General features: G+C 43.3%; 2 protein-coding genes, 1 non-coding gene and 2 pseudogenes across 41 annotated transcripts; 3 read left to right on the top strand and 2 right to left on the bottom strand.

The window, feature by feature from the left end:
* Positions 1-20,730: 20,730 nt before the first annotated feature.
* Positions 20,731-91,215, top strand: LOC126203685 (uncharacterized). The gene is made up of 6 exons (XM_049938052.1): positions 20,731-20,863; positions 32,011-32,285; positions 50,579-50,635; positions 54,396-54,698; positions 72,401-72,502; positions 91,045-91,215. The coding sequence occupies exons 1-5, from the start codon at positions 20,785-20,787 to the stop codon at positions 72,467-72,469; spliced, it is 783 nt and encodes a 260-aa protein (XP_049794009.1). The 5' UTR covers positions 20,731-20,784; the 3' UTR covers positions 72,470-72,502; positions 91,045-91,215.
* Positions 91,216-161,165: 69,950 nt separating this feature from the next.
* On the bottom strand, positions 161,166-161,239 carry Trnad-guc (transfer RNA aspartic acid (anticodon GUC)). The gene has a single exon. It is a non-coding gene; the product is annotated as a tRNA-Asp (tRNA).
* A 19,574-nt stretch (positions 161,240-180,813) lies between these two features.
* On the top strand, positions 180,814-547,653 carry LOC126203575 (mucin-2-like). 39 transcript variants are annotated; one of them, XM_049937903.1, is made up of 30 exons: positions 180,814-180,936; positions 275,857-276,131; positions 283,871-283,927; positions 304,456-304,758; positions 319,395-319,526; positions 321,698-321,785; positions 342,013-342,152; positions 347,563-347,653; positions 365,568-366,122; positions 400,318-400,506; positions 400,585-400,725; positions 400,804-400,992; positions 401,071-401,211; positions 401,290-401,430; positions 401,509-401,571; positions 401,791-401,868; positions 401,947-402,159; positions 402,237-402,377; positions 402,456-402,614; positions 421,230-421,379; positions 433,917-434,059; positions 453,007-453,193; positions 466,415-466,592; positions 486,428-486,593; positions 507,085-507,294; positions 519,391-519,641; positions 531,038-531,199; positions 538,367-538,453; positions 542,581-542,688; positions 546,982-547,652. In XM_049937903.1, the coding sequence occupies exons 1-30, from the start codon at positions 180,858-180,860 to the stop codon at positions 547,208-547,210; spliced, it is 5,046 nt and encodes a 1,681-aa protein (XP_049793860.1). In that variant the 5' UTR covers positions 180,814-180,857; the 3' UTR covers positions 547,211-547,652. The 39 variants fall into 39 exon arrangements, with proteins under 39 accessions (XP_049793860.1, XP_049793858.1, XP_049793863.1 ...); XM_049937901.1 differs by having other exon boundaries at positions 401,509-401,649; positions 401,728-401,868; XM_049937906.1 differs by lacking the exon at positions 402,237-402,377 and having other exon boundaries at positions 401,509-401,649; positions 401,728-401,868; positions 546,982-547,653.
* On the top strand, positions 309,338-309,455 carry LOC126204877 (5S ribosomal RNA; annotated as a pseudogene).
* LOC126204705 (5S ribosomal RNA) lies at positions 361,345-361,462 on the bottom strand (annotated as a pseudogene).
* Positions 547,654-569,201: the final 21,548 nt, after the last annotated feature.

Below are 569,201 nucleotides of genomic sequence, written 5' to 3'. Positions count from 1 at the left end.
GTGAGCAAGATGTATGAGACGGGCGAAATACCCACAGACTTCAAGAAGAATATAATAATTCCAATCCCAAAGAAAGCAGGTGTTGACAGATGTGAAAATTACCGAACTGTCAGTTTAATAAGTCACAGCTGCAAAATACTAATGCGAATTCTTTACAGACGAATGGAAAAACTGATAGAAGCCGACCTCGGGGAAGATCAGTTTGGATTCCGTAGAAATGTTGGAACCAGTGAGGCAATACTGACCTTACGACTTATCTTAGAAGGAAGATTTAGGAAAGGCAAACCTACGTTTCTAGCATTTGTAGACTTAGAGAAAGCTTTTGATAATGTTGACTGGAATACGCTCCTTCAAATCCTGAAGGTGGCAGGGGTAAAATACAGGGAGCGAAAGGCTATTTACAATTTGTACAGAAACCAGATGGCAGTTATAAGACTCGAGGGACATGAAAGGGAAGCAGTGGTTGGGAAGGGAGTGAGACAGGGTTGTAGCCTCCCCCCGATGTTATTCAATCTGTATATTGAGCAAGCAGTGAAGGAAACAAAAAAAAATTCGGAGTAGGTATTAAAATCCATGGAGAAGAAATAAAAACTTTGAGGTTCGCCGATGACATTGTAATTCTGTCAGAGACAGCAAAGGACTTGGAAGAGCAGTTGAACGGAATGGACAGTGTCTTGAAAGGAGGGTATAAGATGAACATCAACAAAAGCAAAACGAGGATAATGGAATGTAGTCGAATTAAGTCGGGTGATGCTGCGGGAATTAGATTAGGAAATGAGGCACTTAAAGTAGTAAAGGAAGTTTGCTATTTGGGGAGCAAAATAACTGATGATGGTCGAAGATGGTCGAAGTAGAGAGGATATAAAATGTAGACTGGCAATGGCAAGGAAAGCGTTTCTGACGAAGAGAAATTTGTTAACATGGAGTATAGATTTAAGTGTCAGGAAGTCGTTTCTGAAAGTATTTGTATGGAGTGTAGCCATGTATGGAAGTGAACGTGGACGATAAATAGCTTAGACAAGAAGAGAATAAAAGCTTTTGAAATGTGGCGCTACAGAAGAATGCTGAAGATTAGATGAGTTGATCACATAACTAATGAGGAGGTATTGAATAGAATTGGGGAGAAGAGGAGCTTGTGGCACAACTTGACTAGAGGAAGAGATCGCTTGGTAGGACATGTTCTGAAACATCGAGGGATCACAGATTTAGTATTGGAGGGCAGCGTGGAGGGTAAAAATCTTAGAGGGAGACGGAGAGATGAATACACTAAGCAGATTCAGAAGGATGTAGGCTGCAGTAGGTACTGGGAGATGAAGAAGCTTGCACAAGATAGAGTAGCATGGAGAGCTGCATCAAACCAGTCTCAGGACTGAAGACCACAACAACAACAACCAAATAGGAGTGACAGGAGGTACTGAAAGTAATACTATCCGATGAACGGATATCGAATAAGTACTTGACTTCATAGTACATAAATTATGTAGTTTGCACGTAAAATTGGAACACATGATTTATTTTTCATCTTTACGAATTCTAGGGTGATCCTGTAATAGTATTAAATGTAGAAACAGATATAAAAAGAAAAACTCTATGTTCTACGAGATTTGATGCCAGATTCTTCTATTCTGCGAGGGGCGTTCAGTAAGTAATGCAACACTTTTTTTCTGAAAGCAGAATGGCTTTATTCAGGATTCCAAACACCATAGTATTCCCTACTCTTTTGGTTACAAAACCGTATTTGTGAACATAATCTAGGTTCAATACGACGACCTTGTACATCAGCTGCTGTTTGTTACATCGATTATCTCAGCAGTATGTATGACAAAAGAGGGGAGCCAGTGTAAGTAACGTCTTTGCCTTATCATTCCTTGGTACTGTTGAAATAATTAGAAAGGCAAACTGATACAATTATTTTTTATCCTTATCACAAAAGGACTCCCGCCCCTGCCGAGACTTATGTGATTGCGCAGCGCTTGCAAGGAAGGGTAGCTTGAAAGGTCACAGGTTTGTTTGCCCATGCTGAAGAAACTTGAACTGACGGACGCTTGATAATGATTCCGATTATCTCCTGCAACTTTACTTAAAAATCTTTCAAGAACCAGTATTAAGAGAAGAAATAATACTAATGCAGATGCATATGCCCTGCACTCACAATTTTTTTTTTTCATCTTCTCGCTGCTGAAGGAAGAAAGTGGGCTGATGAAAGAGCTTCTGCTACTTTTCAGCCCAGGTTTGGATTTTGTGTTTGATTCAGTTTATTTTTAGATGATAACCATAAATAACTTTGATCTCAGGGGATATTCTAATCCCAACAGTTGCCCGAAAGGTGGAACAGACCCCTCTAAAAATTCACCTGGGACTGGCTCAGTGGTTTGCAGAGTATATATGTAGATTATATTTACTGGTTCTAAAAACTGAGCTGTGAGAAATTTTTTAAAGTAAATTTGAATGGTAATATTAAAAAAAAGAAATATCTAAGTTTCTATCATCGTTTTAGTAATTTACTTCGCTCATACACAAGGATTTCACAGTCTTTACAGCTTCGCCAATCTGTTCTCAAGTCAGCGCAACGAGAATTTTACGTCTCTAGCTTGTGCCACGGGGTAATAATATCTTTGAAGTGAGCATACAAATGCGCAAAACAGAAGTTCTGTCGTAAACACGCAGTTGTGTAGTGGTACATTGTAGACTAAAGTAAATAAAAAATAATACGCAGCTTTGAGATCTGGGACATCTGTTCCTCATATCTGTCTAGTGCCAGCATGAAGTGAAATGCTTTTGGAACTTGGAAAAAATACTACGAACCATGGGATGGAAATATACGTAGAAGGCTGTGAGCGATCAACCGGGGCGGTGTGCGTATATAGGTGGCACAGTTAGACTGTTTCACCAAAAATCAGTTCAAATAACCATCACCTCCAGTCCAAGAGCGTCTGAAGTAACTAATTATGTTTTCTTATATATAATAGCCATTGTTTTGAAACATTACTATACGTCTCAGCAATTCTGCTGTTTATAGATATCCTGCATGTAGCGGACGTATATGCCCCAGAAAACTTCGTAGAATGTAGAAAACTTTAGTGTGTGATATGTCAAAGCCATCTACAAATGTCATATTCAAAGCTTTTGTGCAATATTTCGTATTTCATTGCCAGCTGATAAAATCTTTCTAAAATCAAAAAATTAACCCAATTGCAGGTTCACACGAAAACATGGATGTTGTTAGGTTCGTGGGACAGCTGTGTTCCGTTTCACCGATTTTCAGAATCAATCACCTTAACATTTTTTTGGTAGTGAAAGTGTATTATTTGTCAAGACAGTTTTCGACCTTTTGTTTTTAACCATGACAGGGTTAATCACTAGAACACTCAGATTCCGTTCAAAAGTAACTCGGATTCTGTACACACAATTAATTTGCGCTTCAACAATTTGCGTTCGATACATGGAAAGAATTTGGCTTAAAGTTTTTAAGACATAAACACAAGGTCATTTCACTTTTTTCCGACCAATACCGATAGTTCATATGTCATCTTTTTTTATGGAAAAAGAGGGGATAGCCACAGCTATTTTTTATGTTTTGTACTAATTATTCACACTCAGAAGACGTACAGCCTGGTATCTAAAGAAAATGGCTACATCGATAGATGTCGAATGGACATGCTCAGTATCTACCAAAAAGAGAGAATATACATGGACAGGCTGTGGCACGTTATTTAGTGCTCCTTGCGGGAGCACATTGTATTACTGGCTGCCATAATTTGTGAAGGTATTCTATAGTTGACGCGAAAGCCAGAGAGCACGTGTCAAAACTTGTAAGGTAAGCAATTGCCGAATTTATTTTCGAAGTCATGCCCATTGTTTACGCAGAGTGCAAATAAATGCATCAGAAGCAATAAAACTACGAATATTTCTTATTTCAAGTCAGAAGTGTTTAAAATATTATGTTTGTGGTTGATATAACAGATTGATCTGTAACGTACCCTAATGCTTATGTTCACGCCTTATTTCACCGCCCTTTGCCATGCTTCAAGCACTTTTCGTCATAAAAACGAAAACTGGAAGGTAAACTCAAAAAACTTAATTAGATAATGAACAAGCTCTCCAAGTATTTTGAGCATATTACGTATGTAAATCATAAATAAACTACGAAAAATTCGTGGGGGTACCAATACGTAACTTTTACCAGTCACTTTGTAAAATGTGACTCTATATATGAGGAGAATAGGTGAATTAATGAGAAAGATATTACATTTGCTATTACTTTAATAAAATTATCATCTATCATCACTGCATATTCGAGTGACTAGGTAGCTTAGATTGTAATATTCCTGCTTGTTGGAGTGGTTTCTTTTGTCTCCATTTCTTTTTATTTTAGCTTCATATGAATTGACATGTAGACGCTTTCCTCCACGTAGTGGAAAGAAATACACCAATTGCAACCGTACGTGAAGATTACAAGTTTTATTTGCGACCCACAACACAAAAAGCTTCCTCTCTCTCGGTCGGCGCGAACCACAGGACATCAAAATATCATAAGTGCAACGCCCGTGTCACGACACGAAAACAGATAACGATAGTAGCGCTCCCAGTGACGTGGCAGTGAACTTTAAATACGAGACATACAGCGCGTAAATCCGTACTATTACGAGACGATAATATTTTTCGTTTATACTTTATGGTTGGATCTGGTAGTCTGGTGGTTAAGTGTATTTATTTATATAACCCAATACTGCAATATCGACCATAAGGCTATTAATAACTGGAAATTATGTTGCTGATTATTACCATCTTCTGCATATTCTCCTCTTCGAATTACAGCGTAAATATGTTGTTCATATTCTGCTTAATTTTTGCTCTCATCCGCAATGGTTGGTGGGGTAAATGATTCCATATTTGCTTTTGTTTCAGATGAAATAGAAACTGGTTTCGTGACATGGTTGTCTGTGGATTCGTGTCTATTTTTTACTACTTACGAATCCGATTTAAATGCTGAAGTAAATTGCTGTTATTCTACGTTATTTTTCCTATCATCAGTTTTTCGTACTCTCGCATTTAATGGCAGCCACAGAAATTTTCATTAGCTTCTGCTAAAATGTACTCTTTGTAGTACCTGTTACCGTGTGAAAACATTTGCGTAACTACTGTCGCGTTTTATGTATTGTAAGAATGTATGTAAGACATCAGGGGTGGATGAACGCCGACCTCGCAGGGGAATATCTAGTGCTGCAAGGAGTGTATACGGTGCTGTCTGTCTTTGCGATATATGTACGAATGATGTAAAAGGGCTGATTTTGTATGGCGCAGGAAACGAATTGTATGTTTACTACATCGGCATGGTACACGGTGATATATTGTCGGGTTATGGATCTGTTTCACGCTCTAATATTCAAGCTCCTGTTCTCAGTGGGAGAGCAGTGTAATTGAGTAAGTCTTACCATATTTGATGATCTGTAGGCCACTTTGCAGGGTTTAATTGTCGGTGCAATATGGTGATCTGTACAAAATACAATGATAATGCTCTGTTCATTCATAAGACATCCTTTGCGCCGGGGGGTAAGAGCGTCTACAAACTGATTCAAACAGGATGGAGGAAAGGTATGTACGGAAAGTTCTGAGAAAGCAAGTGTTCAAAGACAAAGCAGACCATCCATCTTTTTCGGGGTGCCATCACTCATCCGCCACTGTGGCATTATGACATCTCCAGACCTGTAGCTGTAGGATACCGAAAATTTCGCCCATTTTTTCTCTATCTGTAAGACAGTGCTTCGAATTCTGTTTGCATAATTGTTATAATTTCCCCCCAGCTGTGCTTAGAGAGTGCTCTCTTTCCAAACAACAAGAATGCTTTTATGATTAATGGTGTTTTCGTCAGCATGCATAGGCTTTGAGCAGAGAGTACATTTAACGTTTCTGAGACGTATATTGACAGCAGGACGAACAATTTGATTGATGCATCAGCCACACTGCGTACGTGCGCATGGCTAGACGCAGCTTGCATGTCTTGTTAGGATCGCTGGGAACAATGCACCCTGTGATGTCAGTATGGACAGGTATCGCATCTGCAATGGTAAACACACGTGCTGCCTACAGGCGTATCACGTATGGGACCGGCGTGAGCGTGCCTTGGAGTTCTGTGACATCAGTATCACACTCGAAGAACTCTAACTGTATACCCAAAGATAGGCCCAACTTCCACCTGCTGGCTGTAGGCAGCAGCAACGTGACAGCAATGACTTGCGCTGGCTTGCGTCCGACTGTGGTTTGCGGCAGCTCGACGTGCTTGCGCCCTAGGATCGTCTGTGCTCTGCATATAGGTCTTTGCTCCTGTCCGGTCACGTCAGCAATGGTGCCTAGGCGATCACGTATTTCGAGAGGAATTTCTCAGCTGTCAAGTACGAAAGGGATGCCGCCGCCTCATTCTTGAGGGCCCCAAAAGGACACCTGTGCATGGCTAGGCAGCTGACAGCCACGTCACTTCGTGGGGGCTGGTGTTGCATCCCGACTTCTAGGAGCGTGTGCAATAGCGTCCTGTGTGGTCCAGTGGTCAGGGGGTCGAGTGCAGGGTCTGCGTACGTTGTTTGCGTGTCTGTCGCATTATTTTGTTAGCAGGTCTGTGGGATGTGCTATGCGTTATCTTGACGGTGTACGAGTTGATTTCGTGTCTGCACATCAGTGTGCTGCATTATTTAGGAACAGTTTGCATGTCTGTGTGCTGTGTACTGAAATTATTTCTGTAATTTAGGAGTTGGTCGCATGTCTGCAGAGCGTTATCTCGGTAATTTAGGAGTAGTTTACAGGTCTGTGAGCTTTGTGGCGTGACCACAAGCATGTCAGAGCATGTTTTTTGTATCAATGTGATAACTGTACTGTCTAAAATCCATTCCTAAATAAAATGTTCCAAAATAAATAAAATGCACTCCTTCCTCTCTCCAGCAGCCAAGTGCAGGCTGAGTCATTTTCCGCTCCAGACAGCCATCTTGGCATACGTTAAATGAGCTGCTGGAAGGTTTCTTTGGGAATGGAGCCCATTCTTTACGGAGTGCTGCACTGAGAAGAGGGATCGATGTTGGTCGGTGAGGCCGGGCATGAAGTCGGCGTTCCAAAACATCCCAAAGGTGTCCTATAGGATTCAGGTCAGGACTCTGTACAGGACAGTCCATTACGGGGATGTTATTGTCGTGTAACCACTCTGCTACAGGCCGTGAATTATCAACAGGCGCTCGATAGTGTCGAAAGATGAAATCGCCATACCCGAATTGCTCTTTAACAGTGGGAAGCGAGGAGATGCTTAAAACATCAATGTAGGCCTGTGGTGTGATAGTGCCATGGAAAGCAACAAGGGGTGAAAGCCCCCTACATGAAAAACATGACTACACCATAACACCACCCCCTCCAAATTTTACTCTTGACACTACACACGCTGACAGGTGAGGTCCTCCAGGTTTTCAGCATACCCACACCCTGCCATCGCATCGCCATATTGTGTACCGTGATTCGTTACTCCACATAATGTTTTTCCACAGTACAATCGTCCGATTTTAGTGTTTCTTAGACCAAGCAAGGTGTGGTTTGGCATATACCGGCGTGATGTGTGGCTTATGAGCAGCCACTCGACCATGAAATCCAAGTTTGGTCACCTCCGGCCTGTCATAGTATTTGGAATGGATCCTGATGCAGTTTGGAATTCCTGTGTGATGGTCTCGATAGACGCTTGCCTATTACACATAACAACCGTCTTCAACTGTCAGCAGTCTCTCAGTCAGCAAAGAGGTCAGCCTGTACGCTTTTGTGCTGTTGTGCCCCTTCACCTTTACCACTTCACCATCACATCAGAAACAGTGGACCTAGGGATGTTTAGGAGTGTGGGAATCTCGCGTACAGACGTATGACACAAGTGACACCCAATCACCTGGCCTCGTTCAAAGTCCGTGAGTTCCGCGTAGCGCCCCGTTCTGCTCTCTCACGACGTCTAGCGACTACTGAGGTCGCTGATATGGAGCACCTGACAGTAGGTGGCAGCACAATGCACCTAGTATGAAAAACGTATGTTTTTGAGGGTGTCCGGATACTTTTGATCACATAGTGTAGCATTAACAGCAAACAAACTGTGTTATATCAATAGTTATAAAGGTCCCAAGGTGATACTGACGACAAGCTTAGTGCAGTATGCTTATTTCGTGTAAACTGTTAAAAAAAGAAGAACATGAAACAGCTGGAAGACATGGTCAAGCACCAGTGTAACTTCTTACACGCCAGCTGTTGTGGCCGAGCTGCTATAGGCGCTTCAGTCTGGAACTGCGCGACCGCTACGGTCGCAGGTTCGAATCCTGCCTCGGGCATGGATGTTTGTGTTGTCCTTAGGCTAGTTAGGTTTAAGTAGTTCTAAGTTCTAGGGGACTGACGACCTCAGATGTTAAGTCCCACAGTGCTCAGAGCCATTTGAACCATTTGAACTTCTTATACGTACACACCATCGGCAGGTATGTAAGTCGTTAGAGTTTCAATTCTCTAAGCCAGCTAGAATGGCCATCTGAATGAACGCTCACTTTTAGTGTTTCTACCAGGCCAGTTCTAACATTCTGCGTGGTGTCTCTTTCTTCTATATCGTGTCTCCCTACCACTTTCGCGCAACGACGCTCTGAGCGTGTTTTTTAGGGAATTGACTAGTTTGAACCTGGGACCTGTTGCTGGTAAGGAGACGCCAGACCACACATGAGATGTATAATTCAGAAGAGTTCAGTGAGACTAGCGATGATATAACCAAATACTTAATGATTTCAGTGTCAGCTCCACTGCACTCCCTGTAAAAGAATCTTAATACTAACTAAATTTAGTGGAAGGGGTTCAAGGCTTTCCTATTTTTAGGTAGCTGGTAAAATAACGTCGAAAAAGCAGTTAGGTTTACCATTGGAAATTTTCTTCTACTCACAAAACATCGTTTATAAATTGCACTATTGATAAAAGGAAATGTTTTAATACAGGATGGTAAAAACCAACTGTGTGCAACAAAAATGTGAATTTATATTCCCTGAATGGGCTTCCAAGTTCTACAATGGATCGAAGGATGACCTATGCCATATCACATCTATAATCTAGGTTTAAATTAAGTTTCACAAGATAGAAAACTATCAAAATGGTCTACAGTGACCTTCAATTATCTTTAATTACTTATCTAACTTGTCGTAAATTACAGTGGCTGATGTGGCTTCTCCATAACTACAGTATATAACAGAAAAATCATCGCGTTTCAGATTTTTACTTCAAGTGGCAAATGTGAACACCATGAGCTTTAATTGACGATCGACACTAGTATTACCCAAAAACGGGGTGTAACAGATGAGACTTCTGCAGTTCTGAGTGAAGCTTTATGCGCTCTTATGCGGCATCGCGTGCGTTCATTACCTTGTCGGTATTCGTCAGGGGGCGGCGGGCAGCACAGCTCCGCTCACCTCGCCGTCTCGGAAGCAACTCTCCCCTAACTTCTCCTTACTACAATTTACCGAAGTTGGTTTAAAAAAAAGTATCTGACTGTGTTTTCATCTGAGCAATCAGGGTCTCAATATTAACCTTAAGCTCCGCCTCCAAAAATTCTGTCCATCCAATGAGAAACGTTATACTTTTCGTGGTGCGGCAATGTTTTTAAAGTTTGCAACGTAACAGAGACGCGAAAATGTCTCACGCTAAAACTTGCGGCTGGGGTGTGGTCCTAGCGGTTAGCTGGAGACGTGGGTGTCTGTCCCTTATCGTAGGGCCTTCCAGCTTAACACGGATCTGCTCTCGGCTTCTGTTCTCGTTTCTCCGGTCGGAACTGCGTCTGTCTCACGGTGGGAAGGTATGACATGCATTTAGGCATTCTTGTGTTAGTCTGTGGTATTCCATTTGCTCACTCGTTACTCGTATTACTTGGGTTAATTTAACGTCACGATTTATTCGGAGCTATGTGACATGCTACTGGATTTGCTTATCATGTCAGGGTTTTCATGGAAGGTGTTGGATTTGCCTGACACCTTACACTGTTCAGGTATGTAAGTGGCGTGAACAGCATTGTGTGTTGAGAGATCATTTGAAGGATAAGGAGACGTCACGTTCTCGTGTGAGGCAGTGTTACCAACAGCCGACAGATTTTGAAAGGGGCCTTATTGTGAGTCTTCTCTGGTCACGTGGGAGGTATCGAGTTTTGTGGGGAACTTGGGTGTGTCAGTAGCCATTTGTGGGAGTGCGTGGGAATGTGAGAGTGAGGATCATCCTATTGTTCACCAAGCACGTCGTAACACATTCACTTCTGCACCTGCCATTCGAGAATGAATTACGGAGCCCCTGGAACATTCTGTGTCATCCCACACAATTAGTCGGACATTAGCTGGCCTAGGTAATTACTGCCCTGCGTGTAGGTTGTCATAAACACTGCACCACAAATAGCTGCGTTCGGAATGGTGCTGTGACCGGAGAGCAAGGTCTGCTGCTGTGTGGCACCCCATTGTGTTCAGTGACGAACTGCGGCTGTGCACTACCTCGGATTACCATCTTTACAAGAATGGTAGCGACGTGGGGAGAGGTCCTATTCTTCCTGTGCTGGCATAAGCTGGCGCCGGCACACCAGGTGGCAAAGAGGTTGCAAGAAGCCAGACAGAGGCCAAAAACAGACTCGCAGGAAACACACCGCCAACGCCCTCTCGGCCGCCACTATTTAGATCACCGCCGCAGACCTGAGGGTCAGGTTGTCGCAGTCTGTGACACCACGTGACTTCCAGTCTGCCATCAGCCGCAGCCCAGTGGAAATCGCAGTAGCTGTTAGCTCCGCCAATACCTCAGAGACAGGCAGCACCTAGCCATCAAAATAGTGTACATGGCGGACTTGTACTTCTCCAGCAGTGAGGCTAACGTGGACTATTACAGAGACCTTGTACCACAACGACTGTCTAGAGTTAAGTAATTTTCTATTCTTATGAATAAAGAACCCAGCTCATATATATACGTGCAGTTTGTGTTATACAAAGAGGATACTGGCCACCAAACAACATTCTCTCCTTGCTCTGTTGATACAAGCGCACAGAGACAACTAGATGACATAAAAGTTCCAGTGTTTTGGAGGCACAGCGACGTTACTTCTGGCGTCACGATGTGAGGAGCCGTCGGGTATGACATCGGGTAATGACTAGTAATGGCTGAGGGAACTCTGATAGCACAGTGGCACATAAAGGATGCCATGCACCCTCATGCATTTCCTCTCGTTTAACAGTATCGTGCTGCTATTTTACAATAGGTTGTGGGTGATGCATTCATGGCACTGGCTTCTGTGACCTGTACGCATGATGTTGAGATACTTCTGTGACCAGGTAGAGCCCCAGCTCCGTCCCCAATACAAAATGTGTTGAACTTGTTCGAACGTCAACTCTATACAAGAGCCAGTGTCTGTCTGGGTTATCGAGGGTCAGTTAATGACACCCATCCCTACCGAATCAGTGCTCGCATCCCTGCCAGAGGGGGTGTAATGCCGTACTGATAAGTGGGATCATTCTGCCGAGTCCTTTGTGAGTTTTTACATAAAGTGAAGGAAAATCAAACCCTATAATCAGAGATGGTAAGATAGTCTATATTAAACTGAGTGAAAGTCCAAATCCGCAATAGCTGTTTATTGCATTTATCACTGTACGACGAACGGTTTCATACATGTGCCACACGAGCTCGTCTTTTGACAGAGTTCTGGAGATGTTTTACTGGTCACGCACGGTTCGGATCGGATTCCCATCTGAGATTTCATTAATCATTTCACAGTGGAGTGACATGTTCTTTTGCGCACTTGCACATTGGAAGTCGTGGTACATGAAGTATTAGTTTTATATAATCCGAAGATAAGCCTCCAGGGTTGAAACCGGTCGTCATACAAGGATAAACACAATAAACAGCTATTGCGGATTTCGATTCAGTTTAATATCTCTGATTCTAAATTGTTTGTCTTCACATTATGTGCAAGTTCTTTAGCTGCGGTTGCCTGACGTAGAGGGTTCTTAGTAAATTTGATTCGGTTTTGTAATCACTGAAATAACATCATATTCCCTCTCAACTAGTGAAGCTTCATTTCATTTTCTTCTCTCACTTTTCGTCAGGTGATGTGTTACGTGAACGAGTGCAACAAATTAAGGTAAATAAAATGACGGTCGCCTGTCAACGACGCCCACCAATATTTTCAGCGACATGATTACTGTGTAAATACAAACTATGAATAAAATACTTACTTTTCACTTCCTAACAAACACTCATAAAAGATTTCAAATCGTATAACACTTTGGTACATTGATTAAGTACCGGTCTTTGTTGTGGGAATGAAAAGAAGCTTAATGAATCTCCACTTTATAATAATAGATACTATGTAAACCTAAAGATTACTTTTGGAATAACTGACTTAATTGTTCGGGTACAATTTTGAAATACCTGAAGTGAACAGTTTTGTAGCTAACAGGCAGAGGTCCCCAGCGGTGGGATCGACTTTTTGATATCAAGCAGACGGTGGTGACACAGGTTGAGATCCCAGGTAACACACCTGCAGCCATTCACCATGGCGGGTCCTCGTTTGCGAGTAACTGACGAAAAAAAGAAAATCGGAATGTTGCGTGATGGCAATAACGTTAAAAAAGTTGTCCTACACGGTCTGGTTGCGTGGTGTAGTGCAAAGTATAATAGACTCACATGCAGGAGGTTGTGGCTTCGATCTCATCAGGTGCAGTATGTTATTTTTTATTTTTAAATATTTATCGAATTTTTAATAAATTAATTGATTCACAAGCAATTTTTTATTTCCATTCCTTTGTCATTTAATTTCAATCATAAAATCAACTTCTTCATTTGCTCTCATTTTCTTCCTACCATTCTTTTCCACTTGAAATCTTTGTTTATGTGTTTTTAATTAATTTTATGTATTAATTTACATTTAATTTCTATTGTTTTATCAGCCTATTTTTTCGTCCACGTTATTGCGTACTTTGTGTCTATTCCTCATTTTACTTGAAATTCGTTTTAATTATAAACCATTCTTTCACTTAAATCTTGAGCTGCATTGTTTTGTCTGTAGTGCTTTAGGTATTAGGTTGTGTTTCAAATGTCGTATGACGAATTCCATTCAAAAAAATTGCACATCTGGAAACAAAAACTACATGTTTCACACTGTCACACTGTCTGTATAAATAGATTATTTGGCCTTTTGGGGTGCTTAGTAGACTAGCCTCCACGTGGTGCAGCCCGGGCAACGTGATTATATCGCGGCTAAATAGTCTACAAACTTGGCTACCAGACTATCCTTTGGGATCTCCCGGTAATTCAAACATGCAACGAAGCGACCAAACGAACGATTCCTTTGGGAACCATCCGACTAGAAGATTGGGACCATCAGTCCGGATCTGCCAGCTAAATATTGAGGGAATTAGTCGATCCAAATCTGAATATCTTTCAAAGTTTCTATTGGACAACAGCATCGATGTGGTACTCCTTCAGGAAACACATACCGACTCGCAGGAAGACTTACAAAGAAGAGGACGTATTCGAGGCTTCCGACAAATAGGCGCAACGTATCATCACGCCTACGGCACCGCCACATATGCCCGATCCGATATTGAACATGCACACCTGCTGTCCACAAGCACAGAAAACAACATCCATGTTGTTGATATAAAAGTAGACAACATAAGACTTATAAATGTCTACAAACCACCAAACCAAATCTGGCCAAGTATTGTACTACCCGCACATGAACACCCAACGATATATGCCGGTGATTTTAATAGCCATCATGAAATGTGGCGATACACCCAAAATAATTAACACGGAGAAGCGCTGGTGGAATGGGCCGACGAGAACAATCTACATCTTATATTCGATGCCAAGGAGAGGGGCACATTCCACTCGGCCGCCTGGCGCAGGGACTACAATCCGGACCTCTGCTTTGTAACTACCGATAACGAGGGAAAACCAGTGCCTATACATAGAAGGGTTGCCACAGGTTTCCCACACAGCCAGCATAGGCCTGTTATTTTAGACATCGGTGTCACTATACCCCTGATACGATCCTTCCCTCGACCTAGATGGAATTTCCAAAAAGCTGACTGGGAGAAGTATTCAGCGGACCTTGGTAAATGCATCCGGTTTATACCGTCACTACCTAAATGCTACGATCGTTTCAGGAAAGCTATAATTACCACAGCTAAAAAACACATCCCTAGGGGGTTTCGAAAAGAATACATCCCAGGATGGGATGCAAAATGCCGTCAGCTATATGAGGATTTTACTAGTAGTGGTGACCAAGAAATAGCTGAGACCTCCTCCACAATCTAGATTCCGCAAGAAGACAACGATGGGCTTAAGCAACTGAAAGAATGAATTTCACTCAATCAAGGAGGAAGGCATGGAGTTTGTTACGTAAACTCGGAGGTACGACGAGACCAGCCCAGAAAAATCCAACCATAACACCAGAGAAAATTGCAAATAACATTGTCGAAATGTCAAGAGCTCCGAGAGACAAACCACATACCAGGATGATTAAGCGCGAACTCAGAACACTAAAAAAGAATACTCCAAATATATCAGAGCTTTCCAGACCATTCACTGAGGATGATGTCATTACTGCCCTCAAGGATATGAAACCGGGCAAAGCCCCAGGTTTTGACAACATACATCCAGAATTTCTAACCTACGCTGGAAAGAACGTAGTCAAATGGCTGGCAAATTTCTTTTCGAACATTTTGACTACAAACCATCTCCCTAGAGAATTACAAAAGGCAAGAATAATAGCTTTGCTGAAACCAGGGAAACCAGGAGACCAACCGCTAAGCTACAGACCAATATCACTTCTTAGCTGTTCATACAAACTTCTCGAACGACTTGTCCATAATCGAATTAGCGGCATTATTATGGAGAACTTACCTATAGAACAGGCAGGCTTCAGACCTGGCCGTAGTTGCTGTGACCAAGTTCTGGCATTAACATCCTACATAGAGGCTGGCTTTCAACAGAAATTGAAAACAAGTGCTGTATTTCTAGACTTAACATCTGCATATGATACTGTTTGGAGAGATGGAATAATTTACAAACTCTTAAGAGTGATTCCTTGCCAGATTCTAACATCCTTAATACATAATATGCTGAGTAACAGAACCTTCCAGGTCACCCTAAACGGAAAGACAAGCAAAACAAAACTTGTTAACAACGGGCTTCCGCAAGGCTCCGTATTGCCCCTCTTCTGTTTAACCTCTATGTAGCAGATCTCCCAAACACAAAGTCAAGAAAATTTTGCTATGCGGATGACATAGCACTGGCTACCAGAGACAAGTATCTCTTCAATACAGAGGAAGTTCTTAATAATGACGTTGAAATACTATACAAATATTTCAAGAAATGGAGACTCAAGCCAAACCCAAACAAAACTGAAGTATCTACATTCCATCTTAATAACAAAATGGCAAATGAAATTATTAACATAAAACTCGGAAACACCAACCTCAAACATAATAAGTTTCCAAAGTACTTAGGTATAACATTGGATCGCACTCTTTCTTACCGAAAACATCTGGAGAACACCACTGCAAAAATTGGAACACGGAATAACATCATCCAAAAACTTAGCGGTACTACTTGGGGAGCTAACGCAAAAACATTACGCACCTCATCTATCGCCTTAGTGTTCTCTGTGGCTGATTACTTCGCTCCAGTCTGGATTAATAGCTGTCACACCAAACTTATTGACAGGCAATTAAATAACACAATGAGGTTGATTTCTGGAACTGTTAAATCAACGCCCACGTACTGGTTACCGGTGCTATGTAATATTCTGCCCCCGGACCTGCGTAGAAAAGCGGCCCTACTGCACGAATTCAGAAAGATTGAGACAAAACCAGAACTACCAATTAAAGAAGAATTCTCACAACTGCGACACACTCGATTGAAATCAAGAAACCCACCCATACGCACAGCTGAGCAGCTTCAAAATAATAACTATGACCACATGAAACAATGGAGACTAGATTGGAACCAAAAGACAAATGACCAACTACAGACCTGGTTTGAGAGCTATAACTGCAACATATCTGGAATGGAACTAACACGGAAAACATGGTCCGCATTAAATCGAATACGTACTGGACAGGGCAGGTGAGCGGATTCACTACACAAATGGGGAAGAGCGATGTCACCAGAATGCGACTGCGGTGCCCCTAGATAGACGATCCAACACATCCATGGTGAATGCTCCTTGCGAGCATATGCAGGGAACTGGTCCGACTTCCTGGAGGCATCCCCATCGGCGCTAGAATGGATCTCAGACCTCGATATAACCTGTTAACTGACCAATATAAACATAAATTATATTTATGATTGTTATAAGATTTTAATATCTAACACTTGATGTATTAATGTTGCATGTATAGCCATACGCTAAATAAAAAATAAATTTGGCCTTTTGTTTTTTAACGGATACATTGGAACTTTCAGATAATTGAATATTATAATAGATACACGTAATTACACTACTGGCCATTAAAATTGCTACACCAAGAAGAAATGCAGATGATAAACGGGTATTCATTGGACACGTAGAGGACAAGGGGTTATTTCTTTGCTCGCTTCTTTAGACCGAGCAAGCTCTATCTCTCATTCTGACACTCGTTCAATTAGCTGCTGAATAGCCACCTCGGCTGACACAGACCGCTCCATCACTACCAGCTATCGAATCAAGACTACAGTAAGCCCAGAAAGAAGAACAGGAAGGGAAGACGGATTATGCTACAGGTTCAGACAAAACACCAAACGAAAAATTGGCACTTACTTGTCATGTTGTAGGAGTTGCTGATCCATTGTTGCTCTTCTCAGGTGCCACATATCCTCGTCGATTACCAGCCACAATTTCCTCCAAATCCAGGGAGAAGACCACTACTGTCACCAATTGTTACAGGAGTGTGTGATGAGCAGGTTGCCCGACTGACACCATTTGTAATAGGATGACCAGAGCGGGCGACGTGGTCGGGGTTGTAGGATGTGGCCGAGTAGAAGAAGGTGGCTGTTTTTAGCAATCTTCCTCTTTATTGTCTGTTCTTCCAATACATTTGCCAGTAGCTCAGCCCCACCGCTCGTGTGGGGGAGACGTGCTGATGCACGCAGTCCGGGGAACACGACGCCGCGCTCGGTCAGCGGCTGTGCAGGCGGCAGGAGGACAGCGGCACGAGGCCCGGCCCAGCTCGCCCCCTGCAGACGCGGTGGCTCGTGACGACGCCGGGAGTCGCCGGTGCAGCAGTGGGCAACGCCCTCCGCCAGTCAGTCCTCAAGGACAGACTCACTGATGACGGTGAGATGACAGCGACCGAGCGCCCAATCGGTCGAACCGAATGCCGACGCCCACCTCTGCTGCCCTTAAATAGTGCTGACCGCTGCTGAATCCGCCTGTTACGCGGTGGCGTGTGTATTAGAAGGATCTCAAGGAGTTGGCTAATGCAACCGTAACTATCTGGTTGCAGATTGTAGACATATGGAGTGGAACGATCATACATACGTATTTGTAGGTTAAAAAATAGCTAACTACGATTCATTTATATTTCATAAGATATGGGGAATCTGCAGTTTGTCTACAAAACAATTTGAGTTTGCATTATAGAGGCCGGTGATGGGCGGCATTTATGGTGAGTGGTGCAACTAACTGGAGTCTCAATTTTACCCAACCGTGCCAAGTGAATTAACAGCGACGCACCAGTATGCACAACTCTTGTAGAGTCGGTACTTCAGTACTGCTCCAGTGGGGTCCATACAATGACTTATAACTGGGAACTTTGACTGTATACAGAGAATGGCGATGTAAATGGTCACAGGTCTATTTGTGTAGTGAGAGACATCACAAGAAGGATACTGTACCTGTTATGATCATCGGCTTAGAAAACCTCGAGAATACTATATGTCCAGGAAGAAACATTCTTCAGCTCCCTGCATGTCTGTCCCCCAGGGATCATGGAGACAAGATAAGGCACTTGTGTAACAGTCTGCGCCGCGGCACAGAGCAATCGTTCTTCCCACGTTCGGCCGAGTGGAAGCCTTCATACACGATTCAGTACAAAGTATACTCCACCACGCGTTTCACAATGATTCGTGGTGTATAGTCACAGAAGTGTGAACGAAATAGGCGTTTCCTTTTCTTTTACTGACGCGTCACCAAAAGGGTAGTCGCTGAGTGACTCACCGCTCATCAGCAGCAGAAACTCTCCTTGGTCCGCGTACTAAACCTGCTGCACACTGGTGGCCGTTTCTCTTTTTTCGTAGAACAAATGTTTAATAGTAAGTTAACAAAATTTTGTAGATAGTAATATTACTACCAGAAATTAACATTTAGGAGTGTAACACGAAAATTTTGGCCTGTGTTCTATATGAAGTTTCCTCCATCATACGAATGAAAACTCGACATTTTAAACAGTGATTGATATTATTAAGAACACAATAATAATTAATTAAAAAGAGTCCACCTTTTCGCAAGGACACTTTTTTTTGTTTAACACCCGAACATGTTTACCACAGTTGTATCATCCTCAGTGGGTTTCTTCTTGTATTGTTTTCAAAACATATACATACGAATTTGAGATATGTTAGGAATATGTTGACAACAGATTTCGTTGTTGTTTAGGTTACGTATGTACTTTACCTTTTTTTAAGTTACATGTACCCTGCATGTGCCCACAGAAATCAGTCACGAATCTGAATTAATACGTCATGTCATCTGTGACACATGTTGTTACGGCACGAAAATAGTGGCGTATTACGCCCCTTATTTACGCTTAGCATTGCTGTATTTGACCTGTCCAGAGCTGTACGCCGTTTCTATTTGCCTGCACTATGTCTCTGTTGTTGCTTTTATATTTAAAATAACGTGTGGACATCGTCAAAGTCTTGTGAGGCTTTCGAAGGGAGAACTTTTTGCTGTGGTTTGTTATTTCTTATTTTTAACAGATTTTTAACTTAGGTTTTCTTCTGCTCGTCGACGAATTCTGCATCTTGTTCTGTTGCTGTGGCTTAGACACACGTTTCAGTGCAGAATTTACGTTTCTGTCGTTTGTTTCACCGTTTTGTGTAGAACTGGCGACCGCAAAACTTGAATTTATTCCCACGTGTCTTCATTTTATATAAATTATAAATGTGTGTGTGTCTGTGTGTCTGTGTGAGCGCACGTGTTTTTGTGCGTGCTCTGTGATTGTTTGCTTACAGGTACAAGCTGTGGGATTGACTTTTTAAAACAATTTATACGGTGACGTAGGTTAAGGTTCACCCCCACTCCCCTCTAAGTAACATTGCTATTTTAAAAGCTGTAGAGTATCATGCGAAATTCCGAAATATTTTTTTCGTCGATTATTCGCAAAACGATGCCCCACTAGGATAAATGTGATACATTGGACCTTAACCTGCATCCGCGTATAGATGGTTTCAAAAAGACGATCCCACAATTGGGAACCTCTTCCTGTTAGCGTTGAATAACTGTTGGTTGCAGAGTACTGGTTGATGACTTCATTTTTCTTTATATGACAGCTATTTGGGAATTAAAAACAAAAACAGCTTCTTTGCGAAAAGTCGGACCCTCTTCAGTTCGTTATTATTTGTTGCAGGGCTTAAAATTCCATTACGATGAAGACGTAACAACCAGACGTTCTGTGCATTTCTGTCTTAACCGACCCACTGTTGTGTCTTGCTTTGACGCGGCAGCAGAGTCGAGCCGACAAGGGTGCGTCCGACAGGAGGGTTTTTTCCTGATTCAAAAGCTTTAGGCTTGGATAGTAATATTAGAAACATTTTAAAAATGTATATGAAGGGACAAAATGATAAAAATAAGAGGTAAGACACAAGTTAATATTTCCTTTTCGTATTGGTTCGTCGTTTCGTCGCATCCACTGTGGTTTTTCCTCTGTTGCAACTTAAAGTGAACCAGTTCCCTTATTTTTTTTAGCATCCAGGGTGCTGAAAATCTTTAACGAAACCCGTTTCAGTGTACGTGTCGCAGTCTTCGTTGGCAGCTTTTGCACGCTGTCCTACGTAAGTTGCTTTGTGGGCCCCATACCTTCATCACCGCTGCCCTCTTTGCTCCAGACTGTCTGAGTCTTTCCTGTGCAGTAAATTCATTGCGTGATGTTTTATCTGACTTTTCCAGACGTTGCCGAACCAATTACGTAATGCCGTTGACACTTCCACGAGAGTATCTAGATGGGTGATTCGAAGAATGACTGACAAGCTTCCACAAGTCTTTCCATCTTGCCCTGTCAAAATCCCAGCAGCAAGACCTGTCAGTCATCCACGTCAGTTTTCTTCGTTATCAGATCGAACCTTTTAATCTTGAGGAAGTTTCCTTCCACAAGAGTATTTGGATGGCCGATTGCAAGAAATCTGACTAGGAAGTGTGGCTAATGACCGATTTTGCGCGCATTGGGTTGGTGCAAAAAAATCTGACAAGGAAGTGTGCTAATGACCGATTTGCGCGCCTTGCCTTGTCACCAACACAGCAGCCTAATCAATCCTTTTCACTTATCGCTGTCAACTGTCGTTGCTATCAGATACTAACAGAGGGCCTGATGAAGTTTTCTGTAGCTTTCTTTGTTAGCTTAATCCACGCCGGTTCGTAGAAGAGAGAGTGACGTAGCCTGCTCGAGACTGACCCGGGGAAGGACGTGGCGTCGAGACGGGCCGATATAAGGGCGCCGGCTGCGGCTTCCGCTCCAGTGCGCCCCTGGAACGGTGATTAGACTCCAGAGTGTCCAGACCAGCCGCTTCTCTGCAGACATGGCGCAGCCACGGGCCCTGTTAGCGTTCGCCATCTTTTGTTCAGCTTTCGTCGCCGCCCGAGCAGCCGCACCCAATGGTATGTCAGCCACCTCACAGCAGCAGGCTGCATCCACTCTACTGCCGTTTTTGTTGTTGACGTCAGCGCACAGACTGGCCTGGCGCCGCTGTCTACGCTAAAGGTGGATTTGCGAAAGATGACGGTCGATTTTAAGCTTGTTCTGCGCACCTACGTCACGCGTTCTCCGACAGCCAATGAGCGTTCAGTGATGTTCTGAGCTCTCTGCTGCGAATACCACATCCAGTGCCAGCGTAAAATGTGATCGCAGCTGGTTATGGATGCTGATGGTAGTGGCAGGCGACAAATGTTACGTAAGCAAGAAAGAGACATTATTTGCTGACTCACGCTTTCTTCAAGTGAAAGCACACGTATGTGCATGCCGCAGCTGTCCCTTGAAACCGGCAAAAATTCAGTCCCCATCCGTGTCTCGACCTGGACGAACCGCCATCGTCGAGGCTGAAGGAGATTAGTGTCCAACGTCCCGTCGACAACATGGCCATTAGAGACGGAGCAAAAGCTCGGATTAGGGAAGGATGGGGAAGGAAATCGGACCTGCCCTTTCAAAGAGACCATCCCAGCATTTGCCTTAAGCCATAAGGGAAATCACCAAAATGAGGGTGGTCGGACGCGAGTTTTAACCGTCGTCCTTCTGAATGTGAGTCCAGAGAGCTAACCACTGCGCCACCCCTCTCCGTCCAACGACGACCGTTCGTGAATCAGCCCGTCTCTTCATCTCTGCATTGCTACTGCAATTTACATGTATTTGAATCCGCTTACTGTATTCGTTTCTTTGTCTCCCCATACAGGGTGAGTTTCTTTTATCGTGTACAAACTTTACGGGTTGATCGGTGAGAGGATACGGAACAAAAAAGGTCTAATGGACTTACTTCCGGGAACACATGGTTTCCATGCTAGAGACCATTTATTCAATCATACATCGTTACAGAGACTGCGGTCTAATACATGCTGTACCATGGAGCGAAGTTACAGTATGTGTTGAAAATGGTTTCCATGTGCCTCGACGTATGCGTGTACGCGCCGTAGCATGTTCTGTCTCACATGTTCACATCGGCCAGGCTGCATCCGAACAGTGTCAAGGGCAGCACGAATAAACTGCTCCAGTGTCTCGTCATGTGGAATGGGCTTTGCATACTCGATAATTTTGAGATGGCCCCATAACCAGAAATCAAACGCATTGAGAGGACCATTACATAGCAGCCACATGACCTTTAGAATCATCAATGGCACTTCTTCCAGCGGGGGAGGCAATGTCACGCGCAACAAATGCCGACAGTTCCGGCCTGTTAGGCGACGTTGAAGGAAGACTGGTCCCAAAATAGGGTCGCCAATTATCCCAGCCCTCACATTCCGGCTGCACCGACGCTGGTGATTCGCTGTCACCGTACCACGGGGGTACTGCGTACTATCCTAAGATGAATGTTGTGAAAGTTGAAGGTACCACTCCGTGTAAGGGTGGCCCCATCTGTGAGTAGGATGGATGACAAAAATCTCGGAATCGTGGTTGCCGGTGAGGAAACCATTGACAAAACTGCTCCCGATGTGTAAAGTCTGTCGCTAGTAAGCCCTGCACACGCTGTAAGTGATAAAGGGTTGTAACAATTCTCATGGAGAACGTTCCACACGGCCGTCTGTCTTACCCTGCACTGGCGGGCCAACTGCTTGGTACTGACACGGCGGTCGCCTTCCACAGTGTTAATAACATTTTCCTCCAAGTCTGGTGTCTGAACATTTTTGGTACGTCCTTCAAGATTTCCTGCTCAGGCAAACGGCGAAACACTGTTGCAAACCTTGAATGCTGTGGTTGTTTCGGCGGGGATAGGTCATTCCTCTCGACACATCGAAATTAAACACATAACCAGTTTGTAGTTGCCCAACACTTCTTCATTACAGGCACATGCTGTTAATGAAACCAAGAGTAACACGATTATCATAAAAGGCACGTGGCCTGCAGAACCGGCAGTAGTACTCAGACTGAAACATTAATGCATTAACTAAAACAATGTCCATAAAACACCATTAATAAAATGTAACTGACATAACTGAAGGCTTCATGACTTAAATGGGAAATGGCTTTCACACAACCCATATCAAATTCTGAAACTGCTTCCATGGACTGATTTTAAGCAACTGTAGCAAAGCAAAGGTATCATCAGATTAATGCACTAGACTAACCTCCTCTTTAGTATTACTCACAGGTAGGAGGTTCACATACATTTCATGGCCATTATACAATAATAGCATATTAAATAGTCTTAACATGGAGCGATTACAATTTTTACCTTGAAAATTAGTGATGGACGCGAGCAGACCGAAGGGTACTACCAGATAGAGGAGATTCACGGAAGAGAAGGTAAAATGGAGCTACACTCTACTTTGGGCTACAATTAAGCTTCCACAAAACCACAACACGCTCCACCGGAAAGATGGAATTGCAGGACACTAACAACGTAACCACAGACATCGATCCAGGTCCTTAAATTTCCCTCTTCCACCGTGATACCCCGATCGGAGTTTGCTAGCGTCGACTACTGCCAATTATCTGAAACATAAACACGTCAGCGGCAGACAACATTCTGGCGCATCAGACAGTCAAACATATCCGCCCAACTTGTTATAAATAAATCTTTAATTATACACGGCACCAATGAACCCAAGTCTGCCGGCCGGGGTGGCGGAGCGGTTCTAGGCGCTACAGTCTGGAACCGCGCGACCGCTACGGTCGCAGGTTCGAATCCTGCCTCGGGCATGGATGTGTGTGATGTCCTTAGGTTAGTTAGGTTTAAGTAGTTCTAAGTTCTAGGGGACTGATGACCACAGCAGTTAAGTGCCATAGTGCTCAGAGCCATTTGAACCATTTTTTTTTTAACCCACGTCTAACCTAAATAAGCACTTGCCCAGTAACGGCTCTTAAAATTTGATTAGCCAGTTCTCTATAACATAGAAATAAAATAATAACATAGGAACAGGAAATAGGAAAATTATTTCGGCCCGCTCTTCAACGTCAGGCACAGACTTACGTACTATTTGGCAAGACCTCTAGCTACACATTAAGCACGGCTTGATGTCTATTTGTTGTGCGTAGGTAGCAATCCCTTAAATACCATCAACATATCAGGCGCCAGGACCAAGTACAGCGACAAATAACTGAAACAATCAAGATAGTTTTCAGTGGACTCGGGTATTCAATTTACGTGAACAGAAAAAAAAAAAAATGGTTCAAATGGCTCTGAGCACTATGGGACTCAACATCTGTGGTCATCAGTCCCCTAGAACTTAGAACTACTTAAACCTAACTAACCTAAGGACACCACACACATCCATGCCCGAGGCAGGATTTAAACCTCCGACCGTAGCAGCAGCACGGTTCCGGACTCAAGCGCCTAGAACTGCTCGGCCACAGCGGCCGCAATTATCCCGATACAAGCTTTCAGCCCGCCGCCTGTTGTTATTTGTCTTTTTGTAAGCAAACAACATGTCCGCATGGTCTCGATTCGAATACAGAACCATTGCGTACTACGCTGCATCACGTCCACTACAAGATGAGTCAGCAAGAGAAGTGAATCGGACGCAGCATTACCAATTACTATGACAAGAGAGGGCGCTAGAGCATGACGTATGGGGAACAGTACCACCCTCTAGGAGGAAACCACGGATACTGTAACTGTGGCTGCCTGGTTCAACGCGCATTTGACCGCAGTCTCTGTAACAAATACGATTGAATAAATGGTCTCTAGCACTTCCGGACATAATTTCATTAGATCTTTTATGTTCCGTATCCTCGCATCGCTCAATCCTTGTAGTTTGTACACGGTGAAAAAAATCACCCTGTATAATATTTACAGCCAACACTTCACTCGATTACTAAACCGAAGATTCCTTGGTGTCTCAGAATGAGTCCTACCAACAGATTTCTTTCATCCCAAGTTCGGCTCAGAACATCCTCAGCAGTTATTTAAACTACTCATCTAATCTCCAGCATTCTTCAGTAGCACCTCATTTCAGAAGCTTCTATTCTCGTCTGACGTGTTTATTGTCCACGATTCATTTTCGCACGAGTCTACACATCAGACAGATACCTTCTGAAAGGGCTCCCCTTAATTTAAATTTATAATCTACGTTGACAAACTACTCTTTAAGAAATTCTATCGTTTGAATATATATTCGATGTTAACAAACTACTCTCGTTTAGAAATGCTTCTCTTATTATTGCCAGTCTTCATTTTAAATTCTCTCTACGTCGGTCATCGTCAGTTGTTTTGTTGTCCAAATAACAAAACTCATCGGCTACTTTTAGTGTCTTATTTCGCAATTAAATTCCCTCAGCACTGCTTGATTTAATTCGACAGCAGTCTGTAAGCCTTGTTTTACTTTTGCTGGTGTTCATCTTATAGCCTCTTTTAAAGACGCTCTCCATCCTGTCCAACTCACCTTCCACGTCCAAAACCGTTTCCAAATTTTCCTTGCATTCTAAATCTATTTGAACTTGCTTATTGCCATAGATTCCCCCTGTAGTTTTAGTCTTCTCAGTTCACTACATTACAAAACACACCTTGATTCTTCAGATGATTTCTATCAGTTTATCTGCTCTTTCAGTCAAGGTCTGTCATAAACTTGTTTTCTTCCCTAATTTCATTCAGTATCTTTTCATTAGTGACTCAGTCTTCCCACTTAATCTACAGCACATTTCATTAATACCATATTTCAAAAGGTGCTATCTTCTTCTTTTTATCTTCCACCTTTCATTTCCACCATATTAGGGATCGCAACATTTTAAACACTTTAATCGCGATTGACACACCGCTCATGAGCACACATCCGTACTGTAAGCAGACTCTCAAAGCGAACTGCGACCAGGACAGAATGGCCGCTGCCTTTACGCAACTTCGCTCTGTCCTTACAAACACCCACAAAATTACACATACTGTACATATTACTATGAGAACGACACATATAAACAATCTACATGATTCCCGTTTATATGCTAAATCCTTTCAGTAGTTAAAAACACCAATTTCATAATCCTTTTTTCAGAAAATCTAGCGTAATATCATTCGTTGGTTGCACACGAATCTTGTAACGAATAAAATTACGTTAAAGTTATCTCTATCGTAAGTATTGTACATGAATTAGGGATAGAATTTTACCAGCTTTTTCTTTGGCGACGTTAATTTTTACTGGGTTCCCTGGTTTCTGTGTTATTTGCAACTTATTCAGTAAAATAGTCAACATCATAGTTACTAGCTATTATATATTTTAAACCTAATGACAACTAAACATCTTTAGGGAGTTATTGTATTCTATTATCTTATAATGGCATTATATTTATTGTTTTGCAAATTTATTTTGCACTAAAATACGTTTTTAACTTTCAGCAAGAACATTCCAGCTCACAACTCAAATTGCACTGCTTTCTGCTTTAGTGTGTTGTTGTTGTGGTCTTCAGTCCTGAGACTGGTTTGATGCAGCCCTCCATGCTACTTATCCTCTGCAAGCTTCTTCATCTCCCAGTACCTACTGCAGCCTACATCCTTCTGCATCTGCTTAGTGTATTCATCTCTTGGTCTCCCTCTACGATTTTTACCCTCCACGCTGCCCTCCAATTCTAAATTGGTAATCCCTTGATGCCTCAGAACATGTCATACCAACCGATCCCTTCTTCTAGTCAAGTTGTGCCACTAACTCCTCTTCTCCCCAATTCTATTCAATTCCTCCTCATTACTTACGTGATCTGTCCATCTAATTCTTCTGTAGCACCACATTTCGAAAGCTTCTATTCTCTTCTTGTCCAAAATATTTATCGTCCATGTTTCACTTCCATACAATACTACACTCCATACAAATACTTTCAGAAACGACTTCCTGACACTTAAATCTATACTCGATGTTAACAAATTTCTCTTCTTTAGAAACGCTTTCCTTGCCATTGTCAGTCTACATTTTATATCCTCTCTACTTCGACCATCATCAGTTATTTTGCTCCCCAAATAGCAAAACTCCTTTACTACTTTAGGTGTCTCATTTCCTAATCTAATTCCCTCAGCATCACCCGACTTAATTCGACTACATTCCATTATCCTCGTTTTGCTTTTGTTGCTGTTCATCTTATATCCTCCTTTCAAGACACTGTCCATTCCGTTCAACTGCTCTTCCAAGTCCTTTGCTGTCTCTGAGATCATTACAATGTCATCGCCGAATGGATTTTAATACCTACTCCGAATTTTTCTTTTGTTTCCTTTACTGCTTGCTCAATATACAGATTAAACAACATCGGGGAGAGGCTACAACCCTGTCTCACTCCCTTCCCAACCACTACCTTCCTTTCATGCCACTCGACTCTTATAATTGCCATCTGATTTCTGTACAAATTGTAAATCGCCTTTCGCTCCCTGTATTTTACCCCTGCCACCTTCAGAATTTGAAAGAGAGTATTCCAGTCAACATTCTCAAAAGCTTTCTCTAAGTCTACAAATGGGAGAAACGTAGGTTTGCCTTTCTTTAGTCTAGCTTCTAAAATAAGTCGTAGAGTCAGTATTGCCTCACGTGTTCCCATATTTCTACGGAATCCAAAGTGATCTTCCCCGAGGTTGGCTTCTACCAGTTTTTCCATTCGTCTGTAAAGAATTCGCGTTAGTAATTTGCAGCTGTGACTTATTAAACTGATAGTTCGGTAATTTTCACATCTGTCAACGCCTGCTTTCTTTGGGATTGGAATTATTATATTCTTGTTGAAGTCTGAGGGTATTTCGCCTGTCTCATACATCTTGCTCACCAGATGGTAGAGTTTTGTCAGGACTGGCTCTCCCAAGGCGGTCAGTAGTTCTAATGGAATGTTGTCTACTTCCGGGACCTTGTTTCGACTCAGGTCTTTCAGTGCTCTGTCGAACTCTTCACTCAGTATCATATCTCCCATTTCATCTTCATCTACACCCTCTTCCATTTCTATAACATTGCCCTGAAGTACATCGCCCTTGTATAGACCCTCTATGTATTCCTTCCACCTTTCTGCTTTCCCTTCTTTGCTTAAAACTGGGTTTCCATCTGAGCTCTTGATATTCATACAAGTGGTTCTCTTTTCTCCAAAGGTCTCTTTAATATTCCTGTAGGCAGTATCTATCTTACCCCTAGTGAGATAAGCCTCTACATCATTACATTTGCCCTCTAGCCATGCCTGCTTGGCCATTTTGCACTTCCTGTCGATCTCATTTTTGAGACGTTTGTATTCCTTTTTGCTTGCTTCATTTACTGCATTTTTATATATTCTCCTTTCGTCAAATAAGTTCAATATTTCTTCTGTCACCCAAGGATTTCTACTAGCCCTCGTCTTTTTACCTACTTGATCCTCTGCTGCCTTCACTACTTCATCCCTCAAAGCTACCCATTCTTCTTTTACTGTATTTCTTTCCCCCATTCTTGTCAATTGTTCCCTTATGCTCTCCCTGAATCTCTGTATAACCTCTGGTTTAGTTTATGCAGGTCCCATCTCCTTAAATTCCCAACTTTTTGCAGTTCTTCAGTTTCAATCTACAGTTCATAACCAATACATTGTGGTCAGAGTCCACATCTGCCCCTGGAAATGTCTTACAATTTAAAACCTGGTTCCTAAATCTCTGTCTTACCATTATATAATCTATCTGAAACCTGTCAGTATCTCCAGGCTTCTTCCATGTATACACCCTTCTTTTATGATTCTTCAACCAAGTGTTAACTATGATTAAGTTGTGCTCTGTGCAAAATTCCACCAGGCGGCTTCCTCTTTCATTTCTTACCCCCAATCCATATTCACCTACTACGTTTCCTTGTCTTCCTTTTCCTACTATCGAATTCCAGTCACGCATGAGTATTAAATTTTCATCTCCCTTCACTATCTGAATAATTTCTTTTATTTGATCATACATTTCTTCAATTTCTTCGTCATCTGCGGAGCTAGTAGGCATATAGACTTGTACTACTGTCGTAGGTGTGGGCTTCGTGTCTATCTTGGCCACAACAACGCGTTCGCTGTGCTGTTTGTAGTATCTTACCCGCATTCCTATTGTTTTATTCATTATTAAACCTACTCCTGCATTACCCCTATTTGATTTTGTATTTATAACCCTGTATTCACCTGACCAAAAGTCTTGTTCCTCCTGCCACCGAACTTCACTAATTCCCACTATATCCAACTTTAACCTATCCATTTCACCTTTTAAATTTTCTAACCTACCTGCCCGATTAAGGGATCTGACATTCCACGCTCCGATCCGTAGAACGCCAGTTTTCTTTTTGCTGGTAACGACATCCTCTTGAGTAGTCTCCGCCCGGAGATCCGAATGGGGGACTATTTTACCTCCGGAATATATTACCCAAGAGGACGCCATCATTATTTTTCCTTACAGTAAAGTGCATGCCCTCGGGAAAAATTACGGCCGTAGTTTCCCCTTGGTTTCAGCCGTTCGCAGTACCAGCACAGCAAGGCCGTTTTGGTTAGTGTTACAAGGCCAGATCAGTCAATCATCCAGACTGTTGCCCCTGCAACTACTGAAAACGCTGCTGCCCCTCTTCAGGAACCACACGTTTGTCTGGCCTCTCAACAGATACCCCTCCGTTGTGGTTGTACCTACGGTACGGCTATCTGTATCGCTGAGGCACGCAAGCCTCCCCACCAACGGCAAGGTCTATGGTTCATGGGGGGTCTGCTTTAGTATCAATTCTGAAGGTGTTCCCGGTAGTGCTGTTCAAGCTGTAAGAGTCGATACCATTATTTGAGATAGCTTAAGATATTTAGAAGTTATTAATTTTTAACGGTAATAGATAAATTGCATCGACAATATGTAAAACATTGTTGTATCTAAAGGGTAGTCTGTCAGACGTCTCTCTTTCGTGTGTTGCCATTTCCTATTCTCTATCTTTTTAATTATAGATTTCACTTACGCTGTGAAGATGATATTCGATGTACGACTGAAAAATTCGGTGAATCGTCACAGAAAATAAAAGAAACAAGAGCTGCAAACCAAACGTCTTTACCGGCCTCCAAAGTAATCACCATTAACTACGACGCATTTCTGGCGCCGGTTGTAAGGCTGCTGGAAACAATCAACAAACGCTTCTTGTGGAATCGCTGGATGCAACGTGGTCACATCATTGGAGACTGTAAACATCTGAGCATGTTCATGAAGAGTAGTGCTTACACTGTCTTTACTTATCTTTGACTCCTTTGCTCTATTCTCAATGACAGCCACCGATCGTCCGCAAGCATCTGTCGCATTCTTTCGATGTTGCCTGGAATTCTGCTTGTTGATGTTAATATGGCTCATCCTCGACACCGTCATTTTCGTGTCTAAAGAATTTAAACCATTCAAACACACTTTTCACTCACTGCTTCAACACATTATGGATATATGAATAAAACTACTTCTTGTGAACAACTCGTGGAATTCCCTGGATTTTTATGAAATTTCAGATCGTTGAATCAAAACGTGTAATCTCGATATTAAAGTAATCAATCTAAAACAACAATGAATTGTTCCTATGAATTGTTTATAATACAATACGTATTTCTGTGACTCCCATAAAATTTCAAACTTTTCAAATCAATTACATTAAAAACCGCAATTTCACTGTCTCGCCCCTCCTTGACGAGTTGTTGGCTTCCGTATTTAAAAACCTGACAGAATTTGTAAAAATCAGCGTAGCAAATGAATATTGTTTCCTTCTCATTGAGCAATGTAACAGCGGTCATTGATTATGCTGGTGGGTATTGTTCCTGTTCCATCTCATACGGATCTAAAAATAATGCAATGATTTCAAAATAAAATTGGCTCCTGAAGTTTTTACCACTTACGAGCCGTAGTAGTTTAACATAACCACCAGTTCCGTGGAGTCTGTGCCTGACAGAAGCGAGAGCAGCAGAATCGATTTTCGAAGAGAAAGGCCGGATCATACGTAATTTGTGTTTGCTCACAATGATCGCAAGTCACTATTAAATGATCCTCACACAATCTCAGCGAAGCGCTATGCTAATGGCAGAATGAAGTCAATGGCCGGCCGGTGTGGCCGTGCGGTTAAAGGCGCTTCAGTCTGGAACCGCGTGACCGCTACGGTCGCAGGTTCGAATCCTGCTTCGGGCATCGATGTGTGTGATGTCCTTAGGTTAGTTAGGTTTAAGTAGTTCTAAGTTCTAGGGGACTGATGACCACAGAAGTTAAGTCCCATAGTGCTCAGAGCCATTTGAACCATTTTTTGAAGTCAATGGCTGACCGCGAATCGCCATTCGGCACATTGCGTCTCTTTACCACGATCTGCTGAGATCACAGTTCTAGCTAGCTTTTCAGAAATACATATTACACAAATCACAAACTATGTTCCAGTTGCTTGCCGGGAGTACATTTCGTTTTGGTTGGTTGGTTGTTTGGGGAAGGAGACCAGACAGCGTGGTCATCGGTCTCATCGGATTAGGGAAGGGTGGGGAAGGACGTCGGCCGTGCCCTTTCAGAGGAACCATCCCGGCATTTGCGTGGAGCGATTTAGGGAAATCACGGAAAACCTAAATCAGGATGGCCGGACATGAGATTGAACCGTCGTCCTCTAGAATACGAGTCCAGTGTCTAACCACTGCGCGACCTCGCTCGGTACATTTCGTTTTCAATGATACTTAGTTACAATCCATTTTTATATATTTAACTATAAATCAACATTAATTCCTTCTACAGGGAGGGAGAGAGATTTACATAAAATACGTCTGCTCAATTCGATGGAGACAAGAGAGAATAGAACAGTTACAAACCTTTGTTTTAAACATTTGAAAACGGTATTCATTCGATGCTGATTTATCTGGTACTGTTAATCTGAATTCAAAGTTCATAGGCGTTTTATTACATTTTTCATGGACGACGTGAAACATTTCATTCAGAAAACAGCGCACATTCGTGCAAGAAAATCACTTTGAATTTTTTTTTTAAAATTTAAAAAGGAGATACGTTCTTGAAGCAATGCTTCGCTATGTCGTTCGGGTTCATCGAGTAAGACATCACAAGAAAGTGATTAATAAACAGACTACCTGAGTCAAAGATACCACACGTTGTCGTTGTGGCTCCAAGCTGTTAGTCTTAGGATACTCGCCACTGAGATACACACCTGGCACTGTGCACTGCCTTCTAATGTTGCAGCGACCTGTGACCTGCTGTTTGACGGCACCCCAATCAGCGACTCCAGCTGGTATAGCGTCCTCAATGTGTCCAGATACGTGGGCAACCTCAAGGACGACACGGCTGCTGAAGCAGAGTATCTGGTGCTCACCACCCAGGAGGTGACCGCCTTCACCTTCAACACCCCGTCCGACTACGTCGACGTGAGGTTCGACAATCCCCCCATCACGCTGAAACTTGTCGTCATGGAGGCGTTCACCAATTATGAAGAGGACATGATCTCTGCCACAGATCCGGTAATTCGCACTGCGCAGAACCTGGAGTAGGTCGTAAATCTTGTCAGTTCGGTTACATATATTTCATCACAACTGAAAACAATCGCATCGTGTCATTTGCGGTGAGGTATGGCTGTTCACTAAGTTTCGATTGTGGACATCGTCGGAAAGCTTCCCTTCTTATAGTAAGAATCGAAATGAAGAACCTTAAACATCAACAACTCATTATGACAATAACCCCTACTAAGCTTGTAAGTAGACTGTTTAGGTTTTTATGTTGGTAACGCCACGTAGCGCTCTGTATGAAAATCGCTGACTGTGTTGTGTGCAGTCTGTGGCTTGTTGGCATTGTTGGAATATTCACTATTGTAGTGTTGGGCAGTTGTGGGCAGTTGGATGTGAACAGCGCGTAGCGTTGGGCAGTTGGAGGTGAGCCGCCAGCAGTGGTGGATGCGGGGAGTGAGATGCCGGGAGTTTTGAGAGTTTGCTATAAGCGGACTATCTGGACGTGTGTCCGCCATAAAAAGGAAATTTGTAAAGATGGATGTTGAACATTATTAAGATAAATACATTGTTTGTTCTCTATCAAAATCTTTCATTTGCTAACTATGCCTATCAGTGCCTTAAGTAGTTAGAATCTTTTATTTAGCTGGCAGTATTGGCGCTCGCTGTATTGCAGTAGTTCGAGTAACGAAGATTTTTGTGAGGTGATTCACGAAAGGTATAGGTTATTGTTAGTCAGGCCATTCTTTTGTAGGGATTATTGAAAGTCAGATTGCGTTGCGCTAAAAATATTGTGTCTCAGTTTAGTGATGATCAAAATAAGTAGAGAAATGTCTGAGTACGTTCAGTTTTACTCATCTGTCTTTGTATCAAATAACGTAGAAGTTTACCAACATTGTCATTTTTAATTTTCCAAAGGGGATGTTTCACGCTGTCCGACGGACATGCTCTGGTCGATGATCGGCTAAAAGCGCGGGATCAGAGTTTGTAATCTCTACAATGACAGTCAATATTCTGAGTACTTCTTTTTCAGTGCTCGCCCTATCCATGGCAGGTTTTACTAACAAGTGGTGTGACATGTAGTAGTAGTAGTAGTATGATGTTATTTTGCCTTACGGCAGGTCTTGTCATGGGTTAAGCTCCCTCCACTTTTGTCTGTCCGTAGACAGTCTTTTCATTTCTTTAATATTTGTCTCCTTTGATATTGTCGAGCATTTTATTTCTTCTTTTTCCTCTTACCCATTTCCCCTCCACTATTTCTTCTACTCCTTCCTTCAATAAACAGTCCATCCTCAAACAATGTCCAATACAGTTTCGTTTTCTTCTTCTGATGACTTTCAGCATGTTTCTTTCTTTTCCATCTCTTCTTACTACTTCCTCATTCCTTACTCGGTCTTCCCTTTTCACTTTTTGCTTTCTTCTCCATATCCACATTTCTAGTGCCTCCAATCTTCCTTCATTTTCCTTCCTCAATGTCCAGGTCTCCGCACCATACAACACAACGCACCAGATGTAACATTTGGCAAGTCTTTTCCTCAGATCTTTGTTTAGTGGTCCTCAAAGTAATTTCTGTTTCCTCTTGAGTCCTTCTTTTGCCATTCCAATTCATTTCCTAATTTCTGTTGAGCAGTACATATTGTACATTATTACACTTCCCAAGTAACTCAAGTTATTCAGTTTCTCTATTTCCTCTCCCCCTATTTTCATACGGCACTTTCTCCCCTTTCCTACAATTACCATGCTTTTCGTTTTCTTCTTGTTAATCTTCATTCCATATTCTTCTAATTTTATGTTTAGATCTTCTAACATTTGTTCCATCTCTCTTGCACTCTCTGCCATCACAACGAAGTCGTCTGCAAATCTTATACACTCCACTCTCCGACCCCCTGTTCAAACTCCTCTCCTTCCACCAAAACTTTCACTAATAATTTCCTCCAGATAGATATTGAACAGTGTTGGTGATAAACAACACCCTTGTCTTACACCTCTTCCCAGTTCAATTTCTTCATTCATCACACTTCCTATTCTCTGGTTCATATATAAATTTCTAATTAGCCATCTATCCCTCCATGTTTCCTTAGGATTTTCATCAGTTTGTCCCATCTGACACAGTCAAAAACCTTCTCAAGATCAATGAACACAGCATACACCTTCTTTTCTTCTTCATGTATCTCTCCCCTATCACTCCCAGTAGCCCAATGGTATCTCTAGTTCCCACTCCTGGCCTGAAACCAAATTGTTCATCTCCTATTACGCAATTCCGCCTTCCATATAGCCTTCTGCTGAGTGTCCCCAGCAAGACTTTGTCTGCATGCGATATCAGGCTCACTGTTCTGTGTTCCTCACACTTTTTGATGTTCTTTTTCTTTTCCACAGATATTAAGATACTTTCTGTACAGTCCTTTGGCCATTTTCTTGTCATGTATATTTGATTACACAATTCAGTCAACTCCCTTTTCCCTTCTTTCTCCAATGACTTTAACAGTTTCACAGATGCTTTAATCTCACTAGTTACTATTGCATTTCCTTTGTCATCATCTGCAACTTTATGTTCTTCTTCTATCATAAGCTCTTCTTCGCTTGGTCGGCTGTCTGCAGCGTATAGCCATTCCATACATTTTCCCCATCTTCTCATTATTTCTAGGGGTTCACTCACCATTTTACCGTCTGCTGCCTCTACTTCCTTTAGTCCATTGTTTATCTTTTCCCTGAATATCAAATCCATTGCTTCTTTGTACATCAAATCATATTTTCCTTCTTTCTCTAATTTCTCTATCTTGTCACACTTTTCTGTCAGCTATTTCTCCTTTGCTTTTTCTGTCTCCCTTCTTAATTCATTATTTAACCTCCTGTAGCTGGGCTTCCCTTCTTCTGTGTTTACAGTTTTCCATGTCATGCGGTCATCCATATTGGTTATCATATCTGGTGTTACCCATTCTTTCTTTACTTTTTTCCTCTCCTTGGCTCCAAGCGTTTCCTTAGCTGCCTTTTTTATCCCATTTTTAAAACGATCCCATCTTCCTGCTGTGCATTCCGTTTCTTGTCCTTACATCATGATTTCACAATATGCATTCTCGAATTTTTCACAACTGCCTTTGTCTTTCCAGAATGTGGGTCACCGATTTTCATCAAGTTTTGCAAGGACGCTATACATTGAAAATAAAGAGAGACTCCCTATTTCCTGAAAAAAAAATGTAAGTCAAAAGTGATGTCGGAAAACCGTATTTTCAATGTTATACATCGAAATGTAGTCTAAAATCTAATTTTTATTAATATAATATGGTGTCCAAAGTCAATAATGTTCGAGTTATTAACGTTTTTGTGTTTTCGTGTTGTAGCTTGGATACGTGTCGTTCTACACGTATATCAGAGCGAAGTCGATGGTCGAACTGCCAAACCGATGGTCTGTATTCGATTCTTGGCTTCCATTGTTTTTCTTATTCGATATTTTTTACAGTGTATCTGATAATAATCTGATAATCAGAATCATTTTTTTACCTTCTTTTAAAAAATAAAACATCGGGAGGTGTGATTAATAACCAAATAAGTGTACATAACATTGTGATACATGATGGGCTGCGGTAGGACTTTTGTGGAAGATGGTGCTCTGCCAACCGGCACCGTGAAAGTGGTAACACTACAATGTACATCTGTTAACCGTGTTACGTTTACTTTTTTCCGAAAGATAAAGAATTTCATCTTACACTCCAAAATCATGCCACACGATTGCGAAGCAGAGAATTACAACATTGGGCAGTTGCTATCAAAATTCATCAGTTGGTCCATAACCAGCTGTCCGCGCCTTTGTTCCACGATATGCTTTTATATTCTTGGTACGCATGCAAGCTGGTGTCTGATAGATCTGTTTTCAGCAACGTGAAAGGGATATGTTTTCCTCGAAAAATGTACCGGAAAACATGCCAGTGTGGCGAGATTTCATTAGTGTGTTTCGCATGTGCGAGAAATATTTATGTTTGGCTCTTTCTATAACACGTTTCACCCCACTGATTGCGAGAACGCTCACGAATAGACGATACGATCAGTTAGGATTGCGCAATATGTAATTTACTTTAGCTGTATTTTTATACTATGTATCACGATGAAAGTAATGTCAATATATTGATTATTAATCACACCTCTCGATGTTTTACTTCAAGAAAAGGATATGGGAAGGTTTCTGATCGTCGTAATATTATCAGATACACAGAAAAAACTATCGAATGAGAAAAAGCTACGATCAAGACTCGAACAGGACCAGCAGATTGGTGCTTTAATGTGTTGACCGCTCGATCGCCGACCTCGCTCTGCTAGACGTGTAGGATGACGGATACCCAAATTACAGCACGAAAACACAAAAACGTTAATAACTCGAAAGTTATTAACTACGGACCCCGCATTATCTCAATGAAAATGTTAATTTTTAGACGATGTTTCGTTTTATAACACTGAAAATTCGATTTTCTGTCATTATCTGTTTACCTCGATTTTTTTCGAAAACTAGCGAGTGTTTAGCAAACAGCCCAAAAGCGTGTCTCTTTACTGTAAATGTACAACGTCCTTGTAAAGCCTGATCAAAGCGGTGGCCCAGATGCCACGCCCTTCCCTTGTAAGTAGCGGCACCCTCCCGTTCTCGATTTGGTAATCGGCCAACACTTCTGAAACCATCAGAAGAGAGCCGTTACTACCGTCGTATCCTTGGCTATCCTAAAAAAGGAAGCCCAGCAAACAAAGACAATTCGCGTTGCTTATCTTTTGCACGGTTGCAGCACGTACTTAGATCCACGTAACGAATGCTGCCTAAGTACGATGCGCTTCTCAAGCATTTTCCAGAAATCGAGGCTCAAAATTTTACGAGCCTGTCGAATATGACACGAGAGCGCCAGTTGTTGGTGCATGAGACGACGAAGGCTAGTAGATATCCTTGGGTAAGAGAAGAAATATTGCATTTAAATGATGAAAAGAGAAAATATAAAAATGCAGTAAATGAAGCAGGCAGAAACGAATACAAACGCCTCAAAAATGAGATCGACAGGAAGTTCAAAATGGCTAAGCAGGGATGGCTAGAGGACAAATGTAAGGATTTAGAGGCATATCTCACTACGGGTAAGATAGATACTGCCTACAGAAAAATTAAAGAGACCTTTGGAGAAAAGAGAACCACTTATATGAATATCAAGAGCTCAGATGGAAACCCAATTCTAAGCAAAGAAGGGAAAGCAGAAAGATGGAAGGAGTATATAGAGAGTCTATACAAGGGCAATGTACTTGAGGATAATATTATGGAAATGGATGTAGATGAAGATGAAATGGGAGATATGATACTGCGTGAAGAGTTTGACAGAGCGCTGGAAGACCTAAGGCGATACAAGGCCCCGCGAGTAGACAACATTCCATTACAAATACTGATAGCCTTGGGAGAGCCAGCCCTGACAAAACTCTACCGTCTGGTGAGCAAGATGTATGATAGATTTAGACAAAGCTTTTGACAATGTTGACTGGAGTACCCCCTTTCAAATTCTGAAGGTGGCAAGGGTAAAATACAGGGAGCGAAAGGCTATTTACAATTTGTACACAACCCAAATGGTAGTTATAAGAGTCAAGGGGCATGAAAAGCAAGCAGTCGTTGGGAAGGTGTAGGGATGCAGCCTACTCACGCTGTAGTAAATTCACATCAGTTTCCATTGTGTGCCAGCCAGTCTGCTGTAACTAGCTCTGACGTCATAAATGTTGCGCAATACCTTAAAAATCAAGCAAATGACCTAAAACTTTTCTGGCATGTCAGAAATAATACTAAATTAATATGTGTTAAATATCAGTTCGATAACTTCAGCCATTTCCGAAATTTGAACGTTTTTCTGTAAAAATCATTGGCGCAACAGAAAAGAGCTAGAGACTTCAAAATTTATATTTAGATTCATCTTTCATAATGATTTAATAAAAACAGTACTTTGGATTTCACAAATTAAGATTTTAGTGGAAATTCATGATTTTGTGGTTTTCGTCTCAAAACTGAAGGAAGCAAGATAGATTAAGTAGGCTAGTAAATAAGGCTAGGATGTTTAGATTTAAATAGGTTGGAGGTCCGCTATGACTATGAAGATGTGAAAAGTTTCTTTTGAATACCTATAAAATTATAGCGATAGCGGATCTCAAAAGGGACAGTTCAGAGCTCATCTGCTGCGTGCAGGGTAATTAAATTAATTCTCTCGCCCAAAATATTTAACTTAGCCACGTCAAAAATTTATTATCAATACTTACCTGCGTGCTGAGTGCACATTTAAATTAAGAGCTTCATCGGCCATCAGCAAAAGAAGCTATAATTTATTATGTAACTTGAAGTGGTGCGTTACTAGCCCAGCGGCTACTCGGGAGAGTCGATTTGATGAGGCGTTCCCTTAGCCGTCCGCACCGTGGCTTTATATATAAGAGCGCTGCGCGAGGAAGCAAGGCCCCAGTTCTCTCCAGACGCTGAATGACACGCCATCTGTGTCGGCAGTCGCGCCGCATCGGTATCACTGCGATAAACAGCCTCGGGTGCCGTATTAAGTTACTCGAGATATGCGGAACCATGAAATCATTTCAAGTAAAGTGTTAATTCTGGGATGATTTTCATTATCTAGCTTCAGTTTGCGTAGTGTCGTATTTTCACGTGCCGTCGCGGGACAGACATTCTACCAAATATTTAGCGTGGCGTTTGATGAAATACTCTCATCAAATTATGGCGAGCATTCTTTTTAACATTTAATTCGGACATTTATAGTTGCATCAGCGCATTAGACTCTGAACTGCTCTGTTAGTTAGGTTGTAGGGATACTTGTGTTTTTTATTTGTGACTTTGAGAATATACCCAACTATTTTGGAAAATTGTTTTTGATTAGAAATCCTGGACAATCTCCTAATTCCTCAGAGTTATAAGCTGCAGCTATAATGATACTCTCAGATGAAGTGGGCACTAGGAACTCTAATTGCAGGCTTCACGTTTTGTTAAATCACTTTCTGGGGGCTAAAAAGGAATTAGAGAGCCAGTGTTGAGAACGGCGAAAGACAGCATTAACAACATTCTAAAAGCCAGAAACTGATTCAACAAACAAACATTTGTACAGCAACAATAATTTTCAATTCTCTCAAACTTGCCGCACCACATATGGTGCATCGGCCGGGAAATCAACTAAGTGAAAGTGATTTTTAACTATTCGGATTCGCGAGTGAAATGCGACACGCAGCTGAGTAATAGAACAGTGAAAGTGTTACGTGTGCATGTGGACGACGCAATTGGATTAACAACGCATCTGGATTGACGGAGCTGGCACTGAGTCTAGCGTTGCTGCTGGCATCGCGAGTAGCCAGTTTCGCCGCACCGCAGTCGTCAGCCGCAGCAGCCGGAGCCGCGCCTGTAGTTACGGGCCACGCAAACACACAACAGCCGTTGGAGTGCCGTCTGCAGTTCAACGTGCCACGTCGCATCAGTAATCCTGGTACGCCGCGCCGACAACTTCGTGCAGAAGGAACTAAGTTAAGTGAAAAGCTGCTAAAAATTTTACTAACCTGCACTAAAAGACTGTCGGCGATGGAACCGCCAAAAGAAACCGAGTTTAAACTTAAATTAGAACCTATGTCTCTTGAGGGAAATGTAAATCCAGACAACGGTTCAAGTGTAAACATGCATGAAAGTAGTAATGTTAAGGTGAAATATGAAATATTGTCTCCTGACAGTAGTTTAAAAAGGGGCAATGATTCAATAATAGAGACCCCTGTAGTAAAGCAGAAAGTAGAAATTGCAAATTTATTGGATGATAGTTTCTCTGATGAATTAAAAATGAAACAGTCATCAGAGATAGTAGAATTTAAGCAGGAGAAGTTAGATATGACTAATCAATCAGAAGTTTCATTTAGTTTTGATGATTCTGGTGTTGGAGCTAGTTTTTCGTCACCTGAGTGTGATAAAAAGGCAGCTAGTGGGCAACCCAAAGATGCCGGGGCTGTTGATTTAAATGTTATATTACAAGCAATAGCTGCCAGTAATGCTGAATTAAAGTCTGAAATGGTGGCCAGTCAAACAAATTTTAATAAACGGTTCGAGGCAATGGACAATAAATTAGAATCCAATAATGCTGAATTAAAGTCTGAAATAAGTGAACAGGTCAAAAGCAGTAATGCTGAATTAAAGTCTGAGATTATGGCCAGCCAAACTAATTTTAATAAACGATTGGAGGTAATGGACGATACCTTCAAGGCTGGTTGTAATAAATTGAAAGAGGATCTAGACAGTTTGAATTATAAAATTGATTACAATCATGAGGATATTAAGAAAAAGGTTGCTCAACAATTTTCGGCCATGTATAAAACAGTAAAATCCGAAGTTGCTGAGGTTCGCAAAGACTTCCAAATGGAAGATGCGAAGCTGGAGCACAAGTTAACAGAAAAGATCGAGGCGGAATCTGAACTGTGCTCAGATAGATTTAAAGATGTTAATATAAAGGTAAACATATGTCAAGCAGACATAGATGCAATCAAAACTGATACTACTCATATTGTGCAAAGAGTAGATAATGTTGAAATGGGAGTAGAAAATGTTAGTACTAACATTGCTAACATTGAGAGTAAAGTAGCTTCAGTAACTTCTGGTAATGGTAGTATACAACAAGTTGTAGCTGCAAACGCCGCTTTTATCGGGTGTCGGCAGTTCTTGCGGTTTGATCCAGATAAAAATATCCACTCGCTAGATTTCTGGAACGATTTTGAAGATGTGATTCCACCAACTTGGTCTGAACGAGAGGAAATCTCATTTATTAGAAGCCATTTAGCAGGTGACGCCATGCGTTGGTCAGCTGATGTTATGTTGAAGTGTAAAACATTAGCGGAGTTTAAAACTGCTTTCATTAATGAGTATTGGTCTAGTAACAAGCAAAATGAAGTGTTGAGAGAATTTTGGAGTGGAAAACGCTTCAATGCAGGCAAGGAATCAATTAAAGAGTTTGCTAGGTCATGGATCTCACGTTTGTCACATTTGGACGAAAAGCTAAAACCTGAAATGATTATACTAGGTCTTGAAGCCAAACTGCCGTGGTATTGGCAAACTAGTATTATATCAGCCCCTAGAGACAATCTGGATCGTTTCATTAAATATCTGGAACGTGTAGAACGTGTTGCTGCCAATGAGGAGCAAGCACGTAATAACAGAAATGCTAATAACAATAGTAGTAATTTTAGGAACGAGCAAAATGGCAACGTAAACATCAGAACAGTAGGTGTTCGCCATCCTAAGAGGGGTAGGAATTGGGGAAATAATTATCAGAACCAACAATGGCGTCCAAGGGATAATAATGTTGTTCCAAACAGAAATATGCATGTAAACAACAGTACGGAAAGCAATGCTATGCCAGCTAACTATAATGAAACTAAAGGAAACAGCAGTAGGCCGAGGCAGGAAAACTAGTTCCCGTCTATGAGGACACTGGCGCTCACCAGGCGGTTACTTTTCCTAAGCCAGTAGTTACGGGAATTGGTAAGACAGATCAGAATACTCAAACTGAACATGTGGATGAAGAGTCGGTAGCACCTAAGAATACAGCAGAAATATTAGATCACTCACAGTATTTGATAGATACCGTGTTAGAGACGCTTTCTAAGTGGGAAGAGCAAGAGAAGGCGCAGCAGTGTAACGATAGGGAGGAGCTACAAAATACTGAATTGACAGGTGAAGAAGCAGAAGAAATTCATGCTTATATTTACGATGAAGATGATGTGCTCTTATCTAAAGTGCCTGTGCAGGATGTTGATAATGTACTAATAGATTTAGGACAGGAGATAAGTGAGGATGTAGAGGGTAGGCTGTTGGGGGTCGATGAACCCAGTAGCTGTGACCAGTTGTCACTTGAGAAGGAAACCGACGATAATGGTGAAAGTGGTTTAGCTGTAACTAGTGTTATGCCCGGTCTGGAGGCGCAGAGTCGCTCAGACTACAGTAATTTGGGTCATGTTCAGCAAACTAAATGTAATGAAGTCGTGCGATGTTTCGATTTAAAATTAATAGACCGACTGGAAAAGGCAGCTGAAAATGTAATTCAGGAAACCCCTACACACTGTGACCTAAATGTAATGAAGACAGATGTTGATCACTTTAGTTGGAGACAAATCCAAAAGGAATTATTAGATGAAGTTGAGGAACCACCTGTACAACCTAGAATAAGCCACCCTATAATAATAGTAAATATGTTGGGTATCAATGTACATTGTCTCTTAGACAGTGGAAGTGAGGTGAGTGCAATATCTCAGTCCTTCTTTGATGCATTACCTGGTAAAGACAAGCTTACAGTAATGAGGGTATCAGGACTAAGAATAATTGGTGCTACTGGCAAGGTGTCAAAAACAGTAAAGCAAGAAGCTTTGCTGCCCTTTAACATTAATGGTAATTTAATTGATCATCCATGTTTAATTGTAAACAATCTCAGTATTGAGGTTTTAATTGGCGTAGATTTCTTGTCAAAATATCAGAGTGTTGTTGACTTTGAAAGAAGCCAGTTAAAAATGGTCTTGCCGATAACCGGAGTAATTACAGTCCCTTTTAGTGATAAACATGTAGTAACTGATGATGAAACTTGGGAGCTGCCTATACGAGTTGTGAAAAATAGGAGATATTGGGACGATAGTGTTAATCTTAGTACAAGTAAGCTGAACACAGAAGAAGAAGAAGCATTTATTTTAGACAAAATAGAAGCTAAATTGCAGGAAATCGATAAGATTCCAGCCAATCAGAAGGAAGAACTGAGACAGTTTCTAAAAAGGCATCATAAGGTATTTTCAGATCGACCTGGCATAGTCAAAGGTTATGAATGTCAGTTAAAGGTGAAACCCGGCCAAGTGTTTTTCAGGAAGCCATACCAAATACATGTAGCTAGGAAGGAGGCAGTTCGAAAGGAGATACAGAGAATGCTGGAGTGGGGTGTGATTGAAAAAGCGGTCAGTGAGTACAATAATCCTCTTGTAGTTGTACCAAAAAGAGACGGGAGTGTCAGATTGGTCTTGGACGCTCGTTGGTTGAACGAAATAGTGGTTAGGGAAAGTGATAGACCGCAGAACATGGACGAGTTATTGCAAAAATTCCGGGGAGTAAAATTCTTAACTTCTATGGACATCACGTGTGGATATTGGAATTTGCCACTGGCGGAAAGTTCAAGGAAGTACACAGCTTTCTTGTACGAAGGAGTTTGTTACCAATACCGTGTGGTACCTTTCGGACTTAATATCTCTGTTTGTGCCTTCGTACGTGTGATGTGCCATGTTTTAGGACCAGCTTTAAGTAATAAAATAACAGTCTACGTCGATGATCTGTTAATAGCAACTCCTACCTGGGAAGAACACATAGCTTTATTAAAGGAAGTGTTAGAGGCTATTGAGAGAGGTGGCATGAAACTAAAGATTGAAAAGACAGAGTGCGTTAAAGAGGAAATAGGTTTCTTGGGATATAGGATAAGTGGAAAACGTATTCTGCCTGACCCAGGAAAGCTAGCAGTCATTGAAAAATTTGAGGCTCCCAGAAACAAGAAGCAGTTGAGATCGATGTTCGGTCTGTTCGGCTTCTATAGGCGTTTTGTTAGTGATCAGGCTTTTAATGCTCCCTGTCTTCACCTCCTGCTGAAAAAGAATACCCCTTGGGTTTGGACAGCAGAATGTCAACAGGCGTTCGAGGTGCTTAAACAATCTTTAATTAATAGTCCAATTTTACATCATCCTGATTTTGAAAAACCATTCTGTATGTCTGTTGATGCTAGTGGCTATGGCATAGCTGTGGAGATATTCCAAGTAGAAATAGAGAACAAACAAGAAGTGCACAAGACTATAGCTTTCGCAAGTCGATCTTTACAGGCAGCAGAGAGAAATTATGGCATCTCAGAACTAGAAGCATTGGCAATTGTATTTGGGGTACAGAAGTTTGAGCAGTATCTATTAGGTCATAAGATAATTGTTTACAGTGACCATAAGGCGTTGACCTTTTTAAAGACCTGTAAGTTAAGGAATGCTCGTTTGGTAAGATGGTCATTGTATCTCCAGCAGTTTGACCTTGAAGTTAGATATATTCAGGGGAAAGACAATCTGGTAGCTGATGGGTTAACTAGAAGTGCGGAGCTCTGTGATGACGCGGGAATTACAGCAACAGACCCAAATGAAGTTCGAATGTTTGCATTGCACGAAGTAAAGGAAGCAAGTGCATTAAAGAGAGTGATTAAGAACTTGAGACGTGAACAGAATGCAGATGACCAACTGAAATTAGTGAAGAGCTATTTAGGAAATGCGAACTATCCTAAGGTTTCGCAATACTATTGTCTGCATAAAGGTATTCTGTTTAGAAGGAGAAAGGTAGGTGTTTCTGAGTGGAAACTGTGCCTTCCCTCACAACATGTAGACTTACTAATCGACTATGTACACCTGAGGTATGGTCACTACGGTGCAAAGAAGTGCATTGCAAAATTGAAAGAGAGGGTTGTGTTTGACAACATGTACCGCCATGTGGCTAAGCGTCTAGCCTCTTGTGTAGTGTGCCAGAAAGTCCGTGCTGCTAACACCAGAATACAAGGAGATATGCATTCAGTAGAGCCAACTGAAACCCTAGAATTACTGGCTTGTGATTTGTTTGGCCCTCTTCCTGTTTCGAGAGGTGGTTGCACCCATGTTTTTGTTGTTGTGGATGGATTCAGTAAATATGTTAAGCTATACCCAATTAAAAGAGCAAATGCAAAAACATTGGTTGAGAAGTTGGAAAAAGATTTCTTCGTGAACGTTGGCGTTCCGAAGAATTTGCTGTCAGACAATGGGCCTCAATTTACTTCTGATAGATTTAAGGAATGTCTAGATAAGGCCGGCGTGAAACATCTGAAAATATCTGCGTATTTCCCCCAAGGAAATATGAGTGAACGTATTATGAGAGAATTGAATAGGCTTTGCAGAACTTATTGTGCTCGGAAACACTCAAGTTGGGCAGAGCACATTAAGTATTTTGAGAATGTAACTAACAACTTAAGACATGATGCAACTGGTTTTGCACCTTGCGAATTGATGTTTGGCCAAGAACCGCACAATGTGATTGCCGATATGGTAGAATTCCCTATGCTAACGCAAATATCCACAGACGAGAAGAAACTAAAGGCTAGGGCAAATATGAGAAAAAGAGCGTTGGAAAGGAAGAAGCGTCATGACGCAAAAGCTGTACCTACTAGTTTTGAAATAGGTCAGTTAGTCCTTGTCAAAACCAAAGAAAAATCAAAGAAAGTAAATGCAGAAGCAAAGAAATTCATGTTCGTATACCAAGGACCTTTCAGGATCATAGGAAAACCACATGCCAATGCATATAGGCTAGAGTACCCTAAAAGTAAGAAACTATTAGGTCTCAGGAACGTGATCGACCTAAAGAAATTCATAGGTAGTGAATGAATGCTGTAGGGAAGAGGTTGTTCTGTAACCTCTACACAGTGTGGCAGCTGTGCAGTCCCAGCTGTGTGAGATCTTCTTTCCCTTTCAGGTCTCACTCATTCTTCATCTTTCCTATCCTCAAAAATTTCGACCTCTTCTTTCATACATTAAATTTTCCGGTATGGTTATCAATACAGCATTAAGCTAATGAATGCTGTAGGGAGGAGGTTGTTCTGTAACCTCTACACAGGGTGGCAGCTGTGCAGTCCCAGCTGTGTGAGATCTTCTTTCCATTTCAGGTCTCACTCATTCTTCATCTTTCCTGTCCCCAAAAGTGTTGACCTCTTCTTTCCAACACATGAAAATTTTCTGTCATGGCTATCAAGCCATGAGTTCTGTAACCATTCTATCTACCGATTAGTGAAGAACAAAACCTGATATGACAAACCTAATAGTGACAAACAACAGAAAAGTATGACGTAAAATAAGATAAAATGTATTTGAGTAACAATTATGTATAGAACCCTGGTAATATTATAAGTACAAAGTGTTGTTTTATTGGAAATGGTCCCACAATAGTAATTTAAAAAGATGTACAAATTCATGTTCAAGCAGGATCTGAAGTGGTAGTGAAACCTAGTGTATGAATTAGAGCTAACTAAGAAATAGTAAGAGAGAGTGCTTAGTGTTATGAAAAATATGCAGATAATTTGTAAGAATAAACTCACCTGGTGTAGCAAGGAAAGGCAGTGTAATAGAATTGAACAGTGTTTGTGGTTGAGACGTGAAGGACACGTCCCTGAAGTATTTATAAGGTTGGAGCTGGCCATTATTTTGGTGTAGTGTGTGACAGGATACACCTACACGTATTGAGGTTATGAGTTGGAGGCGTGAATGCGACCATAGGTACCCTTATGTTAGATGAGACAGAGCAGCTCATGGTGTCCTATAGGTTTAAGGAAATTAGCATTACGCATGTCCATAATTACTTGATGCATTTTAGTGGTAAGTCGAGAGAGACTACCTGTGGTTACAGCGTCCGATCGAGTGGAAATGGATTGCCACGTGAGCAAACTGATCAGCTGCAATACACTAAAGATATGAAATAAATGTGCTATCCTATGCTTTAAATATTAATAGAGTGAGTGTTAAATATGTACATAGACTAGCAACGTAATTGAATAACATAATGAAAGAAGTAAAAACATTATTTTTAGCTCAGCATAAATACACTTCAAAGTAAGTAAGTACCTAATTGCAGATGTGGAACTGACAACAGCAGAGGACCAATAAGTGGATTTTGTAGTCAACTAAACGTAGTGTGTTTTGAACACCCACAACTGTACTATTACCAAAAGTTACTCACATGTACAAAGAAGCTGAGAAAACAACCACTAATCATACTCATACTATCTCTAAAAATAAGGTAATCAAAGATGAGTCAGTTAAGTAATACAAATGTATCAGGAATGTACCGAGCATTGGTTCAGAGTTCCGGCCCAGAAATAATAAATTCAGATTAAATATGATTTATGATTGTATGCCTTAGGAGCATAAATTTTCTCTAGTAAATGACTAAAAGCGTTTTGAGCCATTTGTTTAACGATTTTATGACAATTAAGTAACCGCGAGAGTAATACTGAAAAAGTTCTGTTAACTTTGTTCCAGTAAAATATTAAAGGATAAAATGTATATATCCTCATTTCATTGTGACCCACCCATAGATATTAAGTGAATAGAGTCTGAGGCACTCTTTTTGTTTGTTATACAGGACAAACCAGATAATTACAGCCTGGTAGCTGTGTGAAAGCGTGGAGTGACTTGGACACAACTCACAGTGACCCCTCCCCTTTCCCCATGTAATTTAGAGAGAACGTGAAGGACGCACACCATAGCAACTTCCCCTCCTCTACCCTTGTGAATGGAAGTGTAGGACGCCAGCCAAAGCGGCTACAACCACGTGTGTAAAAATTATTTGTAAACTTTTCTTTCAGGTTTAGAAAAGACTGCTAAGAGATAATCATCTGTTTATGTATCATGTTATTTTCTTTGAATTTGTGTATGTAAAAATATATTTAATGTATTTAATGGATCTAAGATTTTCATAATTTTTCAATTTGTATGTGTTTGTTTGTCTAAGGCAATATGTATGCCAAAATATTTCATTGACTTTGCTTAAAATTTTGAGTAATGACATTGTTTAAAAGGCAGTGAACATGCCCACAATTTAAATAATTAATGTAGGTAATCAGTTTTCTTTTAATGTTTCTACATATTTACATTTCAATTTTGATTTTTCATAGGAAGTTAAAATGTACTCTTGCTTCCCTTTTTGTAATTAATTTTTTTTTCATTCATTAACATTCATAAACAAAAAAATTAAGTAGAGGGTGATGTAGGGAAGCAGCCTACTCACGCTGTAGTAAATTCACATCAGTTTCCATTGTGTGCCAGCCAGTCTGCTGTAACTAGCTCTGACGTCATAAATGTTGCGCAATACCTTAAAAATCAAGCAAATGACCTAAAACTTTTCTGGCATGTCAGAAATAATACTAAATTAATATGTGTTAAATATCAGTTCGATAACTTCAGCCATTTCCGAAATTTGAACGTTTTTCTGTAAAAATCATTGGCGCAACAGAAAAGAGCTAGAGACTTCAAAATTTATATTTAGATTCATCTTTCATAATGATTTAATAAAAACAGTACTTTGGATTTCACAAATTAAGATTTTAGTGGAAATTCATGATTTTGTGGTTTTCGTCTCAAAACTGAAGGAAGCAAGATAGATTAAGTAGGCTAGTAAATAAGGCTAGGATGTTTAGATTTAAATAGGTTGGAGGTCCGCTATGACTATGAAGATGTGAAAAGTTTCTTTTGAATACCTATAAAATTATAGCGATAGCGGATCTCAAAAGGGACAGTTCAGAGCTCATCTGCTGCGTGCAGGGTAATTAAATTAATTTTCTCACCCAAAATATTTAACTTAGCCACGTCAAAAATTTATTATCAATACTTACCTGCGTGCTGAGTGCACATTTAAATTAAGAGCTTCATCGGCCGTCAGCAAAAGAAGCTATACTTTATTATGTAACTTGAAGTGGTGCGTTACTAGCCCAGCAGTTACTCGGGAGAGCCGATTTGATGAGGCGTTCCCTTAGCCGTCCGCACCGCGGCTTTATATATAAGAACGCTGCGCGAGGAAGCAAGGCCCCAGTTCTCTCCAGACGCTGAATGACACGCCATCTGTGTCGGCAGTCGCGCCGCATCGGTATCACTGCGATAAACAGCCTCGGGTGCCGTATTAAGTTACTAGAGATACATGGAACCATGAAATCATTTCAAGTAAAGTGTTAATTCTGGGATGATTTTCATTATCTAGCTTCAGTTTGCGTAGTGTCGTATTTTCACGTGCCGTCGCGGGACAGACATTCTACCAAATATTTAGCGTGGCGTTTGATGAAATACTCTCATCAAATTATGGCGAGCATTCTTTTTAACATTTAATTCGGACATTTATAGTTGCATCAGCGCATTAGACTCTGAACTGCTCTGTTAGTTAGGTTGTAGGGATACTTGTGTTTTTTATTTGTGACTTTGAGAATATACCCAACTATTTTGGAAAATTGTTTTTGATTAGAAATCCCGGACAATCTCCTAATTCCTCAGAGTTATAAGCTGCAGCTATAATGAAACTCTCAGATGAAGTGGGCACTAGGAACTCTAATTGCAGGCTTCACGTTTTGTTAAATCACTTTCTGGGGGCTAAAAAGGAATTAGAGAGCCAGTGTTGAGAACGGCGAAAGACAGCATTAACAACATTCTAAAAGCCAGAAACTGATTCAACATGCAAGCTTTTATACAGCAACAAATATTCCCCCAACCAAACTCGCCGCCCCACATAGGGAGTGAGACAGGGTTGTAGCCTATCCCCGATGTTATTCAATCTGTATACTGAGCAAGCAGTAAAGGAAACAAAAGAAAAATTCGGAGTAGGAATTAAAATCCATGGAGAAAAAATTAAAACTTTGAGGTTTGCCGATGACACTGTAATTCTGTCAGAGACAGCAAAGGACCTGGAAGAGCAGTTGAACGGTATCGTCAGTGTCTTGAAAGGAGGATATAAGATGAACACCAACAAAAGCAAAACGAGGATAGTGGAACGAAGTCGAATTAAATCGGGTGATGCTGAGGGAATTAGATTAGGAAATGAGACACTTAAAGTAGTAAAGGAGTTTTGCTATTTGGGGAGCAAAATAGCTGATGATGGTCGAAGTAGAGAGGATATAAAATGTAGACTGGCAATGGCAAGGAAAGCGTTTCTGAAGAAGAGAAATTTGTTAACATCGAGTACAGATTTATGTGTCAGGGACTCGTTTCTGAAAGTATTTGTATGGAGCATGTGTCGAAGTGAAACGTGGATGATAACTAGTTTGGAGAAGAAGAGAATAGAAGTTTTCGAAATGTGGTGCTACAGAAGAATGCTGGAGATTAGATGGGTAGATCACATAACTAATGAGGAGGTATTGAATAGGATTGGGGAGAAGAGAAGTTTGTGGCACCACTTGACTAGAAGAAGGGATCGGTTGGTAGGGCATATTCTGAGGCATCAAGGGATCACCAATTTAATATCGGAGGGCATCGTGGAGGGTAAAAATCGTAGAGGGAGACCAAGGTATGAATACACTAAGCAGATTCAGAAGGATGTAGGTTGCAGCAGGTACTGGGAGATGAAGAAACTTGCACAGGGTAGAGTAGCATGGAGAGCTGCATCAAACCAGTCACTGGACTGAAGACCACAACAACAACAACAATTCCGTCTTACACTGAGGTTCCAGTTAAGCGCCTGTATACAAAGAGAGAGTAATAAACATTTAATGGAATGTGTAACTGTTCTGTTTCAGTCCATAATCGACGTCGGAGTCCAGTTTAGTTGCAGTGATGGGAACACCGTTCCGTTTGTAAGTATCTAAGATATGTGCGGTGTATCTTGTGATTTGTTGAAATTAAAAAATATTTATTCAAAAAACTTTACTGTCTAGATGAGAAATTACATTAGACAATTAAATCATGATGAGTAATATCGGACCGGCCGTTGTGGCCGAGCGGTTCTAGGCGCTTCAGTCTGGAACCGCGCTGCTGCTACGGTCGCAGGTTCGAATCCTGCCTCGGGCATGGATGTGTGTGGTGTCCTTACGTTAGTTAGGTTTAAGTAGTTCTAAGTCTAGGGGACTGATGACCTCAGATGTTAAGCCCCATAGTGCTCAGAGCATTTGAAGCATTTGAACCATTTCACTAGTTTCGGTTGGGTACAACGACCGTCTTCAGATCGTAAAAGCACGTGAATATGCATTGAAGAGTGTTAGTAGGAACATCATGCGAAAACATGCACTCGTATTAAAAAGCAACCGCAGTAGGACAACACTGACGTTAAAAGCATCATCAAGGGCGAGCCAGGTCGTAACCCACAATCTTGTGAGACGCAAGTAAAAAAGATGTGGGGGTGGGGGGTGGAGGGAGCAGTTGCCTAAGTAGAATTGCAACTAGATAACTCTATCATTCTTAGAACGGGAACGTACTGCCAGTCTACATGGGCTGGTTTCATCTTATTTCTGTCAAGAACGAGTACATACAATGTAACGATGGCTATTTTATATTTTACAATGGATTACTCTCTTGTCAGCCAGGATGTAGAACGCTTTTTGATTTTTGTTTCCGCTGCACAAAGCTTTCTCACTGTATTAGCTGTTTTACAAAAGCATAGAATGAATGACCGATTCGATTTTACTTATGAAACTATCCCAGCTCTTTTTTACCTGCATCTCGCAAGATTATAGTTTACGAACTGGTTCGTCCTTGATGTTGTTTTTAATATGACAGTTGCCTTAGTCTAGCTGTTTGTTGATACGAATGCATATTTCTGTTTGATGTTCACTATAGACACTGTCCAATGCACATTTACCTGCATTACGAACGTTCTGAAGATGGTTGATGACCGAAACTATTCACCATGTTTTAATTGTCTAACGCAAATTGCGGTCTAGGCAATAAAAGTGTTTTCTGTAATTTTTTGAATTTTATGAATTACGTTGAGACCGCTCGCTGTCTCCTTTCCTGATACTGTCAGGCTTCACAAGTATTTGGTACTGATAATCAGATGTGTATGTTTAAAATTGTCATTTCTTTGATGTTAATGAAATTAGTCCGTTTTTTTCCTTTTTTATTTGCTGAAAATAACTTTTCACAATACATTAGTAATATGTGTCATTTCTTCAAAGAAATAGATGGCTACAAATATAAGCTGAGCAGTTAATAATTCATATAACTCATGCACCTATGTACAACATAATCTGACACGTAAATGTCTCTGCCATGACATAGATGTGGTAGGTGGTTAGAAGAGAAATGATGTGGTGGAGTCAGAGACGGGACAAAAATTCTGAGAAGAGGAAGGACTCTCTCCTCTGAATGATGTATACTTCAGTTATTTAAAAACTTCAGATGAGGGCTAAAAGTCGTAAACGTGAGAGTCAAAGTACAAAATAATCGAAATAATTGTGAAGAATTTTGTATTAACATGATATACGTTCGTTACCCACCTTTGACTATCGTTCCACATAACCACTACCTCTATCCAGACAATCAGTGTCTTTAGATCTGACAAGTTAAAAATTAGCGCCAGAGTGGGGTTAGAATTCAGATTCTGGTTTTTACAGTAGTCAATCAATTTGTTACAAAATAAGGAGAACTTATTCTTCTTCTCTCTCGTTTGGGCCCTCTGTATCTCTCTCAGCCTCGCTTGAGTTTGAGAAATGTTGATTCACCAGGGTTGGCAACAAAGCATTCACTCTTACACTCTTTAAAAGTACCGTGTCGAGGGGGTAAGTTGAAAACAGTTCAAAAGATGCACATGTTGAGTGGGACGAAAATTATTCTCTACGACTTTTTAATGTGTAAAGAAAAGAAGACAATGTCTTATACATTATACAACAAATTATCGTAGAAGAAACGTCTAGATTAAACTACAGGATGGCGCAGTTAAAAATTTACCGCCTTCCCTTTCCATTCGAATGCAATATTTCGACTTCTGAAATGGAGTAAGCAACAACAACAATGGGACAGTTTTAGGAAATAATCGATTGTTAGCATTCTTCTGTCAGCATTTCAGTTTATTTCATTAGCGAAGTCAGACGTTTCTGTATGCGGTCTTCAAAATTTGTTGACAGAAGAAAGAATTGAAATTGTGGAAGCATATGTGAAAACAGGTTAAGGAAACTTGCGAAATTTTCGGGGTCAGCATCCGGACAGGGAGATAGCAAAGAGAGCAATACAGTGTCTGTATAAAAATTGCCGCATGTAAGTAGCAGGAGTTGCCAGCGGGTACTGAAAAGTCTTAGTATGAAACCATATCGTGTGATGGTTGTGCGGCGATTACGGGAGGACGACGGTCAGAAACGTGTGGATTAGGCCTACTGCACGTGGCTTTCGAATAACGTCGACGATGGTTTGTTAGACCCTTCCCAGTACATCATGAGTAATGTAGCATGGTTTCATCTTTCTGATCATGTAAATTCACAGAACACGAGGTCCAGGGCAACGGAGAACCGTAACATTGTGTGTCAGCAACAACTCCTTGACTAAAAAATAGGCGTTTGGTGTGTAGCAATAGGAAAGAGCATCATTGGACCGGTATTTTTTTGACAGTATCCTTAACACGGTTACATAAATGGAAATTTCTGATAGAATTTGTAATCAGCTCAATGAATATGAAAGACAATACTGATTCTTCCAGAAAGATGGGGCGACATACCACAAATCTATGGTATCCCTGGAACTAGCCGATGACGTCTGCACTGAGGAACGAACTGTCAGCAAACTTTTACGGCCAAAACGTTTGCCGGATCTAACAACATGTGATATTTTTTCCTGTGGGGACGTTTGAAGAATAATGTCTATGAAATAAGTCCACACACAATACAGGAACTGACAGGCAACACCAGTCATGAAGTTCCCGCCTTCGATATCCGAATTTTACGCCGGGTGTATCTGAATATCTTTAGATGTGCACAGCTGTGTATTGATGTTGCAGGTGGTAACTTTCAGCATCTTCTATAAATATATTTTTCATTTTAAATAAATGGCAAGTCCTCTTTAGCTCTTTGTTTCTGTAATTTCTCTGCATTTCCTTTATACTTAACACTGGCTACTTTTATCTGTTGCCCTTTAGTTGTGTGTACGATGAATTCTTCTAGGTTATCAGCAGGGTCAGCGCGTCGTTCTGCGGCAACGTTTCAACAACTTCCTTACTCGTCGTCTTCAGGCGAAGATGACGAGTAGGAAACTTGTCGAAATGTTGCCACAGAACGACGCCTTGACTCGGCTGATAAACCTGAAAAGAGATCATCATAGAAATTCTCCGAGAAAGCGTGCATTCCCTTATAGTTGTGTATAGTTTATACTTTTTCACTCCAGTGTAGTTGAGCATTCCGTGTGTTCTCAGAATATTTTTAGGGACATGCAGCATAGTGAGGAATCACGTTTTGTGGCGGTATGCTTTCTCCTTTCTCTTATTTGTGTATCAGCCCAAACCACTTCATTTGCGAACGAGGTGAAACAGTGCTAACTCAAAATAATACCTAAGACCAGATCGAACACGACATATTTTTAATGAAACTAAGCGGTTAGTCGTTTAATGATCGTGGCCCTTATCTCTGCCCTCAGATCTTCAGGATCACAGTGGAGGACGTGAACAACCATGCGCCGGTGTTCGAACAGTCCAGCTACAACTGCAGCCTGCCGATGCCCTACCCACCGGACAGCGACCTCTCCTCCTTTATGGTTGAGATCAACGTGCAGGACATAGACTTCAGTAATCAAGCCATCACCATCCATTTCGACGAAGAGGGAGAGCAGCTGTTCACAGCAGAAGCGACCTACCAGGGGAACAGAGACTACGCCGTTCAGCTGTACAGCAAAGCGACGATCAACCTCGCAGAGACGACAAACTTCACTATGACGGCTGTGGTAAGTGACTGCCTACAACTCACAATATACAGGCGCATCACGGACAGGCATCCAACTTCAACGGAACTGCAGGGTAAGTTGTTAGTAAAAGCAGGGCACTCCACAAATTTATAGGGGGACTGCCTTAATAGAATAGTCAGGCTGGGATGTTGAGATTTCGTCCATAGTATAGCTCGGTTCATTTTACGTAAACGTCAGTGACCTGAGAGTGAGGTAGAGACATTCCTAATTGCGATTCATAACGAGATCATTTACAATTACTGCCTTTATCTTACAATATTGGAAAAGTGCCCAAAAACGTTGGTCAGATGCGGTGGTTTGTAGATTGATTTAAATAATGAAAACTGCCCCAGTTACTTATATTTTTCTGCTTAGCAGAACACGTTCGAGAATTTATTCTCACTTTCAAGTGCACTTGTGCATTTGTTTACATTAGTATGTTTGGTGATTTTTTGCATATGTGCTTTTCTGCCTCTCTTGCGTCTTTTCGGCCTCCTCCAGTATACAGAATGTCACACATTATGTGTATAATATCTTCGTAGTATGTTTTGTAAACAAACAGTGTAAATGATGATCTGCGGCTGTGTGATATTCTAAATACAGTGTGTACATAAAGTCCGGGAACAGTTGCAATTATTTATTGCACAAGAACCAAAGACTGTACAGATATCATACATGTGCCATTTCCAAGAGAAACCCTGAAAGTTTTTTTCATGTATACCGCCACAGCGTAGCTTGGCAATTTGCCGAAAGTCAGCGCCTGTCGCCGACATGGCGAGTTCAGGTGAGGAGCGAACTTTCTGTGTGTTGGAGTTACAAAAAGAAATGTGCTACAGCTGTTCAGCGGATGTTTACAACCAAGTAGGGCAAGAAGCCACCACCAAGGAAGGCCATTTACCACTGGCACAACAAATTCATTAGAACGGGTTGCTTGTGCGCGGCAAAGAGAAGAGGACATCTCAGTGTGAGTGAAGTGAATGTGGAGCGGGTACGAGAGACATTCATAAGGAGTCCAAAGAAATCGGTGCGCCGTGCATCCCGTGAACTCGAATGTATGTATAAAAATACTTTCAGAGTTTCTCTTCAAAATGCAATATGTTTGACGTCTGAACAATGTTTAGTTCTTATGCCATAAGTAATTGAAAGCGTTCCCGGACATTATGTACAGCCTGTACTTGAGGTGGCTCATTACCTTCTAACTTCGAAAAGACGGAAGAGAGACAGAAAAGCACACTTGCAATCACCAAACATATTCATGTTAACAAATACACAAATGCACTTGAAAACGAGAATAATTTCTCGAAAAGCGTGGTGCCAAGCTGCAAAAAATAAGTAACTGGTGAAGTTTTCATTATTTAAATTATGAATGACACAGTTGCAGGCTTTCCCAAAACATCTAATACGATGAACGAAAGTAAGGATTGCAGATTAATAATCATCAGCAGCAATATGTCGCAGATAAAAGTATGAACGCGTGGTGTATGTATGTTAGTGTGTGTAGCAGGGTCAGTTCAACTATCTGCTCGACATGTGTAGCAGCGTGGTGCATTGTACTTGCAGCTGTGGTAATCGTTTGCTTACAAGCACCGAAGCACATTATTTCTAATTGCCTTCCATAATAAATCCTGCTTTGAGACAGCGTTATAAATGCTTCTGTGCTGTAGGAATAATACTGTCCCTTCTAGGTGTTGAATTTTTCACAAACGACAGTATACGGATAGGAAAAACGTTCGGTTAAATCGATACCGATATTGTAGTTCTGAAGAAATGATATTTTTTGGTATTTGATTGGTCTCGGTTGTAACGGGTGTTTCTTTTTGTTTTTTTGCTACGAACCGGGTAAAAAGTCGAAATATCAGTTAGCACTAGCAGCAGGACTGAAAATTTTGGTTTTTAAGTAAATCTTTAAAAAAAACTATTAATTTTATTTGTAAATTTTCCATTGCGTTATGTTATTATAGCAAATGGAAAAAAAGATCAGCGCTATTTTAATAAGAATGCCGTTAGAAGCGGGCAACAAACACATGGCACAGAGCTCAGAACAGCACTGCTGAGACAATGGTGTATCATGTGGTGTGACCCATTCTGTGGTTCGCGTGTTCATGCAGCGTCCAAGACTTGCCTCATCTGCAGTATCTCGCTGTCGTTATCGGACATCACTTGTATCACACAGAATGACAGCATCCTTGTCTGGAAGTATTTTATGCAGTGGGGTAGCACTGAAGTACAATACATTTGCTTTAAATGCAGCCCTTGTAAACGGACAGTTTAACACGAAAAACAGAGTTCTTCAGCCTAAGTTTTCACCCTTTAGCACCGACTGTTCGTAATGCCCAAATACTGGTATGATCCACGATTACAAAGTGATTCCTGAGCAGTTTAAAAAAATTAAAATGAATAGAAAAAGACTGGTGACTTTTTGTAGTATTGAACAACTTAATAACTTTTTGAGAAAAGCAGTGAACGATGGACAAAAGTGCTTTTATTTCCCTCTTTAATTTAATGTTTTTATCCTACGTACCTTAAAACTGAGGGAGTCAACATTTTACCTACTTTTTTGATTTCTACGTTTATTACAGGAAATGACAGGAATAAAAACTAACAGTCGGCTATTTCAGAAACTGGTCATTTTGAGCGGTTTGGACAGTCAGGTTAAACTGGCGTTGAAAAAAAACGGGATACGTGAAAACCGATATAACTGAAAATAGGTTGCTTCAGCGATAATCGTCGTTCCTTGTGTACTACCAGCAACGTGTTAGAAACATATAGCAACTGTGCTTCTAGCAACTGCAGCTGTTTGAATGCTTGTTGAGGACAATGGTTGACAAAATGCTCAGCCTGATCAGTATATGTCTTCCCAGCGGTCGGCCTGCGGTAAGTACAGTAATTGTAAACTCATACTTGGGTCGGATTTTGCACTGAAGCCGGTTGCTTATAGGAAATCACTACAATACAACAGCACGAGTATGGGTAATGTGGAAAGGCTAATCCTGTAGCGAACATGTTACATTTCATATGGCTGCGTACAGGGCTCACAAATCTATTGTGCATTTCAGTGTTCAAACAGTTGTCTACTTCTCAGCTACTCTCATTATTTTTTAAATGAATTGGTGGTGCCTTAAGTATAAATTTTCTTAATATGATGTACGACTGTACAATTTCAGACTTATATCGTTTTCAAGCATCTAAAAAGGGAGCATTACACATTGAATGCGATAGTATCACGTTTTAACATAGAACAAGTCATATCCCAAGATTTACTAGGACGATCCTAACTTATTTTATAGAGGATTTGTTAATGGTACATTACGCCATGTACGTCTTTGCTTCTATGACTGCAGATAATTGTTATAAAGTAAATGGTAAATCATTTATCGAAACTTTAAGAGCAAGTTCTTTTTGATCAGTTGTTGCAAAGTTTTTTCATGTATGGTCCATCTTTTTAATGTAAATGCACTAGGAAGATTATAATTATTTCACAGAACTTGATTAATTACGATGTATATGTATTGTTTGCAGTGTTCTCGTGTGTCCAGGCGGCATATTTTCGAAGGCGTCCCTTGCCGTCATCTTCAGATGATAGCTACAGAACGAGTACCTGCGCTACATCACGCCTACCCTTATACACGGTGATCGCTCCACACTGCTTCATCCGCTGTCCAGTCGCACGCCGCGACGGGTGAAGTCATGGGGGGGGACGGAATAAGTGAAGTGCCCCACTTCGGACGAGGTTAGTTGACTGAGCGCTGGATGCCCGGCTTTGCTTAAGGTGTTGCCATTGTCTCTGTTGACCAGCCCATTGCGCACTGGTATTTCAATCGCCTCCTTCACAATACGGTCCCAAAACGACGAGGTCTGTCTCAACACTTCCGTTTTTTCCATACTTCATTGAGTCCCCCCTGTAGCCGTGAAATGTTCTGCAACCGCAGATATTGTTAGCTGCTTACGTCCGGTGTGCTCCGTGCATGTTTCCTCGATTGTCTGCACGATCTGCCTGATATACACTGATGCGCTAAAACATTATGACCATCTGCTTAATAGCCTGTTTGTCCGTCTTTGGAACGAAATACAGCACTGATTCTGCATCAGGGATCCGACAGTTCGTCGGTGGGTTTGCGGAGGTATGTGGCATTAGATATCTACGCACAGGTCATGTAATTCGCGTGAATAACGGGCCTCCGATTTGCGTACGCGGTGACGGCGGCCTGTAGCGACCAAGACAGCTCCCGTAGGATCTACAGCAGGCGAATCTGGTCGCCGAGGTACCACCGTGAGTTCAGTATAACGCTCTTCAAACCACTGTGGCACGGTTCTGGCCTCGAGACGCGGGCAGTTAGACCGCTGAAACATGACGCCGCGGTCGGGGAAGACATCGAGCACGAAGCCATGCAGGCGGTTCGCTGCTGTCTGCGTGCCTCCGATTACTACCACAGATCCCACGCAAGCGCAAGAGAATTTCTAGCATAGCGTAGTACCGCTCCCACGAGGCTGCATCTGTGGCGCGCTGCACGTTTCGAGCCGCCTTTCACCTCGACGACGGCGTTTGTGGATACAGCCAGCAACCTAGTTTAGTACAAATGTTATTCCCCCAAACAGCCGACGCGTTTGCATTGATCGACGGTCGAATCCCAATGGTGCCGTGCCCAATGCAGTCGCAACTGGCGATGTCGTTCTGTCAACGTGTGAACACACAGTGGTGGTCTGTTGCGGAGCTCCATGTTCAACAGTGTATGATGAACGGCGTGCTCCGAAGCACTTGCTCGTGCAACAGAGTTGTGCTCTTTCGGCAGAGGTGCCAAAGATCACCATCTATCCTACTTCACAGGCCATACAAGCATCCGAACCTCACGTTCTGTGAAGAGTAGCGGACGTCCAAACATTTAGCGCCTAGCGGTAGCTCCACTGTCCTATCTCTTTCCGTAGACGCTCACCACACTAGCACATAAACATTCCACCAGCTCAGGCGTTTTCGAGATACTCGTTCACAGGCTCTGGGTAATAATTATCTGCCCCATGTCAAAGTGGCTTATCTCAATGGATTTCCCCAATTGTAACCCACATCTTCGCTAGGATGATCCCCCTCCGCGTCTACTCAACTGACATAGTTTTGTTACCGCGTCACCTGCCCGCAACGTCATTAGGCGGCATCTGACGTCACAATGAGCAGTGGTCATTATGTTTTTGGCTGACCAGTGTATGTCTTACCTCTGAACCAGGAAATGTGATGCGTGTGGAAGGCTGGATATTAAATCTGACGATGTTGATTTGATTCTGATTTATTGAGGCTTTGACAGAAATGGTAGAAGCCGTGAAGGACTACTGTTTTTGAGTGCCCCCCTGTCGCCCCGAATGCGGGGAAAGTCTCTTCAGCAGGGTAGCTGGCAGCGGACTGAGGGCGGCAGAAGCTCCGGCGTGCTGTCCACGGAAGCCTGAGGCTGTCACCACAAATCGTTGCCATCAGCTCGGAAACGGCTTAGTCCAGACTCTGACCCCCACCGTAACAACAGCAACACCACAAATGGCAATTCTGCAAGCTCATTACAACTAACAAAATGCCTAACTCGAAGCAGTTAGCACCTATATCCAGTGAGACTGTGCAACCCCTTAAAACTAAAAATCATTAATGTAATAAGAACATTGAAAGAATTGCTTTAAAAATTTGAAATTTAGTGGGCCTATCATAAGTAAGTCAAATAGAACTAGTCAACCAAATTAAAGCTGCAATAATAACTTTGTCAAACAAATTATAAAATAATAACTAAGCTGGCCGGAGTGGCCGCGCGGTTCTAGGCGCTACAGTCTGCAGCCGAGCGACCGCTACGGCTGCAGGTTCGAATCCTGCCTCGGGCATGGACGTGTGTGATGTCCTTAGCTTAGTTAGGTTTAATTAGTTCTAAGTTCTAGGCGACTGATGACCTCAGAAGTTAAATCGCATAGTGCTCAGAGCCATTTGAACCATTTGAACCAATTATAACTAAACTCGTAATAATAAAATAATTTCTAAAATAGCCAAGGCAGCGTTGGCAACTATTAACAAGGCTCTGATGAAACCTTCGAGAAGGCAATAAAATAGTCTACATACTCCTCATACGACCAGTAAATCCACAGGAAAAAACCACAACAAATGTTAGAATACTAATGTAATATTTTTTCTTTCAGCTGAAGCCCTTAAGACCGTGCCGCACAAAAATGAAAACTTGCAACCACAGCACCACCGCAATACAGCTACACACACCGAGCAGTACGTCACTTAGAATAACAGGACGCCTTCACGCCGTAACGGACTACCTTGCGACGTAACAAGGTTGCCTAAACACGGCTTGCGTTAGTTGTCGAGTCGAGTCGAATGATCGGAGCAAGCGTGTGCTGCGAGCTAAACATCTTGAAAGCGACCGTACCCAGGATAATAATGAAGGTCAACCTGTGACTTACATTAATCATCTAACTGCAGCGGTGCACAACTACTAAATTAGGCGACGGTTAGTGCAACTACTTTCGCTAAGACAGCACACAGAACACCCGCCACGGAAGTCGGAACACTTATGCAACACTGGGTTTTGAAGTCAAACAGACAAGGTAGATGTCACGCAATAACGAACGAAAGCAGTTCTTTTGAAAACATGACTCCACTTCCTGAATCATCTGCCCATTCGACAAAGTTACTCAGACTCACAAAAACATTCCACGCTACAGGCTTCGCTGGCTCATAACCAGACGGAAATCAAGTGACCACATAATTTCAGACTTACTCAAATAAACAATTACGGAACAGTCAGATCGCGTACGTCAAAATCACTAAACCTTTTTAGGTAGCAGGTATTGACAACACAGTAACACTCGGTTCTGTAGGTCAACTACGTTTACAAGGCGATAATGCATACTCTGTCACAGGCGGAACCAATTAAACACCACCAAACGTCATTATTCCAGTCAAATCTTAGAAAAATTACGCTTCGCGGCGGTGTGCCAACCAGCCTTTGTCGTCTTGTAATTGGATGTAAACGGTAACTGATACCTAACACGAGTAAATGACACACACCAGTAAACACTCTACAACCGACAGTTTGAACATCTGCAAATAACACCGACGGACTACCGCAACAACAGCACCTTTCAACGACGGGTTGCACCGACCTGTCGGCCGATGTGACCGAGCGGTTCTAGGCGCTTCGGTTTGGAACCGCGAGACCGCTACGGTCGCAGGTTCGAATCCTGCCTCGGGCATGGATGTGCGTGATGTCCTTAGGTTAGTTAGGTTTAAGTAGTTCTAAGTTCTAGGGGACTGATGACCTCAGATGTTAGGCCCCATAGTGCTCCGAGCCATTTGAACCATTTTTTGCACCGGCCTTTAGTATCACTGTGACCTGACAGCTGATCTACGAAACGACAGAGGTTAGGCAATACACACGAGTAATCCTTTTACCGTACTCCAGCTGCCGAAGTACAGACACATCTTGGGGATCCCATTATACTTGTCTACGGTTATCCCCAAAGAGCCCCCTAGACATCGCTGTTATACATTAGTGAAAACCAGTAGAAAGGCATGGATATTCGTGAGGAAATTAACATTGTCGGTTGGAATAGTTCCGCACAATCTACATCCGTGAGATCCACTATACTGACAGATACAGTTAAATGGTATTACATTTGATGTTAGTTGTACAGTACATAAAGAGACACTAAAGATTCAGGTAGTTGGGGGTGGCGCTCGAAATGAAGGCAGTCGGCTCTGTGCGCTGTTCGTGTGTGCCCACGTGCCTTTCTTGCAGATAGGAAACAGACCCCATTACTGGCAGTGTGTATTGTGTACTTAACCCACGACTGTGACGTAGCTAAGCGGAAAACAGTTGTCATGTGATGAGAAAGGAAAAATCGGAGCGTTGAAGGAAATGGGACTCTCTAATCGTCAAATCGCCAAGAAGTTGAACCTTTCGAGGACAGTGAATTATACTGAAGCGCCATAGAAATTGGTATAGGCATGCGTATTAAAAGACAGAGGTGTGTAAATAGGCAGAATACGACGCTGCGGTCGGCTACGTCTGTATAGGACAAAAATTGTGTACCCTCGATGACTGCACGACACAAAGCTTTTCACCTCGCCTAGACCTGTCAACACAGACATTGGACGATGACTGGAAACATGTGGCCTGGTCGTACGAGTTCCGTTTCAAATTGTATACAGCGGATGGACGTGTACGGGTATGGAGACAACCTCGTGAATCCACTGGCAACTGTTTAGGCTGGTGGATCCTCTGTAATGGTGTGGGGCTTGTGCAGTTGGAGACGTATGGGATCCCTGATAGGTCTAGGAACGACTGTGACAGGTCACACGTACGTAAGCATCCTATCTCGTCACCTGCATCCATTCATGTCCATTGTCCATTCCGACGGACCTCTGCAGCTGCAGGAGGACAATACGACAACCTATACGTCCAGAATTACTACAGAGTGGCTCCAGGAACACTCTTCTGATTTTAAAGACTTCCGCTGGCCACCAATCTCCCCAGATATGAACATTATTTAGCATATCTAGCATGCTTTGCTACGTTGAGAAGCGATCTCCACCCCGTCGTACTCTTACGGAATTATGAACAGCCTTCAGGATTCATGGTGTCAGTTCCGTCCAGCACGACATCATACATTAATCGAGTCCATGTCACGTCGTGCCGCGGCAGTTCTGCGTGCTCGCGGGGGCCCTACACGATGTTAGACAGGTGTGCCAACTTCTTTGGCTCTTCAGTGTATAATTTCGTTAGATTCGGAGCACGATATGTGGACTGGACGGAAAAATATGAGAGATAGAGAATTATCTGAGGGATATGAACAGCTACTTTTGCGCAAAGCAAGGGCTACAAGCCATTATTCTTCTCAACTTGTTGCCGATTTGCAGACATTTACGACAAATTTTGTAAAATGAAAGCACCTTGCGTTCAAGAAACGACTGCAGAAACCTGCTCTAACACCCAAACATAAAAAGCCTAGATTGGAGTTTGCTAAAACACATTTTATCGATCCCAACTGGAAGTGATCTTCGGTGTTGAGATGAAGCTTAATTTGGATGCTCAGGACTGATTTCAATGTGACTGGCATGAACTGAGGGCAGAGCAGCGGATATGAATAAGGAGAAATGTTGGTGGTGAAAGTGTTATGATTTGGGCAGCATTTTGTACTAAAAGTAACTGCTTGAGTGGTCACTGGAATGAACTCTAATATGTACAGTGGTATGCTAGAGACAGAATAGATTAGAATGTATGACGACGCAGGTGACGAAAGTCTAAAGTTTCAACAAGATAATGCATATGATAAGTTTCTGCACAACTAACATACTGAAATGTGCTTTGAAGATAAAGATATCGATGTCTTGCCTTGGCCTGAACTTAGCTCGCATTTGAGCCTCGTGGAAAACCTTTGGGGAGTACTTACAAGGCGTGTTTATCGCAATGGAAGGCAATATGAAGCCGTATGTGAGCTGAAAAGATCGATAGGAGAAGAGTGGACGGCGAGTTCACTGCAAAAACTACAAACCCCAACAAAATCAATGCCAACGAGAATTTTTGAGGTAATTAGGAAGAACAGATGTTGGACAAAGTACTAATAACACAACAGGACAATGAGTGCCTTTACACCAATTTCCATCCAGGAATTGTAAACGCTTTATCTTGTTACTCGTATGACGAAGGAAACTATGTAACTCCGTCGTGATCATTAATGTCTTATATGGAACTACTACTTTCATAAGAAATTCGATACATGTATGCTTCATACATTGTGTATTACTTCCGTAGAAACCCTGCCTTTATACTGAGTTTCATTACTGTAGCAATCACTGCCGGACGGACACTGAGGCACTCCCTGGCGGTATTTTATGCGTCGTGACCTCTCCTCCGGATGTCGACAGTGCCAACCGATGGCAGCGCGCGAAACACCGCTGACGGACGAGCGGCGAAACAGGCAAAGCGACTGTTTCAATCGATGGCTATGGCGCGAATTCAGAACCGTTGAAGAGAAACCAGCTGGCACACTACTGTTATGATGAATGTTGTAAATAACCGGTTTGCGGATCCCCAGGTCGTCTTTCACTGTACGTAACAGTGAATGCATCTTTGAATGTGGATGCCAGGGTTCTGCCCATTTTACTCGATACTTTGCCGCCGTACGGCAGAAACGCCCTCGTCTTACCCTCCTCGTAGTGTTCTAGTTGCTGGGCCTTTACCTTCTGCCTCAAAGCATGTCGGATTTGTCTCCTGCCGTAACCTATCGTCCTAAATACGTCCTTAGGATGGATGAGCTCCCTCGGTTGGCTTTCTTCGTCCGATATTGCATCGGCTCTGTGCTTCAGTGTGCGCAGCACATCCTCACACTGAGAAGGATGATGGCAGCTGACAGCGTCGAGATACAGATCGGTGTGGGTGGCTTTCTTGTGCACACTGTGTCCCACAGAGCGGTCCATTACTTGACTAAGACGTCCATTAAGGGGAGTTAGCCATTCTCTTCCATCTCCATTGTCACTTTAATACTGCCGTGCTAGAATTCAGATGTTAGACGAACTCTCTGAAGTTTTTCACCAGAACTGTGTCATCAACATATAAGAAAAAGCACGTAGGCTTCAATGTAGCTGTTTCCAGAACATTCTCTTCGAAATCCTCCATAAATAAGTCTACCGCAACCAGTGACAGAGGGCACCCCATGACGAAGCCAAACATTTGTTCATAATACGTAGTTTGCAAATGAAGAGAAGGAACGTTGATGTGAGGACAAATTCGAAGAGATTCATCACTGTCGGACTGAATTTCTCCCTGACCAACTTGAGGGGACCTGCAAGCAGGACTCTGGAGAAAAGGCAGACCACATCGGAACTCACCACAAGGTCCTGGACACAAAGAACGAACAGGGTGAAGAAGAAGACCACTGAACTTCTACGCTAGTCACCATCGAAGTCAATCCGTCAAAAAGCTTCAACCACGTGCAGCACCAGTCAGGCTCTACGGCTTACCAACGTTTCACAAATAATATGTTCTTCTATGTCCAGTTGTAACACAGGCGCACCGCCGTACCAGCTGACAAAATATCTAACTGCAGTATTAAGCCCCTACGTCGGAAAATGTCATCACCACATCAGGAACTGTGTACATTTCATTAACGGCTGCGAGATCCACACCTTCGTGACCAGGACTTAATGGTGGGATTTGATGTGGTCTCCCTCTTCAGCAGAGTCCCACTTGCTGATTCCTTGCTGATCAAGAATCAGTTCAACCATACAATGATTAATTTCTTCGACTTTCCCCTCACATCAACATTCTTTCCCTTCAATGATGACTGCTATAAACAAACAGATGGCGTCGTCATGGGATGCCCTCTGTCATCAGTCGAGGCAAGCTTGTTTATCAAGGATTCTGAAGAGATAGCTCTAGAAACAGCTACAGTCAAACCTACATGCTTCTTCAAATATGATGGGAATGAAAAACTTCACGTGGTCTTCTAACATCTGAACTCTCTGCAGCACTGAGAAAAGTCAGCAAGAAGGTGAAAGAGACTGACCAACTTCCCTTTTTGGACGTTTAATCAAGCGCAAAATGGACAGCACCATGGGACACAGTGTTTACAGGAAAGTTACCCTTACTGATTTGTACCTCCATGCTACCAGCTCCTATTGTCCTTCGTTGCGTGAGGATGTGTTATGTACACTGATACACAGCGCCCGTGCAACATCGAACGAAGAAAGCCTATCAAGGGAGTTCAACAGCCTCAAAGGTTACGGCAGGAGACAAAGACGACGTGGTTTCAAGCAGAAGCTGCAGGCCCGGCAACTAAATTAGAACACTATCAGGAGGAAAGACAATATCTGCCGTACAATGGCAAAGTGTCGAACAAAGCCGGCAAAATCCTGGCTCCACGTAACATTAAACGACTTTTCCGTCCACCTCCGAAAACGCGCACACTATTAGGTACGGAGAAAGACGACCTCTGGCTCGATAAACTGTGTATTTAAAATATTCTGTGTAAATGGGAAAAGGCTTACATCAGGCAGAATGTGCGGACAATCGGAGGAAGACGCAAGCTGCACAGAACACACCTCAAACTTAAGCAGCTAACAAAATCTGCAGTTGCAGAACATTGCATGGCTGCAGGGGGCTCAATAACGGAGGTGTTAAGAAGACGTCGTCGTTTTGGGACTCTGTGTTGAAGGAGGCTACTGAAATGCGAGTGACCGATGGGATGATCAACAGAGGCAGTGTCTGAAACCAGAGGAAAGCACTGTACTCAGCGGTCAGCCAGTTTGCGCACCAGACGGGGGCCACAGAAGCACTCAGGGACCGGGGTTGACTCCCATCCTTCCAGTGATGTTGTCCTCCTCCGTCTCCCCCCCCCCTCCCCCCTCTACTGAAAATCTAAGACGAAGAGCCAGGGTCAGAATGAGCCTTCTCCATCCGCTCCTCAATACACAATGCTCCTTGGCTGCAACCATAGGTGTAAGGGTCTACTGCTCACTGATCCGGCCAGTAATGGAATATGCATGCGCCGCACGGGGTTACGCAGCTAAAGCTCACATATTAAAGCTCCAGTGAGTTCAAAATAGAGCACTGCACGTCCCATCGCAATTCCAGATGGCCGATGTACACGACGCAGCCGAAGTAGGTACTCGAAAATGGCCTAAGCCCGAAAAGGTGCGATGAAGATTTAACTGTAATTATGCTGACTGAAGATTCATATAACGTCTGACCAAGCTGGGATAAGGCTTGAATGTAGCCATTATCTTATAAACGACATTGTAAAAATCTTCATACTTTAACATGAGTTTAATTAATAATGAGTACCTGCATTTAAATAAGCCAGAGACTGGAGAGCAATCACTTCTATTGGACAGCTTCAATAGACCTAACTAATTAAGGACATACGATCTCAGACGATCGCCAAATTCAGATAATTGAAGTTATTTGGCCACAGAAAGCTGTTTTCTACAAGAATAATACAGAACTTATAGCTACTCTCTGTTGGCTCTATTATTGCTGGTTTGTGATCACTGTTTGAGTCAGCAGATGGCACAGAAGTACGCTTTCTACAAAATTCGAGGACTCCTGTTGTCATTGGGCCATTGTTTCGCACCGCGGTCAGTCTTTAATGTCGGGTTCATTTACGTGCTATGGTTTGATCAATACAATGAACATCAAACCAAGCAGCTGAGTGCAGATTTGGGAATTAGGTGACCCTGTGTACGGCTCTGCATTTTTCATGTACCCATTGCTCTTGGCGTTTTCTAGTATCCCAATGACTGATTACACCCAATTAAAATGCTTCTTGTATGTGTGTATCCATGTACGTATTGAACCGGGGACCTATAAACGACGGAGAGGCTTCGTCCCGCCGTGGCCCTCAGTGGTTCACAACCCCACAACAGGCCACAGCAGTCCACCCACCCCACCGCCGCCCCACACCGAACCCAGGGTTATTGTGCGGTTCGGCCCCCAGTGGATTCCCTCGGGAATGTCTCATACCAGACGAGTGTAGCCCCAAATGTTTGTGTGGTAGAGCAATTGTGGTGTATGCGAACGTAGAAACGATGTTTGCGCAGCAATCGTCGACATAGTGTAACTGAGGCGGAATAAGGTGAACCAGCCCACATTCGCCAAGGTAGATGGAAATCCGCTTTAAAAACCATCCACGGGCTGGCCGGCACACCGGACCTCGACGCTAATCCGCCGGGTGGACGCGTGCCGGGGACCGGCATGTCGCGTTAGACCGCACGGCTAACCGTGCGGGCTCAATGGTTCTTTTTTGGTATAATGAGCTTTCTGAATAATTTTAGAGTACGATATATCCCCCAGGATGGCTCTTATATGCAGTTTTTCAAAGTATTTGATAATTTTTCCTGGGAGACCCAATATTTTGGTTCCATTACACGCAAAAGTACTTGTATGAAATTTGGTCTCCGTGGGATTAGGAGAAATATTGCCTCTGGATCTACAAAATCGGAAAATCCAGTACGTAAAAGGAAACCATCAACTTTGCAAAGTATTACTTTTGGGTGAGTAAATCATTCATTATAACAGTAGGCAGTTCGCTTCCCTCACTCTCCTTTATTGAATGCGTTCTCATTAAACAAACCCATTGTTCATGTCTCGAAACGAATCAGATAGAGAGGGCAAAGTGACTCAGTTTGGACCACCCCAGCCCTCTTTCGGCTTCGAAGGAAGGACAATGTCTCGATATTAAGTTCATATAAGAGAGAAAATTATTTCCCTCGGGTATTATTTGCATGAAATAACTAGAAACTAACTGGTATCTGTCAAGCAAACGTTACCGGCATTCTTGTACAATTTGAGGAGGTGTACATCAACTGTGCGTTAGAGTTTCACAGTAGCTACACGGGAAGTGCGTTTTACTAGGAAAAAGCTAGCAATGTTGTGCAGCAACTGAGAAATTGCGTACCAATATTAGAAGCTTTGTATCAACAATGGAGACAATTACGAAAACCACCTCGAAGATCATTGAATGTTCATAAGCGGAAAGAAATTTGAGATCATGTGTGGCATAGCACAAGCTGATAATTTGAATATCATTACAATCGAAGAATGTAAATGTTTTGGGAATTTTCCAATCATTTTTTTTATCTTCGACCAATATGTCCAACTAATGGGTCAGTTTCAAGTAGAGATGACTCAGGTAACAGGATTTCAAACAGTAATGACTCCTAAGCGCCGGTCGGGGTGGCCAAGCGGTTCTAGGCGCTACAGTCTGGAACCGCTTGACCACTACGGTCGCAGGTTCGAATCCTGGCTCGCGCGTGGATGTGTGTGTTGTCCTTAGGTTAGTTAGGTTTAGGTAGTTCTAAGTTCTAGGGGACTGATGACCTCAGAAATTAAGTCCCATAGAGCCATTTGAACCATGTTGAGTCCTAAGACTGTTGCATCTTTGAATAAATGTGGGATAACTGACAGGGAAGCAGCGGACATCATTATAACTACTGTCGAAGCTCGTAAGATGTCGCAGTTTTTACGGTCAACATATTTGCAGTTACCGAGAAAAACTGCTTCGGTATGAGTGTAGACTACTGATATCTCTGATATCTATAACAGTTTATGGATAACAAATTGTAGGCTACGACCGTGAGATTTATTATTACGAAAGGGTGCTGAAAATTAAATGGCGTGACTGGATAAGAAATTACGAAGTTTTTTAAATTATAAATGAAAATGGTCAATGCCTCGAATCGTGAGGCAGAAGTATCAGACGAAAATATTACACGTTCTACACATACGTAGTAAAGGAAGCTGAAAATTGCCCATCTGAGACAGATATACAGTAAAGCTTACAGATGGCTTAATTACACTACTGGCCATTAAAATTGCTACACCACGAAGATGACGTGCCACGAACGCGAAATTTAACCTACAGGAAGAGGATGCTGTGATATGCAAATGATTAGCTTTTCAGAGCAATCACACAAGGTTGGCGCCGGTGGCGACACCTACAACGTGCTGACATGAGGAAAGTTTCCAACCGATTTCTCATACACAAACAGCAGTTGACCGGCGTTGCCTGGTGAAACGTTGTTGTGATGCTTCGTGTAAGGAGGAGAAATGCGTACCACCACGTTTCCGACCTTTAACAAAGGTCGGATTGTAGCCTATCGCGATTGCGGTTTATCGTATCGCGACATTGCTGCTCGCGTTGGTCGAGATCCAGTTACTGTTAGCAGAATATGGAATCGCTGGGTTCAGGAGGGTAATACGGAACGCCGTGCTGGATCTCGAAGGCCTCGTATCACTAGCAGTCGAGATGACAGGCATCTTATCCGCATGGCTGTAACGGATCGTGCAGCCACGTGTCGATCCCTGAGTCAACAGATGGGGACGTTTGCAAGGCAACAACCATGTGCACGAACTGTTAGACGACGTTTGCAGCAGCATGGACTATCATCTCGGAGATCATGGCTGCGGTTACCCTTGACACTGCATCACAGACAGACCACCTGCGATGGTGTACTGAACGACGAACCTGGGTGCACGAATGGCAAAACGTCATTTTTTCGGATGAATCCAGGTTCTGTTTACAGCATTATGATGGTCGCATCCATGTTTCACGATATCTCGGTGAACGCACATTGGAAGCGTGTATTCGTCATCGCCATACTGGCGTATCACCCGGCGTGATGGTATGGGGTGCCGTTGTTTACACGTCTCCGTCACCTCTTGTTCGCATTGACGGCACTTTGAACAGTGGATGTTACATTTCAGATGTGTTACGACCCGTGGCTCTACCCTTCATTCAATCCCCGCGAAACCCTATATTTCAGCATGATAATGCAAGACCGCATGTTGCAGGTCCTGTACGGGCCTTTCTGGATACAGAAAATGTTCGACTGCCGCCCTGGCCAGCACATTCTCCAGATCTCTCACCAATTGAAAACGTCTGGTCAATGGTGGCCGAGTAACTGGCTCGTCCGAATACGCCAGTCACTACTCTTGATGAACTGTGGTATCGTGTTGAAGCTGCATGGGCAGCTGTGTCTGTACACGCCATCCAAGCTGTGTTTGACTTCATGCCCAGGCGTATCAAGGCCGTTATTACGGCCAGAGGTGGTTGTTCTGGGTACTGATTTCTCAGGATCTATGCACCCAAATTGCGTGAAAACGTAATCACATGTCAGTTCTAGTATAATATATTTGTCCAATGAACACCCGTTTATCGTCTCCATTTCTTCTTGGTGTAGCAATTTTAATGGCCAGTAGTGTACTTACAGAAAATTATTTTCAAACAAACGGGAAACTGAAGCAGTTTGCGGATAAGGCTGTGTCTGAGTATAGGGGTACGTTTCTGGAACATAGAAAGCAGACTTCAAAACAGAAAAATTGTTAGAATAATTTTCTCGTCATATTTGCCTCACAACGTGCTATTGTTTTATTAAATTGAATACAGCAAGTTATTTGTTAATCATCTACTTCTGTTCAACATTTTTGAGGTGAAAATAAATGTATCTCTTTCCTTTTATTTCTCAAATATACGAGCTGAAGAGCACCCTCCCCATCACTTATTGATCGTGAAAAAGACCAAACTTGGGCTGACACAAAGAAAAAACCTAACCTGAAAGGAAGTGCCAACCTAATGATCAGCTAAATGATCAGACACTCCCCATTCAAAACTTTGTGGCGTACCATCAAAAAATGTACTTGCGCCCAAAATCGTCAGCCCGCAACAGTTATGTAAGCGGGTAATTGTATCTCCCGAGGCTTTTCGGCAAATGATAGTGTTTCCTGTTCAGTAGTGGTGCTGCATGATTTGAAAGTGGCCCTACTGCGCCATGGCAGCGACGCCTTCAGTTTGAATCAAACGGCCATAGTTTGTACCGTCATGTGTCACACGTGGGTTATTTCAACAGGCACGTCTAAAATGGTTTTTCCCTTGAAGCCGCATCAAGTCCGAATTAAAACTCGAGCTTTCCAACGTATGCACCAGACACTTTGTCAGAAGTTTACTGTATGTGCGTCTGTGGTTGTGATGCTCAACCTCACACACATCGGTCCTGGTTCTCAGTCGCTTGAGCCTTAACTCAAACCTGACGCGACCCGATCATCACTATTAATTTATACATGGATACCATCACGCAAAACTTTGAGCTAATTCAATGAACATGTTGATGGCAAATATTCTTATTCTTCGAGACCTTGTCATGCTTCTAACTGTACATCTTTTACTTTCTGCAGGACAGCGGTACCCCAGCATTGACATCTGATCCGGTCACCATCGTCGTAAGTGCATACAGCGTCAACTAGAAACAGCACAAGAAAAATCGTCGCATCCGATAAGTAAGTGTTGGATATTAAAATACCTACTGTCGATAGCTTTACACCGAAATGTGATGCTGTGTTGCCCCACAGACACTTGCAGTGACCTACTTTCCAAGACTTGATGTAATTCTTTCACACGCACTGGAAACATGCACATGTTTCCGTCACCTTCAGACAGAAGTTAGTGTTCTCACACCCATAGACATTAGCTCTCTGTTCAATACAGTAGCTACTTAATTCGATTGCTTACGAGTCTCTATTAACAAAACATGCACGGCTTAGAAACTGCATCAGTAATGAACTAGTGTTAAACTGCTATGGAGTATTTGTATTTAAATATTGCAGAACAGATCAATGAGGCTCTTCCACGAAATTTTAAAGTATCCCAGAACTATCAGAAAATCGAGGTATAGGAAAATTAGTCTCCTGCCCTTCAGCCAGAGTTCAAACTTACGAAATTTGAATTGTAACGGTTAAAGTTGGTGGTTGACAGAAGGGCTGCTCGGAAAAATTAACAGAGGACGAATGGGCAAAAGTTTTGTTAACAGATTCTAAATACAGTATATTTCCTGTACTACCAGTGCTAGAAAAGGAACACAAAAAAAATGGTTCAAATGGCTCTGAGCACTATGGGACTCAACTGCTGAGGTCATTAGTCCCCTAGAACTTAGAACTAGTTAAACCTAACTAACCTAAGGACATCACAAACATCCATGCCCGAGGCAGGATTCGAACCTGCGACCGTAGCGGTCTTGCGATTCCAGACTGCAGCGCCTTTAACCGCACGGCCACTTCGGCCGGCAAAAGGAACACACTCGTACAGATTTAGAGGTATGCAGAGAGTAGCAGAACAATGCTAGTAACCTGAAAGATAAATCAGGAGAAAGCAGAATAGGAAACCAAGAGGTGTGCTGTTGGACAGCTGTTACTGGAGAGGAATGGAGCAACATCGACAAGAGAAATTGGGCTCAGGAAACTAGTGCACAAATGAGAAACCAACTGCTGGTCTTAGCCACGTAACAGAAAACTTAAGATGAACGTGTACGGTTGTTAGCAAAGATGATAATGGGCTGCTATTAGGGGTCTAGAAACAACCAGGATAAAAGCGTACAGTACGTTATTAGCGTAGACCTGTATAAAATGGAGCAGCTACTGAAAATGTAGCTCTGGAGGCCCTGTGGAGCCACGAACAGCCCTGCGCTGTCTAGCTCTCTCGTAAAAAGAGAAAATACGGAGGTGGATCGGCTCCTTTGGATGGCTGCGATTCTTCACGTTCGTTCAGTTTGAGTGGATCATATACGATGATAGGATGTATTTCTTATGTCTTGTACTTTAATAGGAGTGGTAAACACAAGGTAGTATCTATTAGCGGAACCATAATAGGGTCCGCCAGCATATAAAGCGCTTATTGAGGTCAGGTGAGAGAACAGTTTTAGGCTAAATTCATAATTCAGACTGGCAGTATGTAAGAAAAACTGGGAGGTCCTCTCAGTTCATCACAAAGAATAAAGTGAAACTGGTATCAAATTACTTCATCGTAGTATTAGGGATGGAGGTGGGTTGAATAAAGTAAATAACTTGTTAGTTTCTTCAAGAATCTTACAAGGGACCGCATGAGTGCGACGTCGCGAAAGGCCTGTGATGTTTACGGCATTCGGCTACCCACATGTTGTCTACCATGATGCCACAATATAGGCTGCTAATGGCAAAAGGGGAGGAACTGGAGGTCTGCAATAGCGAGCACAGTATGGGGCTACGGAGCGAAGTCAAACTGCGTGGTCGGCGAGCAACTCAACAACGGAGCTACGGTACTGGTGGTGTTGATACAAAGCAGAGCAATGGCAACGATAGACAGAGCAGCTGGAAGAGGTAAGATAACGAAGTTTCAAACAAAGCGTCAACCTGACGATGCGCAGCAAACTGCGGAAGTTGCCTGAAAATCTGTTGGTGGGATAAATAAACTTATCCAATCGTTCAGTATGGAATTTGTTTTCAACTCCGACGAATCGGGATTTGAACAGGAAATGCATATGAAAGGAAGCCTGGAAACCAGGGATCCAAGAGAGTTATATCAAGATCAATTAGCATCAATGCCTTAACGCACTCGTATACAATCATGCCGACTGTTAATCTGGACAGTAAATTGACTGGAAAACTATTTATTGTGCTGTGAGAAGTTGAAGGTGCTCTGCCCCCTACGATTCTCATGTGCGTGGTCTTGCAAGGGCAGTACGGAATATTTACGTCTCAGCAAGCAAGCGTGGGAAAATGGGCGTGAGAGATCTATAACTGTAGTATGAGCACTGCTCTTGGCCATTAGCTGATCAACACAACTTGCTTTTGCGTGATTCCTGGTCTGTGTATAAAAATCATACTCCTTTAGAGTAACCTATATGCCTCCTGAAAAAATTTGTGACATTTCAGTTCATACCACTTGGAACCAATGGATAGATTCAACCTCTGGATGTTCGATTTTTCCGCGCCTACAATACATATTATCGCGCTGTCAGCAGCTGCTCCTTAAAGCACAGCGAGTTTCACGATAAGCTCCACGTCAGTCTGTTTCGCATTCGGTTGCATGCCATCACATTACATCACTTCTCATCACCCCATTACACCAATATTATACGCATTCTTTAAGAGGCGATACCTCGCTGAACGTCCTGCATGGGTTGTAACTCCTAAGGAGTTCGCCTGCAAACTTTCCGGTGCGAACCTTTGTTATCACTGTGTTGCGTCATTTTTCATTCGGTGGTCCAATTTAATGGTTTGTTCTGAATATTTCTTGAATGTCGGTGATGCCCATTTTGCGTAATACATGCATCCCACGAAAGGTTGATCTCTGCACCTCCCGGTCACTCATTTTGTGTCGCCCTCGTGATTCACATGGTGAATCATTAGCAGCTAATACTTTTACTGTTATAATTGTTAACAAAGCACTTTCAAAGACTGAACTTGCGACTTGCTCTCACGGGGCTTCTTATAGTGGTTGGAAAAGGACTGATATCATTAGTGCATCTCAGTAAGCTATAACCACACAGAGAGACAGTCTTAACGAAGTTAATATGCCAGGTGATCAAAAAGTCAGTATAAATTTGGAAACTGAATAAATCACGGAATAATGTAGATAGAGAGGTACAAATTGACACACATGCTTGGAATGACATGGGGTTTTATTAGAACCAAAAAAATACAATAGTTCATAAAATGTCCGACAGATGGCGCTTCATCTGATCATAATAGCAATAATTAGCATAACAAAGGAAGACAAAGCAAAGATGGTGTTCTTTACAGGAAAGGCTCAATATGTCCACCATAATTCCTCAACAATAGCTGTAGCAGAGGAATAATGTTGTGAGAAGTACTGTAAAGCATGTCCGGAGTTATGGTGAGGCATTGGCGTCGGATGTTGTCTTTCAGCATCCCTAGAGATGTCGGTCGATCACGATACGCTTGCGACTTCAGGTAACCTCAAAGCCAATAATCGCACGGACTGACGTCTGGGGACCTGGGAGGCCAAGCATGACGAAAGTGGCCGCTGAGCACACGATCATCACCAAACGACGCGCGTAAGAGATCTTTCACGCGTCTAGCAATATGGGATGGAGCGCCATCCTAGATAAACATCGTACGTTCCAGCAGGTGTTTATCAGCCAGGCTGGGGATGATGCGATTCTGTAACATATCGGCGTACCTCTCACCCGTCACGGTAGCAGTTACAAAACCAGAATCACACATTTCCTCGAAGAGAAAAGGCCCGATAACGGTAGATGTGGTAAATCCAACCCATACCGCCACTTTCTCGTCGTGCAATGGAGTTTCCACGACAGTTCTAGGATTCTCGGTAGCCCAAATTCTGGAGTTGTGGGCGTTGACAGACTCTCGGAGCGTGAAATGAGCTTCGTCGGTCCACAACGCGTTACTCAACCAATCGTCATCTTCCGCCATCTTTTGAAACGCCCACACCGCAAATGCCCTCCGCTTCACTAAATCGCCAGGTAACAGTTCACGATGCCGATGGATTTTGTACAGATAGCATCGGAGGGTACGCCTCAGTGCCAACCAAACAGTAGTGTAAGGAATGCCGGTGCTACGTGCGACTGCACGAGCGCTGACTTCCCCGTGCATAGACGAACCCGCTACAGTCTCCATTTCTTCCTGAACTGTCTCAGCAGCATTACGCCTTGTGCTCGGTCGGCCACTATGGGGTCCATCGTCTAAACAACCCGTGGCTTCGAACTTCGAAATCATTCTCACCACTGCTGCATTTGTCAATGGACCTTTACCCGTTCCAATCCCCTTCCTATGGCGATAGGATTGTAACGCTGATCTAGCACACTCCCCATTCTGATAATACAGCTTCACTGAAAGCGCCTTTTCAGGTAATGTCAACATGCTGCGATTGCTGGCGCATCTGATTCTCTCTCTCATTACAGCTCCTTTTATACACGATTGTCATGCGCAGTCACTGACGTTTTGCTGTCCAGCGCTATCTGTCGGACATTTTGTAAACCTTGTTGTTTTTTTTTTTTTGGTTCTAATAAAACCCCATGTCATTCCCAGCATATGTGTCAATTTTTACGTCTCTATCTACATTATTCCGTGGTTTATTAAGTTTTCAAATTTATACTGAGTTTTTGATCACCCGGTAGATTACATGAATATTCATGTAGATTGAATATGGAAAAGGAAAGAGTTATCACATTCATAAAAATGTACATAAAGTTTAAAAAAATATATATATAAATAAGTAAATTCTGTTCAGATCCTGATACGGAATGGATTGTCAGATCATGGTACACAGTTGCTCAGATTAGTTAGCTTAATTATATGAACAGACGAGCAACACTCAAAGAAAACAATGAGGATTATTGATGACAAAGCAATGACAGAATTTAGAGGAAACATAAAAAATACTGAGTGCGATTAAATTTATATGCCAATGTCACCTCTAAATTCAACAGATTTATTAATAAGTTTGCTTCGACTTTCGTCACTGTATTCCCAGATAAGTATTTAATTCAAATACTAGGAAGCCTTCACAGTGCTTCAGCCAGACGCCACCAGTGTTGCCACGTGAGAAGCGAGCAGAGGTCCGTGCTTGTGGGGTGGACCCTCCCATACCGTGGCGAGCGCGGGGTCGAGAATGCTTTCTCAACAGAACACCGTTTATTATTAGCTGTCTTTGATACAGCACTCCGATGCTGGCGGACCATTAGCTGGACGAGGCTAGTAGGCAACGGGTAACGTATACCGACGACCGAGGCAGCAGAATGCTGAGGCAGCGCCACAACAACTGGCGTTCACGGCGCCCAAATATTGGCCTACTGCATACTGAATTTTATTGTCACTGAGTGGTGTTTCGTTTTTTACCATTTAAGCAATCCATCTTTTTCGTTATTACGTTATATTTTTCAGTTATTTATATCTGTATAGCTATTTGTTTATTCTCTTTTCAAGAATAATGCCCAATTCAATAACTAGTGAGCCATTAGCCGCTGAGAATATATCATCTTGATTTCAGATCGCAAAAAGGGACACACGATTCATAGTGAGGGCAGTGAATAAGGAAGTAAGGAATATTTTAAAATCATTTGATCAAGAACCATGGCAGCAAAGGAAAACCAGGGTTATCTCCGTTCTGTACGATAATTTCCACAGGTGTGGTCCGTTTCTGTTCCTCGTGAAAAGCGTTCAAGATCTTAAGCGCATACGTTTCACTGTGATAACTTGTATGGGGATGTAATAAGAGACATTACACTACATGCATGTGGATTCCACATTTCCACTGAAAGGTAGAGACAATCGCCAGATCCCCACGAATAACAATGCTTTAATTCGCTCTTCGTGACCAGAAAAAGGATTTCAGTAGTTGCATACACAGTATCAACATTAATAAACTAATTATACACTGAAACGCCAAAGAAACTGGTATAGACATTCGTATTCAAATATAGAGATATGTAAAAAGGTAGAGTTCGGCGCTATGGTCGGCTACGCCTGTATAAGACAACAAGTGTCTGGCGCATTTGTCAGGACGGTTACTGTTGCTACAATGGCAGGTTATGAAGACTTACGTGACTTTGAACGTGGTGATATGGTCGCCGTATGACCGATGGGACACAGTATCTCCGAGGCAGCGATGAAGTGGGGATTTTCCCGTACGACCATTTCACGAGTGTACCGTGAATATCACGAATCCGGTAAAACAAAAAATCTCCGACATCGCTGCGGCCGGAAAAGGATGCTGCAAGAATGGGACAAACGTCGTCTGAAGAGAATCGCTCAACGTGACAGAAATGAAACCCTTCCGCAAATTGCTGCAGATTTCAATGCTGGGCCGTCAACAAGTGTCAGCGTGCGAACCATTCAACGAAACGAATCATCATCGATATGGGCTTTCGGAGCCGAAGGGCCACTCGTGTACCCTTGATGACTGCACGTCACAAAGCTTTACGCCTCGCCTGGGCCCGTCAACACCGACATTGAACTGTTGATGACTGGAAACATGTTGCCTGGTCGGACGAGTCTCGTTTCAAATTGTATCGAGCGGATGGGCGTGTACGGGTATGGAGACAACCTCATGAATCCATGGACCCTGCATGACAGCAGGGGACTGTTCAACCTGGTGGAGGCTCCGTAATGGTGTATCGCGTGTGTATTGGGACCCCTGATGCGTCTACAAACGACTGTGATAGATGGCATGCACGTAAGCATCCTGTCTGATCACCTGCGTCCATTCATGTCAATTGTACATTCCGACGGACTTGGCAATTCAAGCAGGACAATACGACACCCAACACGTCCAGAATTGCCACAGACTGGCCCAGGAATATTCTTCTGAGTTTAAACACTTCCAGTGGCCATCAAACTTCCCAGACATGAATGTTACTGAGCGTATCTGGGATACCTTTCCGCTTGTAGTTCAAAAGAGATCTCTATCCCCTCGTACTCTTACGGATTTATGGACCACCCTGCAGGATTCATGTTGTCAGTTCCATCCATCACAACCTGAGACATTAGTCTAGTTCATGCTACGTCGTGTTTCGGTACTTCTGCGTGCTCGCAGTGCCCCACATGATATTAGGTACGTGTATCAGTCTCTTTGACTTCAGTTTTCAGCAAACTACACAAATGAGCAAAAGTGGTCAGTGCTATTCCATAAGTATGAGTGTCCTCAAAGAGTTTGGTGATTTGATATACTGTATTTAAATTGTAGAAACGTATTGCTAACAAAGGCATATCTACTTAACATCTGAGGTCATCAGTCCCCTAGAACTTAGAACTACTTAAACCTAACTAACCTAAGGACATCACACACATCCATGCCCGAGGCAGGATTCGAACCTGCGACCGTGGTGGCCGCGCGGTTCCACACTGAAGCGCCTAGAACCTGGTGAGGTCACCTGAGGCAGTTGATACAGACCTTGGTAACGAGCATAATTTTTATTTTTTAGTTTTCCCTTTTGGAGTTAAATACTTGTCAACATCAGCGATTGCCTTACACGGTACGTATGCAGCTTGGCATTAGGTTGTTCCTTTGTCACTCTAGGGGCTTTGTATTTGCTTTTGCGTACGTTGCTATACTGTCTGTAAGCTTTCCCCACTGATGCACCATTTTCCTCCGCTCTGGGTTTCACTATCTCAACTGGTGATGGGATCTTTCACCTGTACACTAACTCGTGAGGTGATAGACCCATACTCTCGCCAACTTTTGAATTATATGCTGCCACTATGTAAGATAATGGCCATCCCAGTCATTATGATGACCGTTGACATAATGACTCAACATTTTCCCTGTCATCCTAGAACCTGTTGTGTTCTGTCATTTGCTTGTGGGTGTAAAATGTTTGTTCTTAATTTACGGATTCGTACCAAAAGACAAAACTGCTTTGTCAGTTTCAACATGCAGTTAGTATTTTTTCCCATAATCAACGTCTCTGGAGCACTAATTATGAACCATGGCTTGCGCCACTTTGTCATATTGTTGACTTAAAATAGCTATCATTTCTACAAAGTGCCAAAAGTGATCTGTTATCGCTAATACATTACCATTACTTGCAAGCGTCTGCCAAAGAGGATGAAAGATGTTCAAATCGTTCATCTCAAATGGTTTTCTGACCTCTGGTAATCTCAGCAGCGGTATACACTAATGACTTAATTCACCCCATTGTGCATATTATACACATTTCTTTCCACACTGTTCTATGTCCTACTTACATGTTTGCTACCAATATTGTTCAGCTACAAATTGTTCTGTTCTTCGACCTCCACGCACTGCTAATAGATGTTGATATGCCTGTTGTAACATCTCATTTTGGAATGTAGCTGTTACCACAACACAAGGTCCGAGTTTTGTTTGTTTACACAACACTCCATCATGCAAGATGAATTATGGTCACGTCGCAAATAGCTTACAGTCTGCGTCAGCTGCTTGTGACTTCTGCCTCACTGGAGAGACAGAACCTGTTCAACATGCCACACAAAGTTCCTGTATCAACCCATCGGAATTTCCCCGTGACTTGCTGGATCAATGATTCACCTGAAAATCAAAGTCATTGAGTTTTATTGCCCAACGCTCGATGGATGTTTTAAACCTAAAAACCATATCAGTTTCGTTTTGTCCAATACAAATAACATAGAACAAATGTTATGCATTATATGAGACTCAGCATCTATTTCTCCACTGTTAAGTAATTCTTTTCCTCTCCATTTAAATGTTGTGTGGCATAGGCGACTGGATGTTCTGACATATCCACTTCCTGACTTAATACACAGCCGAGTACATGATAACTTGAATCACATGATAAATTCTGTCTCATAGTTTGGGAAGACTAATGTCGGTCAGTTCTTAACAGTTCTTTCAACTGACTGAATGCATCTTTGTACTCTGCTGACCAGTGAAACTTAATTCGTTCCTTCAATAGATGAGTGAGCGGCTATACTATTTCCACAGATTTTGGAACAATCTTTCGGTGATAATTCGTCAGGACCAAGAAAGACTACAACTCTTTTTCTGTACATAGTGCCATAAAATCTTGAATATCCTTGGATTAGTTTCGGCTCTCTCACAACTAATAATGAGGTCTAAACAATATACTTCTTTGAGCAAAAAGTGAGACTTTTTAAATTGAGTGTTAGTTGTGCCACAGGTAGCCTCTTAAACACTTGCCTTACCCACAATAAATGCTCTTCCATATTGTTAACAAAGAAAATAATTGCATTTAAATGCACAATACACTGTCTAGGTTTCAGTCCCTGCAGTATCCTTGAAAGGTGCTTGTTGATTTAATCTGACCATTGGTAGCATAAGTCTTTGAAGATATCTGCAGTTCATAATTGATAATGGCTTGTGAACTACTAACAGCCCATAGCTCCTGTCCTACACATTAGAAACTTTTACCACCAAATCCCTCCATTACTGTCCTTAGCTGTTTGTCAACCATAAGTTGCACCTGTTCAAACGAAAGTGTGAACCATCTAAGCCCAAGGGAGAATATCTCAGTCTAATCCTGCAAACAGTAATGCTAATTTGGTACACTATGTGATCAAAAGTATCTGGGCACCTTGCTGAAAATGACTTACAGGTTCGTGGCACCCTCTCTCGGTAATGCTGGAATTCAGTATGGTGTTGGCCCACCCTTGGCCTTGATGACAGCTTCCACTCTCGCAGGTATACGTTCAATCAGGTGCTGGAAGGTTTCTTGGGGAATGGCAGTCCATTCTTCACGGTGTGCTGCACTGAAAAGAGGTATTGATGTCGTTCAGTGAGGCCTGCCTCGAAGTCTGCGTTCCAAAACATCCCAAAGGTGTTCTATAGGATTCAGGTCTGGACTCTGTGCAGGCCAGTCCATTACAGGGATGTTATTATCGTGTAACCACTCCGCACAGGCCGTGCATCACTAACAGGTGCTCGACCGTGTTGCAGTCGCCATCCCCGAATTGCTCTTCAACAACGGGAAGCAAGAAGGTGCTTAGAGCGTCATTGTAGGCCTGTGTGGTGCAAGCCCCCTCCATGAAAAACACGACAACATCATAACACCACCGCCTCTGAATATACACGCTGGCAGATGACGTTCACCGGGCTTTCGCCATACCCACACCCTGCCATCGGATCGCCACATTATGTACCGTGATTCGTCACTCCACACAACGTTTTTCCACTGTTTAATCGTCCAATGTTTACGCTCCTTACACCAAGCGAGGCGTCGTTTGGCCTTTACCGGTGTAAAAAATGGTTCAAATGGCTCTGAGCACATAACATGTTATAGGACATAACATCTGAGGTTATCAGTCCTCCAGAACTTAGAACTACTTAAACCTAACTAACCTAAGGACATTAGACACATCCATGCCCGAGGCAGGATTCGAACCTGCTACGGTAGCAGTCACGCGGTTCCGGACTGAAGCGCCTAGAACTGCTTGGCCACCGCGACCGGCCTTTACCGGTGTAATGTGTGGCTTACGAACAGCCGCTCGATCATGAAATCCAAGTTTTCTCACCTACCGGCTAACTGTCATAATACTTGCAGTGGATCCTGATGCAATTCCTATGTGATTGGGTAGATGTCTATTATACATTATGACCCTCTTCAATTGTCGGCGGTCTCTGTCAGTCAACAGACGATGTCGGCCTGTACCCTTTTGTTCTGTACGTGTCCCTTCACATTTCCACTTCACTATCATATCGGAAACAGTGGACCTAGGGATGTTTAGATGTGTGGAAATCTCGCGTATAGACGTATGACGCAAGTGATGCCGGATCACCTGACCACGTTCGAAGTCCGTGAGTAGTGCGGAGCGCCCCATTCTGCTCTCTCACGATGTCTAATGACTACTGAGGTTGCTGATACAGAGTACCTGGAAGTAGATGACAGCACAGTGCCCCTAATTTGAAAAACGTATGTTTTTAGGGGTGTCCGGATACTTTTGATCACATAGTGTACATCCTTGTGGGGAGATGACTTGGTCTCTAAATGATATTGGCACCTTGCAGATTTATACCACTAACACCGCACTGGGACTGTAAACAAAGTAGTTTAAAAAGACGCATAGCAGACCAACACTTTTACTCATATTGTCTTGGAAAACAGACATCAAATTTGAATGCAAAGTATGTTGAATAACGAGGCACTATCATCCCGTATAAATTCGTTATCAGATGTAAAACTGATGGACAAAAATTATCACCATGGCGGAAACTCTGTGCATTAAGGAGCTGAACGCTAATGTTAGATAGAACACCCAAAGCTTGATCAAAGAAGTATAAAGCAAAATCATAGCAGCTAAGCACGAGTGCCGCTGGTTAACGGTAGCCACAACGATCCATCTCCTCCATGTTAATTTTAAGAAATAGAAGGAACGTTTTTTCTAAAACCATTAAACATTTTGCTCTGAAATTTGGACTACATGTTCAGTGAACATTTCTCTACAGAGTTATAATGCCATGTTAAGAAATATTTATTGGTTTTTGTTTTACAATTTTTTAAACGGATGCTTATTTTTCTTCTCTAAAATTTTGCATTTTTTCTTCTATACCTCTTGAATTATACAATATTTTTTTACAGTTTGTTATAAAAATGAAGTAAAAGAAGTAAACAATATTGTGCATAAATTTCATTGATATACTGTTAGCAGTTTTTGAGAAAATGTTCCTCAAAGATGAAAATTTTAAAGTTACAGGAAATGGCTTCCAAAGTTTTTTAATACATTCCTGCCCCATATGATGGATTATCAGCATCCTCTTATTTTTCCAGTGTTACTTTCCTTTTCACTGGTCTTTTCTTCACTTTTGCTGCATGTTGTAGGCTTTTGTCTCTTCTTCCTGCAACTCTTAGTCTTTCTTCATCAGTTAGGTGCATTGTGGAAATGGTGTTGTGTCCTGGTTGGAAACTTAAACGTTTCAGCATATCACATTTGATAATGTTTCCTTCATTGTATGTTGCCACTGCATCACACACTCCAAAATGCAATGTTTTTATCTGTACAAACACTCTTTTGGGAATCCTAATCCAAATTAAATTATTTACACTTTCATTTGGATTTTGTGTTTTCCCATGTAAACACTTTTCCAATAAACTTGGCTGTGATAAATCTCTGAATATGGGCTTAATTACATCAATTACAGCATTTGGAAAATTGTTTGGGCATATTCCTTTCCTGATTGGCACTCACACCATGAGTCATAACCTGTGGGGTACAGTCCATGTTGTGGGTGCTCATTTGTTGTTGCAGTATGCAAAAATAATGCCCATACTGCTCTCCTCATATGCTCAATGCTTCTTCTATTTTGCCTAATTGCACACCCATAATACCTCTGCAATCTGTCAATTGCTTCATCTGTCAATCTTCTTCTTCCTCCAAGGGTCTTACCATCACTATGCTTCTGGGATCCTAATGTCTGCTTTACTTTACGCAAGCGAGCCCCCGTGTGCTTCTGCACATCTCCAATGCACTCCTGTTTTTTAAATGTGAATTTCATTGCCATAAGGTTTGAGTTACTCTACAGCTGTATATCCCGTAGAATCCTAGTTAGTTAGTGTATCATACATTATACCACTCCTGCAATCTGGAAAAAATTGCTTTCACTCCCTCTACTTCCATCGCTTCACTTGTGCCGTGAAAATTTGCTTCACAACTTTCACTATGTTCGTTCTTTGTATTGCCCTTACATCTAAAATGTTTTGAGAGAATAACAACATCATTTACTTTGCAACTGTCTCCACTGGTATCTGTCACAACTACATTTAAAAATTTATGACCTCTACATTGTCATGATCCATCTAAAGCAACAGTTAAATCTCTACAATTCCCATTATCTTTCACAGCTTCTTCAACTGCTTTCTTCACTGTTGCTTGAGCAATATCTTCAGCAGAAGATCCCACCAACTCATTATAAAATCCAAACTTGGTTGGTGGTTTTGACAAATTCATAATTCCACATAACATTGTCTCTGCAGCACTGCCCTTGCCAATGCGATGCAAGCCATACACTTGCCCAACATTTATATCATACAGCTTCTTTCCACTATTACCACTACAAGGAATACTGTTAGAATTAGAAAACGAAACTTCCGCGGCAAATTTGTTACACTTCAACAACATTTTACACGCCAAACCAATGTGTGAAGTTATTTTCAATTCCAATCCTCTTTATTTGCAAACGTGGCATAATACGCTATGTTTCAAAATTTTCGAGAGCAAGGAAATATTCGTTATTACATTCACATCATTGTCACTTTCATAGTTTTCAAATTTTTCTTTGGTGTCACAAAGTTTCTTGCTGCAAGAAGTTCTGTCACATTCATTTGGAGTAGTCAGTGAAGCAGTCTGAGCAGTATCTCCTTTCGAAACAACAAAAGATTTCTTCTTCCACTCATTGTGCCTTTTCTTAAACACTCGATTGCTGAAACGGGGCATGTTGATATTCACAAACCAAATGCGTAAAACAGGTACGAGCAAAATTCGTCAAATACGCAAAATTGAACAGCTAAACAACAGAAAGCAAACTCCACAAGTCAACACACGCGGTATAGCGTTTATGTATACCGAGATGAACAGTCACTTGTCACAGAGATAAGGCCATACAACGTTGGAAAACAAAACACTGTCTAATTCCGCAAAGACACTCTGCTTGCAGGCAGCGAGCGGCGCCGTGAGAGGTGACACACCAAGTCGCTACAACCGTGTACGCGGCGCGTCAAAATTGCAGCGATAAAAAACACACTTAGCATTCACTTAGAAGGGTGAAAGTTGTTTTATTCAGAAAAGTCCAAATAATTTTATAATGAAAAATAAAACAAAAAACGTTAAATTTGTAATTTTCATCGTTCCGGCTCCCCTTAAAGCTTCGATGGACAGTAGCAGGATGAATCTCTTTTGGATCTCGCTTTCCTGGGAGAATTGACTGGATACTTGTGAAAACTGAAGGCATGACTCTAAGTTGACTTATTATGTATGTATGTATGCACAAAACAATACTGAGCAACAGGGAATGCTCTCTATTCCCATAAGCACTGTTGCTAACAAATTATGACATGGCCTTACATCCTCACTTACAAGTACATGTTGTCTTACCATCTCAGCTTGCAAACTACAACAGCTCCTCAATGCAAGAAACTCTGAAGTCTTTAGCCAACTGTCTGCTGAGATTTGATTTATACAACACTCAATGTCTGTCTGATACTGTCAATATCAAAACGGCTCTCTGTAACTTCCCACAGCTACTACTACCACTACTACTACGTGATCAGGCCCAGTGGACCGCACGCATCTACAAGTTTCCTCCTCCACTGTATTCTGTCCATTGCTGCTATCCGCCATTCGTCCACATCTATTGACACTTGGTTTAAATCTTCATGGAGTCCATCCCTCCAACTCTTCTTGGGTCTCCCTGACGGTCTCTTTCCTGTAGGTGTGAAATCCAGGAGCTTCCGAGGCCATCTGTGATCCTCCATCCGGGCCACATGGCCAGCCCACTGCATTCGTTTGGCTTTGACAGCTCCTGCTATGTTGGGCTGCTGGTATAGTTCCTCAAGCTCTTGGTTGTATCTGATCCTCCATTCCCCTGTACCTGCATCCAGAATCGGACCGAAGATCTTCCGAAGCACTTTTCTCTCAAAGACAAGGAGCCTATGGAAGTCCTGTTTCCGGATACTCCATGTCTCACAGCCATATAGAACAACAGGCTGGATCAAGGTTTTGTACAGTCGAATCTTGAACTGTCTGGAGAGAGATTTGGACCGAAGCAGTTGTGCTAGGCTGTGGTAAGATGGGTTTCCTGCTTGTATTCTGGCAGAAATGTATGCCATCAAAATTGCTCTGCTAACCAGATACATCTGGTCCCTATCGCTCCCCACGGCTATCTGACATTACTGATGATGGCGATGATGCATGTGTGGGAAGTTGTGGGATGGATTCTCCACTAATGAAGATGGTAGAGAGTCAAGAATGCTTTCTCCACTGGAAGAATCTTTAAATACAGTTACCTTTCAAACAGTACTCCAATGATAGTGGTTCAGAAGGCAGATGAGCCTGGTAGGCAGTGAGCCACAGCATCTGGTGCTAATGGCGCCCTATCTGACACGTGTCAGGGGTCAATTGCTCAGTACAGTATGGCCTGGCAGCTGGGCTAGCACACCCTGGCACACAGCCTGAGATGCCTAAAGGGACATGCAAGTGGCTTGAGCTGAGCCCAGAACTCTCAGAGACTGGTTGGAGTGTCAGGCAATGGCACCCACAGGGAAACCTTGCCTCTGTGCATCTAGTTGGAGCCCAAGAACCATCAGTGCTAGCTGACAGCTCTTACATCAGTGGCTTCACCTAACTAGTCATGCTGCTTAATGAGGTTGTAGTAGCTTTACTTGCTCCACATTCTGCTTAGATAGTGTGCTGGTCGAATGGACAACACTGAATGGATGTTGCTACCACCTGAGGTGCGAGCATTTATACTTGCTCTGTCTGCATGCTCTCCTGTGGCTGGCTGTGGAAAAACCCAGTGTGCTGCCCTTTGTAGCAGCGTAGTCCAACACTGGACGTAGAATGCCATGTTGCAGAACGCTCAGCTAGAACTACTGCAATGCTTGGCCACAAAATTACATGAGTGGCTAGTCCTTATACCAACTGGATGATTGTGAAGGCTTGCCTGATCGTGATTGGCAACCACAGAAACATGAGATCAGAGTACCTTCTAATTGAAAAAGAGAAGTCTAGGAAGAAGCGAGAATAATTAAGGATCAAGAATCCTTTGATAGTATAAACAGTACAGTGAAATACTTCAGATATGTATAAAAATTGCAATGTGTCTACTGTGGCGTTCGTTGTGTTGTTCAGTGGTTTGTTGGTATTTAACTAATTTGTAAATGAAAATGATAATTTTATTTCATTACAGTGAGTAATTACAAAATAATTTTTTCTCCCAGCTAAAGGTTTGGTCAAGTTGCTAAAGAAATCCAAGTTAACATTGTGTTAAAGTGTTGTCTGTAAGTTGTGTGTCACTAAATCACAGTTCATACAACAGATTCTATACAACTATTGATCATGATGGAAACAGTTATCTTCAGCAAAATGATCATTAAAACCACCGAATATCAGCCGCACACAACACTGACGTATGTTACCTGAAACAACATTCTTCGCAACTCGTTCGTAATTAATTTAGGCTCCATACATAAGCAAGAAAAGTTTGTTATATGGATTGTGCTATGAGCACTGTTTTTAAAGAACGAATCTGATTCAAATTATTTTCATTAAAATGAGTTCGGGACCACCAGTGCACATTTATTTCTACACATTTTTATTACCTTCGGCATTTACGTCTGCAGAGTTGCGTAATTTGAATTTGCCGCTGAGATAATTGTTACGATGGCGGCAGACAATTGACAGAGACTTTCTATTGTTAGAGCAAATTTCTTTTTACCAGTATAAATATTTGAATTAATGCTTATTAAACTTTACTTTTATATTTTGCACTATTTAGACTAATTTTCATCAAGCAAACCTTTGATACTTTCGTAAGAAACACAGATAAAAATGCGATACAAATCGCTATCATCAATGGCTGCGCTCCTTGCAGCAGAAAGAAATAATTAACACAGATAATGGTTATTGAGAGAGGAATTAAAGTTACAAATAATTATTCAGTCATATTTATAATAACAATGAACTCTATTCTCAAGTAATAATTAACAAATAATTACAGTTTCTTAACAGACCTCAGTTTGATATGCATCTTGCGTCTGCAACCTACAAAAGCCAACCAAAGAAAGGTAAAAACAAAGGAAGACAAACGCAGATCTTAAAAGGAATTTACAGTTATCATTGTCTTTGTATGATACACATAGATATGTCCAATTACATCATAAAGTATTACATAAATAATTAATATTTATCATCGATTTGTTTTATTTCACTGTTTTTCTACATGTCGGATAGATAATGTTTATAACTGTTAGAGGCATAATTTTGTCTCGTTGCTCTGTAGCTAAAATTTATCTCGTGGATGTTACACTACCTTCTCAGAAATTGATAGGTTTTTACAATTAAATCAAAACACTGTTGAATATTGTTAAAACAGAGACAAGGAAAGATGCTTTGGAAATACAAGTTAGGGAACATAATCTCTGCTCCCCTCAAGTGAATATTATTTTGGCACTGAAAAGTGTGAAATACATAGTGATGAAACTCATTTATATTATGCCCAAGAAAATAAAGTGACTGCAGGTGGGAGAAGAGTTTTTAAATGTAGATTAGAATCATTGTTCCATATCAGCTCTCTCCATATCACAGAGAAATTCTTAGTAGGACTAAGTATGCAGTCACAAACCTTTTAATTGTTTGAATGAATAACCCTAAACATACACACACATTTAATGTGAATATGAACTATAAATCTTGGAACTAACACTCCTTACATTGAATGTGTTAAAATTATAGGACCTGGAGTGTTTTGAACCAAGCTGCTGCTCCCTATGATGTATAGCTTGTGTTTGCCTCACACTGCTAGGTTAATATCCTAATGATTAGACTGCTACTTATGACAGAGCTAAAGTTATCTTCATCTGCAACAACACGAATCTCACAACAAAAACAAGAAAGGAAATTTATGCTTAATGTTAAGAAAAAAACGAGTTGTGTTTCAGATGCTAAAGGTGAGCAAACTGTTGCATACCTAATATATTGGTGCTTCAAGCAGTTAAGATAAAGTTAGTGGCTGCAGTATAAAATGTCTTTTTCCCATAGACGAAAGTGGTCTATGTACTTTGCACGATCTTCATAATTATATTCACTCTTCTGTTAACCTAACTGGTTTAATTACATTTGTAGAACACATTTATCCAATTCGTTACTCAAGATTGGATTACTCATAACTTTTTTTTTTTTGAAAAACGTGATTTGGTAAAATATATGTAAGTCAGTTTATCAAAACTACCAGTTTCAGCCAAACAATAGATAATCATTAGGCATCTACCGAATTAAAAAATATGCTAATTAGCTACAATGATCATAAAGCAAAACCAATCATTTTATATCTTGGTCATGTATCATATATTTACGAAAAACGACTTTAAATCTTGGACATGAGTCCATTCATGATCATTTGCACCTAGGCTGACTTTATAAGTTACATTAGCTGCATGAAAATTATAGAATACAGGAAAGCACTTGATTGACACATTAGGCACTATATTAACAGGGAAATGCACAAGCCATGCTGAAGTTCTGTTGTCACAAAAAAGGTGTTAAAGATTGTAAAAGTCATTCCAATGATGCCCTTTATCGATAAAGCAATAGTCATACTCAGGTTATCTCTAGTGTCAACGAAAAATCGAGTTATTGTGTGTGTTATTTTTATTTCAGACTGCTGGGGATAAAACTAACCACATAAATAGAGAAGGATAATTTAAATTGTTTCTGAAGTTCAACTCTTCTTATATATTCGTGTAGAGAGAGAAAATTTTGGTAGCAATTGCTTATAGATGGATTTTTCCAACTTTCCACTGGGTAATAGACTGGTTGCCTTAAACATACAGTTCAGTAATTAACTACATTTTTGTTTTCAGGCAGTCTTGTGACACAGAGGCAAGCTGAGAAGAACATTAAGGACAAGATAATTAAGGACTCATCAATGCTTGTTATTCAAACAAAAACTAAACAACACATCGCTAAATAAACAGCAGTTATTGTACATCTTAGAATAAGTTGTATGACAATTATAATTTCATGTGTCATCTTACAGGAAACCATTTTCTTCAAATTAATGCATGCTGAAAATAATGTGATATAAGTTTGCTATAATGAAAAGACAAAGCATGTAACCATGTGTAAATGGTATGTTTTTCAGTGACTGATATTTGAAGATTGAAATTTTTATTTTAGCAAAAATCATTTTAGATAATAATTTTTATAAGTTTATAAAAGCTATGGAAATAGCATACTAAGAAAACTGTAAAGAAACTGGCAATGCACAATAAAGTAGCAACTTTTGCTCCACTTTTCAGAGTATTATTGTTTTTTAATCTTTCATATATTAGTTAAATGTAACTGAATCTGTAAAAATTATTTCATAAATTTATATACAATTTCTGACCTCATTCATTTCTGTGCAACACAGATAAATAAAAGAGTTACCTTTGCTAGTGAAAAAACAATGGTATCAGGTTGTGTACCAGTTGTTCTAAGGCTCAAATGGATAAACACTGTGTGGTTCATACCCACCATGTCACTGAGCGATTACTGATAATAAACTAAAGGTTTTTCCAGTGGTTATAAGTTTAGTTCCCAGTTACAGACAGTCAAGATGAAGAAATTAAAGGTATGTACGCTTAAATAGGAAAACTACGATAAAAAACAAAGAAAAATTATAATATTATGGCAATGAGAGACTTAAATGCCTGTGTGGGTACCTATCACAATGAAAAATCCGTTGGCACATCGTGATGGAAAAACATGAATGCTGGAAGATACTTGTGGAAAGCTCTAAGAGATATTTTAAGAAACAATATAGTCTATATTCTAGTAAAACAAAGACACACAAACCAAATAAAATTGAGCCATTCCTACCCTGACAATGATACCAATCATATTTTCGTTATAGCCAAATAAATATTACATTTGAAGAGCAATAATAGGACTAAGTGGTGTATAGCAGGATTATGGAATCAAGACACATGTCAAAAGTTTAGAGGGGTGATGAACAAAATAATTCTGTAAACTGTAAGCTGAGAGGAAGGAAAACGACATCACTGAAAAAGTACAGAACGTACTAGGGAAGAAGAAACTTACCTCAATTAAATCAGGTATGACATAAGAAATACTGGGTTTTATAAAAGAATGAAATAGATGGTTAAAAATAGATTTTGATCTGCACAGAAAAATCGAAAATCAAGTAATAACTAGTTGTGTTACAGATAAAGATAAACTGATGAGACAAATAAGTAGGAAGGTGGAAGAAGACGTAGCAAAGTGTATATCTAGGCCTACTCTAAAATTACATAATTAAAGATTAGATTTACAACTTCTAGCAACGTAGTTGAAGACTAAAAAAGGTAGCATTCTTGCTGAATCCGAAAGAAGCACCATCTAGTCTAGGTGAGAAGAATATACTGAAGCATGATGACAATGTTGGAGACGATTCAGATTATACAGCTATAATGGCAGAAGTAGATTTGATTTCACAGGGTCACCAATTAGCAGATCGAAACTTAACAGTGCTTTAAACAACTTGAACAAATACCTAGTGATTGGAGCAGATAACTTCCCAGTTGAGTTGTTAAAGAACGCAGGAGATAATGCGAAAAAACAACGTAGATTAATGTGTGTTTGCTATTATGATAGAATACCACCAATGGAATTATAAAAACTGTATCAGTTACCATGTCCAAGAAATTATAGAACGTTCATATTAATAATCCATGCTTCAAAATTTTACTCAGATTAATACCTAAGAGTAACCAACATTTACAAGAGGACCAGTTTGGATTTAAAAAAGGGAAAGAAATCAGAGAAGCTATAATGGCACTATGAACAATATCAGAAAAAATCATATAAATTGGAAAACATATGCTGCATTCATTGATCTAGAGAAAACGTTTGATAGAGAGGATTAGAAGATACTGTTTGGACAACTGAATCAAATGGAATAGGCTGGAGAGATAGAAGATCGTTTCTCAATATTTACAAAAATCGGAGTACAGATAGAAAGGGCATTAAGAAAGGAGTCACAATAAAAAGAAATGTCAGACAAGGCTCTCCTCTCTCACTCCATTTTTATTTTAGAAAACACAACACAAACAACGAAATGCAGCACCAAAGGGATCAAAATTTGTTTTCAACATTGCATTTGATTTGTTGATGATAAATCAGTATTCGTGGATTCTGGAAAGAACATGAACTATAGAACAAAGATTTTGCCTGATGCCTTTGACAATCTCAAACTGAAAGTAAACACCAACAAAAATAAAATAATGCTGATTGATGAATCGAAATGACAACGAAAGGCAAACATTAAACTACGAAATACAGCATTAATCCAAGTAAATTAATTTTGCTAGTAGGAAGTACAGTAACAGACAAAAACGTAAGGATAATGGAGGAATAGTTACAGTGAGCAAACAAGTCTTCAGGAATAGAAGTAATTTATTATCAGACAATAACCTATTTATTAGGAGTAATTTTAGATTTGATTGTGAATGGTGCTTTAAGGCGCTCGTTTGGGATGGTATATATCGCAATTTTAACTTAGTTTTTATCAAAACGTTTGTCGTTCTTCTCTCTCACTATTCTGAATTGTTAATTGAAGATAGCATTAATTTCCTCAAAATGTTTAGTGGAATTAGCAGTATGTTGTTTGCTGGAATTAGTGTTACACTGGTTCAGTTATTTAATGAAGGTAGTATTGCTCCCTTTCATTTGTAACGAAAGCACTGTGAACATTTCTATTAGATCTAATTTTCTTGTCACACACACACACACACACACACACACACACACAAAAGTTCATCATGTCCATTTGCAAATTGCTCACGTTTTCGGCGAACACCTGGTCGTAATGCGTGAACGATTTGGACCCTGTACATGTACATTTTAAGATATGTGCAAACCACTTTAAGCACTGTACTATTTGGCAATTGAAGCTCCCGTGACACTTGTCTAATCGATTTCTGCGGCGAGCTCATGAATGTGTCTTGAACTGCCTGGACTGTCTCCTATGGAACAGATGATCTGTCGCTGATGGTCCGTTTCTGAACCAGCCCCATTGGGATACAGTTTCCATCAATGTTCTAATTAGCTTCTTTCTTTTCATAGTGGGACACAAATTTTCACTGCACAGTTATGGGTGATCTGTTTCTGCTAGTCACAAAACACACTGAGCTTTCTCCTGGGGCGGGGGTAGGGGAGGATGGAAGCCATTTTTACGATATAGCTCGCACAGCACTCCTTGTGGCGAAAAGGCTGGATGAGACAAAGCTGTACAGAAACTTCGTGGTTTCCCTAGTCCTGCTCTAACAGAAAAACAAACGTTACATTCATAACCACTATAATTATTTGATCTTGAAATGAAGGTAAACATTTATGGACACCCTGTATATACATATATCGCTGAAAAACACGAAACTCAATTGCTCTCCAATAATGTGGTCACGGTTTGCTTGAATGCAAACAGATTCCATGTCACACTTTTAATCACATAGTAGTTCTTTAATGTCCATAGCTTTTCAAGTGATGTTCGGGTCTGTAACAGTGACAACAGATTATGTACAGGGACCATAATTCGAACATGACTTAACAGAGCGGAACCATATCCACATCTTTCTTCTGTACTCTGACTGACAGAGCACCAGATTATAAGACGTTTAGGCCCACGTTACGACACGGAAACAGAGAACAACAGTAACACTCATAGTGGCCAAGCAGTGAACTTCTAATATGGAAAAAATTTTGCATAAAAATCTGTATTCTGACTTTGCAACGTACGAGTATTACATGATAATACTTTTCATTTATACTTTGTGGGTGATCCTTGTTATCTGATGGTAAAGTGTGTACAAGGAAAAGTTTTGGTGACCTTACAAAGTAATATTTTCGAGAAATCTCAATCAAAAACTGAGATTAACTCTTTGAAGCTTGGTTCCACATTTATGTACAATTTTATAAATGACATTATGCTCATCTTGTGACTGTAAAATTATTTGTTTATAAAACCCAATATCATAGTTTCGACCTTGTGGCCGTTATCAAGTGGACATGTATATCTATATCTACATATATAGACAGCGTCATAAGAGTATTGGTGTATTTGACTTGTGCAGACCTGCACTTGGCTTTTATATGCTGCTAAAAGTATCTTGGTTGTGGTTTTTATATTTAAAAAAATGGTTCAAATGGCTCTCAGCACTATGGGACTTAACATCTGACGTCATCAGTCCCCTAGAACTTAGAAATACTTAAATCTAACTAACATAAGGACAACACACACAGACTGAAGCGCCTAGAACCGCTCGGCCACAACGGCCGGATTTTATATTTAAAATAACCTGTGGACGTCTGTAGACATTTTGTAACTCTTTAATATGGATAACCATTTGTTGTAGTTTGTTATTTATACATTATGTTGCGTATTTTTAACAGCGTTTTCTTACGTTTTCCGCTGCTCTTCGGAGAATTCTGCATCTTATTATGTGGCTATACTTAAACATATGTTTTACAAAGCAACTTACATTTCAAATAAGCACTTGACAGTCGCTTGTTTCACCGTTTCGTTTTCGATTGGCGGCCGGGAAATTTGAATTCATTCCTATATGTCTTCGTTTAGTTTGTGTGTGTGTGTGCGAGTTTTTGTTGTGCGTTGTTTGTCAGTTCAGTTAGAGTGCTGAATAATGTTTCCTTGAAGACTACTGTTTTTTTCACTAATGTTTCCATTTGCCATGTATGTCAGTTTTTTTGGATGTTACACAAAACAAAAATGATGCTTCCGCAAAACGCGGACCGTCGTTCATTCATTAGTATTATCTGCGAGGACGGGGCCAACGCTTAAAATACCTTTATGGTAAGTCCATGGACGTTCTGAACATTTCTGTGTTAAACGACCACTCTTGCCTTTACAAAATGACAAAAATAAGAAGAAAGCAGCAATTTAGCACTTCATTTTGGTCCTGGTCCGTCCTTTCGTCGCTTTCGCTTCGTTTCTTCCTCTGTTACTACTCAAATTTTAACCAGTTACTGTATGTTTCTTCGTATCCAGCGTGCTGCATCTCATCAATGAATTCTCTCTGAATGTACGCATTGTACTCTTTCTAAGTAGCGTTTGCACAGTCTCTCACACCGCATGTAAATTGTTATTTAACTCAAGACCCACATCGCCACTGCATCCCTTATCTCTAACTGCTCAGTTTTTCGTGTGGAATAAATTCAGTAACGTGTATAGCGACGCGATGTTTTACCCTCAGTTTCTGGTGTGCAACAAACTCAGCAACGTTTGTAGCGTCAACTGATGTTTTATCTAAGACTGTCTGACATTGCCTAACCGTTCCTGCGATGCCGTCGGCACTTCTGCAAGAGTACCTGAATGGTTGACTGCAAGAAATCTGGCAAGGAAGTGTGCTAATGGTCGACAAGGCTCTACAATAGTCGGGCGCGTTGCCTTGTCACCATTCCAGCAGCCTAAGCAAGCCTTTTCACTGCTCACTTGTCGTTGCTATCAGATACTAATAGATGGCTTGAGGAAGTTTTCTGGCACCTTCTTTGTTAGCTTAATCAGAGCTGGTACGTATGAGCGTGATTGACGTAACCTGCTGGAGACCGGCCCGGGGTATGACGCGGCCTGGGACAGGCCGATATGAGAGCACCAGCTGCGCCCTTCGCTCCAGCGCGCCTCTGGAGAGGTGGTCAGATTCCCGAGGGTCCCGACCAGCCGCTCCTCTGCAGACACAGCGCCGCCACGCGCCCTGCTGGCGTCCGCTGTCTTCTGCTCATCCTTCATCGCCGCCCGAGCAGCCGCACCCTGTGATACGTCAGCCACCACACAGCTGCACGATGCACCCAGTCTGTTGTAATGGTGAAAGTTGTTGTTCTTGTCGTTGGCATCGGTGCGCAGATTGGTTTGATGCTGCTGTCTACGCTAGTGTTCACCTCTGCATAACAATTGCAACATCTATTTGAATCCGGTTGTTGTATTCGAGTCTTGGTCTTGCTACATAAAGTTTACTCCCAACACTTCACTCCGTAACCAAATATAACCAAAGGGACGATTCCTTGATGCTGCACGAGGTGTCTTATAAACATATCCCTTCTTTAAGTCCAGCTGTGACACAAATTTCTCTTTCGCCAGTTTGGTTCAGTACCTTTTCATTAGTTATTCTAACTACCTATCTAATCTTCATCATTATTATGTTAAATCACATTTCAAAATCCCCTTTTCTCTTCTTGCTTGAACTCTTTGTTATACACAATACATTTTCGTACAGGGCTACATTTAAAAGCAATACTTTCAGATAGAGCTCCCTATCACTTAAATTTATGCCATGCGGGGTAGCCGCGCGGTCTGGGGCACCTTGCCACGGTTCCCGCAGCTCCCCCCCTCCCCCCTCCCCCGCCGTCGGAGGTACGAGTCCTCCCTCGGGCATGTGTGTGTGTTTTGTTCTTAGCAGAAGGTAGTATAAGTAGTGTGTAAGTCTAGGGACACATGACGTCAGCAGTTTGATTCCTTAGGAATTCACACACATTTGAACATTTCTTACAGCCTCTGTAACGCTGGCCATTCCCTTCAAATGGTCTTCCAGGTCCTTCGCCGTTTCCAAATTTCTCCTCTATTCTAAATCTATTTGAACACGCTAGCTACATTGATTTCTCTCTATAATTTTACCCTTTTCATTTTCTTCCTTACCATTCTTCAGGATGACTTCTATCAACCTATCCATTCTTTTAAAACCGTTTTGCCTCCCATGTCCCGATTTAATCTGCAGCACTTTGAAACTAGTTAAGATGCTTTCAACTTGTTAACTGTAAACTGTGTGTGTGTCAAAACCTTTCCCTAGTAATTTGAAGCCAATAAAATTCCATGACTGATTCTGATCAAGAGTCGCTGTAGTTACTCTACTTTTCAACATGTACATATTTATGAAAATTACTTTTTAGGTATGTGCTTGTATTTGATCTGAAACGCATCTGACCACTTGTAAATAAAATTGAAAATACACAATAGCTACCAACAACATGTAGAATGACTGTCGAGAAACAGTCGCAAGCAATGGCTAACTATTGTGTAAGAAAATCCGAGCCCTGTTATAAAACGAATCCACTGAGTAATATGAAGTTTTCTAACTAACAACTGTTTCTAGTATTCCCCTAAAGGTTTGTTTCAGCCCTAAAACTGTTTGTTACCTTGCAGCGGATAACTGGACTCTGCACTGTCCCCACTGAAAAAATGATGACCTGAAATAAATCACTGCTCGGCAATTTGCCTTTTTACCAAGCTGCGTTAGCAAATTGAACTTTTTGGTCCTTTTTAAGGTTGTGTACCTGATCGGTAAAAACGAAACCCTCATAGGATCACTTTGTTGTCTGTTTGTCTGTCTGACTGTTAAAAATCCTTTTTCTCACTCACGGGTAGAGGTAACAGGTTGTAGTTTATGTCACATTCTGAGTTCTATGGTTCCTCGGAGATTTAAAACTTGAATTTTCTTAGTCAGTTCAATCAAAAGATGTGGCCATTTATGTCACATATTCTGATACTCGCAATCAAAGCTATAGTACTTCCCATTGGCCTAGAATATTGAAATTAGGAAAAAATGAAGTTTCCACAGTACAACAAAAGGAAAAAAATCCGAAAATTGTTAAGTTGTAATTATATGATGCGAAAAATATTTCTTTTGTCATTTGTGGTCCTACATCAAATTTGAAATTAAAATAGTCAGAAGTTCTACATTAAGGCTGATTTAATCGCAATGGTAAAAGTCAAACACTGGGCAAGGAATAAATTTATTGCTCATATGACGCGTTTCGGAATTTATCCATCGTCAGATATCCAGGACTGATTAGTGCTAGTAGATATGGCTGTTCAGTTTGTAAGTGAAACACATATCTGTGAGCAGTAATCCCTCCTAGATATCTGATGATGGATAAAGTCCGATACGTGTCATACACGTAATAAAGTCGTTTGTTGCTTGATGTTTGACTTTTACCATTGTGGCCCAGTCAGCCTGAATGGAGAACCACTGATTATGATAATAATGGTCGCCGGTCTCCTGTATGACTTTATGTCTCATCAACATCACTGGAATAAAAAAAAATATCGATAATCTTGGACTCCCTGGGACCGATATCTTCCAAGTGTTAATGCCGGTAACAGGCAAAAATGGTCGACATCTTCGATTCCCTGGATGGAGGAATTGTCTGTACACATAGTTAAGTTTGTAAGGAATGCTCAGTGCGAGTCCCGCTCACACCTGTCGATTTTTTTCAAAAATGATAATCGTTATTCACACAATAATGGAAGGCGTGACAGTGCAATTTTTTACCAAACACATTTTTCATTTAAACAATGAGGATAAGCTTCACTGAAATGTTTTGTAAATAATGAAAAGGGTATTTTACAATTACATTGAAACATTTTAATAAGATAGAAAAAAAACTAAAATGAGCTATTAATTTTTCTCAACACCTTTCTCAGGATTGTTATGTACCACACTGAATACTTTTAACAGAAACTTTTTTAAATCATGTGAAATTTATTTTTTTCTAAATTCCTAAAGAAATATCTTTAAATTAATCTTAGTGGGAGAAATTAATTAGAATACTGAACACGTGACTGACGATTCTCCCTGGGTACAACTTGTAGTTATTGTTGAACACAATGAAATCCTTACACTACAATAATTACCAAACTATCGCTTGCAGCAAAATGAACTCAATGAAAATTACCATTGCTTTCAAATGAGCCGTATCTCTACACAATCATACCAAACATTCTCTATCCTCACTTACACATCATGCAACATCTCAAATTAAAATCTCTGTGCAGCACATCCGCCATCAAAGCTCATCACTCTACCATGACACAACACTTCTCTCTCGCTCTCTGGCCGACAATTGCTTCGCACTCTTTCGCTCATTTGAGCTCTGCTCAATAATACCACACCTTCTGGTAGCCAATGAATACGTATCACTCATGTGTTTGGGATACAAAGACGCTCAAAGTGGTATACATGCCAAATAACTGTGATTTCTCTTGATATGTACATTCAAAGATACACCAAGTGTCAAACATAACAGACCGACTGTGATTTCTAATTATATTTAAATTTGTTACAACAATTTCTACTAATATAACCCTCAATGTATCAAACAAGATTTTTTTCACAATGTTCATTGCTAATAGTAGAGGATGTTCAAAAATTCGTTAACAAACCAGAACTGTGGGTGTTGATGTATGAACATATGAAAAAAAGAAACAAAAACCATAGAGATATAAATATAAAAATTAAAAAATGGAATACAAAGTATTGTAAATTGAAATAGTAAACATATGAAACGTAACTGATAAACCTAAGCAGGTGTCACTTGGACAGCAAAATATTACAAATGTCACTCAGTGTGCAATTTCTGTGATTCATAATGTTTTAGGATAAACTTCAAGAGTAACTAGTTTTATACAACTGTGAAGCATATGCAGTAGGATGAATACCAAATGGCAACATAGTAAGAAAGTATTATGGATTGGGAACAAAGAAATGAACTAAGTAATCAAGTGTTGACATGATATTGACACAAAAGGTTACATTTCTTTAGAAACAACTAAGTTCTATTTCTCCATGGAGATATAAAATACATATGGAACAATATGCTGCAATGGAAGGCGAAAATGTTTAACTAATGGTAAATTTCACAGGCAGCACAGTATATTTTCACAAGGACACAGTATTTGCGCTATACACTTACTATTACAGAGGATGATAAGTATTTATGGACCAAAGAACAAACGCAGGGAATAAGTAAAGATATCAGTTTCTCCAATGACAACCCGAGATCTCGACGATAAAACAATAGTGTAGATGAAGATAGAGTCACTGACGAAAAAAGTTGAGTCAGTTACCCCATTGACGACACAGTCATTCACACTAGTCAAAACAACAGCAGTATTGTCTCTACCATCATCTACTGTCAGCTGTGTTGCATATAGTCTATATTTGATAAAAAGCCAGGCAGTGATAGCGTGGTGAACCCACACTGTACTGGCGTTTGTGGAGTGCTGCACTTGAAATGCTCCCCAGCCAAGCATCACTGTTTCTCTTGAAACAGAAGTGGACATCTCAATCTTAATACCATCCACATGAGAGCTCCTCTCAACGTAATGAGTGCATGAATCCCTTTGGAATAACGAGCACATCCCATGCTTGTCCATAATATATGTAACATAAGTGAACAAATGTTAGACATTACACCAAGAAATGTCTTGCAGAACTTGCAGGACTATCACTCATGGAAGAAAGGAGATCGTGGAGATGTGGCTTATCCACCACTTGAGGGATGTTTCCAGATCGAAATTTTCACTGTTTCTCTTCTGCGAAGTTTGGAAGGTACGAAATGAGGTACTGGCGGAAGTGAAGCTGTGTGGACAGGTCGTGCATAGTGCATGGGTAGTTCAGACGGTAGAGCATTTGCCGCAAACGGCAAAGGTCCCAAGTTCGAGTCTCGGTACACTACACAGTTTTAATCTGCCAGGTAGTTCCATACCAGCGTATACGCCCCTGTAGAGTGAAAATGTCACTATGGAAACATCCCCTAGGCAGTGGCGAAGTCATTTCTCTGCAACATCCATCGTTCCAGGAGTTCCAGCCCTGCAAGTTTTGCAGAAGAACTTCTGTAAAGTTTGGAAGGTTGGAGATGAGGTACTATTAGGACGGGCCGTCAGTGATGCTTGGATAGCTCAGATGGTAGAGCACCTCCCCATGAAATTCAAAGATTTGGGGTTCGATTCTCAGTCCAGCTCACAGTTTTAGTCTGTCAGGAAGTGTCTTTTGTAACAACCAGCACGTCTTATTTCTAAAGTCAGTATATTTTTAGAATTGTTAGTGAGTTGTATGAAACTGGTGACTACCTTAAATCTTTCTGTAACATTACTCATTCTTCGTTATTTATTGTCTGATTATCAGAATAGCTCTCAAGAAACTGTGCTTGAAATCTTAATTTCTGGATGAGTGAATCTAGCTGATCATCCCATTCAAATGATAACACATTATTAGGTTTAACAAAAGTCACTTCCTTACCTGCTTCTTGTTTATTCATAACATCCGTGAAAGTTTGTTCCACTATTCTCTCTCCGTCTGTGCATCCTGTTTTTGGTCTACCTGGTACATCTGTAATTTCTGTTTTGGATAAGATTTCGTTTCGTATTATGTATGTTCCCTTGTTAGTTACTTCGCTGTACCCTATATTTTTGTACGTATTTGATGCTGAAGCGAGGACTACCTGAAGATAAAAAGAAATAAGTCTCTCTGTGTGGGAATCACGTAATTGTGCTAGCATTATGGGAAGAATACGCTGTATCATATGGAGATTTGGCTTGGTTCTGGAAGCGTGCTCAAGTTGGTCATCACTTAAGAATTGTGGGAAATCCAGATTCGAGTCCCAGTGCGGCACATATTTTCATGTTTCCAGTAAATTGTGCAATTTTTGTGGTACTGTATTTGCGGTTTGCAAATACATTTCATAATCCTTCTCACAGGTTGCAGTAACTGACATCAGTGCAGTTATTAACAACTCTTTCCACTGCCTGCACTTATCTCTGTACTCTGCTGACCAGTGAAACTTTATTTCCTTCTTCAATAGATGAGTAGCCACGCTGTTTCCACAAATTTGGGCACAATTTATCAGTAACAACCGGCCAGGCCCAAGAAAGATGGCATCTCATTTTCTGTACATTGTGCCAGAAAATATTGTATGGCTTTTTCTATCTTCTGGTCAGTCGGCTCCATAATCACCAACTGTGTGTGCAGAATAGCATACATATTGTAGCACAGAGTGATACTTTTCTGAAACTTAGGTGTCCCATGTACAGCCATTTAAACATTTACCTTAGCTGTGATACATGCTCTTCCATGTTCTTCACAACGAGAATTATCTCATTTAAAAACACCATACTGTGTCTAGGTTTCAGTCTAGACAATAGCCTGACTAAGAGGCCCTGAAATATGGTTGGTAAGCTTTTCAATACAAACAGCATACTGTAAGGCAATAAACATCAGTAAGTATTGCTGTCTACAGCTGGATGTAAATATATCATATTTAAATATTCATATTATATATATTTGAATTAATATTGAAGCATTTTATTTAAATTTCTGTAAATTCGTTTTTATTAATTGTTTCAAAGGTGCAACAGTGATACTATCAACAAAGCTGGGCTTTATGTCTTCATTTTTCTTCATTCTGTGTAGTATGGGAATGTGATGTGAAATGGCCAGCCTTGGTGGAAGAGTTGTTGTAAATGGAGATAATGTGTGTCTGTAATACTTTTGAAGGCAGAAGTATTTTTTGTTAATATTTCAGTGTGTTCAAACAGTAGTGAATATAGCTGTTTCAAAGTTCAGAACCTCAATTTCTTTAAAACATCATTGGAAGCCACTGGAAGAACACAATCCTTTCACTGTTAATGTTTCTTCGTGTCAGAAATAGGATCTAAGACCTACAAAAGGCAATGAGACCACCAATCAAATAACACGATAGGTAATATTTAATAAGTAGGTGTGGATGTGAGAGATTCTGTGTAACTCACTTATTGAACATTAAGTATTGAAGACACTAGTACAATATGCTGATATTGATAATTTCCTGATAGGACCAAGTGTGCTGTCTTTGTATGACCCTCCACTGCTACCTTTAACAGTGAGAACCCCTCAATAGATCATAGCAGAGAATTTTTTGCATTGCCCCAGGCTGTCTGAAGGTTCCACTGTATTTGGGATTGGAGAAGTATCTGTAACTGTTTGCTTATTAAGGTACCAACAGTCACAAAAAAGTGAAATGCCTTTGTCTCATCTGTACTTTTCTTCAAGACAGTTAACACTGGCACTCCCAGGGACTGGTGCTGTCCTCAAAAATACCATGTCATAGCTGCTGCTTAATAAATTCTTCTATCACTGATAGCAGGTGACATGGTATACAGTATGGGTTCCTGTATACAGGCAGCTCGTATCCAGTTGGGGTTCTCTGTTGTGTCACTTGAATCACTGACAAAGGTGAACACGAATGAAACAGATTTTCATATTCTAACAACAACTGTTCCAACAATACCTTCTCTGCTCCATCACTGTCCATTACTTTCACTCGTAAGGCAGCTGCTGACGGCTTGCTGAAGCTTAAGGTCCAAATTTGCTTCATGTAAAACATCTGTCTGTGAGACCTCCAAATTGGTGAACATCTTCAGTCCTGAAATTTTCTTTCTCTACAGGCAATGTCTGTTCACCATATAACTCCTGTTCGCATATCACACTCCACATACAAAACGCTGTGCTTTATCTAATTCTCCATTTTTCTTCAGTGGCTCCAGTACATATAATAATTTTAAGGCCAAATTTGTTGCTATACTTGTAAGCTTTCCACATATTCCAATATACATTGCAATCAACTATGAAATGTATACCTGCAGTATTGAAGAGGCCTCAATTACGAAGAAAATAAACTGACATGGTGTGTTAAAGTGTACAATTAATTGTTAATATGACAAGAGGACACTCTGTGCTGATAACAAGTGAATGCAAATATATGTAACAACAAAAACTAATTTTGAATGACTACTCTAATTTTCATTGATAAAAACGCATGTTAATGGTATTTTTATGATGTAATAAAATAAAATGTCTCCAGTCCGAAAGCTGACAATTTACTGTTCAAACCATTTAGTTTTGATTGTATTCAAGGTTATATAACAATTAGTAAAGTGCATAATCGCAACAGCAGTTATTCCTCATGTAGGAGCTGATTTGTATAGGCAGTTGATTACAAAATTTGTTATTCAAATCTGTGCATATACTCAAAACTTATCAATTATTTAAGGAATTTGTAGAGAAAATCAAATATGAATGAATTATTGCATTGTGTAACAAGATAATAATTATGGAATGTAACATCCTCGTAATTTTTACTTCTGTAAATTTTATTAATGTACCCTTAAAATAATTGTTGTAACAGTTAAATGGAAATGAGTTCAGAACAACAACGAAATACCATAGCAACTCTTAAATACTACAGCCGAGGTGTTGATATGTTAATTTATTATGAAAACAAGTAAAGGTAAGCAGAATAGTCGAGAGTAAGGTAATGTTCATTACCGTTTGCAGAGTTCAATAGTTTTTCAATAGTTGTTACAAACATAGTCCTCTCCAAGCCTCCTTATAAATCATTAATTGTCTGTGTCCCATGGAAATTACGTTGCGTCTAACAACTACATGGCACTGCTGCATGCATACCCAATACGCTGGAGCCACAAATACACATTTGTGTCCTATTTCATTCACAATTAAACCATGTCTCATTCTGCTCATTTCTGTCTTTCTACTCCCCATGTGTACTCCACAGGGTTCATTTTATCATTCTGCCATTATCATTCACTCTATATAAAGCCATATCCTTGAATTACCAGTGTGTCTGCAAAAGTTAAAATATTTGTTTTTAATCTTTTATATCAAATTCATTTCACAGCACTTAATTTGGCTGTATATAATATAGAAATAAGAAAAAAACATTTCATTTACGAAAGGAACATTGTTCAGTATTAATAACATATTGACATAATGTGTTGTAGTGACACACACTCAGACGCAGTAGTTTTCATGTATCTTGTAGTACATTAGATTCTTAGTGGCTTTGATTGGAGTCTAAGTAGCTATTCTTGCACCAGCATGAACATTGTGGCAGTGTACACTGACGGCTGTATCCCACAGATGGAACAAGGTCCCATCGGGCTCTACCGTGGACTGGTCAAGGTTATTCTAGATTGACATTTGAACAATCTTTGTCTACGTGAGGAAAAAATTATATAGGAACCTGTTACATAGGAACCTGAAAACTCACCACCACTGAACCCAGAGAGTGCACATCGCTTCCACTTCCTCCACACAATCTACATATTGGTGCACACAACCTTCTATTGCTCAATAGGTCTAAACCTGCCACCCATACCTCTAAACCTGTATCTCAAAGAAAATTGTGCTTCCTTACAGCCACTAAGCTATTTAAGCAAAATTACGCCAGTGGACACGTTTTCGCTGTGCTTATCTGTTCTGGAAGAGCCATGTGACGACTCTGGAGCTGCCACTGCTGTTGATCTTTGAGTTACTACTTCAATCCTGCACCTACCTGTCATGACCTCTGTTAGTCTTTTGTCTGCTATTCCATTTCGGATGCCCTATTCACCTGCATTACTTACATTACAGTTCGCGGCATTTCTGCCATATGTGGCATAGTAGTCCACATGTAACACGTGACTTTTGCAGTGGAAATCCCATTTCTACTCTCGAGTCACATCACTGCATCTGTCACTTCTAATGCCATCACAGTCACTATGGTTTCATTTAATTTCCTATGGAAACCCGTCCATACTTTTCTTGACACATCAGATGGCAATTCCCGCAAAAATAAGTCTAATTCCGTATGTTCTGCCTCTTGCAGAAGAACGCTGTTGCTACTATCATCTGTGCCACTGGTCCCGGTGGAGGTTCGAGTCCTCCCTCGGGAATGGGTGTGTGTGTGTTTGTCATTAGGATAATTTAAGTTAAGTAGTGTGTAAGCATAGGAACTGATGACTTTAGTAGTTAACTCCCATAAGATTTCACACACATTTGAACATTTTTTGGTACTATCATTATTCGCCAACTCTTGTGTTGACATTTAGCTTTCTAATCCAGTCCACAAAGTTTACAATGGACTTCTTGCGTTTTAGCGACACGATGTTCAAATGAATTAGAAAACAGTTATTTCTTCTGTATCGCTGCAGTACAGCTGCCCATAGGATCATAGAATCTCAAATGTCAGCCCATTTCTTAACTCCTTATGATACGTTGCATTCTCACCGAAAGTGATATGGCCATAATATCCAAGTTTTTCGCTGTTTATAGGTTGTCTCTGGATAGTAACAAGCCCTCTCCACCTAAAAACAAAAAATGAGTGCTGACGGTAACAGCCCGAGGTGGCTACAGGGAACAAACAGGTGCCTTGAGTTGAACCCAGAAGTTTCAGAAACTAGTTGGAGTGCTCACCTTGAAGCCCAGACCCATCAGCGCTAGGTGACAGCTCGTAGATCAACGGCTCCACCTAACTGGTGAATCTGATCGATGAGGTTGTAGTAGCTTTGCTGCACACTCGGCTCAGAGACCGTGCTGGTCGAATGGGTAACACTGAAGGAATGTTGCTACCGTCTGAGGTGAGAGTATTTACACTTGCTCTGGCCGCATGCTGTCAGGTGGCTGGTGTGCTACACCATGTAAGAGCCTAGTCCAACATTGGTGGTAGAACGCCACACTGCAGAATGCTGAGTCAATACTAATGCAGCTCGGAAGCAGAACTGCATCGATGAGTGATCCACATACAAAGTGAATGGTTGTGAAGGCTTGCCTGAGGTTGATGGGCAACAATAGAAACATGGGATCAGAGTATCTTCAAACCGAAAAGGAGAAATCTAGGAAAAAGCGAGAACAACTAAGGACTAAGAAGTACTTTCATGTTATAAACAGTACAGTAAAATACTAAAAAAGTAAAAAGATGGGAATGAGCATATCTTCTCAGAAATTGACAGATTTTACAATTAAACCAAATCAGTGCTGAATATTGTTAAAAGAGACAAGAGAAGGTTTTCACAAATACAAATTAGCGCACGTAACGTGCATTCTCCTCAAGTGAATAATTTTGGCATAGAAAGATGTGAAATACAAAGCTACTAAACTCTTTTATAATTTACCCAAGGAAATAAAATGTCTGCAGACAGGAGAGGTGTTTTCAAATGTAGATTAAAATCAGGAGTCTTCCCAACTTCATTGTACCACAGATGAATTCTTACTAGAACTAAGTATTCAGTAAGTAACCTGTAAATGATCAGAATGATTGCTAACATTTAATGTGAATATGAAGTACTAAACTGGGAACTAACACTTCCTACATAGAACACAATAAAATTATATGGTCTATAACACAATAAAATTATAAATCCTGGAGTGCTCCCTATGTTGTATTGCATAGCTTATGTTTGTCTCACACTCCTAGTTTAATATTCATATGATTACATTGCTGCTAATCACAGAGCTTAACACTTTGGAGACCAAAACCGGGCAAAGCTCGGGCCACATCACTGTGTTCAAAAGACAACGCCCGAATGTAACTCGGGTTGCGATTTTCTCGTCGCGCGAGCCACCTGTAGCTCAAACACTGGACTAATTTTGTATGCGACCGTCTCAGTACGTGTCCCTTGACAGATACTGCCTTCTGTTTTAAATTTCGGATTATTTCGAAAGAAACACAAGTGAATGTAACAGCCACTGTCGCGAATGGCTAAGTCAGTGTATCTTCGGACTGATGTAATTTCGTGCATGTACTCGTTAGGTTTCGCAGTTGGCTGTAGTTCTGCTACAAATACGTCACGTTTGCTAAGTAGGCAAGAAATTTTGGAAGTTAAAGAGGAAGAAATTGCTCAATAACTAACATTGAATTTTTTTAAAGGAATAATTATATTTTGTGTCATTATTTTAAAACTTGTAAACTATCATCGAACTGAAGTAAATATGAAAAATAAATCTTGGGCTGGTCTTTTTTTTTAGTATGTATTACTCTTGAAGATATATCAATTACACATGTGCTAGTAACGCTTTAAATAATGGCATAAATGGCTGGCATTCTCAGCTTGCTGTTCTGCTAAGTGGCCGGTCTTCAAAGTGTTAAGTTCTGTAACAACATATACCCAACGACAAAAACCCCTGTGAATTTTTACACTGCAATTTAAGAAAAGGGTTCCGTTTCAGATATAAAATATGGGGAAAATGTTCCATACTTAATATACTGCTGTTTTATACATTCGAGGTACATATAGGGTTTACACTATAAAGAGTCCTTCCCCTGATCGACAGTGGTTGATTTACTTCTTACCATCTTCATAACTGTACACACCCTCTTGTTAGAAGATGTATTTATGTTAATCTAACCAGATTAATTACATTTTGAAAACACATTCATCCAATCTTTACTGAAGATGTGATCACTGATAACTTTTTCAGAAAAACACGAGTTGGCAAAATAGCTGTATTTATTTTGTTAAAACTACCAGTTTCAGGAAAACAACAGACCGTCCTCCGGTATTCATGTCGAATGTAAAAAATGTAATAATTAGGAACAGTAATCACAAAACAAATATCTGATTAATAGATAAGTACTATATTAACAGGTCGAAGCATATGCCACATTAAAGTGGCATCTTCTATTTCATCGCAAAAGCTGGTGTTAGAGATTGTAAAAGTCATTCCAATGATGTTCTCTTGATAAATCAATAGTCATACTAAGTGTGTCTCTGGTGTCATCGAAAGACTCCAATTATTATGTACGTTATTTTCACTGATTTAAGACTGTTAGTGATAAATTGGCCAGGTAAGACCAGAAAGATAATTTAAATTATTTCTGTAGATCGTGGTATATGAACTGGGCAAAACTGATTTCGCCTGTTTATCAAAAACATGTCCTCTTGAAAATATTTTAAGGTCTGGCCTGCTCACTGAGGAGACTTTGACATTCACTGTATGCAAATTGAATTTTCCAAATCTACAGCGTGAAAATAGTTTTCGAGACTGGTTACCTTAAACATACTCTTCAGTAATTAAGTGCTTTTTTTGTTTTCAGGCAATTCTGGGAAGCAGAGACAAGCTTAGGACATTAAGGACAACATATTTAAAGATTCACGAATATTTTTATGCAAATAAAAACTGAAAATAACATCACGAAATAAACAACTGCAGTTCATCGTAGAATAAGCTGTACTGACATCTTACGTTCATATATCACCTCAAAGCAGACTCTTTTCTTTAGATTTATGCATGCTGAAAATAGTGTAACATAAAAGTTACTATTGTTAAAAGACACAGCATGTTTCCATGAAATAATTTTATGTTGCTTCAATGGCTGATATGTAAACATTGAAATTCATCTGTTAATTTTTTTGATAATGACTTCAGTACGTTTGTAATGACTGAAAAAACTGTAAAGGCACTGGAACCCCGCACTCACAGCACCAACTGTTTTCTCCATTTTTAAAAGTATTACAATCTTCTGGCCTTTCACGTACTACACATTTAAGAATTTCTTCTGGTGGCAGTTTTTAGAGTGCTGCATGCTTTTTTGACACATAACTCTAAAGTATGCATGAACACCTATAAATCAAGGTAATCGAAATAGACAGATATTAAATGTATTTACAGGATGTGCCTCCAGCAAATAAACCTCATCACCATTCAGCTTAAAGTGCGTTTAGAGTGGGGATGAACAACATAAATCTGTAAGTTGTAAGGTGGGAGGAAATGAGACGTCATAAAAAGAGCACTGAATGGACTAGGGAAGAATAAATGGATGCCAAGCAAACTATTGGTGACTCAATAAATACTGGATTTCATAAAATAACGAAATTGGTTGTGAAAAATATATTTTGATCTATACAGAAAAATCTAAAATCAAGTAACAACTAAGTGCAGTGTAGAAAAAGATAAATGGACGAGATAAATAAGCAGTAAGGCTGAAGAAGACATAGCAAAAGCATACACCGAGGCCCACTGCAGAAGTAGATAACTGCAGTTTAAATTTATAACATATAGTAACACAGTTAAGTGTTTAGAAAAGGTAGCATTCTATTTGAATCAGAAAAAACACCAGCGAGATTGAAACAATGTACTGAAGCACTATTTGAAGAAGAAGATGTCAGAGACGATTTATATTACAAAAGTACACTCGAAAAAGTGGAAAATGAATTCATAGGGCCACAAATTACCAGGTGGAAACTCAACAATTGTCTAAAATATTTGAAAAACAAGAAAGCGATTGAATCAGATAAGTTTCCTGCAAGTTAATAAACATTGCTGGAGATAAGGCAAAATGACAACTACATAAATGAGACATAGCAGAAATGAGGAGAGTGAGAAACTTAACATCAGAATTGAGGATCACGAAGTAGACGAAGTTAAGGAATTCTGCTGCCTAGGTATCAAAATAGCCCATGAGAGACGGAGGAAGACGGAGTTAAAAGGCAGATTAGCACTGACAAAAAAGGTCAGTGCTGTCCAAGGGAAGTCTCCTAGCGTCAGACATAGGTCTGGACCTGAAGAAGAAATTTCTAAGAATGCACATTTGGAGCACAACATTATTTAGTAGTGTAACGTGAACTGAGAGAAAACCGGAACAGAAGACAATCAAAGCATTTGAAATGTGGTGCTACAGACGAGCATTGGAAATTACGTAGACTGAAAACGTAAGGAATGAGGAGGTTTTCCACAGAACAGGGGAGGAAAGGAATATATGGAAAATACCGACAAGAAGAAGGGACGGGATGATAGGATATCTGCTATGCTATCAGAGAATAACTCCCATGGTACTAGACGGAGTTGTTGGGGGTAATGACTGTAGAGAAAGAGAGAGATTGGAAGACATCCCATAAATAATTCAGGATGTAGGTTGCAACTGCTATTCTGAGATGATAAGGTTGACACGGGAGAGGAATTCGTAGCGAGCTGCATCAAGCTACACGTAAGAAAGGAAGTGCCAATTATATTTCAAATTATGGAACCCGGTACTAATAACCCAAATTTTAAAATTTTACTCAAAGAAAGATTAAAATCAAAGGTTAACCAACATTCAAAAGAGAACAAATTTGAATTCAGGGAAGGATAACTAACAGGGAAGCTACAGTGGCACTGCAAATGACATTAGAAAGAAAATTTGATATAAACAGGAAAACATGTGGCGCATTCATTGATCTAGAGCACCGCTTTTCAAAACGTGTTCTGCGGAACACTGGTTTTCCACAGGAAGTAACTATTAGCTCCGCAAAAACTATCTGTAACATGGCACTGTTTTCGACATTTTGACGAAACGAATTTAACGAATGTAAATTTCATAACCGGCTGCTGCTGGTACCACAGAACGTCATGTGCACGTGATTACCAATGTCATTGAGCATTTCTTCCAGTTTACATGCGTTATTAAAATAGCTTATACTATGCTGCCGCCAGTAACTTGGTCATTCCTTCTTATTAATAATGTTCGGTAGAAGTTGGAAGTCGTCATTGTTGGAACAACTGCCAGCCTATGCAATCTGATGGGTAATTGACTTACAGTAGCTTCCGTATAACTCATTTCATGATCGTTATGTAATATTTCTGGCTAAGTCAGCCATCATATTAGGCTCCAAGAAGCTGTTCCCAGAGCAGTGGAGATGCAAAGTATATACACTCCTGGAAATGGAAAAAAGAACACATTGACACCGGTGTGTCAGACCCACCATACTTGCTCCGGACACTGCGAGAGGGCTGTACAAGCAATGATCACACGCACGGCACAGCGGACACACCAGGAACCGCGGTGTTGGCCGTCGAATGGCGCTAGCTGCGCAGCATTTGTGCACCGCCGCCGTCAGTGTCAGCCTGTTTGCCGTGGCATACGGAGCTCCATCGCAGTCTTTAACACTGGTAGCATGCCGCGACAGCGTGGACGTGAACCGTATGTGCAGTTGACGGACTTTGAGCGAGGGCGTATAGTGGGCATGAGGGAGGCCGGGTGGACGTACCGCCGAATTGCTCAACACGTGGGGCGTGAGGTCTCCACAGTACATCGATGTTGTCGCCAGTGGTCGGCGGAAGGTGCACGTGCCCGTCGACGTGGGACCGGACCGCAGCGACGCACGGATGCACGCCAAGACCGTAGGATCCTACGCAGTGCAGTAGGGGACCGCACCGCCACTTCCCAGCAAATTAGGGACACTGTTGCTCCTGGGGTATCGGCGAGGACCATTCGCAACCGTCTCCATGAAGCTGGGTACGGTCCCGCACACCGTTAGGCCGTCTTCCGCTCACGCCCCAACATCGTGCAGCCCGCCTCTAGTGGTGTCGAGACAGGCGTGAATGGAGGGACGAATGGAGACGTGTCGTCTTCAGCGATGAGAGTCGCTTCTGCCTTGGTGCCAATGATGGTCGTATGCGTGTTTGGCGCCGTGCAGGTGAGCGCCACAATCAGGACTGCATACGACCGAGGCACACAGGGCCAACACCCGGCATCATGGTGTGGGGAGCGATCTGCTACACTGGCCGTACACCACTGGTGATCGTCGAGGGGACACTGAATAGTGCACGGTACATCCAAACCGTCATCGAACCCATCGTTCTACCATTCCTAGACCGGCAAGGGAACTTGCTGTTCCAACAGGACAATGCACGTCCGCATGTATCCCGTGCCACCCAACGTGCTCTAGAAGGTGTAAGTCAACTACCCTGGCCAGCAAGATCTCCGGATCTGTCCCCCATTGAGCATGTTTGGGACTGGATGAAGCGTCGTCTCACGCGGTCTGCACGTCCAGCACGAACGCTGGTCCAACTGAGGCGCCAGGTGGAAATGGCATGGCAAGCCGTTCCACAGGACTACATCCAGCATCTCTACGATCGTCTCCATGGGAGAATAGCAGCCTGCATTGCTGCGAAAGGTGGATATACACTGTACTAGTGCCGACATTGCGCATGCTCTGTTGCCTGTGTCTATGTGCCTGTGGTTCTGTCAGTGTGATCATGTGATGTATCTGACTCCAGGAATGTGTCAATAAAGTTTCCCCTTCCTGGGACAATGAATTCACGGTGTTCTTATTTCAATTTCCAGGAGTGTAGATGACGAAATGTGGTGTGAGGTACCTGTGACAGATGTTAGTTTCAGTACCATGCCCGTGAGAAAGACCGCCTGCATAATGCTACTGCTCTGTGATTGGCTGCTGTGTTCGGAGCAAGGGCGCCAAAGCGTTAAAGTATAGTTGTTATTATTAGTTAAACTACTCATTGGGATGACTTCACTTTTTAATATATATATCTCTCAACAGCTGACTATCAATCAGACATTTTAGAATTATTAAAAAACAATTTAAACAAAAAACAAAAGACTGGCGAAATTGCAGACGAAGCACTTCGGAAGCGTTCGGGTCACACCTTTTCTGGTATGGCGCGCGAAGTGTTTCGGGCTGTTCGTCACTCTGGATTAGGCAGCCGAGATGTAAAGTCATGTTGTCTGTGGCAGGATGTGTTTCCCAGTATTCAGTATTAAAAGATTCACTCCGGTAGTCGTGAGGCACAGACACGTGCCACAAATAGTGTAAAGATACATTTTCGTAAACATTGTGTTTGATCATGTACTTTGCTGTATCAGAAGGTGTTGTATTAAGATCATGTAGTCTTCTCGTGTGGCTATATTAAAATACGCGAGTGGCATCCCAAAGAAGTGATACATTATTTCTGAACAGAACATCGCTAAAAGTCAGTTTCAGCCTCAAGATGCAGAACCTACGACCTGCGTGCTGTTTTCTGCGCTGGGGACATCAAGGTGGAGACAGTGCAGTGGAAACAACTGGGCGCCTCACGTGTACTGCATGCACAGAACAAGTGTGCTCAGCGACACGTCATCTGCAGTGAACACAACAAGTGTGCTCAGTGAGACGTCACCTGCAGTAATGCAGAGGTAAAGGAGGATTATCGTTATTAACACCAACAACCAATTCATTCTTCGTTTCCTGCCGCAGTTACTACGAATAAGAACCACATTTCAACATGAACGTCTCTGTAATTCATTTCCACGAAAGCCAGCTGACCAGTCTGGCGCGGATGTGCTGTCGGCACAGAATGAAGATGGCGAAAAGTCGTTTCGCCGCACCTCCATCCCATTCAACAAGTGAAATCGCTTTCGTTCTCTTTCCTCTATTGCCAGCGTTCTGCGCAGCAAAGGGCTAGATATCGCGGTAGCATAACACTGTTTATAGTGTAGGAAGTAGGGTGCGGGCGTGGTAATTACGTCGATAAATAACCACTACGAGTACTTTTATTCTCGCAGCATATACACAATGCGTGTAGCATAGAGCGCCTACTACAGAAACTTGATCTGGCAAAAATACAGTGGTTCTTGCTGCGGTAGGGCAGCGATATTACGTCCCCACAGAGCCCCCCCCCCCCCCCCCCCCCCGCCTGGTTCGTGACGTCGGCGGTGATGCCGATGTCGGTGTCCGTTGAGGTGTTGGTGGCTGTTGATGCGCAGTCCAGTGTTGGTTAGGCTGTCGGTGTCCGGGATGTGAGTCGTCGTTATGAAATGCTCTGGGGCCGACACGAGCAGATAGCCGTCCGAAGAAACAGTGGATTTCAGACCTGCTGTGTCGATCGTAGGCAGAAGGGGCGTGGAGTGCGTTAATGATCTCGAGACCATGCTGTAGTCCGACTGCCTATTGTCGAATTTGGCCATAACCACGATTAGTGAGTCCTGCTGTGTTACGTAAATGTCTTCTGGGAGGTAGCCTCGTATGATTGGGTGTTGTGTGATGTCCTTAGGTTAGTTAGGTTTAAGTAGTTCTAAGTTCTGGGGGACTGATGACCATAGATGCTAAGTCCCGTAGTGCTCAGAGCCATTTTTTGAGGTAGCCTCGTAGGTCTACGCCAATGTAAATTGGCTTGAGGGCCCTGGAGCTGGGGCCGGTGGAGAGTAAACACCGGGTGTGTCCACTAAAGTTCAAGTCGGTTTTAGGCGGTTAAGTGACACTGTTGTCGTTTTTCCAGCTTGCAGGATATCAAAAGTGTTTGGCCCTCTTTTCAACATCTTGTACAGGCCACTGCACGCAGGTTGGAAGACAGGTTTGATGGCGTCAGCCCTGGGCATGACGTGTGTACACGATTGGAGGTTCTGGTGCACTAAGATGGTCAGTTTGGCGTAGAAGAATGGCGCTGGGATGGCGGTGGGATGCGGACCGGACATGGCAGATATCGTCACTAACACGTTTTACTAGGTCTGCAGGTTAACGTCCACGACGTTCGTGGTTTGTGACAGGAACTCTGCTGAGCGGATCAGTTCCCTGCAGATAACCTCTGCCAGCGAGGCATCCAGATCTTCTTTGTAGGACCGAGCGAGGTGGCGCAGTGGTTAGCACACTGGACTCGCATTCGGGAGGACGACGGTTCAATCCCGTCTCCGGCCATCCTGATTTAGGTTTTCCGTGATTTCCCTAAATCGCTTCGGGCAAATGCCGGGATGGTTCCTTTGAACGGGCACGGCCGATTTCCTTCCCTCACCCGAGCTTGCGCTCCGTCTCTAATGACCTCGTTGTCGACGGGACGTTAAACACTAATCTCCTCCTCCTCCTTCTTTGTAGGCAGCTCATACACCCAGCGGCACCCAGGGGATGGCGTCTGTCCACTCCTGGTCGTGGTATACAAATGCTGTTTTGAGGATTTTGAGGATGTGGTGCCACCATTCCCCAAGACCGTTGGTCTGAGGACGGTAGGCCTCCCACAGAGGCGGCAGAGCTCGGAGAACAGGGCCGACTCGAACTGCCAGCCCTGGTCAGTTGTCGGGAACTATGGGCAGCCGAAGCATGCAATCCATAGTGTGGTGAAAGCTCGGGCGATGGTGTCGGCCGAGATATTAGTTAGAGGTGTGGCCTCCGCCCATGGTTTTGTCCTGTCTATGGTTGACAAGATGTATCCATTTTAATCTGCGAGTGGTCCCACCAGGTCTATTTGGAAATATTGGAAACAGCCCTTTGGGATTGGGGATTTCCGAAAGGGTAGTTGGGTGTGACATCCTGTCTTGGCCCATTGACATTGGATGCAGGCTCTCGTCCATGCAGTGCAGTCCCATTTAACGTTAGTCCATACGAAACGTACTGTTATGATTTTCAGAGTCAGGGATACTCTGGTGTGAGACAAGTTGTGGTGAAGGTCGAAAACTGTCTTCCTGAAGTTCTGTGGGACAACTAGGCCTTGCCTACCATGGGATACGTCGCACTAGTTTGGTTGTGCCTGCGATGGTGCACTGCTTGAGCTGTGGAGGCTCGTTGTGTGTCCAGATGGCAGGATTTGAAGGTCAGTGTCAGTTGCTTGTGCCTCCACTAGCTGGCTGAATTCGAGGTGTGCCGATGTGGCGGAGAGTCGTGAGAGGAAGTCAGCCACCATATTTTCTGTTCCCTGTACATAGCGGATGTCCGTAGTACATACAGTAAGCAGCCAGCCCTCGATGTCATCTCGGAAGCACCGAATCACCTCATATAGGTTGAAGGTTGACCACATTTGCTGGGAGTCGGTACGTTTCTGCGAGAAAAACCGTAGGGGACCTCCTGTTGTAGCACCGCCCCTATCTCCGGGTCGCTGGCGTCGGCCGTTATAGCCATATGGGCGTCTGGCGATGGCAGTGCCAGGGTGGGTGTCTGAGCGAGCTCAGGTGTTTGCATATCAGGAGTCCAAGTGAGCTTATGTTTACGTGACATGTTCTTGCCGCAGAGTGCCTGTGAGCAGCAGAAGTGTTTCTGCGGCATGGGGGAAGGTATTGTCGGTAAAAATTAATTACCCTGAAAAACGGTGAAACTCTTGATAGTCCGTCGGGGGTGGTAGCTTACGGACTTGGTCTATCTTTTCTGGGGTAGGGCAGATGCCCTAAGTGTCAAAGAGGCGGCCTACGAATGTCACAAATATTTACCAGAATTGGAAATTGACCTCGTTGACCACAACACCATGCTCTTTTAGTTTGTCAAATACTGCTTGAAGGTGTTTCTCATGATTTTCAGCAGTTGGTGAGAAGATAATTACATCATCCAAGTAACAATAGCAAAAGGGCAGGGTAAAAAACAAGCTGTCAATGAACCGCTGCCAAGTCTGGGCTGCGTTCTTTAGTCTGAAGGGCATAAAGAGGAATTCAAATAGGCCAAATGTTGTAATTATTGCCGTGTTTGGGATGTCCTCCCTGGCCATTGGCATCTGCGAATAAGCTCTTCTGCATGTGATCACGCTAAAGATGGTTGCACCAGCTAGTTCGTGGAAGAAGTCCTCAATATTGGGCGTGGGGTGATCATGAGTGCTCTTACGTGCGTTCAAATGTCCGTAGCCCCGCACAGGCTCCACGTTTTACTTTATTATTTTTCATTCTGACAGTAATCGGTGAGGCCCACGCACTGTCTGATGGCCTGATGGCGCCCTCTCGTAACAGCACCTCGATCCCAGACTTGGCCACTTCGGTTTGTGAGGGGTGATGCGGTGGGGCAGGCGTTGGACCGGTGGACCGGGGACAGTATTAACTCCGTGTACAGTACTGTCACGTACGATTTTAATCTTTTTACGGGACCGATGTGGAGTAACTCGAGAGGCACACAAACTGCTCACGGAGGCGATATTAGTGTTTACACTCGACCCACTCGCGAAAGAAATATCACTGTTTTCGCGTGGCCCTCTAACAGGAGTATCGTCACCAGAAGTAAGAGGCACTGGACAGAGCTGTGCAACTGTGATGTGCGAGTGTGCAACAAAGCAGGGCATTACATTGCCCTCATAGCTTTGAACAGAAAAGTTTACACATTCTTCTACCATACTGTAAATGTATGTATCCTTGGGATATTTGAACTGGCAAGAGATACACTTCTCCTCATAAAATTCTCTTAAACATTTTAACAGACGCTTGGAACTGCTTTGTTAAGGTTTGTACCGTGTTGGATGAAATGTATATGTCTTTCCTAGTTCAAAATTGTTAAGGCTTTCGTGGCCACTTGTTGACAAACTGCCTATTGGCTTCTGTCTCGGGTTCTTCAGCCGACGTTCATCTACTGATTTTTCTGACGTTTCGCCAGAATGAGTGGCTGGCATTGTCAGAGCTGCACCCTCCATTGCCGGTGGTGAACTGGAGCCGAGCTCGCGGCCGCAGACTATATGTACCTGGCGCGCCAACGTCCGAGGGCTTCTCCTCGGTCATTTTCCGTGCGGTTCTCCTCTTGCTACCTGCGACGGTCGCTCGCTGCAGTACGCGAAGCCAGGATCCGTTTACCTTAAGGCTTTCCTCTTTCTTGTTCAAACTGTTCGCGTGTTTCTGTATTTCTACAGCTTCTCTGAACAAGCGCGTGTGATAGTGCTTCTCTACAGCCACAACTTCCGTGTCGGCGAATCTTATTCCGTGATCGGTCTCTCTCAGTGCGTGCTCTGCCACGGCCGATGTCTCCACCTGTCCTATGCTGTAATGTCGCTTATGTTCTTTAATCCTGGTGTTGATTGATCGTCCAGTCATTCCGACATAAACTTTTACGCATATGCATGGTACACGGTATATTCCCGAAATTGCAAGTGGATCCCTTTTCTCCTATGCCGATCTAAGACACTCTTTGATCTTTCTTGTCAGTTTGAAAATCGTCTTTACGCTATGTTTGCGCAATATACGGCCGATTCTGTCCGTCACTCTGGGAATGCATGGCAGAAAGGCCGTACCCGACGTTTCTTTTTCTGATTCCTTACTTCGCTGAGTGTTTGGCTCTGTTATACTTCTAATATAATTTGTGGAGTAACCATTTCTCTTCAGAACACTTTCCATGTGTTGCATTTCGCGTCTGAGGTGCTGTGGCTCACATATTCGTCCAGCTCGCGTTACGAGCGCATTAATCATGCCTCTTTTCTGACTCGGGTGGTGGTTTGATAGTTTGGGCAGGTATCGATCCGTGTGGGTCATTTTTCGATACACGCTGTGTCCCAGGTTTCGCCCTCCCTTGTGACCAGCACATCTACAAATGGCAGTTTTCTGTCCTTTTCTACTTCTATGGTAAATTTTATGTTGGCATGGAGGCTGTTCAAGTGTCTTAGGAAGTCATCGAGCTGCTCTTCACCATGGCTCCACACAACGAAAGTATCATCGACGTATCTGTACCACACCTTAGGTTCGCAAGTCGCCAAGTCTTTCGTAGTTCATTTAAATTGGCAGGAATTCGTACTTGTCCTTACAGGTTCCTTTAAAAATATGTATAACTAATTGTATTGACTATGTAATGCTTTGCACTTTATTGTAAAAATGTATGTATTTATGCTACTGTACTTGACTCAACTAGATTAATGATTTACTAAAGGAAGCATCACGTTATGCCCGTCTTCTGTATCATGACAAATACACTATGGGATCAAAAGTATCCGTACACCCTCAAAAACATACGTTTTTCATATTAGGTGCATTGTGCTGCCACCTACTGCCAGGTACTCCATATCAGCGACGTCAGTAGCCACTAGACATCGTGAGAGAATAGAATGGGGCGCTCCGTGGAGCTCATGGACTTCGAACGTGGTCAGGTGATTGGGTGTCACTTGTGTCATACGTCTGTACGCGAGAATTCCACCCTCCTAAACATCCCTAGGTCCACTGTTTCCGATTTGATAGTGAAGTGGAAATGTGAAGGGACACGTACAACACAAAAACGTACAGGCCGACTTCGTCTGTTCACTGACAGAGACCGCCGACAGTTGAAGAGGGTCGTAATGTGTAATAGGCGGACATCTATCCAGACCATCACACAGGAATTCCAAACTGCATCAGGATCAACTGCAAGTACTATGACAGTTAGGCAGGAGGTGAGAAAACTTGGATTTCATGGTCGAGCGGCTGCTCATAAGCCACACATCACGCAGGCAAATGCCAAACGACGCCTCGATTGGTGTAAGGAGCGTAAACATTGGACGATTGAACAGTGGAGAAACGTTGTGTGGAGTGTGACGAATCATGGTACACAATGTGGCGATCCTATAGCAGGGTGTGGTTATGGCAAATGCCGGTGAACGTCATCTACCAACGTGTGTTGTGCCAACAGCAAAATTGGGAGACGGTGGTGTAATGGTGTGGTCTTGTTTTTCATGTAGGGGGCTTGCACCCCTTGTTGTTACGCATGGCACTATCGCAGCACAGGCCTGCAGTGATGTTTTAAGCACCTTCTTGCTACCCATTGTTGAAGAGAAATTTGGGGATGGCGTTTGCATTTTTCAACACGATCGAGCACCTGTTCATAATGCACAGCCTGTGGCGGAGTGGTTACACGACAATAACAGCCCTGTAATGGAATGGCATGCAGAGAGTCCTGGCCTGAACCCTACAGAACACCTCTGGGTTGTTTTGGAACGCCGACTTCGTGCCAGACCTCACCGACCGATATCGATACCTCTCCTCAGTGCAGCACTCCGTGAAGAATAGGCTGCCATTCCCCAAGAAGTCTTCCAGCACCAGCTTGAACCTGTACCTGCGAGAGTGAAAGTTGTCATCAAATCTAAGAGTGAGCCAATACGATATTGAATTCCAGCATTACCGATGGTGCCACAAACTTGTAAGTCATTATCAGCCAGGTGTCCGGATACTTTTAATCACATAGTGTATGTAAAGTGACTTATTCAAATGGTTCAAATGGCTCTGAGAACTATGAGACTCAACTGCTGAGGTAATTAGTCCCCTAGAACTTAGAACTAGTTAAACCTAATTAACCTAAGGAGATCACAAACATCCATGCCCGAGGCAGGATTCGAACCTGCGACCGTAGCGGTCTTGCGGCTCCAGGCTGCAGCGCCTTTAACCGCACGGCCACTTCGGCCGGCTAGTGACTTATTACTGGAAGCTGTGTACACTTGTTTGTGTGAATGTAATATTTTAATTTATGTACCACACTTGTATCACTTTGTACCAGTTCACTGATATTTTGTACACATTGTCACCCATCCCAGGTATTTGTAGCCACACATTTTGTATTATGCTTTTGTGATGGCTGTTTTTGGATAATTTTTTGAGTGCTTCCTGCTAATGTATCAGCAGAAAACGCATTGCAAATTTCTTGTTTAATAGCGGAGGGATGATCAAAGTTTACCGTCCTATTTGACATGTCGATTTTCAAGAAGTTTTGCTAATACATGTAAAGGAAGTTATGGATTTGACAAATGTACTCAAATTACTTAGTATCGATATAACCATATTCTTTGTAAGTATGTTCCTGAAACCACATATGTTGGTCAGAGTGGTTACTTCTTTTGAAGACAGTAGAAGACAATGTGCGTTAGTCTGGTACTATACTTGGTTTGAAAAAGATGGAAGCTGGCCTGCCGTGCAATGGAGGTAGCGTTATTTAGAAAGGACTTCGTAATAATATGTTTTGATGAAAAACATTGCGTAAGTGGGTTTGTGTTAATGGACCCAATGTGTAAGGTAACCCAGTTTTTTTTAAATTTGTAATTGTGTAGTTCGTTATTGTTAGAAGATTGCGTGTTATTGAAGTCTGGTGTATAAATATTATAATACAACATGTAGTTTTATCTTATATTTAAAATGAGTGTCAAGGAAAGTAATTGTACACAGGAAAGTATTTAAGAAATAATTTGCTAACTTGTCTAAGTGTGTGAACTTCATGTAAATGTGTATTGTTGTTCTAGCTTAATTAAGCATAGTTATATTTGGAGTCTTTGTTCTCATTTAGCAGTCGTTAAGTTTAGTTACTCATTTTAATTTTTTTAGGTTTATGAACATGTTTGCATGCTTTCATTGCGCATCGCGAGTTGTCTTCTGAGAAGCATGTTTATAAAAAGTGATAAGATACCATCTTGTATTGCACTTCACAAGTATGGCAAATAAAATTTGATTTTGGACAGTCAGGTCAATATTCCTAACAGTAACAGGTTTCAGAACAGACGAGCGTTCCATGAACACAGGTAGGACAACAAATTTAATTAACATCAAAGTTCATGCTCGAACAGTCCACGGGTGTACTGCCGGTCCATAGTGTCCAACGGGCACAATATTTCGGCAATCAGAGATTTCGCCGGGAGGAACTGAAGAATCACATCAAAATTCATGTCCACAGTAAGGTACAGTGATTGTCGGAATGCATCTATGAAAAGATCGTATCAGTTGAGAGGTTTCATATCAGTAAAAGATTTCGGAAAATTGATATCCTGTAAGTTGTCGTCAGTGAGCCTGATCGCTGGTCGATCATCAGCGATCGGCTTGTTATCTTTGGCGCGCCCCCGGGCATTTTTTTGAGTAGTACTGTAAGGTTTTTTGTATATTTGTCAGTGGGGTGTATTAACGCAATTTTGTTTTTCTCTTTCTTTTGAGTTAATTTATATGGTTATTGGCTTAACTCGCGCTTCAAGCACTAAATCAGCTGATATTGAAATTGTTTTTTTATTCCTGTTTAATGTCAGACAGATTCAAATGTAACTTCATTTATGTTATTTGAAATAAATGTGTTGGATTGACCTTAATGAATTATGTGGAATCGAAGTAAGGGACCCAGTCGTTCATTAGTGCTTATTAACAGTGGCGTGTGGTTCGGGTTGTGAGCTATGTGCTCGGACCAATCAGCTTACAGAAAGTCAGATGCGTTAATTTCTCTGTAATTACACTAACAGTTCTGGTACAGCGATTGTTTGCAAGTCAACAGAGAAAGATAAAAAATATTCAGGGTGAACGTTTTGATCTGAGTTATTGGCTTTGCAGTCACCATATGCAAAATTTCATTGAAAACGGATTGCTTTCTCGCAGGCGAATTGTTTGATGTACAGGCTAGTCTGAATTTTGCATCGTGTAGGGCAAGCTCCACATATTTCAATCCAAAATTAAATTTTAACAACGTTCTGCTACCCTGCACTGAGATTTACTTATTTCGACGTCAAAATAAGTTTTATACATTTTTCAGATACCTACCAGACAGTTGCAAACACGTGTTTAGACTTCATAACAATAAACTTCCAACTTAAACAAAATTTCTAGTTAGTGTGATGAGTGGCAGCTAGTTGCAATTGACACAGTCGCGTCGTTTAAATATCTGCGCGTAAACACTGCAAAGAGAATTTAAATGGAACGAGCATCTGAGGATTGTGGTAGGAAAGGCTAATGGTCGACTTCGGTTCATTGGGAGAGTTGTAGGAAAGTGTGGTTCATCTATAAAGGAGACCACATGTGGGACACTCGTGAGATCCACTGTTGAGTAGTGTTCAAGTGTTTGGGATCCGCGCTAGGTCGGATTAGAGGAAGACATCGAAGCGATTCAGAGAGGGGCTGCCAAATTTGTTACCGGTAGGTTCGAACAACACGCAACTATTACAGGAATGCTTCGGGAAGTCAAAGGGGAATCCGTGGAATGGAGGCGGCATTCTCTTCGAGGAGTACTACTGAGAAAATTTAGAGAACCGGCATTTGAGGTCGACTGCTGAACGATTCTACTACCGTCAACATGTACTGCGCGCAAGTACCACGAAAATAATATATGAGAAATTATAGTTCATACAGAGGCATGTAGGCAGTTGCTCTATTTGCGAGTGGCACAGGAAAGGAGACGCGATTGGCAGTGGTACAGGTACCCTCCGCCACGTTCCGAACGGTGGCTTGCCGAGGTTTGATGTAGCTGTAGAGTGAAATGCTCCTGCTGCAGTGCGTGTCTTACGTCAAACAAAACTCGCAAACAGTTCCAGTCAAACTTCACAGGCACTTAGAAACAAAGAATGACGACCACAAAACAACAGATACTCACTTTTCCCATAGACAGCTTGATTTAATGGAATAGTCTAGACATAAATTACTTTCTTCTGCCAAAAGTGAAAATGTGCGTATTACCGAAGCATCTTCCTGTGTGCGCCTAGTGGTGAAACTCATTCAGTTGGAGACCAACTTATTAAGCCATGCGTAAAAGACGTAATTGCACGAGGCATTACCTTGCAGACGGCCAAAGAAATAGATACTGTGCAATTATCTAATAAGACTGTTTCACAACGGATCAAAGGTCTTTCTGCCGCAATAGAGAAGAATTTAATTTATCGACTTGGGCCTTGCAGTGAGTATGCACTGCAAATGGATAAATCCACAGTGCCATAAAATTTCGGGCGTGCAGCCGCATAAATTCAGCCTCTTCTTCTAATATTTCGGCTGAATTTATGCGGCTGCACGCCCGAAACTTTGTGGAACAGTCTTTACGACGCGAAAACATGAAGAATCCACAGTAGTTGCAGGATTATTTGTACTGCTAGTATTTATTTGTAATACATCTGATAAAAGTATTGAAGAAGATCTACATATGAGCGCATATTTACAGGAAAAGTCAACAGGAGAAGATATATTTAGTTGTATTAATGATTACGCTATAAAATATAAGATCGGTTGGGAGAAGTGTATTTGTATTTGCACACATGTTGCTACAGGCATGGTCAGAAAAAGGAAAGGAGTTTTATCATGCATCTTGCAAGGAGTTACAAGAACCACCAGCAGTCATCGTATTTTCAAACTCTAGTAATAAAAAAGAAAATGCTTACCGATTCAAAATATGTTATGGATGACATGGTCAAAAGGATAAAGCTACGTAAACTCGCGACCACTGCAATCCAGATTTTGTGTGGCAAAATGGGTAGTGAACTCAGTTCGTTTCTACTGTATGCAGAAATGAGATCGCCGGCCAGAGGAAAGGCACTGTCGAGGCTTTAAGAATTTCGTAATGAGTTTTTTGCCTCCTTTACTGCACAAAGTAATTCAGTACAACATTTTATCGAAAATTTAAGAAAATCTTTATGGTTGATAAAAACTCGCATATCTAGCAGATAGCCGGCCGCTGGTCGCCGAGCGGTTCTGGCGCTACAGTCTGGAACCGCGCGACCGCTACGGTCGCAGGTTCGAATCCTGCCTCGGGCATGGATGTGTGTGTTGTCCTTAGGTTAGTTAGGTTTAAGTAGTTCTAAGTTCTAGGGGACTTATGACCTCAGCAGTTGAGTCCCATAGTGCTCAGAGCCATTTGAACCATATCTAGCAGATAGTTTTACAATGTGCAATCAAATTAACTTGCCATTCAAGGAAAGAGTGTTACAATTTTTAAAACAAGAGACAAAATCGCATCCTTCGAGAGGAAATTAAAATTTTCGATTTCTTCAGTTCAAGACATTTTTTTATTGTTTTTCCTCTCTCAAAAATGTTCAAATGTGTGTGAAATCTTATGGGACTTAACTGTTAAGGTCATCAGTCCCTCGAGGGGGGACTCGAACCTCCGCCGGGACCAGCCGCACCGTCCATGACTGCAACGCACAAGACCGCTCGGCTAATCCCGCGCGGCTTTTTCCTCTCCATGAATGATTGAAAAAAATTTTAGAATAGATATAGAAGTTTCTAAGCTATTTATAGAGTACTTACAGAACTTGAAAAAGCTATATTTTCCAAAGAGTAGTGCGGGTAATGGGTTTAAGTGCAAGAGACTATGAAAAACTAACTGACATAATAAGTGAGTGTAATTTAAAGCAAAGGCACAAAGATCAGCCACTGCATAATTTACAGGCGAATTTATCAGAATCGTACTTGAGTTTGTTAAAAGAATTTATTATTGTTTTACCACTATGTATCTGCGCAAAACATTATTTTCTTATTATCCTGCAACGATGACAATGTTCAGGAACAGGTCTGATGCCACACCAGACGTTAGAATTCAGCTTTCTACTGTTGTACCTGATATCAATAAGATTTGTAATTTAAGGACTCAAAGTCATCTAGGCCATTCAAAATTTTATTCCTCTTTGTTGTTATGTGCTAAAGAAAAAATAAAATAATTATTAAATACATTTCAAATAAATAACTATGCTTTTCTCATAAAATTTTATTCTAATTTCTATGGAATAAGTTATGATTTAAAACTGAAGTAATCAGTGAATAAAAGAGGTTTTCCTCTTTTTAAAAAAATTATGAATATTATTAACTTCAAAATAAGAAAGGTGTTCCCTCAAAGTACTAGGATTCTCAAAGTGTTTATCAGAGGAAAAGTTTGGGAACTCATAATTTAGAGGAAACTTTTCACAGAGTGGATGAGAACTTACTGTTTAGAGAACTGAATCAAATGGAATACAATGGAGAGGTAAATGATCATTTCTCAATCTTTACAAAAAGCGAAGTACCGGAATAGGTATCAATGGCATTAAGAAAGAGATCAGAATTAGAGAGATGTCGAACAAGTTTCTTCTCTCGCTCCACATTTATTTTTTTATTTATAGAAAACCCAATATAAACAATGAGAAGAAGCATTTAAGGAATCAAAATTTATGGTAAAGAAATACATTGTATTCGATCTGCTGGTAATAAAGTAATATTAGTAGATTCTCGGAAGGAGACGAACAGTACATTAAAAATTTTGTCTGATGCCTTTGACAACTTAAAACTTAAAGTAAATCTAAAAATAATAAAATAATGGTGACTGATAAACCGAAGTGGCAAGTAAGGGCAAACACTGAAATAGGAAATACAACACTAATGCAAATAAATGAATTTTGCTACTAGAGAAATAGAATAACAGATAACAGTAGACGTATTATAAATATTAAACGAAGAACTGACTTCAGGAGTATGATTAATTTATTAACAAACAGTTACCTAATACTAGAAGAAGAAAGAAGTTACCAAGACATTTAATAGGAGTATTTTAAGCGATGATTGTGAAGGCTGGACTGTCGGGAAACAAAGAAAGAAATTGGACGTGGATAAGAGCCACTAAAACCTCCTGCATTGAAAAAATACAAAGAATAAATACTAAGGGAAATTAAAGAGAAAAGGACATGGAATAAGATAATAAGAAAAAAATAAGCAAGTTAATTGCACACCTAATTCGACTTAGCAACTTCACAAAAAACATCTTAGAAGGAAAATGCTTAGGAAACAAAATCAGGAGGCAGGACTAGAACATCCGTACTACAACGAAAAAATGTTGTAATGGGAATGAACCACTACCAAATCGTATCTTGAACTTAACTGCGTGTTTCTATCGCAAAATTTGAATTTTCTTTCTTTGTTACTAGAGTTGGGCTTTTACGTAGTTCAACTGCCATACGTTCCCACAGTAAAGATATAACCTGTATGTTGCATGTTAACGAGTAAGACAAGTACCTCCACGCCGAATGGATCCTGATGTGTGTAGCAATTTACAAATATCACCGAAGATACTTAATTTGGGGGGAAAGCTTTGACTTCGACTTAAGTCCCTTTGAAGCACGAGCTGTTGCCCTGGTGTGGCTAAATAGTGGTGGAGGAAGATTTATTGCTTTCCCTCCTATGATGCGTCTGTCTATTACTGCAGGATTATTCTTCCTTTCTGTGTGGATTCCCAACCTTCACGTCACTACCTTTGAGATTATTCGCACTAGTTGTTCCCTTGCAATTTCAGTCAAGCCCGACTTCTACAAATGACGGAATATATAGATGTTATTGTTAATCTAATATAGGCCTTGCACACCATGTAGATTATCAATCGTAGTAATAAATTCACATTCTTCATGAAAGCTTCCTTTCGAGTTTGTTTCTCCCCCATGTATCCACATATCCTGTAAATACGAGGTGTGGCTAGAAAAAAACCGGACTAGTACTGGTGAAACAATGAAACGAATGCAATAAGGCTGAAAGTCGCGTGGCCTGTCACGTGACTCTCGCTCCGCCTACTGCTCGAGTTTCATCTGCCTCCTGCACTCAGTCTGCCCGTGGCGTCTGTTTTAAGTAGTTGACGTTTTGTCTGTGCGTCGGAAAATGTTGAGTGTACAGAAAGAACAGCGCGTTAACATCAAATTTTGTTTCAAACTAGGAAAATCTGCAAGTGAAACGTTTGTAATGTTACAACAAGTGTACGGCGATGATTGTTTATCGCGAACACAAGTGTTTGAGTGGTTTAAACGATTTAAAGATGGCCGCGAAGACACCAGTGATGACACTCGCACTGGCAGACCATTGTCAGCAAAAACTGATGCAAACATTGAAAAAATCGGTAAACTTGTTCGACAAGATCGCCGTTTAACAATCAGAGCAGTGTCTTAGTTAACAGGAGTTGACAAGGAAAGTGTCGAACAAGTTTACCGATTTTTTCAATGTTTGCATCAGTTTTTGCTGACAATGGTCTGCCAGTGCGAGTGTCATCACTGGTGTCTTCGCGGCCATCTTTAAATCGTTTAAACCACTCAAACACTTGTGTTCGCGATAAACAATCATCGCCGTACACTTGTTGTAACATTACAAACGATTCACTTGCAGATTTTCCTAGTTTGAAACAAAATTTGATGTTAACGCGCTGTTCTTTCTGTACACTCAACATTTTCCGACGCACAGACAAAACGTCAACTACTTAAAACAGACGCCACGGGCAGACTGAGTGCAGGAGGCAGATGAAACTCGAGCAGTAGGCGGAGCGAGAGTCACGTGACAGGCCACGCGACTTTCAGCCTTATTGCATTCGTTTTATTGTTTCACCAGTACTAGTCCGGTTTTTTTCTAGCCACACCTCGTATGTCCCCGAAAGCGTGCCGCACGTGGCTGTCGCCAGGTGACGCGGTCCCTTCCTCCCCCTGCTGCTTCGCGCGGTGCTCCTGAGCCGCTGTCATGCGGCTGTCAGCTGCGTACTCCGTCTCTTGTCTCTGCGCGCTTGCAAGGGGGCTGGCTCTTCTCTGACGGCCGGCCGAAGTGGCCATGCGGTTAAAGGCGCTGCAGTCTGGAACCGCAAGACCGCTACGGTCGCAGGTTCGAATCCTGCCTCGGGCATGGATGTTTGTGATGTCCTTAGGTTAGTTAGGTTTAACTCGTTCTAAGTTCTAGGGGACTAATGACCTCAGCAGTTGAGTCCCATAGTGCTCAGAGCCATTTGAACCATTTGAATCTTCTCTGAGGCGACGGTCGTAGCTGTCGTTGTCGCTGTACCTGGCGCGGGCGAGGCGTCGTTCTTCCCCTTCTTTTTCTCCTTCTCTCTCCTCTTCGCGATCTCTATCCAGCTGCGTTGGTGGTCTGCTCGATCTTCTGGGTTGGAATAGTTTATTTAGAGGAGTTGGGTGTCTACCAGGCTGTCAGCTGTTGCGGCGAATTCTCTGCTCTGTACTTTCCTGCTGGCCACCGTCGGCAGTCTTCTGTGCTGACGTTCGTCGTGTGTGCGCCGCGGTTTGTCAGCGCCTTCTCTTGTATGTCTGTCTGTGTGGATCGGTCTCGCGCCGTACGGTCTCCTGTTTGGAACGCTGCCGCAGTGCACGGCTGGGCTTCCGTTTGTACCGCCCTCCCTCCGTCTGCAGCAGGGGGAGGGATGCCTCTCTGGACACGAGGCAGGCGCCCCCCATCTCCGGCATCTCGAAGCGTGCCTCGGCTTCTTTTCGTGCGACTTTTGTGGCGGCACGTGCGTCGTCTGCATTGCAGCCTCTTTGCCCGCTGCCATCTGCCACTGCAGCGTCTTCGTCCTCTCGGCGATCAGGAGCTGACAGCCGCCGGACGGTCGCTCACTGCTGGCTCCTCCCTGGGGGGCCGCCGGTTCAGTCCGGAGACGGTCTCGCGGTTCTTCTTGGAACACTCGCGGTTTCCCGAGTTTTCCTGCGTTGTCGTCTTGTCTCTGATTGCCGCTAGCTACATGTGCCCCTCCACAGCGGCAGCACGTCGGCTCCTCGTTCAGTTGCGGGTGTCGTGGTTGCCAGCACACTTCACGCGAGGCCCCCTGTTGTGACAGTCTTTTACTACGCGTCCCTCTCGTTGACAGTTGTAGCTCTGTAGCTTCACTGTCGAATTCCGCTAGGAGAGCCGTCCCAGTTGCGGAGAAGCCCATGACCTCCTCCAGCTTCTACACTTCCTCTGCGGTCCGCTTCTGTTCGCCCTCAGCCGTTAACACGGCCAGGACCAAAAGCGGTTGTTCCTTCTTGTTACTACCATTGTGCAGCGCCTTCTTGGCGGTGTGTTCGTCACACGGCCAGGGCAGTCCACTCACTGTGCTTTTCCTGCTCTCCCTCGGCTCCATCCACGGAACTCCGTCGTTCGTCGGTGTGGCGACGATCTGCGGCGCGAGGTAGGGCGCGAGGTTTTTCGCGTCGCAGTCACACTTCACTTGTGTCACGAGCAGCGAGCTGTCGTCCAGACTCTTCACTTCGATTGCCGTGCCTTGTTCGAGCTGGTCGACGAACTCCGCCCAGTCGTCGGATATAGACTGGGGGGTGGGTGCTCCGATGTAGCAACAGTGCTCGCTGTGCTCGACGGCGGCAGCGGCGGCAACATCCGCTGCGCCATGCTGCGTGTCCTGTTTGTTACTGCTGCTCGAGGTTTCTGTCGTGAGGCGTCGACTGACGGGGCTACCCGGCTCTTTAACCGGAGTATTTCGTCCGATCGCCCCAGTAGCCCGCCTCCCTTGTCTTTCAAGTTTTCAGGCTGTAAATATCCGGCAAGCTGCACCGTTCAGGCGGATCTCTCTGGTGAATCTGTCTTCTTCCCGCTTCGCTAGACCAAAGTGTTACGCGGAAAGCCGACACGAGAGTCTTGCATTCGCTGTTACAACAGCAACGAGACAATTTTGCTGGCGTGCACGCAACACTGGACGATTATTCTTCTCGGCCTGTACCTCCTGCGAGCGCTCCGCACGACGATCCACACGCCACGTAAGCCGAAGCGGAACTGACTGAGCGGTCGAGCTGCGGCGGTTCTCATGCGAGCCGCGAGGCATACTACCGGCCGGCGTACTTAGGTGGCGAGACGGTGGCGCACTCAGTAGGCGGGTGCAGCGCTGCAGCGACACTGCCTTGTATCGTCCATCGAGGTACACTTGTTCCGGCTGGCACTCAACATCCACACAGTCCGGTACCAGAATGACCACCAAGCTACTATCGATATAAACCCGTCCAGGCGATAGCAGCTTCACCTGGCGAAGTACGACAGCTACTCAGACAAGCGTACGGCGCACGTTAGTGTCAATGAAAGGGCTGTGCGGGTGTATAATGGGGAAGGCGCGTGATCAATCTGAGCGTAATCGAAGGCAGATTGTGAGATTTCGGAAACTCGTCGGCGTTCCAGGAGTACTGTGCTGACTATCTTCGACAAGGTGAAACCACGTCCAGACGTTTTGGAAGTGGGTGGCCACCCCTCATTACAGATGTCGGACGTTATAGGCTGGGCAGACTCGTAAAACAGGTCAGGCGGCGAACAGTGGGGGAACTAACATCAGACATTAGTTTGGGTTGTTTGGGGGGAAGAGACCAAACAGCGAGGCCATCGGTCTCATCGGATTGGGGAAGGACTGGGAAGGAAGTCGGCCGCGCCGTTTCGAAGGAACCATCCCGGTATTTGCCTGGAGCGATTTAGGGAAATCACGGAAAACCTAAATCAGGATGGCCGGACGCGGGATTGAACAGCCGTCCTCCCGAATGCGAGTCCAGTGTGCCGATCACTGCGCCACCTCGCTCGGTCAGACATTAGTGCTCGGCAGCCTGCAACGTCCGACATCCATAATCGCGGGTGGCCGCCCAACTCCAAAACGTCTGGACGCGCTTTCACCTTGGCTTTGCCACGTGTTGGAGATACCCACCACATACTCCTTCGAACACCGACGAGCACCGACGAAGAATGCACTGCGGACGATGAGCCCCCGCAGCTGAAGACAAACGCATGAGCCAATGTTAACACGACGATGTGGGCGACGCCAACTGAAATGCGCATGCGACCGTCGGCGCTGGACGTTGGTGCAGTGGCAGAGCGCTGCACGGCCTGGTGAATCCCGTTACCTTCTTCACCGTGCCGACGGGGCGGCGCGAATCCGTCGTTTTCCAGGGGAACGGCGCCTCGACACCAGTCCTGCGGGACGCAGACAAGCTGACGGCGGCTCAGTTATGCTCTGTGGAACATTCACGTGGGCGTGCATGAGTCCAGTGGAGCTCGTGCAAGGCTCCATGACGACCAAGGAGTATCGTGCACTGATTGCACACCCCTGTATCCCTTCGTGACGATCGTGTTTCCCGACGGCAGTCGTAGTTTTCCGACAAGATAATGCGTTATGTCACAAGGCCAGGAGTATGACAGAGTGGTCAGAGGAACATAGTGGCGAGTTCCAGTTGATGTGCTGCGCCCCAACTCGCGCGGATGTGACTGAACGTGGCGTCAGAGGTCATCGCCCACATCCACAGAATTTAAGGGAAGTAGGTGACGCGTGTGTGCAGACGTGGCGCCAGCTCCCTCCAGCCACCTAGCGAGGCCTCGTTGCTTCCATGCCACGACTCGTTGCCGCTGTTATCCGTGTGAAAGGTGGGCATACCGGCTATTAGGTATGTGGCTGATCAGTGTGTACAGGCGGCGGTAGTGTCGCTTGCACAAAGGTATAAAAGGGCAGTGCATTGGGGGAGCTGTCATTCGTACTCGGGTGATCCGCGTGGAAAGCTTTGCGACACGACTATGGCCGCACAACAGGTATTAACATACTTTGAGCGCGCGGCAGTAGTCCGAGTTACTACCGTGGTACATTCCTTTTCGAAATCGTTAAGGAATTCAATGTTCCGCGACCCACAGTGTCAAGAGTGTGCCGAGAGTAACACATTTCAGCCATTACCGCTCACTACGGACAATGCAGTGGCCAACGACCGAGGCCAGCACCGTTTACGTAGATCTGTCTGCACCAACAGAAAAGCAACACTGCGTCAAATAAGCACATCAATCAGTGCGGGACATACGACGAACTTATCCTTCAGGACAGTGCGGTGGAATGTGGCGTTAATGGGCTGTGGCAGCACATGACGGACGTAAGAGCCTTTGATAACATCACGACGTCTCCTGCAACGTCCCTCCTGGGCTCGCGACCATGTCAGTGGGACTCTAACCCGTGGCCTTGTCAGATGAGTCCCGTTTTCTGTTAGTAACAGCTGATGGTAGAGTTCGAGTGTGGCGCAGACCCCACCAAGCCACGGACGCAAGTTGTCAACATCGCACTGTGCAGACTGGTGGTGGCTCCGTAATGGTGCCGGGTTGTGTTTACGTGCAATGGACTGGGTACTATGGTCCAGCTGAACCGGTCATTGACTGGAAATGATTATGTTCGGCTACTTGGAGACGATTTGCAGCCATTCACGGACTCCGTGTTCCCAAACCACGACGGAATTTTTATGGATGACAATGCGCCATGTCACACGTCAACAATTGCTCGCGATTGTTTTGAGGAAGATTGATTTGGCCACCTAGATCGCCCGACATGAATCCCATCGAACATGTATGAGGTGCAATAGAGAGGTCAGTTTGTGCCCAAAATCTTGCACCGGCAATAAAAGTGGACGGCTATGAAGACAGCATATCTCTGTATTTCTGCAGGAGACTCCCATCGTCTCGCCGGCTCCATGCCACGTCGAGCTCCCGCTCCACGCCGGGCACGTGCCTGTCTGACACTGTATGACGTATCCCGTGAGTTTCGTCACCTCAGTGTACTCACACTCAACACGGAAGTGTAGTGTTAACCAAAAAAAATTATAAATTGCGACTCAAAGGTGCAGTGTCTCAGTCTTTGCGTGATACGGTCAGTTACAAATGTCAACCAATGTAGGTATATTAATAGTGTTAGTTGCAAGAACCTGATCTGATACGACACGAGTTTTCTATTCTTCGGTCGTGTTTATTAATAGAAACGCTATATAGGGCAGTGGATGGCAAACTGTGTCTCGCGAGCCACATGCTGCTCTTCGGCCTCTTGAGTGTGGCTCCTCCACTACACGCCACGTCCGTGCGCGCACACACAGTGCGACTGCAGCCTCTCGCTCCGTATGCAGAAGCCGGTTGTCGGCATGGGCCATTCAGTGTTGAAGAAGTGTCGTTAGAAGCATGACCCTTACCAAGTGTAAATCGTAAACCTAGAATCGTGGATAAAATTGAAAAAAGTATCATACAAACTTGATTTGCTCAACTCTAAACCTCCCAGGAGTTGCAAGGCCATTGTTCACATTAGTGTTGCACAGTTATTGTCCTGGTTTAATATTATGAATTCCTTACAACCTAATTTTATCAATAAATAAGATCATTATTATGTTTATCAATAAATAATATTGTTACGAGATGTTGAATTTAATTGGTGAAAGGAGAAAATACACTAATCGCCATTAAAATTCCTACACCACGAAGCTAACGTGCTACAGACGAGAAATTTAACCGACAGGAAGCATATGCAAATGATTAGCTTTTCAGAGCACTCACACAAGGTTGGTGCCGGTGGCGACACCTACAACGAGCTGACATGAGGAAAGTTTCCAACCGATTTCTCATACACAAACAGCAGTTGACCGGCGTTGCCTGGTGAAACGTTGTTGTGATGCCTCGTGTAAGGAGGAGAAATGCGTACCATCACGTTTCCGACTTTGATAAAGGTCGGATTGTGGCATATCGCGATTGCGGTTCGTCGTACCGCGACATTTCTGCTCGCGTTGGTCGAGATCCTATGACTGTTATCAGAATATGGAATCGGTGGGTTCAGGAGGGTAATACGGAACGCCGTGCTAGATCCCAATGGCCTCGTATCACTAGCAGTCGAGATTACAGGCATCTTATCCGCATGGCTGTAACGGATCGCGCAGCAACGTCTCGATCCTTGAGTCAACAGATGGGGACGTTTGCAAGACGACAACCATCTGCTCGAACAGTTCGACGACGTTTGCAGCAGCATGCCCATCAGCTCGCAGACCGTGGCTGCGGTTCACTTGACGCTGCATCACAGACAGGAGCGCCTGCGATGGTGTACTCAACAACGAACCTGGGTGCACGAATAGCAAAACGTCATTTTTTCGGATGAATCCAGGTTCTGTTTACAGCATCATGATGGTCGCACCCGTGTTCGGCGACATCGCGGTGAACGCACATTGGAAGCGTGTATTCGTCATCGCCATACTGGTGTATCACCCGGCGTGATGGTATGGGGTGCCATTGGTTACACGTCTCGGTCACCTCTTGTTCCCATTGACGGCACTTTGAACTGTGGACGTTACATTTCAGATGTGTTACGACCCGTGGCTCTACCCTTCAATCGATCCCTGCGAAACCCTACATTTCAGCAGGATAATGCACGACCGCATGTTGCAGGTCCAGTAGGGCCTTCCTGGATAGAGAAAATGTGCGACTGCTACCCTGGGCAGCACATTCTCCAGATCTCTCACCGATTGAAAACGTCTGGTCAATGGTGGCCGAGCAACTGTCTCGTCACAATACGCCAGTCACTACTCTTGATCAACTGTGGTATCGTCTTGAAGCTGCACGGGCAGCTGTACCTGTACGCGGCATCCAAGCTCTGTTTGACTCGATGCCCAGGCGTATCAAGGCCGTTATTACGGCCAGAGGTGGTTGTTCTGGGTACTAATTTCTCAGGAGCTATGCACGCAAATTGCGTGAAAATGTAATCACATGTCAGTTATAGTATAATATATTTGTCCAATGAATACCCGTTTATCATCTACATTTCTTCTTGGTGTAGCAATTTTAATGGCCAATAGCGTATAAAAATGCACCAATTGAAGCAGGCGAAAGGGAATACAAACTTCTAAAAGATGAGACTGGCAGGAAATGCAAAATGGCCAAGCAATAATGGCCAGAGGATAACTATAAAGGCTTAGAAGCGTATTTCTCTAGGGAATAGATAGAGATCGCCTGCAGGAAAATTAATAACAGTGTACTCACTTATGTACGCGGGTAAGTCAATTATTCTCCTCAATTTGGTTATATTTTTGTTAGTTTGGTAGTACTGGTCTTTATTTGTTGTTGTATCTTTGCAATTTTCAAGCTGCTAGGTTAGTTTCGTTATCGCTGCCGTGCTGTTAATCATGGCTGCTCCGCTGTCTATTTGCACCAAAGCAGAGCAACGTTCAGTGATCCGTTTTTTGTGGTTGAAAGGCGTATCAGGAGCCGAAACTCATAGAAGACTTTCCGTTCAGTACGGGAATAGTGTTTTGCCACAACGGAGTGTCTACGAATGGATTGAAAAATCCCGAAATGGTCGCACAAGTGTTACGCACGATGAAGGAGTGATCCGTTTTTTGTGGTTGAAAGGCGTATCAGGAGCCGAAACTCATAGAAGACTTTCCGTTCAGTACGGGAATAGTGTTTTGCCACAACGGAGTGTCTACGAATGGATTGAAAAATCCCGAAATGGTCGCACAAGTGTTACGCACGATGAAGGAGCCGACGACCGTTTGCCGCCACAAATGAAGAAACCACTGAGCGTTCACGTGAAGTGATTCTCTTAGACAGGCGATTGACTATTGACGAAGTGGCACATCGCCTGCAAATTAGTTACGGTTCTGCCTACGAAATCATCCACAACAGACTTGGATTTCATGAAGTTTGTGCAAGATGGGTCCCAAAACAACTCACACAGTTGCATAAACAAATGCGCTTGGACATCTGCAAAAACATTTGGATCGCTGTGGTAACGAAGGGGACAACTTTTTAGACAGTACCAATACTCGTGACGAAACACGGATCCATCATTACGAGCCGGAGAGTAAACCGCAGAGTATGGAATGCAAACATCCAAATTCGCCGCGCAAGAAAAAATTCAAGACCCAACCGTCCGCAGGAAAACTGATGCTTACGGTGTTTTGGGACACACAAAGTCCAGTACTGGAACATTATGGGGAAAGGGGCACAACAATAAACAGTGTACTTTACAGTGAGATGCTTACTGCCAGGCTAAAGCCTGCAGTTCGAAGCAAACGCCGAGAATTGCTGTCAAAAGGTGTCGTGTTGTTGCACGAAAATGCCCGTCCGCATACTGCTGCCCACACTGACGAAACGCTCCAGAAACTCAAATTCGAAGTACTGGATCGTCCTCCGTATAGTGCCGATCTTGCCCCTTCTGATCATCACTTGTTTGGTCCACTCAGACAGGCATTAAGGGGCCGTCGATTTGCCTCGGACGAAGCAGCTAGAGAAGCGGTGTACTACTGGCTCGCAGTTCAACCGAGAACCTTTCATGATGGCATTAGGAAGCTTGTACAACGATGGACCAAGTGCGTTGAAACGCAACGAGACTTATTTCGAAAAATGATGTTCTTGTAAGTTTCCTATAAGATTACAATAAAATTTTATAACTACTTTGCGGATGATAATTGATTTACCTTCGTAGTCTAAGTTTAAACATACGCGCTCTGAAAATAAATTGCAATCGCTGTAGTGCTGATATTTGCTTCTATTGACTAATGAGATCGCCGACCACTGCTATATGGCAGACCAGTAAGACATGTAGCTGCACGCGTGTGCGAGGTATCGCTGGCGATATCGCCTGCAGTCGATCGCTCGCTTCGACCCCGCCACACAAGAGCGATTTACCGAGAAGTTTTATCCAGTGTTCTGAGCGCCTCTGCATCGAGACGTTCTGCTATGGAAACGTAATTGCTGTGTTTCGCACCAATGTCAACTGATCTAAGACTGGACTAAGACTTGAAAAATAAACGGTTGGAGAGTATAGGCTATGTTACAGAACAAAAAGCATTTGCATTAATTCCAGGTTTGTTGTTTACGTCTTTGCAGACAATATTTTCCAAATATTCTGAAAGTTTTCAAATTTTCTTTCATTTATTAGTCGTGTGGTTTAACTAGAGGCAAATGCGCAATGACTATGCAATCTCTGTGCGTCTGTATAAATCTTATCAGTAGCTGTTGGTTTCCGTCACTCTAGTAAATTTCATCAGGCAGAGTTAGATTATGTGAAACAACAAGCAACTTCAGTGCAGCTGTAGGGCAGGTAGCCCCAAAACACTTAAATTAAAATTCGAGCCAGTATACTGCTTTGAACTTTAAAAATTTAATAACGAGTAAACTTGTTTCATAAACAACAGAAAATCCGCAGCTGGAGGCTAGTCAATTTTGACTGTTATTATGAACATCCTCTGAATTTCTACTTACACAACATAAGCCTATAAAATGCTGCTCACCCAAGATTTCACTATTTTTAGATCAGTATTCCTTTTTAACTTAAAAGGAAACTATGCTTCAGCTTCACCTTTGAGACTGGGTAGAGCGGTCAGAATACCTAAATTATAACGCAAAGTCCTTACTCCGTGTTAGCACAGCGAAACGAAACTTAACCATAGAAGCGCATTAGGCGGAATAGTCAAGACCAAGCAGCCATTTTTCCTACACACGGCTGATTTGTCAAATGCGATGCAGTGGATTGCTTGGGAATTACGAGGGGTCAGCGATCGATCGCTGAGATCTACGATGTGCCCACACCCGAGCGACCTACCGACAGATTGCGCAGTCTTACGACAGACTGCTGCGACTATTCGTCATGTGTGGGACGCTGAAACGGGGAAAAGGTCGCCAGTAAGGATCTGTGGAGCTGATGGAGGAAACTCACCGGTTTGCTCAGTACAAATTACAGCGACTGTTGGAAAGCTAACTGGACACTGCCGTTAAAAAGAAATGTAGTTGTGCAGGGCTCTTCAATTTCCTCCCAGCATTGGTCACCGAACACTGTTGTGCGGTTCTCAGTCTAACAGGACACAGGTCTAAATAGCTGTACACTTAATTGCAATCACTAATGAAATATTTAGTCAAAGACAGCTGGATGTGACTTGACCATTGGCCAGTACGACCACTGTAGATACATTATCAGAGCGCCGAGAATGCTTTTAACGGAATTCTGTGAGATTAGCATTCACTGTATCGTCATAACATCACTCTCAGAAGCACGATAATTCTATCAAAGCTTGTTTATTCGGTGTGTGTTCTTGTGTTACAGTATATCGGAGCTTGTGTTCTCCGTTCTTCGAATGGAAGAACCATTTACAACCAACAACTTCTACTACACACACACACACACACACACACACACACACACACACACACAAACACACACACTGCAAACATACACAAGAGGGAGCGAGAGAGAAAGAGAAAGAGAGAGAGAGAGAGAGAGAGAGAGAGAGAGTGAGAACAAGACAGTAAAGTTAACCATTCGGAATTGTAATTACAACACCAGAAATAATGATAATACTTTTCTTTCTGCGAACCACCTAGAACTTCACTCACCCATTTACTGAGGGTATTGCGAGCTGAGTAGTTTAGACTGAGATTGAGACTATAATGAAACTGGTGACGTGTGTCGTTACCTTCGCCCCCCTCCGAACGAATCCTTGTGGTGACATACAGGGTGTCCAGAAAAGGACTCCCTGATTTCGACATTAAATATCTCGAAAACAAAGATCGATAGAGGAATGCAGTAAACGGTATGTTTATTGTGAAAGCTGTAAGAAGTTTATACAGCAGTTTGAAATAATAGTTACAAAAGCTGCTAACAGATGGTGCTGTACGCTGTACAGCTCATATCAGCATACATTAGTGAAATAATCGTATGAAAACAATCTTTGCTAACAATCACATCACAATGTTTTCAAAATGTTCACCATTGGCACTACAGAGGTGGCGCAAACGAAGAGTGAAATTCGCCATCACATTTCGTAGTGTCTCAACCGAAATGGATTCACATGCCACAGAGATCGCCGATTCAAGCTCGTCCAGCGTGGCGGGATGCTTCGGGTAGACCATGTCTTTCACTGTGCCCCACAAAAAAAAGTCACAGGGAGTCAAATCCGGCGAATATGGAGGCCAATCCATGCCTGCACCAGTAAATTTGGGATATTCCAAAGCAATGACTCGATTCCCGAAGTATTCCTCAGGAAAGCGAAACACTTGTTCGGTCCGATGTGGTCGGGCTCCATCTTGCATAAACCATTCAGTACCTGGTCGATCCTCTAACGCTTGCTGTGTGGCGACAAATTGTTCCAAAATGGCAACGTAACGTGCACCAGTGACCGTTTCTCGAATGAAAAAAGGGCCAATAATGCCTCTGCTGCATACTGCAGCCCACACAGTAACTTTAGGAGAATACAGTGGTTTCGCTTCACACCAATATGGCTTTTCGGAACCCCAAAATCGCCAGTTCTGCTTATTCACGTATCCATTCAGTTGGAAGTGTGCTTCATCTGTGACCCAGATGCAGCCAACATCAAATCCTTCACTATCAATCATTGTGAGCATCTGATTAGCAAAGGCAACCCTTTGTTGCACAGCTCGTACGGGTATGGCCTGGTGCGTTTGAATTTTGAATGGAAACATGTGTAGGCTCTTTCTCAGTATTTTCTGCGTGCTGGAACGCTTCAAACCAGTCTCAGATGCAATTCTACGGACGGATGACATTGGATTTCTCTGAGTAATTCCAGGAACTGTGGCGATATTTTCAGGCGTAACTGCGGTTTTTCTTGCGGCCAACATGCCCCACTAGATCATCAGTTACGCTGCCTGTTCGTTGAAATTCTGCGAAGAGCGTACGAATGGTTTTCGCATCGGGTCCTTTTGGAACATTAAATCGTGCTTGAAAACTTCGCCTTGTTGCCGTAGGACTCTCTTCTAACCTGTGGTACTCGAGCACCAGAAAAACGCGTTGTTCAATGGAGTAGATGGTTTTAATCTCTTCCTTCGGTACGCTAACCTCCTTTCACATTTCAATAGTGGAACTGATCGCTCTGGGCTTCGGATCACTATTTATACTAGGCATTACGTATGGCGATTACAGCGCCATCTGTTAGCAGCTTTTCTAACTATTATTTCAAACTGCTGTATAAACTTCTTACACCTTTCACAATAAACATACCGTTTACTGCATTCCTCTATCGATCTTTGTTTTCGAGATATTTACTTTTGAAATCAGGGAGTCCTTTTCTGGACACCCTCTAAGTCTGCTGATATAACTCACTGCCAAGTAGTCAGTGAGATTGGAACGAGATACTCGCAGAAAAAAAGTCAAGTAAATCGCTAGAATTCAAGCATTATACGCTATTTTGTCGAAAGTCGACATGTTAAGAAACGTGGCTGTTGTACTTAAGGTTTATAAGGTTTATAATTTCCAACTTATTCAAGAAGAAGAATGTCAAAATTAGTTTCTCTACCAATAACAAACTCCAACAAAGAGTCATACACTCACTCCCACACAATAGCATACTCCATAAAAGATCTGGAATTTATAAACTCAAGTGTAACAACTGTCCTAAATTCTACATAGGCCAAACAGGTAGAGCTTTTGAAAGAAGATTCAAGGAACACCTTCATGCCCTACGTCTGAAAAACCTAAGCAAATCTGCTTTTGCCACCCATCTTGCAGAAAACAATCATACAGTTGAGAATATAGAAAACAACCTGCAGATATTACACCTCAAAGACAAAGGTTTCACATTGAATCTCCTAGAGGAGATTGAGATTCATACACATAAAAACAGGTTCCCTGATCTCATTTTGAATGAACAGACAGAGTCAGTTAACACCCCCTTCTTAAATAACTTTGAAGAAGCTTTTACTTTTTTAAAATAACTTAAGCCCAATATTCCATCAAAAACATTCAGTATACAGGCCCCAAAAACTGTTTATATGTCATTGAAAAATCGCATAATGAAAACATGTGCATTGCATATTATGTCATATATTAGAATTTATCTCCTACTATTGTAACAAATAATTAGTAACACACAGTATTTCTGTACTACATATAGTTTTGTAATCTTATTTGTATGTAATTTTATTTATTCCGTTTTAGATTAATTTCATACAATAGCAAAGAGATATTTTACTGTACCCATATCGACTGTACTGCATCTGTAAGTTAACTTCGTTATGACTGTAAGCTCTTTGCAAATATTGTTTTCGTTTGTAATGTGAAGCTGGGCCACGTTTTGCAAACGTTATTCGTGTGTGCTGCGTGTGAAACTAAGATGATGAGGTTGAAAGTTACGTCCATTGACTGGAATAGCACTCACATAGTGCATATTGAAAAGTGTATTAAGTTTGCGTTCGAAAACATAAACGCACAAATATTTCGTCAGGCAGAACTACACAGCCCGTAAGTACACTAACCTGCAAGTTTACTAATGTTTATAATAAACCATCTCATGAGCAATTAGATTTTGTAAAAGAAGTAAATCTTTCGTAAAAATACCATTACCGATATGACAACAAAAATATTTTTTTCTTTCCCAGTGCAGCAAGCGAATAACATAAACAAAACTAGGTCCAACTAAGAATGCTTGTAACCTGCCATCTGAAGATGGATTTGTAACGAAAAATCCGAAACCGGTCATGGTCTGAAGATAATAAACCTTTTTAAGCCATACATGTGGCTGGTAGCTGTTTTTTATATAAATTATAAACCTCAAGCATTATATTCTGATGCCAGTAATATGATACTTAATTTCGTCTGTTATTTGTCTTTATAAAACGAACTGGGGCGCTTCTATGTTTTGAGCGGAGCCCGACAGATGTAGGATTAAAGCACACTGTAATTGAGGTTAAATACATACAGATGTTCTGAAATTTAATCTGTGTACACACATGATGCTGATCACGTTAAACAAAACACATTTGAGGAGTCCATCATTAAAACTAAAAGTACAAAATTTTTAAGAGGGACCCTTATAACCTAGACACAGTGACCATTTGTAATTGTAGTACTACCACCATTACAACGATTCTTTTAGGATCCCAGTGAAGACTTTGATGGCAATGATGGACGAGGATCTGCCACGGTCAGGAACTCACGAAGTTGGCCTTAACAAATGGTAGAATGGAAGACAGGACCCTCACCTCAGCAGATCTGACGACCCGGAGCAAAATATACTCCACCCAGGTCGATTCCAGGCCTCAGCCTATGATGAAAGATGACTAGGGTAACATCCCAGATGCGCTACCTCGCTGGAATAACATAGAAAGCCGCGAGGAAGCGAGAGTACAATGTAATCGACAGACGGGAAAATTCGCACTGGTGACTTCAAAGCTGAGTACGATAATAGAGCAATGAGCACTGGTTCGATGGGCCAGAGAGTGCGTGCTTGTCATACAATTCTGGATTGACACTGAACCCAGGAAGCAATAAGATCTGTATGCCTTTTCATGTTTCTTGTGTGCAGGGAATGTAATCCTGCAAAAATCGACCACAAAATACTAAAAAAACACACTTTGTGTAAAACAGTTTTTGCCGCAGAAAAGTTGTATTATAGTTTTAACTATCTACAGATAACGACTGGGATAATTTCATTTTTTTATGACATATCAAAATTAGTTGTTGAGTTTCTGTCAGATAAGACAAAACAGTTAATTGTTTGCAGGAATTTTATTTTATATGTGACACACCTAGATTCGTGGCAGAGATAACTGTTGGATAAGATGAAATAATAAATAGTTTATTGGTTCCTTGACACATTCTGAACAAAAAACTGAGCCGGAAGCTAAGATGAAACAATAAATACTTTGTTGGTTCCTTGACACATTCTGAACAAAAAACTGACCCCGTAACAATATTTAGCTATTAAAATCAGATTTAACTAACTCCCCAACTTGGGTCCAGCAAAACTGATAACATTATTGTAGACAGTTTTCAGGTTGAAGTAACTAATGTTTACCCCATTGTTAGTGCACTATCTTACAATGATGGGTATTTAATGACACTGAATAATGGAACACTACACAGTTCTGAAATTAATACGAGACAGTGAGGCTTATTAATGTTAGAGCGGTAGTACATTAAGATAAAAGAAATAGAACAGGACAAAGCATATACTGAGAGAGATGTTACTGTGAAATATGATGTATTTCAGAACAATCTTGTGTCAGTTTTATGAAGAAGCATTCCTAAACTATTTTACACATATTTCTTTACTAAAAAGTAAATCCAAATATTGATATATTATGTTAAAGAGGGTTTTCACCGTTTGTATAATAAGTTAGTTCCTGTGTTACTTGCATGCCACAAAAATTAATGTCATACATGAAGGAAACCTACGAAAAGGTAGAAAAATTTGGACATCAAGACAGAAATAAATAGTGCTTCCAACAGGACTAAAGCTATATTGCTTATATAGAAACTGGAGATAGTATAATAATTGAACTGTCTGACTGTGCTCTTATAATTCACAACTTGCGAACATTTTTAATAACGTCTACATGAAAGTGGAAAAATAAAATTAAATACTTCAGTTGAAGACGTAGGACATACACTACGCAAGGAAGTTTCACTTCTTCGAAACCCCGTCATTGTCTCCCAATGTGATGCGTATGTTTCAAAGGTGCCTGTAACCTTGCTCCGTAGTGGTACAGAGGCGTGGTGCCCTGCGACGTCCTTCTCGGGCTCAGTGACGCTTTAAACAGCAAAGTGTCGACACATACGAAAACAAGGCCACAGCTCGCAACTTCAAGTGAGCTGTATGGTAGTTAATAATGTCACATTGGCATCAAATTTCACCCCAATTCTGCCCATCGCCACCGTGGACGTGGCGCACGATGGGGAACTCGTCACACACCCCTCCTGCCCACATTTCAGCCCTTCTTTTGACGCCTCTGCGATGGATGTCAGAACCGCGACACCCAGCACTGAAATCGCGCGGGTTCTTATGAGTGACCGAACAAAGCATTTCAGGAGATGGAATAAATGGCGCCAGCGATACCCCGTTTCCTTGGGATGTTGTTTCCACGTATTTCGCGGTGGAAAACGACAGTTTGCAGTGCGATGAGTCACAGGACGACGTCCTTGAGGACGTTCGACCCTGCTGACACTGATGCGACGATTCAACCCAACCCCAACGACACTGTGCGGCTGCAGTCTGGCCGCTTTTTTGAGCATAGTGCGACCTGAGATCTCAGTGAGATCCACAGCGCAGTGGACAGCGGCGCCCAGGCTGACGCCGTGTTCCTTGATTTCAGTAAGGCATCTGACACCGTCCCGCATTGCCGTTTAATGAAAAACAAATACGAGCTTAGGAGTATCGGAGCAGAACTGCGATTGGATTCAAGACTTTCTTGTAGGTAGAACTCAACACGTTGCTCTTAACGGAACTAAATCCAGAGATGTAAAGGTAATATCCGGAGTACCACAGGGAAGTGTGATAGGACCGTTGCTGTTCACAATATACATAAATGATCTGGTAGAAAGCGTCACATGCTCTTTAAGGCTATTCGCAGACGATGCAGTTGTTTATACCAAAGTAGCAACGCGAGAAGATAGTAAGAATTTGCAGAACGACCTGCAGAGAATTGATGAATGGTGCAGACTCTGTCAGTTGACACTGAACGTAAATAAATGTAATATATTGTGCATACATAGGAAAAGAAATCGACTACTGTACAGCTACACTATTGATGACAAACAGCTGGAGACAGCGTCTGCTGTAAAATATCTAGACGTAACTATCCAGACCGACCTTAAGTGGAATGACCAAATAAAACAGGTAGTGGGAAAAGCAGACACCAGACTCAGATTCATCGGAAGAATCTTAAGGAAGTGTAATCCACGAAAGAAGTGGCTTATAAGGTGCTCGTTCGCACGATTCTTGGGTATTGTTCATCTGTCTTGGATCCCAATCAGGTAGGACTAATGGAGGAGATAGAGAAGATCCAATGAAGAGCGGCGCGTTTCGTCACGGGATCGTTTAGCTGGCGAGAGAACGTTATGGAGACGCTGAACAAACTCCACTGGCAGACGATACAAGTCACACGTTGTGCATTACAGAGAGATTTACTATTGAAATTTCGGGACAGCACTTTTCAAGAGGAGTCGGACAACATATTACTTTCCCCCACATACATCTCGCGTATCAACCACGAGAAGAAAATTCGAGAGATTAGAGCCAATACAGAGGATTACCGGCAGTCATTCTTCCCACGCACTATTCGCAAGTGGAACAGGGCTGGAAGGATCAGATAGCGGTACCGAAAGAACCCTCCACCACACACGATTAGGTGGCTTGCGGAATATGATGTAGATGTAGACAGGCAACCCCTTTGACACCGCTTAGGTGGGGTTGGCTGCCCTTAGGCGCTAGAGCAGCTGCGAGGCACCACTCGGTGGAATGGATGTCGAAGTCTCTCATAGGTATATTTGTAAAGTGCTCAACAAAGATGCGTGGGTGGTATCAAGGGTTTGCCGAACTGGGTTCTCTCAGATCGACCCTTAGCCGTTTCATTCACGCACAAGTCAACGTTGCACCCCTCCATGCTCACGCCATAGGGCGCGAAACAGAAGAGTTGAAAAGTATAAACGCTATCTGTTGCTTCAGTTCACATTCATATCTCTTCAAATGGTTTTCATCCGCCCCCAATGGTTCCACCCCGTATGCAGAGCAAAAACTACTGTCGCACTACGCTCCAAAGGGGCCAGATTAAGTTCAGCAGGGTTGCAGACTCGCAATGTCCTTGAGAGTAGGGTAGGATCGTCCGAGGGGTGGCAGCAGTGGGCGTTGCCAAGAACGTCGTGCTGCTGCTCCTCGGCGTTTTCGACCGCGAAATGCCCGAGGCAAGCGGTGACGTCACTGACGCCTTTTATGCCACCTGCTGAGGGCTTTTCGTAACGTCTCTGAGTGGCGGCGTGTCTGAAATGCTCTACGCGGCCCTTTTTTTTCTTTTTTTGAGTTATCGGTCTTTTGACTGGTTTTTGTGGCCCACCACGATTTCCTCTCCTGTGCCGACCTCTTCATCTCAGAGTAGCACTTGCAACCTACGTCCTTAGTTATCTGCTGGATGTATTCCAATGTCTGTCTTCCTCTACAGTTTTTGCCTTCTACAGCTCCCTCTAGTACCATGGAGGATATTCCCTGATGCCTTAACAGATGTCCTATCACCCTGTCTCCTCTCCTTGTCGGTGCTTGCACATATTCCTTTCCCATTCTGCTCGGAACCTCCTCATACCTTACCTTATCAGTCCACCTAATTTTCAACACTCGCCTGTAGCACCATATCTCAAATGCTTCGATTCTCTTGTGCTCCTGTTTACCCACAGTCCGTGTTTCATATCCATAAGATGCTGTACTCCAGACGTAGATTGTCAGAAATTTCTTCCTCAAATTATGGCCTATGTTCGATACTAGTAGACTTCTCTTGGCCAGGAATGCCCTTTTTGCCTTTGCTACTCTGCATTTTCTTTCGAACTTCTGTGATGGCCTTTTTTTAGAGATGTCCATTCCTCGTTAACTCTACTGCCTACTGAGCTATTCCTTATTGCTGTATCTACAGCCTTACAGAACTTCAAGCGTATTTCGTCATTCCTCAGTACTTTCATATCTCTCTTCTTCGCGTATTGGCTCTTCCTGACTGTTGTCTTAAACTTCAGCCTACTCTTCATCACTGCTATATTGTGATCTGAGTCTATATCTTCTCCTAGATATGTCTTACAAACCTGTATCTGATTTCGGAATCTCTGTCTGACCATGATGTAATCTACACTCCTGGAAATGGAAAAAAGAACACATTGACACCGGTGTGTCAGACCCACCATACTTGCTCCGGACACTGCGAGAGGGCTGTACAAGCAATGATCAGACGCACGGCACAGCGGACACACCAGGAACCGCGGTGTTGGCCGTCGAATGGCGCTAGCTGCGCAGCATTTGTGCACCGCCGCCGTCAGTGTCAGCCAGTTTGCCGTGGCATACGGAGCTCCATCGCAGTCTTTAACACTGGTAGCATGCCGCGACAGCGTGGACGTGAACCGTATGTGCAGTTGACGGACTTTGAGCGAGGGCGTATAGTGGGCATGCGGGAGGCCGGGTGGACGTACCGCCGAATTGCTCAACACGTGGGGCGTGAGGTCTCCACAGTACATCGATGTTGTCGCCAGTGGTCGGCGGAAGGTGCACGTGCCCGTCGACCTGGGACCGGACCGCAGCGACGCACGGATGCACGCCAAGACCGTAGGATCCTACGCAGTGCCGTAGGGGACCGCACCGCCACTTCCCAGCAAATTAGGGACACTGTTGCTCCTGGGGTATCGGCGAGGACCATTCGCAACCGTCTCCATGAAGCTGGGCTACGGTCCCGCACACCGTTAGGCCGTCTTCCGCTCACGCCCCAACATCGTGCAGCCCGCCTCCAGTGGTGTCGCGACAGGCGTGAATGGAGGGACGAATGGAGAGTCGCTTCTGCCTTGGTGCCAATGATGGTCGTATGCGTGTTTGGCGCCGTGCAGGTGAGCGCCACAATCAGGACTGCATACGACCGAGGCACACAGGGCCAACACCCGGCATCCTGGTGTGGGGAGCGATCTCCTACACTGGCCGTACACCACTGGTGATCGTCGAGGGGACACTGAATAGTGCACGGTACATCCAAACCGTCATCGAACCCATCGTTCTATCATTCCTAGACCGGCAAGGGAACTTGCTGTTCCAACAGGACAATGCACGTCCGCATGTATCCCGTGCCACCCAACGTGCTCTAGAAGGTGTAAGTCAACTACCCTGGCCAGCACGATCTCCGGATCTGTCCCCCATTGAGCATGTTTGGGACTGGATGAAGCGTCGTCTCACGCGGTCTGCACGTCCAGCACGAACGCTGGTCCAACTGAGGCGCCAGGTGGAAATGGCATGGCAAGCCGTTCCACAGGACTACATCCAGCATCTCTACGATCGTCTCCATGGGAGAATAGCAGCCTGCATTGCTGCGAAAGGTGGATATACACTGTACTAGTGCCGACATTGTGCATGCTCTGTTGCCTGTGTCTATGTGCCTGTGGTTCTGTCAGTGTGATCATGTGATGTATCTGACCCCAGGAATGTGTCAATAAAGTTTCCCCTTCCTGGGACAATGAATTCACGGTGTTCTTATTTCAATTTCCAGGAGTGTAATTGAAATCTTCCCGTCTCCCGGCCTTTTCCAAGTATACCTCCTCCTCTTGTGATTCTTGAACAGGGTATTCGCTATTACTAGCTGAAACTTGTTACAGAACTCAATTAGTCTTTCTCCTCTTTCATTCCTTGTCCCTACAACTGCATTCCAGTCGCCCATGACTATTAGATTTTCGTCCCCCTTTACATACTGCATTACCCTTTCAATATCCTCATACACTTTCTCTATCTATTCATCTTCAGCTTGCGACGTCGGCATGTATACCTGAACTATCGCTGTCGGTGTTGGTCTGCTGTCGATTCTGATTAGATCAACCCGGTCACTGAACTGTTCACAGTAACACACCCTCTGCCGTACCTTCCTATTAATAAGGAATCCTACTCTCGATGTACTATTTTCTGCTGCAGCTGATATTCCCCTACAGTGATCTGACCAGAAATCCTTGTCTTCTTTCCGTTTCAATTGACTGACCCCCACTATATCTAGATTGAGCCTTTGCATTTTCCTTTCCAGATTTTCTAGTTTGCCTACCACGTTCAGGCTTCTGACTTTCCATGCCGCGACTCGTAGAACGTTATCCTTTCGCTGATTATTCATTTTCTCACGGTCACCTCTCCCTTGGCAGTTCCATACCGGAGTTCCAAATGCGGGACTATTTCGGAATTTTTTGCCAATGGAGCGATCATCATGAGACTTTTTCATTTACAGAACACATATCCCGTGGGTATACGTTACGGTCTTTGATGCAGTGGTTTCCATTACCTTCTGCATCCTCATGCCGTTGATCATTGCCGATTTTTCCGACTTTAGGGGCAGTTTCTCACCGCCCTCTTTGACAAAGCCGTTGGCAGAATGGAGGTGATTATTAATGAAAATTTAAACAGTGGCTGGATTCTAATCCGGGACAGGGGACGTTTTGATTATTAATGAAAGACGCTATCGCCGCCCCTCCCTTTTTTTGAACTTATTAGGTCCGTTGCCTTTGTTTTGGACGGACGTTCCGTGACACCCTTTCAAGTTCATCGCTGATCTGCTCGCTCTGTTTTTTTACTACAGAGGGCAGCTAAACCTCTGACCGAACACGCTGAGCTACCGTGCCGGCGCCCTCGACCGGGGGTCTAGGCTATCCCTGAGAAAACCGCGTGTTTTCAACGCTGGGTGTCACGGTTTTGACCTGCGTCGCACAGGCGCCAAAAGAAGGGCTGAAATGTGGGTAGGAGGGGTGTGTGACGACTTCCCCATAGTGTCACACGTCCACGGTGGTGATGGGCAGAATTGTGCTAAAATTTGGTGCCTACGTCACCCCATTCACCCACCATACATCTGAACTGCGGCCTTCTCTCCCATGTGTCGCTAACTCGCTGTTTGAAACGTCGCCGCGCCCGAGAGTGACGTCACAGGCCACCATGCTTTTACACCACTACACAGGAATCTTTTGCATGTCCGTCCTTCTGATTGGAGGTTTGGGGAACTTCGGACTTTCACTTATGTAATAAAATTGAACACCTACAGCCGTCCTGATGGCACTGTTATACGGCTACCCGTTTCGGTGCTAGAGGGTACTGAGGCTGAGGAGGTAAACTCCAGTCGTATTCGCGATTCCGTTGTCTCCAACCACTAACTACCAACTGATAGATGCAAGCTGATGTTTGGAGACACTACACAGTTGTTACATGTAGTCTGCGAAAACCTGTTCATAGATGTTACCCACCGATGGAATCGTGTATACGAGTGGAGTTAACACGCTGAGCACCAGTTAAGACCCGAAATGGTGTACTGAAGCACTGAAACTGGTAGCCATATAATAAATAACATGTAAGGACGGCTGTAGGTGTTCCGAGAGGAAGATTGTAGGTACCTCCGAGCCAAATTTCAAACGTATGCCCGCATTGGGAGACAATTACTGCGTTTCGAAAAAGAGACACCGTTCAGTGCATTTTGAAAAAAAAAAGACCACAATCATGTTGTAACAGCACCAAAATTCTTCACTAATATGAATATAATTATAAATCTTCTCAAAACCAAAAGCTCGCGCATTGTCGATTGAACTTTAAATAAATTTCTCACGAGTGGTACCGAACTCATAAAGTGACATCGTTATTGGTATATGCAATGCATCCTTAAGTCTGGGATTTTTTTTACCGAAAGAGAGATTAAAATATTCCACTGTTAAACATTTTTATAAGTAAGGAGACAGGAATATTTAAATAATTATAAATCACTCTCTTGACATACTTTTCTGCGATATTCTAGAAATTAATGTATTCAAGGTTACCACAATGAGATTTTCACTCTGCAGCGGAGTGTGCGCTGATATGAAACTTCCTGGCAGATTGCCGGACCGCGCACACTCCGCTGCAGAGTGAAAATCTCATTCTGGAAACATCCCCTAGGCTGTGGCTAAGCCATGTCTCCGCAATATCTTTCGTTCAGGCGTGCTAGTTCTGCAAGGTTCGCAGGAGAGCTTCTGTGAAGTCTGGAAGGTAGGAGACGAGGTACTGGCAGAAGTAAAGCTGTGAGGACGGGTCGTGAGTCGTGCTTGGGTAGCTCAGTTGGAAGAGCACTTGCCCGCGAAAGGCAAAGGTCCCGAGTTCGAGTCTCAGTCCGGCACACAGTTTTAATCTGGCAGGAAGTTTTATTCAAGGTTAGTTTAACATTTAAGCAGAAACACAACACAGATTCGATTCTAGAGGGGTTGTTCAATTGAGGAAATCATTTCTCAGCTTATTCGCAACAAAACTGCAAGCCTTAAATAACAAGTATATCACCAGTTGGTATTTTCTATGAAGTGTCCAAGGCATTTTATTATACAGGTCATGGCACTCTTTTAGAAAGGCTTACAGTTTGTGGAAATGGTGTGTAAAACTATTAGTCTGAATTATATTTATTGAACAGGTTGCAAACCGTCCTGCTAACTAATTCTGGAAGAGCGAGAAGCTTTAACACCTGGAGAGAAATCAAGAATGGGGTAACGGAAGATTCAATTTTGTGTTCACTCCCGTTACGTATATATGCGAAAGACCTTCCACTTAACATACATCAAGCAGAGTTTACACTTTTTGAAGTGACAAAAGTGCTACAACTACTTCAATTAGAAAGACAGCAGCAAAAGGGATCGTTAACAGTGTTTTGAAAGAATATATCTGGTTCTCAGAAAGTGGAATCGTCTTTAATTTCTAGAAAAGGACACGCTATATTAAGTTCTGTAAAATCTTCCTGAAATCGAGCAGCACAGCTTTCGTAAAATACATTATCGTCATGATGACCTCAAGGTCCAAACCCGCTGAAAAACGGTAAAAACCGAATTATTTAGCTGCTTTCGACGATTTTCACAATAAAATGTCGTATATTATATTCTGTATGACGAATAAAATAACATCGACAATTAATTTAGCATACGAACAGGATCAGTAAACAGATCAAAACGCTCCAATTGTTTTGTAAATCCATACGAGGTGGGACCGAAAAGTAACCGGAATCGTAATGCTGGGCGTCGTCTGCTTGTAGTACCAGGTTACCCCTGGAGCGAGCTGTTCTGGGACGCCTCCTGAGTCAGTCTGCCAAGCGACGTCATTCGCCGACGACGAGTTCGTTTTCTGCGGCAGTTCTTTGCGTGTGTCGGAAGTGCAACAGTGACACGAAGAACTGGTTGGCTATCACGAACAGCGTCTGGCTGTGAACATTTGTTCTGTACTTGGCAAGAGTGCAGCGTCTGTGGTGATGGAAGCAACGTACAAAGAATATGCTGGTAGTAAAATGCAAGTTTATGAAAGGTCTTCTCTGAAAGAGCGAAAGAGCTACTGAAAACCACAGGGCGTTCCAATGTAGAACAGAGTGCGGGAAAAACCAATATTGAAATCTTTTCGTGCGAACTCTGCTTTCTGCTATTTTATTATGATGATCATTTCTCCCTATCTAGACAGGCGCCAACAAACATATTTTCACACCCCGAGGAGAAATTTGGCGATTAAAATTTTATGTGAAGGCTCTGCCGCAATGTGTTAGTGACTGCCATCCCAATTCGTGTATCGCATCCGTGCCACTCTCTCCCCTATTTCGCGATAGTACAAAACGAGCTACGCTTATTTGGACTTTTTCTATGTTCTTCGTCAACCCTAGCTGATGGATCCCGCACCACGAAGCAATGCTCCAGAAGAGGACGGACAGGCGTACTATAGGCTGTTGCATTTTATAAGCGTACCGCCAATAAATCGCAGTTTTGGTTTGCTTCCTCCACAACGCAACGTAAGTGATCGTCCCAATTTAAATTATTCGTAACTGTAATCCCTAAGAATTTAATTGAATGTGTGTCTTGTAACCGAAATATAGCAGATTCGTTTCAGTACTCATATGGATGACTTTACGCTTTCCGCTATTTACAGCGAATTTCCAGTTTTCACCCCATACAGAGATCTTCTCTAAATCATTTTTCAACTGCTTTTGATCATCTGATGACTTTACAAGCTGTTAAATGACAGTGTCAGCTGCAAACTATCTAAGATGGCTGCTCAGATTGGCTCCTAAATCTTTAAGCTGGATTAGGAAACGCAGAATGCCTATAAAACATACTTGGGGAACGCCAGACACTACTTCTGTTCTGCTCGATGACTTTCCGTCAAATACTACGAACTGTGACCTTTCTGACAGGAAATCACGAATCCAGTCACATAACGCTGCCGATGCTCCAAAAGCACGAAATTTGATTTGAAGTCGCTTGTGAGGAATGGTATCATAAACCTTCTGGAAATCTAAAAGTATTAACTTGACATCCTCTGCCGATAGTACTCATTACTTTGTGAGAGCCGGCCGGTGTGACCGAGCGGTTCTAGGCGCTTCAGTCCGGAACCACGCTGCTGCTACGGTCGGAGGTTCGATTCCTGCCTTGGCCATGGGTGTGTGTAATCTCCTTAGATTAGTTAGGTTTAAGTAGTTCTAAGTTCTAGGGGACTGCAGACCTCAGATATTAAGTCCCATAGTGCTCAGAACAATTGGAACCATTTGAACTTCGTGAGAATAAAGAGGCGCTTGTGTTTCGCCAGAACGATACTTTCTTATTCCTTATTGGCTATTTGCCAATAAATCGTTTTCTTCTATGTAACTCCTAACGTTCGACTACAGTGCATGTTCCAAAATCCATCGACATTATTGATGTAATTCAGCGATCTGTTCGTGTTCCCTTTGTTGGGTATTGGCGTGAATTGTGCAACTATCCAGTCTTTGTACGAGCGAGAAAGATGCTTACCCATAGACTGGATAGCAGCACAAGTCACTCGCATCGGCAGAATCAGAAAACCCGTCAGTGAAGATACATGCTGGACAATAGGCGAACTCGAAAGATTAATCGAGGTTGTCCTGGGGAACAATTCAGCTCAGTTTGAACGTCGATATGAGGATGCAAAGAGTGGCAGCAAAATTTGTGTACCGATCAGGCATCTAAAAGACAAGCGCGTTCAGTCCTGTCGCGAAATGAAGGACGCACTGAAACACAGTCATAATTTTCTTAAAAAACTTGTTACAGGCGATGAGTGGTGGTGCTATAGACACGATCCAGAAAGTGGATAATGCTCAAGTTAACGGAAGTCATCCGGCTCTCCTCATCCAGAAAAGATCGTCAGATGAAATGGTATGTCGTCCCCCAAAAGCAGACAGTAAGCGAAGGATTCTGTTTGGAGTTTATGAAGAGACTGCACGTCGAGCAGATAAGAACTGAAATGTTGGGATAGAAAAGTATACAGTGTGTGTGTGTGTGTGTTGTATGAAGGTGAGAGAAGATCCTGGCACGGAGCCGTCTTTGAAGCAGCCGGTTTGTAACAGTTCGTTGTGTGACTGCTGCTCAGGCTGCTGCTGCAGGTGCAGCACGACGGCGAACCCGGTGATCTCTCCTCCCGGTAGTGCCACGTGGGCGTCCGGAGCCCGGCCTTCTGTTTGCCACACATTCTCGTGAACACCGCTGCCTGCAGTCACGTGCAGTGGCTACATTCCTGCCGAGTCTTTCTGCAGTATCGCAAAAGGAACGTCCAGCTTCTCGTAGATTTGCTGCACTACGTCGTTCCAACTCGGTGATGTGTTGGTAATGGCGTCTTTGTCGCCTTACAGCCAGTCTTGACTAACATCAACTCATCACGTCAAATCTCAAAGGTTACTAAATCACACGACTGTTACAGCGTGTGTTTAAAGCAAATTTGATGTGCATCCACATAGTGGCACTATAAAGCCACTCTTAAAGTTGGGAACGACAGGGAGGCGTTCGAAAAAACTCGAATTTTTTTATTACGTAATTCGAAGGTATATACATTGAACAATTATTCACCAAAATATTATGGGCTAACTCCTAAAAGTAACGATTCTGTGAGCGTTTGAGGCCGAGCGTCCACGGCACGCCTCGGCGTTAGAGAACAGGTTGGTACAAGTAGTTATCGATGCATTAACTCCTGTTTATACCGATCTGAGTAGCCCTGATTTGCTGGTGCGTTGTCTGGGCGGTTTTACTCAAAATATGAACGAAATTTTCAATAGTCTCATTTGGAGGTACGGTACGCCCCGAAAGTAACATCCAGACGATGCGAAATTGTCAACATTTCTTCAAATTTGGCCGTACATCAATTCAACGTAGGCCATACTGCATGAATTCACGTAGAAAATGCCCTTCAAATCGAAATCGGCGATGAAATGTGGCGCTGACGTCCCTACTTTCACAGAATAGGCGCATTTCATCGTCGATTTTGTGAAGATAGAGACGGCAGCGGCGATGTGCTCAGCTATGAAATCGGCTTTGAGGACAAAATGACGGCTTATCAGGTCAAAGTAGAAGAAAGAGGCCATCCACTAGCCGGGGCTATAGTTGTTACTGACCAGGCATCGATGATATTCCGTAAGTTTCAAGCTTTGTCCCTTTGTTATATGATAAATACTTGTCAAACTTTAAACGCGTTTTCTCAAAACCATGTTTTTCGACATGGTTATCGTCGCCCACGCTACAATTTCCATCCGATTGTAATGATTTTTGGTCTCCCTTGAAGCAAACTGAATTCCCCTCAGTTCACCGTAGCTGATGTTTTCTTATGTTGATGTTAAGCATTTTTTCGGCCAAAACAAGACGGATCCAAAAATGGCATTTTGTTCAAATATCTATAACGTCACCATTTTTTTTTTTTTTTTGCAAATCGCTACGATGAACTAAAATTACATCTGCGAGGATCAGAGAATATGTTAATTTAATATTTCAGATAACCACAACCGGAGTTACAGCGACAACCTCTGATCTACTTCCCTTCAGAGCTGCCACAGGAAAATCTCAATTACACAGTGAAGATATTAGGTTTTTTCAATAAAAAATAGTAATTAAACTGGAATGTATGCTTTATTCATTGCAATAAACCCGATTTGTCTACTAAGTTCCAGTACGCAGAAAAAAATCCTCAATTTGAGCAATATTTACGTTCTTCACCCTGTCGCTCCCCCTTCAGCGACGGGTGCTAAATTATAAGAAGGCGGAATGTACAGAATCTACATGTTCATCTGTATCTACATTTTATTTTAAAGATCTTGTGTATAAATATAGCTAGTTGTGTTTTTTGCGATGGTTGTCCCTGAATCCGTGCTGACTGTCTGAGATAAGACTGTTTTCCTTCAGTCGCGTCCAAATGTGTACGTTTATACTAGAAGGTATGGTCTAGGATCGTGGACGAATCTGATGCTAGCGGTATCGGCATGCAAGTTTTCACGCTCTAAGAAGAAGAAAAAAGACACGCCACGAAGTCATCATCCAAACTGAACGAAAATAGTTACATGTGCTCAACAGACAACAAAATGATTACAGTTTTAGAAAAATTGGATGAAGTATTCAATAGGAAAAGCTTTACAAATTGAGTGAGTCAGTAACACATTGATCCACCTCCGGTCCGTCTGCAAGTAGTTACCTGCTTGACACTGACTTATAGAGTTGTTGGGTGTGCTCCTGAGGTGTATCGTGCCAAACTCTGTGGAGAGATGCGGCCTCCTTGCTCGCGAAGTCAGGGTTCGGCAAGCACGAAAACAAGCCGTAGAGACTCTCGCCGCCTGCGATCGGACATTATCTTGCTGAAACGTAACACTAGGATGGTTTGCCACAAAGGAAACGAAATGGGGCGCAGAATGTCGTCGACGTAGAGCTGTCCTGCAATGGTGCCGCGGATGACACTAAAGGAGTCCTGTTATGAAAAGAAACGGCTATCCAGAACATCAAAATTGTTCAAATGGCTCTAAGCATTATGGGACTTAACATCAGTCCCCTAGACTTACAACTACTTAAACCTAACCAACCTAAGGACATCACAAACATCCACGCCCGAGGCAGAATTCGAACCTGCGACCGTAGCAGCAGCGCGGTTCCGGTCTGAAGCGCCTAGAAGCGCTCGGCCACAGCGGCCGGCCCAGAACATCACTGTTAGTTATCGGGTCACACAGCGGGCGACAGTCAGATTGGCGTCGCTCTGCTGTCCGGAGCGTCTGCAGACACGACTTCACTCAGTTCGAAGGGGGACTCACCGCAGAAGACGATTTCACTCCATTCAGTGGGATTCCGGGCCGAATGTGCCCGACACCGCTGCAACTGGGCTTGTTGGTGTACAGAAGTCAACTGTAGTCGGCACATGGGGCAACGTAAGTTCACCCTCCTTTTCGTGAGCCGCCTGTGTTTTCCTTCTTGTGGTCACTGAAGCGCCAATTACACGTGGGATCGATGATGATGGTGAATCCGTGGCTCTGGATGCCTCTCTGACGATTGCTCGATGCTCAGGATCTGTCCTCTCTCTCTAGGTCGACAGTTTCCCTCTTGATGCTGTGTTCGGTCACGATTCTTCCATTCCTGCCAACATCGTCGAATAGTGGCATAGCTGCTGTTCAAATGTCGAGCGATTCGCCGATTACCCCAACTGGCGTCTTTGAGCCCAACTACGCGTCCTCTCTCAAATACTACGTGTATTGTTCTCATGCCTGTGTGCGTGGCATACTGAGCTACCGACCAGGGGAACTCCCCATCACACCCCCTCAGATTTAGTGGTGAAATGGCCCAGTAGGTAGGCCGTCAAAAACTGAAGACATATCAAGCTTGAAAACAAGAAGTCGTATTGAACTGTAGAAAAAGAAGCAAAACAGAAATGGTGGACGGTTCAAGCAGAAGATGTGCAACATTGAGCGGCTTGCAGGAACCAAAGCATCGTGGTGGTGTGGTCGCGGTGTTTGACTGCTAGGCGAACAGCGTGTTCGGTCAGAGGGTTAGCTGCCCTCTGTAATAAAAAAAAAAAAGTTAACCGATCAACGACGAACTTAAACGGGTGTCTTACGACGTCCGCCCCGAGCAGATGAGATTTTTTTAAAAAAGCGGAAGATCCCTATTCACATCTCCCTTGTGCCACACTTTTTTTTTTCCACAAAGTTGTGAACTTTCAGTCCGGTCAGTGATGAGTCTGTTCTTCTGTAATGTTGGCAGTTGTCGTACTATACACTAATGACAAAACATGAGTCATGTGGTAAGAATATATTACTGTCGCAAGTAAATATGATGAATAGAGAGAGCAGGAGAAATGTCGCGTATAACTCTCACAGAAATGAAGACGACAAATAAATGATCGTCAAATGTGTTACAACAAAGGATTTCAAGAGTCAAAACTTCCAAAACGGAGAGCAAGAGGCATAAGATGTGGCAGAAATAGGACTTACGTACCTCTGGAGGTTCCTTCTTTACATCTCGCTGTTGCAAAAGGACGTTACACCAAGAAACAGACACAAATTTGAATATGGCGCACAGACGCGTCAATTACTGGACGGACAGTTCATAATTTTGTGACAAACATATGAGGGGCGCGAGGAACATTTGAACACGGGTCTGCCCGTTTGCCGACCCACACTGTGACCAGATAACCACAACGCCATGCTTCTCGTTGAACATCTTGAGCTTGGACCGTTCACTGTTTCCGTTTTTTTATTCACAGTTCAGTGCACTTCCCTCCTGTTTTCATGCTTGATCTGTGTTCTGTTTTTGACGGGCTACCTACTGCGCCATCTTACCACTAACTCTGACGGGGATGCGATGGGTAGTTTCCCTTGTAACTACACGGAATGAAATTCGCAAAGACTTTATGCCCTGGTATCGGTATCTCCCCTGTTTACTATCCTTGTCAATTTCGCGGTGAAATTGCGCTACAGCGTCACAAATTCATCCATAGGCCGCCAAAGTTTAGAATTTTGCATTTGATGAATTCTTCTCGGGATATCAGCCGAGTGGTGGCGTCGTCTTGTCGGAACGTTTGAATGAGTTTCGTACCCATCATCTTCTTTCGTGACCCATCATGTTCTGGCGCCAGAAGATGATGGGCACGAAACTCATTCAAACGTTCCGACAAGACGACGCCACCACTCGGCTGATAACCCGAGAAGAATTCATGGTTGGAATACGCCGAGAAAGACTGCAATCGCATAAATTTTGCATTTTCCGTCGACAGCTGTTTGGATATCAGTTTCTGACCTATTTGCATAGCTCCATAGCTCCTTCGTGGTGCGCCGTTTTTTTTTTTTTTTACTTTTATTTTTTCCCCCTTTAAAGTGTGCATCAGGCGCCGATCTTTCTAGGATTTCCTAATAGATCTTTCGCAGGATCTGACCGTGGAAATTGTTAATTGTTATATGTCTTTCGCATGGCTCTTTTATGCACGCACGAGTTGGTATTAATTTTTCTTTATCAGTTTTCCTTCAGTCTGCTTGGTAGTAGTCTCTATTTTCGTAATACTCTCCGAATCGTATCATTCAGCCAACTTGGATCTCTGCGCCTTTTATTACTTTACTTGGTACGCATTCATCCGTACAACACTTTTTAAGTCCATTATGTCTTCGAGTTTTATGTGGAAGTACAAACCTTTTTGACGACACAGAGTTGTTGGAAAGCCTAAATGGACTCTCAGCAACATGTTCACCAAGCGGCACTTTCATCGTCCGTGGAAACATTAGTTTCTGCGTGTTTTCCTGGTGTGAGATATGACGTGGGAGCAGACCTTTGCTGTCAATCATGTAAAGCGGTCTGCTTTAAAACACCTGATAAGTGCGTGAAGATAGTGACACTCGGCAGCTGGTTTTATGGCTTTGTTCTGCCTTGTTGTTTCGGTTCCCCAGCTCCGAAATATGGACACACAGAAGTCGCTCTAGAGGGATTCACCCTCAAACTGTACATTCCTGTAAGTGTTGATCCGGATGTTTTACTTCAACACTAAAATGCCGACCTGTATGCAGGCTTAAAATCATTCGCTTCAACAAGAGTGTTGTGCCGGATTTTCGCAGGCTTTAGTACAGCCTTCTGAAATGGTAACATAGGGTGCTTCTACTTCCCTCAATGAACAACTTTAAACACGTAAGAGAGCGACATGTGCAGGTACCGCCTTTGCACAAACGTGGCGTCGGTGATAATGATTTTTTTTTGTACTGGTACGTATTGCACAACAACATTAGTGAAGTCGTAACTTGCTTTTGATGTTATATTACAACATTCAGTCACAAAGAGAGACACGTGTGATGCTGTCATTAAGTGTCGACAACTGATTGGTACTTCTGTTTAGTATATTTGATCGTTAAAAATGTCGTGTGACGAGGGCCTCCCGTCGGGTAGACCGCTCGCCTGGTGCAAGTCTTATGATTTGACGCCTCTTCGGCGACTTGCGCGTCGATGGGGATGAAATGATGATGATTAGGACAACACAACACCCAGTCCCTGAGCGGAGAAAATCTCCGCCCCAGCCGGGAATCGAACCCGGGGCCTTAGGATTGACAGTCCGTCGCGCTGACCACTCAGCTACCGGTGGCGGACTATTCGATCGTGACAGGGTTACATAAATGGTGGATAAGCCAATGAACTTATTTACATTATAATCGAAACAAGTACCTGGCAATAATTTTCTTAGATTTTCCAATTTTCCAACAACGTAATGAAAGATTATTGTTTAACACAGTTGCAAATACAGTGACGTATGGAATACTTTTGTTAAAATTGAACTATAGAAATCTGTTGACGTAACTTATGGAAGCAATTTGGACATAACGCTAACGTTCATCAGTTGGTTGTTTAATATTACCGCAAAAAAAAAAAAATGTCAACAGCTGGATTCTAATCGCTCCTTTTCCTTACCATTGATTGTAATTACACAGAAACAACGGTCCTCACGCCACTTAAATATTTTTAGTATTTTACTTCAAACAGATTCTGAAACGACTAATCAACCAAGTTCTACAATAAAACGTACCGCTTTACAAAATAATAATTTATTTGTAATATAGTTTCAGCTATTACTCTCAATATACAATAATACAAGAACTGCAACACTGTTGACACAACGCAGGTACATTCACTCGTGACCAGTCACAATAAGCATAAGTACATAGACAACACTTATCTAAACACAGTTCAAGAATATATCTCAATGCCATTGACAGATTCCATGAAACTGAATTTATAGTTTTAACTATAAAGGATTAATTTAGAAAAATCATTACACTTCTGCAGTTTACTGAAAAGTGGCGTTGAAGTACGAGGGTTGTCCAGAAAGTAAATCCCGCTCGGTCACTAAATGAAAACCACAGTGAAAATCAGAAACATTTTATTTGCAAGAGTTAGCTGCACTTTCCAGATACTTCTCTACGTAGTAGCCGCTCCGACTCAGAAATTTGTCGCAGCGTTACACCAAATTTCCGACACCATCGTCATAGAAGGCAGCCGCCTGTGCTTTCCGATAATTCTCTACGCTGGTCTATAGCGCGTAGCCTGCGCCCAAGTGTTGTCTTCGTATCCAGCGTTGGATGTGAACAGAGATGATACTCAGGACGAGCCAATTAGGGCTGTGTTGTGGGTGATCAGACACTTTCCATCGAAAAGGCTGCAGGAGCGTCTTCACTGCCCCTGCAGAGTGCGGCTGAGAATTGCCATGAAGAAGGAAGTGCGTGGCAGTTGTGTCAGGTGGGCTGCATTCATTAAGGGGAAGCCTCTCAGCGGGCCCTCCTACTTGGCTTGAGACATCGTTGTTCTAGGCACCTTTGCTCGCTCACAATGAAAAGAACGTTTGATGCGATCGACGGTCATACTAGAGACACTACCCAACACATCTCTGCAAAGCTCCACTGGGTTTTCACTGTGGTGTCCATTTTGCGACCGATCGGAACTTACTTTCTGGACAACCGTCGTATATCAAATAATTACTGTAGAGTGCAGTCTGTCATTCACTGAGGCACACAAGCAGGTGGCGGTAGTATTGCATACACAAGCTACAAAAGGGCAGTTCATTGGCGGAACTATTGTGTGAAAAGGTTTTCGACGAGATTATAGCCGCACGACAGCAATTAGCAGATTTTGAATGCGGAATGGTAGCTGGAGCTAGACGTATGGGACATTCCATTTCGGAAATGGTTGGGGAATTCGGTATTCAGAGATCCGCAGTATCAAGTGTGTGCCTAGAATACTGTTGCATGCTAACCTTGTTTAGGGCAGTAAAATTGGTAAACTTTTGAAAGTCCTAGAGCGAAGATATCTCGGTACATTATGGCAGTGTCAACACGAGGCAGCCGCAATGAAAACAGTTTGCTACCGAGACTGGATCAGGTCAAAACACATTAGTGTTTCTGGCAAGCCAGACAGCAGACTTCAGCAGAATGTAGTGTGTCACAGCAATCAAACAGGGTCACGTCATCTTCGTCATGTGAAGAAAGAAAGGCTAGGACGAATGCAACAAATGGTATCAAGAGCTCTCTATGAACCAATTATATGTATGTATGTACACTACTGGCCATTAAAATTGCCACACCACGACGATGACGTGCTACAGACGCGAAATTTAACCGACAGGAAGAGGATGCTGTGATATGCAAATGATTAGCTTTTCAGAGCATTCACACAAGGTTGGCGCCGATGGCGACACCTACATCGTACTGACATGAGGGAAGTTTCCAACCGATTTCTCATACACAAACAGCAGTTGACCGGCGATGTCTGGTGAAACGTTGTTGTGATGCCTCGTGTAAGGAGGAGAAATGCGTACCATCACGTTTCCGACTTCGATAAAGGACGGATTGTAGCCTATCGCGATTGCGGTTTATCGTATCGCGACATTTCTGCTGGCGTTGGTCGAGATCCAATGACTGTTAGCAGAATATGGAATCGCTGGGTTCAGGAGGGTAATACGGAACGCCGTGCTGGATCCCAACGGCCTCGTATCACTAGCAGTCGAGATGACAGGCATCTTATCCGCACGGCAGTAACGGATCGTGCAGCCACGTCTCGATCCCTGAGTCAACAGATGGGGACGTTTGCAAGACAACAACCATCTGCACGAACAGTTCGCCGACGTTTGCAGCAGCATGGACTGTCAGCTCGGAGACCACGGCTGCTGTTACCCTTGACGCTGCATCACAGACAGGAGCGCCTGCGATAGTGTACTCAACGACGAACCTGGGTGCACGAATCGCAAAACGTCATTTTTTCGGATGAATCCAGGTTCTGTTTACAGCATGTGATGGTCGCATCCGTGTTTGGCGACATCACGGTGAACGCACATTGGAAGCGTGTATTCGTCATCGCCATACTGGTGTATCACCCGGTGTGATGGTATGGGGTGCCATTGGCTACACGTCTCGGTCACCTCTTGTTCGCATTGACGGCACTTTGAACAGTGGACGTTACATTTCAGATGTGTTACGACCAGTGGCTCTACCCTTCATTAGATCCCTGCGAAACCCTACACTTCAGCAGGATAATGCACGACCGCATGTTGCAGGTCCTGTACGGCCCTTTCTGGATACAGAAAATGTGTGACTGCTGCCCTGGCCAGCACATTCTCCAGATCTCTCACCAATTGAAAAGTCTGGTCAATGGTGGCCGAGCAACTGGCTCGTCACAATACGCCAGTCACTACTCTTGATGAACTGTGGTATCGTGTTGAAGCTGTATGGGCAGCTGTACCTGTACACGCCATCCGAGCTCTGTGTGACTTCATGCCCAGGCGTATCAAGGCCGTTATTACAGCCAGAGGTGGTTGTTCTGGGTACTGATTTCTCAGGATCTATGCACCACAACAGGCCACAGCAGTAACCCTATACCAACGCCCCCCCCCCCCCCCACGGAACCCAGGATTATTGTGCTGTTCGGCCCCCAGTCCCCCGCCCCCCCCCCCGCCCCCGCCCCCGGGTGTATGCTTGTACGTGGAAACGGTGTTCGCACAGAAATCGCCGACAGAGTGTAACTGAGGCGGAATAGCTGGAACCAACCCGCATTCCCGAGGTAGATGGAAATCCGCCTGAATAACCACCCACAGTCCGGCCGGCCCACCGGGCCTGGACACTGATCCGCCGTGTGGATTCGCTCCGGGGACCGGCACACCTTCCCGCCCGGAAAGCAGCGCGTTAGACCACACGGCTAGCCGGGCGAGCGTAACCAGTTATAAACTATGACCAACTCGTTAAGCAAGCACAGCAGGAGAAAAACCACTGATACCTTCGTAATAGCAAGCCCTGTGCTGTCATGACGAATGACATCGGATAAACATTAGCGACTACTTTGCTCCATAAACACCCCAGCAGTTTAGCTCTTATGAGAAGGCCCCGCAATACTGCTCAGCGGTGTGGGGTCCGTACCAGATAGGGTTGATAGAAGAGATAGAGAAGATCCAACGGAGAGCAGCGCGCTTCGTTACAGGATCATTTAGTAATCCCGGAAGCGTTACGGAGATGACAGATAAACTCCAGTGGAAGACTGCAGGAGAGACGCTCACTAGCTCGGTAGGGGTTTTTGTTGAAGTTTCGAGAACATACCTTCACCGAGGAGTCAAGCAGTATATTGCTCCCTCCTGCGTATATCTCGCGAAGAGACCGTGAGGATAAAATCAGAGAGATTAGAGCCCAAACAGAGGCATACCGACAATCTTTCTTTCCATGAACAATACGAGACTGGAATAGAAGGGAGAACCGATAGAGGTAGTCAAAGTACCCTCCGCCACACACCGTCAGGACAGCTGTAGAGGCAGCAAGGCTCAATATTTCTGCGGAAACTTCCAACGACTTGTTGAGTCTATGCCACATGGGGTTGCTGCACTACGCTGGACAAAAGAAGGACCGACACGACATTAAAAGATATCCGATGACTTCCGTTACCTCAGTGTATGATTATACTGGAAATTGCAGTGTTAAGTTCCGAGGATTAATTTAGAAAAATTGTCATTGTTCTGTACTTTACTGAAAACTGGCGTTGAGATGTACCATCAATACTAAACAATAATTACTTTAGAACGCAGCCTGTCAATTACACACTGGTTCACCTGCCTAATAACTCGTAGGGCAGCTGCGAGCACGCAGAAGTGCCGCAACACGAGGTGCCGTGGACTCGATTAATGTTTGAAGTATTGCTGGAGGGAACTGACACCACGAATCCTGCAGATTTGTCCATAAACCCTTAAGAGTATGACGTGGTGCAGATCTCTTCTGAACAGCGCGTTGCAAGGCATCCCAGATATGCTCAATAATGTTGATGTCTGCGGAGTTTGGTGGCCAGCGGAAGTGTTTAAATTCAGAAGTGTGTTCCTGGAGCCACTCTGCAGCAGTTGTGGCCGTGTGGGATGTCGCATTGTCCTATTGAAATTGTTGCAGTCCGTCGGAAAGCACAATGGACTTGAATGGATGCAGGTGATCAGACAGGATGCTTACATACGTGTCATCTGTCAGAGTTGTATCTAGACGTATCAGGGGTCCCGTATCGCTCCAACTGCACACACCCCACACCATTACACAGACTCCACCAGCTTGAACAGTCTCCTGCTGACATGCAGATTCCATGGATTCGTGAGGTTGTCTCCATACCCGTATACGTTCATACGCTCGATACAATTTGAACCGAGACTCGTCCGATCAGGCAACATGTTTCCTTTCATCAACAGTCCAAAGTCGGTGTTGACAGGCCCAGGCGAGGCGTAAATCTTTTCTTCGTGCAGTCGTAAAGGGTACGTGAGAGGGCCTACGGCTCCGAAGGCTCATATCGATGAGGTTCCGTTGAATGGTTCTCACGCTGACACTTGTTGATGCCCCAGCACTGAAATCTGCCGCGATTTGCGGATGGACAACCCCGTACTACCATTTCAGGAGTGTACCGTGAATATTAGGAATCCGATAAAACATCAAATCTCCTACATCGCTGCGGCCGGGAAAAGATCCTGCAAGAACGGGAACAACGACATACTGTTACCCCTGCAACTACTGAAAAGGCTGCTGCCCCTCTTCAGGAACCACACGTTTGTTTGGCCTTTCAACAGATACCATTCCGATGTGGTTGCACCTACGGCTGGTTATAGTAGTATTAATACAAGTAGCTGCTTTCATACTAGGCAGTGAAATTCGAGACCATGATTGTTAGTTCTTAAGTAGTTCAACTGGTGTAACTGAAATTTGGTAACGTAGGCGTATAGTTTTTTTTTTTTCAGGAACTGTAAAATTTTACCAGGAGTGAAAAGTGTGGGCTCTGTCGTAGGTTTGTGAGTAGTGGATTACGGTGTGGGATTTGTTCAAAGTATTTTCATTGGGGGGAATGCAGTGGGGAAGCCAGGGTCATTTTAGGGAGATCCTCTCCTGGGAATGTAGAATCTGTGGTAGAAACAAGTTAATAGAGGAGCAGGAGCGTAAGATCTGTGCCCTTCAGGTGCAGTTACAATGCGCAAAGGAGGAACTAGATAGGTTGAGGAGGGTGAAGAGTGTTGGGGAATGGGAACTGGCAGTTGGCAAGAAGGTAGCTAGGAGGAGGAGGTATTCAGACAGTTTTACTTTGCATACATGCAACAGATACGACCAACTGTCAGAGTTGAGTGGAGAGGAGCCTCGTGTAGCCGTAGATGTAGGTAACTTGCAGCAGTCCTCAGAAATTAGGAGGCCTAGGTTAGTTGCAAAGTCTAGCAGAAAGAAGGTTCTGCTGCTAGGTAGTTCCCACGGTAGAGGTGTGGGCCAGCAGTTGCAGAAAGTGTTGGGGAGTGAGTACCAGGTCACCAGCATTGTGAAGCCAAGTGCAGGGTTGGCTCAGGTGACTGAAAGCATAGGGGAGTTATGTAAGAATTTTACGAAAGAGGATCAGGTAGTGATAGTGGGTGGAGCAGGGAACAGTCTCGATAGGGACAGGGAATATGATGTCAGTGGTGACTTAGATAGCTACTCAAACTGGTGGCACTAACGTGCATTTCGTGCAACTGTTTCAGCCTCACCTTAATGCGGCTGTTAGGCGCGTTAATGTTGGGCTGGGGAGGGCACTGATGGCGGAGGGCATGTATCACATCTCAGTGGTGCCAGTTGGGTCTATCAGTAGGTGAGGTTTCACTAGGCATGGCCTGCACCTCAATACGAGGTGCATTCAAGTTCTAAGGCCTCCGATTTTTTTTCTATTTAACTACTCACCCGAAATCGATGAAACTGGCGTTACTTCTCGACGTAATTGCCCTGCAGACGTACACGTTTTTCAAAACGCTGACGCCATAATTCCATGGCAGCGGCGAAGGCTTCTTTAGGAGTCTGTTTTGACCACTGGAAAATCGCTGAGGCAATAGCAGCACGGCTGGTGAATGTGCGGCCACGGAGAGTGTCTTTCATTGTTGGAAAAAGCCAAAAGTCACTAGAAGCCAGGTCAGGTGAGTAGGGAGCATGAGGAATCACTTCAAAGTTGTTATCACGAAGAAACTGTTGCGTAACGTTAGCTCGATGTGCGGGTGCGTTGTCTTGGTGAAACAGCACACGCGCAGCCCTTCCCGGACGTTTTTGTTGCAGTGCAGGAAGGAATTTGTTCTTCAAAACATTGTCGTAGGATGCACCTGTTACCGTAGTGCCCTTTGGAACGCAATGGGTAAGGATTACGCCCTCGCTGTCCCAGAACGTGGACACCATCATTTTTTCAGCACTGGCGGTTACCCGAAATTTTTTTGGTGGCGGTGAATCTGTGTGCTTCCATTGAGCTCACTGGCACTTTGTTTCTGGATTGAAAAATGGCATCCACGTCTCATCCATTGTCACAACCGACGGAAAGAGAGTCCTATTCGTGCTGTCGTTGCGCGTCAACATTGCTTGGCAACATGCCACACGGGCAGCCGTGTGGTCGTCCGTCAGCATTCGTGGCACCCACCTGGATGACACTTTTCGCATTTTCAGGTCGTCATGCAGGATTGTGTGCACAGAACCCACAGAAATGCCAACTCTGGAGGCGATCTGTTCAACAGTCATTCGGCGATCCCCCAAAACAATTCTCTCCACTTTCTCGATCGTGTCGTCAGACCGGCTTGTGTGAGCCCGAGGTTGTTTCGGTTTGTTGTCACACGATGTTCTGCCTTCATTAAACTGTTGCACCCACGAATGCACTTTCAACACATCCGTAACTCCGTCACCACATGTCTCCTTCAACTGTGAAGAATTTCAATTGGTTTCACACCACGCAAATTCATAAAACGAATGATTGCACGCTGTTCAAGTAAGGAAAACGTCGCCATTTTAAGTATTTAAAACAGTTCTCATTCTCGCCGCTGGCAGTAAAATTCCATCTACCGTACGATGCTGCTATCTCTGGGACGTATTGACAATGAACGCGGTCTCATTTTAAAACAATGCGCATGTTTATATCTCTTTCCAGTCCGGAGAAAAAAAATCGGAGGCCTTAGAACTTGAATGCACCTTGTAGGTATGGGATGGAGAGCCTGGCTAAGCTTATGGGTGACAGTGTAGTGGGTGGTGGTAGGGGTGTCACTCATGGAAAAATTCCTGTAGTAGTTGGTGTTAGAGCTGCTCCTTATTTAGATCAGCTGATAGCTGATAGGTATACCTGCTTAAAGGAAGTGCCTCTAACTAAGGACTCATCTCCAGAGGATGTAATGTTTCCAAGTAGAGAAGGAATTAGCATATTTCATCAAAATATAAGAGGTATTAGAGATAAAGTTAGTGAACTGCCAATAGATGTTAACTCTGAAATTATTGGTATATCAGAGCAACACTTAAATAATTTGATAATTCAGAGGCTCCCTTTACCAGGCAACAGATTTGCTGGCTGTTTCTCAAGGAGCTCCTTGTGGGGTGGGGGAGTGACTCTGTACGTAAAAAACAGTATTCCATTTGAATCCATAGACGTATCACGACACTGCACTGAACAGATATTTGAAAGTTGTGCAGCATTAGTTGAATTTAGTGAAACTAAACTTCTAATTGCTGTTGTTTGTAGGTCCCCTAACTCCGACTTCAGAGCATTTTTGCTTAAGCTAGAGAGGGTTCTTTATTCACTTTGTAGGAAGTACCAGAAAGTAGTTATATGTGGTGGCTTCAATATTAATTTTGTATATGACTGTGCAAGAAAAAAGATGCTGGTAGATCTCCTAAATTCATATGATCTGATGCAAACTGTGTTTTTTCCAACTAGGGTGTAGGGGAACAGTAGCGCGGTCCTAGGCAATATTTTTATTCATTCTTCATTACTAGATGGGCATTCTGTTAGTAAAAGCACTAAAAGGTTTTTGTATTCAAACCAATGTCATATTTAATTACAAACTACGTAGGAAAGTTAATCCAACAGCAATAGACAGTTTTTCAAAACTAGTCAAGGAACAAGAGTGGCAAGATGTTTATAGTGCCGATAATATAGGTGACAAATACAATGCTTTCCATAACACATTTATCATGCTCTTTGAGAGTTGCTTTCCATTAGAACATTCTAAACGGGGTACTAGCAGTAATGGACAGCCAGTTGGCTGACTAGTGGGATAAGGATATCATGTAGAACAAAGCGGGAATTATATCAAAATGTTAGAAGTAGTCACAATCATTCTACAGTAGCCCATTACAAACAGTATTGTAAGGTGCTTAAAATGTTATTAGCAAGGCAAAAAGTGTGTGGTATGCAAATAGAATAGCTAATTCACAGAATAAAATTAAATCCCTATGGTCAGTTGTGAAGGAAGTGTCTGGTCAGCAGCACGAGGTCAATGATATAAAGTCAGTTCGCAGTATTAATATTCCTGTTACTGATAAATCAGATATATGTACAGTATTTAATAACCATTTTCTGAGCATTGCTGATGAATTAAATAAAAATTTAGATTCTACCGGAAATCATATAAATTTCTTAGCAAATGGCTTTCCGAGATTGACGTCTGAAATACTCCCCTGTGATACAGACAAGAGGGAGATTGACTCAATAATTAAATCACTGAAGACTAAGGACTCTCATGGTTATGATGGAGTGCCTAGCAGAATATTAAATTACTGTGATGCACATGGTAGCCCTGTACTTAGCCATATTTGTAATTTTTCCTTTAGGAATGGTCAGTTTCCTGAGCGATTAAAGAACTCAGTAGTAAAGCCGCTTCATAAAAAGGGAGAAAGGGATAATGCAGATAATTTTAGACATATTTCTACGCCATCAGTGTTTGCAAAAGTTACCGAAAAGGCTGTGTATGCAAGGTTAATTGATCATTTTATACCACACGATTTGCTATCAAATGTACAGTTCGGCTTTAGAAGTCGTTTGACAACTGAAAATGCTATATTCTCTTTTCTCTGTGAGGTACTGGATGGGCTAAACAAAAAGTTTCGAACGCTTGGCGTATTTTTTGATTTTACAAAGGCATTTGACTGTGTTGATTACAAAATATTGCTCCAGAAGTTGGACCATTACGGAATACGGTGAGTAGCTCACAACTGGTTCACCTCTTACTTTAGCAACAGCCACAAAAGTCATTATTCACAATGTTGATAACGGCTGTGATGTGGGATCTCAGTGGGGTACTGTCAAGTGGGGGGTGCCCCAGGGATCAGTGTTGGGGCCGCTCCTGTTCCTTATTTATATAAATGATATGCCCTCTAGTATTATGGGTAACTCTAAAATATTTCTGTTTGCTAATGACACTAGCTTGGTAGTAAAGGATGTTGTGTGCAACATTGACTCTGTTTCAAGTAGTGCAGTACATGACCTCAGTTAATGGCTTGTAGAAAATAAACTAGCGCTAAATCACAGTAAGACTCAGATTTTACAGTTTCCAACACACAATTCAACAAAACCTGACGTTTTAATCTCACAGAACGGGCACATGATTAGTGAAACTGAACAGTTCAAATTTCTAGGTGTTCAGATAGATAGTAAGCTGTGGTGAAAAGCCCACGTTCAGGATCTTGTTCAAAGACTTAATACTGCCATTTTCACTATTCGAACGGTATCAAAAGTGAGTGATACTTCGACACGTAAATTAGTCTACTTTTCTTATTTTCATTAACTTATGTCGTATGAAATTATGTTTTGGGGTAACTCCTCCGATTCTAGAAGGATATTTTTGGCTCAGAAACGAGCGGTTCGGGCAATAAGTGGTGTGAGTTCACGAACCTCTTGTCGACCTCTGTTCACGACTCTGGGTATTTTGACATTGGCCTCTCAATATGTATATTCCTTATTGTCGTTTCTTGTTACCAATATTAGTTTATTTCCAAGAATAAGGAGCTTTCACTCGGTTAATACTCGGCAGAAATCAAACCTCCTTTTGGATCGGACTTCCTTAACTCTTGTGCAAAAAGGTGTGCAGTATACTGCTGCATCCATTTTCAATAAGCTGCTACTCGTTTCAAAAATCTTAGCAGTAATCCACGCGCTTTCAAATCAAAACTGAAGAGTTTCCTCATGGGTCACTCCTTGTATTCTGTCGAGGAGTTCCTTGCAAAATTAAGCTGATTCTTATTGCATTGCTGATAGCGTTTACTTAAACTTATGGACTGACATTTTTAAGGTTCATGAACATTTATTTTAATCTATTATTACCTTTATGTTGTATTGCTGTACTGACACGTTCCTGACCTTGGAGATTTGCTCCTCAATTTGGTCCTACGGAACTTGGCGTGTAAATAAAATAAATAAAGAAATCGCTACCTCGGAGATGCCATGTCCCATCGGTCGTGCGCCGTACATAGCACCACGTCCAAACCCACTTAAATCTCGATAACCTGCCATTGTAGCGGCAGTGACCGATCTATCAACTGCGTCAGACACTTTGTTGTCTTATACAGCCGTATTTTGCCTGTTTACATATCTCTGTATTTGAATACGCATTCCTATACCAGTTCCTTTGGCGCTTCAGTGTAGTGTGATGTGAACTGCAACTGACGAAGTCTCCAGATACACAGTACGTAATGCTGTAAATAATATTCATATCCTTCCAGTGGCGCTTCAGTGTAATATCTTCTTTTATTTTATCATTATTACGATATAATAGTTCACTGACAAGACATAAAAAAGAACACTACGCATGTAAATTGAAATGAGACAATAACAGGCTGCATACACTGTTCAAATTCCAGATGAATTATATTCAGTTCACAACAACACATACTGATGTTTACAATTCGAAATAATACTGGGCCTAGAGTTGCCGTGGTGCTGTGCGTAGCAAGTAGTATTTGTTTTCGACGTCCCTTCAGTCTCTCTACACATTTGGCTCATACGTAGCAATTTTTGACCGAGTGTACGTTCTGTCCAGATCAACATAAAACGTCTAATAACACATTATGGAACCTCATAGAGAACTTTGACGCGCCAATAAACATTATCGTAGTCCATCACATCACTACTTGTACTGTGTGGACCGCTGTTCATATGTCTTGTTTCCAAACTACTCTATCCGATCTGTGGCGATTCTTGATTGGTGAACACACTGTTCTCGTTCCTTCCACCTTGTCCTTTGTCTTCTTCACATCTTTCTACTATAGAGGAACGTCTATTCCGCTTTTGGTGTCGAACATTACAGAAGTTTACCTACCGATTATCCCCATACATGAATCTTCCTTTTTCGAGAACCTGTCGCCAAAGAAAATTCATTAGAAATTTATTAAGTCTGAAAGAAGTTTGCTCCTTCATTTTCAATAGTTAATAAATGGACAGTTAAGACAAAAAGGCGATATAGTTCTCTCAAAGATGATGTATGTAAAGCAGCTGATCACGTTGGCGCTGTGGTTCGAGCTAACATCCCAGAGATATTCGGGCTCACATGCGGTTCGTCTTCGTCGAAATGCGCTGGCTCAAACTAGTCTAGAGGCTGAACAGCAAGTGTTGCATTACACGCCCTAAATTAAACACTTGTGACCCGTTGGTTAAATTGTCTAGCTGATGGCAAGTTTGCAAAATTGTATGAAACATACAAGGTTTATATAACACATAATAACAGTAATAATAATATCAGAAGCTAGATTAATGACCCATAAATGATGTAGAGCACACAGTTCCAATTGGGTTAGAATAATGTTTATTCAGAAAGCAATCTAACAGCGAAAGTGGTCGTATTTAGAATTACTATTACACTCGAGCGCATTCCCATTTGACACAGTTCACAATCGCATTGCGAATTTCAAGTCCAATACTCCATCTCGTTGACTACGGGAAAAGTTAGAGTTCACACCAGCCGCGCAGAGGCTAAGTCTCGCGATACAACAAGACGCGAAATTTTCTACATTATTTTACATTTTAACATATTTAAATAATCACTGCTTGACCACTTTCACTTCTAAATAAAGTAACAATAATATCTATTACATAGTAAACGTTAAATTCTATTACATAAAACCAATACAGTTACCTTCTTAACTTTGAATGCCACGGCCAGTAGCCTTGCACCAATGTTATTTCTGACAAATAAATGAAGAACAAAGTAACTATTATGCACTAAACTTTACAACAAATATTCTGTTACCCAATGATTCAATAAGGTCATCGTTCAATGTGTTGTGTGGAGGAAATGTTGATTTGATGCTTAAATGAAAATACTGATTATTTAATTTTTTATATCTTTTAAATAAATAAAGTTACAGAGTTGATATTTACAGCATTCGTCATTTTTATGATGCGCTTCTATATGAAATGTCGACCGTTACGATCTACCAAAGCGTTCAAACTTTAGCATTCAGGTCTTTGTTACAAAACTTGTTAATTTCACTTTAACAGTAAATCCTAAACTATTATACATATTCAAGTTTTATTGGGATCACCCTGAAAATTTATGAAGGATGGTAGATTAAAATTACTGTGGTTTCACTCCCTAAATTACTACAGAACTAAACAGTTTTCATAAATGTTTCCCTTTAAGGCCGATTTTAGGTTCGGCATATTTAACACTGCTACACTTCCCTGGCCACAAACAGCTTCTCCAGGGTTTCCCTATGACGTCTGGCTCAGCGCTTAGGCCTCATTCAGCACAATAGACGCCTGTGAATTTCCCCATCTCGTGGCGAATATGCACTCTTTGTGGCACGCGGTCCTGGACGACAAGGTTCGTTTCACAATTCCTGAAGTCTGACTCTTTCGGCCATAGGCTTAAATGAGAGCAAAATGCTCGTTAACTCACGAGGCCTTGGACACGCATCAGGACGAGCAGAGGTGAAATTCCTGTTCGATATCAAGATTTATGTTTTCTTTGGTTTCTTTAAATCGCTTAAGACGAATGGAGAAGGAAGTAAGATGAAATGTGGACTTTGCTTTGATACCTATCTAGTCTTTCATTCGATGGGCAGATGATCAGCGAAAGACGTGTGTGACGTATGGTGAATTCCTTTCTGAGCTACTGACAGCTCTCATGAGGAGTAATAAAGGTAATTTTTCCCTCTAGTTTTGTAAATGTATATATTAAAAATCTTAAATTGGTATACATCATTTATGACGAATTTCGTGTGAGAATATATATGATATTATGAAAGTGCAGTTAGAACATCTAACTCCTTGAAGAGGCGACTACAAGATGACTATGGATGAATACCACCTATTATTATAATTGCTTTTGTGCAATCAATGTTTTGTCCTAAAGTGAAGAAACATTCGCGGACCGGTGTGGCCGAGCGGTTCTAGGCGATTCAGTCGGGAATCGCGCGACCACTACGATCGCAGTTTCGAATTCAGCCCCGGGCATGGATGTGTGTGATGTCCTTAGGTTTAGCCCGCATCTCGTGGTCGTGCGGTAGCGTTCTCGCTTCCCACGCCCGGGTTCCCGGGTTCGATTCCCGGCGGGGTCAGGGATTTTCTCTGCCTCGTGATGGCTGGGTGTTGTGTGCTGTCCTTAGGTTAGTTAGGGTTAAGTAGTTCTGAGTTCTAGGGGACTTATGACCAGAGGAGTTGAGTCCCATAGTGCTCAGAGCCATTTGAACCATTTTTTTTTTGTCCTTAGGTTAGTTAGGTTGAAGTAGTTCTAAGATCTAGGGGACTGATGACCTCAGATGTTAAGTCCGATAGTGCTCAGAGTCATTTGAACCATTTGAAGAAACATTCAGGATATCATACCTTATACATTAATGAGTGGTTCCGTTTGTTTCCTAAGCTACCAGTAAAACGAAGAGCAAACATTTTCAACGTTTGCGTTTGAGGAACCCAGTAGCGTGTTTCTTCCACTTCAGATTTTTAATCAGTACTCGGGAGGATCAAAAACAACCGGAATTTTTCTATAAAAAGAATGTACCTTTTTTACTAATACAACTTTAATCTCCAAAGTACCGTCCACTAGCGCTAATGCACTTGTCCAGAGATTCATTCCAGTGTTGGAGGTACCTTTTAAAATTCGTTCCCTTTAATACTTACTAGTGCCACCGTAACATTATATCTTACATCGTCGACATCGAGAAAGCGCTTTCCTTTCAAGTACGTTATAAAATGTTCAAATGGCTCTGAGCACTATGGGACTTAACATCTGAGGTCATCAGTCCCCTAGAACTTAGAACTACTTAAACCTAACTAACCTAAGGACATCACACACATCCATGCCCGAGGCAGGATTCGAGGCTGCGACCGTAGCGGTCTCGCGGCTCCAGACTGAAGCGCCTAGAACCGCACGGCCGCAACGGCCGGCTAAGTACGTTATCACCCCAGGGAGAAGGAAGAAGGTCGACGGGGATAAATCTGGTAAACGGAGCGGGCAGATCGAGGTTGTCTCTTTTGTTGAGGTCGAAAGCCGGTGAACACTGGCAGCCTTGTACGCAGGGCCTTTGTCATAATGCCCATACCACTAGCTGAAATTCCATAAAGCTGCATGTTTCCACCCCAAGCTTCTGCTGCAAAGTGTACCGCCAATTCAACGGTCGGCCTAAAAGAAATTTTGTAACACACCTTTTCCTAGCCTCCCCGCCCCTGGTGTCTGGTGGTTAGGTGTGGTATCCGCCGCGGCCGGTATCCTGTTTACGTGGAGAAGGCTCGTGAGACTTCGCTAATCTTTCTAAAGGGCTCGGCCGGGACCACGTGGCTGGCTTACTGGGTGATCACATATATTTCCACGTGGCGGCCACTGCTTTGCGTCGTGGCAGGGGGCAGCACGTTACAGGAGCACAGGAGGCGGCAGCGGGAGACCGTCCAGCATTATGCTCACTTTTTTTGCTTCTGTTTTCGGCCTGGCTGAAAGGCACATATTTTAATCAATTTCCTGGATCTGAGATGGCAAAATCCGGGTGTTAGCCGCGAGGGGCGCAGCTTGTGTCTTCAGTGGCATATATCAGAAGTCTCGAGTAGCCGATCTTTCAGTATCAATCAGTGGAATACGTAAAACTGAGAGAATCCGAACTGCGCGTTCGGTCTGGAATCTCATTCACTGGAGTAGAACTGCATTCAGTGATGCGTCCCGCTTCCAACTGAGTCCCGATGTCTAACAGAGGCATGTCTGGAGACTCCCCCAGACAGCGCCAGGGTGCCGACCTATTTATCGCCCGGCAAATGACCCGACGACGAGGAACGATGGTCTGGGGGCGCCGTGTCTTTGGTTGTCGTCAGCGGCACCCTTACAGCACGGCGGTACGCCGAGGACACTCTACGTCTAATGTCGTGGCCCTTCATGACAAGCCATCCTAGGCTTACGTTTCAGTAAGATACTGCCCATTGTGTTGTAATAAAAAAATAAATAAAAATATTATTATTACTAAATACTATTAAATATTCATATGGAAACTCATTTTAGCAGGATATAATACGATTGCGTTATTAGAAATGTTCTCTGCCTATTTGAATTTTTCTTGGCTATCGGACTTCGCTTACATTTCAATTGTAGTTGCAGGGAGCGGACTCCGAGAACACCGGCGCTTGTCATAATCAATAAAATCCTCCTTATATGGTTTTCACTTCACTTTAATACCCGGCCGCGGTGGTCTAGCGGTTCTGGCGCTGCAGTCCGGAACCGCGGGACTGCTACGGTCGCAGGTTCGAATCCTGCCTCGGGCATGGGTGTGTGTGATGTCCTTAGGTTAGTTAGGTTTAAGTAGTTCTAAGTTCTAGGGGACTTATGACCTAAGATGTTGAGTCCCATAGTGCTCAGAGCCATTTGAACCATTTTTCACTTTAATAAATAAAAAATACTTGGTACTGTTGTTCAGTATACTATCATTCATGCACACACATGATTCATAGGACTCGTAATACTTCAAATTTAAAATGCACATCTTCATCGTTCTTCCACATACGAGTGTGTGTGTGTGTGTGTGTGTTTGTGTGTAAAAAACAAAAAAACTGTACAAAAATTTAAAGTTTTTTTCTTTCATTTCTCTGAGCCTTGCCGCGCATTCAAAATTAAAGTCTTATCTAATGCTTGTGATCTATCGCTCTTCCAATTTTTTTGTTTTTTAATAAATATTAACTTTACGTTATCCTCGGTGTTTTTCATCATGTTGTTACACTCGACACGCACGCGGTTCTAGTGCTTACCTTTGTGTTTGCCAAATCCTCCCTTGGCCAACAAGGCCACCGGATCTCTCCCCAATTGAGATCGTTTGGATCATTATGGGCAGGGCCCTCCAACCACCTTGGCATTTTGACGATCTAATGTCCCAGTTGGATAGAATCTGGCACGATATCCCGCAGGAGGACGTCCAACAAATCTTTCAATCAATGCCAAGCCGGGTAACTGATTGCATTAGGGCCAGAGGTGGACAGGCGTGCTATTAACTTGCTCAATTTATGAAGCTCTTTCTCTTGAATAAATAATCACTTCGGTTCTTGAGGAAGAGTGGGCAGCCATTCCCCCAGAGATATTTAGATGCCTCGTGGAAAGTGTGCCAAACACAACTCAAGCTGTGACAAAGGCGAAGGGTGGAGTGGACCCTCTAGTGATGTCCCCTAATGGACGTTTGGATCCCTTTGATCAGAAAATGTACCTGTTGCTGGGAGACACAAATCGCCAGCCAGTAGGATGATGGGATCTGGCACAGAGTTGAACTAAGACGCAATTATCCGTCACTCGACGTCACAAGGAGAGGCCATGGCGTTCACATCACGAATTCACTTCAAACGTTCTACACATTTAATAGACACGTAGGAAAACATAATTCGCTAGCAATAAAGCGTACTAATTAGGCGATTTCGAGAAAATCTCATGTTTTATGCTTCAGCGGCGTACCGGCGCGTTGCGACCCTGAGCACGAGATGCTGGTTAGCGCTCAAGCTCCGTAATCGCTCGACTGAGTCCCGCTCTTGTTTTTTTTCTTTTATTTATATATGTTCTCAACACTAGTCATTATTTCATAGATACTACATTTGGGGAGGTAATATGATGGAAAGATACGCGTATGAACGTTTATTGAATAGTAGATGATTTTTTGCTTATCTTTTTGCCGCATCAAATATTATAAGTGTCGACAAGCAAATTTCTCCTGTCGTGACTTCAGAAATCCCTTATACCTGCAGTTGGGTAACGTACCGAGAACTGATACGCACCTGGACGCTTACACCTCCAGACAAAGGTTTCAAGGACGCGGAAGAGGCTAGGAAAGCCCAAGTCACACATCGATAAATAAAGGTGTAAATAATTTATTCAATGATACAATGACTTACAAAAAGGCAAAATGTGGGGATAATGCACGATTAATCGTCGGATTTGTTTTTGACCTTACAAGCTGCAGGACCATGTTTTTCATACAGACAGGGAAGACAAATGTGAATGCGGGCTTTCCCGGTGTATACTGCTGATGAAACCTCCTTGGGCTTCCATCCGGCTGAAGATGATGAGAATGACACTCATCGAAACGTCGCGGATTTCCGACGCAGCTACCCGGATGGAAGGCCGAGAAGATTTCATCAGGGAAAACATAGATTAGAGCGGCATCTTCTACATCGAATGAATGCAATTTTGCCTCAAGCTCGTTGACATCTCGGAAAATTTCTCTTTCTTCCGACAGCCTTGATGCAGACTGTGCGTAAAGCAGCATTTTCATAAACGAGGCTGCCGAAAATTGGCGATGTGCGACTGAACGCACTTTAATAGCGTCTTCACAGGAAGCAATTTCTCGTTCGTTGTCAGTCAAATATGAATAACTTTGAAGGCGTTTGATACAGGTTATAACTTGCCTATTAGAAATAAAAGGCGCATGATATTTGTCGTAATAATAAAAATTAGTAAAAAGCCAAATAACATTGGATGTTAAATAAAAGTTCATGCGAATACACGTGTCTTTTCTGCATATTGCAAATGTAATATGTACCAAATAATACCACTAGTGAAACTCCCTGGCAGATTAAAACTGTATGGCCGACCGACACTCGAACTCGGGACCTTTGCCTTTCGCGGGCAAGTGCTCTACCAACTGAGCTACCCAAGCACGACTCACGCCCCGTCCTCACAGCTTTACTTCTGCCAGTATCTCGTCTCCTACCTTCCAGTCTTTACAGAAGCTCTCCTGCGAAACTTGCAGAACTAGCACTCCTGAAAGAAAGGATACTGCGGAGACATGGCTTAGCCACAGCCTGGGGGATGTTTCTGTAATACCACTAGAAAAAATGTAAATTAAAAAAAAATTTGTGGGACTCGATCGAGCGATCCACGGATTACGGAGCTTGAACGCTAACCACACGATCGCCGCTAGCCCGTGTTCGGGGTTGCAGTGGGCCGGTACATCATTAACACGTAAAACCTCCCTTGCGATTTTTCTCGAAACCGCCCGAGTAGTGCACCTTACTACTTGCCCATTATGTTGTCCTGATGGACTGTTAAAAGTGTACAAATTTTGAAGTGAAACAGCGATCCGAACGCCCTGACCTCCCCCTATCAGTTCGATTCTATGTTCAACCGACCTTGGGCCATCGCTGCTGTCAGAAATGGCAGCTCTGTGTCGTAAATTACGATACCGCCAAATCAGCAACAGATTTAGTCGTTTACTCTTCCTACTGTGCCGCATATACGCGGTACGTAACGTGTTGTTACTTGTCGTCCTTCCTCGTGTCGCAATTGTAATGGCGACCAGGCCAGCGATCGCAGCTGATACGCGCGCTCGCGACCCACGCAGAGCGCTGGAGATTGCGCCGCGGATAAGCGGGCGACGCGACGCGTGATAAGCCGAGATAAGCCGAGATAAGGCGCCAGCTGCGGCAGCGGTTGGCCGCGCGCGCCAGTGCGCCTCTGGAGAGGTGGGACCGCCGACCACTGCCCACCGTCTTCTGCCTGCAGACATGGCGCCGCCGCGCGCTCTTCTGGCGTTCGCCGTCCTCTGCTCGGCCGTCGTCGCCACCCGAGCTGCCGCGCCCAACGGTACGTCAGCCGCCGCGCATCTGCACCCCGCAGCCAGTGGTTCGCAGGTGGATTCGGTGCTTCATCTGGAGTGGGAATGTGCCGCCCAGATGCACGAGCTGCAAATGTGTGACGTCGTCAGAATTTGACATAGCACGCAGAGATTCGAGAGTAGCTTTCCCCGTGTACTGCAGGAACGAGATCGGTGTTGTAAAGACAGTTCACCCATCTCGAGAATCTGGACGATTTTTACCTGCTATCGACGTTGATACTGCCAAGATGTCGGTCCCAGGAATACCAACACTTAGACTAATGTTTCAATTTTAATTTGAAAGTCGGACAACAAATATCAAAACGAAATACTTTTTTCGCTTGACGTAATTACAAAGTAACAATTTTCTGTGTGTGTGTGTGTGTGTGTGTGTGTGTGTGTGTGTGTGTGTGTGTGTGTTTTTCCTTTCCTTGGACTGTCGAACCTTGCTTCTCACCATATTTCATCACGATATTAGGTCAACGGGAAGTACCATATAGGTGTCGATACGTTTGCGAGTATCAAAACGTGTAACTTAAACCGCCGTATTTTTTTATTGCACTGACTTAGAAGATTCATATCGGTACACCGCTAAGGTACTGTTGGCCTCAGTAAGTGACATAAATCTCAAGCTGGTAGGCCTACCCGTGCCTGATGTAAAGTCGTCTTAACAGACGGGCTGACGGACAGACACACAGCCTGATAACAAATGACAAAAAATAATTTTCGGTGTGATATTATTACAAATGTACAATTTTTGTATTTTTTCTTTGCTTGTAACCGTGAAATCTTGCTTCTTGCCAAAGTTCATGATTCCAGATCAACGGCAACTACCCTATACGTTTTGATAATTGAGTTTTCGAGCAGCAAAATACGTCACATAAATGGTCGTATCTTTTGATTGCTTTGTCTCAGAAGCTCCAGTTCCTTACTTCTCCGAGGCATCGTAGACCCTAGTGTGTGACGTAACTTTCAACTTGACGCCTCTGTCCGTTCCTGAGAAAAACGGATCTTAACAGTCGGACAGACATTCGGGCAACAAACGGACCCTATAAGGCAGCCATTTTTACAGGCTGAGGCACCGGACGCTAAAAATAAGTAACCTGTTTGCTATTTGTAAAGTGGGCGAGCCCATACTTTGCCAATGTTTTTACGATCACGCTGCGGAAGTTTCGCTGGGAAGCCCTTACACGACTTCCAAACGGTTCCGAGTTGTTCCTTCGCGATTTCCTTATTTTTGGAACCCTGAAGAAAGGCTCTCGTGACCGTCGATTTGCTTCGGACGGAGAGGTGCGTGCGTAAGTACAATCATGGTTCCGTAGGCAACTGCAAATATTTTTCCATCTACGCATTGACGTCTTGCCTCACGATGGGATAATGTATTAACAGTTACGGCGATTACTCGCAAATAACAGACAGTTTACTCACCTTCTTCAATCTCAGTCGTTTCCATTTGACTACTCCGTATGTCAACACTGGACGATGCGTACCGTCATACCAAGTTTTCATTTGTAAAACGACACGAATCCATGAAATAATACTTTAACGGTAAGAAGGACGATTAGCTATTTAAGTCTCAACGCTCGGCGTAGAGAAATGAAATTCGTTCCGTCCTCATACTCGTAAATGTGCCAGTGATTGTACATCTCTTGGAGGCCAAATTTCCTAGTTGCGAGGGATTTAAAGCAGATCGATGGTAGAAGCCTTGCCTGACCCACGAATTAGTTTGCAGGAAGGAAAGAAAAAACGGAGGAAAGAAGGAAGATTGGGTTTAGCGTCCAGTCGATATCGAGGTCATTAAAGACGCAGCACAAACTTGGATTGTGTCAAGGAGGGGGAAGGAAATCGCCCGAGCCCTTTCAAAAGAAACCATCCCGTCATTTGCCTACAGCGATTTAGGGAAATAACGGAAAATCCAAATCTGGATGGCCAGACGCAGATTTGAACAGTCGTTCTCCCTAATCTGAGTCCAGGGCTCTAACCACTGCGTCACCGCACTCGGTAATCACTTTACTAAGCGTGACTGTACACTAGTTGATTGCTCTACACAGGGTGTTACAAAAAAGGTACGGCCAAACTTTCAGGAAACATTCCTCACGCACAAAGAAAGAAAATATGTTATGTGGCCATGTGTCTGGAAACGCTTACTTTCCATGTTAGAGCTCATTTTATTACTTCTCTTCAAATCACATTAATCATGGAATGGAAACACACAGCAACAGAACGTACCAGCGTGACTTCAAACTCTTTGTTACAGGAAATGTTCAAAATGTCCTCTGTTAGCGAGGACACATGCATCCACCCTCCGTCGCGTGGAATCCCTGATGCCCTGATGCAGCCCTGGAGAATGGCGTCCACAATACGAGCACGAAGAGTCTATACATTTGGTACCGGGGTTGCGTAGACAAGAGCTTTCAAATGCCCCCATAAATGAAAGTCAGGATGATTGAGGTCAGGAGAGCGTGGAGACCATGGAATTGGTCCGCCTCTACCAATCCATCGGTCACCGAATCTGTTGTTGAGAAGCGTACGAACACTTCGACTGAAATGTGCAGGAGCTCCATCGTGCATGAACCACATGTTGTGTCGTACTTGTAAAGGCACATGTTCTAGCAGCACAGGTAGAGCATCCCGTATGAAATCATGATAACGTGCTCCATTGAGCGTAGGTGGAAGAACATGGGGCCCAATCAAGACATCACTAACAAAGCCTGCCCAAACGTTCACAGAAAATCTGTGTTGATGACGTGATTGCACAATTGCATGCGGATTCTCGTCAGCCCACACATGTTGATTGTGAAAATTTACAATTTGATCACGTTGGAATGAAGCCTCATCCGTAAAGAGAACACTTGCACTGAAATGAGGATTGACACATTGTTGGATGAACCATTTGCAGAAATGTACCCGTGGAGGCCAATCACCTGCTGATAGTGCCTGCACACGCTGTACATGGTACGGAAACAACTGGTTCTCCCGTAGCACTCTGCATACAGTGACGTGGTCAACGTTACCTTGTACAGCAGCAACTTCTCTGACGCTGACATTAGGGTTATCGTCAACTGCACGAAGAATTGCCTCGTCCATTGCAGATGTCCTCGTCGTTCTAGGTCTTCCCCAGTCGCGAGTCGTAGGCTGGAATGTTCCGTGCTCCCTAAGACGCCGATCAATTGTTTCGAACGTCTTCCTGTCGGGACACCTTCGTTCTGGAAATCTGTCTCGATACAAACGTACTGCGCCACGGCTATTGCCCCGTGCTAATCCATACATCAAATGGGCATCTGCCAACTCCGCATTTGTAAACATTGCACTGACTGCAAAACCACGTTCGTGATGAACACTAACCTGTTGAGGCTACGTACTGATGTGCTTGATGCTAGTATTGTAGAGCAATGAGTCGTATGTCAACACAAGCACCGAAGTCAACATTACCTTCCTTCAAGTGGGCCAACTGGCGGTGAATCGAGGAAGTACAGTACATACTGACGAAACTAAAATGAGCTCTAACATGGAAATTAAGCGTTTCCGGACACATGTCCACATAACTTTCCTTTATTTGTCTGTGAGGAATGTTTCCTGAAAGTTTGGCCGTACCTTTTTGTAACACCCTGTATTAAATATCACGTCCGCTCAGATACTTTCCTGAGTTCTTTATCAGATAAGTAGCGCAACGTTTTACAGTGCAACACTTATTGTAAACGAAAGTACTGGGAATGTTGTGGAATTTTGTCAACACAGCCGCGCGGGATTAGCCGAGCCGTCTATGGCGTTGCAGTCATGGACTGTGCGGCTGGTCCCGGCGGAAGCACTTATGTCCCATAAGATTTCACACACATTTGAACATTTTTTGTTATCAGAGAATGTGATTGGTTAAATTTTCAATCCTTTATTCTCCTTTAGGCGCAGACACAAAACGCTTGAAAATAATAACTGGTTTTGGCCTACACTGGCCCTCATCAAACCACAAAATGAAAGTATTATGCATCATTGTGATCACAATTTGCTGTCTTCATTCAAAGCAACTGATTATGGCCAGTCTAGGTCGACAGGGATTGATGATTTGAAAATAAAATGTTAACAATGATGTTTGTTGCGTCCTACCAACAGAAAGGTTATTAGAGTTTTGAAGCTCACCCCTATCAGAAAATTGTTCCATTGTTCCAGAGCTTATTGCTGAACTTTGGAAGCAGAGCGGGGAGGCAGGGCTTATTTTGGACGAAGCCACAGTGAAGGTCGTTTGGGCTGAATTCCTCCCGACTGCCTGTTGAGGAGGGTATCGCATGGTGCCTCGTGAGAGTGTCTGTGCAGTGTTGTGACTGTGTGGTGGTGTTTTGCACCAACAACGGTTAAAAAGAAGGGAACGTGTGCGCTTCGGTGCCAGCACACGTGTTACTACTCTGGAAAAGCTGAAAGGGGTCCGAACCTAACGTCGTCATCCGATAGACGGATCATCATCAAGTGTGACTCAACGAGACTGCCGAGAGGTTGGGTCTGAAGCTTCGGGCACTGGCACGCATTCTGGTACAAAAAAACTTAAGTCACACACCTCAGCTTCCCAGGTACTCCGGTGACAGAAAATTTCTTCCAAAAAGGGAATCGAATTTCCAGTTCTAGGATCCAGGACTACCACATCTGCTTCGCTTGTCCTGCTGGGTGGACTGGTACACGACGCATGCGCCGTACGAATTGTGCACGGACTGAACCGAGTAGCCAAACGTCACGGAATGGGTTGTCCTACCAGAAGAGCTGCTGTGTGTGGCGCCCGAATGTTGCTGCTAGATGCAGCCTATGGCCTAATTACAGAGACGATATCTGACCAGCTTGTCACAGGCAAGTGTGTAGTCGACATCGAAACGGGCCCCGGGTTAACTAAATTCGAACGTGGGATAGTAATCGGTGCAAAGGGCACGGGTTGAAACATAATCAGGGTTACACAATAATTCTGGTTTCCGATGTCAGCACTGTCTAGGGTGGATCTCTAACATGGCAGAGACAAAGTTAACACGCAAGTAATATGATGACTGCAAGTGTTTACGAGCGGACGGCCGCGTCATCCCCGCAGAGCCATATTGGGCGATCGGTGGTCACCTGTGAGTCAGATAGCTACCGATTTGAAGAGTAATCAGCATGGTCGTCAAAGTCTACATTTGTAGTCGTTCATTGTATCTGAAACCAGCACGACTATAGAAATGACGAGAGCTAGCTCAATGGGAGAGGCCATTTAATTATTTCAATTTTTTGTTACAGTGGTGTGATCGTTATGTTCAGCATGTTGCACAATAACTCTACGTAGCTCTTATTCCGATTCTATATATGAGCAATAAATGGCAGGTCGATTGCGAACTGTGTAAGGAGCCGTGTGTCCCATCTTCAAAACTGCTGCGTTGTTCGGATTTTGGCTGCTTCTCTTTTCCTTTATGTCGATGCTGTACGGGGCTGTGCGATCTATGCTCGTTCGTCTCCTTCGGATATGGGACCAGATCCATCAGTCACTGTAGCACAACGTGAGTGATATGGGTGGGCCTCAACAATGTCGGACTAAACAGATCAAACATGTAATCACGCCGTCACGCCCCCCCTCCCCCCCCCCCCTTCCTAATGAAGCAAAGCAGTTCAAGATATCGCAAATAAAATTAACGAAGCCCTTACTAAATGAAGTTCGAAATAATCCGAAAAACTTAAAAGTAATACTGTGCAAGCAACACTTTACTTTCAATTGGCCACACATGATTAAACATAGTTACATTTAAATTTGTTTTTAGATGGGAGTCACTTTGAGCAAACACAATTATTTCTATTGTAAAATTCATAAGACAAAGCTGTATTTGGTTCTTTTGTTGTACCACCGATATCGTCTATAAACCATGATCATAACTGGAGCATGAGTCACAAATATAACTACAATCACAAAAATAAAATGTAAATGGGGAGGGCATTCTACTGCAGTACTTACGAAACTCGAACAGTAACACCTTATATATGATGAAGATGGAAACACAGGCACGCAACTATAGACACACTCTTTGACAAAAATGCGTTAATCAGGCTCATGTTGAAAAATAACATTACAAGGTATCAGAAGCCGACAAGGACGGCTGCATACGTATACGGTAAGGTGTAAACAGGTCACCTGATAATAGTGTGAGCAAAGCACATGGAACACAAGCAGCTACCAGTGCAATACAGAGATCAATACTAACAAGAAATTTCAGCCAGAATACATTATTATACAGTTCCCTCATAGCGATGAACAAGTCAAAATTTACTAAAAATGGCAAGTTATAAAATATTTTATACAGTATGAATAAAAACACACACGACACTGGTGTAATATTCTACAACAGTCATTATTTATTTAACAGATCTGTTTTCGGCTGTTACGCTATCTTCAGGTACGAAGAAAAATACGTCGTGGAGCGAAATTTTTGTAAGGTCAAAGTTTTTAAATGAGTATGTCTACCGAGTATCTCCATTTCGAGAGATAAAAATTATAGATGCTATACTTAGGGATAAAACGAGAGTAATTATTTCAGTGTAAATGTGATGTAAGATTATTTAACTGAAATAAGATATGTGACACACTAACTAACGAACTGTTCTTAGAAGAAAATAAGTTGAACAGAAAACTTCGGTCACATGATCCAAGGGTGTGACTGAAGAAAATAATCTTGTCTTTAACAGGTCCTAAATTATATATAAGATATACTAGTGAGATTAGGCAGGTAAGTGAAGCAGCAGTGATCACATAAAGTATTTTCTACCAGGACAAGAGAAATTACAGTAACTGAAATAAAGGAAAAAGTGGGGCAGGTGAGTCAGAGGGGTCACTTACAACATAGCCTGAATCAGTCTGCAGATACTACCAGGCTACGTTGTAAATTACCCCTCTTACACACGTGCTCCAATTTTTTTCTTTATTCCAGTTACTATAATTTTTCTTGTCCTGGCAAAAGAATTTTATTTTCTACAATCACAGCTGCTTTACTTACCTGCTTAATCTGACTACTAATCTTATCTGTTTGTAATTTAGGACCTATTAAAGACAAGATAATTTTGTTAAGTCACACCCTTGGACTATGTCACTGAAGTTTATTGTTAAAGTCATTTTTTTCTAAGAACATTTCTAATTTATTCAGTAGTTCGTCAGTTATTGTGTCACATATTTTATCTCGATTAAATAACCTTACATGGCATTTTCACTGAAATAATTACTCTCGTTTTATTCCCAAATCTAACATTAACAATTTTCATCTTTGGAAAGGGAGATATTCGGTAGGTGCACTCATTTGAAACCTTTGATCTTACAACAGTTTCACTCCACCACACATTTATATTTGTATCTGATGATGGAATAAGAGCCGAAAACCGATTTGTGAAATTATTAATAATTATTGTAGAATATTACCCCAGTGTCGTGTGTGCTTTCTTTCATAATGTACAAATATTTTATTTGTTTGATGACTTAATCACTTGTTTTTAAGCATATATTGCCAACTTTCGGAAGTATTGTTTCCGAAAGTAATATTTGTCATCTTTCGTTGCTTTTCTTTGAATCTGGTATTGTCCTGATTGCCCATCATGAGCCAATAACAGGCAGCAGAATACCAATTGGCAATAAGTACAAAATCACAAGCAGCGACTTTACTGTAGTGGTTCGAAATGCTCCGGAAAGCCTTGAAACACATCGGTCTACATCTTCCACAAGATATTCCTACATCGAAGCTAGCTAAGCTGGTGGCCCTCGCTTCGGCCGCAAAGCTTTTGGTGGCCATAGGAATAGCATTGTGGTGGGTCATGAGAGCCAGAAGCGATATTCTGTAGGTGGCAGTTCCTGTCGATTTTAAGCTATGCATCGCTTTAGACAGTTTTGGGGTTCCATTGGTGATGTGCTATTGGAAAACTAATTCTTCGCCTAGGTACAGCCACAGGTAAACAACCTACGTAGAGACAGCATAGTCTGCTAACCGTATAGTTGCGTTTCTGTAAGTTTGGTTCTTCTTTCATAAAAACGTATTTTGCCTTGTTCACTGTTACTGACGTCCGCCCCCAGTAGCTGAGTGGTCAACGCGACAGAATGTCGATCCTAAGGGCCCGGGTTCGATTCCGGCTGGGTCGGAGATTTTCTCTGCTCAGGGACTGGATATTGTGTTGTCCTAATGATCATCATTTCATCCCCATCGCCGAAGCGGCGTCAAATCGAAAGAATTGCACCCGGCGAACGGTGTACCCGGCGGGAGGCCCTAGTCACACGACATTTACACTCTTACTGACGATTTGTTTCTGTTGATCACTGCTGCAAACATATCAGGAACCAGACATGACACCTCACATAATACAAAGTGATTCAAAAAGAAAGAAGCGTTGTACCATACACTCAACGTCAGCACCGTGCGTTGCTAGAGAAACATCGAAACTGTAGTCCATTTCACTCCACATACGAATCAACACGTCTCTGTTTATTGAATCGACAATTCGATTTCTCAGCTTTTGAGGAGTAGCTAACATAGGTGGGATGAAGACTCTGTCTTTTAAGTAAACACATAGAAAAAAATTCGTAAGATATGAGGACTGGTGACGTGGGAGGCAAAAACAGTGAACAAGATCTTGCTGTCAACCTCTTCCAGTCCAACGTTGTGAGATGCTGTTGTTAAGATAAAGCCACACCTCAACGTGAAAGTGAGGAACGGCGCTGTCTTGCTCAAAACTGAAATCATTGGCGCCTTCGTGAAGTTGATGAAACAGCCAGTGTTGCAGTGTGTCAGTCCTGTCACAGTTTCGCCCGCAAAAAAGAAAGGTCCGTGCACTTTGTGAACAGAAACGGCGCAAAACACATTCAGTTTCAGTGAGTCTTTTTCACGTTCGACAACGGCGACAGGATTTCGTGATCCCCAATTTTTTACATTATGGTGATTCACTTTACCCCACAGATAAACGTTGATTCGTCTGAAAAGGCGAGCCGTTCGGAAAAAGTGCCCTCTGCCATATTAAATCGAAATTGGTATCTTCTGCTATGGTAGCCGGGTTGCATTTGCTGCAGTAACTGCAACTTGTGAGGCCGCATACGCGGACGTGATTCAGGACACGTCGCACCGCTGTTTGAGGGAACTGAAGTTGCTGGCCTGCTCGCCTTGTGGACACCCGAGGGCTCGGATGTGTTCGACATTGTCATCAGACGTGTGGGGTCGACCAGTGCCCTTTCCCTTGCATATACAACAAACTTTGTAACCGCCCCGTTAAATTGTTAAAAACTTAGTCAACCGGTGTCGTAATTTTGAAATGAGAGTTAGTATGAATGTCGCGTAATAAATATTTCACGCGAAGCGCCGTTGCGACAGAGGCAGAGGTCAATTGTGTAAACGAAGCCACTGAATATTAAAAGTAACGTTATTAAGGAATACACCTGACTACACAAAACAAGGGGGCACGTACATTCGTGAGTGAGTGGCTCAAAATAAGAATTAATACTGTAAGGGAAATGGGTCATAAGTAGTGCTCGGATTTATATGCGCTGAAAAGTATGAATGTATGCATGCATACATGCATTAAGAATCTGATAAATATGCCCTAAAAACTTTAAAATATGCACGATAAATAAAATTCATTATTTCAACTTTCTCAGATCTTTTAATCCTCCTAAAGTAATCTGATTATACAATTATTCTTAAAACATTAATTAACAAAGTTAATATTTACTACTGTCTGTTTGTCTCTTTCTCTTAGTCTATTTTAGCATCAGTTGCTTTTATTGCAATAAACAAATATTTTTCACAGTTTTCTGGAAGAAATGATTTCCTTCTGTCACTTAAAATGTTTTTATACGAAGAGAAAGAGTTCTCTACATCACACGAAGTCACAGGAGAGTACCGAAAAGAGGCTATGTCACTTACAGAATAGCCATTAAGCTGTTTTTTCAGATTCTCCTTGTAACACCTTATTCACATCCCGAAGAAACATTAAACCTGGATCCCTTGCTTCAGTTTTCTCAATTATATTGCGAAGACACTTTACTATTTCTCCTGGTATGTCTCCGACGACAGCTGTTTCGTAGACATCAAGGACAGAAAATAGAGGCACTGCTTTTTCTTCCAAGCGTGTGATTGTGGTTGGGAGTTTACTGACTGATTTACTCTGGAGACTCTCCTCACTGCAAACACTAATTACAGCTGGGATACTTGCTGCTTCGTTTCTGTCCATCGCGTCCAGCACCCCTTTCGCCACTTCGAAATGATCACTGTAATACAGAGCTGCTTCTATCCATGTTCCCCACCTTGTGATGATCGGCTGTGGGGGTAAACGAATACCTGGCATCATTTCAGTAAACAATTTTACTCTTGATGGCGCCTTCACAAACACTTTTTTCACAGAGGAAATTAAGGCATTTACTTCTGGAAAATACGCTCGAATTTCTTCAGCCAGTCGGTGAAGAGCATGTGCTAAACAAGTTATGTGAACTGACTTGGGATAAAATACCTGCAAAGCTTTAGCAGCCTTAGTCATTTATGCTGCTGCATCTGTAACTATCACCAGGAGTTTTTCCTCGTTTTCTTTAGTGGGCCACAAAAACGCATAATGCATCACGAACAACCCTAGCAATAGTAGAATGGTTTGTTTTCTCCAATGCTCTGGAGACAATGAGATGAGGTGTTCCTGGTTCAGATTCCGCCATTTTTCCGACGACAACGTTGGCAATATATCTCCCACATGAGTCAGTCTTTTCATCTACAGATAACCACACGTTTGAATCCCCAATATCATCTCTGATCTCTTGTATTACGTGAAAATAATTATTTTATTGAACATTTGTAAAGAACAGCCATGGTAATATGGGTCTCACTTTTTTTTTGGGGGGGGGGGGAGAGCACAAGTGTAAAATGGCGGGGGGGGGGGGGGGGGGGAAGAGAATAAGTATAACAAAAAATGTTGCTTAATCGTAAACTCGTTGACGCTACAGGCCATACGAAATTTTATGTTTCGATTTTAAAATATTTTTGTGTGATAGATTAAAAATTCTTAAAAAAATTGAAAAGTTTTAATGAAACTTTATTGGAGGGTGGGGGATATGGGGGTAGCTGACATGCAAACTAATTTCATTAAATAAACGTTTGAACTTACCTCTTCATAAACTTTGCCAAGATAGTTTTTCCTTATTGTTGATTCTTCATGAACTTTTCGTTAGGTATATTTTTTGAGGAACCCTCAAAATTCCACATTATTTAATTTATTGAAAAGGATGTTGGCTGAAACTAAAGTTTTGCAGAGATCTTTCGAAAAATTATCATTGCCATCATTTGCACTTCTGCTTGCAGAAATTGCTGCTGGTAAGGTTGTCTGGTTGTTGGAGATATTTTTACTAGCAGAATTTCTATGAGCAGCTGTTTGTAAACGTTGTGTAACCTGGTATTTTTTATCACAAGGCACCTATAACAATGGTATGAAAATAAAGTGAGTTTATTTGCATTAAGTAAAAGCCTAACTCGGAAATCACATTGATTTTCAACTTTGAGAAAGCAAAAATAGAACTTACGTGCTTCTCACACACTTGGCACAATACAACTTTTCCATCTGTTGTTAGAGTAGGATTTCCATCAATCCACTGTCGAAGTACATAAGCCTTACTGTTCTTCTCCTTCGGCATTGTGGTAATATGGTCTCCTCCTGCGCACACTTCAGAAATCACGAAGAGCAGCACACTAGTTACTGACAATGGAACTTTTTCACTCTTGGAAATGTCATTGTTGCCGCCGCCGGCTCCGTTTGTTACACAATACAAACAGTACTGACTTTTATGACGAGATGGCCGATCGAACTTTAAAGGTTTGCCACATGACTGTTGATCGCTATTTAGTTTTCGTTAAGCTGTCGAGAGACATTTTTATAGTACAGGAACCGCTCATTGCTGATTGCTATGCTAGCCTCATTTTTAGGCGCCCTTTTATGGATTTGTAAATATGACAGAAGTGATTCTACTCAAACAAAGCAATAAAAGAGAAATTTGCTCAGGTCGTTCTCTTCTTCTTAAACTATTGTGGTGAAATACTTGTATTTCAAGAATCATTGCTGCAAAAGTAAAATATATGCATAAATATGCAAAAGTTATGTATATATGCAATAACCCCTTAAATATGCATTTATATGCACTATCATGCAAATATGCAAAAATCCTAGCTGTAGTCATAAGCATAGTTACGTCGGTACACACTCAGTTGTATGCGGATAGCGGCACGTACGTTCTAAGTACTATCATTCCCCGTGGCGGCATAAAAAGAACTGTGATTAAAATGCACTTATTCATCTGAGAAAGAAAATAATTGGACTTCGTAATTACATGAAACGAAAGATTGCAGGTTCTGAATGTCGCGGCAAATATGATCTAGACTATGAAACTGAGACTGGCGGCCACGGAGGGAAAGACATGAACAGAACTCATTCACGCAGGCTACCTCTGTTGTTGAGCAGCGCCGTCGTCGAGCTCGTCGCCTCCACCTGGGTTCTACATTAAAAATTAAAATAATAATAATCTGCCAGAGTTACAGGAGCTGCAATCCATGCTACCGTAAATGAGAAAATCGTATTGTTTCAGAAGTTGCTTCCATTATTTAGCACAATTTCACTTGTAATTACAGAGCACTTCGTTTATACGTCTTATAACCAGGACATGAAAACAACGAAAGGTAGCTATTACTAAAACTAATAAACGAAGAGCGTAAATCTTCTTTTGTCCGTCAGTGTTAAATGCTATTCAAATGAATCTTTGGTATGAGAGTCGAATAATTATCTATAGCTTTATCAATAAGAAAAAATTATTAAGTTTCCTTACAACTTCCACGAAGTCATAAATCTGCTCTTGCAGAGGCGGCTTCTTACTTAATCGACGGCGGAATGCACGTTGCTGTTGAACAATACATTGACATAGCGCAAATTCCAGCACACAAAATTATCTCTCCTTTGGTGTGGCCACGCTCCTACAAACAACAGCGCAACTGTGTCAAAACTGTGAAGCTCTCTGTCTCCAGAGACATTCGCGATGTGTTTCGATCTTTTATAGTTTGTAATACACAATTAAATCCGTTCTTTCTTTTTGAATCACCCTGTACATCAACATTCCTCGGTTCTCTGTTTTTATAGTTCTCTTCATCAGTCCGTATAGAAAACAAACAACTAGTAGTGGTTGTCGTGCTGTTTCCAATTCGTCGGTCTAAGATATACCCAAGTACCACTTCATTAGCTAGCGTTTGTCACACGTATTTCCAGTTATTTTCTCACTGTGAGAGCTAAAGACCTCCAGTCTCTTTGTCCCGCCATGACGCAACTTCTGCTAGATGTCAGAGATAAGATATTATCGACTGACGCGTTTCTTACATTTGTTTTTTGATGTTATTGACGTGTTTCACAATGAAACTAAGTGTATTCTGTAGTCTGTACTGAGCTATCTTTGTCGGGTACGTGTCATCTTGCTGTCAGGCGTCATGAACAAAACAACGATAAAAAAACCTATTTCTGTTTTAAGTATTGCTTCAAATCAAGCTCCGTTCCTGAGCCGTTAGCGCATCTGGCTAACAAGCGGGTAACCTGGGCTATGTCACCACACCAAAGGGTTTGGTGTGAAGATCCAAACTACATCTACTGAACCTTGTGAGAGCAGCTAAGGAGTTACCTGAAGTGAAACTTTCAACAGGTGACACTAATAGCCTGTGCTAAAGCACCGTACAGTTCCTTTTCTACTATTTCTCTTCTTTCCGTTGATCTAGTAAGTTTCCCGCTAAGTTTGGAAAAGGTTTGCCTGTGAAAGCAAATCCGGATATGCCCTTATTTAACAATCATGCCGTCGCACATACAATGTTAAGACCTACGAATCGAATTTAAGAATACGATCTGACAGAAAACTGTATGTAGAAAATTACCGAACCTAGCGCAACGGTTCACAGTGGGCAGAGTAAAATGAAACTTGAATTTAAGACAGCATGAGCGATCGTACCAATTATCTCAACAGGAATAAAAGTATTAAAGCCACAAGCCCTACGGGGATTTACAGTGCAAATGGGCCTGTGGACCCAAGTTGTTACAATGATACGCAAATTTAAGGCAAACACACGTTCCTTAGAACATAGGACCGCGGCTCCGTTACCTACGTCTGCACCAAAAGCTACCGTTTCTACTGAAAAACATGCAAAGAAATGTGAAGTATGAAATTCGTAGGGACTACTACTGTTTTTATGTAAATTGCAATAGCAAAATGATGATGCTTTACCAATTTCGGAAGGAATATACGAGGGTCACTCCAAAAGAAATGCACACTATTTTTTTTTAAATCCATCTTTTATTCTACGTGTTTGAAAGTTTTACAGTGTGTAGATACATCCTTTAGGAACAATATTTTCATTTCTTCACATAATTTCCATCCCTCTCAACTGCGTTACGCCATCTTGGAACCAGCGCCTTTATACCCGCACGGTAAAATTCTGGACCAACCTGTTGGAGCCACTGTTCGGAAGCGTGCACAAGGGATTCATCATCTTCAAACCTTGTTCCACGAAGAGTGTCTTTCAGTTTCAGATGGAGCCAGGTCAGGAGTGTAAAGCGGGTGTTTCAGTGTTGTCCGTCCGAGTTTTGTGATCGCTTCTATGGTTTGTTGACTGAAATGTGGCCGTTCATTGTCGTGCAACAGCAAAACATCCTGCTTTTGCCGATGTGGTCGAACACCACTCAGTCGAGCTCGAAGTTTCTTCAGTGTCGTTACATATGCATCAGAATTTATGGTGGTTCCAATTGGCACGATGTTCACAAGCAAGAGTCCTTTGGAATCGAAAAACACCGCAGCCATAATTCTCCCAGCAGAAGGTGCGGGTTTGAATTTTTTTTCTTGGGTGAATTTGCATGATGCCACTCCATTGATTGCCTCTTCGTCTCTGGTGAAAAATAATGGAGCCATGTTTCATCATCTGTCACAATTCTTCCAAGAAATTCACCTCCACCATTCTCGTACTGTTCCAAAAGTTCGCTGCACACCGTTTTTCTTGTTTCTTTGTGAGCCACCGTCAACATCCTGGGAACCCAGCTGGCACAAACCTTTTTTAACGCCAACACTTTCAGTATTCTGCAAACACTTCCTTCCCCTATCCCAACGTAGCGTGACAATTCGTTCACTGTGATGCGTCTGTCAGTAGTCACCAATTCGTTAACTCTCTGCACATTGTCTGGAGTGTGTGCAGTACGAGGCCTGCCGCTGCGAGGACAATCCTCAATATTGCCGCGCCCGTTTTCGTCACGTAACCTGCTTGCCCACCGACTAACTGTACTGCGGTCGACAGCAGCATCTCCATACACCTTTCTCAACCTCTTGTGGATGTTTCCCACTGTCTCGTTTCCGTAGCACAGGAATTCTATGACAGCACGTTGCTTCTGACGAATGTCAAGTGTAGCAGCCATCTTGAAGACATGCTGTAACGGCGCCACTCACGTGAACAGGTTGAACTAAGTTTCAAAACAAGCGGGAAGGATGTATCTACACACTGTAAAACTTTCACACATGCAGAATGAAAACTGTATTTCTACAAAAATAGTGTGCATTTCTTTTGGAGTGACCCTCGTAGTACAAACTGTGTCCTGTTATCGCATTCCAACCTTTAACCCATTAAGTACCAGTGTCCTATTTTGAGGACAGAGCACATAATTATAAATACACAATAAATTATTAATTTGCATCCATTACTGTTCTACGCATTTGTTGATGCTTTTTATAACAAATGTATGCTTAAAGGAAATTAAAAGCGATAAATCCTACCATTAATTGATTATTGAATACTAAGGCACACTTTTCGTTATTACAGGTATTTACTTTATCGACAATGTAGTAATATTTGAAATATGAGGCAAAGATCTTTTTGCGATCATTTATAGTCAACAATGTGTCTTTTAAACTACTTGCATTGTTAGCTCAATTGGAGTTATATTCATTGTTTACCATTGTTATTAATTTTTGGGTACTCGAAATAGGACACTGGGACTTGGTGTTATCATTTCAGTTATTTGTATTGCTGCACGTTCCAATATGAAACTCTGCTACTGCTGATGTATTTTCTTTTTAGAACGTGGTAATTTTACCAGATTTTGTTGCTAAGGTAACTAACAACCCCTCTTTTATATATTAATTACAGGATATGAAGTTACTTTGAAATTTACAGTGTATTATGTAAGTATATTTATGAATATGTTACCCATTAGTAAATAATACAGTTCCAGATGGACAGTTTATCCGAGGCAAGCCTATTAGATTTGGCTATAAGTTCTGGTCTCTTTGTGGAGCAAGTAGCTACTGTTTCAAATTTGATTTATACTGTGGAAAGGATCCAGAAGATACTGCAAGGGATGACCTACTATTGGGATCAAGCGTAGTCCGAAACATGTTGGACTGCATTGAAAAGCCCGAGAATCATTGTGTGTACTTTGACAATTCCTTCACTAGTTGAGATCTTCTGATTCATCTGAGAAATTTGGGTTTTCGAGCAACTGGGACTGTCAGAGAGAATCGAGTCGGTAACTGTCCACTACTGAGCAGCAACGAACTGAAAAAGACAGTTCGGGGAAACTATGACTATCAGTTCGACAGGAATGATGAAGTCTTATTTGTTCGATGGCACGACAACAGATGCGTTACAATTGATACAAATGTTGACCAAGTTGAACCTTTGGGAGCAGCTACGCGCTACAGTAGACAAGGAAGTAAGAAGACACAAGTGCAAAAACCTGCCGTTTTGAAGTCGTATAACGCGTACATGGGAGGTGTTGACCACCATGAATGGTTAGTTGGAAAATTTGCGACGGTAATTAGAGGGAAAAAATGGTACTGCATCCTATTACACGTTTGCGGGAAATGGCCCTCGTAAGTTCCTGACTCTTCTACAGATTAGTACATGGGAAAAATGCACAGGATTTACTGGATTTCAGACGTGCTGTTACAGTTACATAGCTGAAATTGGACACTGGAAGACCGAATATTGGACGTCCAATGGAATACCCATCAAGTCAGTTGAGAGTGATACCAGACATCTGGTTTGATGGAATTCGTCATATGATTGACAAAAGAAGCACGCAAAGAATATGTGTAAGAGCTAAATGCAATGGAAAACCAAAAACATATTGTGTTAAATGCCGTGTAATACTGTGTGTGAAGTGGATTGTACCATTTCACAAGAAATAAATAGTTGAGACTAGAATACAGTTTAGTATGCTATACGATACTGTTAGATCCCAGTGTCCTATTTTGAGGACGGCCATTATATCAGCATGTATAAATATTCTTTGGCCATTTTTGTACTTATTGTGGTTCATACACTATGTTCATCATAATTAAGGAGTAAAAAGTTCAATTATTTAAAAATTAATTTGGGACTTAATGAGTTAATTGCAAGTGGGCCTATTTCGTTTAAGTAGAAAAATGTGTGCAAGAAACAGTAATTAAATGTAAATTCATACATGGTTGAGTCACGTTAATGTGACCGCCGCTTATGTTGCACGTCGACGTGCAATAACTGCTCACATACGGAAGGTGGCAGCACTAGCAGTGCAGGGTATGCAAAGCGTAGCGGAGGGGATGCGAAAAACAGTGCAGCCGCTGCCGTAAAGCGGAGACGGACCGATACGTCTGACGTCGAAAAGAGCGTGGTCTTTGGCAATTCCGAAGCGGCTAAGTTTGGAAACTGTTGGCGTGCCGCCATGGTCAAAGGCTAAAATGCATGGCAAAATGGCGCCATCCAAACCTGGCGCCGAGGCAGTTCTGGTGGACCACGGGTCATAGATGACCGAGGGGCTAGCAAGTGTCTCCTTAGGGAACATTGTAGCGCTTGGGCATCCGCCTGGTTGGTGCACCCACGTTGACTGCTGGTTATCTGCGACAACGGCTGGAATGTTCACCTCAGTACCACAACTGAATGGCGACAGGTGACCTTTCAGATTAATCGTGTTCTAAACTCCATCGGACAGATGGCCGTTGATGTGTACGGCGTGAAATGTCTGAAAGCAAACAATATTTGGAAGGATCCAGGTCGCAGGAGGCAGCTTTATGGTCTGGGGAATGTTTTCGTGGCATTTCCTGGGTGATTTCGTCATTCCGAAAGGCACAATGGATCAGCACAAGTGTGCAGCTATCCTCGGGGACCATCTCCGCCCCTACGTGCAGTTTGTTTTCCCTCGGCACGATAGCATCTACCAGCAGGACGACGCAACGCGTCACACAGCTCGCGGTGTACGTATGAGGTCCGGAGAGCAGCAGGATGAGTTTAACGTACTTCCCTGACCACCAGACTCCGCCGTGGGCCCACCTCGATCGGACTGGTCGCGCCGTGGATCCTCAACCGAGAAACCTATCGCAGCTGGCCACGGCATTGCTGAACATCTCTGCCGGTACCTTCCGGAACCTCACTGACCCTCTTCCTGCACGTCTCGCCGCGAACCGCATTTACAAGGTGGCTATTTGACAAGTTGTGACATTAATGTGTCTGGACAGTGTATAAATGACTTTAGAAAAGTGAGTAGATCATAGTTGCATAAGTATTACTGGTGCCCAGAAAACACGTGGCACGCATAGCTCGAAGGGAAAAAAAAAGAAGCAGACAAGGAGTCATCAACATAAATCGCAAAACATTTGCGAAGTTTCACTAAAAGGAAGTGTTATCAAACTGACTGTATTACCATTCAGACGAATTGATAGCAAACGAATTCCGTATGGAGCCTCAAAACATACACAAGCACAACAAGACCTATCACGAACATGTGAAACGTGTGTCCAACACCCGAAGTTACAGTAATGTGTATTCTATTGTATGTATTAAACCGAGGACCTAGGAACGATGGAGAGGCTTCGTCCCGTCGTAGCCCTCAGTGGTTCGCAACCTGACAACAGGCCACAGCAGTCCACCCACCCCATAGCCGCCCCACACCGAACCCAGGGTCATTGTGGGGTTCGGCCCCCAGTGGACCCCCTGAGCAAGTCTCATACCAGACGAGTGTACTGCCAAATGTTTGCGTGGTAGAGGAATTATGATGTACGCATATGTGGAGACAGTGTTTGCGCGGCAATCGCCGACACAGTGTAACTGAGGCGAAACAAGGGGAACCAGCCCGCATTCCCGAGGCAGATGGAAAACCGCCTTAAAAACCATCCACAGGCTAGCCGGCACACCGGACCTCGACACTAATCCATCGGGCGGATTCGTGCCGGGGACCGGCACGCCTTCCCGCTCGGGAAGCAGCGCGTTAGACCGCAGGGCTAGCCGGCCGGGCTTACAGCAATGTCACGCTGCAAATCAAGAAAATAATTGCAGTTGAGCATAAACCACACCTTCGTCGTTAATGAGTAAAAAAATCGTAGTGCTAGTGTGCACTTCCTACGCGCAACCAAGCTACATCTCACCACCCAGCGACCAGCAACTCGTGGCAATCAACTGCAAATACGAGCTTCCTCCACACGGCCGGAACACGGCAGTGTCTCTTCAAGCTCGCGACCTAGCATTAGCAGCGATACGGTCCGTGACCAGGTTGGACGGCTCCCATAGAACGCAGAGAAGACTTCCTGGATGCCTCACACGCTGTTAGTACGCGAAGATAATTGATATATACTACTGACGTCGTCAACCTGAACATTTAATAAACTCTCAATTCACCTGAATTCTGTAATTCATACAGATGACCGGTTTCGGGAATTCCCTGTTGCCGTCTTCGGATTTATCTTTTTCCTGGCTTGAAGGAGGGAAATCCCCAACCGCCTGGCTAGGCAAATCCTTATACACTTCAGTGTTTCTAATACTACAGATCGCCCCCACGCTGAGGATGTCAAAAGTGTATAAGGATTTCCCTAGCCAGGCGGTCGGGGATTTTTACTTCTTGTTAAAAGCCAGGAAGAATATAAGTCCGAAGTTGGCAACAGGTAACTGCCGAAACCGGTCATAAACATGAATAAATGATTTTAGCGATCTTGGTAGTTGAGAGTTTATTCAGTGCGAAGAAGACAACTGAGTTCAAAAGTACCAAATTAAATACTGAAGGTTGCAGTTAACCGCCATCATTCAAAGTCTTCTGCCTTTCGACCAGTTACACGTCAACAACGTCATCTTTTATGGGGCATTCCCACTGATCTTGCAAACAGTAAATTCAGCTGAACAGGCTGATTTCATCTGCCCAGATTTCTGGAAGGCGTTCGATGTTACAGGATATAAGAAAAAGGTATGGCCCACTTTCAAGAAATATTTGTAACATTTAGAGAAATAAAATGTTTTATATGGACATGGGCAGAAAACTCATTTTTCCACATTTGAGTTTATTTTCTACTTTGTAATTATATTTGGCTTGGGATACACAACTGGTTTGAATCACACTTAACAAAAAAATCCAAAAAGTTGTGTTGAGTAATTCAAGCAATATTGGAATGAGAAAAAAATTAGTGAGGAGGGAGAAATCACGAAGGGAGGCCCTCAAGGTTCAATTTTGGTACCACTTGTATTTCTTATTACGGGCTGTCGAGAATCTTCAAGAAATTATGTAATCGTGTCGCCAACAAAGATTTTCCGCCAACGTTTAACCCAGCATCGTTGATGACCGTTTGTTAGAGCCTTATGTTCTTCCACCATGGCTCAATGGAGAAACTTAGCATTCTTTCTTAGATAATACTCTACCTGTTCTGTTAGAACATGCGCCTTCACGAGCACATCAAAACATGTACTTTACGCAAGATGGAGCTCCTTCTCAATTCAGTCTTTATTTTCGGAGGCTTCTAAATAATAGACTCCATGACAGATGGATAGGTAGAAGTGAACCAGTTCCTTGGCCTCCTCGGGCTCTGGAACTAAATACAACGGGCTTTCATTTGTGAAAGCATTTGAAAGCTCTTTTTGTGAGGAACCCCAGTGCAAGATGCACAGTATTCGTGCCCATATTGTGAAAGGCTGCCAAACGACACACAATTTTTCAGTGATACATGAGCACATCAGGGACACAATGCAACTGTGGGTTGATCCATCTATCCTTGCTAAAGGAGGGCACTTTTAATATTTCATTTAGGAAAGTGCTTCACACGGTGATAATGCGTTCTTGTTCTGCATGTTAATCCGATGATTAATGTGTTTAAGAGCTCTAACATGGAAATAAAGCACTGGACCCATGGCCATATAAAATTCCTTCATCTGTGTGTGATGAACGTTTCATGAAAGTTTGGCTATACCTTTTTGTTACATTCTGTATACCACACTACTGACTAATACTCAAGGTACTGTCATACGGATTATCTTCACGTACACAGAATGTAACGGGTGTAAGTGGAGATATGTCTATTAGTGACTGAGGATGGTGCAACGAACAACATTACACCAGGATTTACGTCATGTGCAGATAACTATAGCTATTAGATGTCGAATGTTTTTAGGATTGTTAGTACTTCCAAGTACAGATGACAAGACCAAGCGATTAATATTTATTTTCCTCTTGGCAGTTGGTCAGGTGTTGAAAAATTGTGGACACATGGACGCAAAACTGTTAGTCTATATTGACAGGCATAGTCCACTTACTGATGCACTAATGGCCGTGCAGAAAACATCAGGTGGTAAAGTTTGTGAAGTGTTTATGGGAAGACTGTTCGACACAGAAGAAACCAACGTACACACGGATGTGTGTACATATTAAGGTACCACATATAAAAATATCTGCACGTGTATCTATTTGCACCCTGCATGTCAGTGACACTTTGTACTTTTTAGTAATAGAATCCATTACTTTAAACTGGATGGCGAAAGTTCAGCTGAAGCGAAGGTACCATGAACAGTGGTATAAGGAAGCGTAACAGTAATTCAGATGTTCTCAATACACGAGAACGATTTATCAGATAAGTTAGCGACACTATCAGACTGTCCCCTGACGATGCTGTTGTCTAGAGGAAACTACAGTCTCTGGACTGGACTGTCGTTGGTGCAATCAGTTTAGCTCAAGATAGGTACATTTACATCTACATGTATACTCCGTAAGCCACCCTTCCGTGTGTGGTGGAGAGTACTTTATCTACCTGTGTCACTTTCCACTTTTTCTGTTCCGATTGCGAGTAGCTCTCGAGAAGAGCTACCGCCAGCAACCTCCGCCTCTATTAGGACCATGAGAAATGGGTTTAGCCAATGCGAAAGTGCAACAGAGATGCTAGGCAAATTCAGTCTGGAATCTTTGAAAGAAGGTCGACGATCTCGTGCAACCAACTTGGGTAAATATAGAGATCTGGTATTCGAAGACGACTGTGGAAGGATTCAATGTCCTGTCGACAGCATGATTATTAGAGACAGAGCGCAAGCACAGATTGTTTCATGGATGGGGAAGTAAATCTGTCTAACCATTGCAAAGGAACCATCGCGGTATTTGCCTGGAGCGATATACAGAAATCACCGAAAGCCTAAATCTGGATGGCCAGACACGGATGTGAATCGTCATTCTCCCGAATGTGAGTCCAGTGTGCTACCCATCGCGCCACCTTGCTCGCTAGGACTGTGAGACAACAATGGTGCCACAAGAATTAGATAACAGAGATTAGATTGCATACAGGGGCATACAGAAATCAGTTTTCTCTCACTAATACTCGTACGAAGCAGAATCCACCATGTGCTCTACAGTACGTAGATACATGGTGTCCCAGAAATGTTGTGGCAAACTAGCACTTGTAGAGGGTGTCTTGAGGAACAACTTATGAATAGGAACCAGTGTCCAGAAACGTCATCCAATGACGCTACAGAGCGTCGTAGTTATAGGTGCCAGCGCCTGCCACTAGGCCACCCTTGCGGCAGGAAATGTGACTTTGTACGCTGATGAACCGTAAACCGATCTTCTTGCAATGTTGTTTGGTATTTAGTGATCACGACTCATTGTCAGGATCGCCAGTGAAGAAGATGGAGCTATCTGGTGCATAGATAACCCTTGTCTTCTATGAATTCGGTACTCTGTGGTTGGGCTTCATCCACAGTTCATTGAATGAAGTATTCAATGAACTGTGGATGAAGCCCGACCAACAGGCATTACATGCATTGATCAAAAATGATAGTGCATTGAGAATGGCTAGTTTCTAGCTGAAATCTAGATATTCCAATAAAATTTCAAAAGGACGACTGATAGCTGAAATCTACTATTTACAAGTCAACAACAGTCGCTGCATGCAACAGCCTCTGAATGGAGGGTAACCTATTAGTCATTTCCTTTCCTGTTCCACTTGCAAATAGAGCGAAGGAAAAACGACTGTGTATATCCCTCTGTATGAACCCTAATTTCTCGTACCTTATCTTCGTGGTCCTTAGGAGTGCGATATTGCGATATACATAGGTGGCAGTAAAATCGTGTGGCACTCAGCTTCAAATGCCGGTTCTCTAAATTTTCTCACTAGCGTTTCTCGAAAAGAACGTCGCCTTCCCTCCATCGATTCCCATTTGAGTTCCCAAAGGATCCCCATAACACTTAGGTGTTGTTCGAACCAACTGGTAACAAATCCAGAAGCCCACCTCTGAACTGCTTCGATGTCTTCCTTCAGTCCGACCTGGTAAGGATCCCAAACTCTCGAGCAATACTCAAGAATAGGTTATACTAGCCTCCTACATGTGGTCTCCTTTGCAGATGATCCACACTTTCCTAAAATTCCCCCAATAAACTGAAGGCGACCAATTGACTTCCCTACCACAGTTCTGACATGCTCTTTCGATTTCATATCGCTTCGCAACTTTACGCCCAGACATTTAAACGACCTGTATGTGTCAAGCAGGACACTATACTACTGTACTCGAACATTATAGTTCTTCCTACACATCAGCATTAGTTTACACTTTTACACATCTAGTGCTAACTGCCATTCATCACACCAACTAGAAATTTTGTCTAAGTCGTCTTGTATCTTCCTACCGTCATTCAACTTCGACACCTTACCGTGCAGCACAGCATCATTACTAAACAACAGCACAGCTGCCCACTCTGCCCGACAAATCACTTGTGCATACAGAGAAGAACATCCGTCCCACCACACTTCCCTGGGACACTCCTGACGATACCCTTGTCTCTGATGAACGCTCGCCGACGAGGACAACATACTGGGTTCTATTACTTAAGAAGTCTTCGAGCCACTCACATATCTGTGAACTTAGTCCTTGTGCTCGTACCTTCGTTAACAGCCTGTAGTGGGACACCGTGTCAAATGCTTTCCGGAAATCTAGAAATATAGAATCTGTCTGTTGCTCTTCATCAATAGCTCGCAGTATATCACGTGTAAAAAGGGCACCCTGAATTTCGCTCTTTCAGCAAAAAAAGGGCGAGTATGTTCGCATGTCAAAATTTTTGATGGGGAGTCTTTTAGAGAGGAGCGTTTCTACTTTTTGTGCTCAGACAGGAGCACTTTTCAGCTGGTTCCTTTCTTTTGGCTGTTACAGCAGCAGGGTGTGCTTATGTAAAACGAATTTTTGGAAGTTTATTCATATACTTCGACACAGTAAGTACGCCTAATATAAGATTAACACAAAATTATCTCCCATTCAACGCAACTTCACCTTACACTAACTCTACATAAAATGGCTCTACGGTTTTAGGCTTCCTCTACAATGTATAAAAAATGCTATGTTTGGTTTCCAAGCACAAAGAAATTCATTTCACAAAATAATTTATTGTAAGGCGCTTACGCCGCCAGGTGACACCATCCAATAATATCCATGTTCAGACACCTCATATAGGCATGAACTGCCCATTATAAAGAGACGGAGCATATGTTAGATTCAGTAGTGTGTAAGCTTAGGGACCGATGACCTTAGCAGTTTGGTCCCGTAAGACCTTACCATAAGTTTTTAAAACTATATTTATGCCTCATACTGGATATTACACGCGTACTTTATTTACACAAGTACGGTAACTTTGAACTTACGAATCTCGGTAATGGATAATGATATCGAAAAAAGTTTCGAAGTTCCCAGTGAACATCATCTTAAGAACATATTATAAATATTTCGACGATTTCCCATAACAGGAATTATAGAAGTGGCCGTCCCCACAATTGATGCTTTTGGTACCCAAATATCATGGTTTATCGGGGTTTTCTTAGGAACAGCTTACGAACAAACGGTGATTCTATAAGCCACCTAAGACCCACCCTAGACCACACCTAATTCGAAAGACCCAACCGATTTGTTCAATTTGCATCGGCTGGAGGGAGTGTCTAATTTTAAATTCCGAGGCTGTACTGTTAGGATACCTACAGTATACCCGTTCTTCCCAAAGGTATACAAATGGTCACTAAGCCAAGAGCTATCCAAGACAATTATCCCACTATGTGTGTGATTATTGAAAACCGAGATACGACCCCCAGAGAAATCGCGTTTTCGCGTTCGGCTCTTTGTAACGTACCAGAAGACCCGCGTGAAACTTTAAATAATGGCAGTATTTGTAATAAGTGTAATCGTTGCAATGAGGGTTAGTTGTGGAAGAGACGAGAAAATACCTTTAAAAATTAACCTAACGACATGAAATAATAATAAAGAATTTATGATACAGCCTTATATATACATTTCCATGTGTCCAAAAATGTGTTTTGCATTCTGAATTTTTGTCCAGTCGTCTACGACGGGCAGAGATAAGGGACTGTCGGTAGGGCCACACAACCTGTAACTTAACTCGACAAATATTTTCTATTACAGTAAGCGCGTTTGGCGGCGGTAGTAATAGGTAAACAACAATTCAAGGCGACAATGACAATTATGTATGTCGTTTCTGAAAGTGTAACCACAGAGGGAGGTGGTGCAGTGGTTAACACATTGGACTCGCATTCGGGAGGACGACGGTTCAAACCCGTATCCGGCCATCCTCATTTAGGTTTCTCGTGAATTCCCAAAATCGTTTCAAGCAAATGCCGGGATGGTTCCTTTGAAAGGGCACGGCCGACTTCCATCCCCAACCTTCTCTAATCCGATGGGCCGATGACCTCGCTGTTTGGTCCCCTCCCCTGAATCAACGAACCGACCAAAGTACAGTCGTTTAGAAAAGACAGCTTGTACGACAGACAGAAATAATGGACTACCGCAGTGGTCACGGATATACGTATGACAATGCTGCACATAAATTATCTAGTTAACAACTGCTTTAAAAGAAATAAATTGGTATTAGTAATAAGATAATATCAAGAGGGAGTCCATCATTCGTGGTTAAAAAGTTAGCTTCGTAAAATATAGGTATGAACCAGGGCATCCACGAGGCCCTTCTGTCTGTGATAGTTAAAACTCTTTGCTATGTTAAAATTTTTCACAGATAGTATTAGAGCGAAATCGATATGCCACGTCAGAAGCCAGTTAAAAAACCTTTCTAACAATAACTCATTCATCCCTGTACGATTTTTATGTGCTGAGAAAAAGGGTTGTTAACCTGAGAAATAACATATATGATATACGCACTCACTTGCAAGGACCGATTTCGACCAAGAAACGTTGCGACAAACTTTTAAAAAAGGAGACGTTCCTTTTTCCATAGAAAAACAGAATCATTGAAGAAAACAACAACTCAGAAACATTACAGTAACGAATTTTTCGAAGTCCACTTGTTACCATTGGAGAACGTCGCCTGCATCGACCGAAGAAAGCAAACAGATCTGAATTCAGTAGACTAGCACTCGAAGTCGGAAATTTCGGCGAATATCGGTTGCATGAAGGCCACACCGAATTGCGACGATAATGTGGGTTATCGGCCGAATCGTCCGACATCAGAGCTATTGTGACTGCAGAGTTAGTCCTATGCCTTAATTGGAGAAAGATAGCTTTATTATGAACAGGATGATGAAAAATATTTGCGTTCAGGTGCAGAACAGACTTACTATCGGCTTACTATACTCTACGCTCGAACACAGTATCGACTTTAAATTATATTCTATTGTTTCTGTTATTGTAGTCGTCCGTGTTGCGACTGCTTTGATACAGCTCACCTTGCTAGTCTATCCTAAGCACGTCTTTTTATATCTGTGTAATTATACTGTTCAACACTCAGTTGAACCTGCTTTCCGCTAAGCCCTTGTCTCGATCTTGAATTTTTTCGCTATGTGATCAAAAGTATCCGTACACCCCCAAAAACATACCTTTTTTCATATTAGATGCATTGTGCTGCCACCTATTGCCAGGTACTCCATATCAGCGATGTCAGTAGTTATTAGACGCAGTGACAGAGCAGAATGGGTCGCTCGGTGGAACTCACGGACTTCGAACGTGGCCACGTGATTGGGTGTCACTTGTGTCATACGTCTGTACGCGAGATTTCCACACTCCTAAACATTCCTAGGTCCACTGCTCCCGATGTGATAGTGAAGTGGAAACGTGAAGTGACGCGTACAGCACAAAACCGTACAGGCCGACCTCGTCTGTTGACTGACAGAGACCGCCGGACAGTTGAAGAGAGTCCTAATGTGTAATAAGCAGACGTCTGTCCAGACCATCACACGGGAATTCCAAAGTGCATTGGGATCCACTGCAAGTACTATGACAATTAGGCGGGAGGTGAGAAAACTTGAATTTCATGGTCGAGCGGCTGCTCATAAGCCACACATCACGCCGGTAAATGGCAAACGACGCCTCGCTTGGTGTAAGGAGCGTAAACATTGGACGACTGAACAGTGGAAAAACGTTGTGTGGAGTGACGAATCACGGTACACAACGTGGCGATCCGATGGCAGGGTGTGGGTATGACGAATGCCCGGTGAACGTCATCTACGAGCGTGTGTAGTGCCAACAGCAAAATTCGGACGAACTTGTAAGTCATTTCCAGCCAGGTGTCCGGATACTTTTGATCACTTAGTGTATCTCCTACTCTTCCCTCCACTGGAAAATTAACTATTGTTTGATGTCTGAGAAGTGTCCTACCAACCGATCCCTTCCTTTAACCAGGTAGTGCCAGAAATGTCTTTTCTTCCTATCCGCCATAGTAGCTCATCAGCAGTTATTCAATCTACTCATCTAATCCTCAGCATTCTTCTGCTACAGTAACACACATAAAAAGCCTGCATTCTATTCTTGTCTGTATTGTTTATCGACCAGATTTCACTTTCGTTCAATGGTGCCCTCCAGATAATAACTTTCTAAACCACTTCAACACACATATGTATATTACGAGTCCGTATAATAGTTTATTACGTCACGGTAGCCTGGACATGTAAACAAATATTCGCAGTACGACTTGTGGCAAGTAGTTGCCATCTTCAGATGTGCTTAATCCTCGGCCCATGTAAATACTGCCACATTCACTGTAACCCATTACCTTAGTACAGATATATAATCACACTTATGGACCTTGAACATCTTGAAGTCACTCAACATTTCGACGAATGTACATCGTATCGACAAACGTAGGTTAAGCACCTCTGAAGATAGGAACAATTTACCGAAATTGATAATGTTAATATTTCTTATCTGTTTCTGGTTGTGGCGTAATAAATTATCGCAAAAACGTTTACAAATGTCACATACTTCCAATTGGCAATATTTTTTTTAAAAAAACTACTTTCAGTGTCTCGTTTCCCAATATAATTCCCTCTTATCGCCTGGTTTAATTCGACTACATTCCATTACCCTTGTTGTACTTTTGTTAATGTTTATTATATAATCTCTTTTCAAGACACTATCATTCCGTTCAACTGATCTTTCATGTCCTTTGCTGTTAGATTTTTGTAAATTGATTACTTTTCTTTCCAGTTTTCTCCTTCATTGCCTTTACCACTCACCGAATGTACAGACTGGATGGATAACATGTGGGTAGGTTACACCAGTCCTTCTGTCTCCCCAACCGGCCATCTCCCCGTTCCGCATTTTCGTAAGCTTTCTGTAAATTTACAAATACTATAAATGCAGGTTTGTCTTATTTCAACCCGTCTACTATAAGGCGCAAGGTCAGTATTGTCTTACAGAAACCTGCGTCCTCGAAGTCGAACTGTACCGTACATTTCGTAGTTATATTCAGGGAAGTACAAGTAACAAACCCATCACAACCTACTATAATGGACAGTGTTGGCATCGCCAGGGAAGATTTAGCGCAGCCTCAGAGAGCCAAACTGAGGGCCATAAACCAGTAGCCACGACGCTCGCTACATATTTCCTCAGTCAGCATCTTGCTCGGTTTATCGCACTCAGACGTTAGGAATGTTGACCTTTATCAGGTGCGCGATGGATTTAATCTAAATGTGTCTAAACGTTTCTCAGAAATGGAAATGATTGACGTTTGATCTAGATAACCGATCCGGCCTGAATTTCTTTTGTACTTCCAGGAACAATTTCTAATAAAACGATGATTTATTTTTTAAGTTAGTTTAGAAATCGACAAAAAGGTTTTTTATTTTATTTTTATCTCGAAGTGGAACTATTATCGTCTCCATCTGAAGAAGTAAATACCGCAGAACACTTTTCAAGTTTGGATTCCACACGCGCCGTTTAGAATTCGCTGCAAAATGAGTGACCCATTTCAACATGTGTCGCATCTCGCACAGTCTTACAGTTTCATCTACAGAAATTGTTTTTATTACAGTGCCATACATCGATTTACTGAAAATCTCTCTATTAACACTTGGATGTCTGACTCAGCTCATCTGGTAAAACAAATCAACTCTTACAGAAGTTTGTTTCGTTTTTTCATGTTATTCCGTTCGCACTAAGGAAGCTGTGTCCAGGAATTCAACCTTTCATACAGCTTAGTGACTTTAAAATACACTCCTGGAAATGGAAAAAAGAACACATTGACACCGGTGTGTCAGACCCACCACACTTGCTCCGGACACTGCGAGAGGGCTGTACAAGCAATGATCACACGCACGGCACAGCGGACACACCAGGAACCGCGGTGTTGGCCGTCGAATGGCGCTAGCTGCGCAGCATTTGTGCACCGCCGCCGTCAGTGTCAGCCAGTTTGCCGTGGCATACGGAGCTCCATCGCAGTCTTTAACACTGGTAGCATGCCGCGACAGCGTGGACGTGAACCGTATGTGCAGTTGACGGACTTTGAGCGAGGGCGTATAGTGGGCATGCGGGAGGCCGGGTGGACGTACCGCCGAATTGCTCAACACGTGGGGCGTGAGGTCTCCACAGTACATCGATGTTGTCGCCAGTGGTCGGCGGAAGGTGCACGTGCCCGTCGACCTGGGACCGGACCGCAGCGACGCACGGATGCACGCCAAGACCGTAGGATCCTACGCAGTGCCGTAGGGGACCGCACCGCCACTTCCCAGCAAATTAGGGACACTGTTGCTCCTGGGGTATCGGCGAGGACCATTCGCAACCGTCTCCATGAAGCTGGGCTACGGTCCCGCACACCCTTAGGCCGTCTTCCGCTCACGCCCCAACATCGTGCAGCCCGCCTCCAGTGGTGTCGCGACAGGCGTGAATGGAGGGACGAATGGAGACGTGTCGTCTTCAGCGATGAGAGTCGCTTCTGCCTTGGTGCCAATGATGGTCGTATGCGTGTTTGGCGCCGTGCAGGTGAGCGCCACAATCAGGACTGCATACGACCGAGGCACACAGGGCCAACACCCGGCATCATGGTGTGGGGAGCGACCTCCTACACTGGCCGTACACCACTGGTGATCGTCGAGGGTACACTGAATAGTGCACGGTACATCCAAACGGTCATCGAACCCATCGTTCTACCATTCCTAGACCGGCAAGGGAACTTGCTGTTCCAACAGGACAATGCACGTCCGCATGTATCCCGTGCCACCCAACGTGCTCTAGAAGGTGTAAGTCAACTACCCTGGCCAGCAAGATCTCCGGATCTGTCCCCCATTGAGCATGTTTGGGACTGGATGAAGCGTCGTCTCACGCGGTCTGCACGTCCAGCACGAACGCTGGTCCAACTGAGGCGCCAGGTGGAAATGGCATGGCAAGCCGTTCCACAGGACTACATCCAGCATCTCTACGATCGTCTCCATGGGAGAATAGCAGCCTGCATTGCTGCGAAAGGTGGATATACACTGTACTAGTGCCGACATTGTGCATGCTCTGTTGCCTGTGTCTATGTGCCTGTGGTTCTGTCAGTGTGATCATGTGATGTATCTGACCCCAGGAATGTGTCAATAAAGTTTCCCCTTCCTGGGACAATGAATTCCCGGTGTTCTTATTTCAATTTCCAGGAGTGTATATAATTTACTCAGCTTACGTTTAAGCCTTTGTTTACCAAGCGCTCTTCATCAAATATGACGAATTTTATAGTCTGTGTTTCAAGATTTAGAAATTATTATGCGAACTAATAACTACATCAGAAAACATCTTACACATAGACGAATTATTATACTTAACGAAATTATATTCGAGCTGATGTCTTCCTACTTTAGCTACTCTCATTTCAACACACCTTCCGCTTCGCAGTCACTACGAGTAGCTGAAGGCGATTTCTGCTAAACAATGTACAATCAAATTGTAACCAAAGATCAACAGGTTTTCAAGTACACTGTTGTGCTTAGAAATGTCTGCATTGGCATTTGCACTATTACGGAGGAAAAACATCTCTAAACAATAACCGACGAAAAATATCACTGTAGGTTTGCTTCGATATTCATCTTACAGCAGCTGTTATAAGCAATTATTATTAGTTGTCCAGTATTAAGCTTACTTCAGCTAAAAAGAATTATTCGCCAGACGCATTTTGCTTTTCTTTATTAAGTATCGTCTGTGGCTATTCTGGAAATATGGATACATAATACGTCTAAATATTTTGGCATCTACAGATCGTAAACAGTATTTCCTTATAAAACTGGCGTATTTATTTTGTATTGTCCTTCTGAATCTTTGATGGGTTCATCTCATGCTTCATATGAAAAGTTTTTTAAATTCTTTTAACATGGTGACGAGTTATTGTTGATTCAAAATTAGGCTCCACATCACTTTAGGCAGTAAGTTCTTCTAAATAATAGTTTCATCGTAGGAAAAATCCCATCTAAGATTCGTAAAAAGAAGATTTGAAATTTTGTAAAGGATCAAGTGGAAAATCTAGATCGAAATCTTTTGTTTGCATCAGATTTCTTATTGAACTTACGGAATTCAATATTCTGCGCCAAATCACTAATGAACACAAACACTTACATTATTTAGTATAATTTAATCAACCCAAATCCTTATTGAGTTGGTTTTTGTAAATGTTTAACACGGTGTTGTATACACCTACCAATTGAAATCTCAAAGGCCTTAGGCCATCTATCCTACTCTCCCATCCAGTATCGGTCAATGTGTTCTAAGTTAAACCTTGAACTTGTTTTAAAAGTACTGCCCATCGAAAGCTAAAAACCGAAAAAATTAAATATATTTTTTAGACAAGATGGAAGAAATTAGCGGTTTCCAAGAGTGCTCTTGCCATATCATTAACAGCAAGATTGGGAGAATGACTACTACACGCGGCATAGAATGCTCGCTAATTATACTATTTAGTTCTGGATTACATTCCTGCTTAAACGCCCATCATATTGGACCCATTGACGTATCTCTGCTCTCTGACATTCTGCAGATTTAAAACCAAGTCATTAAATTCTCCAATTATAAAAGCAGACATTTGTATTCCTGATGATCTTTTGACTAGTAAGTCGCCTACAAAATTTCATTAATTTTAATTTCAGGGTCAAATTTATTGATTGAAACATATCTGATTTCAAGAGTCATCTGCTCTACCTTACTAATGTATGGAGTGCAGTCTAAAATTTCGAAAAAAATATTTGTATTTTTTATTTCATCGATAATATAAGACTTTACACTTTTATACAGAACGTCTATTATCTCGATTTGTGTATTTTTCCCGAGCTTCCATAATGGGATCAAATTCAGATAGCAACTCAATAATTTTTCAGAACTGACGGCTGTTATAACTTGTCGATTGTACCTTGAAAAAACGGACCACTTTTGCCAATCATTTTGTTAACTGTTATGATTCATAGAAATACCTCCTCCCAACGATTTCTTTCGGCATTAGTAATTCCTTGAGCATCAGCAGCTATGATTTTTCAACACTTCAACTTTTGATTCATTTCTAGCGATGACTTTTGTGCCTGTACATAGAACCCTCCTCTGAAAGAGATCTGACTCGACACCTGAAACTCTTGCAATAGGAACGATAAACGAGTATACTAGCTAGTCCTAAAAAACATACTCTCAATTACTTAGCGTTCTTGTACAATAATTTGAGCTAAAATGTCGACCAATGCCATTGGCAGGAAATTTGTAATTCTGAAATGGTTTAGGTGGACTTTGTCTTACTAAGAAACCTATTTTGGCGTCTCCTAAAGTTCGTGGGCAAAATGCTGGACCTATATAGCCAGAGTTTGTAGACGCTTTCTGCGGGCGTCACGTTGTTGTCAGTTTCTTGAATGCTTTCATCTGGTGAAGAGTCAGAGAGTCTTTAGTTCCAGTTGACTCAGAACTCTCATACATTTGTTTGTCACTGTCATCCTATGACGATTCTGTATTTGCTGTTATAATCATATTTTATATTGGATTGTCGGGGTCGTCATTTGTTTTGGTACAATTCTGGATACATTTTTTTAATGCGCCAGTTTGTTTTTGCCTTTTGACTTCCTTTTCGGGCATTTTTTTGTGCTGGTAACCAGATAGTTTCCTTTGACATTTTGGAAAAGACGTGTGTATAACTCAAATTAAACAATATAAACTATAAAAACATAAAAAAATCAAGATTTATCCTTGCTCTAAATAAGATTATACCGTAATTAACATAACGTCAAAATTATTCTCCCTTCAGTCGACATGAAAAATATTTGTGGACTACACAATATTTTTCGTATCCTAAAAAGAAAGCCTAGTGATTATATAAGTATTTTATAATAACAGATATTTCAGCGAATCATAAATAGTGATTAAAACAACATTCTTCTCAGATTTACAGCCAAAATGGAGCCCCGGCCAAATGTCTGGGTTGCCCGCCCCTAGAGCGGTTTCTGAGCGTGAAACACATTTCTGTGGTTCTAGAAAATAAAAGAACAATATGTGATATGGTATAAGGCAGCCGAACAACAAGAGCAGACATCATGACAGAACTGAAGCTCATTAACTAATGACATGCATATGTATTTTATACAACTTATACTTACTTCAAGAAGCTTATTTAGGACTTTCTGAACTAATTATGACACTGTAACAAAAATGTATCATTATTTTTTTATATATTACTTATTATGCTCGTTATAAGCACTTAAATTTTCGTTTACACTTTGTGACAAGTATAGTTGTGTATTCAGAATGAGATTTTCACTCTGCAGCGGAGTGTGCGCTGATATGAAACTTCCTGCCAGATTAAAACTGTGTGCCCGACCGAGAATCGAACTCGGGACCTTTGCCTTTCGCGGGCAAGTGCTCTACCAACTGAGCTACCCAAGCACGACTCACGGCCCGTCTTCACACCTTTACTTCTGCCAGTACCGCGTCTCCTACCTTCCAAACTTTACAGAAGGTTCGCAGGAGAGCTTCTGTAAAGTTTGGAAGGTAGGAGACGAGATACTGGCAGAAGTGAAGCTGTGAGGACCGAACCCAGTTCCCCCTGAGCAGCCATAGTGTACGGATCTCCGTGCCGGCACGTTCACAGGAGCTCAGTCCGTCGGTTCACCTGATGATGGCGACATGTATGATCGCCGAAATATTGTGCCCGTTGGACACTGTAGACCGGCAGTACACCCGTGGATATTTTGATTATCAAATACGCCGGGAGAAACTCAAGAATCACATCATACACCTTTACGGGGAGGAGATGTACCGCAGCATGAAGAAATTTGAAAAGTTGCGCCACCGTAGACGTCGTTTGCTAAGTACTCTTGCCTTTCTAAAGAGATGTCGTTCCGAGAATGTTGTTCCAAATTTTGCTAAGGTTATGCATCACATCGATTCTGCAGCAGCTAAGAGAATCAAGAAACGAGCCAGCCTCGCATTGGTACGTGAGAGAGTGCAATTCACCCGCCGGAGCCTTGAGTTTATCTCACAGGAATTACTCAAACTACATTTGCAACTGGCTAGTAATTTCACTTCTTATTCCTGGGATTGGATTGATGGTGTCACCTGGGTTGCAGCTGATTCCGCCCATAAGAAGGCAACGGGACGTCAAACAGCTAAGTTCTCACGTCTCCTTGACAAACCATCTCTGCAGGTTCCGGGCAAGACTGTCATCAATTTGAGTGGCATGGTATTAAGTGATGATGCGGTCTCGGTTTTGCAGAAAGGTCTCAACTTCGCTCCCACCCCCAAGTTCACTCCGGTCGCAGAAATTGTTAGTGCTGTTGAACAGGTTGCAGCTCGACTTCCGCCTGAATCAGCTGAGGAAATACGTCGTGAAACTTGTCGTGCGTTGACGAAATCCAAGCCGATGAAGTCAAATATCACTAGTAAAGAGAGGGCAACCATTCGTGATCTGAGGGTGCGCTCTGAAATTGTTGTCTTACCGGCTGACAAAGGCAATGCTACAGTTGTTGTCTCCCATAAGGACTACACTGATAAGATGCACAGCCTGCTAAATGACGATTCCTACCGGAAGATCAGCGTTGACCCTACAAAGAAGGTGGACAACAAGACGAGGTCGCTTCTCAAGGACGCAGATTTACCGGTGGGTGACGCTAAGAAATTGTTACCCCAAGGTCCGGTACCGCCTAGACTATATGGACTCCCGAAGGTTCACAAAGAGGGGGTACCATTACGCCCCATTGTCAGCAACATCAGGGCACCTACATATTTGTTGGCCAAATACCTGACGGGAATATTAAGTCCTTATGTGGGTAAATGCCTTCATCACATCCGTAATTCCGTGGATTTTGTTAAACGCCTTGATAGCTTCACGTTGGGTGAGTCAGATATCATGGTGAGTTTTGACGTCGTTTCCTTGTTCACGAGGGTTCCCCTGCGAGAGTCACTAGAATTGATTAGTCAGAAGTTTGACGAGAAGACCACTGAACTTTTTAGGCATGTCTTGACTTCCACGTATTTTCTTTTTAATGGGGAATACTACGAACAAACGGAGGGAGTCGCCATGGGTAGCCCACTCTCACCGGTGGTAGCGAATTTTTACATGGAGAACTTCGAGGAGGAAGCCCTGTCGTCATCCGAATGGAAACCTACTTGCTTTTTCCGTTACGTGGACGACACTTTCGTCATCTGGCCACATGGTATGGATAAACTCCTTGACTTCCTTACACATCTAAACTCTATACGCCCCAACATCAAATTCACTATGGATACTGAAACGGAGGGTAAACTACCTTTCCTTGACGTCTTGGTCAAGAGAAGGCCTGACGGCACCCTAGGTCATGGGGTGCATCGGAAGACAACGCACACTGATCTGTATCTGCACGCAGACAGCTGCCACCACCCTTCACAGAGGAATGGGGTACTTAAAACTTTAGTACATAGGGCGCGCACTATCTCTGACGCAGAGAGTCTACCCCAGGAATTGGAACATCTGAGAACTGTATTTCGAAAAAATGGGTACTCAGAGTGGCAGATTCAACGTGCTCTCCGCCCAACCACTGCAGCACAACCTGTGGAGATGGATGAAGTCACGAGCGAGGAGGTAGGCACTGCGTTTTCCCATATACAGGCGCACTCTCGGGGAAAATCGCCCGCATTTTGAAGAAACACCGGGTCGGAACTGTGTTCTGTCCTCCGAATAAAACTCGTGCACTGGTGGGGAGCGCCAAAGATGACCTCGGTTTGAGGAAGGCCGGCGTGTACCAGATTCCGTGTCAATGTGGCAAGTCGTATATTGGTCAGACGATGCGTACCGTCGAGGATCGATGCCGTGAACACCAGAGGCACACTCGACTGATGTATCCGAGCAAGTCGGCGGTCGCTGAACATTGTTTGTCGGAAAATCACGCTATGGAGTATGAACGCACGAGGATTCTGGTACAGACGTCGAGATACTGGGACAGCGTTGTTAGAGAGGCCATCGAAATTCGCACCAATGACGACCTCATAAACCGTGACTGTGGCTATAATCTTAGCAAGGCTTGGGAACCAGCGATTGGGTTAATCAAGAGTAAATCGAGCAAATGTATAGTTGTGACGACCACGGTGGACAGAGCCATCACACCGACGTCATCTCAGACGCCGTCGCAATCTGTCCCACCGCGCGACCGTGGCGCGGGGCGCGGACGGCGGAGTGAGCGCGCCGCGGGCGGAGGGTATTTAAATCGGCCGCCGCCGCTACCGAACCCAGTTCCCCCTGAGCAGCCATAGCGTACGGATCTCCGTGCCGGCACGTTCACAGGAGCTCAGTCCGTCAGTTCACCTGATGATGGCGACATGTATGATCGCCGAAATATTGTGCCCGTTGGACACTGTAGACCGGCAGCACGCCCGTGGATATTTTGATGTGTACTTGTTGTTTGGCTTTGTTATACCATTTTTGTACAGGCAATATGAACCGCTTCTAAGCGGCTACGATCTCTTCATGATTCAGCGGATTCATTATTGTCTTACATATTGTTGTCTTATTTTCTTAGAACCACAGCAGTTTGCTGCATGCATCTTATTTCTGAAACTCTAAAATAATGCGATAGTCTTACACTGATCAGCCAGAACATTAAGACCACCGACTTGCTATCGATATAAACCCTTCGAGGCGACTGCAGCGTCACCTGGCGAGGAACGACTGCTGCAGACACACGCACGGTGCATGTAGCACCAGTAGTTGTAGCCGGCCGCGGCGGCCGAACGGTTCTAGTCGCTTCAGTCCGGAACCACGTGGCTGCTACGGTCGCAGGTTCTAACCCTACCTCGGGCACGGATGTTTGTGATGTCTTTAGGTTAGTTAGGTTTAATTAGTTCTAAGTTCTAGGCGACTGATGACCTCAGAAGTCGCATAGTGCTCAGAGCCATTTGACACCATTTTTTTCATGGTCAGATGAATCCCGATATCTTCTTCATCATGTCGGTGGGAGGGCACCAATCCGTCGTCTTCCAGGGGAACTGCTCCTTGACACCTGTACTGTGTGACGGAGACAAGCTGACGGCGGCTCCTTTATGCTCTGGAGAACATTCACGTGGGCGTGCACGGGTCCAGTGCAGCTCGTGCAAGGCACCATGATGGCCAAGGCGTATCGTACACTGTTTGCAGACCACCTACACCCCTTCATGATCATCACGTTTCAGAACAGCAGTGGCATTTTTCAGCAAGACAATGCGTCGTGTCACAAGGCCAGAAGTGTGATGGCGTGGTTTGAGGAAAGCACTGGCGCGCTTCAGTTGATGTGCTGCCCCCCCCCCCCCCCCAGTCCGGCGGGTCTGAACCCTTTCTAACACATCTGGGATGTGGGTTCGGAGCTCATCACCCCCCCCCCCCCCCCCCCCGCCCCCCGGAATTTGTGGGAATCAGGTGACCTGTGTGTGCGGATGCGGTGCCGCTGTTATCCGTGACAAAGGTGGACATACCAGCTGTCACGGAGATGGTCATAATGTTCTCGACGATCAGTGTAACTATGTACCATTTTCTCATCTTTAAATTTTCAAAATTTTTAAACTTCTCGTTTTTAAATGTAAATGTTATTAGCTAAGTTGTACTTATTTGTGGTACATTTTCCTACACAGCCTTCTCAAGAAAGGCACCAAGTGCCTGAAACCGGTTAAGGAAATAAAATTGCTTTTTCGCAACTGATTGCTGATTATTCCAAAAAACAAAAAAACTAATAGTAAACCTGTAAAACCCTTGTTTCTCTGTCTTTGTTGAGACAGCTTTTATTAATGTCTTGGTATTTTTCCCACTTTATCTCACTTTCGAAAAAAAACTTCAAATAGTTTTCGTGTGTTTCTGTATGTGTGTGTGTGTGTGTGTGTGTATGTGTGTATGTGTGTGTGTGCGTGTGTGCGTGTGTTAAAAACTACAGGGAAGGTAACGCATTCACAGGTTGGCAACACTCACGCTGATGTTCAAAACTACTAGACCGATTTTATGGAGGCTTCACTTGTAACTTCAGCGTAGATAGGGGCACCGTAGAAGCTTTATTTGAACAAAATTGGATCACGAAAGAAAAACTTATTCGTACATGTTATACAAATTTGTGTGTGTATCTACGTTCCACATCTCCTCTCAAACCACTAGGCCGATTTCAATCAAATTTTGTACACGGTTTGGAAAGAATTGCTTTGGGAGTAATAACCACCTACCTATCCGAAGGCTCGCGGAAGAACAAGTGTGGGTCACGACGCGCAAATAACCACATTTCATTCATCCAGAATTTGAGAATGAGAGTATTTAATGACATACAACCAACTTTACACGTAGTTTCAAACCTTTGATGTGCTTTACCTGGCTAAAAACCTCCAAAAATGACGAAAGGAAAAAAAATTCATGACTTACTACATTTTCGCTGTTCACGCAGTGAAATTGTGAGATGAGGCGTGGCTTCATCACGTTCACATTTATTGCTCCTTTGTGTTTGCAACACACTTGGCAGGCAGTGTCCACACATGCTGCTGAATGTACCTACAAAACTGCATCACTGAACGACACGTACTTCAGGCGATGTGAGGGAATGAGGGCATGGACAGAGTCTAGCGAGTGAAGGAGGTGAACAGAGAGACGAGGGAGAAGATGGACGGAGAGAGAGAAGATATGGACGGCGAGGGAGGCGACGTGGAAATGGACTAGTAGAACTCAAATAAATACATACCTGAGCTAAGCTGGAGCACACAGTCTCGTAACTTGCCCCACACCTGTGGTCGTCCATCCCTATGGCTGCTGGGTTCACCCGAGCCACTATCTTGATGGAAGGGGATTTTGCTGTCCAAACTTTTTTACTCGGAACCCACACACATAAAAAAAAGTTTTGCATGACATTGGTTCCGAGAGGTTCGGAACCTGTACAGAAAATTGGAATAGAGATCAACATAAACAACATTTACGCCCTTTTTATTGCTCATGAAAACCACACATTGCATGTTGCACTACCATACAGCGAGACATTCAGAGACGGTGGTCCAGACTGCTGTACACACCTGTACCTCTGATACCCAGTTGCATGTCCTCTTGCATTGATGCAAGCCTGTATTCGTCATGGCATATTATCCACTAGTTCATCGTCCAGATAGTCCCACTCCTCAACGGCGATTCGGTGTAGTTCTCTCAGAGTGGTTGGTGGGGCACGTCGTCCATAAACAGCCATTTCCAATCTATCCCAGACATGTACGATAGGGTTCATGTGTGGAGAACATGCTGGCCACTCTAGTCGAGCAATGTCGTTATCCTGAAGGAAGTCATTCACAAGATGTGCACGACGGGGCTGCGAATTGTCGTCCATGAAGACGAATACCTCACCAACATGCTGCCGATATGGTTGCACTATCGGTCGGAGGATGGCATTCACGTAACGTACAGCCGTTACGGCGCCTTTCATGACCACCAGCGGCGTACGTCAGACCCACATAAAGCCACGACAAAACGGCAGGGAATCTCCACCTTGCTGCACCCGCTGGACAGTGTGTCTAAGGCGTTGAACCTGACCGGGTTGTCTCCAAACACATCTCAGACGATTGTCTTGTTGAAGGCACATGCGACTCTCATCGGTGAAGAGAACGTGATGCCATTCCTGAGCGGTCCATTCGGCATGTTGTTGGGGCCATCTGTACCGCGCTGCATGGCGTCGTGGTTCCAAAGACGGACGTCGCCATTGGATGACGGGAGTGAAGTTGCGCTTCATGCAGCCTACTGCGCACAGTTTGAGTCGTAACACGACATCCTGTGGCTGCACGAAACATCCACTGCAGTAGTAGCCCTTTGGCGGGCTGAGCCTGGCATGTCATCGACAGTTCCTGTCTCTGTATCTCTCCATGTCTGAACAACATCGCTTCGGTTCACTCTGAGACGCCTGGACACTTCCCTTGTTGAGAGCCCTTCCTGCCACAGAGTAACAATGTGGACGCGATCGAAGCGCGGTATTGACCGTCTAGGCATGGTTGAAATACAGACAACATTCCTGGTGGAATGACGGAACTGATTAGCTGTCGGACCCCCTCTGTCTAATAGGTGCTGCTCAAGCTTTGTTGTTTACGTCATTGGACGGGTTTAGTGACATCTCTGAACAGTCAAAGGGATTGGGTCTGTGATACAATATCCAGTGTCAAAGCGTATCTTCAGCAGTTCTGGGACCTGGGCTAGTGCAGAACTTTTTTTTTTGATGTGTGTATTAAGACGGCGTAAGGGCTAGTGTTCCCCACGATGGAAGGTGTTTTCCTGCTCCTGTAGGAAAAGAACTTCTTAGAAGCCCCAACAGGACGCAGCACTATGCAGAAGGGTGCTGCTGGCAGAGGCAGCAAGCAGCCGGTGGAAGTGCCTGTATTCCGCTCCGCTCTTGAGGCTGATTGGCTGAAAGGCCTGAATGTTGAAATAATTTCATGGAGTGGCGTGGATATCGCAGAAGCGAGGATTCAGCTAGCGGATATCGCAGGTACGGGAGGCAGCTATGTGCCCTCTGGAGATGATGTGGTAAGTGTGTAACGTTCTGAAGTCGGGAGTTAGTGAACCTTCAATGGTCAAAGAAAACGCAAACGCTATAAAATTCGAAAGTTCGGTCCTGTCTGCAGGAGTGGAATTCTGATTGGTCACTTTACAGTTTTAGAGGCAAGTGTTGAATTTTAGTGAGCGTGTGCATGCTCCATAGGAAGAGTGTGGAGCCATTGGTTACTTGTGAGTCGTGTTTAAAGAAAGGAACAGACTTGACCATATGTAAAATAATGTAAACCATTTAAATTACATTTGTTATCATAGAACTTTGACGGGTGGGGATTGTGGAACTTTTGACATACCGGGTACCCTTTTTTTGTCTTGGTGGAGCTTAACGTCGGATGTTTCTAGGAACTAACTGGTTTGGGTGATGTGACTGTTAGTGGTGAACATTATCCAGACCAGGAAAATCTAGAGAGCTCACGGATGGCATTACAGCGTATTAATCATTGGTTTTGGAGAACTGGAAATACTAACACTGTTTCAAAGGTGTTAGCAAGGTGGGTGAACCTCGTGCAGCAGCGCAGTGAACTGATCCTTCTCCGCCCAACGCTTCCTCACTAGTCTTTTGAGAAATGCGTCACGTGATTTGCCTCGTGCGTCACAAGTGCGTAGATTCTGAACGCGAGAGATATTTCACGTGACACAGTAGCTTCTCTGAGGACGAGCCGAATTGACTTTTTAAGTTATGAGTCACAACGAATTTCAGCGCTCTGATTCTTCAACTTATCTCAGCGTAACTGATGACAAAATGGTTCACAAGTGCATAGCCAGATGTCAGTTTTCAACGAGCACTACATCATCATGTGATAGACTGGCTAACTAGGACTGTCTAGGCAGTCTTTGAGGGCACCTGATGATGGAAACGTAGTCGATTACCGAAATATTGTGCCCATTGGACACTGACATCAAGCCTTTCACCAGTGAATTATTCTGTCAGTTTCGAAGTTAATGCAGTAAAACGAACCATGAATGGTAACTCGTTTCGCACTTCTTACGTCAATAAATACAGTCATTGGTTGTGCAGACATGATGCATAAGTAACTCAGTTGAATTCCGGCACACTGGAAGAGCCGTGTTCTGGAAGGATGTCTGCACGCGTGTTACACCGTCTGCTCAGACCTGCTATCGCTGCCAGTATCGGTGCATGTATTTTATATCAGCAGAGATATGGCGCTGGCAGTGTCGTGGATGAGCCAGTCCCTTATCTCCAAAACGCGTTCTCATAAAATCTGTAACATCGCGTCTTTGTTTCAATATTCGCTGTACAAATCCCCTCCCCTTAAGGGAAATGAAAAATCTGATCAGGCGTAGATTCAAGGAAGTGAAATACGAGTGAAATGTGTTAATTAAAAATCCTAGGTCAAGATCGCAAAAATATCTGTCTGATAACTAGTTTCAGCTCATTCACTAGCAATGTTCAGAGTAATATAAAATTATTACTTTGTTCAGTGGCTGATACATAATAAACAAACTATTTTTATATTGATCTGAAGGCGGTTCGTAAATGAGGTGAAATTATTTTATGATAAAGATGTTTTTGCCATATTGACCTAGGATATACATTTTAACGTAACATTCGCTTGTCTCCTTATTTGACAATGTCAAATAACAACAAAAGGAATAAGAATGATTAGCTAATGAATTTGTTCTTTTATTTCACGTACATCACGCGAATATAGCCGGGCATCGTCCTCGACATCAGCCGATATTTCTACAGATGAGTACCCGGTCATGATCAGAGATACTGCTGTGCATGGAAACTTAAATTCTCAGTCGGCAGGTTTATACAAGCCGCACATCAGACGGTGTATGCAGGGAGACTACCACACTGTAAATAATTAGAGCCACCACACAAGAAGAGATAGCTAAAATAAGAGCTTATTGACAGTAAAATATTAACAACGGCTGATGCAGTAGCTCTGTTGCTGACCCACCGTTGCTTCCTCGGAGGGAGAAAGTGCAGAACTGCAGGTAAAATTAAAGAAAAACCCACGTGTCTATTAGTAAGTAATTGGAAGTGAAATCCAGATTCTCTCTGTTTTCATATTCCATCGGATGACCGGCACCAAGGCAATGTTCTGTAATCGCAGATTTGTTTTGCTGTTGTAAGCGTGTGTGGCGCTTGCGTTCTATCCACACGTCGTCTACGGTTCTGATGCTGTTGCTCATGTATGACGAGATATGGGCAAAAGATTCCGGATTAGTCCGTCACTCGGACCTCCGGAAGGAGACGCTGTGTACTCTAGGAGAGGGGATTGGGGGGGGGGGGGGGGAGAAAAAGATTGAATAACCAATGAAATACTGTCAGAAGTCTGAACGTGACAGGGAAGCTAGAAAATCTGAAAAGAGAAATGCAAAGGCTCACTCTATAGTAGTAATCAGTGAAGTGAACTGGAAACAAAATGACACCCGGTCAGACGAATATACGGTATTATCAAAAGCAGGAGAAATCGAATAGCGGGATTAGGATTGGTTATGAATAGGAAGGTAGAGCAGAGAGTTTCCTAGCGCCAACAGTCCCGTGTGACGGTTCTCATCAGAATCGACAGAAAATAAAAGCAAACAGTAGTTCAAGTATCATGTCGACTTCACAAGCAGAAGCTGAAGAGGTAGATAGAATATGATATTGAATGTTTAATTCAGTGTAGAAAAGAAGTTGAAAATACAGAGCGACTCCTTGCATGCCAGACATAAAAAAAAATTCTTTCACAAAATTTCGTTCGCGGGGTACCTTCCTCACAAAAAGGACGTTAAAGAGTGACAATCTGGCAACACTGTAACCACATGTATGGTAACCACTCCTGTCAGCACAAGTGTGATGTGATGTGATGTATAGTTGCTTCAGAGGATAGAGTTTCGGGTTAGCGTGTACGAAGAGGAGAGTTCGATCCTGGGTTGAGACTCATTTTTATGATTTGCTAATTTCATATTGTAATATACACCGTTTTTTTAGGTCACATGTATCTTAAATTTACAACATTTTGAACGCTTTACATAACAAATACATGGTTAGACAAATAAGAAATAGACAGTGGAAACAAATGACCTGTCACAGGACAGAAATACTACAAAAAGAATATCAATTTCGAGATGCTAAAGATGATAGTGCAATGACAAGAAGACACATCTACTTGTCATTTACACTACATGTAATATGAGCGCTCAGATGTCACACATTGGCAACCAGTGACAACAATAATGTCCTTATTAGTGACCACATGATGTTCACAATAGAATGCGTTGTACTCAGAACAACAGATGCTCAAAGAGACATCCCTACACGTCCAAAGATTGCACATCCCGCCGGATCACACAGCTCTGGACCCTTCGCAGCAAAGCTGCGTCCACAGTAACAAGAGCAGCACGAACACTCGCTACCAATTCTTCCGCATTCGTCGGCGGTGTAGAGTACACGAGCTCCTTCAGGTGTTCCCAAGGTAGATATCCTCACGATTTAGGTCAGGTGAACGCGGTGGCCGTACAACTGGACCTCCACGTCCGAGCCGTTTCCCTGGAAATGTTCTGTCCAAATACCATCGCACATTCATTCCAGAGTATGGAAATGCACCATCATGTTGGAACCGTTTCCTCCGTCGAACATGTAGTGGAAAATCTTCCAGTGTATCAGACGGACAGTTTGAGAGGAATACACGATACCTTCGTGCAGTCAACTGGCCAGGCAATATGTAAGGGCCCAAACACGGCCCAGACGTTGATACCAAAGCGAACTTGATATCCACGGTCGTGGGTGACGTGCGGGTTAAACTCACACCAATGGTGGGCATTGTGCATACCGAAGACACCCTCACGAGTGATTGCTCCTTCCGACCATATTACGGTGTTCGCAAAGTCATCGTTGGCCTGCTGTTGTTGTTCGGACAGTTCACAGAATTGCATCCGCTGATGGCGACCTGCAGGATGCAGGTGTTGTGTGAGAGCATAACGATAGGCGTGCAGCCCGTGGTCGTGCAGCACGCTAACGACCGTGCGTTGCGGGACACGCAGCTGCCTTGCTACGCTACGTGTACTTCACTGAGGGCTTTGGTGTATGACCTCCAGAATAGCTTCCTCAGTAGCTGGAGTACGGCGAGTCCGTGGACGACCTCTGTCACGCGACGGTGGAAGGAGAGAACCTGACCCCCGAAAGCGCAGCTCCAGACAACGAAACACATTTTTATCTGGGTGGCGTCGACGAGGATATCTAGCAGCATATTCACGAGTTGCAACACCACACCGGTTATCAGATGCACCAAGGACCAGAATCATATCCACATACTCATCGTCTGTGTATGCCATACGTCTGCCACACTGGTTTAGAGGTTTACAATGAGAAAATTCGATACGTGTACGCATGTACACTGGAGCCTGTCACGGCCGCGTTACTCCGCTCGCAACTACTCCCTGTCTGGGGGACAGCGCATACAGTATACACACACACACATAGTCTGTCCTGCGTGCTGTTCCACCTAACGTGCATTACCCCTCTGACAGATACTGTTCTGCATGATTCATCCCGACACCGTTAACTGTGAAATGTTCGGTTTCGAATTACACTGTTTCCATAACGGTAATATACGTGATGCTTCTACAATCCCATGTGTAGGATAATAATAATAATGCTTTGAGATACATATTAAACAGCATGCAGTTACTAGACTCAATGTTGAAAGACATAATCGGTGGAGCCATGGTGGTAACACATACAAATAGTAACAGAGTTTGGACATTACTCGCAAAGCACGTTGCTAGTCCTACAGGTAACGTAAGGCCCTAATGAAATGTAGCTGACCTGAACGAGAGAAGAATAATAGTGAGTACTAATCTATGGGACCACTGGAGAAAGTGAAACGTCTCTGTGAGGTCGTTTCATAAAACGCTTGTCGAATCCGGTACAACTTATTCACTTTACTACCTGATTTCAGCTCAATTCATGAACTCTTCCAGAAAGACTGAGCACTCAAATAAGGCCTATTGAATATTATATGTGTGTTTCAATGTCGAGTTTCGGTTTTGTTTTGTGGGAAACGTTGAGGTGGTCGTCTGCTGGGAGCAGACGATGTTGCTTCTCGTTCTAAGGAGAGCACAGGATGACACCAGCTTAGGTTTCCAATACCTGAACAGAGAGGTTTAACCATCGTAGTCGAAGGCTCTTTTTGTGTGTGAGGTTGGTGACGGAGGGCTACCCCTCTGGTAGCTTCCGCTGCACGGGGAGCTAGCTGATCTCGAAAGAGAACGCGGCACTCTTCGGTGAACGCTTGGTGAGTACGGATCGTAGCTATCAAGGGGGGTTTCAGGTGACAGGAAGCAGACTGAGTTAGGACTTCGTTACGTTTAACTGTTGAAATAAGAACTTAAATGAAGCGTGTGAAGCGAGTTATTTTTCCGAATGTGCCATTATTATATTGCTTTAAATAGGCGATTTTTGGGTGTTTGAGTTAAAAGTGTGGAAGTTACTTTGTTAATTTTGAACGACGATGAAGTAGAATTTCAAACGGTAAATCTTCAACCGTACGTGAGTGTAATACCGTGTCGAAGCGAGTATGATTTTTAATCTTACATTTTGTGGAATTTGCTTTTGCCTTTGTGTGTCGATTTTGTGCCACGTGTTTGGTAATCAATGACCCTTCTGGTCCACCACGGCATCGCAATAGGCTTTATTTTAACAATTTGCTTGTTTAATGAGCTATAATTTCTGCAAGAATATCTGTTCTTTCGTGCGCTTTCTACAAAACAGCACAACAGTTTGATTCGAAATGCACCACGTGCACTACTTCGGCCGTTTGCAAGCAGCAGACGCAGTTAGTATGTTGAATAATTATCGCACAACCTCGTGCATTGGTTAAACCTCTGCCCAGAATAGTGCATGCGTAGAATCGTAATGCGGATCTCATTGAGATATTTTAATGGTATGAATGCAAAGGAGATGATAGTATCATTCTCTCCCACTCCCGTTTTCTGTGTTTCTTCTTGCTGTAGTTAAATTGTGCTGTGTTACATTCTGACGTAATTCTTACTTAAATATTTCCAGTCAGGCATCAGTTATGTGTAGTTAGGATGTGCAACCAAATACTTAGATACAATAAATAATCTTCGTGATACACTACCCGTGTTAAAATGGTTCGTTTACCAATTGCGGAAAAGGTCGATATCGTGTTGATGTATGGCTATTGTAGTTTTTTCGTTTCATGTTAATTTTGTTAGATATTTGGCCCGGTCACTGTCAATGCACCACCCTGTACGTGCAGACTGAACCAACGAATGAAAATTTGTACCAAGGGCAGCGCTTCGAACCTGGGTCTGCTGTTCACTAGGCACTTGCGCTAACCAGTACGCGACTCTGGCACAGTGGTTTTGCCCTAGCATGCCTCTCTCCCCTATCCACGTTCGGATTTTCTCTGCCTCGTGATGACTGGGTGTTGTGTGATGTCCTTAGCTTAGTTAGGTTTAAGTAGTTGTAAGTTCTAGGGGACTGATGACCATAGATGTTAAGTCCAATAGAGCCATTTATCCACATTCCCATTCACGCCTCAATCAACTTGCTATTCCCCCTAAACACAGCCCAAATAAGATCTTATAATATTTCATTCTAATGACACTGACTGTAGTTAAACTTAGATCTTAATTGTAAACAAGACTCAGCCCCTTAACACTAGGTGGACACCAGGCCAATTAATAGAAAGTGGTCTCGGCATACGATGGTGGTTTGTCCACAGACAGGGAAGTAAGCCTAGTTGTTTTACTGACTTTACTAATCACAAGTCAAGAGACGAAAGCGCGGCAAGGTGGGGAACGCCGTGATCAAGCACTAGCAGGACACACAAAAACAACAACACTCAAATTGCAGTCCTACACTCCTAGTTATACAGGGCGAGTCACTAACTATTGCCAGCTAGAATAACTCCGAAAGTATGATATGAGCTGAAAAAGTTGTGGGACAAAAGTGGCATGGGACAACGGGGGCCATAATATGACGTTAGTTTTTGTTGCTAGGTGGGGTCGCTTCAGACATATGATGCTCAACTATGGTTTTTTTTTTTTTTTTTTTTTTTTTAATGGGATGCTATAGTTTGGTACTTATTTTCTGATAGCGGCTACCGAGATATCGAGACGAATCCAATGATGTGTTACACTAAGGTTTTTGAAGGTCAACGAAGGTCACAAAGATGGCATGAACGTCCATTTACAGAAGGTGTTCGAAGTGATGACCATTGGTATCAACGCAGTGCTGCAATCTTTTTATCGTGGATTGAGTGGTATTCCTTATCACTTCGGCACTTATCGAAGCACATGCTCTGACAATTCTCTCTCGCATATCTACAGGTGTAGTTGGAACGTCTTTGTAAACAATGTCTTTTACGAATCCCCATAAGAAAAAATCCAGAGGTGTCAAATCTGGCGAACGAGCCGGCCACGACACATTTCCTCCACGTCCAACGCAACGATTTGGGAACTGTCTGTGCAACACATTTTTAGCCATCAACGAAAAATGTGTCGCAAACCCATCGTGTTGATACCACATCCTGTTCCTTGGTCCTGACGGTATTTCTTCCGATAAGAAACCTCATGTTTCTTGCAGGAATGTGGTGTACTTCCTACTATTAAGATTTCCATCGATGAAATATGGGCCTATAATTCTGTCCTACAGAATCCTACACCATACATTCACTGAACGGATTTTGGTGTGCAACTTGCCGCAGCCAACATGGATTTTCAGTTGCCAAATAACGCAAGTTATGCAAATTAACATTTCCATGGTGATTAAAATTCTTCTGGGTATTATGCCGCGTCGTTGCTAAAAACTAACAACAATAATAAACTAAAACCAACGTTTCGGCCGAATTGCAACGGCCTTCCTCAGGGCACTGAGCAAGGCCGATGCAATTCGGCCGAAACGTCGGTTTTAGTTTATTATTGTTGTTAGTTTTTAGCAAGGACGCGCCATAATACCCAGAAGAATTTCAATCACTATGACACCGGCCGCGGAAGCCTACGTTCTTATAACATTTCCGTGGTTCGTGAATGTAGCCCCGTCAGTAAATAAAATCAAATTAATAAATGTGTCATCCCTCTGAATCTGAAGTTGGGTCCATCGGCAGAATTCGATGCGACGCGTACAATCTGTACCAGTTAATTCTTGGTGGAGACTGATACGGTAAGGATCATATTTATGGCGACGCAGAACACGAACAACACTACTCTGGCTCATGACAGATTCCCTTGCGACTTGACGCGAACTCGAACCACAGTGCCAAGAGTAACAATTTGCGTTCCCTCGTTAGCAACTTTCCTGTGCAGGATATGTTTCCGATGCGTTAAAAAATCCAGTTGTTCTCAATTTATCACACACATATTTAAATGTAAGACGTGTAGGGTGAGTACGTTGAGGATATCTCTCAGCGTATAAGTCTCTAGCTGTCACTGAATGTCGTTGGCATTCTCCGTAAATGAGAAGCATATCGACTTGTTCTTCGAAGGAACACATCATTCACATTCGCTTGATTCGACAATAGTAGTCTTACCGTTCCTATTAAGGTTGTATTGCGAAACCGACGACTTGTGTTTACATGTCAATGGCACGTTAGGTGGATATGCCGTATTCGGCGAACATTTACTATTTGCACGATATACGAGAGAGAACTGTCAGAGCATGTGCTTCGATAAGTGCCGATATGTTAGGGAGTACCACTCAATCCACGATAAGAAGATTGCAGCACTGCATTGATGCCAATGGTCGTCACTTCGAACACCTTCTGTAAATGGACGTTCATGCCACCTTTGTGACCTTCAAAGACCTTAGTGTTACACATCATTGGATTCGTCTAGATGTGTAGGTAGCCGCTATCAGAAAATAAGAACGAAACTATAGCATCCCATTTAAAAAAACATAGTTGACCATCATATCTCTGTAGCGACTCCACCTAGCAACAAAACCCAACGTCATATTATGGCCCCCGTTGTCCCATGCAACATTTGTTCCACAAACTTTTCAGCTACCATCATAAAATGGTTCAAATGGCTCTGAGCACTATGCGACTTAACTTCTGAGGTCATCAGTCGCCTAGAACTTAGAACTAATTAAACCTAACTAACCTAAGGGCATCACACACATCCATGCCCGAGGCAGGATTCGAACCTACGACCGTAGCGGTCGCTCGGCTCCAGACTGTAGCGCCTAGAACCGCACGGCCACTCCGGCCGGCGCTACCATCATACCTTCTAAGTTACTCTAGGTGGAAATAGTTGGTGACTCACCCTGTAGTTGAGTATAGTGGGAATAGTACTAATAGAAGCCAGTAATAGTTCTCCTTAGTTATTTATAATGAAATAAAAGAGCGAACACGGCGCATATCAATCGAACAATTTAAATTAGGCACACCAAAGCGCGTGCATTCTAGACCGTTTAAGGAACTGACTGCGGAGCAGCAAAATGATAGAAGTTCGCAGTGCAACTCAAAGTTCACTCCGGCTCCTGCGGCACAGCTCAGTTTATCGGCTCGTACAGTCAAGCCAGCTTGACCATGGCGCGATTTAACCCTAAGTGGCGCCGCCGGCTTTGACTCAGCCAGACACTCCAAACAGTGGTGAACCAAGACCTGGAACAATAAAACGCAGCAGAATTACGAATCGTGTCCTCTGTATGGCATGCCGACGGCTTCAGTCGACGTGACTTTACCCTCTGCCCGAATAGTGCACTCGTCTTGTAACGAGGTCAGTACAAGCTTCACCTCAGTTCCACGACACTGAACTCTAAAAGTACCGCTGACAAAACAGTGCATTAGAACAGCAAGTATAGATCGCGGACTGCACAACAGTTTACACACACACACACACACACACGCGCGCGCGCGAGCGCACGCACACGTTATAAAGTCTCCGGATTAGCAACAAAATGTTATTGTTGATCTTCTCACGCAAGAGTAAATCCAATTTCCAAATACGTGATGTTAATTGCTCAGGGCTGCACACTAAACCACGTGCAACATTATCCAGCACTGGCCTTACGATCGGTACCACACGTAAACGTGCCTGAATAACGCCATCAAACCTTTCAGGAAAAACGCTCTAAGCACATTCGCCTATCAGGAAAGTACCAGATAATACACTCCTGGAAATTGAAATAAGAACACCGTGAATTCATTGTCCCAGGAAGGGGAAACTTTATTGACACATTCCTGGGGTCAGATACATCACATGATCACACTGACAGAACCACAGGCACATAGACACAGGCAACAGAGCATGCACAATGTCGGCACTAGTACAGTGTATATCCACCTTTCGCAGCAATGCAGGCTGCTATTCTCCCATGGAGACGATCGTAGAGATGCTGGATGTAGTCCTGTGGAACGGCTTGCCATGCCATTTCCACCTGGCGCCTCAGTTGGACCAGCGTTCGTGCTGGACGTGCAGACCGCGTGAGACGACGCTTCATCCAGTCCCAAACATGCTCAATGGGGGACAGATCCGGAGATCTTGCTGGCCAGGGTAGTTGACTTACACCTTCTAGAGCACGTTGGGTGGCACGGGATACATGCGGACGTGCATTGTCCTGTTGGAACAGCAAGTTCCCTTGCCGGTCTAGGAATGGTAGAACGATGGGTTCGATGACGGTTTGGATGTACCGTGCACTATTCAGTGTCGCCTCGACGATCACCAGTGGTGTATGGCCAGTGTAGGAGATCGCTCCCCACACCATGATGCCGGGTGTTGGCCCTGTGTGCCTCGGTCGTATGCAATCCTGATTTTGGCGCTCACTTGCACGGCGCCAAACACGCATACGACCATCATTGGCACCAGGGAAGAAGCGACTCTCATCGCTGAAGACGACACGTCTCCATTCGTCCCTCCATTCACGCCTGTCGCGACACCACTGGAGGCGGGCTGCACGATGTTGGGGCGTGAGCGGAAGACGGCCTAACGGTGTGCGGGACCGTAGCCCAGCTTCATGGAGACGGTTGGGAATGGTCCTCGCCGATACCCCAGGAGCAACAGTGTCCCTAATTTGCTGGGAAGTGGCGGTGCGGTCCCCTACGGCACTGCGTAGGATCCTACGGTCTTGGCGTGCATCCGTGCGTCGCTGCGGTCCGGTCCCAGGTCGACGGGCACGTGCAACTTCCGCCGACCACTGGCGACAACATCGATGTACTGTGGAGACCTCACGCCCCACGTGTTGAGCAATTCGGCGGTACATCCACCCGGCCTCCCGCATGCCCACTATACGCCCTCGCTCAAAGTCCGTCAACTGCACATACGGTTCACGTCCACGCTGTCGCGGCATGCTACCAGTGTTAAAGACTGCGATGGAGCTCCGTATGCCACGGCAAACTGGCTGACACTGACGGCGGCGGCGCACAAATGCTGCGCAGCTAGCGCCATTCGACGGCCTAACCGCGGTTCCTGGTGTGTCCGCTGTGCCGTGCGTGTGATCATTGCTTGTACAGCCCTCTCGCAGTGTCCGGAGCAAGTATGGTGGGTCTGACACACCGGTGTCAATGTGTTCTTTTTTCCATTTCCAGGAGTGTATATCAGATCACTCTTCTGCAAGCAACGTGGCGATAGAAAAGCTGCCACAGTGACATCTACCGAGATACTTTCACGACTCACCGGCACATGGAGGTAAAACTATCGCCCGACTACCAAACGTAGCCAGTGCGTCCGACGAGCTCTGCTGTGTTGAATGTTACGAGAGCAACACACCACGTCCTCTGCTGCCGTAGGCCTCAGGTCACGACACGAGGCGCGAGGTGGTGTCACTTCCAAAGGGAGCACTGCTCGTGTTTTCAAATTTCGAAACATGTAAGCACCATTCGGCACAACCTGACTCTCCAATTGACACGCCACTTTCGTCTGCTGCCGTCGGGCCGTGCAACCCCCTCAGTACTCGGTGGGTGGAAGGATTCTGCAAAGTTCGAATCGTGTGACCGGCACAACAAAATAGGGTCGCGAAGGCGACACCCTCTGCCTTTCCGCTGCGCCCTCTGTACGCCAGACTAGAACTACGGTCTCCTATCACCCCGTACTTCTGCTGATCAGGCAACACTGCACAGTCTGCTGTAACGCGTCGACCTCCGTGCCCCGTGGATACAGCAAAGACGACTAAATAATGTGCGAACACCATGAAACACACCGATTCCACCCAAGATTAATACCCCACGACGATTCCGACCTTGTACACTACTGGCTATTAAAATTGCTACACCACGAAAATGACGTGCTACAGACACGAAATTTAACCGACAGGAAGAAGATGCTGTGATATGTAAATGATTAGCTTTTCAGAGCACTCTCACAAAGTTGGTGCCGCTGGCGACACGTACAACGTGCTGACACGAGGAAAGTTTCCAACCGATTTCTCATACACAAACAACAGTTGACCGGCGTTGCCTGGTGAAACGTTGTTGTGATGCCTCGTGTAAGGAGGAGAAATGCGTACCATCACGTTTCCGACTTTGATAAAGGTAGGATTGTAGCCTATCGCGATTGCGGTTTATCGTATCGCGACATTGCTGCTCGCGTTGGTCGAGATCCAATGACTTAACAGAATATGGAATCGGTGGGTCCAGGAGGATAATACGGAACGTCGTGCTGGATCCCAACGGCCTCGTATCACTAGCAGTCGAGATTACAGGCATCTTATCCGCATGGCTGTAACGGATCGTGCAGCCACGTTTAGATCCCTGAGTCAACAGATGGGGACATTTGCAAGACAACAACCATCTGCGCGAACAGTTCGACGACGTTTGTAGCAGCATGGACTATCAGCTCGGAGACCACGGCTGCGGTTACCCTTGAGGCTGCATCACAGACAGGAGCGCCAGCGATGGTGTACTCGACGACGAACCTGGGTGCACGAATGGCAAAACGTCATTTTTTCGGATGAATACAGGTTCTGTTTACAGCATCATGATGGTCGCATACGTGTTTGGCGACATCGTGGTGAACGCACATTGGAAGCGTGTATTTGTCGTCGCCATACTGGCTTATCAGCTGGCGTGATGCTATGGGATGCCATTGGTTACACGTCTCGGTCACGTCTTGTTCGCATTGACGGCACTTTGAACAGTGGACGATACATTTCAGATGTGTTACGACCCGTGGCTCTACCCTTCACTCTATCCCTGCGAAACCCTACATTTCAGAAGGATAATGCACGACCGCATGTTGCATGCCCTGTACGGGCCTTTCTGGATACAGAAAATGTTCGACTGCTGCCCTGGCCAGCACATTCTCCAGATCTCTAACTGAAAACGTCTGGTCAATGGTGGCCGAGCAACTGGCTCATCAGAATACGCCAGTCCCTACTCTTGATGAACTGTGGTATCGTGTTGAAGCTGCATGGGCAGCTGTACCCGTACACGCCATCCAAGCTCTGTTTGACTCAATGCCCAGGCGTATCAAGGCCGTTATTACGGCCAGAGGTCGTTGTTCTGGGTACTGATTTCTCAGAATCTGTGGACCCAAATTGCGTGAAAATGTTCAAATGGTTGAAATGGCTCTGAGCACTATGGGACTTAACATCTGAGGTCATCAGTCGTCGAGAACTAAGAACTACTTAAACCTAACTAACCTAAGGACATCACACACATCCATACCCGAGGCAGGATTCGAACCTGCGACCGTAGCGGTCGCGCGGTTCCAGACTGAAGCGCCTAGAGCCGCGCGGCCACACCGGCCGGCGTGAAAATGTAATCACATGTCAGTTCTAGTATAATATATTTATCCAATGAAGACCCGTTTATCACCTGCATTTCTTCTTGGTGTAGCAATTTTAATGGCCAGTAGTGTATCTTCAGTGACTTAAATGCAACAAGCTAGATCTCTATCGACTTTAGGCCAGTTGTGTGACAATAAGGGTAGAAAAGAGAAGCTGTGCGAAGTCCACTCTCTGTTAAACAGAGATTAATGATGCTACTTTGTTGCCTACGTAGCTCTCTGCTCAATGAAACACTCCTAATTAAACCGCGTACAACGGAATTAATAAGTGCTGAATTATGACCCAGCAATGGCTCAATGGAAGGGGGGTAGTGACATATTTTCACTGATTATGCAGAAGGATGGCTTACTAACGTGTGGTTGTAATTAAAGTGCAGCTACTCACAGAGGTCCAGCGCGGGCAGTATGGCAGTGAAATTTGGTACATATTCTAAAGCGGTAATGCGAAACCGATTTACGATGCCGAAAAATTAGTTCCAATATTGACCGTCAAGTGTGTTGTGTATAGTGCAATAAAGACATAGAGTAGTCTTTCGATATGTAATCGGTTAGGCACTGGACGTGAGCAGAGAAGGTTAAACAAGTGAGACAGAGACAAAGACGTGATTTCATTAGTAACCACTGCTTATACAACTTGTTCAACATGAGAACCGGAGACGTCGACGTGATCAACAGTTGCTCGTAGCAGTTCCAGAGGCATCTGAGCAACGCATTCCTGTGTACTGGACTTCAGATCAGGTAAAGATCGAACTTGTACCTGGTGAAGGTGTTCTTTTAGACACCCCCCAGAGCCAAAAAATCTCATGGATTCAAGTAAGGTAATTTTGCAGGCCTCGCATTGGAACACCTGTGGAGATAGCACGTTCGTGAAAGGTTGGATTATGCAGATCTTCCACTGGGCGAGCGACACGAGATGTTGCCCCATCCTGCATGAAAACAGTGGTTCCCACACAGTTGCTCTCTTCCGAAGCAGGAATCACATGCAGTTCATGGAGGACTCGACAACGTGCAACTGTCACGGTACTCCTGGCAGGGGGGGGGTCTATTCTCTTCAAAGAAGAACGGATCGAGAACAAAGATGCTTGTGAATCCACACCACATAGTCACATACGGTGAGTGCAGTGGCTCTTCATGGACAACACACGGTTGACAGTAACCCAAATTCGGAAGTTCTGTGTGTTCGCTACACCTTGTAGTCTAAAATGTGCCTCGAGACTCCATCCACGCCAGAAACCGAAGAGCAGATTCAGAACGTTGCTGCGGATCATAAAGTTTGTCACTGTACAGTCTGGATCTTGTACGGACACCAGTGTAAAACAGACTGTGAAACTTGCAGTACTATTGAGCGTGGACTGCAGAATTCTCATGACACTGCAAACACTAGAACTACCCGGGACACTAGGCTGAATGGTCACTCACAGCAACAGCAACAGTAACAGTAACAGGACGCCCTCCTCCTCTTCCAGACTCACCCCTATTTTCGGATTTAGTCACCATCTTCTTTAACCCCTTTAATGACATCGGGAGTCTCCTCAGACCTTTCAGTTGGTGATACTCCCACAGTGCAACAGTGTAACAATGAGGTTGTAACAATGGAAAATTGTACTGAAATGCAGGAGGATCAGCAGCGAATTGACGCACGGTGCAGGGAATGGCAATTCAATCTCAATGTAGACAAGTGTAATGTGCTGCGAATACATAGAAAGATAGTTCCCTCATCATTTAGCTACAAAATAGCAGGTCAGCAACTTGAAGCAGTTAATGCCAAAAATTATCTGGGAGTACGCATTAGGAGTGATTTAAAATGGAATGATCATACAAAGTTGATTGTCGGTAAAGCAGATGCCAGACTGAGATTCATTGGAAGAATCCTAAGGAAATGCAATCCGAAAACAAAGGAAGTAGGTTACACTACGCTTGTTCGCCCACTGCTTGAATACTGCTCAGCAGTGTGGGATCCGTACCAGATAGGGTTGATTGAAGAGAGAGAGAAGATCCAACGGATAGCAGCGCGCTTCGTTACAGGATCATTTAGTAATCGCGAAAGCGTTACAGAGATGATAAACTCCAGTGGAAGGCTCTGCGGGAGAGACGCTCCCTGACTTTATTAAGAATAGCATTGTCAAACATTTCAATAAAAGCTTACTCTTTATACGAGGGCTATCCACAAAGTACATTACGTTTTGTAATTAAAAATAAATAAAGTGTTGCAAATTTTTTTATTATATACAGATGAAAGCCACACTTAAAAACAACTTTTCTACATAGTTGCCATTTAAATTAAGGCACTTATCGTAGCGATGGACGAGCTTGGAAATTCCTTCGTCGTAAAATTCGGCCGCCTGCGCCTTCAACCACGTGGTTACCTCTTCTTGAAGCTGTGCGTCGTCATCAAAACGCTGCATAGCCAACCACTTCTTTATTGCTGGGAATAAGTGGAAGTCGCTCGGTGCCAGGTTGGGACTCTACGGCGGATGAGGAAACAACTCGCACTTAAAAGATTCGAGAACTTCACGAGTGGCATTTGCCGTGTGGGCCCGGGCGTTGTCGTGAATCGGCAAGATCTTTGAGCCCAACTTTCCCCTGCGCTTGTTTTGTATTGCTCTTCTGAGGTTGTGCAGAGTTTGGCAATACCTTTGAGAGTTTATTGTAGTGCCTCTTTCCAGGAAATCCACAAAAATCACACCTTTTCTGTCCCAAAATACAGTCGCCATCACCTTCCTTGCCGACATTGTCTGTATGCATTTCTTGGATTTTTGGGGGGAATTTGTGTGCCCCCACTGGATTGACTGCAATTTTGTCTCGCAGTTCACATGCTTAACCCATGTTTCGTCACCAGTAACGATGCGATCGAGTAATGAGTCGCCATCTTTCTCGTAAGCGTCCAAAAACGTTAACGCTGCAGCCATTCGCTGATTTTTGTGAATCTCTGTCAAGATTTTTGGTATCCATCTTGCACAAAACTTGTGGTAACCAAGCTTTTCGGTAATGATTTCGTGCAACAAACTTCGTGAAATTTGTGGAAAACTCATAGAGAGTTCCGTTATTGTGAAATTACGGTTTTCACGGACCGCGGCATCGACTTTTTCGAAAAGTTCGGCAGTCACTATGCTGGGTCTTCCACTTCGCTCTTCGTCGTGAACGTTAGTTCGGCCATTTTTAAATTTTTTGACCCATTGACGCACTCCACCTTCAGTGATTATGTTGTCCCCATACACTTCACAAAACTGCCGATAGATTTCTACCGGTGTACAGTTTTTTGCAGTCAGAAACCTTATTACAGCACGCACTTCACACTTCGCGGCATTTTCAATTAACGCTGACATTTCAAACTGTCACAGTAACTCAACGGAGTGCAGCACGAACCTCTCACTAGCACGGCAGGATGCCGACTGAGCGGCGGAATGCCATGACACCAAGATGGCCGCGCTAGCCCCGCCCCTAACGGACACAAACGAAAACGTAATGTACTTTGTGGATAGCCCTCGTATGACAAACATTCGTTATAACACGATGAAATAAAAAACGGAACGAACTGTGGTTGCAAAAGTTTAGGATAGGGAAGTATACGATGATAAATTCAGCTTCCTGACGTATTAAAATTGGCTGACCGAAACCGAGACTCGAAAACAGTGATTGCTTCTCGTGCTCGAATACAGTTGTGTAGTTATTGAGCAACTATGCCTGCTCCTAGCTGCCAAGTTGGACCTAATCGTGAAACTGCGGAGGGTCAGTAAATCCATCACGACCTCATAATCACTGTCGTACGAATGTGTTGTCTGCGAGTGATGCAGACGTCCTGCTAAGTACACATGTTCGGACGCGGCTGCTGCATCGTTCTCAGACGAGCTGTGAGCCAGAAGTCTGCTGGGCGAAGTCTCCGCTTGAAGCGTCCTGACCAAAGTGTGTCAACTGAGAGCAGAATACGAAGTTCGTCATCTCAAAGCAGAACCCGAAACGTCGAAAGGGAACTGAGCGCGTCTGTTCTTGAAACGGTTTCTCGTGCCTCAATTAGCAACTGCCAAACAGAAAAGTTACATTTAGCGTCACGCCCGTGAAAAATAAAGCTGACGCCGCCGTAGTTTCACGAATGCAGGAAAAATGTGACCATACCAATCAAGGGCTGTGATGCCCCACTTCCATAGAATTAAATCTAAAAATTTTACGCTTCGACATTCCAGCCAATCCATGTGTCTTAATTTTTTAGTGACCTGGAGTGTGGTTTTCCAGCGCGGGAACAAAAAAAGAAGTATGAATGCTGACCTAGACACGAAACTGTGCGACCACTGTTTTCCGACGCTTCACGTGCCTTTTAGAAAGTTTCTCAGTTCTGTATCTCCCCTAGAGTGTTCCTCTTAACCATAGCTAAAAAAAGCTGCCCGTGGTGTTTAAGAATCCTCCTTCCACCAGAGAAGCGTTTTGCGCGTGTCCACAGCAGCAGAACTCTCAGCCGGGGCCCTTGACCGACAACGTCTCTCAGGAAGTGATGACCCAGCGGCAGTCTTCAGTTCCTGACGGTGGCGCTCTACCTACCTGCTAAGCTCAGTCATGGGGTGGGACGATCCCTGAAATGTCCTGTCTGTTCTGGAGCGAACACAGCTCGCCGAAGTCGTTTAAAAGCCATAACCAGCACACATGTAAGGTCTAACTACAAGTGCAGAAATGAGAAAGAAAAATCAACCCACACAAACACAGTCGTTGTACTGAAAATAGAAATAAAGATTCATTTACGTACCAAACTGTCTCTATTTTGCACACCAAAAATTTAACAACTCTGCGAATGAAAGTGTAACCTAACTTCATGGCTTGTAGAAAAGAAACGAACGCTAAATCACAGTAAGACTCAGTTTTTACAGTTTCTATCGCACAATTCAACAAAACCTGACGTTTTAACTTCACAGAATGGACATGTGATTGATGAAACTTAGCAATTCAAATGCCTAGCTGTTCAGATAGTAAACTGTCGTGGAAAGCCCACGTTCAAGATCTTGTTCAAAGACTTAATACTGCCATTTTTACTGTTCGAACGGTATCAGAAGTGAGTGAGCGTTCGACACGAAAAATAGTCTACTTTGCTTATTTTGATTCGCTTATGTCGTATGGTATTATATTTTGGGGTAACTCTTCCCATTCTAAAAGGATATTTTTGGTTCAGAAACGGGCGGTTCGGGCAATAAGTGGTGTGAGTTCACGAACATCTTGTCGACCCCAATTCACGAGTCTGGGTATTTTGACATTGGCCTCTTAATATGTATATTCCTTACTGTCATTTCTTGTTAACAATATTAGCTGATTCCCAAGAATGATCAGCTTTCACTCAGTTAATACTCGGCAGAAATCAAACCTACATTTGGATCGGACTGCATCCATTTTCAATAAGCTGCCACTCGAATTCAAAAATCTTAGCAGTAGTCCACGCGCTTTCAAATCGAAACTGAAGAGCTTCCTCATGGGTCACTCATATTCTATCGAGGAGTTCGTTGAAAAATTAACCTGATTCTTATTGCATTGTTGATTGCGTTTACTTAATCTTATGGACTGACTGTTTTCGGGTTCATTAACATTTATTTTTATCTGTTATTACTTTTATGTTGTAATTTCACGTACTGACACGATCCATGAGCTTGGAGATTTGCTCCTCAAATCGTACCGAACTTGACGTGTAAGTAAAATAAATAAAATGAAAAGACGCGAAGCACACGGCTTCGACATTTTTCAACGAACCATCGTTAATCCCACCTTACAACGAAGCTGTATTCATCCAGTATGGTTTTCATCTGTCAGGGCATCTGCGCAACAAGGCAGATGTTGACGGTAGGCACAGTGTGTCTTACTTTGAAACTTTTTTTATCTGGTAGTATGTGAAGAGCCTAGTTCTCCAGCGTCTGGAAAATGCTCGCATGGACCTGGTTGTTAAGACTGTCGTAGCTGCGGTAGTAGCACTCAAAAGCCCTGCGATTCTTGAGCGTGTGAACCACCGGTGTATCCGCAAATTCTCACATGCACCTTGTAACTATTGTTGTAGCTGTGAAGCAGTGCAGCAAACTCCTGCGATTCTTGAGTGTCGGAAATCGTCAGGGAATTCAATATTCCTTGATCCATTGTGTCAAGAGTGTGCCGTCACCTCTCACCACGGACGACGCAGTGGCTGACCACCTTCACTTAACGACCGACAGCAGCGGCATTTGCGTAGTGTTGTCGGTGCTAACAGACAAGCAACACTGCTCAAAAATCAATTTGGGAAGTACGATGAACGTATCCTTTAGGACAGTGCGGCGAAATCTGGCATAAATGAACCGGTGGTCGGGTTAGTGTGTGGCGCAGACCCCACGATGCCAAGGATCCAAGTTGTCGACAACGCACTGTGCAGGCTGGTGGTGGGTTCCGTAATGGTGTGGGCCGAGTTTACATGGAACGGACTGCGTCGTCTGGATGTTCAACTATCTGGAAAACATTTGCAGCCATTCATGGACGGCGTGTTTCCAAACAACGGTGGAGTCCTTATAGATGACAATGCGGCATGTTTCTGGGCCACAATTTTTTACGATTGGTTTGAAGAACATTCTGAACAATTCGAGTGAGTGGTTTGGCCACCCAGATCGCCGAACACGAGTCCCGTCGAACAGTTATGGCAAATAACTGATAGGTCAGTTCGTGCACAAAATCTTACACCGGCAACGCTTTCGCAATTACGGACGGCTACACAGGCAGAATGGCTCAGTATTTCTGCAGGGGACTTCCAACGACTTGTTGAGTCCGTGCTACGTCGACTTGCTGTGTGCGCCGGGCAACAGAACGTGCGACGCGACATTAATCCCACGACTTCTGTCTCCTCAGTGTATTGTACACTGACAGACAGAACAGAATTAAGACCCTCCGATAAAAGTGCATGTGTTTCCTCTGAGGGCTGTTGCATTACTTCGTGTTTTATGTTGTACGTTTAGCTGATTGTGTAGTAAAAGTTGCGAGGAGGAAACAACTCTCTGTAAACCGCCGAATGCGCCAGATTTTCTCAGACTTTTGCCGTCGTGCTCATTTCGTAAGATGTAGGTGCGAGGTAGCACTGTTGTTATGCTACATCATGAAACCTTAATAGGGAATATAAAACAGAGTGACATAAGGCGACAGTTACAAAGTGGCTTCGTAAACGATCTGTTCAAAACTGTCCCCTCCGTGTTTGGTGCTTCATAAAAAAAAAAAAAAAAAAAGTTTCCCTACCTGTCTGCATGATCTGTCAGTTTACTAGAATATGTATCAGTCTTTCGTCGTAGTTTTTATATTTTTCTTTACCATTACTTTCGATCGATAAAGATCTACTTCAGATCGGTCAAAAACGATAAATTTTTAAAGTTCTGAATTGTAATGGAGACAGGGTAACTTGATAGGTCAATATTAGCAGGAACACCTACATAAAACCTGAAAGCCTTTGAGTTGAGAAAGGGTTGGATATCGTCGTAGGGCAACATACCAGTGTTAAAAATGGTTCAAATGGCTCTGAGCACTATGGGACTCAATATCTGAGGTCATCAGTCCCCTAGAACTTAGAACTACTTAAATCTAACTAACCTAAGGACATCACACACATCCATGCCCGAGGCAGGATTCGAACTGGCGACCGTAGCAGTCGCTCGGTTCCAGACTGAAGCGCCTAGAACCGCTCGGCCACACCGGCCGGCCAGACCTGTGTTAATAAATTGTTATATGAAACATATAATTTTTTGCGACTGGGTATCAGTTATCTGAGGAGAAAATACGATGAAAGAGAGAGAGACACTCATTTGTACGTTAACCATATGATGAAGTAAGGTATAATAAAACACTCAAACATCTCTGCAACCTAAGGGTGGAGCATGCTACGAAGTAAATCGCTGTTTCCTTTATTGCGACCATGTCACACTTAATCGCCATGGAATCGAAAGCATCGTCATCGTGAACACTAAACTATTGTCTCAGAACTTGTCACGAGTTGGCCCGCCATTTCTATTTTGCTTACTCTCGTCGACATCTTGGTGTAGTGATTCAAAAGTGAGTATCTAAATACTACCGACTGTTAGTGCAAGTTAGATTATGTCGTACAGTAATATCAGAAATTGAGTCCGCCTTGATGCAAAACTCCGTGTTATTCGTGTATTTCTTTACTATCCCAAACTAGTTTTGGCGACAAATATCACCATCATCAGTGGGGTTTTTTAATCTAAAACATGCAGAAAATGGTATGGTTGTACAAACACAGTAAAACATTATTACATTTTTACAAATCGTCTTTTGAAATATAGTTTTATGTGTCAATTTAAAACTGTATTTCAAAAGACGATTTGTAAAAATGTAATAATGTTTTACTGTGTTTGTACAACCATACCATTTTCTACATGTTTTAGGTTAAAAAACCCCACTGATGATGGTGATATTTGTCGCCAAAACTAGTTTGGGATAATAAAGAAATAATCGAATAACACGGTGTTTTGCATCAAGGCGGACTCGATTTCTGTGATATTACTGTTTTTCTATGCGAACACGGACCAAATGGAAGAGTTCCAAGATAATATTATAGCTTAGGTCTGTTTGTGACTCCACAGCGGGTCACCAAATGGTGAAATGTAGACGCAACCACTAAAGAAGCTTAAGACGAGAAGTCTTTTTACATCTACATCTACACTCCGCAAGCCACCTGACGGTGTGTGGCGGAGGGTACCTTGAGTACCTCTGTCGGTTCTCTCTTCTATTCCAGTCTCGTAATGTTCGTGGAAAGAAGGATTGTCGGTATGCCTCTGTGTGGGCTCTAATCTCTCTGATTTTATCCTCATGGTCTCTTCGCGAGGTATGCGTAGGAGGGAGCAGTATACTGCTAGACTCCTCGGTGAAGGTATGTTCTCGAAACTTTGACAAAAGCCCGTACCGAGCTACTGAGCGTCTCTCCTGCAGAGTCTTCCACTGGAGTTTATCTATCATCTCGGTAACGCTTTCGCGATTACTAAATGATCCTGTAACGAAGCGCGCTGCTCTCCGTTGCATCTTCTCTATCTCTTCTATCAACCCTATCTGGTACGGATCCCACACTGCTGAGCAGTATTCAAGCAGTGGGCGAACAAGCGTAGTGTAACCTACTTCCTTTGTTTTGAGATTGCATTTCCTTAGGATTCTTCCAATGAATCTCAGTCTGGCATCTGCTTTACCAACGGATTGCATTTCCTTAGGATTCTTCCAATGAATCTCAGTCTGGCATCTGCTTTACCAACGATCAACATTATATGATCGTTCCATTTAAAATCACTCCTAATGCGTATTCGCAGATAATTTATGGACTTAACTGCTTCCAGTTGCTGACCTGCTATATTATAGCTAAATGATAAGGGGTCTATCTTTCTATGTATTCGCAGCACATTACACTTTGGATGATTGATATTCAGTACAGCCATCACATTGTCATTCATCAAGCAAATTCCACGTTCAGCAAATAAGAACTTGGATGCTCGAGCTCAGTAAACATGGTGTTTATCGAAATAGATTGTGTGGTATCACGTACGGATACCATCCCACAGGCGTCATGGTAACAGAATTGCGAGTTTCCGCCTGTCGCTGACAGCAGTCGCGCGGATCCAGTGGTGCGCGCCCGCTGGGCCACGCCACCAGCTGGGCCACGCCAGCAGCTGAGCCACGCCACCAGCTGAGCCACGCCACCAGCCCCTCTGCACCACGCGCGCCCTCTACCGCCGCAACCACTCAGCCCAGTCACGGTCGAAGCCACTTCGCGGCGACACCATCTATCGTGCCTAGAACAGTCCACATGACATTCAGATAGCTGCACTGTGTTCCTTGTTGCGTCATCTGTAATGAGTCTTGGAATGTTTGGAGAAACACAACTCAAGTAAATATTCCGTTTTCTGTCATACTTGTTCACTAATCATTTCCGCTCCTGTCCAGTTTTCCTGCGACGCGAGTTGCCGCACCACTCTCCAGCCTGGCTCTCCTTACCCTTGTGTACAAAGTCGTACACAACAGACTGTGGTCTCGCCACAAGTAGCTACCAGAAGAGCAAAGCGTCCAAGTTTCCTCGTCTTTGCACTCCGTCTCACTCCGTCTTCAGGCCACGAGTGGCCTACCGGGACCATCCGACCGCCGTGTCATCCTCGGTGGAGGATGCGGATAGGAGGGGCATGTGGTCAGCACACCGCACTCCTGGTCGTTATGATGGCTTTCTTTGACCGGAGCTGCTACTATTCGGTCGAGTAGCTCCTCAATTGGCATAACGAGGCTGAGTGCACCCCGAAAAATGGCAACAGCGCATGGCGGCCTGGATGGTCACCCATCCAAGTGCCAACCACGCCCGACAACGGAGTGTAATCTCTGTTGGCTACAATGAAGCCGAATGCGAACAATATCAAGCAAACAGCGTATAGAGATTTTAATAGAGTAAATTTCGAAAATAATACATGTGTTTTGTCACACATTGCAGCACACGTAAAAATGTAAATTTAATCCGATTTTTCAGAAAACGACCCACGACTACTGACAAAACTTTACCCCAACACTCCGCTGCAGAGGGAAAATCTCATTCTGGAAATTTACCCCAACAGTCAGGCGACAGGGGATAATAGCTATGTTCAGTAAGGCAATGACTGTGGATGACATTTTATCACGTGGTTTCTCAAGGAATGGTCGATTACCACGTTTCCCGTCCATTTCAACGTGAGTGAGGTACAAAACATTCAGGGAAACAATACGCTGTAAGCAGTTCCTTCAGCTGACTGGAATCATCGTACAACAGGTAAGAGTTCCTCTTCTGCGGTTTGAAGGCATATTTTTTTAACTGTTCAGGAATGTCATTGTCAAGATGAGTCGTATGCGTATCGTACAAAATTTCGCGTGGCTTTAAGGGGATACGGAATCGGATTTTGGGTTAAAAAATCGAATTTTTTTTATTGGCGTATTATATTCTGCCATGTTTCCTCTTTAAAATGACGTATCATACATAGCTCTACTACAATTATAACTATTTTATTTTTATATATTTGTGAGATCGGGTATTGCGCTTTAGTTATACACGTCTCTCGTGGCTGACCATGAACTTTTTGGCAGTACCTTTAAAGTGACATGAATTCAAATATCCCGGTTTTCAGCGACTATTTATACACTAGTTGCCCGAAAATGTTTCTCTCTGGTTTCCTCAAGTTACTCTTTGACTTTGTGGCGGGACTGTTTTGTAAACAGTGTGATATAAGAAAGTAGTTGTTGTTGAGTTATTTCGTATTTAGTGCTTCATTTTTCGCAGTGAAAATGCCTAGAGCTAAAGCAAAAGTATTTAAAAAGAGTGTGAACTGGCAAAAGAAAAGAAATAATGATTCATTAGCAAAGCAAAGCAGTTCATCATCATCACTGTTGGAAAATGTGAATCCACTTATTACTGATTTGCCGAACGAACTTACACCAAATGAAAACAGTGCTTCTCATAAAAAACTAAGAGATTTGGAAGAGAAATATAATTTACTTGATAGAGGGAATGAAGTTTTTGAACTCATTGATACGAATATATTGTGTGAAGCTCTTGAAAACAGTTTGTGCTGCAAAAAATGTCATGGAAACGTTTCTCTGAAAGTAGAATCCCATGTTGGCCTGGCTGCCCAGTTTAATTTAATATGCAGTGTTTGTAAATACAGCTGTAAGTTTCCAAGTTCGGTTTCAGTAACTGTAAATAATGGATACAAGAAAACTGAACTTTATAGTGTAAATATTAGGTTAGTTTATGGATTGCGAGCAATTGGTAAGGGCAAAGCAGCTGGTGATATGCTATGTGGTGTTCTAAATCTTCCAAGTGCACCTTCAAAGTTTGAAGCTTACAATTATGTACTAGGATCTGCAGTTGAAGATGTAGCACAGAAGTCAATGCAGGTTGCTGTGGAAGAAGCAGTGGAAGAAAATGACGGCAGTCGTGACCTCACAGTGGCGTTTGATGGCACGTGGCAGAAAAGGGGCCACACCTCCAACAATGGTGTTGTAACAGCAACTAGTGTTGATACTGGCAAGGTTATTGATGTTGCAATAATGTCTAAATACTGTAGGTGCACAGGCAGGCTGAAAAATGAACACAGTGATGACTGTATTGCTAATTATTATGGTAGTAGTGGTGGCATGGAGGTTGCTGGGGTGAAGAAAATTTTTCATCGCTCTTCACAGTGGTATAATGTTCGCTATGTCAAATATCTGGGAGATGGTGACTCTAAAGCATTCAAAGAAGTTTTGGAAAGCAAACCATATGGGAACAGTGTAAATATAAGCAAACTTGAATGTATAGGACATGTGCAGAAGAGAATGGGTGCCAGGCTGAGAAGGTTAAAATCAGTTATGAAAGGGAAAAAACTAGATGATGGGAAAACCTTGGATGGCAGAGGAAGATTGACTGATTCCATAATAGACCACATTCAGAACTGCTATGGCCTTGCAATCAGGCAAAATACAGGCAATCTTGAAGAAATGAGGAGAGCTATATGGGCTTTATATTTCCACACCGCATCCACGGATGAGCATCCACAACATGGTTTGTGCCCCAAAGGTGAAAACAGCTGGTGTAAATACAATAGGGGACTAACAACAGGAGAGAAATACATTCACCACCACAGTCTACCATCAGCCATCATGGCAGAAATAAAGCCCATTTTCAGAGATCTGGCTGACAGAAGTCTTCTGATGAAATGTCTTCACGGAAAAACGCAGAACCCCAACGAGTGCTTGAATAGTGTGATATGGCATCGTCTCCCAAAAACAGTGTTTGTCGGAATTAATACACTACATTTTGGTGTGTATGATGCTGTGGCAACCTTCAATCTTGGAAATATAACTAAATGCCAGGTCCTTCAAAAGTTGGGTATGTGTGTTGGTTCCCGTACGGTACGTGCTATGTTCTTTTTAGATCAGCACAGACTAAGGCATGCTGATAATATAATCAAGACATTAGTGAAAAAAGCAAGACAGGTGCAGAGGGGTGCCAAAAGAAGACTTGAAGATGATTATGAAGACTGTGAAGGGGGTATTAGCTACGGATCAGGAATGTTTTAATCTTCTTTCTCCGTTTCCCGTAAGTTTACTTTTTACTTCATCTAGGAACATTATCTCAGGTACTGGTCAACCTAGAAGTCTGAAATTTTTATGACGTAGTGACATAGGTCCCTATTACATACTGAAACAACGATTTTTTAATTACTTGATTTACAAAAGACTTAGGGGTGATAGTCTAGTAAAAAGCGATGGAAAAAATTTACTTAAAAATAAATGTACAATATCTCTGTAAGAAAATACTTTGACAATAAACTGTTGTTTCAGTATTGTTGTAACATATGAATGCACATACAGTAAAATTTTTACCTCTCTGTCTCCAGTAGTTTGTGAGAAAATGTTCCCTATAGTAGGCATATATTAACATTGCGGGGATAGGTGATTCCGTATCCCCTTAACACGATTTTGTACACTCATCTGCCACTCAGATTCTAACGTTATATAAACCGCCAAATGAAGTGGGTTCCTGGGAAAAATAGTACCATAATTTTTCCCAACTTTATACGGCTAATTGCATAAAATACGATATACCCTTCGACAGATTTTGGTCGAACTAGCGAACGTAGAATTTGTGGAAGTTATCTAGTTCTTCAATCAATGAATGTAAATTAGACGGAAATGCACTTTCCGTTTATGCCTAAAAGGGAAATGTTAATTCCTTTTACTTGGGGAATGGTAACCTGCCGTGATACGTTGTTCTCATCTCCATAATTTATGGTTGACGTTTCAATCAACAAGTTGCAAAAGATTACTCTAGAGCCGTTAAGTCTTCGCTGTAGTCACTTGAAGAGTGCGCCCGCTGCCACGCAATTAGAAACCAGCGGAGATGCCGACAATATTTACTTGAGTGCTGTTAAGCGTTTGCTCTCGAGAGGCACAGAGATAAGAGAGTCCGTCTGTGTCCAACAGAAACTTATGTTGTCTCATATTTCAAGCAACGCATTGCATTAACAACCTGAGTTGAAAATCAGTTCTCTCTTCTTATCGCTTCTTGACGCGGGTAGGCGACCATAGGCACAGTAAGCGTAAGAATAAATACATTTTATTTTGAACCGAAGATTAGTGAACATTAAGAGCCTCTGAGCTGAACTTGCCTGTCCCCTTTTAGAATAAACGCTTTCCTAAGCAGTTACAGCAGTGTCGGTTCGGGATTCGAATCCGTGCACCTTAGATACGTGGTCACTACTCCTCCATTTTAGCCATCTGAACTCGACTAGTACATTGAGGCATGTTCTAATTTATTTATTTATTTACTTATCCGGTGTTACTAAAGAATACATAAAAATCACAAAGTATAACATAGACAATAAACAGGAGAAATTGTTTCCATCTGGGGGTTAAATTCGCAGTTTCGCAAGACATTCTTCGTTCCGTAATCGAATCCTTCGAACAACAGACTAATGGTAATTTCCTTCAAAAGGTGCAAATAAAATCTGCACAGTAATTAATACACATTTGTCGACCAACGAAGAGAATAAAATGAACCCCAAAAAAATAAAGTAAGGCATAGGAAGTGGTAGAAAATACAATATACAGAATACCACAAAATCATGTTAAATTTTCAATTGGCGATTTTAACGCATAATTAGGGAAAGTGAAAAAATTGAGTACACAATTGGACCAGTCAAAATGGAAAGAGATTGGTGGAACTGTGTAGAAATTTCTACCTCCAAACAATGTCAACTCACGTTAACAAAAAACATCCAAAAACCTGGCGATCGTCCAACAAGAATGTGTGTGAATTCGTTTCGGTCATATCGACATACAGTATCCACATGAAACGGATATTTTAAATGCCAGCCGCGATGGCCGAGCGGTTCTAGGCGCTTCAGTCCGGAACCGCGTTACTGCTACGGTCGCAGGTTCGAATCCTGCCTCGGGCATGGATGTGTGTGATGTCCTTAGGTTAGTTAGGTTTAAGTAGTTCTAAGTTCTAGGGGACTAATGACCACAGCAGTTGAGTCCCATAGTGCTCAGGGCCATTTGAACCATTTTTTTTTTTAAGCACAGGTTTATCAGAACTGTTCAAAACCAAAATCCTATACAAAGTCGGAAAAAAAAACCCTCGGCAGAATGAAGATTGTGAACAGGCGCGACACAAGGCATTCAATTACGGAACAGTAACACTCTAGAAAAAGAAGCTTCAAAATTAATTAGACAAACAAAAAGACGCTGTGAGAAGAGTCGACTCCATAAAACTAAAAAAAACTCCTCAAAAAAGAAAAAAACGGTACCAGGAGTTTTTATATAACGTTTAAAACAAAGCTAAATGCATGTCAGCTCGAAAATCCAACACTTGAAGAAGGAAAATAGACAACTGCACTTAACAGCGAAGAAAACTTCAGAGAACTTTGAAAATATTTTAAACACCTCTAAACTGCTCTGAAACCACAGAAATATAAATGCCGCAAATTCCTTTAGAAACCCAGCCAGATTCCAAAGGAGCAAATGAAGAGGAATCTGCTAAATAAATTAGAAGGTTAAAAAATGACAAAGCGTCTGGTCAAGACGGACTTGTTGCAGAACACCTGAAATTAAGAGGCCAAAAACTTTAAAAGAAATTACATTAATCATGCAAGAGATTTGGTAAACTTAGAAAATTCCCTATGACTGGAAAACTGCATTGATGCATCTACTACATAAAAAAGCAGACAGAGGGATTTCTCCTCTGCCTGTCCCATGCAAAATTCTATCCCATTGTCTCGTAGACCGAACACACACCAACTTGAATGCAAGTTTTGTAAATATCAAACGGTTTTCAGGCCAAATAAATCTTTCCCAGAACAAGTTCTAGTTCTGAAATTAATTATCAGGCATCAAAAAATTTATAATAAGACAACATCGCATATCTTACACGATTTTAAAAAGTTACTGATTCGAGGCGTGCTCCCTCGGGATGGTAGATCCGCAACTATTCAGTACTGTGGAAACTTGATAATTTTTTTTTTGTCGGTCTCAGTTGCACGAATACACAATTTTTGTGCAGTGATTATCGATTTCGAACTGACACGCCCATTTCCAGACCACACACCTTGTTGTTAAATGTAACTAATCATACAATATGGTGCCAAGAGGCACGAATAGCTTCTGTACAGAAAGTCGAACTGTGGGCAACAAGTAGGCCGTACTCTCTCTGTTGCACCTGACCGACACAACCAAACTTTGGTTGTGTCAGTCAGTCAGTTCATGCAACGGAGACATATAAATAAAAAAAATTATCAAATTTCCTCAATTTTGAAAAATCTCATGGCTCTGTGAACCGTAAGCCTCTCTTCCAAATTCTGGAAGAAAAAGGTCTGGGCCTCATAACCACTGTAGTTACTAGTGAAACATTAAATTGTGCAAAATCTGAGGTAAAATTCGAGGAAGATATTTTGGAAAATTTTGAAATTAAAACGAGAATAAGACAAGGTGACAGACTCTCTTCACTTTGTGTTAGAAGAAGTAATCCGAGAGTAACGAAAACTGAAATCAAAGCTTAAAATTGACGAACGTATCAAATTGGGAACAATCTCCAATGAAGACAGACTGCTTAGCTTTTTCAGACAACTTGCCGATTCTGTGTCAGGTCATTGATACAAAGCAGAAGCAAATAGAAATTCTTAAACAAACAGCGGAAATAGTAGGGCTGAAAATATCATTTTAAATAGGAATAATTCATGAATAATATTTTACAAATTTATTGAAGGGTTATTTCTGTCACTAAGACAAAAGCAATGACAATGGAAAGGAAACACGTAGGAAGAGTAAAAATAGTGATGAGCAGTATTCGTTTAAATATCTCGGTACAGATATATCAATATAACAGGTGCGGCAGTGAAACGGATGATCTTGAAATCTCCACCAGCGTTACAAATTTATTAGCAGCGATGTAAAAGAAACACGACATGAACCCTGCAGGGTGGTCAGAAACAATCTGGAAAGCTTGTAAGGATGTTGCAGGGTGGGTCTTGCTGAGAAACAATTATTCACAAAAAAATTCGATACGTTGCGTCGTTTCCGATTTAATTAAGATTGACGTTAGCCAATTGGGCCGCTTCGCGCGCAAATGCAAGCACTTTGCACGCGCTAAACTGCGGCACTGCACAGAGATCCAAGGGGGGCGTGAGTTACCACTTGTTCGGATGATCACTGACAGTTAAAATGTGCCCAGGTGAGCAAAAGCTACGTCTGTGCGGTTCGAGGAAACCAAACGATGGAAAGGACTAGCAACACTCTCTCTGGCAGGCTGCTTGAATTTGCGCGCGGAACAACCTGACCGCCTAACTTCAGTGATAATTAAACGGGAACCGCCGCAACGTATCGACCTTATTTTCTTAACAATTATTTCTCAGTACAATCTGCCCTCCAACACCCTTATAAGCTTCTCAGACTGTTTCTGACCTCCTTGTATATAGGCAGGAGTTTGGAAGGTAGGAGACGAGGTGCTGACAGAAGTAAAGGTGTGAGGACGGGGCGTGAGTCGTGCCTGGGTAGCTCAGATGGTACAGCAGTTGCCTGCGAAAGGCAAAGGTCCCGAGTTCGAGTCTCGGTCCGGCACACAGTTTTAATCTTCCAGGAAGTTTCTCCTTGTATATGCTTGGCACTGTTCACCTATATGGGTGATCTAAATTAATATGAAAATAGATATGTATTCTACAGCATTTAATTAGATTAATTGCCTCGACAAATTAAGTTGCCATATCCGTACATTTCCATATCTTAAGCTTTACATCTGCACATGGCCGAGACAGACTGCAATTAATAAGGTCTGAAGATGTCAACTTCATTTGCTGAAACCGTTGCTCTAAATAAATTCTGCAAAATAGCGATCTCGACTTCTATTTTCACAACATGAATGCACGATGTTTGTAACTTAAAATGCTCATTACTTGAAAATTACATCACGTAAGTGGCTGCCGTTTTCCTTCATATACATTTCAAATCCGTTACAGAAGTTAAACATCACATCCTGTAGGGTTAGCACTGTAATCCCATTAACTTCCTCCCGAATGTCATCCTTCAGTTGCTGGATGGTGTGTGGTGGGACACCCCGGAAGATTTGAGATTTCAAATGACCCCAAAGAAAGTCACACGCTGAACATCTACATCTACATGGTTACTCTGCAATTCACACGTAAGTGCCTGGCAGAGGGTTCATCGAGCCATTTTCATACTACTTCTCTACCATTCCACTCTCGAATGGCACGTGGGAAAAAGGAACACCTAAATCTTTTCGTTCGATCTCTGATTTCTCTTATTTTATTATGATGATCATTTCTCCCTAAGCAGGGTGATTGAAATTTCGTAAATAGATGTCGCCGCAAAGAAAACCGCCTTTGTTTCAGTGACTGCCACCCCAACTCGCGTATCATATCAGTGACATTCTCACCCCTATTGCGCGATAACACGAAACGAGCTGCCCTTCTTTGCACTTTTTCGACGTGCTCCGTCAATCCTACCTGGTAAGGTGGGGGTGACTCGGAGGCTAGGAAATGTTCCCCGTTCTTGGAGGTGAGATAATCAGGAAAGATGTTCTGTAGTGTGTCAATGGAATGCCGCGAGCTATGCATGTGGCTTCGTCTTGTTGGAAGAATGTTTTTGCATTTACAGGAAGATTAGAAAGATATTTCGTATACGCAGTAACAGCATTGCCACAATCGTCTTCAAAAAAATAAGGCCCTGTGATTCCTAACGATTACACGCCGCACCACATTACCACTTTCTGACTGTGAAGTGGCGTTTCGTGGTGCGTTCCAAGATTTTCACGTGACCGGCATCTAAAGTTTCGCTTGTTAACACAGCCCGACACATGAAAATTGGCCTCATCGATGAGGATCAGACTGGCGCGCAGGCCTACGTTGTCGTTCATGAGTAACAACATTTCCCGGCAAAATCGTAGTCTCTTTGGGAGGTTGTCCGCACTCAGTTTTGTACTGTCTGAATTTTTGTGTGTGGTATTGCAGTTCCTTGTGCTATATTCGCCGTACACTGCGATCCTATACGTGAAGCTGCGGACATGCGTGCGTGCAGAGCGCCTGCGACTTCGGCTGGAGACTCCTTCCGCTCTCACATTTCCTCTGCTGTGCGCACGCATTTGCGCTTTCACCCCTCTTTCGTACCGTATCACCGGTCTCCTCAATGTTCTATACCCATACTTCCATAGCATGTGCCTCCGGGACTGTGGCGTGAAGTGCGAGATTCTAATGAGCACGAGACACGCTGCGTGGCCACGTACCGGCCGTTGTTTTTGTAAGACGCCTTCACGGCAACAGTGCGTTGTTTACAGGTCAGTGAACATCGGTATCAGCGTCAATGACTAAGGTTTGTTGTCCACTTTGCACCAATCTCCCGATTCCTGATTATTATCGTAAAGTGCTACTTCCAAGTTTGCCAAATCGCCCGTTTCACTGCCCCACCTGTTAGGAAACTAATTAAGCTCTGATTCAGAATATAGAGAAATACAAGGCTATAAATGTTTGTATAAGGAGGTACCCCGGCAGAAATATGAGGAAGGAGCCAACATTAACACTGCACGACGTGGTGGCTAAGCCTGCTCTTTCGTATGGTAGTGAAAACTGGACTCCTTTCCTTAGAATCCAGTTTTGACTAATATACACAACAGCGGCTTAGGTTAATGCTATCTGTTTCTTCAGATGTCTGCCAAGGTACCTCTTCATACAACAGTGTATAACGTTAAAAAAAAAGCTTTAAATCTTCTGAAAGCACGTGATTATATAAAACAGTGAACATCGGAATTTATCAGCATTCTGTTCTTAGTCCTAGCAACGTAGCGAGTATGACTTTCTTTTGCAATCCAGCTTCCAAGTGAACAAGTGCAATATGGATTACGAGGATCAGGTTTTAGGCTACAAGCTCTTGAAATCAATAGCTGAAAAACAGGGACGAGGTAACGAAGCTCAAACGCGCCATCCCACAGTCTCTTATTCCTACTATCGAGCCCATATTTTCCCGTAATTCAGTCTCCTATTCTCTAACGCACTAGAGCGTTCCAATCGCCCACGGCTATTAAATTTTCATCTTCCTTTACGTACTAACATGTTCGATATCCTCATATACTTCTTCTATCTATTCATCTTCTGCTTTTGAGGTCGGCATATATTCCTGAACTGTTGCCTTTAGTTTTCTGCCGTTTCTGATGAGAATAATCTTACCACTGAGCTATTAACAGTAACTTCTCTGCCGTATCTTCCCAATACTACTCTCACTACATCATTTCCTGCTGCTTTTGGTATTACACTATATTTTTCTGACCAGAAATCCTCATCTTGTTTCCATTTCGCTTCATTATCCGTACGATAGATATTTTTTTCAGTTTTCCTTTGCAGATTTTCTAGTTTCCCTACAAAGTTCAGACTTCTGACATCCCACGCCCCTTAGTTGGTTACTCAGTCTTTTCTCATGGTCACCTACCCCTTGGCAGTCCCCTCCCGGATTCTAATGGAGGACTAGTCAGGAATGTCATCATGTGTTTTTTCCAGTTACAAGATACGTTTTCTGTTCTTATATATTATGTTTTTAACGCGGTGGTTCCACTGCCTTCCGCATCCTCATGCTGTTCTACGTTGCTCATTTATCCGCCTTTATGAACAGTTTCCCTCCATAATGGCGACAGTAAGCCGTGAAACTCTTTGACAACATCGTTGGCATAACCAGAGAGAATCCTTATACGGGAAGCCTGCGCCAATCATTGCTGATGATTTTTATTCACAGTTGGAGCAGGTCAAGGATCGAACCCGGGAACTTCAACTTTTTGATTAGAAGTCAAAGACTTTACCCCTAAGCTGCATAAATTTTATAGTGGTTGATTTATCTCTATCTGCCTGCTGCTCACGAATCATTGAAACGGCTGGTAGGATAGAAGGGTTACTACATAATTATGTACCAAACATACGGCCAGTAAAATGCAGCCACAATATAGTTTTTTTTTCCACCCAGTGTGAGGTCAGAAAATTATAATCACCACAGTATATAAATCACTTTTAACACTCTTGCTCGAAAGAAGATTACATTTTAAATTTGTGTAACTATTGATTTACCCTGCTGGTTTCTGTTCTGTGTTATAATATACTAAAGAGATGTAGTTTATCATCTCCCGACTTCACTTTTTCAGTTTTTTAAAACTAAGACATTGAAGTTCGATTTAACATTTTCAAACATTTCGTGGAGCTTTCATCCAGACCGCTGTTGAATTGGCCAGTAAATGATCCCTGGACTGAAGTACATAGTGGAAAAACAGAGTGATGACATGGCGCTAAAATTCAGATTCCGAGGGAGTAGTTTGGCCTGACTTTTAAAGATCCGTGTTTGGTGGTTTTATAACTTGCATGTTGTGAAAATATTCCTTGTCGCAGATCTCGCTGGAGAGGAAGTCGCTTGTAGTGGGACAGAAGATTTTCAGAAACGGTCTATCCCCCACCACAAGCCTGCAGAGGTCGGCTTCGGGATATCGAGGTGGCCATTCGTTTCTCATACATAAAACTCTGTCGTAGTCGCATTAGTACACACCGATAGGACCGATGCCACGTCCATTTGTCAAACTGATTAGAACGTCCGAAAGCAGACGAATACGTACAATGCGTTTTCCGTGGAACTACCTTAATGGAACGGCTCGACGTCAGTATGTCAAAATGGACGCTTCGAGATAAGGGAAAGGAGTATGTTCGCATAGTGATACGCAGTGATTCGTGGCTGTCACTGTCGCAGGCGCATTAAGACACGCCAACAGGACCGATGCCACGTCGATTTGTAAAACTGATTAGAACCTTCAAAAGCAGCGGCGAACTCACGGGCGTATTTCACAGAAGAGAACGGTTCCCGCGTTTTAAATGTGTGTGAAGGGAGAGATGGGATGTGCCCAGAGGGGAGAGAGACGGAAGGAGACATACACACTGAAATATTTGACTTACTTTCGAGATGGAACACGCCGTACGGAATAGAAAGGTATTCGAAGGAAATCCGTTATGACGCACACTATATTCAGAATCTTCCGTGCGGCTTTCCAGCTGCACCATTGCGAATAAAATATTACAGTTTCCGACATCAATACCTATCTTAGCCATCAGGAAATAACGCGGCTTAAAAACCGACAAGATTAGGCACATCGCAACGAAAGACTCCGAGTATAACATACGTCATAATGGATTTCTTTCTAGTTCCCGCTCGATCGATATGACGTATTCCATCTCAGATCCAAGTCAAATTTCATTTTATTCGTGGTTTATATTTCTGGAGCCTCTTCACAGGTGCCAAAATTAAGTTTTTTTAACGAATCGTGGAGTACTGGTTACAGCATGTGCTGAATTCCAAACAAGATAACCATTCACACAGGTTTCTGAATTTTCAGGGAAAGATAAGCGTAAGTTTGGTAGGTAGGAGACGAGATACTGGCAGAAGTAAAGCTGTGAGTACCGGGCGTGAGTCGTGCTTCGGTAGCTCAGATGGTAGAGCACTTGCCCGCGAAAGGCAAAGGTCCCGAGTTCGAGTCTCGGTCGGGCACACAGTTTTAATCTGCCAGGAAGTTTCATATCAGCGCACACTCCGCTGCAGAATGAAAATCTCATTCTGATAAGCGTAAGAGTTGATATGATAAAATTGTTAAGTCTTCGTTGCTATACGATAAAGTAATCATATATTTAGAAAAATACCAGATATTGAAAGGATTTCCTTACTGTTTCGAAAGCACCAACAATATGGAAAACACGACTCATTTCCTCCTCCATCCTTGTCCATCCGAGTACAGCTGCAATCATCACGATGCTTACCGGACATCAGAAAACTCCTCCCTTCGTTGAGAATTAGGCGCTAGCCTTACTCTTGCTTTAGCTTCCTCTCGCAACACGCTTTGTAATTTGAGTAATTTGAATAGACTGAACCTGATCATATGATTTTATTGTATTGCGCTGTATGGAACTGGGGACCTACAAACGACGGAGAGGCTTAGTCCCCGCCGTAGCCCTCGGTGGTTCACAACAGGCTACAGCAGTCCACCCACCCCACCGCCGCCCGACACCGAACCCAGGGTTATTGCGCGGTTCGGCCCCCAGTGCACGCCCCCACCCCCCTCACGGAAACGTTCTCACACCAGACGACTGTAACCCCAATGTTTGCATGGCAGAGTAATGATGGTGTACGCGTACGTGGAGGAAGTGTTTGGCCTGCAATCGTTGACATAGTGTAACTGAGGCGGAATAAGGAGAACCAGCCCGCATTCGCCGAGGCAGATGGAAAACCTCCTTAAAAACCATCCACAGGCTGGCCGGCACACCGGACCTCGACCATAATCCGCCGGGCGGACTTGTACCTGCAGTCGTAATTAACCTCGGCCTCTCACTTAGTCACTGCCATTGCTTCCAAGCTATTAACAGAAATTGACAAGGAGGGTGTTTGGGGTGGGGGGAGGGGGAGAGACCACAAAGCTACATAAATAAGAGCCACACGAAGCAAGCAAAGCTCTGCGTTCTGGCCCGTACGAGCCAACCGGGAGCGACCGACCGCCGTGTCAACCTATGCGGATGCGGCACTGAGAAGCACGAAGTTGGCACACCGCTCTTCGGACCTTCGGTTTTGCAGACCTTGGAGCCGCCACTGCTCCCTCAGGTAGTTCCTCAGTGGGCATCACGATACTGAATGCGCTGTGTTTCAGTCCTCCTAGCAAGGAAAAATCCTTGACAGTACCGGGAATCGAACCCGGACACTCTCACCAGCGAGTTACGGAGGCGGACAACAGTTATCGATGGTCTCAAATAAATAGATAAATTAAACCCTCAGACACAGATAGAAGAATGTCACTTAAACTATTAATGTGATGGCACTGAAATGAGTGTCAAAGCGTGCTTAAACTGTTGTTCTTGTTGTTGTGATCTTCAGTCCTGAGACTGGTTTGATGCAGCTCTCCATGCTACTCTATCCTGTGCAAGTTTCTTCATCTCCCAGTACCTACTGCAACCTACATCCTTCTGAATCTGCTTAGTGTATTCATCTCTTGGTCTCCCTCTACCATTTTTACCCTCCACGCTGCCCTCCAATGCTAAATTTGTGATCCCGTGATGCCTCAGAACATGTCCTACCAACCGATCCCTTCTTCTCGTCAAGTTGTGCCACAAACTCCTCCCCAATTCTATTCAATACCTCCTCATTAGTTATGTGATCTACCCATCTAATCTTCAGCATTCTTCTGTAGCACCACATTTCGAAGGCTTCTATTCTCTTCTTGTCCAAACTGGTTATCGTCCATGTTTCACTTCCATACATGGCTACACTCCATACAAATACTTTCAGAAACGACTTCCTGACACTTAAATCTATACTAGATGTTAACAAATTTCTCTTCTTCAGAAACGCTTTCCTTGCCATTGCCAGTCTACATTTTATATCTTCTCTACTTCGACCATCATCAGTTATTTTGCTCCCCAAATAGCAAAACTCCTTTACTACTTTAAGTCTCTCATTTCCTAATCTAATTCCCTCAGCATCACCCGACTTAATTCGACTACATTCCATTATCCTCGTTTTTCTTTTCTTGATGTTCATCTTATATCCTCCTTTCAAGACACTGTCCATTCCATTCAACTGCTCTTCCAAGTCCTTTGCTCTCTCTGACAGAATTACAATGTCATCGGCGAACCTCAAGGTTTTTATTTCTTCTCCATGGATTTTAATACCTACTCCGAATTTTTCTTTTGTTTCCTTCACTGCTTGCTCAATATACAGATTGAACTATTCAACATTTACAAGTCATTGTACCGTCAGTCACTGCCTGGACTACGGGAGACCAACACACCTTATAATTACTGTAATCAGCGAGGAAATGAAGGCGAAGAAGAGAAAATTTTGGCAAATGATGCTACGATGGATAGTTTAGGTTATGATTAAGTCTAGGGTTAAGTGAATGGCACTTTGTATGATCCTGTGGTTAGACTACAGTCGTACTTTCGAGATATCATCGAAATATTGACTAATCGATTTCTCGTGGTAAGTGAGCAACAAGATGTTTAAACACTTTGCTTGTCGAAAACCAGCTACTTACTCTAAACTTCTCAGACTGCAACGCACAGTAACTCTGTGCAAACACGGCGCCCAAGCTGTTGGTCCGTATGGCCCGGAGGCTGACGTTGCCTATAGCGGGAGCGTGTGTGAGTTCCCTCACTGCAGTCCGAAACGCGAGGCACTGTTCTCCTAGGGTGCGATGTATAACATCGCGTCCTACGTAACACAGTCGACAGGCCAGAGTGGCACTATTTTTATGGCCAGTCTTGTGGTTTACATCAGTAGTTTGCGAATATCCTCGCTCAACTGATTAGGGCAGTTCCCTACCCTGAAGTCAAATGGGTTCAAATGGCTCTGAGCACTGTGGAACTTAACATCTGTGGTCATCAGTCCCCTAGAACGTAGAACTACTTAAACATAACTAACCCCAAAGACATCACACACATCCATGCCCGAGGCAGGATTCGAACCTGCCACCGTAGCAGTCGCGCGATTCCGGACTGGGCACTTAGAACCGCTCTGCCACTGCGGCCGGCTTCCCTGAAGTCGTCCATCTGATTGGCTACAGCTTATTCTACATTTTAACATATTTAAATAATCGAAGCTTGACATTTTCTTGTTCTAAATAAAGTAACAGTAATTTCCATCACATAATAAATGTTAAATTCTCTGGCATAAAACCAATACAACTCCCTTCTTAGCTTTCAGTGTCACGGCCAGTAGCTTTGCACCAGTGTGCTTTCTGATAAATAAATGAAGAACAAAAGTAACTATTACGCAATAAACTTTACAACAAATGTTCTATTACCTAATGATTCAATAGTCATATTGTCATCGTTCAATGTGTTTTGTGTGAAGGAAATGTTCAAATGTGTGCGAAATCTTATGGAACTTAACTGCTAAGGTCATCAGTCCCTAAGTTCACACACTACTTAATCGAAATTATCCTAAGGACAAACACACACACACACACCCATGCCCGAGGGAGGACTTGAACCTCCGCCGGGACCAGCCGCACAGTCCATGACTGCAGCGCCTTAGACTGAAGGAAATGTTGATTTGATGCTTAACTTAAAATATTGATAATTTAAATTTCCTATACATTTTAAACAAATAAAGTTACAGGGTTGATATTTACAACATTTATCATTTTAATAATGTGCTTCTGTAGGGAATGTCGATCGTTAAGATCGACTAAAGCGTTCAGATTTTAGCATTCAGAAATTTGTTACAGAACTTGTGAATTTCATTTTAACAGTAAATCCTAAACTATTATAGATATGATCAAAATTCAAGTTTTATTGGGATCACTATGAAAATTTATGAAGGACGGTAGATTAAAATTACTGTCGCTTCATTCCCTTTATGGCCGATCTTAAGTCCACCATATTTAACACTGCTACGTCTTCCTGGCCACAAACTGCTTCAACGGGGTTCCCCTATGACGTAGGTTCTCGACAGTCTCACTCGCACGCTGCAGCGCCTAGGCCTCATTCAGCACAATGGACGCCTGTGAGTTTCCCCACCTCGTGGTGAATCTGCACTCTTTGTGGCCTGAAGGCTGTCTCTTTCGGCCATATACTTAATTGAGAGCGAAATGCTTGTTCACTCACAAAAGGTAGGGTGAAATATTTGGGACAGTCCTTGGGCTATGGACCATTTATATACCCAAGAAGGATCTTCTTAGTCATTATCCTACAGTACAGGGCCAATATAAGAATATTACACAAATTGGTAGGTTTTTGGCATTTGATGTGGTCTAGGGTGTGCCTTAGGGGATTTATGGAGGCACAATTAGTTCATCGGCGGTTCTATAGAAAACCCGAAAAAAGCATATTCTACCATTTTTTTCGTACGAAAGACGAGCAGCAGATTCCAAGACGGCTAAGCACAGAAGAGGCTGAAATTTTTACCATACATTCCTAAGATCCCGGTCTCGAACAACGTTGAGAGTTTTCTTGAAATCTTCATCCATCTTCGAGGTACAGTACTTACTCTACTTTTACACGCAAAATACGCACGCAAAATACGCCTAAATAATAAACAACCGCAGCGAATTGCTCGAACCTCACCAGTATACTCTGTAAGTATTAATCTAGAAATGACAACTTTTCCGTTTTCGGAACTCTTTATCCGTTGTAGAGAAACACGTCAAAAACTTGGTTCTTATGTACCAAACCCGAGCAGCGGTTTCCAAGACGGCTACGCTCAGCAAATGGCTGAAATTTTTGCGATACATTCCTAAGATCCTGATCTAGAAGAGTCTTGAAAATTTTCTTGACTTCTTTGTCCGATTCCGAGATTCATTCAAATTTACCCTACTTCTACACGTAAAATACGCACGTAAAACCTGGTACGAGGTGAAAACTTGGTTTCGAAAGGGATGCAGCACGGATACGTCTCCGTTATCATCATAAGGGTTCTGGAAACCGCCTATTATAGTACTGAAGCATACAAAAAATTTATTTGCACCTAAAATCACGTCTGACTATTAAAATTTTTCTAACCAATAGATTTATTTTCATATGCGTAACATGTCTTGCTGCAGCAGGAGAAAGGAGGGATCCAGCGGAAAAATACTCCTATTGGAGCCAAAAACGGGGAAGCTGCTCCTGTTTAGATGACTGACTGCAAAGTGGGATACCAACTGCCTCATTCTACCTTACTTAGCAGCTTTAAAAAATTTCCCAAAAATTTTGACATGCAAACATATTCGCGCTTTTTTATGCTGAGAGTGGAGGAGACTGGCAGCGGGAAAAAGACAGAAAATTAATAAATACTGGAAGATAGTAGACAGCGGATATGGTACTGAAACAGCGAAGGAGACAATGGCAGTGTGACAGAATGAGAGGGACATAGTGCCAGCGGAACATAGTTGACAGTAGAAGAACTGCGCTAGGCGAAGAGTGAAGTAGGAGGTGCCAGTGGGATAGGAAAGAGAAGGAGGAAGTGGGAAGGGGTGAGAGACAGTAATGACGAGAGAGAGCGAGCGTGTGAGAATGACAGCGAGGAAGAGAGAGATAGAGACAGTGAGAAGAGACGTCAGCAGAGGGAAGAACGAGATGGTAGAGAGAGAGAGAGAGAGAGAGAGAGGAAGAGGGAGAGGGAGACAGTGACAGTGACGGTAGTAGTAGAAGACAGTGACAGAGAGACGGAAAGAGAGAACGTCAGTGAGTTGGGCTGAATGAGTGAATGATAATGGACAAGTGGGAGTGGTAAGAAAGAGCGACTTGCAGCGATGGACTAACTCATGTAACTGAGTTAGAGTTGGGGGAGCCTCTGGGAGTTACAAGTGAGTTGCGTCTTAAAAATAACGCGATTAAGTTCGCACGACAAAAGTTTTGGGAAAATTTTCAAAGATGCTGAATAAAAGTAGAATGAGGCAGCCGGAACCCCATTTTTCACTCAGAGTCTTTTAAATAAACAGAGACATTCTCATGTTCCTAGCGCCGATAGGAGCATTTTTCCACTGCTGAAGTTAAATTCGTCTACAATTCCCACAGTGCAGTAGGCCTCACCTCTACGAGATCCCTTGTTGACGCTTCCCTAACTGCCACGTACTGTAAGAAAGGAACGAAGGTGAGGGTTTAGCGTACCGTCGAAGGAGGGGTTAGAGACGAGGCACAAACTGGGATATAGGAAGGACAGCAAAGGAGCTCGGCCGTGTCCTTTCCAAAGAATCTGTCCTCGAAACTGTCTGAAGTAATTTAGGGGAACCACAGAAAATCTAAAACCGGGTGGCCAGGCGAGGATATTCACCGACATCCTCTGGAACGCGAGTGCCTCTCAGTCGACGAGCTGGAGATGAGAAGAGAGGTATCGTGTGTCGCCACCGTATCTGCTTACGGCGGCAGCTTATCGGTTTGAAAGCCACTACAGATGTAGCTTCTCCTGATAGCAGTGCAGCAACAGCACCGCACATGTGCTGGGTGTGGTCTCTGCACGATATCTGGTGTGATAACAAGGACGGGGATTTCCCGAACTTCCAGGTATTGGCCGTGTGACGGCGAACGCGCCATATCACTGCCCCGCCAACAGTCGCCCCGGTTCTCAACGTTTAGTCCCTCTTGTTGAAAAATACGAAACTAGAAACACACAGTACTGCACTGGCGGACGCTCTTCTCGCCAGTCTAGGAATATGTCCCGCTGACATCACAGTACGTTGTCTTAGTACAGTACTATGGTATCCGCTTGGTATAAGGAGAGTAATTTTTGGACAATTGAACAATGGAAAAACGTTCAGTGGAGTGACGAATCACGGTAGACAGTGTGGCGATCCGATGGCAGGGTGTGGGTATGGCGACTGTGCGGTGAACGTCATCTGCCAGCGCGTGTAGTTCCAACAGTAAAATTCGGAGGCGGTGGTGTTATGGTGTGGGCGTGTTTGTCATGGAGGAGCTTGCACCCCTTGTCGTTTGCGTGGCAGCATCACAACTGAGACCTACATTGATGTTTTAAGCACCTTCTTGCTTCCCACTGTTGAAGAGCAATTCGGAGACGGCGATTGCATCTTTCAACACGATCGAGCACCTGTTCATAATGCACGGTCCGTGGCGGAGTAGTTACACGACAATAACATCCCTCTAATGGAGTGGCCTGCACAGAGTCCTGACCTGAATCCTATAGAACACCTGTGGGATGTTTTGGAACGCCGACTTCGCGCCAGGCCTCACCGTCCGACATCGATACCTCTCCTCAGTGCAGCACTCCGTGAAGAATGGGCTGCCATTCCCGAAGGAAACTTCCAGCTCCTCACTGAACGTATGACTGCGAGAGTGGAAGCTGTCATCGAGGCTAAGGGTGGGCCGACACCATACTGAATTCCAGCATTACCGATGGAGGGCGCCACGAACTTGTAAGTCATTTTCAGCCAGGTGTCCGGATACTTTTGATCACACGGTGTACTTCTGTGTAGTCGAAACGTGAAGGAACAACATCAGCTAAATCAACACCAGGCAGACCTCATTTACTGATGGAGGCGGACCATCGATCATTGCGGATGGGTTACAAGAAATCGCTTGAAATCAACGGAAGAAATCACACGTGAAGTCGAAAGTGGTACCAGCATTCCTACTAACACAATGAATGTGCGTTTCGAATTTTTTTTTAAAAAAAATGAGGATTACAGTGGTCGAGAAGCTTTACATAAGTGACACACTACCGTGACCAATGCTAATCGACGTTTGAGGTGGTGTAAACAGAGCGGCAGTGGATGACTGTTAAATGAATCACGCTATACCCTGTCGCAATCCGCTGGGAGGGTTTGGGTAAAAATTCCTGGAGAACATTACTTGCCATCTTGTTACTGGCGGCAGTGAAGTATAGACTAGGTCGTGTTACCGTATGGGAGAATTTTTACTGGAATCGGTATGGCTCCCCTATTGAGCTCAAGAAAATGTTAAACGTCGAAGAACATGAACACACTTTGTGGCATTGGGTACTTTGTACAGTAGAGGAAAAATTGGGGGACGTTGACTGTTCGTGCCAGCACGACAATGCACCCTGTCATAAGGCAGTACCTGTGACGCTACGATTTGTGGACAATAACATTCCTGAAATGGACTGGCCTCCCCAGAGTCCCGACCTTGAACCAATGGAACACCTATGGGGTGAGTTAGAACGTCGACTTGGATCCAGAGCCCACTACCTTCTCCGGTTTCGGCATTCCTCCTCAGAAATTCGGAAACCCCACTGGAAGTGTCCTCTGCAGAGTTGTAACCGTCATGAAGGCAAAGGGTAGACACATCCTACATTAATGTCCACTGATAGGTGTCCAGATACTTTTGGTCATATAGGGCATTCTGACGCGCCTTCCGGAACCGTACTGGTGGGCTTACCTGTGTCTGAAGTGGCAGTCGTTGTGTTTAATTATTGACCCACTCGTACCTCAGTTCCATCTGTCATTTGTCACGGCTAGCGGCTACCGCTTTAAATGGGAACATCAATCCCGCTTTCGACTCTGAAGCGCCGCAAAACACTTGTCTCTGACATCGATGCTACCGCAGCCGCCCGGCCGCGCTTTAGTGGGGACTGGTCTGTACTTCGACGCTGGCGTATCAGTAGACGCTTATGACGGTGTAAAAGCACTTACAGTGCCCACTTTAATGTCACGGTCGATGTGACTGTGTGACGTCACTATCAGGACGAAATGGAAGGGGGGGGGGATATTGACCGACACCTTCTCACACTACAGCCTTCATAACAAACTCGGACTGTATGAGGCAGCGTTCATGTTGGCGTCCCTTAAACAATCCATCAAATATCCTTGTTACCCACTCGTTTCCGTGCGAATGTGAGAATCGTTTCCATGCTACAGAAGATAGATGCGGGGTATCAGTTTATTCAAGCGTTTCGTGCAACAGTGCAGAGGGAAACTTAAACAGTGGATCGACAGTAGCTTTGTTTTCATTCCCTGAGGGTAGTGGCTTCTGCACAAGTGGGTAGCTACTGCACATTGCGACATTTTACAATTTATGCAAAATCTGAAGGTAAACCCAGCTCGTTTATCATCCCGTTATATTGTCTCAAGGTGTGTTTTTCTGTCGCTTCATTGCAGCTACTTCGAAACACGATTCATCCCACGAGATTTTCTTTCCAGTAGCACACGTAGGTTTTCCAGTGTGCGATATGTACTCAGATAGTACAGTCGTATTTCATGGATTCCTTTTGTGAGATAGTTACACTTGTGGAGACATTTGAGACTGACTGTGAAGCAGCTCCTACTTTAAAACAATATTAAGGAACAGTTGATATATGGTCAGAAATAATCGCCAGTTTTCACATTTTATTTAGGTATTGAGCTAGAAAGTTTCTTAAAAGAAAGCGTGAAACTTGTAACACGTTTTTAATGTGTGTAAAGCATTACCAGTGATAGAAAATGAGCTTATAAGAATGGGACGCAAATATTTTCCTAATAGTGAAATTATTTCACTCATTTAGAAGTTAAAGACTAGTTATCTGTAAGATATGAAAATAAGATATTTGTCCCATTACGTATATTAATGCCATCGTAAATGGAGTAGTGTATCAAAGAGAACATTTTGCAACGTGACGTAGGCTCCATTCATATGTTGTGATGAAAAACTTACGAACATTTTAGTGGTATAGGTATAGTGAACCAAGCAACTTTTGACCCTGGATAATATCTGAACGATCTAAATTGCGTAAATTGGCGCCATGTTCAAAAGCATCCAAATAAATTGAATTACTTTTTTTATAAAAATGTAGTTTATTGACATTACTGGTTTAACTTACAGTCATTCACGTCTGAAACATATGAACACTTTTTTAAATGAGCTAAATTTAAAAGTGAGTAATCAACTTTAACATTGCACACGTTTTCAAGGGAACAATGCTTACACAATCCATACTGTACATCTGATTGATATTTAAACGTAAAATTTCAGCTATTATAATCTAAAATACACCCTGTCTTCTGCAAAATGTCACGCCGTAACAATACTTAGGTAGAAAAACCCCTCAGTACAGTGGATCTCTAAATTCATCTTAACTTTCCCCCTCAACAACCAACAAGTTCAGATTCACAGTCTGACATTGCGTATGTGCTTTTCTCAATTGAAATAATTATCTAATCTGAACAAAATGGTTATACTACCTGTAATCTATCAAAGATTCGTTACTACCCAAGTCCAACAGGATACCTACGGGTTCATGGTTCAAGGTAGCACACCTCTCCCATCCAGGATGAATACCACCACAACAACTGAAAAAAAACCCTACGTGAGTGTATACACTAAGAAAACTGTTTCCTACCAAAGAATGGGATCCGAACCCCGCCACTCAAATGCAACCACACTCCGCCACTATTGTTTCACTAGGGAGGTAGGTGCTGGAGTGATAGGCCACAATTTAAATATAACTATACTTTCAGCATCAATTTATTCATTATAAATGAGCAATAACATGGAAGCCCGTTTGGTACCTCTTAACAGAACATCCATCAAGAACAGTTAACAATACCAAAAATTTTAGTTAGAGACCAGTGAAACTTGAATGCTAAATTAAAAATTATAAACTAAAAACTAATAAAATTTCCTTAAAATTTGAGTTCAGAAATATCAAAACTGTAGAACACAGAAAATGAACATTGTTGAACTGACAGAACACATAATAAAACAGTCGCCTTCAAACGACAACAGTTGCACGTGACTCGTATTACTGTTCCAGCCTCTTCGGCAAGACAGATATCAAAACATGCAGGCCCGGTTTGAACGCGGCGACAGTCTTTCGCATACAGGCTGCAAATCTGAAAAGCAAACGTCGCTACGAGATTTAATTTTTATCATTCAAAGGCTTTGAAAACTGCAGTCAATTAGAGGAAAGTCTGAGGTGGCCAACAGACTGATAACAACATAATTGAGTAACGCCTCAGCAGCTTAGATATGTTAAACGCCAGTCTAAATAGACGTAAATGGTCCTCTTGAGAACTTCAATGCATGTACACTGATCACTGAGCTTACTCAAGTTCTAGCCTGTAAACAACGACGTGACAGAAGTTAATGAGTTCATAAACAAACCCGTTGCTCTCATAGCACAGAGTACGGCTAACCATAGCAGAATGCGCGTGCAATGAGACAAGGAATGAAATTTTCACTCTGCAGCGGAGTGTGCGCTGATATGAAACTTCCCGGCAGATTAAAACCGTGTGGTGGAAGGAGACACAAGTTTGGGACCTTTACCTGTCGCAGACAAGTGCCCTACCCAAGCACGGCCCACGGCCCATTCTCACAGATTTACTTCCGTCAGTACATCGTCTCCCGCCTTCCAAACTTCACAGTTCTCCAGAGTAACCTGTACAACTAGCACACCTGCAAGAACCAATATTGCACAGACATGGCTCAGTCACAGCCTGGGGGATACTTCCGGAACGAAATTTTCGCTCTGCAGTAGAGTGCGCGCTGCAGTTTTAATCTGCCAGGAAGTTTCACGTCAGCGCACACTCCGCTGCAGAGTGAAAATTTCGTTCTGGAAACATCCCCCAGGCTGTATCCGAGCAATGTCTCCGCAGTATCCGTTCTTCCAGGAGTGATAGCTGAGTAAGTTACGCTGGAGAACTTTCATGAAGTATGGAAGGTCAGCGACGACGTACTGCAGGAAGTGAGCCTCTGAGGACGGGGCGTGAGTCGTGCTTGGCCAGCTCAGCTGGTAGATCAGTTGCCCACGAAAGACCAAGTTCAGCACGAATAAGTATTCTTATTGATGTTCCTACTATTCCTGCTCATGCTCCAAATAGAAAATATAAAGTGCCAATGTCCTTACGGTTTGTTGAGAATAATCATTTTTGCGGTAAGATGGCTGAATTTTAGGTGCTACACTGTAAATCTACTTAAGAGATATTTTCTCTCTTACCATATTTTGGTCTTATATTGAATTATGATTCTAGACTGCAATTCTAGAGGTGTAAATATTTACTAAGCACTAAAAGATTATTCTTTTAATTATAACTTTAAAGGTTATTAGTTTAATTAACTTAAGTCCTTAGTATAATGAGATTAAGGTTGATGTTGAAACCAATCGTATTGTTGAAATTATTACGGTTATAGGAAGAATAATTCATGATTTTTGAGACTTTATCTTTATAGATCATGAATTTTCTGTGTATGACATAATTAAGGCTGAGAATCTAATACGTATGTAATAATAAAGTGTAATTGTAGTTAATACAACTATAATAGTTATGATAGTTGTATGTTGTTTTCTATTAATGATTGTATTACAATTCATTTTGGTAGAAATCCAAAAAATGGTGGTACACCACCTAGAGATAGGAGAGATAAGAATATTATGAATTTAATTTCAGTTTCTATATTTCTGGCTGAATAAATCTGGTTCATGAAGAATAGATTTATTTGCTTGAAAAATAAAACCATGATTATTCTTAGTAGTGAATAAATAATAAAGTATAGTTCTCAGATGTTTTCTCTGATTGGTAGGCATCTAATTATTCACCCTAAATGTCTAATTGAAGAATATGCTAGAAGTTGGCGTAGAGATGTTTGATTTAAACCTCCTATTGCTCCAATAATGATTCTTAAAATGATAATGGTTCAAATGAAAGTTCTTAGGTGAATACAATATGATAATACCATTATTGGGGCAATTTTTTGTCATGTTATTAATGTTAGACAGTTATTTCATCTCGAAGCTCCTATTACTTCTGGAAATCAGAAATGAAAAGGTGCAGCTCCCGAGTTTGAATCTCGGTCCGCCACACAGTTTTAATCTGTCAGAAGGTTTCCAGGTATGAATGTTTCGAATCACAATGCAGTTTACTGAGAACCAGGGTGACGGAACATGACGGAATACTACAGGTACAAAAACTCTGACTAGCACAGGATAATGGTAAGTCAGAAGCTCACCAAATAAAGCACATAAATCCCGACAGAAAGGGTGCAATGCCAAGCGGTGGCAATTCAGTCCTTAGAGCCGGCAGAGTATTTCGAGTCTCGCCTTCAGAACTGCGGGCTCCCTCCAGCACCAGCAGCGAGCAACGGCGCCGTGGTCTTGCGGTAGCGTTCTCGCTTCCCGCGCACGGGGTCCCGGGTTCGATTCCCGGCGGGGCCAGGGATTTTCTCTGCCTCGTGATGACTGGGTGTTGTGTGTCTTTCATCATCATTTCATCCCCATCGACACGCAAGTCGGGGAAGTGGCGTCAACTGGAAAGACTCGCACCAGGCGAACGGTCTACCCGACGGGAGGCCCCAGCCAAACGGCATTTCCATTTTACACACCAACAAGCGAACCCACCCGGTGAACCAATCCCGCGGCGAATGGCTCACCGCTGCCCAGCAAAAGCCGCATTGCGTCATCGCACCGCAAGCCATTTAAATCCAACGAAGACAAGCCAACCTTCTTCTCTAGACGGAGAGCATGGTCACGCCTTTACACACCAGCTCGCATCTGGCTGTCCTCCTGCGAGACGCCTGCGCGCCAAACAGCCGGCAACGGGTCAAAGACCATAACCCCACAAAGACAGGAATCGATAGTATCTACACCACAGCTCAGTATCCCCATATCTATTACTGAATGAGCAAAGCAATTAATCACCTCTTTTAGACAATCTTACAACCTCTACATAGGAGAAGAACCTTGATGCCTTCATTCATAAATAGATAATGACACAAACACCCATTCCTATGCACATAGCTCACCTCCGGTGTATATTTATTCAGTTATTGTTGTATATTGTAGAATAACAATGTTAACAGTAACAAAATTGTCAGAAGAGATAACTTTTATAGTTAGAGTCAAGAACTGATAGATTTAGAATTTGATATGTGCTTATATTTGTATGGTTCACATCTTTAGAATCAGTTGTGTTTTAGAAAATGGGCTTATAATCCGAAACCTAGAGCGTATAACAATAATAATAATAGTAATAATAAGAATAATAATAAAGTTTTGTGGAATAAAGGAAAAAAGTGTTTCGTTTAGTTTATACAATATACAATGTTTCACCAAGAATCATTTAAAAATGGCTGGAAGAGACTCTTTGAGATTCTCAAGGTAGCCCGGGTAAAATATAGAGAACAAATAGTTACATACAACTTGTACAGAAACCAGACTGTAGTTACAAGAGTCGCCCCTCCGCCACACACCGTCAAGTGGCTTGCGGAGTATGGATGTAGATGTAGAAGGTCACGAAAGGAAATCAGTGGTTGAGAAGGGAGTGAGACTGGCTTGTAGCCTGGAATGAGAATTAAAGTTCATGGGATGGATACAATAACTTTACATTTGCCGATGACATTGTCATTCTGTCAGAGACGGCAAAGGACTTGGAAGGGCATTGAAAAGAGGTTGTAAGATGATTATCAGCAAATGTAGTGAACGGTCATAGAATATAATCGAATTAAACTGATAGAATTAAATTAGGAAATGAGACACTAAGTAGTTCAAAAAATGGTTCAAATGGTTCTGAGCACTATGGGACTTAACATCTGTGGTCATAAGTCCCCTAGAACTTAGAACTACTTAAACCTAAGTAACCTAAGGACATCACACACATCCACGCCCGAGGCAGGATTCGAACCTGCGACCGTAGCAGTCGCGCGGTTCCGGACTGCGCTCCTAGAACCGCTAGACCACCGCGGCCGGCACTAAGTAAAGGAGGAGTTTTGCTATTTGGGTACGAAATGAACTGACGACTGCCGACGTACACAGAGTGAACAAAAAACTTTCTGAAAAAGAGAAGTTTGCTAACGCCAAATGTAAATTAAAGTCTTAGGACGTCTTTACTGAAAGCTTTAGTATGGAGTGTAGCCTTTTACGGAAATGAAAGGTAGACAAGAAGTAGTTGAGACACGAAGAGAATGGATGCTTTGGAAAAAAGATTGTTGATAATTATATGTGTACATCAAATAAGCAATGAGAAGGTACTGAACCGAACTGGGGAAAGAAGAAATCTATGGCACAACTTGACTAAAAGAAGGGATCAATTGACGGGACACATCCGGAAGCATCAAATAATCGTCAATTTAGTAATGGGAGAAGAACAGCATATTGCCTTTATTATCTGTTATTACTTTTATGTTGTATTTTCATGTACTGACACGTTCCATGACCTTGGAGATTTGCTCCTCAATTTGGTCCTACGGAACTTGACGTGTAAATAAATAAATGAACGAATACAAACTGTCAGCCGCTGGTGCTGACCTTGTAAGATCTGAACCTTACTTTCTCGTCGTTATATGCTCACGGTCACAGCAGATAAACAAATTTACTTTAGTTAATATTTCCAGGCCGGGAAGGAACCTTATCGTTAGGTTAGATGGTGGATACCAGTCACAGTCGGGTGCGGTTACCACTAATAGCGATGAACTTGTTAGTTCATAAATTTGCTGGTTTATTAAGCTGCAGCACTTAATAACATAAGAGAAAACACACCGCTAAAACTGTGGCTTCTGCCATTTAATTTTTTGACGCAGGTGGCGCATGTGTCTCACGTGGAAGCGAGCTCGCCAGCGGCCACCCACCGCCACGCCACCTGAGGCCGTAGCCCGCTAGTATTAAACAGTATTACTTGGAGCCGCTACCGCTCTGCATATTGTTACGTCACAATAAAACAAAGAGTACAAAATCCTTCCCGATGGGCGAGTGAGTTCTTACAGACAACGGACAACGTGAAAAAAAACTTTACCTGTAACATTGTCATAGCTTGTAGAGAAATGGAGGTGATTCCTCCGAAAATTTTGCGGCCAGTATCCTCTCCCATCCATAATCAGTTGCTTTCAGTGTCTAGATTTGGGAAAGTATTTTATCAGCAATTTAGTTTTCTTTCTTTAGGTTTCTTCCCATGGCCATAAATAAAAATCAACGTTCCTTTGCCCTGTTTGCCGTCTTCCAATTGACGGTCAACCTACTTCAGTGTGATAGTATTTTTCCCTTTCTCTGTGTCTAGCAGTCTTTCTACAGACACCTCACATAATTCACTACCTGTGGTTACCTGCGTAATCCTAACTGAGCCGCGAACTGCTCTGCGCCTGTCAGTATAGGCTATCCGTTTTCCGTTTACGCATCCATAACATCACACCGGCTCCGCTGCCCAGGGCAAAGTAAACATTACTGGCTCACTCGTGCCAGAGGTACTAACTAACCGAAAAACATACAGCTAGGAATAGCTATAATTATTAGTCTGCAAAAGAAGTAAACACTGATGTAATATTGTGATCAACAGAAAGATCAGCACTTTTACCCTCAGCAACCTATACATATACACACGGCGTTTCAAAAATACAGCGACAAACTTCCAGTGGACCTAGGAGGAGTCTTGACGCGTCAGGAAACGTCATCCAGCGACGCTACAGAGGGTCCAAGTTGTAGGTGACGGCGTCTGCTCATGTAAGTATACACAGATTGATTCTCTGATGATGTTACAAATTTTCGGGGATGATGGAGAACGGTAAATGTATCATTTTGAGATAAAGGACCCTGATCTGGAAACGAACAAGATGAAAATCGTTCTGGCACCTCTGACATGTACCGGTACTGTTGTTGATAAGATTATAGGGCAGGCAACTTTCAGAGTTGGTAGTATAGATAAAACCAAGGAAAAAAAAGTCCAGTAAATACGGGCTCTAAATTGTATACCTTAAGGGCTATGCAGTTGTTCAATTGAGGAGAAGTGTTCCACAGTAGTGAGGATGAGCAAGTGGTCATAGCTCTTCAGGTGTGGATTTTAGATCCCATGCTTACCGAACATATTTTCTTGTTTTGGTCCATACTACCATCTCTGAAAGTTACCTACCCTACAATCTTAGCAACAACAGTATCTGTACATGTATTTCACTGTCAGATCTATCAAAAGGATTTTCTCTTACAACTTTCGACTCGTTCCTTTTCAGGCCAGGGTCCACTGCCTCAGATTAATACATTTAACCTTCTCCATTGTTCTGAAAGTCCGTAACATCATCACGGTACCTCCCTGTATATGTATACATACTGTACATATACAGGAGCCAGCCCTGTAGCTTCTGTGCTCTATAGCATCGTTGGATGACGTTTCGCTGCACGGGTTCCTATCCTCATTTTGTTCCTCAAGAAACTTTCTGCATCCCCCACGTTTGTCGGTGTACTTGTGGAACACCCTGTATATTTGGAGCAACAAGACGGCATGTTATGGTTGCAGGAACTCACCTGGCACTATTTTGTGACTGTTGCAGCTAACTGCGACCTGCTGTTTGAGGGCGAACCAGTCTCCAGCTCCAGTTGGAATAGCGCCCTCAATGCGTCCAGGTACGTGGGCGACCTCGCGGACACCGCGCCAGCCCAGGCAGAGTATCTGGTGCTCACCACCAAGGAGGTGACCGCCTTCGCTGTCGACAGCCCGTCCGACTACATCGACGTGGTCTTCGATGAGGCCGCCAGCATGCTGAAACTCGTCGTCAAGGAGGAGTTTGCCAGTTATGAAGAGAAAATGATCTCTGCATCAGATCCGGTAATTCGCAGTGCGCTGTTGACTTTCAGGGCCTGGGAGTCGAAGAATTTACATCATAAAAGAATGGAAAGCAACAGCCTTTTATCACCAAAACCCACTATACAAAAGCGCCTACTTCTGTTATCCGGAGGACACTTTCCCTGGTCGATATTTGATTAAAAGATTGGGGCAAGAATATCTACCCCCTGAAATCAAGTCGGCTATGTGAATAAAATATACACTCCCTCTTCAGTGTTTGTCCCGCCCTTGGCAGGGTCTATTCTTTGACTTCCACCTTCTAGCCATAGTCATAAGTTAGTCTAAGTGAGAAAAGTCGTGTGTTTTTATACAGCAAAGTTACACAGCGTGTACCAGAACTCCACCGACAAACCTCAGGGATAGCAGTTGAAAGGTGACAGCAGTACATGGAGCTGGGAGTGGTAAGGTAATGGGCGGCAGAAAGTAAAATCATTACAGTACAAATTTTGTTTTATTTACCACTGGTGTCCGCAAAGGAAATTTGACACAATTGAAAAAATAAAAAAACAGCCTTCAAGTAAATCTTAATACAGATTATTTTTTTTTAAAAAAAAAAAGACATTAGCAAGCGAAAATCAGTTACGCTTACACAATTCAACCAATATCGAAACAAAATTTACTACTACTGAGACCAGTTACGGAAGCAGTCTGCAAGGAATTTCAACGATCTTTAATTAAAAGATAATTTCCAAGCTTAACAAGCTTCAGTGACTGAAACCAGTAAAAGAATTACGGTCTGTTTCTCTGCAGTAAGGCCGCTGATTCGCATATCCATCGAGGTCAGCTTTTTACTGGTGACTGCCTGTCTTAAAAATTAGGAAAGCAGACCACGCTACCCGGCCACTTTACTACAAAACAAACAGAGCAGATGTAAACAAACACCAAATATAAAATTACGCAAAACGGTATACACCAAGTCAACGGACAATAGAACATGAAACTCACGCCGAAAATAATATTGCAGGTTAAGCAACACTCGGCTCGCCACTCACGAGGAGAGTACGCCTACTCGTCATCGCCGAATTCGTCCAAATTCGTGGAACTCGTAGGGCGTGGTGAGACAAAGTGCCCCAAGTGGTACCTGCAAATGACCCAGCGGTTAGGAAGTAAAAGGAACTGAATTAACGGATCGTCAATGAACTTGAACGGGTGTCAGAAGACGTCCGACCCGAACAAATGCAACGAACGACAACGAACGAAATGAAATAAACAAAAAAAGTGGTAAGAGATCGGATTTCGCATTGAAAGGGTCGCAGGCTCGACTCCACCAGGTGGCAAATATTTTTGTACTCCTTGGCAACTCGAAACCGGATTTCCCACTTCGCGCGAGCCGTTCCCGTACGTGGGAGGACATTTTAACTGAAAGTCACTGTCTGGAACCGGCGGATAAACACAGTATAGTAGTGCCTGCGTTGTTCAGAGGAACGAGGCAGTGTTCCCTCAGACAAGTCTGCAGGTCCGAAGGAACATGTGCTGGCGCGACTACAGCCTGTATGGAAAACATGAAGCGCATTCGTAGTTGAGAATGCAAACGACCATCAGTTGCACACTACGTGATCAAAAGTATCCGGATCCTGGCTGAAAATTACTTACAAGCTCGTGGCGCCTCCATCGGTAATGCTGGAATTCAGTACGGTGTTGGCCCACCCTTAGCCTTGATGACAGCTTCCACTCTCGCAGGCATACGTTCAGTCAGGTTTCTTGGGGAATGGCAGCCCATTCTTCACGGAGTGCTGCACTGAGGAGAGGTATTCATGTCGGTCGGTGAGGCCTGGCACGAAGTCGGCGTTCCAAAACATTCTGTAGGATTCAGGTCAGGACTCTGCGCACGCCAGTCCATTACAGGGATGTTATTGTCGTGTAACCACTCCGCCACACGCCGTGCATTATGAACAGGTGCTCGATCGTGTTGAAAGATGCAATCGCCATCTCCGAATTGCCTTTCAACAGTGGGAAGCGAGAAGGTCCTTAAAATATCAATGTAGGCGTGTGCTGTGACAGTGCCACGCAAAACAAGGGGCGCAAGCCCCTTCGTGAGAAACACGCCCACACCATAACACCACCGCCTCCGAAGTTTATTGTTGGCACTACACAGGCTGGCAGATGACGTAAACCGGGCATTCGCCATACCCACACCCTGCCATCGGATCGCCACATTGTGTGACGTGATTCGTCACTCCACACAACGCTTTTCCACTGTTCAGTCGTCCAATGTTTACGCTCCTTACACCAAACGAGGCGTCGTTTGGCATTTACCGGCGTGATGTGTGGCTTATGAAGAGCCGCTCGAGCACGAAATCCAAGTTTTCTCACTTCCCGCCTGTCATAGTACTTGTAGTGGATCCTGATGCAGTTTGGAATTCCTGTGTGATGGTCTGGATAGATGTCTGCCTATTACCCATTACGACCCTCTTCAACTGTCGGCGGTCTCCGTCAGTCAACAGACGAGGTCGGCCTGTACGCTTTTGTGCTGTACGTGTCCCTTCGCGTTTCCACTTCACTATCACGTCGGAAACAGTGGACCTAGGAATGTTTAGAAGTGTGGAAATCTCGCGTACAGACGTATGGGACAAGTGACACCCAGTCACCTGACCACGTTCGAAGTCCGTGAGTTCCGCGGAGCGCCCCATTCTGCTCTCTCACGATGTCTAATGGCTACTGAGGTCGCTGATATGGAGTACCTGGGAGTAGGTGGCAACACAATGAACTTGATATGAAAAAGATACGTTTTTCGGGGTGTCCGGATACTTTTCATCACACTGTGTAAGGGAATGACAACAACGGAAATTTCTACGTGCATGCACGCCGGAAGGGACGTCGCATCGTCCCTCTTGACAACACAGGCAGTGCAATATTGTCTTTATCTGGCTATACAAGGCAGCAACTTTCAGTTAAAATGTCCTTCCCTGTACGGGTAGTGCGAGTACATGATGTGCGTACGTACGACTGCACGTCGCGGGACAGGAGCGGCGGCATGTGGGAGTTCGGGTCTGGCCGCGAGTCGCACCCGGGTAGCCGAAGCCGTTAAACCGACCGCTAGCGCACAGCGGGAAATCTGGGTTCGAGTCCCGTTCCGGTACAAATTCTCACTGTCGTTATTCCCTTATACAGCTGTCTGTTGTTCGTATTCGCAACTGCGAATACATTTCACGTATTTCAATGCGGCTCTAGTCGCTGCAGTGGCTCTTCCTCCGGGTATGCACACAAAGGAGCATCGCATCCCTCTGGTCAACACAGGTAGTTCAGTACCGTAAGTGAGAAGGTCTCTGAACGCAGTCTGAAGTTTCTGAACGCAGTCGTAACTCATCGACATGAGCAGGTGCACGTCTGAGTCGTAAGGACCAAAAGGAGGGAAAAAAGGCTCTAATAAACATGGGCTCTATGATGCACACTTTCAGAACTATGAACACTTGTTCGTCTTCGATGCTGTGAAACATATCTGTTCTACTGCAAGCTCTTTACTTTACATATTTTGAAAGGACGTAACATAGACCAAAACAAAACAAAAAAAGAATGGCGACTGAACATTGGTGTAAGATGCATATCCTAAGATATTTTCATGAAATGGTGGCCAGCAGCTCTTATATATTTGAAAAATGACATATTACCGCCTTGAGCCGCTGGTAAAATTATTTATACAAGCAGTTTGTGATCTAACCATCATCAGATACCTTATACCAAATCAAACGAGTAACATTACAGGTTTAAACAGTCGCGAATCTGTTAGCTGATGTAAATGTTATAACACACATGTAATGGAATGTCCCCCACTAACATAAACGTGCTTACTAAAACCACGATAAGCAAAATGTAAAATCGTTTTCGGCAGGTGATAAAACCACGAATAATACACTGAAATTAAAACTAAACCATAATTCAGTGATCTGACTCATTACGGAAACCACATCTCATAAAGTCGCAAATGGTTCACATTTCTGTAGAGTTACCTGTTGTCATATCGTAATAAAAACTGCATCGCCAATCTATAAAAACTGTGGTAGGAAATGTACTCAGGAATGTCCCTTGTCAGGTTCTGAGTCAAGTAAAGGCGTAATCTTGAAGCAAAGTTTATAAATGGTAGATACGTGTCAGGCGAAGGCATAAAAACTGCTCTTACTTTGAACATGTAGATTACTCAGGAACACGTATTTTTTTTAACAAATCTTCCCAGCAAAGAACCAAGTTAAGCTACTTATAAAGTGAACCTTAACAGAAGCCTGAAGAACTTGTTGTGACCAGTTACATCCACTCCATTAACAAATTCGTCTGCATGACCAGTGGATTTGTGTATATTTATTATGTAACGTAGTGTGAGTATTGTGTAATATTTGCCTTCTCTACACCTTAAGAGTGATATAAATTAATATTTCATGTTCCTTTAATTTGACAAGGCTTGGACGCAGCTGACTAGCATTTACCTTATGCAGTTTAGTATGCATGTATTAACATGTCTCTTACAATATACTCGCTGTTCAACACCCTTGAGGAGAATGCCACTACGGATTTATCAAATCAATATTAAATCTGAACGTATAATTTCTCGTGTACAGTATGTAATCCACATTATATTTTCCTGCCATATTCCACAACTATTTCCACATTGCAGCGCCATGAGACGAAAGATATATCAAATCTGTTCTAAACATCTTTTATGCATCTGTACATAAAATCATACACGGGGTCTGGACAAAAATATGGAAACACCGCGAGGAATGAATACTTGAACGTAAATGACGCCTGCAGGTTGCGCTGTTGCATTTGACCACGAACGGCATCTTTACAATATCTTCACTAAGTCGCAAGCGTCAGTCGCGCTCAGAATAGTATTCTGCGTAGTTGTGAGTTCATTATGTCGGAGCTAAGTAAATTCGAACGTTGGCCAATTATTGATGCTCTTATACACACATCAGAAATGTTTCTGCATCACCACGGTTCCCAGAACTCGTGAAGAAGGCCCGCATCTCGTGGTCGTGCGGTAGAGTTCTCGCTTCCCACGCCCGGGTTCCCGGGTTCGATTCCCGGCGGGGTCAGGGATTTTCTCTGCCTCGTGATGGCTGGGTGTTGTGTGCTGTCCTTAGGTTAGTTAGGTTTAAGTAGTTCTAAGTTCTAGGGGACTGATGACCATAGATGGTAAGTCCCATAGTGCTCAGAGCCATTTTTGAACTCGTGAAGACAGACGTCGACTGTGGATACTGTATCACAGACACAGTCCCCTTAACTGCTCAGAGATGTCTCTAAACCCGCCCACAGATGTAAACAACCATGCATGAGCAGCGCCTATTAGATGGAGGAAGGTCCGGAACCGCGGGACTGCTACGGTCGCAGGTTCGAATCCTGCCTCGGGCATGGGTGTGTGTGATGTCCTTAGGTTAGTTAGGTTTAAGTAGTTCTAAGTTCTAGGGGACTAATGACCTAAGATGTTGAGTCCCATAGTGCTCAGAGCCATTTGAACCATTTTTAGATGGAGGAAGCCCGACAGCCGATCAGTTGCAGCCATTCCACCAGGAAGGAGGTACGCGGCTCGTGTTGTCTGTAGTTCAACCGTGCCTAAACGGTCAATACCGCGGTTCGATCACCACCACATTGTTACTTTGTGCCAGGAAGGGCTCTCAACAAGGGAATTGTCCAGGTGTCTTTGAGTGAAGCAAAACGATGTTGTTCGGACATGGGGGAGATACAGAGAAACAGGAACTTTGGATGACATGCCTCACTCAGGCCGCCCAAGGGCTACTACTGCAGTGGATGACCGCTACCTAAGGATTATGACTCGGAGGAACCCTGACTGCAAAGCCACCATGTTGAATAATGCTTTTCGTGCAGCCACAGGACGTCGTGTTACGACTCAAACTGTGCGCAATGGGCTGCATGATGCGCGACTTCACTCCCGACGTTCATGGCGAGGTCCGTCTTTGCAACCACGACACCATGCAGCGCGGTACAGATGGGCCCAACAACATGCCGAATGGACCTCTCATGATTGGCATCGCGTTCTCTTCACCGATCAGTGTCGCGTATGCCTTCAACCAGACAATCGTCGGAGACACGTTTGGAGGCAACCCGGTCAGGCTGAACGCCTTACACACACTGTGTAGCGAGCGCAGCAAGGTGAAGGTTCCCTGTTGTTTTGGGGTGGCATTATTTGGGGCCGACGTACGCCGCTGGTGGTCATGAAAGGCGCCGTAACGGCTGTACTAGAGTGGCCAGCATGTTCTCCAGGCATGAACTCTATGGAACATGCCTCGGATAGATTGAAAAGGACTGTTTATGGTCGACGTGACCCGCCAACCACTCTGAGGGAGCTACGCCGATTCGCCATTGAGGAGTGAGACAATCTGGACCAACAATGCCTTGATGAACTTGTGGATAGTATGCCACGACGAATACCAACACGCATCAATGTAAGAGGACGTGCTGCTGGGTATTGGAGGTACCGGTGTGTACAGCAATCTTGACCACCACCTCTGAGGTGTCGCTGTATGGTCGTACAACATGCAATGTGTGGTTTTCGTGAGCAATAAAAAGGGCGGAAATGATGTTTATGTTGATCTCTATTCAGATTTTCTGTACTGGTTGTGGAACTCTCGGAACCGAGGTGATGCAAAAGTTTTTTTAATGTGTGTAGTTGGCTCTTGAATAACCGTGGCAGCGGAAGCGTTTGGTGTTTTAAGAGGCGCCGTATCGAAGATTTATACCGCATACAGGGAAATCGGAAAAGGGTATGTGGAGTGATCGTGACAGATGGGCATTTAAGCGGATTGTGACGCAAAATAAGAGGACAATAGTTGCAAAAGTTACTGTAGAACTGGATGCCGCTCTCTTGAACCCTGTCACACCAAACCAACTCGAAGGGAGTTCCAGAGATAGGGAACTACAGGCCGGACAGAAACTCTAAAACCACTCATAAGTGATGCAAATTCTCGTAACAGGAAAACGTGATGTCGAAGTCACAGAACCTGGACTACGGAGAAAAGCAAGAAATTCCTTTCGTTGAGTGAGTCTTGCTTCAACCTTCTCCCACTTCTGGCAGAGTTCGTGTCCCAAGAGCAAAACATAGCGGGGGTTCGGTGACAATTTGTGTAGCCGCATCGCGGTAATCCATTGATCCAAGTTTCCATTACTGCCAAGGATTCTGTAAGAATTTTGGCTCATCAGACATAGACCCGTCCCGTGGTAGAACGTTTGTCCCCCCGTGGTGACGCAGCGCTCAGAGACGACAGGGCCCTGTTCACACAGGTCACGTCGCCCAGGACTGGTTTTGCGAGCACAACACTGACTTGTCGCAACCCGCCCTGTCACCGCGGTCACATGATCTCAACATTATTGTGGCTTTCTTGTATAGTTTGCAGAGAAATGTGCGCGATCGCTATTCACTTTCATCATCGATACCTCAGCCTGGCACATGTATTACTCATCCCGAGCAGACTGCAAGTTGTTCTGAATGCCAGCGTGTTTCATGCGCCGTATTAGGTATGGTAACGTATTGTGTTTTTGGTGTTTCCACGTTTTCGTCCACCCCCTGTATCAGCTACACGAGCATCAATTACATCACTAGCTTCCAGTCTTTGAATGGTAACTATCGGTTCTTATTCTTCTGAAAACGTTCTCTCTCAGGGCGTTGTCCTTATAATTTTCAGGCATGTGCTATGATGCCATACTCGTCCCATGTGTACGGATAAAACGAGTGAAGAAATTAAATCCAGTATGTGAATGTTCTGTTTCAGTCCATGATCGAGATCCGCATCACGTTAACTTGCAGCGATACCAATACGGCTGGTTTTGTAAGTATTTAAGATGTATCTTGTATGTTTTTACTAAATGCTAGATATTATAAATTGTCTGGTCGTTTCTGGTTGTTATTTTTTCTTCATATAAAATGTTTATTTGCTTGAGCTGCTGTATTTGCAGGGAATCAGACAATTTGTTGTTACAATTTCCGCACAACTTACTGTCGCAGTACACGTATCACTGTAACAACTTCCATAATCACGTGCCTATATGACACGTTTTCTCTCAGTCTGCTACATCCATTCTGCAATATAACTAACTAAGTTAAAACCTTACGTTGAATAAGGGATTTTGAAATTAAACAGTTTATGAGTAACTTTCAGTTAATGGTATCTTCGGCTTACGAAAAAAGATCCTGCATCGATCTCAAGTCCAGTCAGTTAACTTGACGACACACACCATTTAAAATTTTCACTCGAATTACCCATTGCTCTCTTAAATTCCGTTCGGTCACTGTAATTAAAAATGTATTGATTCGCAATGCTCAGCATTAACTGCTGCAATGATGTACACTTTCGTGAGAGACATTAAGAGAGATCTACGTGGTGAATACTGTGCATATAGTTGTTTTAATTTTGACATTAAGATCCATCAGTCTTCTAGTCTGTTACGTACCTGCCAGTTATGAGGCAGAATTCGTGTTTTCTTGTTTCATATTGCACCCGACACTGTATACTACAATTGTTTTGCACAATAGTCACGCTGACGATGGTAACAGTGCTTATCGAAACCGGTCATCGGGAATAAAGTGTACTATAGCGATCTTGGCAAAGAAGTTTACCTTCTCTAACGTTCTGGAATAAATACCTTGCGCTCCTATTCGCGCCAACGACGAGCCACGCTCCGACACGTGTTTGTTCACCTCACGGGCCGATCTTTCAGACTGACTGTCTACGCGCCTTTTTTGCAGGCGCCGAAAGCTCTTCTCGTCCCTTGACGGTCCAGCAGAGATGGGTGAGGGTAACATTCGATACATCTTGAGGGTATCGACAACTATGCCCTTACGACGTGTACGTTGAAAATTTGCTGTTGATATTGTTTTAAAACGTGCGTTTCTTGTTTTTCAGCTGAATTAAATTCACGGAAATGAAACGGAGTCAATGGACATACGACAGTATGAAATGATCTCACTCCAAACCGTACCCGGCTTGCCTTCATATCGCGGGCTGTCGTCTTAATCGTTTTCCAGTATTTTTATAGTCTCCAGCGACCCCTCGTAGTCCTGTCCTACGCTCGCCCCTAATCCTCCTGCCTCTCGGGCTAATTAGGCTTTTCTGTATGACCGTGTACCTAAATCCCCTAATCTATGGGGGAAAGGCATCTGCTCGGAAGAATAATGCAAAACCGAGAGAAGTGGATGAAGTTGTAACCGTATCGCCACTGCTCAGTACTTTAGCAATGACGATTAGAAACGAAGTTCGATTAACTTTACATATTTTTATTACGTAAACTAATTTTTAATTAACAGTAGTTAGTGGAAAATTTGGAAAAATAGTTCATCATCGGAACAAGAATAATGAAATTGAAACTGAACTTTATACTCGTAAGCAATCTTAGGTAAAAATAGTTATTGGCGTCATGACGTAGGAACAGTACCTAACGCACACTTTCAAGTATTTCACACCACACATGTCACAGTAGTCAGATAATAATCAAATAGCAAACACATACAACATATTATATTAATTTTGAAAGATAAGTTAAAGTAAGATTGTTTACGGGATGTCAACAGATTCTTTTTGTTGCGTTACTCACCATAATACTGTCTGTCGTAACTGTAGCAAACAGAAAGATTGTTTGACTTTACTCATTGGTAAGGACTGTCTTTACCTAGCAGTTACTCTGATATTTCTTTGTAATAAAAGTTATAAATTATGCCACAAGCAATAAATTAGAAACTGTGCTTTGACAGTGAAATTCAGCGCCCATGTTACGTAAAGTTTTAATACGATGTTTTTATTACGAAAGATACTTTATTTTTATCAAATGAATTAATACTGGCTTTTCCATCATTCTATTTCTGACATTTTTCATACTACAGCCAAAGATTTCATTATTATGTAATTGTCCAAAAGTTGGAAAAATTATGTTTTGAAAACCTGATAAATTAATGTAGATTTTCAATACATTTTCTGATCTCGGTTCGTACAAAGGGATGGATACTTCTTGGTTAACGACTGAGGAAAATTATTTACGTGATAATATGCACTACAACAATGTTATTCAAGCAATAAAATTCCAACTACGCTGGTCAGTCTATTACACTTCTGGTTATAAAAAAGTCTAGATCTTACTTCACTTTATGATGCCGTTGGTTTGTCGAGCGGCTTCATTTAGCGGTAAAGTAGGGCACATATTGATCTTCTTGCCGTACTATAGCCAATAACAAGGGCCCTCAGTACTCTTGATACTATTTGAATTATGCTTGCTGCATTTATACTGTGCCCAACACGTTCCATACACATAGCTTGTCATATTAAACATCCACCAAAACAACCATTTCAGTTTTCACTGTTCCACACTTCGGAAACAGACTTCTTTTTATCTCAGCACTTTGGCATAGCCACACCGGCGAATACACACAAACAACCAAAAAAGTCTCTTCGCGACTTCGAACTGCTACAATTTTGGCGCGCTCGCATGCCCAGCGATACTGTATTTACAATTTATTATACTCTTTGACAATAGCTTTTCCCTGACTGGGCCAGCGTGTCTACTTACAAAATGTTACCATTCCATGCGCATTCTCCTTCTTAAATAACAAATAGCGTTTGTAACTTGACAACATATTTACAAGAATAATATTCACCACAACTAATACAACAAATTTCACAAAATACGTAGATAATGTATGATCATCCACAGAGTTGTGGTGTTATAACGCATTTACGACAAAATCAATGTCGTTCATTGCAAGTAATAGTGCGTCATGTTGGATACGGGAACATCTGATGTGTCTATTGATTTGACCTGACTTGCTTTAATCAAGGAGACGAAACAAAATAGGTAGCCATCTATTCTCGTACCGAAACTACGTTTATTATGCATTGCATTTGTCAGAATTAGTCCATTCTATAGTGATACTTTCCTTTTAAATTTATCCCCATCAAATCAGAAAGAAATTGTTTCTGACCTTGTAATGTCTTACTGTAGGCGGTGTGCAGTTAAATCCACTTAAAATGCGAGATCTGCAATTAATTCCGGATGCTCTAACTTTCGTTTCTGCACTCCTTTTTCCTCCATAAATTCAACAACGATGAGTTGTAAATCGGAAAAATCTATCGAGGCATGGCGCTTGACTTGACCAACGTACATTGCAGTAATGCACAAAGCCTCCACACTCTTCATTTCCATCGAAAACTGTTGCAAGTGACAGCGCAATAATGCGTATAACTTCAGAAATTTTACTGTTCGCACAACTAACTTGTTCACCTGCTACATGCTTGCTGATTTAGCGCAAAGTGCTTCTTCATTTGCTGAACAATGAATCCTGGTGTGTCGAGCGTTGAAATTTTACGCCCTTCCGTTGTCAACAAATTCTTTGTTTCTGCACGGTATTGTAATATCGTTTCATAGCAAATTTGTGGTACCCATCACTAACGCGCCTGCATAATAGGTACTGAGAATTCTCATCCCTCTCTTCTGTCATTCCGATTGATTTTTAAAGGCTTGTGAGCATACATGGCTAGACTGCCTCTTTTTGTGCAAACATTCAGTGGAGCTGGGAAAGTCCCTCATACCGTGAACAAAATAGCAAAGGGTAAGCAGCACCGACACCACGAGTCTGTCGAACTGAAGTGAGCGGTACCGTGTGAAACACACCGCAGCACTGAGCGACGTGTCGCGCCGTATCGAGTACTTCGGTAAGGAGCGACCGAAGCCGAGACAGGTGGAGCGAACCGTGGCCCGCGTGAAATCTGGCACACAGTGGCCGGCCCGGTTCTACATTAATGACAACAGACGCCTGAGGTAAATTTTACGTTAAACATAGCACCACGAACTATTTATTTTTAAAAGCTGCATCTCATTTTAAATGGCTGTGTGTTTCATGTGCATGCACACACAAACTTGGGGTGCTTTTTACAAATGCGTTTCGGATAAAAGTTTTCACTAACCTTTCACAAGTGTTCAGTGCGCCCCTCAGCCGGATGGTCCACAAACATTCAGACGATACTCACAGTCTCATCCCACACTTTTTGAAAGTCTGCAGTTACTCCATTTGGAACTGTTGCCATGCACTACCGCGGTCCACCCAAAGCTATTGGTAGGTGAGGCCACAGATGGAGTGTTTCACAAATCCCCACAAAGAAAAACTTTACATACCGTGAGAGCAGACGGTTTTGGAGACGAATGGTCCATTGCGAGATCCATATCCAATGTACAGCCGATCCACTACTAAGAACTGCTGTTACATTCAGGTGTCAATACGGTAGTGCTCGGACCTGTTGAGAAATGAAATTTTCGACATGTTCTCGCAATTTGAAAAAAAAGAAAAGCTACACCGCCAGTGTACTGAGTTGCGAGATTCCTGTTACCGTCTTTTCCGCAAAAAAGGATGAGTCATTAATCTGTTTCCGGGAAACTGTACAAAACGGATGAATATTTGGAGAGTCTCTCTCGTGCTCGACTATAGTATGTGATTTCAGCGTTGCTCACATTCTTACGTTCTGGTTGTTCCCATTTCCACTAAGACGGAACACAGCCTTACCACTGACAACTGAACACGAAAGGAAACTACACCAACGAAAAAAATCCTCACCAACAAAAATAAACTGTGCGAGATAAACGAAACTTGTAGACTTGTTTCTACATCTGAAAGATGACGTCTATTCAAATTTCACACAAGTCGTACAAGAGCGGCGCTGTGGTGGCGCAGATCAGGTCTGCTGTAAATACGAGCTGTAACGGCGGTGAGAGTTTGTTACCTCTCAGACTGGAGTTGAAGTTAGTCGAAAATGCCTTTAAGACGACGAAGACGCCATTATCGCAAGCTCACTGAGTTTGAACGAGGTCAGACTGGACGTTCCTCCGAGATATGGCACAAAAAAGATTTGGCAGGAATGCAGCCACTATGCATGAATGCTGGCAGTGGTGCTCACGAAGACCGGGCTCCGGATGGCCGTGTGGCATTACCGGGGGGGAACACCGTCGTGTTCAGCGCATGGCTCCGGCGCATCGCACTGAGCCTGCGGCACCAATTCGAGTAACAGCGAGCACCACAGAGACGCAACGAACTGTTACAAACCGCCAGGCTTCCCACGCTCCCTGACGGCACATTTGTACATCAGTCTGAAGACTCGACCCGTTGTGCTGCCATTCACGAACAGAATACGAGGGGGTGATTTCCAACAGGATAGCGCTCGTACACATACCGCTTTTGAAACGCGACATGCTGCACAGAGTGTCGACATGTTCTGCTCGATCACCAGATCTGTCTGCCATCGAGCAAGTATGGGACTTCATCGGACGACAGCGTCATCTACAGCCGTCGTTAACCATCCCTGTATTGACCGACCAAGCGAACAGGCTGATCGTCATCTAACACACCTTCATTTTCTTTTCCATTCTTCTGTATAATATTCTTATAAGCATCTTGGATATTTGAACTGTTAAGCTGATTGTGCTAGAATTCCCGCACTCGTCGGATTTTGGAAAAATGGCTCTGAGCACTATGCGACTTAACTTCTGAGGTCATCAGTCGCCTAGAACTTAGAACTAATTAAACCTAACTAACCTAAGGACATCACACACATCCATGCCCGAGGCAGGATTCGAACCTGCGACCGTAGCGGTCACGCGGTTCCAGACTGAAGTGCCTTTAACCGCACGGCCACACCGGCCGGCTCGGATTTTGGAGTCTTCGGAACTGTGTGGATGATATTTTTTGCGAAAGGCGACGGTATGTCGCCAGACTCGTACGTTATACACACCAACCTGAATAGTCTTTTCTTTGCCACTTCCCCTAATGATTTTAGAAATTATGATGGAACGTTATCAATCCCTTCTGTTATATTTGATTTCATGTCGTCCAAGGCTCTCTTAAATTCTGACACTGGGTCCCATATCTTTTCTATATCGATTCCTGTCTCTTCTTCTAGCACATCAGACAAATCTTCCCCCTCATAGAGACCTTCAATGTATTGTTTCCACCTATCCACTCCCTCCTTTGCATTTCATAGATGAATTCCCGTTGCACTCATAATGTTACCACCCTTGCTTTTAATTTCACCGAAGGTTGTTTCGACTTTCCCATACGCTGGGTCCCATATGCTTCCGATAATCATTTGTTTTTCGATTTCTTCACATTTTTCATGCAGCCATTTCCTCTTAGCTTCCCTGCACTTCCTCTTTATTTCATTCCTCAGCGACTGGTATTTGTGTATTTCTAGATTTCCCTGAAGATTTTTGTACTTTCCTCTTTCATCGATCAACTGTAGTACTGCTTCTGTTACCTATGACTTCTTCGCAATTACCTTTTTTGCGCCTTTTTTTTCCTTCCAACTTCTGTGATTACCCTTTTTAGAGATGTCCATTCCTCTTCAGCTGTACTGTCCACTGAGCTTCTCTTTGTTGCTGTATCTACAGCCTTAAGACCTTCAAGCTTATTCTGTAGTACTTCCGTATCCCACTTCTTTGCGTATTGGTTCTTCCTGACTAATCTCTTGAACTCCAGCGTACTCTTCATCAATACTATATTGTGATCTGAGTCTATATCTGCTCCTCGATACGCCTTACAATCCGCTATCTGATTTCGGAATCTCTGCCTGACTATGATGTAACATAACTGAAATCTTCCCCTATCACAAGGCCTTTCCCAAGTATACCTCATCCTCTTGTGATCCTTGAACAGAGTATTCGCTGTTATTAGCTGAAATGCATTGCAGAACTCAATCAGCCTTTCTCCTCCCTCATTTCTTGTCCCAAGCCCATATTCTCCTGTAACCTTTTCTTCTACTCTTTCCCCAAGAAGAGCATTCCAGTCCCCCACATGTTTTCATCTCCCTTTACATACTGTATCATCCTTTCAATATCCTCATATACTTTCGGTATCTCTTCATCTTCACCTTGCGACGTCGGCATGTATATCTGAACTATCGTTGTCGGTGTTTGTTTGCTGTCGATTCTGATGATAACCGTTCACATTAACACACTCTCTGCCCTACCTTCCTACTCATAACGAATCCTACTCCCGTTTTACCGTTTTCTGCTGCTGTTGATATTACCCTATACTCATCTGACCAGAAATCCTCGTCATCTTTCCATTTCACTTCACTGGCCCCTGCTATGTCTAGATTGAGCCTTTCCGTTTCCCTTCTCAAGTTTCCTACCTTCTCTACCACGGTCAGGCTTCTGACATTCCACGCCCCGTCTTGGAAAGTTATCCTTTCATCGGTTATTCATGCTGCGTCTATAGCCGTCCATAATTGCGAAAGTGTTTCCAGTGCCTGGATTTTGTGCACGAACGTCCCTCTCGATTGCGTCCCATAAATGTTCGATGGGATTCGTGTCGGGAGATCTGGGTGGCCAAATCACTCGCTCGAACTCTACAGAATGTTCTTAAAACCAGTCGCGAACAATTGTGGCCCGGTGTCATAGCGCATTGCCATCCATAAAAATTCGATCCTTGCCTTGGAACGTGACGTGGATGGTCTCCAAGTATCCGAACAACAACCATGTCCAGTCAATGATCGGTACACACTTCGACCAGAGGACCCAGCCCGTCCCATGTAAACACAGGCCACGCCATTATGGAGCCAACATCGGGTTGCACATTGCCCTGTTGACAACTTGGATTCACGGCTTCGCGTGATCTGTACGACTCTCGAACCCTACCATCAGCTCTTATCAACTGAAACTGGGATTCATGTGACCAGACTACCATTCCCAGTCGTCTACAGTCCAGCCGGTATGATCTCGAGCCCAGGAGAGGTGCTACAGCGGCTGTGGTGCTGCTACCAAAGGCGCTCGGATCGGTCGTCTGCTGCCATAGTCCGTTATTATTGTTACGTAGTATTCTGCCTAGTGGCGGAGAATTTGTGATTCCACTGTTCCCTGTCTTCAGCTTCTTCCTTCAGTCTGTTGTATCTCCTTCCATCTTTCATGTCGTCCAGATGTTGAATTCTTCTTCTTCCTCGTCCTGCGTTTCCTCAGAGTTTCCCTTCGATGACATCATGTATGAGTCCCTCGTGTCTAAGTACATGTCCAATCCAGTTGGCCTTTCTCTGAAGAATTGTACGCAGAATACTTCTCTTCTCTTCTCTTCTCTTCTGCCGTGCGGTTAAAGGCGCTGCAGTCTGGAACCGCAAGACCGCTACGGTCGCAGGTTCGAATCCTGCCTCGGGCATGGATGTTTGTGATGTCCTTAGGTTAGTTAGGTTTAACTAGTTCTAAGTTCTAGGGGACTAATGACCTCAGCAGTTGAGTCCCATAGTGCTCAGAGCCATTTGAACCATTTTTTTCTTCTCTTCTACTCTTCGCAGTACATCGTCATTTTTTATGCGATCTGTCCACTTGATCTTTTCCATTCTCCTCCAGCACCACATTTCAAAGCTCTCTAAGTATTTTTTCTCCTTCTTTCTCATGGTCCATCTCTCTGCTCCATACAGTGAAATGCTCCAAATGTAGTAATTTATCAGTTTTTTCCTCAATGCCAAACTCAACTTGCTGGTCAGCAGCTTTGGCCATGGTGATTCTTGCTCGGATTTCGTTGGCGCAGTGGGCATCCTTTGTGATAAAACTTCCGAAGGTACTTGAACTGATTCACATTTTCCAGTTCCCGATTGTCAACAGTTATCTTCAAGTGTTTCTCACGTTTTGATATGCGCATCGCTTTTGATTTTTCGATGTTGATTTCCATGCCGTATTTTCTTCCCGTTTCCACCAAATTGTTCATCATGTGTTGCAGCTGTCTCTGATTTTTGGCGAGCACTACCAGGTCGTCTGCATACTTGATGGTGTTGGTGAGACGTCGTCCTACTCTGAAGTTTGCGCATCCTTTCAGCCCTTCTCTCGCCAGCATTTCTCCATACAGGTTGAAGAGACTTGGCGACAGACAACATCCTTGTCTCACTCCCCTTCCTATTTCCACACTGTTCGTTTCTCCATAGTTCAGTAGTACCTTTACCCTTTGTCCTAGGTACAAGTTCCTTATAAGTCTCCGATCTCTCCAGTTGATTCCTATTTCCTTAAGGATGCTCATCAATATATTCCAATTGACTCTGTCAAAGGCCTTTTGCCAGTCTATAAAACAAAACTTCTTCGTTAACGGCCACAACTGTCTCTGACAATATCCTCATGATGCGAATAGCGTCTCTGGTCCGTTTTCCTTTCCTGAAGCCAAACTGGTCTTCTCCCATCACTTCTTCAATTTTGTTTTCCAGCCGTCCATTAAAACACCAGATATCGCCGCACTGTTCAAATCAAACGGCTCTGAGCACTATGGGACTTAACTTCTGAGGTTATAAGTCCCCTAGAACTTAGAACTACTTAACCCTAACTAAGAACATCATACGCATCCATGCCCGAGGCAGGATTCGAACCTGCGACCGTAGCGGTCACGTGGTTCCAGACTGTAGCGCCCAGAACCGCTCGGCCACCCCGGCCGGCATCGCCGCTCTGTCCTGACGGATGCGTTCGCCGTACGTCCTACATTGATTTCTGCGGTTACTTCTTTCAGTGTTGGTTGTCTATTACTACTGACAACGCTACGCAGACGGCGCTGCTCTCGGTCGTTAAGTGAAGTCCGTCGGCCACTGCGCTGTCCGTGGTGAGACGAGATATCTGGACAATGGTGTTCTCGGTACTCTCGATACTGTCGACCTCGGAATATAGAACTACCTAACGATTTGCAAAACGTAATGCCCACGCGCCTGTCTGCAACTACCATTACGCATTCCGAGTCTGTTAATTTCCGTCGAGCGACCTAATCACGTCGGAAACCTTTTCACATGAATCGCCTTATCACAGACGACAGCTCCGCCTACGCACAGCCCTTTTGTACCCTGCATACGCGATACCGCCGCCGTCTGTGTACGTGCGTACCACTACCCCAGCACTTACACCACCTCAGTGTAAACCATACTCTTGACGTGTCCCGAAAGGAATTACTCACGGAGCGTCAAGTTAGACGAATGCGATGGCCACGCATCAGCTCTTCCTTGTCCTCTGCAGTGTTCCTCAAAATCGACATTTAGCTGTGCTCGCACATCAGTACTGAAGTGTGGTGGCGCTCTGCACAGAGTAAGAGACAGACTACCCAACACTTCTCGGAAGTGTGGTGTACAGCAACTGTCAGTAAGCTGCTCCAGTCAACCTAGGTGGCAGCACTGCAGGTCCTAGAAGATGGTTATCCGCAGTTCGCGCCCACATGTTTACGGAGAACTTTTGTTGGCGCGATCTAACAGCAAACGCATGCGGTTTCTCACGGACCCAGATGTGGCTGTTCCTGCTGTTAAAATATCCACAAGAAGGCCTCATCTGCAAATAAAACATGTGTATGTGTAAGACGAAGGAGTATATAGAGGGGCTACACAAGGGCGATGTACTTGAAGACAATATTATGGAAATGGAAGAGGATGTAGATGATGAAATGGGAGATATGATACTGCGTGAAGAGTTTGACAGAGACCTGAGTCGAAACAAGGCCCCCGGGGTAGACAACATTCCATTACAACTAATGACAGCCTTGGGATAGCCAGTCTTGTACTTTGTATAGTAGAGGAAAATTTGGGTGACGATGACTGTTCGTACCAGCACGACAATGCACCATGTCATAGAGCAGTACCTGTGACGCCATGATTTGTGGACAATAACATAAAGAAGGGAAAGCAGAAAGGTGGAAGGAGTATATACAGGGTCTAAACAAGGGCGATGCTCTTGAGGACAATAATTTAGAAATGAAAGAAAATGTAGGTGAAGGTGAAATAGGAGAAGAGTTTGACAGAGCACTGAAAGACCTGAGTCGAAACAAGGCCCAGGGAGTAGATAACATTCCATTGGAACTACTGACGGGCTTGGGAGAGCCAGTCCTGAGAAAACTCTACCATCTGGTGAGCAAGATGTATGAGACAGGCGAAATACCCTCAGACTTCAAGAAGAATATAATAATTCCAATCCCAAATGGCTCTGAGCACTATGGGACTCAACTGCTGAGGTCATTAGTCCCCTAGAACTTAGAACTAGTTAAACCTAACTAACCTAAGGACATCACAAACATCCATGCCCGAGGCAGGATTCGAACCTGCGACCGTAGCGGTCTTGCGGTTCCAGACTGCAGCGCCTTTGCCCGCATCTCGTGGTCGTGCGGTAGCGTTCTCGCTTCCCACGCCCGGGTTCCCGGGTTCGATTCCCGGCGGGGTCAGGGATTTTCTCTGCCTCGTGATGGCTGGGTGTTGTGTGCTGTCCTTAGGTTAGTTAGGTTTAAGTAGTTCTAAGTTCTAGGGGACTTATGACCACAGCAGTTGAGTCCCATACTGCTCAGAGCCATTTGAACCATTTGAGCCTGCAGCGCCTTTAACCGCACGGCCACTTCGGCCGGCGTGTCCAATCCCAAAGAAAGCAGGTGTTTACAGATGTGAAAATTACCGGACTATCAGTTTAATAAGTCACGGCTGCAAAATACGAAAGCGAATTCTTTACAGACGAATGGAAAAACTGATAAAAGCCGACCTCGGGGAAGATCAGTTTGGATTCCGTAGAAATGTTGGAACACGTGAGGCAATATTGACCCTACGACTTATCTTAGAAGAAAGATTAAGGAAAGGCAAACCTACGTTTCTAGCTTCTGTAGACTTAGAAAAAGCTTTTGACAATGTTGACTGGAATACTCTCTTTCAAATTCTGAAGGTGGCAAGGGTAAAATACAGGGAGCGAGAGGCTATTTACAATTTGTACAGAAACCAGATGGCAGTTATAAAAGTCGAGGGATGAAACGGAAGCAGTGGTTGGGAAGGGAGTGAGACACGGTTGTAGCCTATCCCCGATGTTATTCAATTTGTATATTGAGCAAGCAGTGAAGGAAACAAAAGAAGAGTTCGGAGTAGCTATTAAAATCCATGGACAAGAAATAAAAACTTTGAGGTTCACCGATGACGTTGTAATTGTGTCAGAGACAGCAAAGGAATTGGAAGAGCAGTTGAACGGAATGGACAGTGTCTTGAAAAGAGGGTATAAGATGAACATCAACAAAAGCAAAACGAGGATAATGGAATGTACTCGAATTACGTCGGGTGATGCTGAGGGAATTAGATTAGGAAATGAGACACTTAAAGTAGTAAAGGGGTTTTGCTATTTGGGGAGCAAAATAACTGATGATGGTCGAAGTAGAGAGGATATAAAATGTATACTGGAACAGCAAGGAAAGCGTTTCTGAAGAACAAAAATTTGTTAACATCGAGTATAGACTTAAGTGTCAGGAAGTAGTTTCTGAAAGTATTTGTATGGAGTGTAGCCATGTATGAAAGTGAAACGTGGACGATAAATAGTTTAGACAAGAAGAGAATAGAAGCTTTCGAAATGTGGTGCTACAGAAGAATGCTGAAGATTAAATGGGTAGATCACATAACTAATGAGGAGGTATTGAATAGAACTGGGGAGAAGAGGAGTTTGTGGCACAAGTTGACTAGAAGGGATCGGTTGGTAGGAAATGTTCTGAGGCATCAAGGGATCACCAATTTAGTATTGGTGGGCAGCGTGGAGGGTAAAAATCGAAGAGGGAGACTAAGAGATTACACTAAGCAGAAGGATGTAGGCTACAGTAGGTACTGGGAGATGAAGAAGCTTGCACAGGATAGAGTAGCATGGAGAGCTGCATCAAACCAGTCTCAGGACTGAAGATCACAACAACAACAACAACATGTGTAAGGCAACAGTATTCACTATTTGGTGCACAAACCACTACACAAACTGCATTGGATGTGGGTAATCTGCTGGTCCTAAGACTCCTTTAAAGATGGTATGCGTGTAAGTTGTGCTCCTGTAATACTCCCCAAACAGATACGCGACCTGTTCCCGTAGCATGGGGTGTGATGCTTGAGGTTTCACTGTAAAATCTACGTATCAATTCACCCTCACGATGTGGTGTTCTCGCGTCACGCCTGCGGCCACCGACATGCTGAGGACGCAAACTCCTTGTTTCTTTTGGGCACCACTGGGTGCAGCCAAGGTGCTGTAATGTGGGTGACTTCCGTTAGAAAAACCGATTTTCACAGTTACCAAGAGCTGCCCTTCCAGTTCTCTTCGCCTCATTGTAACACATAATCAAATCAGTGGGCTCATCAAATCCATATTCCACATTTCACAGAGTAATAACGGCAAGAAAATCTCAATTCAGGACTAGTAAGATGCACGACAGTGAATGTAACAGTATTACAACACAAGCTAAATGCAACAGTGGTAAGATGCAGGTCACAGTAGACACAGCACTGCCAAACAAGTTGAGTGACGGGACTGGTTCAACACCACAAAACAACGCCATCACTAGGATCTGCGGGGGAGTTCTCTTGGTAGCGGTGCGCATCATGACCGTGCATATAACTCACAAACGGCGGCCCAAAAGTATGTGTTCCTCAGCAAAAAATTATACTGTTTGTGTGATCGATCATTCCTCAAACACGGTCAGCGATGTGCTGAAACACACTGTAGACAGAAGCTAACTGACTTTATGCCTTTGTTTCTTGTTTGTGGCCCTCCTCCCGCCCCTACGTCTGCAACACTTTCCTATGGAAACGTCTGATGCAGGTTCCGTTACCCTGTGTTGTCACGATCGAGGAGACAGAAAGACATTTCACGTAAGCGATTATTTATGTAGAAACGGAGTTAATTATCAGGGCAGCAGGTTTCTATAGTTACCAGCAATAGTATTCCAACATTTGAGTTTGCTACCCCTTTGGTGTGATTCGGTAGAGGCTAAAGCACCCGCCTTTCACAGCGTATACTTTTAGCTGTTATTGGTTACTGTTTTAATATTTAGTAAACATATCGGCATCTGCGCGGTCGCAGTGCTATAAGGAGACGCCCCCTTGCACCCACGCAAGTACGAGCGCACTAAAGTAGCAGTTCTTCGTAGTCCTCCTCATGACCAACATTCCCATTGTCAAAGTTTAAAATATGTCGCACCTTTTGATTCGTGAATGTATAAGTAAGGAACAAGCTGTCAGTTATTTTTGCTATGAAATGGCATCTACTGGTTCTGACACTTCGTTCGATTTTACTCTTTCTTGTTAACATTAGGTGTTTTTAAAAAAAATGTATAACTAATTGTTTGTCATATTGGTTATACCAGGAAATCTGGTGATTGGCAGATCCTGAAACATGTCATTTGGAATAATTTCACTTCATACTCGCCTCTTACGTTCCCTATTCAGTGGCGGACATACACAGGGTGTTACAAAAAGGTACCGCCAAACTTTCAGGAAACACTCCTCACACACAAAGAAAGAAAATATGTTATGTGGCCATGTGCTCGGAAACGCTTACTTTCCATGTTAGAGCTCATTTTATTACTTCTCTTCAAATCACATTAATCATGGAATGGAAACACACAGCAACAGAACGTACCAGCGTGACTTCAAACACTTTGTTACAGGAAATGTTCAACATGTCCTCCGTTAGCGAGGATACATGCATCCACCCTCCGTCGCATGGAATCCATGATGCGCTGATGCAGCCCTGGAGAATGGCGTATTGTATCACAGCCGTCCACAATACGAGCACGAAGAGTCTCTACATTTGGTACCGGGGTTGCGTAGACAAGAGGTTTCAAATGCCCCCATAAATGAAAGTCAAGAGGGTTGAGGTCAGGAGAGCGTGGAGGCCATGGAATTGGTCCGCCTCTACCAATCCGTCGGTCACCGAATCTGTTGTTGAGAAGCGTACGAACACTTCGACTGAAATGTGCAGGAGCTCCATCGTGCATGAACCACATGTTGTGTCGTACTAGTAAAGGCACATGTTCTAGCAGCACAGGTAGAGTATCCCGTATGAAACCATGATAACGTGCTCCATTGAGCGTAGGTGGAAGAACATGGAGCCCAATCGAGACATCACCAACAATGCCTGCCCAAACGTTCACAGAAAATCTGTGTTGATGATGTGATTGCACAATTGCATGCGGATTCTCGTCAGCCCACACATTTTGATTGTGAAATTTTACAATTTGATCGCGTTGGAATGAAGCCTCATCCGTAAAAAGAACATTTGCACTCAAATTACGATTGACAGATTGTTGGATGAACCATTCGCAGAAGTGTACCAGAGGAGGCCAATCAGCTGCTGATAGTGCCTGCACACGCTGTACATGGTACGGAAACAACTGGTTCTCCCGTAGCACTCTCCATACAGTGACGTGGACAACGTTACCTTGTACAGCAGCAACTTCTCTGACGCTGACATTAGGGTTATCGTCAACTGCACGAAGAATTGCCTCGTCCATTGCAGGTGTCCTCGTCGTTCTAGGTCTTCCCCAGTCGCGAGTCATAGGCTGGAATGTTCCGTGCCCCCTAAGACGCCGATCAATTCCTGTCGGGACACCTTCGCTCTGGAAATCTGTCTCGATACAAACGTACCGCGCCACGGCTATTGCCCCGTGCTAATCCATACATCAAATGGACATCTGCCAACTCCGCATTTGTAAACATTGCACTGACTGCAAAACCACGGTCGTGATGAACACTAACCTGTTGATGCTACGTACTTATGTGCTTGATGCTAGTACTGTAGAGCAATGAGTCCTATGTCAACACAAGCACCGAAGTCAACATTACCTTCCTTCAATTGGGCCAACTGGCGGTGAATCGAGGAAGTATAGTACGTACTGACGAAACTAAAATGAGCTCTAACGTGGAAATTAAGCGTTTCCGGACACGTGTCCACATAACATCTTTTCTTTATTTGTGTGTGAGGAATGTTTCCTGAAAGTTTGGCCGTACCTTTTTGTAACACCCTGTATATATAAGGTGGACGTCATCTGTGAATAGGATGGGTGACACAAATCATGGTATCGTGGTTGCCTGGTGAAGAAGCCAGTGACAAAACTGTGTCAGATGTGGAAAGTCTGTTGTTATTAAGGCCTGTACACGCTGTAAGTGATAAGGCTAGTAACAATTGTCACGGAGAATGTTCCACACGGTCGTCTGGCTTACCCTGTACTGGTGGGCCAACTGCCTGGTGCTGACACGGCGGTCGCCTTCCACAGTGTTAATCACATTTTCCTCCAAGTCTGGTGTCCTTCATGATTTCCTGCTTCCTGAAGCGACCTGTCGCAGACAAATGCCGAAACGCTGTTGCAAACATTGAGTACTTGGTTGTTGCCTGCGGAGATACGTCTCCTGATACAACCAAGCTGCCTGGCGCCCATTGCCATTTGCCTATCCTTAAGTAAAACAAATGTCGGCAAGCTCTCGATTCGCATACAGAACCATTGTGTACAACGCTGCATCACATCCACTACAAGGTGAGTCAACAAGAGAAATGAATCGGACACAACATTAGGAACTACTATGGTAGGAGATGGCGCTAGGGTATCACTTATGAGGTATGAGGAACAGTACCACCCTCTAGGAGGAAACCATGCGTACTGTAACTGTGGCCGCATGTTGGTGGTGGTGGTGGTTAGTGTTTAACGTCCCGTCGACAACGAGGTCATTAGAGACGGAGCGCAAGCTCGGGTTAAGGAAGGATTGGGAAGGAATTCGGCCGTGCCCTTTGAAAGGAACCATCCCGGCATTTGCCTGAAACGATTTAGGGAAATCACGGAAAACCTAAATCAGGATGGCCGGAGACGGGATTGAACCGTCGTCCTCCCGAATGCGAGTCCAGTGTGCTAACCACTGCGCCACCTCGCTCGGTGGCCGCATGTTACAGTGCGCATTAGACAGCAGTCTCTATAACGAAGTATGGTTGAATAAATGGTTTATAGCAATATATATAATTACCCTATATATATAGGGTAATTTTTTCCAGCGTGTACAAACACTAGGGACTGATTGATGACATATATATATATATATATATATATATATATATATATATATATATATATATATATATCAGTCCCTAGAGTTTGTACTTGTCACATCAGAGTATGTGTGTATATATATATATATATATATATATATATATATATATATATATATACTGATGTGATAAAAGTCATGGGGTAGCGATAGTATCGCATACACGTGTTATAAAAGGACAATGCATTGGCGGAGCCATTCTATGCCAACTTGTGGAAAACCTCGCACATCCTGAGGTTCTCCAAACCCAACGAGCCTCCATCGACCTCCATCCACCTCTTCCTATCGTCCTGTGTGTCTCCCCTCAGTGTTATGCAAGCTGTTGAAATCCATCCTTACCCAGCACATCCATCACCACCTCCACCGACATCACCTCCTCCCCAACACCCAATGCAGCTTTCGATCTTCCTTCTCTGCCAACGACCAACTTCTATGCCCCACTCATATCCTCTCCCTCCAGCTTAACTCCCATCACTTCGCCATTTTTATCTCCCTAGACCTTGAAAAGGCCTACGACCGCTTATGGCATCCCGGTCTCCTGTTTAAACTCCAGGCCTAAGCCCTTCCTATCAACTATGTCCGTCTGATTGCCTCCTTCCTCTCCCACCGCCCCTCCTACATTACCATCGATGACGCTGATTCTCACATCCTCTACCCCTCCGCAGGTGGACCCCAGGACTTTGTCCTCTCTACCTCCTGTACGCAGCCGATATGCCCCCCCCCCCCCCCACCAGTCCACCTCCTGCAGTATGCCAACAACACTGCTTTCTTTGCCATCGCTCCTACCCTTCAACGGTCTCAACGCCTTCTCCAGGGTCACCTTGAACGTTTTGCATATGCCGGAAACAGTGGCTCCTCAAAATCAATCCTTCCAAGACCCAGGCAATCATCATAGGTCGTACCACTCAATCCATCTGGCTCCTTGATTTTTCCCTTACCATCTGCTCCCGATCTGTCAGCCTTTCCCCCACCCTCACCTACCTTGGACTCACCATTGACCGTCACTTCACCTGGATCGCTCATCTCTGCTCTATCCAATCCACAGCCTACAACTGCATCTGTCTACTTAAACTCCTCTCTGGCCAGACATGGGGATAGAACCCCTCTACCATCCTTCACACCTACAAATCCTTACATCCATTCTCTGTTATGCCAGTCCCACCTGGATATCCGCCCCCCACCCCCACCCGTAAATTCTACAAGCCCCTCCAGATCCTCGAGCCCCATGCACTCCATCCTGCCATCTGTATATGCCTACGGTCCCCCATGCGGATCCTCTATGACCGGATTCCTTTCCCCAATCTGCTCCTTTTCCTCGAACATATCCGAGTCCTCTACACCTCCCACCGACTTGATCCCCCCTATCCTACCCCCACTCGCTGCCTTGCCTTCACTGTTGTGTCCCCCCTACCCTCCGCCTCCACACCCTTCATCTCCTCTCCCATGGAGGCTTCCATCAACTCCCCCTTCAGGATAATGACCTCTCTCCCTCCATTTATCCCTCCTATCTACTCAGATCCTCACCTCCCCCTCCTTCCCTCTGTCCTTTTCCCTGGCTCCCTCCCCCCTTCCCTCCTGTTGCCTTTTCCCTACCTACCTTCTCTTTGACTCCTTTCTCTCCCCAAGTCCTTTTGCTTTCCCCTCCACTGCCTTCCCCACTCCTTCTCGCATCTGCCTTGCCCCCCCTTTTTCTGTGTCCTCTCCCTCCATCGGTTCCCCACTTTTGTTGCTTTTTCTCTCCTCCCCCTTTTTCGCCCCCTCATCTGTCTGGCGCTCCCCCCCCCCCCCCCCCATATGCCTTTGTACTCTATAGTGCAGTGTTTCTGTGAGTGTTCAGTGTTGTGTGTCCCCTATTTTAAGTGTTGCGAACAGCCACCATACTGTCGCTACATGTGTTTTTAACTGTTGTGAACAGAAACCAGACTGTCGCCATGTTTTTTTAATTGTGCCTGTCTGTTTAGTATGTGTTTTAATCAGCATCACCAACCTACTGCTTTCATATTTCTTCGCAACTTTTTCGCCATGTTCCAGTTTTTAACAGTCGCCGTCGTTTTACCGCCTGGATTTCTTGTTATGATATCTCCTCATTCCGTTTTTTATTTTTTTTAACTTTTCTGTAGGCTGCAGAGCGGCGTATTATGCTGCTGCCAGCCCCCCCCCCCTCTTCCTCTGCCGTGAGGGGGCGGGGATAGAAATTCAATAAAGGAAAAAAAAAAGCGGAGCCGTCATTTGTACTCAAACGATCCATGTGAAATGTTTCTGACGTCATTATAGGCACTAGAGGGGAATTAACGGACTTTGAACGTGGAATGGTAGTTGGAGCTAGACGCGTGGGATATTCTGTTTCGGAAGTAGTTAGGTAACTTAATATTTCTTGGAAACCGTTTTCAGCCAAAGAGCAATAGGATTTTCATGTATGGGGGCCACAGTTGTTCGCGAGTGGTTTTAAGAACATTCTGAACAGTTCGAGCGAGTGATTTATCCGTCCAGATCGCATGACACGAATCCCATCGAACATTTATGGGATATAATCGGGAGGTCAGTTCTTGCACAGGCGACACACTCGAAATTACGGTCGGCTTTGGAGGCAGCAGGACTCAATGTTTCTGAAGGGAGCGTCCAACAACTTGAGTCCATGCCACATCCAGTTCGTGCATTATGACGGCCGAAAGAAGGTCCGACACGATATCAGGAGGTAGCCAATGACTTTTCTCACCTCAGTATAGATAAACAAGCCAGCCACAAACTATCTGCAGGTTCAACATTTCAATGACATAAACGCCAGTACTTTGTAGCCATTTCATAGTTCCACAGTTATCTGATAGAAATACACGAAAGGATTTCCAAAGATAATCAAGAGAAGTCGTTTACAGGTATCGTTGTTTGGTTTACCGTCCTACGTTAAAGAAATCTCATGTGCTCCCAAAACTTCTAGGGCACAACTATGCAGTCAGAGGCAGGATGGTTTACACTGCATTAAATGTTATTCTCGTCATATAATGTGATTTAGTAATGAGACGCACGCCTGAAGACGTTTCATCCTGATGCAGTTCATCGGTATGTTTCCTAAAAGGTAATTTTTCTGTTCGGTTTTCGCAGATCCACTGCGTGTGAGCTGATAAATGGACTAATATTGTGTCTGTTCATCCCGAGTCCGAGTCGGGAGTCCACACTCTGATATTTCTCCAAGTACATCATAGCACAGAGGAGACCCCCAACAGAATGACCGAGGTTGTGTTACGAAAGTAAAGCAGCTATTAGCATGGATGTTAGTTGAAAGTCACTGTGCTTCATTGGGCATAACCCTCTTGTAATTGAGACGACTTTCCCTTTCTGTGAGTTGAAAACCAAATCGTACCGTTTCATTCCCGGAAAGATAAAACAATGTTAACTGACAATAATATCCACAGTCCTTAAGCGGTCAAAGATGACGATTTCTTAAAGTAAACTGATCTGTTGTGTATTGCATGGCATGCTGTAACCTTCGTGCCCCACGTCTGTGTCCTCAGGGCTTCAAGATTACGGTGAAGGACACGAACAACCATGCGCCAGAGTTCGACAAATCCAGCTACCCGTTCGAGCTACCCATGCCGCTGCCTTCAGACATCGATCTCTCTTGCCTTGTGGACGTGATCAAGGTGACGGACATCGACTTCAGCAATTCGGACATCACCATCGACTTCGACGAAGATGGAGCCAAACTGTTCCGTGGAGAAGCGACCTACCTGGGAAGCAGGAACTACGAGATTCACGTGTACAGCACGACGGCTATCGAACTCAAGGAGACCACAACCTTCACGATGACGGCAAAGGTAGGCTATTGTCTACTAATAACACCACACGTGGCCTGATAGGGGGACAATGATCTTCAACGTGACTACGCAGCAAGTTGCAGCAGCAGCACAGTCTAGAAATGTTCGGAGACACTGCCTTCTCAGCAGACACGTCTCTCTCTGTGCGCCTTCTACTGACTGCACGGCCCAGTCGTAGGCCCACCACTGTACGTAAACGATCTGCAGTGTGGAATACACGACAAGCAGAATCAGCTCTTTTTGCGGATGACACTGGTTTTGTAATAAATCCAATAGTACGTACAGCAACAGAGGAAATTGTAAAAAATATTCTTAAAAGTATCATTGATTTTTTTGCGAAAAGTCTGTCTCAATTTCAAAAGACACAAGATATTCAGTTCTTTCCATCTAGAGGTGTTACACCAATGATAAGTGTAACACATGGTGAGGAAATAACAAACAGGGTGGAACCTACAAAATTCTTAAGTGTCCATACCGATGAGAATTTAAATTGGAAAAAAACACATTTTGAAACTCCTAAAACAACTTAGTTCACCCACATTTGCGCTTAGAATCATTGCAAATCTTGGGGAGAGACAAATCAATAAGCTGAGATATTTTTTTTCATTCAGTACTGTCAAATGGACAATATTCTGGGGACACTCATCTTTAAGAAAGAGAGTATTCATTTTTCAAAGAAGTGCTTTGAAAGTAATATGTGGTGCTCACTCACGATCATTTTGTGGACATCTTTGTAAGGAGCTGGGCATTTTGACTATCGCATCATAGTATATTTATTCCCTGATGACGTACATAATTACAGTACCAGAAAATGACAACCATTACTCCACATTAAAGTTGTCTTTAGCACAAAAAGTGGTGCACAATGCAGCAAAAAAAGTTTACTCAGCGATATTAAATGCTTGACAGGAAGCGAATTAAAATTTGAAAACAAACTGATAAAGTTTCTACTCCAGAACTGTTTCTATTCTGCAGAAGAATTTGTATTATTTTAATTTTTAAAGGTGATGGATAGAAATTGCTAACTCACATCTCCATAATTTGAAAAAAGTAAGCCGGCCGAGCGGTTTTAGGCACTACAATCTGGAACCGCGCGACCGATACGGTCGCAGGTACCAATCCTGCCTCGGGCATGGATGTGTGTCATGTCCTAAGGTTAGTTAGGTTTAAGTAGTTCTAAGTTCTAGGGGACTGATGACGTCAGAAGTTAAGTCCCATAGTGCTATGAGCCTTTTTTTTTCCTTGAAAAAAGTAAATAAAAATAAATGTTCATTTACAAACTATTGTGTGATGTGACTGTAAAATGGCTTGTTCACATCATTATGATTTAAAGTGCAAACGATTCATGGAGTACGAAAGTAACTATGCAGAGTGTGGTAAACACAGTAGTTGTAGTTCTCTCCGATAATTCACAGAGAACATTACGACAGCTTCTCAACGGTAGGAATAAGTGCACTCTCTCCAGCAGTCCCATTTCTCACAAACGTCAGGAACTTGTAGGAACTGTTCCGGAGTGAACTGCCCCTGTTTGCGTTCTTTGTGAGGACAAATACAGTATGTCTCCCAACGGAAGGCCTGCAGTACACGTTTGTGAGCTCGAGTAGCGGACGTGTTTTGCCCTGGAGCCCGTTGTCTATTGAAGAGCACAGCGTCTGACAAACTGACGACAATACATCATCATAGGTCCAGGAAACGCGAGAAGAAACCTTGCACGCCTGCAGGAAACTCGTTCCTACCCACGTGCCTGTATATACGGATAACCAATTTATTTCGTATTTTAGTGTTCAAACAGTTGCCCAGTTATCAGTTGTCCTCATTATGGCGATTAATAGTTCATATGAATGTCTGTGGTGTCTGAACAAGGCGATAGTCACTTTACAGCAGCATCAGTGAGAATATCTTAAATACTTTTCCAGAATCGTCAAATTATTTTTGTTTTACTGTCATTTACATTCCTCCTACTGGTGGCGAACTGGCTTCGGCCAAGGTAGCACTTTTTAATCATCGGATTGTGCAGTATTTCTACAGTAACACAAAGTAACTTATGACGTTAGTAATAGATGGTGATACTTATGACAAAATGACGGGACGGGATGTAAACTCTATTTATTATGAGGATTCTGTAAGTGGCGATCAAAAAGTTTCCTTGCTAAGGCCGTAAAGTCCAGAACAGGTATGCCAATCAGGCAAAATCGCCAGAAGCATTGAGGTAATCGAGCCACCGACGCACCGGGTTGAGGATACCAGTTTGGTAAAAGACTGTATCCTGCTGCGCACAGAAGTCCGAAAGTGCCTGCCACACATCCTCTGACAGGAATCGTCGACCCCTCAAAGCCTTTTCTAAGGGACCGAAGGCGTGAAATTCGCGTAGGGAGAGATACGAACTTTTGGGCGAGTGCTCCAATGTCTCCCACTTCAGTTGACGTAATTTCTGCATTACGATATTTGCAGTCTTGGGCTGTGCAGTATCACGGATCTGCAGCATCCCTTGTCAAAGTTTTCGAGGACATATCGCTTTAATTGCGGCGTTATTCGGTACCATTCCCAGTGACGGAGACTCCAGGTTCCTTCAGATCAGTAAGCTTTGGGCTCCAGTAATCAAAGAACGGGATGAGCGTCACCTTTACAGCCCTTGAACCTCTTGGGACGACAGGACGGCGGCGAATGACACCGTTGCATCGCCGACGCTACCACGGTTGCCAGTGGTGGTGTAACCCCCCCTCACTTATCGACCTTAATGACAGTGAAAAATTAAACCGCGTGCACCTAATGGAAATTTGGGAAAAGCAATCGTCACCGAAGTTAATTTGTCGGTAAAGAGGGAGGAAAGGGTTACATCTAAATGAAAGGAAAAATGCAAATGAAATTGGTGAAAATTAATTTTGAGAAAAGGGTAAAATTAATAAAGAAAGTAAATGTGCAGTCGTTACGTTAACAATTAATTGGCGTTAATTAGATATTTGAGATTTGGGGAAAATTATGGTCGCCAGTCTATGGACAACTAATATAATGACTGAAAATAATTAGCACTAAAAGCGTGGCAACTGAAGGTTGACACGTGCTGTGTGAAAACTGAATGTTTGTCAGAAATAATAAATTTCGCTACACTCTGACTTAATTTAGCAAAAGAATTAATAAAACCGGAAAATCGAAAGTTAATTTAGACTGAAATTAATAGTGAACTTTGTTTCGGAAGCACTACGAAATTCAATAAAATAAGGTTAGTTTGGGCTACCTCAACAATCATTTCAAAAGCTACTTGAATCTACGCAATTTAGAAATAAGAGATTTAACTTTGAACTTGAATTAAATGATTCTGAACAATTAACAATAGTAAAATTTAGTATGTACCAAGCTGATCTGCAGTCACAGGTAAGCTAAAATACGGTAACAAAACTCGCACTCTTAATTTGTGATTGTGTAATCTAAATATTGTAGCCAGCTATGAATACCTTAACTGAACTTTGAAATTAAAGCAGTGAAATGGAATGATATTACTTTAATGCTGGCGTTTGAATTTCAACGACACTCGGGTTCATTCCAGAAAAGGAAGGGACCCTGCTTGGTAATGCAGTTGAGACAATGAGCAACAAGGGTTCATGCTAAGTTGCTGTATTTTTGTGATACAACAGTTTGAGAATCTGAGGCTGCCATACAGTTCTGAAACTTTACGTGCTTTTAGTCTTCCTTGTTGGTTGATTGAAGGTTTGCAGTCGTCGATCGGGGAGGTGGCGACAGTCACTCATTGTCAGCCGTCGCTGTTGCAGAAGCTGGATGTTGGCGCGCCTTCTTCTCGACTCGGTCACCAGGCAAACCGGGCTCTTGATGTGCGCCAGCTAATGCTTCCTGTCCACGACACTGTAAAACAAACTATCATAGCAAGTTGAGCGTAATTACATGCTGCCAAACCCAGAAAGCGCGGCAACTCGTGGGAGCGTCACACAAAACACCTGCTCCACCGCCCTACTCCAGCCAGACCCTCTCTGCCCGCGCTCCACGCGGCACAGTTAAGACTACCAAAGATCCTAAACACTTTGGTTCTCCATACGACCTATCGATGTATTCGTTCGACAGCATAGTTTTCCCTAGGCCAGACTCAGCGTGAAAATACAAATAATATTTACAAAACAAACCAATTATGCATCGATATATATATTAGAACAATTACAATATATAAAGACACAGAAATGTCATATCTTCAGGTAACAAAATAAGGAAAAAAATTTATAGTACAATACATGGAAATAGGAGGATATGCATTTCCGGCGTAACAGTGGCACCCACCTGCTTCCGTCGCGTGTAACGATGCATTCAGTGGCCGTGTCGCCTTCAACACTCAAACGCATCAGGTGCTTCAGGCAAGCAGCCATCTGGTTTGATTTTTGTTGGGCGTTCAGCACCCTGGATATCCAGTGCTTGCAGACTTCACGGTAGCCTGGCTCTACCCAGGTAACGAGCTGCACACTACCGAAGTTGATGTCAAAGTCCTTTGTTAGCGCACGAATGGTTATGTTCCGGTCCGCCCTAATCACATTATCAACTGCCCGTTTCTATTTAATTTTCAGTAATGGATGAGGCTGGCAACGGCCTTGCCGCAGTGGATACGCCGGTTCCCGTCAGATCACCGAAGTTAAGCGCTGTCGGGCGTGGCCGGTACTTGGATGGGTGACCATCCGGGCCGCCATGTGCTGTTGCCATTTTTTGGGGTGCACTCAGCCTCGTGATGCCAACTGAGGAGCTACTCGACCGAATAGTAGCGGCTCCGGTCAAAGAAAGCCATCATAACGACCGGGAGTGCGGTGTGCTGTGTGCTGACCACATGCCCCTCCTATCCGAATCCTCAGCTGAGGATGACACGGCGGTCGGATGGTCCCGATGGGCCACTTGTGGCCTGAAGACGGAGTGCTAATGGATGAGGCTGGCCTCCCAGGTCAACTGGCGTCTTGTCGAAACGCGAGCAGCACGGAACTTGGCGCACAATTCCACGGTCTAGTTTTCGACAGACGTGCTGCCCCATACACATTCTTCATTGTCCAGTAGCTGTCTACCGTTGTTAGTCCTTCAGCAACCAAGGAAAGAATAACAGCACGTTGGTCCTGATTGGACGTCTTTGGTAATAACGTCGCTATAGTTCATGTTCCCACATTCACCACACGCACGTCGGAAAGCATGAATGCCACACTAACCCCTTTTCTATATGTCGCTGCTGGGTGGAATACACACTGCGGCAACGCCCTCAAACGGAAACGTTTCGATCACCCTTTATATGACGGGGGCTAGGAATTGTTCGTAGAGATTAGGATGTCGGAAGAACTGCAAAAATATAGGGAAAAGGAAGGGGTTGCCGCGTGCTAAGAGACTGACAAGTGGAGGCGCAAAGAGACTTCATTTGGAATGGAATGGGTGTGGTAGGTGATGAATGGAAGGAAGGATGGATTTTAGGGATGAGTTCATGTTCTCAGAGGGACGGTGATGTATATTATGCTGAAAAAGGGACATGGAAAGATTGGAGAGGCATCGATGGAAAATGTGAAGTATTTATAGAGGCGCAGTAGCAGACCATACTGTTTGCTGTCACACCATTTGGAGTTACTAAAGAAGAAAAGAGAAGACGGAAGGTTAAAGGAACATTAATATGAGGTCGCAGATAAAATAGGCTTAGTTGTAAAAGTTGGCGGCAACTACTTTGTGCGGAAGTTGTATTCATGTGGAATACAAAGTAGTCAACTAGGGAGATTTGGTGTAGCGTTTGGGGAGATCGAATATATGGATATTTTACAAGACTATGGTAACAAATCTGACCATACGTTCAACTGCAGCAGTGGAAAAGAGTGAGTGGAGTGGAGTGGAGTGGAGTGGAGTGGAGTGGAGTGGAGTGGAGTGGAGTGGAGTGGATTGTGGTACATCCAGGACGGGTGGAGGCAGTGAGTTCACGATTCTTTGGAGGTGGTTAGTCAATGCAGGTGAGCAGACAAAGCAATCACGTAACGACATTCGAATACAGTGTCAGTGGTGTGCTGCTTCGCATAGTCACGTCGATTAAGTACGTAGGGGTGCCGGTGGGACGAGCACGCCAGATCATTAGTATTGCAGGTGAATAGGCGACTTCGGTTTATTGGGAGAATTCCAGGAAAGTGTAGCTCATCTGTTAAGGAGACCACGAATACTACAACAGCGTGGCCCGTTCTTGAGTACTGCTTGAGTGTTTGGGATCCCTCTCCATGTCGGATTAAAGGAAGATATCGAAGCAATTCAAACGCGTGTCGCTAGACCTGTTACCGATACGTTTGCTCAATACGCGAGTTCTAAGTAAATCAGCATCACAACTCCTGCTGTGAATGAGTAGCTGCCAGAGATGGAATAGTGGAAGCTTCAGAGGATCAAATAGGTAAAACGACAAGACCCAGTAAACATCCTCGGATCACACCTGAGATATTGAATTGAACTGATGAAAGAATAAAATGTAAAAATGCAGAAAATGAAGCATTCAAAAAGAAATGAGGACACCTAAAAAAATGAGCTTTACAGAAAGTGCAAAATGGCAAAGCAGCAATGGCTATAGGAGAAATGCAAAGCTGTAGAAACTTGCTTGACAAGGGGAACGATAGTTGCCGCATGTTAAAGAGATGTTTGGAGAAAGGAGAATCACCTTTATGAAAATCAATAGCTCAGACAGCAAGCCACTTCTAAGTAAATAAGAAAAGGCTAAAAGGCGATAGAAATATACAGGCGGGCTATACACATGAAATTAATTTCATTGACAGTATTGTGGAAGGGGAAGAGAAATACATAAAGAGAAGGTGAGAGACAAGATCCTATGAGAAGATTTTGATAGACCACTGAAAGAGCCATGTGCAGCAAACAAATTTTCCCTCAAGAGTATTGATATTCTTGGGAGACAATAATGTATGAATTGATGTGCAAGAAATATAAGACTTTCGAAGCACCGTCACAACAGAACTGTTCAGTCTGATATACCGCAACATGCCCTGAAATTTTTTTATACAGGAAGAATACACCGAAACTATCCTTGGCTGACGGACTTTGGTAAACAAGTTCCTTTGAAACAAATGTTCACAGTAACTACTCACTCGAATTTGCAACTCATTTAATATCTACAATAATTGCCAGTTGCTTTTACAGTAACATCAGTTTTAACAATGGGGATAACAGTGAATTAATTTTCTTTGTGATTTTTTCGTATCTTCTTGCTAGTAGCATCTGTCATTCTGTAGGTTCCACAGTTTCACAGTAATGTCGAAGCCAGTTAATATTTTCAACCTTGCAAAGAAAAAATATGAAGACATGGTATGCAATTAAAATACCCTACTTCTCCTGAAGCTCTACATTTGTTTTACATATTAGTTAATTTGGAAATTCATTCCAATGGTCCGGAATGATTGTGGAAACATTAGAGGGGACAGGAAATAACTCAGTCGATTTCGTGACCTGTGGTTTGAACGATGACTGTGGTCCTAACTGAGGCCCAAAATGAAAACAGAATACCTCACAAGCCCACAGAAAACGTTGAAAGTAATCGTTTTCAGTGGGAAAGAAAAGACTATAAATTTTTTAGTTAAATGAAGGAGGGCAAAGAACGGCTTACATAATCAATGTGCAAAGCCCATTTCATTTTGTAAAATCTAAACATGAATTATACAGATGGAAGAATGATTTACACGAAGTACAAAATATGCACCAAATTAAACTTACAAAAGTGTGAAAGAAAAACTATTCGAAAGATTCTGAAGTGCTCCTGACAGTCAGAGCGCCGTCACCGAGGGAGATCTACGAGACAGGCAGCTCTAATTTACAAGGGAGATGAACATTATTGATTTCCAGTCTTTCTCGACCTGGTTAAACAAATTCGGGAAATTATACGGAAAAGCTAGTTTGCAAATTACAAAGTGTACCTCAAGTAAACACGTAGAGGAGACGTAATCAATAGGTAATATTGGGGAGAAATTCGTAGATGACATTAAGACAAAGCTCTTTGTTATCTCCTAAAAATTCTCTGTATGAAGCCAATCGGTCAGGTTTCGTGCAAACTGCACTTTTACAGTTCGAGCGAGAAAAAGACAGAGGCGCTTGTGTAGTGAATGAATGCTCACTCACATTCGTATACAACTAATGGCAGTCATAAATGTCAGTAGATTACTCTTTCCGCTGCTTTGTATCTGTTTTCAGGAACATCGAGGTAAATTAAAACCTAAAACTAAAAAATGAGTGTTTACTTGCAAATATCTTGTAATCTACATAGCAAAATTTGGAATAACGGGAGAGAACGACTTTCAGTTTTACATCCGATAGGTGTTCTTAGTATTTGTAGAAAATACTTTATTGCCTTTGTTGGAGTGTTGGCCTGAAGATAACGACACTTCTGTCTTAAGAAGGATGACGAAAAACCTATTAATATAATTTGCATTCAACTCGGAACTAATAACGTGATTCAGCCTTTCGATAAAAATATTTTCCAGCAGTGCAAAGCATTTTTCACAGAATTGTCGGACAGTACAATTTACGACAGCTCTTTGTCATTTCAGGTTATCAGTGGTACAATATTGTTTAACTTCTGGTACGGAGCACAATGTGCAGAACAGGGGCCACGACCATTTCTTACTTCATTCTTGTTTTGTATAGATAAAACTAGTAATTGTTGTGAAGTGCCTGAATACATTAATATTTACCAGGTATGACAAGTGAAAGGAAAAGGTTTGTTTTCGTAATCCAATAGATGCTTCGCATTTTTGTAACGACCACACGGAATGAGCATGTAAGTATGATAATGATGGAAGCTGAGGATATGAATTAAAATTTGCACTACAGTCGAGACTTGAACCCAGGTCTTCCTCCTCACTAGAGGAGAATGCTGACCATCACACCGCCACTAGACCGCCAGCCAGCACTGCTGCACGGACTCCCTACGCTAGAAGCCCTGCCGAACACAAACTTCAGTTCATATCTTCTGCTTACTTTCCCGTCTTAAATCAGTTCATATCTTCTGCTTACTTTCCCCTCTTAAATCAGTTCATATCTTCTGCTTACATTCCCCTCTTAAATCAATTCATATCTCCTGCTTACTTTCCCCTCTTAAATCAATTCATATCTCCTGCTTACTTTCCCCTCTTAAATCAATTCATATCTCCTGCTTACTTTCCCCTCTTAAATCAATTCATATCTCCTGCTTACTTTCCCCTCTTAAATCAATTCATATCTCCTGCTTACTTTCCCCTCTTAAATCGTCACCATTGTTGAGGCTCTCGGGCACTGGACGTAATGGGGAGATGCTGTACCTCAGGTGTAAGTGATCTATAGATCTTATAATTAAATTTTCCTCCAGGCTTTTGAGTCTCGTCTTAGTGACGATCTAAGAGGGGGAAAATAATCAGAAGATGTGAACTGAAGTTTGTGTTACTGAGTGCATTTAACTTGGGTTGTCCGTGGAAGAACCCTAGCCGTAGTGCTGCGTGGTGTAATGGTTAGCATTCCTCCCTAAGAGGGAAACAGACCAAAGTTCGACGCCTAGCTGTGATACAAAATTTAATCCATTTCTTCAGCTTCCATCATTATCGTAGAGAAAGATGAGACTCGAATATCTCGAGAAAATTTAATTATAAAAACAAGTAACTGTTTCATTATTAGCAAAATATACATTACTCAAAAATTATCGTAAGGACTGTGCTATCGGAATTGTTACAAAAAATACACACATCAAAAAACGTTTTGCAGCACCTCGGTTCCCAGAACTGCTGACTATAAACATTGACTGTGGATGTTACATCACAGACACGGCCCCTTTATCTGTTCGGATACGCCACTAAACCCGCCCAGAGATGTAAACAACCATGCATGAGCAGCGCCTATTAGACGGAGGGGGTCCGACAGCCGATCAGTTCCAGTCATTCCACCAGGAAGGAGGTACACGGCTCGTGTTGTCTGTAGTTCAACCGTGCATAGACGGTCAATACAGCGGCTCGATCGCGTCCGCATTGTTACTTTCTGCCAGGAAGGGCTCTCAGCAAGGCAGGTGTCCAGGCGTCTCGGTCTGAACGAAAGCGATGTTGTTCGGACATGGAGGAGATGCAGAGAGACATGAACTTTCGATGGCATGCCTCACTCAGGCCGTCCAAGGGCTACTACTGCAGTGGATGACCACTACCTACGGATTATGTCTCGGAGGGACCCTGACAGCAACACCTCCATGTTGAATAATGCTTTTCGTGCAGCCACAGGACGTCGTGTTACGACTCAAACTATGCACCGTAGGCTGCATAATGCGCAACTTCACTCCCGACGTCCATGTCGAGGTCGATCTTTGCAACAACGACACCATCCAATGCGGTACAGATGGGCCCAACCAACATGCCGAATGGACCGCTCAGGATTGGCGTCACGTTCTCTTCACCGATCAGTGTCGCATATGCCTTCAACGAGACAATCGTTAGACACGTGTTTGGAGGCAACCCGGTTAAATTGAAGGCCTTAGACACACTGCCCAGCGAGTGCAGCAAGGTGGAGGTTCCCTGTTGTTTTGAGGTTGCATTATGTGTAGCCGACGTACGCCGCTGGTGGTTACGGAAGGCGCCGTAACGGATGTACGATACGTGAATGCCATCCTCAGACCGATAGTGCAACCATATCGGCAGCATATTGGCGAGGCATTCGTCTTCATGGACAACAATTCGCGCCCCCATCGTGCACATCTTGTGAATGACTTCCTTCAGGATAAAGACATCGCTCGTCTAGAGTGGCCAGCATGTTCTCCAGAAATGAATCCTATCGAATATGCCTGGGATGTATTGAAAAGGACTATGTTCGACGTGACCCACCAACTACACTGAGGGATCTACGCCGAGTCGCCTTTTAGGAGTGGGACAATCTGGACCAACAGTGCCTTGAGAAACTTGTGGATAGTATGCAGGCATACATCAACGCAAGAGGGCGTGCTACTGGGTATTAGAGGCACTCGTGTGTACAGCAATCTCGACCACCACCACCACCTCTGAGGGTCTCGCCGTATGGTGGTACAACACGCAATGTGTGGTTCTCATGAGCAATAAAAAGGGCGGAAACGATGTTTATGTTGATCTCTATTCCAATTTTCTGTACAGGTTCCGGGACTCTCGGAACCGAGGTGATGCAAAACTTTTTTTGATGTGTGTATTTAATTCCAGCAAATTAGTCCCCTTTGATGGAAGTCGTCTCTAATGTAAAATCATGCACTGCCTCGATTTTCTTTCCTTTGCTACCCACTTGTGTAAAAAGTGCGTTTGCAAAAGCTTATCTGCTGATATGAACTGCAAGCCATTCAAAAAATTAATGATACGAGACAGTGTTGGTATGGTTTAAGTGCTTAAAACTCCAGTGTGCGCACTTTGGACTTTGCGCTACGCAGCGCTACTTTCCCCTTGTCGCGGCTTCGTCTGCTTATTCGACGAGGGCCGAAGCAGTCAGGGCTGCACAAGCTGCGGTTATAAGCGGTTCTTCGTGCGGCAAAAATGATTAACTTTAAGATTTTTTAAAGAAAATTCTTCGAGTACACCGTAGCAGCTAAAATTTGGACAGTGCATTTCTTTCCATTTATTGCTCGTGAGCGAAAAATTTCAGCGTAGGTTTCGACATGTCGGATTGCATCATTCCCTTGTCAGAATTCAAGAACATGGTTTAATATATCGTCGTGGGAAAACTCTAACACGAATCATTCCCAGAAGAATGGATAAACTGGCCAGAAACTGACCTCGTGGAAAACTAGATGTGAAGGAGTTACCATGTGATTAACGCACAATACGGCCATTCTCCCTTGTGGTGGCGAAGCTCGGGCTACTGGAACCTTGAAGCGTACTCCAGCCCTCACGTTACAATGCAGTCCAGCATCAGACCACTGCCATTTCTGAATACCTCACAAATCTGCGAAATGTGCCATTCGACCAGCTGGCCAAATGGCGACCAACTATGAAGACCCTTTCAAACTCGCGCTGATGATGCTGTATCACACGAGCGCACGACATATGCCTGTCCTTCGCCCAACATCTGTCGCTGTTCACGTATGTCCACATATCGTACCATTCCCGGTAACAACACTAAACTCGAACCACGCCAGTGCACTCTTGTCGGCGTTCTAGATGTCACGGAGAATTGCAATTCCGAGCATTCACATGCTCACCGCTGGTGTGTACGCATAGGACGATACATTGACATCGGACCACGTTGAAAGGTCTCTGTTGGATTCCTTTCATGTTAATTTCTTAAATCTGTTGTCATTTACGGCATAAATTCCTCTTCTAAATTTACTGTGGCGTTTCTATCTGGGAGGAGACTGAGTAGTGGAACGTGTTACTTTTACACATAAACAAGAACGATCTGTCACACTACTACACTTTAAAACACAGTTTATATGTAATTCATGTCACACAGTCTCATACGGAACCTACATCTGCTTTCTTTTATATACTGTATATGATAAGATACTGTCATCCCCCTTCCCTTCTGTGTGAAAGGATGAATGAGCAAATGTATTTCTAGTTGCATGCTTGAGGGTAGCAGACAAGCCTGTCTGCTAGAGAACAGTAGGACCAACGTCGGAACAGGTAGCTACGCTTTCTAAAAACAGAGAGGTTTCTATTCTTAGTATGGTCCTGTCCGTCCCTTGTCATGTTGGTATAGGAAGCTGCCTCTCTGGTCACTTCCGTTTGTATCTGTTAAGCACGCTCGGTAGCAGCCCAGGTCAGTCTGTCCACGGCGAGTGTCTGAAGTATTAAGATCTCTTGCTAAGCGCGTGTCTGCTAAGTCCGTAGGACAATGGATTTCTTAAGTTCAGTCTAACTGAAAATTTAATCACCTTTATTTCAGGTTTAGCTCTAAAATATCTAATGTTATCTTAAATTCCAACGCAGTGTAATTCGAGTGTGAAGTTCAGAATGTCTTCCGGTAGTTGCTTTGTCACCACTTTGTGAGTAAAGTGGAACCACGTGTTGATCAGTAACTCTAACTAAGATCATCAGTCTTAAATGCGAATGTGGATGAGATAACGTCTCGTCTTGACAATATGTTTCAATATAGCAACTTTTCTTTATGTCCAACCCACGTGGGGTGTACCTTGTGAGACCAGTACCATGTGCTTATACAATTGTTTGACCCATCAGGTTAATAGTACGACGATAATAACCAGTTCGAGGTTTTTCTTTTGTAAATTGCGTTTCGATGTAATTTATTTTAACTATCAAAATTATTGTGGAGTTACACTCTTTGTGTAAACCAAGTTGACCACGTGAAGCATGTGGTGTAAGCATCAAAGTAGCCCTCAGCTATTCTTTTCGGAAAGATTTCACAGAGAGCTAGTATGAATTTAGTATACCAGTGTGTGGTAATTTCATGACAGACAGGATTGCGCTACGAACGTAACTTCTTTGGGTGAAAATTGAATCGGTTGGTTGTGGTTAATTTCCTCTTGCATATGTTTCAACGTTCTTCGTGTGTTATTTTATGAATGCAGTGTTGTATGAAGTCTCCAAATCTTGGCTCCATATTTGATGTGTTCCGTAAGATTACAAACTCACATTTACACAATCCTAAATAAGGCACCAGTTTAGATATGAATAAAGTTTGATATGCTGAAATTATAACGGAACAATGATCAATGTTAAAATAAATGTCCAAATATAAACTGATTTATTTATTTTTATTTAAATTGTCTTTATATATATATATATATATATATATATATATATATATATATATATATATATATATGAGTACTAAAAGATTATAATTAATGTTAGTCTGGCTGGGAATTTGGTAAGCTAGACTGGATACCTGGTGAAACAGTTGCGCAGTAATGCAAGGTTAACTTCCTCAGATAGCTCACAGCTTTTAACCCACTTTTATGGTCTTGAATATCAGCACCGCTTTCAGAACAAATTAATGCAACAACATTACAACGTCTTCTGTGTGCTTCACTTGTGTTGTCAGGATGTGTGTATCATGTGAGCTGAACGAGATGTAGGATATGACTTCGGCCCAGCTTCATTGCCATTGGTGTGACCTGTGCACGTACAATATACCTTGCAAACTGATTTTCTTTTTTGTTGCTGCTTGCCTATAACAGCCTTGAATTATCGTATGCAAGTAGCATACGTCCACGTAAATATTCATTGTAAAAATTAGTGAAAAACAGTCTAGACTGCAACAGTCAGTAGACCACAGTCGCTGAAACTGACTGTTCTGAACATCGTCAACTTTGGCTGATGGTGCTTTCCTGAATATGGCTTAAGTCTAGGCCGAAACCGGTCATTTTAAATAAAACAACCATTGCGACCTAGACTGTGTTTCACCAATTTCATATCGCTCACAACACCGCTGTTCTCCGAAAATGTTACCAAAAATTTTGTATTCGTTATAAGCTTTTTAACTAATGATTAAACGAAGACACGTATAAAAAATTTGTCCTACGTCTTTGAGAACTGTTTCACTTAGATCCACTTCTCTGGTTGCTCCGCTCTACAACAGACATTGAGAGTTATTAGAGATTTGTGTAGGACGCCACAGTAATTTTAAACGAACATATTACCATGTTAGGCCACAGTTTTCTTGCGCTACAGTATTTTGTGGTGCCATTGTGTGTATTTCATTTTCCGCAGGACAACGGCTCTCCTCAGCTTTCGTCTAGTCCGGCCACCATCACCATCAACGTGAACCAGCAGACGTCGCCCCCCACGGCTCCCAGGTTTCTGCAGGCTGCGTCTCACAGGACAGTCGCCGTGGACGAGATAGTGAGTACACTGGCTCAACACATTCAGCGTCGACAGCTTTTCACGGAGATGTCAGACGCTGCTCTGTTCCGACTTGTAGGCTCTAGGAGGTATGCTTTCTGCATCCCAAGATACACTCATTTACATGGTCCATAACGAAATTTTGCAGCATTCAGTTAACCAGCTTCGCTTTTGGAATATGTGACTATCTTTCCGAAATATCGTCAGCAGGTGTTCTTCCCTTAGTTTATATTACTTTCCAAAGTAACCAGGATCCTAATATAACACATTAACTGGATACGATCTCACTCTAGATACATGAAAACTGGGGAACGGGGAGGTGCACCTTAAATAGTTAGTAGAAACTATAAATACATGATACAGGTTCGTAGGCTTCTACGGCCGATTTCATTTTCGACAATATAATTTTCGCTATTGGGTCGAGTCACTGTAACTGCTTCACGCCAGTTCACTGCTGTCTACTGGTGACTGTTTTCCTCCATCTACACCTACATCTACATCGACACTCAGCAAATCACATTTAAGTGCCTGGTAGAGGGTTCATCGAACCACCTTAACAATTCTCTATTATTCCAATCTCGTATAGCTCACGGAGAGAAGGAACACCTATTCTTTCCTTATGAGCTCTGGTTTCCCTTATTTTATCATGGTGATCGCTTCTCCCTAAGTAGGTCGGCGTCAACAAAATATTTTAGCATTCGGAAGAGAAAGTTGGTGACTGGAATTTCGTGAGAAGATTCCTCCGCAACGGAAAACGCCTTTATTTTAATGACGTCCATCCAAAATCCTGTTTCATTTAAGTGACAATCGCTTCCCTACTTCGCTATAATACAAAACGTGCTGCCCCTCTATGAACTTTTTCGATGTACTCCGTCGATCCTATCTGGTAACGATCCCACACCGCTCACATATATTCTAAAAGAGGACGGACAAGTGTAGTCTAAGCAGTCTCCTTAGTAGAACTGTTCCATATCCTAAGTGTTCTGCCGATAAAACGCAGTCTTTGGTTAGCCTTCCCCAGAACATTTACTATGTGTTCCTTGCAATTTAAGTTGTTGGTAATTGTAATTCCTTGGTATTTAGTTGAATTTACGGCCTTTAGATTTGACTGATTTACCGTGTAACCGAAGTTTAACGGATTCCTTGTAGCACTCATATGGATGACCTCACACTTTTCGTTATTTAGGGGTTTCGCACCATACAGGTATCTTTTCTAAATCGTTTTGAAATTTGCTTTATCACGCCGCTGCAAGATTCGGCTGGCCCTGGATCAAAACCGCCGTGCGGATTAACGACCTCAGTTATGCGATTCGTATACTTGTAGAAAGCGTTTGCACACTTTTATGTTAGATAATACTAGACACAGACACACAGACTCCGTCCCTGGAGTGGAGGTGTCGGAATCTAAGGGGGGTGACGGGTACGGAATCCGGCCATTCTTTGCCCTCAAAAATCCAGAAAAATATGCCAACCAAACCCATAAAGATACGGAATAAGGCCAGTTAAAAGGAGAGTAAGATTATTAGCTTTAAACCAAAATATTTAAGGATACAGATGGCAATGGAAATACCAAGTCAATGGCTCTAGAATGAACCAAAAACAAAACTATATAAACACAAATCAGACGGAAGTAGCAGTGTAGCGAGGCCCAAAAATGTGAATGATTTAATCGATTTTTTTATAAACACAAGTAACACAAAGAAGAATATCTCTCATTGCCTTGCCAAGTTCCATTACACAGCTATGGTCATCACAACTGTGTGTGTGTGTGTGTGTGTGTGTGTGTGTGTGTGTGTGTGTGTACATTTTTCCTGAAGCAAACTTCGAAGGGCAAGTTTTGAATGAAGAAAGAAGGAGAGTCATTCGGTATTTCTTTCCCAAGAAACTAAACCCACAAGACAACCACAAGGATATGATATATAGCTCGGTTAAGGAGTTCTGTTAGCACACTGTACTAAATGCTCTGGGTAAGAACACACAGAACAACAACTTAATGTATTTCGTCAAGAGTCAACCATATTTTTCTCTGACGTATGTTTTACACTCTTAAAAACAGTAGGTACATAAGAGCGAAAACACTGCAATGTCTACATCGTTGAGCTTTTTATGGAGGTTACCTTCTGTTCACTTCGTTGCCTGATGATATATCCGTTACTCTGTATCTGTTTCAGGTGCCTGACACTGAGGTAGCCTCGGTGACAATATCGGAAGGCTACGACACGGATGTTAAAGTGACTCACTATACTTTAGATGAAACAGGTAACGTAACTTATTTTTTAAAATATACGGTTTGACACACAGCACACAGAGAGGAGGAGGAAACGAAATAAAGGTACGCCATGTTATTTCAGTGATTACAAAAGCGAGACGAACTTGGCAGTGTGACATCACTTATCAGAATGACGGTGCACCTATGTGGCTTGGATGCGTGCTCTGATTCGGTCGAGAAGGGTCTCACAAAGGCGTTGTGTCCTCTCCTAAGTTGGCCCACGACTGTTCCAGCTGATCCCTGATATCCCGCATACTGGCGCTGCAACGGAGTTGACGTCCGACCTGGTCACGAACACGCTCTGTCACGAACAGATTTGGGGATTTTACTGGCCATGGGGGTACCTTGGAGGACTTAGGGTCAAATGAGGCAGAAGGAATAGATAACTCCATCAGAATTTCTAAAATCGTTGGGGGAAGTGGCAACAAAACGACTATTCACGTTTGTGTGTAGAATATATGAGTCTGGCGATATACCATCTGACTTTCGGAAAAGCATCATCCACACAATTCCAAAGACGGCAAGAGCTGACAAGTGCGAGAATTATCGCACAATCAGCTTAACAGCTGATGCATCCAAGTTTCTTACAAGAATAATATACAGAAGAATCGAAAACAAAACTGAGGATGCGCTAGATGAGGATGTGCTTGGGTTTAGGAAAGGTAAAGGCACGAGAGTGGCGATTCTGACTTTATGATTGACAATGGAAGCAAGACTACAGAAAAATCAAGACACGTTCACAGGATTTGTCGACCTAGAAAAAGCGTTCGACAATGTAAAATGGTGCAAAGTGTTCGAAATTCTGAAAAAAGTAGGGGTAAGCTATAGGGAGAGACGGGTCATATACAATATGTACAACAGCGAAGAGGGAGTAATAAGAGGTGGCGACCAAGAACGAAGTGTTCGGATTAAAAAGGGTCTAAGACGAGGGTGTAGCCTTTCGCCTCTATTGTTCAATCTGTACATCGAGGAGGTAATGATGGAATTAAAAGAAAGGTTCAGGAGTGGAATTAAAATTCAAGGTGAAAGGATATCAGTGATACGATTCGCTGATGATATTGCTATCCTGAGTGAAAGTGAAGAAGAATTAAATGATCTGCTGAACGGAATGAACAGTCTAATGAGGAGTATCGACTGAGAGTAAATCGAAGAAAGACGAAGGTAATGAGAAGTAGTAGAAATGAGAACAGCGAGAAACTTAACATCAGTATTGATGGTCACGAAGTAGATGGAGTTACGGAATTCTGCTACCTAGGCAGTAAAATAACCAATGACGGACGGGGCAAGGAGGACATCAAAAGCATACTGGCAACGGCAAAAAGGACATTCCTGGCCACGAGAAGTCTACTAGTATCAAATATCGGTCTTAATTTGAGGAAGAAATTTCTGAGATGTACGTCTGGAGTACAGCATTGTATGCTAGTGAAACATGGACTGTGGGAGAACCGGAACAGAAGAGAATCTAAGCATTTAAGATGTGGTGCTACAGACGAATGTTGAAAATTAGGTGGACTGTTAAGGTAAGGAAAGAATCGGAGAGGAGAGGAATATGTGGGAAATACTGACAGGGAGAAGGGACGGGATGAAAGGACATCTGTTTAGACACCCGAGAATAACTTTCATGGTACTAGAGGGAGTTTTAGAGGGCAAAAACTGTAGAGGAAGACAGAGATTGGAATACATCCAGCAGATAACTGAAGACGTAGATTGCAAGAGCTACTCTGAGATGAAGAGGTTTGTTCAAATGGCTCTGAGCACTATGGGACTTAACATCTGAGGTCATGAGTCCCTTAGAACTTAGAACTACTTAAACCTAACTAACCTCAGGACATCACACACATCCATACCCGAGGCAGGATTCGAACCTGCGACTGTAGTGGTCACGCGGTTCTATACTGAAGCGCCTAGAATCACTCGGCCACATCGGCCGGCGAAGAGGTTGGCACACGAGCGGAATTCGTGGCTGGCCGCATCAAACCAGGCAGACGACTGATGACAAAAAAAAAAAAGGGAGGGAGTACCTCAACACAACGCAGACAGTTCCTGGAGACGCGCGCCATGTGTGAACGAGCAGGCTGACAAATGGCACCACGAGACTTTTGGATGAAAGGTAACACACGAGGACGCAGGCCGCTCGTGAAGTACCGTTATTATGCGGTCTTCCCTCGATCACTACCAACCGTGACCTGAAGCCATACACGATGGCTCCACACACCATAATGCCAGGAATAACATCAGATACTTCTCTAAAAGCTTTGAAGAATGGGACCTCTGCGCAAGTCGTGGCCATAGTTAATAGTCATCCGGCATAATGTAAAACCGTGATTCATCAGTAAACATAATGCGACGCCATCATCACCAGCCCATGCTTTCCCGTCGTAGCACCACTCCAGCCGCAGCCGTTTATGTTAATGTGTTATACTGTATTCAAACATTATGAATCACCTCGAAGGGAACGATCTATTGATACGTAATCAGCATGGTATCAGAAAACATCGTTCTTGTGCAACGCAGCTAGCTCTTTATTCGCACGAAGTAATGGCCGCTATCGACAGGGGATCTCAAGTTGATTCCGTATTTCTAGATTTCCGAAAGCTTTTGACACCGTTCCTCACATGCGACTTCTAATCAATCTGCGGCCCTATGGGGTATCGTCTCAGTTGTGCGACTGGATTCGTGATCTCCTGTCAGGAAGGTCGCAGTTCGTAGTAATAGACGGCAAATCATCGAGTGAAACTGAAGTGATATCAGGTGTTCCCCAGGGAAGCGTCCTGGGACCTCTGCTGTTCCTGATCTATATAAATGACCTGGGTGACAATCTGAGCAGTTCTCTTAGGTTGTTCGCAGATAATGCTGTAATTTACCATCTAGTAAGGTCATCCGAAGACCAGTATCAGTTGCAAAGCGATTTAGAAAAGATTGCTGTATGGTGTGGCAGGTGGCAGTTGACGCTAAATAACGAAAAGTGTGAGGTGATCCACACGAGTTCCAAAAGAAATCCGTTGGAATTCGATTACTCGATAAATAGTACAATTCTCCAGTCTGTCAATTCAACTAAGTACCTGGGTGTTAAAATTACGAACAGCTTCAGCTGGAAAGACCACATAGATAATATTGTGGGGAAGGCGAGCCAAAGGTTGCGTTTCATTGGCAGGACACTTAGAAGATGCAACAAGTCCACTAAAGAGACAGCTTACACTACACTCGTTCGTCCTCTGTTAGAATATTGCTGCGCGGTGTGGGATCCTTGCGAGGTGGGATTGACGGAGGACATCGAAAGGGTGCAAAAAAGGGCAGCTCGTTTTGTATTATCACATAATAGGGGAGAGAGTGAGGCAGATATGATACGCGAGTTGGGATGGAAGTCATTAAAGCAAAGACGTTTTTCGTCGCGGCGAGATCTATTTAGGAAAATTCAGTCACCAACTTTCTCTTCCGAATGCGAAAATATTTTGTTGAGCCCAACCTTCATAGGTAGGAATGATCATCAAAATAAAATAAGATAAATCAGAGCTCGAACAGAAAGGTTTAGGTGTTCGTTTTTCCCGCGCGCTGTTCGGGAGTGGAATGGTAGGGAGATAGTATGATTGTGGTTCGATGAACCCTCTGCCAAGCACTTAAATGTGAATTGCAGAGTAGTCATGTAGATGTAGATACAGATCGGCAGCTTCCCTACCCCATTTGCTACTTGTTACTGACCAGTGTTGCGGGATGACACAGAATGTTGCAACAAGTCCACCATTACGTGTTCTCAGGTGACAGCTGCGTGTGTGACCGGGTTATGATGTGCACAGTACGACGACCTTCTTCTGCGGTGGTCGACCAGAACCTTGATGACGAGTAAACCTGCTCTCATGTTTCCACGCTGTCCACCGTCGGACTGTAGTCATGTCCAAATACCTCAGAAATGTGGATACTACGCGATTCAGCCAGCTGGCCAAATGGTGACCCACAACGAGGCCCTCTTCGAACTGCTGTCAGACGCCAGTGATGCTGTCGCACCTCCGCGTCCTCCACAGCGATAACTCGACTTGTGACGCTGCTCGCGCCCCTCGTATACGCCACCACTCCTCGTCACAACACTGAACACCAACGACACTAGTGCGATCTGCTGGCCGTTCTACCTGTCCCAGACAACTGCAGCTCTGATCATTTACATACCTCTCTGTTACTACAGGTTATCTGCCTTGAGCTGGCTGCAATTTGATTAAAATAATTACACCAGATGCGTTTCGCTTTTATTTGCAAAGCATTTTCTGTGGTTATTCTGTAAGTTGGATACATATGTCTGCACATTTGCTTTTTTTATTGTTTTAGGTTAAAAACAGCGTTTTCTTTAGAAGTTTGTCTGCAAGTTACTTCTGGTATTTCTTTACATAATCTGCTCCTTCCCCTGCTGCTAGCAGTGCCTGGTGTCGACAGGGTCCATTTCACATCTGCAGTAGTCAGGTTTAGGCATCGCACTGCACTATTTACGGTTGACTTTGTTAACTGTTTTTCATTCTTCACTGCCACAGTGTTTATGCTTATTCGTTTGTTGTCGTTCACGTGGTGAGTGTTATCAAACGATTTTGTCTGTCTGTCTGTGTGTATGTGTGTGTGTGTGTGTGTGTGAGAGAGAGAGAGAGAGAGAGAGAGAGAGAGAGAGAGAGAGAGAGAGTCACTGAAATTGTCTTGTATGTAGGTAGAGACGTGTCAGAAGTGATTCCTTTGTTTTTTTTTCTTTTTTTTTGCGTGCGGGGGCTAGTGGGGGAAGGGGGTAGTGGGAGAGGAAACACAGGAATGGGCCTGAACGATGATTATAGGACAGAATGTAGGAGGAAATGGTAGTGATAAATTGACCCTGTGGTTATATGTGTACTTTTAATGTTGTATTAAGTGCTCAATCAGTTTAAAGAGAGTGTGGTTTGCCAAGTTGATCTGATCGTTTATGAGTTGTTTCTTTTCTGTTATGTTTTTTTCGATGTGGTAGTTTTCCTGTAAGGTGAGGAGGTGCTTTTCGTTGTTTATCCTTTTGATTTTCATGTCTGTGTCTCTGGTTGCAATTTTAAGTTGGTGTTGCTGTAAGTGTTCTGCAAAAGTTGAATGATTTGTCCTATACTTCCATGCTCTTACATGTTCTTTGTATCTGGTGTCAAACGTCCTCCTGGTTTGACCTATGTATCTTCCATCACATGTATTGCATTTCAGTTGGAATATTCCTGATTCCTGATGTACATCACTTTCTCCTATTGTTTTTGCGAAGTATTTCTGAATTGAGTTGTTGGTTTGGTGTGCTATTTTTATGCCTTGTTTTTGAAAATATTGGATATTCTGTGTGTAATTGACCACTTAATATAACATTAAAAGTACACATATAACCACAGGCTCCATTTACCACTACCATTTCCTCCCATATTCTGTCCTGTAATCACTGTCCACGCCCATCCCTGTCTTTACATCCCCCCCCCCTCCCCGCCCAACGCTTGCAAACCGAGCGAGGTGGCGCAGTGGCTAGCACACTGGATTCGCATTCGGGAGGACGACGGTTCAGTCCCGCGTCCGACCGCCCTGATTTAGGTTTTCCGTGGTTTCCCTACATCGCTTCGGGCAGATGCCGCGATGTTTCCTTTGAAAGGGCACGGTCTGTCTGGTCTCCTTTCCAAAACAACCCAACCCGCTTGCAAAAAAAATGTCCACTCCTCTCACGTCTCTACCTACATACAAGACAATTTCAATTCTCTCTCTCTTACAGAAACTCAGTTGTAAATAGTGCAGCACAAGGAATAACTCAGAATGCCTAGACCTGACTACTGCAGATGTGAAATGGACCCTGTCGACACCAGGCACTGCTAGCAGCAGGGGAGGGAGCAGATTATGTAAAGAAATACCAGAAGTAACTTGCAGACAAACTTTTAAACAAAACGCTGTTTTAACCTAAAACAATCAAAAAACCAAATGTACAGACATATGTATCCAATTCACAGAATAACCACAGAAGATGCTTTGTAAATAAAAGCGAAATGCGCCTGGTGTAATTCTTTTTAATCAGATTGCAGTCAGCTCAAGGCAGATAACCTATAGTTACACATGTTAACAGCTGCTGCGGAAGATGGCCTTGCAAACAAACGTATTTACGTACCCGCTGATAAGGCGTACTTGCATACGTGTACCAAGTCATAATGGGCTGTCAATGCAAACTAGGCAGGCGGAAGAAAGTAAGTAAACTGCTTATTGTTTCACAATTAATTGCCGTAACTGTTAACTAATTTATCCTACTGTGAAACAAGACAGTCACTGCCTTCGTGCAAAAACGTTCGCAGCTGCCTGTAGAACCATAATTGTACCCAGGTGTCCACCTGTTCATCCGAATCAAATAAATGGCCACTCTTATGTTACTTCGGAACGCCAAAAATATGGAAATCGCATGGGGAGAGGCCGGTACATATCCACCGTACTATAGCGATCTTTCCCCATATGTTTGCTTTATTTCTGGAGCCCTGAAGACAGACATTCGTGGTCGTCGGTTTGCTTCAGAAGAAGAGGGGCGCGCATGAGTACATTCATGTTTCCATAGAGAACTGCAAATGTTTTCGCATGAAGATATTAGCCGTCTTGTCTCACAGTGAGATAGCTGTATTAAAAGTTATGTTGATTACCTTTGAAATAATAAACAGTTTATACACGTTTTTTTCCATCTGTCTCGTTTCATTTGTTGAATCTTATAGATATTCTGAATAGGACTCCCTCTTCCCAAACAGCGGGTTGGAGCTGAGTTGTTTAATGCGTCTCATGCTACTGAGGAATTACACAGGTCGCCATGGGTCCTGGGGTTTCGAAAGTAAGTGGTATTCTTCACTAATACAGCTCCCCTGAACATGAAAATGATATTAATTTTTTTCCCGTCACTCTCAGTTGCTTCTGCACAGTTACCCCTCCTCCCCACCTACTATACGCTATTTACTATTGATTATTATTGAAATTTATATAAATATGCTTGTCTTTAGGATGGTGAAGTAGAGGGAGGATGAAATTCAAAGCTTACGCTCCATTATTGTCACAGAAATCACCTGCTGAGTGCGAGAGGTAGAAGACGGTGCTTATCCGAGTTTTGTGAGTCGCGTTATTTCATCGAAGCCGTGTTCAAATGTCAGGAACGCAGTGTGTGAATAGCCCGTACACATTTTGTTACATTGTTGTGTAAATTAAGTGATCAGTACAAGACGTCGACAATAACAGAATTTGAGCGGAAATCATATTTTGCTTATTGCGGCATTAAGCTCGAAGATCATTGGAATAAGTCATTTCCTCCACACAGTTTGTCATACGTATGTGGTACAATTAATAAGCTAGAAGCTATATTCGCAAGTCACTAGGAGAGTGACACTCCTAGTTTCGGATATTTTGCTGTCAGGCGTACTGTGAGGCTCTCCAACTGCAGCTCAGACGTTGCTCGTTAGTTTGCTTTTGGGAGAAACAGCTATGATTTAGGGCGACAAACGGCAGACACCTGCCGCAATATGACCCAACCGCCCCACAGAGTGTAGCTGCTGTCTTCAGATCTGCTGCCTGTACATGTCTGCTGCCTCCCATATGCGACTATTCGATATGCTAGCAGGTCAGCCAACTGCCACATGATAACTACATGCACTACAGCAAGCAATCAAACGTCCAATTGTCGATGTTTCGCTTCTTTCACTGTTGCTGTATATGAAAACGGTTAAAAATTAATGAAAAAGGTCAAAAATAATCCGAGGACACCTCAGAATGCACATCCACCAATCTGCCATCTATAGATATGTGAGTGCGTTTCAACGTTGAGCACACGTAAGGTCTTATTTCGAAAATGAATTCAACATTTACAAAACCAAACAAGAGCTTTCTCGCTTTGAAGGCATTAGCAGGATGACTACATTAAACGATTAATAGTAGGAAGCACCGACGGCAATACTTGTACCCTGCACATATCCACCAAATCATCGACTTTTCTCTGTTACGCACATGAAGAAATGCACTTGTATGTGAACTAGACTTTCATATTTCTAGTCTGGGCCATATTATCCAAGAATAAAACAAATATTAGCTCCTATCCTCCAATTCTAATCGAGATTTTCTGGAGGTTTTCCTTGGTTGTAAGGCCAATTCTGGAACTCCCAAAAATTCTCAGTTGGGACTCCGTCTCCCCCATTACCAATTCTCCTAGTCTTCTTTTCTTGTGATAAACACGAGCACTCGTTGGCAGCAGTTAAGTTGATAGCAGATACCACTCTTCACGTCTTTCTGATTTCCTCTTCATTTCTCCAGAGGTCTTACATACCCCATCTTTTATAATGTTGGCTATATACCTAAGCAGGAATGAGGAAGTTCGCCTCAGATTCGGCACACTTGTTAAGATATCCAGGAATAATCTCCATGGTGATAGAGAGAGCTGTAGAGGATGAAAACTGAAGGTGATGACAGAAATTTGGATACATCCAACAAATAATGGAGGACGTAGGGTGCAACTGCTACTCTGAGTCGAAGAGGTTGGCACAGGAGAAAAATTCATGGCGGGCCACTTCAAACCAATCAGAAGATTGGACAAAAAGTTCCCAATTAACTTACTGTGATAAATTTGTTTAAAATCCCAAACTCTCGACAGTTGCCTCCATCATCATCGTCAGGGATTAAGTCTGACAGACGGCTGACATGGTGGGAACGGGAGGGGAGCGGTATGGTGCTAAGCCACTTTACAAACATACCTTAAAAATAGATTTATTGTTAGCCTCTTCAAAACATTAAACTCTTAACACAGGTGGTCCATTTAGAAAACTTTAAACGAACTCTGATAACCAGTATTAATGAACATCATCAACTTCACAACTCTGATTGTTGACAGAAAATTAACAATGACAATAAACAGTTTGAACGAACAATTATAAGAATCTTGAATTACGATCTTTTCTCTTTAAAACAAATAATTACACTTCATAATTTCACAAACGGCTGAATTGAGAAACCACTCAAGACAATCAGTTAAACATCAGATACCACCGTTGCAAATCCGTTGACAACCAAGGGATGAAGAACAGTGCTTAACTTGTGGGAGGGGTTTATGCGCCGCGTTACTGGCATTAGTTTTACAAACGGTAGATCCTTCAGTGCACTTTCTGGCCTTTCTCTTTACAATAGTCCACGTCATGGCACTTCCAGCTGGAATAACTTATGATATCTGTAACACAAACCTATTACCAACCTACACAGAGAAGAACTCACAGCACTGAATGAAGATGTTTAATAACGGCAACAAACATACGTAGCCCCAAGCACGTGCGCTAGCACGCACGCACTAACGCACACACACGCACACAGACACACAAAGAAAATTTGCAATGAAAAGCAGTTACAAGTATTAGAATTATTCCTTGGCATTAAACGCCACATATCCATTCAATTTTAACCTTTTAATTTAGCCATCTGTGAATTAAGCAAATAGATGATTGCTACCTCTCATACCAACTTAACAAACCAACAATTTGAAGCCGGCCGGAGTGGCCGAGCGGTTAAAGCCGCTACAGTCTGGAACCGCACGACCGCTACGGTCGCAGGTTCGAATCCTGCCTCGGGCATGGATGTGTGTGATGTCCTTAGGTTAGTTAGGTTTAAGTAGTTATAAGTTCTAGGGGACTTACGACCACAGCAGTTGAGTCCCATAGTGCTCAGAGCCATTTGAACCAACAATTTGAATGACTCCAAGGCGCTTCAAATAAGAAGTAACTATTTGACTAATTCAAAACAAGACTACATGACTTAATGATACAATTCTGGAGCAACAGCCGTGCAAACAGTTTTAGTGAATTACTCGCATTCAACAGGCGCCCAGTAAGTTAGCTACTAGTTCGCATCCTCGGTATACGAGAAGCAACAGGATCAGCCCACCTGATCGTATTAGAATTATAAACAATTCAGTGATCATCCACCCAGATAATCTTTACGTAATGGTTGAGTAAAAGGAACTCCGTTTAAAGCACAAAATATCTTAAGTACGGTGAAACAACTACAACAGTGCATGACAGTTCTTTAAATATGCACGCCGTACTGAATTACAGCCACCTGAAGCTAAGACATTTCTTAACTCGCGAGAGAAACTTGAACGGTACAAAGTCGGCAAAATATCAAATCACGTAGACGAGCCAGCGGTTTCATAACATATACGCTCAGTAGTGCAATCCGGTCACAGAATATTGTACAATAGCGGAACTGTAACCAGGCTGTGGGACACACTAATGCTTGAAACGGCCTTTTAGCCAACAAACTAACAAGCGGTCACCGCTGCTGGTGAACACCAGTGCAAATTGCAAACTGTCCCCTGAGACTGGGGTCCAGTACTCTCGTCGGACTCAATACTCAGCGACCCCGCCCCGCCGTCTCCGAACACTCACGACAGACAACGCGCCCCTCACTGCAACGCCCTCTCTCTCTCTCTCTCTCTCTCTCTCTCTCTACCAGCACCCGCGTGACCCGTCGCCTCGCGGAATATCCTCGCAGCACCGCAGAACCAAACTTGAAGGACTCGAGAGCAACGGACACGTAGCGCGCGCTTAAGGAGCCTTCCACTCACAGACCCTGAGACCAGCGTCTCTGATCGGAAGACTCAACCGCGGACGACCATCGATATCCAAAGAGCCACTACTGTGACCGCGAAGCCAGAATATTGAGTTTCTATCAAAATTTCAAACGGTACGTTAACTGAGAAAATCCAAGAACTCTGTCGCTGAAGAATTCATAGCCGTATAATTCAAAAGACTGCTGACTCAAGACGAATCTTACTTATGGCCTGTCTATACGTCCCTTTCCCTTAACTCACCCCTCTATTATCATGTTCTGGAGCCTATAATGGTACATGCTCAATAAGTTTCTTTCTTTTTTTGACCAATGGTTTCTATAGACTTCTGTTTCTCATCCACTCTTTTAAGAACCACTTCGTTTGTAGCCATGTCAGTCCACGTTATTCTGAGCAACACCATGTACAACACCATATTTCGAAAGCATTTACACAGAAGAGTCAAAGAAATTGTTACTCCTGCCTAATATTGTGTAGGGCGCCAGCGAGCACTCAGAAGTGGCGCAACACGACGTGGCATGGACTCGACTAATGTCTGAAGTAATACTGGAGGGAATTGACACCTCTGAACCCTGCAGGAGCGTCCATAAATCCGTAAGAGTACGAGGGGGTGTAAATCTCTTCTGGACAGCGCGTTGCAAGGCGTCCCAGATATGCTCAATAATGTTCATGTCTGAGGAGTTTGAGCGGAAGTGTTTAGACAGAGAAGAGTATTCCTGCAGCCAGTCTGTAGTAATTCTGGACGTGTGGCGTGTCGCAATGTCCTGCCGGAATTACCAAAGTCCGTCGGAATGCACAGTCGATATGAATGGATGCAGGTGATCAGACAGAATGGTTACGTATATGTCACCTGTCAGAGTCATATCAGGGGGCCCGGGTCCCATATCACTCCAACTGCACACGCCCCACACCATTATAGAGCCTCCACCAGCTTGGGCAGTCACCTGCTGACAATCAGAGTCCATGGATTCATGAGGCTGTCTGCATCCCCGTACACGTCCATCCGCTCGATACAATTTGAAACGGGACTCGTCCGACCAGGCAACTTGTTTCCAGTCATCAACAGTCCAGTGTCGGTGTTGACGGGCCCAGATGAGGGGTAAAGCTTTGTGTCGAGCAGTCATCAAAGTACACGACTGGGCCTTCGGCTCCGAAATCCCATATCGATGATGTTTCGTTGAATGGTTCGTACACTGACACTTGTTGATGGCCCAGCATTGGAATCTGCAGCAATTTGCCGAAGGGTTGCACTTACGTCACGCTAAACGGTTCTCCTCAGTCGTCGTTGGTCCCGTCCTTGTAGGGTCTTCTTCCTGCCGCAGTGACGTCGGGGATTTGATGTTTTACCGGATTTCTGATGTTCACTGTACACTCGTAAAATGGTCGTCCCATCGCTCGTGCGTTGACTATAACACAACGTTCAAACTCACTAAAGTCTTGATAACCTGCCGTTTTAGCAGACTAATCAATCTAACAACTGCGCCAGACACTTTTTGTCTTATATTAGCGTTGCCGACATTCGCCGTATTCTGCCTGTTTATGTACCTCTGTATTTGAATACGGATGTATATACCAGCTTCTTTGGCGCTTCAGTGTAGTTCCTTCTATCTTCAGTCCCAAGAGTTCAAACCACACACCAAACATTGTCTTTGAGCTACATGTTCCTGATTTCGAGATAGGTGTTCTCTGAATTTAAGATTTCCTTCTTCTTGTTGAAGACAGGTTTTTCTTGAGTATTTCTCCTTCTGACTTCTGCTTTATGCCATCCATTCTTACTGATCTTATTAACTAAAGAAGTAAATGAGTCAACTTGCTCAAGTAAGTCGTTACCTTTGTAAATTTCGACTTCGATTTTTTCTTCTTTATCAGATTTCATTACTTTTGTTTTTTATTTATTTATTTCCATATTATACTCTCTCCCCACAATCGTAACCATCTTGATTGACATGGCTCCTAGGTCCTCTGCCTTTTAGCGAGGACAGCTGTTCCGCGGTGAGCCCTGCAGGATGCAGTGTGGCGTTGCAGTTAGCGTCGTGTGCTGCAGGTCATCGGGTCAAACCTAGTCACTAGTGATTTACCATTTTTGGAAGGTCCTAGAAATTTATTATCTTTGTAGTGTTTGCATATTCCGAAATATTCGATATTTATATAAATAGCAGCATTCTCTGTCCGGGAGTTGAGTCCTCCATTGTCTGTACGTTGGCATTCCTAATAAACATGCTTTCAGTACTAACTATTGTACTTCGATGACGATCCTGCTTTTCTGATTTGACTGTGGTTGCAACATCACAGGCTTATCTTGCCTATTCTATGGGCATGTGTTTGCATACCTGAATGTCAGCAGTCCGCACTTGTTTTGTGCTCCCGTAAAGGTAAGTTATTTAAATTGTAGTAACAGCTCAGCACAGGTTAGTCAGTAAAAGTTTGTATTAGTGTCTGTTTGAAGTTAACTGTTAAATACTACTTTTTTTTAATGTATTACGCTGGAAAACGCGAAAATATCGCATTTTTGTTTACATTTTGGCGCAATAAATGCTGTGTAATTATTAGCTCCGTGGTGTGGTATGCTGAATGCTGTGTCTTTTCCCCACTACGGTGACTTTTGCGGTGTAGGAACCTGGGAAGTAAATTAGGATATGTTCTAGAGATAGGAAGATAGTGCAACAGGAAGGGAAAATTGCTGCCCTTCGGGCTGAATTACATTAGGCTGTGGAAGATATGTCCGCAGCTCGTGGTCTCGCTTCCCGAGCGCGGGGTCCCGGGTTCGATTCCCGGTAGTGTGAGGGATTATAACCTGCCTCGAGATGCCTGGGTGTTGTTGTATTCATCATCATCCATCCCCATTACGGTCGGAGGAAGGCAACGGCAAACCACCTCCACTAGGACCTTGCCTAGTAAGGCGGTGCGGGTCTCCCGCATCGTCCCCTATGCTCTGTCAAAGAGTATAGGACTTCATCATCATCATCATCATCATCATGGAAGATATGGGTAGTATAATGAGGGAGAAGGGTGCAGAGAGGTCGAAAGTGACGATAGGTAACAGCAGAAGCAGACATACTGCTTCATCTGACAACCTTGTGGTAAATGTGAAAATTTTGACCTGTTGCTTCCTTCAGTCAAAAACAAATGAGCCTCAGACAAGAGTGGCTCGTGACAGGGGACAGTAAGTATTCCAGCAATAAGCTGAAAAGTAAGACTGTGGGGAAGTTAGTAAACAGAAATCAAGTTTTATTGTTATGTAGTTCTGATACCAGAGGTTTAGGTTAACATTTTGCAGGATACACTAAGATCAAAATACTAGGCCATCAATTATTAATCATCCTGCTGGTGTGGGTAAGGTGACAGAGGATTTAGGATCATTTTGTTAAGACATCCCCAAGGAAGATGTCTTTATAGTGAGTGTGATGGGCAATAGGATAGACAGAGATCATAAATACAGAATAGAGTATGAAGTAGTAAATGTTGCACCAGCATCGAGAGTGTTGGGTTTCTATCTGAGATGCCCTGGTCGACCTCGTTTGATCTTTTCTGTCAGCAGAGTTGATTTGGAGCTGGAGCAGATGCTGACGGCGGGTACAGGCTCATGTATTCGCGTGGTTCCTGTTGATTCTGTAAGTAGGTGGGATCACACTATCCGTTGCCTTCACCTCAAAAGGGAAGGAAAGGAAAGGAGAGGAGTAACTGTCCGCACCAATGTCAGAGACCCTTGAGGAGGAGGCACTGTCGTGAGTGGTAAAATGCCAGTGGTTACAGGTTTCAGAGCAGTGTCAGGATAGAGAGGACAGGAAGAAAGTTTCAAGAGAGCTTATAACTGAAACAAATCTTCAGTTTAAAAAGGAATCTAAATAACATGATTCTGGCATACTACAGCAGTAGAAATAGTTGTTAGTTCAAAATTTTCAGTAATTATCAGAATGTTTTCCACCCAATTATATCTGTGACAGCGTGAAAATCTACCTATCACATTGATAAAAATATTCTAAGATTGAGAAATAAAATTATTTAACTAATTATATGATAAAACCCAGTTGATGCGATCTGCTTCTCTGAACATTATGTGACTACTGGTATAGTTGTCTTAAGTGTTGCAGGATACAGTTTAGCAGCTCAGTGAAGTAAAAATGGAGAAAGGAGAGTAGCCACATTTACCTGTTACTGTCATAAATTTAAAAAAATAGACATTCACAAATTCTGCTTAGGGCAGCATGTGGAAGCATGTGCCACTGGACTACAATTTCGCAAAACAGCTTTTATAATAGTAAGTATATACCGAGCATCTGCAGGTAATTTTGTTCCATTCATAAGTCGCCTTGAAGCGCTGTTCGCCTGCTTATTACAGTCAATAACAGTATCGTTCAAACCTAATTCTTATGCAAACATCTCAATTACGGTAGCTAATTGCTCAAAAGCAAATAGAAAGGTCTGATAAACAAAATTATACTACGAAACCAATCTCAGTGCCTTCTCAGACCATGACATACAGGTCTTTCTGTTCATGGTTGATAATCAACATTTCTATTAACAAAGTCCGCACCTTTTTTTGAAACTTGTTTCGCCGAAAAGTAACGCAAACTGTAGAAAGAAGCAATGTGGATTACTCAAGAAATAAAGGTATTTTGTACAACATAAAGGAAACTGTAAATTGTATCTGTCAGTCAGGAAGAACTCAGATGTAGAAGAGGTAGCTCATTACCAGACATGATGCAAATTATTGAAGATAGTGATATAGACAGTAAAGGAAAAACATTACATGAGAAAGGTAGAGGTAACAAGATAAAGACAAAACGGGATATAGTGACGAAGGAGACTGGGAGAATGAATGATTAAGGATCAGATTGTATTAAGAATAAATGATACGTTCGGAACATGTGTGCAGCTTTGCAAAACTTTTTAACAAACATTTCAAACTGTTACTGAGAAGACATAGGTTGTCTGGTTCGGTAGATACTGCCATGGAATATCTCAAACCAGCCATACAAATAACTTCAGTAATATGAATATGACCATCACTACACCAGTAGAAGTAGCATCCACTATAAAACGTTTGAAACCATTCTTGTGGTTACAGTAAAATTTGAACAAAATTAATTAAAATGAGTTCTGAGTTTAATAACATATTAAGTTATTTGTGTAAACAGTTATTTATAAGTAGAACATTTCCCAAATGGCTGAAGAATGCAGAAATTAACGCCTTGTATTAGAAAGATGATGAAATATGTCAAATTCCCACCCAATTTCACTTTTTCTAGCGATCCCGAAATTTTAGAGAAGGTGGTAAACCATAGGCTTCTTAATCATCCGATTAAAAACAACATAGTTCGGATTTCTAAAGGCTTCCAATATTGAGAATGCTACTTACACCTATAGCGATAATGTTCTTAATTCATTAGACAATAATTTATAGGTTATTGGCATACTTTCAGATCTGTCAGAGTCATGACTACATAAACGATGATGTTCTTTTCAGTAAATTAGAATAGTATGGTTTAACAAGAAATGCTGCATAATGAGTCTTTGACAGGAAACGAAGGATGTCAGTAGGAAAGTGTGCTGCATTAAGATCTGAGTCGTAAGCCAACTGGGAACTAGTTACTCGCAGTGTCCCACAAGGTTCCATCTTAGGACCTTTACTTATTCTTGTGTATACCAGTGTCCTTTCATCGGTAATATTACCATATTCCAAGTTTGTTTTGTTTGTAGATTAAACAAACATCACAATAAATGACAAATCAAGTGTAGTTTTATAAAGGTAGTTTAATGAAATTATCATTGAAATTAATAAATGGTTGCTAGTCATTCTTTTTCACTAAATTTTGAGAAAACACGCTAAATCCAATTCAGAGATTGTAAAACGTTTTCTCTAGTACATGTCAAAAATATGACAGTAAGAAGAAAGAGGCTGACATTCATTGGATTACAGCTTGATAATAAAGTCAACGGGTAGGAGCACACCACAGACGTCCTGGACCACCTCAACAAATCTTCTCAATATGTTTCCATTAGCATATGTCCTTTCCCATGTAAATATGTACAGTGCATATTTGTTTTATGACATGTTCCGCGTCCTTGATTATGTCCACACTGTGTACGTATGGAATGAAAATTACATCTAATACAATCTAATTTCAAACTCTCTGCGGGTCTTCTCTGATTTCTCAAAGAGCCTGTAGCATATAATACTTAAAGATAATGGGCAATAATGCACAACCTTTTTGAATCTGCACTACTTCCTTGTTTATCCTGCCATCAATAACAGCTGTCTCATTTTTGTTAAGGTTCCAAATCGCTCTTTGATCTTGATAGTATATTCCCACATTTTTTCAAGATCACAAACATTTTGTCTCGTTTGACATTAACAAAGGCTTTCTCTGTGTCTATCAAGTGCCACGCATGTAATTAAGTTCCCTTTCTATCGTTTCTCTACATCTAGTATTGCTACTCTGATTAAAGCTGTTTTTCCGGAATGCAAACATCCCCTTCTCCCCTAGTATCTGAGTCAGAAGTTCCGACACAGACAACCGATTCGTCTCAGCTTTGGCAGGTCGCTTGTGCACAACCTAAAATGAAAGACTGGATGATGTTTTAGCACATTACCCTTTCCCACCTCCCTGTTTTCCAGTAAACCAAATCTGAGGTTCATAATATGGCATCAACTAAGAACTGAAAGGATCCCTAGAAAACTGAAAACAGAGCATTTTTCGTCATTATAGGAAGGCTATTTTTTTTTTTTTTACCTTCGATCGGTCACGAAACGGAAATCATAGTGACAATCGATAATGTTTTGTTTGAAACATTTAGCTACGTCCTCCAACTGCTTCTCTACACAGTGGCTGCTCCGACATAGACATTTGTCGAAGAGTGATACCAACTTTCTCATACCCTCTTCACAGAAGGCATGCGCGCTGCGATTTCCACCAGTTTCCTACGCTCGTCTCCCGCTCATTATCTCTGTCAAAATTATGTCCTCGTAGCCTGCTGTTCATGTGAGGAAAGAGATGAAACTCAGGCGTAACCAAGTCCAGGCTGTATGGTGGGTGATCAAACACTAGCATCGAAAACACTGCAGAAGAATCTTCACTGCAGCTGCAATATGCAGCTGAGCACAGTCAAGAAGAAGCAGGGAAAGCACGACAGTTACATTATGTGGGTTGCACGAAATCAGGCGAAATCCCTCAGCAGGACTTCACACTTGGCGGACGGTATTAGTTTCTTGGCAAATTTACACGCTCACTATGTGCCCAGAATTAAAAATGCGACACGATGCGATAGACGGGCATACTAGAGAGACTGCACAGCACATCTGCGCAAAACTTCACCACATTATCACTTTGGTTTCGATTTGCTGACGGACCTGAGCTTGGAAACAAAATGCCCTCGTACATGTGGTCCGAAAACGCTTATTTTCCGAGAAATCGAAAAAAGAAGCTGTTACCACTGCCGCTTGTGCACCCATAAGGAAAGCGTGGCTGGCTGAGAGATCGAGGCAACTCGCTCTCCAGTGGAGGACCTGTGTTCAGTTTCTGTGTACACTTGTGTCCGAAATGAAAACCGAGCGGGGTGGCGCAGTGGTTAGCACACTGGACTCGCATTCGGGAGGACGACGGTTCAAACCCGCGTCCGGCCATCCAGATTTAGGTTTCCCGTGATTTCCCTAAATCGCTTCAGGCAAATGATGGGATGGTTCCGTTGAAAGGGCACGGCCGATTTCCTTCCGCATCCTTCCCTAATCCGAGCTTGTGCTCCTTCTCTAATGACGTCGTTGTCGACGGGACGTTAAACGCTAATCTCCTCCTCCAAAAATAAAGCAACAAACGGAAATTTTGAAGGTTCCGTTCATTTTTCCACGAAGCATTATCAAATGGTTCTAATGGCTCTGAGCACTATGCGACTCAACTTCTGACGTCATCAGTCGCCTAGAACTTAGAACTAATTAAACCAAACTAACCTAAGGACATCACACACATCGATGCCCGAGGCAGGATTCGAACCTGCGATCGTAGCGGTCGCTCGGCTCCAGACTGTAGCACCTAGAACCGCACGGCCACTCCGTCCGGCTAAGCAGTATCAACAGTCGATACTAATGTAGAAACAATATTAAGAATACAGAACGTAATCAGCTGCAAGGTGCACAACGGTAGATAAAAACGTTCTTCGTTTTTTTTTTTTTTTTTTTTTTTTGCAACCACCCACATTCTGACAATAGTTAATATGCTCAGTATGGGGTGTGACCACCTGTGGCATCTATACAAGCCTGACAACGACAGGGCATGCTGTGAATGATGTCACCAATCTGATGTTGAGGAAATAACGCCTTTCTTTCTGAAAATCTGCTCACAATTCTTGCAGAGTGCTTGGTGGATGCTGACGTGATGCAGCCAGTCTCCCTACTGCATCCCAGACGTGCTTTATCGGATCCAAACTGGGAGAGCGAGCAGTCCGCGCCATGCGTCCAATATCTTCTATTTCCAAAAAGAACATCAATCACCCGTGCTCTATGAGGTCGAGCGTTATCGTCCATCAGTACAACTGTTGGCTCAAAACACCGCAACAACGCCGCATGAGATCTGAAGATCCTCTCACGTTGCCTGACAGCAGTTAAATCTTGCTGACTCAGCAGCACAGTTTCATGGAGAAGTGTTAGAGTGCTCAACATAATCCCTGTCCTCACCGTTATGGATCCTCCTAGGTATCGGTCTCTTTCCAGAATGTTTGGGTCCCTAAATCGTGTTCCACGTGCCGTCCAGAAGCGAATCCGTCGAGAATCACTCTCCAGACCAAATCGGGACTCATCTGTGGGAAGAACATTGGCCCACCGTTTGACCATCCAGGTGGCACATTTACCACTCCACTCTGGACGTTCCTTTCTGTGAATACACGCCAGCGGTAAACACACAGCAGGTCTCCGACAATAAAGGCCAGTCTGCTGAAGCCTTCAGTACACCGTTTACCTCGATACGACACGCCCAGTGGATGATGCGAGGTCAGATGCAAGCTGCAGTGCAGTGCTAAGGCGGTACACCCAAATAACGGTCCACTCTTTCTGATGTCACACATGGTTTCCGCGATACACTTTCGGTCTGCATAAACTGACGCCTCATCTGAGAAACAACAGAACGATTCGCATTAAGCCATCGGGCTTCATCGGTTTGCGACTGTCCTGCTTCCGTTCTTCTTATGACCCTCCACCGCAGCGAGTCTGCTAGGCTTCTTCTTTTTGCCATACTGCAACGACCGTGACTGTATAGACAGCGACTGTGGATGTGCAACTACCCGGCAAACACTACCCCCCTTAATAGGTGCCCTGACGCCATTGCTGGTGCGGTTGTCCGTTGACCGTAATGCAATCTTCCGTGCAGACCACCATCGTATAGGACATCCGTTGACAGTTTGCATAACTCTTCCGCTAATTAGTCTAAGGATGGTGAAATAGCAGTGTGTTACTTTAATTTTGGACACTAGCGTATACCTTGTAGTACACTTTTTCTTACGATTTTACTCTTGTTAGTTACTGGAAAGTACACAAAGAAAAAAGAATACTGCCCCGGACAGTAGGTAGCGCTAAATAACGTGCCGTAGCCTCTCTACGTGCTTATCATGTCTTTGGGCGGCACAGTGAAGTTTGCTCTCATCCGCAGGCGTGACCCCGACGAGCGACGCGTTCTCCGTGGACGTGACGGCCGCGTCGGACGGCACGGCCACCGTCAGCCTGCGCTGGGCGGAAGGCGTGGCGCCGGAGGCCCTGCAGGACCTCAAGTACGCCCTCGTCGTGCTGCAGGTGAGTCGGGGATCAGCAGTGCGCTGTTGCCACAGAGGACATCCAGGAGTGCGTCGGTACGTCTCCGCAGTAACAGCTTACCAGAAAAAATATTAGTCATCCCGTCAAGAGCTTTGGAGCGCTGTGAATGATGTAGGTCCATCTCCGTAGCTGAGTGATCTGTGTGACTGCCTGAAATGTGGAGGGTCCGACTCGACTCCAGGTACTCTCACTGGCTTTTTCTTGATGGGACGATTGGAATAGGGTGCTCTCAGCCTCCTGGCGCCGTTGGAAAGGCTTCTTGAGTGAGAAGTAAGAGATCCAAATGTCTGGAGAGGGGTTCCCTGACCCCACGCACCTCCGTACCACGTCAGAATGACGCCGTATGACGGAGGATGACACCGCACCAGTCGGCTCCCTGCAGTCCTCTGGTCCTGTACCCACAGTTCAAATTAGTAGATGGTCTAGAACTGGGTGGTAATGCAACCCACTTCCGTACACGTAATTCGTGGAGACGAAGTGGTGTGCAACCAGCTCAGTCATATGTATAGGGTGGATAGTTGTGGAGACTTGACAGAATGGCAGAAAGGCGCTATCGTGTTCGAACATGTCCGTGGCCTCATAGCGAATGAATTTGCCCCATTTGTCGGAGTACAGGGACACAGTTTCTAAAACGTCTATTAGGAATGTGTACCACTTGCTGAGAATGGTGTCATGATGAATGAAAACGGCGCTGACAGCTAATAAAACTTGCTTTTGATTGACCACACTACCGGTTTCAAGACTTAGAGCCACATCGTCAGGTGCAGCCAGCGCATTTAAGAAATGAAATATAATTATAACCACCCTGTATACGAGGCGAAGACGGCCAATTATCTCGTCAGTGCTGATTCACACCATGCTCGAACTCTTGGGAATCAGCGAAAGGCAGCGAGTAGCAAGGGTGATGGGAAAGGAGAGAATTTGCGTCTGACGAGAGACGTGCTCTGATAGTCAGTGCAGGTGCAATTACCAACGTATTGAGATGGCTTTGTGGTCACATTAACTGCCTAGTAAGCAGGAGACCCGGGTTCGAGTCCCAGACCGGCGTAAGTTTTCAACTTTCCCACTGATTTACATCAGTGCCCACTCGCGGCCAGTATCTGTAATTCCTTTGTGTCTCAGTTTATAATTATATTTTAATTCTGAAATACACTCCTGGAAATGGAAAAAAGAACACATTGACACCGGTGTGTCAGACCCACCATACTTGCTCCGGACACTGCGAGAGGGCTGTACAAGCAATGATCACACGCACGGCACAGCGGACACACCAGGAACCGCGGTGTTGGCCGTCGAATGGCGCTAGTTGCGCAGCATTTGTGCACCGCCGCCGTCAGTGTCAGCCAGTTTGCCGTGGCATACGGAGCTCCATCGCAGTCTTTAACACTGGTAGCATGCCGCGACAGCGTGGACGTGAACCGTATGTGCAGTATACGGACTTTGAGCGAGGGCGTATAGTGGGCATGCGGGAGGCCGGGTGGACGTACCGCCGAATTACTCAACACGTGGGGCGTGAGGTCTCCACAGTACATCGATGTTGTCGCCAGTGGTCGGCGGAAGGTGCACGTGCCCGTCGACCTGGGACCGGACCGCAGCGACGCACGGATGCACGTCAAGACCGTAGGATGCTACGCAGTGCCGTAGGGGACCGCACCGCCACTTCCCAGCAAATTAGGGACACTGTTGCTCCTGGGGTATCGGCGAGCACCATTCGCAACCGTCTCCATGAAGCTGGGCTACGGTCCCGCACACCGTTAGGCCGTCTTCCGCTCACGCCCCAACATCGTGCAGCCCGCCTCCAGTGGTGTCGCGACAGGCGTGAATGGAGGGACGGATGGAGACGTGTCGTCTTCAGCGATGAGAGTCGCTTCTGCCATGGTGCCAATGATGGTCGTATGCGTGTTTGGCGCCGTGCAGGTGAGCGCCACAATCAGGACTGCATACGACCGAGGCACACAGGGCCAACACCCGGCATCATAGTGTGGGGAGCGATCTCCTACACTGGCCGTACACCACTGGTGATCGTCGAGGGGACACTGAATAGTGCACGGTACATCCAAACCGTCATCGAACCCATCGTTCTACCATTCCTAGACCGGCAAGGGAACTTGCTGTTCCAACAGGACAATGCACGTCCGCATGTATCCCGTGATACCCAACGTGCTCTAGAAGGTGTAAGTCAACTACCCTGGCCAGCAAGATCTCCGGATCTGTCCCCCATTGAGCATGTTTGGGACTGGATGAAGCGTCGTCTCACGCGGTCTGCACGTCCAGCACGAACGCTGGTCCAACTGAGGCGCCAGGTGGAAATGGCATGGCAAGCCGTTCCACAGGACTACATCCAGCATCTCTACGATCGTCTCCATGGGAGAATAGCAGCCTGCATTGCTGCGAAAGGTGGATATACACTGTACTAGTGCCGACATTGTGCATGCTCTGTTGCCTGTGTCTATGTGCCTGTGGCTCTGTCAGTGTGATCATGTGATGTATCTGACCCCAGGAATGTGTCAATAAAGTTTCCCCTTCCTGGGACAATGAATTCACGGTGTTCTTATTTCAATTTCCAGGAGTGTATGTAGGTTGCACCTGAAGATGCGGCTGTAAGCCATGATACCGGTGATGTGGTCAATTAAACTCAAGTTTTACCGGCTGTCAGCGGTGTTTTCATTCATCATGGCCTTCAGCAGCTGTGAATGCCCTGCATATAAAATCGTTTCTGAGAACAGTGGTCGTAATATGATCCTAACCAACGGGGACCGAAAACGATTGTTACACCGTGTCCATGACGACAGTATGTACGGTCGTCAGTGAATGCAGGTCCATCCAAGCCAGTTTCCGAGCGACATTGCGAATGGAACTGCACGGAGTGGACATTTGGTGCTAAGTACCCCGCAAAAGGCCGTTGGTCACAGCAGCAGTGGAAGATGTATGCCCTCGAAGTTCCAGGTAGCACAGAACTGGACTGTAGCTGACTGGAGACATGTAGTGTGATTATACGAGCCACAGCTTTGCTTCCTTTCACGTGATATAAGAGGTTAAGTGTCCCGACTGCCAAAGAGGCGTTTTACTCGCAGTGTGTGGAGGAGGTACTTCTGACTGGCTCGCAGAGGGGCTGTGATTCCTGGGGTGCTTTCCGTGTCACATGACCGAGGATGTTTATTTCAATATCCTCGGTGACCAAGTGCTGCCCTTGCTTTTACGTCTTCATGATGCTGGGCCATTCCCTTCTTCAAAGGGGACACCACATCTGGACACATACGTTATTGGGGCGACTCTTCGCACTTTGACTGGCCAATTAAGTCATCCAATTTTAATCTCACAGACGATGTTTGGCGCGATATGGAACAGCGAGTGAGATGTAGAAATCAACTTTCGTGCAGTTTGGTAGCTCTGTGGGTTATAATCAACAACAACTGGCTTTAATTGGATATGACATACCTGAAGCAACTTGCGGACACTCTTCCTCGCCTGCGTGGGGTCATTATCATTTTCCTTGGGGGGGGGGGGAGGGGGACTAAATTCTAAATTTTTGTCCGGTGTGCTTAGAAACATCATTTAGCGTAATCAGCTACACGAAATTGTAAATGTTGTCCCATGCTGTTACTTACTGAAACAGAAAAATGTTAACAAACACTCTAAAGTGTAAAAACTGCATTACACGTTTCAAAAAATGCAAAACAGTACTAATGTATGACGCAATAAACTTATTGAAACATTTTATTTCGTAACCTCGTGCATTCAGAACGTACCGTATTTTTCAGCCGTAAACAACCCAGTCTTCTTCTCCTGGAGAAATAGCTGATATGTCGTTATGGCTAATGGTTCAAATGGCTCTGAGCACTATGGGACTCAACATCTTAGGTCATAAGTCCCCTAGAACTTAGAACTACTTAAACCTAACTAACCTAAGGACATCACACACACCCATGCCCGAGGCAGGATTCGAACCTGCGACCGTAGCAGTCCCGCGGTTCCGGACTGCAGCGCCAGAACCGCTAGTATGTCGTTATGCTGAGTACTATATAGAATAAGTCGCAGTCGTCATTCTTAAGAGATATAGTGCACTTTGAAAACGAACGCAATTTGAATGGATGTGTGATAAACACCATCTGATCAGAAGCATCCACACACATACTGTATTAGTGGACGTCAGTAAGAGGTTTGTGTCCACCCTTCGCCTTTATGACGTATTTAACTCTGCTGAGGGTTCTTCCTTTGAGGTGCCTGAATGTCTGTGGAGGAATTCTAACCATTCTGTCTCAAGAGCCGAAAGTCTAAAGCTAGGTCGACGTCCTAACGTGTCTCAAAGTTGTGAGACCTGAGTTTCTCCTGGCGTATACAATTTTCAATCAACTTACGGCAATTCTGCCAGGTAAAATTTACAGCGACCGGTCTCTGACTTCGGAGGTTGACCAGTCACTGGGTACCGTCAGAGAAACAAATCTATCAGGAACATTTCAACCCTTCTAAAGCCGAGGAAGTCTGCTGTTGGTGATCTGATTGCGAAGTGTAAATGCGGAGGAAGAAGCAAAGCTGAACCAAAACTAGCCAGACTTCACGCACTGACGCAGAGGGTCCGTCGAGCGTTGCGATGGGTGGTTGTAAAAAATCGCGTGAAATCAGCAAACCTGGGTTTGGCGAATGCAGGGAGAACATTACCTTCCACCGTGTGATATGTCAACAGTGGAGCTCTGAGGAGCTACTGTTGCGGTATGGGAGTGTTCTTCGTGGTTGGGACGTGGTCCCCTCTTTGCGTTTAAGAAAACTAAATGCGGAAGGATACGAATACGTTTTGCAGCAATGCGTGCAGCTTACAGCAGAGGAACACTTCGCAGACGACTGATTGTATCAGCAAGACAACGCATACTTTCTCAAAGCACCGTCTCTGAGGCAACGGTCTGTGGACAATAACAGTCCAGCAATGAACTGTTCTGCTCAGAGTCTCGAACTGCACCCAATGGAACAACTTTGGGATATTTTCAAACAACTTACGGGAATTCATCCAAGAAAGTTACAGCGACCGCCTGCCGTGACATCTGATGGTCAATTGCGCGTTACATAAGGTCGTGTGGATACCACTGGTGAGAGAACGTACGCCGCGCGGGGTAGCCGTGCGGTCTAGGGCGCCTTGTCACGGTTCGCGCGGCTTCCCCCGTCGGAGGTTCGAGTCGTCCCTCGGGCATGTGTGTTTGTGTTGTCCTTAGTGTAAGTTAGTTTAAGTTAGGTTACGTAGTGTGTAGGCCTAGGGACTGAAGGCCTCAGCAGTTTGGTCCCATAGGACCTTACCACAAATTAAATTAAATTAGACCCTGTACGATGCAAGGGATCAGTCTCTCGTAATGTGGCGTGCGCCCTTTCTGTACTGATCTGCTCGCTCTCTGGTCCACAGGCGACACGTGAGAGGGAAGTCTCTACCAACCAGGTTGCCACCACCGTGGTACATCTGTCGCTGCCGGGATTGCAGGATCCGACGACGACAGGTCAGTAGAGCGTCAACGCAGACGTCACGTTTGCTGTAGATGTCTCTCTCTCTCTCTCTCTCTCTCTCTCTCTCTCTCTCTCTTGTCTACATACATATAAGGTTATTTTTATAGTAGAAAGGAAGCACTTAACATTCTACACAAGAACCTAAACGTAATCAGAGGGGCGTTTGATAAGTAGTGCAACACACTTTTTCCAAAATTATTCCCCACTCCTTGAGAATACGAAACCCTATTCTTGGACACAATCTCCATCAGTGCGACAGCATTAAGCCGTCGGCACACGGACCGTGCATCCGAACGTTGAGCGTGCCGAGTTTCTGACGTCATAGCGTGGAACAGCACGTTCGGGAGTCTTTCCGAACATGCAGAGCCGTATTTGGCATGTCAGATATTCTAAGCGTGCGTCTGAGCGTTGACCAATGAGATGGCACAGCGCCACCTACGTCACACACACGCCGTCTCCCTTCAGTACATAGTTGCGAGGCGCCATATTGGCATTCATTTCAAGCCTATATGTATATATGCCGTTTCTGAGCACCAGCAAATTGACAATCACTGGAAAACCCGTTGTTAACTGTGTGATTCGTTCCGATAAAATAATGAGAAACATCATATTCGTGGCAAAAGAATTATTGTAAGTTGCGTATTATGAGAGTAGGCTATGTGAAGGCAGCGACACACTGAAGATCCACCAAAAACGCATTGTTCTTGGTACAATTTGTTATAATTAAATTTGAATTAGTAACATATCTACGATTAAGGTTTTCAGCGCGGCGTAACATAATATTATTTCATGTAAGAGGTGTGTTGTTGGTTTAGCGAAATGAGTAGCGTCTGTCCAGTGATGCCGGCACGGTAGCTCAGCGTGTTCGGTCAGAGGGTTAGCTCCCTCTGTAATAAAAAAACTGAGTTAATCGATCAACAACAAACTTAAACGGTTGTCCTACGACGTCCGCCCCGAGCAGATGCAACGAACAAAAACAAAACGAGAAAAAAAGCGTGTTCGGTCAGAGGGTTAGCTAGTTAATGGATCAACAACGAACTGAAATGGGTGTCTTTCAATGTCCGCGCCGAGCAGATACAACGAACTAAAATCAACAAAATGAGATTTTAAAAAAGTGATGAATTGTTTATGGGGGCGGTGGTTCGCTTCTTGACACTTCCAAACTTTTTTCCTATCATTCACGTTTTTGTTAGGTTCTGATACTTTATTATTAGTTTAATATAAATATATACTATGATATTTGACGTTATGTAGATATAAGTTCACCTTTTCTTGAGAGGTGACTGTGTTCGATTGGTTTAATGTACATGACAGCTTGCGCAACTTGTATAAAGATATTTTGCCCCTTCTTCTTTTACGGCTCGTAATTGACATGTTGCAAAGATTCTGCTACTGGGTAGGAACAGTGATCAAATAAGACTGACCTTGGGGTTTTGCTGAAATGTGGGAATGATGAAATAATGTTTATCTTATGCGGAGAAGTATTCCAAATTTGTACCGCGCTGTTTGTAATGGATCTTTTATAAGCCTGTTTCCTTTTTGATCGGATATGGCACTTTCCTTTTCGTGGACGATGGAGGAAGCGTGCGTTGTAATAGAGCTAACGTCGGAATTTTACGCGCGCCCGTTTGGTAAACGGTGTGATTTACGAACTTGAAACATCCCTCAACTGCCGCTGGAGTGCGTTGCGATCGCGTATACCACGTTGGGGCCCACGCACCGTGTGCACGAGTCGCATCGTTCCTGAGCCTTCAGCAGCACGTTGAACTTGGCACGCTCAACGTTGACGTTCGACAGCACGGTCCGTGTGCTGATGGTTTTACGCCTCGTTACTGTATGTCCGCGTGTTGCGACGACGCAGCCAGCGCCTTGCTGCACCAGTAACCTCCCCATAAACCACACACTGCTTTCCGCGGAGAGCGTCCTTCATTGCGGCAAACTGGTGCAACTTCCGAGCTGTTGGGTGGACGACGAAGAACAGTCCAGTGAAGTTTCGTGAGTGTCTCTCGGGTGCACAGAGGATGTGAAAGCCCTCCCACTGCCGTGGAGAAGAAGAAATTGGTTTGCATTTTTGTGGCGTCGGACACGCTGAAGTCCAGCACCGCAGGAATCACAGCCGTGGTGTTCGGAGGGCCGGAAAGCGGGAGATCCGGACAGATTCGCACGAATTTGTAGCGATGCTCACAGGCGCCTCGCCCAACCACTCACAGTGCTTTTGTTCACGGCCAGAGCTTCGTAGACACTCTGCAAGCGCCTCCGAATATCTGCACTGCTCTGGTTTGGACCGAAAGAAACTCGATGGCAGATTTCTGGCTGGAACGCACCTACGTTACAAGTGCCACTTTGAAGGGTACGTACAGAGCCGCCACTTATCTGAACTCAATGAAACTACAGTGGCTGAAGCGGGAATATTCCACGGCGCCCCACAACCAGATCCGCATTTTGTCAAACGAAAATGGCCGAGTAAAGATGCGTTGCATTACTTACTGAACGCGCCTCGTAGAGCTTTTCATCTACCTCCAGTCCTAAGAATCTAAAATATGCCATTTTACCGAACATTTTATAGCCCTGTGGCAATAAAATTTCGCATGCACAAGAGAACAGAAACTATGAAAAAAGTTGTCATCAATCATAATTTTGGGTTTCACACCACAGTGGTTAAGCAGCAACTGACCTCCTGCCGGCGGTATGCAGTTGCTTGCTCCAACTTTAAAACTGGTCAACCAGCTACGGGGAGCCTTTTAGTTTAATGCAGACCTCGAACCACGATTCACTTCGGTATTTTCACATGAACGAACACTGACAGAAATGAAATAAGCGGCAAGTGATGTTTGAAGAAGACAAGGTCTGCTCGGTCGGCAATGTCGAGTGGAGCTCTGTGGTGTGGTAAGACGCTATGTGGTTGTGTAAAATTTGAACAAACTGAAATCAGGATCTACTGGTCATTAGCAGATAAGTGAGGATAATGCTTGGCTATTTTCTTGCTCGTGCGGCAAGACTTTGAGTGCTGACTTTCACGGTATTTTCAGAATGTTAAAGGGCGTTTTCCATGTTGAGATGTTATGCTTGTGACTTTGTAAAGTGGGTGATCTTCGATGCCTGGTACAGAATCGGTTTTTCATTGATACGTCTGTATAGCAGGGCTTTCAAGCGCATCACGTGCTCGTCCATTGAGCTCTCTTCATTATTCTTCTAGATATGTAGGTTTCCTTTGGTTGCAGTACTTCATGTACTATAGCGTAAAACGTCTTGTACATAAATTCTCTGTTTGCCATCGAGGCTTCACTGTATTCTGGGAGCAATTACATGTTTCTAATAAAATATTTTTCTCTGCCTCGTGATGACTGGGTGTTGTGTGATGTCCTTATGTTAGTTAGGTTTAAGTAGTTCTACGTTCTAGGAGACTGATGAACATAGATGTTAAGTCCCATAGTGCTCAGAGCCATTTTTGAACCAATAAAATATTTTCAGAGTCATTCAGGTTTCATACCCACAATTTCTCCCATTCTGACGATTTTACGCCGAGATACAATCTGAACTAAATCATTCCACGTAAAGTGCATTTTGCCTTCAGCAAAGACAGCCACTTTCCTGGGTTGTTTCTGCAATCACCATTACGTTATTCTGCAAAAACGGTGAACAATACCTTCCATCTTTCTACGCATGATTTGTCAAGAGAGAAGGTAAGTCAGTCCCTGGCGGTACTGAAGGATCTTGGGTTCGTCGTTTTCCATGAGGTATGACGTCTTGCATTTGTGAGTTACGCCAACAAACTGGATCCAGCACGGCCAATGCACGAAACTGAAGTATAAGCACAGTTGCTTACATGTAACTCATGTAAATCCATATGTTTATTGCAACTTGTCAGGGTCACAGAGATCGATTAATTAAGTACGTCAGACAGAGTAAATCTCTCTTGTTACAGGCGATATTCCCTTAACGGTGTAGACAGATCGCGTTGTTATATCAATTTATGGGACTAAATTTGTATATGAGAGGGCAATTCAATTCAGGGCGTTTTATTATTGACTATTGCATGTAGTCCGGTTTCAGTGCTTGGGCAGGGAGCTTACAGTCTTCAGCTTTTACTGATATTTCATACTCCGCCTTCATGTTACCTCTTCTGAAATACTTATTTCCGACCATTGGTTTCCTATCTCAACATTCTCATTTTAAAATCTTTTACCTTTTGTGTAAGGTTTTGCATACGCATACGCTAGCCTTCTGGCTAGTGATCGACAAGCAACTTGCAACTGCCCACTGAGTCATGTCCTCCGACAATGAGGCGGCGTTGAAGCGCGTCTACGCGGCCTTAGGTTCTGATTTTGCTTCCACAACCATAGCTGTCAATGGTGCTTTCCGTGTATCAGTACTATCCAGACAGACAATTTTACAATTGGGATTCTGACACCCAAACGAAGTCCTCGAATTGTGAGAGCTACATGAAGTCCATTTTACTAAGCACATTCTCAAATTTCATGACAGATAGCAGTCGGAGCGAGCTTTCTCGACTCTTCCTCTACGTATGTGATCGAGTCATCGAAGAGCCATGTACAAAGATATTTAAATTTCATTTCTCGCTAGGCTTGAGAACTACCAAAGTAAAATCTGGTATTCTCAAATAACCCAAACCTCGTGATATTATTCGGAATTTTGTTTTCTCAATATTGATTGTTAGGCTACATGTCTTATGTTATTCTTCCGTGTTAATCATTAATATTTGTAGATCCCGTGTGTTGCTCGCCTTCAGTATGGTGTCCACACCGCCTCGGATGCAATTTATCCAAACGTACTTGATACGCATCCCGCGTTAATGTTTTTCAATGCTTTCTGAAATATTTTCTCTTGATAAACATTGATCAGCAACGGTGGAAGAATACAGGCTTGTCCAGTTTTTCTGTGGAATTACATTTTACTGGATAGGACGTTATTTTTTAAAAAGCTTGATTCCGTCCGAATAGACCTCTGAAGGCCCAACGGTAGCGACTGACCGCCGCGTCATCCTCAGCCGATAGGCATCACTGGATGTGGATGTGGAGGGGCACACCGCTATCGCGGCCGTTGTAAGTTTTCCTTATCGGTTCCGCTAGTTCTCAGTCAAGATGCGCTTCGACTGGCCTCACAAGGGCTGAATTAACCCCATTTGCCAACAGCGCTCGCCAGACCCAGGCGGTCACGTAAGTGCTAGCCGAGACCGACAGCGGTTAACTTCGGTGATCTGACGGAAACCGATGATACAACTGCGGCAAGGCTGTTGCCAGTGCATTATTTATTTTTAACTAAAATGCAGATTCTTCTAATCAGTATTCATTGCTTTGAGAATTTAGGTAATTTCCTTTGTTACAACCCATCAAAAGCTGTTGCACATTCGATAAAAAAGACATGTAAATTTACTTTGCTAAAGCTTGTCAACAGTTTCTCATGATCTATAAAACAGAGACATGTGTTGCCCCCTCTGCATAACAGTTTTGCATCAGTTTTTGTGTATGACAGTTTCTTCTCTTGTACCTAAAATCATTTAACAATCCAAACATACAAACAAACAAGGAGGCCATATCAGTTTCATTGAGAGAAATCGCAATTGGCCTTCCGCAGGGTTCGATCATAGGTCCACTACTCTCCTTGCTCTCCATTAATGATCCAACTGTTTATTTGAGTCAAGAGAAAAAAGTACCCTTTTTTGCAGTTGATGCAAACATTAATTTGCAGAAACAGACATAATGTCTGATGGGATACCACACTCACTGGTTATACAATGTTACTTATAATCCGTCTTGATTGTAAAAGTGTCACGGCGATCATTTGGCATAACAAAAATTGTCAACATGGAGCACAAAGAAATCAGTAAGTCAACACATTTTGTACTTTTTGATTTAATAGTATTCTGGGTAATTTCTCAGTTACATAAGAAATATTCATTTTACAAGAGAAAATAATTAGAATTATATGTGGAATTCACACACATAAATCTCGTGTGCATCCGTTTCAATTGTTGCAGCCTCAGATTACTTTATTAGCTCTGAAATTTGATGTCAACATTCCATTGCAGTTTGAGAATAACAGACATACTGTCACGTTCTAACAACATTCAAACCCAAATCCTAAACTAGGGTCGTCGACGGAGTGCAATATTTGGCACCGAAACCACATTTATTACGAACCTCAACGCTCGGCCAGAGCAGAAATGAACTGAGCCCCTGCACGGAACTTGGTGCTACTTATACGGATATATAATATTCCAGAATATACAAAGGTTAAAACAAAATCAATTTCGAGAACCTCCCGGCAATGATAACAACTGTAACACGCCAGCCAGTAACACTAAAAGCTATTCGACAAGTCATGTAGCACAGTTCACCCCACCGTTCCCTCTCCTGGACAAAAATCGATCCACTGTTTCAGAATTTCTCACTGCAGCCGACTACAGCTCCCTGGAACTAGGTTTTGTCGGTGGTATTCTGTACGGGAACCTTCTAGTCGTGTTGTTGCACCCGCTTCAATATGATGAGCGTCGAATGTAGTCCCTCCCGTCGGAGCTTTGTAGTCATCGAGTGCGTCTTCAGTTTCCTTAAACGAGAAATCCCATCTTCGATCTGCGCTCCAGGACACGGTAGGCTTTCCTATGGGGAACATGGACAACGTTTCTGTACTGCGGTTTTTGTCTTCTTGATGAAGGGTCATAACCCTCGACTTCATATGTGACTTCCAACAAGCGGTGAAGGATACGATACGACCCAAGGTGGCGTTTTAGTAACATTTCCGATATAGCCATTTCGCTAACAGGTGTAAAAATCCGTACCAAGGTTCCAGAGCTTTATCCCACCGGTCAGTGCTTGGCGTTATAGCGCTCTCAGACCTTCTCCTGGGTGTCCAGAGTCTGTATGTGAGCCAACTGTTTTGCTTCTTCGTTCTCGATGATTGGGTGTTTCATGTAGTCATCTTGAGTGTCGTATCCATTGCTGAGCTGAAGGAATTGTGTGAAATCAGTAGTGTCTCGCTTTTCTGTGTTTTATGCGAATGTCACGACGGGTCAGTCTCTCTCTTAGACATCAGTGCACGTCGACAGCATATTTACCAATATCTTATTTAAGCGTACTTTGAGGCCATTCGTTTGTGGGTGGTAGACTGTTATCGTCCTGCGGGTGATGTCACAACGTAAAGCAACATGCCGTCGCCGGCCGAAGTGGCCGTGCGGTTAAAGGCGCTGCAGTCTGGAACCGCGAGACCGCTACGGTCGCAGGTTCGAATCCTGCCTCGGGCATGGGTGTTTGTGATGTCCTTAGGTTAGTTAGGTTTAACTAGTTCTAAGTTCTAGGGGACTAATGACCACAGCAGTTGAGCCCCATAGTGCTCAGAGCCATTTGAACCATTTGAACATGCCGTCCCGACTGGAAAACTCCGAGATCAGGGGCATCAAGCAGGATGTTCGTGATTCAAAATGGTCTACATGGAGCTCTGCAGTTTCCGGAGCTTTGGCGGTCAACACAGTTTTATTGATAGCGTAGCAGGTCAGGTAGTCAGTACAGACTATTATTCATCATTCCCGTTGTCGACTTCGGGAATCTCCCCAAGAGGTCGATTCCAATTAGCACCACATACCCGGAGATAACTGCGGTAAACGCTTCTGCCACCGACATTCCTTACAGTGGCTCACAGTGTCCAGCGGATTGGTAGGGGTCTGGCCTGTGGTACCTGCGTCTGATTCTGTCTACAGTCTTCACGAATTCCATGTGGCCAGATGTAGGAGCGTCGCGATAACACTTCAAGATAGCTCGCTGTAGATGATCTGGAATGAAAAGCAAATATTTCCTCCCCATTGGGTCATAGTGCCTCTTATACAATGTTCTGTTTAATAACTGGGATTCTCCTTTGGTCGGTTCCTTCTCCATCAAGGCTTCAATAGTTTTCAGCAGTCCTGGATCTTCCCTCTGTTCTACAGCAATATCGTTTGGCGCAGAGGTGACTAATTTCATCCACACCCACTGTCTTCCGATAAGCAACTCCTTGAAAGGCAGTGTCCATATGGTTGCGTCCAGTTTGTATACCACTGTGACGTTGTACTCCTGAAGCCTCGTTGCCCATCTCGCCAGTTGACCCAACTGATCTTTCTCACTAGTGACCCACTATATAGAATAGTGGTCCGTCATAATGGTTAAAGGTTTTCCAAATAAACATCTCTAGAAATTCTTGATGTCCCAAGCAACGGCTAGACACCATTTCTCAGCCGGGGAGCAATTCATCTCGTACTCCAGAAGCACCAGCTATCCGTCAGAAACTTCCTGAATTTGCGCTGCATCTATCCATCCTGCTAGTGTCAATATGAAGGTCTGTCTTGGCATGCAGTGTTAGGACTGAAGAGGATGGATGTTAGCGCCTCCTGAAAGATCTATCCTATACCTCGTCCCAGGAACAAAATTTGCCACCAACGTCCTCAGTTATTTGTTGGATGTATTCTAGTGTCTTCCTCTACAGTTTTTTCCCTCTACAGATCCCTCCAATATCATGCAAGTTACTCCATGACGTCTTACCAGATTTCCTACCGACCTGTCAGTGTTTTCCCTATATTATGTGGACAACCTCCTCTTGCATTCATTACCAGTCCACGTAATTTTGAAGAATCTTCTGTAGCACCACATTTTAGATACTTCGATTCTCTTCTGTTCCGGTTTCTGCACAGTCCATGTTTCACTACCATACAACGCTGTGCTCGAAACGTACGTTCTCAGATACTTATTCCTCAGACTGGAGTCTATGTTTGGAATGCCCATTTTTACCGGTGCTAATCTGCTTTATATGTCCTCCTTGCTCCGTCCGTCATCGGTTATTTTGCTTCCTAGGTAGCAGAATTCCATGACTTCATCTACTTCATGAACACCAATCCTTCTATTAAGTTCCTCCCTATTGTCGTTTCTGCTAATTCTCACTACTTTCTTCTTCCTTCGATTTACTCTCAACCCATATTCTGTACTCAGCAGATCCTGTAATGCTTCCTCACTTTCAATGAGCATAACAATATCATAAGCGGATCTTATCACTGATATCCTTCCACTCTGGATTTTAATTCCATTCTTGAACCTTCCTCCTATTTCCGTCATTTCTTCTTCGATGTATAGATTGAACAGAAGGGGCGAAAGACGGCGTCTTACACCCATTTTAATACGAGCATCTTGTTCTTGGCTTTCCACTCTAATTGTCCCCTCTTAGCTCTTGTATATTGTGTATATTCTTCATCTTTCCTATAACTTACCCTTATTTTTGTCAGAATTCCAAACTTTTTCCACCATCTGACATTGTCGAACGCTATTTCCAAGTCGACAAATCCTACGAACGTGTCTCGATTTTTCTTTAGTTTTGCTGCTATTATCAGCCGCGACGACCGAACTGCCTCTCTGGTGCCTTCATCTTTCCTAAAGCCACACTGATCGTCATCTCACACATCAATTGTCTTTCCCATTCTTCCGTATATCATTCTTGTCAGCAATTGGATGGATGAGCTGTTAAGCTGAGTATGTGTTAGTTCTCGCACCCTCGGCTCTTGCTGTCTTTGGAACTGTGTGGATGATGTTTTTCCGAAAGTCAGATGGTTTATCGCCAGACTCGTACATTCTACACACCAACGTGGATATTTGTTTTGTTGCCACTTCCCCCAATGGTCTTAGAAATTCTGATGGAATGTTACCTACCCCTTCTGCCTTATTTGATCTTAAGTCTTCCAAAGCTCTTTTAAATTCTGGTTCTAATACTGGATGTCCTGCCTCTTCTATATCGACTCCCGTTTCTTCTTCTATCGCATGATCAGACACGTGTTCCCACTCATAGAGGCCTTCAATTTACTCTTTCCACCTGCCTCTCTTCTGTGCATTTAACAGTGGAATTCCCACTGCGCTCTTAATGCTACCACCATTGCTTTTAAGTTCACAAAAAGTTGTTTTGACTTTTCTATATGCCGAGTCAGTCCTTCTGACAATATTTTCTTTTTCGATTTCTTCACATTTTCCATGCAGCTATTTCGCCTTAGTTTCCCTGCTCCTTCGATTTATTTAATTCTTAAGTGACTTGTATTTCTGTATTCCTGAATTTCCCCGAACAGTTTTGTACTTCCTGCTTTTATCGATCATTTGGTGTATTTCTTCTGTTGCCTATGGTTTCTTCGTACCCAGCTTTTTTATCCAACTTCCGTGATTTCTGTATTTAGAGATGTCCAGTCTTTCACAAGTGAATTGCCCACTGAGCTATTCCACATCGCAATATCTTTAGCCTCAGAAAACTTCAAGCATTTCTCTTCATTCTTCCTAATTAGTCCTTTATACTTCAGTCTATTTTTCCGCACTGCCAAAAAGTGATCTGAGTCTATATCTGCTCTTTGATACGCCATACAATCCAACATCTGATTTCGGAATCTCTGCCTAACCATGCTGTAACGTAAGTGAAGTCATGTACTGGTGCAGAAGTCCTGTGTGACTCTCCAGTAGTACGAGCACATTAAATGAAAACTTCTCATATCACGAATGTACCGAGTACTGGGAACATCTATGACTGCTCTTATTTTCTCTTTATCGGGAGGAACGCCATTTTCTAGGTGCACCAAGATTTTTTTCCTAGGTCGGCGAAGAGGAATTTTTGCATTCGGGCAGAAGCCTGGAGTCCTGAAAACACTTCAAAACGGTTATCTGGTCGCTTAGACGCCCTTCAAATGTATTCAAAGAAACGAAAATTTCATCTAGGCATATCGTTTATTTAAGGTGTCGAAGAATGTTGTTCGAATTTGGCTGGCGCGGTACTGAAATACTTTATCAGGTGAGGAGCTGGAAGTGGTAAGATGCCAGGCCATAAATAACGTTAAACTTAACCTACAAGAAAGAAAAATTTATTAAATGAAAAGGTCCCCAAGCTGTTGTTAAAAAATTTCTTTTAACATGTGAAATTAACAAGATCAGATAAACGCATGACGTCGCTCATCTATTCTGCCACTACATAAATTTAAATATAGCACAGTATGACCTCAATTATAGACAAAAATATTTTTATCAACACAAGGTTCCAAAAGCATACATCAAGCAATACAAAAAAGTTTAGTTAACGATATAGTTAACACTTGTATGCATAGCAAAAGAGAACAGGCAAGGACGACTCTAAAAGAATGTGAAATATAGTCCAGAGAAATGTTATTTGATCCTTCGTAAATAATCAACTAGAATGCAAATTTCAGCCAAAGAAAAGGTAGAAAAGTACATGGCTTGATTTTAAATTAAGATATTCAGGCTAGTTTTATAAATGAATGTACAAACAAAATTCAACAAGAATGCCCTCAAGGCTTCACTTAAAACAGTAAACAGTAAAATTAATCCTCAGTACCAAAATTAGTTGTGTAAAACGAAGACAAATATTGTTCACAAAATACAAACCAGTATTAAACCTAATTATCCAACACAATCTGAGAAAAATAATGATGTCCATAGCTACAACACTAGAGTAAAAAATTTCCTTTATTACCCGTTACTGAAGTTGTCTGTGACTCAGAAAAAAAATTCAATAGCAGCTACAAAAATTTTTGGTCATTTGTACAGTAACATAAAATATCTGACAATAAAGAAAGTTTAAATCTAACCTATAATCCTTTCTTCTATAAATCTCTTACTATTCCATGGACGAATTTCTATTAGAAAACTGGTAGTCTGTTACAAAACTAGTTTTTAAATGTAGTTGCAAGAGTAGGACTAAAAAATATGTTAATTGATGATAACATTAAACATGTAAACATGCCTCATTACGTATCATTTCGGTAAAAGACCGTTCAAACTAATATTTTCTCTGCAATCTTCAGTTCAACTGACATGTGTCACTTCATAACTAGTATCGTTATTCAGTGCATAGTGTTAATATTCGGAGACTGAGATTTTTACTTTGTAGCATCATAACTTTATTCTTAACAAAACAAACAAAAAACGTATTCAAGTATTGTATTACGTTATATGTCTCGTAAACAACAGCATAAACTTCATTAACATAACTTATAAAAGTTTTTTTAATAATACGATTTAAATAAAACTCGGTCCTAATTTGACGTTACTTTAATATTCGGATACTTCTCAGAACTAATTACTTCAATACCATTTTTTGTGAAAAGTATATGTTTCAATGTCTTGTCGGGTAGCCATTCTATTGTGTTACATGTTTCAAACGCTGTGACATATTGCTAATGATATTTTTTAAATAGTCAGTACATACATCGTTCCATTCTCTTTCAATCGACGCTTCAAAGTTTCCTTGGAAGTTATTGGTGTTTTTCTCATACGTCGCTCTAGGTCTCCCCATGGAAATGGAAATGGAAATACATTGACAGTAGGGTTGAGGTCTGCTGATTAAGGTTGTGGTTATGAGACTTTCGGGCAGTTGTACAACAAATATTTCTGCGCAGTGCGAGCCTTATGTTTCGAGCCATTACTACTACTACTACTACTACTACGGCTACTACTACGTGATCAGGCCCAGTGGATGGCACGCATCCACAAGTCTCCTCCTCCACTGTATTCTGTCCATTGCTGCTATCCGCCATCCGTTCACATCTATTGACACTTGGTTGAAATCTTCATGGAGTCTATCCCTCCAGCGCTTCTTGGGTCTCCCTGGCGGTCTCTTTCCTGTAGGTGTGGAATCCAGGAGCTTCCGAGGCCATCTGTGGTCCTCCTTCCGGGCCACATGACCAGCCCACTGCATTCGTTTGGCTTTGACAATTCCTACTATGTTGGGCTGCTGGTATAGTTCCTCAAGCTCTCGGTTGTATCTGATCCTCCATTCCCCAGTACCTGCATCCAGAATCGGACCGAAGATCTTCCGAAGCACTTTTCTCTCAAAAACAAGGAGCTTATGGAAGTCCTGTTTCCGGATACTCCATGTCTCACAGCCGTATAGAACAACAGGCTGGATCAGGGTTTTGTACAGTCGAATCTTGAACTGTCTGTAGAGATATCTGGGCCGATGCAGTTGTGCTAGGCTGTGGCAAGATCGGTTTCCTGCTTGTATTCTGTCATTGATCTCTGCTTTACATGACGAGTTCTTAGTGAAAAGTGCCCCTAGGTAATTGAATTCTTGTACTCTCTTGTTAGGACTGGTACCCAACCTGCAGTGATTGTAGATGATAAGCAGTCTGACAATGACCACGCATCATAACGAGGTACTCTCTCTTGGCTTCGTTTATGTTTAACTTGAACGTGTTTGATATCCTTATTTTTTCAGCATTTTTTTTACATATATTTGTACATAATACTCTCTATGAACACTAATTGGCCAGGTTCAAATATGGATATACAGCCCCAGACTAAAACAATGCCACCTCCATGTTTTACACTTGGCATAACATTTGTGACTTTACTTCTTCTGCCACACGATCCTTCGTCGATTCGACCCAAAAATTTTAAATTTACTTTCGCCGGTAAAAGTGACGACGTTCCACCATGTTTCTTCCTTCATAATAAACTCCTCCCGCACAGGCTATGAAGGCCCAAAGGCACTGACTGGCTGCCGTGTCATCCTCAGACCACAGGCGTCACTGGATGCGGATATGGAGGGGCATGTGGTCAGCACACCGCTCTCCCGGCCGTATGTCAGTTTCAGAGACCGAAGCCGCTACTTCTGAATCAAGTAGCTCCTCAGTTTGCCTCACGAGGGCTGAGTGCATCCCGCTTGCCAACAGCGCTAGGCAGACCGGATGGTCGCCCATCCAAGTGCTAGCCCAGCCCGACAGCGCTTAACTTCGGTGATCTGGCGGGAACCGGTGCTACTACTGAAGCAAGGCCGTTGGCCCTTCATAATAAACTCTTTAGCAAAGTCCAATCCCTTCTTTCGATATTCTGTTCATTCATATACGATTTCGTCCTACGCACCCATTATCTGCGAAACGTTTGAGGAGGTACCTTCATTTCAGTCTCATATAGAAGCTCACTTGCTAATTTGGGTGCACTAGGTGTACGATCCTTCCTTCGTCCTCGTATTAGAGTCCTCTTGTCATATGTGTCCAACTTCTTTCGTTGGCCCTTCTGAGGTACAGAGTCTATACGGTCCTCGTTCTTGAATTGTCTGCCGACACCTGCCAGAGTATTCTCACTCACGTTGTGCATGACAGCAGTTTCTCTACATGATTTACCCTTCGCCTTATGAAAAATGACAGGTTGTCGTATATCAAAACTGAATAAGTTTTGCATGGCATTGTACCATCTGGACGGTCGACCGCTCTTGTAAACCAATGCTGCCTTTTGACTCGGAGTATAACTTGCATGAACGATCAAAACAAGTCTTACACTGTCAACAATCTGAGTACTACAGTAACGTGAAAATCGAACAATGTTATTTAACAACTGTTACAAATTGTGTAAAAGAAGTTCTTACTGTTATTTATTGGACATCCGCTCTAACATAATAATTGACTATTTTTTATTTCTGTTTTGTTAAGAATAAAGTTATGATAGTACGAAGTAAAATCTCGTGGTGTCCGAGTATTTACGTTCCTCACTGTGAAAACTTTCTCATTTATTAGTCTTCTCTGAATAACTCTAAATTTCTTAGGTCGTAGCTCTTTAAGCTACTCATTAAATAACCTTCGTATCTTCTTGTAATTTATTGTTTAAAGAGAGGCATAGCCATTGATAAAAGTCACTGCACAACAGAAATACAGTGTCATAAACCTAATTTTCTTTAAGTTGTTATGGTTTCATGGTAACAGAAATTTAAAAATTCTATTGTGGTATCATCTGGACTACCTGCCTTTTTATTATTATTGTTATTTTTATTAGCGAATGTCCCTACCGGAGCACGATAAGCAGGTTATTTTCGTTTTTCTTAAGGTTCTTATTACTCGTCTTTTCCCAATATTTCTTCATTTTCTCCCCGAATGCCTTCTTTCGTTCTTTGATACACTTTGGTCGTTATGGTTTTGGTTCCCTCTCTGGAGTAAACTTCCATTGGTCAATTTTGTTTCTGAATGCATCCCTGTCTAATGTGTTTGTTATATCAATTTTGGCTTTTGTCAAATCCTTCTTAACTTCAGTTCCCCAGGGTATCGATGCTTTAAGTGATGTCACATAGTCCATTAGATCACGTAGTCCATTGGACATTTAGTTAGTCTGTCTCCACGTAATCTGCCTAGGTCCATAGAACTTCATTCGTCACTTTCTGACATCAGTTTCGATGTTTGATACTTTTCCTGTTGTCTCGATGGTTTGCAGTCTGTATCCATCTTGCGTATATCGTGGTCCCAGAATTGTTCTAATAATCTTTCTCTCTACTTTCTTAATTTTTTGTATATCTAGTTTTCGATTCCGTGAGAGTGTTTCACCCGCATATGTGACTGTCGGTTTGATTACAGTGTTACAGTGTCTGATTTCAGTGCTTTTTGACAGGCATTTTCTGTTATACAAATTTGGACGCTTTCTTGATTCTCTGCAATGTTTTTCAAGTCCTGTAGGTTCAATAATTTCACCGAGGTATTTAAAGTGTTCGACTCGGTTGCTTTCACCACAATTTGTTTAAAGTTTCGGAATATCTAACTTGGAACACATGAATTCAGGAAATTTGCAGGCCATCCTTCTCTGCACATTCTTTGATGGTCTCGATTTGTTTTACTGCTGTTTCTTCACTGTCATTTAGAATCGCTAAGTCATCTGCAAACATTAAATATAGAACGCCCAATTTTCCTTGACCTGTTCCTACTTCGATTGGCTTCCAAAAGTTTTGCTTTCTTAGTTCTATGTTTCATCCTTTCATTACTTTATCTGAATCTATGTTAAATACTGGGGGCGAGAATACATACCCTTGTCTTACTTTTGTTTTAACTAAGAATGGTTCCGAAATTTCATCTGTGAATTTAATTGTTTGATTTTGTTTCTGCTAGTGTTTGTTCGATCAATTTCGAGTTTTGGCATCTAGTCTGCGTTCTTCTAGAACATTGCACAGAGATTGTCTATCTAGAGAATCGTATTTTTTTTTTTTTAAATCAACGAATGTGCGGACTATTGGTTTCGACCTGATTGCTTTAATTTTTGAAATAGTTTTAAGATTAAAGATCTACTATTCTTAATGTTTCTGTTTTTCTTAGTATAACTGTTTTTTGATTGCACTGGTTTTCATTAGTCAAGAAGAATCAAGAAAAAGCGGTTACTCGAACAGCTGTAACTACATATGCTGCAGACGATCAAAATGTTGTGACACATATTACATTGTGTTAATACCTATTTATTTAAAATGATGCAACAGACTCCAGAAGTATCGCATCTAACCTTCGGTTTTGTCTCATTGTTACTGGTATTATCTTTCATTTATCGATACATTAAATGATGAAATCACCGTTGTAGTGGCTGCAGCAAAAACATATCATATTCAGTGCAATGTTTCGGCGGGTTTCCTTAGTATAAATAAAAGCAAACATAAATCGAAGGAGCGCGACATAGTCCTCGGGCGTTATTGGCAGATACATTGGTTGCAGATTGGAGCCATAGTACATAAACGACAAGGAGACTGGATCCCCACCAGTGAGTCAAGAGTCCTGCATCGCAACTGGCCTGACAGACATCGGAATGGCATCATTACAGCTAAATTGGTTGCCCCAACTGCCTCCTGTTCGTAAGGCACACAGCTTGTCATCAAATTGTAACACAATGAAGGTGGCATCCAACAAGCGTCAAATTGACATGTTATATACTACTCGCTTGGGTATGTTGGCTGATTGTGAGAAGATCGATTTATCCTCATGTAAGAAGGAGATGCACCTACCAGAGTGTGTTATAATTCGTTCACCCCAGCTGGTAGCCTATTGAGGCTGATTTATTGCCCTATAGTATTGCTCTTGATTTGGTTGGGAGTCCATGACTGGTATACGAGCATGGAATGGGTGGATTCTTTGATGGCCATACTGAAGGCCATGCAGGATCTTAATGAGGTACACAATGAGCGCCAGACAGGACAGGCATATAGATCGTCCAGCCATGCAGGATCGTAAAGGCACATCTCTTAGTTCAATCAGGAACTGTGTCTGTTTGCAGTGTGACAAGTACGCACACGGACAGTGTAACTACGCCTGTACCACCAAATTCACAGTACAGCGACCATCGTTGCAGGTTCTGTCTAGGTGTCACCAGCGAGATGTTTACCGAGTGTGGTGCGCCCACCATTTAATAACAGGCACAAGGGTGCCACCATGTCATCTTTCCAAACGAGTTTCATTTCTGCGCACAGACGTATGTGGAGGTTCCGAGAAGAAAAAATGTTGCCAGATTGTATTTCTCATGGTCACATGGGCCCAGCACCTATTGTGATGATATGGGGTACCACCTCTGTAATTTGGACATCAGATGTTACATTTCTGCCATGTTAATGCCAGTGGCTGTACCCTATTTCTGAAGAGTCCTTGATGCTATCTACCAACAAGCCTGTGCTGTCCTTATCTACCTCGACACACGGCATGTTCAACGATTTCACTGGTCAGCACATTACATATGTGTCTCACGCACTGGAAGCATCTCAAAACGTTCAGCCAAGAGACTGCCACACCACCACTTGGCAGCCACTACAATTCATAATCCCTCGTAGATTTGAAGCAGCACGGAATGACATACCAGTGTCTGCCACTCGAGCTCACTTCGACTCGATGCTCAGGCGAGTTAGAGATATCGTTGCCGCCTGAGATGATACCCTGTACACCCTCAAATCATCTTCAAAATTTAATCATATGTTGCTCCTACCACAGCATATATGCGTATCAAGTAAAATTACGTTAGTTTCAATGCATCCTTTCACAGGCCAACGGTGTATTCTGCAGAGTTACGGCTGTCCACATTTGTGGAAACCATCGTAAAAGAATACCGGAAGGTAAGTGTTCGGAGCACTGTAGTCTCATCAAGTTTCTACTCGTTGCAGCATGCCCGACTCCGGAGCCGTGCCCCACGACGGTGGAGCCCACGCAGTGTCCCGAACCGGAACCCTGCCCCACCACACCACCTCCGGAGCCGTGCCCCACGACGGTGGAGCCCACGCAGTGTCCCGAACCGGAACCCTGCCCCACCACACCGCCTCCGGAGCCGTGCCCCACGACGGTGGAGCCCACGCAGTGTCCCGAACCGGAACCCTGCCCCACCACACCGCCTCCGGAGCCGTGCCCCACGACGCAGTGTCCTGAACCGGAACCCTGCCCCACCACGCTGCCTCCTGAGCCGTGCCCCACTACGACACAGCCCACAGAGTGCCCCGAGCCAGAGCCCTGCCCGACAACAGCGCCGAGCTCCACCACTGAACAGTGCCCGGTGTGCCCGGAGTGCTCCTCGACAGCTGAGCCTGCAACCTGCCCTACCAGCTGTCCCACGAATCCTCCGTGGCCCACGACGCCGTACCCAGTGTGCAGTTCTTCGAGCATCACGGAGCCGTGTATCTGTGAAGCTCCTTCACAGTGCACGTCGGCCGAGACCACCTCTACTGGTACAGTATTGCTCGCACCTTCTGCCACGCGTGTTCCCACACACTAACACTACACACTTTCCAGATTATACACAGAGGATTCTTGAACACAGGATGTGATCGAGTGCATATTGCACTCTTCTTCTGGTTCTCTAGACATTTTAGTACAAAGTGTTTTACACAGGAATGGTCAGTTCCCATATTACAAGAAAACTGACACACATTTTAACTCTTACTCTGACGAGAGCAGTACTCGTAAGTTTTCATCATCACCATGGGAAAAATATCAAGCTGTGACCAAGAAATATGCTGATGCTTTAGTCCTTTTCCACATATTCACCCTTCAGTGCAATACATTTGTCGCAACAGAGGTCTTGGTTGCAGATATCTGCATTTTGTCTGTTCAGGAAATATTCCAGCTTGAAAATAATCTCGTCCTTAGCCTGGGAAGAAGTGACTGGGTGTCATGTCAAGGGAATGCAGAGCATTGAAGCAGCGGTTTGCAGAAGCAGCAGAATGAGTTGGTTCAGTGTTGTGTAGAGGAACCCAGCAGGTGGCAGCGTTGGTCATTATCAAAATGTCGTGCGAGTTGTTGATCCACGACTGATTTTTCATCTTCTCCACTATCGCCCCAAATGTGATACGCAACACTTGGAGCACCAGGACATCTATTTCTGCTGTGATTCCCAATTCTTCGCAGAGAAATCGTCTCCTTCTCCGTTCTTAGACACTCAGATGTGCTTCAATATACTGGAGGCGTCCTCGTTGTTCCTCCTCAAATTCGAAAAACTAGCCACAGCCCGAGATTCTACATTATCAATGAGCTGCGTTATTCTTTTTTTCCTCCTCTAGTGGCGTGTTATGGTACAGAGGCGTGGGGATTGCAATGTATACCCGTACTTCAGTCATCTACCTGCGAACAAACGAAACCTTAAACATGTAACTACATTTTTTTTCAAAGTTAATTAAAGTTTTGTGACTACCACCTCTCCTGCAGCTGTCCCTTACATAGTCAATCACAAAATCTCTTTGTTATGCCTAACACTGCATGCATTCCATAAAATGTAGTGCACAGTACGTTCTGCCCAATCCATGGGCAATCTGGTCATTCTGCAACCGTCTAAGGATCTTGTGTAGGCCAACAAGAAAAACTGTAGAGGAGTTAATTTCAGATACGTCCGACCGAGTATGCGGCTCACCTCAGCCTGTACATCCTCCCCTGAATCGCGGCAGTAAAATGTACTTGCGTGCCACAGTGCAATAAACACGTTTCTTCGCGAGCTCACACTGGCAAAACGTCGACAAGTCTGCCAGTACTTACTGCAAGAAAATTAAGTACCATTGCCCTGTTAAGTGGAGAGTAAAGCTAAACAGTCCAGTTAAGCCACAATCGACAATACCACACCGTCCATTGATGCCGAAACTGTGCCGAACTCCACTGAAATGTGTGATGTGAGACTTTAGTTGAGATCAGATTTGTCTATTTCGAACGTTCAAACTTTGATATTTGTAAGAGTTTAAACAGGATTTTGTTTTTGTTGTGATATAAAAACAAAGCATTTCCGATGTCCACACGCGAAATTTCATCTGCTGATTCGTTTCCCACACATCTAGATATGTAAAAACAGGGACTGTACAATACTGAAATAAGCTAATCAAGTCTGAGGAACACAATTTCCTACCTGTCAGAAGCACAACACTAGATCTACAATGTTTTTAGTACATCTTAAACAGTTAGTCATTGAATCTCCATTCATTGTACAGTGCATCGACAAATACAAATACACATTATAAGACATACTGCCGTAATATGATGTTGCTTACCACTTAATATAACCATCTACGCCCTTAGTATACAGTGACGGAGGAAAAAACTCACATCAAAAAGTAATTATGTTAAGTAATGATGTTTCGAAAATCCGTTTGTCTGGGTAACATATTTAAGTGATCAGCATTGTTAGATCACAGGTTAATATAAGCGCCAGATAAGACATTGAAAACGTGAAATGCTGGTACATTAATAACCACTGTAACCGCCAGTACGTTTAATGCAAGCATGCAAACGCGCATGCGGTGTTCTGTAAAGGTGCCGAATTTACGTTTGTGGGATGGGGGATGGAGTGGTAGAGCACTTGCCCGCGAAAGGCAAAGGTCCCGAGTTCGATTCTTGGTCCGGCACACAGTTTTGTTCTGCCAGGAAATTTCATATCAGCGCACACTCCGCTGCAGAGTGATAGTCTCATTCTGGAAACATCCCCCAGGCTATGGCTAAGCCATTTCTCCGCAATATCCGTTCTTTCAGGAGTGCTAGTCCTGCCAGGTTCGCAGGAGAGCTTCTGTTAAGTTTGGAAGGTAGGAGACGAGGTACTGGCGGAAGTAAAGCTGTGAGGACGGGGCGTGAGTCGTGCTTGGTTAGCTCAGTTGGTAGAGCACTTGCCCGCGAAAGGCAAAGGCCCCGAGTTCGAGTCTCTGTCCGGCACACAGATTTGATCTGCCAGGAAGTTTCATATCAGCGCACATTCCACTGCAGAGTGAAAGTCTCATTCTGGAAACTTTGAGAATGATTGCGTAAACGAAAGACAACACCATTAGAAGAATTTGCCGAGGGGAGCAAAGTGTTTATCTGTAACTCATGCTCAGAGCGTGAAATAAATTGAAAAGTGATTTGATCATGTCCAGTTGGTACTAAAACTGAAACAGTCCATTTATCAAACGATAAGGAAGTAAAGTAGAAAATGAGGGTCTTAAACCATTTTACAATTACAAATAATCATAATAACTGAAGATGAAGGAAAAGGTATCCAAAAGAATTTACTCAACTATTTAAAGAATATTTGCAAACTAAGACACGGGATTTTCTGCAAGTCGTGGATGAAATTACAGAACGGATCGGTAAGTGTGGATTACCTATCTCCCTGGGATTTACGAAGATGGAGAAAGCTTTTGCAACTTTTTTGACGAAATCTGTATTAGTAGTCTGTTAAACAGAAGACAGCGATTCGTCCTATTATAGCATACTGTCATTCATATACACCAATAATACAGATTCTATTATACTTTGTCGGAACACCCTAAACTAAGGATCGAAAGGGGAGGCATGGAACGAGATTACAAATCTCAAAAACTATTCTCAGTAGTTGCAGAGAAAGTTTTCATGTCCTTAAACTCCAAAAATGAAGAATAAATACCTGTCAATGAAATATATCCAAACCCCCTACATTTTGCTGAAATCATTGCGCTATCTGCACCTAATACAGATAAACCAAACCCAATTTGAAAGAAAAAAGCCCTGAAAATCAACTATATTTAGCCTAAAGTAACGTATGATCCACAAATCGAAAAGAAAATAACACAAATTAACAATGAAATTGTAGCACCAGTTGATGAATATTTGTACGTAGGACAGTAACGAGTGGATGGACAAGAGAAGAAATACAGAGCTTTTGATAAAAAGAGTTTACGTGAATAGGCTTCCAGTTAAAATAAAGAACTTTAGGGTTAGTATATACTACCAATTTTGAATTACAGCTGCGAAACATCGAAGTCACGCAAATACTCCTGGTTTTTCAGTACCCAAAAGAGATATTCTTGTTGAAAATTACTGAAAAACACACACATCTGTAGGGAAACAGACTAGTATGAAGGTGATTACACTAATTAAAATTTAAATTGAGGTCGTATAGCGAGACAGGGACTCCCCTCTCAGTTATTCTTCGTAGCAGTAACGCCCGCGTTCACGCAAAAAAATATAACAGAAATTTTAACTTATCTGTTACATAAATTTGAAGTCTGGCAGGTAACTTTAAGAGAGGGGGAAAAACGTGATCGACCGCTAAGGAAACGAGTAAGAAGTCTATTTATTTAATGCTGGAATAACTAAAAAAACTATAAATTTTGTCTGTGGCCAAAATTTACCACATAGTAATGCTCATCAGTACAAGCAAATGAGTCCCCTCGACAGCCCTGAAAGCCGGCCGGTGTGGCCGAGCGGTTCTAGGCGCTTCAGTGTGGAACCGCGCGACCGCTACGGTCGCAGGTTCGAATCCTGCCTCGGGCATGGAGGTGTGTGATGTCCTTAGTTTAGTTAGGTTTAAGTAGTTCTAAGTTCTAGGGGACTGATGACCTGAGATTTTAAGTCCCATAGTTCTCAGAGCCATTTGAACAGCTCTGAAATAGTGTAACATGGTCCATTTGAGTTCCCGAAGCACCTCTGCTACACTTAGGTGTTGTTGGAATCCACCGGTTGCAAGTACAGCAGCCCACCTCTGAGCTGATTCGATGTCTTCCTTCAGTTCGACCTGGTACGGGTCCCAAACATTCGAGCAGTACTCAAGAATAGGTCGCACCAGCGACCTATGTGCGGTCTCCTTTCGAAGTCCACCATTCGTCTTCTCACATGCTCATTCCACTTCATATATCTTTGCAGCGTTACGTCCAGATATGTAAACGACTTGACTGTCAAGCAGGACACTAGTAATTATCCGACAATTAGAGGTTTCGATCTCCCTACTCACCTGTATTAACTTACATTTTTCCACATTTAGGGCTAACTGCCATTCATCACACCAACTGGAAATTTTGTGTACCTCGTATTGTCTCTTCCCACAATCACTCAACTTCGACAGCTTACCGGACGCCACGGCATCATCGGCAGACAACTGCAGATTGTTCCCCACCCTCTCAGCCAAACCATTTATGTATATACACTCCTGGAAATTGAAATAAGAACACCGTGAATTCATTGTCCCAGGAAGGGGAAACTTTATTGACACATTCCTGGGGTCAGATACATCACATGATCACACTGACAGAACCACAGGCACATAGACACAGGCAACAGAGCATGCACAATGTCGGCACTAGTACAGTGTATATCCACCTTTTGCAGCAATGCAGGCTGCTATTCTCCCATGGAGACGATCGTAGAGATGCTGGATGTAGTCCTGTGGAACGGCTTGCCATGCCATTTCCACCTGGCGCCTCAGTTGGACCGGCGTTCGTGCTGGACGTGCAGACCGCGTGAGACGACGCTTCATCCAGTCCCAAACATGCTCAATGGGGGACAGATCCGGAGATCTTGCTGGCCAGGGTAGTTGACTTACACCTTCTAGAGCACGTTGGGTGGCACGGGATACATGCGGACGTGCATTGTCCTGTTGGAACAGCAAGTTCCCTTGCCGGTCTAGGAATGGTAGAACGATGGGTTCGATGACGGATTGGATGTACCGTGCACTATTCAGTGTCCCCTCGACGATCACCAGTGGTGTACGGCCAGTGTAGGAGATCGCTCCCCACACCATGATGCCGGGTGTTGGCCCTGTGTGCCTCGGTCGTATGCAGTCCTGATTGTGGCGCTCACCTGCACGGCGCCAAACACGCATACGACCATCATTGGCACCAAGGCAGAAGCGACTCTCATCGCTGAAGACGACACGTCTCCATTCGTCCCTCCATTCACGCCTGTCGCGACACCACTGGAGGCGGGCTGCACGATGTTGGGGCGTGAGCGGAAGACGGCCTAACGGTGTGCGGGACCGTAGCCCAGCTTCATGGAGACGGTTGCGAATGGTCCTCGCCGATACCCCAGGAGCAACAGTGTCCCTAATTTGCTGGGAAGTGGCGGTGCGGTCCCCTACGGCACTGCGTAGGATCCTACGGTCTTGGCGTGCATCCGTGCGTCGCTGCGGTCCGGTCCCAGGTCGACGGGCACGTGCACCTTCCGCCGACCACTGGCGACAACATCGATGTACTGTGGAGACCTCACGCCCCACGTGTTGAGCAATTCGGCGGTACGTCCACCCGGCCTCCCGCATGCCCACTATACGCCCTCGCTCAAAGTCCGTCAACTGCACATACGGTTCACGTCCACGCTGTCGCGGCATGCTACCAGTGTTAAAGACTGCGATGGAGCTCCGTATGCCACGGCAAACTGGCTGACACTGACGGCGGCGGTGCACAAATGCTGCGCAGCTAGCGCCATTCGACGGCCAACACCGCGGTTCCTGGTGTGTCCGCTGTGCCGTGCGTGTGATCATTGCTTGTACAGCCCTCTCGCAGTGTCCGGAGCAAGTATGGTGGGTCTGACACACCGGTGTCAATGTGTTCTTTTTTCCATTTCCAGGAGTGTAGAAACAACAGCGGTCCTTCGCACTTCCCTGGGACACTCTTGACGATACCCTTGTCTCTGATGAACGCTCGCCGTCGACGACAACATACTGGGCCCCATTATGTAAGATGCCTTCGAACCTCTCACATATCTGTGAACTTATTCCACATGCTCGTATCTTCGTTAACAGCCTGCGTAGACTGCAGACATTATGATGTACATGAAATGTATTCGCATTAGCTAAATGTGGCCAACCGTCAGCTGTAAAATGGAAAGACGAAAATGAAAATTTGTGTCGGACTGGGACTCGAACCAGCATTTCGCCCTTATTGCGAGCCGTCAGTCTATCCGAGTATGACTAACAGCCAGATCCACGTATTACGTATGCAAGCATGTCTGAAGGAAATTTGCATCGTACTTCTGAACAACAAAGGCACTGCAATAACGTGTTTATCCGCCAGCACTGGACAAATGACCTTCAGTGAAAATGTCTCCCTTTTACGGGAATCTACATAACGAATGACAAAGATAGTTGGTATCATATGGGAATTTGGATCTGGCAGTAAGTCGTGTTGGGACACCTTACTGGTGAGGCGACCGCTCGCGATACGCAGGAAATCCGGGTTCGAGTCCCGGTTAGCACATTCGGTAGGGTCATTCCATTAGACAGCTGATGGCTGTCCATATCCGCAAATACGAATACATTTCATGTAATTTTAAGCTTTCCCGCTGTCTAAGCGCTTTACCAGTGAACTACTCTACTGTGAGTGGTCGAATCTATCTGGCTCAATGGCGCACACTTTGCTGGGCGTCTACTTTTCCAACACGAGTGAAATATTGTACAGCCCACAACACAATGTTCCCAAACATATGAAAGAAAGAGCAAGACGCACAAATACTGTGCTGATGCCGACTTACAGTGCATTAACTGTAAGTCGGAAGATTGCAGAAGAAGGTAGCGGGAAAAGTAGGAAGCAAACACGGCCCCCACATAGACCGCCAAGGGGGGAGGTGGGGGGGGGGGGGTGCTGCGCGGGGGAAGCAAGCCACGCCAGGCCAGTGCAGTGTTGGGTCAGGCACGGAAGCAAACATTCGCTTTAGTGTTGTTCGTAAACAAAACTCAAACCGTATTACGTATTGATACGTTTAATAAAGATCCTAACTGCAGTAACACATCAGAACTGCAGCTAAGTGACGCAGCAGACAAAAGTAGCTACCCCACGCGGTACTGTCGGCTAGCTAATGAGCTAATGTCGGTCGCAACGAAAAACAAAGGACTACCGCCGAAGCTGACCGACTTTTACCGACTTCTACCGATTGTGGACTAGGTAGCGGTCGGCTAACTTAAAGTTGGCGCATTGTATGTACACTGATGGAAAAAACTGCAAGAATCACAAACAGTTAATGTAGAGTAATTACATTTCCGGAATACATTTGTCTAGGTAACATATTTGAATGCTTAATATTCCAAGACCACAGCTTCACGTAAGCGCGAGGTAAGCAATAGCAAATGCGAAATGTTGGTACATTAATAACTGGTGTATCAGCCAGAATGTTGAATGCAGACGTGCATGCGTTGTGTTGTACAGGTGCCGGATGTGAGTGTGTGGGATGGAGTTTCATTCCCGTTGCACTCGGTTGGTCACTACAGAGACGGTTAGTGCTGTTTGTGGATGACGCTGCAGCTATCATCGATGATATCCCATATGTACTCGACTGGAGACCGTATTGTATACAAAAGTCTGGATAGGCCTTGTCTAGGCATTAGACTGCGAATGGTTTGCTGTGGCGATGGTTGTATACTAGCGTACGCCTGTAAACTAAATACAACGTGTAATATTTGAACAATCCCTTGTTACTTGCTGTATCACCGTGCACGAAAGAAAGCATTACACAGAAACTGTGTGTGTACTTGTTTGTTTTGTTTCATCAGCCTTCTGACTGATTTGCTGCTGCCTGACACGAATTCCTCTCTTGTGTCTCAAAGTAGCATGCCTTACCTTACAGATTTTACCTTTTGCAGCTCCCTCTAATACCAGTGAAGTTATTCCCTAATGCCTGAACATATCCTATTACCCTGTTTCTTCTTCTTGTCATTGCTTTCCAAATGTTCCTTTCCTCGCCCATTCTGCGGAGAACCACCCTGTTCCTTACCTTATCAGTCCAGCTAATTTTCAGTATACTTCTATAACACCAAATCTCAAACGCTTCGATTCTCTTCAGTTCCGGAAGTCTCACAGTCATATCCTACAATGATGTGCTCAAATGTACATTCTCAGAAATTCTTCCTAAACTAAGGCAAGCAATGCCCCCCTTTGCCTGTGCTAATGCGCTTTTTACGTCCTCCTTGCTACATCAGTCATGTGTTATTTTGCTTCGAAGGTGACACTCGTAGAATTCCTTAGCTTCGTCTATTTCGTGGTCCCCAACTTTAATGTTAAAGGTAGCGCTAATTTCATTGCTGCTACTCATCAGTACTTTCGCCTTTCTTCGGTTTACTCTCAGTTCATATTCTGCACTCATCACACTGTTCATTTCATTCGACACGTCCTGTAATTCTTCTTCACTTTTACCTAGGACATCAAAGTCGTCAGTTAATCTTATCATTAATATCCTTTCACTCCGAAATTGCTTTTTCAATGCACAGACCGAAGAGCAGGGGCAAATAACTACATTTCCGTCTTACACCCTTTATAATCGAACCACTTTGGTCTTGGTCTTCCACTATTATAGTTCACTCTTGGTTCTTGTCCACATTCTATGGCAAACGTCATTCCCTTTAGCTTACTCCTATTTTATTCAGAGTTTCGAACATCTTGCACCGTCTTTAAACTCCCTAAAGTTTTTTACAGGCATATGCATGTGTCTAGATTTTTCTTGTCTTGCTTCCATTAGCATTCGCAACGTCACAAATGCCTCTCTGGTGCCTTTACCCTTCCAGAAGCCGATTTTCTTTCCCATTCCTCAGTATATTTTTCTTGTCAGCAACTTGGATGCATGAGCCATTAAGCTGGTTGTGTGATATTTCCAGTGCTTGACTGCATCTGCTGTTTTCGGGATTGTGTGCATGATATTTTTCCGGAAGACTGATGGTATGTCTTTTGACTCATAGATTATACACATCCACTGGCATAGTTTATTGGCTACTGTTCCGCCAATAACTTACGAAATTCCAAAGGAATGTTACCTACACCTTATGCCCTACTTGATTGCAAGTTTTCCAAGGTCTATTAAACTCTGATTTCATAACGATTCCAATTTCTTCCCCAACAAGGTCATCAACCACTTCCCTTCCTTCAAAGAGGCCTTCAATGTACCACTACCTGCCCTCTCCTGTGCGTTTAACAGTGGAATTCCGATTGCACTCTTAGTGGTGACACCTCTGCTTTTAATTTCCCCGAAGGCTGTTTTGACTTTTATATACCTTGAATCTGTGTTACGACGACGGTCTTCTTTTGATTCATTCACATTTTTCCTGTAGGCATTTCGTCTTGCCTTCCCAGAACTTCCTATTGCTTTAATTCTAAAATGGGTTATTCTTCTATATTCCCGCATTTCCCTTAACGTTTTCGTTTACTTTCTTCTCTCGTTGATAAACTGAAATATTCCTTCTGTTACCCAATGTTTCTTCGCAGTTACCTTGCTTGTGCCTATGTGCCTCTGTCCATCTTCTGTGACCGCCCCTTTCAGAAATGTCCATTCCTCTTCAACTGAAGGGCACTGTGATGCTCCCTGTCACTGTATTTTGTGGCCTCGCAGGCTTGGAGTACTTGCGAACCCTGTCTGGGCGTCTACAACAACTCATACAGATAGTTACACCATATCAGAGTCCAACGTTGCAATTTGTGCGCTGCCTGAGGTGGGAAAGTCTTCGCAAGATTGACAAACACCGATGATCTCTCATCAAATACAACTCCTGGCCGTAAAAATATTGGTGGCACTTCGTAATACTATAGGCAATGGCGCGTGCCTCTTTTTTAAGATGACTGTACTGACATTGCCTTTTGGTCAGAGTTTTCAAGGTAAAAGCAGTAGGTCTATCAGAAGAACCAATTTCATTGGGGAACACTGCTCCGATCCCATGAGAAGATGAGAAGGTGCATCCACAGCTAACGTGAAATGCTTAGCTGGGCCAAAGTGCATCAAACGACGCCGGCTTAAGAATGCGTCTTTTACCTTTTTAAATTAATTTTGGCGTTCTTTGTACCACACAAAAGAAACATCTTTCCGGCGCAGCTGGCAGAGTGGTGCGGCAGTTTGCGCAGCGTTATGAATATCTCTGACATAGTGCGTGGGATTCCCCGTGAGTGGAACTCTTTAACATTATGGGGTACCAGCAGATCTCTAATTGCAGCCAATTACGATGTAGTAGCGTGAGCTATGTAGTCCAGTTCTTCTTGGAAAAAGGAGTATTTTCCTTTGTTGCACTTTATGCCAACTGCAGAAAGAATTGAAACAAACAGTCTAAATTTACTAAATGTTCAGCAGGCGTAGGAGTCGTGACTACAATATCGTCTAAATAGTTTGTGCAGACGGCACCTTTCCAGTTATCTGTTACAGGAACCATTGAAAAACTGCAGTAACCGAAGCACTTCCAAACGGTAGTCGTTGAAACTGGAAAAATCCTAGGGGAACGCTCATCACAAAGCACTGGTTGGACTGCTTGCTGTCCAGTGGTAGCTGTAGGTGTGTCCCACACCAATCAGTTTATGCAAAGTATCTGCCCTGTCACAGTCTGACCATCAACTGCTCTGGACGTGGAAGAGGAAAAGAAGCCATGACAGTTTGTAGGTTTGCTGATGCTTTAAAATCAGCACACAGACGTAAACCACCTGAAGGCTTCGTTAAAACTACTAAAGGTTGTGCCCACTACCTTGGAGAAATGAGTTGGATGATCCCATTGTCTTTCCACCTGTGTAACTCTTGTGTAACTTTCTGACGTGTTGGATGGGAGACAGGGCGTGCGCGAAATAGTAGCGGCTGCGCATTTTCTTTCACTTTAATGTGCACTTCACACCATAACCTGTTCCTGATGAAAAGTTCACTCAGATTGAAGTGTTTGAAGAAGCAGCCAGTAAAACTCAATTGGGAACTAGAAAAACCGAAAACTGAGGGACTGGCAAACCGCTATGATCACGAACCAGACAACCTAGCTAAAAATTTTCAACATGGTGGAGTAAATGAAGACTGGGATCAAATTAAATCTAGTATATAAAAAGCTGCAGAAGAGACAGTTGGAAAAACTAAACCCAGAAACAAAAGGACATGGATTACAGCAGATATTATTGAGCTTATAGAAAACAGGAGACTATGCAAAAATGCAACTGATGAACAAGGAAAAGGTGAATATAGAAAATTAAGGAATTTAGTTAATAGAAAGCTAGGGACCCAAAAGAAAATTTTCTTGAGGAAATGTGCAAGGAAGTGGAAGAAAATATGCAGAATGGAAGAACTGATTTAGCCTACAAAACAGCAAATCATTTTTTTTTAATGTGAAACAACACTCTCAGGCTCAATATAAAACAAAGAGGGGAAAATGCTGTTTGGTGAAGACACGGTGAAGAGATGGAAAGAATACATAGAGGAGTTGTATGCAGGAACACCTCTTTTGGAGGAAGTAATAGGAAGAAAAGAGCAAGTAGACGAAGATGATAAGGGAGATGACATTCTGCAAGAAGAATTTGACGAAGCTCTAAAAGGACAATGGGACAACAAAGCAATGGGTGTTGATGACATCCCTGCAGAGCTGATAAAGAATGCTGGTGACAACACTTGCTATGTTTCCAGTTTCGCAGCTGGTCATCCGACGCGTCATGCCTTGAGTTCTGCCACCACGGTCGCCTCTGAGCGCCATAGCCACCGTAATGTCTCCTGTCATTATTATTATTCCAGTGTCGTCCATTGTGTCTATTGTTATGCTTCGAATGGGTATCTGTATTGGATTCGTTGTCCCCTGATACTCCACTGTCACCTTCTCCTCCTCCTGTTCCTTGTGAATCGTTGTCTAATTGTCCTAAGGCTGACTTCATTGCCTCTACGTCATCTCTAGGAATTGCTGACAACTTATCCTGAACTCCTGTCGGTAGTTCACGTACAGGCAGGGACACTGTTGCTTCTGTCGTCACTGGTTCACCTAAATACAAGTTCCTCTCATAATAATCTTGAAAAAATTTGTTTAAGTTCTGGTCAGGCGCTCTCAAAACTTCTACCTTGGTAAAGACTGTTACGTACTTTATTTTGCTTCCGTCGCGACCAATATTGTTGCAAAAATTCCTTTTAAAATTCGGCAAAGGTTGTACACTTATGTCCTATTCTCATACCCCAGGTACCAGCTTCACCTTCCAATCTTGCTGCAACAAAGCGCACCTTTCTCTGCTCATCCCATAATTCATGTAACACGCCCTTAAATTGATCTAGGAAATCTCTAGGATGCCATCTTCCATTTGGTTCGAAATCATTTTGTATACCAATTAAGCTATCTTCGGCAATGTTTCCATCACGTAATGGTGATTTCACTTCGCTCTTCACCTGCTGACCGACCTGCTCCTTAGTCTTTCCTACTTCACTGCACACTTCTTCTATTCCCCGTGCATAAGCATCCTGGTTTAGTGCAACAGCTGATACCCTGTGTTTACAGTGTTTCAATTCCTCATCCAGTTGTTCAAAATACTCGTCGTAAACCTCAACATTTTTAGTAAGTCCATCCTTCACCTCCTTGACATGCGATTCTACCCTTTCAAAACGTTTACCATTGCCTGCAACGTTCTCCTCAAACCGAACGGTAAGTTCATCTATCCTTCAACTGAGCCAGTTTCCTTAGAGCCTCATTAGTCTTGTCGATCTTTTTACTGACTCGTTCGTTTATCTGATCCACTGATTGCTTGATATCTTCCTTTAATTGTTTGTTATTCTTGCAATAATAATTTCTGGTTGCCTAGTGATCGCCTAATATCTTCCTTTAATTGTTTGTTCTCATGCTCAACCGATCGTATAATATCTTCCTTCAATTGTTTATTATCATGTAATAATGCTTTGAACGTGTCAACGATAGACAGGTGAGACCTAAATCTACACTCTTCTCGTTTGGGCGTCTCCATGACTGGTGATGGCACTGCATTTGGACTTCCCAACTCTGTTGATAAACTATTATCCCCTATACCAGAATCCTATGACATTTCTCTACTATTTGCTTCTGTTTTCGTCTCCACCTGATTATTCACCTAAAAGGCCTGCTTTCACCTCCCTGTCTACTGCAGTTGCACCAACCTCATTATTTGCCATATTGAACAACGAATAAGTCACCCAAGCAAGAAATAAACAAATCACAATAACACTCGTAGCACAGAATGGACAGCAATAACCACAACCAAACTACAACGCCGTATGCATTCAATGCTGTAATTCGCGCTCAGAAGCGCACATAACACACAAGATCACGTAACAGAAGAAAAAGAGTGAAATATAAGCTAGCGTGAATACTGTCCTGCAGTTGTATTAACTGCTGTTATAATTTTAGACCACTAAGTAATCAGGGTCTGGCAGTGACATTTACTTTACTATATGATCGGCACAGTAAGTAATGTCCCGTACCTTAGTGATACAAAAGAATTTTAACTGTCACTGTTTGTGATTACGTAATTATAGAACGCAATCTGCACTGCCAGTTAATTACTCTCATTGTTTCAGTTGCGTGAGGTAACGTTGTGAAGCGCAACTTACTTTGCGTTGTCTTCTGGCTCCGTAGTCGCGGCCGTTCCGTAGCGCCGACTCAGTTGACGCCGTGCCGCTGTCAGCCCTGCACCCTCTCTGCAAAGCGTGGTTATGTTTGCAGAGTCGCTCCTAGGCGCCGCTCACGTCGGCTGCCAAAATGTTTCCACTTCCGCTCATAGGTGCCGCTAGGGTCGTCATAAGTACGGAGTACGTTTACTTCGTAGCAAAAGTTCTTTGCACTGTCACTAATCGGACGAGTGTATTTACTGTGTCACAAGTTCTTTGGCGTACACATCCTACAGCTCGCGTTATGTCTCTCAACAATCCAAGTTAACAGTCACTGTTTATACACAAACAGTTTAGTCTCCGAATTATACGGCACTACTTATCCTAAAATTGCAGGTTCTAAAGACTCGTAACCATATAACACGGCCGGGGGTACTCGTTTCTTGACCATGTGCCCTGGCCACACCTCGTACCTGATACTCCCGCGGCGGTCATATTGTTCTGCTCCACATTGCTGCTGGCTTGCCTCAAATTATGCATCTAAATATACAAACTGATTTAGAGGAGTCGCACAACATTAAACACAACACTGTCCTACGTCTGGTATGAACAACTATATTCTGAGACGATAAGAAAATGGCAGGTTGCACTGTTTACATTCTAAGTCATAAGTGTTTATCCCAATTAGTGGATGATTACCAGTCCATAATATCACTCAGACGAGCGTACGCGTAACCGACGCGACGCTGGTGATTGTTGATGATGCGGAAGCCGAATGGTCACACGAAAGTTCTTACGCTCGTCACGCATACACAGATTTTTTGTGACAGTCCTCCTTGACACTAGTAATAATATAACACTGTTCATAAAGTTAAATTTTCAGTTCTCACTTGTGCGAGCGTGCGCGTAACCGTCGTGGCGCGGATGATTGTTGCTGATGCGAAACGCGATGACCGAACGCACGTTCTCACGCTCACTGGCACTTAAATGCTCTTTTTTGTGGTAAATAGTATTACTGATTCACATTAGTTCATCTGGGAGACCGAACACGGCGTGGATGATTGATGCTGTAGGGGGTACGACACGCGACGAGCGGACACACAAGTACGTTATCGGCGGCACTGCTCATATTTAATTACTTCTTTGCGGCCCTTTTCACTGAATTCACCTCCATATCTCATTACTTTACTGCAACAGCACTTGTATCAACACTTGAACCTCCGTAACAATGCCTTTTACATGTAGAGCTACTGACGGCACAACATAACAGCTCCGTGTCCCGTGCTCGACTCTGCAAACGCGCTGCCCGCAAAGATACTCCACAATCAAGCCAGCGATATGACAATACTCTTACAGAACCTACCGGCACAGTCTAACATAACAGTCGCGACACTTCGCCTCGATTTTGTTGCCTTCAGCGCCAGCAGCGCCCCAAGCGGCCGGTAGGTTGAACTGTGAGTTCGGCGCGATCGTGAAAGCGAATAGTGATTGTTTATTTTGATTTATAAAATGGTTTTTACCATCGGGAGCGTTTGTAGCGCAATAAATTGCAGCAGCAACAGGAAGAAGACACCACAGCTGTCTTTTTTATGTTTCCTAAGGATCCTGAGAGGTAAATACCATCATGTTACTAAACTGTATCGTCAGGATTCACTTGCAAACTGTATGTGTATAAATGGTGACTGTTTAGTTTTAGGAGCAGAAAATGGCTAGTTAATAGCAGACGAGAAGACCTTATAAAGAAAGACCCAGTTTACCTAATATTAGGTTTTGTTCGCTACACTTCGAACAAAACCAGTTCATGAACGCAGACAATAACACACTCGTATGGAATGCAGTACCCACACAGTTTGACATTCCAAATAAGCCACCTCAGCTGACGATGAAGAGGAAACTGCCACAAAGATTCGACAGTCATTCTAAAGCTATAAAACAGTCCTATGACACAGAAGCAGCCAGTTCAACTCTCCATGTATCAGTGCCAGACTCGTGTGAATCATCAACACAGACCTGCTTTTACGATGAAGTGGTTAGATTAGTGCAGCTGTTCGTGTCTTACAAAAGCGTGTGAAGTGTCAGAATGTGCAGATCGCTAGACTTCGAGCGAAACTATTGTGGGACAAGGAAAATGCCTATAGACAGATTGTTTGAAAATTATTCAAATATTTGGTTTTTCGTGAAATGTAATGTAATCAGCTCATTATAATGTTTTCAGTATATTTCTCCCGCTATTTGGCAGTTGCTTGTCCCACTTAGAATAATATAAAGATGAAGGTCGTACCTGTGGCGACAATGACAAACACAGTAGGTCTACAGAACGAAAAGCGAGCTGTCGATCGCTTTTGCATGTAGAGGTACATGTCTGTGCTTCTTACATGTGAATCTGTGTGTTTATATTCTTTTGATATCAACATGGTAAGCTGCAATTCTGTCCAATGTCACAAGTGTTTCTTCACGAATGTGTTATAGCTTGCCACTCTATTCATGGTTTTTGTCCATACTTGCGCTTATTTTAGAATCATTTTTAGAAACATATATGCCTTCTGATACTACACAAACTCTTGGAGGCAAGAAAATAACTCGAATAATTTGGAAATTACGTAGGAAATGGATGCAAACAAACATTATGCTTACGACGCGTCTGACGTTCACCTTACCTGCCGCTTGGAGCGCTAATGTCGCTCCATCTCTCAAACGGCAACAACTTTCACAGCAGTGAGTGTCGCGACTGTTATGTTAGACCGTGCTACCGGTAACAAATCCAGCAGCCCACCTCTGTATTGCTTCGATGCCCTCATTTAATCTGACCTGGTGTGGATCCCAAACACTCAAACAGTACTCAACAATGGGTCGCACTAGTGTCTTATACGCAGCCTCCTTTACAGGTGAGCCACACTTGCCTAAAAATTCTCTTAATAAACCGAATACGACCAATCGCCTTCCCTACTCCAATCCTTACATGCTCATTCCATTTCATACTGCTTTGCAGCGTTGCGCTTTAACATTTAACCGACCTCACTGTATCAAACAAAAAATTAATAATACTCTATTCGAACATTATGGGTTCGTTTTTCCAACTCATCTGTATTAATTTACATTTTTCTACATTTAGGGCTAGCTGTCATTCGTCACACCAACTAGAAATTTAGTCTCAGTAATCTTGCTTCCTCCAATAGTTACTGAAAGACGACACCTTCCCATACACCAAAGCATCAGCGGCAAACAGTAGCAGACTGTTACTCACCTTGTCCTCCAAATCATTTACATGTGTAGACTATAACAGCTGCCCTATCACAGTTCCTTGATACACTCGTGACGATACCCTAGTTACTCACATACATGAAAACTTATTACGTGTGCTTGTAACTTTGTTAATATCGTTAGAGTGGCACTGTGTCAAATGCTTTTCGGAAATCTAGCAATATCGAATCTGCCTGTTGCCTTCATCCACGGTTTGCAGGCTCTCATGTGAGATAAGGGCAAGCTGAGTTTAGCACGTGCGATATTTTCTAACACCGTGCTGATTTCTAGTTAGAAGCTTTCGCCTCTTAAGGAAATTTATTATGTTCGAACTAAGACTATGTTCAAGGATTCTACAGCAAACCCATGTTAGACATTGGTCTGTAATGTTGTGGGTCTGTTCTTTTGCCCTTCATATATACAGGAGTCACTTGGCTCTTTTTTCCAGTCGCTTGGGACTTTGCGCTGCGCGAGAGATAAAAGCAAGTTAAGTAAGGGGCCGACGCTGTAGAGCAGTGCCTGTAAAAAGGAACAGGGACTCTACCCAGGCCTGGCGAATTATTTCCTTTCAGTCTTTCAGCTGCTTCTCTACACCAGCGATCATCGTTACTGTGTCTTCCACACGGAAGTCTGAGCAATGGTCAAACGAGGGCTACAAAACTCAAACTGAATTTGGTCTGGGCGGAGTTATCGGCATAGTGAGTCGATGGCGGAGGCGCCTCTGATCATCGCATGCGATGAAACACGAGTTCATCGCTTCGAATAGCAAACAAAATGGCAGTCCACGGCCTGGCGCCACACAGCCTCTCCTCCGAAGAAAAAGTTCAAAGCCGCAACTTCAGCCGATTAAGTCATGGCGACGGTCTTATGGGACTCTGAAGGTGTTACTCTGTTTTGTTCCGCCCTCATGGTGCAGCGATCAACTATGAGGTGTACTGTGCTACCCTCAGAAAACTGAGGATACGACTTCAGCGTGTTCGTCGCTACGAAAATGCAAACCAATTTCTCTTTCTGCATGGCGACGCTAGATATCACACAAGTTGCGCACAAGAGATGAGCTCACAAAACTTGCTTCTAATGTCCTCATCCATCTTACAGCCCAGCTCTCGCATCTTTCAACCCCGTCTGTTGGGCCAATGAAGGGCGCACTCCACGGGAAGCACGGTTATGGGGGGGTTACTGATGCAGCCAGACGTCGACCGGTAGAGTCGTACCGTGTGGGCATGCAAGCCCTCCCATAAAGGTGGCGTCAGGACGCCGCATTGAACGGAGATTATGTTGCAAAGTTGGGTTTTGAAGTCAAAAGAGTAGGGAATAATATGGTGTATTGTAACCCCGAATATAATCAACCTCCTTTCAAAAAAATGTGTTGCATTACATACTGAACGCCCCTCGTAATTTCAAGAAGTTTTATGTAATCGCCGTGAGTGACTGTTATGTTGCAAAAGAATGGTTCAAATGGCCCTGAGCACTATGGGACTTAACTTCTGAGGTCGTCAGTCCCCTAGAACTTAGAACTACTTAAACCTAACTAACCTAAGGACATCACACACATCCATGCCCGAGGCAGGATTCGAACCTGCGACGTAGCGGTCGCGCGGTTCCAGACTGAAGCGCCTAGAGCGCTCGGCCACACCGGCCGGCTATGTTGCATCAGAACCAATTTTCATTTCGTAGAATTCAGGTGATGGCAAACAAAACGTTAACATCTGAAATCCTCAGTTTGGAATATATCGATTGTCGCTATCGATCTGTGTTTTAAGAAAATAGCGGTGAGTTCAATAGAATTATATCACTCACTGAAGGCAAATCCCAGAAACTCCTCCTGCGGGTCCGGGGATTAGAATAGGCCCGTGGTATTCCTGCCTGTCGTAAGAGGCGACTAAAAGGAGTCCCTCCCCCTCAAGGGGGTACTTCGCGCCTGCGTCCGGAGACGGACGGTTCCACGACCTCTATCTGCGGTCATTTCGGTTTTTCACTTATTCTCGTTTCTTCCTTCCTTTGGTTGGTTCCTTTCTTTGCTCTTCTCCATCTCACTGTCTTCCTTACTCTTTCCCTTGCCTTCTTCTCCTTGCCTTCTTCTCCTTGCCTTCTTCTCCTTGCCTTCTTCTCCTTGCCTTCTCTGGTCTCCGCCTCGGCGTTTCTGTCCTCTATCTCTCCCTCTCTCTCTTCTTTTTCCTCTTCTTCCTTCCTCCCTGTGCGCGCCTGAAGGCCGACCCACGCGTTCGCACGCGTAGCCGGTGACGGGGTAACGCGTAATTCCCCGCCCTGGGTAGACAAGTAAGGCACGCACGTACCCCCTGGTAAAGGCCAGGCCCAGGGAGGGTTATTGCCTTGAGCTGATACCTTCTGACCATGCCGATTGGTCCCTCCGTCTGTTTCTCGGGAGGTGTGACCTGAGGTGTAAACATTCACCTAAGGCGGGAGTGCCCTCTGAGAGGGTCCCCACGAGGAAGGAGCGCGCCATCGCAGACGCTGGCAATCATGGGGGATTCTTCCGCAATGGATTTCACTCCATCTCTCTCGACTTCTGCCCAAAAACGGAAACGTGACCAGCTACCAGTGACAAAAGTACTACCGCCTGCCCCACAGTTCCTCGTCGTTTCTCGATCTGAGGACGGAAAGGATTTTTCCTCTGTCAACCCTTTCGTTATCCAGAAGGGCGTCGATGCCATAGCCGGATCTGTCAAATCTTGTACCAGGTTGCGTAATGGTACCTTGTTACTAGAAACTGAGAGCGCCTTTCAGGCACAAAAACTGCTTCGAGCCACACTCCTGTACACGTTCCCTGTCCGGGTGGAGGCTCACCACACTTTGAATTCGTCTCATGGTGTGGTATATACTCGATCACTCGACGGATTGACTGACGAGGAGATTCAGTCTTTCCTCGCTGAGCAGGGCGTGACGGCTGTCCATAGGGTCATGAAAAAGGTCAACAATGACCTTGTACCGACCCGGACACTTTTCTTGACCTTTGATAGTGTTCAGCTGCCGTCGCGTATCAAAGCGGGCTACGAGGTTATTTCTGTTCGCCCCTATGTCCCGACACCTACGCGCTGCTACCAGTGTCAGCGTTTTAATCACACTCGCCAATCTTGTTCCAATGCGGCTAAATGTGTCACTTGTGGCAGGGATGCCCATGAGGGTGACTGTCCACCTCCGTCTCCTCGTTGTGTGAACTGTCAGGTTGACCATGCAGCGTCCTCCCGCGACTGTCCCATCTACAAGGAAGAACGCTGTATCCAAGAAATTTGGGTCAAAGAGAAAGTGTCCACCTCGGCTGCTCGCAAGCTATTTGCTAGTAGGAAGCCCACGCTGCTCCCAGCGGGAAAATACAGTACTGTCCTCGCCTCTCCTCGGACTACCAGGGAGGTGGCGACGCAGACATGCGATCTGACCTTCAGCACCATGGTCGTCCGTTCGGCCAGTGCTAAGATCGCGCGGTCGACGTCTCCTCTTCCTCCCGTCGCCCCTCCAACTCAAGCACCTTCATCAGCTTCTGCCAAGACGAAGACCCAGAAGTCAGATGCACAGGCCTTCAAGAAGGAACCGTCCCGTGCAGACTTCCTACGTACCTCAACCTCCCAGCCGTCGACCAGTACTTCCACTAAAAGACCTTCCAAGAAGGCTCATAGGAAGCACAGTTCTCCTTCTCCGCCACGGCGCATTTCTTCTCCTGCGCCACCCAGCGGTTGCCGCCCCAGGCCGTCATCCGTTTCGCCTGGCCGCACCGCTGGTAGCCGAACATCTGGCCGTCCATCGGCAGAGGAAGCTCCTCCTCCCGGCCATCTTAACGAGATGGCCGATGAACCTATAGAACCAATGGACGATGACTGTCCGCCTACTGATAGCGGCGGCAGAACTCGCTCGAAGCCAGGCCCTCAGCGGCCTTCGAGGTGACCCCTTCTTTCATCTTCCTTTTCTTCTCACGATGGCACTTATTCACTGGAATGTTCGCAGCATTCGCTCCAACCGAGAGGACTTGAAGTTGCTGCTCCGCTTGCACCGTCCGCTCGTCGTAGCCCTCCAGGAAACGAAGCTACGCCCATGCGATCACATTGCCTTGGCACACTACGCCTCTGTGCGTTTTGACCTACCCCCTGTGGTAGGTATTCCGTCTCATGGAGGGGTTATGTTGCTGGTCCGGGATGATATTTACTACGATCCCATCACATTGCACACCGGCCTGCAGGCAGTTGCCGTCCGAATTACTCTCCCCACTTTTACATTTTCTATTTGTACCGTTTACACGCCATCGTCGTCTGCCGTTACCAGGGCAGACATGATGCAACTTATTGCTCAGCTACCTGCACCATTTTTGTTAACTGGAGACTTCAATGCCCACCATCCCCTTTGGGGCTCTCCAGCATCCTGCCCGAGGGGCTCCCTGTTAGCAGACCTTTTCAACCAGCTCAATCTTGTCTGCCTCAATACTGGCGCCCCTACTTTTCTTTCGGACACATTTCACACCTATTCCCATTTAGACCTCTCTATATGTACTACCCAACTTGCACGCCGGTTTGAGTGGTATGCACTTTCTGATACATATTCGAGCGACCACTTCCCGTGTGTTACCCATCTCCTGCAGCATACCCCCTCTCCGTGCTCATCTAGTTGGAACATCTCCAAAGCAGACTGGGGGCTCTTCTCTTCCAGGGCGACCTTTCAGGATCAAACCTTCACAAGCTGCGATAGTCAGGTCGCACACCTCACGGAAGTCATTCTCACTGCTGCTGAATCATCCATCCCTCACACTCTGTCTTCTCCACGTCGCGTACCGGTCCCCTGGTGGATCGCAGCATGTAGAGACGCTTTACGTGCTCGTCGACGTGCTTTACGCACCTTTAAACGCCACCCTACAGTGGCGAATTGTATCACTTATAAACGATTACGTGCACAGTGCCGTCGTATTATTAAAGAAAGCAAGAAAGCCAGCTGGGCTGCTTTCACAAGCACCTTCAACAGTTTTACTCCTTCTTCTGTTGTCTGGGGTAGCCTGCGCCGGCTATCTGGCACTAAGGTCCACTCACCAGTTTCTGGCTTGACGGTCGCGAATGACGTCCTTGTAGCCCCTGAGGATGTCTCCAAAGCCTTCGGCCGCTTTTTCGCCGAGGTTTCGAGCTCCGCTCATTACCACCCTGCCTTCCTCCCCCGAAAACAGGCAGAGGTGGCTAGGCCACCAAACTTCCGCTCCTCGAATCGTGAAAGTTATAATGCCCCATTCACCATGCGGGAACTCGAAAATGCACTTGCCCGGTCACGGTCCCCCGCTCCAGGGCCTGATTCTGTTCATATTCAGATGCTGAAGAACCTTTCTCCTGCGGGTAAAGGTTTCCTTCTTCGTACTTATAATCGCATCTGGATTCAGGGACATGTTCCCGCATGCTGGCGCGAGTCTATTGTTGTACCGATTCCTAAGCCGGGGAAGGACAAGCACTTGCCTTCCAGTTATCGACCCATCTCGCTTACCAGCTGTGTCTGTAAGGTGATGGAGCGAATGGTTAACTCTCGTTTGGTTTGGCTGCTCGAATCTCGACGCCTACTTACCAATGTACAATGTGGATTTCGTAGGCGCCGCTCTGCTGTTGACCATCTGGTTACCTTGTCGACCTTCATTATGAATAACTTCTTGCGGAAGCGCCCGACCGCGGCTGTGTTCTTTGATTTGGAGAAGGCTTACGACACCTGTTGGAGGGCGGGCATTCTCCGCACCATGCATACATGGGGCCTTCGCGGTCGCCTCCCTCTTTTTATTCGTTCCTTTTTAATGGATCGACAGTTCAGGGTATGTGTGGGTTCTGTCCTGCCGGACACCTTTCGCCAGGAGAATGGGGTGCCACAGGGCTCAGTTTTGAGCGTCGCTCTCTTCGCCATAGCGATCAATCCAATAATGGATTGCCTCCCAGCTGATGTATCAGGCTCCCTTTTCGTGGACGATTTTACCATCTACTGCAGCGCGCAGCGTACATGTTTCCTGGAGCGTTGTCTTCAGCGTTCTCTTGGCCAACTTTACTCCTGGAGTGTCGCCAATGGCTTCCGTTTTTCTGCCGAGAAGACGGTCTGTATTAACTTCTGGCGCTACAAAGAGTTTCTCCCACCGTCCTCACGACTCGGTCCCGTTGCTCTCCCATTCGTGGAGACAACAAAATTTTTAGGTCTTACATTTGACAGGAAACTTAGCTGGTCTCCACATGTGTCTTATTTGGCTGCCCGTTGTACCCGTTCTCTAAATGTCCTTCGTGTTCTCAGTGGTATGTCGTGGGGAGCGGATCGAACCGTCCTACTTCGCCTATATCGGTCGATCGTCCGCTCAAAGCTGGATTATGGGAGCTTCGTATACTCCTCTGCACGGCCGTCCATCTTACGCCGCCTCAACTCCATACAACATCGGGGTTTACGTCTTGCGATCGGAGCATTTTATACTAGTCCCGTCGAGAGTCTTCATGTTGAAGCCGGTGAATTGCCACTGCCCTACCGGCGCGATATACTGCTTTGTAGGTATGCCTGTCGGCTACTGTCAATGCCCGACCAGCCGTCTTATCGTTCCTTTTTTGACGACTCTCTCGATCGTCAGTACGGGTTGTATGTCTCTGGAGTTCGCTTTCGTCGCCTCCTTCAACACCTTGATTTTTCACTCCCTGCAACCTTTAGAGTGGGCGAGAGCCAAACGCCACCTTGGCTCCAGGCTCAGGTTCGCGTTCACCTTGACCTCAGCTCGCTCCCAAAGGAGGTTACCCCCGGTTCGGTCTACCACTCCCGTTTTGTCGAACTTCGTTCGAAGTTCGTTGATATGACCTTCATTTATACAGATGGCTCTAAGACCAATGACGGGGTCGGTTGTTCTTTTATTGTCGGGGCACAAAGTTTCAAATACCGGCTCCATGGCCATTGTTCGGTCTTCAGAGCTGAGCTCTTTGCCCTCTACCAGGCCGTGCCGCCACCGACATTCTGCTTATGTCATCTGCTCTGATTCCCTGAGCGCCATCCAGAGCCTCAGTGATCCGTATCCGGTTCACCCTTTTATGCACCGGATCCAACGCTCTCTTCAGCAGCTGGTGGACGACGGTTCTCCGGTTCGCTTCATGTGGGTTCCTGGCCATGTCGGTATCCCTGGGAACGAAGCTGCAGATGCCGCGGCCAAGGCTGCGGTCCTCCAGCTTCGGACAGCTTCTTGTTGTGTCCCTTCATGGGATTGTAGCAAGGTCATTTGTCGGCGCATTTTATCGCTGTGGCATGCCGATTGGGCTGCCCTTAGGGACAACAAGCTTCGGGCCTTGAAACCTCTTCCCGCGGCTTCGACGTCCTCCTCACGCCCCTCTCGGCGGGAGGAGGTAGTTTTGGCCCGGTTGCGAATTGGACACTGCCGGTTCAGCCATCGCCATCTGCTGACGGCTGCGCCGGCGCCGTTCTGCCCATGTGGGCAATTGCTGACGGTCCGCCACATTTTAACGTCCTGTCCGGATTTTACTACACTGCGTCTTGATCTTGGCCTGCCATGTACTCTCGATGCCATTTTAGCGGATGACCCAGGAGCAGCTGCTCGCGTTCTTCGTTTTATCAACTTGACCAACCTGTCTAAGGACATTTGATTATGCTGTTTTTTTAATCCTATGCCTGTCGATCTTTTATCGTGTTTTCCTTTTTAGTTGCTGTTTTAAACTTGTGTCTCGCGGTGCATTCCTAACGTAGTCTGGGCGCTAATGACCGTTGAAGTTGTGCGCCCTAAAACCACAAAAAAAAAAAAATCCCAGAAACGGCTGATTTCCTTCCCGAACCTGAGTTTGTCTCTAGTGCTCTTGTCGTCGACGGGCCGTTAAATCCTAATTTCCTTCCATGCATATACTGTCCCCCCCCCCTCCACTCCCCCCACCGCCCGTGGTCGGGGTGGGAAACACACTTGCCTCTGAAATAAACGACCTTCATTCCAGATTTCCCATTGCTCACTTCCGTTGTTGCTCTACCTTATTAAGAACGCCTCTGCGGCGTCTTTTCTAGCTCATTCGAATTGCTGTCAACAAATGAGGACTCATAGGGCTGAACAGACGTCATGTAGAAATAAGTGTCCTACTGTTGCATCTTGTACACTAATCCAGGAGTCATCCAAACTCATCTGGTGATTGTGAGAATGATGGAGTGTTTGCTGGATAGCGGTACACATTCCTGTTGCTCGAGAAGATCGTCGTTTCCTTCTACAAATACATCTGATGTCGGGCTGCTTCTTATACTTGTCTTTCTCCGTTTTGTGCCACCAGATTTGGTGTTTACTCGCAGCGACGGGTAGTTTCAACTCTTTTGTACTCGCCTTGCCGGTGTCCTTCAGTCAAGAGACAGTTATTTTGAGAAAACAGAAAGATATTTATCTGCATAAATAGCTCCTGTAGTACCCAACAGTATTCAGTGATGCAGAAAGTTTCATCGGTAAAAGAATTCACTTTCTATTTAACATATTGTATTGTAGATCCGCTAATAAGCCCGCCCGGCTAGCCGCGCGGTATAATTCGCTGATTCCCGAGCAGGAAAGCGTGCCGGTCCCCGGCATGAATCCTCTCGGCGGATTAGTGTCGAGGTCCGGTGTGTCGGCCAGCCTGTGGATGGTTTTTAAGGCGGTTTTCCATCTTCCTCGGTGAATTGCGGGCTGGTTCCCCTTGTTCCGCCTCAGTTACACTACGTCGGCGGTTGTTGCGCAAACACTATCTCCACGTAGGCATACACCATAATTACTCTATCACGTTCCGGTGGGGGGGACCACTGAGGGCTAAGGCGGAGCGATGCCTCTCGGTCGTTTCTAGGTCCCCAGTTCAGTACGCATACACAGATCCAGTAATACATGTAGACATATTTCAAGATTACGGTAGTTTTATGCAGGGTGAATCACCTAAAACTTGCACCGCAAATATTGTGGAAATGGAAACAGCTACGATGTGCTCTTTTCACAGAATGGATAGGTAGTCAGGGGCTCGTACTTTTAGCCAATAAACAGATTGTAATAATTCTTAGAAAGCTCATTTTTGTGCAGGCACACACCTTTTTAAATGGAACAATGCGTATTGACAGTAGCAAGCTCAAGATACGGTGAATTTGAATGTCAGTGGTGTTAGTTGCAGAATTCTATTGTAAGTCGTTTACGAGATATCGTATTCTGAAACGATTCCACACTGACGATTGTTTTTGCCATTCAACTTGCGTAGCTGCTAGGTACGATGCTATTGTGTTTGCTTACAGTGTGCTTGTGTGGTCCTTGAGTCCGTTGCGACTTCTTAGTCTGTCAGCGTGTGGCAGTCCAAGCAGTAAGTTGTGAGTGGACGATGGAATTCACGAAGGCAGAAGAAGGCGACATGTTCAGGGTCTACAGAGGGTGTAGGAGGAACGCAGTTCGTTGTTATGCAGTGTATGCGGCAACGTATCCAAATAGACACCAATCATCTCGACAATTATTTATCAACTTCCTCAACCAGTTGCGTGAAAGCAGTACTGTAACACCTTAACAACGTAACAGAAGGAAACAAGTGACGACAGAAGAGGGGGTAATAAACGTTTTTTGCTGCTGTTGCAGTTGATCCGCACGGTAGCTACCATGCAATCGCACAAAGAAGTGGCAAGAGTCAGGCAAGTGTCCTACGCATTCCCCGTTGACACACGTTCCATCCACATCACATCTCTGATCATCAAGAACTGCATGGAAACGATTAGGAGAATAGTGTTAACTTCTGTACGTGAGCATTAAGACAGGATACACCAGAGGTTTAATGTATCTTGTTTAGTGATGAGAGGACGTTTATCAATGGTGGTCAGGTAAACAGCCGAGAAATACACTGGTGGTCTCTTGACAATCCTCGTTGTCGTCGTCAGGTGGAACGTCAGCATCCATGGAGAATAAACGAGTAGTGTGGGATAGTGAATCATCAGCTGATTCGCCCGTTCTTCGTAGACGGAACACTGAACGCGCACAAATATCGCAGCCACATAACAGACCGTATTCCACGGAGACGTTCGTTTGTAAACTAGGAGGAACCTCTGGTACCAACATGATGGCTGTCCAGCACACAGTGCACCAAGTGCTACAGCTTGTCTTCACGAATTGTTTCCAAATCATTGGACTGGACGCAAAGGATCTTCACCTCGTCCGGCCCATTCCCAGGACATTTTTCTCTGGGGAAAGCTGGGAGATGCTGCCTACAAAGACATACCAACTGCAGCCGATGATATCCTACGACGTATTATTAAGCACGCTCGGACATCTGCGCTGAAATGTTGGCACGACTGCGGCAGTCACTCTGTACCACACTGGAAGCGCGTGTTGCCGCTGCGGGTGGTCAGTCTGAACACAATCTGTGGGGGTCAGTTGTCTCGTTACTGGTCAGTGCTACCACAGGTATTGTACAAGCCTTCCACAGTATGATACCTCGGAAATGACTCGCAATCCTGCAACAAACACCGACACTCTAATTTACCCTACTATTAGTTTCTTAATGTCCATAGACATTGTTACATTTAAAAAAGTGTATATTCGTACAAAAAATACTTTTTCTAAGTATAATTACAATCTGTTTATTGGCTAACAATGCGAGCCCCTGACTGGGAGACAAAAAAGATCTGGACGTTTCAAAAATATTTTATTTTATTTTCTTCGTTTTAGTGAATATAGGTATTTTGCTTGTTTAAGGAAACGCTCTGCAAATCTGTCTCTCATTCCAAACAATGATTGTCCTCCTCTGCCTTGGTATGTAACCCATTCACTGTTCGCCACAGAACAGGAGGAAGCATCTCAGGGGTTCTTTTGGTCGTGAACTGCGCCGTAAAGTCAGGATCAGAGTTGTCCGTAAGGAAGTGTGAATATACAAGGCGTCCCAAGAAAAACACGGACAAGCCTTACAGACAGGTTTCTCACACTCAAACAAGAAAAAAAAAGTCTACTAAACATGAACTCTAAAATGCACACTTTAAGAGCTATGAGCACTTGTTCATCTTCTATTCATTGAAGAAGATCTCTTCAACTGCAAGGACTTTGCTTTCCACATTTTTGTGAGGAGGTAGTATGGAGCAAACCAAGAAAAAAGTCTAGTAAAAATAGTGTCTAAAATGCATACTTTCTGCTGAACAAGCGCTCGTAGCCTGTAAGGTACGCATTTTAGAGTTCCTGTTTACTAGACCTTTTCTCTTGTTTTGATTGATACTATCTCTTCCAAAAACATGGAAAGCAAAGAGATTAAGTAGAAGAGATGTATTTTATAGTATCGAAGATGAACAATTTCTCATAGCTCTTTCGGTATGCATTTTAGATCCCATGTTTACTCGACATTTTTGTCTTGTTTTGGTGTAAGAAACATGTCCCTAAAGCTTGTCGGTGTGTTTCCTTGTGTTTTTGGTGGGGGGGGGGGACACTATTTTTTTCGATCAGGAGCTGTTTCTCCAGATCATTGCCGGCATGAAAGAACAAGAACAAATTGAACATGCATTCGAAGACGAAAAAAATAACCGTATCTCGTGTAGTTTCGTTGCAAAGAAAGGCAGACAGAAGATGAGGATGTTCTGTTAATGAAGATGCTTAATTCAAGTGCACAGCAAAGGAAATTACGCGAGTGGCAAGAAGTACAAGACGAACACAAAATGCTTTTATTGTCTGTACTGAACCCACAAGTATTCTCAATACAACAGATGCGGGAGAGTTATTTTAAGAAATAAGACGTGTAAGCAAATGAAATATTTGTAGTATAAAATTTGCGTTAATTATAAAGTGCTTTTGATGTAAAAACTGAAAAATCACTTCTATGTATACATTACAGTTACAACCAAAACTGTAAGAAAAGCACTGCAAACAACTACCTTAATGTAATAAATCGTTTATTTCGCAGTCGTCAGTGAAGCAAAGAAAGAGCCACTTCCTTTTCTGCATTATCTTTAGAGCTGCCGGGGCATCCCAGCGCGGTAGGGCCCTTAACGCACGTGACATGAATCCAGTTGCTTCGTTAAAGTTCCAGAACCAACTAGGAACAAACGTGCAAGTCAGCTACACTGGTAAACAGACTACATTTACAATAATACCCGAGTGTGCGACTAACTGGAGTTTGAATGGCTTTGAACCACTAGCAGCGCAAAAGTCGTACATCCCCAACATATTGTGGTATCTCGTGAAAGCCGACCTCGTGAGCACAGCGAACCCTATGTGGTCCTGAAGTTTATACGTATTGCCACAACTGCAGGAGGAGGAAGACCAGGGAGTTTGGTTCTTTAGTGTCTCTAAGCTTCCAACGAAGAGGAAGAGCAGTTTAGAGACAAACAAATGAAAAATTGCTGTCTGGATCGAAGAAAAGGACAAAAACTAGAAAATAATATTTAGTAGTACGGTACTCTGCCTTAAGGCAGGTCTTGTCGTGGGTTGAGCCTCTCCCACTTTTGTCTGTCCATAACCAGTCTTTTCATTTCTGAATATTTGTCTCCTTTAATATTGTCCAGCCTTTGATATCTTCTTTTTCCTCTTCCCCTTCTTCCCTCCACCATTCCTTTTATTCCTTCCTTCAATAAACAGTCCCTCCTCAAACAATGTCCAATACAGTTCCGTTTTCTCTTTCTAATAACTTTCAGCACGTTTCTTTCTTCTCCAACTCTTCTTAACACTTCTTCATTCCTTAATCGGTCTTCCCATTCCACTTTTTCCATCCTTCGTATCCACATCTCTAGTGCCTCCAGTCGTCTTTCATCTTCCTTCCTCAATGTCCAGGTCTCCACACCATATAGTGCAACGCTGCAGATGTAACATTTGGCAAGTCTTTTCCTCAGATCTTTGTTTAGTGGTCCACAAATAAATTTCTGTTTCCTTTTGAATCCTTCTTTGGCCATTGCAGTTCTTTTCCTAATTTCTGTTGAGTAATACATATCATCCATTGTTACACTTCCCAAGTAACTGAAGTTATTCACTTGCTCTATTTCCTCTCCCCCTATTTTCATACGGCATTTTCTCCCCTTTCCTCCAATTATCATACTTTTCGTTTTCTTCTTGTTAATCTTCATTCCATATTATTCTAATTTTGTGTTTAGATCATCTAACATTTGTTCCATTTCTCTTGCACTCTCTGCCATCACAACCGTGTCGTCTGCAAATCTTATGCACTCCACTCTCCGACCCCCTATACAAGCTCCTCTCCTTCCATCAAAACTTTCACTACTAATTTCCTCCAGACATGTATACTGAACAGTGTTGGTGATAAACAACAACCTTACCTTACACCTCTTCCCAGTTTAATTTCTTCACTCATCACACCTCCTATTCTAACTCTTGCTCTCTGGTTCAAATATAAATTTCTAATTAGCCGTCTATCCCTCCAGTCAACTCCATGTTTCCTTAGGATTTCCATCAGTTTGTTCCATTTGACACAGTCAAAAGCCTTTTCAAGATCAATGAACACAACGTACACCTTCCTTTTGTTCTCCATGTACCTCTCCCCTATCACTCTCAGTAGCCAAATGGCATCTCTAGTTCACACTCCTCGCCTGAAACCAAATTGTTCATCCCCTATTACGCAATTCAGCTTTCGATATATCCTTCTATTGAGCCGCCTCAGCAAAACTTTGGCTGCATGCGATATCAGGCTCACTGTTCCATGTTCCTCACACTTTTTGCTGTTCTTTTTCTTTTCCCTAGGTATTCAGAAGTCCTCTGGCCATTTTCCTGTAATGTATATTTGATTTGCACAATTCAATCAACTCCCTTTTCCCTTCTCTCTCTAATGACTTTAACTGTTCCGCAGGAATCTCATCAATTCACATTGTCTTTCCTTTTTCATCTCCTTCATAGATTCTTCAATCTCACCAATTAGTATTGCATTTCCTTTGTCATCATCTGCAACTTTATCTTCTTCTTCTATCCCAAGGTCTTCATCACGTCTGCTGTCTGCAGCGTATAGCCATTCTATATATTCTTCCCATCTTCTCATTATTTCTTGGGATTCACTCACCATTTTACCGTCTGCTGCCTCTACTTCCGTTAGTCCATTGTTGTTTCTCTTTCCCTGAAAGTCAAAAAATGGTTCAAATGGCTCTGAGCACTATGGGACTCAACTGCTGTGGTCATAGGTCCCCTAGAACTTAGAACTACTTAAACCTAACTAACCTAAGGACATCACACACATCCATGCCCGAGGCAGGATTAGAACCTGCGACCGTAGCAGTCGCACGGTTCCGGACTGCGCGCCTAGAACCGCGAGACCACCGCGGCCGGCCCTGAAAGTCAAATCCATAGCTTCTTTGTACATTAAATCCTATTTTCCTTCTTTCTCTAATTTCTCTATCTTGTCACACTTTCTGTCAGCCATTTCTCCTTTGCTTTTTCTGTCTTCCTTCTTAATTCATTATTTAACCTCCTGTAGTTGCGCTTCCCTTCTTCTGTGTTTACAGTTTTCCATTTCCTGTGATCATCCAACTTGGTTATCATATCTGGTGTTACCCATTCTCTCTTTACTTTTTCCTCTCCTTGACCCCAAGCATTTCCTTAGCTGCCTTTTTGATCCAATTTTTAAAACGATCCCATCTTCCTTCTGTGCATTCCGCTTCCTGTCCTTGCATCATGATTTCACAATATGCATTCTCTAATTTTTCACAATTGTCTTTGTCTTTCAGTTTCTCAAAGCTAATGTGCTCTCTCTTCTGTCCTTTCCAGGTTTCTTTCAATTTAACTAGAACCTCAGCTACCACTAATATATGATCTGAATAATTATATGCCCCTGGATACCTTTTGACACTCTTCAGGCAATTTCGGTATCTTTGTTGTATCATTATATAATCAATTTGATATCTTTTGTTGTCAAATCGAGATATCCAAGTCGTCTTTTGTGGTTAAAAAATAGAATATTTCCAACTACCACGAAATTTTCATTGCAGTATTCCAACAATCTTTGCCCTCTCTCATTTCTTTCTCCCAGTCCAAATTTTCCCAGAGCTTTTCCTTCTGGTCCTTCACCAACTACTGCATTCTAATCACCCATTATAACAATACATGCATTTCTTTTCTCTGTCTCTGCTAAGTTTTCTATAGTCTCATAACATTGATCTGCGTGATTGCTTGTTGGCATATAGACCTGGATGATAACTTTCATTTTCCCTTTCAGTCTCATTACCATTATTCTTCCACTAACATATTCAATCTACATAACCTTGCCCTTCAGTCTTTTACCTATCAAAATTCCAACCCGATACATTCCATTTTTATCTCCACCTGAATAGTACAACCGGAAGTCGTCACTTTCTAGTGCTCCACAACCACCCCATCTCACCTCACACATTCTGAGTACATCCAATTTGCTTCTTGTCATTTCATGTTTGGCGTTTTCTAATTTCCCTTCATGGAGAAGGGTTAAGACATTCCAAGTCCCAATCCTCAATAAGTCTTCCTTCTTCTTCTTCTTCTTCCTTCCTTTTCCATTTGCCCTAATCTCTGTAGTCCTCGTTGTATTCCCCTCCCAGAGATCCGATTGAGGGGAAGCTTTACCTCCAGAATATTGTACAAAGAGGTCCATCCCATGAACGTCTAGGGAACTAATTCGAGTGGTGGTATCCCGTTGCTTTCCACTGTGCTCCACATCCTGTCGGCTCGCTGACCCAGTTTCCCACTGGGGTTGGTTACCCAACCTTCCACTGGGTTGCTCAGTGTAACGGGGGCACCACGTGTAGGTAGCATTGTGGAGAATTGAGGTGAGTGAGCCTAAGAGAACTCTCTTGTTGAATTCTTGTACTCGCATCTCACCCCATTTTTAGCCACAGGCGCAAGGTTGTAGCAGTAACAATAACGAAATTTGAAGTCTACCTTACGATGCTCCATTATTAATGTTATTATTTTAAGATTTTACTATCATCAGAAATCATTGACATATGACGTAGAATGCGTGCCATGCCCACTAGCTTCGCTGACCACAACATGTTGCATATTCAGAACTTTCGATACAGTCAGCTGGTGAAACTGTGTTCAGAGAAGATAGTGGGCATGGCAGGCATTCTACATCATATGTCAATGATTTATAAAGGCAGTAAAATCTTAAAATGATTGCATTAATAATGGAGCATCGTAAGAGTAGCGACACTTCGTGCTAGGTAGACTTCAAATTTCGTTATTGTTTCTGAACATTTAAATATCATTTTCTAATTTTTGTACCTTTTCTTCGATTCAGACAGCAATTCTCCATTTGTTTGTCTCTAAATTGCTCTTTCTCTTTGTTATAAGCTTCGAGATAGTAAAGAACCAGACTCTCTTGTGGTCTTCCCTGCAGTTGTGGCCAACATCATTAGCTACCCTAAAAATATGTTTACCAATTGGCTCTTCTGACTGTACAGAATAACCAGTGAACTGTCGGCCATGATGACGACTCCTCAAAAAAATGGCTCTGAGCACTATGGGACTCAACTGCTGAGGTCATTAGTCCCCTAGAACTTAGAACTAGTTAAACCGAACTAACCTAAGGACATCACAAACATCCATGCCCGAGGCAGGATTCGAACCTGCGACCGTAGCGGTCTTGCGGTTCCAGACTGCAGCGCCTTTAACCGCACGGCCACTTCGGCCGGCGACGACTCCTCAGTTCACAGGTTCTCCAACTGACTGCTCACAATGTCCAGTGATAGTGTGTCCGCCCACTTCCCCGAACACAGATCCAGCAACTGACTCTACTGATTGTCCAGAATGTCCAACTACGTGTTCAACCTGCCCATCGACTTGTCCTCACACAGGTTTGCCACATGACTCTATCAAATGTCCAGAAAGTCAAATGACATGTAGCCCATGGTTATCAGCTTCTTATTTCATAGGTTCTACAACTGACTGTTCACTATGTCTGACGACAGAGTGTTCACTAACTTCTACAACTGACTGTTCGCAATGTCTGATGACAGAGTGTCTGATAACTTCCACAACTGACTCTTCACAATGTCCAACAACAGAGTGTACAATAACGTCTACAACTAACTGTTCACAATGTCCAACATCAGGGTGTCCACTTACTTCTCCTAACACAGATTCACCAACTAATGCTACTGAATGTCCAGACTGTCCAGCTACATGTCCTACTAGACCACCGACTTGTACTGACACAGGTTTGCCACACGACACTACTGAATATCCAGAACATCCAGTGACATGTAGCCCATGCTCATCAGCTCCTTATTTCACAGGTTCTCCAACTGACTGCTCACAATGTCCGACGACAGAGTGTCCATTAACTACTACAGCAGACTGCCCACAATGTCCGACGACAGAGTGTCCACTAACTTCTCCTAACACAGATTCACCAACTGACACGACTGAATGTCCAGAATGTCCAACTACATGTCCAACCAGCCCACCGACTTCTCCTGACACAGGTTTGCCACCTGACACTACTGAGTATACAGAATGTCCAGTGACATGTAGCCCATGCTCACCAGCTTCTTATTTCACAGGTTCTGCAACTGACTGTTCACAATGTCCGACGACAGAGTGTCCACTAACTTCTCCTAACACTGGGTCACCAACTGAGTGTACTGAATGTCCAGAATGTCCAATTACATGTCCAACCAGCCCATCGACTTATCCTGACACAGGTTTGCCAGCTGACTCTACTGAATGTCGAGAATGCCCAGTGACATGTAGCCCATGCTCATCATTAACTTATTTCACAGGTTCTACTACTGACTGTTCTCAATGTATGACGACAGAGTGTCCAGTAACTTCTACAACTGACTGTTCACAATGTCCAACGACAGAGTGTCCACTAACTTCTCCTAACACAGGTTCACCAACTGACGCTACTGAATGTCCAGAATGTCCAACTACATGCCCATCCATCTCAACGACTTTGCCTGACACAGGTTTGCCATCTGACTCTATTGCATGTCCAGAACGACCAATGAAATGTACCCCTTGCTCATCATCCCCTTATTTCACAGGTTCTACAACTGACTGTTCACAATGTCCGACGACAGAATGTCCGCCAACTTCTCCTAACACAGGTTCACCAACTGACACTACTGAATGTCCAGAATGTCCAACTACATGCCCATCCATCTCAACGACTTGGCCTGACACAGGTTTGCCATCTGACTCTATTGTATGTCCAGAACGACCAATGACATGTAGACCATGCTCATCATCCCCTTATTTCACAGGTTCTACAACTGACTGTTCACAATGTCCGACGACAGAGTGTCCGCCAACTTCTCCTAATACAGGATCACCATCTGAGTGTACTGAATGTCCAGAATGTCCAACTATATGTCCAACCTGCCCATCGACTTGTCCTGACACAGGTTTGCCATCTGACTCTATTGATTGTCCAGAACGACCAATGAAATGTACCCCTTGCTCATCATCCCCTTATTTCACAGGTTCTACAACTGACTGTTCACAATGTCCGACGACAGAATGTCCGCCAACTTCTCCTAACACAGGTTCACCACCTGACGCTACTGAATGTCCAGAATGTCCAACTACATGTCCATCCATCTCAACGACTTGGCCTGACACAGGTTTGCCATCTGACTCTATTGAATGTCCAGAACGACCAATGAAATGTACCCCTTGCTCATCATCCCCTTATTTCACAGGTTCTACAACTGACTGTTCACAATGTCCGGCGACAGAATGTCCGCCAACTTCTCCTAACACAGGTTCACCAACTGACGCTACTGAATGTCCAGAATGTCCAACTACATGTCCATCCATCTCAACCACTTGGCCTGACACAGGTTTGCCATCTGACTCTATTGTATGTCCAGAACGACCAATGACATGTAGACCAAGCTCATCATCTCCTTATTTCACAGGTTCTACAACTGACTGTTCACAATGTCCAACGACAGAGTGTCCGCCAACCTCTCCTAACACATGTTCACCATCTAACGCTACTGAATGTCCAGAATGTCCAACGACAGAGTGTCCGCCAACTTCTCCTAACACAGGTTCACCAACTGACGCTACTGAATGTCCAGAATGTCCAACTACATGTCCATCCATCTCAACGACTGGGCCTGACACAGGTTTGTCATCTGTCTCTGTTGTGTGTCCAGAAAGACCAAGACGTGTAGACCATGCTCATCATCTCCTTATTTCACAGGTTCTACAACTGACTGTTCACAATGTCCGACGACAGAATGTCCGCCAACTTCTCCTAACACAGGTTCACCAACTGACGCTACTGAATGTCCAGAATGTCCAACTACATGTCCATCCATCTCAACGACTTGTCCTGACACAGGTTTGCCATCTGACTCTATTGTATGTCCAGAACGACCAATGACATGTAGCCTACGCTCATCATCTCCTTATTTCACAGGTTCTACAACTGATTGTTCACAATGTCCGACGACAGAGTGTCCGCCAACTTCTCCTAACACAGCTTCACCATCTGACAGTAGTGAATGCCCACAATGTCCAACGACATGTACAACATGCGAGCCTTGTACCACTGCAGAGCCAACTTCTACCACACCAGGTAAGGTAGCTGAAAACAGTTTGGGTACTCTCTCTGACAAGTGAATATGCATGCAACTGACAATTTGCAGGTCGCAAAGCAAAGACTGTGTTGACATTCCACTGAAAGCCTGGTACAAAATATTGTTCATGACTGCTTCAGTAACTGAAAACTTGACCTTACTACAAAAGAAATTTTGCAATACTTCTTCTTAGTTGTGTGATTTCATTGTTACTACTACACTCGTCGTAAATTATTGAAGTAGATATCTGAATTAGTCTAAATAATGAAACAGAAATCTATGTTACCTAAAAAAATCATTAAAACATTTATATAGCCTGATTATGGATATTTACCCGTTGTTCAAAAACACAAAACATCTCATTTCTTTTATAATATTGGATGTGTATCTCAGGCAAACCAGGACAAAGTTATGATTCGGCACTAGTACACAATATTATTCTGAAATATAGGCTATGGCCAGATTGCTTGTAAATCTTTTTATTGTTTACCAGTTTCGACTCATCTGTGATGTCATCATCAGATCTGAAAGTTTAATAAACGAAAATTCTATGTCAAGGTGGCTAATAATGACATGATCTGACTTAAAAAAAAAATTTTACATTACTGAACTATTAGAAAATACCTTGTAGTGCAATAAAGAAGTTCATGATCTTTGCGCATATGGATGTTACATAGTGATGATGTAGCAACGTTCTACAGCAAAAGGAAGCAAGGTACATCAGTATGTCAAACATAAAATACCACAAATGGAAAATATACATCATGTCGTGCTGGTGTTCTAGCGCACTCGTTCAGTTAACACTACAATGGCGACCGAGATAGTTCGATATTTATACAGATAAGTCCGTATACAGCCGCTTACATTACTCGACAATCGACTTGTACTCGAATACATGTCGAACTATATGTTCCACAATATAGATTCTTTGTTCACTCCAATCTCATTAAAGTTACCTCTGACAGAATTGCACCGAATTATTTTGACTCTGTCGAGAAGCTCTTGAGTGGACATGCTCTTTTGTAGATTCCAAGCACTGCATCATTTGCATGTATTATTTCTATTTTATTTTACTCGTAGTGAATGTATTTACGTAACTGTTTTTAATTCTTAGGTGTGGTATGGCCGTCTACCGCGATGTGTCTACTGCCGGGTCTACATTGAACTAAATCTCGAGTACTGTAATAAGCATAAACATTGAGCACCACATCATTTGCACATAGGTCTTCTCAGTCGTGTATCAGGAAGTTCTTACATAAGCAATATTGAAATTTTTTACCGTATCAGATATGATTTCTGGATGTACCTTGTGCCTATTTAAACTAAAACCTGAATATGTAAAGGTTTTGTTTAAATTACCGCTACCAGTCACAAACTTTGTCAACTTTTGTATTACTTATTTATTTAGCGACATGTTTCGAGGGAATACCTTATCTTCAGATTAAATGGCATTACAAAAAGAACTTTACAATAAGGTCTTACAAATGTTACATAGTCTATTCGTAAATGCTGTGTTCATCCTGTCGTAAGAGGCGATGTCACTTTGGAAGCTGGACTGATGTTTGCACGAAAATGTTTTGTAACGGTCACTCACTTTGTTCTTCTGGTGTGGCAGTCTCGTTGTGATGCGTTGAGGTATTTCCATTTCTGTGGCTCTCTTGGCTTTCTTGGTCGCTGTTCATAAATTGTCACTAACAAAGCAGTAACTTGAAAACACGATCACAAACAGTTCTGTAGTGCAGTGGACAAGATGGCGGTCGAAATACAGCTGGGTTCGATTTGACTATCGATTTGTCGATCTATGTGGTGTCAGATGTTTACATAAATATTTATTTTAATGAATAGTTTATATCACGATGTGTTCAATAATATTGCAACAGGTGCTCAATCTCTAATGTATTTCGTCAACCAACACCTGTAATACGATATCAAGACATGCAGAAGACATGTAAACATCTGACAGCACATAGATCGACAAACCGACAGTCAAATCGAACCCAGCTGTATTTCGACCGCCATCTTGCCCACTGCACTACAGAACTGTTTGTGATCGTGTTTCCAAGTTACTGCTATACTAGTGACAATTTGTGAACAGTGACCAAGAAAGCCAAGAGCGCCACGGTAATGGAAACACCGCAATGCATCACAACGAGACTGCCACGCCAGAAGAACAAAGTGAGCGTCCGTTAAAAAACATTTTCGTGCAAACACCAGTCCTGCTTCGAAAGCGACATCGCCTCTTACTGAGTTTTCTCTTCTTCCACAGGAAGAACACAGCATTTACGAAAAGACTATATAACATCAGTATAACCTTATTGTAAAGTTCTTTTTGTAATGCCATTTAGTCTGAAGATAAGGTATTCCCTCGAAACATGTCGCTAAATAAATAATACAAAAGTTGACAAAGTTTGTGACTGGTAGCGGTAATTTTTTTTAAAAAAACTTTACATATTTCTTGAGACAGTCACAGTCGAAAAATAGTTAAAATGACTTCAAATTCTCTAAAACTTGAATACTACAACAGATACAAACCTTGAGCTCCGTATGATATCTACACCTCAGACTCCACAACACATATCAATGTGTTTGTGAGTGAGCATGTAGTATACAAGAAATTGCGATGATCCCTTTTTGTAAGCCTTACACATCCCCTTATGTAGACTTTGACAACTGCAACATTTGTATGTAGGATTTTAAAAATTTATTTTTTGTCATGTATTATAAAGTAATAATGTAAACATTGTAATTCATTATTATAGCACGTTTGACTTCTTTATATGTGTTCACTTGCTATCATGCTGGCAAACACTGCATCATTCGCATATAGGACCCTCATAGTTCATTTATAGATCATTAACGAACATTTGCATTACAGTACTATTTCATGTCTGACTTCTTAATTTATCTACAGTTGGGCCTGTTATTAACTAACCCTCGAGTACTGTAATTAACACAAACCTCGAGAACCAAATCATACTTTGAGTTAGATTTCTGTGACATTTTTATTAGTCTTTTATTGAATGTGAACATGTACAGTAGACGAATGCAGCATCATTGCTGTCATGTCAACCTATTGGTTGTGCATCGCATTATTCTGAGTTTATTTATTAAATAGCACCCTTTTGCATAGACCTTGAACATCACATCAGTTGCCTGTATGGTTTTTTTTGTAGTTTATTTTGTGTGGTGTGATGATTACTTTTATCTAAACCTAACAGTCTGTCATAGAATGATTATGTAAGAGGAGTCGTGTTCATTGCCGTATCGTACAGACACATCTGGGAACAAAAATAAGTACACCTTAAAAGACAACGTCAATCTGATACGATGACGGTATAATGCCACTTGGGGGGATAGTGGATGTACTGGTAATGGCTTCAGCGTCGTCCACCAACAGATAGTGTAGCGGCATAGCTACAAGAGCGCCATACGTGTCTACCCTTTAATAGGGAAAGCTCACAGTCAAAAGGCTCCGTGTGGTGCAGACGTGTGGAGCAAGCAGACAACAATGCCACAGAGACACACTCGGGCCTTCTACAGCCAACTGAGCGAGTCTCAAAGCGGTCGCCAGACTGTGGCCTTCCGAGTCGTGAGATGGTCCTTTCGGAGAACTGCCACACAAGTTCGACGGGCTGCGTCAATTGTGCAACGATGTGGGTGTTACTGGTCATGTGAACATTGTCACATCCGTAGACGAGGTTCAGGACGTCCACACAGCACAGACGTCCACCAGAATCGTCGGACAGTAAGGAGAGCAGCTGCAGATTGTACAGCTACCACAGCGCAGATAAGACGGTTTGTAAGCCCAGATGCGTCAACACGAGCTGTTGCGAACCGGTTGATAGCAGTGGGACTGCAGGCATACACGCCTCTAGCCCACCTGCCATTCGCGCCACATCGTCGACGTGCAGAGCTCTACCGGTGCCGTCACAGGATCACTTGGGAGATGGAATGGCGTGCCGTGGTCTTCAGCGACAAAAGCAGACACAGCCTGTGCGAACGAAGCAGAACTGGTGAGCGCTGTCTCCTAGAGTGCGTTCGTCCAACACACACTGGCCCGCCCCAGGCCTTATGGCCCGCGGTGCGATAAACGGCAACTCTCGTTCACTTTTGGTGTTTCTGGAGGAGACGCTAACCAGCACTCTGTGCCTGCGAAGTGTTGACAGACTCGTTCTTTTGCCATTCTTGCAACAGGAAGGAGATGTGTTGTTCCTTCAGGATAATGCTCGCCCACCCTCTGCCTGTGAAACTCGGCGCACTCTGCAAGACGTGCAGTAACTTCCCTGTCCAGCGCGATCTCCGAACTTACTCCCTATCGAGCACTTGTGGGATATGATGGGACGGGAAGTGACTCGCACAACTCGTCACCTGACAATGTGAACAGGTCGAGCAGGTGTGAGATGACGTATCCCAGGACAGTATTCGCCATCTGCACGTTCGACTGGACGCCAGACTCTGGGCCTGCATTGCCGCCTGTGGAAGCCACATCATGTACTAACGACAAACCCTGAGTGGATTGGATTCCTTTAAAAGAGTGTACCATTTTTTTCCGTCAGTGTATATTTCACAGACTTTGGTTGTGCGTATAATCTTAAGTAAAGTTCAGGCACCATATCGAGTTATAACACACGCTCCACAATACCTTCTATTCAGTTCGTTGTGTTGGTGCACTAACCGCTTACCAATATTTCTTAAATAGACATATCGTACGTAGACCTCGAGCACTGCAGCATTTACACACACAAGTTTTGTAGTTTATTTTGCGTGGCATGATTTCTTTTATGTAAACCTAAAGTTTGTCGTGAAATTTTTATGTAAAAACGGTCGTATTCATTGCCATATAGTACACATATTTCATGGTTTTTGGTTATGGATGTAATCTTGAGTAGGCATCAGGCACTATATCTAATTTATACCACCAGCTCCACAGTATCTTGTGTTCAGCCCTATCCACTGACTGTGGTCTACATTGCTTTGTACGCAGTTACCACGTTGACCTTTTTCCGTAAGCTGCTTTCGATACATATACTGTGTGTAGATAAACAAGCAGAGCTATATTTCTGTCAATTGCTGTCGAAGCATAAATAATCTGAACTATATTTTTATTGTAAAGTTATACTTTTAAAAAATGACACTGTATATTTTCAAAATACAATTTATCGTAAAATTGTATTTTTAAAATTTTTACCTAATCTGTCGAAAATAATTTTAATGAGATTGAAGTGAAGAAAGAATTTGTGCTGTAGCACAGGTAATTTATGAGAGTACATATCGATTGTCGAGTACAGCAGTGTAAAACAACTGTCTACAGACTTATCTGTACAAATACCGTTCTAGCTCAGTCACCATTGTGATGTTAAGTAAAGGGTTGCGCTAGTGCATCAGCACAACATGATGTGTGTTTTACATTTGTGGTATTTTTTATTCGACAAGCTGATGTTCCTGGCTACCTTTTATTGTTAAACAACGCAACATCACTACGTGACTTGCAAGTTTGTAAAAATGTGAAATTTCCTTAATGTGTTACAAGGTACATTCTAATGCTTCAGTAATGAGTACAGTGTTCAAATGAGATCATATATAAAGTTGCTACCTTGACTTGGAATACTTATTTATTTAACTTTCAGATCCTATGATGACAGCATAGATCTGTCGAAACGGGTAATCAATAAATATTTACAACTGGTCTTGACGTACCTGACATTTCAGAATAATATAACAATTTAGATCGCCCCAGTAGTTCACACAACGCCAAACATATTTAATACTAGTACTCAGATTTATCCCTGAACCATTTTGGAAGAATATTACGGTGATTCCTTAAACAAAGTAAAACAGCATTTTTTTGTTTGGAAGGGGGGGGGGGATCAGATTTTTGACTGATTTGATGCATTCAGCCTCGGCCTTCAGCCAGTGTCAATTTCTTCTTCTCAGAGTGGCACTTACTCTCAGCATCCTCAAATGTTTGCTGAATATATTCCAGTCTCTCTCTTCCTCTATAGTATTTATCCCCATAGCCATCTGTGTACCACGAAAGTTATTCCCTGATGCCTTAACACATATCCTATTAATCTGTCCCTTCTTCTAATGAGTGTCTTCCACATATTCCCTTCATTGCCACATCTGTGGAGCGCATCTTCATCTTGTTAGTTTACTTATTGTTTAATATCCTTCTGCAGCACCATACCTCAAACGCTTCAATTAACTTCTTTCTGGTTTTCCCACGGTCGATGATTCCATCCCGTACAATGCTGTGCTCCAAACAACATTTTCAGAAAATCCTCCTCAAATTATAGGCTATGTTTCGTACTATTTGACTTTTTTAGCGAGCAATAACCTCTTCACCTGTATTAATCTGCTTCTTATACTCTCTTTATCGTCAATCTCACTTCTACTACTCCTCACCACTTTCTTTATTTTACTCTCAACCCACATTTCGTACTCTTAGATGGTTCATTCCATTCAACAGATCCTGTTTTTCCTTCTCACTGTCACTGAGGATGCCCATGTCATCACCAAATATCGTTAATATCCTTTCACCCAGAAAGTTGATCCCATGCTTGAACCTTTTCTTTATTACCCTCATTGTATCTTACACGAACAGAATGAACAAATGGAGAGGGGGGCGGGAAGGGGATGGGGGAGACTGATCCCTGTCTTACAATCCTTTTTAATCTGAGCACTTCGTCTTTTTTATTGATCTGTCTTGCTTCTTCTATGTATTGTAAATACGCTTCATTCCCAATAGCTTATGCCTATGTTTCTGAGAATTTCAAACATCTTGCACCATTTTACATTTTTTCCAGGCAGATAAATACTACGAATGTGTCTTGATTTTTCTGAAGTCTTGCTTCCATTTTCAAGTGCAGTCTCAAAACTGCCTCTCTGCTTGGAGGCCAAACTCAACAGCGCTGCTATCCCATATGTGCACTCAAACATAACAATTGCACTTCTGCAACTGCTGCTGCTACTGCAATGACTAAAGCTCAGCGCCTCCACATTAACTGCTCACAGGCGAAAACATTTTTAATAGGTATACCAGATTCCGTTTGCAGCTTCACGTGCTACAACTGTTCTAATTCCGCATGAAATCAGACAGTTGTGGCGTACCAGAGAGGATTTTCGGTAAGAAAACTATAAAGTGGAAGTCATCGTTAACCGGAACTGATCTGTTACTATCCGGCCACAGGAAGGCAAACGCACAACCATAAATTGATTAAATGGCTTTACACTAGTCATGTGCACCACTGCATTGTGCCCGAGTGAAATCTATTTGAGTCATAAAGCCCATACTATGGAACAGTTAAAGATTAAGTAGCATAACAAACAAATGTAAACAATAAACACGGCTATTTAGTGGGAGTAGTCCGTTTGGACAATAATGTACACATACAATAGTGTGAAATTCAACCGCAGTTTTATTCATCACAAGTTAACATTATTACATGGAACTTTGACCTTAAGAGACCAAAATGTTTATTCAGTCAAAAAGAAAATGCGACTTGAAATAGCAGTGGTATCAAAGAATGTACAGGACACTTTTAACACGTGCCAATGACATCGAACAGTGCACCAACACGTTATCCTGAATAAATTCCCCACATTAAATAATTCATTCAAGTCTACCTGCAAATAAGTTCATCGATAGCAAAGTTCAGTCTCAAAAGCCTATATTTATTCACAATAAATACACATCACCAAATTGAAAATTGATGCACTGAATATTTTCAATGCCCCATCCAGTTTACATCCAATGCTGACACTTTATCAGGTGGCACAAGACCTTATCACATTATCTGACCGTGGACAGACACCGAAAAACGCTCAACACCCGTTCCTTATGCTCCCTCCACAGCTATGTCACGTGCCTAACCTCTCCAGTCAAAAGAGCTACTACATGGCTGTACACCTTCAAACTCTAATTGTGTACAGGTTTTTCTTATGTATTCTATGTCAGTATACTTGTTTGATGTGTATCATTTGAGTATTATTTCTGTTTGATTACTTTGTAATTATTAACATAGCATTACCTGGTATATTCGGCACGATCCGGAACAGTTGTCTTCTTGTTGGTGATTTTCATGATTGACAAGCGAGTGGTTGAAATACCTCTGAAATAGCATCGAGGACTCCATCGAGCTTAAAGTTCCTATCTGACACCAGACACACGCACCACCTTCAGCACTCCACGTGGCGCTGTGTAGATTGTTTGGAACTTAATGCTGAACACTGGTGCTCAGTCTGTGGCTCAGGTATTGTAGGCCACTAACTGCCTTCCCTCTTTCGACCAGAGAGTAGCGGTGAAAGTTCCTTCCATCCACGAGAGCTAGAAATGGTTACCACTAACATGAGTTCAACCGCACGGTCATGCAAAACGATATCGGTTATAGAGATGGTTGCCACAGCTCAGTTGACTGTATAGTAAAAAACATACAAACAAATCCACCCTGAGGAATCGAATGTATGCAAATACTTTACTGGTTACTCCTTACCTACACTCTTCACCATATGTTATCAAAAGATTACCTCTGATAGCTCACAGTACACTTCACAAAAATGCAGGGTTATTCTAAATGATGGACCCACTTTCAAAACTTCGTATGTACTCAAGTACAAATCCAAAATGAATACGCTTTATACCAATGAAAAGAGGCAGTTTCAAAGTTTTTTTTTCATAATGTTTGGAAAATGGAGTCCTGGGAATCTTCCATAACTTGAGGGAACAGCCATTGTTCCAACATGTCCAGGTACCTGATTCCCATTACAGTTCTTTCTGCAAAGAAAAATGGTCCATAAGCCTTTGTACGGGATACAACATCGAACACGTTGATCTTCGGTGAGTCTCTTTCGACTTGTTACGGTGAATGTGGATTTTCCAAACCCCATATGCGAACACTGTGTCTATTGACTTTTCCAATAAGGTGGAACGACGCTTCATCGCCAAAAATTACACGCTGTAGAAATGCGTCATCCTCTATCTTTGCTAGCACAAACCACAAAACGCGAGACGCTTCTCTTTGTCACTGGGGTGGAGAGGCTGCACAAATTGTAATCGGTAGGACTTGTACAGCAAACGCCATCTAAGAACTTTCCACACAGTTGGCTGGGGTATTCCAAATTCTCGACTGGGTGGCCGAGCGGTTCTAGGCGCTTCAGCCTGGAACCGGGCGACCGCTACGGTCGCAGGTTGGAATCCTGCCTCGGGCATGGATGTGTGTGATGTCCTTAGGTTAGTTAGGTTTAAGTAGTTCTAAGTCCTATTGGACTGATGACCTCAGAAGTTAAGTCCCATAGTGCTCAGAGCCATTTGAACCTCTGGAGGAACGGCAGCCCATCCTTCAAGAGCCGGAACCAGAGAAGGTAATGGTGTTGGGTGCTGAGGTGTGGAACGAAGTTGATGCTCTAACTCATCTCTCAAGTGTTGCGTTGGGTTCAGGTCGGGACTCTGTGCAGGCCAGTCCATTTCAGTAATGTTATTGTCTGCAAAGCGTTGCCTCACACATGCGGCTTTACGACTGGGTGCATGGTAATGCTGATACATATAATCATCGTCCCCTAATCGTTCCTCTATTGTACAGAGTAAGCAAAGCTGTAAAATGTGTCCATATCATGCCCTGTTCAGAGTTTTCTTGAGCGCAATAAGGGGATCGCACCCTGACCAAAAAAACACCACCATATCGCAACATCAACCCCTCCGTACTTGATAGTTAGCACTATACGAGTACATGATGAGAGGTGGCATTCTCCAGAGCATTCACCAGTCCCAAAGCCTTCCATCGCATTGCCATAGGATATACCGTGATTCATCAATCCAAACCACTCATTTCCATTCATCTGCTGCCCAGTGGCGTCCTTCTTTACACCACCTCAAGTATCCCTCAGCACTGACTACACATATACGGGGTGAGTCACTAACTGTTGCCACAAAGAATAACTCCGAAAGTATGATGGGAGGTGAAAAGTTTGTGGGACAACGGGGGCCCATAATATGACGTTGGTTTTTTTGTTGCTAGGTGGGGTCGCGTCAGAGATATCAGGGTCAACTTTGTTTTTCTAATTCGGATGCTATTGTTTGGTACTTACTTTCTGATAGCGGCTATCGAGACGAATCCAATGATGTGTAACAGCAAGGCCTTTGAAGCGCAACGAAGGTCAGAAAGGTGCCATGAACGTCGATTTACAGAAGAGATGACCGTTCGTATCAATGCAGTGCTGCTATCTTCTTATGGCCGAGCGGTTCTAGGCGCTACAGTCTGGAACCGCGCGACCGCTACGGTCGCAGGTTCGAATCCTACTTCGGGTATGGATGTGTGTGATGTCCTTAGGTTAGTTAGGTTTAAGTATTTCGAAGTTCTAGGGGACTGATGACCTCAGCAGTTAAGTCCCATAGTGCTCAGAGCCATTTGAACCTTTTTTTTTTAATCTTCTTATCATGGATGGAGTGGTATTCCTTATCACCTCGGCACTTATGGAAGCACATACTCTGACAATTCTCCCTCGTATATCGTGCAAATAGTAAATATTCGCCAAATACGGCGTATCCATCTAACGTGCCATTGACATGTAAACACCATTCGACGGTTTCGCAATACAACACTAACAGGAACCGTAAGACTAGTATCGTCGAATCAAGCGAATGTGAATGATGTATTCCTTCGAAGACCAAGTCGATACGCTTCTCATTTACGGAGAATGCCAATGAAATTCATTGAGAGCTAGAGACTTACACGCTGAAAGATATCCTCAACCTACTCACCCTATACGTCGCACATTTAAATAGGTATATTGTAACAAATAAGCCCTCGGTCACAAATATTAAGTCAAAATTGACGTGGTTTCGACGCTACTATGAGCGTCGTCTTCAGAATTAGACTAACTGTACTAAAACATTAGGTATATAGTACATTAATAAAATTAAAGTTTGTACTGACTCGAAAAGATGCAGTACTTACAAGTCACATATTAAAAAAGATCTAAGCCGGAAGGCGACGTCATGAACACTTGTGAGATGGCGAGCCGCTAAGGGCTGCTCGTACTGTGGACAAGGGTTGCAACAAGACTGAGGTGCCCACTTTAGAAAGTGTGGGCAAGTAAACATGGTGTTGCTACGAGCGCCATCTAGTAGCCGCAGAAACAACTAGGCTACTGTACATTCAAAATTAGACACATGAAATTGCGATGCAGCTGATTCAGGCATAACGTAAGCATTAATAATAACAGGATGAAGTTGCATATTTATCTGCTTTAAACAGAGATACATTTTGTAACGGAAAAAACGTTAGTTATGACATACAATAAAACAGCAAAGATGTGACAGGAAAACAACATTTCAATGCGTGAGGAAATCTGAATCAAAGATCAAGCAATGGCTTTATACAGTCAAAAAAGCTTTTATTTCGCAGCGGGAGCTGTTCATTGAGAGTGAGGCCTTCATGACGAGTGAGATGTTTGAAAATCTCCAATTCCTCTGAGACATCTAACCTACGCCCCTTCTTTTCGGTTTGCAGAATATTGTTATCGCCTATGGCTTTAGGCACGTGTCCAGTAATTAAGAGATGATCGGCAAAAGATGAATTTAGGGGACTGGTGCCATTCTTTCTCAAAAGATGTTCTTTACATCTGATGGTGAAAGCACGTCCGATTTGCCCTATATAATAGGAGGAGCTGGTATCGCAGATGATCTTATAAACGCCAGACCTTTCTGTAGGGGAGCGAATGGATTTCAAATTATGAATGAAGTTTCTCTTTAGATTATTATTAGTAGAGAAGGCAACATTGCAGTTGTATTTGTTGCGAAGCATGCACTGAGTCTGATAGGAATTGGGTCCTATGAAAGGAATAGAAAAACGTTTTTCTGGGTTAATTTCAGTGCATGGGGTGTTGAGCGTGGTAGTTCTTGCAGTTTCCTTTTTTTGGATATCGTCCACTATGTTAGGCGTATATTCATTATTGACTGCTATGGTTTTAAGTAAATTAATCTCCTCATTAAACTTTTCTGTTGAAAGTGGTATGGAGGTGGCTCGGTGGACGGCATAGTGAAAAAAAGGCCATTTTTTGAGACTGTGGATGAAAAGAGGAAGCAGGCACGATTTGGCCAGTATACGTTTCTTTTCGAAAAACATTGAAAGTGATGTTATTGTCTTCTATTGTAAGCGTCAAGTCTAATGTGTGCGATAAATTGAGAACAACTGGATCTTCAACGCATCGGAAACTTATCCGTCAGAGGAAAGTTACTAACGAGTAAACGGAAATTGGTACTCTTGCCACTGTGATTCGAGATCCTTGTGTTGGTTCACGTCAAATCGTAAGGGACTCTGGCACGAGCCAGAGTAGTGTTGTTCGAGTTCTGCATCGCCATAAATATCATCCTTACCATATCAGTCTCCACGAAGAATTAACTGGTACAGATTGTACGCGTCGCATCGAATTCCGCCGATGGACCCAACTTCAGATTCAGATGGATCACACATTTATTAATTTGATTTTATTTACTGACGAGGCTGCATTCACAAACCATGTTAATCCGCATAATCTGCATTACTGGGCAACTGAAAATCCATGCTGGCTGCGGCAAGTTGCACACAAAAATCCGTGGTCAGTGAATGTACGGTGTGGGATTCTGGAGGACAGAATTATAGGCCCTATTTCATCGAAGGAAATCTTAATGGTAGGAAGTAAACCATATTCCTTCAAGAATCATTAGCTCAGAATGTGGTATCAACGCGATGGGTGTCCGGCACATTTTTCTTTGGTGCCTAGAAATGAGCTGCAGAGACAATTCCTAAATCGTTGGATTGGACGTGGAGGAGATGTGTCGTGGCCGGCTCGCTCACCAGAGTTCAAGCCTCTGGGCTTTTTCTTATGGGGATTCGTAAAAGACATTGTTTACAAAGAAATTCCAACTACACCTGAAGATATGGGAAAGAGAATTGTCAGCGCGTGTGCTTCAAAATGGTTCAAATGGCTCTGAGCACTATGGGACTTAACTTCTGAGGTCATCAGTCCCCTAGAACTTAGAACTACTTAAACCTAACTAACCTAAGGACATCACACACATCCATACCCGAAGCAGGATTCGAACCTGCGACCGTAGCGGTCGCGCGTTTCCAGACTGTAGCGCCTAGAAACGCTCGGCCACCAGCGGCCGGCAATGTGATAAGGAATACCACTCAATCCATGATAAGAAGATTGCAGCACTGCATTGATACCAACAGCCATCTGTTCGAACCCCTACCGTAAACCGACGTCCATGCCACCTTTGTAACCTTGGTTGACATTCAAACGCCTTGCTGTTACACATCATTGGATTCGTCTCGATAGTGGCTATCAGAAAATAAGTTTCAAACTATAGCACCCAATTAAAAAGCAAAGTTGACCTTCATATCTCTGACGCGACCCCACCTAGCAACAAAAACCAACGTCATATTATGGCGTCCGTTGTCCCACAAACTTTTCAGCTCTTGTCATACTTTCGGAGCTATTCTTGGTGGCCATAGTTAGTGACTCACCCTACATGTGGCTCGACCATTGTGCCCCATACTTTTTAGTTACACAGCCACGGCTTTACAGCTGGCAGCACGTTGGAACTCACGGCTGGTCCGCCCTTCCGCTGATTCCACGTGGCTGTTCACGACCACCCTTCGCAATGCTCGACCGTCCCCGTCCACCAGCACGTGAGGTCTGCCCGCTCTTCATTCAGCTGCGGCTGTTGCTCCGCGTTGCCACTTCAGAGTCACATCGCCCACGGTCTACTTGGGCAACATTAGAAGGGCTGGAATACTCACGTGACATCCAGTGACTCGCCCACTTTCGAAGTCCTAGAGCTCTCGCCACCAACCCATTCTGTACTTACTGACAACACAGTACTCCCCACCTAATTCAATACCGCTTGATCCGCCACTCGTCACACTAGTGGTCAATTGTGCATTCCGTAGGGATGTCCGCATACTTTTTATCATATAGTGTACATCCTCTTGCCTACCCACACGCTACTTCTTTTACAAATACTGTCCAAATATCACTAGTTACTTACTTCGAGAACACATTTACAGAAAACGTAAGCCGGCCGGAGTGGCCGTGCGGTTCTAGGCGCTACAGTCTGGAACCGCGTGACCACTACGGTCGCAGGTTCGAATCCTGCCTCGGGCATGGATGTATGTGATGTCCTTAGGTTACTTAGGTTTAAGTAGTTCTAAGTTCTAGGGGACTGATGACCACAGCAGTTAAGTCCCATAGTGCTCAGAGCCATTTTTGAAAACGTGTACATCTCTGCAACCAAGTATCTCTTACTGACTTATTTCACCACTGATAACTTTTTCTCTCAAAACTTAATCGTTTCTCATTTCTCTTATCACAAAATCCATAACACTTCCTAAATTTCTGATAATCATTTGCGCTCTGTAGTTGCCTTTCAGTCTACATTTCTTGAAACAGTGGAGAAGACGAAGAAGACTAATAAGGGAGACTCAGTCCTGATAGACACAAGAGAATGACTGACAACATGAGAGGAAAGTGAGGTAATACTGCCAGAACCTCGGGCACCTAGCGATCCTCAATTATCTGACACTGAAAGCAGAACATATCTCCTGAGGCCTTACGCCCTCTCGATACTGATTATACTCCTCATTGTTTTTCTTACTGCAATAACGCTCTGGCACTGTTAATTCTTTCCTTCCTAGAAATGGGGCTACCACTATCTTCCTGTTGTTGTTGTTGTTGTTGTTGTGGTCTTCAGTCCAGAGACTGGTTTGATGCAGCTCTTCATGCTACTCCATCCTGTGCAAACTTCTTCATCTCCCAGTACCTACTGCAACGTACATCCTTCTGAATCTGTTTAGTGTATTTGTCTCTTGGTCTCCCTCTACGATTTTTACCCTCCACCCTTCCCTCCAACACTAAATTGGTGATCCCTTCAGGTCTCAGAACATGTCCTACCAACCCATCCCTTCTTCTAGTCAAGTTGTGCCACAAATTCCTCTTCTCCCCAATTCTATTCAGTACCCCCTCATTAGTTACGCGATCTACCCTTCTAATCTTCAGCATTCTTCTGCAGCACCACATTTCGAAAGCTTCTATTCTCTTCTTGTTTACACTGTTTATCGTCCATGTTTCGCTTCCATACATGGCTACACTCCATACAAATACTTTTAGAATAGACTTCCTGACACTTAAGTCTATACTCGATGTTAACAAATTTTTCTTCAGAAGCGCTTTCCTTGCCGCAGCCACTCTACATTTCATAACCTCTTTACTTCGACCATCATCAGTTATTTTGCTCCCCAAATAACAAAACTCCTTTACTACTTTAAGTGTCTCATTTCCTAATCTAACTCCCTCAGCATCACCTGACTTAATTCGACTGCATTCAGTTATTCTTGTTTTGCTTTTGTTGATGTTCATCTTATATCCTCCTCTCAAGACAATGTCCATTCCGTTCAACTGCTCTTCCAAGTCCTTTGCTGTCTCTGACAGAATTACAAAGTCGACGGTAAACCTCAAAATTTGTATTTTTTTCCATGGACTTTAATTCCTACTCCAGATTTTTCTTCATTTTTTCCTTTACGGCTTGCTCAATAACCAGATCGAATAACATCTGGGACAGGGTACAACCCTGTCTCACTCCTTTCTCAACCATTGCTCCCTTCCATGCCCCTCGATTCTTATAACTGCCGTCCGGTTTCTGCACAAATTTAAATAACCTTTCGCTCCCTGCATTTTACACCTGCCACCTTCAGAATTTGAAAGAGAGTATTCCAGCCAACGTTGTCAAAAGCTTTCTCTAAGTCTACAAATGCTAGAAACGTAGATGTGCCTCTCCTTAACCTAAGGTAAGTCGTAGGGTCAGTATTGCCTCGCATGTTCCAACATTTCTGTGGAACCCAAATTGATTTTCCCCGACGTCAGCTTCAACCAGTTTTTCCATTTGTCTGTAACGAATTCGTGTTAGTATTTTGCAACCATACTTTTTAACTGATAGTTCGGTAATTTTCACACCAGTTAACACCTACTTTCTTTGGGATTGGATTCTTCCTATCTCCCTCTAATGTTACATAATCTCCATGGAAAATAACATTTCCTTTATATTTATTGAGAAAATCCATTCGTACCAGGAAGTCTACATTTAGACATCGTATAATCAAAAAAATATGATGCAGCTAGACTCCTTTAATTGTTATAGACGATATTACCTTTTGTTTTACCGCTGTTTCCACTTTTCCTATTGTTACTATAACATGAATACCAGAAACTTGCATGACGATTACATATTTCTTGTCTGTGAGAGTATTTACAAACTTTCGTGATACTGCACCCGGATCACTGCCACTGTCTAGTAAGCATTGAATTTCTTCACTTTGCATTAATATACTTGATACTGGATGCCCTGCTTTTTCACCTTTACAATTAATTTCAGCTTCTTGTAATAAGGTATGCACAACTTCATATCTTTCAAAAACTTATCTGCGACTGGAGATTACACATACATCAGTAGGATTGTCCCCCGTACCGAACTAATCCGTCAACGAAGGAAAAATCAAAACATTTCACTAAATTCGTCTTTTCTCTTTCCCTTTCAGCATCACCAATGTCTTCGTTTACCATACTCTGTGCACAATCATTTTCGTCCACACTGTCCCCACTTGATAAATGACCCCCAACTAATTGTTCCACTGTTTTATACAGCAACATATAATCTTCAGCTTTTCTTAAAATTTCTTCTTCTTCCTCTTTTCTTCTAATCTCCCTTCCTCCAGCTTCTGAAAATTCAAACAACTCTTACCTTCTCCAGCTTTCTGACAATTACTCATCCATTTCACTTACTGTTTATCACATTACTTTCCTGGCTTACCCTTTTGTCCTCTCTGTTCAGACTAAATGTCTTCAACCCCTATTTGTCATAAATCTCCTCTATGTGACCACAAAACGTACAAACTCGAACTTTTTTAACTTATTCCTATTGGACTGTATCACGCTTTCCCTATACATCGTATTCCATAGCTAATTAATTTTTGCTCACAAACAGTTTAGATAGCAGATTCAAATTTATGTTCCCCATTGTGGAAATGCTAGCATCTATACAGATGGGGACTAGTTTCCTGCATTCTGTTGTCCTGGATTGTTATTGAACCTAACTCCAAGATTCCGTCTAGTATATAGATTTAAACTGTCAACTTCTGCTGAAGTAAAATGAAAATGATCCCTTGGTCTCTATTCACGATGTATTTGGTGGAGATTTGCGCCCACTCCTGGCTCCAGTAACACAATTATTTTTCCTGTTCACTTCCATTCTCTTAACACTTACATTTGTCCTAATTCCCACATTTATCTGGCACCTATATTCTTTATTGGCCTGGTCCCCTTCCTACAGTAGCTTTTCTACTCTTTCCAAATAATTAATGAATTTTCCTTCATCATCTCTAGGAGCACCAATAATTTTATTGTCCAGTTCACAGGTAATTTACTGTCCAAACCCATTATGATTTGCTCTGGTTCTAATTTATTTGCCAAATTGGATAAATTGGTCACCCAACTGATTACCCATTTATGAAAAAAACTTCTTTATTGATTCCCTACTATGATTGAAATGTTTCTCCAATCCAACATTAATTTCAATTTCCATCTGTTGTAATTGGTCCCAAATGATGTAGATTGCAATCACTATGGAAAGACTTGTAAAATACAAACTAGCATGGAGTGCTGCATCAAATCAGTCTTTGGATTGAAGAACACAACAACAATCACAATAACAACAACAACAACAACAACAACAACAACAAGAACATCGAAAACTTACTGAAGGACGTTCCGAATGCAAAGTACACTGAGGTGACAAAGTCATATGTACGTAAACGCCGGCCGTGGTGGCCGAACGGTTCTAGGCGCTACAGTCTGGAACCGCTACGGTCGCAGGTTCGAATCCTGCCTCGGGCATGGGTGTGTGTGATGTCCTTAGGTTAGTTAGGTTTAAGTAGTTCTAAGTTCTAGGCGACTGATGACCATAGATGTTAAGTCCCATTGTGCTCAGAGCCATTTTGAACACTTGTTCGTGACTAGTTTGAAGAACATTCTGGGCAATTCGAGCGAATGATGCGACCACCCAAATTACCCGACATGCATTCCATCAAACTTTTACGGGACATAATCGAACGTTCAGCTCGTGCATAAAATCCTGCACCGGCAGCATTTTCGCAATTATATACTGCTATAGAGGCAGCATGGCTCAGTGTTTCTGCAGAGGAGTTCCAACGACTTTTTGAGCGCACGCCACGTCGAGTTTTTGCACTTCACCGGGCAAAAGGAGATCCGACACGACAGTAGCAGGTATCCTGTGACTTCGTTCACTTCAGTGTATGTCTGTATTCACTAACTAAATGTATATTTAAGAAGTAGTCGTTATGTTTTTTACAGACTGAATATCCGTTTGTACGGCTCTTGGGAAATGTTGCGGAGCTGGTCAGAATTTGAGTGAGCAACAACTGTGTCACCAGCTCGCAGCAACGAGGCAATATTTCCCGATGGCGGCAGAAACGCCAAAGGAGCAGACAGAGTCTAATACGGCTGCTCTTCCTCGACGTTTCTCAGGTGCATGTGCTACTGAACGTTTCCCATGTTCGCAGCTCTGCCAGACGGGCCGCCGATAGAGTTTGAGAGTAGCAGGTACCGTGACACCGTCTCTTCCGTCTACGTGGGGACGCTGGCGAACCTCAAGCTGAAGGACTACGACTCGGAGGGCCACAGCCTCGACTGCCAGCTGATGGACGCCACGGGTAAGCGACTGCTCTCCAGCTACGTCATCTTCAAGGGCCGAGTCTTCCTCATGTACAGGGTGATTCAGATAGAAAGAGCAGATTTCAGCTGTTTACTACAGACAAATTACGAAAGACGGAAACACATGCCGCAAGTCACTGGATACAAGAAGGTTCAGAGTTTTATGTTCGGAAAGACACTGCACATACACTCAGCATGAGCACAATACACTGCTCGAGAAACATCGAAAGGGTAGTCCACTTCATTACACGCACGAATCAACAGGTCCCTGTTTATTGAATCGACAGCTTCTAAAAGTCGACATCTGACATCCTGAAGAGTAGCTACCATAGGACAAAGACTCTGTCTTTTATACATCCCCACAGAAAAAAATCACAAGGTGTTAGGTCTGGTGACCTGGGAGGCCAAAATCAGTCAACAACATCTTGTTGTACACCTCTTCCTATACAACATTGTGGGATGGTGTTCTTAAGATAGCCGACCGGAGTGGCCGAGCGGTTCTAGGCGCTTCAGTCTGGAACCGCGCGACTGCTACGGTCCCAGTTTCGAATCCTGCCTCGGGCATGGATGTGTGTGATGTCCTTAGGTTAGTTAGGTTTAAGTAGTTCTAAGTTTTAGGGGACTGATGACCTCAGAGGGTTAAGTCCCATAGTGCTCAGAGCCATTTGAACCATTTTGTTCTTAAGATAACACCGCACCTCAAGGTGAAAGTGACGCTGGGTGCCGTCATGCTTAAAAATGAAATCAGTGGGATCTTCACGAAGTTGAGGCAGCAATCAATTTTGCAGCATATCCTGGAATAACATTCCTGTCACTCTTTCCTCCGCAAAGATGAAGGTGAATAAACTCTGTGAAGAGAAACAGCACAAAATACATTCAGTTTCAGTGAGTCTCTTTCATTTTCGACGACATTGTCATGATTTACTTTATCCGACAATTGAAACGTCGATTCGTCCAGAAGGTGACTCGTTCAGATTAGGTACCCTTTGCCATATCCTGGAGAACTGAAATGCAAAATTCATAAGGACTTTTACGGTCGCCGAGACGCAATTGCTGCAGCAACTGCAACTTTTAAGGCTTCATATGCAGGCGTCGTTCGAGAACACGCCACGCCGTTGTTTGAAGAATACTTGAACATGTAACAAGCTGTGTCCTTGTCTATTATAAAAATAAGTGAAGCAAAATCGATAAAGGAAAATAGTGGATAAGTGTAAGTCGCCAATACAAATTCGATATTTTTCGGCTCACTTTCGCTTTGTCGGATTAGGAAGCAATTTCTTTCGCATTACCGCCACAGTATAGTTTTTTAAGAGAGATACGATCAAGTACAGTACAAAACCAAAACAACTGAGGGGACTATCCCTTCTTTTCCTGTAGCAAAAAACAGCGACCTCTGATATGCAACGCAAACATGCCAAATACTCTTGCATTTATCTCCACAAACCTTTACGCGAAATTCATCCTCAGTATCGAAAGCAAATACTGAAATGCCTATGAAAAACATGTACAAAGTATGTGATACTTCTGAGCAGGATCGGTAAAAGATTGTAGTGTGCCTACAGAAAAACTTTACGGTGGACAGATTTTAGTTCAGGATAACGTTAAAACTTAAACTTTGGCCGATGACATTGTAACTTCGTCAGAGACGGCAAGAGGACTTGGAAGCTCAGTTGAAAAACACGTTATAAGATGAACGTCAACAATATCAAAACAAATGCAGTTGGGTTTAGTATTATTATTATTATTATTATTATTATTATTATTAAACAAGATTGTCTTACTGGGATTGCCGCGATCGTTCTTTAAATAGAAATGTCATTTCAGTGTTTGATCGCTATTTTTTTATTTTCAATGACCGGTTTCAGGCTAGCTGCCCATCTTCAGATCGTGTATTGCAGTTACAGAGTAACCTGTCAGTACAGAACTATTGGTTCGACAGCGAACGAATAGTTCTGTACTGACAGGTTACTCTGTAACTGCAATAAATGATCTGAAGATGGGCAGCTAGCCTGAAACCGGTCATTGAAAATAAAAAATAGCGATCAAAGACTGAAATGCCATATTTTTATTATTATTATTATTATTATTATTATTATTATTATTACTATTGTCATCATTAGTGGCAGCAGCTTCAATAGTTCAAGTACTGCCAGAATTAACTGTACTAGTTCATAGTCACTATTATTCACTCAGATCACCACTTCACTCATTTTAATACTGTTTGTCACATTAAAATTGTTATTTCTTAGGTAACTATGGCGTAAAAAAAAGGTACTGTACGTGTGAAATCCTGCTACAAGGTGAAAGAGGGTCCGATGGCCCTGGTAAGCTTACGTTAAATAAATAAATAAAAATAAAATAAGATTGAGTCACGTGGTACTGCGAGGATTAGATTAAGAATCAGACACAAGCAGCGGTAGGCGAGTTTTGATACTCGGGAACCAAGACAAATGGTTATTGCTGAAGTGGAGAGGATATAAAATGCACATTGGCGGTAAAGAACCCTAACATCTAGTGTATTAGAATGTGTTTTCGGGAAGTTTTTGTCTGGAATCTAGCCTAATACGGATATTAAATGTGAACGATAACCAGTACAGAAAAGAGTAGCACAGAAACTCTTGGAACTTAGTGGCACAGGAAAATTCTGAAGATTGGATTTCTTCGAGTAAATAATGAAGAGGTGTAGAGACGAAATGGGAAGACAAGACAAACAACTTGACTAAAAACAAACGGATCAGTTGACGGACACATTTTGAGGCAACCACAAACCATCAGTTCGGTAACTAAGGTAAAAGTTGTAGGAGACCGAGGTTTGAGCCGACTGTGTGGCCGAGCGGCTGTAGGCGCTTCAGTCTGGAACGGCGCGACCGCTACGGTCGCAGGTTCGAATCCTGCCTCGGGCATGGATGTGTGTGATGTCCTTAGGTTAGTTAGGTTTAAGTAGTTCTAAGTTCTAGGGGACTGATGACCTCAGATGTTAAGTCCCATAGTGCTCAGACCCATTTGAACCATTTTTAGACCGAGGTTTGAATACCGTAAGCACTTTCCAGTGAATGCCGGTGACAGTATATACAGTATAGACTGAGGTGAAGACCCGCGTCAAAGACACCCCCAGTATACGGACACACCCGGGCAATGCGGAACTGACCACTAGAGGCGAACATGGATTAGGCATCATTAGGTGTGACCTAAGTAACAAACCCATCAAGGACATTTCAACCTTCCTAAAGCTGTCCAAGTCGACTATTAGTGATGTGATTGTGAAGTGAAAACGCGAAGGAAAAACAAAGACCACGCAGGCCTTGCGTAGTGAATGACAGAGACCGTCGACCATTGCAGCAGTCGCATGGAATCAGCGGAAGGAATCACTCAGCAGTCCAGAGAGCAGCGTGACTGTACGTAGGGAGTTGGAAAGCCTGGGGCACGGTGGTGTGCTCAATGTTACGCGACGCTTGAGGTGGTGTGAAGAATGGAAGACTCCAAACGAGTGATTTGGACTGATCAATCACGTATACCCTGAGGCAATGCGCTGGTACGCTTTGGCTTTGGTGAATTCCTGGAGAACGATACTTGCCATCGCGTGTAGTGCCAACAGTTAAGAACATAGGAGGTGGTGTTACGGTACGTGAGTTTTTTTGTGGTCGCGGCATGGTCCCCTTATTGCGCTTAAGACAACACTGAATCCAGAAGGATATGAATACAGTTTACAGCATTGTGTAGTGCATGCAGTAAAGTAGCACTTCGGAGACAATGGCCGTTTGATCAGCATGGCAGTGGACGCTGTCATGAGGCAGCATACGTGAGGTAACGATTTGTCGACTATACATCCTTGAAATGGAGTAGGCTGGCCAGAGTCCCGACCTGAACCCGGCGCAGCACCTGTGGGGTGAGTCAGAATGTCGACTTCACTCAAGACCCCAGCGTCCAACAACACTACACTCTCTGATTTCGCCTGCATACTGAGCTGCACGTCATCAGGGGGTCAGACAACACACAAACTGGGTAGTAGTTGACAAGAAGCCTTCAGCGTTGCACAATGAGTCACGTTTTTGCGATTTGAAATGATACGATACATCGAGTGCACCAGTTGCCCAATGAAGCTTTTACCCAGTTCTGTCTGCTGCCCGTATATGTGTGAATTTGAGACGGTGGGGGGGGGGGGGAGGGAGGGGGGTTTCAGGCCAGAGCAGATCCTGTGATATTTTGGGGCTGTTTTTCGTCCCACGACATGGGCTCGCTCATTCACGTTGCTGTCTACATAAATGATCTGGCGAACAGGTAGGCAGCGATCTCCGGTATGCAGTGGTGTATGGGGTGGTGTCGAAGTGGACTGACTACACCAGGGTACAAGATGAACCAGGTTGATTATTTCAACATTCTTGGTGACCAAGTGTTGTTTCTCGTCCACACCTCCATGATGAGTAAGCTGTGTCAACACTATCACATCTCGACTGGCCTGATAAATCACCGAGCCTTAATCCCATACATGATGCCTGAGACTATTTGCTATTTGGGGCATTGGCTGAAACTTAGCAGTCAGTATCCCTGGAATTTGTTTTCGGAGTTTTTCGCCGTGGAATGCCTGAACAAAATATTCCCAGTTTACAGGCCATGTCACTTCGAATAAAGCACGCGGTCGTTCGACGATCGTCGTCAAGAGTAAGGAACCACTGACTGGCGGAGACAGCACGGTGTTACATACGTTTCAGGTGCAACTCACAAAGGGAGACTGGTCGTTCCTTCCACACTTTGGGGCAACAGCCTGCCGCATACGTGCTGCAGAGGCACCGACTGACAACAGCGCTCTGGTCCGTCTCCAAGGTGCGAGGCACGCTACGCCCACTTAAAGACGACATACATCTTCCGAGTGGCCTTTGCGTATGCTGTCCCCTAAGAATAATGCAGCACCTATGCAGGTCAAGCTATTAGCACTATTGCTGAGTGTTGTGCTGAGAACACATGACAAATTACATCGAGCTTGAGGAGACCGCCGTTGTTGAACATTGCCTGGAAAGCGAACAGAGAATACTATCTGAAAAGACGAGAGTCTTGGCTCGTACCTCATATTATTGTGATTACGTTGTAAAGGAGGCGAGTGAGAATAAAATAAACTGCAGAAATTTTAATGAAACCAAAGATACAAAACAGGCATTCGCTCCACGGCAAGTGTTCATCTTCAGGAGCGTGATAGGACCACTACTATTTACTATCTACATAAATGATCTGGCGGACAGGGCGAGCGGCAACGTGCGGTTGTTTGCTGATGATGCTGTGGTGTATGGGGAGGTGTCGAAATGGAGTGACTGTAGGAGGATACAAGATGGCTTAGACGAAATTTTTAGTTGGTGTGATGAACGGTAGGTAGCTCTAAATGTAGAAACATGTTAATTAATGCGGATGAACAGGAAAAAGAAAATGTTCGAATACAGCATTAGTAGTGTCCTTGCTTGACGCAATCACGTCGTTTAAATGTCTGGATATTACGTTGCAAAGCGTTGTGAAATGGAGAGAGCATGTGAGGATTGTGGTAGCGAAGGAGAATGGTCGACTTCGGTTTATTGGAGAAATTTTAGGATTGTGTGGTTCATGTGTAAAGGAGACGTATATAGGACGCTAGGGCGGCCTATTTTTGAATACTGCTCAAGTGTTTGAGATCCCCACCAAGTCTGATTAAAGGAAGGTATCGAACCAATTCTGAGGCTGGCTGCTAGCTTTGCCACCGATAGGTTCGAACAACACGCAGGTGCTACGGAGGTGCTTCGGGAACTCAAATGGGAATCCCTGAAGGGGAGGCGACCTTCTTCTCGAGGAACACTATTGAGTAAATTTAGCTGGCTGCAGAACGATTCTATTGCCGCCAACATACATTTCGCGCAAGGACCGCGAAGATAATATACGACAAATTGGGGCTCATATGGAGGAATATATGCAGTCGTTTTTCCCTCGTTCTGTTTGCAACTGGAACAGAGAAGGAAGTAGTGGTACAGGGTTCCCTCCGCCACGCACCGTACGGTGATTTGCGGAGTCCGTGCGTAGATTTAGATGTACACGAGTCCGGACTTGGATGTCGAGCTAGGTGGCAGTGATAGCTCCAAAAGTGGCGCCGGGGCTGTGCGGCACCTCACGTCACTGGTCCAGCGGTGGGCCGCAGCTGCTGTGAGTTGCCCAACTCGCCTTCCTGCGCAAAACGTCACTTCGGCCCCCACTGGAAGGTTCCAGACGTCGCTGTCCCACTTACACTACTGGCCATTAAAATTGCTACACCAAGAAGAAATGCAGATGATAAACGGGTATTCATTGCACAAATATATTAGGCCCGTATAGGACCTCTAACATGCGGTCGTGCATTATCCTGCTGAAATGTAGGGTTTCACAGGGATCGAATGAAGGGTAGAGCTACAGGTCGTAACACATCTGAAACGTAACGTTCACTGTTCAAAGTGCCGTCAATGCGAACAAGAGGTGACCGAGACGCGTAACCAATGGCACCCCATACCATCAGGCTTGGTCATACGCCAGTATGGCGATGACGAATACACGCTTCCAATGTGTGTTCACCGCGATGTCGCCAAACACGGATGCGACCATCATGATACTGTAAACAGAACCTGGATTCATCCGAAAAAATGACGTTTTGCGATTCGCGCACCCAGGTTCGTCGTCGAGTACATCATCGCAGGCGCTCCTGTCTGTGATGCAGCGCCAACGATAACCGCAGCCATGGTCTCCGAGCTGATGGTCCATGGTGCTGCAAACGTCGTCGAACTGTTCGTGCAGATGGTTTTGTTGTCTTGCAAACATCCCCATCTGTTGACTCAGGGATGGAGATGTGACTGCACCATCCGTTACAGCCACGCGGATAAGATGCCTGTCATCTCGACTACTAGTGATACGAGGCCGTTGGGATCCAGCACGACGTTCCGTATTACCCTTCTAAACCCACCGATTCCATATTCTGCTAACAGTCATTGGATCTCGACCAACGCGAGCAGCAATGTCGCGATACGATAAACGGCAATCGCGATAGGCTACAATCCGACCTTTATAAAAGTCGGAAACGTGATGGTACGCATTTCTGCTCCTTACACGAGGCATCACCACAACGTTTCACCAGGCAAAGCCGGTCAACTGCTGTTTGTGTATGAGAAATCGGTTTGAAACGTTCCTCGTGTCAGCACGTTGTAGGTGTCGCCATCGGCTCCATCCTTGTGTGAAAAGCTAATCATTTGCTTATCACAGCATCTTCTTCCTGTCGGTTAAATTTCGCGTCTGTAGCACGTCATGTTCGTGGTGTAGCAATTTTAATGGCCAGTAGTGTATATCCCAGGAAGTGGTATTTTACTTCTGATGAGGTAACTGTCGAAAGCCTGAGTGTTTTATTCGAAGTGACATGGCTTGTAAATCGAGAATATTTTATTCATTCCCGTAATTTTTTAGTTCTACGGGATCTAATTATTAATGAATGTCTTCAAGTGGACATGACATAACGAGGCCTGATCAACAAAGACTGAGACCTGATGTTTTCATAGATGCTTGTAACTCCATTTCAATGTTTACAAAAAATTTTTTAAGTACTCCACTCCTAGTTGAATGCACTTTTTATAGCGTCTCTGCCAGTCCTCAAACACATGGTGCAAGTCATTCTTTGTCATGTTCTGGAGAATCGCTTCACATTTCTTGAGTACCGTTTCAGAGTTCTCAAATCGAGTGCGCCGATGTGATGGGACTGATAAACATTACAGGGTGCAATATCAGGGCTTTACGGCGGATGCGGTGCACAGATAATGCTGAATTGAGCACTCGATGTATCAGGTCATGCAGAAACTGTGTGACTTCAATTGTGACCTGGGGCTGCACACTGTCATGATGAAATCGCCACCGAATCCGAGAAAGTTGTGGTCGTTTACTTACGGTTTAGGCAGTACTAACATGTAGTATGCTGCTGTAACAGTAGTGTGAGGGGGAACTGCATGCCGGTAAATCATTCCATGACACTCAAAAAATTTGATCACCTTCGCTTTCCCTGGAGATGGAAGAATTTTCGTTGTTTTTTTTTTTGCGATTTCCGCACTGTACTCGCTCGTTTACCTTCAACATCATAAAGATGCATCATAGTGACTCATCATCGGTGACCACGTCTCCTCCACCAGCAAAAGAGACGGAGCGCCTCACGGTTTGTCTCCATTCGCACAGTCTTTTGTTCGGGAGTTAACCAACATTCAACGGGCACAAACACGGGTCGTAAGATGGTTATGTATAATCGTAAAGACACTGCCATACGAAATTCTCAACACTTCACTGAGGTTACGACACGTTATCCGCCTATCTTCACGGACGATCACGGCAGCTGTGTTGTCTCGACTTCAGTCATAGCAGAAACCGAAACATCGAACCCTCCTTGCTTAAAATAGACAAGTTGTGCTTCTTTGAAGTCTTTGAACCACCTAAACACTGTTGCACGAGGCAGTACGCCTTTGCCGTACGCTTACCGCTTGTAATTTCCGTGTTGTGTGATTAAAACGAACATAGAATTTTTCATTGCGCAGTACTGCTGTTCTCACGTCACCTCCGTTGTTTGGTATTCGAAATGCAAAGAACATCTAGAAAAAAATAGAGCATTAGGGTATGCCGAATAATTCGTTAGTAGGTTTTCTTCAAAATTTGGACGCCTCTTCCTAAGATTTGGTGAGATGTGGTAGGACCCTCTGCCCCCTCACGTGAAGTTTAACCCCGTAGTCGTGTAAAACTACGTAAAAATGAAATTTTTATTTGTTTTCAACATTGATTAAAACACTTTAATAAAACCATGTTTTATTTGTAAAGTGCATAAAAAATGTTTTCAACACATGTTTAAAACCATTGCATTTTAAACATGCCATCCCTGGGTAGTATTCAGACGGGCGGACAGAGAGAGAAGAGGCGGACAAAAAGACTCCACGAAAATAGTACGTTGTTAACCGTTTTGACTAATCTTTAAAAAAATAGATCTTTTGTTGGTATATTATAAACATTAAGTTTTATTGAACCTTTACTTTGGAGATGAAGGACAACATTGTTCGTACCTTCATTTCAACCATACGATTACGTATCTTTACAATCTCTAGGCTTGTATGATGACTAAAAGAATTCTTGTCGGTCAACTTCAGCTTAGCTTCTATCCATAAACCGTTAACTTCTTACTCGCATGTGTGTTTCTACTTGTCCGCATACTGCTTAATAAAAGGATTGTAAAACTACAAAAATTAATGTTGAATTCAGTAACATAGGCTTCAGACGCTTTGCAGAATATCACGAACAGCTCACTCATTGACATGCAGTGATTTCGACCGGCAAGGCACAAAACTCCTCGAATTAAGTGTAACACTTGTACGGCACCTGTTTCAAAACGGAGAAACCTGGGTATGCAGATGTGCGAAGCTCTCAGTTCAATTCAGAGAGGCCATAAAGATTGGTGGGGACCTTAATATTGTTATCCTGGGGATTAACTACATAAAACAAAATGTTATCCGTTATACACTGAAGCGCCAAAGAAACTGGTATAGGTACGCGTATTCAAATGCAGAGATATGTAAACAGGCAGAATACGGCGCTGCGGTCGGCAAAGCCTATATGAGACAACAAGTGTCTGGCACAGTTGTTCGATCGGTTACTGCTGCTACAGTGGCAGCTGTGAGTCTGAACGTGGTGGTACAGTCGGTGCACGAGCGGTGGGTCACAGCATCTCCGAGGTAGTGATGAAGTGGGGATTTCCCCGTACGACCATTTCACGAGTGAACTGTGAATATCAGGAATCGGGTAAAACATGAAATCTCCGACATTGCTACGGCCGGAAAAAGATCCTGCAACAACGGGACCAACGATGATTGAAGAGAATCGTTCAAAGTGACAAAAGTGCAACCCTTCCGCAAATTGTTGCAGATTTCAATGCTAGGCCATCAACAAGTGTCAGCGTGCGAACCATTCAACGATACATCATCGATATGGGTTTTCGGAGCCGAAGTCTCACTGTTGTACCCTTGATGACTGCACAGCACAATGCTTTACGTCTCGCCTGGGCCAGTCAACACCGACATTTGACTGTTGATGACTGGAAACATGTTGCCTGGTCGGACGAGTTTCGTTTCAAATTGTATCGAGCGGATGGACGTGTACGGGTATGGAGACAATCTCATGAATCCATGGTCCCTTCATGTCAGCAGGGGGCTGTTCAAGTTAGTGAAAGCTCTGTAATGGTGTGGGGCGTGTGTTGCTGGAGTGATGTGGGACCCCTGATACGTCTAGATACGACTCTGACAGGTGACACGTACGTAAGCATCCTGTTCGATCACCTGCATTCATTCATGTCCATTCTGCATTCCGACGGACTTTGGTAATTCCAGCAGGACAATGCGACACTCTACCGAATTGCTACAGAGTGGCTTCAGGAACACTATTCTGAGCTTAAATACTTCCACTGGCCACCAAACTCCAACATTATCGAGTATACCTGGGATGGCTTGCAACGTGCTGTTCAGGAGAGATCTCCACTCCATCGTGCTCTTGCGGATTTGTGGACAGCCCTGCAGGATTCATGGTGTCATTTCCCTCCACCACTACTTCAGACATTAGTCGAGTCCGTGCGACGTCGTATGCGGCACTTCCGCTTGCTCGCGGGGCCCTACACGATGTTAGGCAGGTGTACCAGTTCCTTTGGCTCTGCAGTGTAATATTGTATATTCTCAGAATTCAGAAGTTGACGTGAGGTTTCCATTAACCCCTGTCCCTTTTAAATGAGGTTTGGTGAGATTTTCCCCGGCCTCCCATCACCACCTTTTGCTCACGTAATGAACGCCATGTCCCCTTACTATCAAACTAAAGATACGAGAGTGCGGCGGCCTGTGATCATTAGACATTAAAACTCGCTCTTTTCAAATATTCATAGCACAGATGGGAAACTGTCACTGAAGCTACAGTCTTTGTTGATCAGCCCTCTCACTTGAAGAAAGTTGTCGGCTCTCGTCCTCACCGAGCCGCTGCCATTACCGAGGCTAGAGGCGAAGTTACACAATATTACCGTGATGTCTCCTGCAGGTAACTACACTACTGGCCATTAAAATTGCTACACCAAGAAGAAATGCAGATGATAAACGGGTATTCATTGGACAAATATATTGTACTAGAACTGACATGTGATTACATTTTCACGCAGTTTGGGTACAGAGATCCTGAGAAATCAGTACCCAGAACCACTTCTGGCCGTAATAACGGCCTTGATACGCCTGGGCATTGAGTCAAACAGAGCTTGGATGGCGTGTACAGGTACAGCTTCCCATGCAACTTCAACACCATACCACAGTTCATCAAGAGTAGTGAGTGGCGTATTGTGACGAGCCAGTTGCTCGGCCACCATTGACCAGACTTTTTCAATTGGTGAGAGATCTGGAGAATGTGCTGGCCAGGGCAGCAGTCGAACATTTTCTGTACCCAGAAAGACCCGTATAGGACCTGCAACATGCGGTCGTGCATTATCCTGCTGAAATGTAGGGTTTCGCAAGGATCGAATGAAGGGTAGAGCCACGGGTCGTAACACATCTGAAATGTAACGTCCACTGTTCAAAGTGCCGTCAATGCGAACAAGAGGTGACCGAGACGTGTAACCAATCGCACCCCATACCATCACGCTGGGTGGTACGCCAGTATGGCGATGACGAATACACGCTTCCAACGCGCGTTCACCGCGATGTCGCCAAACACGGATGCGACCATCATGATAGTGTAAACAGAACCTGAATTCATCCGAAAAAATGAAGTTTTGCCATTCGTCGTGGAGTACACCATCGCAGACTCTCCTGTCTGTGATCAAGGGTAACCGCAGCCACGGTCTCCGAGCTGATAGTCTATGCTCCTGCAAACGTCGTCGAACTGTTCGTGCAGATGGTTGTTGTCTTGCAAACGTCCCCATCTGTTGACCACGGATCGAGACGTGGTTGCACGATCCGTTACAGTCATGCGGATAAGATACCTGTCATCTCGACTGCTAGTGATACGAGGCCGTTGGGATCCAGCACGGCGTTCCGTAGTACCCTCCTGAACCCACCGATTCCATATTGTGCTAACAGTCATTGGACCTCGACCAACGCGAGCAACAATGTTGCAATACGGTAAATCGCAATCGCACTAGGCTACAATTCGACCTTTATCAAAGTCGGAAACGTGATGGTACGCATTTCTCCTCCTTACAAGAGGCATCAAAACAACGTTTCACCAGGCAACACCGGTTAACTGCTGTTTGTGCATGAGAAATCGGTTGCAAACTTTCCTCATTTCAGCACGTTGTAGGTGTCGCCACCGGCGCTAACCTTGTGTGAATGCCTTGAAAAGCTAATGATGTGCATATCATAGCATCTTCTTCCTGTCGGTTAAATTTCGCGTCTGTAGCACGTCATCTTCGTGGTGTAGCAATTTTAATGGCCAGTAGTGTAGTTTGTCGTCCAGTGTGCTAAACTTTTGTAGCCTCGTATATGAATGAAACAACGAGACCACCGGCTGTGTTGCAGACTACGTGGCGTCCCGGGTGAGCGTCGATCCGGTGGGCGTGACTGGCTGTCAGCTGACCATCGACGCGTTCCTGCGTGCCGGCTCCTACGCGTTCAGCGTCCGAGCCAACCTCGCCGGCACCTCCTCTGTCGCTACAACGGAGGTGAGTTCCAGAGACAGCCGCTTGCCCTGCCACGAGAGTCAGAGCCGAGCGCTTCCTTCGCTACACTGGCACGCCTCCAGAATATTGACTCGTATTATCCACAGGCTCACCCCTAGGAGCACCGACAATGCGGATTGTTTATAAATTAGTTACGCAAAAGTAACCTTTAATTATGAAAAGGGTAAATAACTTACAGAAATGTTTGGTACAGCACTGAATGCAGTATACCTTCTTAAGTTCTATTGCCGCGTAAACTGTTAATTTCCGACATTCCCGCTAGGTGACATGCGCAAATGAGTTATTCCAACAGTCATCGCGAAACCAAATCCGCTGCTACAGTTTAGAGACAATTCGGGACCAAATATCGCAAGCCATCACCTCAAAGACAAACTGTGTATTGGTACGATCGTTTCACCGAAACTGGCTGTGTGTCACTAGGACACCAGGTCAGGGTCGGCCAGCAGTCTCTCAGGCAGAAATTGAACAAGTTCGGCGTTTCTGTAATACCTACCACCGTAATACTAAGATTGCAAAGTTGTGCAAAGATTCGCAACTTGCTTTAAATGTTCACAAATGTAAAATTGTGCATGTTACAAAACGAATAAAACGTAGCATCCCAAAACTACGGTATTAATGGGTCACAATTGGAATCGACCAACTCCACCAAATACCTGGATGTAACACTTTGCAGGGATATGAAATGGAATGATCGTATAGGCTCATCTGCGGGTAAAGCAGGTGGTAGACATCGGTTTTTGGTAGAAAACTGGAGAAGTGCAATCACTCTATAAAGAGGATTGCTTGCAAATCACTTGTGCAACCCATTTTAGAATTTGCTCAAGTGTGTGGGACCCGTACCAAATAGGATTAAAAGGGGATATTGAACGTGTACAGAGAAGGGCAGCACGAATGGTCACAGGTTTCTTTGACCCGTGGGAGGGTGTTACAGTGATGCTGTAGGAACTGAACTGGCAGACACTTGAAGATAGACGTAAACTAACCCAAGGAAGTCTATTAACAAAGTTTCAAGGACCAGTTTTAAATGATGACTCTGTGAATGTACCACAACCCCTACGTATCGACGGATACGGATCGTGAGGACAAGATTAGAATAATTACAGCACGCACAGACGCATTCGAACAATCATTCTTCCCGCGCTCCATAATTAAATAAAACGGGAAGCAACGCTCTGCCATGCGTCTTGCGGCGGTTTGCAGAGTATGGATGTAGATGCAGATGAATATTAGACACAATTCTAAGGTGGCACATCTCGTTGATTTACCTCGACTGTGAATGCAGGTCTGCCGAACTTGTTCAGTTTCCGCATCAGAGGCTACTGGCCGGTCCCAGCTCAGCGTCCTACGCGATACACAGCTAATTTCGGTGAAACGATTTGACCAATCAAAGCAGTTTCTCTTTGAGTTGGTGGCTTGCTATATTTAGTCCTTAATTGTCTCTGATCTGTAGTAGCGGATTTGAATTCACGAAACCACACACAAAAAAACACTGCGCACCCTCTGCACCGCCGTATGACTCCACGATGACTGTTAGAATAATTCATTCGGGCACACCACGTACAGAGAACATTGGAAAGTAATATTGTTAGGCGGGAATAAAACCTGAAGATATACTCAGTTCAGTGCGGTATTAAATTTCTGCAAGTTATTTACCCCTTTCATAATCAAAGGTTACTTCTGCATATGTAAGTCATAACTATCCTGTATTTCGGAGGTTGTTCAGGATTATTATCTGGGTGTTTTGGTAGAAGCGCTTCATGGTCTCCTATGGTTCCTTACATACCAACTGCGTTTCATTTGATTTCTCCCTTCCCCCCCCCCCCTCCCTTCCAGTCACCATTTCACTGAAAATATTCGCACATCAGCTCAAATGTCGACAGAATGCATTGTGTGCCTTGTTCCGAAACACATTTGTTCCGTCCACTCACAGTAGCTGCTGCCGATGATGATGATGATGATGATGATGAAGATAGATGATGATAGATGATGATGATGATGATGATGATGTTTGGCTTGTGGGGAGCTCAACAGCGCGGTCATCAGCGCCCGTACGGAGTCCCAATTTTTACACAGTCCAATTTTTTTACTCAGTCCAATCTAGCCACTGTCACGAATGATGATGAAATGATGAGGACAATACAAACACCCAGTACCCGAGCAGAGAAAATCCCCAACCCAACCGGTAGTTTAACCCGGGACCCGTTGATCCAGAGACAGGTAGCTGCAGTTGACAACAGTTGCTGTGTAAGTCGTCACACACGATACATACCCGTAATCAACGCTAATTTCCTGGGAAGAAGTGGTACCCTGAGTGCCCTGTTGGCAATATCTAACGTTTACAAATTATTGTTGTAAGAAATTGTAACGTTCTTTTCAATAGTACCCTAAAGTAGGTAACTAATTCAGATTTATATATAATACCTAGAATTCAAGGTAAAAGAGGTAGCTTCTAGATGAAGCTGCTTGTTTAAAGCAGGTTTAAAATCGGCATCAGAATGTCACTGTCTTATTTCTCCTCCTTCCAATCCTTACTTTTTCTGTCTGTAGCGAGGTGTCCTCCTTTCACGAACCAGATCTCCACACAGATAAAGCTTCGGATAGAACAGCTGTGAAGGAGATTCCACTGATTTGATAAACATCAAGTTGGCAACCCTCTTTAGGTGCAGTGATGCTCTTGATGAGGTTAAAACTAGGCTCATCTGTGAAAATACCCTCCCATATTCACTGCTGGATATCGGCATGCAATTAATTGTGTTTATCAGAGGCAGTAGGGAGCTGGACATTTCTTCTAGGATGTCTCAAAAACCCCTGATTGCTTTTCTTTCAGGAAGTCTGAATCCGTCAAATAAGGTTTTTTTTTCATTGCTTCCTCATCAAAAGTTCTTGCAGCGTTGTCAAATCAGTAATAAATATCTAGTACTTTAGTGCGTAAAGAAATAATCAATTGAAACTTCCTGGCAGATTGAAACTGTCTGCCGGTCCGGGACTCGAACTCGGGACCTTTGCCTTTCGCGGACAAGTGCTCTACCGACTGAGCTGCCCAAGCACGACTCACAATTCCCCCTCACAGCTTCAATTCTGCCAGTACCTCGTCTCCTGCCTTCCAAACTTGACAGAAACTCATCTGCGGATCTTACAGAACTAGCACTTCTGGAAGAATAGCCTCTTCATTACTTAAAAGTCTATCTTCCATTCGGTTGCATAACTTTAATAGAACTTGATGTTTTCGCTGGGTATCAGAACTACTGCGTAATCTTACGATTCACTTCCACTCAAACTCTAATAGAATTCCACACTTCGCCTCGATTTTTCCAACACTGAATACGAAAGTGAACAAACGACGCTGCTGCATAACAATAAAATCAATGCCTTCTCAAAATGTATTTTGAAATCTGACCGCATAAGGCTACAATTTATTTCTGTACTTCTTAACAGTCACATGTGAACAGACTTCAACAATCCTGTAAAGGTCGCTATTCCAGTCACTTTTGGAGAAGGCTATAAGAATGGCCGTCATGGCACCTGAAACGAATACCGACATACCATTTAAATAGGCCCCAGATATAGACAAAATCTATTGTCATTAGCTGCTTTTGATAATAATGTCACTGACGTGTGATTTTTTTGCCTTTTAATATAAATAAAATGTAACTTCTTTCCTCTCGGAGAATTCAAAAAGTTAGAGGAGGCGCATCCCCGAGCGTACCCCCAGAAACTGAGCACTGCCTGCAGCCGCTGAGGATGCCACCAAGCAGGCGATATCCAGAATGGTGGGAGAGTTCTGCTCAGTCGGCACATAGTTGCCGCATACCAAATGGTTTAACGCGGGCGCTTCTTGAAAGCATATAAGGCGTGTGACGCAGCCGTAATGCTTGCCCAGGCTAGTCTCTCTCTCAGAGAAAGACGGTCACATAAAATTAATTTCATAGTTCCGACCACAGATTCGGACTGCCTACAACATTTCGACTTCATTCGTAATAATCTCAGACAGGAACAATAATTAATTAAGAAGTTATAAAAGTTAATTGGTGAATATGGGAATGCAGGATTTGTCAGCGAATGTCGTTGATTTTCTCAGCTTACTAGCAGAGTCAAGGCGCCGTTGTATGACCTGAAGATGACGAGTAGGAAACTTGTCGAAACGTTGCCGCAGAACGACGCCTTGACTCCGCCGATAACCCGAGAAGACTTCATCGCTGATTAATGAATTTATGCAGTCATTATTTTTCCTCGGCACACGGATACTACCGATGGACTGCCTACTTGGACGACCATCGGATGAAGGGGACGAAATAATTTCCACATTCATCATCTGTTTACTATACCAATTGCTCATGATGGCGAAATTCTTTAAAAGTTCCTGGCCGTTACATTTGAAAATAAGTTGAGGCCATGCGGTTGCAGACACATACCAGTTCCTCCTTTGTTCGACGTACTGGCTAGCAAACGTGTGCTCCGACCTGGGAGTCGAAAGACAGAGCCACTCTCCAAGCTCATTCCGTTGCCGATCTTGGACGAGTATACATCGCAGACAGCAGCAGTGCGGCAGTTGCCTCCATTCTGGTATTCGAGCCTTGCCTTCCGCCACCCTGGGAAGACCCTTGGGTTAAGACTGTCCGGTTTGGTCAACATGTTCGTCGTTAGGAAATGCACGGCAACTGCAGGGTGTTTCAGAAATGACCGGTATATTTGAAACGGCAATAAAAACTAAACGAGCAGCGATAGAAATACACCGTTTGTTGCAATATGCTTGGGACAACAGTACATTTTCAGGCAGACAAACTTTCGAAATTACAGTAGTTACAATTTTCAACAACAGATGGCGCTGCGGTCTGGGAAACTCTATAGTACGATATTTTCCACATATCCACCATGCGTAGCAATAATATGGCGTAGTCTCTGAATGTAATTACCCGAAACCTTTGACAACGTGTCTGGCGGAATGGCTTCACATGCAGAGATGTACTGCTTCAGCTGTTCAATTGTTTCTGGATTCTGGCGGTACACCTGGTCTTTCAAGTGTCCCCACAGAAAGAAGTCACAGGGGTTCATGTCTGGCGAATAGGGAGGCCAATCCACGCCGCCTCCTGTATGTTTCGGATAGCCCAAAGCAATCACACGATCATCGAAATATTCATTCAGGAAATTAAAGACGTCGGCCGTGCGATGTGGCCGGGCACCATCTTGCATAAACCACGAGGTGTTCGCAGTGTCGTCTAAGGCAGTTTGTACCGCCACAAATTCACGAAGAATGTCCAGATAGCGTGATGCAGTAATCGTTTCGGATCTGAAAAATGGGCCAATGATTCCTTTGGAAGAAATGGCGGCCGAGACCAATACTTTTTGAGGATGCAGGGACGATGGGACTGCAACACGGGGCTTTTCGGTTCCCCATATGCGCCAGTTCTGTTTATTGACGAAGCCGTCCAGGTAAAAATAAGCTTCGTCAGTAAACCAAATGCTGCCCACATGCATATCGCCGTCATCAATCCTGTGCACTATATCGTTAGCGAATGTCTCTCGTGCAGCAATGGTAGCGGCGTTGAGGGGTTGCCGCGTTTGAATTTTGTATGGATAGAGGTGTAAACTCTGGCGCATGAGACGATACGTGGACGTTGGCGTCATTTGGACCGCAGCTGCAACACGGCGAACGGAAACCCGAGGCCGCTGTCGGATCACCTGCCGCACTAGCTGCGCGTTGCCCTCTGTGGTTGCCGTACGCGGTCGCCCTACCGTTCCAGCACGTTCATCCGTCACGTTCCCAGTCCGTTGAAATTTTTCAAACAGATCCTTTATTGTATCGCTTTTCGGTCCTTTGGTTACATTAAACCTCCGTTGAAAACTTCGTCTTGTTGCAACAACACTGTGTTCTAGGCGGTGGAATTCCAACACCAGAAAAATCCTCTGTTCTAAGGAATAAACCATGTTGTCTACAGCACACTTGCACGTTGTGAACAGCACACGCTCACAGCAGAAAGACGACGTACAGAATGGCGCACCCACAGACTGCGTTGTCTTCTATATCTTTCACATCACTTGCAGCGCCATCTGTTGTGGAAAATTGTTAAGTACTGTAATTTCGAAAGTTTGTCCGTCTGAAAATGTACTGTTGTCCCAAGCATATTGCAACAAACGGTGTATTTCTATCGCTGCTCGTTTAGTTTTTATTGCCGTTTCAAATATACCGGTCATTTTTGAAACACCCTGTACATTAGTTGCTTTCGTGCGATCACGTTGCTTTTCAGAGCGACAATCCGGCATTGCGACTTGACGTTCGCACTGCTGTAAGTTCTGGCGTTCGGTCCCATATGTGCACATAATACACAACTCCGGCCAATAACCCAGTTTTTTTTTATTCGTTTAAGTTAAACATTCCTCGCTCTCTCTAGCGGACCCACTTGACCTATTCGCATTTTTTGTTCTCACCGCATAGTGCCACTGTGCTAGCCGACGTTGGCGCCAACGTCTTTCTGCATCAGTAATTTTCACTTCAACCACGTACTGCTGCCCGCAGACTGCGTCCTTCATGGGGCCAAACAGATGGAAGTGGGAAGGTGCGAGATCCGGATTGTAGAGTGGATGAGGAAGAACAGTCCAATGACGTTCTGTGGGTTCCTCTCAGGTTCACAGATTTGTGTTGGGCCTTACGTTGTTCTGGAGAAGAAGTTCGTTTGCATTTTTGTGGCGATGGAAACTCTGCAGTCGTTTCTTCACTTTCCTGAAGGTAGTACAATATACTTCAGAGTTGATCCTTGCACCATGAGCGAGGACATCAAACTGAGTAACCTCTTCAGAGTCCCACAAGACCGTCGCCATAACTGTACCGGCCGAGGGTGCGATTTTGAACTTTTTCTTGGGAGGAGACGTGATGTGGCACCACTCCGTGGAACGCCGTTTTGTTTCCGGTTCGAAGTGATGAACCCACGATTCATCGCCTCTGACGATGTTCGACAAAAGCTTGTCACGATCAACCTTGTAAGGCGCAAGCCGTTCCGCACAGGCGGTCCTCCGTTGCTCTCTACGGTCTCCTGTTAGGCGGCGAGCAACCCGGCGGACACACAGCCTGACTGTCATCTGTCCGCCACCCTGAATGAGAGTGTCCGCACGTTCCAGCACTGCCGAAATCGCAGCTCTGTGCGGCCGGCCGGCCGGCAAGCGGGAGATCGGACACGACGATAACAGACGCCTGGCCCAACGACTCAACGTGCTTTTTGTTGTGGGTTGGCAGGAGAGCCAACACCGTGTTATTAGAGGAAGCCGCAGGCTGGCGTGAGGTCTGGAACAGGACAAGGAAATTAGAATTTAGAAAAACGGACGTAGCTGGTGGAATACTTAACTTTAATCCATAAATGGTGAACGTCGCTCTTGACGGTACATTATTCATAATATCAATAGTAACTGGTAATGGCGCCTTGCTAGGTCGTAGCAAATGACGTAGCTGAAGGCTATGCTAACTATCGTCTCGGCAAATGAGAGCGTATTTTGTCAGTGAACCATCGCTAGCAAAGTCGGTTGTACAACTGGGCGAGTGCTAGGAAGTCTCTCTAGACCTGCCGTGTGGCGGCGCTCGGTCTGCAATCACTGATAGTGGCGACACGCGGGTCCGACGTATACTAACGGACCGCGGCCGATTTAAAGGCTACCCCCTAGCAAGTGTAGTGTCTGGCGGTGACACCACATTTTTGTTCACTGCCAGTCTCCGTAGACATTCTGCAAGCGCCTATGAATATCTACGATGTTTTTGTTTCCCCGCCAAAAGAAACTCAATGACAGCTCTGTGCTTGGAACTCAGCTCCTTCACAGGCGCCATTTTGAAGGCTGCGTGTAGCGCCTACGCATGTCGGAACTTCACCAAAGTGTAGGAGCTGAAGCGGGAACATTCCACGTTGTTCCACAAAAAATTCCTCACTTTTTCAATCGAAATTGGCCCAGAAAAAAATGTGTTGCATCACTCACTCAACGCCCCTCGTAACTCTGCCATCCCTGTACGTATGTTCCGTTGTGGGATTCGTTGTCGGCAATAGTGATTCATTCAGAAGAAACTGGAATACTCATTTAACGGACAGTAGAGTTTAAAGCGATCTCCCACTTGGATAACACTTTTCCAGCATTGTACAGAAAAGTGTGCGCTAATCAGTAGCTTTCATCTACATTAACCTTCCAGAGGGACTGAAGAATTGCGTGATTAATACAGAGTTTTGAAATCTACGTTTAATTATTTACTTGTGCCACACTCCTACTTTCTACATGAATTCAACTCAGTAAATGAGAAACCGGCCGCTGTGGACCAGCGGTTTTAGGCGCTTCAGTCCGGAACCGTGATGCTCCTACGGTCGCAGGGTCGAATTCTGCCTCTGGCATGGAAGTGTGTGATGTCCTTAGGTTAGTTAGGCTTAAGTAGTTCTAAGTCTAGGGGACTGATGTTCAGTCCCATAGTGCTTAGAGCCATTTGAAACATTTGAATAACTGAGAATTTTTCTCTGGAATGTGTTAATTAATCGCATATTCTTCCACATTTATTTACGTTTTATTAATCCTTCAGTTCTCTCCTTCGCAAATTTTGTAATCATGACCTTGAAAACTATCTGCTGTCTCGTTGCATGACAAAGTAGTGTTTGCTGGCACTGTACCGTAAACCTTGATAAATAGTGTAAAAACTTTGCTGACTGGTTAAATGTGTGTATTTAGTGGGGTAAAGAGCAATTATAAGTAATGACTGCGATTCGAAAATTAGAAATCCAGTTTTCAAAGTCAGTATAGAATTGAGTGGCATCAAATCAACATAGTTTAGCCCATTTGATTTCTTTAACATTTTGTGTTCAGCCGCGTAATCTCCTCGGCCATAGCAATTTTGGAAAAGAACTCGCTTATTATGACATTTCTTGAGGCTTCGAAACATCTGGAAGAATCAGCATGGATTCCGCAAACAACAGTCATGTGCAGAATGAGATTTCACTCTGCAGCGGAGTGTGCGCTGATATGAAACTTCCTGGCAGATTAAAACTGTGTGCCAGACCGAGACTCGAACTCGGGACCTTTGCCTTTCGTGGGCAAGTGCTCCACCATCTGAGCTACCCAAGCACGACTCACGCCCCGTCCTCACAGCTTTACTTCTGCGAAACGCAAAGATCGCGAGTTCGAGTCTCGGTCGGGCACACAGTTTTAATCTGCCAGGAAGTTTCATATCAGCGCACACTCCGCTGCAGACTGAAAATCTCATTCTGGAAACATCCCCCAGGCTGCGGCTAAGCCACGTCTCCGCAGTATCCTTTCTTTCAGGAGTAGCTAGTTCTGCGAGGTTCGCAGGAGAGCTTCTGTGAAGTCTGGAAGGTAGGAGACGGGGTACTGGCAGAAGTAAAGCTGTGAGGACCGGGCGTGAGTCGTGCTTGGGTAGCTCAGTTGGTAGAGCACTTGCCCGCGAGAGGCAAAGATCCCGAGTTCGAGTCTCGGTCTGGCACACAATTTTAATCTGCCAGGAAGTTTCAACAGTCATGTGAATTCCAGTTCGTTCTGTTCATCCACGAGATGCAAAACCGATGGATAGCGGTACACCGGTCAACTGAATGTTCCTTGACTTCCGAAAGGCGTTCCATACAACTCCGAACTGCCGCCTAATGAACGAAACACGAGCTGTGTGACTGCTTTGAAGAGTTCCTAGTAAATGAAACAAAGCTCGTCACACCAACATTCAAGAAAGGTAGTAGGAGTAATCCACTGAATTATAGGCCCATATCATTAACGTCCATATGCAGCAAGATTTTGGAACATATATTGTATCCGAACATTATGAATTACCTCGAAGAAAACGGACTATTGACACATAGTCATCATGGATTTAGAAAACGTCGTTCTTGTAAACATAACTAGCTCTTCACTCGCACGAAGTGTTGAGTGCTATTGACGAGATATTTCAAATTGAGCCCGTAGTTCTGGATTTCCAGAAGGCTTTTCACACTGTACCACACAAACAGCTTGTAGCAAAATTGCGTGCCTATGGAATATAATGTCCGCCCCGATAGGTGAGTGGTCAGCTTGACGGAGTGCCGTCCTACGGGCGCGAGTTCGATTCCCGGCTCGGTCGGGGATTTTCTCCGCTCAGGGACTGGGTGTTGTGTTGTCTTCATCATCATTTCATCCCTATCCGGCACGCAGGTCGCCCATGGTGGCGTCCAATGTAATGAGACCTGCAACAGGGTGGGCGGACCAGCCCCGCAAGGGGCCTCCCGGCCAATGACGCCAAACGCTCGTTTCCATTTCCATGGAAATTCATCTCAGTTTTGTCACTGGATTCGTGATTCTCTGTCAGAGAGGTCACAATTCGTAGTAACTGACAGAAAGCCATCGAGTAAAACATGAGTGATTTCTGGCGTTCCTCAAGGTAGTGTTATAGGCCCTTTGCTGTTCCTTATCTATATAAACGATTTAGGAGACAATCTGAGCAGCCTTCTTAGGTTGTTTGCAAATGACGCTGTCGTTTATCGACGGAGTACATCGAAAAAGTTCAAAGAAGGGTAGCACGATTTGTGTTATCGCGAAACAGAGGAGAGAGTGCCACCGAAATGACATAGGATTTGGAGTGGACATCATTAAAACAAAGGCGTTTTTCGTTGCGCAGGAATCTTCTCACGAAATTCCAGTCATTAACTTGCTCCTCCGAATGCGCAAATGTTTTGTTGACCCCGACCTACATAGGGAGAACCGATCACCATGACAAAATAGGGAAATAAGAACTCGTACGGAAAGATATAGGTGTTCGTCCTTTCCGCGTGCTATATGAGATTGAATTAATGGAGCATTGTGAAGATGGTTCGATGAATCCTCTGCCAGGCAGGTAAATGTGATTTGCAGAGTATCCATGTAGCTGTACACTATGTGATCAAAGGTATCCGGACACACCCAAAAACATAAATTTTTCATATTAGATGCATTGTGCTCCCACCTACTGCCAGGTACTCCATATCAGCGACCTCAGTAGTCATTAGACATCGTGAGAGAGCAGGATGGGGCGCTCCGCGGAACTCATTCGTACGTCGTCAGGTGATTGGGTGTCACTTGTGTCATAAGTCTGTACGCGAGATTTCCACACTCCTAAACATCCCTACGTCCACTGTTTCCGATGTGATAGAAGTGGAAACGTGAAGGGACACGTACAGGACAAAAGCGTACAGGCCGACCTCGTCTGTTGACTGACAGAGAGGATGACGGCTCAATCCCGCGTCCGGCCATCCTGATTTAGGTTTTCCATGATTTCCCTAAATCGCTCCAGGCAAATGCCGGGATGGTTCCTTTGAAAGGGCACGGCCGACTTCCTTCCCTGTCCTTCCCTAATCCGATGAGACCGATGACCTTGCTGTGTGGTCTTCTCCCTCAAACAACCCAACGCCCGCACCCCGTTACGCTCTTCCGGCAGTCAAACAAAACTGACAGAGACCGCCGACAGTTGAAGAGGGTTGTAATGTGTAATAGGCAGACATCTGTTCAGAACATCACACAGGAATTCCAAACTGCATCCGGGTCGATTGCAAGTACTATGACAGTTAGGCAGGAGGTGAGAAAACTTGGATTTATGGACAAGCGGCTCTTCATAAGTTTACCATCACGCCGGTGAGTGCCAAACGACACCTCGCTTGGTGTAATGAGCGTAAAATGGTTCAAATGGCTCTGAGCACTATGGGACTTAACTTCTGAGGTCATCAGTCCCTTAGAACGTAGCCGGCCGGAGTGGCCGTGCGGTTCTAGGCGCTACAGTCTGGAGCCGAGCGGTCGCTGCGGTCGCAGGTTCGAATCCTGCCTCGGGCATGGATGTGTGTGATGTCCTTAGGTTAGTTAGGTTTAATTAGTTCTAAGTTCTAGGCGGCTGATGACCTCAGAAGTTAAGTCGCATAGCCATTTGAACCCTTAGAACTTAGAACTACTTAAACCTAACTAACCTAAGGACATGACACACACCCATGCCCGAGGCAGGATTCGAACCTGCGACCGCAGTGGTCGCACGGTTCCAGAGTGTAGCGCCTAGAACCGCTCGGCCACCGCGTCCGGCTAAGGAGCGTAAACATTAGACGATTCACCAATGGAGAAAAGTTGTGTGGAGTGACTAATAACGGTATACAATGTGGCGATCCGATGGCAGGGTGTGGGTATGGCGAATGCCCAGTGAACGTCATCTGCCAGCATGTGTAGTGCGAACAGTAAAATTCGGAGGCTGTGGTGTTATGATGTGGTCGTGTATTTCATCGAAGGGCTTGCACCCCTTGTTGTTTCGCGTGGCACTACCACAGCACAGGCCTACATTGATATTTGAAGAACCTTCTTCCTTCCCACTGTTGAAGAGCAATTCGGGGTTGGCGATTTCATCTTACAACACGATCGACATCTGTTCATAATGCGCGGCCTGTGGCGGAATGGTTACACGACAATAACATCCATGTAATGTACTGACCTCCACAGTGTCCTGACCTAATCTTATAGAACACCTTTGGGATGTTTTGGAACCCCGACTTCGTGCCAGGCCTCACCGACCGTCATCGATACCTCTCCTCAGTGCAGCACTCCGTGAAGAATGGGCTGCCATTCCTGCAAGAGTGGAAGCTGTCATCAAGGCTAAGGGTGGTCGAACACCTTTTTGAATTCCAGCATTACCCATGAAGTCCTCCACGAACTTGTATGTCATTTTCAGCCAGGTGTCCGGATACATTTGATCACATCGCGTAGATGTAGATGTAGATTCTCAAAGGAAAGAAATCTTCAGACTTAATAGCCCCTACAGCAGTGTTATAGGATCGTTACTTTTCACAGTGTATATGAATAGAATGCATAACATTGGAAGGCTTTTCGCAGATGATAGTGTTATAGATCGAGAAGTCACGATGCTAGAATATCGCATCGAAGTGCAGGAAGGCCCGCAGGGGATCGACGTTTGGTGCAGGGATTGATAGTTGGTCCTCACCATAAACAAATATAACGTACTGTGCGTAATTAGGTGGAAAAACCCATTACGTATGGTTACACGAGTGCAAAACTGTCACTGGAAGCAGTCGCATCTACCAAATATCTAGCAGTCTGCGTATGAAGCGATTTAAAGTCGAACGGGGAAATAAAACTGACCGTAGGTGAAGCAGATACCAGACTGAGATTCAGTGGAAAAAATCCTCAGAAAGTCTAGTCCACCCACTAAGGACGCTGCTTACAAGGCCTTCCTCATCAGTTTTGGGTCCCTACCAGATAGGACTGAAAGGTGAAATGGAGAAATTCCGAAGAAGACCAGCGCATTTCCTTGCAGATTCATATTTTAAGCACAAAACTATCGTGGATATGCTCTGCCACCTCTCGCGGCAGCACCACAAGATAGCCATCGGGATGTGGATTACTATTAAACTTCCGTGGCTTTATGTCACTAAGTATCAACCTACAGAGTCCTCCAGAAAAATGTATACACACTTTAAGGAACGAAAAGAATTACTTATGTGTTTAGTTTACATTTAATAATTGATCACACATGTTGTACAGCCTTCAGTTTACCACAAGGTTACTCTAAATGTTCAAAACGTTGAGCGTTGGCGGCTATACACATAACAGAACGACGAGCGGTCGGCGCAACTACGTCAGTCAATGTTACAGTGGAGACCGCTGCACATGTCGCTATAATCTCCTGGCGAAGTTCCGCCAGCGTGCGTGGCTTACTCGATAGACGTTATCTTTCACAGTTCCCCACGAGTAAAACTCCATAAGTTTTAGATTTGGGATCGGTGGAGGGTAATCAGTGGGCCCCCTTCGTCCAATCCGATGTCCCGGAAAATTGTCATCCAGGAAAGCTCGTACAGCTAGGTACTAATGTGGTAGCGCCCCGTCCTGTTGGTAGAAGACCTCTTCATCAGTTCCATACAGCGCACGTATATCTGGCAAAACTGATGTGCATAACATTTCGAGGCACACTTCGCCGCGGTGGTCTAGCGGTTCTAGGCGCTCAGTCAGGAACCGCGCGACTGCTACGGTCGCAGGTTCGAATCCTGCCTCGGGTATGGATGTGTGTGCTGTCCTTAGGTTAGTTAGGTTTAAGTAGTTCTAAGTTCTAGGGGACTTATGACCACAGCTGTTGAGTCCCATAGTGCTCAGAGCCATTTGAACCACACTTCGCCAGTGATAGTAGCATCGAAGAAAAAGGGTCCTACTAAGCCCCTAGACGATAGCCGACACCACACATGAACCCCTGGTAGATTGACCGCTTTATCCACATAAACGTGCGGGACTTTCCGGTACCTCGTCACTCCACACTACCTTCGTCAGAAATTGTTCGTCATCGGTTACCATTTGCTGATACCATTCTGAAAATTGCATTCGGCGATCAGGATCGTCATCATTAATCGCGTGCAGTAATCGTAGAATGCAAATTTTACGCTTTCCATCTTTCAGAATTCTTCGTATTCTTGTACTGCTAACTCCCATTTCACGTGCACATTGCGTAGCAGACTTCTGTGGAGAACTAACAAACGATTCCAACACGAGAGCCACGCGGAGTGGCCGCGAGGTTAGAGGCGTCATGTCACGGATCGTGCGGCCCCTCCGGTCGGAGGTTCGAGTCCTCCCTCGGGCACGGGTGTGAGTGTTGTCCTTAGCGTTAAGTTAGTTAAAGCAGTGTGCAAGTCTAGGGACCGATGACATCAGAAGTTTGGTCCCTTAGGAATGCACACACATTTGAACATCTGATCCAACACGAGAGCCGATGAAGCAGGACTTGTAGCTGTACGCTGTCTTCCTGATCTTCCTTTGTGAATATCACAAACCGTTCCATGCAATTCAAACTTGTCAATGGTGCGTTTAATTGTTAGACGGGTTGGCGGTTCTGTTTCAAACTTCCGTCTCCACTGACGTTGCACTTCAACGGCATTGTCAAACTTGAAAAAACACTTCATAATACATTTTCGTTGCTCGAATGTCAAGCATGCTCCAGTCATCTTGTTTTCTCAATACCGAGATGAAACTACGAACATCTGTTGACCCCAAGACCATACTACAACACACTCGTAACTCAAATCGAACGATAATATCGATATCTCGATAGAGCCTGATAAAGAGTGTATACATTTTTTCTGGCAGATTCTGTATGTCTTGCGTCCTACTATAACTCACGAAAAGACTTTGAGGGAAAAATTAGAGGGATTTGCGCCGGCAGTCGTTCTTCCCATGGACCGTTCGCAACAGGAAATGGGGTTGGGTGTATGAAGGAATTATCCGAAGTGTACAGAAATCGCTAGTTGTAACGTCCATGTACAGACATACAAATGACTGCATTTTCAGAAAACTTTGATTCAAGAAGAGAAGCTTAAGAGTCTTCACAAATAGAGCAAGTCAGCGACGCGTTGGCCCACCTGTGGCCCTTATGCGAGAAGTTATTCGGCTTGACATTGACTGACAGAGTTATCGTATCTCCTCCTCAGGGATATCGTGCCAAATTCTGTCCAACTAGCGCGATATGTCGCCAAAATCCGGAGCTAGTTGCAGACCCTGCCCACAGCGCTCCAAAGGTTCTCAACCGACCGGGGGCATGGGGGTGGGGGCGGGAGGGGGGGGGGGAGAGGGGGTCCGGCAACCTTTTTGGCCAAGGTACTGTGTGACAACATCAAAGACAAGCAGTAAAAACTCTCGCCGTGTGCGGACGGGCATTATATAGCTGAAATGTAAGTCCAGGATGGCTTGCCAGGAAGGGCAACAGAATGGGGCGTAGACTACCATCGGCGTAGCACTGTGCTGTAATGGTGCCGCTGATGTCAGCCAAAGGGGTCCTATGTAGACTCTCCCGGCTTAATAACAGATCAAATGCTTGTCGGGCCTTCAGCCGGATCAAACTGTCGTCTGCGCACAGTATTTCCGCGGGCCACTGGCAGCCGTCATCAGGTGAGAAAAGCTAAACCGCGCTCGCCGACAACCGTTGTCAACGAAAGCAAAAAAACGTTCAAATGTGTGTGAAATCTTACGGGACTTAACTGCTAAGGTCATCAGTCCCTAAGCTTACACACTACTTAACCTAAATTATCCTAACGACCAACACACACTCCCATGCCCGAGGGAGGACTCGAACCTCCGCCGGGACCAGCCGCACAGTCCAAGACAGCAGCGCCTTAGACCGCGCGGCTAATCCCGCGCGGCTCAACGAAAGCGGTTTAACTTCTCTCACCTGATGATGGCGGCCAGTGGCCCGCGGAAAAACTGTGCGCAGACGACAGTTTGCTCCGGCTGAAGGCCCGACAAGCATTTGCTGAGTGGGGTCCTGCTGTGGCGCCCCCGGACCATCAGCCCTGACCGTCGGCAGACCGCCGCTGCCCTGGCACCTCCAGACACGTCCTCCTTGGTCATCGGCGCTCAGTTCGAAGCGGGCCTCGTCACTGAACACAACTCTGCTCCATTCAGTGAGATTCCAGGTACCGATGGCCAGTCTGGCAAGGCTCGGCTACTTTTGCTTGTGAAAGCAACAGAGCGCATTATCGTGTAGCAACAGCACGTTGTGGAGTTCTGTTGGTCATTTTTCCTACACTTCGACCGAAGGGTGTCTCAGCTGTTGTCAACAAATACTAGCTGCCTGAGCAGTTGTTCACAGTGCACGACACCCTTTCTGAGCCACCAGATACAAAATACTGTCTTCACACTGCTCTCGTCTCGAGTACATGTCTTTTGTTAGGGCTCGTCCACTAATTTCTTCTTAAGAAGTTAAGATAAGGTATTATAAATTATCATAAGTAACAGTATTGCCTAGGAATGTTCAACGAGTCAGTTGACGACGTCCAAGCAGAAATGCAGAAGTAGTCACCCCTTTGATTTTTGTTGCTCTGAATTAGAGCTTCAGTACTCCTACACCCGACCTCTGAATCTTACCTATTGAATGCAAATGTCCCAGGACAATTAAGTGGTTACAGTTCGTCACATGTGTCAGTTATTGAGACTTCCCGACTGTGAAAAGTCATTCACGCCAGAACGATCTTTCTTGAAATAATAAAATCCTTCTCTGACGTGTTTTTCCCAAAAAAAAATACTCGCCCCATACACAATACATAGGTTTCTTGTTTCCTCCGCCGCCTTCACAGCTCTTTTAGACCCAAAGCGAACAATAAATCACAGATGTTGGACTTTTTCCCCTTATGCGACTCTATTTTACAGTGCTTTTTTTAAAAAAAATCAGTCTACTGACTGGTTTGATGCGGCCCGCCACGATTTCCTTTCCTGTGCTAACCTCTTCATCTCAGAGTAGCACTTGCAACCTACGTCCTCAATTATTTGCTTGACGTATTCCAATCTCTGTCTTCCTCTACAGTTTTTGCCCTCTACAGCTCCCTCTAGTACCATGGAAGTCACTCCCTCATGTCTTAGCAGATGTCCTATCATCCTGTCCCTTCTCCTTATCAGTGTTTTCCACATATTCCTTTCCTCTCCGATTCTGCGTAGAACCTCCTCAATTCCTTGCCTTATCAGTCCACCTAATTTTCAACATTCGTCTATAGCACCACATCTCAAATGCTTCGATTCTCTTATAGTGCTTAAACAATGTTTATAAGTTTCAAGTATGCAAAATCCAATATGTAACGCCAACGGAAATACTAGCACCAAGTAATGAAATGGTAATTGATAAACACACTTATAATGCTACGCCTCCTGGACCACGCTGGACGGCTTCTGACGTCAGACAGCCGCTGGTGTATGGCTGCCTGCTGGTAGCTAGTACGCACTGTCGGGCGAGGAAAGTCTCGAGCATAAATTTTGCTGCTGTTGACGCAACCATCAGCTGTTGTGCAGAATTGTTTTGCTATTCCTGGTGGGTTAGACAGTGAAGCGAATTCTTTTTGAGATTCCATTAGACCGATACCATTAGCAGACAGCTGCAATGCGAAACTTCCTGGCAGATTCGAGACTCGCACTCGAGATCTTTGCCTTTCGCAGGCAAGTGCTCTACCAACTGAGGTACCCAAGCACGACCCACGACCCGTCCTCACAGTTTTACTTCTGCCAGTACCTCATCACCTACCATACGAACTTCACAGGAGCTGTCCCGGAAGGTGGGAGATGAGGTACGGCGGAAGTAAAGCTGTGAGGACGGGTCGTGTGTCTTGCTTGGGATCTCAGCTGGTAGAGCGCTTTCCCACGAAATGCAAAGCTCCCGAGTTCGAGACTCGGTCCGGAACATAATCTGCCAGGAACTTTCATGTTAGTGCACACTCGGCTGCAGGGTGAAAATTTGATCCTGGACCTGAAACGTGGTTTAAAGTGTAAAAGCATCAGAGAACTTGAACTCGCGACTTCGTGTACATTGTACGACGTTTACTGTTATTCCATGAGCTGATAGAGCAATGTAACAGCTCTAGAAGATACCTCCGCATTCTAGAGTGATGCCAGATCGTGCATATAGCCAGCTGTAGAATTCTGGGGGCGGCCGGTTTCATTGCCCGCCCTAAGTGGATGACTTGGGATTAGTCTCTGTGGAGGTGGTTGGCGGTCAGGTTTTATGTCTAAGATTGTAAGAAGGGTAACAATGAGATGCTTGGTTTCAGACGTCAACAGCACAGCGCACTACAGTGAACTCCAGGGCAGAAGTAGGTAAACGGTGATCACCAGGTACCGTCATGGACAGTCTCACCATTACAGTGCCTTTGCATACAGTAAAACTACCACTCACTAGCCACTTGCAGCATTCAGTTTACTACCATCCCAGGGAGCCTTCCCATTTGGAGGCTCACACTAGGACTCCACTCGTGTCCTCAGTCGCCTACCTACACAGTTTCGCCATACTGTGCCCACCACTGTTCAGATCCAAGACTTGGAAGCAGATCGTGATAATCGACGGTGTGTTGCACAGTGGAGTATAGATCTAAATGCAGATGCAGGAAGTGCACAAGCGTGTCGAACACAAACGACATGAGGTGTGAAAATGTGCCCTGTTGTGACAGATGGCGCTGGCGGTGTCGACGACCATCACGTGCGATAACTCGACGTCTCCCATCTTCCCGATCGCGCTGTTGGTGACTTCTCAGCCCGAGAATCAGACAGAACCGACGAACATCCTGCCCCCCACGGAGCTGAGTGACGGCGCGCAATGCAGCTTCAATCTCAGCGTCGACCCTGAGGAGTACAGCGGTAAGTTCTCGCTGAGACATTTACGGGCGTCTGTCGATTGTAACCAGATAAATTTTGTGTGGGATCAGATCAATCCGTAGGCAGTACCACGTGTAACGTAGTCATAACTCTTCTGTGTTCTTCAATGCACTCCCTAACTTACAGTTCCTGTATTACGCAGCACAGTTATTACGTTGTAGTAAATATCTCACAGTTTAAACAACGTTAAAATGTATAGTAAGAGCAAATGCGTTATATTTGCAGGTATAAAGTATTTATCCTGCAAAGTTGGCCTCAACGTCAGGGCTGGTATAACCTACTGAAAAGATTTTGTCTCGGGTCGTTTAAATGACAAGTAGCTGGACCTTGCTTTTAACCATTTTCTTCTTTTATTTGCATGTTCTTCAAACACAATTTGCCACCTCATATTTGACACTTTTTCAGATATACAGTGTGCTGCTTGCTTGAGCCATACAACGAACATAATCGATCAGAAAATAACATGTGCAAAACTCAATAGATGCCAGACGCACTCTGTCGCTACCCGGTCCGATTCTGGCCCTCTCTCACGCTACTCTGGCGCACTTTGTGCCAAATTTATGCTACGTATCGAGATTCCAGCTTCCAGTACCTTCTAGAACAGGATACAATCCAAATTAGCATTAACGTGACTGTCTTACTCGAAGTTGTTTTCCATATTTAATTATATATTGTTTTCTGAAAATAGTTACTTACGTGAAGATTTGTAGGGCAACGGTTAATAACAAAGATTACAAATTTTGACTATACAATGAAAAACAGAAATTTTGTTTGTATGTAAACTGAAGCAGAAGAATATTACGTTTACTGTAAATTTCTTTTAGATCATTTAAGTTGATAATTGTGATTAGTAATTTTCATAGTAAAAAATCGATATTACGAAGTAGATTCATATGAATAATGTATGTTTAGAGATATCTTCAGATGAAAACTACGTAATTTGAGTAAGAAAATTTAAAAAATTTACCTAAACCTCGCCACAGATTACGCAGAATCGAACATTTTGGTTAACGTGTGAAAGTTCCGATGGTCTCGCGGTTCTAGGCGCTCAGTCCGGAACTGCGCGACTGCTACGGTCGCAGGTTCGAATCCTGCCTCGGGCATGGATGTGTGTGATGTCCTTAGGTTAGTTAGGTTTAATTAGTTCTAAGTTCTAGGGGACTGATGACCTAAGATGTTAAGTCCCATAGTGCTCAGAACCATTTGAACCATTTTTTTTGAAAGTTCCGAGGAGGCAAGATCGAGAACAATACACACATGGCCGAAAGTCGGAAAGGCATTGGATGTGATGTTAGTAGCTGGTTGGCCCTCCATGGTCGCTAAAAATTGCAGCATCGAGTTGAGGCATGCCCTCTACGTGTTGAAATCGTTCTGAAGAAATACCAATCCTCGCACCTTGCGCCACTGACTACAGTTGGTTCATTAGACTTACTCGGGTACCGACATCAAACCATAAATGTTCTATTACGTAAGAACGTGAGTCTTCAGTTTCTCTAGCCGGCCGTTGTGACCGAGCGGTTCTAGGCGCTTCAGTCCGGAACCGCGCGACTGCAACGGTGGCAGGTTCGAGTCCTGCCTCGGGCATGTATGTGTGTGATGTCCTTAGGTAAGTTAGGTTTAAGTAGTTCTATGTTCTAAGGGACTGATGACCGCAGATGTTAAGTCCCATAGTGCTCAGAGCCATTTGAACCATTTCTCAGTTTCTCCCGGCGTATTTGTTGATCGAACAGTCCACGGGTGCACTGCGGGTTCGTAGTGTCCAGTGGCCACAACATTTCGGCGTCAGAGATTTCGCCGTCGTCAGGTGCGCTGACGAACTGAGCTGCTGAGGGCGCGTGGCCGACTAACGCGAGCCGCTCCGTCCACGGGGACTGCGGATATTAGTCAGCGCACCTGACGATGGCGCCATCTCTGATGCCGAAATGTCGTGCCCATTGGACACTGTGAACCGGCAGTACACCGGTGGACTGTTCGATCAGGTTAAGAACGTGTCATCTGGGTGGGGGAGTAGGGCCGAAGTCAACCGTGGTCGTGAATTCACTGGACTGTTCATTAAGGCACCTGCGTGCAATCAAAGAACAAAGACAGCGTTTCCATCAAGCTGCTGTAATGACGGAAAGTGGTGAGGATGGTCTGAGAGAACATCTACTTAGCGTGCAACTATCATTGGTCCCTGCGACCTGACAGCTACCAAGTGAATAAACATTATGACTTGCAGGCTCCACTATCTCATGAAACGTGTGTCACACTCACGCGTGTCCATCAGATCGATGCAACTGAAACGGAGAGTCTTGAAACGGCGCTAAGTGCGGTGGCCATTGCTGCACGGTCCAGTGGGTACCTCCGGCTCAGCGCTGCATAGAGGTGTCGACAAAGAACTACGACACGGATCGCCGGCTGATGGAGCCCGTGCTGCGCATTTGCCTCCGTTCAGTACTGGCAGAAATGGCTTCCCAGCGCCACACACTCATCAGGAATATTTCAGCCCTTCTAAAGCTCCCCAAGTCGACTGTCGGTGATGTGACTGTGAAGTTGAAACGCGAAGAAAAAACCACAGACCAGGCAGACTTCGTGTACTGACCGACGAGGATCGCCGAGTATTGCAGAGGGTGTTTGTAGAAGATCGCACCAACTCGACGGAAGGAGTCACTCCTGACTTCCAGAGTGCTATCAGCAATGCACCTACAACAGCTAGTGTAGCTAGGGAGTTGAAAAGAACGGGGTGCAGTGGTCGAGCAGTGCTGTGGTCAACGCTAAGCGACGCTTGTGGCGGTGTAAAGAGTGAGTGGCTGCAAACGAGTGATTCGGACTGGTGAGTCACGCTGCAACCTGTCAAAGCGGCTGTACGGTTCGGATTTGGTGAATTCCTGGAAAACGATACTTGCCGTCATGTGGAGCGCCAACAGTGAAGTGTGGAGGAGCCGGTCTTACGGTATGTGGGTGTTTTTCGTGATTAGTTAGGCTGTGAGCCCCTTAAGCAAAAACTAAATTAGGAAGGATACGAACACATTTTACAGCATTGCGTTAGGTGTACAGTAGGGCAACAGTTGGGAGATGACGGTAGTTTGGATCAGCATGACGCTGCTCCCCATCACGACTGCGTGAGGCAATGTTTTGTGGACAATAACATTGCTGAAATGGTCTTGAACGGTCCCTCGTCCATTTTCATCAACAAAGCATAACACGAATACGTAAGGATTCCTTGAGACTGAGCTACATTGTGTCCCAGTTCCGTTAGGACTGCTTATGTCAAATTCCAACCTGCAGTGCCGTCTTATGGCGAGGTGCGGCGTACTATCCTTGAAATTTCAGCAACACCTGTGTGGGAAGTCAAACCACTGGCATTGCCACACAGCAGACATCGTGGCCCTGAATGTTACAGTAGGTTAGTGTGTGACACTCGTCGGAAAATGGCAGCGGAGCAGTGACGCGACATCAAGTTTTTTGAGTCTTCCAGCGTTTGTAGTCGAGAATTCGTCGAATTAGACCCGAATACCGAGAGGAAGATTTCTGGTTGCACTTCCATGACGACACCGTAGCCCACATAGCGAAGATTGTGCACGAGGATTTGGCCAACAAATGGATCACAGTCCTCGATCACCCACAGTATTCGCCGGATTTGGTCCCAGCCGACTTCTGGTTGTTCCCTAAATTGATGTTGGCAGTGGAAAGACACCGTCATGACGCAGTTAAAGACATCCAAGAAAATTGTACTGCAGTATTAAATGCAACTCCAAAAAAGGACTACAGTGGCTGTTTCAAAAGACTTTTGAAACGATTTCAGGTGTGTTTTGATTCAGACTATTTTGAACAAGTACAGCGATTTTGTGAACGTAATCCATGACATATTTTTCGTAGCCACAGCTCTAACGGAACTGGGACACACTGTGTGTATGTTAATTTAGCAGTGAACATCAAACAAGTGAAATACAGCGCAAGAAAAATCTTTAACACGAGAGAAAGGACAAAACTACGTTCAAACTAGGGAGTGGTGGGAACATGACCCAGAGGCTCAAATTTTAAATTCATAACTCTTTATTACTATACTTTACATTTATTAAATATCTGCAACCAAAAAATTTAATAATAAAGTTGTTACAAAAAGAACGCAACGCGCCCCCACGCCCGATAGTACGCGGACAGCGGATGCCTGCAGTATCATGAACAGTTTGCTTACAGTTTGCTGTAGCTAATTTCTAAAACAAGAAACAAGCATACATACAACCAAAAAAATGGTTCAAATGGCTCTGAGCACTATGGGACTTAACATCTATGCTCATCAGTCCCCTAGAACTTAGAACTACTTAAACCTAACTAACCTAAGGACATCACACAAATACATACAACAACAAATATAAATATTTTAAAGACCACAACCTGCCCCGAGCTTGCAATTGTAATACACAATTACAGTAATTATTATCGAAGAATGTTTTAGTTGACAAGGAAAGCTTTTTAAAGCTCCAACTTTCAATAGAAAATGCATGCAGTGAACTAGTGGGGTTCCTAAAATTACTCAGTAGTTAATTTACTTTTAAGATATAAAACCCTAGTAGCAGCCATTCAATTGCAAAACAATTTGCGGACAGCTACTGTGGTACGCTAATGGACCAAAGATTGAAAATTAGAGTAATTACCTAAGGGTCCATTTTAGTAAGCTCAGCACTGCTTAAGATGCTCAATAAAATTTAAACTACACCACTGCTTTAAATAAATTTCAACAGACATATACTAATGAAACCCCTGTCTTTCAAGTGCAGCCAGCATATTGACTGATAATGGTAACATACAAAATTCGTATAAAAACAATAGTCAGTGCTGTTAGGATCTGGGCGAAACCCACTAAAACAATTAAAGTGACACCGGACGAAGTTTTGCAGACTTACAAATGCTCACACATGTGATTTCCAAGCGAAGTTCATCTTTGCTCAAACACAAAGAATAACTTTCCATCAGCCATAATGCCTTTCCAGTGTGACGCCGTATTCCACTTTTTGCGGGCGACACAACGCCGCCGCCCAGTGCGGTTACAACGGTCGACTCAAGCTGCTGCAAAAGTGGGGCTTTCTTCGTGGCCAGGGCCATATCTCCACGCAAGCCCGCGCACGACGGGTTAATAATAAATACTTAACGACCTTGCTCCAGCTGCACTGCTGTCTACCACAACTATTAAAGTACACTTCGGCACCGCACCACCTAGCGCCTGCCGTACACTCAAATTCGAGCGAAGCGCCGAAAGCCGCTCGGGGCCTAAGCTGCCACATTCATCTGCCCGTACCACAAATGGCTCCCTTGGCCACCTTTTCCTTCTTAAGTCTTCGGCGCTCCGCTCCTGACACTTTGCAAAGAATGTCACAGCGGGACGGAAAGCAACAACACAGTCTAAAGGCCCCCGTAAACGATCAAACATTTTTCATACTTACCTGTGCTTGCCAAATATTTGCCGTCTACGTTGCTGTTTGACGTGATTATCAAGCAGAGATCGTGTTTGATGTGCTTCCGATAAATTTTGATTGACAGAAAGTTGACGGCGGACGTTGTTTGTGTTGATATTTCGCCGCATATGTACAGGGAAAAACTGTTTTATTAAAATTTATCGCACTGTATGGTGAGTTTCTACAACTATGGAAACTACGATCGTGAATAAAAATAAAATAGTGCGGCAGGGACCAAAATGGTAGCGGTATCACACCTTTCCCAGCCATATATTAAACAGGAAAATATTATGAACAAAACCAGTATTACGAGCATGACATATAAACGGGAGTGCAATGAAATAAAAGAAATCCAAGTTCTGGGGTTTTCTACGGACGATGTGGGCTATTCGTTCCCACGTTGTGGTATTTTAATGAACTGTCAATAGAGGACCAAGAACAAGTGACTAGATTTTGGGACACTTGCGTCGTCTTCTTCGTTGTGAGGCCGAAGGTAGACATTTCACTGCCCAACTGCTGAAAGTTGATGAATCATCAGCTTCTGAGTGTAACATTTCCAATAACAGGTTTTGATGTGTGTATTTCTCTCTCATTTTAAACAGTTCCCTGGCCAAGCGTCTTGTTTCTTTCTTACTGTTCTTCTTTAAACACAGTGCCAGAGTCTATAGAAATGCTTCATCTGCATTTGTAGCTGTTCCCACTACTGCCAAAGTACGTCATATACGAAAAGCGCCTGCTTCAAAAGTAAGATTAAATTGACAAACTTTCTTGGTACGTGTACGATTTGTTCGACCCATACGTAGCAACAACACAAGTTTGCCCTTTAACGACAGTCTTAACACGTTTCTAAGAGTTTCATTGCCCATACGAAGAACGTTGATGTAATCATCGTGTTCTGCGAGTAATGTTTACTTTAGCATACTTTCATGGGCAAGTCTCTCTCTCATTTTAAGCCATTCCCTGGGCCAGTGTCTCGTTTTCATTTAAACCCTGCGCCAAAGTCAATGCCAGGACTGCATTGTCTGCACTGGTAGTCATAGTCACAACTGTCAAAATAATCACGAACACGAACAGCATCTGCTTCAACTGGCCTGAGGCCGCGCGGCTGTAATTTTCTTCTTAGGTACAGACATGTACTAAAGACAGTCGTTTTCCTTTAAAATTAAAAATTGCTAGTAAACACCAGAAGACCTGATGTTTCGCAGTAAGACGCCGTATATCTAACCAACAACGCAAAGTTTTGTTCGGTATACTTGCTGCCAAATCCGTGAACGTGGAACGTAGGAAACTTGTACAGAATGTAATACCCGCAATATTTAACGTATCGAATCTGCCGAAACATCTGTAACTGAAAGGAAATGCACATAGGCGTCATAAAAAAACGTCAAAAGCAAATAAACTGTTCCCAAAACCGATGAAACCAAATCCACATTGGTTGCTACATCTGAGTCACAAACGACAAGAATCTTCAACATAATTCGTTTTCGAACAAAAAATAATTACATTTACAAAAATATTCGTGTATTAGAAATTTGAGTGATGTGGAAGAATGGGCGAATCATTAGACAATACTAAGAAGTTTTATGTATCGAGCAAAGTGTCTAGCGTAAATAAGAACAAAAAAAAAAACAGAAATATATGCACCTCATGCATGAAATATGTGTTTGTTTTCAGCGCAGTTAGTTGCAATATTCGAAAGTATTTTTGTTGACAAAGTTGTAGCTTGGGTCACTGAATCAGCGAGATTCGGCTGTTTTTACATTCATTTGACGGCAGTTCGTGACTCTTGCAAATTAACTTTTGCTTGGAACTCAAAAACACACAAACTATTTCGGTAATTAAGCAGCAAAATAATTAAACACGAACAATATCGTTATGTAGTATGTGAGTATCTAGCCGTCCCGGTTGACCGTGCAGTCTAACGCACTGCTTTCCGAGTGGGAAGGCGAGCCGGTCCTCGACACGAATCCGCCCGGCGGATTAGTGTCGAGGTGTAGTGTGCCGACCGGTCTGTGACTGGTTTTCAAGGCGGTTTCCCATCTGCCTCGGAAAATGCTGGCTGGTTCCCCTTATTCCACCTCAGTTACACTATGTCGGCGATTTCTGTCTCCGCGTACACGTACACCACCATTACTCTACTACCACGCAAACGCCGGCCGGAGTGGCCGTGCGGTTCTAGGCGCTACAGTCTGGAAACGAGCGACCGCTACGGTCGCAGGTTCGAATCCTGCCTCGGGCATGGATGTATGTGATGTCCTTAGGTTAGTTAGGTTTCATTAGTTCTAAGTTCTAGGCGACTGATGACCTCAGAAGTTAAGTCGCATAGTGCTCAGAGCCATTTGCACCATTTGAACCACGCAAACATTTGGGGCTACACTCGCCTGATGTGAGACGTTCCTGGGGAAGGGGGGGAGGGCAATGGAGGCCGAATCGTACAATAACCCTGAGTTCGCTGTGAGGCGGCGGTGGGGTGAGTGGACTGCTGTAGCCTGTTGTGGGGTTGTGCACCGCTGAGGGCTACTGCGGGGACGAAGCCTCTCCGTCGTTTCTAGGTCGCCAGTTCAATACAATACAATATAATACAATGTGAGTATCTGCTTTCTCACCTCTTGGAGTGTTCTTGTCGCTCTAGCTGTCAAACGGTAACAACTTTTGCACCAACGTGCTGCAGTTCCGTGTATTAGACTGTGGCAACACTCTATGATGCGACTGCGGATCGTCTCAGACTTGTCCACTCAGTCTCGACCTGAACCCGCTGGAACACCTTTGCGTTGCCTTATGGTAGCATTACGTTTTGCGGTTGAGACAGTAGCTAGTAAGTAGTTGTTCCACTTCTCAGGAGATAGTAGGGGGTAATGTTATAGCGGTTAAAAGTGACCACATAGCATACGGAATGTCATCTTATGCATGGAGAGCTTTTATTACTTTGGGGCTAAGCGTATTGTCAATAATACCTGCTTCAACATAAATGCAGTTACTATCTAAACCCGCAGATGGTGCTGTTGTATATGACCACAAACGGCCTCTGCGCGAAGCGCCAGTCGTGATCAGAATGATGGTCTGCCGGCCGTGGTGGCCGAGCGGTTCTAGGCGCTTCAGTCCGGAACAGCGCGACCGCTACGGTCGCAGGTTCGAATCCTGCCTCGGGCGTGTATGTGTGTGCTGTGCTTAGTTTAGGTAGGTTTAAGTAGTTCTAAGTTCTAGGGGACTGATGACCTCAGGTGTTAAGTCCCATAGTGCTCAGAGCCACTTGAACTATTTGAATAATTGGTCTGTGAGGTTGTGAGTGCGCTATGTCGGAGCTACGTGAATTCGAACGTGGGCAAATTGTCGGTGCTCGTATGGTAGGAGCTTCTGTAACCAAGGTAGCCCAAGTGTTTGATGTTTCATGGGGAACGATACTGAAGCACACTGGGAAAGTGGAAAAACATCATCCGCTAAATCACAACGCGGACGGAAGTGTGTGTTGAGTGACAGTGAGGGACGGTCGTTGAAGGGCATTGCGACGAAAATTAGCGGGACGACAGCTGCAAAAATCACGGCAGAGTTGCATGTCGCACTCGCGAACCCTGTCAGCACCAAAAGAACAACAAGAAGGGAAACTGCATGACAAGCTGGAATTCCAAAACCATTCATCAGTAGTCCTAATGCACGTAATAGGAAGACGTGGTGCCGGAGCCATAAAAGTTGGACAACGTGGTGTCCAAGCCGAGAAACCTGGACTAACGACCAATGGGAGAAAGTCATTTGCTCGGATGAGTCTTGCTACACAACTTCTGGCAGAATTTGTGTTCCAAGAGTAACTCGTGGCGGGGGATAGACGATCATTTGTGCCGCCGTATCGCAGACTTCCATGGGATCCGTGGTCACTCTGCAATGTCGTATTATTGCCGAGAATTATGCAACCATTTTGGTCGAACAAGTCCATCCCGTGGTACAATGTTTGTCGCCCAATGGTGGTGCTGTGTTGCAAAACGGCAGGACAGGCCCCCTGTCCAGGCAGCTCGCGTCATCCAGGAGTGGTTTGTGAGCGCGAGAGTGAATCGTCGCATCTCGCCTGGACACCACACTCACCAGATCCCGGTGTCTTTGAGCCTTTGTGGTCTACGTTGGAGAGAAGGATACGTGATCGCTATACACCTCCATCATCAACTTGCCACTATTTTACGATATCCTTCCAAAACCATACAGGACCTGTATTTCTCCATTCCGAGATGAGTGAGAGCTATTCTGAATGGCAACGGATTTCCTAAACAACATTACACGTGGTATTGTGTTGTGTCTTTGATGTCTCCAGATTTTTTTGCATCCCCCGCACATTGATAGCAATTGTTAGGATAATACGTTACAATATGATCATGAACCGGCTGAATTAGGCACGTTATCCTGTTCCATCTTCACGTAAACCTGACTGAGTGGACCGAAGTCATCGTACGAGAAACAATCGCGAAACGCCAGCGCACCGCGTTCCCCGCCACCACAATCTACAAGTTCGACGCTCTCATGGGGGATTTGGTTCACTCTGCGCCTTGCAACGTGTGAAAAAAAGAAACATCGCGAATAGTCCGGCCGTACCAGGCGCTTTCAGACAGCTACAGTCTACTTTCTGTGTTCTGTGTCCCGTTTAAAACGAGCAGCATTATGTGCTACTGCGAGCAATGGCTTTTTGCGGGGTACCCGATCCGTTTGACCATTGCATGCAGTTTGCTTCGCAGTGTTCGATCGGAAACCGGTTGAAATGGGCCTGTTTTCTCTTCCTGACCGGTTTGAAACCGATTCTCCCGGACAAAGACGTAACACTCGCCTCCAGTCTCAGCCGCTCAGGCCTTCTGTGGCCACTGTTTTGACGCCATGATCCATGGCTGTGAGTGGTGCACCATTCCTTGTCGACACGGTGGACGGACCCCGTTGATACACCAAAAAATGAGGAAACTTGATTCGCGACGTAGTCGTGGGTACGACCGTACGTGTTAGCTCGTCTCTGCCATTATGTCACGTCTCCATCTTACTGCTGCTACCCCGTAAAACCGAATGGAAAGCACACATCTGTTCACAGTGTGTCGTTTTCCTATCCTACAGGCTTTCATGTTTTTTGGGAGCAGACGTTCAGTCAACCGACTACCCTGAGGGAACCTAAGAGCTGCGTGATGTAGTTGCGGGCTCAGAGAGAAACCACGCAAAAACGGAGCTTTTGCTGAAATTCCCGTAATTATTTCGATTCTAATAATCGTAAACAAGCTCTGACTTGGCTCACTGATATCTGATGAATCACGAGACGTCAAAGGGAAAAATTTTTAGCTATGAGAGAATGCGAAAAATTAGCCACATTCAAAGAGTAATCTCACTGCCGCCGAGTAAAGAGACTGTCATTTGCGTAAACTGCTCTCACTCCTATTTCAAGAACGTTTCTAATTAAGCTCCCGTCTAATTCACCGTAGCATGTTCCATGGCCATTGAACAGAAGCAATGCTGCACTTCCAAACTACTAAATACTTCGTCAAAATTCAAATTCAGTATCGTTACGTTTGCTTGTAACAATTCCATTAATGCACCACTTAAAAGTTCCCAATTCGGCACTGTTTTGATTACCACGTGACCAAGTCCAATATATCACAGCATTGTTTTATATTATTTAACATTTTATACGTGGTTAATCTTCGCCCGTTGAGGTTACGTGATCTTTGATGCGTACCACATTCTTGCCCGGCCATCTCCTATCCGCTGTAGGTGACCAGTTGCCGGTTGGAAGACTGACAGCGGTACCAAGTGACACATATCGTGCTTTCTTCAACGTATTTCACACAATGTTTAAATTCAGCATTTCCCCCGTTTTGGAGCATCGTTGCATTCTCAGCCGTCTATCAGACAATAAGCAGGTTGTGAGCTGCTTACGAAATAAGCTCAAAGACCAAAAAAACGACGCACGACGGAGGAATTATTCTGATGGGGCGGTAATCGGTAGATGTAATGTACATGTAATGTACAAACAAATGATTACGATTTCAGAATAATTTGATGACTTATTCAAGAGAAATATCTTCAAAAAAGGGGCAAGTCAGTAACGCGTTGGTCCACATCTGGCCCTTACACAACAATTTATTCGGCTTGGCCTCGATTGATGGAGTTGTTAGATGCCCTCCTGAGGAATATCGTGACAAATTTTGTCCAACTGGCGAATTAGAGCCTCAGTGTCCGCAGCCAGTTGGAGGGCTCTGCCCATAATACTTCAATTGGGAAAGGGACCGGCGGTCTCGCTGCCCAGAGTAGCGTTTAACAGGCGCTAAGGAAAGAATTATAACGCTCTCTCCCTGTGCGGACGGGCATTAACTTACTGGAGTATAAGCTTAGGATGGCTTCCCATAAAGGGCAACAAAACGGCTGTAAGGGTGCCGCCCATGAAAAACAAGGGGGTCCTGTTTTGAAAAGCAGCGTTACCCTAGACCTCCATTCCTCGTTATTGGGCCATATGGCAGGCGACAGTCAGGCTGGTATCCCACCACTGTCAGAGGCGTCTCCAGATATGTCTTTGTTGGTCATCGGGGCTCAATTGGAAGCGGGACTTACTAATGAAGACAATTATGTTCCAGTCAATCAGATTCCAGGCCGAAGATTTGTCTGGAGACGCCTGGACAGAGGTAGGATATCAGTCTGAACGTCGCCTGCCACATGGCCTAATAACCAGGAGTGAAGGTCTAGGGTAACGTTGCTTTCCAAAACAGGACACGTTTGGTTGTCATCCGAAGTATTCTTGGAGCTCACACCGTTTTGTTGCCCTTCGTGGCAAGCTATCCCTGGTTTACATTTCGCGCGGTGAAAATTTCTTCTACTTGTCTTTATACTTGCCAAACCCTACCTTTCTCAGGAAGCTCGCCAGATATCCAACAATTGAGAACATCTGGAGCGTAATGAGCAGGCCCCTCCAACCAGCTCTGAATCACGACGATCTAAAGTGCTAGTGAGAAAGATTTGGTACGATATCCCTCGGGAGAACAGCCACAACACCATCAATCAATGGCAGGCCTAATAACTGCTTGCGTAAGGGCCACAGGTGGTCCGACGAATTATTGATTTCCTCAGTGTGTGAAGCTCTTTCTCTGGAGTAAATCATCCAATTTTTCTGAAATTATAATCATTCGTTCGCCTGTACAGGTACAGCACATCTACTGATTTCCGTCACATTCGAATAATTTCTTTGTGGCGCGTCTTTTTTTTGTCTCGGAGTGCATTTTACACGACGATTAAACGCAGAATTCCCCACACTTTTAGCCGGCCGGAGTGGCCGAACGGTTCTAGGCGCTACAGTCTGGAACCGAGAGACCGCTACGGATGCAGGTTCGAATCCTGCATCGCGCATGGATGTGTGTGATGTCCTTAGGTTAGTTAGGTTTAAGTAGCTCTAAGTTCTAGGGGACTGATGACCTCAGAAGTTAAGTCCCATAGTGCTCAGAGCCATTTTTTTAACCCCACGCTTTTGACCATGCTTGTACTTTCAGCTGTCTCTTTATCAAATGACGAGCAGGTCGCGAGTTGGCTTACGAAATAAATTACCATTGTTGCAATGACCGGTCCCCTGCAACAGCCGTGACGTACGTCAGCGTAGGATGGATGCCACGCGACTGCCAGGTATCTGTTTCCACACGAACTACAGCGCTCCGAAGTGACACGTGTGCTTTTCTGATGGGGTGACTAATACTTTATGCCAGTGAACTTAGTAAGCATGTCACTGTCGCTTGCAGTAAGCTGAGTGCATCGGCCACTCTGGTTGCAGGCTGGGTGCAACTGGACGAGGCGACAGGCGAGATGAACGTGGCCGACCTGGACTACGAGAGCGTCACCACTCTCTTCATCTCGCTGTCCGTCTCCTGCGAGTCTGGACCAGAGCAGCAGCAGCAGCAGCAGCAGCAGCGGCGGCGGCGGCTACGTCACACGAAGGACCAGCCACACTGGTGAGAGGCAGCGGGCGCCCACGCACAAGTTCAGGGCTTCAGAATCACACATCTGTACATTTGATTAGAATCGGAATTTAAAAGAGCTTTGGAGGACTTACGGTCAAATAAGGCAGAAGGGATAGATAACATTCCATCAGAATTTCTAAAATCTTTGGGGGAAGTGGCAGCAAAACCACTATTCACGTTGGTGTGTAGAATATATGAGTCTGGCGATATACCATCTGACTTTCGGAAAAGCATCATCCACACAATTCCGAAGACGGCAAGAGCTGACAAGTGCGAGAATTATCGCACAATCAGCTTAACAGCTCATGCATCGAAGCTGCTTACAAGAATAATATACAGAAGAATGGAAAATAAAATTGAGAATGCGCTAGGTGACGATCAGTTTGGCTTTAGAAAAAGTAAAGGGACGAGAGAGGCAATTCTGACGTTACGGCTAATAAGAGAAGCAAGGCTAAAGAAAAATCAAGACACTTTCATAGGATTTGTCGACCTGGAAAAAGCGTTCGACAATATAAAATGGTGCAAGCTGTTCGAGATTCTGAAAAAAGTAGGGGTAAGCTATAGGGAGAGACGGGTCATATACAATATGTACAACCACCAAGAGGGAATAATAAGAGTGGACGATCAAGAACGAAGTCCTCGTATTAAGAAGGGTGTAAGACAAGGCTGTAGCCTTTCGCCCATACTCTTCAATCTGTACATCGAGGAAGCAATGATGGAAATAAAAGAAAGGTTCAGGAGTGTAATTAAAATATAAGGTGAAAAGATATCAATGATACGATTCCCTGATGACATTGCTATCCTTAGTGAAAGTGAAGAAGAATTAAATGATCTCCTGAACGGAATGAACAGTCTAATGAGTACACAGTATGGTTTGAGAGTAAATCGGAGAAAGACGAAGGTAATGAGAAGTAGTAGAAATGAGAACAGCGAGAAACTTAACATCAGGATTGATGGTCACGAAGTCAATCAAGTTAAGGAATTCTGCTACCTAGGCAGTAAAATAACCAATGACGGACAGAGCAAGGAGGACATCAAAAGCAGACTCGCTATGGCAAAAAAGGCTTTTCTGGCCAAGAGAAGTCTACTAACATCAAATACCGGCCTTAATTTGAGGAAGAAATTTCTGAGGATGTACGTCTGGAGTACAGCATTGTATGGTAGTGAAACATGGACTGTGGGAAAACCGGAACAGAAGAGAATCGAAGCATTTGAGATGTGGTGCTATAGACGAATGTTGAAAATTAGGTGGACTGATAAGGTAAGGAATGAGGAGGTTCTACGCAGAATCGGAGAGGAAAGAAATGTGTGGAAAACACTGATAAGGAGAAGGGACAGGATGATAGGACATCTGCTAAGACATGAGGGAATGACTTCCATGGTACTAGAGGGAGCTGTAGAGGGCAAAAACTGTAGAGGAAGACAGAGATTGGAATACGTCAAGCAAATAATTGAGGACGTAGGTTGCAAGTGCTACTCTCAGATGAAGAGGTTAGCACAGGAAAGGAATTGGTGGCGGGCCGCATCAAACCAGTCAGTAGACTGATGACCAAAAAAAAAAAAACTGCTGGAAACACAGGCCAAAGCGCAGTGCTATGGTAATCAGACCTCCTCTTAAAACCGTTTATACATTGTTGGTCATTAAAACTGCAACAGCAAGACAGAAAGGGTATACAGTATAGCAGGGAGAATACATGATTAAATTTGTAGGTAATTTGTGAATTTACAGGTTGAAAAATTTAGTACATACACAGATCTGCCCCTTCAGGCAGCAGCCCCATTTCTAACCCAGTTGATCATACTGCTCGGCTTACAGATGCATGTGCGCCATTCCATGCTGTGTCAGCCCTGTGCCAGAATATGTATGTGTACAACAAAGAACGCCCTACTTTTAAAATTAAATTCACAAGGGCAACAGTGCAAAACTTGCACGCTTTTATAGTTTTAAATAGTGACATTATTTGGAATAAGTGTAGTCATTGCAATAACGGTAGTTGTGCGAATGAAGAGAAATCGCCCTGAAAAATGAACCAAACGACGTGAAATAATAATAATGAATTTTAGATGCGTCCTTGAATATACAATTCCATGTACATAATTCTGACCAAAATTCTTTACGGTGCGTTACAATACCTCCATGTACATAATATTTGATATAAAAATGTAATCTTTGTGTACTTTTTGTTTTCCATTTTCTTCAAGACAGCCCGCATCTCGTGGCCGTGCGGTAGCGTTCTCGCTTCCCACGCCCGGGTTCCCGGGTTCGATTCCCGGCGGGGTCAAGGATTTTCTCTGCCTCGTGATGACTGGGTGTTGTGTGCTGTCCTTAGGTTAGTTAGGTTTAAGTAGTTCTAAGTTCTAGGGGACTTATGACCACAGCAGTTGAGTCCCATAGTGCTCAGAGCCATTTGAACCATTTTGAATCTTCAAGACATACAAAACTGTTAGTTGGTTTATTTACCCATGAAAAGACTACATACCATTATTCATGAGTAAAGACTGAATTTGGTAAGTACAATCCTGTTGTTTGAAGCGTTTGTCCCTGTGACTCGTTTACAGTGACCGCAAATGCATTTTTAAAGGCAATTTTCTTGTCAATTGAGAAGGCGTGCTTGTCTACGATGGTGTTAAGTTCACCCGTGATATTGCAACAGTTTTCTTGCTGTCAACCAGCCATGCATTAATTGTGAATTCATTTAGTTTTGTTACAACCATGTGTGCTTCATTGACTAAGCCCTGTCTAGCATTCAGATTGCTAATCACCATGACAAGTGTTTTTCTAGTATAAGTTTGTGTGGTGGTAATCCAGACGGATGTAATAAATGTAAAAATTCCGCAGGATGTTTGTCGCTTCGGAAAGTAAATTCGTTTAGAAAAGTCAACTTGTACGAGAAACAGAGATAATGGCTATCGCAATGTTTATGGTTGTTAAATATGACGATGCTGTATAAAAATCATGCAATTAATAATTACTCTAAAAGGAATAAAATGGTATTTATAATAAGATAATATGAAAAGCGAGGCTGCTATTCGTGCTGAATAAGTTAGCTTCGTAAATTACAGGCACGAAGCTCGGCGTCTATGATGGCCTTTTGCCACAAATAGAAAATTTTGGCGCAAAACCGGTATTCAGTGACAGAAAACTGTTAAAATACCTTTCTAACGATACCTCGTGCATCCTTGTACGATTACTATGTATTGAGAAAAGGAGATGTTGACTTGAGAAATAATATATACACTCCTGGAAATTGAAATAAGAACACCGTGAATTCATTGTCCCAGGAAGGGGAAACTTTATTGACACATTCCTGGGGTCAGATACATCACATGATCACACTGACAGAACCACAGGCACATAGACACAGGCAACAGAGCATGCACAATGTCGGCACTAGTACAGTGTATATCCACCTTTCGCAGCAATGCAGGCTGCTATTCTCCCATGGAGACGATCGTGGAGATGCTGGATGTAGTCCTGTGGAACGGCTTGCCATGCCATTTCCACCTGGCGCCTCAGTTGGACCAGCGTTCGTGCTGGACGTGCAGACCGCGTGAGACGACGCTTCATCCAGTCCCAAACATGCTCAATGGGGGACAGATCCGGAGATCTTGCTGGCCAGGGTAGTTGACTTACACCTTCTAGAGCACGTTGGGTGGCACGGGATACATGCGGACGTGCATTGTCCTGTTGGAACAGCAAGTTCCCTTGCCGGTCTAGGAGTGGTAGAACGATGGGTTCAAATGGTTCAAATGGCTCTGAGCACTATGGGACTCAACATCCTAGGTCATAAGTCCCCTAGAACTTAGAACTACTTAAACCTAACTAACCTAAGGACATCACACACACACCCATGCCCGAGGCAGGATTCGAACCTGCGACCGTAGCAGTCCCGCGGTTCCGGACTGCAGCGCCAGACGATGGGTTCGATGACGGTTTGGATGTACCGTGCACTATTCAGTGTCCCCTCGACGATCACCAGTGGTGTACGGCCAGTGTAGGAGATCGCTCCCCACACCATGATGCCGGGTGTTGGCCCTGTGTGCCTCGGTCGTATGCAGTCCTGATTGTGGCGCTCACCTGCACGGCGCCAAACACGCATACGACCATCACTGGCACCAAGGCAGAAGCGATTCTCATCGCTGAAGACGACACGTCTCCATTCGTCCCTCCATTCACGCCTGTCGCGACACCACTGGAGGCGGGCTGCACGATGTTGGGGCGTGAGCGGAAGACGGCCTAACGGTGTGCGGGACCGTAGCCCAGCTTCATGGAGACGGTTGCGAATGGTCCTCGCCGATACCCCAGGAGCAACAGTGTCCCTAATTTGCTGGGAAGTGGCGGTGCGGTCCCCTACGGCACTGCGTAGGATCCTACGGTCTTGGCGTGCATCCGTGCGTCGCTGCGGTCCGGTCCCAGGTCGACGGGCACGTGCACCTTCCGCCGACCACTGGCGACAACATCGATGTACTGTGGAGACCTCACGCCCCACGTGTTGAGCAATTCGGCGGTACGTCCACCCGGCCTCCCGCATGTCCACTATACGCCCTCGCTCAAAGTCCGTCAACTGCACATACGGTTCACGTCCACGCTGTCGCGGCATGCTACCAGTGTTAAAGACTGCGATGGAGCTCCGTATGCCACGGCAAACTGGCTGACACTGACGGCGGCGGTGCACAAATGCTGCGCAGCTAGCGCCATTCGACGGCCAACACCGCGGTTCCTGGTGTGTCCGCTGTGCCGTGCGTGTGATCATTGGTTGTACAGCCCTCTCGCAGTGTCCGGAGCAAGTATGGTGGGTCTGACACACCGGTGTCAATGTGTTCTTTTTTCCATTTCCAGGAGTGTATGATGAAAACAAAGCTCGATAGCAGAATGTAACAAACGGTACGTTTGTAGCAAAAGAAAAAAAAATTATACAGGAGTTCAAAACTGTAGTTACAAAGGTTACTGACAGATGGAGCTGTAATCGCAATACGTAGTGCCTTTAACTTGCACTCCGAAGCCCGGAGCGATAAGCTCCACCGTTGAAATGTGAAAGGACGCTAGCGACCGAAGGAAGAATTACGTATTCAGTTGATCAACATGTGTTTCTGGTACTGGGTTCTCATGGGTTAGAAAACAGTATTACGGCAACATGGCGCAGTCGTTTAATATGCCAGTGGGACCCACAGAGAAAACCATTCGCAAATCTTTGCCAGATTCTAACGGACAGTGTGGCCGATGACTGTCTTTAGAGTTGAGGCCACTTCGGCGACTTGTGTGTCGATGGGGATGAAATGATGATGATAAAGAAAACACAACACCCAGACCCTGAGCAGAGAAAAATCTCCGACACAGCCGGGAATCGAACCCGGGCCCTTAGGATTGACATTCCGTCGGCCTGACCTTTCAGCTACCAGGGGTGGACTCGCAATATAAGGAAACAGTGTACAAGCATCGCCATTCAAAATAAAAAGCCGCCAGTTCATTCCCGTGGCCGCTGTGCGCAAAGGGCTCACTTTGCAAAACAGATTCTCACAGCGATTGGTAAGGAGGGATTTGATGTTGGTTGCAAGTGGTTCACAAATGAAGCAGACTTCAACATAAACAGATTCGTGAATAAACAAAACTGGCGATTTTGGGGCTCCTAAGATGCCCATTTATGTATAGCGAAATCACTGCTTTCTGTCAAAGTTACTGACGGGCTGGACTAAGCAGCACACGCGTTGTCGGTCCTGTTATTCACGCGAGAATCGATAAACAGTGGCCGTTAGATTGCAGTTTTGGAACAGTTCGTCGCCATACAGCAAGTGTTCATGCAAGATGGGGCCCGATCACAACGTAGCGAATAGGTGTTTCGGTTTCTTGGTGGATATTTCGGGAACAGAGTCACTGCGTTGGGTTTTCCCAAATTTACTCGAGGAAGCATGGACTGACCTCCATTATCGTCCGATCTGACCATTTGTGACTATTTACTGTCGGCCACATTGAAAGATACTGTCTACTGGATCTGTCCCACCACTCTGGACGAACTCGAATCGTCTTCACGGTCGAAACGCTACAAGGCGTGATGATAAAATGTCTCTACTTGTTTGCGCTACTCCCTGCTACGAGTGTGGGACATCTTGAAAAGACTGTGATGTGACTGCAAAGACTGTTCGCAGAAGGCGAGTTTGTTAGTGCGTGCTGACACAATCTCTACCGCTTACAGAGCCATCTGTTAGCAGTTCTTGTACTACAGTTTTTAACTTCTGTATGGAATTCTTACAGCTTTCACGATAAATGTGCAGTTTGTTGCATTCTCCTATCGATCTTTGTTTCCTTGTTATTTTAAAACGGGGAAGGCCTTTGGTGGACACCCTGTAACCGAACGCACTGAATTTTTACTTTGATTTTTTTAAATTTTAATTTAAAATTTAATGTTTCATCAGGAAGCCAAATGTAACACGGGTACCTTTCTTATTTTTGTCAACGAGATTTTAGCTTTCGTTTGCCATGCCGCGCCTACACAATCGCGTCAGCTAGTTTCTCTTTCCTAACACTGTAGACTCATTAGCTCTGCGCAATAAATAGTTAATATCAAGACAACTAGACCCAGAACAAAAAACAATGAAGTAAGCAAGCGCAATTGTGTTTTTCTATTTTTGCATACCACGTTACTGAAATATTCAAAAAGAAATTAGAATAACTGTAAATGTGTTGTTTTTTGTAAATCTTGCAAGATCCTAAAAGTAAAATTAACAGTGAACTACGGCAAACCGAGGATTACAATAAATCAGTAAAACTTTGTTTTTCTTTGATCTACGAGTCATTTAGTTATTTTTCAGTATAAAATACATCAGTTAACAGTAAAAACTAAATAATCACTTATTCTCTATGCTGAAGGCATTTCATTTATACTTCTGTTACATCATATTAGCATTACTGCACAAACGTTTGTGTTGCCTATAATTACTCTTCCATTAACGTCCGCAGCTCGTGGTCTCAAAGTCGCGTTCTCGCTTCCCGAGCTCGGGGTCCCGGGTTCGATTCCCGGCGGGGTCAGGGATTTTCACCTACCTCGAGATGACTGGCTGTTTGTGTTGTCCTCATTATTTCATCATCATTCATGAAACTGGCGAGACTGGGCTGAGCAAAGGTTGGGAATTTCTACGGGCGCCCACAAACCAAACATCATCGTCATCTTCGATTAACAACATTATTTCGAGAAATAACGTATAAGCAGTGAGCAGTTAACACATTATGGTACTTTAAAATACCATATTAAACGTGTACCTGCTGCTCGCCTTGTTGCGTTCCTTGGCCACAATGCATGCTGGAATTGTTGTGCGACCAGTTTCGATATAGATTTAGTCTCGATAAAATCTTGCACGTGAGGCAATAACATACTTGAGACCACTTTCTACTGAAAATGTAACAGATCAACGTTTTCATGCAATACTTTACTGCACAAAATTGTTGGCCTGTTGTGCTCAGCAGCCGTCGGCCGGACTGCACCGATGTCCATGTACGACTGACTGCCACTGGCCGCCAAGGCAAGACAAAGGCGCCAAACTATAGGAGTTAGTACATTTCCTACTTCTCTGGTTGAAGACCCACGTTCAGGAATTTATTAGAAAATCATTCTCTCAGGAACAGATCAGTTATTTACAAACATTAATAACGAAAATAATTTGTTAGGCACATATTTGCAATGAAACAAATGATTAGGTACATGTTGCATAAATATTAACAGTTAATCAAAGTATACAAAATCTAATCTATATTAAATTATGGCGGCAGTAACATCAGATAATAGGCAAAATATATCGCTGTTAAAAGTTCATCAATTGCAGTGCCGTAGTTGGGGAATTGAGGTGTGCCAGTCCTTCCGCAATGCATGACCACATGCTTTCAGTTGATAAGAGGGCTGGAGAGGATGCTGGCCAGGATTACACTAGCACACCTTCTTACCGATGTCGGTTGGGCCAGCATGGACGATAAGCGGTGTTGTGTTATCTCGCTGAAACATGACTCTCAGAGGCCTTGAAAAAAGGGGACAGCCCTTAACACCTCAGAAACGTAACGGCTGCTCTCCAAATTACCGGTTATGTGAGGCAAAGATGATGGTTTTGTGTACCCAGTGGCACCCCATTCCATCATCTCAGTATGGTGATTATGATGATGATGATGGAACCTATACAAATGGAATCGTTCTTTGCGATTATGTATTAAGAACAGCGAGTCGTCTATGTGTACAATTCTCTCTCTGTATGTGTCACTGTGAATGCACTGATAGTCCGTTGGGCTCTAAACGTCGTTGAGTCGACTGCATGGTAGTATGTCTTGCTGCAAGCTATTCTGTTAATTGCCTCAAGCTACATGATGTCGCTGCTCGATCCTGCTTGGTCGAACAAACATGTTTATCCTCTTGGCTGCTAGTTGATTGGGGCCGTTGAGATTTTGTATCAGTTGGTTTTTCCTTCCTCAACCCACCAATTTCATACTTGTACCATAGTCGTGCCCTATGCTAGCCGCAATGTGACGGGCATTATTTCTGGATAGGCCACACCACTGTCGAATTCCAAGTGGTGGTAGATGTTTTCTCTCTTAAACCAGGCACGACACAATTTCCTGGCAAATAACTAACATTCATATGCTGTTTCTGAATGAGAAACGTATTACATAATCTTTCTTTATACACAGAATGTAGATGACGTTAGCCGGCCTGTGTGGCCGAGCCTTTCTAGGCGCTTCAGTCTGGAACCGCGCGACCTCTACGGTCGCAGGTTCGAATCATGCCTCGGGCATGGGTGTGTGTTATGTCCTTAGGTTAGTTAGGTTTAAATCGTTCTAAGTGACTGATGACCTCAGAAGTTAAGTCCCATAGTGCTCAGAGCCATATGTAGATGACGTTACTCCACCTATTTTGTGGAATTGCACCGAAATGCTGATCATTTGCATACCTAAGGTTTTAGCGCACTTCATATCAAATAGTTTATCTGCAGTTTTCATGAGCAGCAATGTATATAATATTTGCCATGTCGCCAAAATTTTGGTGATAACATGCAACTCGAAACTTAAATTTAAGGCAGTCGTTATTGAATTGTAACGATCTGCCACATTAGTGTACAGTTCACTATACTATCCCATAACTCCCAACGCAGTTTAAGTAAGATAAATTAATATTTTGAAAGAAATTAAATAATTTAGAAATTTGTTTAATGTAAACACAAACTCTCGTGGCAACAGTCACCTGAATTAATGAAATAGACTTTGGTATGAGCTCACCCATCAACCTGAACCCACTGACACATGGAAAGTTCCAAAAGTAAACACATTTCGCCATTTGACAATCTGATTCATATATATCATTCCTTTTACATCTTCCGCCAATGGTAGAGAACCGTGAGTGGCTGAAAGCCAGCTGCATTAATGATGCACGCAAAGGCACGAGTATTTCAATATAAAATAATACCAGATGAGTACCCGGCTTTGTGCTGCTGTGTGCTTACTCAAATCTCCCTCTCTCTTTGTCATTATCCTATAACCCCCTCTTTCTGTCCATATCTTATTGCCCCTCTCTCCGTGCACTCTCCTCGTCTTTCCTTTCTCTGTCCATCCTCTCCTTCCTCCTATCTCTACACATCTCCTCCTCTTCCCAATCTCTCTGTCCAGCTCTTCCTCCCCCCTCACTCTGCCCCCTGTTCGTCTCCTTCTCATCCTCCTTCTCTCTCGATCAACACGCTATCACCTTCACACCTATAGGAGATTGATGGTTCCTATCCCCACAGTATTTCTTTCCACATAGTAAATATACGTGTACCAACTTTGGTTGATATCGATCTACATCTACATCTATACTCCGCAAGCCACCCAACGGTGTGTGGCGGAGGGCAATTTACGTGGCACTGTCATTGCCTCCCTTTTCTGTTCCAGTCGCGTATTGTTCGCGGGAAGAACGACTGTCTGAAAGCCTCCGTGCGCGCTCGAATCTCTCTAATTTTACATTCGTGATCTCCTCGGGAGGTATAAGTAGGGGGAAGCAATATATTCGATACCTCATCCAGAAACGCACCCTCACGAAACCTGGCGAGCAAGCTACACCGCGATGCAGAGCGCCTCTCTTGCAGAGTCTGCCACTTGAGTTTGCTAAACATCTCCGTAACGCTATCACGTTTACCAAATAACCCTGTGACGAAACGCGCCGCTCTTCTTTGGATCTTCTCTATCTCCTCCGTCAACACGATCTGGTGCGGATCCCACACTGATGAGCAATCCTCAAGGATAGGTCGAACGAGTGTTTCGTAAGCCACCTCCTTTGTTGATGGACTACATTTTCTAATGATTCTCCCAATGAATCTCAACCTGGTACCCGCGTTACCAACAATTAATTTTATGTGATCATTCCACTTCAAATCGTTCCGCACGCATACTCCCAGATATTATCCAGGGGTTTAGCAGGAGGTTTTCACCTCTTACTTCACACATCACTGCACATGTCACACGTATTTCACTTATATTTAACACATTTCACACAAATACTTGTACACATATTTCATCTGTATCTCTAGCGAATTTTGCCCTGTAGTTTCATTTTTTCGTGGCTCGATGTTTGTATCGTTATAACTCCTGAACTATGTGTCGAACAATGATATTATATTATCTTGGAGGTGAATTGGTGCATGTGGATACTCTCTGTTGAGAGGTGTATTGCGAATAGAATTAGCAGTACAAAAGAAATCAATTAAAATATCATGCATGAAGCTTCAGTTTTTCACAAATCTAAGTTTTTCACAAATCTCAGTTTTTCAAGAATCTCCCAAACTATTTGCCGTACAATGCTATAATATTGCATTTACATTCAGTGGTCTATGTGAATACTGTCTGCAAAATGTATTGCGAATACAGGTAGTAGTACAGAAGAAATCAATTGAAACGTCATCCCTGAAGTGGCACTTCAATTACTCGTAGATGAACAGCGAAAATGCAGTAAGAGAGAAACTTTTTTCTTTCATCATTTTGTGTGGAGTGTGAGCGAGAAAATTTTTGGTAAATTATGTGTAAAGTTTATTGCAAGTTACTAAGTGCTCTCATTCTCAAATACTGGAGCAATATAGTCAGGGTATTGGCGCGTAGTGAGCTTTGCTACTTTTCCACCCACACCCCTACGCCTTTGGGAGGTTTGTGGTTCTTACCCCCATCGTAAGTAGTGTGTCTACCAAGCTTGACTGAAATCCATCCAGTGGGTCAGGATGAGATTTGTACCATATATCCATACATTTTTATAGTATAATAACCTTTTCCCAGCGGATTCTCCTCCACACACATGCAATGCACACACCTCTTAGTCCATCTCCTCCCCCCCCCCTCTCATCTACTCCTCCCACCTCTTAGCCCATCTCCTCTTCCCTCCCCTCTTTCTGTCCATCTCCTCCACCTTCTGTCTCTTTATCTATCTCCTCCCCCTCTCTCATTATCTCCCCTCCTTTGTCCTGTCTCCCTATCCATCCCCTCCTGTACCCTCTCTCCTTATCCATCTCCTCCTGCCCCATATGTCCCTCTCCATCATGTCTTGCCCCTCTGTTCCTATTCATCTGTCCTGCCCTGCCCTCTCTCCCTCTCTCTCTCTCTCTCTCCCTGTCCTCATCTATCCATCTCAACCTTTTCCCACGCATGCCCATCCGCATGAGATGGTAGCCCCTGCAGAAGAGGTTGATGAAACAGGCTGGTACTACAATAATAACATGCCTCTTGCACTGCACAGCACCTCCTGTGTGCCAAGGGCTTGGACGTCGTTTTTTTTTCCCATGACATGTAGGCTGCCATGCAAAGCAGGTCTCCAACACAACAAACCTGCTGTGCTGGGTAGCCTATAGGTCAGGGGCTGGTAACCTGTTTCTTGCCCCTGATGTGTATATTGTCTTTCAAATCATGTTGATAAGGCAGCTTTGGAGTATTCCCACACAACACACCTGTCAAGCAGAGCAGCCTACATGACTGGTGCTTAAAAAACACGCATGTCTGTGTTGATTCTCTTGTTATGAGGAGTTTGTATGTGGAATATGGCCCACTTAAGTCCAAGGGCCTGGGGGAGTGCGCCCATAAAACTTGCACAGTATATTTTAAAATATATGACACAATATTTTTAAATTATGACGATCACATAGCACATTAAACGTAAGACACCTTTCACTCTCCCTCTCTTTCTCTCTCAGCCATTACCTTATATCCTACTCTTTCTGGTTCATAAGGTATGACACTCATTGCTGTACTGTAAATATTGACGTTCGCCTATTTATCTCGTACTAGTAGTACAGTTATACATTTACAGTAAGGAAAAGAAAGATTGCAAAGCGTAATGATAAACTGAAATATTTATCAAAACAGAGAAGCTCAACAGCAAGCGAAATATTTAGTAAACACAGATTTGGAAAATCAAAGATGTGTGCTGCTGCACTGATTCAGAACATTACGAAAAATACATTATAAAGAACCAGTGGCATCTCCACAACAACACTGTTCCTGTATCTAGACATTCTAAAGACCATCGACATAGTGTGGCACAAGCTCCAAACCACACGTTCAAAATAACAGCATCGTTCTGACAGCAGTATGAAATCAGCAGAGATCAGGGCTTCACAAGGTTCACGAGCGAAGTGGCCTTCCTGAATAATTAAAGCTGAGTATTACAATTTCAAAATACGGAGATATGTCTGCTCTGCAACCTATGAAACTCATTGATCTGTAAAAAATGCATTTGTGTGAGATCAATGTTTGAAGATTTTCATACCTAAAGACTACAAAGCCACAAGTTGCTGGAGGATCAGTACTGCATAATGAATTATTGTGTCCAGCACGTTCACAAGACACATAAGTGAGGAATCATTTGAAAAAATACCCGTACTGAACATTTGCTTGAAATGAAGTGAAATGAAATGATGGCATTGATGGCCGGGAGGCCCCACCTGTGGAAGTTCAGCTGTCGGGTTGCAACTCTCTTTAGTTGACGCAGCACTGGGTGACTTGCGTGTCGATGATGATGAAATGATGATGGGGACAACACAACACCCAGTCCCAGAACGGGAATCGAACCTGGGCCCATTAAATGGCACTCAGACGTACTGACCACTCAGCTAAGAGGGTGGACTAAGCTTGAATAATATACACTGTTAAGCCAAAACATTGTGACCACTTGCCTAATAGTGTTTTGGGCCTATTTTGGAACGCAATGCAGCAGCGATTCTGCGTGGTATGGACTCGACAAGTCCACGGTACGTTTCTAGAGGTATATGGCAACAGATGTCTCTGCGAACACCACACAGATACTGCGAAGCACAGGCCGGTGGTTTGTGAGCGCGGAGCTGGTGCCAAATGGCTTTCCAGATGTGTCCCATCGGGTTGAGGCCAGGCGCATTACATGGCCAAGACATCAACATGAATTCGCTATCGTGCTCCTGAAACGAGTGTAGCATGACTGGGGCCTTACAATATGGATACTTATCCTGCTCGAAAATGCTGCCACCATCAGGGAAGACACCAAGCATAAATGCATTCAGGTGGTCAGCAATAATGTTCACGTAATCTACAGCTGATATTGTGCCTTGACATACTAGCACAGGTTCCTTGGAAACCCAGGAGAATATCACCCACAATATAACACTGCACTGCCTCCAGCAGCCTACACCCGTGGCACAGGGCATGTTTCGAGCAGCTGCGCATCTGGACACGGCCATCGATCAGATGTAAAAAAAAGAAAAAGAATCCCCCGACCATGTGACGCGTTTCATTGGACCACGATCCAAACTCGATCGTCTCATGCCCACTGCAGTCGTAACTGACGAAGTCGTTGGATCAACATGGGAATGAGTGGTGCTCACCTCCTGTAGAGCCCTGTGATCCATGAAATACGCTGAACGGCGTGCCTCAAAATACCTGTGCGTGCACCAGCACTGTAGGCTCTTGTCAGACCTGTCACACATAGCCGCCTACCCTGCTTTACAGAGCGGACAAGCCTTCGACTTCAGCGTTCTGTGACGAGGTGCAGACGTCCAACACCTTTCCGCTTACTAACTCTTTCGGCGTCCTTCAACTGATTTTCACAGATGTTCACGACAGTAGCGCGTGAAGAGTGTACCAGCTTCTCCATTTCCGAGATGCTCGTTCCCAGGTGCTGGGCCATAACAACATATCCTTTGTGAAAGTCACTTACATCAGTGTATTTTCCCAATTACGCATCGTATGTATCGCCACTAGAAGGATTCCCCATTCGTCTCTGCTCTGCTTACATATTTTCCTTACCACGCCACGTGCTCGTGATGTCACCAGGTGGTACTCTGTCTCGCGGTGGGCAGTGTTCATAATTTTTTGCGTCGTCAATGTAAGGTAAACCGTACAGTACTCACAGAACCATACTTTCCAAAATAGAAGTTGCTTTGTCATCGCATATTCTTCCCACATACGTCATGCAAGTGCAAATGTGTCGTAAAAATAGATTTCCGGAAAGCTTTTGACACTGTTCCTCACATGCGACTTCTAATCAAGCTGCGGGCCTATGGGGTATCGTCTCAGTTGTGCGACTGGATTCGTGATCTTGACCAGGAAGGTCGCAGTTCGTAGTAATAGACGGCAAATCATCGAGTAAAACTGAAGTGATATCAGGTGTTCCGCAGGGAAGCGTCCTGGGACCTCTGCTGTTCCTGATCTGTATAAATGACCTGGGTGACAATGTGAGCAGTTCTCTTAGGTTGTTCGCAGATGATGCTGTAATTTACCGTCTAGTAAGGTCATCCTAAGACCAGTATCAGTTGCAAAGCGATTTAGAAAAGATTGCTGTACGGTGTGGCAGGTGGCAGTTGACGCTAATTAACAAAAAGTGTGAGGTGATCCACATGAGTTCCAAAAGAAATCCGTTGGAATTCAATTACTCGATAAATAGTACAATTCTCAAGGCTGTCAATTCAACTAAGTACGTGGGTCTTAAAATTACGAACAACTTCAGTTGGAAAGACCACATAGATAATATTGTGGGGCAGGCGAGCCAAAGGTTGCGTTTCATTGGCAGGACACTTAGAAGATGCAACAAGTCCACTAAAGAGACAGCTTACACTACACTCGTTCGTCCTCTGTTAGAATATTGCTGCGCGGTGTGGGATCCTTATCAGGTGGGATTGACGGAGGACATCGAAAGGGTGCAAAAAAGGGCAGCTCGTTTTGTACTATCACGTAATAGGGGAGAGAGTATGGCAGATATGATACGCGAGTTGGGATGGAAGTCGCGGCGAAATCTATTTACGAAATTTCAGTCACCAACTTTCTCTTCCGAATGATCATCAAATAAAATAAGAAAAATCAGAGCACGAACAGAAAGGTTTAAGTGTTCGTTTTTCCCGCGCGCTGTTCGGGAGTGGAATGGTAGAGAGATACACTCCTGGAAATGGAAAAAAGAACACATTGACACCGGTGTGTCAGACCCACCATACTTGCTCCGGACACTGCGAGAGGGCTGTACAAGCAATGATCACACGCACGGCACAGCGGACACACCAGGAACCGCGGTGTTGGCCGTCGAATGGCGCTAGCTGCGCAGCATTTGTGCACCGCCGCCGTCAGTGTCAGCCAGTTTGCCGTGGCATACGGAGCTCCATCGCAGTCTTTAACACTGGTAGCATGCCGCGACAGCGTGGACGTGAACCGTATGTGCAGTTGACGGACTTTGAGCGAGGGCGTATAGTGGGCATGCGGGAGGCCGGGTGGACGTACCGCCGAATTGCTCAACACGTGGGGCGTGAGGTCTCCACAGTACATCGATGTTGTCGCCAGTGGTCGGCGGAAGGTGCACGTGCCCGTCGACCTGGGACCGGACCGCAGCGACGCACGGATGCACGCCAAGACCGTAGGATCCTACGCAGTGCCGTAGGGGACCGCACCGCCACTTCCCAGCAAATTAGGGACACTGTTGCTCCTGGGGTATCGGCGAGGACCATTCGCAACCGTCTCCTTGAAGCTGGGCTACGGTCCCGCACACAGTTAGGCCGTCTTCCGCTCACGCCCCAACATCGTGCAGCCCGCCTCCAGTGGTGTCGCGACAGGCGTGAATGGAGAGACGAATGGAGACGTGTCGTCTTCAGCGATGAGAGTCGCTTCTGCCTTGGTGCCAATGATGGCCGTATGCGTGTTTGGCGCCGTGCAGGTGAGCGCCACAATCAGGACTGCATACGACCGAGGCACACAGGGCCAACACCCGGCATCATGGTGTGGGGAGTGATCTCCTACACTGGCCGTACACCACTGGTGATCGTCGAGGGGACACTGAATAGTGCACGGTACATCCAAACCGTCATCGAACCCATCGTTCTACCATTCCTAGACCGGCAAGGGAACTTGCTGTTCCAACTGGACAATGCACGTCCGCATGTATCCCGTGCCACCCAACGTGCTCTAGAAGGTGTAAGTCAACTACCCTGGCCAGCAAGATCTCCGGATCTGTCCCCCATTGAGCATGTTTGGGACTGGATGAAGCGTCGTCTCACGCGGTCTGCACGTCCAGCACGAACGCTGGTCCAACTGAGGCGCCAGGTGGAAACGGCATGGCAAGCCGTTCCACAGGACTACATCCAGCATCTCTACGATCGTCTCCATGGGAGAATAGCAGCCTGCATTGCTGCGAAAGGTGGATATACACTGTACTAGTGCCGACATTGTGCATGCTCTGTTGCCTGTGTCTATGTGCCTGTGGTTCTGTCAGTGTGATCATGTGATGTATCTGACCCCAGGAATGTGTCAATAAAGTTTCCCCTTCCTGGGACAATGAATTCACGGTGTTCTTATTTCAATTTCCAGGAGTGTAGTATGATTGTGGTTCGTTGAACCCTGTGCCAAGCACTTAAATGTGAATTGCAGAGTAATCATGTAGATGTAGATGTAAAGCTAAAATGAAAACTGAGACTGTACGCCCTGAAATGCCTATGAAAAACCAACAGCAGGCGCGGCCCTGAGTCCTGTCACTATAGTGTCAGCCGAGTCGGCCAGTGTGGAAGTCGCCTCGTGTGTGTAACCGAAATATTTTCTAAGTATTTAGTTGGGCTCGTGAATATCAAAGAGGTTTTGAAACATTGTTAAGCGTTTGGACAGATTTTGGGTAGGCAACAATGAACTGTTCTGCGTTTAAAAATATCGTTAGTTCCACATAACAGAGACTTCAGTTTAGAAATGTGGAGAAAGACTTTGAATAATTGTCGTGGATTTCCTAAAGGTCAAACGAACACGTGATGCTGGTCGACTTGCTTACGTTCTCCTATTGACATGTGTTATTTTAATAATAAAATGCTGTGAATAGTAATGAATGATATTCAGTTCCTTTTTCTAGAAGAAATTAAGTCTGAAAAAACTGAGAAGTGAACATTATTTCACTGCAAATTCCTGCCTGCATAAGTAATGAACTTGTGACTGCTTTCATTTAGCGTTAAATGCAAGAGGTGCGTTTATTGGCCCCTGCACAGAGACGAAGCCAATATTCTGAAATCCAACCACACAGTGGCAAGTCTTATGGACAGTGTTTTTCTTATTTTACTAAACTTTTCCGCTGGTACATGTGAAGACTCACGAGCTGCAGTTTCGTGGAAGCAGCACTGATTAACTACTCCATTAGCCATTTACTTTTTTCATTAAGCAGACAGCAAAAACAGCAGAACATTTTAAAACAAAAACTTCCTTCCTCTCACCCCCCCCCCACCCTCCACCCGCCAAATACGACCCCTCCTACGTTGCAAAACACAGTGCAGCTCCTCCAGAAGACCCGTATGCCAGTTCCATCTTGTGCACCGAATACTTCGCGAGCTGAATTAAATGTAATACAATGAGTGTGTCAAATGAAACATTACGTTTCCCGAAATCCTTTCAGGTCTCAAACATCAGTGACATGTATACGCAGACTGAAGCGACAAATGAAAATTTCTACCAAGTCCAGGATTCGAACCCGGCAGATGCAGATGCAGATGCAGATGCAGATGCGCCAACCACTCCACCCTGGCTTAGTGGCTCTGCACGACTGCACGGACTAGCCTAGCAGTCCCCCTCCTCAATCCAAATTTTAGGGGGAGTACCAAGTGGGCTGAGGCGTGAATGGAAAGTTGGACTGAGGAGCCAGGAATGCTGGTTAGTCCGTGCAGTTGTGCAAAGTCATTGTGCCAGGGTGGCATTGTGGTTAGCGCTTCCGCCTAGTGAGTGGCAGACGCGGGTACAAATCTACATTCGTCGCTTCAGTCTGCACATAAATGTAATGAGGAGGTTTTGTGTCGGATGTCCAACTCGGCTTCGTGCCTACACGTGTGCCTAGAGAAGTACACTACTGTCCGTTAAAATTGCTACACCAAGAAGAAGTGCAGATGATAAACGGGTATTCATTGGACAAATATATTATACTAGAACTGACATGTGATTACATTTTCACGCAATTTGGATGCATAGATCCTGAGAAATCAGTACCTAGAACAACCACCTCTAGCAGTAATAACGGCCTTCATACGCCTGGGCATTGAGTGAAACAGAGCTTGGATGGCGTGTACAGGTACAGTTGCCCATGCAGCTTCAACACGATACCACAGTTCATCAAGAGTAGTGACTGGCGTATTGTGACGAGCCAGCTGCTCGGCCACCATTGACCAGACGTTTTCAATTGGTGAGAGATCTGAAGAATGTGCTGGCCAGGGCAGCAGTCGAACATTTTCTGCATCCAGAAAGGCCCGTACAGGAGCTGCAACATGCGGTCGCGCATTATCCTGCTGAAATGTAGGGATTCGCAGGGATCGAATGAAGGGTAGAGGCACGGGTCGTAACACATCTGAAATGTAACGTCCACTGTTCAAAGTGCCGTCAGTGCGAACAAAAAGTGACCATTGGCACCCCATACCATCACGCCGGGTGATACGCCAGTATGGCGATGACGAATATACGCTTCCAATGTGCGTTCACCGCGCTGTCGCCAAACACGGATGCGACCATCATGATGCTGTAAACAGAACCTGGATTCATCCCAAAAAATGACGTTTTGCCATTCGTGCACCCAGGTTCGTCGTCGAGTACACCATCGCAGACGCTCCTGTCTGTGATACAGCCTCAAGGGTAACCGCAGCCGTGGTCTCCGAGCTGATAGTCTATGCTGCTGCAAACGTCGTCGAACTGTTCGTGCAGGTGGTTGTTGTCTTGCAAACGTCCCCATCTGTTGACTCAGGGATCGAGACGTGGCTGCACGATCCGTTACAGCCATGCTGATAGGATGCCTGTCATCTCGACTGCTAGTGAGACGAGGCCATTGGGATCCAGCACGGCGTTCCCTATTACCCTCCTGAACCCACGGATTCCGTATTCTAATAACAGTCATTGGATCTCGACCAATGCGAGCAGCAATAAACCGCAGCGATAAAGCGCAATTGCGATAGGGTACAATCCGACCTTTATCAAAATCGGAAACGTGATGGTACGCATTTCTCCTCCTTACACGAGGCATCACAACACCGTTTCATCAGGCAACGCCGGGCAACTGCTGTTTGTGTATGAGAAATCGGTTGGAAACTTTCCTCATGCCATCACGTTCTAGCTGTCGCCACCGGCGACAATCTTGTGTGATTGCTCTGAAAAGCTAATCATTTGCATATCACAGCATCTTCTTCCTGTCTGTTAAATTTCGCGTCTGTAGCACGTCATGTTCGTGGTGTAGCAATTTTAATGGTCAGTAGTGTAATAACCCTACACTAATTTTGAATAGACCATAGTCGGCAACAGCTTTACGGCGCTGAGGCGGTTCCTGTGGACTGTTGTGCTGTTCTGTGCGTTGGCGGTTTCTCGACTAGACTGTTTCCCTGTGCAGGCCAGAGTATCTGCTCTACGACATCACCAGCATGACCGTGCTGCTGCAGATCCAAGATGTCAACGACAACCCACCCGTCTTCACCGCCGGCGACCGCATTGTGGTGGGCTACCCGACTGGAGACCTGCTGGAGCGCGTCCAGCCTGGACCAGTCGTCACACTCAAGGTAAGTTCAGCCCCCCTGCACACGCACATATATTTATTTAACAATTACTGTGTACATTGATAAACCCTCCTGTGGGAATTACGAGGGGTCGCATTATCCATCTAAACAACAGCTACTATTTTCATTAATTTTAAATGGTTAATTTCTGGCTCATACTTTACATTCTTTGTTATTGTTGGCTGTTACAATTATTAGATTTATTCTGCCGCTTAGAGCGCCAAATGACGAGTATCCGTCAATAATGCGAGGAGGTGGGCAGACTACAACGAGGGGTGTTCAATAAGTAACGCAACACATTCGTTTTCTCGGCCAATTTCGGTTGAAAAAATGCGGAATTTGTTGTTGGACATCGTGGAATATTCCCCTAGACATTCATTAAGTGCCGATAGGTGGCCACGCTAAGTGTAGCCTACAAAATGGCGTCTGTAACAGAGGTGCGTTCCAAACAAAGAGCAGTCACTGAGGTTCTTTTGGCGGGAAACCAGAGCATCGCAAATATTTACAGACGGTTCCAGAATGTCTATGAAGACCTGGTGCTCAACAAAAGCATGATGGGGCGTCTTCCATCAGCGCAGCAAGCTTGCGCGAAGTTGTCCCACCTCCCACACGCCGGCTGGCCACACACAGCTGTGACTCCTGCAACGTTGGAACCTGAGGACACTCTCATTCGAGGTGATGGATGGATCACAGTCAGACACGGACTTCTCCTTCTGCATGACAACACAGGGCCTCACACAAATTGCGCACGAAACTGTTCTTCGTCGTCCACCCTACAGCCCGGGTCTCGCACCTTCTGACTTCCACCTGTTTGGCCCAATGGAGGAGGGACTCCGCGTGAAGCAGAACGTGGACGATGGAGAGGTCACTACTGTAACGAGCCGTTGGCTCCGACGTCAACCGGTGGAGTGGTAGCGTGTGGGCGCACAGGTCCTGCCAGTATGGTGACGTAAGCCCGTCCATTGATCAGAGGTTATGTTGAAAAATAGGGTTTTGTAAGCAAAAGAGTGAGAAACAGTATCGTGTATTGGAATCCTGAATAAAACCAACATGCTTTCAGGAAATAAAATGTGTTACATTACGTACTGAGCGCCCCTCGTATCTACGAAACCACTTTACACACATAATCTGTGTCGTAACTATTCTGCATTACAAATTAATGTAACTACAGCACTGGTAATTAACATCAATGAGCTAAATACTCACTTCTAGGTGGAGATCTTACATTTATATTGTTGTTGTGACAATTTAGGAAGTGTGGAGACAACTTTCGACTCATTTGCTTTCCACTGACTACACCTATTCTACCTTTCAATACGTAGAGACGTCGTCATCTGTCAGTCTTAGTCTCCTACAGCTTCTACATCCTGTCAGGCACCATGCGTCAAACCAACGGACCGGGCAGGCCATACGTCTTGTGGGGCAGATCACGGTCTTTTTGTCATAATCGCTAATTATCCTTTATTCAGCATCTTCGCGTTGCTATCGCTCAGCAGCGTATAGGAACTTTCTGGACAATTTTTTCATTTGGTTCTGTCTGCCATACTCTTGTTGAGATTAGTGTAAGATATTACCAAACAAACACACACACACACACACACACACACACACACACACACGCACACTTCCTTTCACCTCACGAAGTGTGTTAATTTCGCTGTTCCACCTACCTGTAACTGAAGGTCGCATGAGCATCTAGTATGCGTGGTGGGAGGACAAGGTAGAGGCACCAGAGAGGCGGATCTGATCCTTTCGGCTTATGAATACATGGAAGACAATTTTCGTAGGATTTGCTGACCTGTTAAAAATGTTCCACTACATCAAGTTGAGTAATAAGCTTGAAATCGTCAGCCAAATTAGTACCTAAACGCTATAGAAAAACGGGGGTAATACACAGTACCTACAAGAACCAAAAATAAGTAATGAGAGCTAGAGATCAAAGAGAACATAAGACGCCATCTTCTCCTTTGCTATACAACCAATATGTGAAAGAAACAATAAAATAAAAAGAAAGCTTCAGAAAGGGTATTACAATTAAGGATTAAATGATGATGCTTTTTCATCCTTTGATCACTGTGTATAATGATAAGGACTAGATCTTAGAAAGATGTGTGCAGAATATAGATAATGTAGCATGTTGTACAAATAGTGAAAATCTTGAGTTCTGTACATCCACTTCTAGAGTCATGGCTGCGCAACAGTTACATACTCCTCTCACTGCACTTCACACGAAAATTCACACATGTCTTCATTACTGATCTACACCAACCTCGCTTCAGTAGCTTTGTTTGTGCCCGACTGCCTAAAACAATCAAAACCGAGCAGCAGCAGCAGCAGAAAAAGTCTTTATGTGAAACACGTAGTAAAACACATCACATGTGTTGTTGAACGCAGCAGCAGGCCTGCGTCAACATGAATGATTTACATACTTCTCGATGCTATAAAAACTACTAGATATTAGCATCTTTATTAACGTTTTCTTAAACCTTCCTGATATTTTTACGTTCTTTATTTCTGCAGGAAATGCGCTGAAGATTGGTTTAGGTTTTACAGCGCTCTTTTCTGATATACGGCCTTGCTATGTATTTCCCTATCAAAATTATTATTACTTCTAGTGATACAATTGTGATCTTGGCCGGTTAATGCAGATACTTCCTTACGCGATTTAAGGCGATTTAAGACTCTTACATACATATACGTTTCTGGAAATTTCAAAATTTTAAATTCTGTACTGATACCCCATTGTTGTTACTGCTCGTTTTATTTCAGATTTTGATTGTTTCGCAACGGTTGTTTTCCGCCACACATGGTAATGTAAAAGACATCTTCCATGAAATGAACAAGCTACTGAGCACATGATGTGGGAATAAACCAAAGAACGATAAAAATCTAGTAGATAAGTAACAAAAATGAGAACAGCGATAAACATAACGTCGAAATTAGGGACCATACAATAGACGAAGTGGAAAACTTCTGCTGCCTCGGTAGCAAAATAGCACATGACGGACGAATCGAGGAGAGAGTCAGATGTGATAAACACAACAAATTCTCCAGGACAGGGCATTCCTGTATCCCATCGATTTTGACGAGCTACAAACTGCTGATCTGGATGCACTCTAAAACAACTCGTTAACGATTTAAACTAGCCACGCTTGCGTTTTCCGGAAAAAGGAGGTCACAGGTTGTGACGTAGTTGCGACAATTGAACGATTAAAAAATAAAGAGATTATACTACACATCTCACATCCGCAACTAAATAGTTTCTCAGACATTGAAAATGTAAGTGACTTCGGTCCCCACTTCTGGCTTCCTGGTGTACAGAGCTCGACGGCCGGCCCTCTCCTTTCTGTTGGCCGCCTGTTGGTGGTCCTCGTGGTCGCTGGAGCGCCAGTTGCACGTCGGATCGATGACGACGATCACTCACGTTCTGCCACCCCTCTCGGTCGACCGCTTATTTCTTGACGCTGTTTTCGGCCATGTTTCATCCATTCCTGGAAACATCGTGGAACAGTGATATCGCTCCTGTTCAAATGTCCAGCGATTCGTCGATCACTCCAACAGCCTTCTTTGAGCTCAACCACATGTTCTCTCTCACATGCTGAAATGGCTCTGAGCACTATGGGACTTAACATCTGAGGTCATCAGTCGCCTAGAACTTAGAACTACTTAAACCTAACTAACCTTAAGGACATCACACACATCCATGCCCGAGGCAGGATTCGAACCTGCGACCGTAGCAATTGCGCGGTTCCGGACTGAAGCGCCAAGAACCGCACGGCCACCACGGCCGGCCTCACATGCTGACATCTGCATGTATTGTTCACGCACCTGTCTGCGAGCTATAGTTACTGTCCATCTGAGTACACGGAATGAAATTCTCCAAGTTCTCAAAGTTCAGGGATCACAAAAGGAGGAGGTACATGTGGAGAAGGTCGGGACATACGAGAAGATTTCAGTTAGACTACGTCATGGTCAGGCAGATATTCCGAAATCGGATACTGGACTGTAAGTCGTACCCAGGACAACACATAGACTCAGATCTCAATTTAGTAGTGATGAAGAGTAGGCTGAAGTTTAAGAGACTAGACAGGAAGTATCAGTGCGCAAAGAAGTGGGGTACGGAAGTCCTAAGGAATGAAGAGGTACACTTGAAGTTCTCTGAGGCCGTAGATATTCCGATAACGAATAGCTCAGTAGTCAGTTCAGTTGAGGAGGAATGGACATCTCTAAAAACGGCAATCACAGATACTCGAAAGAAAAACATAGATACAAAGAAGACAACTGCGAAGAAACTACGGGTAACAAAAGAAGTACTTCACTTGACCGAGGAAAGAACAAAGAACAAAAATGTTCCGGGAAATTCAGGAATACAGAAATAAAAGTCACTTATGAAAAGTCACTTAGGAATGAAATAAATCACAAGTGCAGAGAAGCTAAGGCTAAATGGTTGCATGAAAAATGTGAAGAAACCGAAAAGAAATGATTGTCGGAAGGCCTGACTCAGCACATAGAAAATTCAAAACAGTCTTCGGTGAAATTAAAATAAACAGCGGTGACACTAAGAGTCCAATAGGTGGGAATGCCATTGTAAGGTGCAGAGGAGAGAGTGGATAGGTGGAAATAGTTCACTGAAGACCTCTGTGAGGGGGGAGACTTATCTGGTGACTTCATAGAAGAAGAAACAAGAGTCGATTTAGAAGAGATGCGGGACCCAGTATTAGCATCAGAATTTAAAAGAGCTTTGGGATATTTAAGATAAAATAAGGCATAGAATAGATAAAAGTCCTGCAGAATTCCTAAAATAATTAGGAAAGTGACAACAAAATGACTATTCACTTTCGTGTGTAGGATGTTTGAGACTGAGTTTCGGATAAACATCATCCACACAGTTAAGAAGATTGCGAAAACCGCCACCTGCGAGAACTATAGCACAATCAGCTTAACAGCTCATGCATCCAAGTTTCTGACAAGAGTAACATACAGAAGAATGGAAAAGAAAATTGAGGATGTGTTAGATGGCGATGAGTTTGACTTTAAGAAAGGTAAAGGCACCAGAGAGGCTGTTCTGACATTGAAGTTGACAAGGGAAGCAGACTAAACAAAAACCGAGACAAGTTCATGGGATTTGTCAAGCTGGAAAAAGCGTTCGTCACTGTCAATAAATGCAACATCTCAGAAATTCTGAGAAAAATAGGGGTAAGCTGTGGAGGAAGATGGGTAATACAAAACACCTACAAGAGCCAAGAGGGAACAATAAAAATAGAAGACCAAGAACGAAGTGCACAGATGAAAAAGGGCGTGAGACATGGATGTAGTCTTTCACCCCTACTGTTCAGTCTACACATCGAAGAAGCAGTGACCGAAATAAAAGAAAGGTTCAAGAGCGGGATTCATATTTAAGGTGAAGTGATATCAATGATAAGGTTCACATTGCAATCCTCTGTCAAAGTGCAGAAGAATTACAGGATCTGCTGCATGGAATGAGCAGTCTTACGAGTACAGAATATAGATTGAGAGTAAATGGAAGAAAGATGAAAGCAACGAGAAATGGCAAAAATGAGAACAGCGAGAAAGTTAGCACCAGGAGTGGTGATCGCGAAGTACAGCAGATGAAGTCGATAAATTCTGCTACCTAGGCAGCAAAACAACCTATGACGGACAGACCAGAGGGGATATAAAGAGCAGTCTAGCGCTGGCAAAAAGGGAATTCCTCGCCGAGAGAAGTCTACTAGTATCAAACAAAGGCCTTAATTTGAGGGAGAGCACAACATTGTACGGTAGTGAAATATGGCCTGTGGGAAACCCAGAAAAGAAGAGAATCAAAGAATTTGAGATGTTGTGCTACAGAAGAATGTCGAAAATTAAGTGTACTCATGAGGTAAGGAATGAGGAGGTTCTCAGGAGAATCGATGAGGAAACAAATATATGGAAAACGCCGACAAGAAGAAGAACCAAGACGGTAGGACATTTTTTAAGACATAACTGCAATGGTACTAGAGGGAGCTGTAGAGATAAAAACTGTAGGAGGATACAGAGGTTTGAATACATCCAGTAAATAATTCAGTATGTAAGTTTCAAGTGCCACACTGAGATGAAGAGGTTGGCACAGGAGAGGAATTAGTGGCGGGTCACCTCAAACCAGTCAGAAGACCGACGACTCAAAAAAAAAAGCGTATAAATCCCTATGTTGGTCCTCTGTAGGCAAGGACTTTGTGTGCCAAATTTGGTCCACTTCAGTCGAGGGGCTTGGGAGGAGTTCCTGGACATACATACATATTCTCAGCCTATCCTTTTCCCCAGCTTCGCCTATGTCCGTGATCGTCACATATAATCGAACATCTCTTGCTCCATCTCCCCCTCCCCTCTCAGCCCATCACCTCCTTGCCCTCCTAGCTGTCAATCTCACCTCTCCGTCCATCTGCTCTTCCCTTCCCTCTTTCTGTCCTCCACATCCACCACGCTCTCTCTGTCCATCCCCTCCTCCGCTCCCTCTCATTCTTTGCATCTCTTCCTGTCCCCTCTCTTCCTACCCATCTCCTCTTTCCCCCTCTCCATATCCTTCTCCTCCCACTCCCCTCTCTCTCTTCCCATCTCCTCCTCCATCCATCTCAACCATCCCCTAGACATGCCCATCTGCAAGTGGAGCCCCTACAAAAGATGTTGATAAAGAAGGCTGGTCCTACACCCACAACACGCATCTTATGCAGCAAAGACTATACCCAAAAGGCTTGGAAATCCTTTTTTTCCCATGTCGTGTAGGCTGCCATGCGAAACAAGTCCATGAAGCAGGACAATACTCCTCCAACACAACCTGCCATTGTGCTGGGCAGCCTGGATGTCAGGTTCAAATCGTTCAAATGGCTCTGAGCCCTATGGGACTTAACATCTGAGGTCATCAGTCCCCTAGAACTCACAACTACTTAAACCTAACTAACCTAAGGACATCACACACATCCATGCCCAAGGCAGGATTGGAACCTGCGACCGTAGCGGTCGCGCGGTTCCAGACAGAAGCACCTAGAACCATTCAGCCACACCAGCTGGCAGATGTCAGGTATTGGAAAACTATTTCTTCCCCCTGGCGTGTAGGCTGTGCTGCAAAGCATGTCGATGAGGCAGTCGATACCATTCCCACACAACAAAGCTATCATGGAGGCCAGCCAGTAGAGCAGGGGCTTAAAAAACTCGTTTTTACCCGTATCTCTGCTCCTGGTTGAGCTAGGAGGTTATAAACTGCACAGTGCTGATACTTGTCAAGTTTGCTATTTTTGAAGGAAATTTTGTTGAAATCGATCCAGAGGTTGGGGGGAGTTCCAGACATGCATCATTACACCCTGTTTTATTATATGTATATCTGGGCATGTTGCCTTCTGGTGGCCACATGGACTCTACCAGGTGCTATAGCCACCCCCCACCCCCAATCTTGAAAAAAAATGTGGTCCTGTATGTGCTGTAATACATGGCTGCATTGCAGCATATCCCCTTGTGTCAATGCATGTAATTCACTATCTAATGATGTATCAATATTTCGAGGCATGTCTCATGCCATAGCGAGGTCTTTTGTGCTTGTGGGTAGGAGCCATACTGTCTTAGCTGTTGAAGGTTTGCAGCTTGGTTATTGGCAGATTCAAACACTCTGTCTGTTGCTGCAGTTGATTGCATCTGTGCATGATGTAGGTCCATGTCCTCAGGACATTCCTGCACATGTAACATTGTTTTTTTTTTCGTTTGGCACAGAGGCCATGGGAGCACACTTGATGTATTGCCATCTTCTTTTGTCTCAGCATTTTGCGCCCACAGTAGAAGAGTAACAAAGGGTGTACAGGTCCAGTGTCAGGATGAAATGAAACAATCCTATGGCACTGGGAGGCCCCATCTGGGAAAGTTTGGCCGCCGACTGTGGGTCTTATTTCAGTCATAGCCACATTGGGCGACTCATGTGCCGGTGATGAGGATGAAATGATGATGAGGTCAACACAACACCCAGTCCACGAGCAGAGAAAATCTCCAACCTGACTGGGAATCGAACCGGACACACTGCTTGGGAGGCAAGCACGTTACCGGTCAGCTAAGCAGGTGGACCCAGTGTCAGGATGTGTCAATACCTTTCAGCCAGGTCACACAGTGAACTATGCCATCTTTTCCAGATACATAATGAATGTAGCATTTGCACATATGTATAATGGGAATGGAAACGTGTAGGTATTTCACATTGAATGAATGCTGTGGAATGGAATATATCCGCGCTAAGAGCCTGGCATACATCTAGCAACCACACGATCACAATGTACTGATGGCCATCACTCCAGAAACGACACATTGTTGTCTGGGGAAGGACAGAAATGGATGGGCACATGCTGGGGAGACGCAAGATATCTGCTTATGTCGTGTTACCTGCCTGATTGTCCATAAGGAGTCTGACGTCTAGGCTGCCCTGCAGAGCAGGTCTATAATTCAGGTCGATAGTATTTCCAAACAATGCACTTGTTGTGCATGGCAGCCTTTATGGCAGGAGTTTAAAAAGGTCGCATGTCCATACCTCCTTAAATATTAGAGCTTGAGCGTTATAAACCCCACCTACGTTGGTCTTCTTGGGCAAGGAGTTTGTGTCCCAATTTGGTCTGCTTCAGTCTAGGGGCTTGGGAGGAGTTCCCAGACAGACATATGTAATCTCAGGTTTATATATATTAAGATTCAGAAAGATAGGAGACAGGTGGAAGATGTCTACCACTAAACTCGATGGGTGTATAAATGGACACACAAGAACTATCTGCTTTGGAGACACACAGTACACAGTTGCTGAGTATGCGCATCGCCATGAGTCAAGGGCTAAGGTAATTGGCTACACATATGGGCTATTTAGATCCTCACATTTGGTACTGCACTGGTGGCCACTAAAACTACAAAATGTAGGCAGCATGCAGCAAATATTACATTTGCATGATATGTACTACTACAGACTTGGATAAGCAATTCACCAATGCAGCATAAACGCCTTAGTTGGTAGGCTACTTTCTATATAAGAAAAGATTACAAAGTGGGTTTCTCATTCTGAAGTTGCATTAATATTTTGGTTGTTTGTAAGAAGATGGTAATTTGTCTTGTCTAAGAAACATCTGCCAACACATGTCGAAATTAGGTAGTGGCAAGACTGGGGCCAGTCATAGCTATGGTTTATTGTTCAGTGATGTTGCTGGTTGCGTCAATCAGGATCCCGACTCTCATGTGAATATCAGATCGGTGAGTTTAGAAAGGCCATACTTCACACCATGAAAGATCTTAATGACACCACATGAATAGCAACTGAGAAAACAGACATACTGCTCACTCGATAAGGAGGGATCATAGAGTCATGTGAGATACCTAGGTCAGGAAATAAGCTCACATGCAGCAAGACATGTATCCACATGGACAGTGTGATGTGGTCTGGGACGCCATGGACCTCCAACAGGCCAACAATTCTTGCGATTTTTCTTGACATGGCAGCCTACAGAGGCAAGCTGACTTCTTTACTTACTCCAAGAGAAAAACGAGTAGAAACCAGTGCATGTAAAATATTAGTTCAGTTTATTAAAGAAAAGTATGAGATTTACTTAATTTTGTGCAATCCATTTCCACAGGATTTGTTCTAAGTATTTACAACTGTCTCTGAATATTAAAGTATCAGTGAATGCAAGACTTCAGTTGGTACACACAGATTTCATCCTCACAGTTAAAGTTCAGCATGAGACATGAAACACACAGGTGTCCTATCTAAGACAATGCTGTCGTCTTAATCGTTGATCACGGATTGGGCTGAGCCTTTCTCTACTCTGCTGAATATTGGCCTCCATGCGACGGCACTTTGGGGCGGTGGAATTCAGTGAGACATCCTAAATTCCTGTGGTATCGATGCGAGGTGCAAGCTTTGTTACGGCACCAAGATCTTTGGACGATACCACAAAAGTGACACCACATTGTTTTTTTCAGACGATCCCCATTTCTGTGTATACCAACACTATGAGTGTAGCCATGCACAGAGACTCCAAGAACAGATATTGGCAGATCGCATTCATCATCCTCATATGGGCCCAGTACCCGGTGTGACTATACAGGGTGACATTGGGTACACAACCCAACCATTTACATCTACATCTACATCTATACTCCGCGAGCCACCTTACGGTGTGTGGCGGAGGGTACTTATTGTACCACTATCTGATCCCCCCTTCCCTGTTCCATTCACGAATTGTGCGTGGGAAGAACGACTGCTTGTAAGTCTCCGTATTTGCTCTAATTTCTCGGATCTTTTCGTTGTGATCATTACGCGAGATATATGTGGGCGGTAGTAATATGTTGCCCATCTCTTCCCGGAATGTGCTCTCTCGTAATTTCGATAATAAACCTCTCCGTATTGCGTAACGCCTTTCTTGAAGTGTCCGCCACTGGAGCTTGTTCAGCATCTCCGTAACGCTCTCGCGCTGACTAAATGTCCCCATGACGAATCGCGCTGCTTTTCGCTGGATCATGTCTATCTCTTCTATTAATCCAACCTGGTAACGGTCCCATACTGATGAGCAATACTCAAGAATCGGACGAACAAGCGTTTTGTAAGCTACTTCTTTCGTCGATGAGTCACATTTTCTTAGAATTCTTCCTATGAATCTCAACCTGGCGCCTGCTTTTCCCACTATTTGTTTTATGTGATCATTCCACTTCAGATCGCTCCGGATAGTAACTCCTAAGTATTTTACGGTCGTTACCGCTTCCAATGATTTACCACCTATGGCATAATCGTACTGGAATGGATTTCTGCCCCTGTGTATGCGCATTATATTACATTTATCTACGTTTAGGGAAAGCTGCCAGCTGTCGCGCCATTCATTAATCCTCTGCAGGTCTTCCTGGAGTACGTACGAGTCTTCTGATGTTGCTACTTTCTTGTAGACAACCGTGTCATCTGCAAATAGTCTCACGGAGCTACCGATGTTGTCAACTAAGTCATTTATGTATATTGTAAACAATAAAGGTCCTATCACGCTTCCTTGCGGTACTCCCGAAATTACCTCTACATCTGCAGATTTTGAACCGTTAAGAATGACATGTTGTGTTCTTTCTTCTAGGAAATCCTGAACCCAATCACAAACCTGGTCCGATATTCCGTAAGCTCGTATTTTTTTCACTAAACGTAAGTGCGGAACCGTATCAAATGCCTTCCTGAAGTCCAGGAATACGGCATCAATCTGCTCGCCAGTGTCTACGGCACTATGAATTTCTTGGACAAATAGGGCGAGCTGAGTTTCACATGATCTCTGTTTGCGGAATCCATGTTGGTTATGATGAAGGAGATTTGTATTATCTAAGAACGTCATAATACGAGAACATAAAACATGTTCCATTATTCTACAACAGATTGACGTAAGCGAAATAGGCCTATAATTATTCGCATCTGATTTATGACCCTTCTTGAAAATGGGAACGACCTGCGCTTTCTTCCAGTCGCTAGGTACTTTACGTTCTTCCAGAGATCTACGATAAATTGCTGATAGAAAGGGGGCAAGTTCTTTAGCATAATCACTGTAGAATCTTACGGGTATCTCGTCTGGTCCGGATGCTTTTCCGCTACTAAGTGATAGCAGTTGTTTTTCAATTCCGATATCGTTTATTTCAATATTTTCCATTTTGGCGTCCGTGCGACGGCTGAAGTCAGGGACCGTGTTACGATTTTCCGCAGTGAAACAGTTTCGGAACACTGAATTCAGTATTTCTGCCTTTCTTCGGTCGTCCTCTGTTTCGGTGCCATCGTGGTCAACGAGTGACTGAATAGGGGATTTAGATCCGCTTACCGATTTTACAGATGACCAAAACTTTTTAGGGTTCTTGTTTAGATTGTTTGCCAATGTTTTATGTTCGAATTCGTTGAATGCTTCTCTCATTGCTCTCTTTACGCTCTTTTTCGCTTCGTTCAGCTTTTCCTTATCAGCTATGATTCGACTACTCTTAAACCTATGATGAAGCTTTCTTTGTTTCCGTAGTACCTTCCGTACATGATTGTTATACCACGGTGGATCTTTCCCCTCGCTTTGGACCTTAGTCGGTACGAACTTATCTAAGGCGTACTGGACGATGTTTCTGAATTTTTTCCATTTTTGTTCCACATCCTCTTCCTCAGAAATGAACGTTTGATGGTGGTCACTCAGATATTCTGCGATTTGTGCCCTATCACTCTTGTTAAGCAAATATATTTTCCTTCCTTTCTTGGCATTTCTTATTACACTTGTAGTCATTGATGCAACCACTGAGTTATGATCACTGATACCCTCTTCTACATTCACGGAGTCGAAAAGTTCCGGTCTATTTGTTGCTATGAGGTCTAAAACGTTAGCTTCACGAGTTGGTTCTCTAACTATCTGCTCGAAGTAATTCTCGGACAAGGCAGTGAGGATAATGTCACAAGAGTCTCTGTCCCTGGCTCCAGTTCTGATTGTGTGACTATCCCATTCTATACCTGGTAGATTGAAGTCTCCCCCTATTACAATAGTATGATCACGAAACTTCTTCACGACGTTCTGCAGGTTCTCTCTGAGGCGCTCAACTACTACGGTTGGTGATGCAGGTGGTCTATAGAAGCATCCGACTATCATATCTGACCCACCTTTGATACTTAACCCAGATTATTTCACATTCGCATTCGCTAATAACTTCACTGGATATTATTGAATTCTTTACTGCTATAAATACTCCTCCACCATTGGCGTTTATCCTATCCTTGCGGTATATATTCCATTCTGTGTCTAGGATTTCGTTACTGTTCACTTCCGGTTTTAACCAACTTTCCGTTCCTAATACTATATGCGCACTATTTCCTTCAATAAGCGATACTAATTCAGGAACCTTGCCCTGGATACTCCTGCAGTTTACCAATATTACGTTAACTTTTCCTGTTTTTGGTCTCTGAGGACGGACGTTCTTTATCAACGATGATGATGTTCTCTCTGGTAAGCCGTCAGGTATTTTATCGTTTCGCCCAAGGGGGGGTCCCTCTAACCTAAAAAACCCCCGTGTGCACGCCACACGTACTCTGCTACCCTAGTAGCTGCTTCCGGTGTGTAGTGCACGCCTGACCTGTCTAGGGGGGCCCTACAGTTCTCCACCCAATAACGGAGGTCGATGAATTTGCAACCATTATAGTCGCAGAGTCGTCTGAGCCTCTGGTTTAGACCCTCCACACGGCTCCAAACCAGAGGACCGCGATCGACTCTGGGCACTATGCTGCAGATATTAAGCTCAGCTTGCACTCCGCGTGCGATGCTGGTTGTCTTCACCAAATCAGCCAGCCGCCGGAAGGAACCAAGGATGGCCTCAGAACCCAAGCGGCAGGCGTCATTCGTTCCGACATGTGCTACTATCTGCAGCTGGTCACACCCAGTGCGTTCAATAGCTGCCGGAAGGGCCTCCTCCACATTACGGACGAGACCCCCCGGCAAGCACACCGAGTGCACACTGGCATTCTTCCCCGACCTACCCGCTATTTTCCTGAGGGGCTCCATAACCCGCCTAACGTTGGAGCTCCCTATAACTAATAGGCCCGCCCTCTGTGACTGTCGGGACCTTGCCGGAGAATCGGCCACTGGCCCAACAGGCGAGGTATCCTGTGGTGGCTCGGAAACGATGTCATCACCACTAGGAAGCACCCCGTACCTGTTGGAAAGGGGTAAGGCAGCTGCCACGCGGCCAGATCCCACCTTCGCCTTTCGGCCAGGCACGCGCGAGCCCACCACTGTCCGCCATCCACCCTCGAGTGATGGCTGACCGGTAAGATGCTCACTGCCGGAAGACGCAGCGACATCAGGGGTTCCATGTGATTCCAAGGCCACCGAAGTAGGCACAGGTCTCACCACAGTTGCCCCAACGCCACTACGAGCCGACGCCTGCGCCTCGAGCTCGATGAGCCTAACAGACAAAGCCTCCACCTGCCCCCGAAGAGTGGCCAATTCTCCTTGCGTCCGCTCACAACAACCACAGTCCCTACACATGACTATGTTTACCCTACTCTATACGGTGACAAATTCCCAAGATAATCTTCTGATGAGCTACTCTGATAATCAAGAAACACTCACTGAAATACGAGACGCGAAAACTACGCTAGGTTTTCCCAGAAAAACTATTTAAAAGCTAAGCGCAGCAAATAAGTACAAAATAAATTTCTCTCCTAACGATCAAGAACTGTTAGTTTCTATGCAGAGCAGATAAACACAAATAGAATCCCTTCCTTAGTGGAAGGTCGTAAACAAAATGCAAAATAAACGCTTTATACAAACAGTACTCGCTGCTGCTGGTGCTCTCGCTCTGGCTGTCACAAGACAGTAATACCCAGTAATTTGCCTAGCAGCCCTTACATTTCTGGTATTTATAGTCCAGTGGCTGTGTGTTACCTTTCATCTACATCTACATCCACATGATTACTCTGCAATTTACAGTTAAGTGCCTGCCAGAGGGTCCATCGAAACACCTTTAAGCTAATTTTCTACCGTTCCACTCTTGAACAGGATGCAGGAAAAGGACACTTAAATCTTTCCTTCTGAGCTCTGATTTCTCTTACTTTGTTATGATGATCGTTTCTCCTTATGTGTGACTTTTTAATGTGCTAAGTTCTTCGAACTTGATCTGTACCGCACCTTTTTCCTGCACATATGCAGTTTGCATACCCGCAAAATAATTCCACAACGGTGCTCGTCAGCGATCGCTTCACGTTTGTAGCAACAAGAAGTAAACCCACAGAGAACTGGAGATGAAGTAAGCGAAATATTTGAACAATAGCTTTCTTTGCGTGGCCATCATCCACAGCAAGCACAGAATATTTGTTTTCTAAATAAAAACCGCGTTTCCTTCCTGCAATGTATTTTATTTCTTCCAGACACGTTTCGCCTTTTATTTTAAGGCATCTTCAGTGGGGTCTACAATAATGCAGCTCTGTTATGATATATGATATGTAGATTATAAAACAGTTCACGTCTCGTTCTTTACGGAAATAAGTGATTACTTACACTTCTTCGCGTTTTTGGTTGGCATCTGCGTTTCCTGGCATCTGGTCACATTCTGGAGGTCGAACTACAACTTCACTTACGAAACATAAGAACGTTTCCCTGTTCCGAAGTTTTTTCTTCACACTTTTCGTGTTGTTTGCCCTTGTTGCCGTGGAGCACTACTAGTCTTCTGTCACTAGTTGTAGATAATTGATCGAAAACTTTGATTTAAATCCGTAAACTCTCTTTCCCTCTGCGAATTTCTTAAATATCCTGAGAAATCGCTAATGACTTATAACTGCTGCGATTATTCACGGCCTCCTACACTTCGACCAGGGGTAGGTTATTATCCTTAGCACAAGACAAAAGAGTCTCAGAAAGAAGTACAAACTTTTGCCAATAGATAAGACACAGCGTACAATGTTACAATGCTACTTTGAAATATTATACTGTCGTTGAGAACGGCCGAAATAACATTACAACAGTCGAAATAGTATGTGTGATATGAGTATAGCAAAACAGAAGGCGTGGAGATTTGGTTGTTACTGAAATCACAGTCAGACACTGGTAACTTACTATGATGGCTGTGAATTTTCAATAACTTCTTATTCATAACGTTACATTATCTCTTGACTACACCACTGAGCAAGCTGAAGCAGTTGTAATACACTGGACTCGCATTCAGGAGCACGACTGGTCCAATCCCCTACCAGACATGCAGTTTTAGGTTTTCCGTGATTTCCCTAAATCGTTTATGGCAAATCCCGGAGTGTTTCTTTCCAAAAGGGCATGGCCGATTTCCTTCTCTGTCCTTTCGTCACCAGAGGTTTTGCTCTGTCTATATCAGCCTCGTTTGCGCTAGAGAAGAGTTGCTGAACTGAGAATGCCATTTACACGTTCTCTCACCAAATTTTAAAGCATTAAATAACAAAATAGCATCAGTCTGTATTTTCTGTGACCTATGTAAGGCAATTGAGTGTGCAAATCACACTCTCCTGGATAAACTAAGGTTTTATGGAACTGATGGTATAATGGTTCAAATGGCTCTAAGCACTATGGGACTTAACATCTGAGATCATCAGTCCCCAAGACTTAGAACTACTTAGACCTAACTAACCTAAGGACATCACACACAGTCATGCCCGAGGCGGGATTCGAACCTGCGACCATAGCATCAATGCGGTTCCGGATAAGCGCCTAGAACCGCTCGGCCACTGCGGCCGGCGATGGTATAATCAATGGATAGATAATGTCATATCTAACCAAAAGAATGAGAAAGTTCTACTTAATAATTCAACTAAGCAGCAGAGACTCTTCTGACTTTGGAGAAATCCATTCTGATGTTCCATAAGGCCCAATCTTAGGTCCACTATTGTTTCAATATATGTAAACCACCTTCCTTCTGATATACAACAAGCGGAATTAGTACTTCTTGAGGATGACACTGGTATTGTAATCAATCCAAATATACATAAATCAAGAGAAGAAGTGGTAAATAATGTTCTTAAAATTATAAGGGGTGATCAAAAAGTTTTCATTCAAAAGCGGTACTCTCCAGAATCGGTATGCCAGCCATTACAGTGAGCAGTGAGGCAATCATCTCACCAACGCACCAGGTTGAAGACACCAATTTGGTAAAACACTGTGTCCTTCTGTGTAGAAGTTCGTTACTGCCTGCTACACACCTTCGTGCGATAGGACTCGCCGATTTTTCAAGGCCTTTTTTGAGCGACTAAGGGCGTGATAATCACATGGGCAGAGATCAGAACGACAATATGGGTGCTCAGATGCCTCCCACTGGAGTTGTAACTTCACCATTACCCAGTGATGGAGACATCAGGTTCCTCGGAATCAGTAAGCAAATGGGTCCTAGTAAAGAACAGGGTGAACACCGCCTTTCCAGCCCATGGCTGGCTCTTGAACTTCTTGAGACGAGAGGGCAATGGGTGACACCAATGCAATGTGGACTCTTTAAACTGTGGCTCCCAGTAGTGGCACCAGTTTTTGTCGCCTGTAACGTTACGTCCAAGGAACATGCTGGCTTTAAAACTGTAATGCATCAGGTGCTTCAGGTAAACAGCCACCTGATTTGCTTTTTGTTTGGCATTCAAGTCCTGTGGTATCCACTGGCTGCAGATCTAAATCCTGCCAGGTAATGTTTTGCACACTAACAAAGGTGATGTCGAGATCGTCTGAGAGTGCACGAGTGGTGTGACGCGCCAGCCTGCTCTAACTGCATCATCGACTCCCATCTGTTGCTTCCCATAATGGATGAGGCTGGCCTCCCAGGTCGACCAGCACCCTGTGTCAAAACGCGACCACCACGGGACTTGATGCACCATCCCACAATGGTGGTCTTCGAAAGACATACACAGTCTTCTTTCATGTCTACTGGTGTTTGTCCTTCAGCAGCCAAGAAAAAAATAATAGCATGTTGGTGGCGTTTGGATGTATTTGATAATAACGAGGCCACGGTTCACATTTCCACATTTTCCGCATGTTCTTCAGAGAGACACAAATTCCTCACTGATATCTTGCCTACAGGTCGGTGCTTATATACCCACATCAGAGTCGTGCAGCGTTTTACGTATGCTGCAACAGCGATCTGAAACCGAAACTTTTTGATTGACCCTTATATTTTGGTTTCAGATACTACTCCACTAAAACCACTCTCTCTTCGTTCAATTTATGTGTAACGTCTACTGCTAGATACGTCACGTGCCTACGTTATTTTTGAGTTGTGTAGACAGTATTTTTTCTGAAAGTATGGTGGTATGTCTCCAGAATCCTAGATTGTAGGCATCAACTTGGAAAATCGTTTAGTTGTTACTTCCCTCTATGCAATTTCTCCTTCACAATTCCTTCTATTCTGTGGAAGAAGTTCTATTTATGTAACGTGTACAAGGTGGTGTGTAGGAATTACAAGTTCACAACTGTGTTAAAAAAATGTTAATCGTAAACACGTAGCCATATTTTCACACAAATTTGTAATGTGAATGTAATAGGAATAGGCGTTGAGTGCAGATAGCTACAATTAAAAGACTGCTAAATTTTTAGCTTTTTCTGCTTCTTCACAAGCACAAAACACACACACACTCACACAAGCACAACTCACCCTCGTACATAGCTACTGTCTACTGCCACTCAGACCCAACTGCACTTTGCGCCTGTTTCTGACGTGAGCAGCAATTCGTGGTCGATGATGGGAGTAAGGGGGAGAATTTGGGTGCGGAGGGAGAGGGGTATGGATAGTGGGATTGGTGTGAGCGAAGATCAGCTGCTCCTGTGGGAGCGAGCAGGGGCGTAAGGACGATGATGTTTAGTTGGGGGGGGGGGGCGGGGGGGGGGGGGGCGCTCAACTGCGCAGTCATCAGCGCCCGTACAAATTCTCAATTTTTACACAGTCCAATTTTTAACTCAATCCAGTGTAGCAACTGTCACGAATGACGATGATGAAATGATGAAGACAACACAAACAACCAGTCCCCGGGCAGAGTAATTCCTCAACCTGGCCGGGAATCGAACCTGGGACCCCGTGATCCAGAGGCAGCAACGCTAGCGACTAGATCGTGAGGAGAAGAATTGGGGTGCAGAGGGCGAGGAGTAGGGATAGCAGGGTATGTGTGGGGGCAGCTCACCTACTGCTGTGCGAGCGAGCAGGGGCGTGTGGGGTCGATATAGGCTGCTAGGTGCAAAGGGCAGAGGGGAAGAGACGGCATGGAGAGTGCTAGAGTGGGAGCAGGGAATTGGGTGGAGGACAGGGACTGTTGAAGGTCGAGGCCAGGTGAGTAACGGGAATGAAGGAGTTTTTGTTCGAAAGCTAACAGGTTAGCAGTCTATTCATTGTTTCTGCCTGTAACTCACCATGTCCTCTATGTAGTGCGTAGCAATTTACCTTTTCCATATTGCTGGTATTCCATCCTGGAGTTTCCACCATTTATTCTGGATGTAAAGTGGCTCATCCCACATCATTATACACTATTGGCCATTACAATTGCTACACCACGAATATGACGTGCTACAGACGAGAAATTTAACCAACAGGAACAATATGCTGTGATATGCAAATGATTAGCTTTTCAGAGGATTCACACAAGGCTGGCGCCGGTGGCGACACCTACAACGTGCTGACACGAGGAAAGTTTCCAACCGATTTCTCATACACAAGCAGCAGTTGACCGGCGTTGCCTGGTGAAACGTTGTTGTGATGGCTCTTGTAAGGATGGTAAATACGTACCATCACGTTTCCGACTTTGATAAAGGTCGGATTGTAGCCTATCGCGATTGCGGTTTATCGTATCGCGACATTGCTGCTCGCGTTGATCGAGATCCAATGACTGTTAGCAGAATATGGAATCAGTGTGTTCAGGAGGGTAATGCGGAACGCCGTGCTGGATGCCAACGGCCTCGTATCACTAGCAGTCGAGATGACAGGCATCTTATCCACATGGCTGTACGGATCGTGCAGCCACGTGTCGATCCCTGAGTCAACAGATGGGGACGTTTGCAAGACAACAACGATCTCCACGAAAAGTTCGACGACGTTTGCAGCAGCACGGACTATCAGCTCGGAGACCGTGGCTGCGGTTACCCTTGAAGTTGCATCACAGACAGGAGCGCCTGCGATGGTGTACTCATCGACGAACCTGGATGCACGAATGGCAAAACGTCATTTTTTCGGACGAATCCAGGTTCTGTTTACAGCATCATGATGGTCGCATCCGTGTTTGGCGACGGCGCGTAAACGCACATTAGAAGCGTGTATTCGTCATCGGCGTATCACCAGGCGTGATGGTATGGAGTGTCATTGGTTACACTTCTCGGTCACCTTTTGTTCGCATTGACGGCACTTTGAACAGTGGACGTTACATTTCAGATGTGTTACGACCCGTGGCTCTACCCCTCATTCGATCCCTGTGAATCCCTACATTTCAGCAGGATAATGCACGACCGCATGTTAGAGGTCCTGTACGGGCCGTTCTGGGTACAGAAAATGTTCGACTGCTGGCCTGGCCAGCACACTCTCCAGATCTGTCACCAATTCAAAAGCCTGGTCAATGGTGGCCGAGCAACTGGCTCGTCACAATACGCCAGTCACTATTCTTGATGTATGTGGTATCGTGTTGAAGGTGCATGGGCAGCTGTACCTGTACACGCCATCCAAGCTCTGTTTGACTCAATGCCCAGGCGTATCAAGGCCGTTATTACGGACGGCAGTGGTTGTTCTGGGTACTGATTTCTCAGGATCTATGCACCCAAATTGCATGAAAATGTAATCGCATGTCAGTTGTAGTATAATATATTTGTCCAATGAATACCCGTTTATCATCTGCATTTATTCTTGGTGTAGCAATTTTAGTGGCCAGTAGTGTAAATAATCGTACAAATTATCCACAGATCGCGAAACTGATTGCCTAACTGACGGGGTGTTGAACTGTGATCTCCGTTCCTCGTGCCCGGCACTGTCAGCGAGTGTTCCTTGTCCGCAGGCCACCGACGCGGACGAGGGCGAGAACGCGGAGCTGCGCTACAGCCTGGACGCGGCGGGCAGCCGCCACTTCACGGTGGGCGCCGAGACGGGCGCCGTCTACGTGCGGGCCGACGCGCCGGAGCTGCCGGACTCCGGCGTCTCCTTCACGGCCACCGTCGCCGACCTGGCGGGCGCCGCAGGGGCGCTCACCGACACCGTAGTCGTGCAGGTGCGTGAGTCCAGCCGCCTCACCCCGGCCCCCTTTCACACTGGAGCGTCTCGCGCCAGTAAAACGCACAGCTCCGTTGACGTTTCGGACCGGAAACCGACATCACGTGACTAGCTGCTGTACGCGACTGGCTATGTGCCGAACTCTTCGGTCGAGTGGAATGTGATTGTACACTGAATCGCCAAAGAATCGGGTGTAGGCATGCGTATTCAAATACAGAGATTTATAAAAAGGCAGAATACGGCGCGGCGGTCGGCAACGCCTGTATAAGACGACAAGTGTCTGGCGCAGTTGTCACACCGGTGACAAGACTTAAGTGAGTTTGAACGAGTCGGCGCACGAGCGATGGGACATAGCGTCTCCGAGGTAGCGATGAAGAAGGGATTTTCCAGCACTACCATTTCACGAGTGTACCGTGAATATAAGGAATCCGGTAAAACATCAGATCTCCGGCATCACTGCGGCCGGAAAAAGGTACTGCGAGGACGGGACTAATGACGGCTGAGGAGAATCGTTCAACGTGACAGAAGTGCAACCCTTCCGCAAACTGGTGCACATTTCATTGCTGGGCCGTCAACAAGCGTCAGCGTGCGAACCATTCAACGAAACATCATCGTTACGCCTCGCTTGGGCCCGTCAACACCGATATTGCACTGCTGATGACTGGAAACATGTTGCCTGGTCGGACGAGTCTCGTTTCGTATTGTAATGAGCGGATTGACGTGTACGGAGACAGCCTCATGATTCCATGGACCCTGCATGTCAGCAGGGGACTGTTCAAGCTGATGGAGGCTCTGTAATGGTGTGGGGCGTGTGCAGTTGGAGTGATATAGGACCCCTGATACGTGTAGATACGACTCTGACGGGGGACACGTACGTAAGCGTCCTGTCTGATCACTTGCATCCATTCGTGTCCATTGAGCATTCCGACGGACTTGGGCAATTCCAGCAGGACAATACGACACTCCACACGTGCAGAATTGCTACACAGTGGCTCCAGAAACACTCTTTTCAGTTTAAACACTTTCGCTGCCCACCAAACTCTCCAGACATGAACGTTATTGAGCATATCTGGGACGCCTTGCAACGTGCTGTTCAGAAGAGATCTCCACGCCCTCGTACTCTTACGGATTCATGAACAGTCCTGCAGGATTCATGGTGACAATTGTCTCCAGCACTACTTCAGACATTAGTCGAGTCCATGCCACGTCGTGTTGCGGCACTTCTGCGTGCTTGCAGCTGCCCTACATGGTATTAGGCAGGTGCACCAGTTTCTTTGGCTCTTCAGTGTATATTCGTAACTATAAAATTCGCCAACTTTTCCTCGTTTTAATCCTTTAGTTATCCCTATCCACTGAACAAATTAGAGGATATACTAAAATAGCTGATTGATATTAAAGGGAAAATATTATACTAATTACACCTCATTTGTACTTTAAGAATCTACGCCTGACAGAAAGAAAGCGTGTTATTGCTTTTTTTGTAGCGTATGTGTGTGACCCCGTTGTAGAAATTGACTCAAGACTAAACAACAGTCAACATTTTTTGTGCATTAAACATTGAAAAATGTATTGTGGTACTGAAGCCTTTCTCGCAAAATTAATAACAAGATCATACCACACGTTACTGGCATATTGTGGATTACTTTAATTACATTTAAACAGTTATCTTAAATACAATTATTACTCTATACCCATGTTGTACAATTGTTTACTTAACACCAAGTAAACAACTTTCAAATTTCACAAACACTTCTCTGTTAGTGCTTGGTGTATGACATCAAGCTCTCATATTTCTCTAAGCATCTGTATCACTGGTAAAGGTAGTTCATTGACATCTTCATCCCAGCAAAGTTAGAACTATTAAGTTTTCTTCAGCATAAAAGCGAAATCTAGATTACTATCATACATAGGGTCAGGTCTGTGTAAGTTACTTGTTTGTGATAATGACTCACTCAACTTTTGTTTCCTTTTCGAATAAGATATTTTCTTAGTGAATAATGCGAATACCATTAACGTTATAAAACAATGAGAGGGGTGACATCACCCAGTCGCATATTCAATAGTCATTTGGTAGTTCTTGTTTGTTTTCTTTTGCAGCAGGAATACTGCATTATTGGTGTAAAGTAGATTACTCACAAAGAGTAACAGAAAGAAGAAAATTTTAACAGCGGAAAGTGTAGCATGCAAACAACTGTTTACGGTCCCCATTTCATAAGGATGAAACCGCTTTTAACTGCTTGCTACATACCTTCTGAGCGTGTGCCTATTGTTACCATGTCAGTTTCAGATCTAGGTGTATGACTAGCTGCCTAACAATACTTATTAACTCTATCACTAAATTTGTGGTGAAAAATGTAAATAGCATCAATTTCAATGTTATTTAAAATATGGACATCGTGTGAAAACATAGTTAAGAATGCCTATTATACCTGTTTTCTTTCCCACCTTAAATATGGGGTCATATTCTTGGATAATTTTGCAACAGCTAAGTGAGTTTTGAGAATACAAAAAACGCTGTTAGAATCATAAAGGATGTAAACCTAGAAACTCCTTTAAGCCACTATTTCAGAGTTTAAGTATTCTACCTTTACCATGTATTTACATTTTGAAGACTCCCATTATTTTTTAATTAACATAACGGGCAAAGAATAGCAGACTCTTTAAACAGTGACAATCATCACCATAACAATGTTGTTATTGTTTTTGTTGTTGTTGTTGTTGTTGCAATCTTCTCTGAAAATTGCTTTGATGCAGCTGTCCACACTACGCTACTCCGTGCAAGCATCTTAATATGCAAGTAACTACTGCATCCTACATCATTTTGAACCTGATTGCTGTATTTATCTCTTTATTAGCGTAAACTATATTAGAAATAAAGAAGCAAGACTTGAAACAAAAATCCAGGAGGACAGGCGTTTCACAATTAGTGGATTGCACTCATTCTTTCTGTCGTAGCGGCCCCGTATCAGTTAGAGGGCCCGCACAACAGACAAGCAAGGTGGGCTGCCGACCTCCCTCCGAGAACTTGTATCAAGACACCTCCAGTAAATGTGAACATCAACAGACTTTCTACATGAACACGACACTACTTCGTGAAAAGCCATGTGATAGAGACCCACCAATTGGACCTAATGTGACTGAGTGTAGCACTCCACAGAATCGGTGTTATGAGCACACCAGCAGAGTCAGACCAGCGGTGTGTACCTACAGGTAGGACAGCTCTGGCCAATACCTACACCGGCTGTAGCCCAGTAGACACTCGCCCTAGTCTTCTGTAGAAATTTGTATGTTGTTGGGAGTAACACCACTCTGGAATTGTGTAGTGTAGTATTTTTGTTGTTATTACTCCTTTTCATTGTCTTGTAATTTTTATCTGGCTTTTGCTCCCACAACAATTATTTCGTTTCTTGTTGTTCTTGAGTTTGGAAATCAGTGCACGCCGAGAAGGCGTTTTAGTTAAATAAAGTGTGTTCAAACTTGACCGTTAGTTCTTTCCTGCTGACCGCAAGACACTACACTTTCCAGACATTTCGAGGCTGTTAGTACACATCTGAGTTATAAAAAGGTGTGCGTGCCGTGTGGATTACTCGAATTTTGTCAGACAAACATAAAAGCCAAACGAATGGCAGCTGCATTGACTTTTCTGAGTTGCTGTGGAAAGGATGGTGAAGATTTTTGAATCGGGAGGACGACGGTTCAATCCCGCGTCCGGCCATCCTGATTTAGGTTTTCCGTGATTTCCCTAAATCACTCCAGGCAAATGCCGGGATGGTTCCTCTGAAAGGGCACGGCCGACTTCCTTCCCTAATCTGATGAGACCGATGACCACGCTGTCTGGTCTCCTTCCCCAAACCAACCAACTTTTGAATCACATTGTCCCTGGTGATGAGACTTCTATATCACATTTCACACCACAAACTTAGCACCAGTTAATGGAATGGCGTCATTCACAATACCCAGCGCAATCGAAGAAAGCAAAACAAATTTTGAGCACCGAAAGATTATGGCTACGGTGTTTTGGGATCGCAAGGGTGTCTTGCTCATCGACTACAAGTGTGGAGGTGAGACCATAAATTGCCTCCTGCACGAGTTAACACAGGGTTTGCTTCAGCGGTTTCAAGGGGAAATGTTTCAACATCCGCCATACAGCCCAGACTTAGCCTCAAGTGATTATCACTTATTCCCCAAACTGAAAGATTTTCTTGAGTGGATAACGCTGCGGAAGTGATGGCGAACTTAAGAAGCCATTACTCAGTGGTTCAGCAACTTGGCGGCAACTGAGTATGCAGAAGTCACAGAAAAGCTGGTAAAACGGCTCGAGAAGTGCCTAAATTTGAACGGTGACCAGGTAGAAAAGTAACTTGGGTACTGAATTGTATGTAAAATACAGTTTCGTTCAATTAAATCAAACAACAATTTCTATATAAAAATGGTTCTTTAATTTCTGAATGAGCCACGTATTTTTTCTGACTAAGTTGCAAACAAAATCGAAAATAATTTTTCTCGGCAAATACTTCTGACGTGTACACTGTTGAAATAATTTTCATTAAAACACGTTTATCTATCCACGTTCCTAGTTACGCAGGGTGTAGACTTTTTCTCTGTGAAACGTAAATACCTTATTGGTTTCAAACATTTCGTATCCCTTGCAGGAGAAGACTAACAGGAAAAACACCAGGACCTCGCATAGTTTTTCAGCGTCTCACGAAAACAAAGCAAACCACACAATAAAGATTAAGAAGATATGAAAGCACAAAATCAATTTGTATAATAGGAATGAGCTCAGCCACGATAGGTTGACGTCAGATGCCAGCAGCTCTCACCATACTCCCTTGTTTCTGCGTATGCGCAGTGTGCAGCACACTCGGAGATTTAGAACGCCACACTTGGCACAAAGCTTAGGTCACTGGCGTCGTAGGCACGCTCGCATCATGACTGATTCCTGATTTTCACGTCGGCACAAAAGGCGCACGCACTTTAAGTATTCGATTTTGATCAGAAAGTCGCTCTCGTAAGACGGGCCTTAGATGTCCGTGGGGGGTGGGGGGGGGGGGGGGGGGGGGGAGGACGGGACGCAGCGATGCGATGTGGGGTAACCTCGAATCTGTGGAATTTTGACACATTTAGAGAAATGATTGTCTTTCAACAAAACCTTGATGTTGTGTGGCTAGTACCACTAACATTTTCCCCCTTCTCTATTCCATTCATAAAAGGCTGTCGACAAACTTCTCTACTAGCTATAATTTCCCTGTTTTTGTCGTCGTCGTCGTTTTGCGAGACATATGTGAGGAAGTAACATCTTGCAAAACTTTTCTTCAAACGTCCGCTCTTGTAATTTCAACAGTAACCTTCTCCGTGATACACAGAATCTCCATGATTCTCTCACGCTTAGTAAACGATACAGTGACGAAATGCACTGCCCTTCGTTGGATTTTCTCTTCCTCTTCTGTTAATCCTATTTAATGAGGTGAAAAAGCGTCGAACCATTTCGACTGGTCTCTTTTCATACATTTTGGTATGCAGATTCGATTTAACATATTTAAATTTATACAGATCCTGCAGTCACGTTCTTCGTTTTGGATAAAACTATAACTGTGACTGTAATGGGCGACTTCATTTCCTTCTCTTGACTGTACTACAAGTAACATAGTAGAGGCTCCTATGATTATTTCTTTGACTGAACTTCTATGCTGTGTCATGATGCGGATCAAGCGGCAGGACAGTCAGAGTGAAACGCGAATAAATCAGAACCCCCACAGATGAGGGTCGAGGTGTTTTGAGAACTGGCAGCGGGCAAAGACAGGGAGAAGCGGCTCGGGTCATACTCCTTTTACAGTCTGTAGCCACTCCTCATTCTTCCACCACAATCGCAAATAAAAAGGTCGCACTCCACCTGTGGTCAGCCTGACAGTGCGGGCACACGCCTGCGCTGCAGACTTTACCTTTTACCTTCACGACACACTTATTTACCTTCAGTGTCAACTGCCAGTCCCTACACCCTGGGAAGTCCTGCATTTCACTTCACTCTTCTGGCGTCCCAGTCTTCCTGCGGATAAAAGCGTTGTTATTCATCAGATGATTAACAGAAATTGCAAACAGCAGTAGCCATATAATACTCCCTTGGTGTAACCTCGAAACTACCTTTACATCTTTCGATTTATTTCCATTCGGAATGACGTGTGTTGCTCTAAGGAAGTCCTGGACCGTATTAGTGGGACAATCGACTGCTTTTAACCACCAACTGGCCAGGCGATTGTTTTTTCGTTCAGTCAGTTTCTTCAATCGAATGAAACAACCGAAGGAAATTAGTCTCCACAGCCACGTTAGGTGTATAAATATTCTTACTCCGTCTCCGGGCTTGAGTCATTTCGTTTACATACCTTTCCAGCCTTTGCGGTTATACATGAACCCTGACTTGGGTTACCAACATTCTTTAGAAGATAATACCGTATTTTACTTCAAGGAGAGGTGAATAAAAAAATGTGTTTTTAAAAATGTAGTATTTTCGATATATATGTATTTCTGCAATTTTGTCATATGATGACATGATGGAGACCGTGGCTGTTGTTTGAAGACAAATGTTGATGGTGTTAGGACAGCAACCAGCCACAAATTTGCTTTCAGTTCCTTTATTCAAAAGATACCGTTACCGCTTTCGAATCGTTGTGATTCGTCCTCAGACGGTTTACAGTTACACGCTTTCTTTATGATATGTGGTGTGTTTTTACAGATTAATTGTCGTGAAACGTCGGTTTCGAGTGTTTGTTTTCATAACATTAGTCCAACAGATGTGAATGCATTCCCACTGCATCCTCGTTGTTGCACACGTAAATAGTTCTCACTGAACACTTTAGATTTGTCGCTGAGATCATTTCGTGCGTGGTAGAAGTGATCTCAGCGACAAATCTAGTGTTCAGTGAGAACTATTTACGTGTGCAACAACGAGGATGCAGTGGGAATGCATTCACATCTGTTGGACTAATGTTATGAAAACAAACACTCGAAACCGACGTTTCACGACAATTAATCTGTAAAAACACACCACATGTCATAAAGAAAGCGTGTAAACCGTCTGAGGATGAATCACAACGTTTCGAAACCGGTAACGGTATCCTTTGAATTGAGGAACTGAAAGTAAATCTGTGGCTAGTTGCTGTCCTAACACCATCAACATGTATTTATTTACTTAAAAACGAATTTTTCGTACTTTTGGCGTTGAATATGTATGATCAATTGTTTTTAAAAAGTTAATAACCGGTGCTACATTATAAATTTATATTTAGATACACTAACAAAAACTTCTTTGTTTAAATTTATTAAAGCTCTGTCTCCTCCTTCCCGCTGGTTTGCATCCATCACCGATAATTGTATTCTGGTAAACACTGAGGTGAAGTGAACAGAAAGCGTATATGATAACAATTTTTTAAAAATTGTTTGGTGGCACACTTGCTTTTTAAACATATATTATCACCTGTCAGAAGCTTTTTTGTTAATTTTTTTAATTAAGGGGCGTTGGAGCGCCCTATCCCGACAATGTTAAACTCAGTAACTTGGCTTCCCTGTATTTCAGGAACCACTGTAGCCATTGACATGAAACTTCTACAGGACATTAAACTGTATGTTCTGAGTCTACTGAACTACATTAATTGAATTTCAGCGACTGCATTAGAAAATACAATTTTTAATTACATAGTTACAATTTTGTGTACTTTATCCTGAATAATTTTAATTGTACATAACATTATGTTCTTCTTTCAGTTCAGTAGACTCTGGATATGTATGTTATTACTCCCTAAAAACTGGAATACTCTACTCGAAGAGGTTTCTGAGATTTAGGGAAAAATGCAACAGAAAATATAAATTTTCAATGCGAACCTTGTCCATCCTTTCAAGTTCTCTGATGCAGTTTGCTCCAGGACTAATTCTTATATGCTGTAGCACTTTCACCCTAAAATGTGTCTTCATACCAACAAAAACATTTTTTTGGTAAGCGAGTCCATATAAGATTATCGAACCATTCATTGGGATTTTGAGTCTGACCATGCGGGCACTTCAGTACTTCAGGATTTGCGAGGTCTCTATAAATAGATTTTATGATGTCCATGACTGCTGTTGGGATGGAATGTTTGTGGCTGTATGAACCGTTTGAGTACTGTACTGGGCATTGCGGTAATTACACCATGAATCAGGCGCAGGAGGCCAAAGGTGGCGTACTGCTTTTTCATCAAAAAATGGTTCAAATGGCTCTGAGCACTATGGGACTCAACTGCTGTGGTCATAAGTCCCCTAGACCTTAGAACTACTTAAACCTAACTAACCTAAGGACAGCACACAACACCCAGCCATCACGAGGCAGAGAAAATCCCTGACCCCGCCGGGAATCGAACCCGGGAACCCGGGCGTGGGAAGCGAGAACGCTACCGCACGACCACGAGATGCGGGCGCTTTTTCATCAGTTGACAGTCTGTGGAAGACGGTAGCCCATACTGCCTGCTTCAACAAATCCTTCGTATTATTTGTATTGGCCATCCATAATACTGCTGTAGTTCATCAATCGTTTTGTCTGTCAGCCTGCCTCTTACAGTTTTACCACCAGAAAGTTTCTTGTCTCTCAAACTTTGTTTCAGCTTCCTCAACGTGATGCCCATCCTCTTCTGGACATGGCCAACGCTGTTAACCTTTATAACACGGCAACCCACAGCCTTCTATATATTTTATTAGATCTTGAAGTAACGCACGTAAAAATTTTGACATTTTCAACCAGTGTAGATTATATTTAAAAAACTAAAATACTTCCCATGTGAGTTTATAAGTGATATATATACGAGGGCCGTTCAGAAAGTAACCTCCAGTTGATTTAAAAAAATACACCAAGTTAAATAAAAATATTTTAATATATACATCTTACAACTACATCTTTGCACTATTTTTCTACATAGTCTCCATAGCGATTGAGGCACTTATCGTATCTCTTCACAAGCTTTGAAATTCCTTCTGCATAAAAATCACCCGCTTGTGCCTGGAGCCAGCCTGTGACCGCATCTTTGAGCTCTTCGTCGTCATCAAACCGCTGTGACCCGAGCCATTTCTTCAAATGCATGAAGAGGTGATAATCACTTGGCGCCAGGTCTGGGCTGTAAGGTGGATGGTTGATAACGTCCCACTTGAAGGACTCAAGAAGGGCCGTTGTTCTGCGAGCAGAGTGAGGACGGGCGTTATCGTGCAAAAAAACGATACCGGAAGTCAACATACCACGGCGTTTGTTCTGTATAGCCCGTCGTAACTTTTTTATTGTTTCACAGTACACGTCTTGATTAATGGTCGTACCACGTTCCATGAATTCAACCAACAACACCCCTTTGGCATCCCAAAACACCGTTGCCATCAGTTTTCTGGCAGAAAAATCTTGCGAGGCTTTTCTTGGTTTGGTAGGCGAATTTGAATGTGCCCACATCTTTGATTGTTCTTTTGTCTCAGGGTTCACGTACTTAATCCAGGTTTCGTCACCGGTCACGATTCTGTTTAACAATGGTTCTCCTTCGTCCTCATAACGTGACAGAAAGTCTAATGCAGAGGCCATTCTTTGAGTTTTGTGGTGGTCGGTAACAATTTTGGGCACCCATCGTGCACAGAACTTACGGTAACCCAATCTTGCTGTCACTATCTCGTACAAGAGAGTCTTAGAAATCTGTGGAAAACCAGTAGACAACTCCGACATTGAGAAACGTCGATTTTCACGAACTTTTGCATCAACTGTCTGAACGAGTTCGTCAGTCACCAATGATGGTCTACCACTCCTCTCTTCATCATGAACGTTTTCTCGTCCACTTTTAAATAAACGTACCCATTCACGGACAACTCCTTCACTCATAACTCTCGGTCCGTACACGGCACAAAGCTCACGATGAATAGCTGCTGCAGAATATCCTTTGGCTGTAAAAGCCTTATGACAGCACGCACTTCATATTTGGCGGGGTTTTCTATTGCAGCACACATTTCAAACTGCCACAAAAACTAAACTAGCGCAGGTACGACGTTCACTCGACTACGGCTTGATGCCGACTGACCTGTTGAGTGCGTGAACGCACAGATGGCGCCGCTACTCCCCCCACAACCCGCACTGTGACCAATCGGAGGTTACTTTCTGAACCGCCCTCGTATATATATATATATATATATATATATATATATATATATATATATATATATATATATATAATTTTATTCGAAATATTGCAAATTTTATAAGGAGATAAAAATCCGAAAATGTGGAAAAAAATTCTTCCGTTCTAACTCCCCTTAATACAGTTTCCAATATGAATCATCTTTGCAGATATTGTACATCGGATTCAATTTATCTTGATCAGTTTTTATCCAGTTATATCATTTCTTTCGTTCCCGCACAGCCGAGTGCTACGGTATTGAAATCTAGACACAAAGATCGCAATTAAGAAAACGTCCATTCATATACAAGGACGAACTGAAGTAATAGCTGCTTATTGGCAATCAATAAAAATCGAAAAAGCGATAACGTAGTGCAGTCAACAATAATGATTTAACAATGGAAAAAGTATCGAATGTTTCAGGTTACAACTCAATGCGCCGGATTGCGCCGACTGTTTTGATTCGGTTGCTTCCACAGACTGGTTTCACTCAAAAGAATGACTGAATAATTCAACCGATATGGAAAATTACAGCCAAACGAGTTGACTGCGTTCCATCAAACGACTGAATCGACATTTTGCATTCCTTCGTTCCCATCACTACTGAACCGAATCACAAATCTCGGTGAACTCGTATTTTGCTCACTAAACGACGGTGTGGAACTGTAGTGAATACTTTTCAGAAGTCGAGGAACACGCAGTCTCTCTCTCCGGCGCTCCTGATCTCGTGTACGAAAAGATCGAGTTGAATTTCGCAAGATCTTTGTCTGCAGAATTCGTGTCGATTGTAATAGAGACGATTTTTCTTCTACAAAAAACGTCGTAACGGCTATGTGGCCCTATTGACAAACGAGCTTGTATTCTGTTTGTCGACCGACCGAGATCTACATCTACATCTACGTGACTACTCTGCAATTCACATTTAAGTGCTTGGCAGAGGGTTCATCGAACCACAATCATACCATCTCTCTGCCATTCCACTCCCGAACAGCGCGCGGGAAAAACGAACACCTAAACCTTTCTGTTCGAGCTCTGATTTCTCTTATTTTATTTTGATGATCATTCCTACCTATGTAGGTTGGGCTCAACAAAATATTTTCGCATTCGGAAGAGAAAGTTGGTGACGCAGTAATTACCACACTGGAGTGGGGAGGACGACGGTTGAAACTTGTTTCCGGCCATCCTCATTTAGGTTTTCCGTGATTTCCCCAAATCGCTTCAGTCAAATGCTGGGATGGTTCCTTTGAAAGGGCAGGCCGATTTTCTTCCCCATCCTTCCCCAATCCGATGGGACCGATGACCTCGCTCTTTGCTCCCTTCTCCCAAGTGAACCAACCAGCCAATGACAAAGGCCCTTCTCACCTTGTCCAGACCCATTTGACTGTCTACAACTGTAATTGCTAAGTATCATCTACTTTGGGACTGAGCGAGATGGCGCAGAGGTTGGCTTACTGGACTTGCATTCGGGAGGACGACAGTTCAAACTCGCGTCCGGCCATCCTAATTTAACTTTTCCATTATTTCCTTAAATCGCTTCAGGCATGTGCCGGAGTGGTTCCTTTGAAAGGACACAGCCGATATCCTCCCCAATCCTTCCGTAATCAAATGGGACCAATGACTCACTGTTTGATACCGAGCGAGGTGACGCAGTGGTTAGACACTGGACTCGCATTCGGGAGGACGACGGTTCAATCCCGCGTCCGGCCATCCTGATTTAGGTTTCCCGTGATTTCCCTGAATCGCTCCAGGTAAATGCCGGGATGGTTCCTTTCAAAGGGCACGGCCGACTTCCTTCCCCGTCCTTCCCTATTCCGATGAGACCGATGATCTCACTGTCTGGTCTCCTTCCCCAAACAACCCAACCCAGCCCACTGTTTGGGCCCCTCCCCCAGACTGACCGACCAGCCAACCGTCTGTTTGTCGCTGGGCAGGTGAAGCCGCTGAAGGACGAGGAGCTGGTGCTGGTGACGACGGTGGAGGGCGCGCTGCCCGAGGACGCGGACGCCGTGGTGGAGGACCTGTGCGGCGCCACGGGGCTGAGCGTGCGCCTGCTGAGGGCGTACGCGACGGCGGCAGAGGAGGGCAGGGCGCTGGCCAGGGCGGGCTCCGAGAGCGCGCTCACCTTGCTGCTGTACGCCCTGGACGACCGGGAGGCGCTCGTCACTGTGCAGCAGTTCCAGACGTAAGTGCACACGCTGCCCGAGCTGTCTGAAACACTTGTCCGTGAAGAGAGACGTCTAGGTACAGGCCGAAGCATTAAAGAGAGGCCACCCAAAATACATCCAGAGCCAATATGTACACTGAATGATAAAAGCACTGAAGCCCCATAAAACATTGTCGGTTGCCCCATAAAACATTGTCGGATTGTAGCGTAACTTCGTACATGTACACACCTCTGACGCATATGAACGAGGGGCGTTCAACAAGTAGGGCAACACAATTTCTTTTTTTTCTTTTTTTCTGAAAGCAGGTTGGCTTCATAACGAGTGTAATACACCACATCGTTCCCCACTCTTTTAGCTACAAAAACTTATTTTTCAACATAATCTCTCTTCAGTGCAACGGCCTTATGCCACCTTGCTGCCTCAATAACCTCCCCACCATCCACGTACTGCTTCTGGTGGAATGCATCATTCATTGGGCCAAATAGACGGAAGTCAGAAGGTGCGAGATCCGGGCTGTAGGTTGGACGAGGAAGAACATTCCAGTGAAGTTCTGTGAGCTCCTCTCGTGTGAGTAGACTTGCGTGAAGTCTTGAGTTGTCACTGAGAAGGAGAAGTTCGCGTTTGATTGTGATCCATCGATCGTCTCAAATGAGAGTGTGCGCACGTTCCTGCTGTGCTGGAGTCACAGCTGAGCGCGGCCGGCTGGCACACAGGACACAGGACAGGTCTGCTCGACCTTGTTCCTACGATGACACACGCCTCGCCCAACGACCCACCGTGCTTTTGTTCCCTGACAGGTCTCCGTAGACCTCCTGCAAACGCCTGCGAATACCTGCGATGTTTTGGTTTTTCACCAAAATAAACTGAATGACAATTGTTTGCTTTGAACAAAATTCCATTTCAGACGTCATTTTGAAGGCTATGTATCGCACTGCCCGTATATCCGAGCTGCATCAGAGGTAACACATAAGGAGAACAGCGTGTCGGTGACATACCGTTCTGTTGTCAGAATTGCCTCAGTCACTAGCACTCCCGATGGTTCCCCACACTATAATGCCAGGAATGACGCTGCTGAACCTCTCCAAAGCCTTGGAAGGATACGAACTTTTCCTAGGTCGCCGCCAGATTCGCCATCGGTGATCACACGGATCTGTGCAAAACAGTGCTTCATCACTGAAGCGAGAATGTTCCACGATGTCCCACAACAAATGCTGCATTTTTTCAATCGAAATTGGCGGAGAAGAAAAATGTGTTGCATTGCTCATTGACCGCACAGCATAAATTATTGGAGTTGCAATTCTCTATACAAGGTGTAACGGCCATAAGAATGCAGTAATGTTGCTTATCTTTAGTGTCGTTACCTGGCCTGGTAGGGTACATAAGGGGCGTGGTGACCATCAGATGTTGAGTGATCACTGTGAAAGACGTGGAGATGCTGCGTGCTTGTCTGAGACAGTTTTGTCAGCACCTGATAGAATTTCAAAAGAGCTTCACTATTGGTCTCCATCTGGCCAGCTGGTTGAATCATACAACATCCACAATTGTGACAGCAGCCTGAAGTTGGACTCCATGGGAACACGAGTGCAGGCGTACTCTCCGTCAAGGTTCCAGTGGACTGCGTCGTACCACCTGAAGGGAGGACTGCCATATTGTACACTAAGCACTCTGTTGCTCCTTCACATAGCCATCTGTTCGTCCAACATGTTGTGTCATTTCACAACATACGTTGGAGACTAGGGAATTACCGTCCCATGAATAGGTTGCCGTCAACACCACAAGACAAACGGCTGCATTTGGTGTGATTCTGTGATGCGAAGCAAGGACTTCTGAAGAATGGCGTTGCATTGTGTTCAGTGACGAGGGACAGTTTTGCAGTGCTTCGGGTAACCATCGTCGGCGAATACGGCAGCGACCTGAGGACAGTTTCCATTCTTGCAAGTTTTTGGAGAGGCATAGCACTTTCATTACTAGCATTATGGTGTAGGGATGCATCAGGTATGACTGCAGCTGGTAGTGGTTGAGGCAATTCTGACAACAGAACGATATGTCACCGACTTACTGTCTCCCCATGTGTTACCTCTTATCGTGATGGCCTTTCTCAGCAGGACTATGCTCACCCACAGATCACACTTGCCTCTATGAACTACCTATGTGCTTCAATTTTTTGTCAGGCAGTGTACATGGACTTATAAGAGATAGTGTGTCGAACTGGTTAAATGTTTCATGAATTTATTACCTCATCAGATTTATATATACTCAAACTTTCGACAACTTCCTCTGTTGTCATCATCGTGAGTTACCTGCAGGCCTTGTGGTACTTTATTTACTTGCCCGAATTATATTGTTGAGACGTTTCAAAGTCACAGATCTTCTAGGTCTGTTGAAAAAATTCCGGAACACTCGTAATTTCACGACAATGGTGTGTTGAAACTAAATGTGGTTGGCATCCCTGCACACGCCTATATTTAAAGCGTAACTGCTGGAAGTTTCATTCATCCATACCTGTTAGTTATTGTTCAGTATTGAGTAGAACGTTGTGTCGCACAGTTTGCGAATTTCGAAATGGCAGAGTTAGAGAGCAGCAAGGCGTCTGCATTAAATTTTGCGTGAAATTCGAGAAAACCTTTACAGAGACACACCAAATGATGCAGGAAGCCTATGGTGATGAGTGCCTAATCCGTATTCTGTGTCAAAAATGGTTAACACGGTTTAAAAACGGCCAGACGAAAGTTAAAGACGACCCTCCTTCAGGACGCCCTTCGACGTCTACCGAAGATGTTCATGTCAGGAACGTCAACGACATCGTGCGTGCCAATCGAAGACATAGTGTCCGAGAGATTGCAGAAGAATGGAACATTTCAGTTGGATCATGTCATTAAATCCTGACACAGTACTTTGGAACGCACCGAGTTGCTGCCAAGTTCGTCCCACGGCACACGAGTCGAGATCAGAACGACCTTCGTCTCACAATCTGTGAACAGCTTTTGGATCGTGCAAATGAGAACGAGAAGAGAATCTTAAGGAACACCTAGAGTGCCAGATAACACAGACTGCGCGGCGCTTACGTCCTCTCCGTGTAGAGGTCGCTGCCGTCGTGTTGTCGTCCTGGAGAGGGGTCGGTCAGCGTGCGATTGGCTGACGTCTTCTTCGCATCCTTCTCAGCTCTCTCGTTCCCGACTGGCGTTCCGCGTTGCGCCGCAACACCATCCTCACCCGTGGATCCTGTCTCCTCTGCAGAAAGTGCACGATTTGTCATTACTCGTCCACTTGGCTGTGAGTGGCGTGTCAGTTGTAGATCTAGGCGTCCTGCAAGGGTCGACGGGGACCAGGGATGGGTCAGGGTGTTTTACCAATCCCCCTAACCAACAAGTTTAGGGCAGTAGGACTCCATTCGCCTGTTTTGGGAAAACCTGGATTGTCTGGTGTCAAGAGGACGCAAACGCAAAAGCGTAGGGGTCTATTAATCGTCAGTAGTTTAGATATATGTCGAATGATGGTACCCCTTAGGGAAATGGCCTGGAGGTCTCACTCAGCATGTTGAAGAGGCTATTCGAGCAGCCATTGAGGGAACAGGTTGCAACCAACTGCATATTAGCCAGGTTTAAAGATGGCGTCGCGTGTCGAAGTGTGTATAAATAGTTCCACGGTAAATGGCTACATATCGAGTATAAATTGTATAAAGTGCAATAACTACATCGCGAAAGGTATCAAGTTATGTGCAGTGTCGCAAAAATGGATTCATACAAAGTGTTTCGCGGGAACGGAAGAATGGGACGCGAAATGTGACTGTGGCATGGAATGCTGCGATCTACTAACGGTAGCTTTGTCAAGATACGATAACTGCATAGAAGAAAGTGTTACTACATCACTTCAGCAAGACCTTGTGCTTGCAAATCGTTACGTAAATAAGTTAGAGGAACTGATAAAGCAGCGGAATTATGACGATTTAAAAAACGAGTGTAATGAAAACATACCGGCAATTTTCGTTTCAAACAAAACTTCTGCTAGTAGTAAACGAAATCTTTTAGGCCGTTTGACATCGTCAGTAAATAGAGTGCAAAGAAAAACGGGTAATAAAGACACGACAGGACGAAATGTGAACTCAAAAAATAAGACCTATGAAAGTGAATCTAGATCATCTGTGTGTTCTAACGAGAGCAATGTTTCTCCAAAGTGTACTATAAAAACGACAGAACGAGAGCACCTGGAGAACAACAAATATCAAGTCTGTGTATTAGGTGATAGTCATGCAAAGGGTGTGCCACAAATAATAAATGATCGGCAGTCGCAATTCAGAGTAACAGCCATTGTCAAACCTGGTGCTCCCCTTAATGAAATAGTAAATAATTGTGAAAACTTAGTTAAGACTGGAACATGCTGTGTGCTAATAGGTGGAGCAAATGACATATACAAAAATGAAAGCCAACTAGCGACAAGGGCACTTCAAACAACTCTAAAAAAGCTGTCAGATCTAAATTTAAAGGTTCTCGTTGTAAGTGTGCCACATAGACATGATCTAATCGAGGAATCATGTGTAAACAAAGAAATAAAGTCAACAAATAATAAATTCAGGAAGATCTGCTGTGCTTTTAAGTGTGCAACTTTTGTGGATGCAAACAGCTCAGTGAGAAATCATTTCACGAGGCATGGACAGCACAGGAACTATTATGGAAAAAAGATGATGGGTGAAAAGATACTAGAAGAAATAAGCCGCATAACAGTAGAAAAGTTCCCTAAAATCCCACTCCAAATGAGGGCAGAAGCAGAAGAAATGAAAACCTTAACAAGAGCCACATTTGCTGAAACACTAAAAACATCATCATCTGCTATTGTAAATATTAAAATGCCATCAGCTGCCACAGCTAGTATAAACAATCAATCAGCATCATCCACTTCAAGTAGGAAAAGCAACAGAAACAAGAAACCTGTGGTACAACAGGATTTTTGGTATCCAGCCATAATGAAAACTCCAAGATAACAGTGTTAAACGAAAGGAGAAATACCACCAGTGCTCACTCCCCTGTTCTAAAGATTATGACTCTAAATGTGCAGTGCCTCAAGAACAAATATTGTGAACTTGAAATAGCAGTAAGTAACACCCAACCTGATGTCTTGTGTATTACTGAACATTGGTGTAAGGACCAAGAAATTAGTAGTATTCATATTAATCCATTTAAACTGGCAAATAATTATAGTAGGAAAATTGCAAAAGGTGGTGGAGTCGGTATTTACCTTAGACAAGAGTTAGAATTTAAAAAGAGATGTGAAGCACAGAACTTAAGTATTGAAAAGTTTTTTGAAGCAGGTGCCGTCCAGCTATATGGCCTGATGAAAAAAGTCATCGTCATAACAGTGTATAGGTCACCATGTGGAAACATAGAAGTCTTTTTTGATAAATTAGAATTGTTGCTAAATACTATTTACAAAAAAGAAACTGATTATTCTTTGTGGTGATTTCAATATTAATCTTCTAGTTGAAAGTCAACAAAAAAGGCAATTTTTGGACATATTAAAGAGTTTCAACATGTCACCACATATAAACAATTCAACTAGAATAACAAACACCTCCAATAGCCTCATAGATAACATTTTCTCAAATATGTCAGAAACTGACATAGAGGTAACAAACATAGATTTAGGATTGTCTGACCACAATGCTCTCACCATTGAAATCCCTTTAAGATCAAAGGAAGGTAAAGGTGTAAATAATATTTACAAAAGAAACTTCTCTGTGGACAGCTGTAATCAGTTCATAAGTATCTTAGAAAATGAAAATTGGTTAGATGTTATGAAACAGTCAAGTACAGATGAGGCATATAGTGTATTTGCATCGATTTATATGATGAACTTTGAGATGTGTTTTCCAAAGAAACTGACCAGAATCAAGTCTACTGGATACGTAAAATCAAGTTCTTGGATGACTCTTGGAATTAAGAAATCATGTGAAAAATATGAAAAAACTGAATTCAGAGTTGAGGGAGTGTACAAATATTGATGTTATAGAATATGTAAAGAGGTATAGGAAAATATACCGCAGAGTAATTGCAAATGCAAAGTTATTAAGTAATAATATGGAAATTAAACAGTCCAGAAATAAAACTAAAATAGCATGGGAAATTGTGAGAAAAGAAACCGGGGTACCTACCAAAGACAAGGAAATTATTCTAAAAGATGAGGAGAATAAAATGGTAGATAAATATGCCATGCCTAATTATATAAATAATTACTTTTTAAATGTACTGCAGACTTTAAGCAGGAATCTTGGGGAGCAGAAAAAGATGGAAGCACCCAAGGCAGCCAGCAGTATGATGGCAGTTCCAACAAACGAAAAGGAAGTTTTAAAAGTGATTAAAAGTCTGAAGTCCAAGATGTCAGCTGGAGTAGATGAGGTGCCAATAATATTAGTAAAGAAAACAGCTAATCAGATAGCGAAACCATTAGCGCACATAGCAAACTTGTCAATGGCTGAGGGCGTGTTTCCACAAAAACTGAAAATTTCTAAAGTCATTCCCCTGTTAAAAAAGGGGGATAAACTTAAAATAGAAAACTACAGACCTGTCTCACTCCTCTCAACTTTCTCTAAAGTTTTAGAAATACTAATGAAATATAGAGTCACACATTATCTTAACATGCACAACCTGATAAACAGTAATCAGCATGGATTTCAAGCTGGGAGAAGTACCGAAACAGCTGTACTAGAATACACAAAAGAAATAATCACTAAATTGGAAGAGGGAAACAGTGTAGTTGGGATAAATCTAGATTTGTCAAAAGCCTTTGACACTGTTGACCACAGCATACTTTTGAAAACGCTTGAAGCTATAGGTATCAGAGGACCGGTAAAAAAGTGGTTCGAGTCTTATCTGGAAAAGAGGATGCAGGTGGTTGAAATTACAGCACTAAATATTAATCAAAAAATTAAACTAAGATCAGATCCGAGGGAGGTCACAGTAGGAGTACCCCAAGGAAGTGTATTAGGCCCCTTGCTGTTCCTCATTTACATTAATGATATTCAGGTGTCAGAGAGAAAAGCTAGAATCATGTTATTTGCTGATGATACTAGTTTAATAGTTAGTGATACGAAGCAGTCATTGCACAGTACTGTGAACCATGCCCTACAAGATATACAAAAATGGTTTAGTGCTAACAAGCTAACACTGAATGCAAAGAAAACTAATTACGTGCAATATGGAAAAATAAGTGAACAGGACGACCTAAATCCCACCATGGAGGGCAAACAACTTGAAAGAGTACAGTGTGCAAAATTCCTGGGTATGCACATTGATGAGAAGTTTAATTGGAAGGACCATGTGGTGAACTTAGCACTAAAACTAAATTCAGCATGTTTTGTGCTTAGAATAATTTCAAGAGTTTGTAGTAATGACTGTACCAGATTAGTATATTTTGGCTATTTTCAGTCCATTGCATCCTATGGGATAGTATTCTGGGGAAAAACAAATTGTCGTCTAAATGAGATTTTCAAATTACAAAAACGTGCTATTCGGATAATGACCCACAGCCCACCTCAAACACATTGTAGGCCCCTTTTTAAAGCATTGAAAATTTTAACAATTCCATCATTATACATTCTGAAATGTCTGTTGGTGATCAAAAGAAATCAGGACAAAATGAAAACCAATACAGACTTCCATAATTACGATACACGGCAATGTAAAGATCTCCACATACAAGCTGTAACAAGGACCCGAAGCCAGAAACATGTATGTAATCAAGGCATCAAACTTTTTAATGCACTACCAAAACATATCAAAGAGCTGGAAAATGAGGATAAATTTAAAACTGTTCTAAAGAACCACATGCTTGACAAATGCTATTACAGCATAAGCGAATATCTCTGCGCAACTGTATAAAATATATGTTTAAGTTAATGTGACAAATGAAATTACATCAGTGCATAATAAATTATGTTATAAAAACACTTATTAGTTGTATATTGTATTAAACATAAGATAGATTAATATGAATTCAGCACAGATACAAATTTTGTAAAGATATTATATAGTTGTTAAAATGTACACTGACAAATCATATATCACAAATGTGATCATTGGGATGATAATAAATAAATAAATAAAATAAAAAATAAATATTACGGCACATGTTGGAACAAACGATGCCTGTCATCTGGACCGTGAGGTCATTCTTTGGTCATTCCAGTGACTGGCAGAGAAGTTTGAGAAGACCAGCCTTGCGTGTGGAGTTTCAGTCAGCCTCACAATCTGCAGTATTGTCCCCAGGCCTGATCATGGCCCTTTGATTCTATGTCGAGTGGAGGGATCGAACCAGAGACTCTGAAAGTTCTGTGATAAGCTAGGCTGCAATTTCCTGGATTTGCGCCACAGGGTTGAAAACTGTAGGGTCCCCCTAAATGGTGCGACTACTCGAACAGCTGATTGTGTGTGGTGTGCACACAAGGGTTTTTTAGATTAGGCGACTCTCCATCCAGTTCAGATAACGATAGCTGTAAGAAACCCAGAAGTATCAGTGTAAGATCGAAAGAAATGCCTCCCACAGGTGAGAGTATTAATATCCTAATGGTAAACTGCCGAAGTACTCGCAACAAAGTGCCAGAGTTTGAAGCGCTCATGGAAATCAGTGAAGTTCACGTAATTCTAGGTGCAGAAAGCTGGTTGAAACCTGAAATTGATGGCAGTGAGAATTTTGGGGAAAATTAAAGTCTATAATCGAAAACATAGGCGAATGGGAAATGGAGGTGGTTATTTGTTGCAGAAGGCAAGAAACTCAAATCCATCAAGGTAGACATTGAAGCTGCATGTGAGATTGTTTGGGCAAGACACAGTATCAAATGATAATTGGATCTTTCCATCGCCCATCAGCATCATCTCCTGATGTAACCGAAAATTTTAGAGAAAACCTCAGTTCACTTGTATGTAAGTTCCTCATCATACTGTAATCATCAGCAGAGACTTTAATCATCCAACAATTAATTGGGAAAATTACAGTTTTCTTAGTGATGGATATGATAAGACATCCTGTGAAACTTTACTAAATGCTTTCTCTGAAAACTGCCTAGGGCAGATAGTTAGGAACCCCATTCGTGATAGATATATGCTGGATCTAATGGCAACAAATTGACCTGAGATCTCTGTGGGTGGCCATGTGGAAACTGGTATCAGTGACTATGACACAGTTTGGCAACAGTGATTACTAAAGTGCAAAGGACAACTAAAACAGCAGATAGATATATATGTTCAGTAAACTAGACAAAGAATCGGTAGTGTCCTATCTCAATGAGGAACTTGAAACTTTCAGTGCAGGGCAGGAGCATGCAGAGGAACTCTGGCTCAAGTTTAAAAGAACAGTTGACCTTGCACTGGATAGATATGTAGCCAGTAGAACAGTTCATAATGGGAGGGAACCTCTGTTGTAAACAGTCTTTGCAAAGAAACTTCTAAATAAACAGAGATTACAGCATACTAGGTGTGAAACAAAGTGTAGGGCTACAGATAAACAGATGCTGAATGAAATGCATTTGGCTGTCAAGAGAGCAATGTATGATGCTTTCAATGACTTCCATCACAGAAATGGCTAAGTGATCTTTCACAGAAGCAGAAGAAATTCTGGTCATATGTAAAGGCTGTTAGTAGCACCAATGTTAGTGTCCAGTCCCTAGTGAATGAAATAGGAAGTGAAATTGAGGGTAGAAAAGCAAAAACTGAAATGCTTAATTCCATTTTCAAATGTTCCATTACAAAGGAACACCCAGGAGAATTGTCTCAATATAAACTCTATCCTGAGCAAGCCTCTTCATCTTTGAATAACTATTACAACTGGCATCCATTTGCACCAGCTTACTGCATTCTTGCCATGGTCTCCTCCTACAATTTTTACTTCCCACATTTCCCTCCATTACCAAACTGAAGATTCCTTTATGCCACAAAGTTACAATATTTTAAACAGTGATGTTCTGTTCGTAAGACTTTTACACTACATAGCTGAACAATTTTAATTGATTTTCTATTTGACAGTTACTGATCACATTATCTTCCATTTCAGTGTTCATGTAATGACAAGGAACAAGGAATCATATTATTTTGGCACATTCATATCTATTAATTACTATGAGAGCTAAGAAATTGCCCTCATGAGTCGGTACTCTAACTGCTCGAAGTAATCTTCAGAAAAATGTTGAGAATAATCTCTCTAGGATCCCAGTTTCTGACACATTTTAACTGCATGACTCTCCAGCAGTACAGATGACAATTTGAAATCATCCCCTATGGTCAGGGAATTTACCCGCGATGCACTCTAAGTTAGCAAATTGTTATGAACTGACTGTCCATCTGGATACCGAGGAATTTTTTATGTTGGATTGCATTAACAATCAGAACATTAATGAAACCCCTCACAAAAAAAATTCCTAGGCACTAGATGGATGATCAGTTGAGACAGAATGAGGAAATTGATCAGCTGCTCAAGAAACTTAGCTCAGCATTCTTTTCATTGAGAATCATCTCACTTTGTTGACAGAGAAATAATGCTATTGTCATATTTTGCATATTTCCATTCTATGACCTCCTAAGGTAAAATCTTCTGTGGAAATGCTGCAAGTGTTAAAAATGTTTTTGAACTTCAAAACTGAGCAGTGAGATTAGTATATGGGGTTACTAAAAGAAGTAGGGATCTGTTCAGATCTCTCCAGGTATTTACATTTACATGTCAATACATATACCCATGATGATATATGTAGTCAACAACAGGGAATACTTCTAGACAAATTGTGACATCCACAATCACGACACAAAAGAGATGAAACAACTTCACTGAAGCTCTGCAATTCCCACGAAAGTATGCAAAGAAGGAAGTGCACAAATCAGAAGTAAAAGTGTACAATAAGCTTCCCATCAACATAAAAAAGGATATGAAACTGCCGCAGTGCTGGTATTCAAAAGGAAACTAAAAACATTCTTCATTATAGCAAACTTTTAATAAAATGGGTGAATTCTTAAAGTTATAAGGCCTTCTTTAGTTTAAGAATAGGGGAAATGACTTAAGAAAAAAATTTCACTCTTAAAATAAAAATGTAGTACTTTTATATAGCTTATGAAGATTAAAATGTTGTATTCTAATTTAATTTATGAAGATAAAAATGTAAATCTACTTATTTAGTTATGTCACAAAGGTAAAATGTGTAATTTTACTTATTCACCATTTTTAAGTCTTCACATAATCTTACACCAGTTCTCGTGTAACAAATGAACATGTAATACTGTATTCTTTGACTTAACTTTTCCTTGTACCCTTAGTACACCCAAAAAACATTTAATTTGCAGAATTAAATAAAAAATCAAATTGAACTGGAATTCTGAGCTAAGTAACCTGCCCACTGCTCTCGACAGTTCACCTGGCTAACTCATCTTTTTGCACTCAGGCTGCTTTCGTCTTCGGAGGTCAAAGTGGAAAACCTGCCACCAGAGGCAGAGAACCAGGAGCCCACTGACGTCACCGGCTACATGGCGGCCATCATTACTTTGGCCGTCCTCATCGCAGTGGCTCTAGGTGGCGCTGTGGCAGGCTACTACTTCTACTTCAGGTGGGAGGCAGTGCTAGCTTATCACTTTCTGTGGTAGGGGTCATGTACAGGATTGTACAAAGAAACTGAAAAGCTTTTACTGGGGTAAAATACATGGATAATAGAAACAGCAAAAATTAGCTCAGCCTGTTGTGTCGAAGCCAATCAAATGCCTGCAGACAGCAGAAACAGAGATGGAGTGAGAGCCGACTGGCTACTGAGTGTACCGGTGTTCACTGATGGCAGACCATACTGCCTCTCTCATTTTTACCACATGTAAAATTGAGTGAAAGCCTGATGTGATGTAGCAACAGAAAGTCATGATTTTCGTCAGACATTCCGTAAGTTATCCAGTGAGTGCAGTGGTGACTGCTGCCTTATAGGTTTACGAGTAGTGATATGCTTCAGGATATCAATCCAGATGCTCTCAAAGCCACTTCTGAACTATGGCTCTGGAGGGGATTCTACTGCTGAACACTTGGAGCACAGTTATGAGCAACAGCTCTTCACTCATTTAATCATTTGTTCATTCAAACATTGTGTTCTTTCATGTTGTCATGAAAGAGATGTTTCAGGAATACAGAATTAGTCATACATCAGTTAGTAGAAGCTCCCACTGCAGAAAGCTTCTATGAAGTATACCAACAACCAAAGACTAATAGCGATACAACATTCACATAAAACTACTTCTAGATTATTTTATTTATCAGATGTTTCTCTACTAGGAGTTCTCAGGAGCACTTGCTCTGCAATTTAATTTGTGTAGTGTGTGGAATGAGTTAGCTAAAATAACCACCCACTACAAAAAAAATGCATTTTAAAGCAGAGTGTTACGTGCTCATTTCATAGCAGGATCCAATATTAGTCTAGTGTGATACCTCATGTAATGATATACATTAGCAAGGAAAGCAAAGTGTGAAGAAAAAGTAGTGCTCCAGTAATGATTGGGTAGTGCATACAGTAATTGAAACAGCAGGCTGTTCTACAAAAATTTACTGAAAATTAAACTGCACTGGTATGTATCAGTACTGTGTCAAAAATGCAGACTCTCATTCAATCTCTAAAACAGTCAATAACAACAGACATCAAAATATTAGTTAACATTATTTATCATGTCTTTCTTGTTCATCTTGAGCTTTCCTCTTCTTATGTGTCAGCCCATGCTGTGTTCACTGTCTGCCATTATCATACAACAGTATAACGAGTGGAGCTCTGCTCTCTCATAACGTTTTGTTTTTCCTGTTAGTATATATTATTTAGCCAAATGTAGCTCTATACTAATTAGAGACAGCTCTATTGAATATGCACTTGAAGTCACACTTTATAAATTTTATCCTTACAAAGACACAAGCTGACATTTTCCGTGAAACTGAGTGCTGCATGAAACATGTGATGAATATTATTTGCTTCAGCTAACTCCATTTACACAATGCAAAAACTAAACATCTGCCAAAGCATCCACAGAAATACATGTGTTGACTGCTAGGACAAACATTCTGGATTATCATAATATGTAAAGTACAAAAGTGATCTGAATGCCAAAGGCTGTATGGTGGTAAGAATTCAAACAAATTATTTTTTTATAAAAACTGTATCATAATTTTTTTATAAAAACTGTACCATAAATGGTAGACAGTTTGGGTTCCAGAAGGAGAAATCTACAGTGTCAGCTGCATTTGAACATATTAATATAATCTCTGCAGGCCTAGATCAAGGCGAAATCCCGGTTGGTGTTTTTTGTGACTTATCTAAAGCTTTTGATATTGTCAATCACCACATATCGTAGGGGGAGACCAAGAGATGAATACACTAAGCAGATTCAGAAGGATGTAGGTTGCAGTAGGTACTGGGAGATGAAGAAACTTGCACAGGATAGAGTAGCATGGAGAGCTGCATCAAACCAGTCTCAGGACTGAAGACCACAACAAAACAATCACCACATATTAATAATGAAGCTACACCACTATGGAATTAGAGGAACTGCTCTTGATATCATGAAGTCATTTCTGCAGAACAGAAAACAAGCAGTGGAAGTGCCACACAATCGAGGGAAACAGCTATCAAAACTACAAGATATACAACATGGGGTGACACAGGGCAGTATTCTAGGACCCCTCCTTTTCCTTATATACGTAAATGATTTACATTGTAACATAGACAGTGAATTGATACTCTTCGCAGACGAAACAACAAGCATAACTGTGCGACCGAGCTTACAGGAAGCCATTAGTAAAAGTAATCAAACAGTTTAAATAATCACCCATTGTCTTGAAGTGAATATGTTAATTCTCAATTATGAGAAAACTAATGCAATCCTATCTTGGAACAACAAAAGAAAAACAAGTGAACTGACAAATTTGCAAGAGGTAGATGCAAGAGTAGTTGAAAGTGCTAAATTTTTAGGCATCACCGTGGACAGTTGTTTCGGATGGAAACATCATATTTCCAATATAAGCAATAAACTTAGCAGAGCCATTTTTGCTCTGAGATAAATTAAGCCACTAATAACTGAAGATAATGTGTGCATGTTCTATTTTTCATACTTCAATGCTATAATGAGCTATGGTATAGAAATCTCTGGCCACTCGACTGAGGCAATTAGAATATTCAAATTACAAAACAGAGCAATTAGAATAATAGGAAACAAAAGAACAAGAGATAGTTGCAAGCCTCTTTTCAAAAAAATGTAAGATTTTAACCTTCTACAGCTTGTACATACATAAAATTCTGCTCCTTGCTTGGGATCATAAAGATAAATTCAACAAAAATGAAGATGTACACCACCACCACACTAGAAATACCAAGAAATTAAGAATTCTGCAGCATAACACAACTCAATATGAGAGAAGCAGTGGTTACATGGCAGTAAAGTTGTACAGCTCTTTACCACCACACATCACTAATGCCAAATCGAAGGATAAGTTTAAACAGTCAATCAAACAACTGCTATTAGAAACCCCTTTATATTCAATCAGAGAATTTCTTTCAAATGAAAATAACTGAAGCAAACAGGCATAGTACACTAAAAAAATGTACACAGGTATAGAGCAAAAGAAAAAGTAAAATGCGTTAACTTCTTAACAGCATTGTTTTATCTAAATATTTTGTTTTCTACAGTATTATCGCTGTTAAATTTCTTTATAAATCTAAACAAAATGGGATGTAGAATATCTATGTGCTATATGACTGTATTATACCATATATATAAAATGATGGACCCATAGTATAGAATTATTGCAATTAAATGTCCTATAATTTAGGTGCATAGATTATGCATGCCTCATAAAATCCGTTCAGTGTACAGTATCTAAAATTTTGTAACTATGATGTTAATTTCAGAAATGTTGTGGCTAAAATTTATTAGTTATCTTAGCAAAACTATAGTTAGAATCAGTAAAAGTAATGTATTTTATTGGAAAACTGACAAAGCAGATATGTACTTGGACTTACTCCATAGATGTACATCATAAGTTGCCAAACAAATAAATAAATAAATTTATTCTTTTGCTAACTACTGTGAATGATGGACATATTCATGTACAGCAGCTAGATCAAATAGATTTTTCATTATTTTTCAAAGACAAAAACGTTATGTACATGTTGAGTTGCCCAATGTTACTTAAATCCAATCTCTAAATATGTTGTTAGGCACTTGAAATGCTGTTACAAATTCAGGCCTAACACAAATTTCTGTTTTCTTTGGCTCGTTCGAGAGTAGGCCTACTACAAAAGACAAGCACAAAAATTCTGCTGATCTTGTGTGATGTACAGTGATGTCTCCAGAATAAACTGCTTCTCCCACTGAAAGAGGTGACTGCCAGTATAGTTTTTCTTGTAATAAAAGACTCCTGGTTCGTTTTTATAATTTGCAGCCATGAATCTGGCTAGTAACAACCTTTGAGGAGTCTATTTTTTTGTTCTGTAGTGCTGAAGCAACCATTAATAAACAGAACAATAACATATTATTCAGTTGAAATACCTTAATAGGATGACAAGGCACTGCTTTTCTATGGCATAATGATTGTACGCTCTCTAATAGACAATTTGGATAAAATGGCGCCTTCTGTTTTGGAGTACATAATGTCTGTATAAGTAAGTCTAATGGATCTGCTTTTGATGGTCCATTTTTTGTCCCTGCTTTCAGCTACTGCTGGGAAGAATTCACTGAATTTGATAGCCAAACTGTCGTCAAGAAGTTGAATATCATTACCTCTACCAACTTTACTCATTTCATGCTTAATAATGCATTGATTGCCTTTGCTTTAGTCTCAGAATTTTAAATTTCTTAGTCATAGTGTGGGTTTCTGCCATTTTGTTGACATGGCAAATAATTTTGCCATACTGGTGCCCCTTTAATTTTGCATTAAATAAAGCTCTCTCCTCCTGATACAAGATACTTTGAGCCCATAAGTTATCCATCATTCCTCACATCTTCCACTATAACTGTTCCTGATCTGATTTAAATGGAAACTGGATTCATAGTGTTGTGAGAATACTATTTAGGTGTAATTAACTTTCTCATTCACTGTTTGCCTAGGTAAACAACGCCAACAACAACTTGTTCAGTCTGTTAATTCTCTCTGAAAAGTGTAGCTAAGTCAACATTTATGATTTTTTGAAACTACATCTTTCCCTGCTTAGTTAAATATGATTAGTGGGGATGCTTTATTTCGACCATTTGGCTGTTGTGATCATTATGGGACTCAAGTCTGATTTACGAAATAAAGTTGGATTTAGAAACAAATTATCAATCTCTGTTGCACTATGTCCTTCTGCTCTTACTACGAATGTTTCTGTGGTGATCAAATCAAAGTTGGACATTACAATAACGTCCTGTTTGGTGGGCAAGGATGTGGGCACTGCTGGTGAACTTCTGCATCTGAATATGTCTAAGGCAAAGTAGCGCCCTTCATTTACACTACTGTGAATGGAAATTTGAGGCAAATGAGAAGATATTTTTCCTGTATAATGAAACTGAAGATGGGATAATGTATTTTATTCCAAGACTTCTCCTATTACTCCTCACATAGTCAAATAAAACTAATAAAGGTGATGAAGAACTCATGAATACCTGAAAAACAAACAGAAGTCAGATTTATTTCCAAAAGACAGTATGGAACATGGCTCAACATAACACATCAATTATGTTATGCTTGTGTTCATAAAATGAAGTGTACTGATGTGCAGTTAACATAGTTGAACTGATGATGGGAAATTGACACTAGTTCTGATTTTTAAATAGATAATGTGATCTGACTAACTATATGTTTGATACTGATAGTGGCAAAGATTGGACTGTGACTGTTGCTGCTGTGAATGTACGGTGCAGAGAGTGAAATTCACTATAAAGTTTCTTAGTGCCAGTGGTGTGAAATACTCACAATGCACATGTAGAAATCTCAAATGATGTGTCCTGCATGCCATGTCCTCACAGCCTCACACTTCATACAATTCCCCAAAATACTGTACATGGAGTATGCACCTAAAAGCTGAAAATCACCAACTGAAAAAGGTAGCACTCTCCTCTGCCAGATGCACATCACCCTGTGTACCATATAGCCTCCCTCCACAAGATGGGAAAAAAACTGTTCCTCCAGTCCTAACACATTTCAAGGCATCAAACAGGTGTTCACTGTTACGTTTTATGATGTCACAGTCAGCACCCCAATCAGCACACTATTCAGTTGCACGTGAAATGAAATGTCGTGCAGCAAGGGCCTCCTGGCAGGTAGACCTGAATGCCTGGTGCAAGTCTTTTGAGGTGACACCACTTCAGCAACTTGCACGTTGATGAGGATGAAATGAGGATGATCAAGACGACACAAGCACCCAGTCCCTGAGTGGAGAAAATCTCCAACCCAGCTGAGAACCGAACCCAGGCCCCCCGGCGTGACAAGCGAGTGCACTGCCCACTCACCTATGGTGGCGGACCATTTGCATGTGTGGGAAACAGTGTGACTTGCATGCCTACATGGCCTCAAAAAACCACAGCAACTCTCCCAGTGACACAGTGTCAGGTGTCCTGCGGTGCTGCTCCATTTTGGCCTAACTGATATCAATCTTGTGGGAAGGTTCCCAGGAAACAGCACAAGGCCCCTTGCAGAAATGGCAGAGTGCACTTTTCTTCGGAGCCTCGGTCAGTTGCACGTCGTTGAAAGCAGTCGTAAAAAGTTCTATCTCAGACCTCTGCGACAATATGCCTTGGCCGCTCTGGGTTTGTTACTTCCTATGGCCAGTGGACCCCCAGTGGTTTGGACCATGTCCTCCACTTTGGCTTCTGCTGTGCAAAAGCACCAGCTGGAGTCTCCCTTCACTCTGCCAATGCCTGCTCTCTCCACACTGGCCAATAAACCCCCCTTGCCACAGCTTGGCTGTCCAACAATACAAGTGCACAGCCTCACCACCTCTAATATCTTCTTGCAGCTAGCTACCATTGAATTCAGTATCACAACCACTGCCAACCCTCACTGACCATATACCCTTCCTAACCTAATGAAAGTATCCTAATTGTATGTGTCTACCTGACTAAATAAATAAAGCAGAAAAAAGGCAGTTAGGAAGGTCTAGCCATCTTTCAATATCAATTACTGTAAGTGCCCTTGATCACAACCATCCGAGAATAAATCAAAATTGAAATCTCCTAATGATTTCTACTAACTCTCATTAGTGCCCCCTCTAATTGATATATGAAGTTTAAAACATTTGGGAGGCCGTACAAAATCAGACCTGCTATCTCATATATTTCCAAGCCTGTTAGTGAAATGATGTAAGGCACTCAAGGAACTCTTCAGTATATCACTCATTGATAATTATCCTCAACCATTCACTGGTTAAGTATACAGTCCATCCTCCTTTCTTTATAATATATAGTATATCAACAGTAATCTGATACTAATTTCTATCAGTCTAGGTGCATTTGTTCAATTACTGTGACTTCAAAATGATGTTTTCTTATGTATAGTCCATCTGTAGAAACACCTTTCTTATTTAACGAGCTTCATACACTCCGATAGAAAAGACGAAATGTATTATTATTGCTGCCACTATGTAATCCAAGCTGCCAGTTTTCCCGCATTGACTGCTACAGTTGTGTATTGAGCGGCTCTGTTATGAAACACAGCATAGTCGTATAGAATAGTCCACTTGTTGATCATGTGTACACAGACTAAATCTCATTTATGTTCACAGGCCAAGACTGGGAGTTCATAAGCAGGCAGATGATTACACTAAGTTTGAATCTGATGCAGATAAAGACAGTCCTTTAGAATCACAAATGTGAGTACATTGTTTACATTACTGTTTATTATTTACAGCAAGTGTACTTCTCCGATACATTCTAAAATTGCATTGTTTCAAAGAAAACCTCAGTTGTGAATATGAAATTGCAAAAGCATATCAGAATGGTTTGACACTTTAATACATTACAAATTATAAAAAAAAGGGAAGTTTTGTTGATGAAACCTGGAGTTTTTTTCGTGGGACTAAGTGTCATTGCATGTAGTTGTCAGTTATGAATATTCAGTTATACATGCTTACAATTATAATATAACTGAAGTGCCCACTACTGGTGAGATCTGGGAGGCAAGGAGGCTGATTTCATTTCTGAAAATGCAAAATGTCATAACACCTGATATATCTTCTAATTTGTTAGATTTATAAGGCAATTCTCCATAAACAGAATCACATGCATGCTAGTAGTGCTCTCCTGAATCATGATGATGGCAGATTGTACCAAAACTATCATGACTTTTAGCTGGGAGAAGTTTCCTTATTTTTTATAAAGTGATTTCTGCTTTCTATTATATTAAATAATTCTTAACTTGTTTGAAATTCCTGTAGGCATGTCACTATCCCCAAGAACAATTGCAGCACAGTTCCTTATAAAATTTATGGCAATAAGAGTATTCAAGTGTAAATTATATCTGTTGTAGACAAAACAGTATTAAATGTTAGCTTATGCAATGTTTTGGGGCCTCTACAGAGCACATCACATTGGAGTATGAGATGCTCTGGTGCCTTCAGTTGGTCATTCAAAAGAGGCCTACTAGTGAAACATATGTTGTCAATTAATCCTTGTATACTTCTGAAACATATTTAAGAATTTCAAATTTACATTTCAGTATGTAAGGGATTTTATACACATATCAAAAAAAATTTTGCATCACTGCCATTCCCAAAACTCCTGAAGATAGGCGTTGACTGTGGATATTGTATCACAGACATAGTCCCTTTGACTGTTCAGAGATGTCACTAAACCCACCTAAAGGCGTAAACATCCATAGAAGAGCAGCGCCTATGAGACAAAGGGAGTCTGACAGCCAATCAGTTCCAGTCATTCCACCAGGAAGGAGGTACAAGGCTCATGTTGTCTTTAGTTCAACCGTGCCTAGACGGTCAATAATGTGGTTCGATTGTGTCCACATTGTTGCTTTGTGCCAGGAGTGGTTCTCAACAAGTGAAGTGTGCAGGTGTCTTGGAGTGAAGTGATGTTGTTTGGACATGGAGGAGATACAGAGAGACAGGAACTTTCGATGACATGCCTCACTCAGGCTGCCCAAAGGCTACTACTGTGGTGGATAACTGCTATTATCCTACGGATTATAGCTTGGAGGAACACAGACAGCAATGCCACCATCTTGAGTAATGCTTTTTGTGCAGCCACAGGACGTCATGTTATGTCTCAAACTGTACGCAATAGGGTGCATGATGTGGAACTTCACTCCTGACGTAGATGGCGAGGCCTGTCTGCAACCACGACACCATGTAGCGTGGTACAGATGTGCCCCTACAACATGCAAATAGACAGCTCAGAATTGGCATCACATTCTCTTCACCGATGAGTGTCACATATGCCTTCAATCAGATAATTGTAGGAGACGTGTTTGGAGGCAATCCGGCCAGACTGAACATCTTAGACACACTGTCCAGCGAGTGCAGCAAGGTGGAGCCCTGCTGTTTTGGGGTGACATTATGTGGGACTAACGTACACTACTAGTGGTCATGGAAGGCGCCGTAATGGCTGTATGATACGTGAATGCCACCCTCTGACCAATAATGCAACCAGATCAGCAGCACATTGGTGAGGCTTTCGTCTTCATGGACAACAATTCACACCCCTATCATGCAAATCTTGTGAATGACATGCTTCAGGATAACGAAATCACTCGACTAGAGTGGCAAGCATTTTCTCCAGACATGAACCCTATCAAACGTGCCTGGGATAGATTATGGATGACGTGACCCACCAACCACTCAGGGATCTATGCCAAATCGTCATTGAGGAGTGGGACAATGTGGACCAACAGTGCCTTGATGAACTTGTGGATAGTAAGCCACGATGAATACAGGCATGCATCGATGCAAGAGGACATGCTACTGGGTATTAGAGGTACTGGTGTGTACAGCAATCTGGACCACCACATGGCCTCCATTCCAATTTTCTATACAGGTTCCGGAACCCTTGGAACTGAGGTGATGCAAAACTTTTTTGATGTGTGTAACTAGTTTTATACATTAGAGAGATACCCACCTACCTCCGTACATTTAAAATGCTGATGAGAGTGTGTAATAATAATTTGTATCCAGTTTCTCTTTTGACTACATTTTTCCTGAGTTGTAAAATACTAATGGATTTAGTAATCACTTATCTTTGACATAACCATTGACAATCTGCTCATTGTATTTTTGAGAATGTTTAAAAGAACCAGATATGAACCTCAGCTTTTTTCAGTACTACAAACTGTACACACATGGCTGTTATTTATTTATTTTTTTAATATTAAATATTATATTGAGGCTCAAAATGTTGTAGCTAGTTGAAACTAGAAATAAAATCCCACAAGGGACTACAAAATATCTATAATTTTCTTTGCTATGCAAGCCATAAAGTAAAATTAATCCTCTTTGTTAGTATTATAAAAAAAATTAATAATCAAAATAAATTAAAAGAAAACTTTCCTGCAAAAGATAATGGGTCGAAAGATCCTACCAGATGGGAGATGATGGTACATACCTAATCATGAACTCTACCAACACCAAGAAATCAACACTATCAGCAGAAGATGATTAACTTCCTATGGGCACCTGTACAGAATGGACCCCCATAGCCTACACTATAATATCTGCAAAAAAAAAAAGGCAACAACAGTAAAACCATTGGATCATTGTGAAAGAAGCAAATAGATAAAGACCTTACAGAACTTCTTACTTGGCAAGACATAATAACTACCAGGGGTTACTACAATTTACCTATCAAAACCAGACCTTCCTAATATCCCTTGTAGAAGTTAACTACCATGAGACCAGGAAGTGTTCTGAGGAATTCACGGTGGAGTTCAGCATCAAAATGAAGAAATACTGGGCTAACAGAAAAACTCAAGGTACTATCAGCTGCTCAACTTCACTAAGAACACTAACAGTGGCAGAACACAGCTGTACAGCAAAAACTCAAGAACCGCAGTCCACAGGCAGCCACAACAAGTTGGAAAAAAAAATTGTAAAAATGCTGCTCTTCTTCAACGTGACATACAATCAAACAACAAAAAGTATGTTTCAGGACATATTAAATGAGTTGCATTGCAAACTCTTAAAATAAAAATATTTGGGTCCTTCTCAGACAAACATCCCTATTGATTATGTGATTACACTAGATGCAAGCAGAAGGGGTGGGTATTGGTGGAAGGGGCAAAGGGGGGGGGGGGAGGGGGAGGTGAGGAGGGGGAGAACAAGCTGGCAATAGCTTTAAGATTCCTTTGATAGTGGTGACCCATCAAAATAATAGGCTATATAAGGATATGGTTGGTTCTCCATGACATTGGAGAAGAAACCATACCACTTTCAACCCAGTATTGGCTGGACAAAAAGAACTGGAAAGAAAGGAAGAAAGTAATTCTACTATCAGGTAGAATTTGTAGATGATAAATGATTGTAATTAACATTAACATTAAAATTATCATAATCTGTAGATAATAAATGATTGAAATTAACATAAATATAGTACCAACAAGAGAAAAATAAATTTACTGTGATCTGATTTGTACTTGACTTTTAATTCACTGGTTTGTGCTCTGGAAAATGTCTTTCCTACTTTAAAACAATTTCAATACCAATAGTGATGGTGTTTTCACTTTCTAGTCATATGTTTCTCATCTCACATAGGGCCTTGTAAATAAGGCAACCATTATTTACAGTGGTTTTTTAAACATACAATGGAAATTAACCAAGCAAGTCAAACTGACTATACTTTGTCAAAAGGAATGAAGGAAGATTAGAGTTTAATGTCCAGTCAACTTTGTAAAAAAGCCTTTCTTCTATTCATAAATCAACCACCAGTATGCATGTATGAATGTACTTATACATATCTCATAGCAAAGCTGACACCTATGTTAACTTTTTTGTTTCAGTCCACAAATAACTACAACTGTTGAACCTAATATATCAACAGTTAGTGAAATAATAGAACCAGTAAATGAAGTGACTGTTGAGAACAACATCATAACACATGAAAACAGGTACTGTAAAATTATTTGTGCTTCCAACAAATTATGTCACTTTTCAAGGATAGCTGGAGATTTCCTTCCAGAGATTTCATAGTGAAGTAGAAACTAATTCAAGCATTAAAGTGAAGTTTCATTGAAAACCACAGTCTAATACTACCTTCCTCTGATATTTGAGATTATGGGGACTTCTAGGTTAATATTAAATCCAAACTCTGACATGATTGACAGTTTCTGTATATACACAACTTTGACAGAGATGATAGTCATGTTAAGAGCTATGTCAACTTCTTCAGACAACTGTAGTTTTATCAGTAAAGGGTCACTCTGAAAGTTTTGCAAATCATTTATTGTCTTTTGAAGATTATACTTCTACATCTTTTCAGTATACCAGTATACTCTAATCCTCATGTGCTATGTAATGATGCATCTACTCAAACCATTTGCTGAAGATTTTGTAGCAACCCTCTTTTGAGAGGTTCTTTACATATGCATCATATTCAGAGACTGCTGCTTGTAGATTCTGACAAATAATAATGAATAATTTATTTTCTTTTGAGAACAGGAAAGAAATAATACACAACCAGGTTAGAGTTTTAAGGTGTATAAGGTAAGGGCTGGACCCAAGACTCCTCCAGCAGAGACTAAAAACCTTACAGTGATGTGGTGCTTTCATTCATTCATTGGCTCATTCACTCATACATCATACTGCATGAATACCATCATTAATGGGAGTCTTCATGGGCATGGAATGAGTCAAGTTATACGGAATGATTCAGCTGTCCTACTGATATTGTTTTATGCAACCCCACATGACAGAACAGTGTTGTTGGCCAGTTCACTCTGGAGATGGGAAGCACCTTGTCAAAATGTCACAGAATAACTGGCAAGCTGTACAAATATATCTTAGACATATTGTACAAATTTTGTTCATGAAAATACTTTAGCACATTATTGCAGTGAGTCATATTCTGGAAAGTAGTTACTTCCACACTTCCCATTTTGATATCTCCTGTTAATTTCATTGTTTCTGGTGGTGAAACACACTTTATAAAGCAACATTTCTGGACATTTTTGAAATATTAATTACTGTAAATGGAATAAACTAATGGAGACACCCAATATCTGTATGATGACACCAATAACTACAAAAAGAAAGATTGGAGACACTTGGGTAAGTATGGAAGAAATAAAGAGGATTAAGTACTATAAATGGAATAAGCTTATAGAGATGTCCAAATACTGTATGACTACAGTGATAACTACACAAAATGGCTAGGGGCAGGAAAATTTTGCGAAAAACATAACCCAAAATTAGCAGTTTTTAGCGAAATAATATGAAATTGTCTACTTTTATGACATATTGTGAATTTTGTAATTTTGCAGAGTATAAAAATGCCATAAAAACAAGATGTAATTTACTAATATTTGTAACCGATAGTTGCTGAATGTTAAAACTACATTTTGGCTTCTAATATCCTAAAGGCTGGGGATTCCTGCTTTGATCAAAGTTATGTGAAGGAAGTGAAAGTTGAGCTGTGTATGACCAACATTGGTTGTATCTGTGTTTGTTAAAGGGAGATCATCATCATCATTGTCACAAGAATGTGGTTAAAGATGCTGCAGTAGATCGATATGTAAGATATTGGACAGAAGGTTTATGTATTACCCATCTTATATAGAAGTGTGACCTGTGCTTTCTTTCAACTACTGGTCACAGTTTTTTGATTGAAGGATCACAGTCATTATGGTTAAAAGAGGGCTAACTCTGTCACAAATTATCTTGGGGAAAGCAGCAGTAAGAGTAGCATAACTAGAATCTCATCCTGTATGGATATTCTGGAGTCCTTCATATTCAAATTTTCATCATCACAGTCCCTTTGTTGTAGGAAACACTATATGCAGAGTATTGTCAGAGGTATGTCCAACTGAATTCAGGGATCACATCTTCAGCAGAACCACAGAAGACTCGCTCCCCCTATTCTTACATGACTTAGGTTATACTTCAGTCTCATTCCTTCAAGTGAAATGTGTAACATTTTCAGAGATGTTACTTTACTTGTGATTTTCTTAGCCAGAAAGTTGATGTCAATATGTGTTGCCCTCCAAACAGTTGCCAAGAATTAATGGCTCAATTGTAAATATTAACAAACTACTATTTATTTCTGATTTATATCTGAGTGTTAGAGATGTTACAATCCACAAACATTCCTTAGCCAGAACACAACTTACATCATGATATTTAAAAAAAATACAGATTTTTCTCAAATCTGCACTCTTTGCTGCAATCAATTTTTCATATTATTGTCAAAAATCATGATGAAGTCCCAATAAGGCAGTAAAGGCAGTAGTCATATGAGTACATTGCCCTTTATTTGTATTGGTCTATTTACAGATCATAGTAGCTATAAATGGTGCTGAGAGATGCAAATCAGGAGAATCAGCTTTTGGAAGACCACAAATATGTATTATAGTATTCAAATTCTGTTGGAAGATGTGTGGATGTAAGTGTTTATGTGATGTGTCATTGATCTGTAAGTGAATGGTTCCCTGTCCTCATTTTATTCCTTATAATGTTACACTTGAAGGTGAAAAGTTATATTTGCCATATAACATTTAACAGATAAGTAATCATTACACAGAATAATATGTAACAATTTTATTTTACAATGTTACACAATGCCAGTAAGTATGCTCACTCTACTGATAAGTGGCAGAAGTACTGCTACAAATAATTCCAGAATACCCATGTGTTCATACTACTACATCACATGGTCTCATGAGAAACACTGAAAACTCTTTCTATAGCACATGTCTTTTTGTTAAAAATTGATCATATGTTGTAAATACTTACAGTTCACCATGTGTAAGTCATAGAGCTATGACAGATTTAGTCAATAATGTTCTATTCTTCTGCACAATTTTGTTAGTGTATCTATTCAGATGACATGAGCACCTAGAAGTGTATGATTTTATACATGTTCAGCTCACACACTTTGATCAGTAAGACTTTCTCCAGGTTAGTAAAAATGATATATGACTTCATTATCTGTGGCACCACAGTAAGAGAAGTATGGGTAATGAGGTTGTCTTTGTACCCGACACTTGTGTACACATGTGGCACCTTTGTCTTAATGCTATCAGCTATCAGAGTATATATTGTGACCACAGTCCACAACAGCTATTCAATATAAGATATAATTTAAACAATACAGTAGTTGCTCTTTGAATTAGTTTCCATGCCACAACAGAGGCTGAAGTAAAAAAAAGGTTGCTGCTTTTAAGAACACACTACTGTAAACAGTCAAATGCAAATGACAAATAACATTTACATTAAACATAAACAATTGGCAACCATTTGGAATGGACTAATTATGGATGTTACCTTTTTTGTCATCCACAATATCCTACATTCCTCTCAAGAGTCTTTGACAACGTTCATTTCTCTTAAATCCTCTTTTCCTGTTATTACAAACTTTTCTAATGTATTTGCTCACTTATAATTACTTTCAGTTTCATATTTAGAATTAAAATTTTTTCGTAGCACTCTATTTTAACATCAACATCCCGTTTTTGACATCAGTGTGTGCAAAAGGGATTGAAATTTGCTGAGTAATTCGCAATCACCAATTCCTACCTTATTCAACCATAAATTCTACACGAATATGGCGTTCTAGCTGTGCTTAGACTTTTTTCCCTTTTTACTTGCTCTTTGTTTTTGAATTCCATATAATGTTCCTCCTCTCTCACACACTACTGTATATCTTGTACACATCACTTCTGAGTGATAGTGCTTTCCATATTCAGCACCCATATCATCATACCATGGAGCTATCATCACCTGCTTCACCAAAGTTCATAATTAGGGGTTACTATTAGATAACGAGTCATTAAAATTTTTGTCAGTAATTCATTGTTTAATTTTTCTGTGCTACAGCAGTTAATTTCACTTTTTGTTAATAAAAATCCACAAAATTTCTAATGATCTTTTATTAGTCTTAATATAATGGAGCAACAGTTACAGAGCTAAGTACAAGACAAATATATTTAGAAATTAAAATCAACAGATACATATGTTACATTATACCTTATCCTGTCAACACTTGAGATTTGTTGAAGAACAATATGTAAATTCTAAATGAACTAACTACTAAGAAACCCTCCTTATCTTTCTTACTGTTCTGCAGAAGAAATAAATAAGAATCTTTCAATTTTTTGTTAATAAATTCTAGAAACTGTATAATGTTTCCTGTTATGGCCAATTACCTTTCGAGGAGGCTCATATGACTAATTTAATTTACTTTTCAGCAATGGAGTACTGGCACCAGATTCAGAAGATGATTGGTCAAGGAAGAGATCCATGACTATTCGAGGAGGACCAGATGACTATAATGATGAGGAAGCATCTGGAGGACCAAGAAGATCAGAAAGTTCAGACAGCCTTGATGGAGATGAAGCTCGCGCTGAGTCTGAGCGACGTAAATCCGCAGTTCACTTTAATGAAAACGTGGAGTGTATTGAAGTGGAGCGCCTCTGATATATGAGCGCAGTGTGACTCCAAAGAAATTTCTGAGAGGAACTTAGTGCTTCATTTAGCTCTGGTAATAATCATTACAGTTCCTCTTAACGTCTGCCTAGTGATTGTGATAGCAAGTTAACACCCTTGAAGACTGACGACATGGTCTGTGAACCTGTTATCTACATGAAATACATTGATATTAATCAGAATAAAGATGAGAAATAAGATTTGTTGGAACTATTTTTTTGTGGCTGTGTGAATTACAAGTATTTCCCATATTAAACAAGTACTTTTATTGGTAACTGTCAGTTGTGTTAATTAATGATTTTTGTGGAGACTGTTCATACTAATAATTAGTTGGCTGATGTTCTTCCAGTGATTTTGTATATTAAATAACACTGTTTAATTTCCATGTTTAAAAGTGGTTGTACCCTATGACAGTTTGGTAGAAAAATTTTATATGCTACTTGTAGTTTATATTTTTTTATTTATAATATTTTAATATTTCACGTTTTATCAGTTATCATTTTACTATATACTGTTACATTGTATAGATAGAACTGTAAATAAGGAAAAATTAAATAATTTTATTTATGACCTATTATCAGTTTACTATTATTAATTGAAAAATTCCGTCCACACACTGCAACTGATAATTAAATGTCATCATTAATTAAACCATAATTTAGCATACAGATATAAAAATAATTGTCTATCTACAACTTTCTAAGTAATCATCTCTATTTTCACTGACCATAGAACCTAATAACTACTAAACATAAAATCAGAAAATTATCTGGTTCTAAACATTTAAACATATAACACTAAACATTTCCCACTATTTTATTGATCATTATGGAACCATACTGCATTAACAGGACATGGAATGTATATATATATAAAAAAAAAAAAAACAGATTAAATGCCATAGGAGAGAGACTGCTGTAACAGTAGTTGGTTGGGTGGTTGGTTGGTTTCGGGGAAGGAGACCAGACAGCGAGGTCATCGGTCTCATCGGATTAGGGATGGATGGGGAAGGAATTCGGCCGTGCCCTTTCAGAGGAACTATCCCGGCATTCGCCTGGAGTGATTTAGGGAAATCACGGAAAACCTAAATCAGGATGGCCGGACGCGGGATTGAACCGTCGTCCTCCCGAATGCGAGTCCAGTGTCTAACCACTGCGCCACCTCGTTCGGTGTAACAGTAGTAGAATCATTCAAAGGAAGTCTACACTCAGTAACACAGAAGTAGCCCAGTCATGCAGTACCAGTTGGAGTCGGCTTTAACCTACTGAGTATAGCCTGGTATATCTATGGATTCATTGCCTCTGATATCGACACACAGTCTTGTGAAGTAGTTCAGAACATGTTTGCTGAAAACTGTCTTGAGCAGCTAGTTGAACAACATACATGTGATGGAAATATTTTAGACCTTGTAGCCAAAAATAGGCCTGCCTTTAATGACAGTATCATAATAGACACATGGATTAGTGATCATTGTGTCACCATAACAATGGTGATTGCAAAAGTTGATAAATTCGTCAACAAGGCTACAACACCAGATAAGCAGTTGTTAGCATCCTACTTAGATAATCTATGGACTTCATTTAGTTCCAATATGATGGACATAGAGAAACTATGGGAAAAGTTAAAACTGATTGTAAATCACACTAAACAAAAAGAAAAATGCTGACCAAGCAAAGAGTGTTAGACTCTGGTTTCAAAAACGAATGTGGAAATGTCAACAAGCAAAAGTTAGTAGAAATGCATGCCTCTCTAAAATGACCAATGCATGAAGCATACAGCAACTTCCACCATCATACTTCAGTGAAGGATTTTGCCGAGAACCTGAGAAAATTCTGGTCCTCCATAAAATCACTGAGTGGGTTTAAGGTTTCTAGCAAGTCCCTCATTCACCAGTAGAAAACAGAAAAAGGAAAGCTGATGTTTTCCGAGGTTTTAAATTTCACACTTAAGAAATCATTATGCAAGAGGATCATACAGACATACTGTCATTTGGCCATCTCACAGACTCTCAGGGAGGACACAGCAATTGGCATAACTAGCATAGAGAAGTAGCTGAAAAAGTTGAAAATTTCCTCGACCGACTCTCCACAGTTCCTCTCCCTTTACCACACGGTGCCCTTCTCATCACTATTGATGCCACCTCCCTGTACACTAACATTCCTAATGCCCATGGCCTTACTGCTATCGAACACTACCTTTCCAGATGCCCTATGGATACCAAACCAACCACCTCCTTCCTACTCGCCATGACTAACTATATCCTCACCCACAATTACTTCTCCCTTGAAGGCATTACCTACAAACAAATCTGCGGTACGGCTATGGGCACCAGCATGGCACCATCCAATACCAACCTATTCATGGGCCATCTAGAGGAATCCTTCCTAAAAACCCAGAATCCTAAACCCCTCACCTCATTCAGATTCATTGATGACATTTTTGCTATCTGGATTGAAGGTGAGGACACCTTATTCACATTCCTCCAGAACCTCAACAACTTCTCCCCCATTTGCTTCACCTGATCCTATTCAACCCAACAAGCCACCTTCGTAGATGTTGACCTCCACCTCAGAGATGGCTACATCAGTACCTCCATCCATATCAAACCTACTAACCACCAGCAATACCCCAACTTCGACAGCTGCCACCCATTCCGTACCAAGAAGTCCCTCCCGTACAGCCTTGCCACCCGTGGTCGTCACATCTGCAGTGACAAACAGTCCCTCTCAAAATATACTGAGGGTCTCACTGAAGCCTTTACTGACCGTAATAATCCTCCCATCCTTGTACAAAAACAAATCTCCCGTGCCTTATGTTTCCAGTCTTCCACCACCTCCCAAAGTCCCACAGTCCAGCCACACAGGAGGATTCCCCTCATAACTCAGTAGCATCTGGGACTGGAGCAACTGAATTACATTCTCTGCCAGGGTTTTGATTACCTCTCATCGTGCCCTGAAATGAGAAATGTCCTGCCCACTATCCTTCCCACCCCTCCTACCATGGTATTCCATTGTCCCCCAAACCTACACAATATACTCGTCCATCCTTACACAACCTCTGCTCCCAATTCCTTACCGCATGGCTCATACCCCTGTAACAGATGCAAGACCCGTCCCGTACACCCTCCTACCACCACGTAATCCAGTCCGGTCACTAACATCACCTACCCATCAAAGGCAGGGTTACCTGTGAAACCAGTCATATGATTTACAAGCTAAGCTGCAACCACTGTGCTGCATTCTATGTAGGCATGACAACCAACAAGTTGTCTGTCCTCATGAACGGCCACTGACAAACTGTGGACAAAAAACAAGTGGACCACCCTGTTGCTGAACACGCTGCCAAACATGATATCCCTCATCTCAATGACTGCTTCACAGCCTGGATCCTTCCCACCAACACCAGCTTTTCTGAATTGCGCAGGTGGGAACTTTCTCTGCAATTCATACTATGTTCCCGTAACCAGCCTGGCCTCAACCTTTGTTAGTCACTGTCCTCACCCATCCAGCCCCCTCCCTGTTCCCATTCCAGCACTACACAGCCATCATTTCACCACCAGACCTAGTCTTTTAATTTCTTTTTATTTCTCTCCTTTCCACTACTTACCACCTCCCCCCTCCGCACCTTCTCTCCTGCCCTCCGTCTAAACTGCAACACTTCACTGTCCGCCACTTCCACCATACTATTCCTCCCCCTCCTCGCCCCAGCCTCCTCCCCACCCAGTCGCCACTCCCAACATGCACTGGTGCTGCTGCTCGCAATGTGGTTTTCAGTTCTCTGAGACTGCAGATGTGTGTGCAAGTTGTGTTTGCGTGAGTGTGTATGTGCGTGTGTGTATGTGTATCTACTGCTGACAAAGGCCTTAATGGCAGAAAGCTATAATTGTGTGAATCTTTTTGTTGTGCCTATCGTGACTCAGCATCTCCGCTATATGGTCAGTAGCAACTTGTAATTTATTACAAGTGAGTAAGAAACACAATCCTGTGATGATTCACGGATACAGATTAGTGGCATGCCGCTTGACACAGTCACAAGGATTAAATATCTAGTCCACTTAACTTCAGTTTAGTGGGAGAATTCTAGGAAAGTGTAGCTAATCTATACAGGAGATTGCATATACACAGTTTTCAGGATTCCTGTTACAAACTTCTATGAGTTGTAGAAGGGTGTGAGTACATAAATATGTTGAGTAGGAACCCATGTCCAGAAACATGCTGTTTCTGTTCTACAATGGTTCCAGTTTAACTGTGTTTGTTGAGGGAAAGAGAAAAGTCTCAGAGTTGCTTGTCCTGGTATGCAAAAGAGTAGACAAGATGATGCGTACTACATCAGATGGTCACCTGATGTCACTTAATGCCTCCCTTGCTACGAAACTCCAGAGACAGAGGAATCCGTGCTGGCATGAGAAACTGAACAGACACCAGGTGGTACAGAGAGTGTGTACCAGAACATGCTTTGTTGGTACACTGTCTGTAACATCAGTAGTCATCACATCGAGCTGCTGTTGTAATGCATCAGTACTGTTCTGTAGACACAGTATGCTGGGTCCTTTTTTATTCCGATAATGTAAACACTTAACATTTAGGTGTAAATACATACATATGTGCTTAAGTGATAAGTGGATGTTTCATTATGTTTCCTTTCCAATTATTACCTATTAATTGTACTGTGTGATGCCTGATTCAGTCCCTCAAGCAGAAGTAGATGATCTAACAACTGAACTGAAACAGTCATAGAATGGAAATGGTACATTTCCAGACACAAGTTCCTATCCAAAATATTATGTTCCCCTCTACAAGTCCTAGAAGTTCGTAACAGGAGTTTCTGAAAACCCTGCAGAACACAGTGCAACCCATTCTTGAGTACTGCTTGAGTGTTTGGGATTCACACCAGGTTGGATTAAAGGAAGACATCAAAGCAATTCAGAGGTGTGCTACTAGATTTGTTACCATTATGAAGGTGCTTTTTTTCCCAAAACACTATTGAGAAAATTTTGAGTGCAGCAGACTGCAGAATGATTCTACTGCCCCCAATGCATATTACACATTAGGATCATGAAGACAAGATAAGAGAAATTTGTGCCCATATGGAGGCATATAGATAGTCATTTTTCCCTCACTATTTGTGAGTGGAACAGGAAAGGTATGATTATTAGGTAGACTGCCCTTTCTTTCGATGTGTAATGAAAGCAGGTTGTGTGTGCATGCATGTTGTCTATTTTTGACAAAGTCCTTGTAGGCCAAAAGCTCACTTTGCAACAGTCTTTTTGTTGTGCCTAACTGGGACTCAGCATCTCCACTATAAGGTGAGTAGCAACTATCCTTTTCATAATATTGTTACCATATCATACATACTCTAACAGGCTGGGTAAGCTTAAGATTCTTGGAAACAGTCCTGGATGTCAGATCACTTTTTCTACATCTACATACACATTCTGTATCTGGATACATGTTCTGTAAGCTACTGAGAAGTGCATGGCAGAGTGTTAGCAAGCCAGCACTCGTTAGGTTTCATTCTAATTCCAGTAGTGTTTGATGCCCAGGAATAATTATTGCTTAAATGTGTAAGTGACATACCAGCTGTGATAGGTTTTATCATGCCTGACAGTTCTTTAATTAGCAATAAGCAATCAAATTCACTTGGAGGAAATCAGGAAATTGTCATCAAAAGATTTAATTTCACTGTATGGTAGCACAAATCATTTATACATGAATTAAATGTGAGTACCCTGCAAAAAATTGAAGATATACTTAAGTTATCTGACTCAGAGATCTTATCTATGTAAACATTCTGTATCACTATGTCCTTCCACATTGATCATGTGGGAAAAGTAAGATTAGTGCTGTAAACTAGCAGTTTTTGATCACGTGCAAACATTTTCAAAATGTTGTGATTGTGGACATCAGTGATGTTCATCACAAACTGCAGATAACATAGTCACCATTGAAATAGCCTTACAAAAAACTAACACAGAAAGTAGTCAGAGAAACCATGAAAAAACATTTGTGTTAAGCACTCTGGAAATGGCCAAAATTATTGTTATAACAGTGACTACAAAATCTTGTGGGGATCTGGATCACTCCAGTACTCTAACAAAACTTTTTTTAGGTAACTGCAACATCAAAAACAAACAAAATCAATGATAACTTATCATCTACAAAAAAGGATTCTAAATTCTTGAAACTACTACATAACAATGTTCAGCACCTAAAAATACATTGCCACACTTTGAGTTAGTGAACCTTTAACTCAACGTTGATATTCTATGTGTAACTGAACATTTGCTAGATAAGCACTATATAATGTCAACTACAATTTTTGGATGTAGTTTCTAATATCCCTAACCAAGTTAATTTATCCACAGATAATAATAAAAATAAATTTAATATAACAACATTGAGCATTATTATGGCTTGTTACCTACATCACACTACCACATGCTAATGATGCAGACATCTATATCTATATATATTAGGAAGCAACTATCGTAGAACCCAATTCCAGTTGCACGTTGCCTATCTAATGGCTTCCAGGGACAACAAAAATTTGATTTTCCACATTTCACCTGATGTTAAAAACTGACAATGCTGTCAAAATCTACTCATTAAGAGGTATATAATCTTATGTTAAAAGTTAAACACAATAAGACGAGTGCTATAGTTAGAAATTATGTGTTTGTCTTGAGGCAACGTAACTGACACTGCACAAATACCCAGTTTCTGTTTCCCATTATTTGAGAATAAAGCACTTACTGATTTCCAGCAAACTTTAACACATAATTTCAAACATTTACAACACCTTTTCTCGCTGACACTTTGTACAAAATGATGAAAGAAAAAGGTTTTTGTTTTTTTTTTTTCACTGTGCATGTAGTAAAACTTCAGCAGCAGACATGATGTATAATTTATTATTTCTTTACTACCAACTCTACTCATGACACAATTTTCAGACAGTATCCACATAGACCATTGACCATAACAGCAAAATTATAGCATTATATGACATTTAGTTCAGAAGATAACGACATCAAAAGACATTTAGATGCACAATAAACTAGATTCTCCTTAAAATGGCACATAGTAAAATTTCAGCATCAATCATGACATTTTAATTTTTTACTTTTTTAGTGCTGACTCCATTAATGACAGTTTTCAGATAGTTTCTACATATACCACTGAATGCACCTGCAAAATTATATTGTTGCACAACACATAGTTCAGGAGACATAACATCAAAAACAATGAGATGTGTGGAAAACTTGCTTTTGCTTAAAATGGAGTGCAAATTACCCAGAATATACTCATTCAGTATTTCATAATGAGAGCACTCAGTAGCTTAACAGACTTTAAGCATAATTTCAAATCTTTTCTAAACTTTTTCTTGCTAATACACTTAACATCAAATATTTAATACGTCAACTCATTTGAGAGGTAATCAGGTGTTTTAAGCTGTCTTATACGTTGTAGTTCAAGTCATTAAAGAATGGGGATTTATTTGTACACTCTAAATACTCACCTTTTATGCTGGATAAATAAGCCAACTATTTTCAGCAGATCAACTTGACCCTTACACTTATAACTTTGATTTATTCACAAATGCATAAGACAAAAACATACTGTCTGCTTGTCAAATCAGACACCACACAACATCTCTCATAGCCTCTGGATTTACAGTATAATACTAGTTATAACAGTCTTTTTACACTGTTTTAAATTTTAAAAACAGTTGTTCTAGGCCTTGAAGTGACTGCACAAACTTTTTTATGGGGCAATATTTTTTTTTACTTTCTCACATTTTTCAATGACACATTAAGTTCAAAACATAGATACTTTCTTAGTATAATACATTGCTTTCAGTTCACAAATTTGGAATTTATTTCTCTGTTGCTGTTGACTGTCAACATTTAACCAAATTTGTATGACATTTATTTATTTGCTTTATGTACTCACACATTTGCTTCAGTAATTAAAGTCCATTTTTTACATAAGAACACACAAAAATTACGCTGCTTAACAATGGTTCATACATTATTAACAAGGCTTTTTTGATAGTTGAATTTCTTAAATTTACATTAAATCAAGCTATTAATATTCACATTAGTTTGGTATTTTATTGGTCACTGCATACATGCACAGAATCAATAATATACTTTGCAACATAAAATGTTAAAGAAATGTTCAGTATTACATGTTTGTGAGTATTGTACAGTTCATAGTATGTCAAAATTGAACAGTTAAATAATTTCCTATTGCACCAGTTAATCAGTTACATCTCAATTGCTTCTGCAGCCAAATGGTTAGCATCACTGCTGCCTATGGTGCACAAGAACCCGGGTTCAGTTTCTGGTACCTCCTTAGAGAGGCCAAATGAGGAGCTGCTCGTATAGAGAAGCAGTGACATCATCAGGATAAGTTTACTGGCAATGCCAGTCTCACGTCTCACAATCGTAGAATGCTCCTTGTACTGCCTTGCAGGCAGCAGGCAGCAACTACAAACAGTGCTCAGGCCTAAACCTAGGGCGGTATTTACATTTTGCCACATACATCTCAAGTTACAGTAGTTCTTCCTGCGAAAGCAACAGTAAAAGCAGTGTATTGGCAGTTTGTTTATATATAACACAGGACAGAGGTTTTGCACCATTGCTGCAGTTTATACACAGATCAATCGATGTTTTGCATCACCAACAGTTCCAAGAGTTCCAGAACCTGTACAGAAATTGAAATAGTGATCAACATATACATCATTTCCGCCGTTTTTATTGCTCATGAAACAAACACACTGCATGTTGTACCACTATACAGCGAGACCTTCAGAGGTGGTGGTCCAGATTGCTATACACACTGGTACCTCTGATATCGAGTAGCACATCCTCTTGCATTGATGCATGCCTGTATCTGTCGTGGAACAATATCCAAAAGTTCATCAAGGTGCTGTTGATCCAGATTGTCCCACTCCTCAACGGCGATTCAGTGTAGATCCCTCAGAGTGGTTGGTGGGTAAAGTCATCCATAAGCAGCCCCCTTCAATCCATCCCAGGCATGTTCGATAGGGTTCACGTCTGGAGAACATGCTGGCCACTCTAGTCGAGCGATGTTGTTATCCTGAAGGAAGACATTCACAAGATATGCACAATGGGGGTGCAAATTGTCCTCCATGAAGACTAATGCCTCACCAATATGCTGCCAATATGGTTGCACTATTGGCTGGAGGATGGCATTCACGTATTGTACAGCTGCTACGCCATCTTCCATGACCACCAGTGGCGTACGTCGGCCCCACATAATGCCACCCCAAAACAGCAGGGAACCTCCACCTTGCTGCACTCGCTGGACAGCGTGTCTAAGGCATTCAGCCTGGCCAGGTTGCCTCCAAACACATCTCCGACAATTGTCTGGTTGAAGGCATATGCGACACTCATTGGTGAAGGGACTGTGATGCCAATCCTGAACGGCCATTCGGCATGTTGCTGGAATCATCTGTACCACACTGCATGGCGTTATGGTCAAAAAGATGGACCTCGCCATGGATGTCAGAAGCGAAGTTGCCCAACTTGCAGCCTATTGCAAACAGTTTGAGTCATAACATGATGTCCTGTGGCTGCACTAAAAGCATTATTCAACATGATGGCCTTGCTGTTAGGGTTCCTCCAAGCCATAATCCATAGGTAGCGCTCACCCTCTGCAGTAGTAGCCCTTTGGTGGCCTGAGCAAAGCATGTCATCGGCAGTTCCTGTCTCTTTGTATCTCCTCCATGTCCGAACAACATTACTTTGGTTCACTCCAAGATGCCTGGACACTTCCCTTGTTGAGAGCCCTTCCTGGCACAAAGTAACAATGTGATATTGACCGTCTAGGGATGGTTGAACACAGACAACACGAGCCATGTACCTCCCTCCTGGTGGAATGACTGGAACTGATCGGCTGTCGGACCCCCTCCGTCTAATAGGCGCTGCTCGTGCGTGGTTGTTTACATCATTGGATGGGTTTAGTGACATCGCTGAACAGTCAAAGGGACTGTGTCTATGATACAATATCCACAGTCAACGTCTGTCTTCAGGAGTTCTGGGAACCGGGGTGATGCAAAACTTTTTTTGATTTGTGTAGTAAGTCTGTGCCACAGTGACTTCTGTTCAGTAGTACATTACAATACATATTCTGATTAACAATATTTCTAATTCCATTTATTTTTCAACTATGCTTTTCCAAAAATTGTAAATCTGCTGTTTATGACAGGAGCCTTTGAGATCAATATATTGTTTGAGAACATTTATTTTAAATTTCATTCTTCTTCATATTTTCTGTAATAGTTTGGAAACCCATTTTTGTCCTTGACTTTTAAGAATATTGATTGTCCTACAGATTTCCAGTTGTTTCTTTCATCATAATTGGCATATACCTCAGCATTTTTCATTTATTTGGTCAAAATTTTCATTCTAAAAATACATTCAAAAATATATAATTTTTTTCTATAAATTTTCCTTACATCTTGAATATTGTTTTCTCAGTAAATGATTATTCAAGCTTGCCATAAACATAATCTGGTGTTTTCCTACTCTATTGTATAGGCACAATAAGTAAATTGACTTTTTGCTATCCTTCCTAGTGTTTTACTTTTAATGCCCCACACTATATAATGAGGTGACAAAAGTCACATCACATACATTAGGTATAAAAGAGCAGTGCATTGGTGGAGCTGTCATTTGGGCTCAGACGATTTATGTGAAAAGGTTTCCGAAATGATTATGGTCGCACCACAGAAATTAACAGACTTCAAACATGGAACGGTAGTTGGAGCTAGATGAATGGGACATTCCATTTTGGAAACTGTTAGGGAATTCAATATTCCGAGATCCATAGCATCCAGAGTGTGCCAAGAATACCAAATTTCAGGCATTACCTCTCACCACAGACTATACAGCCTCCACTTAACAAGCAAGAACAGCAGCATTTGCATAAAGTTGTCAGAGCTAAGAGACAAGCAACACTTCGTGAAATAATTGTAGATATCCATATGCGAAATATGAGGAACGTATTTGTTAGGGCAGTACAGTTAAATTTGACTATGGCAGCAGATGACTGATGCAAGTGCCTTTGCGAAGAGCAAAATATGACTTGCAGTGCTTCTCCTGGGCTTGTAACCATACTGGTTGGACCCTAGGCTTAAAAACTGAGACCTGGTCAGATAAGTCATAATTTCAGTTGGTAAGAGCTGATGGTAGGGTTTGAGAATAGTGCAGACCACACAAAGTGATGGATCCAAGTTGTCAATAAGGCAAAAGTGTAAGCTAGTGTTGGCTCCATAATGGTGTGGGCTGTGCTTACATGGTCCAATTGAACAGATCATTGACTGAAAATGATTATGCTCAGTTACTTGGAGACTATTTGCAGGCATTTATGGATTTCATGTTCCCAAACAATGAACAAATTTTTATAGATGACAATGTGCCATGTTACCAGGCCACAGTTGTTCGTGACTAGTTTGAAGAACGTTCTGGACAATTTGAGTTAATGATCTGGGCACCAAGATCACCCAACAAGAATCCCATTAACATTTATGGGCATAATTGAGAGGTCAGTTCGTGTACCAAACGCTGCACTGCCAACACTTTCGCAATTATGGACGGCTGCAGAGGCAGCATCCCTCAGTATTTCTCCAGGGGACTTCAAACATCTTGTTGAGTCCATGCTACACTGAGTTGCTGCACTACACCACCAAAAGGGGGTCTGATGTGATATTATGAGGTATTCCATGACTTTTGTCACCTCCATGTAGTTTCCCTAAACTCTGAAGATGGGAACTTCCTCACCAACATATCCTCATATTGAAGTGATTCAAGAATTTCTGTGTAAATTCTAGAACCACTCAGCCTTCTACCATCTCGAACACACAATATTCTGGATATGAGCGTGGGTTGGTAGAATCCTACTTACTGCACATCACATGTTTGTGTGTGCAGGTTTAAAATTAGTCACGGGAAGGAAGTAGATGCAGCGGACGAACGGCACTGACAGATACCTGTCGGAAAATCCGTATATGTTTTAGTGAGTGTGTAAGGAAGAACCATGGAGTTTATATGCAGCTCTGTGCTTATTGGGTCATTGACTATTGTTATTAAAACAAAGATAGTTGAAAAAGAATTCTTAAAAAACTCTTGACGTAACCTTGCTATAGGCAAGACTTATTTTCTGATTTACGTTAAGAAAAGTTATGGTATCAAAGTCAACTTTCTTTTAACTGTAATTTAATTTATTTCTGATGTTCGGCTGTATGAGGGACTTACCGGAAGTTATATATTTATGCTGAAAGTGAGAGTTTTATTGTGTATGAAAGTCAAATGCATTGTTAATTGACGGAAAGCAAAGTTTGTATGTCTACTTATTTCATAAGTAGAAAGAGTCTAAAAATTCCTGGACCTAGCATTATTTGACAGAGAAGAAGTCAAGAGGGTTTCCAGCAGCAGGCTATCCAGTAAAGAAGAGTGGCTGCAAATTCCAAGTATGTCACCTCGTAAAGAAGTGGAACGTGGTTTGGGGGAATAAACCGAAATAACCGAGATTCACTTTTATGTCGGAAACATTAGGATATTCTGGACTTAGCCTCTGGACCCTTTTCTTTCATTTCCAGCAGAACCTTTAAAAGATATTTTTATAATGTGCTCCATGTACAATGCAATCATCCAAGAAGGTCTCTCTCAACCTATGGTCTGAGTAACCGCCCATCCTTTCTAATGTTCCCAATGTCTTCAGGATTATAACAATTTAGAACAAGTATAAATTTACAGTATGACATGGAGAATTGTCACTTACGTTAATGTCAACGCCATAACACAGTAATTTCAAACAGCAGGAAGATATGGCAAGGCAGCAGTGCAACAATGTAGAGAGATTAGATTAGATTAATACTTGTTCCATAGATCATGAATACGACACTTCGTAATGATGTGGAACGTGTCAGGTTAATAAAAGATGTCTGTACAAGATATTACATTACACAAAATATTGCATGACACTAATGTTTAAGTTGGGTTTTTTTCCATTAATTTATATCTAAAAATTCAGCCAATGAGTAGAAGGAGTTTTCATCTAGAAATTCTTTTAATTTATTTTTAAATGTTGGTTGGCTATCTGTCAGGCTTTTGATGCTGTTTGGTAGGTGACCAAAGACTTTTGTAGCAGCATAATTTACCCCTTTCTGTGCCAAAGTCAGATTTAACCCTGCATAGTGAAGATCATCCTTTCTCCTGGTGTTATAGCTACGCACACTGCTATTACTTCTGAACTGGGTTGGATTATTAACAACAAATTTCATAAGTGAATATATATACTGTGAGGTTACTGTGAGGATCCCTAGATCCTTAAATAGATGTCTGCAGGATGACCGTGGGTGGGCTTCAGCAATTATTCCGATTACACGTTTTTGAGCAATGAATACTTTCCTACTCAACGATGGATTACCCCAGAATATGATGCCATACGAAAGCAGTGAATGAAAGTAGGCATAGTAACCTAATTTACTGAGATTCTTATCACCAAAATTTGCAATAACCCTAATAGCATGTGTAGCTGAACTCAGACGTTTCAGCAGACCATCAATGTGTTGCTTCCAGTTTAACCTCTCACCAATGGACACACCTAAAAATTTTGAAAATTCTACCTTAGCTACAGACTTCTGTTCAAAGTCTATATTTATTACTGGAGTTGTGCCATTTACTGTACGGAACTGTATATACTGAGTTTTATCAAAATTTAAAGAGAGTCTGTTTGCTGAGAACCACTTAACAGTTTTGTGAAAAACATCATTTACAATTACATCACTTAGTTCTTGGTTTTAGGATGTTATTACTATACTTGTATCATCAGCAATTGGGCAACTAAATGTAGGGTTAGCAAGGTGTTGACTATTGGACCAACAAGTCACACACAACACAGAAAAAATTGCAGCAACTGGTACAGCAGCTGACAAAGCATGAGGCCCAAAGAAGAAGAGTTGCCTTCAGTTCATAGACCAGGTGAGTAAAATACATTTCGGTAGATTGGATGAAGCTGGTGCAGTGTATTACAAAGAGAGCACAGATAAAGTGGAAAGAAATCCAGGAAGGTTACTGAGGCTCCATAGGAAACATGTGGAGGTTGTAAGGGCCACAATATCAGGAATAAGCTGAACTGCCTACACACTAGATTCAAATGACCAGGTTCTTAAATTATCATTGGAAAGACTAGAGCATTTCATGAAAACATATGTAAAAGTAATGGATATGGGATTCATGGGGATAGCTTCATTTGTGACTATCAGTCAGCAGGCGTCACAACTGTTAGCAGTATTTGGGCAGATTGAGGAGGGTGACGAAATGATAAATGCAGTTGTAAATGCACAAAAGAGAATACTGCAGCCTCATATAATGGATGGATTGATGGGGTGATAGGGTCCAAACTACAATGCCATCGATCCTTAATCATTCGTGTGTCAAGCCAGGAATAGTCCCCAGAGAGACAGTACACAAGAGACAAATCCCAGTGGACTCAATTGTATCTGAGAATCTAGAAAGCCAAGAGACAGAAGCAAGCAGAAGTGACAGAAAGGTAAAGGATTGAAGGTGGGAGCGTTTCCCTATCCTCACCCTCAAAGCAGCTGGAGACTTCCAGGACACAGTATGTGACCAGAGACATAACCTCTTCTTCTAACCAGTGCTTCCACATGGTCCATCATTAGAAGAAAACTAGCTACAAGGACCAGATAAAGACTCAGGAAAGAGAATAAGGATGGTGAGTCTGTCAGGCAACCAGGGACATATGCAGAAGGATAAGAAGAAAAGGGTGGAAAGGACAGGAGCCAGGTCAGACCACCGAGCCAGGGCAGCCGTGGGCCCCTCTGATCAGAGAAGGCAATGGTCCACCCTTCCAATCACTCAATCTATTGTGCTCTATGTCACAGACATGAGTAAAAACCACTTTCACAGGTAAAATGTAAAACCAAATCAGCTGCTTTGGCACTGTCCACTAGCACCAGAGGAAGCGTATCAACAAATTTAAGGTTTTGCCATAAGGTGGCCAAACTGGATAAGTCCATGAGACAGGCATCACACCAACAGTGGGGTGGATCTTCATGTCAGCAGGTGTCACTGTGGGTCAGCCACGTGTGGCCAATGCAAAGCTGACAGAGGACAGTAGATTCCCTCTGGGAAGCATGAAGGGAAGACTGCTGCACAGTTGTGGTGTCCTTTATGGTTCACAGTTTATTCAAAGAAAGCAGGACACACCAATCCACATTTCAAGCCTCTAACGATTGTCGGCATAGAGTTGACCGAAGGTCTTTTTCCAGTACCCCATCTCCAAAGTTGGTATCCTGGTAGCAAACTTGGCCAAATGATCAACATGGTTTTTCACTGGGATCCCAATGTGACCAGGGGTCCATACAAAGAGGACCGATTGCCCAGCACGGTGAAGGTCACACAGGAGATCCTGGATAGTCACAACCAATGAGTGTCAAGGGTAGTACTGCTCATCAGCCTTAAGACGACTCAAGGAGTTACTGCCAATTAAAAATAACTTGCCAGTGCAAGAATGATGGTGGCTGAGGGCTCAAGCAATGGCCAACAACTCTGCAGTGAATACACTCCTTCTATTTGGCAGGGAACATAGTTCACTATATCTTGCATGTGTATAGACAAAACTGGTTCATATGTCGACCGTAGAGCCGTCAGTGTATACCATGTCTGTGGAATGTGTCAAGGACATCCAGCAACAAGCAGCAAGAAACCAAAGTGTCTAATGAGTCTTTCAATCCAAAGAAAACATCAATGCAGATCCAACAATGAGGTACACAGCATGGGGGCACCTGCAATTTCTCCATGACAACAGGAGACAGTGGGAAAATGATGGAGTTCAGAGAAGAGACTCTTTGTGAAAACTGTGATTGTGACTCCAGACCTAGGCCTCTGTTGTGGGAGGTAGATCTCTCTATGAGGAAAAAGGACACAGTAGATCGGATGCTCGAGGGAGCAGCAAACGTTTATTGCATAGTTGAGCAGCCGTTGGCACCTGACCAGTTGGGCAGGGATGCCAGCCTTCGCAAGCAGGCCACTCACAGGGCTGGTCTGAAAGATACCTGTCACAAATCAGACCCTGTGCAGGGTCCAGCATCTGCATTTCTGAAGGCAATAAGGAGCCCTACACAAGGCTCCCATAATCAAGATGCAGCAGGATTAGAGCTTTGTAGAGCCACAAAAGTGTATAGTGGTTTGCACCCCACCTGGCATTACTGAGACAGTAAACAGTATTAAGGTGTGACCAGCACATCTGTTTAAGTTGGCGAAGATGAGGAAGCACATCAACCAGGCATCGAAGACAAATCCGAGAAAAAGATAAGGCTCCATCACGTTGAGCATTTGGTCCTTGAGGTAGATTTCTGGCTGGAGATGGTCAGTACAACAGTGACAGAAGTGCATGGCACATGTCTTGGTAGTGGAAAACCAGAAGCCACTGGTGAGAGCCCAGCAGTCAGTGTTCAGCAACATCCACAGTTGAGGAGAAACAGTAGATGCAGAAATGGAATCATTGAAGTGCTGCCAAGTCCGTACTGAGTTTTTCAGCCCAAACTGCAAGTACAAAAAGTCGAACAACCCGATGGGTAATTATAGTCATCTTTAAAATTTCATTTTGGCCAAGAGGATGAGCAACTGGTCAAGTAAGCCTTTTGACAGCCTATAATACTGAAGAAAGCACCCAATAACAAATGAGAGAAGTCCTGTGTGTTCAACACAAGATACTGGATGTGAATAGTTCAAGCATTGAAGCCTCTCTAATCTCCAAACAAAATGTACCATCTTTTTTCTGAACCAAATGGATCAGGGAAGCCAATGCACTGTTTGGAGGATGTATGATGCCAGTTGTTAACAATTCACATAGGGCAGCTTTTGTTAGCTGTAACTCAGCAGGGGATAGTTGTGGTACCCTGTAAAAGACAGGAGGCCACTCTGCAGTTTTTATCCTATACACTCAATCTCCCTTAATGCTGTGATGGGTATGGGGTTGGGAAGCACTAAACACAAACACATGGGAAGACTCTGTCACTGAGTGCATTGTCACTAACCTGTGGGTGTGTCACTGATGCAGAAGGAATGTTGTTGTGGAGAGTGGACAGTGTCTTCCTGTGATGATTCCAGCTGAGTGACACAGTGTTTGACGTTTTACACAGCTCCTCTTCAGGAGAAGCATATGTTCTTTAGGGTCCACCTAGTCCAAATCCAATAAAGCTCACATGAGCAACTCTTAGCATATCTGTATTCATTGTCATTCCTTGATAGTTAACGAAGTTTTGTACCCTTGTCTCTAAGTTCATGGTGTGCCAAATACCCATGAGGCTTTAAGTTATGGCTGTATGGCTATCCCAAGCTTGGGTTTTCCCTGGGACTGGGATTTAGCCAGCTTACTGCTGTGAGAGGGAGACATGACCTGGCTAAAATGTTAAAAATACCTGGTGGAAAGGTACAGGAGTGCGAGGGAGCTTGAAATTAAAGCTGTTAGAAGCATTATGTGTGCTGAGTGCATTTGATTCGACACTTATCAATGTTTCACTGTTCAGTAATGCCTTGGGTCACTCAGTGTGCTTGTAGCTTATAGCTTTACCAAGTGCACCTGCCCTGTGGACTGAGATGGAGGAGATTGTTTGTGTTGCCAAGTACCTTGAAATGATTGGGCAGTATGTGATCTCTAAATTACAGCAAAGTGGAATAATGGAAACCATTAACTATCAAGAGGACAGTGCTGCACTGCACTGGGCTCTCGTAGCCATATGTTCAATGATCACTGGTGTGGCCTGACTAATGCCTACAGCTTTTTTTTCCTTTGGGTGGTGGGTGGGGGGATACATCAAGTCAGCAGTGTGTGCACAAAGACCACAGAATCCGATTGATCTATGAGGCAGATTACAGTGGCCTTTCAGCAAATCACTCCACAAATACTGCTTGCCACTTGTCGCAATGTAGACATGAGCATTATATGTGCTGCATGTTGAATGCTAATGTGCTCTGATACTAACTTCAGACACAAACTCCAGACTATCCTAAATATATATGTACTGTTAACAAGCAATAACTTTGCTGTTTCTTGTATACATGTATGTATGTACTGTAAACAAACAAAAAATTTGGCATAGTTTCTTGTGCACAGTGTTTTACTTTTCTGACATCTCAAACAGATCACCCTTTAGTACGAGCAGCTAAAATAAAGAAGGAGCTTTTCTTCCTCAACACAACAGTGAAGAAATTATGAAGTAGGCCTACTTCGCTACAAATAAAAATATCTTTAGGAATGTAGTTGGTGCAGCCAAAATGTTGCAAAATGATAACCCTCTCAAATCAACATAAGACAAAAGTAAATGAATGTGGAAATTTATTAATTCAATCACTGCTGGGTACAAACAGTTGTCAAGTAATATTAACCTAAAAGGAAATGAAATATTAGTTTCCAATAACAAAATAGCTGATGAATTCAACTTCTACTTCATAGAAACAATACAATCCCATGATTATTCCTACATAAGTGGAGCAAACTTATTAATAAACCGCTGTCCCACATTATAAACTCCTCGTTCCTGAACAGCACATTTCCAAATGAACTCAAAACTGCAAAGTCATACCAACACACAAAAAAAGAAGTAAGCAAGATCCTAGCAACTACAAGCCAATTGCAAAACCCTCAGAATTTAGCAAAATATTTTATTACACAATGGCCATTAGACTAAATATATTACAGAGGAACAGGAAAATTTTGTCCCCAGCACAGTTTGGTTTCCACAGAAAGAAAACTATAGCTGCTTTACCATGACGCAACACAGGAATTCCCAGATTTTACTCCAAGTCTTGTTGACAAGAAGTCACCAGCCACAGGTATCTTTCTTGATCTCTTAAAGGCCTTTGACATGGACGAAGACACTATCTTGGTGCAAAAGATTTATTGTAATGAAATAAGAGGAACTAGCTATGACTGGTTTAAAAGTTATCTCAAAAACTGAGAACAGTATGCTCAAATAATGAGACCAAGCATTGAAGAACAGTCAGCACTGTACTTTCATCTATACATACCATAAAACAGATTCTACTAGGATCATTCTTATTGTTCACACTTTAAGTAAATGACCTTTGCTTCCACTTACACAAAATAGAATCCTTCTTTGTGCTGATGACATCACAATTCTCATATCTGACACAAAAGAACCAGTCCAGATTACAACGAACAGAAGCACAGCCCAACTAAACTCATGGCTTAAATCCAATGACTGTTCCTTAATGTAAATAAGACAACTGGCCCAACCTTTCATATTGCTCAAAAAAACTCCATTGGTGTCCCCCCCCCCCTCCCCCCTGCCACCAACACCACCACCACCACCTCCATCACTGAATGATAATCATCTAGAGTCTGTCAATGAAACAAAATTTCTAGTTTAGAAGTCTCCGTCACTGACACATTCATATGAAAATGCAACAGTGACATATCCAGTATGAAAATGAGTAAAGTCTGTTTTATGATTAGATCAATAAGAAATATAGTAAATACTGGTACCCTGACATCAATGTACTTTTGTCTCAGAAGAAGAAGAAGAAAAAAACATGTAAACTGTTGTTTAAGAATCTGAATATATATCCCTTCCGTGCCAGTATATACTAGACTACAGATCTTACAAACAAAAACATCAATAAACAGGACAGGAACTCAGATTGGTACTAGCATGACACAAGGTCAAAAAACTCACTAAGGATGATTCCCTGTGAAACAAAATGGTACAGTAAAGGCGTTAAATATATGGGAAAAAATGTATATCATCTTCCAACAGAAATGGAGCTAAAGGATTATAGAATAAATCCAAGATCATTCCTAATAACGCACTGATTTTACAAAATACAGGATGGCACAATTAAGCAGCACTATATCTGAACAACATGAGGCATATGTCTAAGTCAGTTTATCAACTTATATATATGAGAGTGTGTAAAAATAAACAACAGATTGTAAATTTCATGGTTGTAAATACTGGAATCTGTAGCCTACATGAATAATGTGATAATGCTCTGTCTCCACAGTCTGAATATTCCTCAGCTGCTTGTGTGTATGTGGTATGTGTGTGTGTTCTTTTTTTAAATATCTATTAATAATAAAAGGAAATGATAGATTGTTACTTACCATAAACATGACACATTATGTTACAGACAGGTACAACTAAAAGACAGTTACACATTAGCCTTCAGCCAAGCCTTTGTCAGATAACGAAACACAAACACACAATCATTGAGACAAGCAAGCATGGCTGACACACACACACGACTGCCATCTACGGTGAGTAGCAGTCTATCTTTTCCTTATGTTGTCAATATTCTAACCTGGAGTTCCCATTGTTTAAATGGCTATTAGTTATTTCTTTTATGAATTCTTTAGTATGCATCTCCTCTCAGATTAATACCCAGTATGTGAAGGAATATACATTTACATAATTTATTTAATATCTGTTAATTATGTATTTTCTGAACCCTTTAGTGTGTATTTTCTTTTAGATTAATACTTATTATGCGAAGCAAAGTGTGGTACATTTCAAATGTAACCAACATGAGACTCTCTATCATCTACCCACTGTACTGTAACTTGTCAGATGTCATGATGCAGCTACTTTCAGCACAATGTATGATCTAAAGGACCACTAAAAATACAATACACAGTGATTTCAATACTTATTTAGTAGTTCACCTTGCATAGTGTTCATTATTACCAACATAACATCTAAAATTTTTAACTGTGGATGTAGTTAATTTACCGTGTCTTGTGGTTTGTAAAATAAGACACATGGTCTGTCAATCGAGTCTGCTTCATGTACCCATGCTTCAAAACTGGTCCCACCATCCTAGTGTCTGACAGAGATGGAGCACAAGTTCTAACGCTGTTCAGTGTTGTACAAATTCTAGTTTCTTAATATATGCATTCTTTAAGATTTCGAATCAGTACACTGAGTCCCGAATTTTATCCGGAATTACTTTAAACGGAATTTTATTTGTTATATCTGCAGATATACTGTCGTCCTTTCTGGTAAGCGAGGATAATCATTTCTCTGAGTCCGACATAAGCCACGTTAAATTTCACTAGGTCTGTCCCATCGTCAGCTTGATGCACTTTCACCCGCGCGGTGTAAAATCGGGAGATTTTATTGTTACCTCGGAGATTCAAGCGCCCGGCACCTATACCTTTAGTGGTAAAGTGGCCTCAATGATGGCCACAAACAATAACGTCTTAAGGAACTGTCAGCAGCAACTTTAGACCCACCGTTGTTGACATACAATGAATGTGTTTCCAGCTCTGAAAGTCGTCGAAAGATAAGAAATTCAGTTCTTCGCTCTTTAGCTGCATTCCATGTACCAGTTATAAATTTTTAAGCAAGCCATATCTGTGAGCACTTCCTGATTACAAAGGCAGCCTCTCTCTAAAGTTTTTGTTGCAGGAATGACAGTGGAAGGCGTTGGTTTTATTGGTTAGAAGAGGCACCACTACATTCAGCTTCCGTGGACGGAAAATTTTGTTGTGGGCATACACCTCCACCACTCTGAACACTCAAACTGCTTAGTTTCCTCACGGTGGAAGATGTACACGACTTAACAACAACACTACGTTTACAACACAAGAACAAACAGCGCGCCTAGCATCATGTACAAGCCTGCCGTGTAAATTTACATTATTTGCTGATGACACCACAACAACAGTTTTGAGGAACTCATTAATCACTTACCCTCAGATGTGGTTAATTGGTTCAATGTGAATGGTCTCTCATTAAATTCCAGTAAGACCAGCTTTATTCAATTCTGTGCAAAAACAGAAAAAGAGATAGAGGTAAGTGTGACATGTGGTAAACAACCAATAGTAAGAATGGAAACAACAAAATTTCTTGGAGTGCAAATTGACAAGAAAATGAACTGGTCTTCACATATTATTGAGCTCTGTAAGAG

The sequence above is a fragment of the Schistocerca nitens genome, chromosome 9 (genome assembly GCF_023898315.1).
Source record: "Schistocerca nitens isolate TAMUIC-IGC-003100 chromosome 9, iqSchNite1.1, whole genome shotgun sequence".
Taxonomy (NCBI): Eukaryota; Metazoa; Arthropoda; class Insecta; order Orthoptera; family Acrididae; genus Schistocerca; species Schistocerca nitens.
This window is presented reverse-complemented; position numbering and strand designations above follow the sequence as displayed.

What these genes read in the sequence shown, in the direction of transcription:
- LOC126203575 (XM_049937901.1), top strand. Translation starts at nt 180,858, where the DNA reads ATGGCGCCGCCGCGCGCTCTTCTGGCGTTCGCCGTCCTCTGCTCGGCC. An exon ending in CCAGCTGATGGACGCCACGG is followed by an intron (nt 421,380 to 433,916) that starts GTAAGCGACTGC and finishes GCTGTGTTGCAG; the next exon opens with ACTACGTGGCGTCCCGGGTG. An exon ending in GACCAGTCGTCACACTCAAG is followed by an intron (nt 486,594 to 507,084) that starts GTAAGTTCAGCC and finishes CCTTGTCCGCAG; the next exon opens with GCCACCGACGCGGACGAGGG.
- LOC126203685 (XM_049938052.1), top strand. Translation starts at nt 20,785, where the DNA reads ATGGCGCAGCCACGGGCCCTGTTAGCGTTCGCCATCTTTTGTTCAGCT. An exon ending in TGATCTCTGCCACAGATCCG is followed by an intron (nt 32,286 to 50,578) that starts GTAATTCGCACT and finishes GTTCTGTTTCAG; the next exon opens with TCCATAATCGACGTCGGAGT. An exon ending in ACTTCACTATGACGGCTGTG is followed by an intron (nt 54,699 to 72,400) that starts GTAAGTGACTGC and finishes TACTTTCTGCAG; the next exon opens with GACAGCGGTACCCCAGCATT.